This window comes from Leopardus geoffroyi, chromosome D1 (genome assembly GCF_018350155.1).
Source record: "Leopardus geoffroyi isolate Oge1 chromosome D1, O.geoffroyi_Oge1_pat1.0, whole genome shotgun sequence".
NCBI classification, from domain to species: domain Eukaryota; kingdom Metazoa; phylum Chordata; class Mammalia; order Carnivora; family Felidae; genus Leopardus; species Leopardus geoffroyi.
Window position 1 is genome coordinate 109,572,690 of NC_059329.1, and position 550,433 is coordinate 110,123,122.

General features: G+C 48.1%; 18 protein-coding genes, 3 long non-coding RNA genes and 4 pseudogenes across 71 annotated transcripts; 14 read left to right on the forward strand and 11 right to left on the reverse strand.

Annotated features, from left to right (window-relative positions):
• The first annotated feature begins 2,306 nt into the window (after positions 1–2,306).
• On the forward strand, positions 2,307–11,330 carry PELI3 (pellino E3 ubiquitin protein ligase family member 3). 2 transcript variants are annotated; one of them, XM_045485946.1, is made up of 8 exons: positions 2,307–2,471; positions 3,638–3,790; positions 4,321–4,392; positions 6,718–6,847; positions 7,483–7,584; positions 8,363–8,557; positions 8,880–9,068; positions 10,357–11,330. In XM_045485946.1, the coding sequence occupies exons 2-8, from the start codon at positions 3,639–3,641 to the stop codon at positions 10,924–10,926; spliced, it is 1,410 nt and encodes a 469-aa protein (XP_045341902.1). In that variant the 5' UTR covers positions 2,307–2,471; position 3,638; the 3' UTR covers positions 10,927–11,330. The 2 variants fall into 2 exon arrangements, with proteins under 2 accessions (XP_045341902.1, XP_045341903.1); XM_045485947.1 differs by lacking the exon at positions 4,321–4,392 and having other exon boundaries at positions 2,308–2,471.
• Positions 11,331–11,658: 328 nt separating this feature from the next.
• On the forward strand, positions 11,659–50,011 carry DPP3 (dipeptidyl peptidase 3). Of its 5 annotated transcripts, none has more exons than XM_045485938.1 (18): positions 11,659–14,900; positions 16,000–16,277; positions 25,264–25,353; positions 25,735–25,872; positions 26,704–26,778; positions 27,407–27,500; positions 31,334–31,464; positions 31,575–31,705; positions 31,781–31,839; positions 34,771–34,965; positions 35,160–35,272; positions 35,606–35,698; positions 37,116–37,178; positions 37,274–37,398; positions 37,520–37,640; positions 38,717–38,896; positions 46,314–46,476; positions 49,490–50,011. In XM_045485938.1, exons 1-18 carry the CDS (start codon positions 14,849–14,851, stop codon positions 49,660–49,662), a joined length of 2,274 nt encoding a protein of 757 aa, XP_045341894.1. In that variant the 5' UTR covers positions 11,659–14,848; the 3' UTR covers positions 49,663–50,011. The 5 variants fall into 5 exon arrangements, with proteins under 5 accessions (XP_045341894.1, XP_045341895.1, XP_045341898.1 ...); XM_045485939.1 differs by having other exon boundaries at positions 16,003–16,277; XM_045485942.1 differs by lacking the exon at positions 11,659–14,900 and adding an exon at positions 15,098–15,149 and having other exon boundaries at positions 16,003–16,277.
• On the forward strand, positions 23,979–24,091 carry LOC123602875 (annotated as a pseudogene).
• Positions 50,012–50,892: 881 nt separating the features above from the next.
• Positions 50,893–72,321, forward strand: BBS1 (Bardet-Biedl syndrome 1). Of its 3 annotated transcripts, none has more exons than XM_045485944.1 (17): positions 50,893–51,003; positions 51,335–51,411; positions 51,546–51,580; positions 54,884–55,156; positions 55,272–55,318; positions 55,458–55,496; positions 55,616–55,688; positions 59,975–60,106; positions 60,843–60,949; positions 62,344–62,464; positions 62,631–62,789; positions 64,195–64,264; positions 64,747–64,905; positions 67,537–67,670; positions 68,673–68,807; positions 69,373–69,459; positions 69,688–72,321. In XM_045485944.1, the coding sequence occupies exons 1-17, from the start codon at positions 50,957–50,959 to the stop codon at positions 69,772–69,774; spliced, it is 1,782 nt and encodes a 593-aa protein (XP_045341900.1). In that variant the 5' UTR covers positions 50,893–50,956; the 3' UTR covers positions 69,775–72,321. The 3 variants fall into 3 exon arrangements, with proteins under 3 accessions (XP_045341900.1, XP_045341899.1, XP_045341901.1); XM_045485943.1 differs by having other exon boundaries at positions 50,915–51,003; positions 51,308–51,411; XM_045485945.1 differs by having other exon boundaries at positions 50,936–51,042.
• Positions 72,322–76,750: 4,429 nt separating this feature from the next.
• ZDHHC24 (zinc finger DHHC-type containing 24) lies at positions 76,751–82,423 on the reverse strand. 2 transcript variants are annotated; one of them, XM_045485949.1, is made up of 3 exons: positions 82,079–82,423; positions 80,706–80,983; positions 76,751–77,343 (listed from the first exon to the last, which is right to left on the reverse strand). In XM_045485949.1, exons 1-3 carry the CDS (start codon positions 82,357–82,359, stop codon positions 77,048–77,050), a joined length of 855 nt encoding a protein of 284 aa, XP_045341905.1. In that variant the 5' UTR covers positions 82,360–82,423; the 3' UTR covers positions 76,751–77,047. The 2 variants fall into 2 exon arrangements, with proteins under 2 accessions (XP_045341905.1, XP_045341906.1); XM_045485950.1 differs by lacking the exon at positions 82,079–82,423 and adding an exon at positions 81,870–82,071.
• An 811-nt stretch (positions 82,424–83,234) lies between these two features.
• ACTN3 (actinin alpha 3) lies at positions 83,235–96,443 on the forward strand. The gene is made up of 21 exons (XM_045485951.1): positions 83,235–83,422; positions 87,077–87,191; positions 87,367–87,486; positions 87,802–87,888; positions 87,971–88,058; positions 88,516–88,594; positions 88,678–88,759; positions 89,533–89,618; positions 89,901–89,993; positions 90,447–90,677; positions 90,802–90,949; positions 92,101–92,251; positions 92,837–92,945; positions 93,041–93,181; positions 93,445–93,627; positions 94,072–94,206; positions 94,295–94,474; positions 94,899–95,045; positions 95,140–95,205; positions 95,908–96,066; positions 96,150–96,443. The coding sequence occupies exons 1-21, from the start codon at positions 83,276–83,278 to the stop codon at positions 96,306–96,308; spliced, it is 2,706 nt and encodes a 901-aa protein (XP_045341907.1). The 5' UTR covers positions 83,235–83,275; the 3' UTR covers positions 96,309–96,443.
• Positions 96,444–96,578: 135 nt separating this feature from the next.
• On the reverse strand, positions 96,579–101,669 carry CTSF (cathepsin F). 2 transcript variants are annotated; one of them, XM_045485953.1, is made up of 14 exons: positions 101,305–101,669; positions 100,989–101,087; positions 100,610–100,694; positions 100,456–100,517; positions 100,253–100,328; positions 99,539–99,652; positions 99,274–99,419; positions 99,089–99,185; positions 98,929–99,009; positions 98,015–98,134; positions 97,871–97,935; positions 97,676–97,766; positions 97,231–97,289; positions 96,579–97,148 (listed from the first exon to the last, which is right to left on the reverse strand). In XM_045485953.1, exons 1-14 carry the CDS (start codon positions 101,512–101,514, stop codon positions 97,074–97,076), a joined length of 1,380 nt encoding a protein of 459 aa, XP_045341909.1. In that variant the 5' UTR covers positions 101,515–101,669; the 3' UTR covers positions 96,579–97,073. The 2 variants fall into 2 exon arrangements, with proteins under 2 accessions (XP_045341909.1, XP_045341908.1); XM_045485952.1 differs by having other exon boundaries at positions 97,676–97,935; positions 101,305–101,640.
• Positions 101,670–125,259: 23,590 nt separating this feature from the next.
• On the reverse strand, positions 125,260–128,036 carry CCDC87 (coiled-coil domain containing 87). The gene is given in 2 exon segments (XM_045485954.1): positions 125,260–125,392; positions 125,394–128,036. Coding segments are annotated over 2 exon segments (2,553 nt in total). The 5' UTR covers positions 127,923–128,036; the 3' UTR covers positions 125,260–125,368.
• A 67-nt stretch (positions 128,037–128,103) lies between these two features.
• On the forward strand, positions 128,104–140,652 carry CCS (copper chaperone for superoxide dismutase). Its single transcript, XM_045485955.1, has 8 exons — positions 128,104–128,238; positions 128,571–128,643; positions 134,814–134,951; positions 135,159–135,336; positions 135,853–135,913; positions 139,967–140,044; positions 140,116–140,219; positions 140,334–140,652. The coding sequence occupies exons 1-8, from the start codon at positions 128,200–128,202 to the stop codon at positions 140,485–140,487; spliced, it is 825 nt and encodes a 274-aa protein (XP_045341911.1). The 5' UTR covers positions 128,104–128,199; the 3' UTR covers positions 140,488–140,652.
• Positions 140,653–158,812: 18,160 nt separating this feature from the next.
• Positions 158,813–176,147, forward strand: RBM14 (RNA binding motif protein 14). Of its 4 annotated transcripts, none has more exons than XM_045485956.1 (3): positions 158,813–159,274; positions 164,777–166,241; positions 167,017–167,895. In XM_045485956.1, the coding sequence occupies exons 1-3, from the start codon at positions 158,938–158,940 to the stop codon at positions 167,222–167,224; spliced, it is 2,010 nt and encodes a 669-aa protein (XP_045341912.1). In that variant the 5' UTR covers positions 158,813–158,937; the 3' UTR covers positions 167,225–167,895. The 4 variants fall into 4 exon arrangements, 3 of the variants coding, with proteins under 3 accessions (XP_045341912.1, XP_045341914.1, XP_045341913.1); XR_006714299.1 differs by lacking the exons at positions 164,777–166,241; positions 167,017–167,895 and adding exons at positions 174,848–175,041; positions 176,017–176,147 and having other exon boundaries at positions 158,837–159,274; XM_045485958.1 differs by having other exon boundaries at positions 158,837–159,274; positions 164,777–164,887.
• Positions 176,028–182,618, forward strand: LOC123601965 (RNA-binding protein 4). Of its 2 annotated transcripts, XM_045485959.1 has the most exons (3): positions 176,028–176,439; positions 179,642–180,335; positions 182,181–182,618. In XM_045485959.1, exons 1-2 carry the CDS (start codon positions 176,028–176,030, stop codon positions 180,325–180,327), a joined length of 1,098 nt encoding a protein of 365 aa, XP_045341915.1. In that variant the 3' UTR covers positions 180,328–180,335; positions 182,181–182,618. The 2 variants fall into 2 exon arrangements, with proteins under 2 accessions (XP_045341915.1, XP_045341917.1); XM_045485961.1 differs by lacking the exon at positions 179,642–180,335.
• An 18,334-nt stretch (positions 182,619–200,952) lies between these two features.
• Positions 200,953–211,078, reverse strand: RBM4B (RNA binding motif protein 4B). Of its 6 annotated transcripts, none has more exons than XR_006714302.1 (5): positions 210,893–211,074; positions 209,786–210,209; positions 204,062–204,738; positions 202,277–202,438; positions 200,953–201,552 (listed from the first exon to the last, which is right to left on the reverse strand). XR_006714302.1 is itself a non-coding variant. In XM_045485990.1 (4 exons), exons 2-3 carry the CDS (start codon positions 210,195–210,197, stop codon positions 204,071–204,073), a joined length of 1,080 nt encoding a protein of 359 aa, XP_045341946.1. In that variant the 5' UTR covers positions 210,198–210,209; positions 210,893–211,078; the 3' UTR covers positions 200,953–201,552; positions 204,062–204,070. The 6 variants fall into 6 exon arrangements, 4 of the variants coding, with proteins under 4 accessions (XP_045341946.1, XP_045341948.1, XP_045341947.1 ...); XR_006714300.1 differs by having other exon boundaries at positions 200,953–201,633; XM_045485990.1 differs by lacking the exon at positions 202,277–202,438 and having other exon boundaries at positions 210,893–211,078.
• Positions 211,079–216,374: 5,296 nt separating this feature from the next.
• On the reverse strand, positions 216,375–260,907 carry SPTBN2 (spectrin beta, non-erythrocytic 2). 4 transcript variants are annotated; one of them, XM_045485964.1, is made up of 38 exons: positions 260,802–260,907; positions 255,697–256,102; positions 248,983–249,161; positions 244,356–244,507; positions 243,734–243,907; positions 242,850–242,941; positions 242,610–242,690; positions 242,168–242,283; positions 239,526–239,638; positions 239,204–239,391; positions 237,841–237,958; positions 237,107–237,265; positions 236,475–236,777; positions 235,083–235,236; positions 233,952–234,822; positions 232,005–232,142; positions 230,883–231,639; positions 229,585–229,787; positions 229,111–229,201; positions 228,717–228,863; positions 226,039–226,302; positions 224,593–224,817; positions 224,194–224,283; positions 223,581–223,841; positions 223,365–223,495; positions 222,918–223,122; positions 221,983–222,357; positions 221,038–221,282; positions 220,805–220,943; positions 220,457–220,541; positions 219,985–220,181; positions 219,542–219,684; positions 219,376–219,451; positions 219,242–219,292; positions 218,802–219,022; positions 218,109–218,282; positions 217,566–217,608; positions 216,375–217,238 (listed from the first exon to the last, which is right to left on the reverse strand). In XM_045485964.1, the coding sequence occupies exons 3-38, from the start codon at positions 249,137–249,139 to the stop codon at positions 217,005–217,007; spliced, it is 7,173 nt and encodes a 2,390-aa protein (XP_045341920.1). In that variant the 5' UTR covers positions 249,140–249,161; positions 255,697–256,102; positions 260,802–260,907; the 3' UTR covers positions 216,375–217,004. The 4 variants fall into 4 exon arrangements, with proteins under 4 accessions (XP_045341920.1, XP_045341921.1, XP_045341918.1 ...); XM_045485965.1 differs by lacking the exons at positions 255,697–256,102; positions 260,802–260,907 and adding an exon at positions 255,028–255,154; XM_045485962.1 differs by lacking the exons at positions 255,697–256,102; positions 260,802–260,907 and adding an exon at positions 254,836–254,938.
• CD1H11orf80 (chromosome D1 C11orf80 homolog) lies at positions 256,501–368,291 on the forward strand. Of its 13 annotated transcripts, XM_045485986.1 has the most exons (19): positions 270,021–270,915; positions 271,931–272,069; positions 275,485–275,580; positions 279,271–279,324; positions 296,874–296,939; positions 297,050–297,175; positions 322,961–323,070; positions 328,638–328,721; positions 330,090–330,145; positions 330,520–330,591; positions 332,521–332,716; positions 342,288–342,438; positions 344,310–344,456; positions 348,578–348,699; positions 349,847–349,957; positions 351,675–351,773; positions 364,460–364,535; positions 367,849–368,036; positions 368,134–368,291. In XM_045485986.1, exons 7-19 carry the CDS (start codon positions 323,059–323,061, stop codon positions 368,197–368,199), a joined length of 1,380 nt encoding a protein of 459 aa, XP_045341942.1. In that variant the 5' UTR covers positions 270,021–270,915; positions 271,931–272,069; positions 275,485–275,580; positions 279,271–279,324; positions 296,874–296,939; positions 297,050–297,175; positions 322,961–323,058; the 3' UTR covers positions 368,200–368,291. The 13 variants fall into 13 exon arrangements, with proteins under 13 accessions (XP_045341938.1, XP_045341934.1, XP_045341937.1 ...); XM_045485987.1 differs by lacking the exon at positions 275,485–275,580; XM_045485982.1 differs by lacking the exons at positions 270,021–270,915; positions 275,485–275,580; positions 296,874–296,939; positions 297,050–297,175 and adding exons at positions 256,501–256,920; positions 258,094–258,200.
• Positions 264,549–269,124, reverse strand: LOC123601977. Of its 2 annotated transcripts, XR_006714304.1 has the most exons (4): positions 269,049–269,124; positions 267,511–267,652; positions 266,960–267,120; positions 264,549–266,227 (listed from the first exon to the last, which is right to left on the reverse strand). It is a non-coding gene; the product is annotated as an uncharacterized LOC123601977 (long non-coding RNA). The 2 variants fall into 2 exon arrangements; XR_006714305.1 differs by having other exon boundaries at positions 264,549–267,120.
• LOC123601971 lies at positions 304,471–306,291 on the reverse strand (annotated as a pseudogene).
• A 26-nt stretch (positions 368,292–368,317) lies between the features above and the next one.
• RCE1 (Ras converting CAAX endopeptidase 1) lies at positions 368,318–379,688 on the forward strand. Of its 8 annotated transcripts, none has more exons than XM_045485996.1 (9): positions 368,318–368,613; positions 368,750–368,852; positions 368,946–369,029; positions 369,260–369,338; positions 369,862–370,029; positions 370,158–370,229; positions 370,501–370,563; positions 372,028–372,086; positions 378,887–379,688. In XM_045485996.1, exons 1-9 carry the CDS (start codon positions 368,429–368,431, stop codon positions 379,016–379,018), a joined length of 945 nt encoding a protein of 314 aa, XP_045341952.1. In that variant the 5' UTR covers positions 368,318–368,428; the 3' UTR covers positions 379,019–379,688. The 8 variants fall into 8 exon arrangements, with proteins under 8 accessions (XP_045341952.1, XP_045341956.1, XP_045341955.1 ...); XM_045486000.1 differs by having other exon boundaries at positions 379,489–379,688; XM_045485999.1 differs by lacking the exon at positions 370,501–370,563.
• On the reverse strand, positions 373,369–474,817 carry PC (pyruvate carboxylase). Of its 7 annotated transcripts, XM_045485969.1 has the most exons (23): positions 474,712–474,790; positions 470,560–470,653; positions 470,201–470,237; positions 396,556–396,691; positions 396,222–396,406; positions 395,841–396,006; positions 395,583–395,728; positions 395,309–395,426; positions 394,883–395,034; positions 393,230–393,348; positions 390,480–390,642; positions 388,042–388,224; positions 378,117–378,261; positions 377,668–377,757; positions 377,357–377,578; positions 376,714–376,870; positions 375,961–376,201; positions 375,561–375,810; positions 375,113–375,357; positions 374,847–375,026; positions 374,524–374,772; positions 374,079–374,219; positions 373,369–373,996 (listed from the first exon to the last, which is right to left on the reverse strand). In XM_045485969.1, exons 4-23 carry the CDS (start codon positions 396,689–396,691, stop codon positions 373,748–373,750), a joined length of 3,537 nt encoding a protein of 1,178 aa, XP_045341925.1. In that variant the 5' UTR covers positions 470,201–470,237; positions 470,560–470,653; positions 474,712–474,790; the 3' UTR covers positions 373,369–373,747. The 7 variants fall into 7 exon arrangements, with proteins under 7 accessions (XP_045341925.1, XP_045341923.1, XP_045341927.1 ...); XM_045485967.1 differs by lacking the exon at positions 470,560–470,653 and having other exon boundaries at positions 474,712–474,817; XM_045485971.1 differs by lacking the exon at positions 470,560–470,653 and having other exon boundaries at positions 474,659–474,732.
• On the forward strand, positions 380,714–385,164 carry LRFN4 (leucine rich repeat and fibronectin type III domain containing 4). 2 transcript variants are annotated; one of them, XM_045485974.1, is made up of 3 exons: positions 380,714–381,940; positions 382,376–383,734; positions 384,321–385,164. In XM_045485974.1, the coding sequence occupies exons 2-3, from the start codon at positions 382,386–382,388 to the stop codon at positions 384,880–384,882; spliced, it is 1,911 nt and encodes a 636-aa protein (XP_045341930.1). In that variant the 5' UTR covers positions 380,714–381,940; positions 382,376–382,385; the 3' UTR covers positions 384,883–385,164. The 2 variants fall into 2 exon arrangements, with proteins under 2 accessions (XP_045341930.1, XP_045341931.1); XM_045485975.1 differs by lacking the exon at positions 380,714–381,940 and having other exon boundaries at positions 381,978–383,734.
• Positions 434,136–435,072, forward strand: LOC123601975 (annotated as a pseudogene).
• A 10,350-nt stretch (positions 474,818–485,167) lies between the features above and the next one.
• Positions 485,168–501,277, reverse strand: LOC123601979 (annotated as a pseudogene).
• On the forward strand, positions 486,115–487,896 carry CD1H11orf86 (chromosome D1 C11orf86 homolog). 2 transcript variants are annotated; one of them, XM_045486003.1, is made up of 2 exons: positions 486,115–486,479; positions 487,057–487,896. In XM_045486003.1, the coding sequence occupies exons 1-2, from the start codon at positions 486,210–486,212 to the stop codon at positions 487,150–487,152; spliced, it is 366 nt and encodes a 121-aa protein (XP_045341959.1). In that variant the 5' UTR covers positions 486,115–486,209; the 3' UTR covers positions 487,153–487,896. The 2 variants fall into 2 exon arrangements, with proteins under 2 accessions (XP_045341959.1, XP_045341958.1); XM_045486002.1 differs by having other exon boundaries at positions 486,124–486,479; positions 487,054–487,896.
• A 2,704-nt stretch (positions 501,278–503,981) lies between the features above and the next one.
• LOC123602744 lies at positions 503,982–505,596 on the reverse strand. Its single transcript, XR_006714532.1, has 2 exons — positions 505,258–505,596; positions 503,982–504,281 (listed from the first exon to the last, which is right to left on the reverse strand). It is a non-coding gene; the product is annotated as an uncharacterized LOC123602744 (long non-coding RNA).
• A 4,229-nt stretch (positions 505,597–509,825) lies between these two features.
• Positions 509,826–511,467, reverse strand: LOC123602746. The gene is made up of 3 exons (XR_006714533.1): positions 511,294–511,467; positions 510,562–510,710; positions 509,826–509,962 (listed from the first exon to the last, which is right to left on the reverse strand). It is a non-coding gene; the product is annotated as an uncharacterized LOC123602746 (long non-coding RNA).
• Positions 511,468–523,139: 11,672 nt separating this feature from the next.
• Positions 523,140–545,668, forward strand: SYT12 (synaptotagmin 12). 2 transcript variants are annotated; one of them, XM_045486006.1, is made up of 8 exons: positions 523,140–523,522; positions 529,668–529,723; positions 534,426–534,619; positions 536,839–537,231; positions 539,942–540,157; positions 540,691–540,811; positions 541,672–541,805; positions 543,461–545,668. In XM_045486006.1, exons 2-8 carry the CDS (start codon positions 529,690–529,692, stop codon positions 543,632–543,634), a joined length of 1,266 nt encoding a protein of 421 aa, XP_045341962.1. In that variant the 5' UTR covers positions 523,140–523,522; positions 529,668–529,689; the 3' UTR covers positions 543,635–545,668. The 2 variants fall into 2 exon arrangements, with proteins under 2 accessions (XP_045341962.1, XP_045341961.1); XM_045486005.1 differs by lacking the exon at positions 523,140–523,522 and adding an exon at positions 523,687–523,980.
• The last annotated feature ends 4,765 nt before the right edge of the window (positions 545,669–550,433 follow it).

Genomic DNA, 550,433 nt, shown 5'->3' on the forward strand with positions numbered 1-550,433 from the left:
TCCAAACTGCTTACGCTAGTCCCTTGTCTTCAGACACCTGAACCCAAGAATTGAAGAAGTAAAGATTGTATCTTGTTCCTCTGTTACTTTTTTTCCCCCAATAGGGTCAAGATGTAGATTGAAGAGAAAGAAAGGAGGGGTTGATTTCAGAAAAGTACTGCAAATTTTTATCCCACCATAGGTAAGTGCTATTATTGTTCCCATTTTATAAATAAGGAAGATGAGATCTAGAGAGATTGAGAAGCTGGAGTTTTTGAGACAGAGCCAGAAGTCAAGGCTGGAAGCTGGGCACTTGTGTCTGTTGGCGGTGTCCCAACTCTCCCTTCCTCTCCCCCACCTAGACAATGCTGGGGCCAGGCCCTCCCCGGCTTTGGGAGGCCCCTTGTGGTCTGGCCATGCTCATCATGCAGCTCCGGTGCCAGCACACTAAACCACAGGAGAAATCTCTGCCTCCTGCAGTACTCTGCAATCTCTCTCAGCCCTTCCTCCCTGCAGTCTGGTGTCAGATGGTAGCACTGGGGCTCTGATCAATCCTCAGCTATGTGGTTGTCTGGCTGTGTGACCTGGGGCAAGTATCTCTTCCCCCATCCCCTGAGCTTCAGTTTCCCCATCTGTGACCTGGGGATTCTGGTGGTTATTGAGCATGTGTTCATTGAGGGCCTGCTCTGGCAGGCAATGTGCTGGAAGCTGGGAATGCAAAGGGGAGTGAGACTGTCCCAGTGTCCCCGTGTGCCACAGTGGCTTGCCTACCTGGCATGGAGGTGGACATATTGCAGGCATTCAAGGAAGGGAGCTCTCCTGTGGTGCAGGATTTGCATGATTTGCTGCTGACAGCCCAGCAGTCCAGCCTCCTCTGTGGTGGCCTCTCAGGGAGCCTCTCTTTGATTAATGAGTGCCTTTGTCCCTAAAGGACGAGCTGCTGGCTGCCTTCATGTTTCATCTGGCTGCTAAGGCCCCCAAACAGTTGGCAAAGCAGTTGGTATCATGGACTATTTTTAGGTGGGGGAGTTAGTGGGGTGTGTGGATGTGGTGGGGCCCAGGGGGAGTCCAGGAGACAGGGAGCATCACAAGCAACAAGATGAGGGGAGAGCAGGAAGGATGCTCTCTCTCAGGAATGTGTGGGCAAATTTTCACATCTCCTTCATGACTGGGGCCAAAGACCACCTCCTCTGTACAGCCTTCCTTGATTTCTTCAATAAATGCACCAAAGACTCAGGTTAAGGGCTACCCTCTGGTCTTCCCCCAGCTCTTGGTTATGGTTCCAAACATACTGAGAAATAATGTGCCATAGGGTTCTTATCTGATGCATCTCTGGGTCTCTCCTGCTCTGCACCTCTGAGTCCCACCCTGCCATTTCTCATCATAACAACAAGGTATAGAATAGAAGTTAGGAGTCCAGATTTTGGAGTCACACAGCTGAGACCTACTCTTGGCTCCTTTCTAGCAAGATAACCACGACCAAGTTAGGTTTGCACAACTGTTTCGTCATCTGTAAAATGGGTGATTATCGTGCCTGCCTCCTAGAAATTAAAGGGCTTATCTTGCTCAAAGCACAGAGTATAATACCTGGCATAGATTGACAAATCTCTTGCAAGCCCAGGCCCAGAAGGAACTGCACCCAACCCAAAGTCCCCCTTGTGGCTTCTTGGGTATGATGTGCGTGCTAGCTGGAAGGAGGGAAGTGTTCCCGGACACCCCGGGGCCTAGAGGCAACCCAGCGAGAGAGTGGAGGAGCGAGGCTAAAGACAAGGTCTTCGAATCTAGTCAATTGTAGCATTTTCCCTCAGCCTCCCTGCTAACGTACACCCCCTCCTCCGACTCTCTAGTATTTTCCTTCTCTCCTTCCCGCCCCCGCTTCTAATTCTGCAGTTACCCCAGGTGGGAAGACGGGTCTCGGGGTGACGGGCGTGGGGGTGGGGGAGCAGGTGGATAGTCCCCGGCCCAAGGTGGGGAAAGGCGCCTCCCGCGCAGTACAAAGGCTCCGGCTTGCGGTGGGGGAGGGGGCGCCCGTGTCTCTAGGAGAACCCGGAAGTCCCCAGAAATGAGGGCGGGGTCTGAGGGAGCCTGAACTGGGGGATGGGTCTCACAGATACCGGGGAGTCCCCGAACCAGTGAAGATGCGCTAGGGAGTTCCCGAGACGGAGTGTGGGCGGAGCTTCCCAGGGCCTGGGGGCGGGGCTATGGAGGGGCGTGGTCTCCCACGAAGGGGCGGAGCTCTGTTGACTAGGGCTAAGCTTCGCCGCAAGAGGCGGGGTTTCGGGTGGGGCGGGGCTTTTAAGGGGGCGGGGCATCGGGACAAGGGGCGGAGTGTGGCGCTTCGCGCTCGCCCCCTCCCCCGGCCCCGGGTGTCCCCGTGACGAGGCAGCGCGGAGCCGCCGCGGGCCGGGCCCATCCCGCCGCAGCGGCCCCGGGGCCGAGCAGGGTCGAGGCGCGGAGGGAGCGGCGCCGAGTGGGGCCGGGAGCGCGGCCAGGTGAGACCGCCGGGGCGGAGGGGGCGGGGGCTGCGCCGGGCGGGCCCCGGCGGGCGCGGGGGGCGTGTTTGCGTGTCTGAGGGTGGCAGGGGGAGTGGGTCCGAGGGCTGGCGCAGGGGGTTGTTTGCGCGATCGCGGGTCCCGAGTGGGCTCTGCGCCCGTCCGGGCACTGCCCGCGGGGCTCGGGGTGTGCGGGACTGTGTGCGTGCGCGCGCGTGTTTGTGGCGAGGGGCCGCCGGGTGTGTATCTGCGTATGCGCTGGGCCGTCATTGTGCCTGCCCCGGGCGCGGGGCGCGGGGCTCGGGGCTCGGGGCTCGGGGCGCGGGCCTGCCCCGGCGCAGTCCCTCCTGCGCGGGGATGTTTTCCAAACAGGCTTCCTGCGGAGACTGGCTCTGCTGCAGCCCCAGCCGGAGGGGGGAGCGCCGCCCCCACAGGCCTCCAGAGACCCGGGAGGCCCTGGGACTGCAGACAGACACCTGAGGGAGGGAGGGGGCGCGCACCCGGGAGGGGTCCAGAGGCCCGCCCGCCCGGCGAAGCCAAGATGGGGAGACTGAGGCAGATGGATGGGGAGGAGAAGGTGGCCAGACAGGATGACATGAGGAGGAGGGTGGGAAGAGAGACGGGCGAAAAGGACAGCCCCGGGAGGACAGAGAGTCATTGAGGAAAAAGACAGACAGACAGAGGCCTAGACCTGCAAGGGACCAAATGATTAAGATAGATTCCAAGAGCCCAACGGAAGGGTTACTCTGAGGCCCCGGAGCCAAGAGCCAAACCCAGGAACTGAGTCTAAGATGAGGAATAAGGGCCCTCTAACTCTTGAGGTGTCTCTCTTCCAAGCACATCCCAGACTCTGGGGTCCTAGCCAAAAAGAAGCCTCTGGCCACCCCAAGTTGGTCTACCCCTCTGGCCCTACCAGATATCCCGACCCTCTGATTGTGGGGCCCTTTCCTCTTGGTTCCATCCCACCCATTTCCCTTCCCTGGTATCCCAGCAACCCCGGGGCAGTTTAAAGGAGACCGAGGTGGAGTGGTTGCCATAGCAACAGAGGTGGTGAAAGGTCACTCTGGCCTTTGCCTAGGTGGTCCTGGCAGCAGGCCTGAGCTGGCATTGAGGGGGTTGGGATGAGAGGTTGCAAAATTCTTTTTCTCCTCTCCCACTCTGCCCAGAATGGTGCTAGAAGGAAACCCTGAAGTGGGGTCTCCCCGAACCTCAGACCTCGGACACCCAGGGAGCCAGGGCTCTTGTGTCCTCTCTTCTCCTGGTGAAGATGCGCAGCCAGGCGAGGAGCCCATCAAGTATGGCGAACTCATCGTCCTGGGGTGAGCGACCCCGGCCCAGGTGGGGCAGGGCACCAGGCATCCCCCAGGGCAACCAGATCAAGGGCCCCAGCTCTCCCCACATATGACCTTCTGCTGTTTGTCCCTCCTCACCTCCCCAACTGAGAGAGTTGACCAAACCCACCTCAATTCCTGTGATTTTATCTTCCCATTTTTAATAAATTACTGAGAAAACTCCGACTGCCCACCTGAGTTTCTGATCAGAAATAAAGTAGCACCATCTGCCTTTCATAAAGCACCTAGTATATGTAGTCTGGGGTGAAGAACTTTGGTTCTCCAGCAAAAATACTTGGTTCAAATCCTGCTCTGCAAGTAGCTTAACTTCCCTGTGCCTCCATTTTCCCACCTTACAAATAGGGATGATAATAATACCTCAGAGGGTTTTTGGAGGAATGGATGAGGTGATTTCTGTAAAGCACGTAGAACAGTGCCTGGCACCTATCAAGTGTTCTGGGAGGCAGGCTTGTGCCAAGCCCTTTCATGGACATTATTTCATTTCAATCTTCACAAAGATGCTGTGAGGAAGGAGGTGAGGAAACCGAGGCTCAGAGAGGGGAAGTGACTGGTCCAAGGGCACACAGCTGGTAAGTGGCAGGGCTGGGATTCGGACCCAGGTCTTTCTTACTCCAGGTCTAGTGCACATTCACTAAGCCACAGCTGACCCTCACGCTACAGATGAGAACCGAGGCCAGGAGAGAGGAAGCGATGTGAGTTGGTGGTCCGTGGGTAAACTTCATCCCTTCCTGGTCTCCGCCTGACCGGGATCCCTGCACCACCGGCTTAACTCCACCCCCAGGCACAGATCCCTCTTCTTCCTCCTCCATCCACACCTTTTGGCCTCCCTCTCTGCCATCTGCCCCGAAGAAAATATTTGAGAAGCTATGCTGTCATTATGATTACTTAGAAATAATAGGGGCTGTTATACATGTACACGCCATGTGCTTTTCCCCTAATAATCAGAGTTAACGTTTATCAAGGGCTTGCTGTAGATCTGTCACACTCTGTGCCGGACATTTTTTAAATGATTTATGTCATTTAGTTCTCACAATGAACCTGTGAGGTAGGTCCTGATTAATTAGCACCGTTTTACAGAGGTCATGTGATAAGTGGAAGAGCCAGAATTTAAGCCAGGCCCAACTGAGCCTCAAGCCCATGTCCTGAACTGGCCCACACCCCATAGGTGGGAAGATTTTACAAGGGCAAAAGTGATCCCCCTCTCAGGGATGCTTGCATGATAGGAGCAGCTGCTTGGTGTCCCAAAGGAAGGGCAGGCTTTCCAGTTGAGGGTGAGGCCACTGATGGGGGAGCGTGCAGACCTAAGGGTATAGGCCCTCTTGACAGCTGTTTGTTCTCTGTAGAGCAGTGAAGCCCCACACTGGTTATAGAGCCACTCGGAGAGCACATTGAAAATACTCATTGACAGGCCTGTCCGAAACCTACAGAATCAGAATCTCCATGGGTAGAGCCAGGAAATCTGTATTTTAACGAGCTCATGAGAAGACTCTGATTTAAGTGGGCCTTATCTGTATTTGGCAGCTCTTCATCCTGGGACTGCCTGCTCTAAATCCTTCCATGGCTCCCTAGTCTTCCAGAAAAAAGTCCAGGCTCTTAAGCTTGGTGTTCAGGGCCCTTCCAGCAGCTTCATCTTCCTCTACTGCAGTTTATCACCCAAATCGCCACTCCCTGATCTCACCAAACCCTGCCAGTCTCATGACCTTTGCTTGGGGTGATCCTTCCCTCGGGAAGGGCCTCTGCAAGAAAGGCCGGAGTCAGACGACCCAAGTTCAAATCTCTGACTTTTTCACTTACTAGCCTGGGACCTCAGGCAGGTCATTTTACCTCCCTGAGCCTCAATTTTTCTCATTTGTAAAATGGGAAGAAAGGTACTTGCCTGGCAGGACATTGCACAGATTCCATTAGGTAATTAATAACGTGAAGCACCGGGAACACGGGAGGCTCCAGTACATGGCAGTGACCAAGGCTGTGACTCACCCCATCTTTGCCTTCCACAATCACCCCCTCTGGATGAGAGCTGGAAGGAAGGTAGAAATTTGACATGTTATGGATATATGGAGGTGGTGGCATTGTGGGGTCTGTCTTTTCTGTCTTTCTTTCTTCCTTCTTTTCTTAAAGTTGGTTTATTTATTTTGAGAGATATATACAGAGAGCATGAGAAGGGGAGGGGCAGAGAGAAAAGGAGAAAGAGAGAGAGAGAGAGAGAGAGAGAGAGAGAGAGAGAATCCCAAGCAGGCTCTGCACTGTCAGCACAGAGCCCAACACAGGGCTCGAACTCATGAACAGTGAGATCATGACCTGAGCTGAAACCAAGAGTCAGATGCTTAACCAACTGAGCCACCCAGGTGCCCCTCTGTTTTTTCTTTCATTCTGATTTCCAGTCATACTTGTGGGGTAACAAGTGACAGTTTGCTATAGAGGTGAATCCTTTCTAGTTCTTCAAAGCCCAGCTTCCTCTTCTAGAAACCTGATCTGAGGGCAGAATTCCCTTCTCCTGCCTCTGGGCCTATGGCACAGTTGGTACTCAGGTTCCTTGAAAAGCTCAGGACCCCTGCTTCCCTGCCACTGAGGACACAGAACTGACCTGTGGTGTGCCCCCGATGCTACCCCACCGCCCAGCATCTGGCCACACATGGCTCAGGCATCCAGGAAGCACTGGTTAATTAAATGCAAAGTCTTTTGTAGCTACTCTGCTCCTCACCCTACTTCCCAAAGGCACTGATTTGATATAGTAGGGAGGGTCTTCTAGTTTCAGATGCTTCTAGTGTTTGTTTGTTACTGTAGAACCTGCCCAGAAGTTAGCAGTTCCTCCAAATCTCTCAGGGGCTCACTTTCTTTTTTTTTTTCTCTCTCTCTCCCTTCAATTCCTTCTTTTTAACCCTCCACATCCACAGCTACAATGGGTGTCTGGCAAGTGGGGACAAGGGCCGCCGGAGAAGCCGCCTGGCACTGAGCCGCCGGCCCCATGCCAACGGAGTGAAGCCAGACGTCATGCACCACATCTCCACACCGCTCGTCTCCAAGGCAAGCAGCCTGTCCCAGTAGACCTGGACAAAAGTCCTGTGCTCCCTGCCCAGATCCCAGGTCCTCAGCCTTCCCAGTGCTGCCTGCCCACAGGCCTGCTGGAGCAGGGGAGCCCTCTGTGTCTTCTGGGGCTACCGGGGAAGTGGTGCCGAGAGGAGATCCCCTGCAGCGTACCGCACTTTACAGTTTGCAGAATGTTTCTCTGATGACCAGATCCCAGCCATTGAATGGAAACGATCAGCATCATTTAGAGGCAGCCAAGGCTCAGAGAAGGGATGTGACAGTCACACAGCAATGGCAAAGGAAAGCCTTTGGCTTCAGAGGATTTGGGTTAAGATACAAGCTCTCCTGTTTCCATCTGTGTGACTTTTGGCCAGTTTCTTCTCCTCCCTGAGCTGCGGTTTCCTCAGCCATAAGATGGGAATAATAACCAGGCCTCCCTCTTGGGGTGGCTGTAGGGATCAGATAAGGCAACCTGAGTATAGTGCCAGTTGCACAGGACATCCTCTGCGAGGGTAGAACTGCCCCTTCCCTGGGATTGGCCAGTGGGCGTTGGGTTCCAACTTGTGGCTCAGAGGCTCACACTTCTCTTGGCCACATGCCCTGGGAAGTGACTTCTCCTTTCTCCTCACCAGGCACTGAGTAACCGTGGCCAGCACAGCATCTCGTACACACTGTCCCGGAGCCACTCGGTCATAGTTGAATACACACATGACAGTGACACAGACATGTTCCAGGTATGCTCAGGCCCCTCTGTAAGCCTCTTGGCCACGGAGCCACCGGGCTTCAACATCCAGCACTGCAGGCATTCCAGGGTGACCCTGGAGGACTGAAGGCCGTGGTGAGGGTGTTTTTGGGAGGGGGGGGAACTCAGCGTAATCAATTACTCTTCAGATGAGGAAGCAGGATGTCCTATGAGGCCTTTGACTTCCTGGAGTCGCACAGCAAATCAGTGGCTGGATCAAAATTTAAAACTCAAGACCAGACTCCCAGGCCACGGGAGGCCATACAGCTTAAGAGTTCAGAGTGCGGTGCGACAGTCATACTACCTGGGTCAGATCCCAGCTCCATCACTTACTAGCTGGGTAACTTTGGGCAAGAGTCGCTTAGACTCTCTGGGCCTCTGTTTCCTCATCTGTATACCCACCCCATGGAATTATTGGGAAGATTAGCTGAGATATGGCACATGAAGGGCTTAGCACGGTACCTAGTAAATTTAAAAAATTCACTATGTGCTGCTAATGTTTGAGCACTCCCAGACCGTGGGTGTCACGTTTTCACTGGTCAATTAAAAAAAAAAAACTCATTTTTATTGAGTGGGGGAGACAGAGAAGCCCCAGATCCTAGCCATTGGATTTGGAGACCCCCGCTGAGAGCCCAGAGTGCTTAGGAAGTCGGGGTGGTACTTCCCCGTCCTCGTTGTTTGGTGACCCCGCAGGCGGAACCCTGGGGTAGGAAGCCTGTGGGATTGAGCCGTGCACAGTATCCCTGTGCTCGCCCTCCTCTTCCTCGCAGATCGGCCGTTCCACCGAGAACATGATCGACTTTGTGGTAACGGACACATCGCCTGGAGGAGGGGCCGCCGAGGGCCCCTCTGCCCAGAGCACCATCTCCCGCTATGCCTGCCGCATCCTCTGTGACCGCCGGCCGCCCTATACTGCCCGCATCTATGCTGCTGGCTTTGATGCCTCCAGCAACATCTTCCTTGGAGTGAGTGAGCCCCCCCCCTAGGCAGGGACCGGCACTTTATCTGAGAGTGAGCAGAGGGGTAGGGTGGGGAGGGTCAGTGTCCTGGGGTGATGGAACCAGTGGGCAGTCATCATAACCGTGACCTATGCTGGCAGTGGCAATGTCACTTAAAACATGAGCACAGTGAGACTCCAGGACTTCAGGTGATGCCCCCGGCCATGCAGCGCCCATTCCAGTCCTCTCTGGGCTCCCTCTGACTGCGAGGGTATTGGGGCAGCATCCCGGGATCGCGGCCTGCTGGGGGCCACTCGGGGATATGATCTGATCCCACATGTGGTCCCAGGAGCGGGCAGCCAAGTGGCGGACCCCCGACGGCCTGATGGACGGCTTAACCACCAATGGGGTCCTGGTGATGCACCCAGCAGGCGGCTTCTCTGAGGACTCGGCCCCGGGTGTCTGGAGGGAGATATCAGTCTGTGGGAATGTGTACACTCTGAGGGACAGCCGCTCGGCACAGCAGCGAGGGAAGCTGGTAGGTGGCCTGCTCCCTCCTCCCCGCCCCCGACTCCTTCCCAGGCCCTTCCCCCTGATCTCCAGCCCTCCTACACAAGGGAGCTCCAACAGGTTCCATTTGGGGGTCATGCCCCACTTGCCCCACAGAGAGGACCAGACCAGTGGCTCCAAAATGTAGCCCACATACTGCTGGAGGTCTATGGGGTGAGGTGCAATAGAGCACACATAAATGCACCGTGCGGTAGAAAGTGGCCTTAGGGATGCCGACAGCTTCAAACATCCCAGCCTCCCGTGAGGATGACACTTGGCCCATGTGTGAGCAGTTTATAGCCGAAAGTGTTGGCAGTTTGCAACGTGTCTCTCACGTTCGGATGGATTTAGCTTTATTATCCTCTACTAGCGGGAAAGGGCCCTTGGAGTAGTTCTCACGGAGGTGACAGTGAATGCTCCACGTGGCACAGATCAGAGAACTAACATTAGGAGCTGGGACGGAGTCCTAGAGCGAGGCAGGGGCCTGCCCATGGTCACGTGGCTAAGCTCCTTAAATGGGCCTCTCCGAGCTCTTCCAGGGCTCGAGCACACCCGGCAAACAGATGCACAATCTCAGGGAAGAGCATGGCTTCTCTTTCCAGAGCACCAATTCTACGGGGAGATTTGGAGAAACATTATCTTTAAAATCGGTGCGTGTGAATATTTCACTGGCACACACTTGTTGAGTACCTACTGTGTTCCAGGCACTGTTCCAGATGTTTACGTTGATTGATTCATGGGAACCACTTGAGATAATGGGACGCAGTCTCCATCTCGAGGATAAGGAAATTAAGACACAGAGAGGTTGAGTTACTTGACCGGGGATGCAAAGTTAGTAAACAGTGAAGCCAGGAATCACACCCAGGCACGTTAGTTCTAGAATCATTGCTTTTAAGCACAGCCACTGGGACAGCTGCCTTGGGCTAAGCCCCCCAGTGTTTCTCAGATAGAAGAGTTTTCCCACTTCTGCCCTTAGGGGAGACCCTGGGAACAACCTTGTTTTGGTCAAGCTCTCCTGATTTGACAGATAAAGTAACCGAGGCCCATGTCACACTGTGAGGGAGGGACAGTGCATGCCTGGGAGCACTGACTTGCTCTCCCACATGGGTTCTCAGGCCTCCTGGCTCCTCTGCCCCAGCCCACCCCACTGGCCCAGGGTGTTCTCTCCAGGGAGGTTCAGTGGGATGGATAGGTGGCTTGGCTGGGGTGACGGCTGCCCAATGGCCAGGAGTTCGGGGGCCTCTTGAGCAGTAAGGCCCTTCTGCTGTCTCTGGCAGGTGGAAAACGAGTCTAATGTGCTGCAGGACGGCTCCCTCATTGACCTGTGTGGGGCCACGCTGCTATGGCGCACGCCAGCAGGGCTGCTGAGGGCACCCACGCTGAAGCAGCTAGAGGCCCAGCGGCAGGAAGCGAACGCAGCACGGCCCCAGTGCCCCGTGGGCCTCAGCACCCTGGCCTTCCCCAGTCCGGCCCGTGGCCGCACAGCACCCGACAAGCAGCAGCCCTGGGTCTACGTCCGTTGTGGCCACGTCCACGGCTACCACGGCTGGGGCTGCAGGAGAGAGCGGGGCCCCCAGGAGCGCGAGTGTCCTCTCTGTCGCCTCGTGGGACCCTATGTCCCCCTATGGCTCGGCCAGGAGGCCGGCCTCTGTCTGGACCCTGGACCACCCAGCCATGCCTTTGCACCCTGCGGCCATGTCTGCTCTGAGAAGACTGCCCGCTACTGGGCCCAGACACCACTGCCCCATGGCACCCATGCTTTCCATGCTGCCTGCCCCTTTTGTGGGGCCTGGCTCACCGGCGAGCATGGCTGCGTCCGCCTCATTTTCCAGGGGCCACTGGACTAGGCTCTCCCGGGGCCCTGGATGCCGTGCCCACCTGCCCACCTAGGTCCCCCACCTTCTGCAGCCCAGAGGGAGCTCTGCATGTGGGACTCTACCTGCTGGCACATAGCCACACCGGATGGACGTGTTGGATGGGCTGTGCTCCTCCCTCTTATCTCTGGTCCCCCAAACCCCTACCCCAGTCATAATGATGGGGCCCTCAGCACCAGCTCTGTCCCGGGCTTTCCTGGGGTGTCCTACATCATGCCGCCTACACTGTGTCCCTGGGGGAGTGAAGGGGCCGTGGGCCCCTGACCCCCAGCTTAGGCTGGCTGTGCCCCGAGCCTGCCGACCCAGCTCCAGATATACTCACCCTGCTGCTGCCCTGGGTTCCTCTATAAACCTTGCTGCTCAGCTGCCCTCGCAAATCCCGCGTGTCCAGCATGAGTGCAGTGCCGCCAGCCCCTGCGTGAGTGATGGGTGGGCAACAGGCTGGGACTGGCATCTGCTGATACCCACTGTGGGCTGGACCACTATGCCAAGTGGGCTCTGGGGACAGACACAATCAGACTTGGTTCCCTGCCCAGTGGAATTCACAGTCTAGTGGACGACAGATCAAATTACTGAATGACAGCACAGTTTCCTGTGTGCCAGGATCAGAGAATGGCCAAAGGCTGTGGAGCAGGTCTCACTAGAAGGCGGGAGGGTGAGGGGGGCTCGGGTGGGAACTCCCCACAGGAAGGGGAGTGTGCTGTGGGCAGGAGGGAGGCTGAGCACAGGCTCAGGTAGGAGGAAGCAGAGAACTCAGCGAGCGGTTGAGTGTCTGGGGCAGTGGCAACAGGGGGCAGAAAGGAGTCCGGAGCAAGAGGTTGGGGCTGTGCTGATGGGGAAGATGCCGGATGGAGGCTTTGGGACCTCATTTGTGGACAGTCAGGAGCAGGGGGAAGAGAGGGGACTCTCACAGTGCGCTGGCTGACAGAAGGGCTGGTATTGCCAAGTGCCCACCATGCCCCTTGCTGTGCTGCTGCTGATAATAACTTTGTTAATGGAGCATTAACTAGGAGGTTTTGCTATTTGATCCTCATAGCAACCCAGGGAGGAAGGTGTTACCATTTCTATCTAAGATTCTGAGATTAAGGCGCATGCGCCAAGTCATACAGCTAGAAAAGATTCAAATCCTGGCCTTAGCCCACCCTCCTCTCCATCACACTGTGCTGCTTTCCTTGAACAGGGGTGGGAGAAGTTGGGAGGGCAGCTCAGGTAACTGGAACAGCATTGCAAAGGTGTGGCAGGAAAAATGCTTGGTGACAGAGGAGCCAGGTCTGGAGGGATGAGGAATGAGGGGTGTGGATGTTGGGCTGGGGCCTGGTGGCCCTTGGCTGCCATGAAGACCAAGTCTAAACTGGACCCCCACTCATCCTAAGTGTCACTTCTTCCTGAGAGCCAAGGCAGCCTCAGTGTGCTGCTGGGGTTGCTTCCAGACCATTCCTGGGGACAGCAACCTTGGGAGACAGGTAGGTGGAAGTTCTGGAGATCCAAAAACCTGAAAAAGAGGCTCTAAGTACAGGCCTGACCCGGGCATCATCCCCAGTTGAAGACAGCTGTTAGAGCCTTAGGGAGTACAGATTCCAAGGGGAGGGATCTGCCCGGGCCACACAGCTGGTGGGGCCACAGAGATCAGACGTAGGGCTCTTGAGAGGACAGAGGGCACCGGTGGGTGGTGAAAAGGGGATGTGATGAGCTTCAGTGCATCACACTGCCACAGTGGGGGAGCCCAGATGGGATGCTCAGGTGGATGTGGGAGTACTGTGACACACACACACACACACACACACACACACCACTAGGAATCCGGCTCTTCCCAGTTGTTCTTTCTTCTGACCCTGTTGGGAACCAGTCAGAGGAATGTTCCAGTCCCATTCCAGCAGAGAACCTTAGTCTCTGGGAGAAGAGACAAGCAAAGAGCATGGAACCATCCCAGGGAGAACTCAGAGGTAGTGGTGGGGGGTAATACAGCCCTGAATTTGGCTCAGCTTTGCCCCTTCCCAGCTCTTGGAGCCTCAGTCACCTGTTAAATGAAATAGCAGTTACTACATCACCAGATGGTTGTGACTGTATAGAGAGCACCTGTAACACAGTAGGTACTTAATGTTACTTCCTCACATACCCCTCCTGCATTTCCATGGGGAAGAACCAAGGCTGGGGATGGTCATGACTCCAGTGAGTGGACTGCTCCATATGATTGTGTGTGTGTGTGTGTGTGTGTGTGTGTGTGTGTGTGTGTGTGTGTGTGTTGGGGCAAGTGGAGGGGACAGTGTGGTGGAAGGTGTCAGGAAGGCTAGACTCCTGTTCGGGGACACCTGAGGATAGGCTGGGTGGCCTTAGGGAAGTCAATGAACCTATTAGCCTCAGTTTCCCCATCTCCTGCAATGGGTAAAATGATATCCTACCAGGGTTTTTGCAAGAATGGAATATCCTCCATGTCAAGCTGCTAACACAGGACCTCGTGTGCTCAAATTAACTGTGATCATAAAAACATAGTTTGGTTAAGGGTCCCAGGTGGGCTGGAATCTTTTGCTAGCCTGAGCTGCCCACTGGTGGCTGGAGAACACTACCTCCTTTACTGGTGCACATTTCAAATTCACTCAAATCAAGGAAGTGTACCCATTTTAAAGACAAAACTGAGGCACAGGGAAGAAGAGGGTGACTTTCCTAAGGACATAGATCAATTTATTGAGCTCCTTGTAATGATAATCATCATCAGAACCAACAGTAAGTAGCACTGTTGTGTCAAGCAGGGCCTTGGGCACTTTCGTAAATGAGAAACTGGCGTCAATGCTGGGCAGATGCTGCCGTGGGCCTAGACACAGGTGTGGCAAAGGTACGGCGAGGAGAGTATGTGGATTTCAGGTATTCCCTTTCCCCAGTTCCTCTGGGCACAACACTAGGGGGCAGACTGTCCACTTATCACTTCGCTCCCTGGAGTGGAGACAAGTGTTAGCCCAGCCCGGGTTTACTGGCTGAGGGAGCCAAAGACTCCGAGAGGTGAAGTGTCCCACCCAAGTCCACACAGCCAGTAGGCAATGGAGGCTGGATTCGACCTCAGATGGCCTGGCTCCTCCCACACTGACCCAGGACCTTCACAGTGCTCCCCACTCAGCCCAGGCCTGGTGCCGGCACTTTTCCATGCCATGCTCCACCCAGGATATCCTCTTGTGAGTCCACCCAGACGTGCAAAAGTCTCAGGCCCAGTTCTGCCTTTTGGGGTCACAGGCAGCTTTCCGATCCATCGAGTTATCGGCCAAGCACCAACAGACTGCTAGGCCTCTCGCCCCTTTGTGCCGAGGAAACAAAGGCTCAGAGATGTTCAGCAGCTGCATCCCAAGACCCTGGCGAGTCAACGGCAGGGCAGTGATGCACTTGAGGGCATTTCTCCGTGTCTCCGCAAGGGTGTGATCACCTCAGCCTAAGCCTAGCAGCTCGCCCCGTAGGGTCGCAGTCTCCTAAGTATCTCCACGGCCTGACCCTCGAATCCAGTGAGGAAGAAGGAGCCACATGACTTCCATTGTGCAGGTTTCCACCTGCAAAACTGAGGTGGGGGACCCAAAGCAGAGTCGGGTTGGGACTCTGATGGGGAGTCCCTGTGCTCCGTACAGACACCCATGCCGCCCCGTCCGGACTCGGAGGGACCTGGTCAGCCCAGTCTGCCGGGACCACGCCGCGGCCAGGCCAGCCACTCAGGTTCCAGTGGCCCGCGAGAGCACCCTCGCTGACAAAGGCCAAGGCCGCAGGGGCCGCCCCCGTGCGACCCTGTAGGGCCCGGGGGCGGGGAGAAGCGGGCCGGCGGACTGCGCCGAGGCGCGCCTATTGGCTGGAGCTGACGCCCATCCGGGCCCCGAGGCCCGACAATTGGCCGCGGGGGGCGGAGTTCGCGGAGCCCCAATGAATGGGGGAGCCGGAAGCAGGAAGTGAGTTTGCGATCCGAGCAGCTGCTGCAGGTGAGGCGCGGCGCCCGGGTTTTGGGGTCACGGTGCGTCATCCTCGGGGGACAGGGCGAGTCTGGACCGAACGCAAGATCATTCTTTTTCTGCCTTCCATCCAGTACCCCTTCCACATTCATTGTGGCCCCTATGCCAAGGAACCCTCCGGGCAGCAAAGAGTTAACCCGGGGCGGGGGCGGGAGGTGGGGTTAGTGCTATTGGGGCGGAGCATCCGGAGTGGTGGGGGAGGCTGGACACTCATTCCCGGTAAGCGGGGGTGGGGTGCGGTGTGGAAAATGCGCTGGGTTGGGAGGTCCCGAGTCCCAAAGGGGCTGTGAGAATTCGGTAAGTTTCGTGGCCTCTCTAAGCCTCAGTCTCTCTGTCTGTAAAATGAGTTTTCTTCCAGCTCCGAACTTCTGCGGCTCTGAGGCTCCCCTGGCCGAGCACGGGGGAGAGGGTAGGAGGATGGAGGGCCAAGGAAAAGGCAGTTAGGATAAGAGTGAGACAGATTGCACACTGTCCTGGTGAGGTTGGCGTTATTATCACCCCCATTTTACAGAGGTGAAAACGGAGGCACGGAAAAGTGAAAACTGACTTGATTTTAGAAGTCTAGAGCTGAACCAAGTTTGGAACCTGGGTCTTCCAGCTGATAGCATGGAACTCTGTCCTTTTGAACACAGTGGTGGGTGGAATTGAAGAATTCTGAATTCACAATTCAGGAGAATTCTGAAGAGGAGGTTAGGAAGTCAGAGAAGGAGGAGGGGAGGCTGAGTGCCCCCTCCCCCACCCCTGCTGGGAGTCTAGAGATGCAGGTCTCTGCTTCTGATCTCTCCCTTGTGTTATTACTTGTGCTATTAGGCAAAGCTCCTAGCCTCTCTGGGCCTCAGTTTCCCCATCTGTAATACTGGTAGTTGAATTCATTCTTTAAGGTTTAGGGGCCCCAGGCCAAATGTGACCCACCAATGTATTTTGTAATATCCTTGGATGAGTCACCTAACCTCTGAGCCTCAGTTAACATATCTGGTGAATGGGTTTGGGGGAGGATTAAATGAGACCATGAGAGTGCAGAGCTAGGTGTGTGGTAAATGATGGCTGTGATGATGGTGATGGTTCTCAGCAGGGCCCATGGCGGACGCCCAGTACATCCTGCCCAATGACATCGGTGTGTCTAGCCTGGACTGCCGCGAGGCCTTCCGCCTGCTGTCACCCACAGAGCGCCTGTATGCCCACCATCTGTCACGGGCCGCCTGGTACGGAGGCCTGGCTGTGCTGCTGCAGACCTCCCCTGAGGCCCCCTACATCTATGCCCTGCTCAGCCGCCTCTTCCGTGCCCAGGACCCAGACCAGCTGCGCCAGCATGCCCTGGCTGAGGGCCTTACCGAGGAGGAGTATCAGGTCAGTTCTTTTAGGTCATCCTGCATTTCCTGAGGGGCTTCTGGGTATGAGGGACCACAAGCAGGGGTACAAAGGTCTTTCTCTTTAGATTAGACCAAAGGTTGCATATACAGGAACCTCCTCTCCTAGAGTCTCAGTCTTATCTGTAAAACATGCATGAGGGTAGTCTGTACCTTCTAGGGCTGCAGTGACCTGACTCCAAGATAAATAGTGGCTGCTGTGATTTAACAGGGGCTGTGAGTAAAGGCAACAGCTGTGGAGATTCAGAGGCAGTAGAGGAATGAGTCCAGGGTAGGAATCGGGGGGTCTGAGTTCTGGACCAGATCTTCCTCCACCATGTTGTGCGTTCCTGCCTGTCCTCTGGTTTTTGTTTGTTCGTGGGTCTGTTGGCCAAATATGTGAATACATTTGTAGTGCATTGTTGCAATGCAGAAGGACACAAAATACAAAGATCACTCATTGGATGGTGCGGTGTGCAGCCTTTTAATTCCTCTGTCTGTGTATTGCATACCTACATGTGTACATGCACATGTGTATCAGTTCCTCATTTTGTCCTTTACATAAATGAGATCATGCCATGTGTGAGTAGGATCTATTTCTAGAAGTCGCATTGCTGGGTCAAAGGCTCTGTACGTTTATAATTGATCGATGTTGTTAAATCATCTTCTGCAAAGGTTTCACCCAGAATGTATGAGAATGTGGCCTGTTTTTCTATATGTAAAATAAAGGGATTGGATTGCTTCTCTCTGAGCTGAGGCCCAGGCTGTTTCTTCTACCTTGTTTTAACTTTTAGTAATCAGCATCCCATCTCTAGGCCTTGATTTATTCATGAAAAGAGTTGACAGCGAGACAAGTGCTTGGAAATAGAAAATTGCTGCATGTGCTACTGTTTCCAGTGGGATATTTTTGTTTGCAAAGAGCAGAAACCCACCTCAAATTGGCTTCAGTGAAAATGAAATTCATGACTTCCAGTTTCCAGTCCAGCATGTGAGGAACTTAAAAGTCACCGATCTGTCCTAACAAGTAAAAGGCAGGACAAACCAGAAAATCGACAGCTTTTCTTACGTCCTTAAAAGAAATGAGGCCACAGGGCTGCCGCTCCCAAATTGGAGAGACAGACAGGTGGGTACAGAGGATCACAACTTAACAGCAGAAATTCATGAGCAGAAGCCTTCCCCACAACCACCACTAGGGTAGGAAAACCTAAACTGTAACTGAAGAATTTCTGGAGGCTCCGGTGTGGACAACTCTGAGAGTTAGAAACTCCAGGGGAACCCAGTCACAGGAGAGGCCCCCACACATTTGGGAGTTTTACCTCCAGGATCTTGACCGGGTCCTCACAATGAGTTTCAGAGAAAAAGCCCCTTGTGCTTCTGACAGGGGTAAGGGAAAGGGAACTGCTTTTGAAAAATGCCAGAACATTCTGTCCTTAACAGTTTGCTCTCAGGAGAAACTATTTCACCAGAACCTAACCTTCTAGGGCTTTATCAGAACCTAACTGACCCGGGCAGAGGAAAATATCCCACTCTAGACAGTTCTAAGTCATCCTGTCCCACCTAAGGGTGGGTGGGGATATAGGACCGAGAAGCCCATGTGGAGTTCACAGTCCAGAGGTAAAGGCTCACTAACAGACTAATGAGACTAATCATGGGACTGTAGAATACTTCTGGGACTCCCACACCCGGCTATCACATTATGAAAGACCTATTTACAGCAGTTCTTTTTATGCAGTACATCATGTCTGGCTATCAAGAAAAAATAACAGAACATAATAAAAAAGCAAAGAATGCAGTGTGGAGAGACAGAGAAAGCATCAGAACCAGATTCAGATATAGGAGGTATGGTGGACTGATAAGGAATTGAAACAGCTATGATTAATAGCCCTATGATTAGGGCTAAGGGCCCTAATGGATAAAGTAGACCACATGCAAAAACAGATGGGCAGAGAGATGGAAATCCTAAGAAAGAACCAAAAGTGCTAGAAGTTTAAAAACACAGAAATGAAGAATGTCTTTGCTGGCCTTATTAGTAGACTTGACCCAGCTGAGGAAGGACCCGCTGAGCTTGAGTATATCCCAATAGAAACCTTCAAAACTGACAAGCAAAGAGAAAAAAAAGACTGAAAAAGGCAGCACAGAGTATCTGAGAACCGTAGAGCAACTATAGGAACCGTATATGTAATGGGAATACCAGAAGAGGAAGAAAGAAACAGAAGAAATATCTGAAACAATTATGACCAAGAATTTCCTCACATTAATGTCAGATACTAAACCACAGATCCACAAAGCTCAGTGAACACTAAGCAGAATATTAAATGTCATAAAAAACTACACTTAGGCATATTTTCAAAGTACAGAAAATCAAAGAAAAAGTCCTGGAAGAAGCTGGAGGAAAAGTAGATCTTAGCTTTAGAGGAGCAAAGATAAGAATTGCATCCAATTTCTCAGAAACCACACGGACAAGAAGAAAGTGGATTGGATTATTTGAAGTGTGGAGAGAAAAAGCCACCAACCTAGGATTCTGTACCTTGTGAAATTATCCTTCAGTAATGAAAGAAGGGGCGCCTGGGTGGCTCAGTCGGTTCAATGTCCGACTCTTGATTTTCGCCCAGGGGATGATCTCGTAGTTCGTGAGATCAGGCCCCACGTCAGGTTCCGTGTGCTGACAGCACAGAACATGCTTGGGATTCTCTCTCTCCTTGTCTTTCTGCTCCTCCTCCTCTTGTGCCACTCTCTCTCTCTCTTTTTCTCAAAATAAATAAATAAACTTCAAAAAAAAAAAGTGAAGGAAAAACAGACTTTCTCAAACACAAATTGAGGTAATGTATTGCCAGTAGACCTGCTTTGCAAGAGATGTTAAAAGTTCTTCAGGGAAAAGAAAAGAGATACAGGTCCAAAACTCAAATCTGCATTAAGAAAGCGAGTGCATTAAAGGAGTAAGTGAAGGTAAAATAAAACACTTAAAATTTTTTTAAAAATATTTATTTTAAATATTCTTTACACCCAACATAGGGCTTGAACTCACAGTTCCGAGATCAAGAGTTACATGCTCTTCTGACTGATAGCTGCCTCTATTTTTGTTGATTCTTAATTGATCTAAGAGATAGCCATTTGTTCAAAATAATGATAGCAACAGTGTATTCAATTATATGTGCTTATGTTTATCTTATTCTTATGCATATTTATACATACATATATTTCTGTATCCTTGTATGTAGGTACAATAAAGGACAGCAATGATACATGGGAAAGGAGACAGGAATTAAAATTATTTTGTTATAATAGGGTACTCACTATCCATGAAGCAGTATAGTGTTCTATGAAAGTGGACTTGGATTAGTTATAAATGTATATTGCAAAATTTCGGGCAGTCACTAAAAAGTGAAAAGGTGTAACTAATGAGCTAAGAAAAGAGAGAAAATAGACTCATGTGAAAAGTCTCAGTTACTACTAAAAAGGCAGAAAAATAATGGAAGACAAAAATAGGAATAAACAAGGACAACATATCGAAAACAGTAACAAATATGGTAGATATTAGTCCAACCGTATCAATAATCACTTTGAATGTCAATGGTCTAATTGTACAATTAAAAGACAGAGATTGTCAGAATGGATCAAAAAGCAAGGCCCAAATATATGTTGTCTACAAGAACACACTTAAATCTAAAGATACATATAAATTAAAAGTAAATGGATGGAGAAAGATATACCATACCAACATTAATCAAAAGAAAGTGGGAGCAGCAATATTAATGTTGTGAACTTCAGAGTCTGAAGAGTTACCAGGGATAAAGAGGGCATTGCATGATGATGAAAGAGTCATTTCTACAAGAAGACAATGGTCTTTAATGTGTATGTGTCTAACAGAGCATCAAAATACTTGAGACAAAAACTGATAGAACTGCAAGGAGAATTAGATAAACCCAGTACTATAGTTGGAGACTTTAATACTCTTGCATCAGAAATAGACAGATCTAGGGGCACCTGGGTGCCCTCTCAGTCATCTGAGAGTCCAATTCTTGATTTTGGCTCAAGTCTTGATCCCAGGGTTGTGAGATCGAGCCCTGTGTCATGCTCCACACTCAGTGTGGAGAGGTTCTCTCTCTCCTTCTGCTCCTCTTCCCGGCTTGTGTGCTCTCTCAAATAAAAATTTTAAAACTTTATTAAAAATAAATAGGGGGCTCCTGGATGGCTTAGTCGGTTAAGTGTCTGACTTTAGAGCAGAAATCAATAAAATTGAAAACAGGAAATTAGTAGAGAAAATTAATGAAACCACAAGGTAGTTCTTTGAAAAGATCAGCAAAACATATTTTAGTCTATTTGGACTGCTATAACAAAATACCACTGAGTGGCTTATAAACAAGTTTATTTCTCAGAGTTTTGGAGGCTGAATGTCCAAATTCAGGGCACCAGCACAGTCAAGTTCTGGTGAAAACCCTCTTCAAGTTTGCACAACACTGACTTCCCACTGTGTCCTATCATGGTGGAATGGGTGAACTAGCTTTCTGGTGTCTCTTATAATGGCACTAATCCCAATGGTGAGGGCTCTTGCCTTCATGACCTAACTGCCTCCCAAAGGCCCCATATTCTAATCCCATCACTTTGGGGGTTAGAGTTCAACGTATGAATTGGATGGGAGGCACCAACGTTCAGACCATAATGAGTAAAAAGTCTCTAGCCAGTCTAAGGGAAAAAGAGAGAAGTCATAAACTATTAATATCAAAAATGAAAGATGGGACATCACTGTAGATCCCATGGACATTAGAGAAATTCAATCAATAATTAATAACCTTTCCAAACAGAAAATACCAGGTTGACATGGGTTCACTGGTGAATTATACCAAACATTTAGGGATAACATTATACCAGTTCCCTATAATCTCTTTCAAAAGAGAGGGAGAGACAGGGAATCCTTCCTAATTAATTCTATGAAGCCAACATTATCCTAATACCCAAACCAGACAAAGACATTAAAAGAAAACTACAGACCAATATCTCTCATTTACATAGATGCAGAAATCCTCAACAAAATATTAACAAATCAAATCCCAACAATGTATAAAAAATTATATACCATGACCAAGTAGGATTTATCCTGGGAGTGCAAATCTGGCTCAGTATTTGAAAGTAAATAAGGCATCACATCAACAAGCTGAAGAAGAAAACCACACAACCGTATCAATAGATGCAGAAAAAGCATTTGACAAAATCTGGCACGATTCATCATAAAAACTAAGTAAACTAGGAATAGAGAAGCGCCTCCTCATCTTGATAAAGTTAAAGCCTATCTACAAAAACCCTACAGCTAACATCATATTTAAGGGTGAAAAACTCGAGTTTTCTCACTAAGATCAGGAACAAGGCATGGAAGTCCCCTCACCACTGCTTTTCAACATTGTTCCAGAAGTCCTAGCTAATGCAATAAGGCAAGAACAGGAAATAAAAAGTATGCAGATTGAGACGGAAGACACAAAACTGTCTTTGTTCACAGAAAACACGATCATCTACATAATCCAAAATAATTGACAAAAAAACCCTCCTAGAACTCATAAGCAATTAAAGCAAGGTTGCAGGATATAAAGTTGATATACAAAAGTCTATTGCTTTCAATACAGCAACAATGAACAAAATTTGACCTTAAAAACATAATACTATTTCCAGTAGCACAGAAGAAAGTGAAATACATAAGTTAAAAATACAACAATGTACAAGGCCTATAGGTGGAAAACTACAAACCTGATGAAAGATATCAAAGAACTAAATAAATGGAGAGATGTTCCATGTTCATGAACAGGAAGATTCAGCATTGTCAAGACACCAGTTGATGCACCTGGGTGGCTCAGTCAGTTAAGCGTCCAACTCTTGATTTCAGCTCAGGTCATGATCTCATGGTTCGTGAGATCGAGCCCTGAGTCAGGCTCTGCACTGACAGAGCAGAGCCTGCTTGGGATTTTCTCTCTCCCTCTTTCTCTGCCCCTCCCCAACTCATGTGTTCCCTCTGTCTCTTTCCCAAAATAAATAAACATAAAAATAAAAAGATGTCAGTTCTTCCCAACTTTATAGATTCAGTGCAACCCAAATAAAAATCCCAGCAAGTTATTTTATTTTCAACACAATACTGAGGAAAGAGGGTAAAGACCCAGAATAGCCAACACAGTAGTGAAAAAGAACAAAGTTAGAGGACCAGTACCACTCAACTTCAAGACTTACTATAAAGCTACAGTAATCAAGACAGTGTGGTGTTGTCAAAAGGACAAATAGATCAACAGAATAGAATAAAGAGCCAAGAAATGGACCCCGATAATTATAGTCAACTGATCTTTGACAAAGGAGCAAAGGCAACACAATGGGGTAAAAATAGTCTGAAATTTTCAGCAAATAGTTCTGAAACATCTACATGCAAAATAAAAGGGGGGCACCTGGGTGGCTCAGTCAGTTAAGCCACCAGCTCTTGGTTTCAGCCCGGATCATGATCTCATGGTTTGTGGGTTTTAGCCCCATGTCAGGCTCTGTGCTGATGGCACAGAACCTGCTTGGTATTCTCTGTCCCTCTCTCTGTGCCCCTCCCCTGTGTGCATGTATGCACAAGTGCTTTCTCTCTCTCTCAAAATAAATAAGCCTTAAAAAAAAAAAAAAAAGAAAGAAAGAAAGAAACATAGACGAAAAGAAAAAAGAAAAGAAAAAGAATGTAGACGAGATTTGGACCTTACATCTTTAACAAAAGTTAATGCAAAGTGGGCCACAAACTTAAATGCAAAACTAAAAAACTCCCAGAAGAGAACAGAAAATCTAGATGACCTTGGGTAGAGAAATGACTTTTTAGGTACAATGTCAAGTATTATCTGTAAAGAAATAATTGATTGGATTGGAAAAAATATTGAAGCTCCACTTCAATATAATTAAAAATTTCTGCTTTGTCAAAGACACTGTCAAGCAAATGAAAAGTCAAGCCACAGACTGGGAAAAAACAGTTGCAAGAGATATAGGACTGAGATATAGGATATAGGATAAAGGACCGTTAGCCAGAATATATAAAGAACTCTTAAAACTCAACAATAAGAGGGGCGCCTGGGTATCTCAGTCAATTAAGCACCCAACTTCGGCTCAGGTTATGGTCTCAGGGTTCGTGGGTTCAAGCACCATGTCGGACTCTGTGCTGACAGCATGGAGCCTGCTTGGGATTCTCTCTCTCCCTCTCCCTCTGCCCCTCCTCTACTTGCTGTCTAAGTAAACAAACAAACAAACAAACTTAAAAAAGCCAACCTGAAAAGCCAACATGCATTTGCTTTCAACTATATGATATTCTGGACATGGAGATAGTAAAAATCAGTGGTTGCCAGGCAGTGAGGGGAGGGATATTTAGGGCACTGAAACTATTCTATAGTACAGAGTAATCTACATAATGGTAGATATATGTCAAATATTTGTCTAAACCCATAGAGTGCACAAGGCCAAGAGTGAATCCTAATGTAGACTATGGTCTTTGGGTGATGATGCGTCCATGTAGGTTCACCAGTTGTAACAAATATACCACTCTAGTGGAAGACGTTGATAACAGGGAAGTCTGTTCATGTGTGGGGGCAGAGGGTACGTAGGGAATCTGTATACTTTCTGCTCAGTTTTGCTGTGAACCTAAAATGCTCTAAAAAATAAGATATTTTAAAAAAGAGATAGTGTATTCACTACTATACAGTGAAGTATAGTGCTTCACTATACTGCAGCAGCACATATACTAAAATTGGGACGATGCAGAGAAGATTAGCATGGCCCCTGCACAAGGATGACACACAAATTCATGAAGCATTCCAATTTTTTAAAATTAAGTAAATAAATAATAAAAAGAGAGAGTTATGGGGGGTGGGAGGGAGGGGAGGGTGGGGGATGGGTATTGAGGAGGGCACCTTTTGGGATGAGCACTGGGTGTTGTATGGAAACCAATGTGACAATAAATTTCATATATTGAAAAAAAAAAAGAGAGTTATTGGTTCACGCAACTGAAAAGTCCAGGGCTAGGGCAGGCTTCAGGCATGGCTAGATTCAGGGGCTCAGTGATGCCATTGTGATGCAATCTTCATCTCTCAGCTTTGCTTTCTTTCCTCCAGTAGTGGAGCTCCAGGGGCTCCAGACTTGATCCCTAGTATAAAAACAGAGGCTCTTTACCACTTGAAAATTGCCCGGGTAGGGCTTTTACGGTCTAGCCTGAGCCTATGCCTACCCCCAGAGTTAGGGAAGGGAGAGTCCCTCCCTTCTCAAGAGGAAGACTGAGGTCTTGTTGCCAGAGGAAGGGAGACCTAAGTTTTGGGCCTGTGAAAGCCATAGGGCGGATGATCAAGGCCTCTCCAGCTGTAACATTTGATGTTTCCAATGACAGCTTCCTGGCAGGTTGGAGGCAGAGGCTTGAGCCTGGAGGCTTTCTGCAGAGGGAGGCAGTGTGGTTTTTTTGTTTGTTTTTTTATTAATTTTTTTGTTTATATTAGAGAGAGACAGACAGACAGAACGTTAGTGGGGAAGGACAGAGAGAGAGGTAGACACAGAATCTGAAGCAGGCTCCAGGCTCTGAGCTGTCAGCACAGAGCCTGATGTGGGGCTCAAACCCACGAATCATGAGATCATGACCTGAGCTGAAGTCAGACGCTCAACTGACTGAGCCACCCAGGCTTCCTGGAAGGAGCCAGTGTTTAAACTGGGCTTTTGAGGTCAGGTGAGATGGCTGCAGGTAGCTGAGAAGGTGCTGGGCAGAGTGGGAACAAAGGTGGATGTGTTTGGGGGCTGCCGAAAAGATGGGTTTGGCTGGACAATGGGTGTGTGAAGATTGGTCTGTGAAAGTATTTTGCGGCCAGACTGGGTCCTGCTGGGATCTGGATCCTGCCCCCAGATTTCCCAGCCTCGCCTATACTTGTTCCTCTGGGTGTTAACATCTCAGGAGGGAACCTCCCTGGGGTGGGGGAGGCTGTGTTTCCAGGTCTCTGATGCCCACCTTCTCCTAGGCGTTCCTGGTCTATGCTGCAGGTATCTACTCCAACATGGGCAACTACAAGTCCTTTGGCGACACCAAGTTTGTTCCCAACCTGCCCAAGGTGAGTTGAGGGAAGGCTGGGGAAAGTGAGGAATTGGGGGCCAGTGGGATGGTAGAGAGGCCTGGGCACGGGCGTCCCTCACTGGCACTGTGGAGACCAAGCACATCCGGCAGATGGAGTTCTTACACCAGGGCTCTGAGCTCTAAATGCATACATAAATTGCGTGGCCGTCTTGTTGAAACGCAGCTTCTGGCTGAACAGGTCTGCAGCGGGGCCTGAGCATCGACATTTCTCCAGCAACACCAACACCGCTGGTCCATCGACCGCACTTTGAGCCGGAAGGTCTTAGGCTGTGGGAGAAGGGCTGCGGGGTGCGTGTGGAGGGTCCAGAAGACAGCCTTGGGTGGTGTGGCCGAGCCAATGGCCTCTCCGCTCCTGCAGGAGAAGCTGGAACGTGTGATCCTGGGAAGTAAGGCTGCTCAGCAGAACCCGGCAGAAGTCAGGAGCCTCTGGCAGACCTGCGGGGAGCTCATGTTCTCTCTGGAGCCTCGGCTTCGACACCTCGGGCTGGGGAAGGAGGTGAGGCCCCCCAACCATACAGGAGAGAGGAATGCTTTGAAGCTACCTGGCATGGAGGGAAGGGTACCTGATAGGCAGTGGGCTTTGCCTCATAGTCTTAAGGCCGAGCTGCTCACACGACTGTGGGCTTCAGTTTTGTCATTTGTAAACTAGGAAGCAAGCTGGATGGAATGCTTTCTTTCCTTTTTTTAATACTTAAAAAAAATTTTTGTTAATGCTTATTGTGTATTTTTGAGAGAGAGACAGAGCATGAGCAGGGGAGGTATGGAGAGAGAGGGAGACACAGAATCTGAAGCAGGCTCCAGGCTCTGAGCTGTCAGCACAGAGCCCGACACAGGGATCGAACTCACAAGCTGTGAGATCATGACCTGACCCGAAGTCGGCTGCTTAACCGACTGAGCCACCCAGGCGCCCCTGGATGGAGAGCTTTCTGAAAGCCCTTCCAGTTCTGAAGTCTGGGGTGGTGTGTGCAGAAGGGAAGGAGAAGAGCCAAGAGTGAGAGGGAGCTGAGGAAGGGAAGAAGGGAGAGGAGGGAGCCTAGGCTTCCCGCCCCTGGAGGCCACGCAGCAGCTGCGTGGTGTGAGGGATGTGACAAGCCTGTGCGAGGGGCCAGCCTGTGAAAGACTGGAGCGGAGCTGCAGGAAAGCTAGAGACGGACCTCTCTTTGTTATTTGTGTTGCAGTTTTTCCCCCAGGAAAGAGATGGAGGGGGCAGGGTGGAGGCTGCTGGGAGGAGGTACAGGAAACCTGGGGCTGTGGGGGGAAGTGTGCCGGGAAGGGAGTCTCCCCACCTCAGCAGTTCCTTCTTCCCGTCCATCCCCTTCCTCAACAGGGAATCACCACCTATTTCTCCGGGAATTGCACCATGGAAGATGCCAAACTGGCCCAAGACTTTCTGGACTCACAGGTTTGAGGACTGGGGACTCAGGACAGTGGTTTGACGGGACCCCCTCATCGCCAGCACCCACTCTGGGTCTCAGCTTGGACCAGAGACACTGGCATCTTGGGTGTTTGAGGCGGACAAGACTTGGGAATCCTTGTCCAAGAGTTGGCCTGGCCCCAGTGAAAACGACATTCCCACGCGTGGCTGTGACAGAGCTGCCCCCGCCCGCCCCAGACTGAAGGCCTTAATGACAGCCTCAGGGCAGGACGACACAGAGCATCAGAGCCGCTTCCCGTTGGGCCCTGGCTTCCACATGAAGCCAACATGAACCTCCCAGAAGCTGTGTGACCAGTCTCACGTCTGCTGCCTCACAGAGCCCTGGGTTAGCTGAGGGCATGCAGTGCTGGGCACAGTCGGGTCAGCACTTAGTAAACGTTAGTGCTCAGCGTGTAGAGCAGAACTGGAGAGCCTGGCCCGCCTGCCCACCTGCTCCCCCCACCCCCATCCAGCTGCCTTGGGCAGCTTCCCCCAGCGGCCCCGGCCTGCTTTGCTTCTGTATCTTCTCTCCCTGGTGTGACCCTTTCCCTGCTCCCACCTTGCAGCCCCCTCTGGACTTTACCCTTCCCCAGACCCATGCCCTGGTCTTTTCCAGAACCTCAGTGCCTACAACACGCGGCTCTTCAAGGATGTCGACCAGGATGGGAAGCCCCGCTATGAGGTGCGGCTGGCTTCTGTGCTTGGCACGGGTGAGCTGCTTCACACACCCCTTCTACTCCTACCTCAGTGCTCCTGGACCAGGGCAGAGGGGGCTGGACTGAGGACAGGGGCTGGTGGGTTATGCGGGAGCTGCAGGGAAGAACGGTCATAATAGTCACGGCGCATGTTGATTGCAGACTCACCGGGTGCCGTGCTCTGTGTACAGGGGTACCTGTGAGGGAATGCTTGCCCCAGTGCTGGCTGTGACAGTAAAGAAATGGGGGGAAACATGACGACAGGGAAAGGGGTTCCGTTCCACTTGGCAGATGTTACTGCTCTAACATCTAACGGGATGTAACTGCTCTAACGGGAGCCGTGTTGGGCATGATCCCCATCACAAAAAATAACAACCTGCGTAAATAATGGGAAGAGGGGCTGGGCCATATGCCCCTTGACAGCCTAGAAGAGAAATCCAGACTATACATCAGTGAAGACCATATATGTCTTGGAGGCTGGGGGGAATCTAGAAAGTTTGAGATGGCTAACGTACTAAAATCTGCTTCCTAACTATCAGGTACCCTCAGGGTAAAGCCCAAATCCACCCCTAAGGGCTGTATCATTCAAAACTCTTTTTTTTTTTTTTTTAATGTTTGTTTATTTTGAGAGAGAGAGAGATAGAGAATCCCAAGCAGGTTCTACACTGTCAGTGCAGAGTCCTACATGGGGCTTGATCTCACAAACCAAGAGATCATGACCTGAGCTGAAACCAAGAGTCGGAACACTTAACCAACTGAGCCACCCAGGCACCCCTGTCATTCAGAACTCTTTGCAAATGAAGAATCTATTTCAAATTTGCCTGAACCAGAACCCAAGTACTTAACAGGCTTGGGTAATTAAGAAGCCTGGAGTAGGATGGCTTCAAGCACAGCTGGATCCAGCTGCTCAGACAGTATCCTGAGAAATTTCTCTCTCCGTGTCTTGGCTCAGCTCTCTGACTTCATCCATGGCATGTTCCTCCCACACGGGGCCTGATAGTGGACCAGCCTGGCCAGTCCAGCAGAAAGAGAGCCCTCTTCTCCCAGAAGTTTCTTCATAAGGTCTGGGAATGGCTCCAGTTTCCCTATCCTGCATACCATATTTATCTGTGAACCAATCCCTGTGGTCAGGGACGGATATCTAATTGTCTAGACCCTGACCCCAAGCCTACTTCAGAGCCAGGTGATGAGGTCAGCCCCTCCCACTCACCTGAACCGGAGGTGGTCCTGGTGGAGGATTCTCAGAGGAAAGTTGGGGTCTGTTCCCAGGTGAGAAGGAAATGTATTCAGTATGGACAGAAATATCGAGGTCCCTGTGAGGGCCTTTGCAACCTGGCCCTCCCTTTTCCACTCACTTGCCTCCTCCCAGCCCCCAGCCTCATATTCCTGCAAGCCTTCCACTTAGACTCTGTGCCCCAGCCACACTCAGCAGCTTCCAGTTCTCTGAAAACCCCTTGTTCTCATGCACGCTGTCCAGGACTTGGCACAATCTGATCCCTTTCCCACCTCAAATGCTTCCCTCCCTTCGCTCATGTGATGAATACCTACTCATCCTTAAGACTGTGCTTGAACATCACCTCCAGGACCTTTCCCTGCCTTTCGATGACTTTCCTTCTCTTTTCCCACCAGCAACACCCAGTAATTCCCCAGGTTTCTTGCAGTTGCTGTTGACTACAGGCTCCTCAAGGGGAGGAATTGTAGGTTTCGTTCACCAGTGTCTCCCCACTGGCCAGCACTTGGCAGAAACTCAGATATTTGTTGTCTGAAGAGGTGAAGATGGCTGGAGACCCACGCTGCTGGTGGAGGGAACAGCGTGAGCCCCAGAGCACGGCGGAAGGGGAGTTTAAGGATTGGCGAGTAGTTTGATTTGACTAAGGAAAGGGATATTGGGTCCGGGGGAGGAGAAGCTGGACTTGTACTTACATATACTCTACTGCGTACAGGACAGTGCCTGAGAACACCGCTCGGAGCCAGGCTGCCTGGGTGTACCTGTTGTGTTATCTATTGCTCTGTACAGATGCCCCCCAAATTTAGTGAGGGAAACCCACCTTTTCATGCTCACAGAGTCTCCGGGTCAGTAATTTGGCTGCGGCACGGTAGGAACAGCTGGTCCCTGGTGACGATGTCCGAGGCCTCAGCTGCGAAAACTCAGAGGCTGGGGGGTCATCAATAGCCAGGGGTTTGGAATCACCCGCAGGCTGTCACTCACACATCTGGTGGAAGATGCTAGCTGCTGGCCGGGACCTCAGCAGGGGCCAAAGCATCCCATGTGGTTTCTTTGCGTCAGTCACGGTGGCTAGGGTTCCCAGAGAGCCGGGCAGGAGCTGTGTCACCATTTATGACCTGGTCTCAGCATCACTTTTGCTATAGTCGCAAGTCTGCCCAGCGTCAAGAGGACGGAAAAGGGCCCCCGCATCCTAATGGGGGATGTCACATTTGGGACATGGGAAATGTCACATTGGGTCATGGGAAGCACCATGGTTATCTTTTTTTCATAAACATAATCTAGAAGTACATCGTACTGCTCAGGAACAACAAGCAAAACACTACAAATCACAAATTCGGTGGCATAAAACAACACACATTTATTTGGCCGCTGTTTGGAGGTCCAAAGTCAAAAACAAGTTCCAGAAGGAACTGGAGCCTCCAGGGGAAATACTCTTTCAGCTTCACCTTCTAGAGGCTGCCTGCTCTCGTTGGCTCATGTCCCCTTCTTCCCCTCTCTCCAACCTCCTTCTCATCACGTCTCCTACTTCCTGTTCACCCTCTTGTCTCCTTGTAAGACCCGCTGTGATTACATTTAGGGGATAGCTGTCTTTAAATACAGTTTGCCACCCTAGGTTTGAATCCTGCTCTGCCATTTGCTGCCCGTGTGACCTTTGGAAACTTACTTTACCTCTCGGTGCCTTTGTTTCCCCATCTGTAAAATGGAGATCACTCCCCCTAGAGCTGACGTGAGGCTTAAATGAGTTAACATGTGTGCAATACTTAGAACATTTCAAAAAAAATTTTTTTTTTAAATTTTTTTTTAACGTTTATTTATTTTTGAGACAGAGAGAGACAGCGCATGAACGGGGGAGGGTCAGAGAGAGGGAGACACAGAATCTGAAACAGGTTCCAGGCTCTGAGCCATCAGCCCAGAGCCCGACGCGGGGCTCGAACTCATGGACCGCGAGATCATGACCTGAGCTGAAGTCGGACGCTTAACCGACTGAGCCACCCAGGCGCCCCTCAAAAAAATTTTTTTAATGTTTATTTATTTTTGAGAGGGAGAGACAGAGCATGAGCAGAGGAGGGGCAGAGAGAGAGGGAGACACAGAATCTGAAGCAGGCTCCAGGCTCTGAGCTGTCAGCACAGAGCCCGATGCGGGCTTGAACTGAGAGACCATGAGATCATGACCTGAGCTGAAGTTGGACGCTCAACTGACTGAGCCACCCAGGCGCCCCAGGAACATTTCATATTATGGGGGTGCCTGGGTGGCTAAGTTGGTTGAGTGTTTGATTCTGGATTTCGGCTCAGGTCATGATCGTAGGGTTGTGGGATCAAGTCCTGTGTCGGGCTCCTCGCTGAGTGTGAAGTCTGCTTAGGATTCATTCTCTCTCTCACTCTCTCTCTCTCTGTCTCTCTTCCCCCACCTTCTGCTCCTCTCCCACGCTCATGCACTCTCTCTCTCTCTCTAAAAAGAGAAAAAGAACATTTCATATTAGGTAATATATGTATATTTGAAGATGAAAGTTTATACTAGTTTCCGTAGGCAGTGGGGAGTTGTGGAAGATCTTAGAATAAAAGAGAGTCACGGTGCGAAGCCTGCTGGGGTGTTTTACACTAGCAATCCTTCTTCCCTCAGAGTCTGCTCTGCATTCCGAAATGACGTCCAGGCTGAAGAGCTATGAATTCCGTGGTAACCATTTTCAGGTGACGCGGGGGGACTATGCACCTATCCTCCAGAAGGTGGTGGAGCACCTGGAGAAAGCCAAGGTAGGGCTGGCTGGGGGCTGAGGCGTGCCAGCTCCAGATCCCTCTGGGCATCAGAGACAAGTCAGGACAAGTGGGTGGCCTGAGACTGACCGACCCTTGCTCCCCCCCAGGCATATGCAGCCAACAGCCGGCAGGAACAGATGCTGGCTCAGTACATAGAGAGTTTCACCCAGGGCTCCATCGAGGCCCACAAGAGGGGCTCCCGCTTCTGGATACAGGACAAAGGCCCCATCGTAGAGAGGTGAGGCACGAGCCTTCACCCCGGCTGCCCCCCTCCTGCCTGCCCCTTTTCTATCTCTGCCCTTTTCTCCCCCAGTTACATCGGGTTCATCGAGAGCTACCGAGACCCCTTTGGTTCCCGTGGAGAGTTTGAAGGTAACTTCTGGGAGAAGGGGGTCAGCTTACAAACCCTTATCCCATGTCCCCTGAGAGTTCTCCCCTCCCCCCTTGGCAGTAATAACAACAATAATCAGAACCAGTGTTGATGATTTACCACGTAGCCCTTAACTGTATTAGCTCCTTTGGACATCATCGTCCCATGAGAATTGCTATCCTCACTGTACAGAGGTGGTTACAGAGGTTGGTGAGTGGCTAAGCCTGGAACCTCGGCTCTGAGCCACTTTGCTGTTCTGCCTTTGCTGTCTGGTCCAGAGCCCAGCTTTGCCACTCACCGGCTGTGTGACCTCCCCAGCTGTGTAAACCCAGAGATGAGCATCCCTCACTCCCTTTCAGGTGTCGTGGGAAGTGAGGTATTCTTTGTAGGCTGTCAACGCAATGCCAGGCACATGAAAGGTTCTGGGTGAGTGGGAGCATAATTAACATCATGATTGTGAACTTGACTTGGCTGCTGTCATCCCAGGGCAGGTGGGAAGCTGCCTTAGCCTCCATGTCTATGCCCATATCCCCAGGTATCCAGCCTGAGAATTTAGACTTCTGTGCCAAGCCTTATCCTCCCCAGCCCCTGGAGATAGAGTCTGAACCATCCAGCTGCTAGAAGCCAGAGAGATTAGCGTGGGAGGAGAGAGGAAAGCCCCAACAGCCCCTGGGGGCAGCTTAGATCTGAGCTCATAGATGCAGGCCGAGGGGGCAGGTGATGCAGGTACCAGAGGGGAGGACAGGTGTGTGCACCTGCAGCTTCTGTGCCTGGGTCCTGATTCTCCAGGCCTCTCTCAGGATCAAGACCCCAGAATCTCCTAAGCAGCCTTGATCTCAGAGGCTCCCCTTTTTACCCCAGTTCATTGTGATTATTAGAAAACTAGTCCATGTTCGTGGTCACAAATTTTGAAAGTAGAGGAAAAAAAATCATCTGTGATTGCACCCACCCCAAGGTTAAAATTGGGAATGTACATTGTGGTTTTCATTTTTATGTAGAGCTGTAAATGTTTAAAAATGTGTGTGGGGGGATTTAAAAATCCATGTTGGTTGTAAGTAATTGGAACAATACCTGAGTATGTAGGATACAATGTGAAATTTCTCCCCTGTGACACTCCTCTCCAGAGGTCACCACTGTTCACAGTTAACTATAGGTCTTTCCAGAGCTTTGTTTAAGCGCGCGCGTGCGCGCGCACACACACACGCAACTTTTAATTCGTCCAGGTAAATGAGGTCATGCTGTATATATTGTTCTGCCACTTGCTTTTTTTTACTGAATGTTTTGGATATCTTTTCAAATCAGTATGTATCGACCTACCATGTTCTTTTTATCTTTTTTATTTTTATTTTTTATTATTAAAAAAATTTTTTTAATGTTTATTTCTTTTTGAGAGAGAGAAAGACAGAGTGCAAGCAGGGGAGGGGCAGAGAGAGAGAGAGAGAGAGAGGGAGACACAGAATCTGAAGCAGGCTCCAGGCTCCAAGCTGTCAGCACAGAGCCTGACTCAGGGCTCAAACTCACGAACTGTGATGTCATGACCTGAGCCAAAGTCGGATGCTCAACTGACTGAGCCACTCAGGCGCCCCAATATTCTTTTCAACTTACTTATTTATTTTTTTAAGTAGGCTCCACACCCAACGTGGATCTTGAACTCACGACCCAAAGATCAAGAGTCACATGCTCTACCAACTGAGCCAGCCAGGCTCCCCCCATGTTTTTTTCAGTAGCTGCATAATATTATAATTTCCCATGACATTCAATATTGTGCTACATGTCTAACAGTTACATGGTGTGCCATCATATAGCTGCCCCCTAATTTATTTAACCAGTCCCTGAGATTGCTTTTTCTTCTTTGCTATTTTATTATATTAAAAAAAATTTTTTTTACCTTTTATTTATTTTTGAGAGATAGAGAGAGACAGAGCATGAATGGGGGAGGAGCAGAGAGAGGAGGAGACACAGAACCTGAAGCAGGCTCCAGGCTCTGAGCTGTCAGCACAGACCCCGATGCGGGGCTTGAACCCACGAACCTGTGAGATCATGACCCAAGCTGAAGTCAGACGCCTCACTGACTGAGCCACCCAGGTGCCCCTCTTTGTTATTTTAATCGTCCCAGCTTCCTGGCCTGGTGTCAATTCCACCTGACAGAGTGGCTCCAGACAGGGAGGCTTCATCCAGTCTAACCCTTGGCCAAGTTAATCCATTCTTTGCAAGAGCCTGACCAGGCAGTAGTCTAGGCCAGTCCTTTCCAAGGTATAGGTCATGCAGGCTTAACACGAATTACACCATGAAGGGTTCAGTGCTAAGCAGCAAGGGGTCTTGCCTACAGGACTTTTCAATACCTCTAATATGCAAACGTACATTAGGAATCTCTAAGAAGTTAGTGATAGAGCATATAGTGGTATCCAAACTTATTTAACCAGGAAGCTCTTTCTTTATGAAGGCCTTTATAGAAACAGCATTTTATGGAGTACAACTTTAGAAACTGCTTTAAGCTGGGAACTCCTAGCTTAAAAACTCCTTTTTAAATCTAAAAGGATCAGCCCCAGCCCTCCTGCATAGCAGCCTCACTTTGCAAGTCAGATGCTCTAGCCATGCAGGACAGCTCAGTTTCTCCAAAAAGAAGAGCATCTTTTTTGTTCATGCAGTCCCTTCCACTGGGAATCCGATCCTTTACCCACCGCCCCCTATGTGCTCCCCGCGATCTCCTTTAAGATCCATCTCAGGTGTTACCCACCGAAGCCTTCTCCTTACAGCCCACCCACCCCAGTGACCTCCACGAAGGCAGGGCCAGGCCTGGGTCACTGTTCTCCCCACTGGCCGGCAAAGGGTATTGCACACAGCAGGCATTCAATACCTGCGTGATGGCTGGAAGTGGGGTATAGGATCCCTCCCAAGCCCTGCCAGCCCACAGCCCCCCTCCTTCCCTGCAGGCTTTGTGGCCATGGTGAACAAGGCCATGAGTGCCAAGTTTGAGTGTCTGGTGGCAAGCGCAGAACAGCTGCTGAAGGAGCTACCCTGGCCCCCGGCCTTTGAGAAGGACAAGTTCCTCAGCCCCGACTTCACCTCCCTGGATGTTCTCACCTTCTCTGGCTCTGGCATCCCTGCTGGCATCAACATCCCCAACTGTGAGCTTCCTCAGGCCCCTGAAGCCATCACGGTATCCCCCTGAGCCTCCAGGGTCACCTCTCCCCCTCACACACTCACCCTGGCCACATGCTGCCCTAATCAGTTCTCCATCGCAGCCTGTCCCCTTGTCTCGACTCCTTGTCTGTGGCCTTGATTTTTGCCCCTCTCCCGGTTCCCTCCCCGCCTTCTCCAGATGACGACCTAAGGCAGACGGAAGGCTTTAAGAACGTGTCACTGGGGAACGTGCTGGCTGTGGCCTACGCTACACAGCGGGAGAAGCTTACCTTCCTGGAGGAGGATGACAAGGTGGGCACTGGCAGCCCGACGGTCTGGGTTGGGCCTGGCCTGACCTCAGCTGACACGGGAAGGCAGAGGAGTCCTGGGCAGGGAGAGGAAAGAGCAGGGCCAACCACTTCCCAGCCTGGTGGCCCCGTGACTTGGCCTGTTTGTTCACCTGTCAAACAGTGGAGGCAATTCCTTCCTCCTGGGTTGTTGCAAGGGTGAGGTGGGCCATGTGGTGCCCTGCGCAGAGCCTGGCATAAAGTAGACGGCGGGCCCTCTGCCTGGCAGCAGGGGCATTAGTGGCTTTGCGGCTGTGGTGGGGCGGCAGACAGCGTGGGTCTCTACTTGTCTTGGCAGGACCTGTACATCCGCTGGAAGGGGCCCTCCTTTGATGTGCAGGTGGGACTGCACGAGCTGCTGGGACACGGCAGCGGCAAGCTCTTTGTGCAGGTGAGAACACGCCTGCAGCTCCCCTCCCCCGGGATCAACTCCACCCTGGATGAGTCTGCTTCAGTCTTTGCGCTCAGGGGTTCTGGGTTAGCTGGGGGAAATGGCCCCTTAATGAGGGGAGTTCCTATCTCTCCCTCCCCTACGATGTCCCAGGAGCCTCAAGGGTGCAGGGCCTGCAGGACAGTCCAGCTGCGGTCTGAACAGGAAGACTTGCGAGGCTCAGGCCAGGGAAGCCTGCCCTGGGGGTGTGACTCAGATAGCCCCAGGGACAGGGAGGCTCCGAGGGGCAGTCTCTGGATGCGCCCAGTCCTGAGGCTGCAGCATGGTCTGTCTTTGTTCTACTTACTGTTCCCTGGAGCCTGTACCTCTCCAGGTATTACAGGGAGTCACTTCTCCCCAGGGCAGCCCCTTCCTGCCAGCCAGCCAGAATGGCTGGAGCCCCTTTGACAACCACTCAGGGAGTATGGAGAAGACAGACAGCCTTTCTGCCAGGCTGAGAAGAGCCCATCTTCTTCTCAGCCTGGACTGCTGAGAAGTCCAGGACTTCTAGACTGGACTGCTAGCATGGAACTGCACAAATGAGATGACCAGAGGCGGCTGGGGCCAGGACATTGGAGGGAGCGGGGTTCTGGGTTGGGCCTGTGCCCTGTGAGTTGGGGCACCTCACTGAGTGGGGAGGGGCTGGAGGTCAGAAGGATCCAGAGAGCAGCTAGTGGGGACAGCAGCCTGGCATTGGGCCCTGTCCAGGCTTTGAAGTCACAGGGAAATGTGGATAAATGTGGCCACGCTATGTCCTTGGATAAGTCAGTTCTCCTTAGTGAGCCTCATTTGGCCCATCTGCAAAACAGGGACCCTGACTCCTACCACATGGGCTATTGTGAGGAATAAAAGCAAAGCCCTCAGGCTTGCCTGATGCAGTAGGCCCTCTGAAAATAGGTGTTATTGTTGAGATAGTGTGCACGAAGGTTATGTGCTCTGATTCCACTTTGGGGTTGAGAGTCTCTGAGCCTCAGTTTCCTCCTCTGTGGATGAGGGTGATAGGACCTCCCTCGGGGGGGGGGGCAGTTATGAGGAATAAACGGCTGGTGCATAAAAGACACTTGGCACACGGAGTGGATAGCTTATTTGAGGCAGAGAATCACAAGGTTGTGGGCTCTTCCAGTGTGGCAAGGGGCTGGGAAGCACACAGGGGGGCAGCAGCCAAGCTTTCTGGCCCATCCACTGATACATATCTGGGGTCTGGAGATCCTGGGTCTGGGTTTTCAAGTGACTGGGGGTTCTGAGAGGGCAGCCAGTGTCACAGGACTCAGGTTTGGAGGCAGCAGCGTGCGGATGGCCCTTGAATCCCCAGGCTGAAGTCCTGGGCTGGGGCAGAGGCAGCTTTCCCTCATTGCCTCCTGTCATGACCCTTCTGCAGGATGAAAAAGGAGCATTTAACTTTGACCAGGAAACAGTGATCAACCCAGAGACGGGGGAGCAGGTGAGGGCGGCCTCGGTGGAGCCCCAGGGTGCTGGGCTGGGCATGGCTGGGGGAGCAGCTGCCCCTAAGCCTGCTTCCTGGGCCTCCTCTCCCAGATTCAGAGCTGGTACCGGAGCGGGGAGACCTGGGACAGCAAGTTCAGCACCATCGCCTCTAGCTATGAAGAATGCCGGGCTGAAAGCGTGGGCCTCTACCTCTGCCTCAACCCCCAAGTGCTAGAGTATGAGCACCAGGCATGGGGGGTGGGCCTGCCGTGTAGACGGAGGGTGTGCTGGCTGAGGGGTGGGTCAAAACCCAGGCAGCCTCTGACTGGCCCTGCCACCACCCTGCCCCTCCACCAGGATCTTTGGCTTTGAGGGGGCTGATGCGGAAGATGTGATCTATGTGAACTGGCTTAACATGGTTCGGGCCGGGCTGCTCGCTCTGGAGTTCTACACCCCTGAGGTGTCTAGCTGGAGACAGGTAAGGACCAAGGTCAGGATTCTAGGTGTAGGGATTGGACAACCATATCTGCCTACAAGGTACATGAACTGGGTTTAATCCCAGACTCTACTGCCTATGGTCGGGGGTGGGGAGGGGGGTGGGGAGGGTAAGTCACACTGCTGTGAGCCTCAGTGTCCCTGTCTGTGCAATGGGAGTAATAATCCCCCTGCCCCCTTCTGATGGCAAATCAGATGAGGTGATTTTACTATGACTGCTAATAGTTGACTTGTGTAGGACTTACTCTGTGTCACACACGTTTCTAAGCACTTTACCTGAATTGACTTATTTGTTCCCAGTGTCAACCTCAGGAGGTAGGTGTGTTATTACTCTCATTGTAGACATGAGCCAATGGGGGCACAAAGAGATTTAAGTAACTTGTTGGTAAGTAGCAGAGCCAGGATTCAAATCCAAGCGGTCTGCCTCCAGAGCTTTAGGCTAGACTGGTCAGTTATGAGATGTGTTTCGGAAATAAGGTAAGCAGTAGGGACGTTTTTGAAAGTTATACAAGTATGTTCTAAGGAGGCGATCTTATGTCATCAAAAGAGCACACGTTTTAGAGTCAGGAAACTTAGGTGTAAGTCCTTGCTCTCTGTAACAGCTGTGTGATCCTGAGCAAGTCAGTTCACCTTTCTGGGCCTCTGTTTTGTCATCTGTAAACTGGGGATCCTGATGCTCACTTGGTCCCACTGTTGAATGCAAACAAGATGTGGAGGAGAAGGTGCTTGGTGACCTGGACTGCGCGGGACCCCCGGAGACATCTGCTATCATCAGGGTGGGGTTTGGAGCAGAGAAAGGCATAGGGGTTGGTAAAGGGGAGCACAGGGCTCACGGTTCTGCCTGGGAATGGCCTTCCTATTTCCCAGGAAAGCCTGTCTTCCCTTGTGAGCAGAGAAGGGAGGAAGAATTTAAGGCAGAAAAAGGCCCACGGAATGAGGGAGAATACAATGGTAAGAATTAGTTGACAGTTAATGAGCACATGCTCTATGTTAGGCCCAAGCTCTTGATATGTCTTCCATCAGGGCTGCAAATGATTCCTTTCTTCTTGGCTCTGGCAGGCCCACATGCAGGCCCGGTTTGTGATCCTGAGGGTCTTGCTGGAGGCTGGCGAGGGACTCGTTACTGTCACTCCCACCACAGGCACTGATGGGCGGCCAGATGCCCGGGTCCGCCTTGACCGCAACAAAATCCGGTCTGTGGGCAAGCCTGCCCTGGAGCGGTTCCTCAGGAGACTTCAGGTAAGCAGGGGCCTCTTGCCCTCCAGACTTGCTCTCCAGCACCACCTTGTAGCCTTCTGATCATCCGTTTATTTCTTAATTTAATTTTATTTATTTATTCAGTCATTCGACAAGTCTGTATACCAAGTGTTACCACGTGCCAGGCACTGAGATGAAGGGAAGGCTTACTACCGAGAAGGGAAACAATAAACATGTGAACAATTAGTGAATGAGATCATTTCAAATCACGAAAAGACCTGTACAGGCAGTAAAACTTGGTGATGTGATAGCAAGCAAGATTGGAGGGGAAAGGGATGCAGAGGCCCCTTAGCCTGGGTGGTCAAGGAAGGCTTCTTGGAGGAGATGGTATTTAAGCTGGAACTTGAGTGGCAAGGAGGAACCTTGGCTGTGAGAAGATGTGAGAGCAGAAGAAACAGGAAGCACAACGTCTGGTTTGGGGATTGGAATGAGCTTCGTGGGTTGAGGGACAGGAGGAGGCCTGAAGCTTAGTAGGTAAAGGACAGTGGTCAACGTGGCCCTGGCTGCTCTCCCATGTCGGGATGCTTAGAGCCGGGACCTTTGGGGGTTCTGGTGTCAGTATTAACCAGCTGTGTGATTGGGGCAACATACTCTGCCTTGCTGGGCACCACTTTTCTCATGTGTTAAATGGGATACATTCCCTGCCTCACCTGGCAGGAATCACATGAAACGACATACTGAGATAAAATGTCGTGTTCTCCAAGCCAGCGTGACGTTAGGTGTGGTCCATGGATCACCAGCATCAGCATCACCCAGGAGCAGGCTACAAATGCAGATTCTTGGGCACCACCCCAGACCTGATTCAGAAGTTGTGAGAGCAGGGTCCAGGAATATGCATGTTTACCTGCCTGCTAGGTGAGTCTGACACTCAGCAAAGTTTAAGAGCCACTGAAGGCTCGCTCTTCATGGTGCAGCGACTTCCATTGGAGCTGGGTCCTGCCGGCTTTTTCAACCAGTAGAAGGCCCAGCTTTTCAATTCAGCAAATACCTCTGTGTTTATACTCCTGCCTATTTCCAGAAAGGCATTTTTTTTCTTTTTTTTCTTTTTTAAAACAATGATGTATTATTTTTTTTTTTAATTTTTTTTTTTAACGTTTATTTATTTTTGAGACAGAGAGAGACAGAGCATGAACGGGGGAGGGTCAGAGTGAGGGAGACACAGAATCCGAAACAGGTTCCAGGCTCTGAGCTGTCAGCACAGAGCCCGACGCGGGGCTCGAACTCACGGACCGTGAGATCATGACCTGAGCCAAAGTCGGCCGCCCAACCGACTGAGCCACCCAAGCGCCCCAAGAAAGGCATTTTTTAAAATAAAAGATATTTGGCCGTTAAAGTAAAATTAGAAATTAAACGTCAGTAGATGCAAAATGCAATATGATGTCTTAGATTCCGGAATAGAAGAAGGCCATTAATGGGACAACTAGTGAAATCTAAATTAGGTCTAGAGTTTAGTTGTTAGTAATGTACCAATTTTGTACAATGTTAACAACAGGAGACGCTGGGCAAGGGGCATATGAGAACTCTTTGTTTTATCTTTGCAGCTTTTCTGCATATCTGAATTATTCCAAAATAGTTTGTTAATAGTAATAACAACAACAAGTCACTAGGTGAAGGAGTCAAATCTCCCAAATCCTAGGCCAATATTGAACTGTGACTGAGTATTGAACAAGCACAAAGTGTTCCGTTCTAGGGACTGAACCAGTTCAGTCTCTGTATAAGAGGAATCATTCAGCAGGATGGACAGTGACCTCAGCAATAGTTTTACAGAAGAAACAGAATATGGAAGCATTTCTGGTGTGGCTCTTTGTTTTATTAGCCCCTTAGTAAAAGCCAAGAGCACAGCAAGGAGACTGCAAGCAGGGAAGATGAAGGCATTTCCATAAGGAGAGGCTTCAGCCGGGGTCACACACACACAGTCCATTTTGGCCCACCGTGTATTGTGAAAATCGGTAAGGTTGGGTATAAATCTGTATTTCTGTCTTCTTGGAAGGACTGGCATCAGTAGGCTCAAGTCCCATGTGAACAAGAGGCTGAAACTAAGCAGGAGCCACCATATTTGGACATCTGGGCATGGCAGGACTCTCCAGTTTGCCAGGTCTGCTCCCTACTACCTATACCTGCCTCAGTCAGGTTTATGAAACCATCTGCCTCCCACTGGCATCCGTGTTACCAGCTCTCTGGTTTAAGCTCATGGGGTCTGACACGTCAGCTTGGTGAATGTGTGTTCAGTACTTCCGTGTGCTCAGTACTGTTGGGAAGACAGAAAGACAAGATGTTCTCTTTAACTGATCCCTCAGAGGTCCCCGTTGGTTTTCTTTACTAGAGCTAATAACCTTGTAACCCTGGGTCTAAGAGGAAGAGGCTTACCTGGTGGGAGCCCTAGCAGGAGTCCTACTTTGCCACCTGCAGATCGGCAGAAGTAAGGATCAGACCCACAAAATGTCAGATACTTGGAAAAGGGTCACATGGAACTCCCAGAAATAAACTATCCAGCCAATGAAACTAAAAATAGGCAGGTTAAACAAGTTTTAGATTCAGCTAAAGATAAAAGAAAATATACAGCAGGTAGCACAGAGACAAAGATAGAAATTTTAAAAGAGGGGCGTCTTGGTGGCTCAAATAGTTGAGCATCCAACTCTTGGTTTCAGCTCCGGTCATCTCACAGTTCGTTTTTGGGCTCTGCACTGAGCATGGCGCCTGCTTGAGATTCTCTCTTCCCCCCTGTCTCTCTCTCCTGCTCTGCTCTCTTTCTAAACACACACACACACACACACACACACACACACACACACACACAAAACTTAAAAAGGAAAAAAAAAGAAAATTTAGAAGAGAAGTGGAGAGTCATGGGAGACAATGTGAAAAGGTCTAAGGAAGTAAACTGAAACTTTAAGAGGAAAGGAGAGAGAGAGGGAGGGGGAAGACATATTAGAAGAGATAATGGCTGAGAATTTCCTAGAACTGAGTAAAGACCCAATTCATAAGTCCATCAAGTTTTAGAATTCAGGGAGGAGAAGGAAATACATAGAAAATAGAAGGGGAAAAATCACAAATATAAGAGCAGACACAAAGGAGCTGAAATACAACTGTGGAGAAGACCAACAAGTCCAAAGTTGATTATTTGAAAAGATAATAAAATCGACAAACATTTGACAAGGTTTGTCAAGAAAAAGAGCGAAGACACAAATAAAAGTAGAAACTTAAAGGGCACATAAGTACAAATATATCAGAAACTTACGTCAATAAAATTCACAACTTTGTTGAAGTGGACAAATTCTTAGACAAATAAAACATACTGAAGTCCACTCATGAGTAGATGACTCGAATGGTCCTTCAGCCATTATAAAAATTAAATCAGTGATCTAAAGTCTTCATACAAAAAATACTAAGAGTTTCATAGGTGAATCCTTCAGAATATTCAAGTAACAGGTGGTATCAATCTTACATAAACTCTTCCAGATAATGGAAAAAGAGAGAATGTTCTCCACCTCATTTTATAATGCTAGTTTGACCTGGATACCAAAGTCAAAGATAGTTCCAAAAAGGAAAATGTAAATACCAAAATTCTAAACAAGATCCTAGCATACCAAATCTAGAAAATACCAACTTGGATTTATCCCAGAAATGCAAGGTTTATTTAGCATTAGAAAATACATTTATGAAAATCGCATATTAACAGGTTAAAAGAGAAAAACCACAATCATCTCAATAAATTTAGAAAAAGCTCTTAAAGACCCTTTATATCCATCTATGATAAAAAAAAAAAAAAAACTCTTTAAAAACTCAAGAGTTTAGGGGCGTCTGGATGGCTCGGTTGAGTGTCCGACTTTGGCTCAGGTCATGATCTCGCAGTTTGTGAGTTCAAGCCCCGCATCGGGCTCCGTGCTGACAGCTCAGAGCCTGAAGCCTGCTTCAGATTCCATGTCTCCCTCTCTCTGCCCCTTCCCCGCTCATGCTCTGTCTCTCTCTGTCTCTCAAAAATGAATAAACATTTAAGAAAAAAAATTTAAAAACCCAAAAACTCAAGAGTTGAAAAGAATTTTCTTAACTGGTAAAGAATGTTTCAAAAAATGAAAATAGCTGTCAACTGTTGAAACACTACAACACTCCCTTTAAAATAAGAAAGAAGACCAAAATAAAATAAAATACAAATTAGAAATAAGACAAAAATGCTATTTCCACTTCTGATCAACAATTTGCTGAAGGTCTTAGGTTTTAGAAGGAAATGAGAAGAAAAATGTAAAGTTTAGGCATTCAAAAGGAAGAAACAAAACTCTTCGTGTTGCAAATTATATGACTAGGCAAGCCAAACAAATCTACAAATTGTTGAAATTAATAAAGAGTTTCACAGGGTTGAATAAAGTCCCAAGAGGGTTTTTTTCATGGAACTTGACAAGCTGATTGCAAAACTTAGATGGAAGCATAAATGATCATGATGAAGAGTCAAGGCAGTCCTGAAGCAAAACCGGTTGGGGGACTCATTCCATCAGATACCAAAATTTATTCTAAGATTATTAAGTTCAGTATAGCCCTGGGGCAGGAATAGACAAACTGACCAGTGGAATGAACCAAGAACCAGGCATTGACTCTCGTAGATGATAGAAGGGACATGGTAGGCCACTGGAGAAGGGAGGGACCATTTAATAAGTCATGCTGAGACAACAGGTTCTCCTTATGGAGAGCCAAACTGGATTTCTACCTTCTGCAATACATAGTCAACACCACGAGATTAAAGTCTTACATAGGAAAGGCAAAATTTTAAACTGGGAGAAGAATATCTTTATGACTTCATAGTGAAGGAGAATTTCTCTAAGCACAAGAAGCACCAGCTATCAGGGAGAAGATCAGTCCTTTTAACTACATTCAAAATAGCTTTGGGATGCCTGGGTGGCCCAGTTGGTTAAGCATCTGACTCTTGGTTTCAGCTCAAGTCGTGATCTCAGTTAGTGGGTCAGGCTCCACACAGATAGTCCAGAGCCTGCTTGGGATTCTCTCTCTCCCTCTCTCTCCGCCCCTCCCCACCTGAAAATAAATAAATAAAAACTTTAAAAAGTAATTGGCTTTTATTGGAGAACCTGGCTGGCTAAGTCAGTGGAGGGTGAGGCTGTTGATCTCAGTATTGTAAATTCAAGCACCATGTTGGGTGTAGAGATTATTTTAAAAAATAAAACCTCTAGGGGCTCCTGGGTGGCTCAGTATGTTAAAAGTCTGACTTTTGATTTCAGCTCAGGTCATGATCTCACAGTTCATGGGGTCAAGTCCCACTGTCTACACAGAGCCTGCTTAGGATTCTCTGTCTCCCTCTCTATGCCCTTCCACTGCATGCATGCGCTCTGTCTCTCTCTCAAAATAAATGAATAAACATTTAAAAGTTAAAAAATAAGATAAATTTAAATTAAAAATTAAATTTTTAAGATTAAACTAAAAATACAAATAAAAGGGACACCTGGATGGCTTAGTCGGTTGAGTGTCCAATTTTGGCTCAGGTCAATCTCGCAATTTGTGGGTTCAAACCCTGTGTCGGGCTCTGTTCTGACAGCTCAGGGCTTGGAGCCTGCTTTGGATTCTGTGTCTCCCTCTCTCTCTCTGCCTCTTCCCTGCTCACATTCTGTCTCTCTCTCTCAAAAATAAATAAACATTAAAAAATAAAAAAAAAAACAAAAATAGCTTTTACTCATCAAAAGTTACCATAAATAATGTGAGAAGATGAATCTTAAACTAAGATGGGGTATTTACCACATATGTATTAACAAAAGGTTAGTGTTTAAATAAATAAAGAACTTAAAAAAAAAAAAGGTGAAGAAAGGACAACCCAACACAAAAATAAGCAAAACTCATGAACTGGAGAGGAAAATGAATGATACATCAACTTATGGGAAGACGTTCAACCTCTTGAGCAATCAGGAAAGCACAGCTTAAACCACATGAGGTTTATACCACTAGCTTGGCAAAAATGAAGAACTGCCAACACCAGCCGGGTATACCAGGTGGTCAGGACTGCCAGCCACTGTTTCTGGGAGCATTGCCTGGTCCAACAACTTTGGAGAACAAGGTGAGCTCATCTAAGATTGAGCATTCCCCTGACCTCTAGACAAATGATTCTCCTAGAGAAACCTGCATCTGTTCATTCTGTTCAGCAGGAGATACAAAGGGTGTCAACAGCGGTGCCAAATGGCAAACAGCACAAGCTGCCCATCAGCATGGGAAGAGATTAAATTGTTTGTGTTTATAAGTGGAATACTGGACAGCAGTGAGATGGGTGAACTATAGCTACAGATGAATCTCAGACATAAATTGAGCAGAAAAAGCAAATCATAGGACATAAGCCAAAGTTAAAATAACATGGTTGAGAGCAGAATTTAGGGAACACAGGGAAACGATAAGCACAGAATCGGGGACTATATCCTCAGACAGGAAGCCCCAGGATGCAGTCAAGAAGGAAGCTAACTTGGGGTGCCTGGCTGGCTCAGTCAGGTAGAGCATGTGACTCTTGATGGCATAAGTTAGCCCCATGCTGGGCATAGAGCCTACTTAATTTTTAAAAATTGGGGGCATCTGAGTGGCTTAGTCAGTTGGGTGTCCAACTTCAGCTTACGTCATGATCTTGCGGTTTGTGGGTTTGAGCCCTGCATCAGGCTCCATGCTGACAGCTTAGAGCCTGGAGCCTGCTTCGGATTCTGTGTCTCTCTCTCTTTCTCTGACCCTCCCCTGCTCATGCCCTGTCTCTTCTCTCTCTCAAAAATAAATAAACGTAAAAAAAAATTTTTTTTTTTTTGGTGTGGGGGCACCTGCGTCAGTTAAATGTCTGACTCTTGATTTCAGCTCAGGTCATGGTCTTATGGTTCATGGGTTTGAGCCTCACATCAGGTTCCATGCTGATGGTGCAGAGCCTGCTTGGGATTCTCTCTTTCTCCCTCTCTCTCTGTCCCTCCCCTGCTCATGTGCATGCTCTCTCTCTCTCTCTCAAAAATAAATACTTTTTTAAAAATTTAATTTTTTTAAAAAAAGGAAGGAGCTAAGTCAAGCTGGGTGCTGGTTGCATGGGTGTCTTATTATTTTTTATAACCTATGTATTACATTGTTTATGACCCATATGTTATAACCTAATATATATACTATATATTTTGTGTATGTGAAATAAAAAAAAAAGTGATGGTAATGCTTTCTCTGTCCACAGCTCAAATGAGACAACCAAATGAGAAATACTCGCTTCACTTTACTAGGCACTTACTATGAGCTAAGCCCTTGATCTACATTTCTCACATATTCAGCACAGTAACACCACGAGAGAGCAGATACTGTCCAGGGCTGGGCACAGTTGGCTGCAGCCCCTGGCAAAGCCCCATGGATGCAGGGGAGGTGCCTGTCATAGGCACTGATTCTTCCTGCCTTCCCACAGGTGTTGAAGTCCACGGGAGATGTGGCCGGAGGCCGGGCCCTGTATGAGGGGTACGCAGCAGTCACTGATGCACCCCCTGAGTGCTTCCTCACCCTCAGGGATACCGTGCTGCTCCGCAAGGAATCTCGGAAGCTCATCGTTCAGCCCAACACTCGTCTTGAAGGTAACAGACTGCTGAGCCTCCTTTGATGGGGGGCCATTCAGGGCCCCATGAGAGACGAGGCCTGGAACCAATCCCTGGGCTCAGGCTACCTGAAGTGACTCCTGCCTCTCTCCCTCCCTGCCACAGTCAAACCCCAGGCCAAACCCCAGGCCAAAACCCCAGGCCAAAACCCCAGGCCAAACCCCAGACCAAACCCCAGGCCAAAACCTCAGCATCTACCACCTCCCTGCTACACACACGGTTGTGCTGCTTACAAGACAGTGACTGGAGGTTTGAGGAAGGCCAGCAGAGCAGGGGCTAGTGGAACAGACAGACTTCAGGCTTATGGGCGGCCAGGAATAGTCCTGGAGAATCAGGCCTCTCGGTGCCTGGGGATGAGGAGAGGTCAGGGCAGGCAGTGAGTTGGAACCCTGCAGGCTGGTGGAACTCTGGGGACAATGTGACTCTGTAGAGCCCAGCAGAGAGATCAGCAGCCCCATGGTTGCTCTCCCTCCTCAAATGATAATCCTGTTTCCAGAAGCCTTGACCCTGTCTGCACTGCACTTGTACCTGTTGTATTAGAGGCCCCTGGGGTCCCAGCCCGCTGCTGCATTCACTTTCCGCTCCCCTCCTGACCCATCGTTCCTGACTCCTGTCACATGAGTTAGTGCCATACAGTGGTTACGACATGAGCTTCAGAGCTGTTCTGTGACCTTGGCCTAATCATTTAACCTCTCTTGGGTGTCTTCAGTCATAGAGCCAGTGTTGGTTGTGTGCTGACACTGTAGTAAACCTAAATTAAGTACTCTCTTCAAGCTCTTAGTGCTTTCCTTGGATTAACCCTTTAAATCCTGACCATAGCAGTGCCTGGCTGGCTCTTGAGGTCATGAGTTCAAGTCCCACTTTGGGCATAGAGCTTACTTAAAAAATAAAATAAAAATAAATCCTCACACCATAACCCAATGAGGTAGGTATTATCCCCACTTTACAGTTAAGAAAACAAGCACAGAGACTAAGTTGTTCAAGGCTTACAGCTCTTTACTGGAAGAACCAAGAGCCGAATTAAGAGTGCTCCTCACTACCATAGTCATGGGCAGTCGTGAAGGCTAAATGAAATAATTACCTCCGACTGGCAAGGAAAACACATTTAAGAGGCTTATTTCCAACTCTTCATGCTGCACTCCAGAGGTTCCAGGGGATTTGGCCAGGGCCCCTAGCAGGCCTCTGGGACCCCTCTTCCCTGACTCACTGGCCTCCAGGTTCATGGCCTTTCCATTTCTCCAGCCCCCTGAGCTTGCCCCCTGAGGCTGCCATAGCCTTTGCACTCAATGTTTCCTCTGCTGGGTACAGTCCTCCCCCGACCTTTGGTTGGTCCTTCTTGTCATTTTGGTCTCTGTTAAAATGGTACCTCCTGGGAGAGGCTGTCCTTGACCCCTCAACCTAAAGTGATTCCTTCATGCACTGTCACTCTTTGCTATTTTCTTTGCCTGCCTTGCCTCCATGTCAGCGAAAATGGCATATCCCCAGCAAGTAGCTAGTATAGGGCCTGGCACACAGGAGCTGCTCAATGCATGTCAAATGAGTAATCATGCCAGACACATAATAAATGCTCATTACAACAGCATTGCTCTGCTTGTTCAGCCCTATGTGGGCCCTTGGGGATGGAGCAATGAATCAGACCCAGGCCCTTGCCTCAAGAGTTCACAGTCCATTAGGAATAAGGCCTAGAGAGAAATGATCACACCCAGGGAGTGTTAATAAGCACCCAAGAGGCCCAAACGGTGATCTGAACACTTAGAGAAGGTCACATTCACCTTCAGGGGAATCGGTGAAGCTTCTGGGGAGGAAGTGGTTAAACTAAGCCTCAAGAGCAGGTTGGATTTTCAAAGATATGGTGGTGGTGGTGGTGGTGGTGGTGGTGACTAACTTTTGAGGACTTTTATGTGGTAGTCACTGGGTAAAAACTTCCTGTGATTAACTCCCAGCAACCCACTGAGGAAGTTATTACCCCTATTGAGACACAGAGGAGCTGTGTATTTGTCTGAGGTCAACAGTTAGTGGGTGGCGGAACCAGGATTTGAACATGGGCTGTCTGAACCCAAAGCCTGTGGTATTAGCTACATACACCCCGCAATGCCACAAGAGCACAACAAGGTTCTATGAGTGGTAAAGCATTGGAAGTATGTTGGAGGGAAATTCTTCCCATGAGTATTCAGGGGACCCCCAGAACAGCCCGTGAGTTAAATGGGTGCCCTTTTAACTCTGATGGGTTCAGAGATAACGATGCTAGTGATACCTAGCACTTGTTGGGCATCTACTCCATGCATTATCATATTTATCTTTTCATTTTAGAGAGAGAGTGCACAAGTGGGTTAGAGGGGCAGAGGGAGAGAGAGAGAATCTTAAGCAGGCTCCATGCTTAGCATGGAGCCTGACATGGGGCGCAATCCCATGACCCTGGGATCATGACCTGAGCAGAGTCAGATGCTCAACCGACTGAGCCACCCAGGTACCCCTGTGCATTGTTGTATTTAGTCACCATAGCTTCTTGAGAGAAGAGGTACTATGCTCATTCCCATTTTATAGATGAGGAAAGTGAGGCTTAGAGAGCTTGTGAAATTTTCCCAAGATCCCACAGTAGTCAGAGATGAAGCAGTTGCTGGACTGTAAGCTTTTGGAGGTCAAGGACTATCTGTTTAACCTAACATGGCACTAGAGTATATACTCATTAAGTGAATGAATGAATGAATGAATGAATGAGTCAATGAGTGCAGCAATTTATTGATACTCCCCCTTTAACACTTCCTTCTTAATAGAGTTATTAACTCTCCCCCTTTAGATGAGAGTCAATTTATTGACTACTCCCCCTTTAACACTTCCTTCTTCATAGAGTTATTATAAGGATTAAATTGATAATAAAACACCGAGCACGATTCTTGGCACCTGGTAACTACCTGCTTCTATGATTATGATTATCTGCTTCCCTATTAAGACCTTTCCCTGTTGCTGTTTTTTTTTTTGTCCTCCTCCCCAGGCTCAGAAGTGCAGCTCCTCGAGTATGAGGCCTCGGCTGCTGGTCTCATCCAATCCTTCTCTGAGCGCTTCCCAGAGGACGGGCCCGAGTTGGAGGAGATCCTCACCCAACTGGCCACAGCTGATGCCCGGTTCTGGAAGTGCCCCAGTGAGGCCCCATCTGGCCAGGCTTGAGACCGATTTATGCAGCTCCTCCCTCAACTCCATCAAACCACGTGTATGCTAGGGGAGGAGCAGGAGCTCAGACCTTGGTGCTACCTCAACCGAGGGTGGTGACACTAACCTCTTCCATTTGTCAGCACTTTCCAGTTTACCAAGTGCTTCTCCTGTGTTATCTCATTTGATCTGCACTGCCCTTGGTAGAGTGGGCAAGGTCAGGCTCCTTATTCTGCTTCCCAAGTGAGGGAATGGAAGTTGTGAGAAGTGACCTGTCTAGATCCTGCAGGACTCAAAACCTCTCCCAATCCAGTGCTCTTCATGTATTACTTTTATAACCAGAAAAATAAATATTAGAAACAACCACCATCTTTGTGATCTGTGTGAATCCTTGCGTTTGCCTCACTTCTCATTTGTTCCCAGGAGGGTAATGGGAGCCCTGGGGAAGGGAAGGAAGGTCAGTTTTAGGCTCCCCTCTACAATGGGATTTTGATATCACCTCTAGATGGTACAAGACAAACACAAAGAGGAACATAGAACCATTTTTGCAGTCCTCCTTTGTGGCATTTCCTGTATTTTAAAATATTACAGGAGGGGCGCCTGGGTGGCTCAGTCGGTTAAGCATCTGACTTCAGCTCAGGTCATGATCTCGCCATCCCTGAGTTCGAGCCCCGTGTCGGGCTCTGTGCTGATGGTTCAGTGCCTGGAGCCTGTTTCCGATTCTGTGTCTCCCTCTCTCTCTAACCCTCCCCCCGTTTATGCTCTGTCTCTCTCTGTCTCAAAAATAAATAAACGTTAAAAAAAATTAAAAATAAAATATTACAGGAGACTAAAAACTATAGAAACTCTCAAAGTCAGTCAATCCTAGGATTTAATCTCTTAACCCCGTGTTTTGTTTCTCCGAGCCCAGACCGCTAGAGCAAGATGGGAAGAAAGGACATAGAACCTTTCCAGCCCGGTTAACCATGAGGATGAAGAGGGTAAGCAGTTACTCTCACTGCTCATAAACACTAGAAGGGCTTCCCTCCAGGCCTTGAGGCCAGAGGGTCCTGTCAATAACCCAGAGATTCCAGGGCCCCCAAGTTCAGGCTGGGAAGGAGCAAAGGTAAAACCTATGAGCTGGGACGAGAGACTGCGCCTCAGCAGGCAGAAGCTCAACCTAGTGCAGCGTCTGCCGCACGGTGACCTCCCTGTCCTGGGCCGGAAGGCTGAGTGCCCGGAACCTTTGTACGCGCGCTTCCCCGAGCCCGGACGTTATTGGGCGTTGCGCGGCGGCTGGCCGCAGCCGGTTGCCAAGGCGACGTCTGCGAAGATGGCTGCTGCGTCTTCGTCTGATTCCGACTGCGGCCGAGCTGAGAGGTGAAGGCCGGGGTCTTCGAGGCCTCCTTTCCTATAAATGTAAAGAGGGGGTCTTGGGCCCTGGGATCTGGGCACCTGCGGTTCTCGGAAGGCACCGGGTGTCCTTGAACGGATTTTAGGGATCAAGTAGGGAAACAGACCCAAGGAGTGAATATGCGTGTGTGTGACTCGGGGTCACTCAGGGAGCCTGTGGTGGAGCCTGGACTTGGACCCAGAGGTTCTGTATCCCCATTTCAGAGCGCCCTACACACTTCACTCTGAGACTAGCCCCCTCAAAGTTTTATTACTCTCCCTTGGGACTCAGCGCCCAACTCTTTCCCTCCTCTCCCAGCAACGAGGCCAGTTCGAAATGGCTGGACGCACACTACGACCCCGTGGCCAACATCCACACCTTTTCCAGCTGCCTGGGTGAGTCTCTGGGACCAGGAACCCTTGCTTCTGGGGGGGGGGGGGGGAGTGGGGTGGAGGGGTCAAATAATGGTTCTGTAGTGAAGCCTCAAAGATTCTGAAACCCCGGTTTATGGCCCTTTTGTGTTTTCCAGCGCTGGCAGATTTGCATGGGGATGGGGAGTACAAGGTAAGCGTATCCCCTCAGCTGAAAGAGAATTGGGGGGTGGGGAGATATCAGAAATGAGGTTTCCTGATGGCTCCAAAGAAGTTCAGCATAATCTGGAGCTCATGTACCCTGAAAAAGTACATTTAGTGTCAAATTTTATTTTTATGTGGACAGTGAAGAGAACTTGTTGATTTCAGAATACAGACTGCAGAAAGCAAAGCAGAACAAAATGCTGCTGGGGATTCTGCCAAGACAAAGCCTCTTAATTTTGTTAACTTGACATAACTCCTTGCTGGAAGGGCACATCCGTTGGTTGGGAGTGGGGCGTTGGAATCTGGAGAGCAAGTAGAAGGGAGGGAAGAGAGAGCTTTATGTTTATTAAAAGGGCAAGGGGCATCTGATTGGCTCAGTCGTTGATGGCCGACTGTTGTTTTTGGCTCAGGTAGTGATCCCAGGGTCATGGGATGGAGTCCCACCTAGGGCTCTGCACTGAGTATAGCCTACTTGGGATTCTGTCTCTCTCTTTTTCTGCTCCCTCCACCGCTTGCATGCTCTCCCTCTCTCTAAAATAATAAATAAATAGGGGCGCCTGTGTGGCTCAGTTGGTTAAGCATCCGACTTCAGCTCAGGTCATGATTTCATAGTTTATGGGTTTGTGCCTCCAGTCAGGCTCTGTGCTGACACCTCAGAGCCTAGAGCCTGCTTTGGATTCTGTGTCTCCCTCTCTGTCTGCCCCTTCCCTACTCATGCTCTGTCTCTGTCTCTCAAAAATAAGTAAACATTAAAAATTAAAAATATATAATGAGCATAGATTTTAAGATTAGCCATGAGTTACCAATTATTGAAACTGGATGGTGAGTACTTGGGGATTCATTATATTAATCTCTCTGCTTTTGTATATGACTGAAAACTTTAATAAAAAGGTTAAATTGTAAGTTTAATAAAAGCATAAAGATAAATAAAATATAAATAAATAAATTTTAAAATTAAAGGTACAGGTTTTTAAAAGGTTGAGGAATATTTTGGGCTAAGTGGGTTAACATATATTGAGTGTCCATTTCTGGACTAGACCCTCTTTGAACATTTTCACATACATACATACATACATATATACATATTTATTCCCAATTTGTTAATGGGAAAATAGATTCAGACTGAGTAAGCTTAGTGACTTTGTAAAAAGTGGCAGACCTGGGTCTGGTTGCATTCCCAGTCATGTGTTTGTTCCACTATGGCTCACCCATGGGCACTGAACCCACAGTGGGCATGTTATTTGGGCAGTTAGAAGATAGGTCTGGAACACTACCCTTCACGGAGAGTACAGGAGAATTCGGTGGACATATGCCTCCAATTCCTGTCCTTAAAGCATTCTGCAACTTGGCAAGTGTGCAGTGAACCTCTACTGTGTGTCAGGCATTGTGCAGACACTAAAGTCAGAAATGAATCAGGGGGTGCCTGGGTAGCTCAGTCGGTTGGGCATCGGAGCGGCTCAGGTCATGATCTCACAGTCCGTGAGTTCAAGCCCCACATCGGGCTCAGTGTTGACAGCTCAGAGCCTGGAGCTTGCTTCAGATTCTGTGTCTCCCTCTCCTTGCCCTTCCCCTGTTCACACTTGGTCTCTCTCTCAAAAATAAATAAAGACTTAAAAAATTAAAAAAGAAAACTATGCTTAAAAAAAAAAAAGAAATGAATCAGTACACAGTCGGGAAGAGATACAGACACTGCCCTTAATTTATCCATCGATATGGAGTGAATACCTAGTGTGTGCTTGGCACTGGATTTATAGCAGTGAAAGGTATAGAAATCACAGCTCCAATAACTAATGTGAAATATTCGATGCTTTTGTGAAATAACTTTTAAGAGCTAGTTTGTTGATTCCCAGAATCTAGCCCAGTGCCTGGCCCAAATTGGGTACTCAGTAAATTTTTATGGAGTAAACAAAAGGATGTTAAAATTGAATATATGGAAAGTGTTATGGGAGCAGCAGGGAGAGAATAGTGAAATCTATCTGGAGGCACCAGGAGGCAGTAACATGTGAACTGGGTGTTGAAGGATGAAAGAAATGTATCAAGAAGGTATGGAAGAGGGGAGGGGGGAAGCATTCCAGTCAGAGGGAACAGCACAAGTAGAGGCACAGAGACTTGGAAGTTTATAGCATATTTTGAAAGAGTAAATTTGAAGTTAGAAAGGGAAAGCCAATAAAAGTAGTTGGGCACCTGGGTGGTTCATTAGGTTAAGTGTCCAACTCTTGATTTCGTCTAAGGTCAGGATCTCATAGTTTGTGAGTTCAAGCCCCGAGTCGGGCTCAGTGCTGTCTGCTTGGGATCCTTTCTCTCTCCATCTCTCTCTGCCCCTCCCCTGCTCACGCACACTCAAACTCTATAAATAAGTAGGTAAGTAAGTAAAATAGTAGTCAATACCACTGGTGTAGACTCAGACAGACCTAGATTCCAGTCCGAGCTCCGCCACTTGCTTGAGTGACTTTTACCTAACATCTCTAAGTCACAGCTTCCCCGTCTGTGCAATGGGGCTAATAATAGTACCTATCCCATGAGTTGTTGAAAGGATTAAATGAAAGGATGCATGTAGTGCCTGCTGTGGCTCCTGGCACACTGTACATTCTCAGAATCCAGATGCTCTGTGGCAGCCCCCATCCTGGCTGGAGAATAGCATAGATTGGAAGGTGATGGAAAACAGGTTGGAAACCAGATCAGAGAGGCCTTGAAGGCCTCACTTGGGAGAATGGGCTTGCTTGGCAGACACAGGAGCTTGGAGGATAGTTTGGAGGGTGGAAAAGAGAGACTGGGGAGCTTGGTTCTTCTCTCTGTCCACAGAGCACATCCTGTCTGCATGCATGCTTGTCTTCTCTTCCCACTTGGAAGCCAGGCTTCAGAGGCCCAGATATGAGTTTCCAGCACCTCACTGACTTTAGCCACTGTTCACTGGCTAGAATAGTGCCTGGCATGAAGCAGGCTCTGAAGAAATGATTCCCAAATGAATAATGAAAACATCATCTGCCACCTACTCCTCACTAGCCTTCACCAGGTTGCTTAATTCATTACCTCATTTGATTTTCACTACAAGTGTCATGAGATAGGTATTCCCATTTTGCGGGTAGGAAAACTGAGGCTCAGAAAGTTTAATCAACTCTCCCAAGGTCATATAACTTGCAAGCCTTTTTGCAGAGTCTCCTTGCCCCACACCTTTGGTACATTGATATAGGAGTGAATGAATGTGCACTGGCAAAAAGCCTAAGCCCAAGAAGGGGGTCAGTGGAGAGGTCTTTAGACCCTGAACCTGGAATAAGCCAGCCTCTTTCTACAGCTGGTGGTGGGGGATCTTGGCCCAGGCGGGCAGCATCCCCGCCTGAAGGTGCTCAAAGGACCCACAGTGCTGACTGAAAGCCCATTACCTGCACTGCCAGCTGCGGCCGCCACCTTCCTTATGGAGCAACATGAACCCCGGACACCAGCTCTGGCACTTGCTTCGGGCCCTTGTGTGTATGTGTATAAGAATCTTAGGCCCTACTTCAAGTTCAGCCTGCCCCAGTTGCCGCCAAATCCCCTGGAACAAGATCTTTGGAACCAGGCCAAGGAGGTAAGTGATGTCGGGGATGGGAATGAGAAGGCAAAGATGGCCGCCGCTGAGTCATCCTCATTCCCTGCCTGCCTCTGGAGCTCACAGACTTAACCTTATTCCCTTGCTGTCACAGGACCGGATTGACCCCTTGACGCTGAAGGAGATGCTGGAAGGCATCCGGTGAGAGCCCACTTTCCCCTTCATATGCCTACCACCCCTCCCTTAACCCCCCACCCCTTCTCCTTCATCCCGTGCTTGGTCTGAACCCCAGGGCCCTGTTCCTCAATTAAATCTGCCACGATTGCCCCTCTCCTTTCAGGGAGAAGGCAGAGGTGCCTTTGTCGGTACAGTCACTCAGGTAAGGGCCCTGTGGAGGAACGGGGCTCCAGAAGCTCCAGGGGGAGGGAGTGGCTGTGGAATGGCCTGTGGAGGGAAGTGGGCCCAGGGCATGCAGGTGCCAGTTCTCTGTGTGTGCAGGTTTCTACAGCTGGAGCTGAGTGAAATGGAGGCATTTGTGAGCCAGCACAAATCCAAGTCCATCAAGCGGCAGGTAATGCCCCTTCGCTCTTTATTTCCCTATAAAAAAGGTGGGCAATTTTTTTAAAGACCTCATAACATCAGTGGTAAATTCTACAACCAACCCCCACTAGTATCAGTTTATAGTTTCCTTTCCAGCCCCTGCCACACGTAATGGTCACAAAGCGGCAGGGCCTTACGTTTCCAGTCAACAGTGGCAGCTTTGAATTAACATATGTAGTTACAGAACTTTACATACCTTTTCTTCTGTTAAGAGTAAAGATAACATATTTTCATTAGACAATAAAGAGAAGTATAAAGGAGAAATGACTATAGTCTTACTACCCAGTGGTACTCATTCTTACCATTTTGGTACATTTTCTTACAAATATGCTTTATAATTTGTTTTCCTTGAGTATGTAACATTGTATCTTGAGCATTTAAACAGTCTTTAATAAGAATTCCATTCTTGGGGCGCCTGGGTGGCTTAGTCAGTTGAGCATCCGACTCTTGATTTCAGCTCTGGTCATGATCCCAGGGTTGTGGGATCAAGCCCCATGTTGGGCTCTGTACTGAGCGTGGAGACTGCTTGAGATATCTCTCTCTCTCTCTCTCTCTCTCTCTCCCTCCCTCCCTCCCTCCCTCTCTCCCTCCCTCCCTCCCTCCCTCTCTTTCCCTCTCTCCCCCTCTCCCCCTCTCTCCCTTTGCCCCTCACCCCCATTTGTTCTCTCTCTCTCTAAAATAAATTTTTAAAAAAGGTTTAAATTTAAAGAAAAGAACTCCATTCTTAATGGCCCCTTGATTATTTCCTTAATTGTCAATTATTTCATTCTTAGTTTATGTAACTGTTCACATGCAGGTCATTAGCTAAGAAATGTATCCCTTTTGTTCACTTCATATTTTTCTTAATTATCATTTTAATGGTTTTAGTGATGAACCTGTTCAGTAAACTCTAGTGATTCCTGACCTAGGGCCTGACCTTCAGTCCCATCCCAGAGCTGTTCTCTGCATTTTTGAAAGCCTCATGGGAACCTTCCACTTCCTGTAGAAACCACTTGAGCCAACACATTGGCCAACGCATGCCTCAGCTTTTGGCTAGCCTTAGACCAATTCTGTGGGAAATATTGTTGTCTCCTACTGATCAGCAGCTTAAATCCACTGTTGTATCTTTGAGTATGTATAAAATCATGAAATGAATTAATTATTGCTTCAAAGATGCAGTTTAGGGGAGTGAGGCAATCTTTCCAAGATATATGTCATAGCTATATAATTGGGAACCATTAACATCCACGTTTCTGTAACCTTTTTCTTTTCACTAGGCATTGAGAATGATTCCTCTTTTTTTAATCTTAAAGATAATCACATGGGTTGCGTAGGTGGCTCAGTTGGTTGAGTGTCTGATTCTTCATTTTGGCTCAGGTTATGATCTCACCGTTTGTGAGATCAAGCCCTGAGTCAGGCTTTGTGCTGACAGCACAGAGTCTGCTTAGGATTCCCTCCCTCTCTCTCTGCCCCTCCACTGCTCATGCATACTCTCTCTCTCTCTCAAAATAAATAAAAATAAACATTAAAAAAAAAAGACACAATGAGCAGTTTTATCCAGAGAAAATTTTGGTCCTGCTAAATTATTTTCATAGGACAAATTTCTAAAAAAGAGATCATCCTCTTCTCTTTTAAAAGTTTTCTCTCCAGGGGAGCCTGGGGGGCCCAGTCGGTTAAGCGTCCTCAGGTCATGGTCTTGTAGTTCATGAGTTCGAGCCCAGTGTAAGCTCTGTGCTGACAGCTCAGAGCCCAGAGCCTGCTTCAGATTCTGTCTCCCTCTCTCTCTGCCCCTCCCCCGCTCACACTCTGTCTCTCTCTCAAAAATAAATAAACATTAGGGGCGCCTGGGTGGCGCAGTCGGTTAGGCGCCCGACTTCAGCCAGGTCACGATCTCGCGGTCCGTGAGTTCGAGCCCCGCGTCGGGCTCTGGGCTGATGGCTCAGAGCCTGGAGCCTGTTTCCGATTCTGTGTCTCCCTCTCTCTCTGCCCCTCCCCCGTTCATGCTCTCTCTCTGTCCCAAAAATGAATAAACGTTGAAAAAAAATTAAAAAAAAAATAAATAAATAAATAAACATTAAAAATAAATAAAAAATAAAAGTTTTCTCTCTAATCACAATTATAAAAGGAACATGTGCCCACTGTAGAAATTCTACAAAAGCACAATGAAGAAATTAAACATTACCTGTGATTTCATTGTCCAGATAGAATCAATTTGAGTAAATATGAGTTTCGCCTGCCAGCATGTTCTTTTTTATTCATGTTTTTATTTTTTATTTTTTTTTATTTTTTTTAATTTTTTTTTTAATATATGAAATTTATTGTCAAATTGGTTTCCATACAACACCCAGTGCTCATCCCAAAAGGTGCCCTCCTCAATACCCATCACCCACCCTCCCCTCCCTCCCACCCCCCCATCAACCCTCAGTTTGTTCTCAGTTTTTAACAGTCTCTTGTGCTTTGGCTCTCTCCCACTCTAACCTCTTTTTTTTTTTTTTTTTTTCTTTTTTCTCCCCCTCCCCCATGGGTTCCTGTTAAGTTTCTCAGGATCCACATAAGAGTGAAACCATATGGTATCTGTCTTTCTCTGTATGGCTTATTTCACTTAGCATCACACTCTCCAGTTCCATCCACGTTGCTACAAAAGGCCATATTTCATTTTTTCTCATTGCCACATAGTATTCCATTGTGTATAGAAACCACAATTTCTTTATCCATTCATCAGTTGATGGACATTTAGGCTCTTTCCATAATTTGGCTATTGTTGAGAGTGCTGCTATGAACATTGGGGTACAAGTGCCCCTATGCATCAGTACTCCTGTATCCCTTGGATAAATTCCTAGCAGTGCTATTGCTGGGTCATAGGGTAGGTCTATTTTTAATTTTCTGAGGAACCTCCACACTGCTTTCCAGAGCGGCTGCACCAATTTGCATTCCCACCACCAGTGCAAGAGGGTTCCCATTTCTCCACATCCTCTCCAGCATCTATACTCTCCTGATTTGTTCATTTTGGCCACTCTGACTGGCGTGAGGTGATACCTGAGTGTGGTTTTGATTTGTATTTCCCTGATAAGGAGCGACGCTGAACATCTTTTCATGTGCCTGTTGGCCATCCAGATGTCTTCTTTAGAGAAGTGTCTATTCATGTTTTCTGCCCATTTCTTCACTGGGTTATTTGTTTTTTGGGTGTGGAGTTTGGTGAGCTCTTTATAGATTTTGGATACTAGCCCTTTGTCCGATATGTCATTTGCAAATATCTTTTCCCATTCCGTTGGTTGCCTTTTAGTTTTGTTGGTTGTTTCCTTTGCTGTGCAGAAGCTTTTTATCTTCATAAGGTCCCAGTAATTCACTTTTGCTTTTAATTTCCTTGCCTTTGGGGATGTGTCGAGTAAGAGATTGCTATGGCTGAGGTCAGAGAGGTCTTTTCCTGCTTTCTCCTCTAAGGTTTTGATGGTTTCCTGTCTCACATTCAGGTCCTTTATCCATTTTGAGTTTATTTTTGTGAATGGTGTGAGAAAGTGGTCTAGTTTCAACCTTCTGCATGTTGCTGTCCAGTTCTCCCAGCACCATTTGTTAAAGAGGCTGTCTTTTTTCCATTGGATGTTCTTTCCTGCTTTGTCAAAGATGAGCTGGCCATACGTTTGTGGGTCTAGTTCTGGGGTTTCTATTCTATTCCATTGGTCTATGTGTCTGTTTTTGTGCCATATTCATATGTTTTTAAACGAGGATTATACTAACATAACATTTTACCCATTTTTTCTCTGAATACATTAGAAGTGTTCTCTCTGTCATTGAATCTTCTTTTAAAAGTGTGATTTTTCTTTAATGACTATGTGGTTTTTGATCAGATGGAAATTTGTAATTGACTTAAACAGTTCTCTGTTGTTAGAAAGTTAAGTTTGTTGCTGGGGCACCTGAGTGGTTCAGTCGGTTGGGTGTCTGCCTTCGGCTCAGGCTCATGGTTCGTGGGTTCAAGCCCCACATTGGGCTCTGTGCTGACAGCTCAGAGCCTGCAGCCTGCTTCGGATTCTGTCTCTGGCTCTCTCTGTCCCTCCCCGGCTTGTGCTCTGTCTCTAAAATAAATAAATATCAAAAAAATTTTTTTGGGGAAAAAAAAAAAAAAAGGTTTGTTGCCATAAATACTTTTGTACATAAAACTTACATCACATCTCTGATACTCTTCCTCCTCCTTTGCTCTCTTTCTTCCCTCCTGTGGTGTCCTTGGGGTATCTGTGGGGATGGTGGGTGGGGACCCCCTGGCTGACTCCTGGAGTTCTACAGACAGTCATCACCACCATGACCACCTTGAAGAAGAACCTGGCTGACGAGGATGCTGTTTCCTGCCTGGTGCTGGGCACTGAGAACAAGGAGCTCCTGGTGTTGGACCCAGAGGCCTTCATCATTTTGGCCAAGGTCAGTCAGTATGGGGCCAGGCCCTCGGCACAGCTGAGGCCCAGGCTGCATTCCCTCCCTCTACTCCCTCCCCCATCTCCTGCCCCTAGTTCTTGGTAATACACATTGTAGAAAAATTATAAAATGTAGATGAGCATAAAGAAAAAAGTATATGTCCAAAAATACCACCACCCACAATATCTACTATTAAAGTTTTGGCATGTCTTTCTGGACATTTTTATATTGAGACACAGATATATAACTCATAAATAAATTTTTTTTTACAAAAACAGCTTTGTGGTAAGGATCACGTAACCTGCTCTTTTCACATACTAGGAACTCATCAGTGTCTTTCTATATCTGTATAAAACCACATTAGCTTCTTTAAAGGCCACACAACATCCATTATATAAATGGACCATAATTTATTTACCTTATCACTCATTGTATGTTTACATTGTTTTCAGTTTTCACTACTGTCAGCACCAGTGCAGTAGGCCTCCTTGCCCAAACCCCTGTGCATGTTTATCTAAATACGTCTTTAGGGTACATTCCTAGAAGTGGCATAGTTTTGTCAAAGGTATAGACAAAACTGTTGCCGAGTTTCCCTCCGGGAAAAGTATACAAAAACTGTGACCAGCAGGGTGACAATGAGGAGATTGGGACTTTGGACAAGGAACCAACTCACAGGCGTTATTTCAAGGTAGGGAAGGATGGGCACCAGAAAAATTGGGATGTTTGAGCCTCTCCTTTGCAGATGAGCCTACCCAGCGTCCCCGTCTTCCTGGATGTTTCCGGCCAGTTTGATGTGGAGTTCCGGCTTGCTGCTGCCTGCCGCAACGGGAACATCTATATCCTGAGAAGGTAACTGCATCGTGGTCTGTGGGGCCAGAAGGAACATCTCAGAAACCGGCTGGTTTCAGGGGCTTTGGGGCTGGTATTTGGGAGTGGAAAGAGCTGGGAACTTGGCTAGGAAGGTGAGCTCACGTGCATAGGGGGCCACCTGCAGGCTTGTGTGATGAGCAGGCAAAGTGAGAGACTGGGTAAGGTGGCTGTAGCACGTGAGCAGTGCAGTCAGTGATGGGAAGAAACAAAAACAGCCTCCCATTTGCTGTATTGCTTTATAGGTATGTGACACTTCTTTATGCTTTAGGCTGATAATCATTTTCTAATTAAAGAAATATTTTGGAGCACCTACCATGTTTTAAGCATTATATAAAGCATAGAGGATGTATTGCTAAATGATATAAACTAAACATAGGCCCTGCCCTCAGGGGAAGACAGATGTTAAAGTCAACAAAGCAAGATGTATTTCGAATTGGATGCATGCTTTGGAGGAAAAATGCAAGCTCAGTGGGCAAAAATAATAGGGCCAAGGTGATCAGTGAACACCTGTCTATGGAGATAATTTGGAAGGTTAAGAAGGAACCAGTTATTCCAAAAGTGGGGAAGAAGTGTTGTAAGCAGAGAAAACTTAAGCAAATTCAAGATAGAAAAGACATTGCCACGTGCTCCTCAAGCTTGATGGTCAGGGGGGAGGGTGGAAAGAGATGTGTGCAGACCAGGCATGGCCTGTTAGGACATGATAAAGATTTTGAGTTTGAAAACTCTTATGGGGTTTAATCAGAAGAATATTATGAGCCATTTATATTTTTAAGAGATTACTCTGCTGGGTGGAGAGTAGATTGGAAGGAGGACCAGAGACCAGAGGGAGGCTCTCGGATAGGTCATCAGATGGGATATGATCATCTGATGGCCATCATATGAAGAAAGGGGAGCCATAGCCTGTGATTAGTAGGCAGGAATTACCTCTACTTTCTTTCTTTCTTTTTTTTTTTTTTTTTTTTTACCCCTACTTTCTTGATAAGAGAAACTAAGATTTAGAAGCTGGGAAACTGAAAACAGTGCATCTACACATAGCAGACTTCTCATGCGTTTCTGATAAATTGCTACACTGCCTAAGTCCAGTGGCACTTCACCTAGCCTAAGTACACTCACTGTAAACCATTAAATGCCAGGTCATCACACAAATCACTGTAGTAAAGGCAGCAGGGAGACTGGGAAAGAAAACACACTTCGTGTTATCCAAGGTCACACAGCTGCTAAGTGGTAAACGTGGAAACAATACTATGGTCATCTACTTTGGGGCCCAGGTTCCTTCAGGGATAGTCTGTGGGGCTTAGAAAGAGGAGTGTCAGCCAGGGAAGGCAAGGCTTGGAGAGGCTCTGGAGCTTGGAGAGTGTGTCTTTATTCCACAGAGACGCCAAGCGCCCCAAGTACTGCATCGAGCTGAGCGCCCAGCCTGTGGGGCTTGTCCGAGTACACAAGGTCCTGGTGGTGGGCAGCACCCAAGACAGCCTGCATGGCTTCACCCACAAGGTGTGGCCTTTGGGCAAGCATCACCCCCCAGCCCCTCCATGTATGTGTCTCTGGTCCCCCTTAGCAAGCGATTCCTTCTGGTGTCTCTTTCCCTGCAACTCCAGCCACCCCTTCTTTCCACGCTGTGTCCTGAACGCTCCCAGGGTAAGAAGCTCTTCTCTCCCAGGGTAAAAAGCTGTGGACAGTGCAAATGCCAGCAGCCATCTTGACCATGAATCTCCTGGAGCAGCACTCCCGGGGCCTGCAGGCCGTCATGGCTGGGCTGGCCAATGGAGAAGTCCGCATTTACCGTGATAAGACCCTGCTCAATGTCATCCGCACCCCGGTGAGCTGCTGACTCCTCTTTGTTCTGGTCCCACCTCTGGGGCTTCTTAGCTGCCTCTCCTGATCCCCACCTGATGCCCTTGACTTTTGATGTATCTCAGAAACATTTGTTGAGCATCTCATGTGCACAGCCCATGTGGGGGATAAAACAATGTCTAAATCCTGCCTTCAGGGAATTTATAATTTAAGATGACAGCTAGCCAGAGACACCGCTAATTCAAATACAAGCAAGTCTAAAGCGGAACAAAGTAGTGAAAAAGCACAGAGGGGCCTAGCAACTGGGGGGGTGGTGAAGGATAAATGGGGGTGGAACTCACAAGCCATTTCATAGCAAGTGGCAGTTCCTCTGGGCCTTGAAACAATTTGCCAAGTGAATACATAAAGAATATTCCAGACTGAAAACAGCATGAACAAAGGCTGAGAGGCATGAATGTTCTTGATTAAGGAATACAGGTGGCTTGAGGAATTTGGATTAGAGTTTTTCAAACACTAAGTTGTGGGTCATTAAATTAACTTAACGGGGCCACAACCAGCAACATAAAAAAGAAAGCTCAGAGGGGGCACCTGGCCGGCTGGGTAGAGCACGTGACTCTTGATCTCAGGGTTGGAAATTTAAGCCCCACATTGGGCGTGGAGCCTACTTAAGAAAAGAAAAAGAGGGGCACCGGGATAGCTCAGTCAGTTAAGCGTCCAACTTCAGCTCAGGTCATGATCTCACAGTTCGTGGCTTCGAGCCCCCCATCACACTCCGTGCTGACAGCTCTGAGCCTGGAGTCTGCTTCGGATTCTGCGTCTCCCTCTCTCTCTACCCCTTGCCTGCTCATACTCTGTCTCTGTCTCTGTCTCTGTCTCTCTCAAAAATAAATCAGCATTAAAAAGGAAAGCAAGCTCAGGTTATATCACATGTGAAACGTGTGTGTGTGTATGTGTAAAGTTTGAGAGCAGTTGGTTTGAACTATAGGCCTGCTGTAGGGGTGGGAGGAGGGTAAAGAGGAGAGGGACAGTAAAGGGAGGTTGGAGTCTGATGTGGAAGGCCTTAAGTTGTTCTAACCAGGAGGACAAAAGCCATGGGAATTTTTTTGGCAGAAAATAGACACGATCCTGTTTATATTTTTGAAAGGCATCAGTGTGAAGGACAGATTAAGGAGAAAGACCAGGCTGGGGACCTGTTAGAAAGGTGGCCCCAGAAGCCCAATGACATTCAGTCTGGAACTGTGACTGCGGCAGTGAGATTGGATGGGAGATGAGAAATAGAGGAAATATTTCAGAGGCAGCATTGCCCCGGGCCTTACCTCACATCTCTTTATTCTATCATATCTGGGGTCTCCCAGCCTTATCACTCCACCCCAGTCTTGCTCTCCTCTCCATGGTATTTTCCCAACTAAGTCCTGGTGTCTCCACCACAGGATGCAGTGACCAGCCTTTGTTTTGGCCGGTATGGGCGGGAGGATAACACCCTCATCATGACCACACGAGGTGAGCAGACTTAGACCTGGCAAGAGTTTTAGAGTTAGACGCAAAGGTGACAGGCTAGATCCTAGGAAGGAAGATGTGGATGTGAAGCATAGGCAGGCCTGGGTTTGGGAAGCGAGGCTTGTAGACACATGTCCTGTCTGAGGCCAGCTCATCAGCAGTTTGGTTTCACTTCGCAGGCGCCAGTGTTTCCAGTTCACCCCAGTCTCCTCAGTGTCTGAGGAGACATCACAATATTTAATTAACATTTATTATGTTAATTAACTATTAACATCACAATAGTTAATAAGTAACTACTGAATGAACGGATGGATAATAGGACATTATTAAAACATCCTTTATTCCTTCTAGATACCCAGAATCTCAGCAGGAAGACAAACATGGACAGAATTGGGTCTATATATGAGGCAGATTGTTTGGGGAGGAAGGAATGGGAATGTAGGGTAGAACTGGGAGGACAGATCTGTTTCTGTCCATTTCGCTAGGCGGTGGCCTGATTATCAAGATCCTGAAGCGTACGGCGGTGTTTGTGGAAGGGGGAGGTGAGGCGGGCCCCCCACCGGCCCAGGCCTTGAAACTCAACGTGCCCCGAAAGACCCGGCTTTACGTGGATCAGACGCTGCGAGAGCGGGAGGCTGGCACCGGTGAGTCTCGGGCCAGGTCCTGCCTCTTCCTTCTCCATTGCTCTAAAGCAGCAAGAATTGGGTGAACCCGCCTGGGTGCCCCAAGCACTGGGCAACCAGGCAGCTTTCCTGCCTCTGGAAGTCCAGAGACAGCCTAGGAGGTGTCCCCTACCTCCAATAACTGCCTCAAGGTGGGAGATCCTGTGGGTGAGGGCACACGCCCTTCGAATGCAGAGGGGAGAACAGTTGCTTCTAGACGCAGGAATTCTCATGAGAGAAGCTGAATTTGACCAGGGTTCTTCCTTTTCCTATTCAGTTTTTCTTGCTCTTTCATTGATTCTTCCCTTCATTCGGTACCCAGGATTATGCCAGGCCTTGTGCCAAATGCCTTGAAATAGGTTTAGACCCCTACCTTAGGAACTCAGTCTACCTTGCGAATTTCACACGCGTGACAGATGTAGAAGAGGTCTCTGCAAAGGGCTGTTGAGACTCACAAGAGTGAGGAAGTTTGCCTGGGCGCCTGGGAGAGGCTTCAGAGAGAGGTGACACTGGACTTCACCCTAAAATGATTATAAGTCCACCAGCCAGAGAAGGATAGGGAAGGGAGATTCAGGCAGAGGCGTGAGTAGAGTCACAGGATCCTACCTGGATTTAAGTGGCATCTTCCACGTGGTCGCGGGTGTAGTGCAGGAAGGCCAGGGGGGCCAGACCAGGGGCTGGAAAGGCAGGGCAGAGCTGGCTCCGAAAGGGCCTGGAGTGCAAAGCTAAGATGTTTGGTTGATTCTAGGTAGTGGGGGCTGGGAAAGATGTTAAGCCGAAAAATACAGTGACTCGACCAGCTCTGTCTTATAAAGGGACCTTGCTGATAGTTTTAAAGGGTAAATTAGAGGATAAAAGAGCTAGCAGGCTGTTGTAGCTGAGAGAATCCAAGAGAAACAATTGAAGCATTCAAGAAATAATTAGGAAGTTCTCTAAAGTGACCAAATGTAAAATATGCAAAATTCAATAATTTGGTATATACCAAGTTGGAAAATCCAAAGTTTCCATTCACAATGGCAACAAAATCCCTAGAAAATGTCAGTCTAAGAAAGAAAGTTATAAAACTGCTCTCAAGAACATAAAAGACCATCTGAATATTTCAATGATGAGACTCTCAGGGTAGCAAGACCTAATGCTTTAAAGCTGCTGATTAATTAACAGCTTCTAAAATTAATCTAGGAACATAGCAACGTTACAGTGAAAATCCCTATAGGGTTTATTTTGAGGACTTGCCGGTTGATTTTCAGTAAATCTAAGAAATTGGGGGATGGAATTTAAGAATGAGGGGACCTTTGGGGTGCCTGGGTGGTTCCGTCAGTTAAGCATCCAACTCTTGATTTTGGCTGAGGTCACGATCTCATCATCGTGGGTTTGAGCCCCTCATCAGGCTCTGGGCTGATGGTGCAGAGCCTGCTTGGGATTCTCTCTCTGCCCCTCCCTGCACCACCCCCCCACCCCCTGCAAATAAATAAACATTAAAAAAAAAAAAAAAAAAAAAAAAGAATGAGGGACATAGCCTCTCAGCAGAAGGAACTATATGAACTAGAAAGCTGTAGGAATTAGCAGCTGTGGTGTGATACGGAGATTGATATCGATCCAGGGCACATTTAGAAAGTCCAGAAACAGACCCTCGTGTATGGGAAAAGTCAGTTTATGTTAAAGGTGTTGTTTCAAATTAGTGGGGAAAGGAAAGCCTGTCCAAAAAACATAATTGGGACTGCATGCTTCTAGAAAAAAAAAGTTAGAACTCTACTTCATACCAGACACAAAAATGAATTCTGAGTAAATTAAAAATAAGTTGTAAAAGTACTAGACGAAAAAGGAAAGACTAATAGACGGGCTAACAGGCTAACGTCCAGACATGAAACCTCTGAGGGGTGGGAGGCGCCTGACACGCGTGGAAGGGCGAGGACCCACTGGCAAGCCAGTGTGCTAAGCCTGGAAGAGGGTCCCGGGGGAATGAAGAGGGCATGGGCTCCGGAGGCGGCTTTGAGGAAGAGTCCTCAGACCTTGGCAAATGAGTAACCGTGAGAGGTGAGCCTGGGCACGTTGGTGGATGGGGACGCAGTGACGGAGTCGGGGGAATGACGTGCGTGTCCGCGGTGTTGAGTTCGAGATGTCGATGGGACGTCCGGGTGGTGACCATCAGGCAGCTGGAAGCAGGACTGAGAGTGGACGTGGGCCCGGTCCTGAGCGGGGCGCTGCAGCCTCGGTAGTGACAAGTCCCCACCCTCAGGAGCTCGAAGCTGTTCCTCAGTGGAGTGCTCACAGCCGGGGCAGGGCATAGAGGAAGAGGACCAAGGACAAGACTTAAGGGAATGCTAGCCCTTAGGGCGAAATCGAAGGAGCCATCCCGGAGAGTGGGATTGTGCGGTGGTAGGAAACCAGAAAGCAGGAGGCAGCCAGCGTGTGGCCCACGGCGTCCAGTGTCACCGGACCGAGGCCAGGCTATTGCACCTTGGTCCTCCCTTTCCCACGTTCCCAGCTCCTGCGGCCCCTGCCGTCCTCTTGTGCTGTCTGAACAGCAGCCCGCGCAAGACACCCTCTCCCCTGCCTCTGCCCCCTCCTTCCCTCCTTCCCTCCGGCACCAGCCCTTTGTGTGCCTCTCCTCAGCCATGCACCGGACCTTCCAGACCGACCTCTACCTGCTGCGCCTCCGGACTGCCCGCGCCTACGTGCAGGCCCTGGAGTCCAGCCTGAATCCTGTATCTGTGACAGCCCGGGAGCCCCTCAAGCTGCACGCTGTGGTGAGCACCCAGGGCTAGGGGGCAGTCAGGCCACCTCAGGGCCAGAGGGGCAGAGGGCAAGGGTGGGTAGGAACCCCTCAGCCCCAGAGCCAGTTCTGAGCCCACTAGGCCTTGTGCCCCCCTCTCCCCTCCCAGAGGCCCAGAGACCAGGTGTCTGTCTTCCTGTAGGAGGGTGCTCTCTCTCCTCCCCTCTGCTGTGCTGCCTCTTCCCCTCAGCGGGCCGTGGAGCGGGCCACACTCTCCAGCTCCTTCGGCCCATGCCGTGCCTCAAAACAAGCCCCCGCATTTGGGGCAGGGCACACAAGTAGTCACCTTGGGACATTTCTTCCCGGGACTGGAGGGACTCTGACGGCTGCGGTACAAGGAAGAAAGCTGTTTGTTTCAGTAACTGTGGGCAGCCTGGGGGCTAGGACTGCCTGCTACAGGGAAGGGAAGTCCTGAGACGTGCACGGGAGGAGGAGACCCTGCACTCAGACACAAGAAACCTCAAGGTCATCTGGGCTAAATGGGTCCCAGAGGCGTGCTGTCTGACCCAAATGGGTTTCCGATTTCTCTTTCCCTAAAGGAAGTAGATAGATAGAGGGAGAGGCTACAAAGCAACTGAGAATGAAAGGGAGGAACATGAAATCCCTGCGCCTACCCTAGGGTGAGAGTGGGAGGAAGTCAGATCCTGGGAAGAGAGCAGCAGGGACAGTGGTGAGGCCGTAGGTGGGAGCTGGGCTTTCATCTCTGGGCCAGCTCTGCCTCTGACCAGCTTCCTGTGCAGTCTACATCAAGCCCCTTACCCCACTTGGCCTTTGCTGATCCCTGTACAAACAGGAACTAGCCTCTGGGCTTCTGAGGGACCTTTTGAGGGGCAGGACGATACGTTAGAGCAGTTGGAAGAGAGTAACTCGAGAACATTGATGACAAAGCAGGAGGACAGGGCCAGGGCACATGGGATTCAGTGCCCAAGGCCACTGTTCCTAAGGGCTTCCTCCACCCACCCCACCTTCTCCACAGGTTCAGGGCCTGGGTCCCACCTTTAAGCTCACACTTCACCTGCAGAACACCTCAGCAGCCCGACCCATCCTGGGGCTGCTGGTCTGCTTCCTGTACAACGAGGTGCTCTACGCCCTGCCCCGGGCCTTCTTCAAGGTACTGGGCTGCCCCACTCAGACATGGATTGAGGGGAAGACCAGGCTAGGGCCTGATTAGGTGCCCACAGAGCCCTAACAGGTCAGTGGTGAGGGAGCTGGCAGGTGGCCACAGCCACAGACCAGGCTGGGGTATGGCAGGGTCCTCCCCTGGGGAGAATGCCCAAGACCTGCCTTGGCTGCTTTTCTCCCGGCCTGAGAGAGGTCTCAAGGAGCCATACGGAAGGTTCTAGGAGAAGAGCCAGAACCCAGAGCCCATCCTGCCTCGCAGCCATGCCTGTGGTGGGAATGGGAGCCTCTTTCTGCCCCAAGGAAAATTTTCCACAGAGTGAAGGGCCTAATTTCCCCCCCAGATCCAATTTGATCCTGGACATACATGTGGTCCTCGAGCGTCCACTCCCCTCACTGAACCCATATGCCCTGTGAATGGGCCCATCAGCCCCACCCGCCCTGCCAGGCCTATGCTGAATTCAGCTGCTATAGCAGGTGTGAGAGTGCTTTGGAATCTGCCAAACACTGTCCAGGCATGAGAGCTGATTTCCTTACCTGTCTGTCCCCAAACGCAGGTCCCCTTGCTGGTGCCAGGGCTCAGCTACCCACTAGAGACCTTTGTGGAGAGTCTCAGTGACAAGGGCATCTCGGACATTATCAAGGTAGGTCGCCCACTTTTGGTACCACGTCGGGGAGACAGTGAGAGTGAGGTGGACAAGGCCCCCACATGGCTGCCAGGTCCGGGTGGGTGTCTGCAGCCTCCCCATCCCCTTTGACAGAACCCTGGTGGCCTGTCACTGGGACCAGCGCAGACCAGGCTGGGCTTGGCCTTTGCAGGGAGCAGGAAGTCAAGGGGGCATGCCCCTACTGCCACGGCACTTCCTCCGTAGGTGCTGGTGCTTCGTGAAGGCCAGAGTGCACCCCTCCTGAGTGCCCACATCAACATGCCCGTGAGCGAGGGGCTGGCAGCCGCCTGACCCCTGGACTGGTGTTAAAGCCCCTGTAGAATCGGGACCAGGAAGATTCAGCCGCTTCCACTCAGCTGGGCAGAGTCAATGGCCCAGTCCCCGGGCAGCAGTGTGTTGGGGCCACGGTTTCCTTCTCCTCTCCTAAGTGTCCCCGTTCTCACCACCCTGACTGCTGGGTGACCGATAGCAGCAGGTCAGTGAGTACCCAGGAGGTTCAGCTCCTTCCCCCTCAGGAAAACCCAGGCATTTGCCCACCAGACTACTGCTGTCCTTCATCCTCCCCACTTTCGTCCAGAAATCACCCCCAGGGCCGAAGGAAGATCTCTGAAGTGGTCAAGGTGAGATGAGGAGCTCGGGCCCAGCCTTCTCCTTTGCTGCTTTCTGTAGGCACATTACTCCTGGGTTGCTGCAGGCCCAGGCCAGAATTGGCCACGACCTGGCCTGGGGTAATCAGAGGCTTTTCTTGGGTGAGACCGAGCCCCCTGTTGCTCCCTGGGGTTCCAGAGGCTTGTCTGATGCTGGTCAGATTACAGGCAAAACACATGCTCTGATTTCTCCTTGTGAGCCAAACAAGGGAGCCTAGGGAGTAGTTGCCTCCCCACAGGGGCCTTTCCTGAAATCTTGGGCTCAGCCAAAGCCTCAGGCCTGTGATGCTCCATGAAGATCGCCAAGGGAGGAGGTGGTGCCAGGAAAGCATAGGGCGCCCGTGCCAGGAGCTAGTGGCCCCAGCCCCCACCGGGCTTCTGAATACCACACAACTGCCGCTCCTGACTTGGTCGCTCGTGTCCAGAAAGAGCGTCCCAGGAGAGGAAGGCTCAGTTAGAGCACAAGTGGGGCTGGGGTGCGCAGGAGAGGCGTTTCCTGGCCCTGGGGAGGTGGCACAGGAGGCAGAAGCCCAGAACTGCTCTTCTGTGCCCTGGAGCCCAGATCAATCGTGTAAGTGGAAAGTTTACTGGGCAGTGGCATTAGCTGGAAAGGCATGGACCAGAGGTGTTGAGTGAGGCTAAAGACTGAGGGAAAGCACATGTTCAGACCACAAGGGCCCTAGACCCACAGTCCCGGACCTCAGTGCCTCCTGAGCCCTGGCCAGTGTTAGGCTGGTGCTACCAGGGCCACCTTGAACCAACACTTAGGAGCCAGGAACCCTGCTCCCTGAGCACCTGTCTTTTCCTCTGTATGACCAGGTGCAGCCTAGCATATGGTACCTCAGGCTTGTGGGAAGTAACCAAATCCTTCTAGGCTATAGTTTCCCCACATGTAAAATGAGGCAGTTTGTGACCAAATTGAGCTCTAGCATCCTGTGAGCTTGGCAGCCGCTCTAGAGGAAATGAGGACTCCACTCCAGAAAGGGGGGATTTGACAGGAGTAACTGCAGGGCTTTTGCCCTTGAGACCAAGGGCCCCACACTAACTGCCATGGCCGGGCAATAACCTCTTGTCCAGGACCCCAGCAAGGGATTGGGGTGACACAGCTCTCGGCTCAGCCCAAACCCCCCCAAGGAATGCATTCTGGGGCCAGGTTAAGAAAGAATGGGGTATGGACCAAAGAAAGAGCCCATCCCCCTCCTCTGTGCAGAGCGTGGCCGCTTGTAGACATAGATTAATTGGGTCAGGGTGGTGAAGGGTCTCTAGATCAAGCCAAGTGAGTCACAGTTGGATGAAGCAGGAGGTTTAACCTGCAGAGCTTCCTAAGAGAGCTTGGCAGAGATGGAAAGGCCTGCTCTAGAAGGTAGTAAGCCGCTTATCGCTGGAGCTCTGTCACTGGGGCTGGGCTAGCTCTTCACTGGGCCATATGACCATACAATCTTTTCTTCCCCAATCACGTGATGACTGTGTGAGCTCGGAACACCAAGTCTAGTTTGTAGCTATTCATGATGATGGAAGTGGAGAAGCTTCCTATGCCCAGCACCTAAAGAGAGTTTGTGTGATGTAATACTATGTATCTATTATTAAAAATACATGAACTGCACTGATGTGGACAAGTATACATAAAGCAATATGAAACCAGGAACAGTGCATGGTACCCAGTGCACTCACTAGTTGGAGCTCCAGGAGATTGTGTACATTAGGGATGAGGGAAGCTATTATCTTTTAAAAAAGTATTTATCTAAAACCACGTACCTACTTAGTACTATGGAATTAGTTTATAACGAGAAAATTCTCCCCATTCCCCACTACTGCTCCCTTGTTACAATCATTTTCAGTTCTCTTAGCTATTTTTTTAAGTAATCTCTGCATCCAGTGGTGGGACTTGAACTCAACTCCAAGATCACGAGTCGCATACTCCACTGACTGAGCCAGCCAGGTGTCCATTAGCTATTTATCTTAAAAATATGCTTATACTACTCTTGCTTGATTTATCATTCTAGACACTATCTGTTGGGTCCCTATTGTAAAAGGCGAGGCTTTAGCTCTCTTGTGGAGTACTTTGCGCCTTTTCTCCCCAGTTTTTAGGTAAATCAATACTTACTGTTTAGATGGCTGTTTATCTTACTATATGAAAGTTATTCCCTGCAGAGCCAAAATTGGGATATAATTAAATTACCTTTTAATTTTTCATGGAGTTAATAATTGCCTTTATTTTTTTTTTCATTTGGTTAGTTTTCTGTATGTAGCAATTGTTCATTCTTCCCTCATCCATTCTGACAGTTACTTTGTTTTTCTGGATACTTCCCATCATCCCCTGCCTCAGTGAGGACTGTTTGCTCTCTAGAAATACTGCAGACTATTTCTCCTGACTAGAGCCTCTGACTCCTGGGCCCCTTCTCTTCATCCTTACAGTTCTTTTACCTCTCATTTGGTGGAGTGTATCCACAGTACTGCCTTTAAAAAGTCACTAGAGTTAAAAAATTTTAGTACACTGTCTAAAAATTTCTTTATCCCATTCACATACATGTGTGATAGCAGGTCATAAAATTTGAAGTTGAAAATAGTTTTCATGCAAGAAAATCATTTTTACGGCGGTATTCCCTTGTGCTCTGATTTTTGGTAATGCTGTTGAGAAGTTGCATGCCATTTTTGCTCCTGGCCTTCTTGTTTTGAAATGTCAGGACATGACTTACGTGTGTGAAGTTATTTGTTGTGCTGTGAGGTGGAAATGTACATCCCTCACTTCTACGAAATTTTGTTTCTTAAGCGATTTCCTCCCATTTTCTCTCTTCTCTCTGGAATTCTCATTAACCGAGCACCTGATAAATGGGAATTCCAGAGAGAACAGGATTGATCGTCTGTTTTTCTTCTCTCTTCTCTCATATTGTCTTTCTGTCCTATGTTCTGAGAAATTTTTCTTTCAGCTCTTCTCTGGAACTGTTTTTTAAAATTCCACTATTTTAATTCTCAGCTCTTTCTGTTCTGTGGTCAATCTTTAACTATAATGTCTTTGAAAAGATATAGAGGTCACCAAACCATCAGTCAACAAGTGACTTCTATAGACTTATTTCAACATGAGCAGAATACACATTTTTCTCAAGCTCACGTGGAACATTCACCAAGACAGACCACATTCTGGTCCATAACGTAGGCCTTCACAAATTTAAAAGACTGGAAATAATACAGTGTCTGTTCTCAGGTCAAAATGGGATTAAACTAGAAATCACTAACAGAAGGGTAACTGGAAAATCCCCTAAATTTTCATCATTTCCCCCAAATACGTGGAGATGAAACAACACCCTTCTAAATAACATGTGAGTCAAAAAGAAATCTCAAGGGAAGTTTAAAAATATTTTAAACTAAATGAAAATGAAAACACACTTACCAAATTTGTGGGATACAGCAAAAGCAGTGCTTAAAGGGAAACTTGTAGCATTGATCTGAAATCAGTAATTTAGAAGTTTCCACTCTGGGAAACAAGAAAAAGAAGGGCAATTTAAGGAGTGACTTGGTGGCTCCGTCGGTTGAGCATCCGACTTCGGTTCAGGTCATGATCTCGGGGTCCGTGAGTTCGAGCCCCGCGTCGGGCTCTGGGCTGACGGCTCAGAGCCTGGAGCCTGTTTCCGATTCTGTGTCTCCCTCTCTCTCTGCCCCTCCCCCGTTCATGCTCTCTCTCTCTCTGTCCCAAAAATAAATGTTGAAAAAAAAAAAAAAAAAAAGAAACCCACCATGAACATATTTTATAGTGAAATATTGAAATGATTTCTTCAAAGGCCAGAAACAAGTCAGGTGCCCACTACTTTACCCATACAGGAGGGGCAAGAAGATTAAGAGGTATAAAAATTTTGAAGGAAAAACCAAACTGTCTTCTCACAGATTATTTTATTGTAAACATAGAAAACTCAGAAGAGTTTATAAGTTAATGGTAAGTTTTTGGTTTGCTGTACACAATCTATTTGCATAAACCATGTACAATAACAAAACATTATCAAATACTTAAGGATAAATCTAACCATGGGGCGCCTGGGTGGCTAAGTCGGTTAAGCGTCTGGCTCTTGGTTTCGGCTCAGGGTGTGGTCTCACGGTATGTGAGTTCGAGCCCCGAGTCAGGTTCTGCACTGACAGTGCAAAGCCAGCTTGGGATTCTCTCTCCCTCTGTCTCTGCCCCTCCCCCACTCGTGCGCTCTTGCTGTCTCTCAAAAATGAATAAAAAAGGAAGAAATGTGGGGCGCCCAAGTGGCTCAGTAGGTTAAGCGTCTGACCTCAGCTCAGGCCATGATCTCACAGTTCGTGGGTTCGAGCCCCATGTCCGTCTGTGTGCTGACAGCTCAGAGCCTGGAGCCTGCTTTGGATTCTGTGTCTCCGTCTCCTGCCTGTCCCCTGCTCACACTCTCTCTCTCAAAAATAAATAAACATTAAAAAAAGAAGAAATCTAACCAAAAGAGGCATGATCTTTATGAGAAAAAGTATATAATTTTATTGAAAACATCTAATAGATACACCATGTTCATGACTGAAAAATGCAATTTCATATAGATGCTGATTTTTCCCAAACCGATCTGTAAATTCAGTTGGGTTCCATTCACAATCTCAAAGGGATTTTTATTGGTGGAACTTAACAAGTGGATTCTAAAATTTATGTGGAAGAGCAAGGACCATGGATGGATCTTAGGGAGTCACACAACAGGGGCAGATAAAATGACCCGTGAGACAAAATGGGACAAATAAATTGGGGTAGATTCAGCGGCTCACTATCCATCAAGGAAAAGGAATGCCCCACAGCTACACACATTGATTTGGATACATCTCAGAAACATAATATTGAGTGACTGAATAAACGGTATGATTCCATTTATATAAAATTCAAAAACATGCAAAACCGATATAACCCTAGGTAATGCAATTACAAGGCAAAGCAAGGGAATGGTGAAGACAGCACAGTGTTTTCTCGACCAGGGAGGGCACAGCAGGGACTTCAAAGAAGTGGGTTCCATCTCTTCTTTTTTTTTTTTTTTTTTTTAAGTCTGAAGCACTCTTTTTTTTTTTTCAACGTTTATTTATTTTTGGGACAGAGAGAGACAGAGCATGAACGGGGGAGAGGCAGAGAGAGAGGGAGACACAGATTTGGAAACAGGCTCCAGGCTCTGAGCCATCAGCCCAGAGCCTGACGCGGGGCTCGAACTCACGGACCGCGAGATCGTGACCTGGCTGAAGTCGGACGCTTAACCGACTGCGCCACCCAGGCGCCCCGGTTCCATCTCTTCTTAAATGGGGCTGGGGAGGGAGTTCCTCTTTATTTTATAAATATCTTCTTGCCTCTCCTTACTATTTAATTAAAGAAAGAAAGAAAGAAAGAAAGAAAGAAAGAAAGAAAGAAAAAGAAAAGTATTCTGGAGGGGTAAAGTAGCACAGAGTGCCAGGCACACCACATTCCTAACAGTTACAAAATAGTTCTTGAACATGCCATTTAGAAAAAACGAAGTCCTAGCAGCTCAAACCTCTGTGGGTATGGGCAGGACGTGTCAGAAGGATGGACTTCTCTGAGGGTTCCTGGGTGACAAGCCTGCCGTGTCCCGGGATGATAACCCCCCACCCTTGGCAGCATCTGTAGACTTTTTCACTTAACCCCGTTTTGGGTCCAACCCCTCCCCCCCACCCTCCCCCAGTGCCCCTGAGACCCAAGGCTTCTTCGAATAGCACCCATCTCTACCCTAGAAGGATAGCTGCTTGGCTGCCAGGGGTAGGGAGTGCCCTGGGGGCAGGGCAACCCAGCTGCCCTTTGGATCAGTCCCCCTACTGTCCGTCCCAAACCTTGCCTTTCATGGTGCCAGGAGAGTTCCTGAGCCTCCAGGGCTCTGGGGGACAATTTGGCTGCTTCTTGGCCCCTCCCTCTAGGAACATTTAATTAATTTCTAATTCTCTGCTAAGAGAGTTTATGAGCCTCCATCCATTTCCCATGTTTCAAAACATCATCAGCTCCTTTGGTCTATTACTGTCTCCCTCCTACTTTCTCTCTCCTTGTAAATTTATACCTGTTTTATTTCTTTACTCTCATTTTAGATTTTAAGAGGAAACAGAGGTAAACGCATGTGTTTAAACCTGCCACATTTAACAGGAAGTCTATTTACTATATTTAAATAAAAATGTTTAACAGGTAGCTCCAGAGAGGAAGAGCTTGGCCTTCTGAGCATCATCCTTCAGATGCTTGAACATCTCCACCTGATTTCTCTGCCTCAGTTTTGCCTACACACTTTCCTCAGCCGTGTAAGGACGAAGGAGAAAGCACAAATATCTGGGTTCAAATCCTGACTCCTCCATTCACTGCCCCATGATCTCATCCCATCAACTCTCATAATTGCCGCCTCTGGTACCAGATTAGCCAAAGAGGCACAGTGAGTGTTGTGGAGATGCTTCTAATTATAAAGCCCTGAACCAGGGAAAGAATGTTGCATTCTCTTTCCCTGGATCCCTACATGCAGCCCTGGCCTGCTGTGCCCCAGCTCTGGCCCCCACCAAGGCCACAGGAGGCAGAGCCCTGGCCCCTCATGCCCTCAGGCATTCTGTGGGTCCCAGGCCTGACAGTGAGAGGAACCAGAAACCTAGAAAGATGGAGGGAGTCCAAGAACCAAGTGGGCGCTTTATTAACTTGGCAAAGGGGTGGTTAGGCTGGCCAAGCAGCCCCTTGCCAAGCCTGCCACTCTGCTAGAGGGCCAATGAGGCAGAGCTGCAGGGCCCAAGCCCTGGACACTGGAGTCCAAGCTGGGCAGGGGCAAGGCCAAGGATGGGACTGGAGTTGCCGAAAGGCATTAAGTACCAGTGCACCTCCCCTCCTGAGGTTAGGGATGGGCCTGAGATGAGTTAGGAGCCCCCTCTCCTGCTCCCCTCTCCCCGAACAGCTCTGGCTCTTCCTGGAGTCAGGAGGCTGTGAGGCCCACATCAGCTGCAGTCTGGAAGGTGATCCCGTCTCCGGGCAAGGGGGAGGCCAGGAAGGGCCAGAGCCAGACAAGGACCCAGCGGGGCCCCAGGGCTGCCTGCAGGTTGTGGCAAGGGCCCAGATCATAAGAGTGCTGGCCCCGAGCCCACTCCCACGTGGTCTGGCCCCGCAGCAACAGCATCCCATGGAAGAGCAGCCCAGCCCCGCACAACAGTGCACCTGCCACACACGTGTCGGTCACAAAGGCCAAGGCAAACTGCGCCAGAGACACTCTGCCTGCAAGGAGAAAGCAAGAGGGTCAGGGAGCAGCAGCGGGCCCAGTCCCCCCAAAGCCCAGCTCCTGCCCTCACCCTCCACTGCGAAGCAGGGGCTCGTTCCTCTGCTCGGCAAACACTCACTGGCTATTCCTTAGCCAGCCCACATTGGTGATCTGGACAGACACAGCACAGCTCCTTACCCAAGATCTGACTTCCATTCACCCTAAACTTGTGAGCACCTCCCGGGTGCTAGACATGGTACCAGGCACCAAGATGAACAGTAGACAGGACCCCTAACCTCCGGGAGTTCACGGACAGACGTTTAAGAGATCGCTTCTCAGTTACTTAATCACAGCAGTGATGTGTGTTACGATGGAAAAGCACAGCACCTCCCGGCCCACGGTAGGTACTAAGTATCCGCTGAACAAATGAACTACAGGAAGTCATGGGACACTGTGCTCACTGAAAGCAGCCAGACGCCAAAGTCACATATTCTATGATGCCATTCACGTGAAACGTCCCAAACGGGCAAATCCAAAGAGACAAGACCGTAGATTAGTGGTTACCAGGGCCTGGGGGATTCAAGGGAGGAATGGGGAGGGACTGTTTAATGGCACAGGGTTTCCTCTGGGGTGATGAAAATGTTCTGGAATTAGACAGTGGTGATGGTTGCACAACACTGTGAATGTACTGAATGCCACTGAATTGTATACTAGAAAGTGGTTGAAAGGATGAATTTCATGTTATAGGAATTCTACTTCAATAAAAAAGAGGCTGTGTGGGGAAATGCCAAGCAGATGTATTAGGCTAAAGGAAGTGGGTTTCATCTGTTTTAATAAAGTGGCATCTTGGGTGGCGCCTGAAGGAGGTATCTGCTAGGTGAAGAGGGGAGAAAACATTCTGTTTGAAGGTCCTGAGGCAGGATGGAGGGGCGTCTGGGAGACCCATGCATGGATGGTTCTGGAAGCTCAGGAGAGAAGCCCAGGCTGGACACGCAGGTCTGCAGGCGGTTGGAGCACAGGCAGTTCCAAGACCCACCAGAGTGTAGAGTAAGACGGAGTCAACACCATGACCTCAGCGGCAGGTCCTCTGGGACCCAACCAAGAAGAGAGAGGGAAGGGACGCCTGGGTGGCTCAGTCAGTTAAGCGTCCGACTCTTGATCTGGGCTCAGGTCATGATCTCACAGTTCGTGAGTCTGAGCCCTGAGTCAGGCTCGGCGACTACTGGTGTGCAGCCTGCTTGGGATTCTCTCTGCCCCTCCCCCACTCTCTCTTTTTCTCTCTCTCTCTCTCTCAAAATAAATAAATTAAAAAAAAAAAAAAAAAAAGAAGAGAGAGGGAAACCAGAAAGAAAGAAGGAAACAGGATGCAGGAAGGGCTGTTGGAGAATCCAGGATACGGGCCATCCAGGGGGTTGGAGGTCAGCAGTCTTGAGGCAGAAAGGTCTTGTACCCGGGCAAGTCCTTCAAGAAGCTTGGCTGCTAGGGGTGCCTGGGTGGCTCAGTCGGTTAAGAGTCTGACTTTTAAGCATCTGTCTGAATCTTGACTTCAGCTCAGGTCATGATCTCATGGTTTGAGTTTGAGCCCCGCGTCAGGTTCTGCACTGACAGCTCAAAACTGCTTGGGATTCTCTGTCTCCCTTTCTGCCCTCTCCCCTGCTTGCTCTCTCTCTCTCTCTCTCTCTCTCTCCCTTTCTCTCTAAAAAATAAACATTAAAAGAAAAAAAAAAAAAGCAGCAGTAGCAGCAGCTTGGCTGCTGACAGGAGAAGAGTCTGGAGGCAAGAGCTAGGGAGGAGGAGGATGTGGGGTGAAGAGAGGCTTTGTACCGATGGGAAAACCCAGAGGAAGCATGCAGAGAGAGCCTGGGTTGGCAGGAGGAGAGCAGGCCCACAGCGAGGCTTCTGAGCAGGGAGGACGGGCCAGACATCAGGAGAAGCCGGAGGCAGTCAGGTTGGATCTGCTGGGGTCCGCAGCCATGAACACGGCATGGTACCAACTGCCACGAAGTACCAAGCATCTCTGGAAGCTGGCAGCAGCCAGGGGCAGACACAGAGAAGCCAGGAAGGCACAGCGGGAGGCAGACAGAGCAAGAGGATTGAGATGTTGGCAGAAGAATGGTGGGAATGAGGATTCTAAGCTGGATGTGGGGGCAGTGACGTGGGGAGGGTTGATGGACAGAAAGGTGAGGGCCAGGCGCTCACGAAGCAGGTGTCCTGGAGTGTCAGAGTGAGAGCTGGCAAGAAGGAGAGGAGGTGGGGAGCAGAGAAAGGGGTGACAGGCTCATAGCGTGATTTGGGAGGTGTTGGCTCTGACACAGTTTGGCCTCTGACAAGGTCTAGGGTGGACGTGGGAGTAGAGGGAGGGAGTCAAATGGAGGAGAAGGGCAAGAGGCTGAGCAACGGGGACACTGATTGGGCCATTCACCCAGACTTTCAGACACCCAGGATTTCACCAGGGCCCAGGGCTCAGAGGGCAATGGCCACAGGAAGGTGCAGCTGGAGGGCTTGGGTCTCAGTGGAGGCAGGGGGTCATCAAGGAGGCTGCTCAGGGAGCCAGTGGGCAGAGGAAGACACTGCCATCCCCACTGGGCCTTCCAAGGCCTCCCCCCAGGCTGCAGGGAGGGGCCCTTGGGACAGACTGGGGTTTGGAGAGGATAAGGAGACACAGTGACCACTGAATGGTCATGGAGTTTAGTAACCGCAGGACAAGGTTACAAAGGGGACCACGGAGGAGTCGGGAGGAAGGAGTCAAGGGAGAGAAATCCCAAAGCATTTCAGGGGGAGACAACAAATAGTATAAAAAAAAATGGGGGGGGGTGGATTTTATCTCAGGGAGGCGGGGGGTTGTCAGAAGAAAGAGGAATAAGTCTGTCATCCAGAACATGGCCTCTCAATCAACCTCCTGATCCATGTCCGCTCCTCCCAACTTCCAAAGCCTGGAGCTTCCCCTGACTATAACTTTCACTGGCTCCCTACTGTCCAGTCAAGTCAGGGCTGGCTATCTCCTCACACCAGCATTCAGGACCTCCACCATCCAGTCTGAACCTACTCCCTGTCCAACCTCTATGCCTTTGCTCAGGCTGCTCCCCTCACTCAGAATGCACCCCCACTTAGAATGCTCCCTCCCCATCCCAACCTGTGTCCTGAATCCCCACTAGTCTTTCCTTCTGTGCCCACACCTAGAACCCTTCCCTGATTCTCCCAGCCAGAACTCTGTACCTGTGTCAAGGCCCTGTATTTTACTGTACTGCACACCCAGCTGAATCCCGGGCCGCCCTCACCCCCCATAAATGACACTGGGACTGGGTCCCCAGGGCACTACCAGGAGAACCAGCCAGAAATCCCATCCCCCACCAGAATGGCCCACTGCAAAGCTCCCCACCTGTGAGCAGCATGAGCCAGGGCAGCAGGAGGAGGGCCGCGATGTGGAGGGGTGCATGGGCTCGCAGGAGGGCCGACAGGGCGGGACCCAGCAGCACAGAGACATGGAGCAGGACGCCCGCAGCATGAAGCAACAGGCACAGGAAGGGCCGGTAGTTGCGGAATCCCACGCAGCGGCCCAGCAGGCGACAGTGGTGATCCCGACGAAGGATGCAGACGCGGCAGGCGGAGCAATGCCCACTGCGTGGTGGCACCTGGCTTTGGCACTGGTAGCAGTAACTGCAGAGAAGGAACCACAGAGTCAGTTCCCCCAGCAGCTCTGAGCACCTCGTCAGGCCCGGTCAGCCTCTGAGCCCATCCTGGGGAAGCAGGCACAGCCGCTGTCCTCACTAAGCCTCAAGTCCATCATACATAAATGCAGGCTGAACACCACTTCCTGGGCCCTTCCAGTTCTAGCACTGCAGGTCCGAGGGCTCCTGCAGCTCAGACATCCAGTCCTAAGGCCTCTAACACCCAGGAGCAAACTTCTCACTTCCTCTGTGCTCGCCACGTTGGTCCAAGTCACCAAAAGATTACTGGATTACTGCAACAGACTCTTAATTGTTCTCCCTGATTCCAGCTTTGTTTCCTCCTAGTCTAGTCTCACGCCAGCTCCCAGACTGATCCTTAGAAGTCTAAGTCGTGCCCTTCTCCTCTGCTCAAAACCCTTCAGTGGCTATCCATCTCACTGCCAGTGAAAGCAAAGCCTTCAGTGTCCTGCAAGGTCTTTCCATCTCTAACCTCTCTCCTCCCCCTCTCACTCCACACCAGCCACAATGGCCTTCTTGCTGTTCCAGGAACATGCAAGGCACATAACCGCCTCAGAGTCTTTCCACTGTCTATTCCCTCTGCCTGGAATGCTCTTCCCCCAGATCCCCACATGGCTAACTCCCCCACCTCCTTCAAGTCTGTGCAAATACCTACCTTGACCACCCGATTTCAAACTGCAACCTGCACACCATTTACTCTGCTCTTTTTGTTTCCATACCACCAACATCTTCTAACATTCTATACAATTTGCTAATTTATTATGCCTGTAACTAATCATCTGCCCCCTCCCCCACTGAAATCAGCTCCAGGGTGTCAGGAATCTATTTTATTGTACCTTCAGTGGCCGGAACAGTACCTTGCACATAGCAGGTGCTCATTAAATATTTGCAAGTGAATGAATGATACGTCTTCAGGATCTACCATCCAGGTTCTAAAAGAGTGTTCCGGCTCTAACAAGCGGATCCTATTATAATCTGGTTCTAACATCTTCAGGTCCTAGGGCGCCTCCCCCAGTCCAAGGCTCCTCCTGCTTTCCCCCCTCGCCAGATCCCGCGCCCCACTCACGCCCAGCCCTGGCCCAGACCGCGGCCGGCCAGCATCACGCCCCGGATGCTGGGATCGGAGCGCAGGAAGAGCCCCACGTTGCCCAGCAGGTTGAGCAGCTGGAAGGCGGCCAGCACTAGCTGCAAGGCCCGAGCCAGGGGTCCCAGCGGGGGTGGCCCGGGACCCAGAACTAGCACATAGGCCAGCTCCAAGCCCACAGCCGTGGCCCACAGCGCAGTGAGCACGAGGGGCAGCCGCGCGGGCGCCCCCTCCGCGCTCCCCGCCGCCCAGGGCTGCCCCATGGCCTGGACCCCACCGGCTATCGGGTCCCTAGTACACCACCGCTTCCGTATTGGGGCGGGGATAGTAGCAGACGGACGCCCTCTACGACCAATAGAAGCTCGAAGGGGGCTTAGAGTCGCAGGGAGCGGCCCGAAGATGCAGACATGTGATTGGACGGCCGAATGAGCCAGCGAGAAGCTTGGAATCCCGTTGGCGCTGGAGCAGGGAAGGACAGCACGTTATAGCTCCGCCCGCCAGCGGAGGCCACGCCCCTCCACCGAAGCTACGCCCTCTGCTCTCGCTGGCTGGTTTGGAGGATTGAGTTGCAGACTCGGTGGCATCGGGGTTTCCCGGCTCAGCACATTCATTCCCCCTCAACCCCCAGCCGCCCCGATATTAATAGCCCTGCATCGGCTCATCCAGCTGGCCTGGAACCCCTTCCCATGCCCGAGTGTCTCCATCACCCCAGAAAACATTCAAACAGCTCAGCGCCTCGCTGTTTCTGACTGTGAAATGGGGATAGGGCTCTATGTTTCCCACCAGCGCCGCGCAGGGAGAGGGTCAGGAGGAGGCCTAAGGGGCAGCTTCTAGAGCGGTCTACAGTCACTGTTATTATCGTCATCTCCGTTGTACACGTGAGGAAACAGAGAGGGCCGTGGCTTTCCTACGGCCACACAGCACCCAAGAGGCGGAGCCGGGACGGGAACCCCGAAACTCCGCCATGGGATCCCCCCAGCACCCCCAAATCCTGCAGTCCCCTGGCCCCAGGGCAACCTCTCGCCAGGTCCCGACCCGAACGCCCTCGCCCCCATCCGGCCCCTCCCTCCTCCCCCATATTTAGCGCGAATCCGATCCGGGGCTGGGCGGGGAGCTACTTAACGCGGCCCCGGTGTTCTGGAGAGCGCCGAGCGCAGCGGAGCCAGGAGCCCGAGCAAGATGATGATGGTTATGCAGCCCGAGGGTCTGGGGGTCAGGGAGGGGCCCTTCGTGGGCGGCGGCGGGGGCGGCGAGTACATGGAACAGGAGGAGGACTGGGACCGCGACCTACTGCTGGACCCGGCCTGGGAGAAGCAGCAGCGGAAAGTGAGTGCTCACCCATTTCCACATGGCAAAACTGAGGCCTGAGAAGACGGGCGGTTTGTCCTTGGCATCTCAGCAGGTCTGGGGCAGAGCCTGTCTTAACCCGGAGAGCCACTCCCTAGCCCAGGCTCTGCCCATCAGTCCTCTGCCGTCCCCTAGGGCTGGAAGAGAGGGCTGGGGGCGCTCATGAGGGGTTTAGGATAACCAGTAGAGTTTCTGGGGTCCCCACCCCTCAGGGTTCATTACCCACTGCCCACTGCCCCACTTCCGTTGGCAAAAAGGGATTGGGTGAAGCCCAGGAGATCCAAGTTTGGGGAGCGTGGGGAGAATAATCTTTCTCCCCACACCACCAACCCTCTAGTTAAATATCCGAGACCCCACCCAGAGGACTTGCGGCTGGGCAACTGGTGGACCTGGGAGTGTGCGGGAGGAGGGAACCATCCCAGACCCCTCCCCACTCTCTTCTCTCTATTCTCTCCACCCTGGGGTTCATTTCAACTCCATCCCAATTGTCAAATGAGGAACCTGAAGCCCCGAAAGGGGCAGAGATAGAACCCAAATCATACGCTGTCAGAAAGCAGGAATCCCCCTCCCAACCTGAGAGTCCTTGCCCCTTGTCTGCCCCACCCCCACTCCTTCTCAAGATACCCCTTCCCACCCCAGAGGCCCTAAGTCTGCTGAAAAGGCCACAGGGTCAAGGAGGAGGGGAGCCTGGGTCCCCTTACACAGTAACCTGACGCTCCGGCCAGATGGACACTTTGTGCTGAGGCAGCGCCTTGAGGGAGCTGGAGCGGGGCACACGGGCAGCTGCTGCCCAGGCCCAGCCTTGTAGGGCACTCGGGCCCCCTCCCTGATCTATTTTCACTCCCAGACTTTCCCAAGTGGAGGGGGCAGAACACCTGGGTTCCCAAAAGAGAAAATGATCCGGGCTGGAGTGAGGAAACTTTGGGGAGTGGCAGGCCAGGGGTAGGGAGGACACCATGAAGTCATCGGACCCCGCTCAGCATTTGCCAACAGTGTGCGACTCCAGGAAAGGGCAGGGAACAGGAGTGCTCAGTGGAATTTGCAGGATCTGAGAATCCTAGGGTTTAGAATCAGAGCACTCCTGCTGGGTTAGATGACAGGAGATGACCCCAGAGACTGGGAGGCTCAGCTGACTAGGCTGGGGTGCCCCCGGTGACACGTTTCCCCTCAAGCTCCTCCTGCACCTGTCTCTGAGCAAGGCTGCGGTCCTTGGGTCTGGCCATCTCCCGGTGATGTCAGCCCTGCCCCTGGCTCCAGCTGCCATCTGTTCTGCCACAACCCCTATCCCTACCCCACCCACCATGTTTCTCTCAGGTCCAGGTCCGCCCGCCCTTCGTAAGACACGTGCTAGTCTGTAACTTGCCTTCATCACTTAACAAAATATCAGGGATATCCTTCTAACTCAACCTAGAGCCACCCACCTCATCCATTCATTCAACGGCTGCACAACGTAGATGCCCTGGAAATTAACCAGCATCTCTGGGAGTTGGCCATTCCAGAGTTTCTTTCTCCTCCAACTTGAGCATCTCTGTGCTCATCCTCAGCCCCACTCCACCCCTGCGCTTCCTCTGGGTCTTGGAGCACTCGATGCCTGAGTCCTCTTCGTTCAACCTCATTCAAAAACATTCATTCAGTATTTCTTAGGGAGATCCTACTATGGGCCAGGTGCTGTTTTAGGTGTCAGGAATTCAGCAGGAAACAAAACAAAGCCTCTGCCTCAGGGAGCTTACAGTTCAGCAAGGAAAAGTGTTTCTACCCCATCTGTCTGATCCTGCCCTATGCCGCCTCACTGACACCCTTCCTCTCTCACCCTGGTCCTGGGCACCACCTCCTCACCTCTCCCTTCTGCTCTGCCAAGCCATTTGCCTCCACTCTGTAACCAGAAAGAGCTTTCTAAGACACTTTTCTGCCCACCTCCCTCTGCCTGAAAGCTTCCCTCTCTTCCCTGTTGCCCTCAGGATCGAGTTGAAAGTCCCTGGCTTAGCACCCAAGATCGTGCATGACCTGGCCCCTGCCGCCCCTCCGGCCTGCTTCTCACCACTTATGCCCCAACACCCCCAGCTTCATTCCAGCGGCACCCAGATAGCTATAGCCCCACAGACCTCACAGCTGTTTCTCCCTGCTGAGCATTTGCCTGTGGCGCTGGCCCTGCCTGGCGTGCCCTTGCCTGCCCTTCTCTGTCTGAATAATTCCTGCCCTTCCATTGCAGCTCAGATCAGATAGTAGCCTCCTCCAGGAGGCCCCCCATCTGATTTGAAGAGTTCTTTCCCTCCTCTCCCTGACACTAGTCTCTCCCAGCACTTCTCAGACCAACGTGACTCTTTAATTGACCGTGAGCTCCGTTACGGCAGGGACCACATCTCGTTAAGAGTCATGTTTGTCAAAGGAAAGAGTGCCCCTTCCTCCGCCATGGAACCCCCACCCAGTCCTGCCTCTCCTCCCTGCCTTATCTAGACCCAGAGCATCTCAGACTCTGGGTTTGGAGGGAACTACAGAGAATCCGACTGCCTTCTCCTGTGCTTGGGGCCCCAACCAGTAGTGCTCAGACTCACTTGTATACCTCCAGTGACGGGAAGCTCACTTTCTTTCCTTAGCAACGACAGTCCTTCAAGTATTTAAAGCATCATCTTTCACGTCCAGCTCTAAGGACAGCTGAAAAGCTGGTCTGGGGAAGGGAAGCTATCTGAGGGAAATAATTCCAATTGACTTCCAGGGCCACCTCCCAGAATTCATTGCTCTGTGGTGGGGGAATGCTCTGAATTCTAGAATCCTGCCAGATTGGAGGAAGAAAGACCTGGGACATCGTGAAGTCTGGGCGATTAATTGTACAGATGGGGAGACCGAGCCCAAGAAAGGGCAAGGGGTGCACCCTGGGCCACAGTGAGTGAGTTGGAGCCCAAGGATAGATTCTACCAAGGACTCTGTGGCTAATGGCAGAATCCAGGGCTTGAAGGCTTGATAGGTTGGTGGAAACTTGTGCACCAGGCTGCACCAGGTCACGCCCATCCCCAATATACACCCAACTGCACAGCGGCCCCCCCGTCCCATCCCAGACAGAGGCTGAGGCTGAGGATGACTCTAGGGAGAGGGGAAAGGTAGTCACCTCCAGGAGCCGTGTTAGGCTGCGCTTGTGCCCAGATGATCCTCTGCGACCTGCAAAGCTCTCGCACCCTCACGTTCTACTTGGAGGCCAATTCACAACAGCCCCGGGAGGGCAGTGGGGCTGAGATAATAGTAACACGGGTGCACAGTTCCTCAGGCACAACCCTCAGAGCCGGACATGCTTCAGTCCAGAATTTTTCAGGCCTTAGAAGGGCGGTATCACCCTGCATTGGCCCTTGTGTGTGGGAGGGCCCCACACTTTGGAGCGTATGCTTTACAATTTTTCTAAATCCCCCTCAGGTGCTTGAGACTGACCGGAACTGGTGTGTCCCAGGTCCAAACTGGGACCTGTGTGGGCCCCAGCGCCCACTTTTCCTTTTCCAGGAGAATTAAAGCTCAGAGAGAGAAAAGGACTTGCATGGCAAGTCAGTGGCTGGGCCAGGACTTGAATCTGGGGCCCGGGCTCTGAGATCTACCCTGATGTCCCCCAGAGCCGGCGCTAGGGTCTAAGTGCTGTCCTCTGCCCCCCAGACCTTCACTGCCTGGTGCAACTCACACCTGCGCAAGGCCGGCACCCAGATTGAAAACATCGAGGAGGATTTCCGCAATGGCCTCAAACTCATGTTGCTCTTGGAGGTCATCTCAGGTGAGGGGCGCGAATCAATGCACAGGGACCCTGGGACCTAGGAGAATCCGGAGAGCTGGGGGAACACGGCAGCAGAGTGCTGGAGGGGATGAAGTGGGGGAGGGGGAAGTTTGAGGACAGGGTCTTCAGCTTTTTCTTGTGACCTTTGACCCTTGACCTCTCCTCTTACACCCAGGAGAGAGGCTACCCAGGCCAGACAAAGGCAAGATGCGCTTCCACAAGATCGCCAATGTCAACAAGGCCCTGGACTTCATTGCCAGCAAGGGGGTTAAGCTGGTGTCCATTGGTGCCGAAGGTAGGGAGGTGGCGGGAGAGGACCTGGCAGGGGGTTGGAGGGCGGTCCCGGCATCAAGTCGCTTCTGTGAGCCTCAGTCTCTTCACCCACGGAGTCGACCATCCAGGCCTCTGGGGAGGGGCTGTTAAGGGGCAAACGTGCCCAAAGTGCTGGCACAGGACCTGGCGCCAGTGGGTGTTCCGGGATTGAACACTTACTAGGTACCGGCTCTGGGATGGGGGACAAGGGCCGGAGAGCGGAGCAGGAGGGAAGGCAGCTGAGGTGGTACAGGCCTTGAATGTCGGCTGGAATCTGTCCCCACTCCCCACCCTGCAGAGATTGTTGACGGGAACCTGAAGATGACCCTGGGCATGATCTGGACCATCATCCTTCGCTTCGCCATCCAGGACATCTCTGTGGAGGGTGAGTGGTGGGGAAGCGATAGAGTGGGAGGGCTGGCCCAGACCCCTCTCCCCAGCTAATAGCTCTCCCCATCCCCACCCAGAAACCTCGGCCAAGGAAGGCTTGCTCCTGTGGTGCCAGCGGAAGACAGCGCCGTACCGCAACGTCAACGTGCAGAACTTCCACACCAGGTCTGTCAGCCGGTCAGCACATGCACACGGGCCTCTGCTGGGCTCTGGGGCACAGAGCTGGCCCCTATCACAAGCCCCAGGAGAGGAGAGGTCACAGCCAAGTTCCTGGCGCAGTGTCTGAAAATAGGAGGACTCAGTCGATGTTGCGATGGAATCCAGAAGGGTGAGGGAGGGTGCATTGGAGGCCTCCCTGGAACCGCATTCCAGCCAGAGGGGACCTTGTAAGCAAAAACATCTAGATATTGGTGTGGCCCAGGGACAGGGTATGTGAAGGAATCATGATAAGCTTGGAGGAGATGGTCCAACTCTGGTAATGAAAGGCTTCAAATGCCAAGCCAAGGAGTTTAGACAACTCCATTTTACTGATGAGGCTGTCCTGATGGGGATGCTCCTGGAGTGAGGGAAGCACAGAGCCTCAGCTCGAATCCGGGACTGACCCCCACTTCTGTCTGTCCAGCTGGAAGGATGGCCTGGCTCTCTGTGCTCTCATCCACCGACACCGCCCTGACCTCATCGACTATGCCAAACTGCGCAAGGTAGGCCTCTGTCACTCCCAGCCCCGACTCCCCACCTCTGCCCTCAGCTGCCATTTCACCTGTCCCTGCTCCTGCCCATCTAGGACGACCCCATTGGCAACCTAAACACTGCCTTTGAGGTGGCGGAGAAATACTTGGACATCCCCAGGATGTTGGATGCCGAAGGTGAGAGGAAGTCTAGCCTGGGCGAGGACTCCACTTACTGACCAATGGCGTGGTCCCACCCTCTCACCTTTGCCCCTGCTCTTCCCTCCTCCTGGAATTCTCTCCCCTCCCCCTTCCCTCCCCCCCCCCCGCCCCCGTCTCCGTCAGAATCCTTCCTGCCCAAGGCCCCCTTCTCCAGGAGCCCTCTATCATGCCTGCCTACCCCTCACCAGCCAGTGGAAGCAGCCTCTCCTCTTCTTCCCTCACGGTGCCACCTTCTGTCTCAGATCTGTCACCTGGGTACCTGGGAGTGTGGAGCTCCTTAAGGGCAGGCCCTGCCTCTTGTCCCTGTGCCCAGTCAAGTCTTCAGTCAACTGAAGCAGCAAACATTTTCTGAGCACCTACTGTGCCTGGTGCCCGGGTCTGTGGGCACCAATGGATGAGGACTTGGGGAAAAGACAGAAGACAGGTGGACCCACAGAGGGGTGGGATGGTTAGAGACACCGGGCAGTGTGGGCTGGTGCTCCTTGAGGGCTGCGTGTCTGCTCACTCACCCGCTCCCTTACGCTTTTCTCACCCCACAGAGGGGCAGGTTGCTGGACACTGGGGTGATTGGGGAGGGCTCCAGGGAAGAGGCAGACGCTAGGTTTGGGGTAGCCGGCGGTTGGTAACCGTGACTAGATGTCTCCACCCTTACCGTCTCGAGGGAGCTCTCTGCCTTGTTAGGGGCGTGAGCCCATTCCTCAAGCCCGGCTTTGGGCAATAAATGCCTGTATCTCACTGCTGTCCCCTAGACATCGTGAACACCCCAAAGCCTGATGAGAAGGCCATCATGACCTATGTTTCCTGCTTCTACCACGCCTTCGCCGGGGCTGAGCAGGTAAGGGGTTCCCCCGCTACTGCTGCCTGGGCTGGGCTTGTGGTCCGACATTTGGAGGTGCTGGGCCCCATGTGGGTGGGAGTGCCACTGTCCCAGCCACATATACTCAGTCTCTGGGGAACTCAGAAGCAGAGGCATCTGGTCTGGGAGCTCCCTCCTTATCCTAAAAGATGTGCTCCCCTATCTGCACGGATCCAAATTGTAAGGGCTTTACAGAGGAAAGCTGTGTCAGGGAAAGCAGTAGCTCATTCCAGTGCCCACCTTTTCGGCCTCCCGCGACAGGCAGAGACGGCTGCCAACAGGATCTGTAAGGTGCTGGCTGTGAACCAGGAGAACGAGAAGCTGATGGAGGAGTACGAGAAGCTTGCCAGTGAGGTGAGACTGAGGCCAGAGAGGGCCTTTCCCCTTCCCCTACCTGTGCTCCGCCAACCCTGGCCCAAGCCCGGGCCCACAGAGCCTCCCTCACCCCAGAGCCTTGGCCTTGGCCTCCTCCAGCCTCTTCCTGCCATCTTCACTCATCTCCTGCCCTCTGCTGCCTGTCCAAGCTCCTGGTCATTCACTGATTCCCTCATCATTCATTGCTTTACTCATTCATTTATCTGTTCACTCATATGTAGGTAAATCTCATGACCCTTTGCTCTGTGCTAGCCTATGCTGGTCCCTGGACTCAGACATTTACCATCCCACTCCTTCCCTGATTAGCGGGGACCCCCATTCTGCTGGAGGCCCCTCCTTCCGGCCACAGCCCGGGGTGTGGGTGGACAGGGGTGGAAAGGGTGAGCAGAGTGGCTCAGAGCTCTCTGCGCTGCACCTGCCTGGCCCTGGCAGCTGCTGGAATGGATCCGCCGCACCATACCATGGCTGGAGAACCGTGTGGGCGAGCCCAGCATGAGTGCCATGCAGCGCAAGCTGGAGGACTTCCGGGACTACCGGCGCCTGCACAAGCCGCCCCGAGTGCAGGAGAAGTGCCAGCTGGAAATCAACTTCAATACGCTGCAGACCAAGCTGCGGCTGAGCCACCGGCCCGCCTTCATGCCCTCGGAGGGCAAGCTCGTCTCGGTGAGCCAGGCCGGGGATGGGGTGACCCCCGTTCTGCCCACATCCTCTGGGCGACATTGGGCTCTGTGTCCCCATCTGTACAATGGGCATACCGTGACGGAAGACACCTCTGCCTGTCCCACAGGACATCGCCAACGCATGGCGTGGGCTGGAGCAGGTGGAGAAAGGCTACGAGGACTGGCTGCTCTCGGAGATCCGTCGCCTGCAGCGGCTCCAGCACCTGGCTGAGAAATTCCAGCAGAAGGCCTCCTTGCACGAAACCTGGACCCGGGGTAGGTACACCTCACGGGGCTTGGGTCTGTCCTGGGGTGAAAACGGGTATGTGGGGGAGGGGGGGTCCTGGCAAAATGCACAGGTCAGGAGCATTTGTTCTGCCAGGAACTAGGGAGGTGGGGTGGGGGTGGGGACCTGTTTTCTAGTCCTACCCTGACTTGCTGTGCGACCAAGTCACTTCTCCTCTTTGTGCCACGGTTTCTTCATCTGTGAACTTCAACCCCTAACTGTCTCCCAGCTCTGGCCTTCTGTAGGTCTGCTCTGATTAATCTGTCATTTAGCATTTTATTGGTACACGTAGCAGGTGAGTCCTCAATGCTAACAGCAGTTATGTTATACTCAAAGCATATTGGTGGCAAAATACTGCATGAGTCAAATATAACACTCTGTACGAAAACATTCATTCCGTACTCTACCAGGGATTTTAATCCTACAAATAAATGAAATCTGTCAAAAATAATGAACAAAATAAATAAATAAATAAATAAACAAACAAATAAATAAAATAATGAACAAACATCTGATAATGGATTATGGGCACAAAGAATAACAATGCTTTGATATAAAAACTCCCTAAATATACAGCCATTTTGTGACTCTTAAGGGGTGTCTGAATCTTTAAGCCTGTTACCAGCTCTGCAAGATGCAAAGGTACTCAATAAATTGTCGCTGCTGCAATTATTATTATTATTATTTGGTTTTATCTGTGTAATTATGGTAATTCACTCTGAAAGCACTTTTATATTCATCATTCATTCATCCAACAAATATTCCTAGAAGGTCTACCAAGGGTCAGGCACTGTGGCAGGCACTGGGGAAACTGGTGAGCAAAGGTCAGGGGCTCATTAGTCGTTGGGAGGTAGTTCGATATGCAATAATACCCGAACTGTACCAAGGGCCACCCTGAAACGTGCAGGATCCGGGGACACTGGCGTGATTTACAGGTCATGCCCTGGAACGGGAGCTTCACTTCACTTTATCACCCTAGCGCCGCAGAACAAACCCCTACGATAGGCCGATAGGCCGGGCAGGTGTGATCACCTGCATTTCACAGATGAGGAATCTCCAAGGTCACGCAGCCTCGCTCGAACCCCCTCTCTCCCGCCGTGGCCGCCGCTGGGTGACCCGAGCCGGTCCTTTCTCTGAGTAGGGAAGGAGGACATGCTGAGCCAGCGCGACTACGAGTCGGCCTCGCTGCAGGAGGTGCGGGCGTTGCTGCGGCGCCACGAGGCCTTTGAGAGCGACCTGGCGGCGCACCAGGACCGCGTGGAGCACATCGCCGCTCTGGCCCAGGAGCTCAAGTAGGCGTGGCCCGCCTCCCGGCTCGCCCCGGTGACAACGCCCCGACCTGGCTTCGTCCCTCCGCCCACCCGGGCTCCCCGCTGCCCTCAAGTCAGCAGCCCTGCCTTGGTGCTCACGTCTCTCCTCCTCCCCTCCTCCCGCAATCCTGTCCTGTCCCCACCTGGGACCCGCACTCCCTACCCGTGCTTGGCCTGCCTCACCCTCCTGGGCCACCCTAACCTGGCCGCCCCCTTCAGCCCCCTTCAGCTCCGTGGCCGGTTCTCCCAAAACCTCCCCATCAGCCTTGACCACGCCCCCCCACCTCCTGTACACCCGCCCCTTCTCGAGCAATCCCACCCTTGAAACACGACCCACCTCCCACATCCGAGCTCCCCGAGGGACTGGAGCTGAGGATCTGCCGGCACCCCCTACCCAGGGATCACACTGGAACCCCCATCTCCACCCCCAGGACTGCCCTGCTTCCCCCACACCTCCCCTGACACCCCCGCCTTCATCTGGGGCACAGGTTCCAGTCCCAGGAGGACAGTCAGGTGGAAATCTGGGCTGTGGTCTGACCCCACGATCATCCCTTTTCTCGCCCCCAGTGAGCTGGACTACCATGATGCGGCCTCGGTGAACAGCCGTTGCCAGGCCATCTGTGACCAGTGGGACAACCTGGGCACACTGACCCAGAAGAGGAGGGACGCGCTGGAGGTGGGCTTGGGGGCCAGAGAACTGGGGGCTGGAGGCCGGAGGCTGGTGAGGGGCCTGTGGGCAGGCTGCTGACTCGCCATCCCCATGGCTCCTAGCGGATGGAGAAGCTCCTGGAGACCATTGACCAGCTGCAGCTGGAGTTTGCCCGGCGGGCGGCACCCTTCAACAACTGGCTGGATGGTGCCGTGGAGGACCTGCAGGATGTGTGGCTGGTGCACTCAGTGGAGGAGACCCAGGTGGACGCGGGGGTTCTGGGTGCGGGGGTGCTGGATGGGATGATGGGGAAGCTGGCCTAGAATCCTGTCAGCCATTCTTTTGGGTTCCTGGGGAATGGGGGTGGGAGGGAAACCCCAGTTCCCAAGTGTTAGGCTGGGAGACTGGAGGCCTGGGTTGAGCCAGCCCTGCCAGGGACCTGCTGGGTGGCCTGGAGCACGCTGCTGCCCTGTTGCCTGTGGGAAGTGAAGGGTGCCGGCTGATGCTTCCTTCCTGTCGTTCCCAGAGCCTGCTGACTGCACACGACCAATTCAAGGCTACGTTGCCCGAGGCTGACCGAGAAAGAGGGGCCATCCTGGGTATCCAGGGTGAGATCCAGAAGATCTGCCAAACGTACGGGCTGCGGCCCAGCCTCACCAACCCCTACATCAACCTCACACCGCAGGACATCAACGCTAAGTGGGATATGGTCAGTACTGCCTGTGACCTCTCCCTGCCTCCCACCCACTCCTGTGCATTCTAACTGCCCTGAAACCTCAGATGTCCCAAGATATGGAGAACCAAGTCCGCCTTGGGATCTGGGGTCTCTCAGACTTCATGTAGCCCTGGATAAGTCACCCTTCCTGTCATGGCCCCATCTGTAAAATGGCTATAACAGCAGCATTTTCCTGTATTGAGCCTGGGTGTGGACATCTTTATAAAACAACCTAGGTTAGCTATCAGTTATATCATCAGCACCATTTCACAGATGAGGAAACAAGAGGTCAAATGACTTGTCCAAGAGCTTGTCCATATAGCCCAGACATCTTGGCTCAGAGCTGCAGGGCCCGTTTTAGGGGTCGGAGCCCACCTCCCCTCAAAGCCATCTTCTCGCTCCCAGAGCTGACCCACGCACAAGCACCCTCCTTCCTAGGTCCGAAAGCTGGTGCCCAGCCGTGACCAGACGCTGCAGGAGGAGCTGGCCCGGCAACAGGTGAACGAGAGGCTCCGGAGACAGTTTGCAGCTCAAGCCAATGCTGTTGGGCCCTGGATCCAGGCGAAGGTGGAGGTAAGGCTTGGATGGTGCGGTCGAGCTGGGGGAGTGGGGCCAGGGCCAGGCCACAGGGAGCTCACATCCCGCCTGGGTCCCCCTACAGGAGGTGGGGCGCCTAGCAGCAGGGATGGCCGGGTCTCTGGAGGAACAGATGGCGGGGCTGCGGCAACAGGAGCAGAACATCATCAACTACAAGAGCAACATTGACCGGCTGGAGGGCGACCACCAGCTTCTGCAGGAGAGCCTGGTGTTCGACAACAAGCACACCGTCTACAGCATGGAGGTGGGATCCACTTGCTGAGGAGAGAGGGGAGGTGGCACTGGCCAGGGAAGCCTGGGGCAGCCGTGGCCGGACACAGCACGTCTGCCCCAGGAGGGTCCCCAGTTCAGCTTGTCCAGGTCCCCCAGTGTATCCACGGGGATACTGAGATCTGGAGAGGGGAAGTGACCAGTCCAGAGTCACCCAGGAGTCTAAAGCCAGGCCAGGTCTCGCCATGACCGGTTGATCAACACTTAATACGAAACAAGTCGCCAGACTGCAAGGCAGGAAGGGCTGCTGGAGGCCACTCAGTGGAACCTCCAGATAGGGACACAGCCCCAATAAGGTGGAAGACTCTCCCAGGGGCACACAGGAGATTGGAAGTGAAGCTAGAGCCAGCGGCCAGGCACTGGCCGCCCACTGACTTGGCCCACCGCCGACCCCGCAGCACATCCGCGTAGGCTGGGAGCAGCTGCTCACCTCCATCGCCCGCACTATCAACGAGGTGGAGAACCAGGTACTGACCCGAGACGCCAAGGGCCTGAGCCAGGAGCAGCTCAACGAGTTCCGGGCGTCCTTCAACCACTTTGACCGGGTCAGCAGGGGCCCAGCCCTGTGGGGTGGTGGACCTGGGGGGCCAGGGCGGGGGGGTTGGCAGACCAAGTCTGACATCCACTCATGCGCTACAGAAGCGGAATGGGATGATGGAGCCTGACGACTTCCGAGCTTGCCTCATCTCCATGGGCTATGACCTGGTGAGTGCCCCCAGCCCGCATCGCAGGAGCCCCATCAGTGCCTCTGTCCTGCATACCGATCACCTACTGCACCCCTCCCCCCTCCACAGGCACTTCATTTCCTCATCACACCCACCGGGGCTGGGCAGAATTACCTCATTTCACGCAGGGCCATCAAAGGCTCAGAGAGGTGAATTAACTTGCTCAAGGACACAGCTAGCCTTTGGATCTGGTTCTATGTGACTCAAAAGCCTGAGCTTGTGGTACCCCTGGGTGCCTCAGTTGTTTGAGTGTCTAACTCTTGATTTTGGCTGTCATGATCCCAGGGTCCTGGGACTGAGCCCTGCGTTGGGCTCTGTGCTGAGCATGGAGCCTGCTTAAGATTCTCTCTCAAAAATAAAAATAAGTTTTAAAAGAAAAAAACAAAAGCGCCTTAGCTTGCAACATTTCCCCCCAGAGAAACAGCACTACAGAGAGCTCCAGAAAAAAAGATCAGGACCGAAGGGCAATAGGGGACATTGCCAGGAACAGGAAGCAGTTTTTAGCTTAGTAGAAAGGACTTCCTATAAAGCCAGAGCTAAGCTGCGGCACCGTCTATGGAGGGAAGAGAGCACTTTGTAACTGGGGTCATCAAGCCAAAGCTGGACAGTCCCCAGAAAGGGACATCAGGAGTCCTCTGGCTTCAGCACCCATGGGCATGGTGCCTGGCCTCTATCCCTGCAGGGAGAAGTGGAGTTTGCTCGCATTATGACCATGGTGGACCCCAACGCCGCCGGAGTTGTGACCTTCCAGGCATTCATTGACTTCATGACACGAGAGACAGCCGAGACCGACACAGCTGAGCAAGTTGTGGCCTCCTTTAAGATCCTGGCAGGAGATAAGGTGAGTCCTGGGTGGTGGAGAGGGCTGGCGGGCTGGGACAGGGAACAGGATCTGGGGGTCCTCAATAACCTTTTCTCCCCCAGAACTACATCACCCCTGAGGAGCTGCGGCGGGAGCTCCCAGCCGAGCAGGCCGAGTATTGCATCCGCCGTATGGCACCCTACAAAGGCTCCGGGGCTCCAGCTGGTGCTCTGGACTATGTGGCCTTCTCCAGTGCCCTCTATGGGGAGAGTGACCTCTGACCTCAATCCCTAAGGTTCTCTACATGAGTCAGAGAGAGGAGACTCCCTCTGGCTGATTCCATCCATCTCCTGGAGCAAAGGCCTCAGAGAACGGCCAGCCACGTACTTCTGAATAAAGAGCCATCCGTGAGCCTCTCTCCATCTCCTTTTGGTTCCTGAAGCAGACACTGGGCCCTCATGCTCCTGAGCAGGATCAGCTGCCCAACCTTAACCTTCCAGGGATCCCTACCACCCCTCTTTGCCCAAAGGTACTGAACAATCACACCACACTGGGGCCTAGGACACCTCTTTATTGCTGTTAGAAAAAGGTAGTTACAAGAGTTTCTCTAGATGTGGAAGGAAACACTGTCCCTAAATCCAGGGGAACCAGAAAATTTATAGCATCAGACAGAGGGAAGCCGGGACAGGAAGCCAGAGCCAGCTGAAGACAGAGCTGAGTTTAAGACCAGAATATTTGCTTCCCACCCGTTCCTTATCCAAGCCCAAGGTTCTTGCCTCAGCATCAACTGCAGGGGCATCATCCTTCAGCTCAAGAGCCTCCTAGCTACCACAAGTCTACAAAGGTGCAGCTGGGGAACTTCAGGGTAGGAGTGGGGTAGCGTGGAGAGGGGTAGGGGTTTTGCCCTAGCCCAGTGCCTTCTCACCCTGAGGTAACCCGGTGGCCATCACTCAGCCAGCTGTGCCTCCTGGGGAGGGGCCTAGACACGCAGGTCAGGCGGAGGAGGGGGCTGCTCTGGTCAGCACCAGGTCCTGTGCCGACGCTCCTCAGTTCACCACGGCCGAGCTGGCCATGGCGTTCACGCCACAGGCCCCGGACCCACGATACAAGTAGTAGTAACCCTGGCAGAGAGGCAAGGGAGCTGGTAAGGGCATTAGGGCAGGATGGGAGCTGGAGAGCCACGGCCAAGGGGACAAGACTCACCTCCTCACCCCAGTCAGTGCCCCAACTGTTCTTGATGGCCCAGAAGGGGATGCCAGAGCCTGAGGAGCAGGGCAGAGGGCAAGGTGTCAGGGCCCCCAGCACTTGGCCCTCTCCCAGTATCTGCTGTAGCCTACTGTGACAGACACTAGGAAAAGAGCAGAAAACAAGACAGGCCCACACCTGCCACCCTCCTGGTATGGCTCTGGGGTTTGGGGAGGGCACCCGGCCGTCTTCCTCTGGCAGATTATTCATCTGTAACAGTTCATTCAGTTCAACCTTCCACTACCTCAGCTTTGCCATCCACAGAAGGGACGGAGGGCTCCTGCCTGGCCCGTGGCCCAAAGGCATTCCCTCAATTTCCCCCTCCAAAGGCCCTGAGCTGCTGTGGTCCAATCTGTGCCTGTAGCTGGGGCGGATGGGCAGAGAGGGCGTCAGTGGAACTCACGGTTGCCGTAGCCCACGAGCAGCACTGCATGGTCGATGAGCCAGGGGCTGCAGAGGGGCCGCAGTGGGTGGGAGATCCCGCGGCGGTAGAACTGGGGCGGGGAGGGGGGGAGGCGAGAATAAGGAGTAGGGAGCCAACTCCAAGGAGAAGTGGGAAAGGAGTCAGCAAGAGACAGGCAAGAGACAGGGACCTTACCTGCATGCCAAAGGCATTGATGGCAACGGAGATGGGGCCCTTCTTGGCCAGCCAGGCCGCCAGTTCTGAGACGGGGAGGGACAGCATCAGGGACACGCAGGCCCCAGCCCCACCTGGCCTGTCCCTACCCTGTCCCTTACTCACTCTGCTCATTCTGGCTCAGCTCTACTGAGTCATTGATGTAGACCTTGGCCTTCTTTGCAGAGAAACTGCAGGTCTGCAAGTGGCCACTGTAGCTGTAGTCATCCTCTGTCTCCAGCCCTCCTAGGGAACGGTGGGGGTGGGGTGGGGAGGGGAGAGAAAAGGTGGACCCCCGTTTACCATACACTTGTCTTCTGGCCAGGAGCTATAATCAGCCCCTTATATGTGAGGTCTCAAGGTCCTCGTCCATCCCAGACCAAGGCCATGCCCTCTGAACAACAGCCTCTCTCTAGAGATGACAAAACAGAGACTAAGCGGGATGGGGGAGTAACCAGCGAGAAATGTGGCTAAGATGGAACTCAATTCCCAACTTCTGATCTTTATTCATCCTGGCATTCCTGGGACTCTTCACCATGGCTTGCTTGTCCTGCTCAGACAGTCTGTTCCCAATTTGGTCCAGACACCTGCCAGGTCCCCAGTCTCTGTACAGCCACCTCAGTCCCTCAGCCCCTCATCCTCGTGGCCACTGCAGCCCACCCCTGAACTGAATTGCCAGTTTAATACCTCTTCTAAAGGGTGAGGTGTGTGCTACTTGGTTTAGTGGTATTACGGAAATACAGACCTCCAAGCAGCAAAAACACCAAGAACCCCTGCTATGCACCAGAAACTTCATGTATATTTCCTCACTTGATACTCAAGGCAATCCTATGAAGTGAGCAAGATCATCCCCATTTCACAGATGAGGCAACCGAGGCTCTCAAAGAGCTGACCTGCTCAAGGTCTTTGTTAAGGGCCAGCATTAAGACCTGAACCCAGTTCACATGACTTCCATGCTCATATATCTTCCCCTCACAAAGTGACTTCTTTTGGAGGGAAAAGTGGCTCCCGCTGCCCATCCTGATCCCATGAATGCATACCCAGATTCTTTATGGCCAAGTAGGCGTTGGAGGGCAAGCCACCCAGGCAGGCCTTGTCCACCTTGTCACAGTCCAAGAGCTCTAGGAGACAGAAGGCTGGTCCTGAGGAGCCCTCTGGAGGGGCTGGGCTGGGGACAGGAATGTAGAGTGGGATGCTCACCCTGCTCAGAGAGGGAGAGCAGGTCCCCCTGTTTTAGGAACCACTGGCCCTCCACATTGCCGGTGACTGAGAAGGCCCAGCAGGAGCCACACATGCCCTGCAAGATACGGACAAAGTCAGGGCTGGGTCCCTTCCCAACCCCAAGGTAGTCTTCATGTCCCACCATTGCTTCTTAGGGGTCCAACCTGATTCTTGACGTTGGTGACAGCCCCCTTGGTCCTCCAGTCCCACTCAGGTGGGGCATGGTCACCAATGGATTTGGCTAGATGCATCATCTTGTTGCGGTTCTCTTTTAGGAGAGGATTCAGATAGATGGTGCGGAACTCCTCCTCTGTGGGCAAAGGTGGGCAGGGGATGGTGGGGAAAAGTATTAGGCAGCCCTGATCCGGGGCTGTGGGAGTAGGCCCCGACTCTTTCAGGCTCCACGAGAGCTCTGGCCACCACTTCTACCTGTAAGGTCACTGAACTTGGTGATCCCATACTGAGCTGTGCCACGGTCCAGGGCCTGGATCTTCTGCGCTCGGACCATGTTGTTGGAAAAGACAGACATGCGCCACTGGGCTTCTGAGAACCAAGGAGCAGGAGAGGAAAGTCTCAGACCCCAGGCAGATCATAAAAGGAGGGGCACTAGGACTAACTAGCACTTGTCTCCCTTGGGAGGAGGTGGGCTCGGGATCAGGCCTGAAGCTCTTTTTAAGGATAGACCCTGGGGAGGGCTGGAGGTGAGGGGAGGCCCAGACCCACAAGCGATGAGCAGGAGGTGTGATCAACTTTGGGGGCAACGCTGGTGGTATCTTAGGAGTGAAGGCAGAACCAAAATGGTCTCCTAAGGGCATCCTTAGATAGGAGGTCATGGGGGATGGCTACCATGCCAGGGAAGTGGGGGCACCAGCAGAGAAAATCTGGTCTTTGCCCCATTCCACTCTCTCCAGAATGATAAAGGCCCATGCTTTCTGACCAGGAAAATTAGATGGGAGAAGGGACCAGGTACCTGAGGTAGCTGCCCAGTCCTGGAAGGGTGGGCAAGAACTTGGGGACTTAGGGGTCTCTGCAAGGAGGCACTGCCTCTTGTGTCCTTCCCCTTCCCAACACCAAGATACCAAGTGGGGGGAGGGGAATGTCTTGATCTGATTGGGACAGGTACAGCCAAGGCTGGGTCCTCACCTTCCTGTGTCCCATATGTCCGATTATAGGTGGTAACAAACTCCTTGAAGACTGAAGCCATCTTCACAGAAAAATCCTGGAAAGGCACAGGGGGTCTTCACAAGGAGTCCTTCTCAGTTGACCAGGGAGCCCAGGCCAGGGTGAGGGAAAGAGGGGGTAAATAAAGCAGCAGCCAACTTCCTACATGGAAATCGGTTCCTCACCTGGGGTAGGGGGTCCTTGTTCAACAGTGGAAGGACTGAACTTAAAGTCTCATTTCTGTCATCTGAATGGGGTTGGAACAGAGGAGAAATCAAGGCTGAACCCTGAGAGAAGTCTTATCTGAACTATGCCAGTATCCTTGGGCTATCCCAGCACCTGTAACCTTGGTATCCACTGGGCCACAGTCCCGCCTCAGCAGCATGTGTCTTCCCAGCTCATCCAGGACTTCAAAGCTGCAGAGCTGGAGGGAGAGGAGGAGGCGAGTCTGGGGGCTGGTATGGGAACAAGGCCTTGGCAAGATGCAGCTGGAAGGTCCTCAGGTGAAGACCGCCTCCAAGGCAATCACCCCCACAGTGTAGAGCGAGGCACACCCAGCACCCTGTCACCACCACCCCCTTTTAGAGCATTTCAGTCTCTAGCCCTCAGGGCCTGTGAAGTGACTCAACGCTGGATAGTTGGTGCCTCTCATCCCTTCCCCTTGACTTGACCCAGACGCATTGTGGGGGCGGGGAATTACAGGAGCCCCGTCACTCACCAGGGTTTTCTTGGACACCGGGAGCTGGCACACCGTGGGGTCGTTGCAGGGAGGCTCCTCCAGGGTCGCCTTCAGGGAGTACAGGGACCCCTCGCCCGCCTGGATGGAGGGGCGGGTGAAGTAGGCACATGCATTCCCTCCTCAGCCCGTCCTTCCCACGACCCCGCCGTTCCCACCTTCCCTTTCCCCGATTACCAGAGGTTCGTCTCTCGGGCGTCCAGCGCCCACACCCCTGGTCCAGACCAAAGTTGCCAACCCACGGACCGGGGCCCCGCGCACCCGCACTGGGGAGCCCCCGCCCCCGGCGCGTCCTCACCCGGCGGACGCGACCGCGCACGGCCCCCAGCGCCGCCCGCGTCCCGGCAGCCCGGCCGCGGTTGTACATCTCCAGGGCGAAGCGGGCGGGCCCCAGTAGCTCCGGGTACGCCGCCTCCCGGGCCCGAGCGTCGGCTGCTCGGTGGGGCGGGGCGGGAGAGGCGCCGGGGAGCAACCCCAGCAGCGACAGCAGCAGCAGCCAGGGCGCCATGGCGAGGGCGAAGCCGGAGGCCCGGACGCACCGACGGACAGACCGGGACCAACCGACGGGGCGGAGCGGCCCGCGGCCAGAGGGGCCGGCGTCCCTCCCCCTGATCCCGGGGCGGCGGGGCGCCGGCCAACGGGCGCGGGTCCCGGGCGCCTGCGCACTCGGTTATTTACGTGAGGCACGTGGGGCGCGCTGGCCGCAAGGCGGATTGGAGCCACAGCGGGGAGGGGAAAGGGAACGGGGAGGAGATGGGGAGGAGGAGGGGAGACGTAGGGTGGGGGGCGTGGAGGAGGGGGTACAACGCAGCCTGGCAGCAGTTCTGTACGTAGACCCATGGCCCGCGCTGCAGTCTTGGAATAATCCTTTTAGGTCTTAGAGCTATTGTTTGGGGAGAGGAACGGACGCTAGCCTGAGAATGAAAATAGTAACTAACATTTATTGCATGTTTATTGTATGTTACTCATTATATCCCATCTCCCTTTTATCGTCGTAGCAATCCGTGAAGTCGGTATTATCCTCGTTTTATAATTGAGGAAATAGAAGCTTAGCGAGATTAAATGCTTTACTAAACACCCGGTAAGTGATAGAGCTGGACTTGAACCTGGAGAGTTGGCTTTAGAACCTGGGTTCACGGCTCAGTTGCCCCTCTTTGAGGCCCCTCTGCCAATCAGCAAAATGGCAGGTAATCTCCCCTGGACTGGCAGTGCCTCAGGCCATTGTGAGGATCAAACACAAACATGCAAGCATTAGGTAACTACTAAAGGAAGGTGGGAGGTTGTCTTTGGTTCATTCAAGCATTCACAGCTGTGTTCCAGGGCCTAGTAAGAGGATGCATGAACAGATGCATTAGGCATAGTGCTGACTGCTTGGAGCTCCCACTCTAGTGGAGAGCCAGATGAGAAGGAGAAATTGTCCCACAACGTGTTCCCACAGCTAGGGAGAGAAGCAGGGAAGTGAGAGTTTAAGGGAATTGAGGAAATCCCGGAAGGGGATGGAGGGTGTGTGGGCTTGGAGAGTGTGAAGAACTAATATCAAAGGTCACCTGATCCAAATCTGACTTGTTACAGCAGCAGAGGTCTAAAAAGGTGAAGTGACTGTCCAGCTACTCAGAAATAAGTGCTAGAGCCAGATCAGGGCCAGCTTTGAGCTCCTTCCTGGCTGTGGTCTGAGAGGGCATGGCCTGAAGGATTCCAGCAGATACTTTTCTCTCCCAGTTATGCTGCTCCCAGTTTAAGCTCCCGGGGGCTCCCCTTGTGTGTCTTACAGGAGACAGTCCCAGATCCTTAATGCGGCTTCCCAAGCCCTTCGAGGTTCTGTCTTGCCTGGGTCCTCACCCTGTGCCTCGCACTTGAAACCCCAGCCTCGATCTAGTTGCATCTCCTCAGAAGTTCAAGGTCAGGCACACCTTGGAAGCTTCACACTGCTCTTCCCTCTGCCCAACACCCAGACATCTTTCAGTTCTCAGTTGAGAGGACACTTCCAACAGGAAGCCATCCTTGATCCACCCCACTGCCCCTGGCTGGACTAGCTGCCACTGTCGCTGTACTCCTAGATGCCAAGCCCTGTGAACTTCCTTTCATGCTGGACTGCAATTTCCTCTTCGCTTGTGGATGTCTTCTAGTTGGCCAGGAGCTTGTAAGGGCTGGGACCTTGTCCTGCTCACTGCTGTTTCCTCAACACATAGTACAGTGCCGGACACAAAACCTGCGTAATAAATGTTTGTTGAATGAATTAGTGATTCCTTTGGCATGCCCTGGAGTGGGCATGATGTCACCCAACTGTTGTTTAATGCATAGCTTCACTTTCTAGAAGGATAAATGGTGTTACTATGGCTAGAAGAATCTCGGAAACGCCTGCTATCGTTGACCCAGGCCTCCTACCTGTGTCTACGGAAGATCACATACCCATGCTCACACACACTTCATCTCCCGAGAGGTCTGAGGCTGAATGAATTTAAAATAGGGATTTCTAAGGCACCAGCAGAAGCCATGGGCTTTTCTTAGACTCAGGATAACAGAAATCCACATTGGCCTTTGTGGGAAACAGTCATCTTCCTCAAAGTTTGTTCCCTTGACACTGGAGCCACTTGACAAGTGTCTGGGGTTGGGGGGGGGGGGGGAAGGGTGGCTCATTTTCTCACCAGAGTGAGGCAAGAGAGCATAATTATAATTAATAGAGTGGGTGGAGGTGAGGCATATTTTTTTAAGGAGCACATATGTTCCCTTGGGCAGTTCTCACAACAACCTGGAAGGGAAATCTCACCAGGGAGGAAGCTGATGGGACCTCCTGAGAGAAAAAGCTGAGTTTTCTTTGCTCCTTTTCCTCCTTCTCTTCATGCCAGAACCCACACCCCCACCTTACATATGCCTTAAAATGTGTCCTCCTCGTGAAGGTCGAGGAGTTCATGATTTCTTTGGAGTCTTCCAGCATGAGAGATAACAGCTAAGGAGTAACTGGGAGGGGCCATACACTTCAAGACCCCTGACTCAGGGCCTGAATGAGTTAAGGAGGACACCTGAGCGCTTGTCCTCGCTCCATCAGTTCCTGGACGCCTGGTGGGAGGCGAGGACCAGATCACAAGCAAAGACGAGACTCATGCTCCTTTTTTCCTTTCCAAACCTCCCCGGGCACTTCATCTGTATCTGCTTTTTATGTTCAGTAAACTCTGCTTTCGCCTGCTGCTGGCCCGTGTTTGGTTTCCATCCCGCATGAAGCCAAGGACCCTCTTGGCTGGTCCTGCAGGAGACACCCCTCTGGGTCCTCGGACCCGGCCTGTCTGCAACGAAACCAGGGGCATGCCAACATTCAGAAGCTGAGGACGGAAGAGGGAGGCCACAGAGGACACTGGGAAGAAGACGACATTGGACAAGAAGGGGATGTCAACAGAGTGGGAGAAGAGAGTGCATCTCAAGGAAAAGAAGTGGCCGGCTACCTCGAATGCCACGGAAAAGGCAATATAACGAGGAGAGACACGTGACCTTTGGATTGGCTGACATGTAGGTCACCGGAGCCCTCACCAATGGCAGTGGGTTGAGGGGAGAATCTGAGAAATGTGGACATGGCTGGAGACAAGGATCTCAGGAAGTTTTGCCATGGAGGAGAGTAGAGAAATGGGGTGGTAGCTAGCCAGGTAAGAGGCATCAGGCATCGGAAGAGTATTTTTTAAGATACGAGACACTCGAGCATGCTTATGGGTTGGTGTGAATGACCAAATGGAAAGGGGGATATTGATGATTTAGGAGAAAGAGGAGACAATTGCAGGAGCAAAGAGATCGGGAGGTGAGGGGTTGTATATTAGTTATCTGTTACTGTGTGAAACATGATCACAAAATGAGTGGCCAGGCCTGCAGTCTCATGGGAGGCTGGCCTCGGGAAGAAATCTGCTCGGAAGCTCAGTGGTTAATGGCAGCATTCGGTTCCTTGAGGACTGCCAGACTGAGGCCTCAGTTGTTTGCTGGCTGATGGCTATCAGCTGCCCCCAGTTTTTTCCTGTGTGGGCCTTCCCAACATGGCCACTTGCTTCCTCAAAGCCAGTAAGGGGAAGTAAAGATATTGCAATCTTGTATAATCACATACACATAATCTGGTGTCCGTCAACTCACAGGTGCCCTCACACTCAAGGGAGGGGGGAGGGGAGAGCCTACACAAAGATGTGGACGCCAGGAGGTGGGGATCATCGGGGTCACCTGACATCTGTTCTGGTGTTCCCCAGAAGAGCGCCCCACACATAAAAATATTAACAACAGTAAAAATGATAGCTCACATTTCGTGAGCACTAACTACGTGCTAGGCCCTCAGTGTTCTCAGCACGTATATGCATTAGCCCATTTAACCCACAACAACCCTATGAGACAGGTATGCTGCCACGGACTGATGGGGAAAACAAAGGCAAAAGAAAAAAATTAAATTTCCTTACAACTTATAGCCCATGGGGAAGTACTTGACACAGGCAGAGTGAACTTCCTCAAGAAGTTCAGCTACCTCTGGGGCACCTGGGTGGCTCAGTTGGTTAAATGTCTGACTCTTGATTTCAGCTTGGGTCATGATCCTGTGGTTTGTGAGTTACATACCCTTGTCGGGCTCCCCGCTGGCAGTGCAGAGACTGCTTGGGATTCTCTCCCTCTCTCTCTCTCTCTCTCTCTCTCTCTGCCCCACCCCCTCTTTGATAGCTTTTTGCTATCTGGTGTAACAAGATATTCCTGGCTCCAGGCATTTCTGGATCAAAGATTATGCACCTTTTACACTTAAATTTTGATGAAATCCAATTTAGCATATTTTTTCTTTTATAGATCACGCTTTTGGTGTCATATCTAAGAAAATTGTCCCAACCTGAAACTAATGTCACATAGTATGTCAATTATACTTCAGTAATAATTTACGAAAAGATAATCGTCCCTAAGATCAAAATTATTTACTGTTTTCTTTTTAGAAATTTCATAGTTTAAGCACTTATACTTAAGTTAGCTTTTCTATACTCCACAGTTTTGATTACAGCATGTCTGCAGTCTAGATTAGTTTTTTTTTTTAATTTTTAATGTTTATTTATTTTTGAGAGAGAGAGAGAGAGAGAGAGCATGTGAGCAGGGGAGGGGCAGAGAGAGAGGGAGACACAGACTCCAAAGCAGGCTCCAGGCTTTGAGCTGTCAGCACAGACCCTGATGTGGGGCTCAAAGTCATGAAATGTGAGATCATGACCTGAGGTAAAGTCAGACACTTAACAGACTGAGCCACCCAGGTGCCCCTATTTAGACACAGGAGAATGAACTGTACGAAAAGAACAAAACTACAGAGAGTAGAAACTGAAAGTCACTCTTGTATACATTGTTATTTACTCATCAAGAAATCTAGATTAAGGGTACCTGGGTGGCTCAGTTGGTTAGGGCTCCCGTCAAGATTTCAGGATTCATGGGTTCGAGCCCTGCATGGGGCTCCGTACTTGGAACCTGCTTGGGATTCTCTCTCTGCCCCTCCCCCAATCATTCTCATGCTCTCTCTCTCTCTCTCTCTCTCAAAATAAATAAACTTAAAAAATTTTTTTAAAAGCTCAGCTGCCTCAATGTTAACATGTTGCTGCAGGCAAAAAGCAACAGGCAACCTTAGCTTGACATTAGCCCAACCACCAGGATCCTGTAAAAAATTCCTTGGGAAACTTCCTTTATCTCTCTCTCCCCGATTCCCCATATATGTCAGCGATCATCCTCCAAGCATATGGTGCACTGACACACATCTGAAGAGTCTCGTGACTAGAGTTTTACTAGGCAGTAGTAAATGACCTTTCCCAACAACAGCTAGCCCTAACCCCCTCCCAACTTGAAGGTATAAAATCATCCACTCTCACCACCCCACTGCACCTCTTTCTGCTCACAGGTCCTGTCCCCATAGTTTAATAAAAACACCCTTTTGCACCAAAGACGTCTCAAGAATTCCTTCTTGACCGTTCACTCCTGAACCCCCACATTTCACATCAGGAGGAAACTCAGGCAACAAGAGAATCCGTAACTCGCCCAAGTTGCAGAAATGGTAAATGGAAGCAGGCTTTGAAACCAGTCCTGATACCAGTAAGGAATTCTGCTTCTCACACCGGCCTCTGCAGACCCCTCAGGGCTATTGAAAGCATAAAGGGAGCATTTTTCCTCCAAGCAGGCGAAATGGACTAAGAAATGGACTAAGGGATCTGTCACTGGGAGGTACAGGTTGTGGGGGGGGGGGGAGGCATTGACAATGCAAGGTCCCAGGTTCTGTTTCAGGAGGTCTAGGTAAGGAATTTGGAACAGGTGGTCAGTCTTAGGAGCACTCGTGTTTGAAGAAGTATGCTTTTGTACACCAGTTTCTTTTATTTTTTTAAGATTTTATTTTTAATTTTTTTAATATTTATTTTTGAAAGACAGAGAGAGACAGAGCATGAGTGGGGGAGGGGCAGAGAGCGAGGGAGAGAGAGAATCTGAAGCAGGCTCTAGGCTCTGAGCTGTCAGCACAGAGCCTGATGCGGGGCTGGAACTCCCAAACCGCGAGATCACGACCTAAACTGAAGTTGGACACTTAACTGACTGAGCCGCCCTGGTGCCCCTAGAACATAAATTTAAAATGAACTTCGTCCTTTGGGGCGCCTGGGTGGTTCAGTCGGTTAAGCATCCGACTTCGGCCTAGGTCATGATATTGGGGTCCTCCAGCGGTCGGTGAGTTTGACCCCCTGTCGGGCTCTGTGCTGACAGCAGGCCTGGAGCCTGCTTCAGATTGTCTCCCTCTCTCCCTCCCCCACCCACACTCTGTCTCTCAAAAATGAATAAACGTTAAAACAACTTTTTTTAAGTTTATGTTCTATTAGGCACATCCCCCAATTATTTGAGATGATGTGCCAAACTTGCAGCACCTCTTTTAAGACCTGAATTTTCAATGAAATGGCAGCTGCTTACATCTCACCCCTAAGTCCGAGACCAAGGGGTTTATTTCACCCTCTTCTGCCACTGGAGTTTGAGAAGGCCCGCACCATGTATTCCAAGGCAAATGCTGCCCAGGAATGAGAGCATCTAGGAGATGACCCAACACACAGGTCACGACCAGATGGAACTGACCTTCCTAGGACAAGGGAGCAAACAGCAGGGTTTCCTCCCAGCAATGTTTTATGAGAACGACAATTAACAACTATACGGTCTGAACTCATTCCAGACCCCTCCGACCCCCCTCCTGACTTTTGAGAATGGTGGACAACTTACAGAAACGTTACCCAGTAAGTGAGATACTTGGGTTTCTTCAGCCTTGGTTCCCCGTGATAACAGAAATCTTCTGGGACTGGGAGGTGGACGACAGTGAGGAGGGATTAGAAAAGATGGCAAAACTCACAGGCTTTAGAGTCAAATTGACTCCCCTGGGTTCTCATTCTGGTTCTGCCACTTCGGATTGGCTCTGTGTCTATGAGCAAGTTACTTCGCCTGCCCGAGACTTTTTTGTAGAAGTAGGAAGATAGAAATGTACCTCATTTATCACGTCAGTTCTAACCTTCTAGCGAAAAACAAAACAAAAAAAGAAAAACAAACTAAAACCAAACGACTTGCAGAGAATGCTGAAGGGAGGGATAAAGAAGTGAGAGTGTGGGAGCCCAGGTCTTTGGGAGGGCCCCGAAAGAGGAGAAGACCATCAAAGCAAAGTTTAGGCTTCGGGGCTTTAACAGATCAGAGGTCTCAAAGGCAGATCTGCTGTCCCTGGAAATTTGGATTTGGGAATCTGTAGGGGCACTTTTGGTTTTCACTTTGATGGGGCTCTTCTGGTCCTTAGCAGACGGGGACCAGAGATTCCTAACATCCTTCAGTGTTTGGGACAGACCCACATTACCGAGAATTCTTCCATGTCCTGCACAAGTTTCTAATGTCCCACTGGTCATTTATATGTAAGTGGAAAAAAAAACGTGTTGAGGGGCGCCTGGGTGGTTCAGTCGGTTAAGTGTCGGACTTCAGCTCAGGTCATGATCTCACGGTTCGTGAGTTTGAACTCTGCATTGGGCTCTGTGCTGACAGCTCAGAGCCTGGAGCCTGCTTCAGATTCTGTGTCTCCCTCGCTCTCTGCCCTTCCCCGCTCGCACGTTCTCTCTCTCTCTCTCTCAAAAAAAGACATAAAAAAAAGAAAAAGAAAGAAACCTGTTGATAATCCTCTGCACCGAGACCCTTAACTGTTTATATGTACACACATAATATTACATGCATAGTTTCAGTACACACTGAATTATTCAAGAATTCTACTGAAGCATTTATTAAGAGAATTTCCCTTGTATGAATCCAGATCTTTACAAAAGACATTCACCGTTTCAGAAGATAGTGTCTCTGTAGGCAACACGAGTCTGTATTTGGAGCCATCCCAGTTCACAATGATGGCTTCAGTTACGTCTTCTCATGTGATCCTGACTGAGCACGTGCGTGTGGAAATGCAGGTTTCTGTAGCACAAATTACTTTCACTTCATTTTTCCTTGATTTTTAAAATGATGTGGGTAGATAGGATATTATCTATAAATTTCACTTCATTCATTAAAAAATATAGACCAAGTGCATGCTATGTATTAGGCACTATCCAGATGCTGGGGATGTGACAGGGCATTGCAAAATATTTGTTGTTAAAAGGCCTGTTGGACACAGTCAAGATCCACTGGTAGGCTAAACTGGATTTTAATCCTAGCCCCACAACCATTGACTAGTATGTGACTTGAGACACATCTTTTCACCTCTCTGAGCCTCAGCGTCCTTGTAGACTGAACGAGATCAAGCCTCCCGGAATATGTGCACATTGAATGGGAGCTGTCAGCATTATTACTATGCAAATCGATTTCTTTATGGCATCGGTATACTAAAACCATTTTCTCTTTCTCAGATAATTCCTCAAACTCCATTGCCTAGCTATCTCTGTATTTTGAGGCTCCTCCTCTCCCTCCGGGCTCTAAGTTGTCCAGAATCCCCAGTGATTTATTCAGTGCCAAACAGAGAGTGGTGGGGCCTGATTTTTGAGGGCCCTGGCTCTGGGCGACGTCTTCCGGTACCACTCAGGGCCCCGGAGTGGGAGTCCACTGCTGTTGTGACGCATCATCGCCACGCGGTGGCGCTGTTGAGGTTTGGTCCTGGACGTTGCGAGCGTCACCATCCCGGCAAGAACTTCAGGGACGCCTATTCCTGTGCCCGCCCACCTCTCACGCAACCACTGTCTTCCCAAGCGTGATCGCTGGGCTAGGAAGGCAGGACCAGAGAAGAGTCTGGCCTCACCGGACGAAAATTAGCCCGAATTTACACTCCCTACACGCATCTAAAAATTAAAGCCAAGTTCTGGCCTCGGAGCCTCACACCACCTTCTTGACGTCAACTCTTGCATCTCAAACTTGGCCAAAACTGCATATCGTTTTAATCCCCACCACACTTCCGGAATCCTCTATCTTAGCGTATGGCATCGCGGTTTCCCCCAGTTGTTCGGTCCAGAGACCAGAAGTGTCCGTGATTCTTCCCTTTCCTTCATGTCGCACATCTAACCCATTTTCAAATGCTCTAGATTCCACCTCTCAATATCTCCCAATTCATCCACTTATCTCCGTTCCCATGGCCACCCTTCGTGGCCAAGCCACCATCACTGCTTGCCTGACTGGATCCACTCTTGCCTCCAATAATTTACTCTCCCTGAAGCAACCAGAGGGACCTCCTTAAACATAAACGGGACCAAGTGTGGGCTGGGATGTGCAGACCAGAGCCCCTTTTGTGAATGGACTTGGTGTCCAGCTACTGGGAGTGCTGCCTTCGGCTGTCAACTCCTCAGGGATTGTCGTGCTCCCCTCCCCAAGCAGCTGCTACCTAATGACAAATCTGAAGGGTCACCTTAGCTTCAGGACCCCCTGAGGGGTGAGGAATAATATCCACTGAAATTGCATAGCCGTTCAATATCTCCGCCCGGTCTTGACTTTCCCTCTCTTTTCTTGGTGTTGATCCTGAGAGCACCCCTCACAGACATCCTGCCTGCCAAACTCTGTCTTAGAATCTGCTCCCTGCAGATCCCAACCTAAGTGACGCCACGCACTTGGAATGAAATCCAAGCTCCATACCATGACCTGTTAGGTTGGGCACAATCTGGTCCCTCCCTCCTGTCCGAACCCATCTCATGTCTCCTGTGCTACCCTTCACTATGCCTCTGCCACCGTGACCCCTTCCCTGTCTACAAGCTGACTGCTCTCCTGTCTCAGGGCCTTTGTACTGTCCGTCCCTTCTGCCTGGAGAGACTTCTGCTCTGCAGAGGTCACATTTCTTCCCAACTGTCCAGTCTCTGCCTAAATGCTGTTTCTTCAGAGTAGGACTACCGATATCTAAAGAACCTGCCCTTTTCTCAGAACACTATATATTTCAGCATTTATCATAACATGCCCTTATTTGCTTATTCCCACTGGACTGGAAACTTCTGAGAGCAAGGACCTTGATTATCTGATTCCCTTCTCCCTTCTGTCTTTATCCTCATATGCCTGACCCTTGGGGCCATTTTCTCCATCAGACACCCTAGGCCTCTTAGCTTTCCAAGGCCTATGAAGATGTTAGAGTCTGGAAAAAAATTTTACAGAGTCCACAGCTTTCTTAAAAATAAAAATTGCTATATATTTCATTAAATGCCTCATTGACTTTATCGTTAAACTTGATATTCATAAATGTTTTGGTATAACTGAGAAGGATTTTTGAGTTATAATTTCTCGACCCAAGACCATCTGGAGTCCATAGGATGATTGCTTACAAATATCACAGCAGGGGCGCCTGGGTGACTCAATTGGTTAAGCATCCCACTTTGGCTCAGGTCACACAGAGCCTGTTTTGGAACCTCTGTCCCCCTCTCTCCCTGCCCCTCCCCTGCTTGTGCTCCCCACTCGCACTCTCTCTTTTTCTCAAATATAAATAAACATTTTAAAAACTCACAGCAAATCACAATTTAAACAAGTTACACGAAGTCAGATCATTTCAAAAACAAAATTATAACACTCCTTTCAAAAAATTTTATAGCAAAATATTATTTAATATGGGACATAGGTGCATTTTATAAGATGTGATAAGATATGGGGTGAGGAACCAAAAGGGGCCAAAAAATGATGTTGCCTTGGCCATTAGTGGGTTTCCCCCAGTATTTGTTGAGTGACTGGATGGATGGATGGATGGATGGACAGGTGGCTGGATGGGTGGAGATTCTGGGCCCCAGGACTTCAGCCCAAACTGTTTTTCCTGGAGGTGGGTTTATCTCTCAGCCTTGACTGAGCAGCTATGGTCCACCTACAGGTCTCCCTGGCTGAATCAACAGGCCAAGGGTTAGCATAATGACCTTCCTTGCCTCCAATCGCAAGTGCTCTATATCTTCGTGCGTAAATGGATTCATTTCTTCCCTGCTTTGTGGCCAAAATCTCAGGCTACCACAGCTTTGGAGGCCCCCACCCCCAAAATTCCTGTTACACCCTAGTCCCAGAATGACCTTAACTCCTGCTTGCATAACTAGGAAGAGTCATCCAATAACAGCAATGATAATGCATACCTAGTGTTTACTCAGTGCCCCTGTGCTACACCCTCCACGGGAATCATCTTTTGATTTAAAAAAGTCATCTCCAGGCATTGTGAGGCCTTCAGGCTTAGAAGGAAAGGCTGACATCTTAAGAACTTTCACAACGGAAGCCACTTAAGTCTCTGTTTTAACTAGCCAGCAAGTTGTTATTTTGGAGAATTTGGTCAAATGAGGTACAGCAATTTAAAACCTGAAACTAGACCCAAGTCTAGGCTAATACCACCGTTCGTGGGGTGGGAGTGTGGCGAGCAAGTGTGGGAGTCTGCGTGCAAGGGCCACAAGAAACCAATTTGTCCGGTTTGTCTGACAGCATGGTGGGACCGGTCACGAGCCAAGCTGTTGGCAGGTGGCGTGGGGTAGGCTGGCATAGAGACTCTCCTGGGGTGGGGGAATACAGACTCGTGGGAAATGACAGTCACTTGACTTTCATCTGCTGGAGATAAGCACAGAGCACACCCATCCCCAAGTCCCGGTCCAGAGCCCTGGGGGCTGGGCTCCCTTGTATGCCCACTGTGTGCTTCAGTGCCAGCCTCCTCGCCCCTCCCTGGGAAGCCCTCCTACCGTGCTCCCTCCTGCCCCAATCCTCAGGCTGGCTCCAGACTCCAGGCAGCAGTCTCCTTCCCCAGGGGCCAAATCTTGGTCTTCTGTGGGTATCTTTCTATAAACAGATTCTCCAAATAACACCTGAGCCAGTCCTGTGTTTCAGAGGGGAGCTCCTTTGTCACCAGAGACTAGTTCCTCTGAGCTCGTGGCCTCTGAGACTCTGAGATTAAGTTGTCTAAAGTCTACAGCAAAGCTCCCCTAGAGCCTGCGTTCTTGCCCTGGATCAGGCTACCTACAGTGGGACTTGACCATGCGCGCCTCTTCTCCTCATCTCCGAAACAGGGGCTGGTGTCCATGCTACGCAGGTTATTGTGAAGAATGAAGGAGTTCATGCCTGAAACACCCTCAGAACATGACCTGGCACGTGGCAAATCCTTCAAATTATTAGTTGTTATTGCGTCATAAACCCTTCCCACTTTTGTGAGTAGCTTTCGTTGACTTGTTTACAGAGCAGGTCAGAACTGGAGTGGACCTCTGAGACGGTCCACAGCCACCCCTTCAGTTGGTGAATGTAAACCAAGAAGAAAGGATCCGCTATCAGCTCACTGCCTTCAAGGCAGCTTGGCGCTGAGAACAGAATATGAGCCCTGAGATTTAGGAGGTCTTTGTGAGCATTAAGTGAGAGGATTGTGGGAAACTCCCTACCGGGCACAGTGACTTGTCCAGCATACAGTAGATACTCATTAAGGTTGGTTTTTCTTCTTGCCTCCCAGACCAGTACTCTAGTCTCTTCACTGAGTTCGGAGGTAAAAGCTGACACAAATCAGGAGACTGGAGGACAGTTTGGTGTGGGGAGGGGGGGAGTGGGAAGGGTAATGGGGACCACTGGACAGCCAATGGGTACAGGGCCCTGGCAGAGGTAAGGGGGCACCCATGTCAAAAAGGACCTTCCGGTGTCTCATTCTCCCCTCCCCACATGGTAACAGAAAGACACAGGCTCTGGAGTTGCCCAGCCTCTACCGTGATTTATTATCATTTTTTTAATATTTATTTATTTTTGAGACACAGAAAGAAAGAGAATGAGAGAGCACGAGCAGGGGAGGGTCAGAGAGGGGGGAAACAGAGGATCTGAAGCGGCTATGTGCTGACAGCAGAGAGCACAACACAGGGCTTGAACCCAAAAACTTGGAGATCATGACCTGAGCTGAATTCAGATGCTTAACCCACTGAGCCACCCAGATGCCTTCTACCACTTATCTTTTTAATGTTGACAGTTTCCCACCCATTTTCCCTGTCTTCCCTCAGACCTCGGCAACTGCTACTCTACTTTATCTACGAATTTGCTTATTCTGGGATTTTTTTTTTTTAAGTTTATTTATTTATTTTGAGAGAGAAAGAGGGAGAGGAAGAATCCCAAGCAGGCTCCGCGCTGTCAGCACCGAGTCTGACAGGGGGCTCGACCTCATGAACCTCAAGGTCATGACCTGAGCCAGAATCAAGAGTGGGACGTTAACCAACTGAGCCACCCAGGCGCCCCTGGGTATTTCGTACAAAGGGAATTATACGATATGTGTTCTCTTGTGCCTGGCTCCTTTCACGGAGCATCGTGTCTTCAAGGTTCACCTGTGACGTCGTGTGTGTCCTCACTTCGTGCCTTTTTGCTGCTGAGTAGCTTTTGCCTGGGTGGAGCCACCACACTAGGTGTACCGCTGCTGTGAACATTCGTGTGCAAATTTTTGTGCAGACATATGTTTTCATTTCCCTTGGGTGTATCCCTACAAGTTGGAATTGCTAGGACATGTGGTGACCCCGCATTTAACACTTTGGGGAACTGCCAGGCCATTAACCACAGCGGCCGCCCTGCTTTACCGAGGGTTCCAGTTTCTCCACATCTTTGTCAACACTTGTTGTCTTTTTATTATCATAGCCATCCACTTGTTTGTGAAATGGTTTCTCATGATACATTCTTTTCAATGTTTATTTATTTTTGAGACACACACACACACACAGTACAAGCAGGGGAGGGACAGAGAGAGAGAGGGAGACACAGAATCCAAGGCAGGCTCTAGGCTCTGAGCTGTCAGCACAGAGCCTGACACAGGGCTCGAACTCACGAACCGTGAGATCATGATCTGAGCTGAAGTCGGATGCTTAACTGACTGAGCCACCCAGGTGCCCCTGTCATGATAATTTTGATTTGCATTTCTCTAATGAATAATGCTATTGAGCATCGTATTATGTGCTTACTGGCCACTTGTATCTCTTCTTTGGAGAAATGTTTTCTCAAATGCTTTGCCTATTTAAAAAAAAATGGGTTGTCTTTTTATTGTTGAGTTGTAAGTTTTTTTTTTTAATATATTCTAGTTACAATTCCCTTATCAGATATATAATTTGCAAATATTTCCTTCTATTCTGTGAGTTGTCTTTCATATTCTTGATGGTGTCCATGGATGCACATGTTTTAAATTGTTACGTATCAGTTATTAACTATAAGACCTTCAGCAGATTGCTCTGCGTCTTTGAGCATTTCTTCATCTGCCGAGTGAGCCTAATGAAGTCTTAAGGGAATGTGATGACAGTACAATGAGAGGAGAGTCACTGAAAGCCCAGATCACAGGGGTTGGTTGGGCCGGGACAAAACCTACACTCTGCTGAGCCCTTCAGGGCAGGAGGGGAGTGTCTCTGAGGCTCCAGGTCAGGGTAAGCCACAGGCCTCCCCAGGCCACTCTCCCCATAACTTCTACTCTCTGTTTGTGGTCTTCATCCACCAGAGCAGGAGCTCCCTGAAGTCAGGAACCTTGTTGGCTTTGCTCATTGTTGTGCCCTCAGGGCCTAGCACAGCACCAGACCCGGAGAGCGCTTAGCAAATATGTAACAAATGAATGAATGAAAAGGAGAAGAAATCCCTTGCCCAAGGTCACACAAGGAACTGAACGCGGGACTTCTAGCTTCCTGGCCAGGGTATACCTTGATGATGCCTATTTCGGTCAGCTTGGGCTGCAGTAACAAGATACCAAAGACTGGGTGGCTTAAACAACACACATTTGTTTCTCATGGTTCTGGAGGCTGGAAAGTCCAAGATCCCCAGATGCCAGAAGATTTGGTGTCCAGTGAAGGCTAACTTCCTGTTTTGCCATTGGCTGCCTTCTTGCTGTATCCTCACATAGTAGGGGCAGGGCGGTGCTCTGGTTTCCTCTGCTTTTTAGCGGGGGGGGGGGGGGGGGGGGGGGGGGGGGGGGGGGCTCATTCATCATCTCATCTAACCCTAATTACCTCCCAAAGGCCCCACCTCCAAAATACTGTCACATTGGGGGTTAGAGGTTCAATACATGAGCTTTAGGGGGACACAAACATTTAGTCCACAGCAATGCCTAACTCCGTGGTATTAGGTGAACTTTGTGTTTATAATTAATAACCTTTTAAAAAAATATTTATTTATTTTTGAGAGAGAGAGAGAGAGCATGAGCGGGGGAGGGCAGAGAGGGAGGCACAGGATCCAAGGCAGTCTCCAGGCTCTGAGCTGTCAGCACAGAGCCCGATGCAGGGCTCGAGCTCATGAACCACGAGATCATGACCTGAGCTGAAGTCTGACACTTAACTGACTGAGCCACCCAGGCACCCCAGTAATTAACAGCTTTTTGAAAAAGTGTAGCCTTGGTAAAATTTCAAACCAATCATTTCTACACATATTTTAGGCCCCAGATAGATACTTTCAGTCTAAAAATAGCTAGGAAAATTACAGACTTAAGATATAAGAGGAGCTACACAAGACATACTGTATAAGCGTGCTGCTCAGAGAGGGCTCCTATCTTTAGCAGAGTCTAAGGAGAAACATTTGCCCTTGGATCTCCACTGGGATGTTCTGCAGGCAACTTAACCTTTTCAGGGCTGAACTCATCACCTTCCCTCACCCCATCCCACCCCACTCCCACCACACCCTCCAGACTCCCATTTCAAGAAGGGCTCCACCAGCAGCCCAAGCCAGGCACACCCAGGAGGTACTCTCTGCTCTCATTCCTCATACCCACTCATCACCAAATGCTGGCAAATTTGCCTCCAAAACACTCTATTCCTGTTCATCGGCCCAACACAGTGGTTCTGCTCCCCCAGGGCAGCCTCTGCCCTGGTCTGCTTACCTCCAGCCTGGCAGCCTGCTAACTGTCACCCATGGCCCAGCCAAATGTCACCTCTCCGACTAAAGCCTGTTAAAACCCCATTATTTCTCTGACCTAATTCCCAAGCCTTCTCCACCTGGTTCACTCCATTCCAGCAACTCCGGCATCTGTAGACCCACCAGGCAGACACCTATTTCCGGGCTTTTGCACTTACATGAGTTCCCGCCTAGAATGTTTTTCCCCAGGTATCACATGGCTCCTCCCACTCCTTCTAGTCTTTGCTCAAATACTCCTTCCTCTGATCCCTATTTTATTCATTTATTTTTAAAAATTGTTTATTTAAATTCAAGTTAGTTAACACACAGTGTAGTATTGGTTTTAGGAGTAGAACCCAGTGATTCATCACTGACATACAACACCCAGGGCTCATCCCAACAAGTGCCCCCCTCAATGCCTATCACCTATTTAGCTCATCTCCCCACCCACCTCCCTCAGTTTGTTCTCCATATTCAAGAGTCTCTTATGGTTTGCCTCCTTCTCTGTTTTTATCTTATTTTTCATTCCCTTCCCCTATGTTCGTCTATTGTGTTTCTTCTGATCCCTTATTTTAAATTGCTAGTCTCTGAACTTTCTATTGTCCTTTTTGCTTTTTTTTTCTTACCCCTCATAACATTTGTCACCATCTCAGAGATGATTTGTTTTACCTGCATGACCACTGTGTGTCGCCCCCCCAGAAAGTGAGGGATCCTTGTCTGTGTTGTTTAGTGTGGTTTCACAGAGCAAGTGTTCAGTAGGCATTTGCTGAGGAATACATGGCTTGCCACCACCCACACAACAAAGCCCTGCCTCCCCCTCCAGCCTCATTTCCTTCCAGGAACTTTCAAGGTTGTTAATGTGTATTTCCTCCACATACACCATGCTCGTGATCCATACCTTTGCTCATTCTGGGCTTAGAAAGCTTTCCTCCTTGGGGCTCCTGGCTAGCTCAGTCAGTAGAGCATGTGACTCTTGATGTGACGGTCATGAGTTCTGGTCCCACGTTGGGCAAGGAGCCTACTGAAAGAGAGAGAGAGAGAGACAGAGAAAGAAAGAAAGAAAAGAAAGAAAGAAAGAAAGAAAGAAAGAAAGAAAGAAAGAAAGAAAAGAAAGAAAGAAAGAAAAAAAGAAAGAAAGAAAAGAATGTTCTCCCTTTCTCCTCTGCTACCATGTGCCTGATAACTCCTGCTCCATCTTCTAGAAACTAGATCTTGCTTGAATGTAGCCTCCTCCAGGAAAGCTCTCCCTCACTGCGAGAAGGAAGCCCACTGACCCAATCAAAGGAGGGATGCAGAGACTTGGAGCACAGTGAAGCCGGGCTTTAATCAACATTCTTGCAAGAGCAGGTGTCTGATGGACAGACACACTCAGGGCAGCTACAGCAGACAATTTATTTCCTAGAATGCAAATCTCTCCCCTGGTTCCTCATTGGCTGAGTAGAGCAGAGGTTACAGCCTTACCCGGAAGTCACCTATGCCCATGTAAGGCAAAACATAGTCTGGTTGGAACAAATGTATATTCCCTGAGGTGATGGAGAGACTTTCAGTTCCCTCCTCCTTTTGTTCTTTGGCACATGCTCTTTGCAAAGCCTGAGAAAAATAAGCGTGCAAAACGGAAAGGGGAAGAAGAGCCAGGAAGTGAAGGTCTAAGGGTTTGGGACTCCATTGTTGGGGAAGTTCGTACATATTTCCCATAGGTTGTAAACCTATTGTTAACTAGACAGCACAGCTTTTATTTGGTATTTCTGAAAATGAATCATCTCCCTCACTTCTCACACTTACCACTGTTCCTACCCCTCCCCCCAGCTCTGTTGAATGGCCTTTTTGTGGGGTTCCACTGTACCCTTCGCTTGCTACATTGTTGAAATTATTTTCCTCACCAAACTTTAGATTCATCCGCAACAGGGACTGCGTCTCTCTGATTTCCTCCAGTTCCCTACCTCCCTCCTCCAGGCAGAGCCTCTGGCCCTTGGGAGAGGCTCAGGGAATGCACTCTAAATCTGAAAAAATAGCGATAAGGGCCTCAGAATCATTTCTGGGAATCAGGTGAGCTGCGAGAAAGCCTGATTACCTCAGCGTTTAGGCAATAATCAAAGTAAAATTTGATCATATGAAGCTTCATCCCATGGGCCTCAACTGGGCAGACTTGTTTTCTATATTTTAAGAGAAGAGTGTAGTGGTTAGGAGCATGTACTTGGGAGTCAGAACCCTGGGTCTGAATTCAGACTCTGCCATGATCCTAGTTATGTGACCTTGGGCAAGTTATATAACCACTCTGTGCCTCAGCTCCCTCATCTGGACCTTGAAATGATAGTAGTACCTGCTTCATTGCGTTGCCATGAGGACTAAATGAATTACTGTATGTAACGTGTGTAGAACCGAGGCTGGCGTTTCATAATCAATCACTATATAGGTATTTGGTAATATGGTTTAAATTGCTTTTTAAAAAAAAAATAAGCTTAAAAAGTGAGTCAGCATGAAGAAAAGTGCTTGGTGAATGACAGTACAAGGAAAAGGTAGACCAAATGCAGAAACCTCAAGGCCAGGAGGGGTGGGGCTGTGGGCTTAGTGGAGTTAGAAGTACCTGGGCTCAAATCTGGTCCCCACCAGCACCCGTGTGCCTCAGCACTCGGTTTCGGCTCTCTGGTTCTCAGCTTCCCAGAGTGGCCAGATCACCAAAAACCAGTCTGTTTGACCAGCAGATGATCAATTTTTTTCTTTTAAGTGGTAGTTTTCCCTCTGGCCTTGCCCTTGACATTCTATAAACAAACAGATATTCCCGATCAACCCGCCCCCCCCCCCCCCCCCCCCCCCCCCCCCCCCCCCCCGTCTCCCTGCTTCTACTGCCATTGCCCCAGTAACTGCCCAGTAGTTCCCTGATCCAGTAACGTCCCTCTGCCCCTACCACTACCCTCACCACTGCCCTTGCCCCATGTCTGCCCCTTCTTCTACTTAAAACAACAAAATATTACAAATAGGGCCCCCAGACCCTTTCTAGGGTTTCATGGTGTCAAAACTATTTTCATAATACTGCTAAGACATTATTTGCCTTTTCTACCTCACTCTTTCAAGAGTAGGGTTTTTCCAGAGGCTATGTGACCCATGATATTACAACAGATGTATGCAGAAACAGATAGGAGAATCCAGCGATCTCCCATTAAGCCAGACGTTAAAAGGATTTGCAAAAGACTAAAACAGCCAGTCTTCCCTACAGTTTTTGTTTTGGAAAAGTTAGTTTTTACAAAAATGTGTTATTTCTGTTAATATATGATGAGATGAATGTTAATTTAGATAACTGGTAAATATATATATTAAAAAAAAATTTTAATGTTTATTTAGTTTTGAGAAAGAGAGAGACCGAGCGCAAGCAGGGGAGGAGCAGAGAGAGAGAGGGAGACCCAGAATCCGAAGCAGCCTCCAGGCTCCAAGCTGTCAGCCCAGAGCCCAACGCAGAGCTGAAACCCATGAATAGTGAGATCAGACCTGAGCTGAAGTTGGATGCTCAACCGACTGAGCCACCCAGGCGCCCCTGAATATATATACTTAAACAGACAAATGAACAAATCATCCTTTTAATGTCGTAGCAAATAGAGAAGATGTTGGGCTTTTATGGGCTTGGGCCCTGCCCCTTGCCTGGGCAGCAAAAAGGCTGCAGCAAATCACCCCAGCCAGATTTAATGTATTTTTCTGATGGCCTCTGGCAGGGGCAAAACTGAAATGTCTACAAAAATCCTCAGGAATTTAGAGGATTGATTTTCATCCAGTTTTCCTGGAGTCCAGTCTCCCTAGAGGGAGGTAATAATGCCTTCTCTTTCTTTGCAAGATTGTTTCTCAGGATTAAATGAAATAATATCCCTAAAGCACCTGAGCATGACACTTCACAAACAGTTCTTGGCACAGCTGAGTTTGTTGGGATGGGCTCAGGGGCCTCGTGGCTGCTTGGAGGCTTGGCACAGAGCAAGGGTCCTCACTGCAGCCAGACAACCAAGGCAAAGGATTTGAAGTCTCCAAACCTGGGTTTAAGTCAAGACTCTACCACTTTAGGAGCAAGTTACACTCAACTGATTCTCAGCTGAATGAATGTGAAAAGCACTTCATAAACCATAAATAGGATCAGCACAGGGAGGATCACACAGCCACGGGTTTAGGTCTGGAACTTTGGGAGAGGTGGTCCTAGGTCTGTATTATTTCCACATCTGAATGCCAGGTAGAAGGGCAGAATCTACTGAGGGAGTGCTTTGAAGCAGGTCTAAGAGTCTCCATCTCCTGTGGCTTCTCATCTCAAGCCTGTCTTGGGTTTTAAGATACCCTTTTATGCCACTTGAGGCCCAGATATCCCAAGTAGACCTGTGTGTCTAGGAATGTACCCTCTTTGTCCTATCTCTGGGCACTAACACTATCTAGAACTGTCAGTGAGAATTCCAAAGGACTAATTCACAGTGAGATACTGTTTCCCCTAGATTTTTCCAGTAATCATAATGACTATCGAGGAATAAGAGAGTTCTTTGGTCAAAGTTAAAGAAGTGTGTTTTTTGCAAGATTTATCAGAGCTTTCAATATGCCAATACGTACTGTCAATCTCTGAGGGAATGCGGAGATGTATATGTGATGTTTCCCAAAAATGTTTGACCATGGAAACCTTATTCCAGGACTATCACCCAGGATTAGTTTACTATGCAACACACTTTGGGAAATGCCACACTAAGCTTCCTGTCTCACTCCTCCTGAGTGTCTTTTGCTTTTTACAGGGGCTGATGTGCTGGCGTTTTGGTTAGCAAACTACAGCATGAGGGCAAAATCTGGCCCTGTGTTGGTAAATACGATTTTATTGGAACACAGCCCTGCCAATGTACCTATACATTGTCTATAATTGCTTTCACACCACAAAAGCAAAATTGAGGCTCATGAGAGAGAACACATAGCTCACAAAGCCTAAAATATTTACTATCTGGCCCTCTACAGAAAAAGTTTGCTGACCTCTGCTGAAGCATTGCTCAACTGGGTTAGGTATAACTTCTGGAGAAGCAGCACCAGAAGAGACGTGAAGCCACACTATGAATGCTACATATAGCACATCTGCTTGGAGGGCCAGGTTAATTCAAAGATAAGCGATTTCAAGCATCATTTTATATTTTAAAACTGGACATACCATGGGGTAGAATGCAAATTTTGCATACATTTCAAAAATAAAATACTTCAAAGAAATTTCTCAGGCCTCAGGCTAGCTAGCACTGCTGCCCCGCATCAGTACACCCTCCCCGACCACCCCAATCCCTCGTACCTAACCAAAATGTTTATGTTCCTCCATTCCAAGGGGAATTTGGGTGGAGATGTTTGAGGAATGCTGTTTTGTTGGGAAACCAAAACAAAGTTGACGTTTGTGTGTCAGCCAACGATGAGTGAAGGCGTTCACACTACCTATGCTATGCCGGCAGGTGAGGCAGGCTGTATCTAAGAGCTCTTTTACCATATCTCACAGAATCAGTACACCAAAAAGGCACATGCAGGCTTCTGAGTTTTTGGGTCAGTCCTGGGCTTGAGTCCTGGATCCCCCACTTAGTACCTTTATGACCCTGGGGAAGCAACTTTACTTACTTGAGCCTTCATTTCCTTAGCACAAAATGGTGATTAACATGCAGGAAAGTGTTCTGAACAAGGTAAGAACTTAATAAGTGTTAACTACTAACATGTCAGCTAAATTTCCTGAATACGTAAAGAGCTCTGAAAAATCAAGAAAAAAATAGTCAAAACCAGTTGAAAAGTGGGCAAAGCGCATGGACGTTTTACAGAGAAGGAAATACAGTTTTTAAACAGAAAAGATGCAACTTCACTCATAAGAGAAATGAGAACACAACTCAAATGAGTTACTGTTTTTCACCTGCTGGATGGTAAAGGTTGAAAAATTTGATAACATTCTGTTGGTGAGAGTGGGGAAAGAAATATACTCATGCAATGTTGATGATACTGCAAATTGTTACCACCAAATGCTTTTGCTTAGACATAATTCCACTTCCAGGAATTTAAACTATAGAAATAGTTGCACATTCTAAATAGGTGAGCAAGGATGTTTTCTAGAACATTTTGCATTTTAAATGTCCATGAATGAGGAACTAGTTAAATAAAATAAAATTACACACCGTGGAATACTATATAGCTATCAAAGAGAATAAGGCAGCTCTATGTGTGTGGATATGGAATGAGCTCAAGGCATGTTACGTGAAATAAGAAATGGGGCAAGAGAGCAGTGTAGGGCGTTACTACTATTGGTGTAGTTATAAACATATGCATAGATAACATAAGCATATATGCTCATATATGTACAGGGTCCCTCTGAACTAGTTCAAACATTAGCCTATGAGGCCTTACATAATCTAACCTACCCCTTGGCATCGTGTTGACTCCTCTGACTCATCTCCCCTGTGCTCCACTGCACCTGCACTGGCCACCTTGCTTTTCTGGAACACTCCAGGCACCCACCTGCCTTAGGGCTGTGCAGTGGGTGTCAACAAAGTTATCCTCCTTGCTTTTCTGGAACACTCTAGGTACCTGCCTGCCTTAGGGCTTTGTAGTGGGTGTCAAGGAGGTTATCCTCAACGTCTACAGGGCTCACTTCTTCCCTCCTTCAAGACGTTGTTCAATCCTTACCTTCCCAGTGAGGCCTGCACTGACCACCCTAATTAAAATGACATCCCTCACCCTGTTTCCTACTCTCCTTTTTCTTTAGTCCACAGTGCTTATCACCTTCTAACATTCTATTATTCTGTGTGCTTAGGTACTATGTTTACGGTTTATGGTCTGTTTCTCCCAAGTAACGTAGGTATATACTCTACGAAGGGTAGGGATCTTTGTTGTTTAGTGATACAGACCAAGCATGTGTCACCTGGTAGGTGCTCGGTGACTATTTGCTGAATAAGAGAATGGAAAGATGCACAAGATCTGGTGATGGTCCCACAGTGGGGGAACTGGGGTATGGGAGGTAGGGATGGGAAGGAGACTCACTTTTCAGTATATACCCTTTTGTTCTTTGTACCACGTGCTTGTGTTAACTGGTAAAAATGTAATACAGATGTTTACCTCTACCAACAGGATCCTAGAAGTGTAAGTAACAAGCTGGACCTAGCCCCTTTATCTGACATATGATGGTCCAGGTACAGAGGAGTTAGGTAATTTGGCTGAGGTTACAAAGCCAGGATTTAAATCCATATTTCCTACTCCAGGGCCCCAGCTCTTTTATTATCATTTTCTTAACGTTTATTCATTTATTTTTGAGGGAGAGCATGCACATGAGTAGGGGAGAGGCTGAGAGAGAAGAAGAAAGAATCCCAAGCAGGCTCCATGCAGTCAGCCCAGAGCCTTACGTGGGGCTCGAGCCCATGAACCGTGAGATCATTACCTGAAATCAAGAGTCAGATGCTTGACTGAGCCACCCTGACACCCCAAGATCAATAGCTCATAAGCATCATGCCACAGAACCTCTTGATTTGGGACTCTAATCAGCCAATTTAATGTAGTATGATAAATGCTAAGCTGAGGTGTTCCAAAGGTGAAGGTTTTCCTCTGACATTTCCCATTACAATGAACTCCAAGGGAGAGTCTCGGTTCTTTTGATATATGAGATTTTGGCTCTATTGTGCATGGCTTGAAATAAAGGGGTATACTGGGCTTCTGGGCTTGGGGATGCATTATGAGAACCTCACGTCAAAATAAAGTATTAATCTCAGTCCCTTGGTAGTTGGAAAACAATGTTCCTGAATCCTGCACTCCTATATCTTCTAATTTTTTTTTTCAACGTTTATTTATTTTTGGGACAGAGAGAGACAGAGCATGAACGGGGGAGGGGCAGAGAGAGAGGGAGACACAGAATCGGAAACAGGCTCCAGGCTCTGAGCCATCAGCCCAGAGCCCGACGTGGGGCTCGAACTCACGGACCGCGAGATCGTGACCTGGCTGAAGTCGGACGCTTAACCGACTGCGCCACCCAGGTGCCCCGTGCACTCCTATATCTTCTAAAGCACCCAAGGGGTCTGGAGGATCTGCTGGATGCTTGGGGGTGAGGGGGGGATGTGAGGGCACTTGGCCTTGTCAAAGAATAATGGGAGTATTCCCAGGAGCTATTAGAGGCTGGCTGCTGAGCTTCTGGAACAGCCCTGGCTGGTGGGAGGCTTTCTGAGCCCGGGCCAGGTGGCGGACCCGTCGCCGCTGCTGTAGCCAGTAGAGCATCTCCACCTTGTCATGCTTCATCTTGTCCAAGTATCGCCGCCCCTTAAAGGTCACTGGCTCACCAAAAACTAACTCAATCTCCTCCAGGAGGGAAGCCAGAGGGGTCTGCACTAGACTGATCTTTCTGTGTAGGTGGCTGCGGAACTGATTCTCCTCCAGGAGGCGACTCAGGTCCATGTCAGTCTTTTGGAAGAAGCGGTTGGGGTCAGAGGCTTGTCGCTCAAACCATTCCAGTTTCCCCATCAACATTTCCCGCAGCTGAATGGGTTTCAGGGCTTGCTCCCAGGCACTCACCAACGAAGGCAGCTGCCTCAGACGAGCGTTGGAGCTGTACTTGATGGCCATGTCCAGCCGATCCTTGTCAGGGACCTCAAGCATGGACCACAGCCGCTCCAGACGCTTCTGCAGATTCAGGATTTTGTAGGGTTCTCCCAGGGCGCCGCTCCTCTTAGTTCCTAGCCTGTGCCCCAGCACGGTGTTCCAGTCCCACTCTCCTGGCACAAAGTCTGGTTCTTCATCTTCCTGCAAGGGAGGTGGGCGCCGAATCTTTATGGACTCTTTGACAGGGGCCTTGACCACCACAGGAACATCCTCTTCATACATTTGGAAGATGACGTGGAGGAAATCTGTCTCCTGGCTGGTGAGGTACTTGAAGTAGTCACTCACAGACAAGGTGGCTTTCCACCAGTTCACCCATGAGGCTTTGTTTGACCACTTCTCCCAGCCTTTGCTTGCTTGCAGTGATGTGAGGGAGGATATCTTATCAGAGGTGGACTGTAAAATGTTTGCTCTCTGGGAATAAAGTCCAGCTAACTTGGGATTGATGACGCGATGCTGTTTTTCTTGATGTAGAAAGGCTGAGGACAGATACGTTGACCAGTCTTTATTGGCTGCAGGCTCAATGAGGGGTCCCTGGTCAAAAGAGAAGTGGTCAAGAGAGACACGGCTCATCAACTCCTTGTAGACCTCCCTGATGTTATTGCCAACAAAGCAACCAACATCCATTTCCTCAATAAGTTTGGGTTCTAGTTCACCAGCCAGGTGGTTGTATAGAACTCCAGCCCTGTCAACGTGGAAGGAGTCCAAAAAGTTTCTCTCAGAGACCTGCACAGCAGCTGCTTGGACCACAACCTGATTTCCTAGCTTCAAAGTAACAGTCACCGGCTGTGGTTGAAATGGAAGGGATTTGGGGCACTGGAGGCCCCACTGCCCAGTGGCTTCTTCCTCTTCAATGCCCTTCAACATTCTCTGCAGCTCCTCCAGGCGATGTGCTGCAGCTGGGCGGTGGGTCAGGGCCCCTAGGAGTGGGGGCAGGCCTGTGTCCAGTGATGAGTAGTGAGTCCTCTCCAATTTCATGTTATTTATCATCTGCTTCAGGTCCTCAGCCACCGTGTCCCCTGCCAGCTCTGGTTTGCTCTCTGGAGCCAGGACCAACGGGGTTAAGGGGCGAGGGGGGAGTGGAGGGACGCCCAATTCATCTGCTAGCTTCCAGCCCTCCCGCAGAGAGGGCATGGACTGGCCCCTCTGTAACTGGGAGCAGAGGGGCCAGTGGGAGGTAGGGGGAGCCCCGCTGGTGGGAGTCACAGAGTACCTGCGCGGTGACACAATGGGTGCGGAACTGAAGTCGCTTTCTCTCTTCTTCTGCACAGAGGACAGCCATTGGAGAGGCTTCTTCTTCTTCAGTTGCGGGATGGACTTCAGTTCCTTCAGTGGATCCAGTTCAGGCTCACTGAGAAACTCCCGCGGGCGGCTGAGTTGGATGAGACAGTTCAGGTTGAGGGTGCAGCACGGTACTTGGGCGAAGCCGGAGCTGTGAAGCAATGGGCTAGGGAAAAGCTTGAAACCCCCGGTGGAGCCTACAGGGCGCAGCTTGTGCATGCCGCGGTGGGCCTGCTCTATCTTCAGCAGGGTGAGGAAGTCGGCGAACAAGCAATGATAGACCTCAGGGCTGGTAAGAAAGATTGTGCAGTCCTTGGCGAGCCTGGCGGTTAAACGGGTGAGCGTGGCTGATTCGGTGAAGACACTTGCGGGGGTCGACATGGTGTTCAGCAGGTGCAGGTAGTGTAGGAAGAGCTGCTCACTGCTGAGCAGCACGTAGACCTGGAGTCGCTTTCGCAGTCTCTGGTTGTTCAAGTGGTTCAGACTAGGTTCGGGGGGAGGCTCCTGCCAGCTGCACTTGAGCTCGTCCAGGATGACCTGAGTGAAACGGAGACGACCTTCGGTAGGCACGCGCACCGCCAGCCCACTATTGGCCAGCCGCTCGGCCACCTGGCGGCACAGAGACTCCGCCGTCAGCCGTGAGACCGGCAAGGGCAGCAGCATCGGCACCTCCGGCGGAAGGCGCTTCTGAGATTCTGAGCATGTCGCCTTGCGGGGGAAGAGCGACAGCGGACACAGCAACCGCTGGTAAAACCGCTGGAGCTCGGGGTCCGGCTTATAGGGCTCCATTTTAGCGCTGGCGGCACAGGAGGTCTGGCCAGAAGAGCGCCGGAGGATACTAAGGCAACCAGGGGTCACTAAGGCAACCAGGGTTCGGATGGCCCGAGTGCGCCTGCGCAGCCGGTGAGTGCCAAAGCTAGACGTGCGGGAGGGGTGTTACGTGCGCGCGCACCAGGAGGCGGGGCAAAATGTGACTTCCGAGGCCCCGCCTCTCCGCGACGCAGTTGGAGGCTTGCATCTGAGACCTCGAGCAGTTCAGGTCTTCTGGCAGGTGACTGGGTCCGGGATGGCTTCGGACTCCGGGGACCGCGGGACCGCCTGCACGGTGAGGGTCGAGGCCTCGTGTGGGAGCCTCTCTGGGCAGAGAGCCTCGGACCCCGGGGTTAACGCAGGAAGAAGGGAAAGAGTAGGCACCTGGGGCGGGGCCTGGGACCTCCCCGGAAAACCGCTTCGAGACTTGCGGGGCTCTTGGCGTTGACGTTGGAGGGTTGGGGTGTTGGTCCCGGAACGATCATGACTGATAATGAGGGCGCTTGAGGAGGGGTCACGTGAAGACGTTTTCCTAGGCCTTCGGGACGGCCATAGGGGAGGTAATGAAGCAGGGTCACGCAGAAGGGGTCCCCAGCTCTCATCTGCGCGTCCCTGACGCCCTTGCAGCTGGAGTTCGCGGTGCAGATGACTTGTGAGAGCTGCGTGGACGCGGTGCGCACGTCCCTACAAGGGGTGGCAGGTAAGAGCCAGAAAAACTGCGGACAGTCTTGAGGCCTCTGGAAGGAGCCGGCAAGTCTCTTGGACCAACCCTACTCCCATTTACAGGTGTAGAAATTGAGACCCAGAGACAGGAAGGAATGTTCTCAGAGTCATACGGAGATGCAGAGGCAGAGCCTAGAGTACAGATCTCAAGCCTGCCCTGCCAGAGCCCTCTACCGGCCCTGACACACTGGTATTGTGCATCTCAGGTGCCCAGGGAATGAGGAGCTAGGCAGAGGATAGATAGCCCCACCTACAGAGGGCGTTCCCTGGATACGGCGGCGGCTCTTGCTTGCCCAACAGCATAATCTTGACAACGCAAACAGCAGCCTTGGCCGTGTTCCATCCCATGCAGCTCCTGATTCTTATAAGCCAGTTAACTGGTCTGGAGGTGACCTTGCACAACAGAAATATCTGAGAGGGCAAAGGCACTGGGAACTGCCTTCCTTTGATTCTGGTAAATGTTCATCCAGTCATTCAGCAGGTATGGACCAGACACTGAGGGCTTTTTAGGGAGAAGTGTTCACAAATGTTTCAGACACAGTCTGCCCTCAGGTAATGATAAGCATGGAAGCCTTGCTCATGGAAGAGCAGTTCTGAGAGGAGATGAATGAGATGGGTTCTGAAGCTAGGGCAGTGATGGCACTTAGCCTGTATAGGGCAGCAGTAGTGGGTAAGGGTATGTGCTCTCGAGTCAGAATGTTTGTGGTCAGATCTCCTCTTTGCCACTGAACGGCACTTAGACTTCATGCATGTTACTACTTGGGCCTGTTTCTTCAGCATTTAAATGGCCATAAGCTACTCTTCAGGACTGTCATGAAGAATAAGTTAGTTAATACATGTAAAGCACTTTAGAAAAATCTTTGGCATGTAGCGAGAGCTCACTAAATCTTAGAAATTATGAGAGGAAGGGCTTACAGGTGGCAATCTGATTGGGCAGAGGCATTCGGGGACAGATATTGAAGCAGAGAGAGAGAGAGAGAGAGAGATTTGCCCTCTCTGGGAGGCCTGGGGCTTTGGAGAAGAGGGTTCTGCTCTTCTCGTAAATAAGTGGGAGAAGCTCCAAGCCCAAGGCTCACTTCCTTGAATCCTTGTCACACGTCCTAGAGTTCCCAGTGGCCTTATGTTTTCTTTCTTACTAGGCTTTGAGCTAAACAAGGGCTGGCCTGGCCTCACTCTGCACCAGCTGCACTGAATCTTGCTCAGCTGGGGAGCCAGCCTTCTTGGTTCAGACCAAGGTCAAGAGTTGAGGAAGTGCATAGTTACAGGGAGCTTCCCACTGGGGCCCTCCCACTTGAGAAACAGAGAATCAGCTCTTAGGAGACCCCAGAAGAGGAACCCACTTGCATGGAAGCCAGTCCATCAGAAAGTCTTGTCTGCTGTATATCTAAAATATATTCAGAAGTTAGCCTCTCTTTTTCCATACATTGGCCTTCACACCAATCCAGGTCACCTTAGCTCTCCCTGAACCACACAAGAACCTCATCTTTGTGCTCCCTGTTGCCTCTGTAGCCCCCTCCAATAGCTTTTCCATACAAAAGCCAAGGTGATTTTTAAAATTGTGACTTAGATGATATCACTGCCCTACTTAAAATCCTCCAGAAGTAATAATGTTTGAGAGCGTCCCATGGGCCAAGCACTGCTCATTTAGGCCTTTAATATTTCTCTGAAGAAGGTAGTAGTATCTCCATTTGCAGATGAACAAACTGAATAGAAAACTCGACAGAGAGGTTGAGTAACTTGGCTAAGGCCACACCTCTAGTATGTGGCAGACTCAGAATTCCAACTCCAGAGTCCACATTTTTTTTTTTTAACGTTTATTTATTTTTGAGACAGAGACAGAGCATGAACAGGGGAGGGGCAGAGAGAGAGGGAGACACGGAATCCGAAACAGGCTCCAGGCTCTGAGCTGTCAGCACAGAGCCCGACACGGGGCTCGAACTCACGGACCGTGAGATCATGACCTGAGCCGAAGTTGGACGCTTAACCGACCGAGCCATCCAGGTACTCCCAGAGTCCACATTCTTAACCACTATACACTGTGGCTTCTCCCAGTGGCCTCCCGTTGCATTAAAGTTAAAATCCACGGGGCGCCTGGGTGGCGCAGTCGGTTAAGCGTCCGACTTCAGCCAGGTCACGATCTCGCGGTCCGTGAGTTCGAGCCCCGCGTCGGGCTCTGGGCTGATGGCTCAGAGCCTGGAGCCTGTTTCCGATTCTGTGTCTCCCTCTCTCTCTGCCCCTCCCCCGTTCATGCTCTGTCTCTCTCTGTCCCAAAAATAAATAAACGTTGAAAAAAAAAAATTAAAAAAAAAAATTAAAATCCAGATTCTTTCCTTTTGGGCCTTGCTTGACTGGTCTCCACTTACAGCTTCATATCTAACTATTCACTTACTTACTTAATTTATTTATTAGAGAGAGAGAATATGCATGAGCAGGGAAGGAAGGACCAGAGGGAGAGAGAGAATCTTAGGCAGGGTCCATGCCCAGTGCGGAGCCCAAAGCAGGACTAAATCTCATGACCCTGAGATCATGACCTGAGCCAAAATCAAAATTGGATGCTTAACCAACTGAGCCACGCTGGCACCCTGTATCTGTTTACTCTCAGCTCTAGCCACATTGGCCTTCCTCTCTTCTTAGAACATGTCAGTGTTGTTCCTGCCTCAAGGTCTTTGCCAGCGTTGTTCCCTCTGTTGGAATACTCTTACCTGACTACATTCAGGCCTTCACTTAGAGGTTCAAGGAGACCTTCCTTGACCAGTCTAAGTGGCTTGGCCCGCATTTGTTCCCATCACCTGTTTCATTGATCACGCTTTTCACTATCTGAAACTCTGTTGTGTGTGTATTGGGCATTTGTGTCCCTGCACTGGAACACGTGCCATTTCATGGGTCAGAGATGTGACCTGACTTGTTCCCTGTGTATTTGCACTGCCTGGAACATGGCACGTGGCAGGTGCTTAGTGTATGCTGGTCAATTAAGGCAAATAAAAAAGTTCCTCACACTGTGTGCTTATCTGAGCCCCAGGAGCCTCAGAACATCAGCCTTAGGGGCTCAACCTTACTTTCTGTGGGGCAAGGGGACCAAACATCAGCTTTGGGGCTGGACAGGCTGCCTTCCAAGCCAGTGGTGCCCCCCTCCCGGCCTCGTCTCCTCACCTGCCAGATGAGGACAGTATCATGATCCTGATGTGTGTCAGACAGAGCACAGCTCTTGGCGTACCCTGGAGTCAGACCACAAGAGTTCCCCCATTACCCTCCCTGTACCCCCTTTGCAGCCATTGGCATCCAAAGGCATCTCTAAGTGGACCCAGAGCGCCCAACGCTTCACAGGCTACCTGGTGGCTCAGGATAAAGTTTTGTTTGAAGTGAGGGCCAGTTTGGTAATTGGAGGGTTTTCTTCTCACAGAGTCACCCTGTACTTGCAGGAGAGGGGATGCATGTGTTCGTCTGATGTCTTACAAATTCTGCCCCTCCCCCGCTCCCCCAACAGTGTCGCTGCTGCTGCAGGGGATCCGAAGACACAAGCCTGTGAGAGAGATTCCTGTGTCTTAGGTGCTACCTCTCCCTGATAGCATTTCCCAGTTTTGCCCCCTGGGCTGTTATTCCCATCTCTGCCTGATGGTTAATCCACAGGGAGTCTGGTTTCGGAGTCTGGCTTCTCCCACAGCCTGTGAGCTCCCTGAGGACAAGGACCAGCGCTTTTCCTGACCCTGGCCTCCTCCATGCCTAGCACACATTTGTTGAAAGAATATGGAGGAGGGAAACCAAAGATGAAGGGAAAACCAGTAGTTCGTGTAGCTTTCAGTTCACAGGGCACCAGCTCAAAAGGGTGAAATGGCTTATTTAACCTTTGTTCTCTGGATGGCCCACGGCTCCCCTGGGCTTTACCCTGCAGAGCAATGGACACATTTACTAAGTTGAAAGCAGAATGGTGGAAGTCCTGCAGGTGAAAGCTGCATTATAGTTCCCAACCCATCACCCGTGTGCTGGCTAAGGGTTTGAGAGCTCTCTTGAAAGGCTTGGGAGGGCCAAATATCTGAGTGAAAGAGAAGCCCCTTCTCTTCCTTCTTTGAGTCGGCTCAGTGGCCCTCAAAGCTAGGCGTGGGTCAGTCATCCCGCAGTCTGTGTGTACATAGGGTCACTTCAGGGATTTGGAGGGCACCTGAGACACACTGACTTTGGAGGCTGACCCCTGTGGACCACACAGAGCTCCTGCACTCACAGGGGACTGTAAGCAGGTGCAGCGTGAGTTACTTGGGGGAAAAGGGAGCTCCTACAGGAGGACAGAGGAGGGGCTGCTTCTCAGGGTGAGCGGAGTGTCTGGGCAGGTTTCCAGAGCTAGGCTGCCTGAGATGAATTCCAGTTCCCTGATTTACTACACCGTGCATTTGAGCAAGGTTCTTAAGTCTCTGCAGTTTTCTCATCTGTAAAACAGGGATGTTAGTACCCACCTCACAGGGTTACTTGAGTATCAAATGAGCTAATATGGGTAGAGTATAAAAAGCCCACAGTACATGTGTGGAAATGTTAGCTCTCATGATGATGGTGATAGCACCTCCCCTTTTATTTATTTTATTTTATTTTATTTTATTTTATTTTATTTTAGGGAGGGAGCACATGTGCACGCAGTAGGGAGGGGCAGAGGGAGAGAAAGAGAGAGAATCTCAAGCAGGCTCCACTCTCAGCACAGAGCCCAATGCAGGGCTCAATCTCTTGACCCTGGAATCATGACCTGATCCAAAATCAAGAGTTGGACACTCAACCGACTGAGCCACCCAGGTGCCCCAGCCCCCCGCCCTTTTAAATTAATTTACTTTGAGAGAGAGGGAGAGAACAGGAGCAGGGGCAGAGTGAGAAGGAAAGAGAGAACCCCAAGCAGGCTCCGTGCTGTCAGTGTGGAGCCTGACATGGGGCTCGATGTCACGAAATGTGAGATTTTGAGCGGAGCCCACACCAAGAGTCTGACATTTAACCACCCAGCCCCCCCCTTTTAGATGTTGTGACAGTTTTGTTGAGAGGTAATTCAGATATCCTAAAGTATACCCATTTTAAGTATACAATTCAGTGGGTTTTTTTTTTTAAATTTTTTTTTTCAACGTTTATTTATTTTTGGGACAGAGAGAGACAGAGCATGAACGGGGGAGGGGCAGAGAGAGAGGGAGACACAGAATCGGAAACAGGCTCCAGGCTCTGAGCCATCAGCCCAGAGCCCGACGCGGGGCTCGAACTCACGGACCTGGCCGAAGTCGGACACTTAACCGACTGCGCCACCCAGGCGCCCCTACAATTCAGTGGTTTTTAATATGATCAGGGTTGTGCAGCCATCACCACTATCAATTGTACATTTCATCCCCTCATGAAGGAATTGTACACTTTGGCGATCACCCTCCTATTCCCCCACCCCCCAATCTGTTGTCTCTATAGGTTTTCCTATTTTGGACGTTTTGTCCATAATGGCATCATCTAATGTGTGGTCTTCTGTGACTGGTTCTCACTTAACATGATATTTTCTAGGTGCATCCCTGTGGTAGCATTATCAGCCCTTTGATTCCTTTTTATCTCTTTATGGTTGAGAAATATTCCATTGTATTGATGCACATTTCCTTTTTTTTTTTTTTTTTTAATGTTTGTTTAGTTTTGAGATAGTACCAGCGGAGGAGGGACGGGGTTGGGGAGGGGTGGGACAGAGGATCCGAAGCAGGCTCCACGCTGACAGAAGTGAGCCTGATGTGGGGCTTGAACCCATGAACCATGAGATCATGACCTGAGCCTAAGTTGGACGCTCAATCGGCTGAGCCACACGGGCGCCCCTGGATGCACATTCATCAGTTGATGGGCATGTGGGTTGTTTTCTCCTCTGGGCTATCATAAATAATGAAATACTGATGGCCCACTTTTATGAAAACATCTTAAGTAATTACCTGTGTTTCTTAAGTTACAAATAACTCCTGGCTTATAACAGGGACACACGATAACCCTGGAGGTGAGGTGGCATTATCCCCACTTTATTTATAAAGACACAGACTCAGAGAGGTTGAGGGCCTTTAACAGCCAGCAGGCAGCTTCCCAGCTTGCCTCCAGCCGTGGGGAGGTTGGTGAAGATGAGGATGGGGTGTCAGCCCTCTGCTGCCCGTGCCCCCCCTCTCCCCACAGGTGTCCAGAGTGTGGAGGTGCAGTTGGAGAACCAGATGGTCCTGGTGCAGACCACCCTGCCCAGCCAGGAGGTGCAGGCCCTTTTAGAAGGCACAGGGCGGCAGGCGGTGCTCAAGGGCATGGGCAGTGGCCTATTGCGTGAGTAGCCGCTACAGCCCTGGCCTTGGCTTCTCTGGGAGGGAGGGGGCTGGTACACATCTAAACCGTAGGATTTGGGGGTTGGGGGTTCAGGTGGCCTTGGGGAAGGCATGAGAGTTATGCGGGGCTCTCTCCTTCCCCTTTTTGAGCTGATGAAGGTGTGGGGCTGAGGTGGCGAGCCAGCCCAGGTGTCTTGATACCTTGCAGAGAATCTGGGGGCAGCAGTTGCCATTCTGGAGGGGCCTGGCCCTGTGCAAGGGGTGGTGCGCTTCCTACAGCTGACCCCCGAGCGCTGCCTCATCGAGGGGACCATTGATGGCCTGGAGCCTGGGCCGCACGGACTCCACGTCCATCAGTTTGGGGACCTCACAGGGAACTGCAGCAGGTAAGTCATCTGTAACTTCCCCGGTGGCATCTTCATTCCCCCAGTTGTGCACCCACTCCGTGCAGAGGCTGTGTTCGGCCATCTACACAGGCTTTCACACTTGTTCCTCACAAGTACTGTAAGGCACGTACACACACACCCAGTCTACAGATGAGGAAACTGAGGCTCAGTCAAAGGCCCCAGGGCATGTACATGGTAGGGTGGGATTTGAACCTTGATATTCCTGCTCGTAGCCACCTTACTGCCTCTGAGAAGGAAGTAACTCCTACTAGACACAGAAGGGCAGGTCTCCATGTCATGGTGTTTGTCATGCTGCGATGCAATTAGTTGCTTACTCATCTGTGTCTCCCCCAAAAGTTTATTGAGGGCAGAACCCACATCTGATTCTTCTCAGTGCCCTCAACCCAGAGCCTGGTACAGAGTAAGTCTGTTTGCTGAGTGAGTGGGTGAAATAAATAGAGAGGATGGCCTGCGAGCCACTGTTTTGCTGCCCTCCTGCTTACCTTTTGTTCTTAGCTGTGGAGACCACTTTAACCCTGATGGAGCATCTCATGGGGGCCCCGAGGACTCTGACCGGGTAAGTGTCCATCTGGGTGAAGTTTAGGCTGCAAGGGGGCCCGAGGCCTCAGGCAGGGCAGGTTGCTCCTGGGGCGTTAGCAGACAATTCCATTTTGGTGGGGTCCCCTCATTTTATTTGGTTCCAATTTAGAAACATTGACCCTCCCTGTGGTTGAGGCCTGACCCCAAGAGCTCACAGTCTGGTGAGGGAGACCCTTGAGGACCCCATGGTGGCAGAGCAGTGAGATGACCCTTGCAGGAGCCTGTGGGAGGCCCCGGGAGCCCAGGGCAAGCACCCGATCCAGCCTGAACCCAAGGACATGGGCAGTGGGAGAAAGCTTTCTGGAGAACTGAAGGTGTGGAAGTTGAAGATTTTGCCTGAACTAAAAAGGCCGTTTCTGATGGTGCAACTCCCAGCTTGGAGTTTTGTTTTTCACCAGAGAATTGTTTCCCGTCGGCAGTGAGTTCTATGCTGCCTTGGTTTTTGCTTATCTGAGTATTGCTTGTTCTGTTAGTTATTCCACAGTTTCCTGTAAGTTAACTCAGGTTTTTCCTTAGGTAAATTGGGTTATTATTTTTTTTTTAATTTTTGTTAATGTTTATTCAGTTTTGAGAGACAGAGGCAGAGCATGAGCGGGGAAGGGGCAGAGAGAGAGGGAGACACAGAATCTGAAGCAGGCTCCAGGCTCTGAACTGTCGGCACAGAGCCTGACGTGGGGCTCGAACTCACGGACCGTGAGATCATGACCTGAGCCGAAGCCGGACGCTCAACCGACTGAGCCACCCAGGCGCCCCAGATTGGGTTATTTTTAATGCTATAATCTATCATGGAAGGTTTCAAACATTCCAAAGGAGAGAAACTTGTCCTAAACTCCCGTGTCCCTATCACCCAGTTTCAACAGTGACCAATTCATGGCCAGTGTTTTTTGTTTTTTTTTTTTAATGTTTATTTTTGAGAGACAGAGACAGAGCATGAGTCGGGGAGGGGCAGAGAGCAAGGGAAACACAGAATCTGAAGCAGGCTCCAGGCTCCAGGTTGTCAGCACAGAGCCCGACATGGGGCTTGAACTCACAAACCGTGTGATCATGACCTGAGCCGAAGTCGGACGCTTAACCGACTGAGCCACCCAGGTGCCCCGTGGCCAGTCATTTTTCATCTACACCTCCAGCCTTTCTCCACCATTATTTTGAAGCAAATCAAGACATCGTTTCATGTAATTAAGGTCGGTTTATTTTTAACAAGAAACCTAATACTGCCACAGAGAATGGAAAACCGGTACTTGTAGCCATAAGAGCAGGGTCATTGCAAAAATGACCATTGGAGGCCAACTAAACGTTAGTGCAGTCCTGCTGGGTTCTGGCCTGCAAGGTCTGAGAACTGAGGAAGGCCTGCTTTTTCTCCTTTATGTGGAGATTAGTGAATGTTAGAGAAGGTGTTGAAGACTGAATTAAACCTTTGTCCTGGGTGTCATCCAGGATGATTGCCCTCACTCAGGGATTTAATGTTTCCTAACACCCGGTCACATCTCCTTCACTTCTGGGGTATGTGTTCCCTCTGCATTCGGAGATTCAGTACCAGGGCAGGCTCTGGGGCCTGGTCCCTCTCCCAGGACCTGGCAGCCCCTCTTTACACCCTCCCAGGACTCACAGGCTTCCTGGATTTGTAATTTCTATCTGATGAAGGTTTGTAGCCTTCTGCCACAGGACAAATGAAGCTATGGTACATGTTTCTTAACTCATGTACCTGATTTCTTGGACTTTTGACAGCTCCCTCACATTTCCGATGGTCAAAAGTTTGACTCCTTTCCCCTCCCACCCTGGGAAGCCAGAGAAGGGTTTCTGTCGGGTCCACTGTGTGGTGCTGTGTTTGTGCCCCGTGTAGCAGTGACCTATCACTGTGAATCAAATCATTCCCAACTTGGGGGTTTAAAACAACAAGCATTCATCTCCATTTCTCCGGAGCAGGAACATGGGTGCAGCTTAGCTGGGGGCCTCTGGCTTGGGGTGACTATAATCAAGGTGTTGGCTGGGGCTGCAATCATCACAAGGCTCATGTCACTGTTGGCAGGCCTTGGGTCCTCCCTGGCTGTTGGCCAGAGACATCAGTCCTTTGCCACGTGGGCCTCTTCCTAGGGCAGCTCACAACAGGGCAGCTGGGCTTCCCCCAGAGCGAGTACGCAACAGAGGGCATCCAAGACGGAACCATTCTATCTTTGTAACCTAGCCTAGTAAGTGATGCTAAGTCTAGCACGTGCACAGTGGAAGAACACAGAGGGACGTCAGTACAGGGAAGGTGCATCTTAGAGCACCTCGAGCCTTGCAAGGTGCTGCGCAAGAATTAAGCAGGTGAAGAACAGAGAGTGGGAATGTCAGGCACAGATGGGTGGGGGTGGGGGTGGGGGCGACTCCATAGGCAGAGGCCCTGCGGCATGAACCAACAGGGAGCAGTTGGGAACTGGCAGCACTATGTCTGTTAGGGAGTGGAGACCGGAAGGGTGAGAGACCAACTTGCAGCCTTGCTGTAGCCCAGGCCCCCTCAGGGCGGGGGATGGGAAGGGGCTGGGGCCAGCTGCTCTACTGTCCACAGGTCCTTGATGGAGATAAAGACTTGAGCAAGAGCTGGGCTGCCAAGGCTGCCATGGTGACTGACAAGTTCCTTTTGGATTTCTGCATCTGCTTTTGCCCAGCTGGAAGTGAATTCAGTGTGGGGGTTTACACCAGAGCCTGGCTGTCCCTTTGCACCTCTCGTAACTGGTCCCCAAGCTGCCTTCCCTTCTCTTGCCTCCCCCCAATCCTTCCTCTTCATGCGCTGTGCTAAAGGTTGCCCCAAAGCACAGAGTAACCATGCCATGCCCCTGCCCAAAGCCCTTCTTGGCTCCCCAGCACCTAAGGGCATAGACCCTGGCCAGCTGCTTGGTGTGACATTCAAGGCCCTGCGGCCCAGTTCTACTTGCCCAAGTGCAGGGGCAGGAGTGGATAGTGCTGCTGGGTCATGCCTCTTGAGCCGTATTGCTAGGCTGCTTGCTCTCTCAGCCCAATCCTGAAGATGCTCCTCAAGGCTCAGTATCACCTCCCCTTCCTTGATCTTTCTGCCATAAAGGCCCCCACTGCAGGATAACAAAAAGTGCCAGGTGTAAGCAGCAGATGTCTCTCTGGAAAACAAGATAAAGCAGAAGTGGCACTTCTTGCTGCTTGTCACCCCCGTCCCCCAGTGACATGCTTTGTGACCATTCTTCACAGCAAAGCCATGTGCACCAGCCCGCACAGGCACAGGCACTTGCTTCTGCCTAAAGCGTCCGATTGGGCACAATTTATCTGTACAGACGTGGGCTTCTGTGACTTACCAGTAAGGTCCAGTCACCTGCAAACCTACTCACTGCCGTACTAACTCTGTGTTTCATAATCGCTAGTCTGTTCGACGTCTTGTCTCCCCACCATGCTTCGAGCTCCTTGAGGGTGAGGACTGCATGTGCACGCTACAGCATGCCAGCAAAGTGTGTCTGATGGAGGAAGTGCTTGGTATATGTGTTAGGACATTTTTTATTACCTGCAAAGGGAAAAGGTAGGCAGAGCCAACTTCTGGGAGAGGGCAGGATAGGCTCCTTGCTCCCTGTGTTTCTTCTCTGTGTTCCTGGAGGCTGGGAGTCAGGGACCAGTGCTGGCTGCTTCCTGTGGTCAGGAAGCCAAACCTGGCCAACTTAAGCCCAGGGGAATTGCATGCAGACCGCCAAGGGCTTAGAGTCAACAAGAGGCTGGAGAACGGGGCTTGTAAAGAAGAAGGAACCAGCCTGGCTTTTGAGGCTGGGTTGCAGGGAGGGTGACAACCTTGTAGGAGAAACAGTCTGGTCCAGTGGGCATGACTTCCTAGGAAGGGGGTCACTGGCCAGGATTTCAGTCCCAGGGAGGGAGTGTCTAGTTGCCATCCTGTGTCCTGGGCCATTCCTTATCTTGCCAGACTGCACCCAGAGGAGGGCACTGATACTTTTGGGGAAGGGGAATCAGATACTGGGAAGCCAGAACCTGGTGGCTGTGCCCCATGTGCCCCTCTCCTCACCCCTGTATGTCACCGCAGCACCGAGGAGACCTGGGGAATGTCTGCGCTGACACTGATGGCCGAGCTGTCTTCAGGATAGAGGATGAGCAGCTGAAGGTGAGGTGGAAAAGAGGGTGGGGACCTTTCCTAACAGGTCCGCTGTCTGAGGCTGTTATCTGCCCTCAAAGGTGTGGGATGTGATTGGCCGAAGCCTGGTCATCGATGAGGGAGAAGACGACCTGGGCCGGGGTGGCCATCCCTTATCCAAGGTCACAGGGAACTCAGGAGAGAGGTGAGTGATGCCACCCCCGGCAGGAGGCTGTGCTGTGCCAGCGGCGCACGGGCAGCCCTGCAGGAGCCCAGACCAGTTTACAGCGCCCGCTCCTGACCACACATTCTTCCTCAGGTTGGCCTGTGGCATCATTGCGCGCTCCGCTGGCCTTTTCCAGAACCCCAAGCAGATCTGCTCCTGCGACGGCCTCACTATCTGGGAGGAGCGACACCGGCCCATCGCTGGTGAGGGACGAAAGGAGCCGGCCAAGTCCCCTGCCCACCTCTGAGCACGGCCTCAGCCTCGGATGTGTGACTGTTCTCCCAGCTGAGCACCTCCACTTGCAGAGAGCAGGCAGGGAGGCCCTGCTTGCCCAGTCCCAGGAGAACTCGGGTACAGGGTGTGTGGGGTTGCTGTGATGGCGCCTTGGCAAATTAAAGTTTTATTTTCATACGGAACGTCGGCTTTTGTCCGTGTCCCAACAACGTCTCTTTATGGCCTTGGTGAACACGGTTCCCCTACCTGTCTCCTCCCTTTGAGGACCACCTCTTAGCTTTGGAGCCAAGCAAAACTGGATTCAAATCCACACACTTCCCGAGGGCTGCGTCCTCCTCCTCAGGGTCAGTGCTGGGCCCCAGCACTCATATTTCTGTCAGGGCAGATCCTGCTTTAGTTCCTCCCTGAGGATGGACCCGTAACATAGGAATACGGGGGCTGCAGGCGGCCCTCTTCTCCCCGCCTTGTCAACTGAGTATCAGAAAAAGACTGTCTGCTGAGGAGAGGGATGAGGCAGACGCACAGGGAGAACCTGAGAGTTGTTGGATAATGCCAGACGCTCCAGGGTCCCCACTCTGGGCCTTTCCTGTGGCCAGCTACTTCCTGACCGGGGAGGGGGGGGCGGTCAAGAGACACTCCTGGATTTTCCCCATGCAGAGCCCCCTCCCCCCTTTTGAAATTAATCTGGCTTGAGTTGATTACTCACAAGTAAAAGAGTCTTAATTAATCTAATAAAGTGCTTGGCGCAGAACGTGGCTCATGGGAGGTCAAGGGAGCAGTGGCTGTGCATCCGAGGCCAAATGGGGCCCCTGGAAGCTGCCCAGCCCAGCCCCTCCTCTCACAGGGATGGCCAATATCCAAGGACCAATGTGTGGGGCCAGGGTTTCTGGGCCTCCCCACTTACCGTTTTGCCCCCCTGCCCTTCCCCCCGCTGGACCTTGTCATGCTTGCTCATCCATGACAAAACGGGGTTTTTTTGACACAGTGGACTGTCCGAATACAAACTCTGCCCCTTACCCTGCCTTCTTGGAACCGGGCAGGCGGTTTTACAGTTAGCTGGCCTTGGCTAAGATGGGCCTGGCTCTGCTCCCACTCCCCCCGGCCTTGCCTGTTGTTCGGTCACGGCTGCTGGCTTTGCCTCCAGCCCCAGCCCTTGAACCCTGCTCTTTCTTGCCCTATGCTGCCAAACCCATGCTTGTTGCTTTCCAGCTCCCTTGATTCCTGGGAACCACCCTTTTAAGCATGGGGCCCAGGCTGTCTCCCCTATTCTTCCTCCAGAGCATTGCAAGAGCTGCCCCTGGATGCTGCCCACAGCCAGCCCCTGGCCTCCTCCCACCTCCCTTCTGGAGTGACAGCTGGAATTAACCCTGTTATGACTAAACCTCTTAACAAACCGAAGGGAGCAACACCCCCATTAGCTTTTCTCTCTTCTAAACCTTTTTCCCCCCATCTTCTAAACTCTTAAACGTGTAGTGTTCAAACTTTGGTTTAAAACCACAGAACACTCTTCAAACATCTTGAAGGCCCAACGGTGACACATATGTAGAAGAGCAGCCAAAGATGCTTAGCCCAGACTATAGGCCTTCCCAAAAGTCCTGGGGCTCCTGGGAGAACAGTGTGAAAATCTTTGCCAAATTCCATCATTTTTGTGTGACCTCTCAATCTCTGCTATGTCCATAAACCATTTGTACTGTCATTTACCAGATACTTTTTAAAAGTTTTATTCAGGGGCCCCTGGGTGGCTCAGTCGGTTGAGCGTCTGACTTCGGCTCAGGTCACGATCTCATGGTCCGTGAGTTCGAGCCCCACGTCGGGCTCTGTGCTGACGGCTCAGAGCCTGGAGCCTGCTTCGGATTCTGTGTCTCCCTCTCTCTCTCTCTGCTCCTCCCCCGTTCATGCTCTGTCTCTCTCTGTCTCGAAAATAAATGAACATTTAAAAATAAATAAGTAAATAAAAATAAAATAAAATAAAAGTTTTATTCACTTTTAAGCTTCATTAAAAATGTAATCATATTAGGTAATACCCATATAGTCATTTATTAAGTCCTAGGCTCTTTTCTAAACATTTTACATGCAATACTTCACTTAATCCTCAAGATGATAACTGCACGGCAGCTTCTGTTATTATCCCACATTACAAATGAGGAAACTGAAGCACAGAGTGGCTATGTAACTTGTGTAAGGTCACACAGTAATGTGGCAGAGTCTAGGTTCAGACTTGTGGTCTGGCTCCAAGTCTATACTCTTAACCACTCTATTCGTGCTCTTGTAAAGTATGGAAAGTAAGATACATTTGTCATAAATAGAAGTTTGCTAGAAAAAGAGCATACATAGCAATTAAAATAAAAATTGTTCATCCACGAACTGCACCAACATTGTGTATAACTCCAGTGGCTTTGCACTGCATTTCAGGGAACCCAGACACTTTTTTTTTTTTTTAATATCTATTTATTTTGAGAGAGAGAGAACACAAGGAGGTGGAGGGGCAGAGAGAGAGGCAAAGAGAGAATCCCAAACAGGCAGTGCAGAGCCCAATGTGGGACTCAAACCCACCAACTGTTAGATCATGTCCTGAGCTGAAATCAAGTGTTGGATGCCACCCAGGTGCTCCGAACCCAGACACTTCCTTCTGCCTCCTGTTTTGTCAGCCACCATTTATTATTTTTTCTTCTGCCACAACTTTTTTTCAGTAGCGCCCAGCACCCAACCTCATTAGCCATGTCTTAGGGACCTCTTGTCTCTCCCTCCCTCTTCTCTCTGGGTTTTCCCCTCTGGCAATCCCATTCATTCTGGGATTCCACACTGTGGGTTTGGAGAGCTGTGAACATTTAAGGAAACTTCTGTTTTCCCAAGTATGAGAACTTCTCCCCAGCTGAATCCCAGCCCAGGGGCCCCGTTGGAGTCCCTCCTCGGAGCAGTGGCAGACCTCTTCTTGAGGACTCCTGGCTGCAGGTGGTGGTCCTTGGAAGAGATGGGGCTGTTTCCCAAGGCAAGTGCAACTCTGGCTTCTGAAAATCCTTTTCCCTGTTCCTCTTGTCTGTCTTCTCTGACTTTTCCACAACCAGTGGCTCTCAGGTGAGGGCTCTTGTGGTCCTTGGACCAGCAGCATGAGCATCCCCTGGAAAGGTTTGAAATGTAAATTTCAGGGCTTCACTCCAGACTTACTGAATCAGAAACTGTGGGTGAAGCCTGGAGATCTGTTTTATTTTATTGTATTTTATTTGTAATTGTTTTTTTTTTAAATTTTTTTTAATGTTTATTTATTTTTGAGAGAAAGAGCACGAGCGGAGGAGGGGCGGAGAGAGAGAGAGAGGGAGACGCAGAATCCAAAGCAGGCTCCAGGCTCTGAGCTGTCAGCACAGAGCCTGATGTGGGGCTGGAACTCCTGAGCCAGATCTTGACCTGAGCTGAAGTTGGATGCTTAACCAGGCGCCCCCTGGAGATCTGGTTTTTTTTATTATTATTATTTTTTAATGTTTATTTTTTGAGACCGAGAGAGACAGAGCATGAGCAGGGAAGGGGCAGAGAGAGAGGGAGACACAGAATCCGAAGCAGGCTCCAGGCTCTGAGCTGTCAGCACAGAGCCCGACGCGGGGCTCGAACTCACGGACTGTGAGATCATGACCTGAGCCGAAGTCAGACACTTAACCGACTGAGCCACCTAGGCGCCTCAAAGTCTCATCTTTTAAAAAATGGTTGGCTTAGGGCTCTCAGAGCAGTATGTCAGCCTGCTGTTCTCTATCGTGATGTAGGAGCAGAGTCCAGGATCATCCTCCAGCCCCACATACTTCTCAAATTTAAATACATATATGATACCTACTTCCAAGAAGGACTCGGTGTAGCTTAGCCAGAGATAAAGAGGAGATTATACCTAAACACCTAGGTGAGGGAAGCACCATAACAGACAGTGCTCAGCTTTAAGGTGAAGAGGAAAGAACTCAGGGTTCCCATGGCCTCATTGCCTGCTAATAGCACTAACAATTCTGGTACGAAAGAACTGTCGCTGGGTTTTTGATGCACATTAGTGGTATTGGTGCACTGAAAAGACTATTAGTGGTTACTTTCTAGAAATAAATTACTGTGGGGACACTTGGGTGGCTGAGTCGGTTGAGCGTCCGACTCTTGACTTCGGTGCAGGTTATGATCTCATGGTTCTTGAGTTCAAGCCCTGCATCTACGCTGACAATGTGGAACCTGCTGGGGATTCTCACTCTGCCCCTCTCCCACTTGTGCTCCTTCTCTTTTTTTCTCTCTCTCTAGAGAAATAAAAACTTAAAAAAAATCATTGGGATTGGCTGACAATGCTCCCTAATGTTACCATCCCTATCCTAATCCCCGGAAGCCGTAAATGTGAATTTATGTGGGAAAAGAGTCTTTGCAGATGTGATTAAGTTAAAGACTCTGAGGGGCACCTGGGTGGCTCAGTCGGTTGAGTGCCTGACTTTGGCTCAGGTCATGATCTCATGGTCCATGAGTTCGAGCCCCGCATCAGGCTCTGTGCTGACAGCTCAGAGCCTGGAGACTGCTTCCGATTCCGTGTCCCCCTCTCTCTTTGCTCCTCACCCACTCGTGCTCTGTCTCTCCCAAAAATGAATAAACATTAAAAAAAATTTTTTTTAATAAAAAAAAAAGATTCTGAGATGTAACAGCCACAAGAAACTGATGCAGTTAGGATTCAATTTTATTAAAGTAACACATTTAAAACTTAGTTTTCCTTAAGGCTTTAAGTTCAAATTATAAAACTTACTATTCTATTTATAAATCGAGTAAAATAAAAACTACTCTCTTTACCTTTTTTTTTTTTTTTTTTTTTGACAAAACTCAGGTTGGATACATTGGGCTCCCTTACATAATCATATCCATTTGCAACATAAGTTCCCTCAAAGTTTTTTTTTTTTTTTAATTTTTTTTTTCAACGTTTATTTATTTTTGGGACAGAGAGAGACAGAGCATGAACGGGGGAGGGGCAGAGAGAGAGGGAGACACAGAATCAGAAACAGGCTCCAGGCTCTGAGCCATCAGCCCAGAGCCCGACGCGGGGCTCGAACTCACGGACCGCGAGATCGTGACCTGGCTGAAGTCGGACGTTTAACCGACTGCGCCACCCAGGCAGTTCCCTCAAAGTTTTAAAATTGTATTTGTGGGGAGCAGCGTCTGGGTGTCTCAGTCGGTTAAACATCCGATTTCGGTTCGGGTCATCATCTCATTGTTTCTGTGCTGACAGCACAGAGCCTGCTTGGGATTCTTTCTCACCCTCTCTCTCTCTACCGTTCCCTCTCTCTTTCTCAGTAAATAAACTTTAAAAATAAAAACTAAAATTGTATTTGTTGGTGCCTGAGTGGCTCAGTCAGTTAAGCAACTGACTCTTGGTTTTGTCTGGGGTCATGACCTCACAGTCCTGGGACGTCGCCGCGTGGGCTCTGAGCTGAGCATGGAGCCTGCTTGGGATTCTCTCCCTCCCTTTCCCTGTGACCATTTTCCCACTTTCTCTCTCCCCACCCCCCCCCCCATTTCCCACACTCTATCTAAAAAAAATTAAAAATAAATAAAGTTGTATTTGCACATCTAATTCTCTTAAATATCCAAGGATGCCTGGACTGAAGGTAAACTACCCAACGTGTTTCTCTCTTAAATTGATAAATACAGTGAAACCAGGCTGGTACAATTTACAAACTTAAAAAAAATATTATGTATTTTAGCTAAAAATCCCAACCCCCAAATCAGTTTTTAAAAACATTTTCTTCTGAAATTGTTTTAGATTAACAAAAAAGTTGCAGTGGGATGAATCTGGAAAATATTTTATGCTAAGTATAAGAAGCTGGTGGGGCGCCTGGGTGGCTCAGTCGGTTAAGCGTCCGACTTCAGCCAGGTCACGATCTCCCGGTCCGGGAGTTCGAGCCCCGCGTCAGGCTCTGGGCTGATGGCTCGGAGCCTGGAGCCTGTTTCCGACTCTGTGTCTCCCTCTCTCTCTGCCCCTCCCCCGTTCATGCTCTGTCTCTCTCTGTCCCAAAAATAAATAAAAGTTGAAAAAAAAATTAAAAAAAATAATAAATAAAACGTTAAAAAAAATTAAAAAAAAAAAAAAAGAAGCTGGCACAAGAGGCATATGTTTGTATGGTTCTATTTGAAATGTCTGAAAGAGGCAAATCCAAAGTCAGAGGGATCTGTGGTCACCAGGGTCTAGGGAGGAGGGGACAGACAGAGAGCTAACGAGCACAGAGTTGCTTTTTGGGAGTGATTAAAATGTCCTGGAATTAGATGATGGTGATGGTTACCCAACCTTGTGAATATACTAAGAACCACTGAATGCTACACTAAAAGGGTGAATTTTATGGCATATGAATTATATCTCAATGTTTAACAATCATTTACTTAAGAAAGAACAGTGGAGAGTTCATGTTGCCTTCTCCCAGCTCCCTCTCATGTTAGTTTGTGCACATATAGTACAGTTTCAAACCCAGTTAACGCTGAGACAAGACTAGCAACTGAACCGTAGGTAGGTCTTGATTCGGGTTTTGCCAGTTTTACTGCTAATGATCACTTTCTGTTTTGGGATCAAATCCTGGATGGCACATTGCTGGTAGCTGTCCTGTCTCCCTGGTCTCCAATCTGTAACAGTTTCTCAGACTCTCCTGGTGTTCGCTTTCTTGGCTTGATACTCCTGATGGGTACTGGTCAGGTATTTTGTAGCTTATCCTTTGGTTGGGTTTGTGTGCATTTTCTTGTGATTAGGTTGAGGGTACGTCTTTTTGGTTCCAATACCACAGAAGTGAAGTTGTGCCTTTCTCAGTATATCATGTTGACATATCTTATTACTGCTGTGGTTTAATGGGATCATTTGGTTAGGGTGGGGTCTCTTGCATTTCTCCAACAGAACCTTAAAATTTTCTCCTTTGCAATTAGTAAATCTTTTGTGGGGAGCTACTTGGAGACTATATAAATATCCCATTTCTCATCAGACTTTTGCCTACTGGTTTTAGTATCTAAAATCCTTTTTTTTTTTTAATTGTGGCAAAACATACATAACCTAAAATTGACTGTTTTAACCATTTTTAAGTGTACATTTTTGTGACTTACAAACATTCGCATTGCCGTGTAACCAACGTCACTATTCATCTCCAGAGCTTTTTTGTCTCCCTAAACCGAATCTCTCACCATTAAACACCAACTTCTCCCTCCCCCAACACCTGGCAGCCACCTTCTGTCTCTATGGATTTGACTACTCCAGGGACCTCATGTAAGTGGAATCATACAATATTTGTGCTTCTGTGATTGGATCATGAAGTCAATTCCTTTTTTTTAATTAAAAAAAATTTTTAATGTTTATTTTTGAGAGAGAGTGAGAAAGAGCGCATGCGTGAGCGGGGGAGGGGCAGAGAGAAAGGGAGACAGAATCCAAAGCTCCAGGGTCTGAGCTGTCAGCACAGATCCTGATGCGGGGCTCGAACCCATGTACATTGAGATCATGACCTGAGCCGAAGTTGGACATATCCGAAAATATGGCACTGAGCCACCCAGGTGCCCCTAATTTTTTTTTAATGTTTATTTATTTTTAAGAGAGAGAGAGACAGACAGAGTGGGAGCAGGGGGGAGGGGCAAAGAGAGAGGGGGACACAATCTGAAGCAGGCTTCAGGCTCTGAGCTGTCAGGACAAAGCCTGATGTGGGGCTGGAACTCATGGACTGTGAGATCATGACCTGAGCTGAAGCCAGATGCTTAACCGACTGAGCCACCCAGGCGCCCCTCAATTTCTTAATTACACCTTTTAAATTAGAAAACCAAGACTGACCTGTCAGATTCTCTAGTATGTCAACATTTCTTTACCATGACACACACTGTAAATACCAAATATATTCAGATTTCTCCAAATACGACAAAAATCTACTTGCGAGCTTAAAAGTATTGCTATGTGTTTCATTTACTTCATCATGTTTATTTTTAAATATAGATCTTCTCAGTATTAAGATAGATTATCCACTAAATGGATACTTTGTCAGCTGAAAAGAATTTGGGGTTAGAATCCCCAGGACTAGGACTGCTTGCCTCCGAGGCCACACGTGTCGAGGGCGATTTTTCCTTTAAATTGGGTCTTTCTTAAATTGTTGCTGTGGTAGTGTGCTTGGACGGCTCAGTGGGTTTAAACAGCTGACTTTGGCTAGGTCATGATTTCGAGGCTCACAAGTTCAAGCCCTGTGTTGGTTTCTGTGCTGACAGTTCAGAGCCTGGAGCCTGCTTCAGATTCTGTGTCTCCCTCGCTCTTTCTGCCTCAACCCTGCCCATGCGCTCTCTCTCTCTCTCTCTCTCTCAATCAAAAAAATAGATATTTTGGGGCGCCTGGGTGGCTCAGTCGGTTAAGCGGCCGACTTCGGCTCAGGTCATGATTTCACGGTCCGTGAGTTCGAGCCTCGCATCGGGCTCTGTGCTGACAGCTCAGAGCCTGGAGCCTGTTTCAGATTCTATGTCTCCCTCTCCCTTACCCTCCCCCGTTCATGCCCTGTCTCTCTCTGTCTCAAAAATAAATAAACGTTAAAAATAAATAAATAAATATTTTTTAAAAAAAGTTTTTTTTTTTTCATTGTTGCTGTGTTAACAGGGAACTCTCAGGCCAAACCCTACAAATGGCTTTACAAACTGTGGTTCCTAAATTCAGATTAGGCCTGTAAGGTATGTTTTCACAATCTCTTGAATTTATTACCTGAGTTAGGCAATGAAAATTGTGTAAACTGCCCCCCTGCCCCCACACACTTGTAGTGTTCTTCTCCTCTTCTCTATTTAATTAAATTAAACCTAAGTAATCTATCAGAAGTTGGCCTTTCTTTCTTTTTTTGGCCATAATCAAAGACATTCTAAGGACAGATTTTTTTTTCTGGCTCTGAGAATGTACATAGAAGCATCTTTACATAATGAATGAATTCCTTGCTGGGTGTCATCAACACTATGTATGGCCATGTTTACTAACCATTTTATTCATGCATATATCCAGGAAAACATAATAGTGATGAGCTGGGCTTTGGGTCCAGATCCCAGGTCTACTACTTTCTAGCTCTGTGACTTTGGGGAATGCCTCTCAGTCTTCCCTGTGAAATGGGGATTACAACAAGCCAGTCTCACAGGCCTATTGTGAAAATCAAATAAGATTGCCTGTGCAAAGAATAGCATCTGGTAAATTTAGTAAGTGTCCAGTGTGAACTGTTACTATCATTCACTCACTCTGTTCATCAGGGAATTAAGGAAGAAAATGTGACCATCTTAGGAAGCTTTCTGCTGCTGCTTAGCCACATGAGGAGGTAGAATCTGTATAAATATAATGTTAAGTAAGAACTTTCCCCCATATTTCTGACCACTTTGTTTCTGTGCTTTGTAGGTCAGCAGAATATAAATGTTCTCCAGTCTTACCTTACTTGACAAGAAACTTAGTAGAGTACTTTAAAAATTAATTCAAAGCTTTTTCAAATACCCATTGTGTCCTGTAGATTTTCTTTTATTTTCACTAAAGATACTTTAAATTCTATATTTACTTTTACTTAAGTAATATGTGCACATAAAAGTCAAGCCTAGTTCTATTAGGTTTTAGCTTTCAACTCCCTTGGCCATTTCTTCCGGGATTTACCTTCATATTTTTAGGCAACGTGACTGTGTTGCTATTTCTTTTTATATTTTAAGTTTATTTATTTATTTTTAAGGCAGAGGGAGTGTGAGTGGGGCAGGGGCAGAGAGAGAGGGGGACAGAGGATCTAAAGCAGGCTCTGAGCTGACAGCAGAGAGCCCAATGTGGGGCTTGAACTCAAGAACCCTGAGATCACGACCTGAGCAGAAGGCAGATGCTTAACTGACTGAGCCACCCAGGTGCCCCTGGATTGCTATTTCTCGTTTGCAATCTTGATATTGTCTCTTGAATTCTATATTAAGGTGAATTCTGCAAGTAAACAAGAGTTCTGACCAGTAGCGGCCAGAACAATAAAGATGTGATATTATCTCTTAAAATAAGCAGACTAGAGGTTTCTTGTTCCATGTGAGCCCAGTGGCTCATGGTGTCAGGACGCTACATCACCCTGAATTGTGGTTTCTCTTAGCACCCCTCTCCTCTTTTGGTTGCATAGTTAAGCCTCTTTTCCTCACATGCTAACACATAACAAGGTCAGGGCAGACAGCAGGAAGGAAGAAGGTTGAAAAGGGAAAAGTTCTCACCCTTTATCAGGGAGGAACAAATACAGAACAAAATCATGTAGGTCCATGCTGCAAAAATACCTTCATCCGTGTTGTTAAGAAAACATACTTTATGACTGTTAGCTTCCTGTGGCTGTTGTAACAAATGACAACAGAACTTCATTGTCTTACAGTTCTAGAGGTCAGAAGTTCAAAATTAGTACCACTGACTGAAATCAGAGTAACATTTGGGCCATACTCTCTCCAGGGTTTCTAGGGGAATATTCATTCCTTGCCTCTTCCAATTTAGAGTGATGGCTGGCATTCCTTGGCTTGTGGCCACACCACTCTGATCTTCAGATCTCTGCCTGCTGTGTCTTCCCCACACTGTCTCCTCTGTTTATCTGTGCCAAATCTCCCTCGGCCTCCCTCTTATAAGGATACATGTGCTTGTATTTAGGGTTTACTCAAATAATCCAGTATAATCTCTTCATCTCAAGATCCTTAACTTGACCTGCAAAGACCCCTTTTCCAAATAAGGTAACATTTCCAGATGCCAGGGATTAGGACCTGATACCTTTGGCCTAGTACAATGACCTATTAAACCAAAGAACTTGGGCTGTTCCAATTAAGGCAAAGGTCATAAGTAAATTTGACTAGGCTCTCTTCTCTAGTTTACAGGACAGAATTTCTCTCTAACATTTCCTTCCATTCATGGTAAAGAGATAAGGACTTTTCCTATCATATTGCTTTATTACAGAAATGAATCTTTACCCAAACTTAGCTCATTTGAGACTTTTGAGAGTTTGTGAGGGAGGGTTTTCAGGTTGTGACAATGCTGGATGAGGGCAGGAGGACTCCTGGCATTTTTGGGGGGAGGGCTAGGGATCCTTGCCAACCTACAGTGTGCAGGATAGTCTGGCAAAATGAAGGGCTAACTGTCCTATAACCTGCACAACTTTCAAAAGTCCTACCAGATATCCTTGTAGGTGAAAACATGTTTATAATTAGAGCATAATTTATTTAACTTATTTATTAATTATTGCACTTATAAACAAAGTATTTTTGGTGCAGTTTTAATCCACACTGAGTGCAGAGCCCGATGCAGGGCTCGATCCCACGACCTCATGAGATCACAATCTGAGCCCATATCAGGGGTTGGATTCTTAACTGACTGAGCCACCAGGTGCTGTGGTGCAGTTTTTTTAAAAAAAAATTTCTCGGGGCGCCTGGGTGGCGCAGTCGGTTAAGCGTCCGACTCCAGCCAGGTCACGATCTCGCGGTCTGGGAGTTCGAGCCCCGCGTCAGGCTCTGGGCTGATGGCTCAGAGCCTGGAGCCTGTTTCCGATTCTGTGTCTCCCTCTCTCTCTGCCCCTCCCCTGTTCATGCTCTGTCTCTCTCTGTCCCAAAAATAAATAAACGTTGAAAAAAAAAATTTCTCATTTATTCATTTTTGAGAGACAGAGAAAGACAGAGTGTGAGTGGGGGCAGGGCAGAGAGAGAGAGAGGGAAACATAGAATCCAAAGCAGGCTCCAGGATCTGAGCGGTCAGCACAGAGCCTGATGCGGGGCTTGAATTCACAAACCGCGAGATCATGACTTGAGCCGAAGTCAGACGCTTAACCGACTGACTGAGCCACCCAGGCGCCCCAAATATTAATAATTTTTATATATTGATTACATGAGATTTTAGATCTATTAGGTTAAAATATATTGGGTTTTTTGGTGTTTTTTTTTTTATGATTTTCTTTGTTTTAAGTTTATTTATTTTGATAGAGAGAGTACAATGGGGAAGGGGCAGAGAGCGGGAGAGACAGAATCCCAAGCAGGCTCCATGCTGTCAGCTCAGAGCCCGATGAGGGGCTTGAACCCACAAACCATGAGATCAAGACCTGAGACGAGATCAAGAGTCGGATGCTTAACCAACTGAGTCACCCACGTGCCCCTAAAATATATTGTTAAAATTAATTTTGTTTCTTATTACTTTTTAAGGTGGATAGCAGAAAAATGAAAAGCTTGTATGGGTTTTACATTATATTTTTGTTTCACACCGTTTTGACTGTAAACCCTACCAGCATTATAGGAGAAAACATGGGACTGCCCCCCCACGATACCGTTAAAAAGGCTGTGCTTGTTGGGTGGCCATGGGTCTGCTGATACCCAGTCTGGGAATATTGCCAGCAGTTAGGATTTGCAAGGATACCAGAGAGGTATCAAAATGGTGTCCCACTTTCCTTCCTTACGATGTACTTTTTAAAAAAATTGTGAAAGAATTAGATGCTCACTGTTGAAAGTCTAATGACGTAGAAAAGTATAAAAAAATTAACTCCCATCTCATCCTCTTCAGGTAACCGATGCTATTTCTCTGTGCTGAAAAAAACATATGCACCTATATGGAGGATTTTTTTCCCCTATAGCGTAGAAAGATGTAACATTGTACACTTGTATTTGTCCCTCTTATGGTCCTCCTTCCATATCAATAAATTCTGAACTACTTATAGTAGCAATATAATATTGCATCTTATGGCAATAACCAATTCCCTTATTTACATTCAGGTTGCTGCCGTTGCTTGCTACAAACAGTTGTACAATAAATACATTTATACCAATATTCTTATTTTTTTTTATTAAAAATTTTTTTTTCAATGTTTATTTATTTTTGGGACAGAGAGAGACAGAGCATGAATGGGGGAGGGGCAGAGAGAGAGGGAGACGCAGAATCGGAAACAGGCTCCAGGCTCTGAGCCATCAGCCCAGAGCCTGACGCGGGGCTCGAACTCCCGGACCGGGAGATCGTGACCTGGCTGAAGTCGGACGCTTAACCGACTGCGCCACCCAGGCGCCCCACCTTATTGATATTGATAAGTTTGTTGTAGGGTAGATTTCCAAAGTGGGATACTCTGTTAAAGAATCACCACATTGACAGTTTTGACATTGCCAGAATAATTCCCAAGAAGAACGTAGAGGTTACACTATCATCAGCAATATGTGTGTGCTTTCCTCACACCCTTACCAGCAACAGATCTAAACCTTCTTTTTTCTTTAAGTTTTTCAAATCTGAGGATGAAAAATGTTCTCATTTTCTTTTTTTTTTAAGGTTTATTTTTATTTATTTTGAGACAGAGATAGAGAGCAAGCCTGGAAGGGTAGAGAGAAAGGGAGACAGAATCCCAAGCAGGCTCTGCACTATCAGTGCAGAGCCCAAAGTGGGGCTTGAACTCACGAACCGTGAGATCATGACTTGAGCTGAAATCAAGAGTCAAATGTGGGATGCCTGGGTGGCTCAGCTGGTTAAGCATCTGACTTTGGATCAGGTCATGATTTCACAGTTTGTGAGTTCAAGCCCTGTGATGGGGTCTGTGCTGACAGCCCAGAGCCTGCTTTGGATTCTGCATGCCCCTCTCCTGCTTGCACTCTGTCCCTTTCTCCCTTTAAAAAGGGGTGGGGGGAAGAGTCAGATGCTCAGTTGACTTGAGCCATCCAGGTGCCCCAAAACATTCTCATTTCCTTGGCTACCAAAGAAGGTTTTTTTTTTTTAAGTTTATTTATCTTGGGGGGTGCGGAGGGGCAGAGAGAGAGAGAGAGAGAGAGAGAGAATCCTAAGCAGGCTCCACGTCGTGTGGAGCCTGACATGGGGCTTGAACTCATGAACTGTGAGATCATGACCTGAGCAGAAATCAAGAGTCAGATGCTGGGGCGCCTGGGTGGCTCAGTCGGTTGGGTGGCTGACTACAGCTCAGGTCATGATCTCGTGGTCTGTGAGTTCAAGCCCTGCATCAGGCTCTGTGCTGACAGCTCAGAGCCTGGAGCCTGCTTCAGATTCTGTGTCTCCCTCTCTCTCTGCTCCTTCCCTGCGCTCTCTCTCTCTCAAAAATAACAAACATTAAAAAAAAAAAAAAAAGAGTCGGATGCTTAACCAGTTAGCTGAATGAGCCACCCAGGTGCCCTTAAAGTTTCTTGTTTATTAGCTATTTGCACTTCCTTTCCTACAAAATTGCCAGTTCACCTCTTTGGCCCATTTATCACTCTCTCTCTTTTTTTTTAAACTAATTTATAGTTCTTTGTACAGTATAGATATTAACTGTTTAAACTCCGAAACCTGTATCTTGGGCTCAGACCTCTACCTTGAACTTCACAAACCTATCTAATTGCCCATTGGCGTCTCCACTTGGGTGACTTAGAGGCATCTCAAAGTTATCATGTCCCAAACTGAATTTCTGGTCTTTCCAGAAAATCTGTTTCTTCCACAATGTCCCCATCTCAATAAATGGCAATTCCATGCTTCCAAGCTGCTCAGCATCATCTGTGAGTCCTCTTTTTCTCACAACTCATATCCATTTGTGTATCGTGTTAGTTCTACTGTCCATGTACATCCGAATCTGTCCACTTCCTCTGAATTCTGCTGGGGCCACCCTGATCCATGTCACCACCATCTTTCTCCTGGATTCTAGCAATAGTGTTCTGAACAAACAGCTGTTTTCCATTGGTTTTTGCTCATTTCAATAGCAGCCTGAATGACACTTTAAAAACTATGGAAGATAAGCCATATCGGATAAACCCCTCTGCCCTCTGCCCTCCATAGACTTCCTTCCCTGCCCCCCAGCACAAAAAGGTGGTTTTGTTAAAGCACAGAAACAGAACCCATGGGCAGAAAGAGCTGCACCAGGGTTGTGACTGGTGATATCTACTTTCACGTTGGGAAGGGGTTAGGGGGTAGCATAAATCTCTAAGGAATTTTGGAAGCAAGGTTTCCAGGACCTTGAGGGGGCTAGCTACTGTTAGGAAAATGTCATTTATTACTGCTTAGAAAAAAATTCAGTAATGAACCCCTTCAGATGTTTATCAGTGGGCCATAAGCTTGGACTATGATGACTAACATACATCTCGGTCGGGGGAGGGGGGCGCGGGGAGAGATAAAGATTCCAAAGGAATTTCTGTATGTTAAAGTAGACTTACAGGATCATGTGTCCTCCACAGACTTTCAGCCTCAGGAGTAAAATCTAGGTTTGTTTTTATTTATTTTTATTTATTTATTTTTATTTATTTTTTCTTTTTCTTTTTTCTTTTTTTTTTTAATTTTTTTTTCAACGTTTATTTATTTTTGGGACAGAGAGAGACAGAGCATGAACGGGGGAGGGTCAGAGAGAGAGGGAGACACAGAATCGGAAACAGGCTCCAGGCTCTGAGCCATCAGCCCAGAGCCTGACGCGGGGCTCGAACTCCCGGACCGCGAGATCGTGACCTGGCTGGAGTCGGACGCTTAACCGACTGCGCCACCCAGGCGTCCCTATTTATTTATTTTTAATCATGAATGGATGTTATACTTTGTCAAATGCTTTTTCTGCATCTATTGAAATGATCATACAGTTCTTATCCTTTCTTTTATTGCTGTAATATATCACATTGATTGATTTGCAAATATTGAACCACTCTTGCAACCCAGGAGTAGAAAACCCAGAAATAAATCCATAATTAATCTTTGACAAAGCAGGAAAGAATACCCAATGGGAAAAACTCTCTTCAGCAAACGGTACTGAGAAAATTGGACAGCAACATGCACAAGAATGAAACTGAACCATTTTCTTTTTTTTTTTTTTTTTTAATTTTTTTTCAACGTTTATTTATTTTTGGGACAGAGAGAGACAGAGCATGAACGGGGGAGGGGCAGAGAGAGAGGGAGACACAGAATCGGAAACAGGCTCCAGGCTCTGAGCCATCAGCCCAGAGCCCGACGCGGGGCTCGAACTCACGGACCGCGAGATCGTGACCTGGCTGAAGTCGGACGCTTAACCGACTGCGCCACCCAGGCGCCCCAAAACTGAACCATTTTCTTACACCACACACAAAAAATAAATTCAAAATGGATTAAAGACCTTAATGTGAGACCTGAAACCATAAAAATCTCAGAAGAGAGCACAGGCAATAACTTCTCTGACATCAGCCAGAGCAACTTTTTATATATAGGAACCCTGAAGCAAGGGATACAAAAGAAAAAATAAACTATCAGGACTACATCGAAATAAAAAGCTTCTGCACAGCAAAGGAAACTATCAAAACTAAAAGGCAATCTGTGGAATGGGAGAAGATATTTGCAAATGACATATCCAATAAAGAGTTAGTATCCAAAATATATAAAGAACGTATACAACTCAACACCCAAAGAACAACCCAATTAAAAAATGGGCACGAGATATGAACAGACATTTCTCCATGAAAGACCTACAGATGGCTAACAGATACATGAAAAGATGCTCATCATCATTTATCATCAGAGAAATGCAAATCGAAACCACCATGAAACACCACCTCACACTTGTCAAAATGGCTAAAATCAACAATACAAGAAACAACAGGTGTTGGCGAGGATGCGGAGAAAGGGGAACCCTTTTGCACCGTTGGTCGTGCTGCAAAATGGTGCAGCCACTGTGGAAAACAGTGTGGAGGTTCGTCAAAAAGTTTAAACTAGAACTACCCTAATGATCTAGCAATCACACCACTGGGTATTTGCCCCCAAAATACAAAGCACTAATTCAAAGGGATACACGCACCCTTATGTTTGTAGCAGCATTATTTACAATAGCCAAGATATGGAAGCAGCCCAAGTGTCCTTTGATTGATGAATGGTTAAAGAAGCTGTGGTATACATATACAAAAGAATATTATTCAGCTATAAAAAATAATGAAATCTTGTCACTTGCAACAACATAGATAGGATCTAGAGAGTATAATGCTAAGCAGAATAAGCCAGTCAGAAGAAGAGGAATACTGTATGATTTCACTCATGTGTGGAATTGAAGGAATAAAACAAAAGAGCAAAGGGAAAAAAGAGGGCGAGACCAACCAAGAAACAGACTCTTAACTATAGAGAACAAACTGATAGTTGCCAGAGGGGTGGTGGGTGGAGGGATGGGTTAACTATGTGATGGGGATTGAGGAGTGCACTTGTCCTGATGGGCACCTGGTGAGGTATGGAATTGTTGAATACTTAAAAAATAAAAATCAAAAAGAGTGAAAGCCAGTCATTTCACTGGCCCACAGGGTGCCACTACCTCCCCCTACATCCTTATGCTGTTGTAGCCTCCGGCCATAATGTTAGTCCTTGAACAAGCAGACAAACTCTTGCCCCAGGACTTTTTGACCTGTACTTTCTGGCTGGAATGGTTCCCCTATGGGAGAGCTTACTTGCTTTGTTGCTTCAAATCTTTAGCACTTTCAGGCTATAAGTCTTACTTGTTTATTATATTTCTTCCCACCATAGTATAAGCTCCAAGGTTAGAATTTTTGTCACTTTTTGTTCACTGCTATATCCTTGGTGCTGCCCATTTGGTAGGTGCTCAAAAAATTTGTAGCATGACCATGTAGGTAAATATTTTCCTGAGTTTGGCACACGGATTTGTTTTTCTCTTCTGCTATGCAAAATATTTTTTTTTGCATACATCTGTTGGTTTTGAATTTTCTGTTTTCTATAAAGGTTCAACTTTTGTCCCCTCAGGGACCATTCTTTTGACCCAATATTGTTTCACTAAACTTTTTATTGTGGATAATTTCAAGCGCACACCAAGGGAGATACAACTCATTATTCCTCTTTTGAAAATTCCACAAAGGCCTCTGCCAAACTCTTGATTTTTCACTCTCCATCTACTTCTAGGACCTCAGCAACATCAGGGAATGTGTTTCCAAAGAATGAATTAATAGCACGAGGGTCCTCCGGGGCAAATGCCTCTCAGGCCCCCTCAGACAGCCCAGCAGTCTCGGAGGGGACAGTTAGCTGACTGAAGGCGGCTGTCCTGGTTTCTTCCGCCAGGCCCGACCCTCTCGTGGACAAGCTCGCTGCCACCTCCAGGCGCGGGTTTGGCCTAGGCAGTCAGAATGGGAGGAGCTCTGACTTCCGGCTGAACAAAGTTTTTCCTTGGGTCCGCCGATCCCTGCCCCACCCGGGCCAGAGGCCGTCTCACCGAGTAGGCCTCTAGGCCGCCGACGTTCCCCGCGCGCGTTCCCCCTTCTCCAACCCTTCTTTTCCCCCTCCCCCCGGCAGTGGCGGTTGGTCGCGCGCCGCCGTCCCTTTCCCGCCCCCTCGGCTAACAAGCGGGCTCCAGACCCTCTGGGATTGGCTGCGCCTGAGCGCATCTTCTTTCAGCTTCTCTGATTGGCTGCGGGTCGCGCGGGATGCGGGCCCCGATTGGCTTGGTCAGAGCGCCTGCGCGGCGGGGTTCTCGGTCGCCAGCCATTCCTGGGGAGGACTGCCGGCCGGTCGGACGTCTTGCCTGTCGCTGGAGGAGAGGTCCCGGCTCCCCGGGAAGGCGGCTGCGGCGGCAAAATGAAGATATTCGTGGGAAACGTCGATGGGGCAGATACAACGCCAGAGGAGCTAGCAGCCCTCTTCGCGCCCTACGGCACGGTCATGAGCTGCGCCGTCATGAAACAGTTCGCCTTCGTGCACATGCGCGAGAATGCAGGCGCGCTGCGCGCCATCGAGGCCCTGCACGGCCACGAGCTGCGGCCTGGGCGCGCGCTCGTGGTGGAGATGTCGCGCCCACGGCCTCTTAACACTTGGAAGATTTTCGTGGGCAATGTGTCGGCTGCGTGCACGAGCCAGGAATTGCGCAGCCTTTTCGAGCGCCGCGGACGCGTCATCGAGTGTGACGTGGTGAAAGGTAACGCGGAGGCGCGCGGGGGCGGGGGCGCGGGCGCGCTCTGGGCACTCTGCTTGTTAGCCACGCCCCTTTCCCGGGGGTCGGTCACCGCGCGGTTGGGGAGGGTGGGGAAGTCGCGGGAGCGAGGCCGGAGGTGTTGGGGGCGCGATGGGTAGAGCCACCCTCCTTCCCTGCGGTCCAAGCACCATTCTCCAGATAGGAGGAAGTGGCTCTGGGTGGGTTCGGCGGCCACTGTGAGCCGAGCTACGGGGCCGGGGACGCGCCTGAGAGACTTGCGAGTATACCGGGGGCGCGCCTTCCACTGGTCTCCTGGGCCTGGCACCGAGCGGAAATTGGGAAGTGACGGGCACAAGCCGGATCATGGAGCGGGGAAGATTTCGCCACTTCCCCACTTCCTCTCCAGACGTCGGTCAGAGCAAGGGAAGAGGGAAAAGGTGGGGGCTGACGCCCCAAGGCCACCCTCGTGTTCCCTGCCGATGAATGCTCCCGAGCGGAAGGTAACGGGGCCCTTGGACGTTTCTCGGGCTGGGATTTTCTAGCATTGTGTGGCATGGGTCTACTCATGGGTATATAGTTACTCGTGGGTACAGGAGGGACCCCTTTCCGAACCACTTTGGCCTTTCAACATTGTTAGGTGGGTTAGGCGTGGCAACGCTGTATTCCAAGTCCCTCAAACTTGGGTTTTGTTTTTTTTTTTTTCCCTTGGGATCGATTTTATATATCTATATCTATATATTTATATCCCACTATAGATACAGATATAGATATATATAAACTGAAAACCCCGGCCTTTTGAATGGGGAAGGAGGCTTGTTTTATGAAGGCCTCTTCTCTTTAGCCTTTACTTGCCAAGCCCATGCCCTCAGGGCAGTGTTCTTTTATAACTTGGTGATTTTGCAAGGGGGCATATACTCTGTGGCTGAGGGGGACGTGGAGAGGGGCGTGTGAGAGGTCTTCGTTAAACATTGGCTAAACAAATTTACTTGTTCATCGGCTTTGCTGGAGTAGTCTAATTCTTAGGGCAGATCCCCAGTTTGCCTTTTCTTTGAGGAAAATGTATCACTGTAATCTAGGTCTGGCTTCCTTTTTGGGACCCAGTTGACTTTTTTTGTAGTCTAGGTTCCTATCCTGTAAGTTCTTTTTCTTTTATGTTGGCAAGGTTTGGTGGGATCGTCCTCGTGTATGTGGCCAGTCTCTGTTCCTCTTGTGAACAGATCAGAATTAACTTTGCCCTGCCATCTTCAAGGATGCAACCTGGGGGAGTATCTGATGCCCTACTCCTGGTGTTGAATTCATACCTACCCATACTCTGAAAAGTTTGGGGGGATAGGAACTAAATGGGTGCAGGTGCCTTTTTCCACCAAGACACTTCATTTGCTGTCCTAATAAGGCATATTTTGGGGGCCATTCCTTGTCCTTTCTGCAGCTGGGGAAGCGTAAAGGGTTGTAGTCTCCACTACTAAGAGCAGTTCTTGTTCTGCATTAATATTGCATTCTATTTTCCTCAACTCAGGTTATGCCAGTCCACGACTCTCCGGAATCGGGCTTTCCTGCTGGGTGCTCTTAAGGCAGGCTGTATGGTGCATTGATTTTTGCTTTGTTTAAAGAGTAGGAAGGACTCCAGATTGGGCATCTGGCCAGGAAACCAGTGGGGGTACATGACTCCTGATGACAGTTGTGTGTTTAATTGACCTACCACATTTCTTTTGCGGTTCTTAGGCAAGATGACTACTAGATTGGGAGTCTAGAAACTAACATCTGAGGGGGACAGTCTCCATGGAACTCATTGGTCAAGAAACTTGCTTTCAGGTGGTAGAGGAAACTAAAAATTTGCCTGGATTCGCTCTGGACTGATACCAAGTGACAGTGGCGGGGAGGGTGAAGTGTATAACTGCATGTGGTTTGTAGAACTCTTGGCTGACTCCGAGAGAGTGAAAGTTTTGTCTATTTTGTTCTTTTGTAAACACCCAGAAATGTGTTAAACTTTCTCAGTAGTGATTAGTTGTTATTTGTGGTTATCCTGGTAAGTAACAGAGCTTCTGCTATACTTTGATGTGAGAGACTTTGGGAAAGATTTGACTGTCTTGTCCTCCACTGATGTTTTTCTATTTCTCTGGGGTGAAAGAAAGTGTGGCTTTTAAGTTGGGAATGTAGCAGAAGAGACTGGCTCTGGCTCTAGAAAAACGCATTTCTTGGGTTGGGAATGGGCATTCGATGATCGAGTCCTCTGGTGTTGGCTGTCAGGTCTTTGAAAAGCACAGAAGCTTAAGGTTGCATAAGACAACCAGTTCTATTTCATTTCATAGGGGAAAAACATAGTTGCTTGGTTACCCCTGAAGCTTCTATGTGATTTGATTTATGAAGCAAAAATCTCCGTGGCAACAGTGGATTGTAACCACTCTCCACGGCTATTGGGTGTTCCAAGATGAAGTATGAGAGTTGCTGACAGCTTTAGGAACCATTTAGGCTTCAGGGGAGGTGTGAAAGGCAGAAGAGGAAACCGTTTCCTCTTTTTTTTTTTTTTTTTTTTTCTTGGTGGGTGGCCATTTTTTCCTCCTATACACAAATCTGTAGGGTAAAGTTAGAGGTTTTTAATTCTTCTCAGGATAGGAAAACTCCTTTTTCTGCCCAAATCAAGAGATGGATGCTTAATTGACTGAGATACTGAGGCGCCACTCTGGATTCTCTTAACTTTGGTTCTAGAGGAATTGTGATGCCACCAGACCAATAGGTGATCTCTGTAAAACATTGCTTGCTCTAGTGCCTTTAAATGCAGTGGATTTCCCTCACAGGTTACTGTTTCTTAAACTAGCTTTCCAGGCAGAGTTCTCTAGGTTTCTGGTTTTTCATCGTCCTAGGAGTAATTGGATTCCTGGGCATCTTTGATAGGGTTAGGTGTTGCTTTTGGCTTCTGGCTGTAACAGGGTTAACCCTGATACAATTGAGTCAGCTGGATCACTAAGTCACACTTCTCTTTAATGTCAGGATTAGGAACATTTTGATGTAAATTGGTTATAATTGTATTTGAGGGCTTTTAAAAAAATCAGTTTCTAGAACTCCTCTGGGTGGTAAATTGAAATTGTACATGTGAAATCTCAGTTTTCAAATTTCAACTTGGTTGGTTTCTTAATAAAACCTGGCTAAGGTAAGGAGTAGACAGTGGGATGTCCTGTTGCTCTTGTAAACCCTTTGAAGTTGTTGTTGTTTTTGTTGGGTGTTTTTTTTCCCCTAGTTTGTTCCGGTCTCAGGAATTTGTAGATAGTTTAGCCAGGACTATAATATCATTCATTAATAGTCTCTCACACTGCCTGGAGGTTTTTTTTTTCCATTTCCCTTAATCTGCCTACAAGCTCCCACTTTTTGTTTGTCCTTGCATTCTCTGGAGGGTCAGCTCAGTCTCTGCTTTTAAAGACATCACTGACCACCAGTATCTATTTTTAACTCCCTCTACCCAAAGTGGAGATGAGAGATCATAAGACAGTTCTAGTACTCTGTGGCTAGGCTGAAAGGAACATTTTTGCCTTAATTGGCAGGTAAGGAATCAGGTTCTAACCATGGGGGTGTGAGGACTGAGAGTTGTGATAGTTGATTTTGTTTTTTTAATCCTCTCTGGCAGGTTCCAAGTTTGCATGTATAAATGGTATGGTAGCTTTTGTTTTTTATTATTAGAGATAAAAGATAATATTCTGTAGGGAGTGAAGCCTATGGTTATTCCTAGGCCTGAATAATCGTCATAATTCTTTGTTATCATATAGCTATTTATATTTTACAAGGTGCTTTTATCTTATTTGAATCTCCTAACTTGGAGGTGGGTAGGACAGATTTGCTAACTCAGCGATATCTGGATCTGTAATTGAGGCTTTTAAGTGCCTAACCAAGGATTCCTTTTGCATGTCATACTTCTGATTTATGCCTTGTTGATTATTTTTTCATTTCTATGAGAAGCAGGTTGGTGGCATTGCCTCACAAGAAGAAAAATGACTTGCTTTCTGGGAGCAGCCAGAGAGGGCATCCCAGTATGAATCTAGAAATTAGGATGCTTGTTTAGAGGTCGTTTAAAAGGATTTGTTATCTGCAGGAATGGAACCTGGTGATTTCATCTAGGTAGTTTTTCATTTCCTAAATTGATGTGAGATGGTATCTTGGTACTTGGTACTTAAGTAGCCATGGATCCAGATGGGTTTAAGTGCATGGCCTTATTTGCCATGAGCATAGTCTCGTCATTGTTTTTCAGATCTTGCTTATACCATTGTGATATGTGATTTTGGACATGAATAAGAATTTCTTCCCACTCCCCTTTCTAAAATTTTCTCCTGTGTGGTAGAGGAGTAGGACTTTGAGATCAACATCCTATCTTAAGCTTATATCCCACCACAGTTCATTCAAATCCTGAATGAGGACTTCAGGGGTAACCTATTTAGCAGAGCCTGCAAGCTGCACTTACTGCAATTTCTCACCTTGAAGCTTAAGAAACAAGATCTTTCCTGTAAACTGTCTGTTCTGTGAACAGGAGCCCAAAGGGGTAAGGTATACGTCTGTACTTTGAAGAGGAACCAGTAGAGGATATAATGTAGCCTGGGGGATAGAGGCTTGGGCCTGATCTCAGCCAAGAGGCTCGGTTTCCATTCCCACGCCTCATTGGCTTACATGAGTTCCAGCTTCTCCTCTTGAATTTCTTGTTGTGTTAATATGGTCTTGCTTTATATATTGACTTCTCAGGGATAGGCTGGTGTAGTGAAAGGGCAAGGAAGAGCTGGGATTCTGTTCCTGGCTTCAAGACATTTTGATTTAGAGCAAGCCGTACAAATTCTCTGAGCACATTTGTCCACCTGTAAGATGGAGATAATGATGCTTTGCTCTGCGTACCTCACAGGATTGTTGTGAGGCCCAAATGAAGGCCTATGCATGGAAATACTTTGAGAACAGAAGTACTCTGAAAAAAAAAAAAAAAAAAAAGGAGAGATCACATTGGAGAACGTTAATGAACTGTGCACTGCACTCTAATTTTCTTGATTTAGTTGGACCCTGGGCTGAGATACGGGTCATGCCAAGACATAAGTGGTCTTTTCCAGTATTTCAGAGTTAAGCTTCAAAGGTGAGCAGTAGTGTTTGGTGACCTTGGGTTAGAGAATGCTAAATAATTGAGTGATCCAGGAACCCTTTCTGTGTTTTGTCTGGTGGTTTATTTACACTCACAAGAGCTGTGAAGATTTTTATCCTGTGTTGCTGTTCATCTTTGCTCTTCTCTCACCAGAGAGTTGAGTTGAGTGATGTGGCGGGGGAAAGGGGAGAATAGGGAGAACACGTAGGGAAAGGTGACCACTTGAGACAGAAGCTTTGTTATGTGGGAACCATGTTTTATGACCTACTCCTGGAGAGGAGGGTTTGGAGGCCTGGAGGTAGCTGGCAACAGCTGGGTGCTGTTGTGTGTCCAGTTTGGGACCCATCAGGTAGCATGCCCTGCCCCCCTAATCGCTAACCCTCTGTCTGCTGCTTTATCAGACTACGCGTTTGTTCACATGGAGAAGGAAGCAGATGCCAAAGCCGCCATCGCGCAGCTCAACGGCAAAGAAGTGAAGGGCAAGCGCATCAACGTGGAACTCTCAACCAAGGGTCAGAAGAAGGGGCCCGGCCTGGCTATCCAGTCTGGGGACAAGACCAAGAAACCAGGGGCTGGGGATACGGCATTCCCTGGAACTGGTGGCTTCTCTGCCACCTTCGACTACCAGCAGGCTTTTGGCAACAGCACTGGTGGCTTTGATGGGCAAGCCCGTCAGCCCACACCACCCTTCTTTGGTCGCGACCGCAGCCCCCTGCGCCGTTCACCTCCCCGAGCCTCCTATGTGGCTCCTCTGACGGCCCAGCCAGCCACCTACCGGGCCCAGCCCTCAGTGTCGTTGGGAGCTGCCTACAGGGCCCAGCCATCTGCCTCTTTGGGTGTCGGCTATCGGACTCAGCCCATGACAGCCCAGGCAGCCTCTTACCGCGCTCAGCCCTCTGTCTCCCTTGGGGCCCCATACAGGGGCCAGCTGGCTAGTCCTAGCTCCCAGTCTGCTGCAGCTTCCTCGCTTGGCCCATATGGTGGAGCTCAGCCCTCGGCCTCAGCCCTCTCCTCCTATGGGGGTCAGCCAGCTGCGGCTTCCTCGCTCAACTCCTATGGGGCTCAGGGTTCCTCCCTTGCCTCCTATGGTAACCAGCCATCCTCTTATGGCGCGCAGGCTGCCTCCTCCTATGGGGTTCGTGCGGCTGCCTCCTCTTACAACACCCAGGGAGCAGCTTCCTCCCTAGGCTCCTATGGGGCCCAGGCAGCCTCCTATGGAGCCCAGTCTGCAGCCTCCTCACTTGCTTATGGGGCCCAGGCAGCTTCTTACAATGCCCAGCCCTCGGCCTCTTACAATGCCCAGTCTGCCCCGTATGCTGCACAGCAGGCTGCTTCCTACTCTTCCCAGCCGGCTGCCTATGTGGCACAGCCAGCTACAGCTGCTGCCTATGCCAGCCAACCAGCTGCCTATGCTGCACAAGCCACTACCCCAATGGCTGGCTCCTATGGGGCCCAGCCGGTTGTTCAGACCCAGCTGAATAGTTATGGGGCTCAAGCATCAATGGGCCTGTCAGGCTCCTATGGGGCTCAATCAGCTGCTGCGGCCACTGGCTCCTATGGTGCTGCAGCTGCCTATGGGGCCCAGCCTTCTGCCACCCTGGCAGCTCCGTACCGCGCTCAGTCGTCAGCCTCATTGGCTGCTTCCTATGCTGCCCAGCAGCATCCCCAGGCTGCTGCCTCCTACCGTGGCCAGCCGGGCAATGCCTACGATGGGGCAGGTCAGCCGTCTGCAGCCTACCTGTCCATGTCCCAGGGGGCCGTTGCCAACGCCAACAGCACCCCGCCGCCCTATGAGCGTACCCGTCTCTCCCCACCCCGGGCCAGCTACGACGATCCCTACAAAAAGGCTGTCGCCATGTCGAAAAGGTACTGTATGCCCCCCCGCCTCTGCCCCCAGCTGGGGCTTAGGGCAAGGGGCTGAGGTTGGCATGGGAGGGAAACTGGAGCCATTGGCCCCTCCTTTGGTCTTCTCTCATCTACTCCCATGGGATGTCCAAAGGCCGAGGGGGGTGATGTCTGTAAACTTTTTTGATCACCAGGGTTCAGGTGGAGCATTAGTGCTCAGCCTGGGGTGGTACCAGCTAGTCAGGCTGGGAAAAGTGTCACCTGTCTAGGCTACCCCAAGTGCCATTGGAGCTACTGCCTGCAAGATTGTGGCCCATAGCCTTTCCCACTGTCTCAAGGATCCTTAAGCCTGTTATGTGGTTGTCCTGGCTTTGGTAGGGTGGGTTTGAAATAGTCCCTTTGGCACTCACTGGCTGAAGGCAAGGTGTATGAGGTGCGTCCACTCTTTGGGAAGTTGGGGACCTTGCTTTCGTCCGCCGTTCTGTTGATAAACAACCAAGGTCTTTCTGTGTAGGGCCCAGGGTGGGGATAATTTGTTTGTGGTTTGGGAATGTAGACCAAAATCTACCTTGGCCAGTTGAGAAGGGAGGGCTTCAGTGGTGGGCTTGGTTTCCCACTGGTTGAACCAGGCTTGATTTCTTGCCCTGGATAGGGTGATGAGCCTTCGGACAAAATCTTGTTTGTTGGAGACCAATCTGATCACACCCTCCCTGTCCCCATTGGCATCTCCCCCATGCCCACCTGGAGCCCTCCCCTCAATTGTCTCATTCACCAACTGTCTTCTTCTCTCGACTAGGTATGGTTCCGACCGGCGTTTAGCCGAGCTCTCTGATTACCGCCGTTTATCAGAGTCGCAGCTTTCGTTCCGCCGCTCGCCGACAAAGTCCTCGCTGGATTACCGTCGCCTGCCCGATGCCCATTCCGATTACGCACGCTATTCGGGCTCCTATAATGATTACCTGCGGGCAGCTCAGATGCACTCTGGCTACCAGCGCCGCATGTAGGGCCATCCTGGCATGGGGCACCACAGGGAGGGAAGGAGAGGAGAGGTCGGGTAGGGTGCAGGCCCAGGTTATAACCACTGGCCCATACCTCTCCCGTTTGCGGTTTTTCATCCCCTCTACCCTGTGGGCCTTCCCCAGGAGATGATCCTTTTGAGTGTTCGGCAGTAACCTACTTTGTTCCTTCGCCTCAGCAGCAAATCTTGCTACTGGCTCTAGATCTGCGGTTTCCCCTCTCCCCTGCCTCCCATCTCCCCAGGATGGGAATTTCTTTTATGTTTTTATTTTTTCCTGGCTCCCTTTTATTTTTGTGCGCGATATTTAAGGTCGTCTGGATGGGGAAGCAACCTGCAACTGAGGTCGGCGGCGCCTTTTTCTTTTTAGATGTGAGGGAGGCCAGGAAAAGGTTAGCTTAACCATTTCCTGTGCGCCAGTGTGCCAGCAGTCCAGGGGGCCCTGACTTTGTCCCACTATAGACTGTGTTGAGACTGAGTTCCTGTCGGGACGGTCGGTATATGTCCAAATCCCTACTGACCCCCTGATGTTCTAGCTGATGCTGAGTGGCACAGTCCCACATCCCCATCTCCCCAAGTAGGTGGTGTTAGAAAACCTTAATTTTTTTTCCCTTTTGTATGGACTACAAATAAAACTTGGGGCAATTTGCAGTTTGGAAACCTGGTTGTCATTGTCTTGATTGCACTCAGTTTCAGAGAAGCCAGTTTGACATCCAGGAAGACATGACAGCTAAAGGAAAGGCAGCTGGAGAATCCAGGGCAGATGAGGAAAGGGGTTTGAATGTGGGAACTAGTGATTTCCCTGCTGCCCAGAGGGATTTAGGTCATCGTCGTCCCGTTAGTCTGCCATCTTTAGGACTGGAGAGTCCAGACCAAGTTGCTCGGACTTCCTCAGCCCTTAAGTTGAATTAATCACACCAAGTGCAGTAAGTTTATTTGCCCATTTCCCCCTGATTTATCTCCAATTCGGAAACAACCTGTGCTCCAAGCAGGATGGTTCTGGGGTATGGCTTCTCAAGTGAGAAGTGGGGAAATGGACTGCTTTGGTGCTTATAAGGCTAGTGGATCCTTCAGGCAGTGGGCTTGAGTGAGTGCTGGAGCTGGGACCCGGAAAGGAGCCAGTAGTGGGGTAAGGGTGGTGTCTGTCTGGTTCTTCCCTGTGGTTGGAGAGAGGAGGAGCAGGGACGATTGGAAGCAGGTATGGGGGATATGGCCATAAACCTGGTATTTCGCCTGTTGAACATCACCATGGAGTGTCCTTCCTGCGTCCTGCCAACTTCTGCCATCAGTTCCCTGAGACTTCCCCCGTCTCCATTTGTTAGGGTTTCCAGATGTTTTCTTCCTGGATTTATATTTGAAGGTGTCCTCACAGACTGGAAAGGGGGGTGAGGTACAAGCATAACCCAAGTAGGGATGTTGGGATAGAGTGAGAAATTGAAGATTCTTTCTGTACTTTTATTCTGGGACTGGGGTTGAGAGGACCTGGGCAAAAAAAAAAAAAAAAAAAAAAAAAAGTTCCAGCCAGGGACAAAATGGAGGCTTGGGTTCACCAATAAATGAGTGAACAGAAGACTGGTTGGGTAGGAACCTACTGCTGTTCCTTTGGGAAAGGGGGCTTTAGAGATTTGATTTGGGAGCCTTTTGGGGCAAGGTGGTTTTGGGGAATTGTGTGTGTCAATCAAGTGGAGTTCAGGTGGGTTCTTTTCTGCCTTTCACTGGTTCCTTGGGAACTTGCCTTGTGACAAAGGAGTTTGCCCCAAGTGTTCCCTTCCCTCTGCCCAGTGGGCAGAAAAGCATATGATCTTTATAAGAATGAGCTCTTGTGGATGCTAACTGGGGTAATCTTGGGGGGTGGGGTACTGGGGCCATAGCTCTTTCCTTGCTCTTTCTGCTCACTGCTTTACCTGCAGGTGCTTTGCTGCTCCTTTTCATTTCTTTGAAGGACTGGGAGGGGGGAGTCTGAGAGGTTTCTTGTCACTTCTGCAGGGAGGGTGGGGTGATCTGAGGACCAAGCTAACAAACTTAGCTCTGGTTATTACTCTGGAAAGTAGAGGGGTTGGTTGATTACAGGGCTGTGATTGTGGCCTGTGCATTTGTAATATTTCTTTGTCATGTGGCTTTCTGTTTTCCTTTCTCCAGTGTGAGGGTTCTGCCACTATTCCAATCCTGTGGTTCCTGTGAAAAACAGCTTAATGTGCTCTTGGGGCCAGTGTTGATGTTCTTTATTGCAGCCCAAGTTCTTCAGAGTGATGTGGCCTAGATGATCACTCTTAACTGCCTAACATCTTTAGGTCCTGATGCCTTTGCTGCCTCAGCCCTCAAGGTTTTCGTTGTTCAAGCAGAAGAGGTTACAAAGCTAAATCATTTGTCATTCTCTTCTTTCTTGCAGATTGTTTTAAAATTTCCTTCTTTCTCTTTTATTTAAATTACGCCACCTGTGTTAATCCTGTAGCCCACTCTTCATACTTTGCTTTTTGTGGATTTCTGAGTTCTTGGGTCCTATAACTTGGAGATGGTTGGGTTGAGTGAATGGGAGGACATACATTTAATGGGTGTTTTGGGATAAGAGGGTGGGGAATATGGACTCCCAGGTTTTGCACTCCTGCATCTATCACCACTACAACTTGACCTTCATTGGAGAAGTTAAAGATGATTTACTCCTGGAATGAGACCACATAGAGGCTTCTAGCCTTGTCAGCCTATTCTCTTCTGAGGTTTGGACCTTGTTTCACATTCTGTCTGGGGTAGGCCTGGGACCCCATCCCTTCTAGTGGAGGTAATGGAAGTATCATTCAATGGTCACCCTCTGGGTAGGCTGCTTTTCTAGTCCTGCCCATCAGTTAAGCTTGGCCAAAGTCTGTGTATAGACTGGTGGTTCTCCAGTCATTTTGTCCTATCAAGCCAAGTAAGCTGACCCTAATAGGGGATGACTTGGGTTATAGTGAAAATAATTTCCTAGATTTATGGACTAGTATGATATGTAATCAAAGTTTGGGTAATAGAGAAGATAAGATGTAAAGCAAGTGAAAAATTTATGTTCACCTAAATTATAGTTACCTTTAGATCATAAAGGGTAGAATCAAGTTTTCTGGGGGCGGGGGGTAGTTCTTAAAAGTTACTTCAAACGTAGTGTAAATCATTTGAAATATTGTGTCTGTAGTGCCAGAAATACACTATTAAGTAGCTGAGCCCTTGGGCTGACCTTGAATTTATAATGTGGGGAGGCAGGACCTACCTCATTGAACTAGTTACGGTTAATAAGCAATGCTAGGGTAGTGGAAGATAAGGGGCAGTTCCACTAGTTAAAATGTTCTGGAGATGGGATTTGTTTGAATGGAAAATTGACTTGGCACAGAATGAGTAGGGGGGTTGGCTGTAAAATCAGGTTTCCTGAGTCTGAATTGTGTTTCTGTCACTTAGCTGTGTAATCTTGGGCCTGTCAGGAACTCTGTCTTAGGTTTTTCATCTATAAAATGGAAATTTTATAGATGAAAACATTTATTGAACACTTGCTAAGCACTGATAAAGTGCTTTTTCATACAGTAACTTCATTTAATCTTCATTGCAACCCAAATGCCATTATTTCTAAACCTGTTTTTTAAATGGAGAAATTAAGGCTGTAGATCAAGTAATTTTTCTTTAAATATTCTTTTTTGGGAGAGCACAAGTTGGGGAGGGACAGAGAGGGGGAAAGAGGATGGGAAGCGGGCTCTGTGCCAACGGGCTGACAGCAGCGTGCCCAATGTGGGACTCAAACTCATGAACTGGGAGATAGTGACCTGAGCTGAAATTGGACGCTCAACCACTGAACCCCCCCAGGTGCCCCTTAAGAAACTTTTTGTAAGATCATATGGTTAGAAAGCAGTAGATCAAGGAATTGAGTCATTTTGAATTGAACTGTCTAGGACTTTGCTCGTAATCGTTATAATGCCATGGAAGGATCAAATGAGAACATGTGACAAGTGTGGGGCCTCATGTATAGTCACTGCTTATTAAATGCTAGCCGTCTCATAGACCCGAATTAGGACATTCTGGGGAGATTGGGGTGGCCTGGTGGAGCTGTCAGACAGCTGAGCAAAGGACTGTGGATGTAGGTGTGAGTGCAGTACATAAGAACAACAGTGAAGCAGTGGATTTTTTAAATCAGTGCCACCTAGGAGTGAAGTAGGCCATGGATCACACCGGTTTTTGTCATGTCCAGTCTCAGGCAACACTGTTCAGTGTCCTGGGATCATATTCTCCTTGGGTATGGAAAAGAAAGGTTAGGGGTAGGGAACCTGCAAAGACATTAAGGGGAGGCTAAGAGTGTAGCTGCCAGTGGGATTGGAGGCTTAGGAAGTTTGCTTGACTGGCTTAGTCAAGGAAGGCCAGTCTGAATATTCCTGGAGAATACTGGTTTTTAATTTGAACTTTTATTAAACCAGTACTCATTTCTGGACAGGAGCCAGTAATTAACATGTATAAATTACACATACTCACCCCAAAAGGTATGAAAGTAATAGCTTGTTTGTTCACATTTGAATGTTTTTCACAGATATCTGTGTTTCCCCCCTAAGTTTGGATTTGTCCCTCATTTCCTTTTCAAGAGCCAGGCTCCAAGCACTTTTGTCTTTTCAAAATCTGCAGTCAGAATGTATATTTATGCTTGGTTATGACAGATACCTGCTTTCTAGATGACTTTTTGAAGAAGTCAGTTTACCTTTGAGGTGCTTGGTAACCTGATCCAAATTAAGAATCAACAAGATGGTATTTACAGTGTTCTGGACAAAGTGCTTTAAAACAAATTTTTTTTTAAAGTATATTTATTTTTGAGAGAGAATGAGAGTGTGGAAGGGGCAGAGAGGGGGAGAGAGAAAATCCGAAGAACCCCACCAACCATGAGATCATGATCTGAGCCAAAGCCAAGAGTCAGATGCTTAACCTTAGACTGAGCCACCCAGGTGCCCCTGGACAAGGTGCTTTTAAAATACTGCATTCAATCCTATTTTGCATACTTGGGGTGGTAGAAGATTTGGACCAGATGTCTTTAATTTATAAACCTTAAGGGTTGAGTATTAAGCTCCTTTAGTACTCAGTAAAATAGAGTCGGATAGGTGAACATCAGTGTGAACCACAAATCGAACCACAGTCGAACCACAAATGTCTTCCTGTCTAAAGCTTCATTTTGCAGCATTTGTCAAACTGGTAATCCTGGTGATGAAAAGCTGTAGCATAGGTTACCCCCTGGCTTTTGGGCACCTGCTTTTTCTGTTTGAGGGAGACTGGAAAGTATACTAGGTGATATGAATCAAGTGCTTGTTTTTAGAACTAAGTGTCCATGATCTTAAGCTGATATTGACTGAAAATCTCGTCATTTCTCCTTTTGGTTTCCAAGAAGTTAACTCCTGCATTCACCCATGTGTTAACTTAGTCAACAAATAATTGGGTGCCTACCATGTTTCAGGTGCATTTCTAACACTGAGGATAGAGTAAGGAAGAAGAAAAGGTCCCTGCCCTCGAACAAATTATTTGATGGGAGGTAGGAGGTAGGAGAAAGAAATGGAATGAACAAATAGGATTTCAAGTGATGGTAAGTATTTGGAAAAATAACATGAAGTCATGGGATGGAGTTCCAAGGTAGGCTTTTGGAGTAGGAGGATGTCTAGATGGGGTGGCCACTGAAGCACCTGGAGAAAGAACATTCCAGTCTGAATGAACTTGGAACAAAAAGGCCAGTGGGGTGGAGCATAGTATGTATGGGTGGGGTGGGAGTGGGGTGAGGCGAGTGGGGGTTGTTAAAGAGATTAGGAGATTCTGGCAAGAACCAGATCAGGTAGGGTAAGTGAAAATTTTCCAGTGCAGTGTATTTTAAGAAGAGGGGGATGATTTAATGTGCTTTATACAGTTGGATGAGCTTGCAAAATGAAACAAATATAAGTCCACCATAAGGCTTTTCAGAAGGTAAATCAAGTAATGAGATTGGGCTGGGGGGGGGGGGCGGTGGCGGCGGCGGTACTGTGATCTGCAAACTGGCATGGATTGTGATCCTGAGATTTATATTCCCAGTCCTTTCTGCGTTGGACCTGGAGAGATTCCTAGTTTTATAGAGCGAGTTGATCTCATCTTCTTTGGTATTTTGGAAGAAAGTTTATCTCCAGGGCTGTTGGGACACACAGAATTTGGAAGATCAAACTGAAAGGACCTGAGAGGATTTCTATACCAGATGAGTTTCCCTGCAGATTGAATGGTGAACCCCATATGATGCCGGCCCCCTCAAAAGGGCACACACATGCAGCTGACTAACATAGAATTGATTTTCTTCGTCACTGATTATATTGCCTTTACTCAGATTCCGTATATAAGAATCCACAATGAAAATGGACCAAGATTAGTGTCGACCACATCTGTAAATGTATTATTTTGATGTTTTTAGGCCCTTTGCTCTTCCCACTCTAGAGTAAGTTCTTGACCGGTTTTCCAGCATTTGGTTCCTGAGTCATGTCAGGTTTTTAAACCCATTTCCATAACTTCCAACTCCTTTCTCTTTCTGCCCTCCCTCCCCCTTTGGGGCTGCTGTGGACGGTCGTGTGTTATGTCATCTCCATTCATGATCCCCTTCCTCATAGAGAATTCATTGCTTTTATCATGTTCTTTTCAGCCAGCACCTTCCCCACTTCCCTCCTCAAAAGCTGCCTTGCAAAGGGTCATTGCTTGCTCAGTGAGGATGGAATTCTGTGAAGAAGCCAAAGGATGAGAAAAAATGTGATGAGGGAGGCCAGACGCTCTGGAGAATGCTGTTTTGATTGTATTTTGTTTATAGCTTCATGTGATTAGGCTCTTCGCTCTAAGGTCGGTTCTAGGAGTTTAAACCTACAGCTCTGGCCCATGGCACCCAATAAAATAAAACAAAAAACTTCGCTGCTCCAGTTTTTTCTCAGGGTGGGGTGGGGGTGTTTTCAGTCTACGTGGTCACACAGAAACCGTTTCTTCATCTTGGACCCACTTCGGGAGGCTGGTTCCTCGAGGGAACTTGTCTCCTCAGTGCCTCCAAGTAACGCAGCCTCCAACCGGGCTCACTTGGGACCGTTATAACCTAATTGAAGCCGCGCCCATTAACCGTTTCCAGAGTTCCTTTCACCACCCATGACCGTAGTTTTGATCTGGGGCGAGCTCCGGACTCCGAGGGCTACGGTGTGGATTCTTGGGCAAAGGAGGAGGTTGGTTCTTCCGGTGGGGACGCTTCGTTATTTTTCTTACCTGGCATTTGGGTCTGCGTAAGCTATCGTTCGTAGCATCCTGGCTGCGAAGGGGTGGTGGCTGGGAGTTTAGAGGGAGAAATTTGGAGAAGGCAAAATGGAGCGGGGGATATTGTCAAGATGTGCACGTGTTGATGGCGAAACATTTCGGAAGCTTCACAAAATTGGCGCCACGAAGCTAAAGACCGCCACACCGGAGCCTTAGCTCGCTCCGCCTAATGGCGGGTCGCACCCGGGCGAAGCCCACGTTTGTAGTTCCTCCCTCACGCCGACCTCTTACCCAATCAGTGACTTCGGCTTCGCGAGATAGGCGCTCATTGGCATTCGCGTAAAAGCTCAGGGGTTACTGACGTTTCCACCTCTTCCCGGCCTCTCAGGTAATTGGCGTTGGTGGTAACCAATCAGGAAGAGGAACCACGGGAACGCCTGCCTTTAACTTTACCGAGCAGCCAATCCGGTGGTAGGCTCACCTCCCCTTCTACCCAGAGTCACTGCTGCGGCCGTCGCCATTTTAGCGTTTTGTCAGAAGCGTCTGCGCCGCGAGGAAGAGCCCCTGCTGGTTTCCGTGCGGGTGAGAGACTCCGAGCCCCTCCGTTGCCTCTCTTTTCTCTCTTAAATTTCTTATCTCACTCCTTTGGGCTTCAGGGGTATCCTAGTGGGGTCACGGCCTCCGCACCCGTCTCTGAGAGCCGACCTCGGTGCTGGGCATTGCGCGGTAAGCCTGAAGCAGCCCTTCCCCCACGACCTCCCCCGAGAATACCTTCCTTTATCCCCACATTGCCCCCTACCCGACTTGGCTCGGTTTCCTGCTCTGAGGTTTCCATAGAGATTACCGCGCTCCTTTAGACTTAGAAAAATTGAAACCTGTTTCGAGAATTTTTTAGGCTATGAGACATTGTTGTCTGACTGATGAGTCTGAAGCCCCTTTCTTTGGCCACGCATTTCCCCATCCCGCAGGAGCTCGTAGGACAGCACCCCGACAGAGGCGTTCCCCACTCCTGCACTTCCTGTAGTCTCCTCATGCCTTGCTCTCCGGCTCAGGTCTCCGGTTCACTGCTTCCAAAGGAAACCCTAAAATGAAGCTATTATAAGGCCCACTTTTCCGGAAATGGTGGCTACTTACTCCGTTGCGGGAGGAAGAGCTGATTCACAATTTCAGTGGTCAGTCCAGGCAGCCTGCAGTTAGACCTTTCGTTTTCTGACCTCCCAGTGGATAGAAAAGCCCAGTATCCCCAGCGCTGCATGTATGCTCTCACTTTCATTTCCATTTTCGTTAGAAGCTGTCCAACTCTTATCAAACCCTTTGTCTACTAAGGAGTTTTCTGTTACATTTTCTCCTCATTCTAGGGTTCTACACCCGGTATTGTGGCAGGCCTCCTTATTTCCACTTTTCCTTTGATTGTTGTGTGGAGGTAGGAGTGTGAGAGAGGAGAACTGGAAATATTTGCTAGAGTGAAAGGATTTGGCCGGGGTTTTTTGTTTGTTTTTGTTTTAACTGATGTGAGCCTAAGGTCTTTTGTTAGAAATTTTGTTTCTTCTTACACAGGCTGTGTCGAGATGGTGAAGCTGTTTATTGGTAACCTGCCCCGGGAGGCCACAGAGCAGGAGATTCGCTCACTCTTCGAGCAGTATGGGAAGGTGCTGGAATGTGACATCATTAAGAACTACGGCTTTGTGCACATAGAAGACAAGACGGCGGCCGAGGATGCCATACGCAACCTGCACCACTACAAGCTGCATGGGGTGAACATCAATGTGGAAGCCAGCAAGAATAAGAGCAAAACCTCCACCAAGTTGCATGTGGGCAACATCAGTCCCACCTGTACCAACAAAGAGCTTCGGGCCAAGTTTGAGGAGTATGGTCCAGTCATCGAATGTGACATCGTGAAAGATTATGCTTTCGTGCACATGGAGCGGGCAGAGGATGCAGTGGAGGCCATCAGGGGCCTTGACAACACAGAGTTTCAAGGTGAACCACCCTCTTTGGGAAGAGGGCTGAACACAGCCTGTGTGCAGAAAATAGGTTGGATAAGTAAGGGGAGGGGTTTGGGGGTACAAATAGAGCTGTTGGCTGGCTGACGGTGATTCATTGCAGGTGATATACTTAAAATGGAGAATGCATGGAAATTCGAGGCTTTAACTTAGACCAGTCCCTTTGGGAAAACACCCGTGGCTTTAGTTTGGAACTCTTAAGGCTTTTATGTCTATTAGTGCAGAAGTCTTTTCCTTTGATTTTCCCACTTATCTTTTTTTTCCTTCCCTTTTTCTTGATAGTAGAGCACATTTTAGTGGTTCACTCTGAATTTATTGCTTCAGCCCAGTATCAGCATTATGCTTTATTTTACATATGAAGAACCTGACAAACCCAAAAGCGTCTTAACACTTTTGGGGAGCAGAATCCCTGCTAAGCTCCCCCACCTCATCCCAACTCCTAACTTCCCAGCAAAGGTAATTAGTTATTAAATAACTAATGTTGAGATAACTAGTGTTTTTAAAGGGCTATCGCTCTTGTTCCTTTTCAGTTATGCTTGTACCAAGAGGTTCTGTTTTGAGGATGAGGTCACTCCAGAATAAGAGTCTGATTTCAGGAGTTGCTGAGGAGGGGATATTGGGGTTTGGGGGCAATAATGGCAATGTCTTTTCACTGTTTGAGGGTGGACTCAACATCCTTGGTGAGTAGAGCCCTTAGATGGGTGTTATCTTAGAGCCTTGACTAGATTGTTAGTGTACCCAGAGGGCAGTATGAGTGATGGTATGGATTGTTGCTTTATTTGGAAAGTTTTATCTTTTCTTAGTTTGAGTTCTGAGCTCCTGTGGCAAGAGTGGCAATCAGGAAGGGTGAGTGTGGTAACCATGGTGAGTTGCTAATTTTTCTTCCATCCCACCATCCCCTTGTGTCCCCCGTAGCAAAAAAGAGCTTTTTCCCTTTGATCGTAACTACTTCCAAATTACGGGGTAGTCCTATAATTCCTTGCTACATTTTTAAACTGTATTCCAACCTTTTTAGCCCAAACAAGGTAGTTACTGCTTCCTTTTCTGAGTACTCTCTTGTTAAGTCATTGCTCCTGTTTTGTGTGTTTATTTCCCTTAGATTGGACCTTTCTTAGAGCTGGAGGTCCAGTCGTTCTCCCAACTTAACAGTGCACTGTGTCGTGGGTATTGCTGTGCATTATTAAAGAAAAGTGTCACTAGTCTCTCAGGTCTAGTTTGTTTTTCCTTTTTAATTGGTAAGTTGAGAATTAACTTGCTGCCAACAACTTAATTGGGAACAAAGGCTGCTTTTGTGGAGGGTTTGTGGTATAATACCTAATTTTTGGACCCTCTTCTCCACTTCAATCCAGTCATAGAGTGGGTGGTAGCTTCTGATTGTAGCAGGTACATGTGTAGCAGGAGACCAGTGTGTACTGACTCAGGACAACCTGTCCTTATGCATAACTCTTGAGTATGAACTGTAGGCTCTGTGGTGCTATTTCTGCTTATTTATATTTTCATTACTTAGTTATTCTCCTTAGTATTGTGTAGTAGAGTTCTATGTGTATATGGAGCAACGGAATTTATTAAGATGGTTTTTCAGTTTCTCAGTGTTGGGTGTATTCTCTATTGTTTGCCCATTTTAAAGATCTCTATTGTAGATATTTTTAAAGGTTTAGTTTCTTTTCCTGGTTTTGGAATTGACGCATCCTTAGATCAGGGCATTAGTTAACGACCTTAATGTCATGAATGTGCTTGTTTAGTTCCTTGGTTGCACCTGTTCTCTCTGGTTTTGTTAGGTGCCAAGGTGGCCCCGAGGGCAAATACCAGAGGGACATAGTGAGCACTTTAAAGCATTTCAGTACTTAATTGTGTATCTAAGCTTCTAACTTGCGGTCTATCTACACTTAGATGTAATGTTTACAACAGGATTTTTTGGGGGTAGTTTGATCCTTCCACCTCCCTTTTCCTTCTCTAGCTTCCCAGGGCTTTAATTTTGCATGTGAAATTGTCTATTTACTGATTCTGTAATGTTGTATGAGTAGATGATCTATCTGTTGACTCTCCTCTGCTTGTAACCATTCACTTTATCATCTGCATGTTTTGGTACACTAGCCAATTGCATTGGAAGTTTTTCCTGGAATTTTGCTTACCAATAAATTGGTAGATCATGTTAGGTCAAAGCTGTTCCTGCGAAAAGATTTAAACCTTAAGTTTCTTCAGAAAAGTGTCTTTTGTTAAGTTTTCAGAAGTAATATTTTTTTATTTCTAGAATATAAATTGTAATATTCAGCAAAAAGTAGTATTTAGTGTGTGTTCTTACCATCTTTCAGATCCCTAGTTTAAGGAGAAAAAGTACTTTAGTCTTGTTAATGAATTATTTGATCCACTAATACTACTGGTTATTCTCCCCATTTTTCTCATTTCCCTCCCCTTTTTCTTCCATGTTTTTCATAATCTTTTTAAAAATTTAGGCATTTTGTGAATTGCCTGTCCTATTTCCTTAGACCCTATCAGGAAGTCCCTAAAGTTGTCAGATTGTAAAGAATCATTGTTAGAATGAATATCAGGACCAACAATTTAAAGGACTCTGTTAAAGGGGAAGGCTGTCCTTCAATGCATATGATTGTCCCTTTTCCCCCAATTCACGAGTGATTTTCCCACAAATCTTGAAACTTGCTTATCACATTCAGTCATGGATCAGGTCTGGGTTATATTCTCTATCAGTGGTAACTTTCAGGTCTTATTCTCTTTGATTTTTGGAGTGGGGAACTGGGGAACTGGCCTTTGTAGTGTCCTGCTTAATGAAATCAGTCTTGATGGTGAAGATTGGAAATGTGAGAATCTTGTGGAGCACTCATACAGTTTCTTTTGTCATTGGGCTATTGTTCAGGGTAGTTCTTGTCTAGTTACTTGGCAAAGGATGAGGTGCTTATTATTGGGCCCAAGCTTTAAACTAGTGTTAGAGCTGAAACGTTTCTTCATCTTACTGATCTTTGTCTTTAAACGGGTCATTGTATTGAATTTATGTAGTGGACTTTTTTTTTTTTTTTTTTAACTTAAAAAAAAAAAAATCTTTTGGCAAGGAATCCTGCATTAGTGTTGTCTAAGTAAAGCCATTGCTATGACCAGTGTCTGGGGTAGGGGCGGGGGCTATGACTAAGAGTGATAGCAACCCTTCTTGCGTCTGTTTCTTCAAGGCAAACGAATGCACGTGCAGTTGTCCACCAGCCGGCTTAGGACTGCGCCCGGGATGGGAGACCAGAGCGGCTGCTATCGGTGCGGGAAAGAGGGGCACTGGTCCAAAGAGTGTCCGATAGATCGTTCTGGCCGAGTGGCAGACTTTACCGAGCAATATAATGAGCAATATGGAGCAGTGCGTACACCTTACACCATGAGCTATGGGGATTCATTGTATTACAACAACGCGTACGGAGCGCTCGATGCCTACTACAAGCGCTGCCGTGCTGCCCGGTCCTATGAGGCAGTGGCAGCTGCAGCTGCCTCTGCCTATAATTACGCAGAGCAGACCCTGTCCCAGCTGCCACAAGTCCAGAACACAGCCATGGCCAGTCACCTCACCTCCACCTCTCTCGATCCCTACGATAGACACCTGTTGCCGACCTCAGGAGCTGCTGCTGCTACAGCTGCTGCTGCTGCAGCAGCCGCTGCTGCTGTTACTGCAGCTTCCACTTCATATTACGGGCGGGATCGGAGCCCCCTGCGTCGCGCTACAGCCCCAGTCCCCACTGTTGGAGAGGGCTACGGTTACGGGCATGAGAGTGAGTTGTCCCAAGCTTCGGCGGCCGCGCGGAATTCCTTGTACGACATGGCCCGGTATGAGCGGGAGCAGTATGCGGATCGGGCGCGGTATTCAGCTTTTTAAAGCTTGAGGTGAGAGCGGTGGGTGTCCCCTGTTCTGGTTTTGCCATCCCTCCTGCAGCCTACAGGCTCCAGTTAGGCTGCCCTGCTTGCTTGCTTTTGCGGGGTTAGGGTAAGGTTACTACTAGCATGGCAGAGACTAGGGGAAGTCCTTAATTACTTAACTTTTTGAAATATATAAACATCCTTAGCCCTCATGGCTACTTTTCCAGGGCTCCTAGTATTGGGAGTCAATCTGATGCTATTTGTGCCTGGAAAAATGAAGAATGGTGTGATGAATGTTGGATCACACCTATGTGCTGTAATTGAACTGAACCTGGGACCCATTTATTCAGAATGAGGTGTGCTGTTTCTCAGAGCCTTTGTTGAATTCCTAGGTGTGTGACATTATTAAGGTTTGTAAGTTTCCTGTTCTGCTTTGTGCTATGTGAAAGGTCTGATATGACCTAGAGTAATATAAAATCCATAACTAGTTAACTAGTCATCACTGCTCAGGTCCCTGTTACTGTGAAGACTATCCAGGTGGCATCATCTTAATCTTGAAGCAGCATTTTCTGACATTCCTGAACAGTTCACTCCCTATGAGCTTTATAGAAAAAACTTCTTTGATGGTAAGTTGGGGCAGAGAGAAGAAAAGGTATCTTTTAGTTTATAAAGCTTTCAATAAGGAGTCTGAGGCATAGACTCAAATCCAACTTCTCCACTCAGCTCAGATTTATTCCCTGAATAGAGTGCCCACCCTGTTGCTCTATCTTTGAATCTGTCCTATAAAAGAACCTGTTTACTCTGTTCAATTTTTTTTTTTTAACTGTCCCACAGAGTTCTGGTGGACATTCTTTCTGCTTCTTCAAGGTATATGGTGATATAAATATGAATGAACACCAGGGTTGGGAGCTTTGCCTTAAGCAAATTACTCCCTTCATCTTCCCACTAGTTATGGGCATTTAATACTCTTGAACCAGCTCTACCTTGAGTCCTCTGGCTTTTTCCTATACTATACATTTTGAGCCTCATGATCCATTTGGCTCTACTTGAGTATATTCTTTGTGATACTTGCCAGCTTTGGGCTCTAGGTGTTTTGAGATTGCTGTTGTATTAAATGATGATTCTCAGATACCCTTTGTTTTGGGGGAACCCCCAGTTCTCAGTGTGTCCCAGACATTACCATTGATCTGTAATTTTGTAGTGTCAGGGTGAGTGAGATTCTGTCATCTTTTAGTTAAGGCAGAAGGTATGTGACTTGCCAGAGATTATTGGATAGGAAATCACTGGTAGGGCTGGAAAAGAAACGTGAATGACTTGATATGTAGATTACATATGCCCTCTACTACATTCTTTAGTTTCTTCCCTAGGCAGAGTTGGATGCCCTCAGGTCTTAAAGATTGTTCAGTTGATGCTACTTTGACTAGACCTTGAATGATTTTTAACCTGGACCTTGGTACTAAACCCAGATTCAAACATACTTTTGACTTTTACCCCAGAGAGCTAATTGGAACCTTTTTTTTTTTTTTTTTTTTTCCTGCCCTCCAGTGACAATTTGGGACATGGAATTACCTTTTCTGAGGAATGCTGATGTTAACATCAAGAGAAATGAATTATCTTTGCCTACACTCATCAAAGAATATTTGCTGTTTAATTTAGAGAAGGACCTCAGTCTGGGATTGCTTGACCTTCCCAGTTTCTCTCTGGCCTTTAAGCTCATTTACTTTTAGAGATTATTGTGATACTGGGGACGGGTACAAGTAAACTTAAAAGGAGTGTCAAGTTACCAGACTTTGTAAAGATGTTCTTTGAAGTTTTAAGTAGGAAGCCCTTTTGAGCTTTGCTGTAAAGCCCCTGTATTGTGCTCTCTTGCAGGTGGGATGTGTGTGGGCTGAAATTCCGAGCTGCGGTTGTGCATGAGAATACACCCTTCGTGGTACCCCATCTCCGGGACGTTCTCGGCTCTGTACGTTCAGTCCCTCAGGAACCGTGGACCTTAATTTACCTTGCTAAATTCAGACCACCTCTTCCTTTCCTCTTTCCTGCCCATTTTCCTGTTCTTCCTGTTCTTCAATACTTCTGTAGTTTCCCATTTATGTTCTGTTCTCCCAGCAGGCCTCATTGCGTGCAGAAACTGTGGTGGGGGGTCTGCTGTCTCCCTGCCTCCTGCTTCCGGTGGGTGTTGGACTTGGGAATGACCTTGGTGAGAGTGTCACTGCTCCTGAGTCTTTTTGGCCCAAAGGCTTGTGGCGGGTAGACACATAGAGTTGGATCACTTTTTTTTTCCAGTGAAATAAATGGTTTTTCAACTTAGGGCATGTGTGCTTTGAGAGCGTTCTTGCTTGGGCTTGTGTCTGGGTTCTTTATTTGTCCCTGGAAGAGAAGGGGTGGGTATAAAGTTTGACATTACAGCCCTGGGTGAACATCACTGCAGTTACTTTTTTTTATTGTAGATAGGTCTTACAGGTGCCAAAGGAAGAACCCAGGCAGGTAGCTTTATTCCAGTAAAGACTTCTTTCCACTAGTCCACCTTTGTAATGAAACCAACCACTTGGTCGTGGTTTCAAGATGTCAGTCTTTCCTTGCTTGAGAAATAAATCCTCACCCACCTCTTAATACCATTTCAACCACTTAGTCAATACATCTAGTTTGATTTATTTCCAAGATAGAATTCTAGGAAAAGGAAGTATTTGAGGGAATAGGAGATGAGCTTTCAGTTTTCGTGCCATATGGAAAAACAAAGTTGTGGCACTGTCAGCATTCTGCTGCTACCCTAGGCCAGTAAGTAACACTTTTTGATGCCTCTCACCATCTATTTTTATAGTTGTGCTAAAATCCAAAGAGTGCCCTGAATGGTCCCACTAGCACCTTGTTACTTGTACTTACAGCCTTTCAAATGATTGGCACAGAAACAGAACCCAGCAGCGAGCTTTAGATTGTTCAATAATGAGCATGGGGGTGAGTGCAAAGAAGAACCACTGCCTCTTAGTTCCACGGTTCAACAGATGGTCTTCCAGACTGTGGGGTTTTGTGTTTTTTTTTTTTTTTTGTCTGTACCTTGGTTCCAGTTTTAACATACATAGTAGGCCTGGATGTAGGATATTTTCTAGAATCATTCACTCAACAAATAGTACCTACCATATGCCTTTTGGAAAGGTGGGTTGTGGTGATGGGAGATCAGAAAAAGGATCTGGTCTTTAGTTGGGTGATTTCTCAGATTTTTCTGCTTAAGCTTGTACCATACTGGTTCTAATTGGTAGTTGGCCAAAATGGAAATAATTGTAGGGATACAACTTGTAACTACTAAATGTTTGCTCTGTGTGAAACCCAGTGATTGGTCTTTTATGTGTTACTCCATTTAATCCAGTAACCATTTTTCTGTCAATTAAAATATTTTATTTCTCTCTTATCCTCAAAACATAATTGCTAGTGATTAAGATAGCAGTTCCAAGAAAACTATTGGTCGAGTTAAGGGGATTAGGGATGGGAAGAGTTACTAGCTCCTACAGATGAGAAGTGGTCAATAACAAGATTATGAGTAAAGTCTAAGTACTTTTGTCTTGCATTTGTCTTTGTTAATCTTTTGGTAGGTTGGTTTTCTTCCAGTGCCACTTTTTAGAGGGTGGTGCCCACTTTGATCCCTTTTACTCTGAAAAGATAGACCCATCACTCTTTGGTACAGCTATAGATACACCCTTTGGTCTGAAAAGTGGAGTTGGAAAGTTTAAAAAGATAGAGACTAACAGTATTCATTGAAGGAGTAATTTGATTCTCTGCAAGATACTGTTCTAGGTGCTGGGTGTAGTTATGGAGCTTAAAGTGTAAGTGGGGACAAAACATATTGTCAAATAGAGCATTTTATTTATATGGGAATGGTGGGAGGCTTTTCTGAGGTGTTGGCATATCGTAGTAGTCATGTATGGGAGTAATACATTTTTGTTTTATAAAACATGCTGTCTGGTTACAAATTTGAAGGGAGTCATTCCTACTTTCTGCTTTGAGAGTATGATCTCCCTGTAACAGACCACCTAAGAGTACTTTTTCATGACTGCCAAAATCTGGGCTAGGCTGCTATATCGCTACTATGCTTTGTAGTTATTTACTTGTTGAAAGGCAAAACGCTATTAAGAACAGTGGGAAAATTGTGAATTCTAAAACTATTTAAATTGGACTTCGTGATATTTCAGCATAAAGTTTTTTTTAAATTAGCGGTGTTTTAAGCTTCCAATCAAGTGTACTCCTGAGTTGAGGCCACATAATCTGGTATGTGTAATGGATAACATACTGCTGTCAGCTCAGGAGTCCTATGGTAGTTTCTCAAGAGTAATGCTTTCATAAGCTGATTTTGTATAGGCTTCCATCATTCGTTGTGTTCAGTAAAGTGTGTTTAACATCCACCTGAGAGATGGATTTGTAGTTCTTAGAGTTCTTAGTTGCCTGTGTGTCAGTACACATCTGGAGAATACAAAGATGAATAGGGAGGGCATGGTGCCTGTCCTTACCTTGCCTCTGTCTAGGCCTTGGGTGTGCAGATAATTGGTGTGTCACTGGAAGTCAGGTGGGGATGGGAATGGTCACACTACCTATAGTATTGACATCTGGGCCCATATTTGGCCCAGCTGATTCTGGATGGGTCACAGGACTTAAAACAGTTTCCAGGGTGATATTTGGGGTTTGATTAGTGTTAGACCTTAACTTTGACTTAAAAGAGTCTTCTAGGCATCAAAATTGGGGTTGACTTGGGTGAATGCCCAATTAAAGCAGGCTCCTTAGCCCAGAGCTACATCAGCACTGAACTACACTCTAGGGGTAGAATAGTGAGAGGTAGAGCATTGCGAGTTGTTTTGTTGTTTTGTTTTTATTTTTATTTTTTTAATGTTTTATTTTCAAGAGAGAATGCAAGCAGAGGAAGGGCAGAGAGAGGGAGACAGAGAATCCAAAGCAGGCTCCAGGCTCTGAGTTGTCAGCGTGGAGCCCCATGCGGGGCTCAAACCCACGAACCATGAGATGACCTGAGCCAAAGTCAGACGCTTATCTGACCGAGCCACCCAGGTGCCCCATGGTTTTTGTTTTTGTTTTTGTTTTTGTTTTTTTAATATTTTAAGAGCAGGAGAGGGGCAGAGAGAACCCAAGCTCCACACCATCAGCACAGAACCTGACACAGGGCTCAATCCCACGAACCTACAAGATCAAACCTGAGCCAAAACCACAAGTTGAATGCTAATTGGCTGAGACACCCAGGCACCCCTAGCATTGTGGTATTAAGTGCTGTTGCATACTACTGAAGTAAAGTTTGCTCAGTTCTGGTGTTTTCCATGTGGTTTCATGCTGAGGCAAAAAAAAAGTCCCAGAATAATGAGAACGGAAGGTCTCAGGAGTACTTTTCTGCTCTGGGCTCAGAACTGTAGTCTAGGTTGAAGCAGGAGAAAGTAGAATTACATAAGGGAATGTCTCCAAGACATTTTAAGAGTTACTGTTTTAATATTTTAAGGACATTTTTGGTTCATTTGAAGAGCTCAGAGCTGAGTTACTAAGTACATGGGAAATAAACGAAAAAAAGTGTTTTACAAAAGTTCGTAAAATATAATGGGGCTCAACCTAGTTCTGATCGTGGTGGTGTATTTAGTGGAGTATTTAGTAAAATAATTGTCCTCTAAATTGGGAGAATGGGTAAGTGTAGATGGGTGAGTAGTGAGATGTATAAGAGCAAAACTCATTCCATAATAGAAATTAACAATTTTTTAAAGTTTATTTTTGAAAGAAAGCACAAGGTGGGGAGGGGCAGAGAGAGAGGGAGACCCAGAATCTGTAGTATGCCCCAGGTTCTGAGCTGTCAGCACGGAGCCGAACATGGGACTTGAACTCAAAAACTGTGAGATCATGATCTGAGCTGGTAAGCTGCTTAATTGACTGAGCCACTCAGGTGCCCCTAAAATTTATTTTGAGAGAGAGAGAACGAGAGTGGAGGAAGGGCGTAGAGCTAAAGGGAGAGAGAATCTCAAGTATGCTCTGCATTGTCAGCACAGAGCCTGATGTGGGGCTCTTAACTCATGAACTGTGAGATGACCTGAGCCAAAGTTGGGCGCTTAGCCGACTGAGCCACCCAGGCGCTCCAACAGATAATTTTAAAAGTGGCAAATGGAGAATAATGACCATCTTATTGAGTCACATAAAGGTAAGAACAGCTAAAAAGTTGTTGCACCTGGGGAGGATGAAGTAAGATAAAAATAAAAGTTGTCATGCTAACAGCTCCTAAGATGATGGGTTAATGCTCCGTGAACCTTTCCAACTGGCAGGAGCAGGGGCTTGTATTACTTGTATTACTTTACTGACCGGTAAATAGCACCTCAGATACAAGGTAGGACTCCAATGAAGGACATGCTTAGCTAGTGGGAAGTAAACCTTAAAAACTAAATTGAGCATTTTATTACTGCTCCTGTTTTGTCTAACTTGTCAAGACCAGCGAGGGAAACAGTATTCTTTGTCCACGAGGGCTGGTTCTTTCTCTAAGGGTTGAACCTGCTGGTTTCATTGAGTACCTTTATGCAACATACTGAATTATTCTTACATCATTATGCAACAAGGTACAGCCTCTCAATTTCACTGTGTAAGAAATGTTAAAATTCAATGTGAGGGTCAGGAGCTTCCTTAGTATAAAACTTCCAGTCTTGTCTATTTCATCCAGGCTATTGCAAGAGGAATGAAGATAGTTTTTACCCACTGGCTTGAACAGGAGTAAGACCTTTTGGTTTATTTATAGATTTGAAACGGATTGAAGAGCAGACTTTGTAGTGAACAAAGGAGATTTTCCTGGAAAGCCAGAGATGCAGCCTGGGAGCTAAGATGCCAAAAAAAGTTTCCTGATGAGTTTCACCATGGTACCATCTATAAAATGTAGAAGGCCTGGCAAAGATAGGGAACCAACTTTTGAATATATACTTCAATTTAAAAAGAAGTGTGGGGCGCCTGGGTGGCTCGGTTGAGCGTGTGGCTCTTGATTTTGGCTGAGTTCATGATATCATGGCTGTGGGATTGAGCCCTAAGGTAGGCCTCCATGCTGAGCATGGAGCCTGCTTGGGATTCTCTCTCCCTCTGCCCATCTTTCCTCCTTGCTCGTGTGTGCGTTCGCTGGCTCTTTCCATAATAAAAGTTATATGGAGTGAAATTAATGTGAGGTTATAGGATTTTATATATATATATATCTATATGTATAGATATAGATAGATAGATACATCTATCTATACACATATTTTTAAGTTTATTTACTTTTGAGAGAGAGGGAAGGTCAGAGAGAGGGAGAGATAGAATCTCAAAGCTCCATGCTGTCAGCATGGAGCCTGATGTGGGGCTTGAACTCCCAAACCGTGAGATCATGACCTGAGCTGAGACCAGCAGTCAGATGCTTAACCGACTGAGCCACCCAGGCGCCCCTGTAGGATTATATATTTAATCAATTCTTACGTTTTCCCCGATTTTTTAATATCTCTGAATGTATTTTGATACCACAGTTTTAATTAGGTGCCTTGGTTTTAGTTGTATGTAAAGTAATGATGCACCATAAAATCAGTGGCATTTTGTAGTCAATGAAATACGGCATATTGCAGGAGTGTAAGTATATATATTTTTTATTAAAAAGTATTTTAACATTTATTCATTTTTGAGAGAGAGCATGAGCAGTGTAGGGGCAGAGAGAGAGGGAGACACAGAATCCAAAGCAGGCTCCAGGCTCTGAGCTGTCAGCACAGAGCCCGACTTGGGGCTCAAACTCATGAACCAAGAGATCATGACCTGATCCGAAGTTGGATACTTAACCGACTGAGCCACACAGGTGCCCCTGTATGTTTTTTTAATGTTTATTTTTGAGAGAGGGCGTGCATGAGCAAGGGAGGGGCAGGCAGGGAGACAGAAAGAGTCCTGAGCAAGTTCCATGCTCAGCACAGAGCCCATCATGGGGCTCAATCCCACAACCACATGACCTGAGCAGATTTCAAGAGTCAGATGTTTGACCAACTGAATCACCTAGGCACTCATGTAAACTGTATTCTTAAGGTGGAATAGCATTTTACATTTTGGTACATGTTATCAGGTTCTCAAAAGTTATTGCAATTCATATATTCCCACCAGCAAGGTATGAAAATGTTTCCTTAAACCATGATCCAGTGCATTTGTTGGTTTTTTCCAAACTGATGGTTTAAAATGATATCTTATTATAGTTAAATTTAGCATCCATTTTTATGAGGTAGATCATCTTTACATTTTTAACAGCCATTTGTATTTCCTTTTTGTCCTCATATTGTTAGCCCTTACCCTTTTACAGTTGAGTGTTGATTTTATTAATTTGTGGAAGTAATACATATATTAAGGAAATAAATTTTCTGATACGAGTTGCTAGTGTTTTTTCCACTTTGTTGTTTTTATGATGTTTTGCCATGCAGGAAAATTAAATATATGGTAGTTGAATTTCCAGTTTTTTTTCTTGAGACTTGAGGTTTTGCATTATACTTGGTATTTCTGCACTTGAAGAAGAGAAGTTTTTTTTTTTTGTTTTGTTTTTTGGTACTTTTATGGTTTCATTATTTTTAAGTTAAAAATTTTTATCTATTTGGAATTTATTTGTTATAAATGTGATGTAGATCTCTAACCTCTTTTTTCTAGGTGGCCACTCAATTTGGGAACAAATTGAAACCTCAGCTGCAGTGGCACTAAAGGGATGAAAGTAACGCTGTTAGAAATCATATCTCCTTTTCTGATTATAAGAAGAAATTTTAGTACCCTTTTTTTGATTTTTAAACAAATGTAAGTAGGAAGTTTTATTTTAGAGCTCACGAGTTGGGGAGAGGGACAGAGGGGTTGAGAGAGAGAATCTTAAGCAGACTCCATGCTCAGTGCAGAGCCCAACTTGGGACTTGATCCCATGACCCTGGGATCATGACCTGAGCCAAAATCAAGAGTTGGACACTAAACCAACTGAGCCACCTAGGTGCCCATTTAGTACCCTTTTTGATGAAAGGCTGGAATGAACAGGACATGGATGCCTCCTACCTACTCTTAACAAATCCTGTTTATCCAGGGAGGAACCACTGCCATAGACCAATTAAATCACAGTCTCTAGGGGTTGGCTTTGGGGGCAGAAATCAACCCTTGTAAATTTGTGCCTAGAGTGCTTAGAATAAAGTACTTAGGCTTTACTTTATGATGTGTTAATCAGATTTGTTGGGGTTGGCCTGCCTGTCCTCCAGGATTCATTCTGTATTATTCAACATACAGAGCTTGCTAAAAAACTAGCTGGTGTTACTCCCCAAGTCATTTGTGACAATGCCTGGGACTTCTCTATCAGGATTGGGCCTACAGGAACCATCTTGCTTTACTGGTCCAGATGGATGAGAATGACCTTTCTCTGCTCACCTGTGCCTCTTAGTTACAGCACTGTTTCTAGCTCTGGTGGAAAGCATGCAGACCAACTTAGGGCAGACACATAAGTATTAACCCCTTAACTTTTTAACTTTCTTTTGGCAAATCATAATATTTGGCAATCTAAGACAAAATGTTTTTGCAAATTTTTGGGATGTCCTCATATTTGGTGAAAGAGGCTCATTTTATTTGGCTGCTCCAGTTGCATCTGGTGCATTGGCATATTTGGCCTATTCTTACGTTTTACTCTGTTAGGAGTTCTTGTTTACTCAGTTCTTAGGGCCTTTTCCTTGAATTAGGCTTCAAGACTATTAGTTGCCTTTTACAATATGTAAGTTATCTGACTACAAAACATATCTTAGACTTGGTCCAAGTTATGGACCATTATGTGGACCTAAGTGAAGCTCTTACAACCCCCAGGTTTTCTACTGAGTGGGAAACTTGCTGAACTTTTACCCAACCTGTTTTCTGTAGTGGTTGTAGGTCAAGTTATAGATTATAGTTACATATTAGCAGGTGTCTTAATTTCTTGGTGTCCAGAGGCATGGTTTCCCCCACCCCATCTTGGCATCCAGTTCTCTAACATTCTCATGCTGCAACAGGAACAGCCTCCCCCTGATTTCACTAAACCGTTTGATAGACTTTACATGGCATGATGTATTACAGAGACCAACATTCCTACTGGTTGATTGTTTTTCATCAGAAACTAATTTCTTACGTAGCTCATATAACTTTAAATTTAGAAAATTAATATTGGAACCTACTGATACATCTGTATCAGAGTGAATAATGGAAACAGTCGCTGGAATCATCAAAAATAAATTAGTCATAAAACAGTTTTTTTAAACAAATTTCCTTTAGGTTTTAATGTTGGGCATCTTTTAAGGTAACAGTTGGGTAAGAAATCTTCCTGGCAGTATTTTCCCCCTTCCCCAAGGGAGGATGTGTAAATCACATCAGTGGTGCACCGACTGATGTAGAAGGGTGTCTTGTTTTTTTTTTGGTTTGAAGACAACCCTTCCAAAATGCCATCTTTTTAATTTCTTAGAATTTACTTCCTTTTCTTAACATTAGCCATCTTCTGTCTCTCCAGGTTACTGTCTTCAGTATTTCAACCCTTTGATCCCACTAGAACTTTTAATTCATTGTCCCTCACCCTCTTAATATTCTTCCTTACCCAACTTGAAATACATAGCCAGTCATTATCATTTGTTTGCCTACATCATTTTCCTTGCAAGCCCTGGGGCTACCTAGTACCGTAGCTTCATCATACACCTTGACAGAATCACATCCCAGATTAAATCCAGTTCATTTACCTGACTGACGAGGCTGAAGGTGATGGAGAAAAACCAATCTCAGTGACTGGTCTCACTTTAATGAATGATCACAAAACTTGTATTTCATGTAGACCCATTGTTCTGCCAAGCAATCAAGAGTATAGGTTCCTGGTCCATTCATTTCCTCTCATATACTTACTCAGCTACTGATAGGCTTCAGACTTCAAGCAATCAGGGAATTTTAGCCTTCTCACACCTGCTCCCCTCCAGCATCTGCACCCACATCACATTCCCTCTTGTGAGCTGCTGTTACCTAAGATCAACGCTCTCCTTAGACCCTCTGGCCCAACTTGCTGCTGTGCTTTTTTCCGTCTTGTCATCCAGTTTTCTTCTTTACTGGGTCTTGCTGGCGTTACAAATTATCTGTTCTTCCCACTAAAAAACGTTTTTGACTATTTTCCTTGCTTGTTACCACTTCATTTCTTCACTCCTTTTTGTAGCAAAACTCCTCAAAAGTGTTTTCTATGGGGTTTCTGTCTCCAGTTATTGCCTTCTGTTTTCTCTTAAATCCACTTTAATCAGACTTAAAAAAAATTTTTTTTTAATGTTTATTTTTAAGAGACAGAGTGTGAGCGGGGGAGAGGCAGAGAAAGAGGGAGACACAGAATCCAAAACAGGTTCCAGACTCTGAGCTGTCAGCACAGAGCCCAACGCGGTCTCGAACCCACAAACCATGAGATCGTGACCTGAGCCAAAGTCAGATACTTGACCGATTGAACCACCCAGGCACCCCTCTTTAGTCAGACTTTTACCCCTAGCATTCTACCGGAACATTGCTTGTGATTTCATGTTGCTGAATCATGTGGTCACTTTCTTTTTTCTTTTTTTTTTTAAACTGAGAAGACCAAGGTTTATTTTTGCTCATGTCACATGTCTGTTGTGGTGGTGTGGTGGTTTCTCCTCTGTGTTAATCCTCATGAAGTTCCACCTCTGAAACTTGCACTCCTACCCAAGTCAGTGAACATAGTGAATAAATACATTGTTAGGAAACAGCTTTGTATTGACAAGGGAAGAGTTGAGTATGGAGTATTAGGAGAGCTAGAGTGAGGTATGTGTGGGCAGATTACTGTGATGAATGGGAGACCAAGCCTCCTGGAGAGACTGAGGTTTGACTAGACTTGAATGAAGTAAGAGCCAAACAGACTTTTAGTATTCCAAGTGGAGAAAACAACTAGAGCAGGGCCCCCAAGATAGGATAGTAGCTGGCCTGTTTTAACAGTAAGGCTGGTAGGGGCGAGAGTGGAGGGATGGGGAGAGAGTAGTAGGAGAGGAGGTCAGATCGTTCAGTGATGGGACAGATAGATCATCTAGGACCTGTTTGGCCTTTACTCTGAGTGAAATAGTCTTGCAGGGGAGTGTGGTGTGACTCACCTTTTATAAAGAAAATAGGTTTTATTGAGGTTATTTCCGTGGAAAAAATAATACTGATTTTAAGAGTACTAATACTGATTTTAAGAGTACAGTTTGACACATTGATAAATTACAAGACGAACATTTTTGTCACCCCAAAGGCCCTTGTGTTGTTTTGCAGTTAATTCCCTCAACCCCTGGTCGATTCTTAGTCCTCACCTACCTACTTATGTCTTTGGTATTAGTTTTTTGACATAGTTGATTACTTTCTGTTCCTTCACACTTAGTTCATTTGACTTCAGGACACAACACTCTTGGTTTTTCTGCCTTCTCAATTTCCTCTGCTGGTTCCCTTCTCTCTTTGACCTCTTGATGTTAGAGGCTCCATAGATCAGCTGTGGGTTTTGGTGATGCTGTGGATTCAAAAACCATCTATATGTCAACATTCCCAGTTAAATCTCTGCTCTAGATCTTTCTTGCAAACTTCAGATTCATATCCTTCTGCCCATTTGACATTTTTGCTTAGGTGTGTGATATTTTAAAACTTGTATAATTTTGATCTTCTGATATCCCCCTCCACCACCACTTCTCTTATACCCATCCCTCATCTCAGTTGATAGAAACTCCATCCTTCAGTTATTCTGGCCCAGAACTTCGTTACCCCCACATTCAATACATTGGGAATCATGCTGGTTTTACTTTTCAGAATCTCCCTGACTATTGGCTGCCTAGGCAGAGCCATTATTCTCTCTCACCTAGATTTCCGAAGTTCTTTCCCAGTTGATCTTCCTGCTTCTACATTATCTACCAACTATTCACAATATGGCAACCAGAGTGATCCTTTTTTAAAATTTTATTATATTTAAGCTCTATGCCCAACATGGGGCTTGAACTCATGACCCTGAAATCAAGAGTTGCATGCTCTTAAAAGTTGCATGCTCTTCTTACTGAACCAGCGAGGTGCCCCTCAGAGTGATCCTTTTAAAATGGAAATCAGATAATGTCAAACACCCCCACACCTGTGTCCACCCACCCCAGCTAGGGGCTCTTTCTTTCATTCAGTCAAAGTCAGAATCCGGCGAAAGGCTTGTAAAGCCCTGCATGATCTGTCCCCTCCTCATCTTAGTTCTCTTTGTCCTACTCCTTCAGTCACATTGTATGCTGGGCTTTTTATAGCAAGGCCTCTTCTCCCTTAGTATTTACACTAGCTATTTTCTGGATGTTCCTTAAAGTCCCTTTTCTGTTTGTTTTAAACAGATTTGGGTTTTCAAGGTGAAAAGGAAGCTGATAACTTTTCAGGGTAGTGAAAATGAGGCTAGGGCTCTATTCTCTCTTTTCTCCATGCTTCTCGTTTTGTTGGTATCACAAATTCCCTTGGCTTTACCAACCATCTGTATTCTGAAGATTCTCACATGTGCATTTCCAGCCCCAGATTTCTTCTCTGCTCAAGCAGGCTGTCTGTCTAAGAGGCAATGATAGTTTGAGATTTGAATCTGTACCTATGATTTCCTCTAATTTGGATAACTCCTAATCTCTCCAAAATGGTATATGGAATTTTTCTTTGAGGACAGTGGTCCTTTGTATATGCTTTTGAAATTTCATGGGTATTCCTTGGTCTAGAGGAATGGTTCAGAAAAGAGGAGAAAAACTTGATGGTGAGGGAAGACTTCTTGATGTTGCTGTTAGTGACATTGGTTAGGGTTTTTTTCATGTGCTAGAAATGGACCTCTGAGGTCTTCACAGGAAATCACCATACCCCTTCTTTTCTTTTTGTTCCTTTTAATTGCTTGTGTATACTACCTAAGGCAGATGCTAAATCTGCAGTTCCCCATAGTTTTCCTGGACCCTCTTCTCTCTACGCTCTCCCTCTGGGTCACTAGTTATCAATCGTTGGTGATTTCCACTCTTTGGTCCCCACCCTCTGCTGGCACATTTGGCAGTGTAAAGTTTCTAATTGTCAAAACTTGGGGTGGAGGGATGCTTCTGGCGTCTAATGGGTAGAGACAAGAGATGCTGCTAAGTATCCTCCAATGAACAGGAAAGAATCTCTCTCTCCCTCCAAAGAATCACCTAGCCCCAGATGTCAATAGTGTTAAGGTTGAAACCCTGTTCTAGGCAATTTCATAAATTCCTTTGGTTTTGTATACCAACTGGACAGTTGTGCTGTCCAGTAGGATAGCCATAGCCATATAGGGTGCTATGAGTGTAAAATACCCATGGGTATTTAAAGCTTAGTATGAAAAATAATGTAAGATATTCATATTTAAAAGATCATAATATTAGATAATATATTGGATATATTGGGTTAAATAAAATTACTTGTTTCACCTTTGTTTTTTTACTTTTTAATATTTTTTAGTGTTTCTTTATTCTTAGAGCATGTGTGGGGGGAGGGGTAGAGTGAGAGAGGGACACAGAATCCAAGGCAGGCCCCAGGCTCTGAGCTGTCAGAGCCTGAAGTGGGGCTTGAACTCAGGAGCCATGAGATCATGACCTGAGCCAAAGTCGGATGCTTAACTGACTGAGCCATCCAGGTGCCCCTCTTTTTTACTTTTCTAAATGTGGCTAGAAGTTCTCAAATTACAGTCGAAGACCCTTGAACAATATAGGTTTGAACTGTGTGGATTCACTCATGTGGGGTTTTTTTTTTTCCCACTGAATACAGTATAGTACTATAAATGTATTTTCTCATCCTTATGAATTTCTTCACATTTTCTTTTCCTAGTTTATTGTAAGGATACAATATATAATACATACATCATACAGAATATGTGTAAGTAAGGTTTATGTTATCAGGTTTCAAGTCAATAGGCTATTAAGTTTTGGGGGAGTCAAAAGTTATATGTGGATTTTTGCCTATACAGGTCGATGTCCCAACCCCCATCTTGTTCCAGGATCAACTGCTTATGTAGCTTGCATTTGTGGCTCACATTATATTTCCGTTGATAAACACTTTAGGGCTAATTTCATACCCTTAAGATCTTAGAGTTTCAGGATCAAGTATCAGAGGATCCTCCCTGTCAACCTCTAAGTAGATGCCTCCTCCCATTTTTTCCTGCCATTGTGCCCAGCTTATGTATTTTGTACTTAACTCAGTTTCTTTGCTTATTTAGTGAACATTTTCCTCACAAAATTGCAAGCTTGGGGGAGGGGGTGGGACAGGGAATTAAATTCCCTGTGCCAGGCATTAGTGCCTGATACATAACAGGCATTTAATAATAAATGTATATATGTAAGTATGTATATAAGTACATATATATATACATATATATGTAAGTAAAATATATATATATATATACACACACATACATACATACACATACTTGGGATATATACTGCTTGGGATTCTCTCTCTCCCTTTCTCTCTATGCCCCTCTCTGCTTGCACTATCTCTGTCTCTCTCAAGATAAATAAACATTAAAAAAAAGTGCCAGCCAGCATAGAACCAGACCCTGGGGGTAGGACCAGAGGATTGGGGGATGGCCACTGTTAGGGCTGGAGTTGTGTTCTGTCCCATAAGAGTTCAGTCAGTAAAAAGCAGAGAAGGTAGAACTGTTTGATAACCTAGAAGGGCCAGTTAGCTTTGAGATTTGGTGATCCCTAAGGGCTGAGCAGATGGGTTGGTCTTTAGGTCTCATAGCTGGGTATGAAATTGAAGGAGGGGGAGTTGGAATCCTTGAAGGACTGAAGAGCATGATGACAGCTTTCCTCCACCTTTCTGCAAGCATGCATAGCCTTCTTGATAGTTTGTCATCATAGATTTGTGTATTTGAAGGTCCACCTACTCCATTAATTCATGAGCTTCAGAAGGGGTGGAACCTTCTCTTTTGCTTGCCCACATCAGTTTTTTAAGTTTATTTGGAGGGAGAGAATGCACACACAAGTGGGGAGGGACAGAGAGAGGGAGGGAGAATCCCAAGCAGGCTCCATTCTGTCAGTGCAGAGCCCAACATGGGGCTTAGTGCCTTTAACCATGAGATCATGACCTGAGCCGAAACCAACAGTTGGACGCTTAACCAACTGAGCCACCCAGGGTCCCCAGTTTATTTATGGTGGGAATAGACAGTTCAGTGTTTTTTATATTTACTCCCAACAAAACCGGAAGGTTATATTATTCCCATTTTATGATGAAATGGGCTCAGAGAGGTCAAGTAACACACCTAAGGCCCCAGAAAGAGCTTGAATTTAAGTTTTTGCAGTCTAGTTCCAGAGCCCAAATTTCAGCCTTTAGTGATTGTGCAGTGGCAGTGAGAGCTCTATTGTGAGGTGCACCCAGAGTTCTGGCTTCCCTGTGGGTTCCAAGGCTCCATACCTGCCTGATGCAAGCCTCTGTCTCCAGTGCACTTTGGTTCCAGGTGGCAAGCACCGGTGTGGTCCATGGAGTGTTGGCCAATCGCCCAATTTAGATCTCTAAAATTCTTCCTTGTGTCTATATGGAGAGGGGGAGCACAGTTCACACAGCAACTGAAGCGTCCTGGCCATGCCCCAACTTGGAGGGAATACGATGGTGCATGGTGGGAAGACTGCTTTCCTTAACCACTCATTTTCCTAATTCTTGTAGCCATTGCCCTACTTCAGAGATACCAGAGCCAAGGTCAATCCAGGGCCACTCTCGCTGGCAGTCTGGTTCACCTTGCCAAGTGAAGCAGCTTAAAATCTGCCGTTGTATCCCCTTCATGTGGATAGGTCTACTGCTAGAACTGCTGGGTCCCTTTGCAGCTGCTCTTCAGTAGCTTCTTGTGGCTTTCTGCTTTAGGAAACAAGCACTAGGAATCAGGAACCTTTTTTTCTCAGCATCGTGTGCCAGAGGAGCGGGGCCAAGTCATTTAACTTTTTTAAACCTCTGTTGCTTTAATTACCAGGGTAGCCAAGGATGCTACCTCATTGGGTTCTTGTGGACTAGCAGAGAGGATTGATGAGTCATCAAATCTACAGGGCTGTTGTGCGGTTTGAATTTGGCTGGGATCTTCAAAGGGCCCACAAACCTAAGGCACTACTGATTGAAATCCTCTCACCAGACCTTAACCTCTTCCCTTGTGGGTTCCTAGGGCTGATCTGTCATTTCTGGTACTTCAGTTCTCCTTAGCAGAACATAGCCAAGATCTTAAGAAAGCCCTGAGAGGAATTATTCTGACAAGCTGAAGCTTTTCCTAGGAATGTATTTTTATCTCTATTTTCCTCCTCCAAAATCTAGGGCAAGAGACTCTTTGAGGACCAAGATTTGTGAGCCAAATCCTGACAAGCCATGAAGCCAATCTTGGGCAAGTTGCTTCCCTTTTCTGGGCTGCCTTGAAGCCAGCCAACCTTTTTTTGCCTTCAGACAATCTCTGTGCAGTTCATTGAGTGCTGAGAGCTTGGTATCTTTTTGTGCCAAATTGTCTGCTGCCACAGGCCTAAAGGGTAGAGCAAGGCCTTGGAGCTACAGTAGGAATTTTCTCACCAAGTAGACACTGTAACGAGTCTCTGTCTCCCCTACCACCCCAGGGAAGGTGTTGCAGTAGAAGCCAGGGAGTTCTCAGACACCACCTCGGGGAATCTGGATGCTTTTCTGGGCAGTAATATTTAAATCAGGCTAGGATTGATTTTGCTCTGTACTTGAAGTGCCTTACAGTGCTGCTACTATGGCTGGGTGTTGCTTGGATGGATTCCCAGAACCCCACATCAAATAGACTGCTCAGGAAGAAATTCATAGCGATGGAAGATCTGGGGATATTCTTCATTCTTATCCTCCACCCCCAAACTGGGCCAGGGATAGCCCCTTGGCCTTCCATCGTCCCTCCATTTTCACTGTCTGTAAATTGGTAAGTGTGTTTGTTTCAAAGGAGAGAGGTCTTAAGGCACAAATTAAGCCATAGTTTTGGTAGGATTGCATAAATAATTGCCCTTCTCTGAGTTCACACAATACTTTTACATTCTTCACAGCAGTTACCATTTTCATTGTGCCATCCTCTCAGCTGAGACCTAATCTCATCTCTCCTGCCCCTCAGTGGTGCCTTGTGCAAAGCCCTTAGGTTCTGGCCAACAGGTGCTCACCAAATGTTAGGGTGGGAGAGGCACAGCTCATTCTGTTATTTATGGGTTGATTAACCTCAGGGATTTAAACCCTACCCCTTTGCCCCTTGAATCACATGTCCTTATGAATGGTCCTTTTCCTGTTTACAAGGTATGTTTCCCCCTTTGAGACAAAATGTCACCCTTTTTGGCTTCATGATCAGGGGACAGACTGCTGCTCTTATGTCGCATAAATTTCACATATAATAATTTACTTCTGTTCCTATCCAGAGTGTGATTTTGTTTTTTAATGTTTATTTTTGAGAGGAAGCAAGAGAGCGTACAAGGAGAGGGGCAGAGAGAGGGAGAATCCCAAGCAGGTTCCACACTGCCAGTGCAGAGCCTGATGCAGTGCTTGAACTCACAAACCGTGAGATCATGACCTGAGCCGCAATCAAGGGTCACTCAACTGATTGAGCCACCCAGGCGCCCCCAAGAGTGATTGTTTTAAGAAGAGTGAATCTGATCCTGTTACCCCCAAACTTAAAACCCTCTAATGGCTCCCAGTTAGTCTTTTAGGATAAAGGTGAAATTCCTAAGATAGCTTGTAAGGCTCTAATGAACTGTGCCTAGAACTTCCCTCTTTAGATTCCTACTGCACTTTCTTCTGCCACAGAGCTCCCTTTTTGGTTCCTAGTGTGGGTCACACTCTTCCTGATCAGGTGCCTTCACATGAGCTGCTTCCTCACTTGGACTAGCAACTGCCAGTCCACCGCCCAATCCCCCATCCCCGTCACTGTTGTGTTTTCAGAGTGTCCTGTACTCCACCCTCCATTGTGCTTACAAAAGATGTAATTAACGTTTGTTTCTCTGCTGGGAACCACATAGGCCTCCCCTCCTTCATCACCTAAATCCTGGCTCATAGTAGGAATTCAAATCACTGATCAGTGAATTCAGGTGCTTTTATTGTGAGAGGTTTCGTGGGACTCTGAAATGGTCTATAATGAGAAATCTGGTCTTTGGATAAAAGGGATTTTGTGTCCACAACATGCAATTTCTCATGGTAATAACAGATTTAGAAATACATTTGTTCCTACTAAACAGTCCTCACATTGGCTGGAAACCAACCCCTTTCCCAGTATGTTATTCCAGTGCAGTGAAAGGACTTTTTAAAGGAAAAATATTTTGTATGATTGTGCAAGGCGTTTCCCCCTCCTTACATAACTTATTTTATCATCGAAACCGTGCTGTCCAGTAGCAGCCACTAGCCACCGTGGCTAATTATAAAATAAAAAAACTGGTTTCTCAGCTTCACTAGTCACATTCAAGTACTTAACAGCCACATGTAGCTAATGGCTATAAATTGAGGATAGCACAGATGTAGAACACTTCCAACACTGCCAAGATTTTATTGGACAGAGTTGGTGTAGAACTTTTGCCAACGCTGGGTTTTGGGTTTTTTTTTGGTTTGATCTGTCAGGGAGATAGAAATCAAGGTATGTTAAACTGTTACATTAAAAGTTCCCACACACCCAAAGCACACAGGGAGGACCTGACATTTTGATGAGCTCAACAAAACCTGTACATACTTATCTTTGTTCGGCCTGGTACCTTGTACATGAATTACAAGGAATCCCAGTATCTCTGCCTTTTTTAAAAATGTAAAACGGATAACCCTGCCTCCTTAGGGAATGCCGAAGCTAACACGGGCCTCGTGTACTTTTACCACTTGGTTGCAGTGGTGCACGGACAGGTTAGTATCTCCAGACTGTTGTATCCTACCCCTAAAAAATCGGTAAATTTTGCTCTAAAATTCACAGGTAGTCAGAATTTACACACCAGCATTTCCATCTAGGTTGCAATAAATAAAGCTTAAGTAGCATTGAATCCATCACTAAACTTGCTTTTCTGGGGACCTAAGCAACGTCCATAAATCTTTTAAAAAATTATAGACATGTTTAATTGCAGGATGTTGTCCCTTCTGATCATTAATACCCTACTTGCTTTTCTGCTCAAAATATGACATGTTCTCCCTTTTTGGTCTCATAACTATTATTCACTTTAGGCAAAGTCTAATCCTAGCAGAATATTAATGCCATAGGAAGTGAGACTTGAGTAGTTTTAAGTGAATTTAATTGAATATATGAAGTCAAATAGAGTCAACCTGATGTCCTTGGAGATATTCTGGCTTATTTTTTCCTGGTAAGGCATTCTAATCTGAGTTTGCTAACCTGTAAAGTGAAAAGAGCAACTCTAATTATTTAGACACAAGGAACCCGACCATATGCAGTAGCATACTTGTCAATGTCTCAAGATGCTGGCTAACTTTTCTTCACCCATTACTGACTGAGGCCACATTACCTAGACCGCACCAAACCCCTCCTTCTATCTACATCTAAATTTCAGGCAATTACTCATTTGAATTTTGTAGTTTGAGCACAACTAAGAAAGAACCAGAAGATACAAGAGCCAGAAGATATTGGTAGTAAATAACAGTAGTAAATAACTGGTAGTAAATAACAGTGTATAACACAACAGTAAATAACACAAAAAGGTACTTAAGTGTTAGAAACGTTTATTTGTCAAAATATTTAAAAAAAAAAAGTGGGAGGAGTGGAATAAAACAAGGCTAAATTTCAGCTAATGCTGTACCACGATCACAGGTCAGACATAAAAAAACAAAACAAAACAACCCCCCTCCCCCAAAACCCCAATGGTCCTAGCAGTTTCAGAAGATTAGCTTCAATGTTAGAGTCCAGAGCTAACAGAGAAGAGTAAAAGGTCGCTTGCCACTACATGGTCATTTTAAAGGGAAAGGAGATGTTGCAGGTAGACAGGGAGAAGGGTTCAACTCCTAAGGAAAGCAAGATAAGAGGGGTTCCACTGTACAGGAAAAAGGGGATGCCAGCATAATCCTTACCTAGGGCTGCTCAGAGGCTGAGAATATAAGGAATAGAGTGAAAGGCTACAGAGACTAGTATCAGGAGGAAAGAAAAGTCAACTTAGAAGAATTAAATTAAGAAAGAAAACATAGTTGGTCACAAACTCCTTTGTTTACTGAAACATGAAGCAATGGAAACATCCCGGCAAAGGGGACCGCGCGGAGCAAGTTCTCATATATGACCGCAGCCCGAGGGTTCAGTCCGCAATTATCCTACCTGAAAGAGAGCACAACACAAGAGGCTTACACAATGCCTGGAGAGCAGCTTGGCTCCGAGCACAAGGGCCCTGGTCCCGTCCTGTATTCCAGGGGGAAAAGAACAAAGAACAAAACAAAACCAAGTCAGACTGGATCAAACTTACATCCCATGTAATTACCAAGGACTCTACTTCTAGTTATATATGTAGAATTAGAAGCAATCTATCTGGCAGACTGCTGTGTTGGTGATAAAATACATCTTTTCCACTCTCTTACCATCTTTTAGGCAAGACAACCTCTGTGATACAAGGCTACTGTCACTGCAACAAAGGGCATACATAGATATTATCCAAAACCATAATTTAATTTTTAGGTCCAGAAAAAAGCAGAAGATGCCAAGATCTGAAATATGGCCAACTGTACTACTCTAAATTTGTTTCGTTTTACTTTCATAAGTAAACAAGTTTCATAAACAGCAATCACAAAGCGTATCAAGGAATGGTTCATTCACCCTCCAACATGTCATACTGTCACACATTTAGAGCCATAATTCCAGGAGTTCCCCTAATTGATCACATCTCCCTTACCAAATCAAAGGAAGAAATCCTAAAATTCCCTAATTCTTCCATTGATGATGGGAACTCCAGACACCAATGGCTGGGGGAGAAAAGAAGTTAACTCACACCAAGTTCCTCTACTTATTACAGACAAAGGGCCAAATCTTGGTCTTGATCTGTACCAACCGACTTCAAAAGTTGTGACGTTCTTGAATCAGTTCTGCTAGGGTGAGACCCAAATTCAGATCCCCAACAGTTCTGGAGTATTTCATCCTGGCAGCCTCATTAACATCAGGCTCCTGGGACTGCAACCAACTCAGGGTTATTCAGTCCATTTGAGGTTCACACCTGGAAGGTAAGTTTCTTTAAAAGTCATCACTAAAAAGAGGTTAGTTGAACAACCACTGCTTGCAGTCAAAATTCACTTTAAAATACCTTAATGATACCCTTTTAAGACCATAGTACACTAATTTAACTTTGAAACACATATGAGAAAAACAGAAGTCATCTGGTAGATGATACCACCTTTAGAGAAATATCCTGCTTCATGGCAGATCCTGCTGCATTAAAAGTAAAAATTAAGGCAAGCTACACAAGGTATAAGATTACTACACGCACATGAAGATACACCACTACACAGTGGTCTCAGGAGATCCCAGTCGTGTCATGGTCACACAGGGTATAATTCATCACAGGTTCAAAGCATCATTTGCTTCTCACTACATAAAAGGGCAAATTCCTATTGCTTTATTTTCTTCTACACGTATATTTACCAACAGGATAAGTTAGGAACCCTGGAAACTCAGCGGTAACTCCATTTGACCTCTCGGGTAGGCTTCCAATTCAAGTGATGCTTGATTTCAAAGTACAAGGAAAACCATGAGAACAGAAGTTGTCGTGATGCCACTTCCACTCAGATGAAGAGATTTATCAATCTCTAGATATTACTGCTAATTATTCTTGACATTCCAACATCTTTGGCATACCTTGTCTAAAGTAGGAAAAATTAAATTTCTAGGGGCACCACCAGTGGGGTTTTATACCCGTTAGAAAATTACCTATTTACCTAGTTCCTTATAGGTTCCTCTTGAACACAAACCAAAAACTGCTAGAAGAAATGAGAAGTGTTGGGGTTCTACACGATAGTAACACAGACTCTGCAGAAACAGGGCTTAAAGTGCCCACACAGAAGACGACGCTCTGGATTACCAATAAGGAAAGGACTCCATGGGACAGTGGCATCAAAACATTTTGCTTTCAAGGGTCTTAGAACTAATAAACACCTGAAATTTATAGATCTTTATTTGGCTTATAGCTCTAGGATATTAGAAGAGCTTCCTCTGATAAAGGCTAATGACCTAAGTAGTAGTTTTGTTGGCAAGTGAGAAGTCTAAAGTTGTAGTTAAAATTCTCACTGTGACATTCATTCGTAACTCCTGAACCCGTGCTCTTCAGCTTAGACCACAGTGACTTTCATGGTGGAAAGAGAGTCATTTTGGAGTCAGCAAGGCCTGAGTTTGAACTCTACCTCTCAATTGTCAGATGACCTCAAAGTACTTAACCTCTCTGAGCCTTTGTTCCCTGCTCTGTAAAAGAGAAAACATCTTAAAGGCTTATTGTGTAGATTCAATAATATAATGTACAAAGAGGGGACTCAACAAATGTTCTCTTAACTACATTCTGTAACCCAGATTGCTTACGCTTGATTAAATAATATTCGCACTAACTGAGTTTGTTGTTCTCTCAGAAGGAAAAAGTTGGTTGGGAGTCGTACACTAAAAAACCTCAAGAGGCCAAATGAACCTCTGGCCTAAGCTAGAGAAATATTTAAAACTACTACTATGTAATTTATACCACTTGGAGACTATCCTGACAGCAAACAAACAGGTGGCTTTAGCCTCCTCCATGCAGCACAGGTCTCTTTCAAGGAAACAAAATAGAGTCTCTTAACCACACCCACCCCACTCTCACCTCCAGTTTTTAAAAGGCTGAGTACCGCGCTCGGTCCACATACTGCTCCCGCTCATACCGGGCCATGTCATACAGAGAATTCCGTGCAGCTGCTGAAGCCTGAGACAGCTCACTCTCTGGCCCATAACCGTAGCCCTCTCCAACTGTGGGGAGCACAGCTGCAGCACGACGCAGGGGGCTCCGGTCCCTTCCATAATAGGAGGAACTGTTGGCAGCAGCAGCAGCCATAGCAGCCGAAGTGGCAGCAGGACCTGAGTTCGGCAACAGGTGTCTGTCGTAGGGATCAACAGAAGTGGAGTTGAGGTGACTGGTCACAGCTGTGCTCTGGACTTGAGGCAGATGGGACATGGTCTGCTCCGCGTAGTTGTATGCAGAAGCTGCTGCCGCCGCTGCCACTGCCTCGTAAGAGCGGACCCGATAACGCTTATAGTAGTCGAGTGCTCCATATGCATCGTTGTAATACATGGATTCCCCGTAGCCCATGGTGTAAGGCGTGCGCACTGCTCCATACTGTTCATTATACTGCTCGGTAAAGTCCGCCACACGGCCTGTACGATCTACTGGACACTCTTTGGACCAGTGCCCCTCTTTCCCACACCGATAGCAGCCACTCTGGTCTCCCATCCCAGGGGCAGTCCGAAGCCGGCTGGTGGACAACTGCACGTGCATTCTTTTGCCTTGAGAAAATAGATGTAAGAAGACTTATTAATAACTCAATGACATTCTTTAATCCTCCCCAAAACGAAAGTAAACTAGTTGGTCTAAGACACACATACATACACACACTCCTGCAACCCTATTTCAGCAATTCCCTCCAAAAGATGAAGTTACTTTTCAATATAGATGACAGCTAGGACCTTTGAGTTCTCTGAGATCAGTCAATACTTTCTACTTACACCAGGCTGACCAGATTCCCTCCTACTTCTGTGTCCACAACTTTCCCTTCCTTCCCCCTCTCCCCCCAACACACAAACTGAGAAACTTTTCAGTTCAGCACTTTTCACTGCTAAGATTGATTATAACTGTAACGATTCAAGACCTGCCATTTCTTCCAAATCAGATAGCCAACAACACCTCAGTTATGCCAGATTTGAAAAGCATCTTACCAACCTCTCACTGATTTACTCAGGGCAATACAAGGCCTGAGCATTTAACTGCAGCTTAAAAACCACAGTGATCTTCTGTCCATCTTGTTTCGTCCAGCCATTTTTGCAGATGTCACCAGAAGGCTATGTCGGGTACACAAATCATACCTGGCTCATCATCTGCTTCACCTCCAGTACCTCTAGGAGTTATAAGACCCTCCAGATTTCAACCCCACCCCACATTTTTCAGCAAGGGTGAATCCATGCCTACCGTGAAAAAGAAAACTTGACCAAGGTCTCTCAACAGCAAAAATTAGAAAGATACTGAAACAGTTCTGGTTTCTTCGGGACAATGTGTTCCCATGTAATGGAATGACCAGCATTTCATCCTGCAGTGTAGCTTACAATCTTCACAGGGGATTATCTACCCTGTAATGCAGCATTTACCTACAGGTCTCTCTGGGCACCCATACAAACAAGCAACATCCATTCCTCCAGGAAATGACCAGCACCAGGAACAGCTAAGAGAAGAAACAATCTTTGCCCAGGGCTTATGTACCACCATGCCCAGGGACCCTTACTGATGAAAGCATCCAAGGTCTTTAAAAGCAGTTTGAGGAAAGGATTATTTTTGGCAGGATTTAGTGCCCAACTGCCTAAGACTTTGGAGATAAAGTCAGTTACGTCTCAAATCGTGGCCAAAAGGCAGCCACTGGAGGCAGAGAACAGGGGCTTCGCGTCACTCTTAAAGGCTGCTCGGAACAAATCCCCCCTCCACGATCAGCAAGTTGCTCTCTCTTTAACAGACCTTGTTCTGGATGCAGCTATGCGGATAGGAGGCCTCGTGCTCCACCATCCTGTTGGAAACAGCCCGATTCAGGACGGCAGCCAGAACAGCGCCATGCACTGACCCTGAGAGGGGAGCGGGTTAGTGCAGTAACATCACTTTAGTCAAACTCAGTTCCGCCCAGTGTCTAAGATTCATACCACCCCAGTTTCTAGTACTTGCCACCTCCAAATTAAAACCTTTTCTTTAGCAGAAACAAAAGTGCTCAGGTTTTTCTTCTAGCTGCCGACAGAGACGCAGCATCCACCATCACCACTGAGAGTCAACAGATGCCAAATGGCAGTCATTCTCCGAAAGCAGCATTTAGCCACCCATTGCTTTCAGAGATTTAAATACTCCCATTCTAATTCTGAGACGTTATTAAGGACCCTGGGCTAACTATGTTTAGAACAGAAACACGGATTCTTTTTTGCTCCAATTTATATCCCAAACGTACAGTTCCCTATGACTTAGACTGGAAGACACAAGGTACTTGGTTTTCAAACATGCATGGTGACATGAACCTGTGTGACAGACACAAACTGCTCCAATTCTGAAGTTGGAGTAACCATGCCAATCTAAAAAGTAGCCAATTGAGAGACTTAAAAGCACATGAAAAGAATTTTTTTCTTGAGAAACAAAACTCAGTAATTTTTGCTTGATGTTTCTATTACTACACCCAGTCTTCATTCCTGTTTTATTGAGAACTCGTAAATTTATAAACATCTATGGCAAAATCTACCTCTGTAGTAGCTGGGAAAAGGATTCCGGTAAAATATTTTTTTAACCAGCATTGAAAGATCTGAATAGAAGTGATAGGTTTTTTTTCCACAATGTTCCAAAGCTTGTAAAACTAGGGTTTTAAGTCCCCTGAAGTTCTTAATAGTTGAAAAATACTGTGCTTCTCTATTACTTTAAGGAACCAAGGCAAAGAATGTTGAAAGATTAAATTCTACCACTACTACACTTGGAGAAGCCAAGAACTTAAAAGATTTTCTGAGACCTCCAAAAGTCACTGAAATATGCTGCCAATGTTTCCCAGAAAACCAACCTAATAGAGGTGTTTTCTTCTGAAAACTGGAACAGAAAAGATTATTAAAATCCTGAGAGATGGGCCACTTGGGGTCCTAAACACTGAGCTCCTATCCCGTGCCTGGACCCAGAGAAGGCTGAGTGTGTAGCTGACCCACAACGGTACTCCAGCTTAGTGCTTGTTTACGTGTTGGGGGAGGAGGGGAACAAGACACCTGAACTCATGCATCATTCCCAATTCAGCTGCTTCATCATTCCCAATTCCCGTTCACTGCTACACGTGGAGAGGAAACAGGTCCTGAAAGACCCAGGTAACTGAGGTTCCGCTGTTTCCTTTCTTAAGTCCCGAACGCAGAAGCCTAAATGGCAGCTATTAACATATAAAGGTTCAAAAGATGTTCAAAATGGCCCTCTTTTAAGAGGCCACCTTCATTAGCAGTTGACTAAAAAAAGGCTTTATCAAAAAATGTGACAAATTGGTATGTAGATTATATTTTCTTTAAAACCCTTAACATATTATCCAATGCTAAACTTTCTCTTGTCATCTGGAAAAAAAAAAAAAAGAGCTGGTTATAAAAATGTCTATATATATATAACTCGGAGTGGAGTCCTTTCTCCAGAGAAGCCAGGCTAAGAACATGAAAACCAAATAAAGGATTTTTCTTTTCCAATAATGACGTTTTAAACAATTCATGGATCACCATTACTCAAACACCCACTTCCTAGAGTAATTAAACCTGGTTTATTAAAACACATGCTCTTCCCAAGCCAGCGCCCCCCAATTAACTGACTTCTGTACACATATTTTGCCCTTATCTTTTTACTCAATCATATATTAAAAAGGTAAGGACATGGAGTATTACACTACTAGGATATCTTTGCAGAGTTTGTACCCGGCTTTAACTGCATTCTTTACATGTTGCTACCTGTCAAGAGAGACCCCCCCCCCATTCTTTCCAAACAATGCCCAGTCATGTTCTTGTCTCAAGTGAAAATAATTAAGAATATTTTTAAAGCCATCTAAAGGGCAACAGCTTTCCAAAATAATAAAAGAAAAACAAATAAAATAGGTAAATGAGTAAAGCTTAACTATTAAATTATAAATCAGTTTCTAACCATAATGGAAACACACTCATTGTAGCAGACAACAATCACCTTTTATCTTATAGTGCTTTACCGTGAAAACATTTTCACATCTATTACCTCATCCTAGCCTCACTACCATCCTGTGAGGGAGGTACTGCAGGGATCATTAATTCTATTTTGTTAAGTGCAGAAAACGAAGCACAGAGAGGTTAAAACACTTGGCCAAAGTCACACAACTAGTTAATGGTAGCAAGTTATCTGTGACTTTCACCCTATACCACAGAGATGACCTAAAGGCCAGGGCACCACTGGCTGAGGCCAGAGCGATGTGATGCACACTATTTGCAATCTACACTATCTGCAAACTTTCTTACCCTTTTCTGGTCAACTTTTCCTTGTCTCCCATTTCTTTTCTGTTTTCTAGGTTTAGCAGAGGACACTTAAATACTTCTCAACAAATCTTTTAGCGGCACTCAGAAAAAATGGTGTTAATTTATGAACCTGGAAAGTGGCTGTAAATGTGTGGCCCAAGATGATACTGTCAACAGAAAACTTCTTGTGGAACAGCACTCTCCAACAAAACTTTCTATGATGACAGAAATGTTCTGTATTTACACTAATTCAGTCACCACTAGCCAGCCTCATGTGACTTCTGAGTGCTTCAAATGTGTGCGGTACAACTGAGAAAATGAATTTTTAAATTTATTTAATAGCCACATGTGCCTAGTGACTACATTAGCACAGCTGCAGAGTCTTCAGACAACCTCAAGGCATTAATAAGAACAGATGTACCTTTACAACTGGTAAAATTAGGGGCGCCTGAGTGGCTCAGTTGGTTAAGTGCCCAACTCTTGATTTCGGTTCAAGCCCCACATCTGGCTGACCCTGCAGAGCCTGCTTGGGATCCTCTCTCTGCCCCTCCCCCACCCACACTTGCTCACTCTCTCTCAAAATAAATAAATAGACTTAAAAAAAAAAATTACACAATACACTCTACAACACCCTTACTGGAACCTCTCAGAAGCAAGACCATCACCTCATTCAACCTAGTATTTTCAAAAATTTCCTCTATTTTTCCATTAAATAATAGTAGGCCGAAGAGAATAGTCCAATGGCATGGTTTTTGACCCTGCTTGTATAGTTCACAGACCGAATATATTTGAGCACTCAAAAGATACTCCCCCAAATCCAGGTTTACCATCTAGATTTTTAACATAGGGATCTCTCTAGCTGTCTCTGTTCCTCTTTCCTACAACAACCTATCACCCAAGGCAGTAAAGAGTACAAAATCCTAGGCATTTAAACTCTCAAAGAGAAGGCTTCCTGAATATAACAAAAGAAGCAGGTAATCCACAGACTTTTACCCTCCCTTCTCACATGAGGTGCTCATTTGCCCAGGCAGAGTAAACTTCCAGCAGAACTCAGATAAATGAAGACTGTGGGATAAAGTAACCCACAGTCTGTGATTCTATACAGCTGCGGAGGAACATCTTGGCAAATACATCTGAAAAGGGGAAGTGTTTGCTTCTCCCAAGAGCAAACCGTACTTAAGAGTGGTAAACATGCAATCTGTTATATCCGCCAAAATAGAATTGAAGACACCACCCTGCCAGCCACGTGGTCCTGCATTCTTATCTCTGTCTTGACCTAGACCCCACTACTCAGTTCTGCCACCCAGATCCCAGAGCAGTTCACCTTGAAACTCTGTGTTGTCAAGGCCCCTGATGGCCTCCACTGCATCCTCTGCCCGCTCCATGTGCACGAAGGCATAATCTTTCACGATGTCACATTCGATGACTGGACCATACTCCTCAAACTTGGCGCGGAGCTCTTGGTTGGTACAAGTAGGACTGATGTTGCCCACATGCAACTTGGTGGAGGCTTTGCTCTTATTCTTGCTGGCTTCCACATTGATGTTCACCCCATGCAGCTTGTAGTGGTGCAGGTTGCGTATGGCATCCTCGGCCGCCGTCTTGTCCTCTATGTGCACAAAGCCGTAGTTCTTAATGATGTCACATTCCAGCACCTTCCCATACTGCTCAAAGAGTGAGCGGATCTCCTGCTCTGTGGCCTCCCGGGGCAGATTTCCGATGAACAGCTTCACCATCCTGACAAGAGCCTGGGAGGGAAGAAACAAGATTTCCAAAAGTTAGGGGTGGGGTGGGGAATTCCAGTGCATTGCATTTGGTTTAGCCCTCCAAAGAAGTTCTTGGCACCTTCAAGATTCATATAAACGTTCACATAAACGTTCATTATTTTTTCAGTAGAGGGGAAAGGTTTGTACTTAAGGGGTAGTGTGAGATGTGACACGCAAACAGGAGGTCGGGGGTCAGCGTGCATGGCATAGTCTATCATCTCCGTGAAACGAGGAGCATTTAAATAACAGGGTTGGCTGTTTTATGTCTTAAAATACTGTTTGGGGAGGGCAGGAAAGAGCTCAAGAAAGGGACAAGAGGCATGTTATCTTGAGTGACCCCGGTAACGAGGTTTTGGAGGGAAATCTGTGCACGTCTCCTCCGGGCGGTAATACCTTCAAAGATACTCTAAGAATAAAGAGGCCTCCTTGGCCCCAATCTCGTACTCCCCCAGCGACCCAACCTCCAGTTCTTTCGCCCCAACAAAGACTAGACTCAACCCGACCCCTGCCCCGCCCCCTCCGGAGACCCGGCCCCGCCTCCTCCCGTTGTCTTCCCCGGACCTCCCGCAGCCAGAGAAACCCAAACCTTGTTCAAGCCCCGTTCGCCAGAGGCCCAGCCCGGCCCACCCCCGGGCTCCCCACAAACCCACAAGACCCACTCGCACCTCCGGGTGGCGGCGGCGGTGGCGGCGGCTCCAGCGTCAGAGAGAACCCCACAAAATGGCGACGGCCGCTCGAGCCTCGGCGCGACCGGGCCCTTTCTCGCGCGCCAGCTCACGCACGCGCGAGTGCGCTCTGCCTCCTTCCCCTCCCCCTCGCGGGAGCCGGGCGGCCAATCCCGCAGCCGCATACAAATGGCTGCCTCAGGCTAGGCTCCCAGCCGCCCTGACACGAGGGCGGGGCCAACTGGTGACGTCGCTGCGGAGCGGAAGTCAGTCCGCCCCCAGCCCCAGCTAGCCAATCAGTACCTTGGAAGCGGGGTTGGGGGGAGGGTCGGAGCTCAAGCGTCAGAAGGGCTCCGGACGCAACCATAGCCTTGGTGTAATCGGAAGCCTCGGATGTCGCTAATCATCACAATGGGTCGTGCTATTGGGGGGTGGGGGCGGGTAGCTGATGACAAAGGGTTATCTCACTGGGTCCTCTAAACAGGGGTTTCTTACCGGGCTGGCCAACCTCTTTGGTAGCTTGGGATAACATTTTAGAAACAAGGAAGCATTTTAAGCGTTTTAAGCAAACGTAGTCAATTTTTGTAGAGCTTTAAATATAACAATATAACTTAGTTTTTTTCACTGCAAACATGTTATCCACTGGTGAGGAAAGAGAACGAAAGATGGCAGAGCTGGGATAGCTCTATGAGGCATTGTTATCCAGGCTACATTTATCAGTAACGTTTTGTTTGCTCATATACATATGTCGGCTGGTTTTCTTTCTCTAGGTAGGGTATTAACTCTGATGTGTGTCCTTCACGGTCCCTGGTCCGTGGTGAACACACCAAAAGAATACTTGGTGCAGAGGCCCAGAGAAATTCCTTGTTTGGACTGAGGGAAGGGGTGAGAAAGGGTCTCCAAGTCCACACCAAGCTGCTGGAGGTCTAGGCAACTGTGACTCCTCAGCACTTTCTAGCATTCAAAATTCAGCTGTAGTCCAAGGGCACCTCCTGGTGGCAAAAGAGAAGCTATTTAAGTGGATTACTCACTGTCATCCTTGAACAAAGAATAGACGTTTATAGAGATTGATGGACCCAGTTTATCTCTGAGTGGAGCATGCCAGTGAGGTTGTCAATCACCATTGTTCATTGTGGTGGCTCCAAAGAAGCTTCTCTGATACCATCAGGCACAAATTCCCCAGGGTGCTCTCCTCCTCCCCAGCTACTTTGATAAGTTTCTTTCACGGAATTCTTTTTTTGTTTCCCACACCATTTCAGAAGAGGCACTGTCCTTACAAATTTAATACAACTCATGATTTCTCCTACTGCTATCTACTTCTCTCCTTCGCTCCTCCTCTTGGTAATTTCCAGTTTCTCTCTACACTCTTTTTTTTTTTTTTTTTTTTTAATGCTTGTTTATTTAGAGAGAAAGCACATGCTCGAGGGAGGGGCAGGGGGGGAGAGAATCCCAAGCAGGCTCCGCACTGTCAGTGCAGAGCCTGAACCCACAAACGTGAGATCATGACCTGAGACAAAACCAAGAATCAGAAATTCAACCAACTGAGCCCCCTAGGTGCCCCAACACTCAGACTTTTAAAACGTGTATAGGGACCTCCTCATCCATTTGTGAAATCGCTTTCACTCATCTTCACTATTAATGTTTTCTATCTTGGCTTCTTTCTCTGTGTTCCAGGCCAGATTTATTTTCAAATATAGAGTCTGAACCTGCTATTGCCCACCTTTGAGTGCTGTGTTTTGGGTTCTGTCCACCTTTCCAGTTTCCCCAAATTTTCTGAGGTCACCAAAACTAATGTCTTTTTAACACGTTTCACCCTTCTAAAGATTTCATTTCATTCACCATCCTTTTCTTCCCTGCGTTTTTATATTGTTCCATCTCCCTCCCCCCCCCCATCTATTTCCCTACTCTTATTTATTCTGTTTTATCTCAGTTCCCCTTCCCTCACAGGCAACGATTCTAATGAGTTTAATGTGTATTATTTTGTGTTTTTGCGAGACATGTCTTTTTAGTGCGCATATGCTTTTTCCATGTTAAGAAATGTTTTGTTGTGGCAATTTTCAAAAAGGCATAGAGACAGGATATTATGACAAACTCCTATGGACCCTTTACCCAGCTTTGACAATTACCAACATTCTGCTTATCTTATTCTATCTATCCTCTATACTTGTGTGTGCATGTGTGTGGGGGGGTGGGGCTGGAGTGTTTAAAAAGCAACCTGAGATGTAATGTCATTTCACCTATAAGGCCTTCACTATCTACCTCTAATTAAAACATCAGCACTATGCTAATATTATCTAATCTTTATATTAAAATTTCTTCTAGATTGTTGCAAATACGTCTTTTTGCAGTTGGTTTCTTCTAATGTGGATATAAACAAGGTCCACCCATTGCGCATTTGGGTAAATTGTGTAAATGTTTTATGCAACTTGTGTTGCATGGCTCATTGTTTTAATTTTTCCACTAACCGCTCCTCCCCTCACCCCCCGGGTGTTGCTGTGTGATATCTAACCACTGTGTAATATTCCCTAGTGTGCAATCATATTTTACCTATCCATCTCTACATGTAGGACATTTAGGTTGCCTCCAACCCCCCACCATTATAAACAAGGTTACAGTTAACACCATTATGTTAATTATGTGTGCCCTTATGGATCCCTGTGAGAATCTGGAGGGATATAAACCCGGGGTGGAATTGCTAGTTTGCTGGGTCTTATAGGGTATTCTTGGAACTAACTTATCTTAGTAGTACCAAGTTGTTCTCCGGAAAAATTATACCAGTCTAACCTCCCACCTGCAGCACGTGAGGGGCCCTGTATATCGACAACTCTGCCAATGTTGGACATTATCCAGTTTTCAAATTTTTACCAGTATAATAGGTGTAAAGTTTTTTGGGGTTTGTTCTTCTGTAAATTTCCTGTTCATATCTTTTGCTCATCTTTCTTAGTGGTAGTAATCTCCTCTTTGTTGTTGATTTGCAGGATTTTCTTGTGTATTCTAGATATAAATCTCTTATTGGTTTCAAATATTTTCTGTCGTTCCACTAAATTATCAACGTTGTCCATGATGTCCTTCATTGAACAGAAATTCTTAATTTTTTATGGAATCTAATTTTTGTCTTAAAGTTTGTGCTTTTGAACTTTTGTATAAGATGTCCTTTTCTTACCCCTGGAGTCACAGATATATTCCCCTACATTTTTCTCTATTAACAGTAATGTTTGTCCTTTTTACATTAGGTCTGTAGTCAATTTAAAACGGTGCCATCCAGGGGTGCCTGGCTGGCCAGTCAGTGCAGCATGAGGCCCTTGATCTCAGGGTTGTGTGAGCCCCACGTTGGGTGGAGAGATTACTTAAAAACAAAAACTTAAAAACATGTTATTTTCTAGTAAAGACATTTAAAAAGTAAAATGAAACCGTTGAAGTTCAGTTTAATACTTTTGAAACCCAATAAAGCTAAAATATTTCAACATATAATCAATATAAAAAGTATTAATGAAATATTGTTTTTTCCTCTTCCGTTTTTGAAACTGGTGAGCATTGTACTTACAGCACATCTCAATTTGGACTAGCCACATTTCAAGTGCTGGGTAGCTAGCTACATGTGGCTCATGGCTACTGTCTTGGACAGCCCAGATCTAGAGTTCATCCTTAGAGGTGATGTTCAGTAAGATGACAAATACATTTTTCTCAATCCATTTTTATCTGCCCATATTTCCCCATGACTTGTGGTGCCTGCACTGACTGCATTTTTGTGCTTTAACCTGTCGTGTATCCCCCGCTCTCCATTTCACTCTCTTTCTGGAGCTTTTCTTTTCTTGCACTCATATCCAAAGGGATCTCTTAAGACTTACTCCCTGACCTTATGCTAATCCTCTTCTATGTCCTGTTCTTAAGGATTCGTGTCCTCAGGCAGCTTCAGCTGCCCCCTAGATGATGCTCAAACCACATCTCCATTACTTCTCCTTTCACAGTGACTGACTGCATCCTGCGAGACTGCTGTACTTAGCTGCCCTACTGACATTCACATTTCACCTGTTAAAACGATCATTTCTTCATTAATTTCTCACTCCTGTATACATTTCCTTCTAAAATTTCCCATTATTGCTCTCCCTCTTAACTCCCAGGCTTGCCATGTTGGAGTGTAAATACCCTGATTCCCTGAGGGCTCGACAGCGTATGACTTTTTCTTCCTTCATACAGTGGAGATTTTACAGTTGTACCCGAAAAACAAGAGAAGGTTGTACTGATGTATAGTCCCACGACAGATTGTTCAGTTACATTTATCCAACATGTTTACCGTAGGATAGTTCTGAATCTGCTTTTCTTACGAGAAAGGGATAATTATTCTGTGAGCTATCTGGTCTACCAGATCTCATGTCTGGAGACCATTCTGGGGCTGTGTTGTGCTAGTCCTGGGCCTGCACACACCTGACTCTCTGTCGTGGCTGATGATGGTCAGGGGTCTACTGAGCCAGGGCCCTTGGCCAATTATGCTAAATATAGAGCTGCTTACGGGAGGGGGTGGGGGAGGGGGAATGGGTGAAACAGGTGATGAGGATTAAGGAATGCATTTGTCGTGATGAGCACTGGGTGATGTAGGGAATTGTTGAATCACTAGAGTGTATACCTGAAACTAACATAACACTGTATGTTGACTATACTGGAAGTTAAAATTTTTAAAAATTAAAGATAGGGCTGCTTCTCTGGAAAGATCTTCTCTGAGCCCCAAAAGAAATGGTTGTGTATTTATGGGGAAAAAATGAAAGAACAAAGCTTTTCCTGTAGGAGGTCACCAAGGCAATACTATTGCCTGAAACTTCCAATTGCCAAGCCAAAGACAAAGGAGAAAGCTACCTGGTGTTTTTTGTTTTTTTTTTTTTTTAATACTTCACCAGATCTAGAATATATTCTGTTGTATGTGTGTGTATTTACACACTTTGCATGTACCTCGTGGCTTCCCAGGGTGATGTCATCCTATCCGTCAGCGGAATTTGCCACTTATCTGACCCGTCTGAACTCCCTTGATCCTCTCCATTCGGGAGGGAAGGCGGGGTCCATAACCACCCCCTCTGTGCTCCACTCTCCACTGCTGGGCTGAGCAGTGGCTGAGACTTGCTTGTGGCAATGCAGTCTTTCATTTTTGAAAATAGTTGAGAGAGTCATGAGTAAAGAAAGTTGTGCATCGGGGAATTAGTTGTTCACTGCTTTTAACATTAACAGTGCTTATTAACATCCTGACCCATGGTGAACTTCTTTGGTCTAAAACTGAGGCTTGCCATTAATCAACCCAGCAAACTGGAGGTCATTATCATGGGGAAATGAGACCAAAGTAGGGAAGCTCTCAAGATAATGTGGTTCTTTGATGGTTTGGAGGCTGGGGGCATTGCGGAAACCTGACATACGGGAGACCAGAGCCAAAGGCAAGAACGTGGGCATAGGCAGGGGGGCTTGTGGTCGGGAAAGCAAAGACACCCAGAAGCAGTAAGACAAGCTGAGCTGTTTAATCACCTCCTTGGCCAGACTCAAGGCTGTGGTTGCCCTTGAACAACTCACACCTGGAAGCCATTGAGCGTCGCTGCAGATGGGCAGCCACTCGAGTCAGAGGACGAGTTAGGATGGGAAGGGGGAGTTTCGGCACCTCTGACTCGGCCATCTGGCAATCTTGCCCCCAGGTCCTGCTTCAGCTCTGAGAGGTTCCTGGCTGGTCCCCAGGGGCAAGGAACCGAGGAGCATGCCCTAGCCGTGGTGGGAGAATGACCTGAGGCAGGGGCAGCCATTCCCCACATGGCCTATGTTGAGGGTGCAGGGCTGTCCGCACCGGAGTCAGGGTAGAGGCATAGGGCTGGGGGAGAGGGAAGAAATCAGGAGGCGGGAGTGGAATTGGGGGTTGCCTGGGTCCCACCACCAGTCTGGAATTAAATAGCAGAAGAGGAGCATCGCCCTTGGGAACACTGACTTGTCCCCCCCACCCCCCAACAGTTCCTGGTGATGGGTTGACCTTGGCAACAGACCCTAGCAGCAGGCAGTTGTCCTGACAAGAGGGTGGTCCCTGTTGACAGTCCCTGGCAGTTTCCTGAATACAGGGAAGAAGCTGGCCTGGGAGTCTCGCCCCCAACTACTTGCTCTTCTTGAAGAAGCTGAAGCGTTTTTCTCTCTCTCGTTCTCGGCCGTCCTTGCTTCGAAGCACGACAGGCCCCTCAGCCCCGACCGGTGATACCGGGGGCATGGTCATGGCCCGAGTCATGCCCCGGGCGGCACTGGGCACCGCTGGCTCTTCAGGCTCTCCAGAGGCAGAGGACGCAGTCGCAATGGCTGCATTGACCACCCGCAGCCATGAGCTCATCTCTGCCTGCGGAGGGCATGGGAAGACAGGTGGTCAGCGTCAAGGCAGCAGGGCTGAAGCTGTGGCCTGCAGATGCTGGGAAGCCGAGGAGGAGCGGGCAGGAAAGTGTTTGGACTATTTTGTCTCACTGGAGAAAATGACCCCTTTAAGACGGGGAACAGGTTTTTGGGTGGCCTTCACAAACATCCAGGTGGCACACTGTGAGCTATCTGCTCACGAAGAGGGAGACACTTAAGGAAAAAGAGAGGAGAGGGAAGAAAGGGGAATCTACAACTGGAAGGTTCTGAGAATGGCCCAGAGATAGAGACGCGGGGGGAGAAGGGGCAAGCTCACCTCATCCTTGGCCTGGAATAAATATTCTTTTCCATCCTGCAAGCTGTTGGGAGAAAGAGAAGCCTCAGAGCAGAGCTGAGAATCTGGACCGGCTACACCAGCGCTCGTGGAGTCCCAGTGATCACCCTGAGAGCAGGCTGGAGGGCACGTTCTGCACATCCTGCACTCTCCCAGCGCTGTGCAAAAGCAGGCCCTTCCTGCTTGGCTGCTGAGGACCACGGTGAGCTCACCTGCATCCCAGGCTGTGCCTCCTGCACTGGCTGCTTGCTGGCAGGCAGAGGCAGGCCCCTGGAGGTCCCCGGAGGCAGGCCGCCTTCAGATTTCCCATGCACGATAATTTTTTGCTTGACATCAGCAGGCAAGCCCGCATCTTGGTGCTCCTGCGCCCTGAGTGCAACCAGACCCCCTCCCGTTCCCTCACCTACATCTCTGTCTCCAAACACCCAGCCCTGTGACTCGATTCCCTCTACTAGCTTGTGGCTCCCCTATACTTCGTATCGCCCCCAACTCCCCTCCCATCCTGAGGGCACTTTGCATTCCTACCCCAACTTGAAGACGTGTTTGCGCTTTCGGTAATCAAAGGCGACGCTGCCCTGGGCCCTGGCCAGGCTGACAGGCACTTCTCCATGGTATGGCACTCCTGTGCTGGCTGCCTTTGCGTCCTTATAAAAGCCAAGGCTCCCACGCCGCAGGACGCAGTACACGTTTTGCCATGACCTGGAAGGGATGTGGTGTGGGTGATGAGGTGAGACAGGTGACTGGTCTCTATGGGGCCTAGAACCCTAGCTTGGGTGTCCGAGGGCTTCCAGTGCCACTCCTGTCTTTGGGCCCCTTATCTTTACACACTCCTGACCATCACCTGAGGCCCCTGCTCTTCTCTTGGGTCCTCTCCCTCTCCCAGAGGACCCTCCTCCTATACCATACCTCTTCCCCGTCTATTTGGAAGAGGTTCCAGGAAAGCCTCTTTTTATTTATTTTATTTTATTTTTCATGTTTATTTTTGAGAGAGAGACAGAGCATGAGTGGGGCAGGGGCAGAGAGAGAGGGAGACACAGAATCTGAATCAGGCTCCAGCCTCTGAGCTGTCAGCACAGAGCCCAACGTGGGGCTCGAACCCACAAACCACGAGATCACGACCTAGGCCAAAGTCGGACGCTCAACTGACTGAGCCCAGGGAAGCCTCTTTAGAAGGCAGGAGCCGAGAGGCCACCGACGCTGTGCGGCCAGGGCCAGTACCTGTTGGCAGCCTTCTTGCCAAAGGCCTCCATCTCCTGTTTGCGGCACAGCATCCCTTCCATCTGCTCCTGGGCAGAGAGCTCTGGGCCTCGAGGGGGCAAGGTGGCAACCCGGGCTGGCTCCGATGACCTGCTCTGGGGCATTACGGGAGGGGCTGGGCCTCGCGTCCGGGTCTGCTTCTCCCCCCGTGGCCCGTTGGCCTCGTCCCCTGTGCCAGACCCCTGTGGGCAAAATGGACAACAGTGTCAGTGTCAAAGGACCAGATGGGAAATATCTAGCCCAAATGTCATGAAGCTTCAAGTCCAAGAGCTGATCTTCCCGCCCCCTGTTTCCTCTGGGCCCGTCTTATCCTATCCCCAGGATCCCCACTGCCTGGCTCACACCCCTCTTCTTCCCTTCATCTCCCATTATTAACACCCACACCTCTGGGTGAAACTCACAGGTCCTTCTGGGAAGCTGCCTTGCTCCAGTCTCTGTTGTTCCAACAGGGGCTATGAGGACAAAAAGCTGTAAGAGGACATGCAAGATGGGGAGCTAAGATCCTGATGGGGGGGCACAGGGCAGTGGGGGTCACCTGAGGGGACTCTGTATCCGTGCAGACTCCGTTGACGCTGGCCTGCTGTGCAGATGCTGGCGGCCGGGGGCGGGTTCTGGAACAGCAGAAGGTGACACAGGGTGTTAAGTCCTTGGGTTGCTCAGACTCAGCCACATTCTCTGTCCCCAAGGGTCCCAGCTCTCACCCATCCCGGGTGGCATCGGGAGCTGTTTGGCTGTCCACCAGGTCCCCTTCAGACAGACCGGCTATGGGCTCTGGGGCAGGGGGCTGTTTCCTCCGTTCCTCCTCCTCCCTCTTTCTTTTCCGTTCCTTCTCCTGCTCCTCCAGCTGTCAAAACATTCTGGGGTCAGAGCATAGAAGGTCGCACTCAAAAGGACCAGGGAGGGCATTGGGGAAAGCTGAGATGCCTCAGCTCGCCTGATGGAACAGAAAGGATAGAAAACAGAATTCCAAAAGAAGGTGGGGATTAGAAGCAACGGGGGAGCTGAGGGCTCCTGGAGCCATGGTACAACAGGCACCCACGGCTCACATCCAGGACATGCTGGTACAGTGGGAAGGGAAGACACGTCTTCATCAAGCAGGACAGAGCGCAGGTCTGGGGCAGTGGGAGGGGAGGGCATTCCTCACCGCGGTGAGTTTCTCCAGTGCACTGAAACGTTCCTCCCAGGCCACTGCGGACTTCTGGAAGGCCTCGTGACGCTTGATGAGGCTCTCGACTTCATCGACTGTGCAGCCCAGCTCAGCGCTTCTCACCAACGGCTCTTGGCTGCACAGCCAGGCCTCCGCCATACCCGCATCTCTCCCAAATACGAGCACCTCCAAAACTGGGGGGGTTGGGGGGTCAGGAGGAGACAGCAGGTCAGAGCACCAGCAGGGCACTGTTGCCACAGCGCTTCAAGTACAGGGACACAGAGGGAGCTACTGCCCCAGGGCAGGAGCGCAGGGCAGAGCCAGGCAGTGCCAAGGGCAGGCACCTTGAATTCCATGCCCAGGCCTCTTGGTCTTACATACTCTGGAAACTACAGGGTGCAAGATCCCCAGCCCCTTCTCCCAGGGCCTGGTGCCCTCAGCCAGTTCCCTGGCGCCCACAGCAGCTCACCAAGCTGGAGCCAGTCCATTTTCTCCTGCCACTTGTCTGCTGTCTCCTGGCGCCGTGCCTGCAGCTGAGACAGCTTCTCCGAGATCTAGGGGGCAGAGATGTGAGTTAGCACCCAGTAGGACCTTTCTGGGGTCTCTGGAGGACTCACACAGGGAACTAGAGATTTCTGATTTCAGGAGGCAGATGGTTCTGGGGGCAAGTTGGAATGGGGAAATCGTGAACAGCACCAAGGGGAAGGGGGTGGTTCTGCAAAGGAAGAATGAGAGGGAGGAGGAAGACTCAGAGGAGAGATCAGCACCGAGGCCTCCCCCTATGAGGACGACCTGGCTGCACCCACACCTCACCCACCTCCTCAGCTGCGTAGTGGCTCCTGGCAAGCAGCCCCTGCCCCATGTCAATGCAAGAGGAGAAGCGGTCGGCCCTGGCCTCTATCTCTGCCTTGATGCCCTGGTGGTTCTTGATGACCAGATCTGCGGAGGACACATCCCTGGGGGTACAGAGACCACATTACCGCTGCCCACAACCCTGTCCCAGCCCCCAGCCCCCAGCCCTCGGAGGCTGCAGGGCACCGTGGCCCTCACCGGGGCCGCTCCTGGGCATCCATCTGCAGGTTCACCCCATCCATCCACAGCATCAGCTCCCGGACGGCCTTGAAGAAGCGGAACTTGTCCGTGGTGTCCAGGAGCAGCTGGCGGCGAGCGGCAGAGCTTCCCTGAAGCTGGGTCCAGGCCTCAGCCACCGCCTGCATGTGGCGGCCGATCTCCTCAGCCTTGTCTCCAGCATAGGCCTTCTGGAGCCGATGGCCATCATCCTGCACCTGCTGGACCTGTGGGCCCCCCGCCCCCGCTCAGAGTGAGGCAGAGCTGGGGGACTCCAACGAGCAGGGGTCTCTCCAGTCCTGGTCTCTGTGCTCTATCTCCCATCCATTTGACCAGCCAGAGAAGCAGGAGGCAGAGCAGAGGGTAGCAGCCGGGAAAAATGAAGGCCGCTGCCCAGAGTAAGCCCTGTCATACCCTGCCCTGCTGGGTCTCAACATGGGGCCTGGGGAGTCTGGTGGGGGCAATCTTTTAAACAGACCACTGGCCAATTGAGCTTCCAGAGGCCTGCCCAGGACATGAGGGGCCTCAACGATTGCTAGAATGAGATTTTCAGCCATGAAGGGACTTGGGTATTGGTTGACTGAGTTTAAACGCTTGGAGAAAGAATCTATGCTTCTGTGGTGTGGGTCTGGAGCTCTGACCTGGGTGGGACCAACAGGCAGATTTTAGTATGCTATGAAGAATCCAGCCATTGAGACCATCTGAAAATGTCATGGGCCCCCAAGAAGGCTGGTCATTAAAGGTGTGGATGCTGTGGCTAGATATACCCTGGCCAGAGAGGTTTCCCTGAAACCACTCTAACTTTGTCCTTAAGCATCCCTCCAGAGGATGCCATCCCCCCACCATTTCCCACGAAGTCTCCTCTGAGCACAGCCTCCCCCCCCACCCCCCCCCCCGCTCCCCCAAATCACCATGCTTGGGTCAGACCTGGGCGCTGAGGGCCTGGATGTCATGCTCAAAGGCGCAGTGGCGGCGTTGCAGGGCCTCGGCTGCGTTGAGGTCCCGGCCGGTCCCGTCGGGAAGCTGCTGCTGCTTGTGCTGCACGCGCGCCAGCGCTTGGCGCGCCCCGTGCAAGAAGCGCTGCAGCTCGTGTGCCGCTGCCAGCACCTGACCCCGCGTGTCCAGCAGCTCGAGCAGGTCCGCCCAGGCCTCATTGAGGCTGTCCTTCCACTCGGCCACGGTGGCCCGGGCGGCATGGCCCCCAGCGATGAGCCCGTTGGCCAGTGCATTGGCGCTGTCCACACGCTCCTGACCGATGGTACTCGTGTCCCGGGAAAACTCTCGGAATTTGTCTCGGAGCATCTGGAGGGGGAAGCAGTTACGTGGACAGCGCTTTAACACGGGTAGATGCAGTCCCTGTCTAGTGGGCGAGACTTCTAGCCCCAAAACTGAGAAGTGACTCTCTCCATGGGCCACAAGGGCCAAAACAGGTTTCTTTAACAGGACAACTGGTTCCCATTTACCCCACATGTGACTGATGCCCCCAGCCTCCAGCAAAAGCATTAGGGGTGCTTGGAACCTTTGGCCGCCAGGCAAAATACCCTAAATATGGTCCATGTGTCTGCACTAACGGGGGCCCAAATTCCCAAACAGTGCAGAGGAAGTCACCTGTGCTGTTGAGTTCCGTTGGAAAAAAACGATTGGAAATTTCCTTTTTGCCCACACCTGCATGCAGTCCCATGGCCTCTTTTCTGCACGGTTCTTCAAATTAAGTACCCAAGGGCAGTGCCTGCTCAGCCTGCTCTTGCACCCCCTGCCCCTCGATGCTCTGCCAGAAGGAGGCGCTGGCCTCCCGGGGGGGGGCCTCCACACCTCCCAGAGCAGCTCTGTGGCTGGTGGGCTGGTGCCCGCCCTGCACTCACAGTCACGTGCTCGTAGTCCTGGCCCAGCTCGTGGGAGGCTGCCACCACCTCGCGCTCCTGGATCCACTGCTCCAGGTCGTCCAGCTCACGGCGGAGCTGGCACAGCCGCAGGTGCTCCTGCAGGCGCTCCCGCCGCTCTCCCGCCAGCTCCTTCAGGCTGGCGTACAGCTTGTCCACCTGCGCTTGGCGGATGGATATTCGCGTGCTGCAGCGGCAGGGGTGGCAGGACTTAAGACACATGGCTCTGAACCCTACCTATTCTATACAGTCCAGTCCCTTCTGCCCGCCCCCCCTCCCCCCACTACTTGCCAAGTCTCTGCCTGTCTAGCTTTCTAAATAGTTCTGTACACACGTAGCACAGAAGGCTCCACAGTCCCGGCACCACCCTGGAACCCGTTCTTGTCTCCCCCAGGAGCCGTGCTCCCCCTTGTTCCCCTCTGTGTTCACCTCTCTGGGTGGTTGTGGTCAATCATGTCTTGGCTGCTGGCTGCCAGCTGATGGATGGTCTGAGCATAGTCAGCCAGGGCTTGTTCCAGTACCTGATGCTTCTTCACCTCTGCCTGGGCGCTGAGCTCGTCCTGGGAATGACAGTGGGCATCAGGGAGCAGGGGGCTGGGGAAGAGAGTGGCAGCCACACAGCCTGAGCTCTGCTGGGCCTCTCACCTTGGCTTTCTCCTGGCCCATCATGTGTAACTCCTGCTCGCCCATCCAGGCCTCCGCCTCGGCGGCATCGCGGTAGAACTGCTGGGCCCGCAGGGCCTCCTCCAGTCGCTTGCCGCGAAGCTCCAGCTCGTGGCTCAGGCGTCTCCACATCTCCTGCAGCTCAGCCAGCTCTGGGCCTGCCGCTGCTGCTCCCAGAGTACGCTGCCGCTCCGTAAGGTCCGCGATCCGCGGCTCGTGGCCCTGTATCTCCTTCTGCAGGGTCTGTCCACAGCAGAAGAGGACACTCTGAGAGGGGGCCCCTCACCACATTCCCCCTTCCACCTGCTCCACAGCCAGCCCCCTACTTTCAGCTTTCTTTCTTCCTGAGTCCCCCTCACTTGCCCCCTCCTCTGACCTAAGAATGGGATGGTAACACCCCTTCAGTCCACCTGATCTGCTACAAAGAGAACCCACCCTCCTTTGGTGAAGAGAGGCCAAGCCCTGAAGTCTAGAATGACACACAGATTGAGGGGGAGCCAGAGAAACCCCAATTTTTTTTTTTTTAAGAAAAAACAAACTTCCAAGTCTGGGAGGCCCTTGAGACCTTTTCTTTTGCTTTTAGCCTTGGCCTCACCTGGTTTTTCTTCATGAGAAGCTGGACACTGGGCAGGTCCTTGCCATGTTCCATGGAGCTAGCCATGGGTAGCCGCTCTGTCACCCACAACTGGATGAGAAAGAGGGGGTCAGTGGAGGTCCAGAGGGCAAAGTGAGAGCTGGGGTTGGACAGTGGGGAGACTTGGGGAGAGGTCTGCTAGGGCTCCTGGTGTGTGCCTGCTGGGAATGGTCATCTCTGAGTCTGGGGCACAGGGACCCAGAGGGCATCCCCAAGAGTCCCTCGAGAGTCCGTTTTCCATGCCAAAGGGAAGAGATGCTGGCATCTCCCCAGCATCCAGGAAGGAGACTAGAAAGCGAATGGCAGGGAGCAATTTGCCACGATGAAGACTCTACCTCAGCCCAGACTCTAGTGACTCACAATCTCATCCTCCACGTCCCGGTGGAACTGGTGCTGCTCACGGGAGGCGTGCAGGCGCCGGCAGCGCTCCTTCATGGGCTGGCACAGGGCCCGGAACTTCTCCTCCACAGCTCTCGACGTCCTCTCCACCTCCCCTGCGCCCTGGTCCTCCTGGGCCAGCGCTGTCGCCTGGGCCTGGATGGCCTCCACCTCCTTCTCTCGCACTGCCATCTCCCGTTCCAGCATCTGCAGCCCGGGGAGGAAGGAGGTGTTGTCACCACACATCTGCCTTCAAGCTCAGAGGAGACTCCACACTTCCTGTGGCCAATCAAGATTTCTTATCCCCGGGGTTCACCCCAGGGAGAGCATCTCCTCGTGGCCTAGCTCAGTGGACCTCAAACTCTAAAATACATAAGAGCCTGCGGGGGGGATGTGATAACGGGGCCAGTTGTCAGTTTACTGCCTCTCAGACCCAAAATCACCTCAGCTCCAGGTACATCTTTTCCTGTTTTGAGATGTTAGGACTGAACCCTGTCGACCTTTCTCCTTTGCCAGCTGGTGCAATGCTGGGTCTTGTCATTAGAGGGCGCCAGAGGCACAGCACAATGCTAGGAGGGGAAGGTGCAATTGATGGTTCTTGCGTGCTTTTTTGCTCTTGCTCCTATAGCAAAACTGCCCATGGTGTGCAGGAAATCCAGTGGCTCTCACCACCCTCCAGCAAATTTTGCTGGCATCCCAGTGGTAACTTCCTGCTGGCCAGTGTTGGCCCGCCAGCATTAGACTGGCCTGGTCCCAGGATACCCCAGCAAAGTTCTACAATACCTACCCCTGGGCCTCGGCCCTCTCCAACGAGGTCTGAAACAGCCGTGGGGTCAGGGGGGACGCATCTCAGTCCTCCTTGGGTACCCCTCCCCAGCACTAGAGGTAGTAGCTGCTCCCTACATTTGCCATTTCTGTGCTATTTAGAGCAGGGATCAGCAAATCCAGCTCCCCGCCTGTTTTTGAAAATAAAGTTTTATTGGCGCACAGCCACACCCATTATTTTACATATTGCCTGTGGCTGCTTTTATCCTACCAGAACAGAGTTGAATACTTATGACAGAGACCACATGACCTACAACAGCCAAAATGTTACTGTCTGGCCCTTTATGGAAAACTGTTTTCTCATCCCTGCTTTCGATTTCTACCTTTTGGTAGTTAACCACCTTTAACTAATTGATACTTCTTTTTTACTAAAATTTCATTGTTCAAGTTAGAGAATGGTTTCTATCTTCTGACTTCAGTCTGACTTCAGTCTGACATGCTCCCAGAGATTCTGAGACGGTGGCCCCTGGACACTGCTTTGAGAAATACTGGTACAGATGTCGTCTGTGAGGCCTGAGAATGACCTCCCAAATCTCAGGAGCTACAGACTCCCTCCTCCTCTCTGCTGCGGTTCCCCATCCCCATCACAGGCCTGCAGAGCACCTGTTGCTTCTTGAGCAGAATGTTGACACTGGTGAGGTCCTTGCCGTAGTCGTCAGAGTGCAGCTGGGCCTGCAGACTCTCCAGCCAGCTCTCCAGGGCGGAGCAGCTCTGGGCAAACAGCTCGGCTCGGTTGGCATCGAAGAGGCTACGGGCCTTGGCCTGGGTGGTGCTCTCCAGCCTGTCCCAGCGCTGGTGCAGGTCCTCCAGCTTCTCAGACACCAGGGCCTTCAGCTCCGGCTTCTCGAGGGTCAGCTCCCGCCCTTCCTGGGTGATGGGACAAAGAAGGTGTCAGTGTCAGAATTAGATAATGCTGGGTGCCTGTCACCAGTCTATTGAGCCTCTGACTTTGGCTCAGGTCACAATCCTATGGTTCGTGAGTTCGAGCCCCACATCGGGCTTGCTGCTGTCAGAGCGGAGCCTGCTCTGGATCCTCTGTCCTTCTCTCCCTCTGCCTCTCCCCTGCTTGTACTTTCTCAAAAAGAAACAAACATTACCAAAAAAAAAAAGAATTAGATACTGCCGAACTTTATGGGTTGGTAACAGATCAGAGACATAAAGGGCAGTAGGAACCTGAAGTGAAGGCAATAATTCCAGGTTCTTGCATCCTCTCTGTAACATGCTCTTCTCAAGGTTTCAGACCTCTTCTAGCCCCTCCACCCCCCACTGCTGGGTTGCACCCTACTTGTTCAAGGTCTGGCTCAAATCTCATTTCAACTAAGAAGCCATGGAGACTTTCCTACTCTGGGCTGCCTCATGCTAGTGGCTTCTGGGGTTATGCCACACATGGTCTTATATATTTGCCATCTTCTCCAGTTTCGCAGCAAGCCACCCTTTCCCTGAGTTATGTACACCCAAGTCCCACCTGCTCTCCCCACTCCCAGCCTTTCTGCTTGAGGACTTTCGTTGCTGGGGAGGTGAGGGAAGCATGGTCTCCTGACCTGCATGCAAGGCAGACCGGAAGTGCCCAGGAGTTACTGCCCAAGGAAGCAGCCCGCAACCAGTGACAGACAGGGAGCTGGTGGACAAAGACTCAGCATCCTTGTTCTTTGGCTGGGATTATGTGGATGCATGTTCTACACTGTCTCCCATGTTCCCATGGTGCCCCATTAGTACTGAGCACCAGTGGCCCACTGGGGTGACTGGCAAGGCAGCGTGGGCCCGTTATCAAATGCCTTTCCTTTTCCATCCCATCACCCCACGCCCCCACTGGTGTTCTCAGTGGTCATCTGTCATAAAGTGGCCTGCACTGGAAACCTCATTTCAGGGTCTGCTTCTAGAAGAACACAGGCCAAGACACTGCCTTGAAGCCACTTTGTGCATGGCTGCCAGGATGAGTGTCAGAGTCTAGCACTGCTTGGGTAACTTCACAAACCTTCAGCACAATCCACACTTCGATGCACAGTCCTTACGTGGTGTTCAAGGCTTTTCATGACTTGGCCTAGCAGGCTTTTCCTACCTTTTCTTCCATGGGGCCCCTTCACACATTCTACGTTCCTGCCAGTCTGACTTACCCCCTTGCTCCCATATAGGTACCCCACTTATGCATCTTGGGCTTCCTGTGTGCATGGTTTTCTCTGCCTAGAAACATTTTTCCTCCAGTGTCTCTGCTTGTCCAAATTCTACTCATCCTTCATGCACTGCCCTGGAGTCTCCAGCCTCTAGGATTCCTGTGCGTCTTCTCTCCTTGTAAACAAAGCTTTATTGGTACATAGCTTTACAGGCACACACAGAGGGCCTAGGCTTAATCAGGCCCTCTCTCACTGCATTTGCTATATTCTGCTCTGGATTTAATTTAGGTATTTGTGTATACATCTCATAGCCTGGCTATAGTGTCATTCTTCAAGGGTGGAGCCTACAATGGAACTGCCTATGTACCCTTCTCAGTGCCTAATATAATGCTTTTGCATATAGTAGCAGCAAATAGTAATATTTGCTGAATAAATGGAAACACGGGGCATACACTGGTCTCCTCCTCTCCCCAACCATCATGCCCTTGAGGGAAGGAAAGTATCTTTTTATATACCTTGCAGTATCTAGCAGAGTGCTGAGCACGCATATTGTTGCCCAGGAATACTTGCTGAGTTGAAATAAAGTTTTATCTGTGCTCAGCTCTTGAGGAAGTGGTACCAAGTACCAAGTACCAGGAAGAATAAGACTCAAAAGCAAGGGTTGGCAAAAAGGTGCTCTGTGGGCTCAATGTGGCCCACCACTTGTTTTTATAAATAAAGTTTTATTGGAACGCAGCTATACCCAATCGTGTATGTATTCTCTATGGCTGCTTTTGTGCCGCACTGGCACGTAGCAGAAACCGTGTGGCCCGCAAAGCTGAAAATATTTACCATCTGGCCCTTTGCAGAAGTTTGCTGACTCCTGCTGAAGAACGTCATCCTCCTCCGGACCCAGGGATAGTTATGGTGTTGACCCAAGGCTGCAGTTTGGCTCCCGTACTACTAATTTGTACTTTCCCACAGTTCTGGAGTCACTGTCTCATGGACCGAAGACCTTTGTTCCCCAGACCGTAACCCTCCACCTTGGAGGTTTGGCACCAGAGGCCCCGTGACCTGTAACCCTGAAGGAACCATAGACTAAAGCCAGGATCCCTCCCTGTACTGTGGCCATGATCCTGTCCAGACGAGGCCCCAGGGCTCTCTTCCTGCTGCTGTTGTCACACCACTCACCTTGTCTACCTTGTCCAGCCAGTCTTTGTTGGCGGCCAGCTCAGCCATGAACGCCTGGTGCTTCTGCCACTTGGTGTGCAGGTTGCGGGCCTCATCGTAGGACACGTCCTGGGCTGTCAGCATCTTCTCATCAATCCAGAGCTTCAGCTGGACCAAGCGTAGAGCAGGGGTGGAGAAGGGCAGAGCACATTTCAGATGGAGGGGAGCATAAGGGGGCGAGGTGAGCTGGGAGAAGTGGTGGATGTGGGGAGAAGCCATGCAGGTGGCTTATTCAGGTGATACTTATTCAGGTGATACCGCAGTGGACTTACTCTAGGCTCAGAGAGCCAGGGCGTTTTATCAAAGGGATGGCTAGGGAATGTCGGAGGGGACATGGGGGTACCAAGAGCCTCACCTCGTGACAGTCTTGTAGGAAATGCTGCTGCTCTCGGTTGTCCCGAAGGCGGCCCAAGAGCTGCTGCACGGCTTCTTGATTCTTCTTGTGTCTGTAATGACAGTCTCTTGTGAGGCCCTTGAACTTGCTGTCAAAGGGTTATGGCCCTCTAACTAACCTAGAAGCCTTCAGTCCTCTTGTTATGGGGACAATGCCTTCCGGGAGCACTGCAAGACAATCCAGGGATCCTGATGTCCAGCATCCAGCGACGCCAGTGGCCTTCATCTCCCCTGGTGTGGGGGAGGCAGGGCTTCCCAGCTCCTGTCTTAGTCTCTCTCCAACCACTTAGTTCTTCCTCGTCTACTGTTTGTCAGCCCCCACCACCATCTGTCTGCCTGTGCTGTGTTCTCCAGCTTCTTCCTCAATGAAACAGGCCATGCTGTTTTCGCTCACTTCCCCCTTGGGCCTCTCATTTACCCACTGTCTTTACCATACCTCCTCTCGATGGAGTCAGCCTTCTCCTGGATCTTCTCGGCATGGATGTTGCCTTCAGACACCAGCTGGCGACCAGCCTCCAGTAGCCCGCGGATCCGCTCTCCGTTGGCATCCATGGTGCTCATGAAGTCTTCCAGTTTTTTTATGGTGGCATCAGCAGCTTGGAGTGTCCCCGGCATCTCCGTGTGGGACAAAACGTATTCCTGTGTGGGAGGAGAGGTACGGAGCTCACTTCTCAAAAGCACTTGTCAACTTTTCAGAAGGGACTTCCTGAAAGGACATATCAGACATGGAGGCCAGGTGGGGAGAGGAGAGGAGATAGCCTGACTCTGAAGACAGAGTGGAGGGGTGAGGGGTGCCTGATTATGCTGCAGTCTTGCAAAGTTACAAGGGAGCTAGGCAGGAGGACCATAATAGCCCAGATCCCGTTTTATCTTCTTTCTGGCCACATATTTAACACTTACATGGCAGGTCAGGTTTTCTATTTCTTCTCAAGCCAGTTTTGGTAAGTTATACCGACATCTTTTATTCTGTTTAATCTTTTTTTTTTTTTTTTAATTTTTTTTTTTTTCAACATTTATTTATTTTTGGGACAGAGAGAGACAGAACATGAACGGGGGAGGGGCAGAGAGAGAGGGAGACACAGAATCGGAAACAGGCTCCAGGCTCTGAGTCGTCAGCCCAGAGCCCGACGCGGGGCTCGAACTCACGGACTGCGAGATCGTGACCTGGCTGAAGTCAGACGCTTAACCGACTGCGCCACCCAGGCGCCCCTGTTTTTGTTTTTTTTTAAAGTAAGCTCTAACCCTATGTGAGACTTGAGCTCACGACCCTGAGATCAAGAGTCGCATGTTCTACTGAATGAGCCAGCCAGGTATCTACATCTTTGTTTGTTTGTTTGTTTTACTCCCACATTTTTCTTTTTTTTTTTTAAATCAACTTTTTTTGGGATGTTTATTTATTTTGAGAGAAAGAGAATGAGTGAGTGAGGGGCAGAGAGAGCAGGGAGAGAGAGAATCCCAAGCAGGCAGCATGCTGTCAGCGCAGAGCCTGAGGGAGGGGCTCAAATCCATCAACCGTGAGATCATGACCTGAGTCGAAACCAAGAGTCAGACGCTTCACCAACCCAGCCATCCAGGCGCCCCGCCCATATTCTTCTAACATGCCCTCTCTGTCCATCCTGGTTCTTCAACTACTCCCTCACTGCCATTTCCTCCCCACCCACTTCTCTCCTCCATACTTCCCCACCCCTAGTTCCCTCTCTTCCTGGGTGGGACTTTGTGTCCCAGGGCTCTTACCTGGCTGCTGAGCACACCTTCGGCCTGGCGAGCATCCCGCAGGAAGCCTTGGAAGCCATGGGCCTGGGCCAGACGGCCTTGCCGGCTCTCCCACATGCGGCCCAGCTCCTCCCAGCCGGTTCCCAGGGCTTCGAGTCGCTGCCGTAGGAAGAGGCACTGCGGATCAGCCTGGTCCCGGGTCACCTCCTCACCCAGGGCCCGGAGCCGGCTGTACTCGCCCCGGGCCCGCTCCACCTCTCCCCGCAGGGCTGCGTGTTGGGCCAGGAGGGCCTCTGCCTCAGGCAGGGTAGCCGGCCCTTCTTCAGAGGCCACAGAGGTCTGCGTGCGACCGAGCCAAGCCTGGAAGTCATCTAAGCTGCGCAGGAAGTCCTGCAGCCGCCGCGCCTCACCCAGTGATTCTTCTCGCCGTCGCATGGTGGCCCTTAGGTCTTCCCAGCCAGCTTGCACCTCTCCAAGCCGGGCATTGATGGCAGGGGCTTGGGCGGGGTGGCCAGCAGCCAGGGCATTTGCCTCTCGAGTCAGTTCGCCCACCCGAGCGGCGATGGCCTCCAGGTCCCGCTCGGTGCCGGCCAGCTTCCGCTGCAGTGCCAGCACCCCGGCCAAGTCATTGCCCAGGCCCTGGGTGGACTCAATGACTTTGGTCTTTTCTCTCATCCAGGCCTGGGTCTCTGTGCACTCTAAGTGGTAGTTCTGGATGCTCAGGGCCGATGTCAGGGCTGCCTTCTTGCCGTCTGCCAGGGTCCTAAACTGCTGCCACCTGAGAGTAGAAGGAGGGCCTGGTGTCTAGAGCTGCTCAGCTTTCCTGCCCCATTTAGGTATACTTGGAAGCTTCTTCCTTGCCTCTCTCTCCTTTGGCATATTCCTCCACCTGCTTCTGCTTGTTAAAGAGGCTGCTCCTTGCTCACCCTCCTGACCCCTCGATTGCTCCCTGTCCAGGCACAAGTCCTTTCGGATTACCTTTACCCCCTTCATTTCTCTCAACATTTCCCGCCTCTGCCCCATAACATGTTCCTGATGACCTTCCTTCCTCGTTTTTAGCCTCCATTCCATGCCCTACAGAACTCCCTCTGGCTGCCATCCCTGTCTGCTGCATCCTTTCTTGGTTGCCCTCCCCAACCCCACCTGTGGTTCAGCTGCTTCTGGGTATTGATGATACTGTCCTTGCCCGGGGGTTTGGCCTTCAGCAACTGCTCCGCAATGTCATTCACAGCAGTAATCCGTGCTGCAAGGGCGTTCATTTCAGGCTCCAGGGTCTCGAACCTGAGAGGGTGGAAGACGGTGGAAGCAGTGGCTGTGGATTGTGGGAGCAGTGATGCACCAGCCCATCTCCCCTGGATGCCCAGGAAAACTCCTCTCTGTCCACCCGAGGCTGATCTTCAGGAGCCTCTGCACATCATCACGTATAATACCTGCAGTATCCGTGGCTCAAGTGGGGAGCCTCAGTTCCCCCCAAGCAAGTAGAAAAGCAATCCCCTCTGGAGTTAATCAAGGAGATGATGAAAGCGAATCTCACGAACAGTTGCACAAGCCAAACAAATTCCTGGCCCAGGGCTTCACCCTTTACGGGAACCTCCCCATTCTTCCTGGAACCCCTTTGCTGCCTACCTGGGTCCCCTCCTATTAACATGTATTAAAAAATGAATTGACAACCAAAAATTTGTTTGCATGATAAAGATGTGAAGCATAACTTCTCCTAGGGGCGTTGGATATTCTCACAGAGTCTGCAAACATTTTCTGTAAGGGGCCAAATAGCAAGTGTTTTAGGCCTTTGGGCCATAAGATCCCAGTCAAGAGAATTTAGCTCTGCTATTGTAGAGCAATACAAAAAAGTAAAAGCAGCCAGGGACCATACGTAAAACGAATGAGCATGGCTCTGTTCCAATAAAGCTTTATTTAAAAAAAAAACAGGCAGCAGGCTGGATTTGGCCCCAGGATTGTAGTTTGCTGATCTCTGTCATAGAATATCTTGAAAACCAAGAAAAAAAATCTTTGAATACATTTTTTAAGCCACCAGGAAATTTGATTATGGAATGAGTAACAGACATCAAGGAATTGCTGTTTCTGTTCTATGTGAGAATGGTATTGTGGTTCTGTAAGAAAAATGTCCTTTCTAAATGATTTTAAGATGTATTATTCTGTAAGTAAACCTACTTCATAAGAGGTTAATCAGTGTATCTGCCTAAAGGTTTGTAACATCAAAGCCTCAGCTCTTTTAAGTCCACACATGCAATTAAAAAATAATTTACTATATTTCGGAATACTTCTTAATATGTTAGAGGACACATCCTGAAGAATGTAGAAGTGAAAATGATAATGTGGGGATTTGCTAACTTTTAAAAGGAAAAGGGCGCCTGGGTGGCTCAGTTGGTTGAGCGTCTGACTTCAGCTCAGGTCATAATCTCACAGTTCCTGAGTTCGAGCCCCGCGTCAGGCTCTGAGCTGAAAGCTCGGAGCCTGGAGCCTACTTCGGATTCTGTGTCTCCCTCTCTCTCTGCCCCTCCCCTGCTTGTGCTCTCTTTCTCTCTCTCAAAAATAAATAAACGCGAAAAAAAATTTTTTTAAGAAAAGGAAAAATAACCAAATATAGAAAGATACTGACAATTATTGAATCTGGATGATTGGGTATATAGGAGCTTGCTGTATAACATTTTCTTCTTTAAAAAAACTTTTTTAAGTTTATTTACTTTTGAGAGAGAGACAGAGAGAGCTGGGGAGGGGCAGAGAGAGAGAGAGGGAGAGAGAGAGAATCCGAAGCAGGCTCCACACTGTCAGCACGGAGCCCGATGTGAGGCCCGAACCCACAAACCATGAAATCATGACCTTAGCTGAAACCAACAGTTGGGACTCTTAACCCACGGAGCCACCCAGGGGCCCCTAATGTTTTCTCTGAAAATATTTTTCATTAAAATGAAAACAATCGTTAAGACTCAAGGGTTGTAGCAAGAGCAGACAGTTTATGGCAGGGCCCGCCACCCACATGCTGGCCTCCCAGCTCACAAGGCCTTCCCCGCCCCCCCCCCCCCCCCCCCCCCCCCCCCCCCCCCCCGAGGGAGCCAGCAGGGGGCCTACCTTTGCTGCACAACCTCCAGGTCCTCCAGGCGCTCGGGCAGGGCCAGCCCATTGAGCCACTGCTCCTTCTCCTCCACCCACAGCCCACAGGCCCCGGCCTCGCTGAGCATGGTGTAAAGCGCCAGGGCTGCCTCCAGGGCCCGCGCTCGTTCGCCTGCCCGGGCCTGCAGCTCCTCGTAGTGCCGCTCCAGCGTGGGCACCCTGCCCTGCACCTCGGGCGTGCGGCTCAGTGCAGGAGGCAGGGCTGCGGCCTGTTCCCTCAGGGCATCCAGGGCTGGCCGATGGCTCCGGATCTCCTCCTCCAGGGCCCGATGCTGTCGGGCCAGGGCCTGCGTGGAGAACTCGTCGTGCCCCAGCTCGGGGCTGGACACCAGGCGCAGCGCGTCCACCAGCCAGGCCTCCATGTCGTTTGCGTCTGCCTGGAACTGGTAGAGGCTGGCGGCCTGGGCAAGCCGCTGAGCACGCTCCTCTGCCAGGGCCTCCAGCCGCTCCCACTGTGCTTGCAGCTCGGCTGTGCGGGCGGCGGCCTGGCCCGCCCCGGGATGGCCCTCCGCAACTAACTGCTGGCCCTGCTCCAGCGTAAGCTTCAAGGGCCCTAGCCGGCCGCTCATCTCGCCTCGCAGGGCTGTGTGTTTGTTGAGCAGGCGGAGGACGCCGGTCAGGTCCCGGCCAGTTTCTGCTGAGGCCAGCAGGTGCTGCTGCTCCCGAACCCAAGCCTCGGCCTCACCCACCTCCCAGAGGAAGCGCCAGAGGCGTCGGGACTCCTCCAGGCGGGCCCGCCGGGCCGCTGCTAACTCGCACAGCGCCTCGTAGCTCTGCTCCAGGGAGGCCACCCGCTCTGACACCAGCTGTGGGTCGCACGGCTTGTACTCTGAAAAGGTCAGAGTGGAGGGTTGAGAGCTGTGACTCAGCCACCCTGCGGCCTCTACCCATCCATGGTTACAAATCTCCACCCCCCCCCCCCCCCCCCCCCCCCACCTCTCAGGGCTCCCTCCCTAGCTCAGTCACCTACCATCCACCCCTCATCCTTCCTGTCCCTGGTTTTCCCTGGCCTTGCTGCTTCAGTTCTTAATGTTCTCCTCCCCAGACCCTCCCTCCCCTTCTCCGCTCCCCCCACCATCCCGTGTTCACCTTTCCCTGGGTCACAGAAGCGCAGTGCGGAGGCGCTCACGGCCCGCACCCTCTCAGCCTGCACAGCGATGTCTGCCTCCACCAGCTCGTGCAGCTGCAGCAGGTCCTCCACTCCAGCCAGGTGCTTGCCCAGGTCGTGAGACTGCAGCCGGCCCTGCCAGGACAGGTGGCATGCCCATGGCTCTCCGAGGGCCACCGAGGACCCACCCACCCCCGCCAGGCCTCTTTCAGTCCTGACACACACATGGGCTAACCTTGCTCCCTTTTCCTGGATCCACGGAACCTCCTAACCCCCTCTGTGGGGGAGCTCTGGGTGTCACACCCAGATGAGCACACCTGCTCATGTGCGACAGCTCTCTCTCTCTCTCTCTCTCTCTCTCTCTCTCACACACACACAGTGACACCCCAGCTCTGTCCAGGCTCCCTGGCCATTTTGTACCCAACTCCCCTCCTGTGGAACGACTTTCTTACTAACCCTTGCTCCTGAAATCTCTGTTCTGACTCATCTTCTCAGACCCAGATTCTTGCCACCCTCCTGCGGTCATGGCTTAGTCCCCAGCACCCCAGCAACTTCAGTGTCTCTCCAGACCCAGCCTCATCCCCATCCCTTGCACAGGTCACTACACCACCTCTAACTGGCCCCTTGGCTCCCACTCTAGCTCCCCACGGTCCTCCTTTACCTCATGGTCAAGGTGACCTCTGAGAACATTAAGGCAGAATCGTGTCTCTCCTTTCCAAAACCTTCCAATCATTCTCAGTGCTTCATATGACTTTGAACAAAACTCATCCCCCTGAGCAGGCCTGGAAGGCCCTGGGTGAGCTGGCTGCTTCCACCCTTATCTCAGCCACTGCCCTCCTGCTCTCGCTGAACACGGCACGCCTGTGCAGGTCCAAGGCTGTTCCTTCTGCCTGAAACAGTGCCTGCTCCGATCTCCCTGTGCTGGCTCCTTCAGTTATTCTGCAATGGCATCTTCTCAGATGCCTTCCTGGACCAGTTTATAACATGACCCTGTTCAGTTTCCTCGTGGGCTTTATGTCCACCTGCTATTTTGTTTCTTGATAGGCTCGTGGAGTGTTTTGCTTTTTGTTTTGCTTTGTTTTGTTTTAAGTAGGCTCCATGCCCAATGTGGGGCTCGAACCCATGACCCTGAGGTCAAGAGTCACATGCTCTACCGACTGAGCCAACCAGGTGAGTCCGTGGGTTTTATCATCAGCCTCCTCCCACCAGAATGTGAGCCCCGTGCAGACGGGGCCGTTTGCTCTGTGCACCTGAATAGGGGTCAGGGCCCTGCACTAAGACATACTCCACCAAGATGCGCCAAGGGAACAGGTCCCCAGTCACGCTGTCACTGCCCTGATCATCTTCACCCACAGCCCGCAGCCCGCTGCTACCTTCATCTCTTCCATCCAGTCCATGAGGTAGAGCAGGTCCTGAAACACCTTCTGCAGCTCCAGGTTGAGGAGGAGCCGCTCCCGCCGGGCTGCCACCATCTGCCGCAGGAAGTCCCAGAGCCGCGCCACGTTGTGCTGCCGCGCGGCAATGCGCTTGATGTCGTGGTAGCGCTCGGCGGCCAGCTCTGCGGCTACGGCATCCACAGCCTGCACCCGACCACTGTAGGCCACGATGTCCGTCTCGATGGCCTCGTGTTTCCGCACTGCTGCCTCGACGGCCGCCAGCTCCAGCCCAAAGTTGTCCTGAGGCAGAGGGCAGGCAGGGGAAGTTGAGGAGCTCAGGGCCACCACCTCTGCTCGCCGGTCCCTTCTGCTCCCCAGAGGGCTTCCACTGCAAGATGTCAACTTTGCAAGGTGGCTCTGTCTCGTCCCTATCCTATCCCATCCTATCTCACTAACCCTTTCTCCAGTGCAAGCCTCTGGTCCCCCGTTCCAGGGATTCCTGGTCTTCTTATCCGTGCGATGGATTCCTGGTTTCATTAGCTCCCCATGTTGCAGAGCTCCTAATCCACCACTCGCTCTCCCATTTCTCCTGCCCAGCCTGCACAGGCCAAGAGCCCCCTGTGTTTTACCTGGGACACAAGGCGCTGGTTCTCACTAAGCCAGGTCTCCCGCATGGCGGCCTTGCGGTCGAAGCGGGCGGCCAGCTGCTCCAGCTTCTCCTGGCGGATCAGCTCGGTGCGCAGGGCCAGCTCACGCTCATGCTCAGCTTTCTCCAGCCGCTCCCAAGCCTGCGAGGTGGGGATGGGATTGGTGCAAAAGAACCAGGGCTCAGGAAGTGAGGGTGGGGAGGGATCATCAGGACCGAGGGCACACTATGAGTCCCACGGAAGCTCAGTCTGCTGGGTCTGTGGAATGTAGTTGGTTAGACATTTGTGCGTGGAAGTATGAGAAGTGGGACGACGTGAGTGCCACGGAGCTGCGTGACAGCTCATCTGCTTGTGGATGAGGACTGGAAAGGGACAGGGAACGGTGGAGACCACTGGATTTGTTTGTGGTGGTGGGACCGCAGGTGAACCCTATTACTTACATTAATCTCACAACATTGTGAAAAAAAAAAAGTAGAGACAGCGAACTCGGGGTATGCTGAACAAGATAAGGAACTAGGGTGTAATTTTATTATGTGCACTTGCACGAAGAGACAGACGGAGGAGGAAGGGGGGATGTGCAGGATGCACAGGAGGATGTGTGAGTCATATCTGTACCGGGGAGGGCCGTGGGGAGCCTGGACGAGTGTTCCAGTTGGGGTAGTGGGGGCTGGTGCCAGGGATGGGACATCGGTGGGACAGGAAGGGAGGCCGTGCACCTTGTTGATGTCAGAGATGAGCCGGCCCTCGCGGGGCGTATAGACCTTCTGATTGTTGGCCCGCAGCTTGCTCTGGATGGTGAAGAGCAGAACTTCCAAGTTCCCCTTCTCGGTGAACCTGAGGTAGGAGGCCAGGTTGGGGTCAAGGGCCACTTAGGCACAGGATCGCTTTACATCTCAAAATAAAGTGTCCTGGGTTGCTTTTCTTCTCATGAAAGCAATGCATGGTTTCAGTGCAAAGGCCAGAAAATATTGGTAGGCAAAAAGAACATAATTTTAGAGCAAATGAAACCCATACAGAAACGGCCGGTTGCCCTTTGGCAGGCATGTGCTTCCTCTTCTTTTTTTGTACACAGATGGGATTATATCAGAACCACACCTAATGTTGGCCAAGGGCCCCCCCACTGTGAGCCAGGCCCTCTCATTTGGTTCTTACTATTATCCGCATTCTCTTATTATCCCCATTTTCCAGATGAGAAAACAGGCACAGAGAGGCTCAGTAAGATGCCCAATGCTCAGGACTGCTTGACGGCAAAGCCAGGATTTGAACTCAGATACTTTGAACCCGAACTTTTTGCCGTTTGCTCCCTGCTGTCTACAAATAAGCAGTTCTGTAAACTGCTTCTTCACCTATTTTTCATGAACGTCTTTTCATGTCAACAAATGCAGCTCTTCAACATTAATTTCAGTGGCTATCCCATGACTCATTTTGCTTTTACAAAGGTCAGGTTAGTGAACATCCTGGAAGCTATATCTTTGTTCAGTGCCCAGAAGAGGCCTTTCTGGGTCAAAGGGCACACCTTAAATCATTCTTGGAATGTGTAGGAACAGATATTTGCTGGATCAGTGTTCGTTCTGGAGCCGAAACACATTAATTCCGAAAAAGCTCAAAAACAGGAAAACAGAAGGTTTAGCATGCACAGTAGAGAACTGCCTAATGGCAATTCTGCACTTGAAAAAAAGCCAATTTCTAATATAGGTAAACAGTAAGAACCTTTGCAACGTGTACGTCACCAGTCGCACACCGTGTTGCTGGTTATGACCCTCCTGTCAGATCCAGTCCCCCTGGCCCTGAGCTGGAATAGGGTTCTGCAACACCCAGCCAGTAATCTTATCCGAGTGGATTGCACTGACTCTACTGCAGCAAGCATTCCTACAGCATGATCTTTAAAAATGGATAATCATTTAAAAAATTTATATTGGAATTGCTTCTGGCACTTTGAGCTGGGAGACATGAGCCTTCGCTGCATTTATGTCCTGCCAAATTTCCCTCCCAAAAGGCCCCCCTAATTTAGGCTCCTTCTCCCATGAGCACGGCTCAGGGCAGGCATGCTGCTGCAGGGGGTGGTCCCCAGGCACCTACTTGGGTGGCTTCTCCACCGTGCGGTAGGAATTGAAGGACTGTAGCTGGTTCTGGACCCCGCTCAGGGAGTTGGCCAGCTGCCGGTCGTTGAGGGTCACAATTGTTTGCTCAATCCACTGCAGCAGTTCTGAGGCCAGGGACTCGTACTTCTCTACCAGACGCTCTGCCTCCATGGCATGGTCCAGCACCTGTGAGACAGTGACATGGGGGGCCTGCCCATGGGGTCCCTGGCCCAGCCCCACAGCTCCGCCCTGTCTCTGCTTTAGGGGAGGAAGACCTCCAGGCCAGACCTCTGTGCTGACCACCCCGTGGTGGGGAATACCTTGCCAATCCTTTTGCCTTCCACAGCCAGGGCCTTCATCTTGGAGAAGTAGTGGTAATAAGTAGCCACGTAAGTAATGATTGATTTCTCATCTGGCTGGTCCACATTCACATCTGAGAAAAAGGATCACCCAGGTCAGTCATGTATGCTTAGAGATTAGGAACCTGCCTCCCAGAAATCCACCTGCAGCTTGAATCACTCACCCCAGTCCCAGCCTCACCCCATCCCCAACCCTCCAAGACTGACCTCTTTCCAGTACCTCTCAGTACAAAATGACAAATAAATCCTTTGGACTAAAAGGGCATGCAAAAGCTAAGATTTTTTTTTTTTTTCCCTCCTAGAAACAAGCAGAGGACAAAATTCAGAAGCCCAAGGAGGTTTTTACCTACTGTTTCTAGTGGAGACCAAAGTTAGTTGTTTAGGGGAAGAAAGGTAAGGAAAGAAACCGTATTCCTGTCTGGGGATGGATCTTGTACTTAAGAACTGGAAAGATGTCTAAGAAGTCAATGGATTCAGGGGCAGCAAGACGGAGGGTACAAAGTAAGCTTCCTGCACCCAGGATGTTCAGAGGGACAGGCCCAGTGAGCCCCAGCAGTTCTCAGGGCCATCTTGGGGCATGGTCACGGCTATTTTCGACCTCAATCCCAAAGTTCAGCTATGGGTCCAAGGAGGTGAATGTCCTTGAGGCAAATCAGCTTCTACCACAAGGGCGAAGGCTGACTAGGACTTGAAATCCCTGGGTTCTATTAGGCAGATTCCATCCTGCCTAAAGGGAAGACTAGAGGACCAGCAGCCCTTTGACTACTCCTGAAAGCTCACAGGCAGGCAGGAACCACTGGAATCACCTCATCAAGTTACAGGATACTTAGCTTTGCATAAATGTTCTTTATTATAGCTGTGCTTCTCCAATGCTCTCCCAGGATCCTACATTTGCTCTCCCTCTAACACCAGTTAGCTGTTGTCACTCTGGACTGAGAGGGACTGAGATGGGGCTATGGTGGGATGGAAAACAGGGAGAAAACAACCGAGACCCAAGTCTGCCCAGGGAGTTTAAGAAGGGGCGTTTCCAGCTGGGAAGCCCCTTGGCCCTTCTCTGCCTCCCTTTCCTGGAGGCACCAAGACTGTTCTCTGCTCTCCCAGATGTGGCTGAGCAAACAGGTCTGGAGTTTGACTCTCTGCTCCACCAGCTGTATGACCTTGGGAAAGTCACTTAACCCTGTTATAGGTCCCCATCTTCTCCTCCATAAATGGAGAATAATAACAGTACTGATTTCAAGGGGGTGTTGTGAGGATTAAATTAATTGAAACATCAAGTGCAGTGCCAGGTACCAAATAAAAGCCTGGTGGCTATGGCCAGTCTCACCAGTGTTAATGTCAGAACCACAGAGGCCAGTCAGCAGGGGCTGCTGACTGTAAGGCCCACGTTTGGTGAGTCCTCAAGGTCATGCGGCTTAGGGGCGCTGGAGTCGCTTAGTCGGTTAAGCATCCAACTTCAGCTCAGGTCATGATCTTGCAGTCTGTGGGTTTGAGCCCCACATTGGGCTCTGTGCTGACAGCTCAGAGCCTGGAGCCTGCTTCGGATTCTGTGTCTCCCTCTTTCTCTGCCCCTCCCCTGCTCACACTCTGTCTCTCTCTCTCTCTCTCTCAAAAATAAACATTAAAAAATTTTTTAAAAAAAGGTCATGCAGCTTTATTTAGAACCCTAGAATTTTAGAATGAGAAGGGCCTTAGAGACCACATAGACCAATCTTCCCATATTAGAGATGAGGAAACTAAGCCACAGAGAGGCTAAGTGACTGGATCTAGAGCTGGTCCATGGTGGGGCTGGGATGGAACTGTAGCCTAGGGCTCTTTCTGCCACAGGGTGGCACCTCTTCCCACAGCTTTTTTTTTTTTTTTTTTTTTTAATTGAGATATAATTCTCATACCATAAAATTCACCCTTTTAAAGTATACTATTCAGGGGCGCCTGGGTGGCTCAGTCAGTTAAGTGTCCGACTTCAGCTCAGGTCATGATCTCACCGTTCGTGAGTTCAAGCCCTGCGGCGGGCTCTGTGCTGACAGCTCAGAGCCTGGAGCCTGCTTCAGATCTGTGTCTCCCTCTCTCTCTCTGCCCCTCCCCTGCTCACACTCTGTCTATCTCTCTGTCTCAAAAATAAACATAAAAAAAATTTTTTTTAATAAAAAAAATAAAGTATACTATTCATGGGGCGCCTGGGTGACTCAGTCGGTTAAGTGCCCGACTTCTGCTCAGGTCATGGTGGCATAGCTTGTGAGTTCGAGCCTGCGTTGGGCTCTGTGTTGACAGCTCAGAGCCCAGAGTCTGCTTCAAATTCTGTGTCTCCTTCTCTCTCTGCCCCTCCCCAGCTCATGCTCTGTCTCTCTCTCTCTCTCCTCCAAAAATAAACATTAAAAAAAAATTAAAAATTAAGTATACTATTCAGCAGTTTTTAGTATATTCACAAGGACGTGCAGCCCTCACCACTATCTATTCTGGAACATCACCCCCCAAAGGAAACCCCATATCCATTAGCAGTCACCTCCCATGCACACACCCCACCCCTCTGCCAGCCCCAGGCGCCCACTCATCATCTGCCTTCTATCTCTATCCCGCAGCGTCTTTGGTAGATCCCTCTGCCCCACCTTCAGGATCCAGCAGTTTCGTGAGCCCCAGCTCCTTCTCGGCCAGATTGAAAGCGTTTTGCAGATTGTAGTGTGCATTGCATTTCTTCAGTGACTCAAAATCCAGCAGATCCGGCCTGCAACGAGGGGGAATATAGAAGGCATTGGGAGCACATGAGCTCCTAAAGAGGAAAAGTAAAGCTACCCCTATTCTTTATCCTTGTCACCAACTCCATTTTGTCCAGAACCAAGGACCCTAAACCCACACCCACCCATCCCTCCCCATCTCGGCTCCCATCCCTGCCCTCTGTGCATCGTGTTGCCCCCTACATCCCAGCTCTTCTCTGAATGTTCATTCCTCATAACTGCCGGATGGCCCATCTCACTGTTTGTGCGTGTGTGTGCCCCTAGGCCATTAACCAACCCGGCAGCTCGGGTGGGCTCGCTAACCCTGGCTCCTCACCGGTGTTTATGCACAATGGCGTTGAAGGCCAGACCATCTCTCCAGCTGGTGGTGAAGTTGTGCACGTTGACATTGGGATACCTATATACAGAGACCGGGACAAATGGTAAGTAGGGCCTAGCCCGGGTCTGCAACTCAATGATGGATCCCCAGCTAATGGGTCCTGGAGCCCAGGCCTCCTTTACCACACAGCCTTGGTGCATCCAACCCTCCAAGGCCATGGTCCCTGGGCAGCCTCACCCCGCGGTCTTCATCTGGCACCACAGCAGTAGGGCATCCTTGGCTGACTTCTTCTCCTTGTTGTCTTCTGTTTCCACACTGATGTCCTGGATCTAAGAAGGAGAGAAAGAAGATCCTCACTCTTTGAACAAGGGCTCCTGGAGTTATTGGAGATACTCAGAAATGTACAGCAGGAAACTGCTCTTTAGACTCCTGTGATAGGGGTCCAGGAACAGAGCCTGGGACCGTTCCTCCTAGGCGAGTGACCACAAAACATTGGTTCAAAAGGATCTGAGGCATCAAGATGGGGTAAGATGTCAGAATAGTGGACGTTCCTCAAAACGAAGGTTGCTGCCTCCTCCAGGTGGGGACCCACGAGTGCCTGAGAGCAGGGTTTTAAAGGGGACACTGATGGAGTTCTGCTCAGGGCTGGGAGGAGCTGAAAAGGTTACACCCAGGGAGAAAGGGGACACTGGACTGCCTGTGCTCAGAGCATAAGGAACGGTACGGTGACTGTTTTAGGGAGGCAAGCAGAGTTTGAGACAGAGGAGTGGACCAATGACCAGGCCCCAAATGCAGTTCTCAAACTTTCAGGGGTGAAAGTTCAGTCTGTAAAATCTCCAGTCCCTTGTGGTCCAACATGTGGTCGTACTACATGTGACCAGTCAACAAACCGGGCCACAGGGAACTGGCCACAGAAGTTTGACAACACCCACACTGGTCTCTACTCTGTTTAAGGAGGAGAGTCCCTTGATCTGGGGCCTGGATATCGCAGCAACCACAAAGTGCTATACAAGGTTCTAGACCCTTCCTGTTTATATCGATCGTGCCAGGGACTGGCAGTGCCTGTCCACGGCACAGCACCAATGTGTGAAGCACATTCTGCGCGACACTCTGTGGGGTACCTGGAATCGAAGGATGATGGTCCAGACCAGCCCAAGGGTCAGACGGTGGTTTCCGTCCACAATGTCATGGGAGCCCATATTTTCCAAGTGCACCTTCTGCTCCTTCAGGAACTGTAGCGCCTTGTCCACGTTCTCCAGGCAGTGGATCCGCATGCGGCCTTTTGTGGGCTTTGGCTGTTGAGGGACAGAGGACACAATGGCATGAATCCATGGGCCTCCTCCTCCTTCCCTCCTAGCCTTCCCAAGGCCCTCCTTTGCACACCTTCCCCATGACCCCCCTCAGGAACACAGGGACAGCCCTCAAGGCTGGGCCAAAGTTCACACAGCCAAAGCTGAGGTTCCAGATCAGGCTTGGGCAGATTAAGATTCCCAAGGGAATTAATTGCACCCAGAGTGGGTGGGAAAAGAAATGTTTTCAATGGGGCCACTGTTTCTGTCTCCATGAAGCAATGCTCCTATTTAATCCATGTAGCAAAGCCTCTCCGACTGAAACCATCCTCTGAGCAGACAACAGCCAACTGCTTTCCATTCTGTGCTGTCATTCCTCTCGAAGGGCAACTCCAAGTTTGTCCCCTTGCCCACTGTTTTTCGGGCTCCCTCCTCCTCTATGACCACAGCTTACCAGTGTCTCTCCTGAGAGCACCTCGAGGAGCCTCAGGAGGTTACGTCCATCCCGGAGGTCGCTGTACAGGTCTCCCACCCGGCATGTCACCCGGGCCAGGTGTGAGTTCACCCACTTGGTGAAGGTTTTCTTCTGCACAGCTTCTCGCTCATCTGTGGCAGCGATATGGGGTCATTTCTAGCCTTCAAGTACAGTGCACCTGCTTCTAAATACCAGTTGACAGGGTTAGGGGCCTGGGGGTGCTTGAGAGACTAGAAGTGAGGTCGGGTATGCAGGAGGGGAAGGAAGGTGCCTGAGATGAAAACCCCTAACTTAAAAGCAGGAAATAAAGAAAATGGAATGAGCTCATAAGGTAAAAAATAAAAATGAGAAAAACAGGCTTTGAGAAGAAAGGATGAAAGGAATTAGAGGCAGTGAGACATACGGAGAAGGGCTAGGATCTGGGACCAGGGCTCTATCCTGTAACAGTGGTGAAACAGTTACTTCATCAGGGCCTCACTTTCCTTATCTGTAAAACGGGCGTACTACTCGACTTTCTACTTCAACGGGTCACTACGTTGATTAAATGAGACAATGTATGTAAGAAGCTTGGCACACATGATGAGTTACTCCTTGATGAGTTACAGTTATCCAGGCATGATCTAACCCGGAGGAAAACCAGGACCAGCAGGAGGTGTGGCTGTTCTCTTTGGTGATGGACAAAGGAAAGGGCGTGGACTTAAATTACAGCAGCAGCAGCAGCAGCGGCGGCGGCGGCTCTTCCAAGTGGTCATTAGAAGGACATGACATTAGAGGCTGCGAGCCTCCTGAGTCAGCTTGCTCTCCTGGGATAATTTAAAGAAAAGACAGGCTCCTCTACTTCTGGGGTGGTTCATTTGATTGGCTGAAAGGGGATCCTGTCCCAGGACACCAACATTCCAATGCAAAGAAGGAAAACAATCTTGAAAGCTGGGAATAGGGAAAACACTGAGCCCAAGAAACACAGGGGGAAACTTCAGGCAGAGTTAGGTGCAGATCTCAAAGAAGGTGAGGAAATGCCTTGCTGCCTGGTCTGCAAGAAGGGCTGCTGATAAACACATGCTTTTTAGGTTCTGCAGAAAAGTTAAAATTTTAAACGTTATAAATGACAAAGTGAGGGAGGAAGTGCAGGCTATTGGGAGCTGCTCTGGCCACGAGGATTTCTGCCCATTTCCCCTAGAGAAGCCTAGTGTGAGGACCCAACCCAAGTGGCCAGGGTCTGAAGAGTCACTTCTGTTTCCCTTCTCAGCACCAGCATCTCAGAAACTGAAAAGACTCATCCCTGAGTCTCACATTCCTAGGCACCTCACCCATAAAACATAACAACACACCCATGTCTATTTCTGTCTCTTACCTCCAGCCTCTGTCTCTTACCCAGGCCAACCTTGGGGTCCTAACAACTGCACCCATGGGCCCCTGCTCTGTGGGCCTCCTTTCAGGGTCCACAGGCCCCTTCTGAGCTGGGGATTGCCCAGATCATCAGCCATTATTGGATCTGTGGAGACTGCCCTGATGCCAGGTGCACTGGGGTGAGGCCATTTTGGCCCACAGGTAGGGTAAGAGAGGAAGACGTGAAAACAGTGGCAGCTAGGAGAAAACTGGGCAAAGCCAAGAACCAGAGGCAAAGCAGAATTTCACAAGGTGCCCACAACACCCACGGACACCCCAAAACACAGTGGGTTCCAAAAATACACTGAAATATTGATGCCAGCATGAACACATGCCTGCTCAGAATATACCTGAGCCTGTCTGACGCACTCCCTCACACACCTTGGGACACCCACTCAGAAACCCAGGGCAACAGGGACAAGCGCTAGGTGGCTCAGCCTTCCCGCTCACCACCCTCTCTCCTTCCAGCTATCCCAGCAGGTGCTTCACCTCCAAACCCTCAGCAGCCACAGTGGACTGCCTGGGTGCCCTCCTGTGTGCTGCCGCCACGCTCACTGTCCCTTCTTCCAGGGCGTCCAAGCCTTTCCCCACTCTGTCAGTACCAAGTTTTTCGTGGGCTCTTGTATTCACTCCCCCCGGCACATCGTCAGCTGAGCACGGACCATGTCCCACTCGGGCTATGCTCCGCTGCTCCCGCCCGGTGCCCCCCCCAGCCCGGCAGCTCACCTTGAAGCTGTTTGAAGCGGCCTTCCAGCACGCTGGCGTACTGAGCGGGGTTGATGAAGGCGGCTGGCGACAGCAGGAGGCCCCCGGGGCTCTGCGCCCCTTCCACGGCCTCATAGTAAAAGTCGCCCGCCCCGTTCAGGCCGGGCCCGTGCGCCCTGCTCACTCCGTTCCCATTCATGCCGCCCGCTGCCTCTCACGCGGCCCGGGGCCCTGCGCCCATGCCCTGCCCGCACCGCGCGGGGCGCCACCGGTCCGCTCCCCTCCCCCGCCCCCGGAACCCGGGGTCCCCGAGCGCCTGGGCTCCCGTCAGGGAGTTGGCTCAAAGGTGGTGAACGTGTCGCCGAGCGGGGGAAACGGTGTTCCGGCCGTCTGGGCGCCTGAGCTCCGGGGCAAGTCGACGGAACAGACCTGGCTGCGAGCGAGAGGAGACAGAGGCCGCTCCCGACAAACAGGTCGGACGGTGCCGGGGGGAGGGGCGGGAGGCGGAGCGCAGTCGGCTGTGGCGGGCCGGGCCCTGCGGGGCGAGCGGGGAACTGCCCTCGGCAACCCCCCGTCCCCCCCCCCCCCCACCACCGCCCCGGCTGCCTCAGCGTGGGCCCCCGAAGGTTTGCAGGTGTAACAAGGCTGGCCCCTCTTGGGGCGACTCTGGGAAGTCCCCTTCTGGACATGAGCTTTAATCGCCAACTCCCAGAGCAGAGAAAAAGAAATCCTCCAAGAGGCAAAACCAGCTCAGTAGGTGCCAGGCTCTGTGCTTAGGCGGTTGCTCAAGTCCCCTTATCTGTGAAATAGGTGTTAGTGTCTTCCCTACTTGTTTGTCACCACTTCCAGTTCTGGCTCTTCCCTTCCGCTAGGCCCACCAGGCCCTCCTCAGCCAGGCCATTCCAGGCCCCCAGTGCGCAGCACCAAAGGGACAGCTGCCAGATCTTCTTCCTTCCTTTCTCTGGGCTTCAGCGCCTGCCCCTTACAGCCTACTCTTGCCTCTCTCCTGTCTCCATTCATCCCGTATTTATTTGCACCAGTAGGTGCAAGCTGCAGTGCTAGGCTAAGCCCATACTGAGATGCCTCTTCGGGAGAGCCCGGTTTGGTGGTGGAGAAATGACAGCTCGGGTGGCATGTGTGCGTGAACATGGTGATGGTCCTGGGTATCATGTGTCATGTGCACAGACATCGAAACAGTCCTGGGTGGCACAAGACATGTGCACACCGACATCATGACAGTTCTAGAGGCAACGTGCATCCAAAACCAGGGTACCAGGGAAACTTTTCCTCAAAGAGGTGACATTGTCCGTAACCCACTGTTCTCATCTGTAGAAACACTGATAGGTGTATTTCATAAGCCAGCCTGAAGACCCAACCAAAAAGGCAGTGAGGTCCAGGAGAAAATGATGAGGGATCCCCAGAGCTAAAGCCATCACCCAAGGGTCCTCAGATGGATGCTGGGCTGCCTGAAAAGAGTTACCCGGAGAGCTTTTTAAAAATCCTGATTTCTGGACCGTATGTTCAAAGATCCTAATTCAATGTGTCTACGAAGGGGAGGGGCTTGGGAACCTGTATTTGTAAAAATGTCCCTGGGTGATCCTGTAAAAACTGCAGCCCGGTTTGGGAACCACCCCCTCAGTGTCTCCCTTCTTCCAGGAGGCCACCCACTCGTGCTGGGAGCACTGCCTCTGAGGGGGGAATAATAGTTGCGGCCTCTCCCACCGTACTGGGCTGGGAGGCCAGCAGGTGGGTGGAAAAGACAAGGGTGGGATGAAGGAGGGAAACCAGACGGGGTGGGTGGCCTTAGGGTGTGTGGGTGACTCAGCCCCACGCCAGCCCCTGGTGGTGTCAGGTGGCAGCTGCACTCTTGTTGCCATGACAACTCCTCCAGGAACGCAGGGAGGCCCGTCCGACGGGTTTCTTTGCGCTCGCTCCGAGAAGCTGAGGGAAGAGCCCAAGCCTTAGGGGAGGGCAGAGGCCTTGGTGGGTAGAGAGCAGACCCGGGAGAATGGGCAGCTGCAGAAACCAGCAGCGGGAGGAGGGAACCTGCTTCAGGGAACAGGTAGATGAAACAATGGGAGGAACAGGCGGCAGGTGGAAGGAACAGGCGGGGAGGGAGAGGGGAGGATAATGGACTGGGAGGGAGAACAGGTGTGAGAGGTGACAGTGAAGACCAAGGAAGACACAACAAGGGGATGAAAGGTAAGGGAGATGGGTGGGTGGAGATGGCAGGAGTAAGTGAAAAAGAGCTAGGAACCATGACTCAGGGACAGAGAGGAAGAGAATTGAGTCCTGTGCCTGGGGGAAGGGAAGCTGGGGAACATTCTGGATTGTATGATGTTTGCTCTCAGTGCTAAGTTGGGCCCAGGGGCTTGATGGGGGTGATCTGGATTTCTTACTCTTGTGTAGCAGCTTAGAGAGAAAGTTGGTCTTCCCATAAGGTTAAAGGACTCTTCCTGACAAGCTTCTCTCCCCAGCCTCCTCAGCGTCTCCCCTGGCCCTCCCCTGGCCTCACCTGCCAGGGCCTTAATGCGAGACCTCTCAAAGAGGCGGGCTGAGCTGCTGTCATTGTCCCAGTCCGAGTCAGGCAGGTCCCAGCGGTTGTTGATGTCGCTGTACTGGCCCTGGATCTCCAAGCTGTCGAAGTCTGTGGGTGACAGGGTGCTGCTCATGGTGGTAGGTGGCCTCCTGCTCCTGCAAGGGGAACGTGGTTGGTGAGGGGCATCTCAGGACCACTGAGCCCAGTACTCACCATGTCCTCTCTTCTCTTGCCCTAGATCTGCTCTGCTGTCCTGAGGGCTGAAGGCTGTGGTTGATTTCTCTGTCAATGAAAATCAGCCCCGGTGGAAGAGGGGGAGCCATGGTGGGGAAGCAGAAGGACAGGAGTGGAACACGAAGGCAGGAGTGTCCCAGAGTGGTGCAACAGAGAGGAAGGGCTCCAGAGGCTCAGGCCAGAGAGGGACAAGTGCGCAAAGCTGGGGACTGGAAGTGGCCATGGCTAATAGCATGGCTCAGCACAGCAATGCGCAAACCAGGGTAACGAAGGGAGCAGGCATGGGACCCCATGGGCAATAATGAGTATAAACTGGAGTTCTTTGATTCCTTGATTCCGCAAACTGTTCTGAGCTCCCACTCCACATAAGATGGCCTCCTGTACCCAGTAGGTAATTTGAAAAGACCCTAATCCTGCTCTTGAGCTAGGACACATTTATGATACACCAGGAAGACCGTGATGCACCGTTAGGTAAGTACAGACAAAGTGTCCAGGAGTTCAGAGGAGGACACAGTATGGCTCTCTCCCCTTTGTTTCCTTTTGTTTGTACAGGAAATACCTAATAGGTGCTGGATAAGTGTCAGCTGTGATATGTGTCCCTGCTATTTACATGCATCATCTCATCAAAACCCCCATGGGGCAGGGGTTCATTGTCATCCCCATTCATAGAAGCTGCACCGTGAAAGTTAAGTCATGGTTCAAGGTCACACAGCTGGAAGGAGCAGAGCTGGGTTTTAAAGAGAGGTTCTTTCTCACTTCGGGGAACAAGCTCTTAATAACAACATTTACACGTTCCTTGAATTTACTGGAGCCCTTCAGAGTTCCATGGGAGAGATCAGCACTTGTGGCTCCCTTTTAGGGCCCAAGCTAGAGAAATTAGGACCACATATGGTTGCCAGCACTCCTTGCGATTCTACGCTATGCAAACAAACTCTGTCCTTCTCAAAACTAACAAATGAGCTTCAGATTAGCTGCAAGGGATTAAAAAAAAAAACCGTTACCGTCCAAAGTTCTCGGGTAATTCAGCAGCCGTTCAAGGGAATGGAGGGGGCTGGGTCTGTAACTTTATTAGAACCCCCAATTCTGCACTTCTATTTTTCCTAGTACCTCTCAAACACAAACACATTTTAACCCTTTAGCACTACTTCCTAGAGTCGAGGCTTGATCTTGGCAGTCTCTGGTTCTGGAAAGGAAGTCAGGAGAGCCTCGTGTGCGGTTTGGGGGAAGGAAGAAGGGATGCGGGGTGAGTTGTGGGTAGATAGGTTGGTGTGTTCCCCTGGGCACACAAAGGCAGGACTTGGCTTCTGTCATTAACTGGTTCTATGAAGCTGAACCTGAACCTGACCCACATGAAGCCAGGATTGTCTGCCCCTCCCCTTTCCGTGCAAGAGAAAGCAGGCACAAGGATTTCCTTGGGAGTAGCATTAATGAGGTATGAGGGAGCTAAGGTCTAAGGTTCCTGGATTGGGTTTTTCATTCCCTGTAATAGGCAAGAGAGCTTAATTTCCACTAGCCTGGGACAAATTTCTCACTTAAAATCCATCATTTCTCCTAATCCCCAACAGATTCTTTGAATTTGCTCTGTAAATATTTATATAAAAATAAATTCTAGGGCAGAGTTGAGTCACCCTGAGCAAAGAGTGCTGTGGGCAAGGTGTGACCTGAACCAGAGTCACCTAATACTGGCAGGCACTGGAACAGGGAAGCAGCTCAAGCCCCAGGACCAGTACTAATTCCATTCTCTCCGCTTTTCAGATTAAGGCTTCCTCGCCAGTAGCCATGCTCACACTTAGCTCTGGGATTGACACATTTCAAGCACTCATACTCTCCCTGTATAGACCTCCCCACAAAAACTCGTACATGCAATGCCCTCTAACCTTCAGTTTCCATGACCCTTTTCCTTTTATCAGGAGTCACAAACCTACTACAGCCAGCCCCCAGGTCTATGTCCAATAAGCTGTTTACAAATAACTGATTTTGGGTGCGCTAGGCTGGCTCAGCCGGAAGAGCATGTGACTCTTGATCTCAGGGTCATGAGTTCAAGCCCCATGTTGGGTATAGAGATTACTTAAATAAATAAAATTAAAAAAAAAAAAAATATATATATATATATATATATACATGACTGATTTTGAATTCCTTTAGGTGGGCGTGAAGGTACTTTCCAGTTCTCTACAGGCCCCACCATTCCCTTTTGTCTCCTTCCCAGCTACGTCATGTATTTTTGTTAGCTGCCTGGGCCCTGAAGACCTCTGAGGTTTTCAAATCCTGCTTTATATCTTTGTGCTCCACAAAGAACAGACACTTAAAAGAAACAGACTGTCTGATCCTGTCTCCAAACCACTGTGTGTCCCTGGGGCCTCCAAACTGTACAAAACCGAAACATGTATTACTCTGGCTTCCTTTTGGTAATCCAACTTGGTCCTCCTAAGGGACCCAGGCATGGGATCCAGACCTCCCAGCAAGGTCTGGCTGTTAGAGCCTTTCCATGGAATCCTATAATTTGAGGGGGAAAGTATGGATTTGGAACTTCTCCTTCTTCTCAAATAAAAACTCAGCCACTTAAATGTTCCTTTGACCAAATCAAAATTTGGCATACATGCTTTGTGTCCTGAGTTTCCAGGGATGCTGTCATATAGATAAGGAATGAAGATGACACAGATGTCCTTAGATCACAGATCCTTATAGGGCTTCATGTTGGCATTCCAAGGAACTTGTTCCCATGGACTTGGATGTGAATGGTGCTCTCTGGTGTTGTTCAGCACAGTGGTTCCGAGGGCCTCTGAGTTTTGGTTTAGGGTTTTTGGGCTCTGCAGTCTCCCGGCCTTTTGGACAATACCCTGTGTTCTCTGTTCCCTACCCCCATCTCTAGATTCCTATAGTTTTCTATTTGAGTTTCTTCACATAGATCCCGCTCTGGTTTCTTTTCACTGAGTATCTTATTCCTCACCTATGGTCTGGGTCTCCATACTCACATTTCCAGAGTCAGCCTGTCCACCAGCTCCATGCCCCCCTGTCTCTCTGTATTCTCCTCATGGATTCCTGAACTCTGGCAATAGGACGGTACAGCAGCTAATCCAGATTACAGTTTCACCAGCACCTTATTCTTAGCCACTGACCTGGAGGCCAGGCCCAAGTAGCTTACATTGTTCATGCTAGAATAAAGCCAACTCCCACCAGCTGCAAGCTTGTGGTCCTACTCAATTCTCCACCCAAGCATTGCTGGATGCAGATTTTGTTCAGCCGCGTGGTGATCCTCAGGGGCAGACACCCTCCCCCCCCCGCCCCCGCCCCTTCCCCTTCCCTCCTGTTTTAGCTGGCATGCAAAACTAGAAATCCTGTCCCCCGGCTAGAGCCTGTCTTATACCCTAATTCCTCCTCTGGCCACATCCTGCTCCTGATTAATTCTTTACCTCCCTCGGAGAAAGAGTTGATGGTTCCCTCCTCTGCTGCTCCCACAGAACTTCAGCATGAAGCTATCATTGCTTTCATCACATTGTATTACACTTAGTTGTTTATGTGTCTCTCTGCTTGCTCCACTTTTAACCCATTGAGGACAAGGGCTGTGTTCTACTCATGTTTTGTCCTTTCCAAGCTCAGTACAATAGGTATTCGGTAAAGAAATAGTGAATGACTCGACCATAATTCTTTTTTTCTTTTTTCTTTCTTTCTTTCTTTCTTTCTTTCTTTCTTTCTTTCTTTCTTTCTTTCTTTCTCTCTTTCTTTCTTTCTGCCAGCAAATTAATGTCTTTCTTAGAACTGGAGAAAAACTCAAGCAAAGATGGGATTGGAGAAGACCTTCTGCTGGAGTACTCTCAAGGTTAAGCTCTACAGTTCAGGATCAGGGATTCTCAGACTTGCATGAATTCCAGTGACCCTGGAGGGCTATTAAAACACAGACCACTGGGCCCTGTCCCCCCACCCCCAGGGTTTCTGATTCAGTTGATCTGGGGTGGGGCCCAGAAATGTGCATTTCTAACCTGTTCCCAGCTGATACTAAAGTACTGGTTTGGGGACCACACTTCAAGGGCCACTGTTGGTTAGGGGAGGCTAGGAGGACTGAAGAGACACAAAGTTTCAGGGGTGAGTGTGACCTGAGGTTAGCTTCTGGGTGGCTTTAGGCTCTACCCAATGCTAAACTCAAATATAATTTCCCCGAGAAACCCCAAGATCCACAAAGAGCCAGAAGCCTCAGGCGATGAGAGAGGAAGTAAGATGGAGTGGACTCTAGATCTAATGACACAAATAGAGCTGATGCCCCAACACAGGCGAATCACACATGTGCTGTAGAAGGACGCCGGAGACACTGGGGTGGGGTAGCAGAGTTGAACAAATGACAGCAAGATGAATAATAAATGAGAAGAAATAGGGACCTTGGCCATGTAAAAATCTTATTTGACTCAAAGCACGAGTGGACCGGCAGAGACATAAAGGAAAAAGAGATCACAAATAAAGTCAGGGCTCCTAGGAGGGCAAAAGGAAGATGCACTCAGGGCAATCACAGACCCCTGTGGAGAAACAAACCTCTAACCCATTTCCCTCAAGGCTGTATTTCTGGTGAAACACAGGGACTCTCCTCCAAGGAACTTAGGGACTGGGCTGAAGAATGGCACTGAATTTTTGTTTGATCTTCTTTAGAATCCTCCACTCAGGGTAGGATTATTCAGACTAATTTTCACTCCCTTGCTATGCCCCTCCCCCAAGCGGTAACTGATGGGTTACATCAGTTTCTCCAAGGGACTAAGATCCATATTAACTTTTTCCTCTCTAATCCTTTCCTCTTCTGAATTGGCCAAGAGGTTGCCCAGCACCCAAAGCCAAGACACATATTTGGAACTCACTCTGCCCTCTTCACCTTCAAGGAAAACTGGTTTGTGGATACCCTGCCCATGCCTGCCTGAACCAACAGCCTCTCCAGCGCTGGAATCGTGTCTGCTCCGGAGAGAGGAGGAGGGCAGCTGAGAAAAAACCCACGAGACAACATGCAGCAGGTTAGGAAAGGGACCAGCCTGCAGCGCAGACGAGCATGCAACGCCATGGGGTCGTTCGGCCCCAGAGTGGACAGTAAATGCTGGAGTTGGAACACCCCAGGGAGGAGGCCTTGCCCAGGAGTTCTGTGCGGGGTGGACTCTCAGCCCTCTGGATGTCCCGGCCACAGAAACACCTTACACCGCTCCTTCCCCACCGCCCGAAGGGGCTTCATTCCCCCTCTGCCAGTGTTCTGGTCACTACAGCCAGCCGTGTCCCCTCTCGCACACACTGTGAGGAAGCATAAAGGAGGGCATGGAGCTAGCTACCGAAGAGGCGAGGAGGAGCCCCTTCGGCTCCAGAGAGAAGCCCCCAACAAGCTCCCGAGAGGGAGCCGGGCGCTCGCACACGCCGGGCACAGACGGCAGAGCGTGTCCGCAGCACCTGGATCAGCGCCGGCCGGTCGGCGGAGGAGCCTCGGCTACGGGAACAGCCGGCGCTGTCAGACGCTCGCAGCCCAGCCGACCCGATCCCTCAACGCGTTTGTCAGTCCCAACTCTTGCAAGACTCTTCCCTCCGCTCCGGAAAGGCCCGCGTTCCCCACGCCTTAACCCTCACCCCCGGTACCTGGGTGGCTGGCACATGACTCTCCATCCAGTCCCCGGGACCCGGCGGCAGCGAGGGCCAGGCGCCGCATCCTCCCTCCCGGACTCCCCTGGCCGGCCCCGACCCCGACCCCAACCCCGCCGCCCGCACGCGGCTGCACAAAGCGCGCCGCCCCGCCGCCGGGACAAAGCGGGCCCGGGCGCCGGCACCTACCTCGGTGCGGAGCGCCGGCGGGGCAGGCGGGAGCGTGGCGGGCGGGGGCGCACCGGTCGTCGCCGCGCCCGCAGCCCGGCCGCGAGGGGCGGTTGCGGGCGGCGGCGGGTGGCCGGACGGCGGCGGGGCGCACGGCGAGCGGCGGCGGGCGCTGTCACCGGGCGCGAGCGGCGCGGGGGGCGCGCGGGGCCGGCGGCGGCGGGGCGCGTGGCGGCGCGCGGGCGCGAGCGGCGGGACTGCGGCGCCGCGGAAGGAGGACAATAGCCTCCCCCTGCCGCAGGCCGCCGGCTCCCGCGGGAGGCCCGGGACCATCTGGAGCCGGCGGCCCCGCGGGGCTCGGGGCGGGGCCCGAATCACCCCCTCCCCGCCCGGCGCCATGGCAACCGCGGCCCCTCTCAGTTCTCCGCACAGTCCCCTGGCCGGGGGTCGCTGACCTTCCCCGGGGCGAACGCGGCGGCTTCTGTGCGGCCGGCTCCCGACCCCGCCACCTTCCCTGTGGGTGCCCCCCATAATGTCGGCTTCCGGTCACCGCTGGGCCATCTGGAGATCCCCCACAGCTTGCGCGGCTCGGGCTCCGCAGCTCGAGGACCCCCACCTTTGTCCCTACTCCTCGTTTCCTCCAAAATCTGTCTCCCCGAGACACGCAATCCTTCCTTTAATGACACTCACCGCTCAGGTTTCCCAAAATTCAGCCTCTGTTTTCCTTTTCAAATTTTCCTCTTTGGGCACCTCCAGTTCATCTCCCTTTAAGCAATTCTGTCGTCCATCCCCTTTCTCGAGCATCCTTCTTCAGGCAGGTAGGCCGGCTCTCTTTCCCAAAGCGTCTCCATGGTGTGTGTGGTGGAGATTCGCCTGCTCGCAGATCAGATTCTCAGAATAGTCATCACTGCAGCTTCTCTCTGCTCCTTCTCCGCTCCTCTCATTTATCAACCAGGAGAATTCCGGCCTACTCACTGTCTTAAAAGGGAGTGGGGGTGGGGATGGACATTTCTAGGCCTGGCACAGCTGGGTTTCTCCTTGCTTTAGTAGCATCTGAGTGGTCGAAGGTCTAAGGTCATTTAGCAAGGTGAACTATCTGCTTGAGAGAGAAAAGAATTATGCTCAAATAATAATAAAGTTATAGAGTGCTAGCTGGGTGCTAAAAGTGCATTATCTCATGTGACACCCCCCCACCCCCACCCCCACCCCACACTCCAGCTCTAGGAGGTGGGTACTGTTCTTCCAGACTAGGAAACTAAGCTCAGAGATGAACTAGTAATAATAGATTGGGCTTTGTGCAGAGCAATGAGAATTTAACTGTCAGATTATGCTGTCTCTGAAGATGTGGGCCTGTTTCCGCCTGGGAAATGCCTGAAATGACCAAGTAAGGGCAATGGGAAGCATGGGCTTCACGTGAGTTATTGGGTTTAAGGTTTTATTTATTTATGGTTAATGGAATTTTAGGATTTTGCTCCTCTCTGAAAAGGTACATGTACCAAAACAAATTTATAAGTGATTGAAGTACTTTCCAGTTATGATTTTGGCAAGGTGAAGTTATTTGCTTTAAAATTATTTGAAAACATTTCCAAGGACAAAAAAGTGCTGCTACCAATCCCATCTGGTTGTATCACTTCGCCTACCTGACCTTGGTTTTCCTAGTATAAAATGGGTAAGGAGGGGTGTCAGGGAGTTGCACTAAAACATGACCTTGAAGTTCTCTTCCAGCTCTGATAGTCTGATTCCACCACTAAACTGGAACAGTGGTTCTACCACCAAAGTGGAACTTGACCTTCTGGGGTGTACCTCACGAGTAGCTGCCATTCAGGCTATTTACTGCTTATTTTTTTTTAACAGTCACTCCTTTGGCCAATGGAATCAAAGAAGTGAAAGCATAAGCTGCAACTGTTCCCAAGGGTAGGTGTGTGTTCGCGGGGAAGGGGTCATCAAGGAGACCTGGCCAGGGATGTTAAAGCTGATGGGATGAGAATCAGCTGATCTGCCAAAGACACCAGAACACCCAAACTGCTGCTGCTGTACTGGTATGGGAACCAAGGGTCTCAACAACAGCTATTGGCTTGTGACCCAATTAGAAGACAAGGATATTAGGTCTTATGATCAGTATACTCATAAGATCTTTTGTATAGTATTTCCCATTTTCAGCATTTCATAATCCTTTAAAAAGCATTATAAAGGTAAACACTATCATTCTCATTTTGTTGATGAGCAAATGAATGCCCAAGTTCAGAGTTAGTTCATGGTGGAGACATCAGAGTTTCTGATTCCTAGTATGTTCTTTCCCTTCTGCTAGTGAGAGTAGAGTGGTTAAAAGCATCAATTTTGGGGGTGCCTGGGTGACTCAGTGGGTTGAGCATCTGACTCTTGATTTCAGCTCAGGTCATGATCCCGAGGCCATGGGATCAAGCCCCTCATTGGGCTCTGTGCCGAGCATGGAGCCTGCTTAAGATTCTCTCTCTCTCCCTCTGCCCCCTCCTCTGCTCTCTCTCTTTCTCAAAAAAAAAAAAAAAAAAAAAAGCATCAAGTTTGGAGTCAGAGTTTGGGTTTGAAAGTAGTTTTGCCACCTGCTTGCTGATGACCTTGGGCAAGTTACTTAACCTCTCTGGAATTCAGTTTCCTTACCTGCAGAATGGTATCATAAGTTGGGGATCAGATGAGTTATTGTAGATAAAGTACTAGAATAGCACCTGGCACATAGTAGCCCTCAACCAGTGTCAGCCATTATTATTTTATAACATTATCATTTTCCCATACTGTTTCCCAATATTGAGGAAGCATGCTCAATAAAGAGAACGCTGAGATCGCTGGTCTCAGTTGCTTTGGAGACTTGTCATTTTGCTCTGTAGTGAGTGTATCAGTGTAGTCATTGATGAAGAAAAAAAAAAAAACCCACCTGCTTCCTTTTTACATAAGTTGCAAAAGTGCATGGAATGAAATCCACCAAGTATGCTGAGCTTTTTGGAGAATCCAGATTTGCTGCTTGTGTTACCAAAATTCATAGAAAGGTCTTGGTAGCACTTCCTGCCACCAAGTCTACAGATGTAGCTGAATTTTCTTCTTTCATTCCTGTAGCATGGAAGACGTGTCTCTCCTATCCATTCTCCTCCTGAGAATGATTCTTCTGGCTCCTGCACTAAGTGCCATCCCCTCCTGCAGTCTCATGGCTCCCAGTCATTCTGGTAAGTTCCCTCTCTTCTCGCCCCTTCCCATTAGCATTTGAACATGCTCAAGTATCTGCCAGCTTAAAAAGTAAGTGACAAACCCTGGTCCTCCTCCATGTCTTGCCCTTACTTTTTATGATCACAATCTTCTTGAATGATTTGAACACATTGGCTCCACTACCTTGCCTCCCCTTTAATCAAACATTTATTTAAAAACCATCTGGTGTGGGGCACCTGGGTGACTCAGTCAGTTAAGTATCCAACTCTTGATTTCAGCTCAGGTCATGATCTTATAGTTCCTGAGTTTGAGTCCCGCATTGAGCCCTGCATCGGGCTCTGCACAATAGTGTGGAGCCTGCTTGGGATTCTTTCTCCCTCTCTCTCTGCCCTTCCCCCATTTGCGTGTGCGTGCTCTCTCTCTCTTTCAAAACAAACAAACAAACAAACAAAGTATCTAGCTTATGTGCCAGGTACTGTGCTGGGATGTGGGGATCTAATGATGAGTAAAATGGGATATTTCTATCTTCTTGGAGCTTATATTCTGGTAGGGTTGACAGACATTAATAAAATAACCCCTCAGATATATAATCACAAAGTATAATGAATTAAAAGTTCAGGATGCTAGGTGAGAATTTAACAGAAAGTCATAACCTGGCTGGAGAGAGGGTGTCAAGGGAGACCTCCCTCAGATCATTTGAGCTGAGATCTGAAATATGAGAAGTGTTAACCAGGCTGAGAATGGGAGATAACAAGTAGTGGTAACTAACACTAATTGGGGACTATATTTTTAGCCCTTTCCACATATCATTTCATTTCATTCTTGTAAAAACTCTGACAAGTAAGTATTAACCTCATTTCACAGAAGAGAAAATGGAGACATTGAGAGACGAAGTGCCTTGCCCAGGGTCATTTAACCAGGCTAGGGTAGAGCTGGGATTTTCAACCCAGATGTCTGACACTTGAACCATGTTCTTAGCTACAGAGACACGGTGTGTGGACACCAGGCCTGAAGCAGCAGGACTCATGGCGCACGTGAGAAACGGAGAGAAGGGAGGGAAAACGGTGGGGCAAGAGGGAATGTGTGGTGAATCCTGGCTGGGAAAATAGGCAAGGGCTAGATCGTGCAGGGCTTTCTAGGTCATTTAAAGAATTTTGTTTTTCACCTTTGGAGCCCTGGAAAAAACTATTGAAGGATTTGAAGCAAAAAAGTGAAATGATCAACTATGTTTTTAAAAAGATTATTCCAGGGCGCTTGGGTGGCTCAGATGGTTAAGCCTCCAACTTTGGCTCAGGTCATGGTCTCATGGTTTGTGAGTTTGAGCCCTGCATCAGGCTCTCTGCTGCCAGCACAGAGCCCACTTTGGATTCTCTGTCCCCTTCTCTCTTTTCCCCTCCTCTGCTCATCCTCTCTCTCTCTCTCTCTCTCTCAAAAATAAATAAACATTTAAAGAAATATAAAAAGATTACTCCAGGTGCTGTGTGGAGAATGGGTTGGAGGGGTGTGCAAGTTGATGTGAGAAACCAATGAGGAGGCTACCACTGTGGTTTAGATGAGACAGAAGATGGTAGCTTGAACTTGAATGTTGGCAGTGGAGATAGAGGAACACATAGGTAGAAAGAATTGACAAGATGGGACAATGGGTTAGATACAGGGTGAGGAAAGGGTTTGTTGTGGGAGGATTGTGCAGCTGGAAGACCAAAGGTACCATTTGCTGAGATGAGGCACACTGGAGGAAGACCAGGTTTGGGTGGGGAGAGTGTAGGTCTTGGAACCTGCTGGGTTTGAGATACCTTTGAAACAATCAAGTGGACATACTGAGTAGTTGATTGTTATGAGGCTCAAAGTGGAGATCTAGACTTATACACATTTGGAAGACACGAGTGCAGAGACAGATTGTGAGTGAAGGAGACAATGAGCGCTGAGGCAATTGATTTAGTCCAACGCAATATAATTTCTATTCCTCTGCAGCTGCTTTCAAACAAGGTCCTCAGTAATCCACTTGCTAAATCTGATGTTAATTTCCAATTGCTTTCTTACTGTTCCTCTTGGCAGTGGTTGACTCTCATTATGCCTGCTTCTTGAAATTTTCTTCCTTTGGTTTAGGATTGCCCCACTCCTGGTTTTCCTTCAACCCCTGTAGTCTCTCCCTTTTTTCTTTTGTGAGTTCCTTTCTGCTCGTCACTTAATTGCGTTGTTTTCTTCTAGGCCCTTTTCTCATTCTATGTGTTCTTCCTGGGCCACCTTATCTACCACTCTGTAGCCAGTCTTTTATTTTTTATTTTTAATGTTTTTATTTATTTTTGAGAGAGAGAGAAAGAAAGGGAGAGAGTGAGCGGGAGAGGGGCAGAGAGAGAGAGGGAGAGAGAGAGAGAAAGAGAGAGAGAGGCAGGCTGAGCTGTCAGCACAGAGCCTGAAGTGGGGCTCAAACTCATAAACCGTGAGACCATGAGCTGAGCCTAAGTCTGACGCTTAACTGACAGCCACCCAGGCGCCTCCAGAGCATCTTTTTAATACAACAATCTGACAGATCACTCCTCTGCTGAAAACCCTTCAGTGGCTCCCCAAAGCCTTTGGGATAAAGTCCAGAATTCTTAACAGAGTTTACACACCTTGCTTACCTCTCCAGTCCCCTTTGCTCACCACTCCTCACTTGATGCTCCTAGACATAAGGAATCTGTTGGGAGTTTTTCCAGCATTTGTAGGATTTTGAACATGGTATTTGATTTGTTTGGAAACTTTTCCTTTTCCATTCACTGAGGATTTACTCTTTAGGTCTAAATCTAGGTGTCATTTCCTCCAGAAAACCTCCCAGGGTCTCCAAGTCTGAGACAGGGGCCTTCAGACAGCACTCTATGGGATGGTCACTGCCCATTGGTTGTGTTCCCTCTTAGATGGTGAACTCTGTGAAAAGTAGAGAGCACATCCAGTTCCTAGTCTTTCCCTACTAGAGCAGACATGTATATATTTGTGCAATATATTAATGAGTGACAGAAAAGATTTTGCGAGAGAAGGTGATTCCTTGTTATAAAAAGATAAAACTAGATGTTTTCATATCAAGCAATGCATTTTCCGTTTCTTTTACCCTGAATTTATCTCCCATCATTAAGCAGCAGCAAGGCTTTCTAGATGCAGCATCCTCTGTACAGGGATGATACAGAAAGATCAGAGTCAAAGTCTTGGGCTTTTGAATTCTTAACTAGATCTTTTCAAATCTATCCCAGAGGAGATGTTCTTTTTCTTTTTCCTCCAAGTTTTTATTTAAATTCCAGTTAGTTAACATACAGTGTAATACTAGTTTTGGGTGTAGAATTTAGTGATTCAACACTTACATACAATACCCAGTGCTCGTCATAATCCCCATCACCCACTTAACCTATGCCCTGTCCACCTCCCCTCCTATAACCATCAGTTTGTTCTCTATAGCTAAGAGTTGATTTCTTGGTTTACCTCTCTTTCCCCTCCCCATGTTCATTTGTTTTCTTCTTTTTTTTTTTTTTTTTTACACTTATTTATTTTTGAGAGGCAGAGAGAGACAGAGCACAAGTGGGGGAGAGGCAGAGAGAGAAGGAGACAGAGAATCCAAAGCAGGATCCAGGCCCTGAGCTGTCAGCACAGAGCCCGAGGCAGGGCTTGAACTCACAAACTGTGAGATCGTGACCTGAGCCAAAGTTGGACGCCTAACCAACTGAGCCACCCAGGCACCCCCATTTGTTTTGTTTCTTAAATTCCACCTATGAGTGAAATCATTTCCATAATTTGGCTATTGTGGATAATGCTGCTATAAATTTATCATTGGGGTGCATGTTTCCCTTTGAATAAGTATTTTCGTATCCTTTGGCTAAATACCTAGTAGTGCAACTGCTGGGTCATAGGGTAGTTCTATTTTTAACTTTTTGAGGAACCTCTGTATCGTTTTCCACAGTGGCTGCACCAGTTTGCATTGCCACCAACAATGTAAGAGTGTTCTCCTTTCTCCACATCCTTGCCAACTCCTGTTGTTTCCTGTGTTGCAGAGGAGATACTCTTGGAGGCTCCAGTTTTTAAATTGTAAGGGCTGGGTCCTTGAGAGGGATTTTTTTTTTTCCTTCACAGGTTTTTTTTTAAACATTAAGAGACAGAACTTGACAAACCTAAAACTTAGAGTTTATGCCATTAACTGTTGAAATGAGAAGGGCCTGGGGGTTTCCCCTCCACACAGAAGTATAATCCTTTCTGAGCCTGGAGCAGAATTGGAAAAGACTGAGAAAAGAGGAAAGAGGGTTTAGATGCACCTTGGGCTCTGTTTTCTGTGCTCACCACCAAACAACAGTAGACCGATGAGGCTTATGCTTCATTCCATTCCTAGAACTCTGAGGAGGCACAGCATTTCAAAGCCCCCTGTGTTACCGAGGGACAACTGCCACAGAGTAGAAATGGCATTGTCACCCGTGTAGGCAAAGCAGGGCTGAGATAAGTCACATTTCCTCACTACCCACAACCTTCTCACTCCCTAAGCCAAGTCTACTTGGCTCCTTGACATTTGGAGGAGATCTGAAAAGTGCCTTGGTGCCTAGCTCCCGAGAGGAGTGTGAAGGTGAGCTGAGAGCTGGGTGCCCGTGGGGATTGCTGTGGAGTGGGCGGGGGGGGGGGGCAGGGATGAAGCCCACAGTAGAGCCTGAGGGCTGCATGACCCATGCCAGGAGCCGGATGGAGGCTCAGTAGTACCAGGAAGAGCTGAGATGGGAGCCACCGAGCTCCTTGTGAAGCAGACACTGTGTCTTTCTATATCAAGGCTGCAGGTCCCACCCACCAGGGAACTCTGCAGCAGATGCAGTGGTGATAGAGTCCAATGACCAAGACCAAGTAAGGCAAGAGGAACAGAAGATGGCACCTGACCTTGGTGCCCTTCCCTGATGTCAGAATGATATGTGAACCCCCAACTAGCACATTGTGATGAGAAGGAAGGAGACTCCTGAGAGACTGAGTTTAAAACTTGAAATGATTGCGTTGTCTGGAATTGGCAAAGTTCATTAGTTTTCTGCCATTAGTGAAAATGGGGGCTGAAGAGCTAGGTTAAGAGATAAAGAAAATTGTGTATTTCTTCACCTGGGTCTATGACTTGAGGTTATAAACAAGCCTGGTGTACAAAGTAAAGGTCAGAAAGGTAGACTTGCAAGGAGAGTTCTGGTGCCTTGCAAGGACTGACCTGATTCCTGATGGCTGTGGACCAGGAGGCCTGTGTAATATCTGCTAGGGATGAGATTTGCAAAGAATGATCATGTACTTGAAAGCAAAAGTCTGCAGATGAGCCAAGATAAAGTCTCATGTCAAACGGGGCATTCTGATCCTGGGGCGGGGGGGGGAGGGGCACAGAGGACAGAAGAGTACTACCCAGAGCTCCCTTATTTAGTGTAGAAAAGTCTGAGATTCTAGGAGCCCTGAGGGGTGTGCTCTGAGCTGAGCAATGTTGTGAGTGCTCGCTGTTGTTGACTAAAATCGGAGAAACTGGAACTGACTTGAAGACACAGGACTATTACATCCATTTATCTTTGTCCAGTTTGAATTCAAAACAGCACTTTATTTATGGACCATCCCTCCCAAATTATTTTTGTCTTGCAAACCTAAACACCATTAAAAACAGGACCTAAAAACACATTTGAACGATTTCAACCCATCTGGGAGCAGACTGGGATCAACCAGGGTGCCAATACTTTTGATTGTCCCTGTCAATAATGAACCACTTCTTTCTTTTAAGAAGCTTATGCCACATACCCCTGGGAATACACAAATCCTGTGAAAAAGTGTCTGATCACACCCTTCTGCCTGAAATAAATTTTGGCAGCATCTGTTTCATACTAACAGCTGAAGGGAAGTCTTTGGAGCTCCTTGATCAAATTGCACTGAAAAATGTGAGTTGTGCAGGAAACCTACAAAGAGTGGATTTTGGGTGCCAGAACCCAAAAGTGAGTCGATTTAGTGAACATCTTTTAACCTGCAACAATTTTAGGTCAGTTTTCTGTATTGCAGCCTGATTTACTTGTGCTGAGGTACACAGCTAAGTAGCCAGTTATTTCAATTATTATTGGCATCTGAAACTTCCTGGTGGTTAAGACACAAGATTCTAGAGTCCTATGACCTTGTTGGAATCCTGGCCCATCACTTTCTAATTGTGTAACCTTGGATAAGTTATTTAACTTCTTTAAGCCTTGGTTTCCTCATCTGTAAATAGGGGACCATTTTCAAGGAGTGGTGGTGAGAAATTAAATAATGCATGTCAGGTGCAGATAAGGGCTCAGTGAAATGTCAGCTGTTGCTGTTGTCATTGTTTTGCGTGTTTTGTATGCAGGCAAATCTTGCCTTAAGTAAAACATGATGTATGAAAAATCTAGATTTGCAGAAAAGTGTAATGGGGAGGTTCTTTGCATTACAACAAAGTTCTTCAGTTTATGAAAGGACAGGTAACAGGGTTTCTTTTAGACAGTCAACGTCTCAGTGTGTCTAAAATGATTTGATTCACACACAACTAGATTTACACAATGTGTTAGGAACATAGCTAGTGTACAGAGCACAGGACATCTGTAATACAATCATTCAGGTCAGGTCTGAACTACTGTGACAGGTTAACAATAACAATCCTGGGTATTCCCTTCTGCCCTTTATAAAGGGATTAGACGACTTCCCTGTGGTTTCAAAGGGCAGAGCTGGGACCAACGGGTGGAAGATACAGTGGGGGAGTTCCAGTTCAAATAATGAAAAACTCCCTATCAAACCACTGCTGTCCAAAACTGGAATGGGTTGCTTGAGGTGGCAACTTTCCCAACATGAGTTACTCAAGTAAAAGCGAGATATCAACTTGTTGGGACTGTTGGAATGACTATTGCATGAAATAGGGAGCTGAATTAGGGCACTGTTTCACAACCCTAAGCACATGAAATATATTGTGCAAACTAGATCAGTTCTCTACCTTGGATACCAGGAGGGGTTGAGGAAGAAGGAAGAGAGAGGCTTTTCAGGAGGAGGGTTGGGGATAAAGGAAATGAATTGGGAAAAAAAAAAATTATTCCTCTGGTTGGGAAATACCAGGTTAAATGACTTCTAAGATTTCCTCTAATTTAAAGATTCTAGGGGCTCCTGGCTGGCTCAGGTAGAGCATGCAACTGTCGACCTTGGGGTTGTAAGTTCGAACCCCATGTTGGGTATAATTACTTAAAAATTTAAAAAAATCTTGAAAAAAAAAGATTCTAAGGCTCTCAAATTGTTTCACAGATGTTATTTTAACTATATTCCTGGGATAATTTTCCTATTTTAGTTGAGGAAAACTGAAACATAACACTGAAAGTGAGTGGTAAAATAGGAAAAATTTCAGATATCCTCACCCTTTTAGACTTTTGATCCCATAGCTTCTTTTTAGCTGGTGAGAAGGGAAGTTGCAGAACCAGAAGACAGTAGTGGCCTTAAAGCTAGAATGGATGAAATCAAGTCAACTTCAGAGATCAGTGGAGAATCAGCTCCACCAAGGCTCCATATTACTAGCTTTAAAGACTCCCTACACCAACATCCCTGGTCAAGTCCTTCGAGTACTATAGTTATGCAAAGACAGAACCAAGACTAAACATGTGGAGGAAGTGTGCTCTTGAATGGGGCTCCTAGAAGAAGAATCTTTTTTTCCCCAGTTAGCCTACTTGTCTTTCAAACAAAATTGATCATTTGGCCTTTGGATCAATAGGTTTACTCAGTCATGTGTGACCAGATTACACTGCTGTTTCCATTTCCAAGGCTTCTATGGCACAAAGAATACCTCCCTTACAGTGGACATCAGCTAGTGGGACAAATCCAGACCTGCCTAGAGAGAAAGTTAAAAAGCCAATTAGAGAGAACAAGCTTTGTGATACAGATTTTATTGGTTATCAAGGAAGAGTCGAAATTAGACACTAACAGGGAAGGAATGAAATCTCCTGGGTTGGCCCCAGAACCTGCTACTGATGGATGAGGAATCAGACTCTGTACACAGGAGGATTGTCAGCCAGGAAAAACAGGAAGCTATCTGGTATCATAGTCAGTCATTCTAAGAAGTAGAGGAAGAAAACAGAGAAGAGGGGTGAAGAAAAAATACTCTAGTTATACAAACTCTAGTATTGTCTTGGGGGAGAATCTTTCCTTTGCCCATAAGTATTAGAATGAGGAAGGACAAATGCTGTAGTCCAAGAATTGGCACAAGAGTTAGCACCACTGTGGCCTCTAGTGCCCCCACAACCTAACATACCTCCGTGAGAACATCCCTGTCTGACCCTGGCTAGGGAAGCAGAGGGAGGTGAGTAGAGAAGCTGCCCCAGATTCTGTGCTCCAGGTGGAGAAGGCCTCAAGAAGGTGAAGGGATGAGCTAATCTGAGCTTCCTGGCCCCATTTCCAAGGATGTGATTAGTGGAGAGGCACCTGGGACCTGCTCCATTTCAGGAAACCCGGTTATGGGAACTGGTAGGGGACAGACTTGGCTCAGGACCCGAGAGAAACGGTTAACCCTTTCCTGATGCATGTATGGGAAACAGCCTCTTTTACTAGTTTCCCAGGGGGAAAGAAAAATTCTCAAATGGATGTAGTTTTGCATCAACCTAGTAAGGGGTACCTCAGGGATATTTCCCACTTAAGTTCCTTTGGTCAATCTCTTCAGGGCCTTTGAATGCTCTAGGGGAGCCTGAGAACGAGGTAGACCTAAGAGGTGTCTAGGAATGATATACACAGAGAGGGCACATTCAAAAGGGAAAGAAAGCTCAACAGTTCCTAAAATGTCACTGTTCACCTGGCAGGATTCCTTCGGATGTTTTGGTTCCACTTAAACCCTTGGGTTTGGGTCAGAATCAGTCCGGGGCTCTTTAGATGGGGTCTCTTCTATCCAGACAGGGTATTTCTTCTCAGAATAAACAGAATGTCCAAAGCAGACTTGCAACAGTAATCTAAATCCTGAGGTGGGGGAAGGAATGCAAGCAGAATTAATATGCCACTAAGACTGGGGATAACTGGGCCCCTGAAGACATTGATAATAAGACCCTGAACACCAGGGCTAAAAATGTCCAGAGCAGCATCCAAAAGCTCCTTGGTTGACCTGGTTGACAAGAGTGACCTTAACGTTGGCCAGGTCATTTAATTTCTTTGGGCCTCAAATTTCTTCAGCTATTGAAAATAATTGACAACCTCTGCAGTCCATTCTGGCTCTGACATTCTATTGCTCTGAGGATGGGGTCTGGGTAAAAACCATTTTAATAATGTGGAGTCCAATAGTATATTAGTTACTAGACCCTAAGCACACATTGATGGGTTAGAGAAGGGTTGGGAGCTGTGGCTCATTCAAACCTTAGCTTGTGGGAGACGAGGCCATCTGAGTTGATTGGCTCCTTTGTTTTTGAGTGGTATCGGCTTTTTCACAGTAATGTCAATGTTCCCATACTACAGGACTTTGAGACAGTCACATCCAGATGGGAGATGCACTGGGTAGCTGTAGGGGAGTAGAAAGTGGTGTTAAGAAATTTTGTTTGTTTCAGATTCTGGCCCCACCATTTACAACTCACTGTCATACAACCTCTTCTTGGAACCTCATCTTCATCTTTTATAAGGCAATGATAACACCTTCCATACAATGTTGGGAGGATTACATAAGATAAATTAGAAAAAGTTAAGGCCACTTAGCCCAGAGCAGATGCCCACCAAATGTCAAGCCTGCATCAAACCTTACCTAACTACAAGGGTTTATGCTATGGAAGACTTGCTGGCAGGCCCTCATATCAAAGACTCCTTTCCTTACTTCTGCCTACCTCCAGTATAGAAGGTGGCTGTGTCCCTGGCTACCTTTGTCAGGCCTCCCTAACTCTAGGATGGTGTTGGGTGTTCCCTGCATGTTTATCCCTGATGCTCACTCCAAGGCCAAGGGCTGGAAACCAGGATGACCGACTCATCTGAAGTACATCTACATGGGTAACTGTTCCTACACCCTTCATTTCCAATGCCACTTTCAAGGTGGGGCATTTCCTGCTGAGCCAGAACTCTCTATAGGCAATATTTTAGAGAGTCATCCTCAGGGCCTTGGTTCCCCACTGATGGATAGTAAATATGGTAAAGGTAATAAGTATCTTGCAAGATACTCGCGAGGGCGAAAAAACTTGTGTAAAGAGCCAGTGGTATCAGACAACATGCATTCAATCAATGTTAGTTCCCTTCCCCCTGACAACGCCTCTGCCTAAAAGGGAACACCTGAGAGAGAAGGGAGTGAAGCAGAGAGGCGGACTCCAATGATTCCCCGAATGCCAGCTCTCTTATCAAGTCTGAGATAGTTTTTTTTTGGTTTTGTTTTAGATTTTATTTTTCAGTAATATCTACTTCCAGCCTGGGGTTCGAACATATGCCCCCGAGATCAAGAGTTGCAGGCTCCTCTGACTGAACTGCCCCAAGTCTGAGATGGTTTTATGATGAATTTTCCAGAAATAAAACCCATCTCTCCAGTAGGTCCACCTGTGAGCAACTGAGATGGGGAGGGTGGTCAACAGCGCTGACCCTGGACTGGCCAAGGCTATGATTCAGGTCTCAGCAGACATGTTCTTTGGAGTAGCACCAAGGCTGTGTACTGGATGGGCACTCTGCCAACTCCCCCATCTGTTCTGTCCAATCCTAGCTTCTTGGAGCTGGAGTGGAAGAATTTTCCCTGAAGGAAAGCAGCCAACACCCTGTCCCACCCTTCTCCTTGGGCAACTCTTTGCCACATAGGAATCTCTCTCACCTGTTTCCTTTCAGCTGCCTGAGGAACTAGCTGCCAGATCATCAGTTTGGGCTCAAGCCCCTCTCATCACGTCCCTCCCTGAACCAGCCCGAAGTCCAGTAGCTGGAGTCTGGAGTAATACCTTCCTTCCGGCTGGCAACACTCCATGAAAACCCCAGAGCTTGTCCTGTCAGCTGGAGCGCAGAAAGCCAGCCAGGCTCCTGCAGTTGGCATATTTAGTGTAGAGCCGAACGTGGGGAGGAGCCTATTTCCTGGCGGCGGCTGCGGCGGCGGCGGGGGGCGCCTTCCAGGTCCTGTCTGGGGCTGGCCAGGCACCTGGGGATGAAGCTGGGGACATGTTTGGGGTAGGCTGCCAGATAAAATACAAGGCGCCCGGTTTTTAATTTTAGATGAATAATTTTTTATAATATGTATGTCCCAAATAGTGCATGAGATATACGTATGCCTAAAAAAAATAAATTTTTTTTAAATCTGAAATTCAATTTGAACTGGGCCATCCTGTATTTTTATTTGGTAAATCTGGGAACCAGAGGTTGGCCTAGGACATGTGGGATGGCCCCCACAGGTGAGGCTGCTTGAGAGTCAAGAATCAACTTGGAGATCCCGCACCGGGCACCAGCAGCGTCTCCCGGCTGAGGACTGCACCTCGGCGGAACCGTGGGAAAGTTTTCTTCGGGAGGAAGGAGAGTCGCGGTCTGGCCTCATGCCGGCTCACCTCCAGCCTCAGTGGCGGCCCGCGGCTCTCCCCAGCCCGGCGGCCGGCCCACCCGTCCGCCCACGGGCCCTCGCGGCTGCCAGCACCGCCCCACCGCTCCTGGCAAGCCCCGGCGGCTCGCGGCCTGGGGGCGGCGCGGCGCAAAGTGCGCAAGCGCGGGGGCCGGTGGGCGGGGCGCACGCGCGGGCGGGAAGAACGCCGCGCGGCCTGGCGTGGGCGCCGGCGGAGGTCGACGTCCGGGCTGGCAGCAGGCGGTGGGCGTCGCTGCCGCTCCTCGCGCGGCATGGAGGGCACGGCGGTGGCAGTGTGCGAGGTGATGCCGGGAAGGGAGAGAAAGCAGAGGAGGACACTGTGTGAGAAGGGTTTTGTGAGGTGACCGCGAAGTTTGGGCAGAGGGGTCTGGCGGGGCCCGAGGTAGAGAAGGAAGGTTCAGGACTGAGGGGATTCGGGGACATTCTGCCTGCCTCATACGGGGCTGTGAGGAGCGGACGAGGGAGCGCTTGGGCTCCCTTGGGGGAATGCCCGCGCGGAGGGGGTGGCACCGGCCCCAGGGCTCCGGAGGCTGAAGTGTTTGCTCGGCGTTAGCGGACACCTAGGTTCAGGTCGGGAGGCCAGCCTAGGGTGTCCCCCTTTGCCGAGAGGGCGCGCAGGAGGGAGGGATGGGCAGCCCGGGGCGGGAGTCCAGACCAGTCGGGGTGAAGTGGCAGTGAGGGAGAGTGGTGTTCCGCTGGCCGGTGGGCCACGTGTGGGGAGCACTCCGGGGGTCGGCCCGGGCGGCTGGGTGATGACGGACTGCGGTGCAGCACCCCCCCCCCCCCCCCCGGGTCTGACGGCACCGCTCGGGCCAGGGAACTTTCCAGCTGTGGAAGGTGGGACTGAACGCCAGGCGCCGCCTCGCCACGTGGGTTCATCCGTTGAGGCGCCTTCACTGCCGACATCTGATCGAGTTCTTAGCCGCTGGTCTTGCGAGGGGTTCTAGACAGAACAGAGCCACAGGCCAGACAGGGTCGGTGTGACGGCACCCGAAAGTTCTGGCCCTCTCGCCTCCTTCGTTCTCATCAAAGAAAGTTGGAGGGTTAGATTTTACAGACGACAGAACCTAGCCTAGAACCCAGGGCTTCTGACTCACAGGCCGGAATTCTTTTCCCAACTGCTCCCTCACGGATAAAGAAACTGCGGGAATATCGAAACAGAGGGAAGCACAGCGACAGAGGATGTGAGAAGGAAGGTGTTAGACTGTAGAAATGCCTGGAAACCATCGTTATAAACTATGGTACAAATTAGGATATTCATCCCCAAGTTCTCTTGCTGAGATCTTGCCTTTAAGAAAAGGGGTGGCAATTTTCCCTAAGGTCCCTTAGTGTGTAAGTGAGTCTACTTTCGTAAGTAATGGAATTAACTACAGTATATTTTCTTTCAAATTTGTCTCATCAAGAGTGAATGTTTTATCTAGACATCTTGGAAGACTGTTTAAAATATTGTGTGCAGTCTTCACCAAAGATGAACTTATTAAAAATGAAAGCTAATGTCTATAAGTATTAAAAATATATGCATATACACATAAGAATATATATGTATATGTGTTTATATACATATATATGTACAAATTGTGTGGGGTGTATATATCTATGTGTATATATACGTGTGTGTGTGTGTGTGTATATGCCAGGCATTGTGTTAAGCATTATGCTCTTATTTTGTTCACAGTTAGCAGCAGCCATAAGTGGTAGACTGTCCTCATTTTGGTAAATGAGGAAGCTGAAGTAGAGAGGAGTTAAGTAACTTGCCTAAAATCACATGGCATATCAGGGATTCAAACCCAGGCATCTGCCTCCAGAGCCAGTGATCTTTAACTAGTATTCCCATCCTCAGAAATAATGATTTAATGAAAGGTAAAGATGATTCATAACCAGATGCCACTTTTATTCATAATATTCATGTTGGCTTTTACTTGGGGAGAAAAAAAGACACAGGAAAAACAAACTCCCACTTAATTTTTCCGAATTATTATTTCCAGATGAACTTACCCTTTGAATAAAGCAATTAATTGTCACCACTTCCTGTCTTGTTGGGCATTGTGTTAATTTCTTATGCCTCCTTTCTTATGTCATTTTCCTAGTTATTTCTTCTGTTTAGACACAATACTTTGTTCTAAATGTGTGAATCTGACATTTTGCAAGTAAGAATATTATTTTTGGAAATTAGAATAATTAATTAAGCTGTATCATATACATTTATTATTACTATGATTTCTAAAGATTTGTTTCTTTGAATTGTACCCTTTTCAGATTTTGAAATATTTAATAATTCACTGGAAGTGTGAAACAGGAGTATCAAATGGAGCATTGCTGGAAGGACAGCTAGTGATTTCCATGGAAGCATTAAATTCTAATCACCAGGAAAATACTCTTCACTGTGTAACAACAAGTAAGTAGAGGAAGAAATAATTGATTTTCTGTTCTGTTATGATTTTTGCTGGTTATTTAAAAATTTCAATTAGTCATAATCTTTTATCATGTTATTCCAGGGTTATTCTATAGTTAAAAAACTTAAGTAATTATGTAATAAGTATCTGGTGATAGATTTACAAATGTGTCATACAGGAAAGGTGAGTAGAATGACTCTTATCAGGATTTTTTTTTTTTTTTATTGTGAATTTGGTTTTTTTTTTTGGGGATATAAGGGATGCGTTGGGAAATGTCATGTGGGTTATGCCTAACCAGGTAAATATCCATTCTAATCTTCCTGGGATAACTTCTGCAGCTTTTTCTTTTTCTTGGAGCTACTGCTCTTGCTGCCAGCAGCCTCTTTGGGTCCACTGCTGAGTGGCTTCTCCTTGGAAGAGAATTTCTTCTTTTTCTTGAGGATGCTCTTATTTCCTTCCTCTTTAATATCACTAACTGGTTCCTCTTTGAGGAAAGATTTCTTCCTCTTGGGAAGACTTCCACTGCCAGCTGTCTCTTCAAGATCGCTACTAACCAGCTCCTCCTTGGAAAAAAGATTTCTTTTTCTTGCATTTGGAGACAGAGGCAGATGGTCTTCCGAGGGTCTCCTGGGCTCTTGCTTTTTCTTCTTTGTGGGTCTCTCATTTGTCTCTTCACACTCCTCTGGGGTACTACTGCTGTTTTCTGAAGACATGAGGGCAGAGACGGCCAGCTGTTTCTTCTCCTTCATGCATTTCTTCTGCTTCTCCAGCTTCCTAGCCATCTCAGTAGCCGCTTCCTTTGCCTGAACCATCACCTCATTCATAACATCCAGATTCTTTCGTGGAATCTCTCCTGTCTCATAGAAGGACAGCCGCTCCTCAACTTGCTCTTGAAGTTTCTCTCCAAATACACTTGTGGGCACTCCAGAGAAGCAATCAATTCATGAGGCAATAGTGCATTTTTTTTGCCAGATATCAGGATGTGTGGCCTTTGTTTTTAGCAGCTGCTTGGCCAATGAAGGTGGAGTGTAAAATGAGTCCACATTTTGGGGTGTTACCCTTTGTTATCAAGGCTCTGGAAATCTGGTCCATTTGCAGGGCTCTGGGGATCACTCAGACACCAGGATTGGTCAAGAGGATTATTTTACTGGTTTAAGAATTCTCAAAAGCAATCTCATTCTTGCTCTTGGTTTTATCCTTCTCTCACAAAAAAATTATATTACATTGAATTTTATCTCCTTTTTCATGTCCAGTCTTTGATAGTTGGAAAAGGGCCAAAAAAAAAAAAAAAAAAAAAGGGAAAAGAAATCAAATGATGAATGGTGCGTGCTTTGATAATCTTAACTTGCAGTTAGTTTGAAAGTAAACCTCTTCTATTAGCTTTTATTCTTTTTTTTTTTTTTTTTTTTTGCCTACAGTCCTGAGGGAAAGACGATGCATTGAGTGACCCTGGAACAATTAATTTTCTTGAACTTTTGAAGTGATCACTTTTTTGTTTAGTTGTGTAGGTGTATATGAGAGAGAGAAGAGAGAGTGTGTGTCTGTCTGTAGGTTTATTGAAGGATACTTTGGAATGAAAGTCATCCTCAGTCTCAGTTGAGACTGAATAGTACTTTAGGTTCTACACAAGACATTTTCTCACTGAACTGAAATGCCCTGTCTACTCTTTGAGTACCTAGCAGTAAACATCCTTGAGGAAGATATGATAGGTTGGTTTGCTGTTACTGTGCATGAACTCCACTCTGGACAGAATTCCCATCATTTGTAAGAACGTTTTGGTTAGCTACATGACTAGGGTGATGTTGGTCTGTGTATGGTTGTGTTAGTTCATGCATTTGGAGACAGAGGCAATCCAATAAGCTGGCCAAGGTAGCGGGGTTGATATCACTCAAAGCAGAGGACTTGAGCCACATTAGCTTTTGGAAAGAAACCTAATTCCATAGGTATTTTGAGCCTAATGGACTTCTTCAGCCCATGCGAAGTATAGGGAGCATTTATTTTCTCTTTATTGTGTTTATTATCTCTGATATTTAATGATTTTCATAAATTTTTTGGTGGAAGGGTAATATATGCTTATTGTGAAACATTCTAATATTACAGATACATATATTGTGTAAGGTGAGACTTTCCAGTCATTTTGTCCCTTAAAATAATTATTAATTAACGTTCAATATGCATTCTGCTGGATTTTTCCATGTATATGTTCATAGCCTCTCACTAGGTAGATAAAAAGTCAGATTGTGAGTGTTCTGGGATGGAGAGATAAGAGAGAGATCTCAGCATTCAGTCTTTATGTTCATTCAGGCCATTTATTTTTAATACAGCTTTGGTCCTCAGCTGAAAAACCCATGCTTCTTCCTTTTCAAAGAATAACCCTTCCTCCACCGCCACCAAGGTTAGAAAGGATCAGTCCCTAGAATGCCGAGTGGAGGAGGGAATCTAAAGACCTGACTTACTCTTAAATTCATTTTTTCAATTGATTCTCCTTATGTTAGCTCCCACCCCACCCCTACTTCCAGGAGTTCCTGATTCTGCATTCCTGAATCTTCGGGGATTTTGTTGTATCACTTTGGTTGTTTCTTGGCCTTTGCCTATTTTGGCTTATAATTCAGTTTCTCAGGTCTCCTAAATCCTTTCTCACTAGTCCTTCTGCTTTTCAGTTTCTAGAATTTTATTATAATCATATCTGTCTTTTCCCTGTCCTTGTGGGTTTATTCCTTTTAAAAATACTTTGTTTTCTGTTGTTTCTATTGTTTCATTGCAGTTTCAGGAGGTAGTAAAAATAACGGGTATGTTCAATTTGTCATCGTTACCTGAAAGTGTGAAGTGGTGTGTTTGGTCTGAAATCTCTGATGATGAAAAACCATGTATTAGTTATCTAAGGCTGCTGTAACAAAGCAGCACAAACATAAAATAAATTTATTCCCTCCCATGTATGGAAGCCAGAAGTCCAAAATCAAGGTCAAAGTAGAATTGGTTCCTTCTGGAGACTCTGAGGGTAGAATCTATTATATGCCTCGCTCTTAGCTTCTGGTAGTTGCCAGCACGCCCTTGGTGTTGGCTTGCAGGAGTATCATTCCAATCTCTGCCTCTACCTTCATGGGATATTCTACCCTGTGTTTATCTGTGTTTCTGTCTTCATATAGCCTTCTTCTAAGGACACCAATTGGATTTAGGTCCACCCTAACCATTATGACCTCATCTTAACTTGATTATATTTGTGAAGACCCTATTTCCACATAAAGTCGTATTCACAAGCACTGGGGCTTAGTTCTTCTAAATCTCTTTTAGAGTACAAAATTGAACTCACAACACAGCAGCAAGTTTTATTACTTGAATGATCTTTCTATGAGAAACTGAGAGATCACTATATACTTTTTCCATCAGTAATTGAAGTCTTTAACATATTTATTGCAGGGTTTTTTTTTAAATGCATGCTGCAAGATGTTTATATGAGTTAGGAGGAAGGAGTTACGTAGTCCTCTAAATTTGTGGAATGCTGGTTAAAATCAAGTGAGTTTCATTACTTTGTATTTTCTCAGAACCTTTGATATGACAGTGTAGACTGAATCTTTAAAAATGGGCTATAGGAGTACCTGGGTGGCTCAAGTTGGTTAAGTGTTCAACTTTGACTCAGGTCATGATCTCTCAGTTCACCCGCATCTGGCTCTCTGCTGTCAGTATGGACTCCACTTTGGATCCTCTGTTCCCCTCTCTCTCTGCCCCTCCGCTGCTTGCATACATGCTCTCGCTCTCAAAAATAAATACATACATTTTTTAAAACGGCCTATGGTAGGGGTGTCTGGGTGGCCCAGTCGGTTAGACGTCCGGCTTTTGGTTCTGGTCATGATCTCGTTGTTTGGGGGTTCAGCCCTGCATCAGGCTCCGTGCTGACAGCTGCTTGGAATTCTTTCTCTCTATCCCTCCCCTGCTCGCTCTCTCTCAAAATAAATAAACTTAAAAAAATATTTTAAATGGGCTATAGTATGAGAATGCAAGCTGGTGTAGCCACTCTGGAGAACAGCATGGAGGTTCCTCAAAAAATTAAAAATAGAGCTACCCTACAGCTCAGCAATTGCACTGCTAGGTATTTATCCAAGGGATACAGGTGTGCTGTTTCAAAGGGACACATGCACCCCAATGTTTATAGCAGCACTATCAACAATAGCCAAAGTATGGAAAGAGCCCAATGTCCATCGATGGATGAATGGATAAAGAAGATGTGGCATATATATACAATGGAGTATTACTCAGCAATCAAAAAGAATGAAATCTTGCCATTTGCAACTACATGGATGGAACTGGAGGGTATTATGCTAAGTGAAATTAGTCAGAGAAAGACAAATATATGACTTCACTCATATGAGGACTTTAAGACACAGAACAGATGAACATAAGGGAAGGGAAACAAAAATAATATAAAAACAGGGAGGGGGACAAAGCATAAGAGTCTCATAAATATGGAGAACAGAGGGTTACTGGAGGGGTTGTGGGAGGGGGGGATGGGCTAAATGGGTAAGGGGCATTAAGGAACCTACTCCTGAAATCATTGTTGCACTATATGCTAACTAATTTGGATGTAAATTAAAAAATAAAATAAAATTAATTTAAAAAATGGGCTATAGTATACAGCATTCTTCAAATATATTTGACCTCAACAACTTCTTTTTTTAATGTCATCTTTTGTTCTATAGAGGGAATTTTAGGAATGGTGTTGCTCTAAAAATATGTGGTTTACAATTAAGTCTCTACTGTTATCTTTGCATTTGAAGGGTAACACTCTTTTTTAAAATATATATATTTTTTTCAACGTTTATTTATTTTTGGGACAGAGAGAGACAGAGCATGAACGGGGGAGGGGCAGAGAGAGAGGGAGACACAGAATCGGAAACGGGCTCCAGGCTCTGAGCCATCAGCCCAGAGCCCGACGCGGGGCTCGAACTCACGGACCGCGAGATCGTGACCTGGCTGAAGTCGGATGCTTAACCGACTGCGCCACCCAGGCGCCCCTAAAATATATTTTTAACGTTTGTTTATTTTTGAAGGTGAGAGAGACAGAGTGTGAGCAGGGGAGGGACAGAGAGAGAGGGAGACACAGAATCTGATGCAGGCTCTAGGCTCTGAGCTGTCAGCACAGAGCCTGATGTGGGGCTTGAACTGCCACATGATGTGAGGCAAAGTTGGATGCTTAATGTTTAATCAACTGAGCCCCCAGATGCCCCTAGTACTCTTTTATTTTAGTACAGAGACATTAGAAGTACAGCTAAAGGTTGGGGGCAGGATGGGGTGTGGAGCAGGCAAGATAATTGCTCTCTGAGTACATTCACCAGAAGTGACCCATTTTCAACGATTGTTGATATGGTACTTGTTAAAACTAAAAGATGTTTGAGGAGACAGTATGACATATGCAATTGAGAAACATCATGGACACACTGTGAGATATATAGGTTGTATTTTTTTCTTATTAATGTTCAGCTCCTTGCTAATCGCTGGTGTAGGCCTGCTGACACCTGCCATCCCTCTCCCCAGTGACCAACTCTCCTTAAGCTAGAACCAGTGTATGCTTGTGAGGAATGTTAAGAAGAAAAAAGAAATGATTGTCTTTTATTGAATGTTCTATGCTACTTGGGCCCAGGCCTTTTGAAATATCATTTGTCCAGAATCATTCAAAATCTGGAAATCTAAAGCACTGCTGTAATAACATTTCAATAGAACTTTTTGTGCTGATGAAAATATTCTATATCTGTGCTGTTCAGTACAGTAGCCATTAGCCACACTAATGATGCTAATGACCACTTGAAATATGGCTAGTGTGACTGAGGAATCTTATTTTTAATTTAATTTAGCTAAATTTAAATTTAAGTAGCCACATGTATCTAGTGGCTACTATATTTGGATAGCACACATCTAGAGAATGGTGTTGCCTCTCACTGTAGTTATTATTCTCAACTTTTTCACCCTGCTTGAAGAATACACATTTCTTGAGGGATAGGGACATTGATTTCTATGGCAATGATTCTTTTAAAATTTTTTTTTTCAACGTTTATTTATTTTTGGGACAGAGAGAGACAGAGCATGAACGGGGGAGGGGCAGAGAGAGAGGGAGACACAGAATCGGAAACAGGCTCCAGGCTCTGAGCCATCAGCCCAGAGCCTGACGTGGGGCTCGAAGTCACAGACCGCGAGATCGTGACCTGGCTGAAGTCGGACGCTTAACCGACTGCGCCACCCAGGCGCCCCTGGCAATGATTCTTAAATTCTTAACTGTGGGTCGCATCTCTCTGGTGGGGAGGGGTAATGTTCAATTTGGAAAAGTCTCTGGGTGGTTTCTTTTCTTTCCCTCTTAGGTGCCTGTTTCCTCCTTTACCCTCTTCCTCTGAAGAATTATTGCTCTAGGGGTGCCTGGCTGGCTCATTCAGTAGAGCATGTGACTCTTCATCTCAGGGCTGTGAATTTGAGCCCCACATTGGGAGTAGAGTTTACTTAAAAATTTTTTTTAATTATTACTCTAAATATTCTGATATTCATAGTTTAGAACTCGGTGTGGAGAATTCTTAGGTAATAGTCTAATATTTTCTACTAAAGGGGTGCCTAGGTGGCTCAGTTGGGTAAGTGTCTTAACTTTGGCTTGGGTCATGATCTCACCATTCATGGGTTCCATCCCCACTTCAGGCTCTGTGCTGACAGCTCAGAGCCTGGAGCCTGCTTTGAATTCTGTGTCTCCCTCTCCCTGCCCCTGCCCCACTCATGCTTTGTCTCTCTCTCAAAAATAAATAAACATTAAATTTTTAAAAAATATTTTCTACTAAAGAGTAAATTGTTTCAAAGAAAGGCCAGCTTTTTAAATTGAATCTTACACTGGAATATGCGTTGTTGGCATGATATATTCTGGTTAGTAGTTACAGTGTGCAGTCTTCCTATAATCCTTTTCTCTCAGGAATAGTAATAGCTAAAGAAGCAGCCTTGGTGTTGGATATGGGTGAAAAGGCTTGCCATTTGGTTTTCATTTCTGCCCCCAGAGAGTTGTTGTAGCCTCATAATGTTTCTTTGGTGTCTCCATTTTTAGTAAACTCGTTACATAGTGGTCACCTTTTTAATGTATTGTATCTATAAGCAGTGTTTTTAGGCTTCCATAAGATTCTTTAGATAAAATATGTTTAATTGTTTTATTTGTGATATTTCTTTGTATTCTGTTTCTTACAGTTGCTTCTGCAGGAAGCGCTTATGGTGGTTTGGTTCTCAAGAAGTTCATAAAAGGTAAAGAATTACTCTGCTTTCAAGAGATAAAGTCTCTTCCTGGCAGTGAATTTGTTATTTTCTGAAAGAGACAAACTGAAAGATAGGGTTGCTAGATTTAGCAAATAAACGTACAGGATGCGCACTTAAATTTGAATTTCAGATAAACAATGAGTAATTTTGTAGTGTATGTTCCATCCAGTATTTTATCCTGTATTTTATCTGGCAATCCTACTGAAAGATGATCTATAAAATTGTATACATACAGCGATGAACAAGACACCTAGGTCACTATAGCTTCTCTGAATACTCTCTATAGTGGTGCCTGGGTGGCTCAGTTGGTTAAGCATCTGACTTCGGCTCAGGTCATGATCTCGCAGTTTGTGAGTTCAAGCCCCACATCGGGCTCTGTGCTGACAGCTCAGAGCCTGGAGCCTGCTTCAGAGTCTGTGTCTTCCCCTCTCTCTCCCCCTCCCATGCTCATGCTCTGTCTCTCTCTCTCTCAATAATGAATAAATGTTAAAAAAAATTGAATACTCTCTATAGAAACTCAGGCAAAATTATCCCAGATAGAAAATGAAATTTTTGGTAAAGTATTTGTGCAAAGAGGTAACGTGTGAAGAATGCTTTATTGCAAATTATTTTGGCTAGCGTTAATACCATTCCCCACATGCCAAAGTTGGTATGGTTTAAGATCTTTTGGTGACCTTGGCTTTAGTTCTTCTTTCCTTTGAGCTGAGAATAATCTAAAGCTGAAGGACATACTTTTATTTTAAGGAGACCAAAATGATCTGAGAACTTCTGTGCTTTCATATTTATCATCTGTGGTTGTCTAGTTTGTAAATTATCCAATGGGCCTATCTTTTCCTAATGAGTGGTTAGTTTACAAATTTTACAAAGTAATTTTTTTGTTTATTTTTATTTATTTTTGAGAGAGAGAGAGTGCGCGGTGCGCACACACAAGTGGGGGGATGGGCAGGGGACGGAGGCAGAGAGAGAATCCTAAGCACTGACAGCATGGAGCCCTACGTGGGCCCGAACTCACAAACCCTGAGATCATGACCTGAGCTGAAATCAAGAGTCAGAAGCTTAACCAATTGAGCCACCCAGACACCTCTACAAAGTAATTTTTTAAAAGAAACCATCTCCAACTAAATTTGGAATGTAAGTAGCTTGTGGTGGTTTAAAAAAACAACTTACATTTGTCATTATTTTAAGAAAATGTTCTATGTGTTAAATATGGAAACAATAAAGCTACATTAGAGCAGTGTAATTTTATAAATGTTTATGAAATGTGTTGCCATTGTACTTTTATTTTTATATTTATTTTATCATTGTACTTTTATTTTTTTAAAATTTTTAAATATTTGATTTATTGTTGAGACAGAGAGAGCAGAGCACAAGCGGGGGAGGGGAAGAGAGAGAGGGAGACACAGAATCTGAAGCAGGCTCCAGGCTCTGAGCTGTCAGTACAGAGCCTGATGCAAGGTTTGAACCCATGAACCATGAGATCATGACCTGAGCCGAAGTTGGACACTTAACCAACTGAGCCACTTAGGCACCCTACCATTGGACTTTTAAAAACTAATGTTTCTTAGTGCTTTAAAATTTTTTTAATGTTTTATTTATTTTTGAGAGAGAGAGAGTGAGCAGGGTAGGGACCGAGAGAGGGGGAACAGATGATCTGAAGCAGGCTCTGTGCTGACAGTAGTGAGCCCGACGTGCGGCTTGAACTCATGAACTGTGAGATCACGACCTGAGCTGAAGTCGGATGTTCAACTGACTGAGCCACCCAGGCGCCCCTGAAATTTTTTAATGTTTATTTTTGAGAGAGAGAGGCAGAGTGCTAGTGGGGGAGGGGCAGAGAGAGAGGGAAACAGAATCTGAAGCAGGCTCCAGGCTCTGAGCTGTCAGCACAGAGCCTGACATGGGGCTTGAACTCACGAACCATGAGATCACGATTTGAGCCAAAGTCGGATGCTTAACTGATTGAGCCACCCAGGTGCTTCTCTTAGTGCTTTTTAAAATGAAATCAGGGGCGCCTGGGTGGCGCAGTCGGTTAAGCGTCCGACTTCAGCCAGGTCACGATCTCGCGGTCCGTGAGTTCGAGCCCCGCGTCAGGCTCTGGGCTGATGGCTCAGAGCCTGGAGCCTGTTTCCGATTCTGTGTCTCCCTCTCTCTCTGCCCCTCCCCCGTTCATGCTCTGTCTCTCTCTGTCCCAAAAATAAATAAACGTTGAAAAAAAAAAAAAGAAATCAATTAAAAATTTTAATTTAGAACCAAATTGCCAGTAACTCAATTACTGGATAAACCAAAGTACCTTCCGTTATCTTGGTCATATCAAAGAAAAAGAAGAAATTATTATTATTTTTTCAACGTTTATTTATTTTTGGGACAGAGAGAGACAGAGCATGAACGGGGGAGGGGCAGAGAGAGAGGGAGACACAGAATCGGAAACAGGCTCCAGGCTCTGAGCCATCAGCCCAGAGCCTGACGCGGGGCTCGAACTCACAGACCGCGAGATCGTGACCTGGCTGAAGTCGGACGCTTAACCGACTGCGCCACCCAGGCGCCCAAGAAGAAATTATTTTTATAACTCACACGATGAATGACTTTAAGGACATAAACAATATAGGAAATAATTTTCCCTTTTGGAACTTCTTTTTTGAGTTAATTTTTATTTTTTTGTTATTTTTAAAGTTTTTGAGTTCCGGTTAACATACAGTGTAAATTAATTTCAGGTGTACAATTTAGTGATTCAGCACTTAGGTCCAACACCGGGTGGGTGCTCATCACAAGTGCACTCCTTAATCCCCATCACCTATTTGAGCCATTCCCCCCACACACCTCCCTTCTGGTAACCATCCGTTCTCTTCTTGTTCTCTTCATTTTATTTCTTGGGTTACCTTTCTCTTTTTCCCCCCCTATGCTCATTTGTTTCTTAAATACCACATCTGAGTGAAATCATATATTTGTTTTTCTCTGGCTGAGTTATTTTGCTTAGCACAATACTCTCTAGCTCTATCCACATCATTGCAAATGGCAAGATTTCATTCTTTTTTATGGCTGAGTGATACTCCATTGTGTGTGTGTGTGTGTGTGTGTGTGTGTGTGTGTGCATACACACACACACACACACACACACACACATATATACCACATCCTTTTTATCCATTCATCAGGGACTTTGATAGACATTTGGGCTGTTTCCATAATTTGGGTACTGTAGATAATGCTGCTATAAACACTGGGGTGCGTGTATCCCTTTGAATTAGTGTTTTTATATCCTTTGGGTAAAACCTAGTAGTGTGATTGCTGGATTGTAGGATAGTTCTATTTTTAAGCTTTTGAGGAAACTCCATACTGTTTTGCAGAGTGACTGCACCAGTTTGGTGAAGGAGTTTTTAGTTTAAGCATGGGAATTTAAAAGTGCTTGCTTAGTAAATTAAGGGTCATTAGGTGTATCTCCCTTTGCCTTTGAAATTGCCTTGGCCCTCTGAATCTACCTTCCAGGAGTCTATATCCTGGATTCTTTTTTTATTTTTTTTAATGTTTCTTTATTTGTTTTGAGAGAGAGCACAAGCAGGGGAAGGGGCAGAGAGCAAGAATCCCAAGTAGGCTCCATGTTGTCAATGCGGAGCCTGATGTGAGGCTTTATCTCACAAACTGTGAGAGCACTACCTGAGCTGAAATTAAGAGTCAGACGCTTAACTAACTGAGCCACCCAGGTGCTCTTGTAGCCTGGATTCTTAATGGACCTCTGCTTTTTGCTCTGTGATCCTAATCTTCCTTAGATTCTTCTTAGTGTGCACACATTTGAAAGCAGTACTTGTGGAAGAAAAGTAATGGCTCCATAGCAGATATTCTGTGGGAGCTTGGGTAGAAAGTTCTTACTGTGGTAATCATCGTAAATGATGATTTACTGAGCATTAGCTCTACATTGAGCCTTGTGCTTGACACAGAGGGGTTGCAGAGGTGATCAAGACAGATTTGGTTTCTTCCCTTACACCCATACTTAGGTTATCTTAATCACTTAATTCTATTGCTTCCTAAAACCTTTGGTCTGGAAGAAAGGGAGAATCAGCATATTGTGCTGGATGGGGAGTTTGCTCTGATTCTGACTTTTGGGAAACCCGAGTCCAGCTTTAAGAATCATGAATTGACTGCCTGAAAACCGTCTAGTCTATTTCTCAATCTTTAGTCTTATTTTTTTGGGTTCTGCCCTTAGGATGAAGCAAAGAATGGGAAGATCATTCGTAATGCCACTGCTCTAGTTAATATATGTGAAAGTGCTTTGAAAGAAGTGAAAGTCTATGTAAATAACAGGGAGTATGTTATTATTAGCACTAGGGAGGAGATAGGAGTATTTCTTGTGACATAAACTGATACTTAGCATGCCTTTTTTTTTTTTTAACATTTATTTATTTTTTGAGAGACAGAGTATGAGCAGGGGAGGGGCAGAGAGAGAGGGAGAAACAGAATTCGAAACAGGCTGCAGGCTCTGAGCTGTCAGCACAGAGCCCGATGTGGGGCTCGAACTCACAAACCGCGAGATCATGACCTGCACTGGAGTCAAACGCTTAACCAACTGAGCCACCCAGACACCCCTAGCATGCCTTTTTAATGAGTGGTCAGATCGTATATAATACTACTTCAATTAATATTTGTGGAAGTGCTTTGAAAAAAGTGAAAAACCATGCAGGTACAAGGGAATGGTTTTATCATCACTATTAATACCTGGAGAGAAGGTATTGAGTTGAATTTAGTTTATGGAATAACCACCTGTTTATTATGCTAATACAAACTTCAGACAGTGTCATGGTAACTTGGTTTTAATTTAATTATTTTAAAAGCTCACAGCAATTTCACGCATATTTATTTAATCTGTTTTTATATCCTTGTGATAAAGTGGAAGTGGCTGACTTTTAGTACAAAGAGGAAGTACTGCATATCAAGTACATAATAAAAATTGAGTCATTTGTTCATAGTCAATCACATTTAGTAGCTAACTTTAGCTTGTCTTCTCTTCAGGTTCATGATACTAACCTCCACTCAGTAATACTATTTGTTTGTACTAATTAGAACAAGAATGACTCATTAAAGCTCACAAAGGAAATTGTCCAAGCTTAAGATTTAAATCCCTTAGCTCCCTGGTTTTTGCATCATTAATTATGCCTTTATTACTATTGTTATATATTTAGCATTCCTGTAATGTTATCAACAAACTGCTTTAAATTGGTCCATTCACAAATCTTTACACTGTTAGCCTCATTAGGCAGTCTTTGGTGGCTGATTCATTAACCATGAGATTTTCAGATGCTAAAAAATTACTTACCTATACAAAATTGATAGTATGCCTCTGAATTCATTTTCAACTATGTTCTCTTCAGTGCTTGGTTGGTGGCTCTCAGTGAGTAGAATAAGATCTGATCTCTTTTTAGGGGAACTGTACTGTTGTAGAGCCATCCAGCTTCAATTTTCTTTACTCTTCAGTCTATTCTATTAGTATTGTATCAAGGTACTTTTTCTCTGAATCTGGTATACTTCAGATCAATTCATATATAAACAGGCTCTAATTTCTGGGTGTTTTGTTTATGCTGGATTAATAAATAGTGACCAAGATAATCTCCCCATTCTACTTCCTCTCTAATGGATTATATTCTCTTTTTTGCTCACTTTCTTCTCTGGTTCCTAACTATTCATATTTTTATTCAGCACACCTTTAATTGAATATCTGCTTTGCTACAGGAAGTCATTGGGAAAGGTAGCTCTGAAAATGTAACGTGATAAGTATACATAATGGAAGTATGTATATTCATGGTGCTTCTTTGGTAACCCAGAGGATATTCCTTGAAGTTCAGCCACCAATATGCCTTTCTTCCCTTCATTAATCTGTATTATTATTCTGTATTTACTTCAGGTATGTTTTTTACTTTTTTTTTTTTTCAACGTTTATTTATTTTTGGGACAGAGAGAGACAGAGCATGAACGGGAGAGGGGCAGAGAGAGAGGGAGACACAGAATCAGAAACAGGCTCCAGGCTCTGAGCCATCAGCCCAGAGCCCGACGCGGGGCTCGAACTCACGGACCGCGAGATCGTGACCTGGCTGAAGTCGGACGCTTAACCGACTGCGCCACCCAGGCGCCCCTATACTCTTAAAGTTTTAATATCATTTCTATGCTGATGAGACTTTTTTCCTATCATTAACATGTTTCCAGCTTTGATTGTCAATTAGTCTATTCCATTTGAAGGTTCCTTTTGAAATATATGTGCAACACATGGTAAAATGGGTTTCATTTTCTTGAAACTAACTTGCTCTGTGATGTCTTCATTTCTTTCAATGATACTAACATTCATAATTTTCCAGGCTTAAAAATTTTGGCTTTTTTTTTTTTTTTGGCATCCTCTTTTTTCTTTTCTCCATTATCTAATCTAATTGAATTTTTTGTTAGTTCTTTTATTCAATTATATATGAATATAAACATATGTCCTTCCCAGTTGCTTATTAGGAAGAACATAAAGATAGGGAAAGACACCTCAGACCAGATGTGAGGTCCTCTGTCAATTAGAATAACTTCTGTACTTTGAGGGATGATGACCATTAAGACAGATAAATTCTGGGGTCCCTGGATGGCTCAGTTGGTTAACCATTCGACTAATGGTTTCAGCTCAGGTCATGATCTCATGGTTTGTAAGTTCGAGCCCTGCATTGGGTTGGCACTGACAACACGGAGCCTGCGTGAGATTCTCTCTCCCTCTCCCTCCCCCTCCCTCTCCCTGTCTCTTTCCCTCTCTCTCTGCCCTTCTGTTCATGCACATGTGCGCTCTCTCTCTCCCTCTCAAAATAAATAAACATTAAAAAAAGGTAAATTCTTATGTGTTAAAAGTTCTCATTACTTTGTATTAATATATATGCTATTATTTTGCATATATGCTTGTATGCATATATCCATAATATGCATATCCATTTATATAGGAATCCATTTATATATCCATTTATGTATATACTTATCCATGTATATAGAACTACTTATAAGTATCTATTTGGTGAAATGTGATGTTTTAGTTTGTCCTTCTTGCCCAGATCTAGAAGCTACTTCCTATCATGTCCTTACTCTAGTGAAGAAAAGAAAAAAAAGAAAGTGTAGAAGAGAGTGATAAGATGGGGAATATGCAAAAGGCCATATTTAAAGGTCCCTATTTGCTGTTTCTTATTTCTTCCATTCATGTTATTTTGATTTTTTTAATCTTTTTAATTACTTCCTCCTCATTCCTATGTTTATTGACATAATTTAACTCTTTAGTAAAATACAGTTTGGCCAGTCATGTTCAAGTGTTTTTCCCAAGTCAGAAAATTTACAACCTTTTTTTTTTTTCCCCTCAAAAGACTAGAGAAGAATACCAGCCCCCAGGGGCACCTGGGTGGCTCAGTAAGTTTAGCATCCATCTTTGGCTCAGGTCATGATCTCACAATTTGTGGGTCTGTCTGTCTCTCTCTCTCTCTCTCTCTCTCTCTCAAAAATAAACATTAAGAAAAAAACGAAAAAAAGAATACCAGCCCTTGAAAGTGGGGAAGACAGCTGTGCTGTTGATGTATGGTTATATGATTACGCCTCTTCTCTGTACTCCACCCTTTTGCCATCAGGGAGACTTTACAAAAAAGTTTAATTTTGTCTTCTTTGTTAATTTGTTATGAAAGGAAGTGAGAAGTCATGCTATTTGTACATTAGAGAAATTAATGGGTCCAGGATTGCTCATCATTTAATGAGAAATTCACAATGGTGAACTCTTGGATGTCTGACTTATTATGTATTTTTAAATCTGAGATTCTCATTCAAAGAAAAAATCTATTATAATTTTAGATCTTACAAGATCAGCAACTCTAAGGCTCAGTACTCATCTGACACTTTTTCCTCCAGGAGCTCCTTTTGTAGACATGATCTCATTCATTCTCCAGAGATAGGTCAGACTTATATGTTATCATCATTTCTCTTTCGGAGATGGGGAAACTGAGCTTTACCTCAGCTTAAATTTAGAAGTAAAGGAAGAGTTTGTGGACTCATTGGTCACTGGTTACCCAGTGAGTCCACATTTAATCCTCAGACTTTTGATATGTCCTAAACAGTCTCTTGCTGCCAAATTTGCATAACATGTGGCAAGATTTTATAAAGAGAAGATTGAGGGGCGCCTGGGTGGCGCAGTCGGTTAAGTGTCCGACTTCAGCCAGGTCACGATCTCGTGGTCCGTGAGTTCGAGCCCCGCGTCAGGCTCTGGGCTGATGGCTCAGAGCCTGGAGCCTGTTTCCGATTCTGTGTCTCCCTCTCTCTCTGCCCCTCCCCCATTCATGCTCTGTCTCTCTCTGTCCCAAAAATAAATAAACGTTGAAAAAAAAAATTTTAAAGAGAAGATTGATTGAACATAATAAAGTTAAATGAATTTGTTGGGATGCCTGGCTGGCTCAGTCAGTGGAGCATGTGACTCTTGATCTTGGGGTTGTGAGTTTGAGCCCCATGTTGGGTTTAGAGATTACTTAAAAAAATAAAAAAAGTCTTAAAAAAATAGATGAATTTCATCTTCTTTTGCTTTCTTAATATTTCTTTACTCTTTTCTCTGTTAAATATATTTAATTGTACTTTACTATTGAGAATATATTTAAGATTTGATGTGCAGGGAAAGGAGATGGAAAGGACATGAACCTTGACATGTTTCTCTTTCTTTTGAGCTTGGGTAGGTAGAGCAGGAAGAGAAGGACAGCTCTTACCATTAGAGATCCTGGGAGTTGACTCATACTCCAGCTGAGTGGCTTTTATTCAGTAGTCAGCGGGAGCTAGCCTGCCTTGTACCAGCTTTGGCTTAAAATCCTTGAACTATTGTTACCCCTCGTTGAGTAATCAACTGGGCACTTACTATTCCAACTCTGGCCTCTTGGGTTACCATATCCCTTCCGTTTCCGTAGCAGACATTGTTAGCTGCCCGTGGTAGTGAATTTGGTTGGTATGGGAAGAGAGGACGTTTTGAATATTCTTTACTGAGTAGACTTTTATGGTTACTCTTTTAGCATATTTTAAAAAGTCATATGACACTGTATGCAAGAGTTAAACTCAAAATGGATCAAAGACCTAGATCTAAGAGGTAAAACTATAAAATTCTTAGAAGAAAACATACGTGTAATTCTTCATAGATATGACATTTAAAGCACAAGCAGTCAAAGGAAAGATAGATAAATTGAATTTGATCAATATGAAAAACTTTTGTGTTTCAAAGAACACTATCAACAAAAGACAGGATGACATGATGGAGGTGTTAGTTCAGGCCAAGATGGTAATCATTTTGCAACATAGAAGTATCAGATTTACAGGTTGTACATCTTAACTTTACACAATGTTATAGATTGATTGTACCTCATTAAAACTGGAAAAAAAAAAACTAAAAAAGAGAGAGTGAAGACAACCTACAGAATGGGAGAAAATATTTGCAAATTATGTATCTGATAGGCATCTAATATCCAAAGAACAAAAATAACTTTTACAACTCAGCAATAAAAACCTAATTTTTAAGTGGGCAAAGGATATGAATAGACATTTGTTATGAATTGAATGTGTCCTCCCAGAATTCCTGTGTTGAAGCCCTAATCCCCAATGCAAGGGTATTTGGAGATGAGGCCTTTGGGAAGTAATTAGGGTTAGATTAGGTTATGAAGGTGGGACCTTTATGATGGGATTAGCAGCTTTATAGGAAGAAGAAGAAAGAGAAATCTCTCCAAGTACACCCACCCAGGAAAAGCCATGTGAGGACAGTGAATAGACAGCTGTCTGCAAGCCATGAAGAGAGCTGAATTGCTGGTACCTTGATATTGGGCTTCTCAGCCTTCAGATCTACATGCAGTAAATTTCTGTTAAGCCATCCAGTCTATGGTATTTTGTTATGGCAGCCAAAATAGATGAAGACAACATTTATCCATATAAGCGGCTAATAAGCCCCATGAAAAGATGCTCAACATTGTAATTATTAGGGAAATGCAAATGAAAACCATAATGAGATACCATTTTATACCTCCTTGTATGACTGTAATTAAAAAAAAAAAAAAGCAGAGGGGCACCTGGGTGGCTCAGTCAGTTAAGTGTCTGACTCTCAATTTTGTCTTAGGTCATGATCTCATAGTTCATGAGTTTGAGCCCCACATCAGGTTTTCTGCTGTCAGCACAGAGCCTGCTTCAGATCCTCTGTCCCCACCCCCACCCCCTGCCCTGCTTGCTCTCTCTCTTTCAAAAATAAACATTGGGGTGCCTGGGTAGCTCAGTCAGCTAAGCGTCTAATATCAGCTCAGGTCACCATCTCGCGGTTCGTGAGTTTGAGCCCTGCCATCAGGTTCTGTGCCGGCAGCTCAGAGCCTGGAACCTGCTTTAGATTCTGTGTCTTCCCTTCTCTCTGCCCCTGCCCCACTCGTGCTCTCTCTCTCAAAAATAAACATTAAAAAATTAATAAACATTAAAAAAACAAAATAACAAGTGTTGACAAGGATATAGAGAAATTGGGACCCTCATATTTTGCTAGTGGGAATGATCAGGCTTATTTCTGCCTCTCCAAACCTTATCTCAAACTATTCTTTCCTCAGTTCACTTGTGCTTCAGCCACATTGGCCTCATTCTGTTCCTTGACACATACCAAACTCTTTTTCATCTCTGAGCCTTTGTATTTGTTCCCTTTACCTGTAATATTCTTCCCCTAGTTTTTCACGTGACTTGTTGGTTCACTTCCATTTCTATTTCTCAACTCAAATGTCACCTCCTCAGAGAAGCCTTCCCTGACTACCCTATTTAAAGTAGTTTATCTTCCTACTCTGCTTATTTCTTTCACTACACCTATTCTTTTTCAACGTTTATTTATTTTGGGGACAGAGAGAGACAGAGCATGAACGGGGGAGGGGCAGAGAGAGAGGGAGACACAGAATCGGAAACAGGCTCCAGGCTCTGAGCCATCAGCCCAGAGCCTGACGCGGGGCTCGAACTCACGGACCGTGAGATCGTGACCTGGCTGAAGTCGGACGCTTAACCGACTGCGCCACCCAGGCGCCCCAAACTACACCTATTCTTTAGGAATCTTGTGGGGTTTGTTGTTTTGGTATATTTGTATGTATGTATGTATTTTTCTCAATTAGAATGTGACTTCCATGAGGAGAGGGGTATAGTCTGCCTTAATCCTATGTTTCCAGAATCCATTACAACATCTGCACATACAGCAGGTGTTGAATAAATACTGGTTGAATAATTTTAACCCCTTTCTCTCTGTGCTTCCTTCTGATCAGTCTATAACAGAGGTTCTTAAGGTCACCGATCCAACTAAGATTTTAGGCAGTTTTGTGTTTATGTGCATGTATCTGGTGAGAAGGTGCATAATCAGATTTTAACAGTCTGTGACCTAAGGAAGATAAAAATGACTGGTTAACTTTCACCCATTCCTTAAATAATAATCCTACTTAGGTCCTGTCATACATATACCTATTGTTCATCTATATTAGTATCTATTCTTTCTTTTCTCTCCAGTCTCTTCTATTCTAAACTTTTTAGCATAGTCATCTGAATGTCCACTGATACTTCAAATTCAGCATGTCTAAAATTTAATATCTCATGTTCTCCCCAAAGCCTGACCCTCCTCCAAGTTTATTCCCTTTTTTACTATCTAAGTAGTTATACAGCCTAGTAATTTGAACTTTTCTTCTCTTTTCCTTAAATTCATATCCAGTCAGACTCAAAATCTTGCTGATTGTACCTCCTAAATATTTCTTGAAACTGCTCCTTTTTCTCTATCCCTATAATGGTCCTGATTCAGAATCTCATTATTCTTGCCTATAATAATTTCTTCATTGGTCTTCCTATTGTTTTATTTTTTAATGTTTATTTTTAAGAGAGAGAGTGTGAGTGCATGAGGGAGGGGCAGAGAGAGGGAGAGAGGATTTGAAGCAGGTTCTGCATGGAGAGTGCAGAGCCTGATGTAGAACTCAAACTCACGAACTGTGAGGAGATGACCAGAGCCAAACTAGAACTCCCCCCTAATTGGCCTTCTTATCTTTAGTCTTGGCCTCTCAAATCCATTTTCTTCAAAGTTGCCAGCCTCCTCAAGACCACACTTTTAGCTCTTGATTAATTCTCACTCTTACTAAAATGATCTGTTAATGCATCTGTCTCCCTTACTAGACCATGAGGATAAGATTTCTTGAGGGTAAGATTTTTGTCTTAAAATTTTTTGTGTATCCCCAGTGTTTAGTCCACTGCTGGCCATATAGTGAGTAGTCAGTAAATGCTTAAAAACATCTAAAAAACATTTGAAATATAAAATATTCGCTTAAATACATGAAATAGCAAAGGATAAATAATAAATAATTATACTCATTTCACAGAATCAACAGATACTGAAATTGTGATATATTTTCTTCAAGCTTTTTAAAAATAACACCTTAAAGATAAAGGTGGAAACTCCTACTCCCTACGTGTTTTAAGTAAGTTTTGAAACGTGCTTATTTGCTATCCATGTATTTTCTTTGGTGAAGTGTATATTCATATCTTTTCCCTATATTTTAATTGGGTTATTTGTTTTCTTATTGAATTTTGAGAGTTTAAAAAAATATATTCTGGATAAACCAGGTAAATGGTTTGAATATATTTTCTCCCAGTCTTTGGCTTGTTCTTTCATTCTTTTAAGTGTCTTTAGCAAAAAAGTTCTTAATTTTTATGAAGTCAGATTTATCTTTTTTTTTTTTTTTTATGGATCATATACTTCTGTTTGAGAGAGGGAGGGAGAGAGATCGATCCATGAACTGAGCTCAAGACCTGAGCCTAAATGAAGAGTTGGATGCTTAATTGACTCAGCCACCCAGGCACCCCTATAGATCATGTTTTTGGTGTCATATCTAAGGAAACTTCACATAGCCTAAAGTCACACAGGTTTTATTCTATACATTCTTCATAAAATTTTTTAATTTTTTATATTTATATAAATCTTTATATATTTATAAATATATATTTTTTAGATTTATAATTTTTATATTTATAAACGGTTTTATATTTAGAATTACATTTATTACATTTGTAATTTGGGTCTGTGACCCATGTTGAGTTAATTTTTTACATATGATGCAAGAATTGGATTGAAGTTTAATTTTTTGCTTATGGGTATCCCAGTTGTTCTACCATCATTTATTGAAAAGACTGTCCTTCTCCACTACCTTGCCTTTGTACTTTTGCTGAAAACTTGATTGACCATATATGTGTGGGTCTATTTCTGGACTTTGAATTCTGTTACTTTGGTCTGTTTGTATTGATTACTGTGACTTTAAAATGGGTCTTCAAGTCCTCCAACTTTGTTCTTTTTTTCAAGTTCATGACATTCATGTTTGTTGTAAGTCCTTGGCATTTCTATCTATTTTAGAATCTACTTGTCAATATCTGCAAAAGCCTGCTGGGATTTTGATTGAGACTGTATTCCATTGATAGCTCAGTTTGGGGGAGAATTAACATCTATCCTAGCAATATTCAGTCTCTTGTTTTAAAAAAAAGTTTATTTTGAGAGAGGGAGAGAGCATGTGCACATGTGCATGTGAGTGGGGGAGGGGCAGAGAGAGAGGGAGAGAGAAAGAATCCCAGTCTTCACACTGCCAACACAGAGCCGGATGTGGGGCCTCAAACTCATGAAGTGTGAGATCGTGACCTGAGCCAAAGTTGGAGGCTTAACCAACTGAACCACCCAGGCACCTCAGCAGTATTCATTCTTCTGATGCATGAACACAGTATATGTATTAATTTCTTAGGTTGTCTTTAATTTCTGTAGTTCTTAGTGTACGAATATTGTACCTTTTTAATCAGATTTAACTCTGAGCATTTAATATTTTTGATGGCTATTGTAAATGATATTTTTGAAATTTTAGATTTCCAATTGTTTATTGCCAATATTTGGAATACAATATATTAGAAGTTGTTTCAGCCTTGCTAAACTATTCTAGTAGCTTTTATGTAGATTCCACAGGATTTTCTACATTGAGGATCATAGCATCTGCAACTAGAGTTTACTTCTTACTTTCCAGTCTGGATACCTTTTATTTCTTTTCTTGCCTTATTGAACTGGCAGATCCTCTAGTGCAATGTTGAATATATGTGGTGAGATCAGACTTTCTCACCTTGTTCTGACCTTAGGATGTCAATTTTTCACCATTAAGTATGCAGGTTATCTATTTTTTCTTGAGTAAGTGTGAGTAGTTTGTGTCTTTCAAGGAATTTGCCCATTTCATTTGTTGTTGAATTTATTGGCATAAAACTGCTCATAATATACCCTTATTATCTTTCTAAACTGTGTAGAATCTCTAGCAATATCATCTCTTTCTCTCCTGATACTGGTAATTTATATTTGTTCTCTCTTTCTCTCTCTTACTCTTTCCCTCCTTCCTACCTTCCTCCCTCCTTCTCTCCCTCTCTCTCTCTCTCTCTCTCTCCCTCTCTCCCTTAATCTGTCTGGCAAGAATCAGGTTCTTTCTGTTGTATTCTTTTTCATTGATTTTTCACTCTGATCTTTTATTCTTTCCTTTCTTCTGCTTGCCTTGGATCTCATTTGCTCTTCTGTTTCTAGTTTTTAAAAGTGGAAGCTGCAATCATTGATTTGAGACCATTCTTTTCTACACTGAATTATGGTGTTCTTTAATATTGTTCTTTTAATAGTGCTAAAGTTTTGAGGGCGTCTGGGTGGCTCAATCAGTTAAGCATTCAACTCTTGACTTCAGTTTGGGTCATGATCTCATGGTTGGTGAGTTCTAGCTACACATCGGGCTCTTTACTGATAGTGTGGTCAGTATGATAGTCTTATTTCCTAAAACTTTAGAATAAATCTTGCTATATGATAAGGTAAATCCCCCCCCTCCTTATTGTTATTTTTCAGAATTGTCTTTGTTTTTTCAAACTGTTACTCTTGTTTGTGAATTTTATAATTTAAGTTCCATGAAAAATCTTGTTGTGGTCTTGTTATTATATTAAATTTATGGATTAATTTGGCAGCAGCATTTTTATAGTATTAAGTGTTTCTATGAATTGATATAGCTTCTCATTTAGAGCTTCTATGAATTGATATAGCTTCTCATTTAGAGCTTTTTAAAAATGTTACTTAATTTTAACTGCCACAACAAGGAGGTAGGCACTATAATCTTCAATAGAAAGATTCTGTAGGAAAACAAGGAGCTTTCCCAAGAGCACATGGTTATTAGTAAAGCCAAAGTTGGCCTGATTCCAGAAACCATTTTGCTACATTTTATTATTCAAAATATTTTCTCCCCATGGGATAATTATACTTCCTGGCCCATTGACATAAAGCTGGGCCATGTAACTTGCTTAGGCCAGTGAAATGCTAGTGGAAGTGATATATGCCACCTCCCAGGAGAAACTTTAAGAGCCAGTGTGTTTTGGTCTTAGTTCCTTTTCTTCTACTCTGAGGCTAGGATGTCTGAAATGGAAGGTATTCCTTTAGCCTGGATTCTACTATGAAGTGGCTCCTTTTTTGCACTTGCCTGGAGTGCTGCAACCTCTTAATTGGTTTCTAGAATTCTCACAAAGGCAATTTGGTATTGTTGTTGAGGCAGTGTCTCCAAAGGGGGGCAAGGACCTGGGACTTTCTCTTCTGCCCTTTGGCTGATGACACTCCTGGTTAGATCCTATTTTATGTTAATACTGTGATTCTTGTCATAGCAAACAGTCTTAGATATATTTTGTTATATATATATATATATATATATATATATATATATATATATATATATATCCCTAGTGTCATAATTTTTGTTGCCATTATGAGTGGTATTCATTGTTTTTCAACATTGCTGAATTGAACTGTTAATTTTGGTAGTTTATTCGTAGATTCTCTTGGGTTCTCTATATGGCCACTTAAATCATCTCTAAATTATGACAACTTTGACTTTTCCTTTTCACTCTTTATATGGCTTACTTCTATTCCTTGTCATATAGAACAGTACTAGTACTGGTTAGAAGACCAGGGGTAATATTATGTATCTGTGGTTTGTCTTCCTTTAATGAGATTAATTAAGTAAATATACTTAAAATTAAGTATATTTACTGTAGTTTTTTGGCACTTGCTTCTTGTCAGGTTGAGGAATCTGTCTTCTTAATTTGCTAGTAGTGTTTGTTATGAATGTGTGTTGTATTTTCTAAAGAGCTTTTTCTATATCTTTTGAGATTATGATATGGTTTTTTAAAAACCATTATTTATTTTGAGAGAGAGAATGAGCAGGGGAGAGGTAGGGAGAGGGGGAGAGAGAATCCCAAGCAGGCTCTGTCCTGTCACCTCGGAGCCTGACACAGGACTTGATCTCCTGAACTGTGAGATCATGACCTGAACTGAAATCAGGAGTCAGACACTTAACCGACTGAGCCACCTAGTTGCCCCTATTTTATGGTTTTTAAAATCTTTATTAATATGATGATTTATAGTGGTAGACATCCATGAAGTTCCATCACAATTTGATCATGAGATTTTTATATATCCTGGATTTAATGTTTTATCTTTGTTCTCAGTGAGATTGATTTCTATTATCCTTGTCCTATTCTGGTAGCAAGATTATACTTGCTTTATAAAATGAGTTGGGTAGGTTTATCCATTTCTGTTCTGGGTTTTTTTAATATGCATTCTTTGAAGATTTGGTAAAGCTAACCTGTAAAAAAAAAATCATTTGAACCTGGCATTTTGAGATGAAGGTAGGTGAAGAGGGAAATACATATTTTTTAATGTTTATTTATTTTTTGAGAGAGAGCATGAGTGAGTGTGGGGGAGGGGCAGAGAGAGGGGGACAGAGGATTTGAAGTGGGCTCTTTGCTGAGGAGAGAACCTGATATGGGGCTCAAACTCATGAACCATGAGATCATGACCTGAGCTGAAGTTGGATGCTTAACTGACTGAGTCACCCAGGATCTCCTAGTAGGAAACACTTTTGATAACTAGTTTGTTTTCTTGGATGACGTTTGGTTTAAGTTTTCTGTTTCTCCCAGAGTCAATTTTGGAGGTACATATATATCTTATAAAAAAAAAATACACAAACACACAGATTATTTACATCTTTTCAATCATTCATCCGATACATACTTACTGAACACCTGCTGTATGGTAGACATTTCATCTTAGTTTTCAAATTAATTGATGTGAAGTCTTTTATGACTTACAAATATTTGTACTTTTATCTCTTTTTGATTTTTTATGTCGTTTTTGTGCCTTTTTCTTGATGGTGGTGATAACACTAATAGCAGACATTTTATTTTAAACAAAAAGGGTAAGTAATTTGTTCAAAGTCACAAAGGTAGTAAATGGTTGAGTGGGATATATGAACCCAGATAGACTGGCTCCAGAAACTGTCTTAACCACTATTCCATAGTATTTTGGTTTACTCTACAGTATGCTGTTTTGCTAGAGCTTTGCTTCCTATATTAGCTTTTCAGATAACAAATTCTCATTTCTGTTCAATGAATGAACAGAAATTAATTTCTCTCTTCCTTTGACAACTTCTTACCTTACTCTCGTACCACAGGTTGAAGAAATCTATCACCTGTATCACGTTTGGTGGTTGAGTTGTTGAGGTTCTTTGAAGAGGCAGGTATAGTTTTGGAAAATGATCGTTTTTTCTCCCTCCATTCTCAGTTTACATCCTTTTTGTTTGGTAACCAGTAGTAGTATCAGGCTCAGCTGCATATTCCTTTGTTATAGACTTGAGTGATCACACTTCCTGACTGGCTTGCTTGGCTGGAAGAGCCTACTGAATATGCAGCAATGGCAACTAGTCTCTGCTTTTTTGAAGTAGTGAATGAAGATCTGACACAACATTTCTGAAAGGTTGCTGACCCTCCATTAAAATGTTCTGCTTTCTATTTCTTTCACTAAAGCATGTCTGGGGTTGTTTTATAATGTGGAAATAATTAGCCAATTTAACTAATAGCATCAGGCCACAGAGCCAACCAAAGAACTTTTCATCTTTTGGCTTAATTAGCTTCATTCTTTAAAATGCTTGATACTGCTGCTGTATTTACTGGTACATTACTTGCAAGCATTATTATAAAGCTATGCTAAAGGACAGAAGTCAGGCCAGTTGCTGGTTTGCTGAGTCTCTTAGAATAAAAAAAACAACATGCAGCCAGATGTCAAATTTAGCCACCGTCAAATGAATTATTTTTATTTTTTAATGTTTATTTAAAAATGTTTAAAATGTTTTATTTATATTTGAGAGCGAGACAGACAGACAGTGCATGAGTGGGGGAGAAGGGCAGAGACAGTGGGAGACACAGAATCTGCAGCAGGCTCCAGGTTCTGAGCTGTCAGCACAGAGTCCAACATGGGGCTCAATCTCATGAACCTGAGCCAAAGTTGGACTCCTAACCAACTGAGCCACCCAGGCACCCCAAATAAATTATTTTTAAAAGGAACTTTTTGTTAACAGAAGCAATATTACCCATTTTAGAATATTGGGAAAATAGAGGAAAGGAAAACATTTCTTGCACAATAAATGTTAGCATTTTATTATATTCTCTTCCAAATTCCCATGTATTTAAAAAGATTTTTTTTAGCATTCAATTTTGAAAGACTAAGAGAGACAGAGCATGAGCAGGGGTGGGGCAGAGAGGGAGAGAGACACACAGGATCCGAAGCAGGCTCCAGACTCTGAGCTGTCAGCACAGAGCCTGACGCAGGCTCGAACTCACAGACCGAGAGATCATGACCTGAGCCGAAGTAGGACGCTTAACCAACTGAGCCACCCAGGTGCCCCTCCCGTGTATTTTTAAAACAGTTGTAATCACAGTATATGCCTAGTTTTGTCCTACTACTTTTTTTTAACTTGACATGCAAGCATTTTTTTCATGTTATGACATAGTCTTCTAGTTATTATTTTTAATGAATAAATTGTCCATAAGATGTATCATAAATTAATATTTTGATATCTGTAGGCATTTAAAAAAAGTTGTGTCAGGTGCCTAGGTGGCTCAGTCATTACACATCTGACTCACGTACAGGTTATGATCTCATGGTTCTTGAGTTTGAGTTGGGTGAGCTCTAGCCCTGCATCAAGTGAGCCCGAGCCCTGCTTTGGGTAAATGCGAGCCCCACTTCAGATGAGCCCTGCTTCTCTCTCTCTCTCTCTCTCTCTCTCTCTCTCTCTGTCTCTCTCTCTGTCTCTCTCTGTGTCTCCTGGGATTCACTCTCCGCCCCCCCCCCGACTCACTTGCGCCCTGCACCTCTCTCTCTCAAAAAAAAAAAAAAAAAGTTGTGTCATGTAACGTAGCATTTGTAAGTGAAGGTATCAACTTATACTTTGCCAGCATTGGGAATTTCAGTTACTTAAAATATTTTAGCCAATTTACTAATTTGTATCTGTTTGAAACTTTTTATAAGTGTTCACTATCTGTACTTTCTTTTTCTCAACTTTCTCCATATCTTTACAGTTAAATTTCTAGTGTGAAATTTAGAATAAATTCAGTTACTAGCTGTGTGCTATGATCTGAATATTTATTTCCCCAAACATTCATATGTTGGAATCTTAATGCTCAACGTGATGGTATTAGGAGAGGGGACCTTTGGGAAGTGCTTAGCTCATGTGGATGGAGTCCTCATGAATGGGATTAGTACCCTTATAACAGAGACCTCACAGAGCTTCCTAGCTCTTTATGCCATGTGAGAATGCAATGACAAGTCTGGAACCTGTAAGAGGGCCCAGAACCCAACTTCAGCTTCCAGAACCATGAGAAATAAATACCTGTTGTTTATAAGCTGCCAAGGTCTGTGATATTTTGTTACAGGAGCCCAAACAGACTTAGATACTATACAATTTGTATTTTTAGGCTTGACACCCTGATGTACAAATCATTGAGATTCATTTCACTATTGTGTGCCATTTTGTTTCAAGATGCACAGTGGCTATGGAATGATAGGTGTAATGTAATGATTTCCTGAATCTTATTTTCTTCTAATACTCTACTGGTACAAGAGTATCCCTGTGGAAGTTCTTGAAGAACTAGAATATTATTTAAAAATGTTCTTTAAATGGGACACCTGGGTGGCTCAGTTGGTTAAGTGTCTGACTCTTGATTTTGGCTCAGGTCATGATCTCATGGTTTGTGAGGTTGAGTCCCAGATCAGGCTCTGTGCTGATGTCATGGAACCTGCTTGGGATTCTCTCTCTCTTCTCTCTCTGCCCCTCTCCTTGCTCACACTCTTTCTCAAACTAAATAAACATCAAAAAAAAAAATCCTTAAACAGCAGCTATTTGTATGATGATGTTCTTTCCCAAAGAGATTAAAATAATAAAAACTAAGTGTCTGTACTGTTACTTTTATTATCAGATTTTATTTTACACTAAATAGGTATATATACCTATACCTATATAGGTATATAGGTCTAAAGCCTATATAGAGTCAGTCAGCTCTGTGCTTTAGAGTCAATCAGCTCTGTGCTAGAACCCTAACTTTTACATGTGATGTGACATGTGTAAACCATTTTTCTCAGTTGTAAAAATGGGGGCAATAATAGAATTCCTATCTCCTAGAATCACACGAATTTAGTTAGATAATATTATAAAGTGTTAGTACAGTGCCCAATACATAGGAAATGCTTAAATAAATATCACCCATTATTAATAATAACATTTAGTTTTACTGTGAATAGTCAGGTTGTGTTCTAAATAATTTCTCTGTTTTGCTCCAAACTTTCTGAAAGGATTTCTTGACTATGTATTACTTGTTTTGGGGAAGCTATCAAAAAACTAAATGGCATCAGTTCACGTTATTTATTGAAACAATCATAACAAGAATAAAAACACTTTGATTTCTCCATACCTTTTATTCTCAAAAAGAAATAATTTATTTTTTTAAATTTCTTTTTATTTACTTATTTTTTCGAGAGAGAGAGAGAGAGAGAGAGAGAGAGAGCATGAGTAGGTAAGAGGGGCAGAGAGTGAGAGAGAGAGAGAGAGAGAATCTTAAACAGACTCCATGTTCAGCTCAGAGCCTGATGCAGGGCTTGATCCCATGAACCTGGGATGACCTGAGATGAAATCAAGAGTTGGATGCTCAACCAACTGACCACTCAGGCGCCCCAGAATAATTTCTGTACATATTAGTTTTCAGATATAGAATGTAAACTGTATAGACTAATAGCTGACAAGAATTTTATTTTTTAAGGTATTCTAGACTTGTCTGCATTTATTTGGTAAATCAAATCCAAGTTCTTTAGTATTTACTCTTTGGGTATTTAAAAATTAATTTTTTCAGGGTGCCTGGGTGGCTAAGTCGGTTGAGCATCCAGGTCATGATCTCACAATTCCTGAGTTCAAGGCCTGCATCAGGCCCCTCCCCAGCTCATGGGCGTGCTCTCTCAAAAATAAATAAATTGTTCTAAAATTATTTTTTTCTTATTTATGAAATATTTTATATGTATGATATAAAACAAAGAATAATGAAAGAAACAAATATTACCTATACTTCTAGAGATAATTAAACATTTAAATATTTTTTCTTAAAGCCTATGTTTATGTATCTAAATATTTATATAAATATCCTATTGCATAGTATATCTTATATTTTTCACTTGGAGTATTTTCTTATTTCATAAGAAGCCTTTGAAAGTATCAGTTAAAAAATCTGGGGTACCTGGGTGGCTCTGTTGGTTAAGTGTCTGACTCCTGATTTTCACTCAGGTCATGGTCTCAGAACTTGTGAGATAGAGTCCCCCACCAGGCCTTGCACTGACAGTGTGGAGCATGCTTGGGATTCTCTCTCTCTGCCCCTCCCCCTGCTCTGTCTCTCAAAATAAACAAATAAACTTAAATCATAGCAGAGGTCCTAGTCAATGTAATAAAGCAAGAAAAATAAAAGGCATAGAAGTTGGGAAGGCATAAGTAAAACTGTCTTTATTTACAAATGAAATGATTATGTACAAAATTCTAGGGAATCTGCAAAATAAATATTAGAAGAAACGTATTTAGCAAGGTCATAGGATATAAAGTCTATAAGCAAAAAATTAATATACTAGCAGCAAACAACTGGAAAAAAAAAAAACAGTTTCAGGGCACCTGTCTGGCTCAGTCAGTGAGGCATGTGACTCTTGATCTAGGGGTTGCGAGTTCAAGACCCATGTTGGGTGTAGAGCTTACTTTAAAAAGATAAGTTCCATTGATAATAGCATCAAGAAACATAAAACACTTAGGGATAAATTTAATGTAAAAATAAGTTCTCTATGCTGAAAACTATAAAACACTGTTGAGAGAAATTAAACAATAAATGGAGAGAGATACTATTGGAAGATTGGAAGATTCAGTATTGCTAAGATGTCTGTTCTTCCCAAGTTGATCTCGGAATTCAACACAATCATAGTATTAGCAGACTTTTTGTAGAAATTGACAAACTGGTTAAAAAATTTATAAGGATGAATAAGCATTTTTAGCAAGGCTGTAGGATATAAGGTTAATGTACAAAAGTCCATTTGTTTTTTATACACCAACAATGAATAAGTGGCATTTTAAATTAAAAATATATTACTGTTGGGATGCCTGGGTGGCTCAGTCGGTTAAATGTCCAACTTTGGCTCAGGTCACGATCTCACAGTTTGTGGGTTCAAGCCCCACGTCAGGCTCTGTGCTGACAGCTCAGAGCCTAGAGCCTGCTTCTGATTCTGTCTCCCTCTCTTTCTGCCCCTCCCCCACTTGTGCGCTTGCTCGCTCTCTCTCTCAAAAAATGAATAAATGATAAAAAATTTTTAAAAAATATATTACTGCTTACATTATCACTGCCAAAATGAAATACTTAGGTGTAAAGTAAAAAAAAAAATGTATAAGATCTATATGAGGAAATATATAAAGTTTTGATGTAAGATATCAAAGAACTAAAAATAAGTGGAAGAGATGTTCCATGTCCTGGATAGGAAGATTCAGTATTGGCAAGATGTCAGTTCTTCCCAGTTTGTATAGTTCCAATGCAATCCCAGTCATAATCCCAGTGAGTTATTTTGTGAATATTGACAAGCTGATTCTAAAGTTTATATGGAGAGACCAAAGACCCAGAATAGCCAACTCAGTATTAAAGGAGAAGAACAAAGTCAGAGAACTGGCACTACTTGACTTCAGGACTTACTATAAAGCTGCATTAATCAGGGTAGTGTGGTGATGGTGAAAAAATAGACAAATAGATCAGTGGAATTGAATAGGGAGACCAGAAATAGAGCCCTAACAGAGAGCTCACATAAATATAGTCAACTGATCTTTGACAAAGAAGTAAAGGCACTACAATGGAGCAAAGATAGTCTTTTCAACAAATGGTACTGGAACAACTAGACACTCACATGCAAAAAGATGAATCTAGACATGTATTACACCTTTATAAAAATTAACTCAAAATGGATCGTAATGTAAAACACAAAACTGTAGAACTCATGGAAGAAAATGTAGGTGACTTTGGGTATAGAGATGACTTTTTACATACAAGAACAAAGAAATGATCCATGGAAGAAATAATGGATAAGCTGGGCCTTATTAAAATTAAAAAGTTCTGCTCTGTAGAGATAACACCAAGAGAATGAGAAGGCAAGCCACAGACTGGGAGATATTTGCAAAGACACATCTGATTAAAGGATTGCTATCCAAAATATAAAATAACTTTTAATAAGAAAACAACCCATTTAAAGGAATGGGCAGATCCTCCTCCACTTGCGCTCTTTCTCTCTCAAAAATAAATAAACAATAAATTTTTTTTTTTAATGGGCAGAAGACCTGTATAGGTATCTTACCAAAGAAGATAAACAGATTGCAAGTAAATACATGAAAAGATGCTCTACATCATGTTGTTTAGGGAATTGCAAATGAAAACCATGAGATACCACTACACACCTGTTAGAATAGCCAAAATCCAGAACACTGATAGCAAATGCTAGCAAAGATTTGGAACATTGGAACTCTCATTCATTGTTGCAGCCACTTTGGAAGACAGTTTTGCAGTTTCCTACAAAATTAAATATACTCTTACAATATGATCCAGTAATCAGTCATGCTCTTTGGTATTTACCCAAATGAATTGAAAACTTACGTCCACATAAAAGCCTGTGCATGGATGTTTATATAGAAGCTTTCTTCCTAATCGTCAAAACTTGGAAGCAACAAGATCTCCTTCAGCAGATAAGTAGATAAACTATATATATCTAAACAGTAGAATATTATTCAGCACTAAGATGAGCTATCAAGCCATAAAAATATATGGATGAAACTTAAGTGCATGTTACTGAGTAAAAGAAACCTATCCAAAAAGGCTACAAGCTGCATTATTCCAAGTATATGACATTTTGGAAAAGGTAAAACCATGAAGACTATAAAAGGATTCATGGTTGCCAGGGGTTGAAGGGAAGCAGAGATGAATAGGGAAAGCACAGAAGATTTTCAGGGCAGTGAAACTATTCTTTGTAATCCTATAATGATGGATACATATATGTTAATCAAAACCCATAGGATGGATAACACTAGGAATAAATCCTGTGGACTTATGGTGATGATGATATGTCAGTTCATTAACTTCATTGATTATACTATAGTGGAAGAGGTTGTGTTTGTATGGGGACAGAGGTATATGAGAATTCTTTGTATCTTCCCTCAACTTTTCCCTCAAAACTGCTGTAAAAAAATAAAGGTTATTCATTTAAACATTTTTAATTCCATTATAATTAACATATAGTTTTAATTCCATTATAATTAACATATTAGTTTCAAGTAGACAGCCTAGTGATTCAACAATTCTGTGTATTACTCAGGTAGTGCTCATCATGATAAGTGTACTCTTAACCCCCTCTCCCTATTTCACCCATTCGCCCCATCCACCTCCCCTCTGGTAATCATTTTGTTCTCTATATTTAAGAATATGTTTTTTTGTTTAAGAATCTTTTTCTCTTTGTTCATTTGTTTTCTTGAATTCCACATCTGAGTGAATTCATATGGTATTTGCCCTTTTCAGTCTGACTTATTTCACTTAGCATTATACTGTCTGGATTCATCTATATTGTTGCAAATGGCAAGATTTCATTCTTTTCTATGGTTGAGTAATATTCCAGTGTGTGTGTGTGTGTGTGTGTGTGTATCTCCCGTCTTTTTTTTTTTTTTTTCTCATTAAGCTTCTATTTTAATGGGTTTCAAAATTCCGTGACAGAATTTTGGTCAAGTTGTTTCTATTAAGAAGTACTGATTTTAAAAACTAATAACTTAAAACTGTCACACACACACACACACACACACACACACACACACACACACACACACCCAAGTGATCGACAAAACATTCTCTTTTCCTTCTGAAGGTTTTATAATGCATTGTTACCATTAATGAGTCTTTTACTATTAAATGGCCAATTGACACAAACAGTTCTGAGACTGTTCTTCCACCACTGATTTAAGGCTGGGATGACTGGTATTCAGGATAATATTCATTTAGCCTTTTGAGCTTTTGGAACAGACTTGGTGACTTTGCCAGCTCCAGCTACCTTCTTGTCCACTGCTTTGATGACACCCATAGCAGCCATCTGTCTCATATCACAAACAGCAGAAGAGCTCAGAGAAGGATAGAGAAGTTCTCAACACTCATAGACTTGCCAGGAACCATATCAACAATGGAAGCATCACCAGATTTCAAGAACTTCGGAACCATTTTGTAACTTTTTTCCAGAATGATGATCAATCTCCTTTGGCTCAGTGAACAGCTAAGTGACAATCCAGCCCAGGTGTATATCCATCACTGATTTGGTCTGGATGGTTCAAGATAATCACCTGAGCCATGAAGCCAGCTGCTTCCATTGGTAGGTCATTTTTGTTATCGCCAGCCACATTGCCACAATGAACATCTTTGGCAGATATGTTCTTGACATTGAAACCCACATTGTCCCCAGGAAGAGTGTCACTCAGAGTTTCATGGTATGTTTCAACAGACTTTACTTCAGTTGTGTAACATTGACTGGAGCAAAGGTGACCACCATGTCAGGTTTAAGAATACCAGTCTCCACTCGGCCCACAGGGACAGTACCAATACCATCAATTTTGTAGACATCTGGAGAGGAAGACGCAAGGGCTTGTCAGTTGGTTGAGTTGGTGGCAGAATGCAATCCAGAGCTTCAAGAAGTGTGGTTCTACTGGCCTTGCCATCTTTGTGGGTGACTTTCCATCCCTTGAACCAAGGCATGTTAGGACTTGGCTCCAGCACGTTTTCATCGTTCCAACCAGAAATTGTAATAAATGCTACTGTGTCGGGGTTGTAGCCAATTTTCTTAATGTAGGTGCTGACTTCCTTATTATTTCCTCATATCTCCTGGCTGTAAGGTGGCTCAGTAGAATCCACTTTGTTAACACCAATAATAAGTTATTTTACACCCAATGTGTAACATGCTCACAGGTCTGCCCATTCTTGGAGATACTGCTCCAAATTTACCAACACCAGCAGCAACACTCAGGACAGCACAGTCAGCCTGAGATGTGCCTGTAATAATGTTTTTTATAAAGTCTCTGTGTCCTGGGGCATCAATGATGGTCACATAACACTTGCTGGTCTTGAATTTCTACAGGGAGATATCAATGGTGATACCATGTTCACATTCAGCTTTCAGTTTATCCAAGACCCATGCGTACTTGAAGGAGCTCTTTCCCATCTCAATAGCCTCCCTCTCAAATTTTTCAATAGGTTTTTTGTTGATCCCATCACATTTGTAGATCAGATGACCAGTAGTGGTAGACCTACCTGAATCTGTGTGTCCATTGACGATGATGATGATAGGAGTATTTTTCTTTCCCATTTTGGTTTAGGTTTAGCCGTGGTTTTCATGACACCTGTGTTCTGGCTGTAAACCTGTTGCAAAAAATATATATCACATCTTTATGCATTCACATATCTATGGACTCTTGGGTTGCTTCCATATCTTGGCTATTGTAAATAATGCTGTAATAAACGTAGGGGTAAATATATCTTTTTTAATTAATGTTTTCATGGGGTTTTTTTGGTAAGTAGTGGAATTACTGGATAATATGGTAATTCTATCATGAATTTTTTAAGGAACCACTGTACTGATTTCCACAGTGGCTACACTAGTTGGCATTCCTCACCAGCAATGCACGAGAGTTCCTTTTTCTCCACATCCTTGCCAACACTTGTTTCTTGTGTTTTTCATTTTAGCCATTCTGACAGGTGTGTGGCGATACCTCATTGTAGTTTTGATTTGCATTTCCCCGATGATGAGTGATGTTGAGCATTTTTTCATGTCTCTGCTGATCACCTGTAATCCTTCCTCAGAGAAATGTCTGTGCATGTCTTCTGTCCATTTTTCGGTTGGAGTATTTGTTTTTTGAGTGTTGAGTTGTATAAGTTGAGTTGTATAAGTTCTTTATATATTTTGGATACTAACCCTTTATTGGATATGACATTTGCAAATATCTTCTCTCATTCAGTAGTAGTCTTTTAGTTTTGTTGATTGTCTCCTTTGCTGTGCAGAAGCTTTTTATTTTGATGTAGTCCCAATAATTTATTTTTGCTTTTGTTTCCTTTGCCTCAGGAGACATATCTAGAAAAATGTTGCTATGGGTGATGTCAGAGAAATTACTGCATGTGCTCTCTTCTAGGATTTTTATGGTTTCAGGTCTCACATTTAGGTCTTTAATTCATTTTGGGTCTATTTTTATGTATGGAGAAAGTGGTCCAGTTTCATTTTTTCACATGTAGCTGTTCAGTTTTCCTAACACCATTTGTTGAAGAGACCGTCTTTTTCCTATTGCTTATTTTTGCTTTCTTTGTTGAAGATTAATTGACCCTATATAATCATGGGTTTATTTCTTTTTAAATAGAGGTTTAATTTTTTAAATTTTTTATTTTTGAGAGAGAGAGTGTGTGTGTGCATGAGTGTGGGAGGGGCAGAGAGCAAGGGAGACACAGAATCTGAAGCAGACTCCAGGGTCTGAGCTGTCAGCACAGAGCCTGATGTGGGGTTTGAACTCATGGACCATGAGATCATGACCTGAGCCAAAGTCAGATGCTTAAATGACTAAGCCACCCAAGTGCCTCAATCATGGGTTTATTTCTGGGTTCTCTATTCTGTTCTATTGATCTGTGTGTCTGTTTTTGTGCCAGTATCATACTGTTTTGATTACTGCAGCTTTGTAATATAACTTGAAGTGTGGGATTGTGACACCTCACCTCCAATTTTGTTTTTCTTTAAGATTGCTTTGGCTATTCAGGGTCTTTTGTGGTTCCATACAAATTTTAGGATTATTTGTTCTAGTTCTGTGAAGAATGCCTATGGTACTTTGATAGGGATTGCATTAAATCTGTAGATTGCTTTTTGTACTATAGACATTTTAACAATGTTCTCTCAGTCCACGAGCATGGAATATCTTTCCACTTGTTTGTGTCATCTTCAGTTTCTTTCATCAGTGTTTTATTGTTTTAAGAGTACAAGTATTTAATCTCCTTGGTTAAGTTTATTCTTATGTGTTTTATTATTTTCAGTGTAATTGTAAATGGGACTATTTTCTTAATATCTCCTTCTGCTACTTCATTATTAGTGTATAGAAATACAAAGGATTTTTGTATATTGTTTTGTATCTTGTGACCTTACTGAATAGATGTATCAGTTCTAGTAGTGTTTTGGTGAAGTCTTTACTATAAAATAAAACATCATGGTGGCATCCATCCTCTTCTGTGTTTCTTGGTATGGACCTGCTTGGGTTGATTTTGTTGGGGGCTCTCTGTGCCTTGGATTTCTGTTTCCTTCCTCATATTCAGGAAGTTTTCAGCTATAATTTCTTCAAATAAATGTTCTGCCACCTTTTTTCTCCTCCTCCTAGGACCCCTGTAATGTGAATGTTATTATACTTGACAGTATTTCTGAGTTCCCTTAAGCCTATTTTCATTTTTTATTATTTCTTTTCTCTCTTTTGTTCAGCTTGATTGCTTTCTATTACTCTTCTCCAGGTCACTTATCCATTCTTCTGCTTCCTCTGGTCTGTTAATTATTCCCTCTGATATATTTTTAGTTTTAATTATTGAGTTCTTTACCTCTGGTTGGTTCTTTTTTATGTTGTCTATCTCTTTTTTTTTAATTTTTTTTTCAACGTTTATTTATTTTTGGGACAGAGAGAGACAGAGCATGAACGGGGGAGGGGCAGAGAGAGAGGGAGACACGGAATCGGAAGCAGGTTCCAGGCTCTGAGCCATCAGCCCAGAGCCCGATGCGGGCTCGAACTCACAGACCGCAAGATTGACCTGAGCTGAAGTCGGATGCTTAACCAACTGAGCCACCCAGGTGCCCCTATGTTGTCTATCTCTTTGTTGAGAGTCTCACTGAAGTTCTCTGTTTTTTCCACCAAGTCCAGTGAGTATCTTTATGACCATTACTTTAAATTCTCTATCAGGCATATTACTTACCTCCATTTTGTTTAGCTCTTTTGCTGTGATGTTTTCCTGTTCTTTAATTGGGGACATATTCTTATGTCTTCTCATTTTGTCTTACTCCTTGTGTCTGTTTCTGTGTGTTAGGAAAGTCAGCTATATCTCCTGCTCTTGAAATTAGTGGCCTTATGAAGAAGAGGTCCTGTAGTGGCCTGTAGTGCAATGTCCTCTGTTCACCAGAACCTGGGGTGTCTCCTGTATGCTGCATGTGCCCTGCTTTTGTGGCCAAGCTGCATTTGCCTTCAGTCCAATCTTCTGCAATGGCTCTCTTTGTTGTGGGCAGATTTTGGTCCCTGTGTTGTTAGTGGGCCATGGTGGAGCCACACTGGGTTTGAATTGAGTCAGACCAGGGTTTTACCAAAGCTATGGTAGCACCGAACTGTAGGGCACTTTCCCTGTGTTGTCCTCTGAGAAGCTTTCATTGGTGGGTAGGGCCTGCAGTCAGACCCGATGTCTCCCCCAACCCACTGCTAGGGCCACAGTCAGACTGGTGTGTGTGGTTATCTTCCCCTCACTTCGGGGCAGGAGTCACTTTGGAGTTGTGCTGGCCCCTGTAAGGGCTGCTTGCGCACTGCCAGGCTTGTGGCACTGCTCTGGATGGGTTCCTGCCAAGGATTGTTGGAGGGAGTGTGTCTACAAGAGAATGCAGGGGCAGGGCCCACAGTGCTAGCAAGTTCTGCCAGTCTGCTGCAGGAGGGGGCTTGCACCCACTGGGGAAAACTCCTGCCCAGGCTAGGATGGAGGGGGGTGTTTCCTGCTGAAGGAAAACCCTAAGGAAAACCCTAAGGACGGAGCACACTGTTAACAAGCTAGGTGGAGAGTGTTTGCTCTGCACTGGTTCTTACAGGAGTCTCTATATCTAGGGTGGGGTATAGGGGAGGGAAATGGTGCTTGCCAGCTCTTTTATTCTTGGAGAAGTCTCCCTCTCTTCATACCTCTCCCCAGGTATTTTTCAAGCTGCTGCTTCCATGCTGTATCTCAGCAGGGCTATTTGTTGTGCTGTCTCTTTAAGGATGGGGACTCAGTTTCCTATCCCTTCCAGCTCTCCCAGAGCCCAGCTGCTGATTTTTAAAGTGCCAGGTGTCAAGCCCCACTGATTGTAATAACTTGTGAAGTTAGGCCCTTCTAGTTTTCAAACCCGAATGTTATGGGGATTTGTCTTGTCAGTTTGGGTCCTCTGTGACTGGGGTGCCTGATGTGGGGTCTGCTCCTCTCCTCTCTCCATGCCCTGGTGTTCCTCCCTCCTGTGGACAGCGCTGTGGGTCATTTTGTCTCCTTACTGTGTTTCTGCACTTCCTACCCTCTTCTATGTGGCCTTTTGTCTACATTTATCTGTCCGTGCTGCTAGTGTTCAGATCATTTTCTGAGTTATTTACACTGATGTGGGTGTTATCTAGGTGTATCTGTGGGACAAGGTAAGCCTAGTCTCCTCCTACTCTGCCGTCTCCCCCAGAAGTCTCCAAAGGTTATTAATTTTTAATTAATTAAAAAATTTTTTTTTCTTGAGTGAGAGAGAATGTGCCTGCGCATGAGTGCAAGAGGGGCAGGGAAAAACAGGGAAAATATTATATGGAAATGGAAAGGATCTAGGATAATTAAAAGAATCTTAAAAAAGAAGAACATTACTGGAGGACTTAACTTACCCAACAGAATATTTTCTAGAAAGCTACAATAGTTAAGACAGTATTGAATTGGCATAAAGACAGAAAAATGGGGAAAAAATGGAGTCCAGAAATAGGCCCATACTTATATGGCTACTTGATTTTTTTTATAAAAGCATCAAAATAATCCAACAAGGAACATTTTTTAAATTGAGGTATAATTGATATATTAGTTTCAGGTATATAACATAATGATGTGACATTTGCATACATTGTGAAATGATCGTTGCAATAAGTCTAACATCCATCACCATACATAGATACAAATTTTTTTCTTATGGTAACTTGTAAGATCTCTTTTTTTGGCAACTTTAAATGTGTAATACAATATTAGTAACTATAGTCACCATGGTGAACTTTACATTCCCTTGACTTACTTTATAACTGGAAGTTTATACCTTTTGACCCCTTTACCTCCTCCACCCCCACTACCAGGAGCCACCAATATGTTCTCTGTATCTATAAGCTCATTTTTTCTTTTAGATTCTACGTATAAGTGAGATCAAATGGTATTTGTCCTTTTCTGACTTACTTCACTTAGCATAATGCCTTCAAGGTTCATCTGTGTTGTCACTAAGGGCAAGATTTCATTTTTATTTATTTTTTTAATAATTTTTGTAATGTTTACTTATTTATTTTGAGAGACAGCGTGAGAGAGCAGGGGAGGGGCGAGAGAGAGGATGAGAGAGAATGCCAAGTAGGCTCTGCATTGTTAGTGCAGAGCCCCCTGCTGGGCTTGATCTCATGAACCGTGAGATCATGATCTGAGAAGAAATCAAGAGTCAGATGCTTAACCTACTGAGTCACCTTGGTGCCCAAGATTTCGTTTTTCTAAAGGCTGAATAATATTCCATTGTATATATACATGCCACATTTCCTTAAAAAAAAATTTTTTTTTTTTGAGAAAGTGAGCATGAACAGGAGAGGGGCAGAGGGAGAGAGAGGGAGAGAATCTTAAGCACGCTACCACCCAGTGCGGAGCCTGTGGCGGGGCTCAGTCTCACCACCATAAGATCCTGACCTGAGCCGAAATCAAGAGTTGGGTGCTTAACTGACTGAGCCACCCAGGGGCCCCAACATTTTCTTTATCCATTGATTCATTAGTGGAAACAGGTTGTTTCCATGTCTTGGCCATTGTAAATAATGTTGCAGTGAACATGGGGGTGCATATGTCTTTTCAAGTTAGTGTTTTTGTTGTCTTTAGATATATACCAAGAAGTGGAGTTGCTGGGTCATATGGTAGTTATAGTGTTAATTTTCTGAGGAGCCTCCGTACTGTTTTTTCATAGTGGTTTCATAGGAAGGTTACATCCTTCCCAACAGTGCACAAGGTTCATTTTTCTCCACATCCTCACCAACACTTTATTATTTCTTTTTGCTATTGGTTTGTATGAGTTCTTTATATATTACAGATATGAACTCCTTTTATCATATACATGAATTGCAAATTTTTCTCACATTTATTAGTAAGTTGCCTTTTCATTTTGTTGATGGTTTCCTTAGCTCTGCAGAAGCTTTTTAGCTTGATGTAGTCTCATTTGTTTATTTTTATTTTTGTTGCCTTTGTTTTTGGTGTCAAATCCAAAAATTAATCACCAAGACCAATGTCAAGGAGCTTCCTGTCTGTTTTCTTCTAGGAGTTTTGTGATTTCAGGTCTTACATTCATGGTCTTTAATCCTTTTTTGTTTTTTAAGTTTATTTTGAGAAAGACAGCACAAGTGGGAGAGGGGCAGAGAGAGAGGGAGACAGAGAATCCCAAGAAGGTTCCACGCTGTCAGTGCAGAGCCCGATGTGGGGCTCAAACTCATGAAACTGTGAGATTGTGACCTGAGCCAAAACCAAGAGTCAGACTGAGCCACCCAGGGGCCCCTGGTCTTTAATCCATTTTGAGTTAATTTTTATGTATGGTGTAAGATAGCGGTCCAGTTTCATTCTTTTGCAGAATATTTATATTTTTAATTTGCAAATAATTTTAGACTTACAGAAGAGTTGCAAAAACAGAACAAAGAATTCTTGTACATCTTTCATCCACTTTTCCCTGTAATATATATTTTTAATGTTTATTTATTTTTGACAAAGCGAGAGAGACAGAGCATGAACAGCGGAGAGGCAGAGAGAGAGGGAGACACAGAATCTGAAGCAGGCTCAAGGCTCAGGGCTGTCAGCACAGGGCCTGACGTGGGGCTCAAACTCACAGACTGTGAGATCATGACCTGAGCTGAAGTCAGACGCTCAACCGACTGAGCCACCCAGGCGTCCCTATGATTGATATTTTAAACTCCTTATAGTACAATCATCAAAACTAACAAATTAACACTAGTAAAACAGTATTAACTAAACTATAGACTTCATTAAGATTTTACCAACTTTTCTACTAATGTCCTTTTTTGGTTCCTGGATCCATTACAGGACCTCACTTTGCATTTAGTTGTTAGGTCTTATTAATCTCTTTCACTCTGTGACAGTTTCTCCAACTTCCTTTTTCTTTTATGACCTTGACACTTTTGAAAAGTACTTGTCAGGTATTTTGTAGAATGTCCTTCAATTTGAACTTGCGTGATGTTTTCTTGTATTAGATTGAGGTTATGCATTGTTGGGAAGAATACCAAACAGGTGATGTGCCCATTTCAGTGTGCGTAATGAGGGAATTGATGATGTTGATGTCTCTTTAGTGGCAATATTAACCTTGATCATTTGGTTAAGGTGTTATCTGTCAGATTTTTCTAAGTAGAGTTACTTTGTGTAATTTTTAAATATGTGGGGGAAATACTGTGAGAATTTGCAAATATACTCTTTTTCCTTAAATGTTCATCTACTAACTTAATATTCATTGGTAGATCTGGCCTGTAGCAATTATTACTGTAGTATTACTGTGATATCATATGTCCTCATTTCTTCTACATTTATTTATTGGAATTTATCTATAATGAAGTGTTGTCCCTTCTAAATCTTTTATTTATTAATCCAGTTATTTAATCAGGATGAACTTTTGGTTATTTATTTTACTTGGGGGGTTATAGTTCAGTACTATTTTTTGCACTATTTTGAGTATTTTCAGATGTTGTAATTCCTGCCTTACAATGTTATTATCTTTTCTTTAAACTGTTGGTTGTATGTTAAGAAAAATATGAGAAGAAAAAATGCTTTTTGTATTTACTCATTTACTTCTGGTACTCTTCATTTCTTCCTGTGTATCTGAGTTTTCATCTTCAGTCTAAAGAATATCCTTTAGCATTTCTTGTAGTGCAGGTCTTCTGCCAATGAATTACTCAATCTTCTGTTTACCAAAAAATGTCTTTGTCTTACCCTCATTTTAAAATAAATATATTTCAGTGGACTTGAAATTCTAGCTTGATAGTGCTTTGTATATGTGCTGCCAAAGCGAGCACATAGCTTGATAGTGCTTTGAAGTGAAGTCATTCCATTGTCTTCTGGCCTCTATTGTTTCTCAGAAGAAGTCAGCTGTAATTTATATTATAGGTCCTCTGTAGGTAGTATGTGCTTTCTCCCCCAGCTTGTTTCAAGATTTTCTCTCTATCTTCTTTATTAAAAAGATAACTTTATGGGGCGCCTGGGTGGCGCAGTCGGTTAAGCGTCCGACTTCAGCCAGGTCACGATCTCGCGGTCTGTGAGTTCGAGCCCCGCATCGGGCTCTGGGCTGATGGCTCAGAGCCTGGAGCCTGTTTCCGATTCTGTGTCTCCCTCTCTCTCTGCCCCTCCCCCGTTCATGCTCTGTCTCTCTCTGTCCCAAAAATAAATAAACGTTGAAAAAAATATTTAAAAAAAAAAAAAAAAGATAACTTTGACCATTATGTACTTAGGTATTATATTCTTTGCACTTATCTTGCTTGGGGTTTGCTGAGCTTTTCACATCTTAATATTTTTCATCAAATTAAAAAACATTACTTTTCATATTTTCATATTTTTTCTCCTGTCCATTTAATATTTTTCCTGTCCATTCTACTTTCTTTTCCTTCTGGAACTCCCATTATACATATTTGTGACTGGTTGATATTGTTCTATAGGTCTCTAAGATTCTGTTCATTTTTCTTCAATCTCTTTACTGTCCAGATTGGATATGGAGATACACATATATATATTTTATTTTTTATTTTTAGAGAGTGTGAGTGACAGGGAGGGGCAGAGGGAGAGAGACAGAGAATCTTAAGCAGGCTCCACACTCAGCATGGAGCCAATGTGGGGTTCAGTGCCATGACCCTGGGATCATGGCTGAGCCGAAATCAAGAGTTGGATGCTCAACTGACTGAGCTATCCAGGCGCCCCAGACTGGATAATTTTTGTTCTTTGTCTTCAATAATTTCACTGACTCTTCTGTCATATCTAATGTATTAAACTTGTCCAGCAAATTCATTTCAGTCAATGAACTTTTCAGTTATAGAATTTCCATTTGATTTTTTTTTTTACAGTGTACCTTTCTCTGCTGATATTTCATATCATTTGACACATTTAAGCCACCTTTGTCTTTGAACATATAATAAATAGTATGTACCTGGGGCACCTGGGTGGCTCAGCCAGTTAAGCATCCAACTTTGGCTCAGGTCATGATCTCGTGGTTCATGAGTTTGAGCCCTGCATTGCGCTCTGTGCTGAAAGCTCAGAGCCTGGAGCCTGCTTTGGAGTGTGTGTCTCCCTTTCTCTCTGCCCCTCCCCTGCTCACACTCTGTCTCTCTCTCTCTCAAAAATGAATAAACTTAAAAAAAAATGTTTTTAAATAAATAATATGTGTCTGAAAGTCTTTCCTAAATATAACATCTATGACAGGCTTGGGCTTTTTTATTGCTTTTTTTTCCTTGTGAGTTACATTTTTTTTTCTTTGCGTATCTAGTAAATCCTTATTTTATATTGGATAATGTGTTCCTATTTTATATTCTGTTTTAACTCTGAAGAGTGTTGATTTTTGTTCTAACAGGCTAATCTAACCTAGTGTTGGCTTGTTTTTATACCTTTTATAGGGTTCATATGTAGAAACTTAAGTCATTTTCCAAACTCCTTTAACTTGATACCAATCTCCAAACTATCTCCTCTGTGGATCTTGTTGAGTCTTGGTTTTAGGCATTTTCTTAGGTTAGGTCAAGAATGAATTTTCATCTAGAAAGTGGGTTATTATTGTTGTTGTCTATTCCCCCCACCCTCTTTTTTTTTTTTTTTTTTGCTAAGAAAGCCTTACCTTTTTGGTGTCTTAGCTGGACACCATCAGTTTTATCAAGGTCTCTCCATTCTGGTTGGGTCTGAAGCCCAACATTTTCCAACACTGCTTGACCACTTGTGTCTTGTTTCATTCTCAACTCCATTGCAGCTGCTGTCTGGGAAATTTAATATAGTCTCACCTGTGCATGCATAGCCCAGCTTTTGACCAAGGACTCATGGGGAGCTCCCACACAGACTTTCAGTACCCACTTCTGCATAGCTCCCTCCCCTCCTGTGCCCTGCCTTGCAGATTCTAGGTACTTTTGCAACTCTGAACTGTTCTGTACCTTCTCAGCATATTGGGTCTACTATACTCTGCTTGGGCTCCAGGTCCCTGCTCAGTGGACAGGAAAATTTCCCCAGGCAGACATCCAGGGCAGTCATAGGGTTTACCTCAGGAGTTTGCCTTCCCTCAAGGATCACAGTCTTGTGCTATTTGTTGTCCAGTGCCTGAAAACAATTGACTCATATGTTTTACCTAGTTTTATAGTAGTTTTTGGTGTGAGGGCTGATTTATTAGTACCTGTTATTTCATCATTGCCAGAAGAAGTCCCAGTATATGGTTTTGATGTCTGTTCACATTGCCACATGACTGAAATTTTGCTACTTTAACAGTTGAAGAGCTATATAAAGAGATAGCTTGATATTGTTGATGATATAATTCTTTCTTATCTCCACACTATCTCAGCAAAAAGGTGCAAATTTAAACTCATTTTTAAATGGTTATGCTGATTTGGTTTATTTAGTTCTTTCATCAAGTGAATGTGGAATGTAAACATTTAAAGTTTTTCATTCTAGGGGCGCCTGGGTTGCTCAGTTGGTTAAGCATTAGACTTCGGCTCAGGTCCTGGTCTCATGGTTCATGGGTTTGAGACCCACATCAGGCTCTGTGCTGACAGTTCAGATCCTGGAGCCTGCTTCAGATTCTGTGTCTCCCTCTCTCTCTGCCTCTCCCCCACTGGCACCCTGACTCACTCTCTCAAAAATAAAAACATAAATAAATAATAAATAAGTTAAAGTTTTTCATTTTTGTTTCTTAAAGTTTATTTTGAGAGAGAGACAGAGAGAGAGAGAGAGACAGAGAGAGAGAGAGAAAGAAAACTAGTGGGGGAGGGGCAGAGAGAGAAGGGGACATAAGATCCGAAGTGGGCTCTGTGCTCACAGCAAAGAGCCTGATGTGGGCTTGAACTCACAAACCGTGAGATCGTGACCCCTGAGCTGAAGGTGGGACACTTAACTGACTGAGCCATCCAAGCATCCCTAAAGTTTTTCATTCTTTAATGGTAGTTTGGTTCTCTTAAAAGTCCAGATTCCAAGTTAATTTTTTGTGATCTTTGATGATAGTACTTAATTATCTTCTGATATCTAATATTGCTGATGGAAGTCTAACTCATGTTTCTTCAGGATAATTTCATTCTCTTTTGTATTTTTTAGAGTTTTCTCCTTATCCTTGTTATTCTGGGTTTCACTTTGATATGTTCAGCTGTGTGGCTTTTTTTGTGCATTCTTTTTTTTTTTTAAGAAATTTATCCTGCTTGGCATTTGGCAAATTTATTCAAACAGTACTTACATCTGTCTTTGTTTTATGATAATTCTCAGTCATTATTTATTATGGATCTATTTTTTTATTTAAAAATTTTTTTAGTGGGGTGACTGGGTGGTTCAGTTGGTTAAGCGCCCAGCTCTTGGTTTCAGCTCAGGTCATGATCTCACAGTTCATGAGATTGAGCCCCACGTCAGGCTCCATGCTGATGGTGTGGAGCCTGCTTGAGATTCTCTCTTTCCCTCTGTCTGTCCCTCCCCCACATGCGTGGACACTTTCTCTCTCAAAATAAATAAATAAACTTAAAAAAAACTTTAAAAATTTGTTTAGTGTTTATGTCTTTTAAAAGTTTATCCTTAATGTCTTTATAGATTTGTCTATCTTGGAGATTTCATATAAATGAAATAGTACAATATGTAGTCTTTTGTGTCTGGTTTCTTTCACTAAGCATAATGTTTAAAAAAAAAATGTTTTTATTTTAGAGAGAGAGAAAACAGGAGTGGGGAAGGGCAGAGGGAGACAGAGAATCTTAAGCAGGCTCTATGCTCAGCATGGAGCCTGACACGGGGCTTGATCTCATGACCCTGGGATCATGACCTGAGCTGAAATCAAGTCAGATGCTCAACCCACCAAGCCACCCGGGTGCCCTAGCATAATGTTTTCAAAATTCATCCATGTTCTGGGGCACCTGGGTGGCTCAGTTGGTTTAGCCTCTGACTTTGGCTCAGGTCATGATCTCGTGGTTTGTGAGTTTGGGCCCCACATAGGACTCTGTACTATCAGCATGGAACCCACTTCAGATCCTCTGTCCGCCCCCCCCCCTCTCTCTGTCCCTCCCTGGCTCTCATGCTCTCTTGCTCTCTCATTAATAAACATTAAAAATTTTTAAAAAATTCATCCATATTGTAGTATGGACCAGTACTTCAGTTATTTTTATGGATGAACAATATTGCATATTTTGTTAATCTGTTTATTATTGATGGACATTTGGGTTGTTTCCACTTTTTGCCTACTAAGAATAATGCTGCTGTAAAAGATTCAGGTACTACCTTTTCTTTTAAATGTGCTCTTTTACAGTTGCTAATCTGCCTTCCCTAACATGTTCATTTCAAACACTGTATCTTTAATTTCCAAGATTTCTAATAGAGTTTTCCCCTCTTTCTGTTTGATCTATGGCAATGTGTTCTTTTTTGAATTTTTTTTTTATTTGAGTATAGTTGACACATAGTACTACATAAGTTTCAGATATACAGCATAGTGATTCATCATCTCTACAGGTTGTGCTATGCTCAATACAAGTGTAGCCACCATCTGTCGTCATACACTATTATGACATCATTGACTATATTTCCTATGCTGTAGCTTTTATTCTCATGACCTGTTCATTCCATAACTACATGCCTATATCTGTTACTCCCCATCCCCCATTTTGCCCATCCCCCATTCCCCTCTCCTCTAGCAACCTGTATTGCTGTCTGTATTTATAGGTCTGATTCTGCTTTCTCTTTGTTTATTCATTTGTTTTTGTTTTCACTTATGAATGAATTCATAGGGTGATTTTTACGGCTGTGTAATACTCCATTGTATGTATGTGTGCATGTATATATCAATAGCTGTCTATCTATATATGATGTAGATGTATATATACTTATATATATATACATGTATACACATGTATATACACACATGCGTGCATAGCACATCTTCATTCACTCATCTATCAATGGATATTTGGGTTGCTTCTATATCTTGACTATTTTAAATAATGCTGCAGTAAATATAGGGGTGCATATATCTTTTTGAATTAGTTTTCTCCTTTTCTTTATGTAAATACCCAGTAGTGGAATTATTGGATCATATGGTAGTTCTATTTTTAATTTTTTGAGGAACCTCCATACTGTCTTCCATAGTCGCTATACCAATTTACTTTCCCACAAACAGTGCATGAGAGTTCCTTTTGGATCCACATTCCTACCAATACTTGTTATTTTTTGTGTTTTTCATTTTAGCAGTTCTGACAGGCACAAGATGATATCTCATTGTGGTTTTGATTTGCATTTCCCTGATGATGAGTGATGTTGAGCATCTTTTCATGCATCTGTTCGCCATCTGTATGTCGTCTTTGGAAAAATGTTCAGATCTTACCATTTTTAATTGGGTTATTTGTTGGGGAGGTTGGTGTTGAGTTGTTCTTTATTTTGGATATCAACCCCTTATATATATCATTTGTAAATATTTTCTTTCATTCAGTAGATTGCCTTTTTGTTTTGTTGATAGTCTCCTTTCAGATTGTTTTTTTTTTTTATTTTTTTTTTATTTTTTTTTTTCAACGTTTATTTATTTTTGGGACAGAGAGAGACAGAGCATGAATGGGGGAGGGGCAGAGAGAGAGGGAGACACAGAATCGGAAACAGGCTCCAGGCTCTGAGCCATCAGCCCAGAGCCCGACGCGGGGCTCGAACTCACGGACCGCGAGATCGTAACCTGGCTGAAGTCGGACGCTTAACCGACTGCGCCACCCAGGCGCCCCTCAGATTGTTTTTTAATTCTGTTTCCTCATGTATAAGTTTTATTAGTTGATATGTGTCATATTTTTCATGTTATTGGTCTTTGTTGGTTGGTAACTTTTAGATAAGAGCTTATTGTCCATCATCCATTTGTTTTGAACACATTCTGCATTGGCAGGGTTCCAGTAGGAAGCTCTCTGTTGCTGAGCCCTAATCTTGCAGGATATGTATCTTAGATTAAATTTTGCTTGCGTGGTAAGATACAAAGCTCTTGCATCTTAATAGAATACATAGTTCTGAGTCTTATCTCCACTTACATGATGTAGCTCTAAGGCTTGTGTCAGTGATCCTGCTACTAGCATCAGTTGGCTTTAATCAACTCTCTGGTAGTTTGTGTTTTGGGTCCTTGTTTAGATCTCCTGTGTATGGCCTGTGTGGATCTTGCTCTTACATCTATGGCTATTGCCATATTAGCCCTATGTATTTTTCCCTAGTCCAGGCCCCAAAGATGGTGCACATCTTTGGTCCTCACCTACCATTGTGGATTTTCTTTTTTCCTTTCTGAAGATAAGGGGAATCTCTCTCTCCATTTCTGGTCTGTAAAGATTTTTCTCTTTTTCTCACCATGACTATGTATTTTCTAGACTATGTATTTATTAAGATTTAAAAATACTTGTTTTGGGGCACCAGACCAGCTCAGTCGGTTGAGTGTCTGACTTTGACTCAGGTCATGCGCTCACAGTTTGTGGGTTCAAACCTGGGTCGGGCTCTGTGCTGACAGCTCAAAGAATCCTGCTTAGGATTCTGTGTCTCCTTCTCTCTCCATGCCTCCCCCACTCGTTCTTGTTCTCTCTCCCTCTCTCTCTCTCTCAAAAATAAGTAAAAATTAAAAAGAAATTAAAATACTTGCTTTAATAGGTGATGGGTATTAAGGCAAGCACTTGTGATGAACACCAGTTGATGTATGACAGTGTTGAATCACTATATTGTTCACCTGAAACTAATATTACACTGTTATGTTAACTGGAATTTAAATAAAAACTTAAAATTTTTTTTTTATCATTTTATGTGTTTGAATGGGAAGGTGCAGTTTCTTTTTTTTTTTAATTTTTTTTAACGTTTATTTATTTGTGAGACAGAGACAGAGCATGAACAGGGGAGGGTCAGAGAGAGAGAGAGGAAGACACAGAATCCGAAACAGGCTCCAGGCTCCGAGCTGTCAGCACAGAGCCCGACGCGGGGCTTGAACTCACGAACCGCGAGATCATGACCTGAGCCGAAGTCGGACGCTTAACCGTTGAGCCACCCAGGCGCCCCGGGAAGGTGCAGTTTCAACATTTGCTCTACTTATCTTGAAATAGAAGGCTTTGGGGTGCCTAAGTGGCTCAGGTGGTTAAGCGTCCAACTCTTGATTTCAGCTCAGGTTACGAACTCACAGTTTGTGAGTTCGATGCCCACGTCCAGCTCTGCACTGACGGTGTGGAGCCTGCTTGGGATTCTCTGTCTCCCTCTCTCTCTGCCACTCTCCTGCATACACTCTCTCTTTCAAAGTAAATAAATAAACATTAAAAAAGAAATAAAAGGCTTTTATTTAGTTTTATTGTTCTGCCTTTCACATTTAACTCTAGTCAGTCCATCTGGGTGTGTGTGTGTGTGTGTGTGTGTGTGTGTGTGTGTGTGTGTGTGTGTGTGAAGTGAGGCAATTGAAACTGATTTTCCTCAAATAACTACACGTTTTCTTTTATTTTTTTTTTATTTTTTTTTTCAACGTTTATTTATTTTTGGGACAGAGAGAGACAGAGCATGAACGGGGGAGGGGCAGAGAGAGAGGGAGACACAGAATCGGAAACAGGCTCCAGGCTCTGAGCCATCAGCCCAGAGCCCGACGCGGGGCTCGAACTCACAGACCGCGAGATCGTGACCTGGCTGAAGTCGGACGCTTAACCGACTGCGCCACCCAGGCGCCCCTGCACATTTTCTTTTAAATTGTTAATTAGATTTCTGGAGAATTCAGTTATTGACAATTCTTTACTTATGTATCTACATGTTTTACCCATTCTGCACTGTATCGGTACTTCAAAGACAAGGTAGGACTCAGGAACAAATTTTCTCTTATTTCACAAAAGGTAATTTAATCACAGTAAAAAGGGGTCACTTTAGGTCAGAAAGTTGGTCAGTGGTAAAACTAAAGATTGATGCAAGGCATCTTGGTTCAATGCCAAGTTCACTAAACCTCAGTGTAGCACAACCTTGCTGCCATATTATCCCAAGCTTTACAATTGAATTATATTTGAAAAACAAATAATGGCAAGAAAAATACTACCCATTAAGATTGATAGCTAGTACTTGATCTTGGTAATGTCCATACTTTCTGAGGTTATAGATTTATTAGATATGTAGTATGAGTGCTGTAGGAGAGAGTTGTGCTTTTATTTTAGGATGCATTTTGTTATTGTTTTTAAAGTTGGATTCTTGTACAATATCAACACTGTCAACCTCATTTACAAAATCTTTGTTTTTAGTTCTCCATTATACTAGTAATGTAGAGGAGAAATAAGGGATGGCATTTTATAACATGGGAGATTTGTTTTTTTTTCCTTTATAATATGAGTGCCAAGATACAGAAAGGAAGGACAATGATGCAAATTTTGAGGTTCTCTTTGTTGATGATGCAGGACCACCTGGTGCTTTGTGGAAAGATAGTTCTAAGTTAACATGTAAACATACCAAGTGGTTAATTTGTGAACAAAATTAGGAAGAGTTTGTTTTACTTTGTAAAGACTACCTTATTAAATAAAGAAAGTACTGCATTAGGTAAATGCCTGAGAGGGCCATTCTTGAATTTTTCTGCTTTTAATTCTAAATTAGCTCACTTACTGGATTTGTGTTTATCAAATAATGAATTAATTTATTGAAAACAGAAGAATATAAGCTAGAGCTGTCAGTTCTGAAGATTTCTAGCTTTGGACATGACCTTGTGGAAATTAACTGAAAATACAAATTGATTTAGCAAATGTGAAAAATTGAAAACATGAGATTAAATGTCTTAACCCCATAAAGTAATTCTAAATGTTCAAGCAATTTGCTGATGCATAGCCATTTCCAGTCATACTTCAAATTTTGCAGATAATCTTTTCATCAGGGAAATGCCTTCTTGGCTCATCAGTTTAATAAACAATTCCAGAAACTCTGGTACTTATCCAAACTGCCCTTTTTATTTATTTATTTTTTGTCTCCATTTCTTCTCACACAGAAATACAATCTATACTGCCCGGATTCTCTGCAAAGCTGAACTGGACTTCAGAAGAAGCCAGCTCTTCTCAGGACATATCAGGGGTAACACCCTTCCAGATGATTTTTGAGGCAGGTTTTGTTGTGGTTCTATAAATTACTGATATCTTGATTCTCATTTTTCTACAAATATGATAATAGGAAAGAAAAGCCTAGGTCCATCACAGTTCCAAGTTGAAATGAAATAAGGCATTGGCTCTCAAACTTCTCTGTGCAGATTTCAAAACCCCCCTGTAGCTTCTAAATGACTGGTATTTGTGTCCCACTCCAAGAGGTTGTGATTTAATTGGCCTAGGGTGTTGGATTAGTTTGCTCAGGTTGCCATAAAGAAATACTATGGATTGGGTGGTTAAACAACAGAACATTATTTCCTCATACTTTTGGAGTCTAGAAGTTTAAGAATAAGGTGCCTTGTCACTGTTTCCTCACATGGTTCCTCTGTGTATATGTGGTGGGAGAGCTCTCTAATTAGTCTACCACTTCTTATAAGGACACCTTCCTGTCAGATTAGGGCTCCACGTTTATGACCTCATTTAACTTTATTTATGTCCTCAAAGCTCTGTCTCCAAATACAGTCACATGGGGGGCTAGGGCTTCAACGTATGAATTTTAGGGAATACAATTTAGTCCATACTGGTGTGTCCTGGGCTTTAAAATATTTTTGAAATCCCAGATGAAAAAAATTCCCAGGTGATTCCTAATGTGCAGGTAAACTTGAGAACCACTGAAATTAAGCCATTATTTGAGTTTGGATCTCCTGAAAGACAAAATAAAAATGGATTCCCAGTGTAGATCCTATTGGCATGCATTTTATTAGGTTGACTTAAAGATCTTTATTGATTTATTTGTAGCCCAGATTTATGAGTGACAGTTGAGTTTTCCTTTCCCTTTAACAATTCTGTGATTCCCTATTCTTTCTTTCCTTTGAATTTGTGGAGACATAAAGAATTAGAGTACTTTAAACATTCTCCCAAGAAGCACTTGGGAGGCCTTTCTTCACGTTTGGACAATTATATGCTCCTTCTCAAAGGAAAGGGGTGCAGTATTGCAACAATAGATATCCCTGGCCGTGCCTTATCTTCTTTAGGAGAATGATGAGTAAACAATCTGGAGCAATTAATGGTTAGTCAGCTCTGAAACTATTAACATTAAGTAGCAATAAAAAAGCTGATTTCAGTGAACCAAGGAAATCAGTTCTAGTAAAGGAGATCATGTGTTTTAGTCAGTCTAAACAAACAATGATAATTCTTATACGTAACATTTATGTATATTATTTAAGCCTCCCAACAACTCTGTGAAGAACAGAGATTATCACCCAGTTTACAGATACAAGAAAACTGAGATTCAGAGAATTAGATTGACTTTCAAGGGTCATATGAAAGTTAAGTGACAGGATTAGAATTTGAACCAAAGTCTTGTACTCATATTAATCAGGTCTGTTTGAATATTTATTCACTCCTTGAGAAACCTGTGTTTGTTCAAGCCGGCCTCACTTTGCTAGATGTTGAAGGTACAGTGACCCAAGACATGTTAGTTGATTCCAAGGAACGTGAAATCTAAAGGAAAAGATAAACAAGCAAACAAATAATTATAATACACTGTAAATGTATTATGATAGAGGTAGGATATATATATAGGAAGGATATCTAACCCAGTGGGAAGTGCCCAGTTCTCATCTCTTGATGAGACTGAAAACAGATTATCTGATATAAGGAGTTCAGAGACTTGAAAGAATAGGGATTTATCTTCAGATTGATAAAGTTTTGTCTTATTTTTTTTCCTTATTGCAAAAGCAGTGTTTCCCTCAGGAAAATCAGAGAGAGCATCTAGAACACAGATAATTTGACATAATCAAGGTAGCCACTGTTAACATCCTAGTGTGCACCTTTTCACAGAAGAGTGAGGCATTTCAGTTTCAGGTTTTTAGAATGGTACCATTCCAAATTATGGCCATGGAAATAGGTGGCTGGAAATGCGTGGAGGTCAAGGTTGTTGGGAGTTGAAGAGGTCAGGAAATTATGTCTAAATTGTTGCTTAGACAGGCCATCTACTTGGATGTGGAAGTCAACCCATATGATGGTATGTCTTAAAGTGCTGAGGGAAACTGATCTCAGTGCCTGCAGTCAGCTGGTGATCCATGAAGAGTGGGGAAGAGTAGTATGACCTCAGAGGAACAAGGATTCCCTGAAAGCATTTGTTCTATTACATCTCTTGTCTCTGGTACTATGCAGCTATTTAAAAGATACTTGAATGAAGGAAGTGAGAAGGGGAGATTGTGAACACGCTAATTATATATACCTCAAATGGGGAGAAGGGTTAGATAGCAAGGTTCAGAGCAGAGGCTAGTGAATGGAGACATCTGTGAAAAAGCTATAGTAAATGATCCACTGCTTTGGGCATGTGAGGAAACCTAATCCCAGGAAATACGAAGAGAGCTTCATTTAGGAGAGATGCATAAGCTCAGAGTCAGTCTTGTATCTTGCATCTTGGAGTCCATTAGGCTGGATAACATGTACTTCCAAAAACAATTTGATTTTACAAGATCTTCTTGAAAGCTTTATCCATTTTTATATTTATTTTTGCTGTAATATTAAAAATGATAAAATTGGTAGAGATAAACATATATACATATAAACATCTTCATACTTATATTTATCTATCTCTATTTCTCTAACTAGAGACAGGAAGAGACAGAGGCACTGACTGACTTTCTTCTAGACAGTCATATAGGGCCCATGACTACATAAGTTCAGTTTGAAAATATAAAACAGCTCTGATATTCTGTGATATAATTAGATTTGTATTTAAAGGTGAAGGCTGAACATATGATTCAGTAGTGGTTTCTGCTGCCCAGGGCTTGCAGCATCTGTTTTTTCCTAACACACTTAAGTAAATTCACTGCTTCTATAGATATGTTAGGCTGGGGTACTGCGTTCCTAACACCCAACTGTAAAAGGCTGTAAAAGACTTTGTAGACATACACACATACATATATTCTCTCTCTCTGTTTCTCTCAATAATTTATGAGTAGATCTTAAAAGGAGGCATTTGCTTTATGTTAACTATCCTCTGCTGATAGGACATTAGGTCACTTTATCTTCTCAATCTGAATTAAGTGCCAGTCTTTCTTGTGCATTTCTTTAGCATCTCTTATATATCTAAATCATAAAACTTTCACATTGTCATATAAGTTATTTATTTGTCTTTCCCTTCTACTTAACTGAACTCTTCAAATTCAGAGATTGTTTTATTTCCTCTGTAGGCCCAAGTATATAATAAGCTTCATTGAGTGTTTTGAGTGGATAATTCAGTAGTTTGCATAAGTGTTGCCTATCAGGGTCCATAAAAGTAATGATAGATAACATAATATCTGATTCAGGAAGCTATATGCACCGAAAATGAACTTTCTTGGAGAGACAGCATTGCATAGTGGAACGTGGACTTTGAAACAAGTCATATCTAGGTTTGAATCCCAGTTCTTAACTAGACATGTGTGACCTTGGACAAATCAAACAGCTTATTTAGTCTCATTTTCATAAATAAAATGGGGAAATTTCCTACTTGCGTACAAACTGTTTGGCATGTAGCAGGTGTTCAGTAAATGGTACCTCTCATCATTATTAATTGTAGCCCCTTTCTGGTAGCTGCTGAAGGAATTTACACTTACTTGGTTGCTTTACTGCTAGATATAATTAGCCCTTTCTATGATGTACCCTATAATAACAAAGGCTACAGAAGTTTGAAATTGTTCCAAGAAGTTGTTTTGGAAGTGCTAATTACAGAAAATGCTTCGAAGAGATCATTGCTTTTCTACTATTTGAACATTTTATGATAAAAATTTTTAAATGAAGGATGTGACTGTGATGTGTATGCTGCAGTTATAACTTAATTACCACTGTTTTTGTGTATGAATAATCTTAGATCTGTATCCAGAATTTTCTAATAATTCCCATTTTTCTGATAATTTTTGCTAATGATTCTGTAATAATCTTAATTTCCCCACCCATTGCACAATTCTTGATCTCATTTTCAGTGTGCTTACAAAAAGTATTACAATAATTTATTCTTTCTGTTTCTTCCTCATTGTGTTATGATATTTTCAGATCTGGGACCATTTTTTTCTTAATATGTACCTACTACATGGCTCTGTATTCTCTGAGCCACCGATAACTTACTGATATTTTTTTACTCCATTTCTTCTTCTCATTTTCCTCAACTTCTCCATTTTGTAGAAGACTCTTTATAACTTTAGTTTTAGGGACACTGTATTATTTTTTTTTCAACGTTTTATTTATTTTTGGGACAGAGAGAGACAGAGCATGAACGGGGGAGGGGCAGAGAGAGAGGGAGACACAGAATCGGAAACAGGCCCCAGGCTCTAAACCATCAGCCCAGAGCCTGACACGGGGCTCGAACTCACGGACCGCGAGATCGTGACCTGGCTGAAGTCGGACGCTTAACCGACTGCGCCACCCAGGCGCCCCTAGGGACACTGTATTAAATACAATGAGCCATTATAGGATAGTGGTTAATACTAAAGCTTTGAATCCAGATCAGGTAACCTTACGAAAGTTGTTTGACCTCTTTGAGACTCATTTTTTTCATCCACAAAATGTGGGTTATGTGTACGTAATAGGGCTTTTGTGAGGGGTAAATCAGGTAGTTAATACAAGTAAGGTACTTTTGCTCCATTCCTGGAATAGAGAAAATCCTCATTAAATTGTAAATTTTATTATATTTATAGGGAGGTATCTGGGTATGCTTGAAAGAGCATAGACAGTTAGTGTTAGACAGACTTAAGGTCAAATTCTGGCTCTATCACTGAACCGCTGAGTAACCTTAGGCAAGTTGCTTAACTTCTCTGAACCTCATTTAAAAAAACCTACAGAGAAGATAGTACCTGCCTCCAGGTTTGTTGTGAGGTAATGTAGATACAGCACCTGCAAAATGCTTGATGCTTGCTATATAGTAGGCATTCAACAAGTGATATCTACTATTGTTGCCATGTATAATATATACTTTCAGATTATTATTTGGTCCTTAAAACAGTTCTGTGAGGGAGAATGGGTAACTTTTATCCCTGTTTTGAAGATTAGTAAATGAAGTCCAAAGCAATTAAGTGATTTTTTTTTCATGGTTACGTATGTAATTTTTATAGAGCTAGTACTAGAACACAGGTCTTCTGACTTGTGAGATTTTTGCTTTATAGCTTTTCCTAAAAAATAAAGTTTAGATAAATGGATTGATGATGAAAAGTAGGTTCCTTTTAGTGTCTGTTAATTTCACTCCATTTTTAATAGAGATTGACTCTCACATCAGGATGGCAGAGCTAAGAAAGAGTTAACGCTTCTTAGCTCTGGTCTTATACTTTTAAATTTGTTACAAAAAGTGGTTTTGAGATTGTGGGTTTTACTCTGACCTTTGTTCACATGTCTCCTAAAGTTCCATGAAATAGTTTAACCCAAGGAATGATGGCTGTTAGATTCCCTTTTGTATCCAATTCTTAGACCATCCCCTTGGATGTCTGAGAAGCTTTCTAAGGTGAGAGTTACCTTTATAGGAAGAAATATCACAGTTTAATTCATTTGTGCTCCTGGGTTTGTGTATATGTGGTAGAAGTTTTTGTTGGATTGTTACAGGTTGATGAAAAGCCCAGAACTTTGATGACAGATAGTTTGGTGATAAAGAACTTTTTACGCAGAATCATCATGGTACACCCTAAGGTAAGCTGTTCTTTTTTTTTTTTTTTAATGTTTTATTCATTTTTGAGACAGAGAGAGAGACAGAGCATGAACGGGGGAGGGGCAGAGAGAGAGGGAGACACAGAATTGGAAGCAGGCTCCAGGCTCTGAGCCATCAGCCCAGAGCCCGACGTGGGGCTTGAACTCACGGACCGCGAGATCGTGACCTGGCTGAAGTCGGACGCTTAACCGACTGCGCCACCCAGGCGCCCCGTAATGATTCTTTTAAATCACATGTTTTCAAGACACCTCTACTCTGTAGGACGTGGAAGGATATGCTTGGTCCTCTTTTCTTTTAATGACAATGATTACAACTTTAATATTGAATTGATTTGATTTCTGTGCCCCTAACACAGTGTTGGTGTTGGTCATGTGATATAGTTGATATCCCTTGAATATAGAGCTTTCTTTGGGTTGTTGTTTTTACTTCCATATTATTTTATTGTATCAGTTTAGATACTTTTTTGCCTCCTCTGTGCTTCATATTTCTGGATAACAAACCTTGCTGATTATTTCCTCCTTTTCCAAAGTGACTATAAGAGCAAATCAGGAAATTTTGACAAAGTACTTCGAACTTTGGAGAGCTATAATTTTTATTATTACATGTAGTTAGATATGTTTATAGGGATGCACACTGTTAAGTATGGTATATAACTTCTCCCTTTTTTCTCTTGCTAGAGTCAACTTTTTATGTCTTTGGCAGGGTTCAGTGCATATTATATGCCAGTTACTTCTGAGTCCTTTCCATACTCTTATTCACTCACCTAATGCAACAGCCCTTGTGAAGTAGGTTTTATCATCATCATTCCCATTTTACAGCTGAAGAAACTGTGGTATAGAGGTTAAATAACTTGCAGAGCCAGGATTTGAAGTCAGGCAGTCTAGCTCTAGAGGCTCCTATTACATAGGAAGGAAAATGTAAATCAAAAAGTAGGAAATAATTAGAACAGTGAAGTGAATTGGAGGACATAAAAGTCAGATGGGGGGAAGGGAAGAAAACACAAAGAAAAAAGCATGGAGTGTTCTATATATGAAAACCATGGAAAAAATGGAGAGAAAAATCAATAGTTCTTTTAAGGGGGAGAAGATATAACTGGGAAAACAGCAGAGAACAAAAGTTAGGATATTCTGATAATCTGTGACCACTTGGAATTGAAGTGTAGGACTCAATATAAATTTAGATGCAGAATTTGAGCACAGGTAAATGTTAATTGTGTTAGTTGTTTAGGGAAAGTGCAAGTGAAAACAAGGTGATGTAAAGAATATCTACACCCTTTGGGAATTAAGTATGGAAGTTTTTTAATCTTCATCCTTGTTCATGTTAAATCTCATACCCCATTTACTTTGCAGATTAGATTTAATTTCAGTGTAAAGGTGAATGGAATCCTTTCCTTGGAAATCTTTGGGTAAGTCCTTAAATCAGTGGCTTAAATTTATGCCATGGTTTTATAGTTTTTCTCAGTCATTATTGCCCTATTTCTAGTAGCTTCACAGTTTGACTTCTTGACCCAAAGTTACCTTGAAACTAATTTTCTGGGACTCCCACATTTTCTTATTCTATGTTAACTTTTAATGAGTAAGTAGATTCATCTGTATCTTTTCGTGTCTTTCCCTCTCACCAGAGTGGGTGATCTTAAAAATTTCCATTTCCCTTTGGTTAGTTGGCTGTTGGATTCCAGTAATCTCTGTGGGTGGTGGTGGTTATGGGCCAAAATTTGTATCAGGTAAAGATTGGTTTTAGAATCTGTGAACTATGGCTTAGCTTTTCTTTGCTTTCCAGGACAAAGAACGAACCCACTTTGAACCTGTCGAATGGAATTGCTCTTGTTATAAACTATCAACATTATGTGAGGTGAAGGATAAAAGCATTGTTGTCCCTCTCCATGTTTTACTCTCCTGTTATGAGTATGAGTGTGGGTAGAAATTGAACATAGCCTCATTTGTCATTTCTTAGTGCCAGGCATTAGCTTCTCTGTAAGAAAAGTGGAAGTAAAACTTTTAATCTATTTGTATTGAAAACTCTCATTATTTCTGGCTCCTTGAATATATTCTAATTGACCTGAGAACATGTCCCTTCTCCTTTCCATGTCTTATTTTTTCTATAAATGAAACAACAAATTTCAATCTTATTTACATATGAGAAGAGAGGAAGGACTTGAGAAGATTCCTTGAACTCTTGGCTAGAAAGATACTATGAACACAAAGGAATTCTTTATATATTATTTTTTGTGCATCGGCATTTTTCAAAGGTTTGGAAATCATCTCTACCTCCACCTCCAGACTACAAAAAAAGCCATGGAGAAGATGGCAAATAAATGGAATTTATTCCTCTGCCTTGCCTTCCTAAGAGAATCCAAAGTGAACATGCATATAGCAAGAAAAAAAATTTATGATTTAGTCCAAGTAATTTATTCTTTATTCAATAGTTTCGACTCCATTTGTATGCCCTGAATCAGCACTGGTAGTCATAGGATCTTAAGGTTTGAAGACACTGTTTATGGCGTTTTAGTCTGTTCTTTTACTCTTAGCCAAAAGTACACTTCAGATTAGAATTTTTTTATTCTTTAATATGTGCAGTAAATAAAGTCCCCACTCTTTATCTTTAGTAGTCCTTTACTATCATACAATCTTTAAAGTTAGGTCATTATCAGAAATTTACTGAAAAAGTTTAAGCCTCTGAACCAGTGTTTGTGGACATATATTCCTGGATGACCTCATCAGTTTAAAGAGAGAGGAAAAATGCTCATTAATATTTCTTCCTATTTAAAAAAGAAAAGCTGTTAGAAAGTAAGCAAGTATCAAATTTCACTAGATTCTTTTAGGAGAGAAAGATGCCCTAATTTTTTCTCATTACTCCTATCAAACAGTAACCTTGGACTCCTTCAGGGGAAGGTGTAGCATGTGTGAGAGCAGATCTAAGTATCACAGGGCTAGTTTTAGGCTGTTGTGATTCAGGGACCCCTTCACCCCTACCCTCACCATGCTAATCTTTGATCTTGGAAACTTCTGCTCAGAATTGTAGACTAATTTCAGTGGAGGAAATATACATTAGTGAATATAAAACTGCATAGTGGCAGGGATGCCTGGGGGGCTCAGTTGGTTAAACGTCTGACTTTGGCTCAGGTCATGATATGGTTTGTGGGTTCAAGCCCTGTGTCGGGTTCTGTGCTGACAGCCTGGAGCCTGCTTCAGATTCTGTGTCTCCCTCTCTCCCCCCATCACCTGCTCACTCTCTCTCCCTCAAAAATAAATAAACATTAAAAAAATTTTTAAACTGCATAGTGGCAGCAGAAACAGTAGCCATGATATCATTCCTGAAATTCCAGTTTGTCTGCTTTTTCTATTGCTTGTGATTCCCTGAGACACAAGTTACTTATTCCAGTAAAACTAATATGGTAGATTATATGATTATGTATATGCTAGAGATATCCAAAGACTTTTGAATGCCCCGAAAATAATTTCTTAAGGGGCTCCTGGCCGGCTCTGCCAGTAGAGCATGTGACTCTTAACCTTGGGGTCCTGAGGTCAAGCCCCCCATGTTGGGTGTGGAGCCTATTTTATTTATTTTTAAAGATTTTATTTTAAGTAACCTCTACACCCAGCGTGGGGCTCAAACTCACAACCCTGGGATCAAGAGTCACATGTTCCACTGAGCCAGCCAAGCATGCCATCATAGAGCCTACTTTAAAAAAAAAAAGAAGAAAAGGAAAAAAATAAAAATAAAGAAAATAATTTCTTAAGAAAGAAAAAGTCTAAATTTATCTTACCTGTTTTTTGACAGTAGACCAAAATTTGGTGCAGCTCAATTACTCTGCAGTCGAATCCATCCTGTGCTAGGACATCCAGTAATGCTTTTCATCCCTGATGACGTGGCTGGCATGGGCTCGTTGGGAGAACTGATACTCACTCCAGCTGCTGCTCTGTGTCCCTGCCCAAAGGTCTTTTCCACCCAGCTGAATAGAGTTACTTCAGTTTCCATATCCTTTTGATGATAAACTCCATCAAAATTTTCAACTTTGTTTTGAAAAATGAATTTTTATATCCCAATTCTAGAAAAGCCTTTAGCATATAAACTCTGTATCTAGAAGCCAGTATAATTTGTATAAAAACAAAAATCCAGTGTGAAATCCAGTCTTGAGAAATTTTCCCAAAATACTGAAAACTATAAAATGTGACATATGTGCCACATTCTTTTCATATAATCCAATATGACTGAAGCATGGAATGGTGCAAGCAGGAGAGATAAGGCTGGAAAATGGTGGACATGGTGGCTCTTTTGTATCACACTTAGGATTGTGAACTTCATTCTCTGTATAGCAGGAAACCATTGAATGTTTTAGGCATCTCAAGCAGCATTGTACAGGATGGGTAGGAGAGATAAGTCAGTAATGACTAAGTGAATAAGTGAACTGGGCAAGAGATAATGCTCGCCTGAATTAAAAATGTGATGAGCATGGAAAAGAGACTTATCACTTGAAGGAATCAGTATAATGAGGCAAGCAATTCATTATGGGGGTAGGGAGAGATTAGGGGCAGGGAATGGCCAAAATTGATGTTAATATTTCTATATCCAGAATAGGCAAATCTATAGAGACAGAAAGTAGATAGATAGGGATTTGGTGGGGGGAGGATGGTAAAAATGTCCTAAAATTGATAGTGGTGATGGTTGCACAACTCTTTGAATATACTATAACCCATTTATACACTTTAAGTGGGTAAGTTGTGTGCTGTGTGATATGTTTAAATCTCAGCTGTTTAAAAACATTTCCATAGGGCCCCTGGGTGGCTCAGTTGTTAAGCATCTGACTTTGGCTCAGGTCATGATCTCATGGTTCGTTAGGTCGAGCCCCATGTCAGGTGAGCTTGAGCCCTGGGTAAACACGAGCCCCACTTTGGGTGAGCCCTGCTTCTCTCTCTGTCTCACGCCTGCCGCCCCCCTTGCCGCCCTGGGATTCTCTCTCTGTTTGTCCCTTGTTCACTTGCGCCATTTCTCCCCCTGCCAAAAAAAAACATTTCAATAGATGGCTGACAGAATAATGATACTATCAATAAGATACAAATCATAAGTAGCAGATTTGGAAGGTAAAGATTAGCTTAGCTTTAAACATGCTAAGTTTGTAGTTCCTGTAGGACAGCCCTTGAAAATGGCAAGTATAGCTATATAGAAATTTTGGTCTGGAATTTGGAAGTGGCCAATTTAGAGATAAATTTTAGAGCCTTAGCATTTTCTCCATCGGAAAGTAAAGTATAGTGCTGTGGTTAGAGCATGGAACAAGAGTGTAAATACTAGATTCACCACTAATTGGCTGTGACTTCATGTAGTTTACTCAACCAGCCTAAGGCTTTATTTCCTCCGCTTTAAAATGGAGATAATAGGGGCACCTGGGTAGCTCAGTTGATTGAGCAGCAAACTCCTGATTTCAGCTCAGGTCATTATTCCAGGTCATGGGATCCAGCCCTGCGTTGGGCTCCATGTGGAGTGTGGAGCCTGCTTAAGGTTCTCTCTTTCTCTCCCTCTGTCCTTCTCCCTCGCTCATGCATGCTCTTTCTCTAAAATTAAAAAAAAAAAAAAAATAGGGGCACCTGGATGGCTCAGACAGTTAAGCATCCAACTTCAGCTCAGGTTGTGATCTCATGGTTTGTGGGTTTGAGCCCCGCATTGGGCTCTGGGCTGACAGCTCAGAGCCTAGAGCCTGCTTTGGATTCTGTGTCTCCCTCTCTCTCTGCCCCTCCTCTGCTCATGCTCTGCCTCTCTCTCTCTCTCTCAAAAATAAATAAATGTTAAAAAATTAAATTAAATTTAAAAATAAATGGGGATAATAACACTTCATAGATTTATTTGTTTTCCCTTGCAAAGGTTTTGTTGTTGTTGTTGTTTTGGGGTTAGTTTGTTTTAGTATTAATTATATATAATAATCTATATGAAGTTCCCAGCATATTGCCTGACACATAAAAGTGTTCAATAAATGTTAGGTGTTATTGTTATATAATTGAAGCTGTACAAGTAAAATGAAGTTCTAGTAGAGTATAAAGAATAAGACCAGAAGAAGGCCAAGGTCATGGTATGATAAATGTCAGCTGAAAATATCTTTAGGGAGGAGGAAGGAGCAGGATGGTGATAAAGACTATGCGTGGACTTTTGGATTTTATTTATTTATTTTATTTTATTTTTTTATTATTATTTTTTTAACGTTTTTATTTATTTTTGAGACAGAGAGAGACACGGCATGAACAGGGGAGGGGCAGAGAGAGAGGGAGACACAGAATCGGAAACAGGCTCCAGGCTCTGAGCCATCAGCTCAGAGCCTGACGCGGGGCTCGAACTCACGGACCGCGAGATCGTGACCTGGCTGAAGTCGGACGCTTAACCGACTGAGCCACCCAGGCGCCCTTGGACTTTTGGATTTTAAAACATGCTTTTTCTTAATATCTAGGGCATATAGAAGAGTATAAAGTAAAATAAAAAAGTTTCTCCTCCTCCTCATCCCATTCTCCAGAGGGAAAAAGGCAAATTTTTCTATCCTCTTGAAGTTTACATTTAATAGGACATTTTAATAAATAGATGTCAGTAGTGATAAGTACAGTTAAAGATAAAGCAGGTAAAAAGATAATGACAGGGAAGTTATTTTAAATATTATAGTAAGCAAAGACTCTAGGGAGGTGATGTTTTAGTGAAGATAAAGAAAACTCTGATAGGATTTCAGTTTCTGAAAATGGCAAACTAGGTAATTTAGACCAACCCTCCCACTGAAGACAAATGTTGGATGAAATATTAAGACATAAAAGATTCTAAGAGCTAGTAAATAGGGGGGAATTTCTGGGCGATCACAGTAGAGACAGGAATTACAGAAAGCCTGAGCTCAACATTGGGGGCTGCTTTTGCTGTGAGGTCATTTGCAAATTATAGCAAGCAGCTGAGAGGCTAAGATGCACTTCTGAATCAATGTAGGTCAAGAAGGCCAAAGAGTTTAGGGCTTACTGAGCTGGGGGTGCTGTTAAAAACACTTCTTGTTTTGGGCAGAGATAACTAAAAGGTTACACTTTAAGGAGTAAGATGAACCTGAAATAAACCATCCTTCACATGAGCTGCATATATTTTTTGGGTCATCTGGGAAGGCTAGAAAATCTTAAACTTTAAAATTGGAATAAGATGTTTTTTGATATCTAATTCTCCCAGATGTCTTTTAGAAGCAAACAAAGATTATTTTCTAGAGGAAGATCACCACATCTGTGCTTCATATATTTTAACAAATACTTTCTCAAAATGTCCAGCTCATGTGTACATTTCTCTCTGTCTCTCTCTCCATCTCTGTCTCTCTCTCTCTGACACACACACACACACACACAAACCACACGTAAAAGAGTGGACAAGGCAACATGAATAAGAGCTAGCAAAAACAAAAGCAACAGGAGTACCCACTGGGACTTCAGATATTGGTAACATCAGATATTGATTTTAAAAATAAAGAATTATGCTTATTATATTTATGAACTTGAAGGCCAAGCTTAAAAATTTTGCCAGGGAACTGAAAACTATAAAATGTGACATAATTTTTAAAACAACCAAACAGAAACTGTAGAACCAAAAAATACAATAACCAACATTGAAATTAAATAGGCAGATTTAACAGATTAGACACAGCATAAGTGAATTTGTGAAGTAAAAGATAAGGATAGCAAAAACTAGTAAAATAAAGCAAAGAAAGACAAAAGGATAGAAAATACAGAAGAGAGGTTAACAGTGAGAGGAAACAGAACATTTAATGTACATTTAATTCATGTCCCAAAGGAGAAGGGAGAAAATGGGGCAAAAACAGTCGTTGAAGAATCAATGGCTAAGCAACTAAAACAGTTTCAGAGCTCAGCAATCAAGCAGGATAAACAAAAAGATATGCACACCTCTAGGAAATCAAAAACAAGGAAAAAATCAGCTAAGGAAGATGGATTTTCTTCAAAAGAGAAACAAATTGATAGCTGACTTCCTTATACCAACATGAGGTAGTAGTATAATAGTGTTAATGTCTGGAAATTTAAAAACTACCAACCTAGGATTCCATACCCAGTAAAAATATTTCTCAAGATAAAAGATAATGTTGGGGCATCTGGGTGGCTCCATTGGTTAAGCATCCAACTCTTGGTTTTGCCTCAGGTCATGATCTTGCAGTTCATGAGTTCGAGCCCAGCGTTGGGCTCTGCACTGACAGTGCAGAGCCTGCTTGGGATTCTCTCTCTCTCTCTCTCTCTCTCTCTCCCTCCCTCCCTCCCTCCCCCATGTGCACGCATGTGCTCTCTTTCTCAAAATAAATAAACTTAAAAAAAAAAAAAGATAACTGGGGCGCCTGGGTGGCTCAGTCTTTTAAGCATCTGACTTCGGCTCAGGTCATGATCTCATGGTTTGTGAGCTCGAGCCCCGTGTCGGGCTCTGTGCTGACAGCTCAGAGCCTGGAGCCTGCTTCAGATTCTGTGTCTCCCTCTCTCTCTGCCCCTCCCCTGCTCACACTCTGTTTGTCTGTCTCTCTCTCTAACAAATAAACATTAAAAAAATTTTTTTTAAAAGATAACCTACCCATATAAAGGTCATAATTCATATAGTAAGAAGAATTAATTCAACTGACTTTAAGAACATAGTGTTTTGACATACATTCTTGGTATATACTCTAAGGATGAAATGAACGGAAAAGTGCTCTTGAAATTCATTTAGTGGTCTTGATTCTTGTTAATAACATTGGTATTACCATACTGAAATTCTTGCATGCATACTTGTTATAAAACAAGTAATTATGTTAAATTGTTAAGAACCAAAATTTTTAGCATAATATAGCAGATGTGGGAGTATAAATTCAAAGGAACAGAATATTTTTATTTTGAAATAAAAAAATTTTTGAAAGTAATATTTAAAAAAAAAATGTTCATTTATTTATTTTGAGAGAGAGCATGAGCAGAGGAGAGGCAAAGAGAGAGAGAGAATCCCAAGCAGTCTCCATGATGTCAGTGCAGAGGCCAGCGCAGGGCTTGAACTCATGAAACATGAGATCATGACCTGAGCCAAAACCAAGAGTCAGATGCTTAACCAACTGAGCCACCCAGGTGCCCCTGAAAGTAATCTTAAAGTGGAATCGAAAATATCAGTGTGTATGCCCAACTTTTCTGACTTTTGAAATTATATATTTTTTAGCTCTATCTGCTAAAAACAAAAAACAAACTGAGGAGCAATGAGCAGTCCTAGTATCCAGAATGTGTTCTCTAAATGTCATTGCTCACTAAAAAGGAGGAATGGCTGATTCCAGGCCTAAAGTAGAAATGTACAAGATGAGCATGGGTATCTTGTTGAGCCAGAAAGCAAAGAAACTATCAAAGGCTATGAGATTCTGTCAGAGAATTTCAGAAATTCCACTTCCAGCCATGAACAAATAACAGGGACTGGATCCATCCTCCTACCTTGAACAATTTAAAAAATTATATTAAACAACAGAGAGTATAGGACAGTGGTTCTAGAGAAAGGAGAAACAAATAAACCCTGTATTGCACCACCGTACTACCTAGAGAAGTTCACCAGGAGGGTATACCCAACTAGAGTCTGGTGGATCTGAGTTGAGAAGACGAAGTTCAGAGTTAGGGAGGTCCAGGGAAGCTAGAACTTATAGAAAAGAGTGCCAAAGAGGAGATAAAATACACAGAGAGAGCTCCGGATAGAGGAGAATCCCTGGAGTGCACACAGAGCTGGAAATAGTTTTTGTTCCTGCCAGGCAGGATGGAAAACATAAAGCATCAGGTAGAGTCCTAAGAAGGATTTGCTTGAATATAGTGGAGAAGTTAGCTTTAGCCTATAGGCTTCCCTGGTCCCACCTAACAAAGCTTAAGAGTAAGACCCAAAAGGCTCAAACTGTTCCCAAGTAACTTTATAGTGTCCCAGAAAAAAAGTACAAGAATATTTACAGGAATACAAAAGTATCCTGCATTCAGTGAGGTAAATTTCACAATGCTGGGCATCCAATAAAAAATTACTTGGTATGCAAACAAGCAGGAAAATAGGACCCATAATGAAAAAAAATCAGAACTGCCCAGAAATGGCATAGGTAATAGGATTAGTAAACAAGGACATTAAGACAGGTATAACTGGGGGTACCTGGGTGGCTCAGTCAGTTAAACATCCGACTCTTGGTTTCAGCTCAGGTCATGATCTCATAGTTCGTGAGTTCAAGCCACATCAGGCTCTGCACTATCAGTGTGGAGCCTGTTTGGGATATTTTCTCTCTCTCTCTGCCCCTCCCACACTCTATCTCTCTCTCTCAAAAAGAAATAAACTTTAAAAAAAAGGTATAACTGTATCCCATATATTCAGGAAGTGAAAGGGAAAAAATTGAACATATTAACTGAAGACACAAAAGATGTGAAAACCTAAATTGAACGTCTAGAGATAGAAATTAAAATTTTTAGGGTCAAGATACACTAGATGAGATTAGTGACAGATTTACACATTGCAGAGAAATAGATAAGTGAACTTGAATACATAGCAATAGAAACTAAAATGAAACAAGGGACTAAAGTGAATAAAGTTTCTGTGAACTGTGGGATAACTTCAGGTGACCTAATTCAGGGACATGTAATTCAATTCCTGCAGGGAGGGAGGGCAGATAAAATATTTGAGGAAATAATGCCCCCCAAATTTCCAAATTTGATGAAAAGTATCAACCTGCAGAGCCAAGATCAGCAAACTTGAAACATAAGAAACATGAATCAAATCATACCAAGATACACCATAATCATTGATTAAAATCAGTGATAAAGAATCTTAAAAGCAACTAGAGGTAGAAAGACACGTTTACATACTGAGGAACAAAGATGCAAATTACTGCAGATTTCTCATTGGGAACTGTAAGCTACAAGAAAGTGAAGCAACATTTTTAAAATAATAAAGGGGAAAAAATCCCTTAATCTGGATTCTATACCAGGAGAAAATATATTTCAAAAATGGAGGCAAAATAATTTATCAGACATACAAAAGACTTCACCAGCAATCTATATTATAAGAAATGTGAAAGGAAATGCTTCAGTCAGAAGAAAAATGCTATCAGATGGAATTCTGGGTCTACACAAATAAAGAAGAGCCCTGGAAATCATAACTATCTGGATAGATATAAAAGATTTTTTCCCCATTTAAAAAATCTCTTTAAAAGATAATTGACTTTTTATGGGGTGCCTGGGTGGCCCGGTCTGTTAAGCATCTGACTCTTGATATCGGCTCAGGTCACGATCTCATGATTTGTGACATGGAGTCCCACGGCAGGCTCTGTCTGCGCTGATAGCACAGAGCCTACTTGGGATTCTCTCCCTCTCTCTGCCCCTTCCCCGTTTGCACATGCATGCACACATACTCTCTCTCAAAATAAACATTAAAAAAAGTTTTTAATAAATAAAAGATAATTGACTTTTGAAAGCAAAAAATGCCATCAGAGTATATTATATGTGGAAGTAAAATGTGTGAGAATAGCACAAAGGCCAAGAGAGGAGAAATGGAAGTATATTATTCCCAGATTCTTATACTATATGTATGTGCAACTGTTATAATATCACTTAAAAGGTAGACCGTGATAAAGTTGTATACTGTAAAGCCTAAAGCAATCCCTAAGTTGCTTCAACAAAGAATTATAACTAATAAATCAAAAAAAGTGGGTGGTGCCTGGGTGGCTCAGTTAAGCATCCGACTTCGGTTCAGGTCATGGTCTCACGGCTCCTGGGTTCAAGCCCCGTGTCAGGCTCTGTGCTGACTGCTCAGAGCCTGGAGCCTGCTTCAGATTCTGTGTCTCCCTCTCTGTCTGCCTCTCCCCCGTTACACTCTGTCTCTCCTTCAAAATTAAATAAACATTAAAAAAATTTTTTTAAGTGATAAAATGGAATTATAAAAAACACCAGTCCAAAGTAGAATCCAAAAATAGAAAAGAGGAAAAAGAAAAAAAAAAAAAAAAAAAAAAGGAAACAATGTAAGGAGAAAATGCCAAACACATAACAAGATTGTAGACTTAAAACCCAACCATAGCAGTATTTATATTAAATGTAAATAGTTTAAACAACCCATCAAAAGTCACACACTTTGACTCTTCGGACACTCCACTCACTGAGTTTGTAGCACCTCAAAGCTAGCCTGGCTCTAAACAGTGGATGTGTTGGCCTTGGCTCCCGTTTTAATGTCTTCTTGGATTTGGGATAGAGACTTCATTTATGGGCACTGTCTCACTTTGTTCTGCTGTGACTTTTCATAATGCCCCAGTGCCTACTGGGTGAGGATTTTAATCTTCATACTTAATGCCTCGTGTTTACCCTTTTCACAAGAGGATGAAAACAAAAAAGATTAAGGAAAATATATTCCTGGTTTCTTCAGCCTTGGTTCAGGGAACAAAAAGTGTTAAGTATTAGTTCTTAACTGGGTAATTTTGCCCTCAGAGGACATTTGGGAATGTCTGGAGACATTTTTGACTGTCATGACTCAGGGGGAGGGTGCCACTGGCATCTAGTGGGTAGAGGCCAGGGATACTGCTAAACATCCTACAGTGCACAGGACAGCCCCTACAACAAAGAATTATCTGGCCCAAAGTGCCAATAGTGCTTAGGTGGAGAAACCTTGGGTTTAAAAGAGTGAGAGTGGGAGTAAAATCAAGAGAAGAAAACCGGGGAACCTGGGTGTCTCAGTAGGTTAGGCGTCCAACTTCGGTTCAGGTCATGATCTCACAGTCTGTGAGTTTGAGCCCCACGCCGGGCTCTGTGCTGACAGCACAGAGCCTGGAGCCTGCTTCTCATTCTGTGTCTCCCTCTCTCTCTGCTCCTCCCCTGCTCACTCTCTGTCTCAAAAATAAATAAACATTAAAAAAAAAGAGAAGGAAACCATTTCAGGGGCCTGTCCCCTTTGTCTTGGTTAGAGAATAGGGTTAGAGAAGGTAAGGAGTTTCCTTCTTAATCTGAATATACTCAAGTACTTACTGAAAGATATATCTTTGTATATATTTGTAGCATGTATCACACTGTATTACAGTTTACTGGTTTTTATGTGTATCTCCGGTACTATAAATATGATAACTTGAAGGTAGGTATTAAATATTAATAAATATTAATAAATTAACATTAATTTTATTTATTATAAATAAATATTAATAAATTATTAATAAAATTTATTTATTATTAATATTAATAAATCTTAATAAAATTAAATATTAATCTTTGTGTCCTCTGAACTTAGTACAGTGTTTAGCCTGTAGTACCACTCAAACGTATGATGGAATGAACAAGATGAAGAAATAAACTAATTGTCCAATACTATACCTGTAGCACACACTTAGTGAACTCAGAATAAATTTCTAGGGATTCTAGTGGATCTGTCTGTGGTGCCTCACGAGGCCTGTATTCAATGTGAAAGGCTTAATATATAATTAGCTAGCACCATAGTTTATTTCTGAGAGTGTGAACCAGGTCAGTATTATGTTTGTTTTATGCAAATGAATATATTGTCATTTAAAAAAAACCCTAAAATTTGGCAGTTTTCTTTAGCGACTATACATATTTCTATATGGACCGTCAGGCCTGCCTCTGATATTGCCAAGTCAGAAGCAGCCAACTACTACTGTCTTCGAAGATACCTCTTTCTTCATTGACTGGAAGAAATACCACTTGTGTTTGGTGCCCAATTTGGATCTCAGTTTGGATAGAGGTATATCTCCCTCTCTTTGCACAGGGATAAAGAAACCTGGAGAATATTATATAAATGCAAGTAAATATAAATCGCAGGTGTACATAAAAAATAGGACCCAGTGATCTGATGGCTTAGGTTGGGTGGTGCTGTTAGGGGTCTGGCTGAGAATCCACGTGAAGTGCAGCAAACAACAGGTCAACAGGCAAAGCTCCATTAGAGCCTGTTTTGGCATTACATGTTAATGCTGGTTTTTCTCTCACTTCCTCTACTGGCTCCTCTCTTCCTGGTCCTCTTGAGGTAGTCATTGAGCCTTCATCTTGTAAGGACTTGTTCAGAGGGTTTCTCTTGTACCTTAATCTGTTTTAGAAAGGATAGTAAAAGATTAATAACATCTTTGAACTATTGTGGAAGAGAAATGTTTCCTAATGAAATGAGAAAATGCACATAATATTACTTAGAAAATATTACCATATAAATGCAAGGCAGGAGTACAAACTATATAGTAATCAACTAAGAAACTAGCTGTAAGATTTATGCAGAGCCTGACCACATTAACTTTGGATGAATTACACTGAGTTGGACACCTAATAACTGGATCAAAAAATAAAACTGGGAAGTAGGAATATGCAAACATGAGGTGATATCTAGGAGCTTTACAATGTTGAACTTGACTGTTATTAGCTAGAATTCTTTGAAATTTAGAAGGTAGTCTGGTCACCTGGATCCTGAGGAAGGTAGCCAGTGGGGAATAGGTATTCTAGAGCTGTGATGGCATGAGGAGACTGGAGCCTCCTGGAACAGAGTATTTCTAGGGGAATGACAGAGTCTTCTCTAGGAAGTAAGCTTCAGAGTAAGGGTTTTTTTTCTTGAATAGGTAGTTATTCCAGAGGGTGGGATGAAAGAAGCCTGTCCTTGGACAGGGTCTCTGGAGATGAATGGTTTTGTGAAGAAAGAATGCTTGATCTTAACTGGGGGATGTCATGCCATTACAATTTTTGAATCTCTCGGGCTCTCCATATCTCCTTTTGTCTTTCATTTTTATTTCCATGCTTTGTTAGTTTGGTTTTTTTTTTTCCCGATTCTTGATGCCTGAACTTGCTCAGTTAACTTTGGAGATGAATAATGTAGAAAATATCTCCTCATCTTCCTCCATCATTACTCTAAGGGACAGAACCAGGATGTGGAAATACACGGAGGTATTTCTCTGAATGGATCTGGATGGAATTTAGGACTATCATGATTGTGTTTTAAAGGATCCAGGTGCTAGAAAGTGACGGTAGGGCATCAGATTACTTGGGAGTATAAATATAATATAGTGATGTGGTTCAGAACACAGATTTTGGAGTCAGTCTAAAACAGATCCACCACTTGCTGTCTCATGGTGGGCAATGTATTTAACCTATTTGTACTTCTTATCTGTAAAATGGCGTAAGAATAGGTCCCATGTCTTAGTGTTGTTGTGAAGTCTAAATATTTAGATAGTTCATGTGAAGAATTTAACACAATACAAAGCGTGTAGTAAACACTTAATACAAATTAATTGTTATCATTACTCGGGTTTGACTCTGACGTCTGACTCTTACTAGTGATACCTACCTTAGAAAGTTGTATAAAGAATGAATAAATGTATCGTATTAGTGTTTCCCAATAAATTCTACAGCGTGCTGCTTGGTTTACATTTTGCACACTCAGTTGTTATTTTGATGTTCCTTCTATGAGTCACTATATTTGCTTCCATCATGTGGATAGAGAAACAGGTTCAGGAGGAAAAGGGAGTGTTTGATTTTAGATCTTAGATCATTCTTTGTTTGAGGTATAGGTTCTTTATTCACTTAGCATTCTGAGGGCCTTACTTATCTTAGAATACTGTATAATATCTTGTCCTCTAGATTTGGTGCTTCCAGATGTGAGTTATCAGGTGGAATCCAGTGAGGGGGATCAATCTCAGAATATGGACTCCCAGGGACAGACTCTGCTGCTTTTTCTCTTTGTGGATTTCCACAGCGGATTTCCGGTCCAGCGAACAGAACTCTGGAGTAGGTATAGGGGCTGCCAGTATGGGTGTGATTAAATGTTAAGAGAGTAAAGAAAGGGAGACTTTATCTGAATTACATATATAATTACATATATTTCTGTAGAATAATGAATTTTAATAAAAAATCTTAAATAGGTTAAACAAATTATATGCTGTGTAGAAAAGATCTGTATCTTAAAATGAAACCTCACTTAAATGATGACATTCCCAGAATGTTCAGAAATCAGCAGATACTTTCTATAATGCTCTTTAAAAAGAGGCTATTACCTTAGATGAGTGGTTCTCAACCTTAGCTCCACGATATATTACCTGGGGAGCTTCTAAAAATGCCCAAACTTTACCCCCAGGGATTATGATTTCCTTGGACTGAGGCAGTGCTCTGATACCAGTATGTTTTTAAAGCTTAGGCCTGAGAACTGTCCACCACATTATTGCCTTTCCAGGTGGAATCAAGAAATGTTACCGGCCTTGCTTGGCCTTGACACAGTATCTCAACTACAACATAAGGTGTGGGAAGCATATTGGTATGAATAGCTTTATGTCATTGTCACATAGACCTCTGGGAAGGGAGAAATTGTCCTCATTCAGGCATACAAGGGGGAGCCTTTAGTTTCTAACAAATTGATGATAATCTGTTATCAGAAAGTTTCTGTTTGGTGGTCCATGAAACATGCATCAGAATCACCCGGAGTATTTGAAAATGTGTTTCTTCCTGAGCCAAGAATCAATTCATTGTTTTGTTATAATATAAAAATATGGAATGGCTCAAGAATCTGCATTCCTAAAAATATTCTCAGGTGGGGCGCCTGGGTGGCGCAGTCGGTTAAGCGTCCGACTTCAGCCAGGTCACAATCTCGCGGTCCGTGAGTTCGAGACCCGTGTCGGGCTCTGGGCTGATGGCTCAGAGCCTGGAGCCTGTTTCCGATTCTTTGTCTCCCTCTCTCTCTGCCCCTCCCCCGTTCATGCTCTGTCTCTCTCTGTCCCAAAAATAAAATAAACGTTGAAAAAAAAAATTAAAAAAAAAATATTCTCAGGTAATTTTTAAATTTAGTAAAGTTTGAAAAACACTGAATATGAGCAGGAGTTAGCTTATGTGTTTTAATCCAATAAACCCTGAGGGATAAATTTACGTGTTTCTCAATGCCCTTCTAAACTTTGAGGGAAGTAGCAAGAAGTGGAGCTTATAAATATGTGGGGAAAGGTTCATAAGCCTCCCTTTTGGTGCTCCCAGTATGTTTCTGTATTCTTTCTCTGTGAGCCAGTGTTTTTTCTTGGGACTCTACTCTGAGCCATTCCAGTGCTTGTTTGGTGTGGCCCTGCTCCCACTGAGTCATGAGAGAAATGACACAATTTATATCCCCAGATCAGAAGAGCTCATGCTGACTGGTGCCAACTATCTTTTGAACAAACTATTGTCAGTTGTGGGATTCTTCCTGCTGCCTGCCCTCCATGCATCTCCTGTCTTTCTCCACTATCTATATATTGTTGAGGAGAGAAGCACTATCTTCCTGGGCTCTGCCTTGCAACTCTTTATTTGAGGAGCTGTTTTTGTCTGATACCCCTGGTGTTCTGTTCATTAAGGCCCTGGAATGGGAGCATAGAAGAGACCCAAACTAATGAGGCTTCCAGCAGTGAAGACAGAATGAGGTTGCGTAGGGTTGTTACCTGGCTCACACATATGGACAGAGGCTGATAAGAGAAGAGCTTAGTATAGGGGAAAGGACTTCGGGTAGAATTAAGAGAGCTGGTGTTGTTGTTCTTCATTTAGTTTTTGAGAGAGTGAGTGAGCAGGGGAGGGGCAAAGAGAGAGGGAGAGAGAGAATCCCAAACAGGCTCCATGCTGTCAGCGCAGAGCCTGATGTGGGGTTCAAACTCACAAACTGTGAGATCATGACCTGAGCCAAAATCAAGAGTCGGATGCTTTAACCAACTGAATCACCCAGGCGCCCCTAGAGGTTCTAACTTTACTTCTGCCACCAAATTCCTCAGTGGTTTTTCAGAAGCAAGTCTCATAAATCATCTGATCCTCTCTTTTCATATATTTCACATGAGATTGGTAGACTAGGGGCTAAAAGGCCCTTTCAAGTCTCAAGACCCTCTGAAGACTTAAGATCTACTATCTTCTAGTGAGGTTGTTTTGTTGTTTTTTTTCCGTGTGTGTGTGTGTGTGTGTGTGTGTGTGTGTGTGTGTGTGTGTGTGTGTTTGGGAGAGTGCAAGCAGAGGAGGGGCAGAGAGAAGGGGACAGAGGATCAGAAGCAGGCTCTGTGCTGGTGGGCTGACAGCAGTGAGTTTGATGTGGGGCTTGAACTCACAAACCACGAGATCATGACCTGAGCTGAAATCAGACGCTCAACTGACTGAGCCACCCAGGTGCCCCCCTGATTTTTTTGAGGTCTTCTAGAGGGAGTACCACATTCAGTCTTCCCTAGGATGATGTAAAGTCTGATACCATGTTCTGAATCCTATTATTCCTGAATCCTCCCATACCTGAAGAACTCAGATTCCTTAAAACCAGTGTTTTCTATCATTCTTGTAGTAAGTACTGTGATAGTTTATACATCTCTGCTTATCTTGACTCTGAAGGCCTGCAGCATCTCAGGTAGTGACAATACTGAATTAAATAGAAATTCATCACTGCATTAGTAAACATAGTATCTCTTTAAATTTCCTTACATATCTGGTGGTTTAGGACTAGCCTTTGAAAAAAGATGTACTGTGAAGGTAGGTAGATACAGATATATGGATAGAGATATAGTAATTTTATCTTCTTTCTCCCTTATTCTTTTTCATATCCTTGAAAGCTTTCTGTAGAGCTACTTTTAGGAAACAGATTGTGCAGAACTACAGTCTGTTTCCATGTGTCTTAAAAAAAATCACTTAACTGGCCTCCTGCCCACCTTGTCATGGTAACTTTTCTATGATTAACTCATTATTTTGCTACAGCGTTAAAGGCATCTGGTGGTATCAGCAGTTTTAGGAGAACAAACTTGTAGCTTTTTAATTAAATGTCTGCTTTCAAAGGGGTCTAACTGATTTCTTGAGGCTATTCTTAGGATCAAACTATAGAAAACAATAATCCATATGATATCATCATAGCAATAGCAATATTTTCCCTTTGAATATTGCAATGTACATTTTAGAACACTTCATATATATTATCCTAGTTTATCTGCACAACATGCCTGTGAGAGCGGGTGTTATAAAGCCAATTTTAGTTTTGAAGTGAGAACAGTCAAGTGACTTGGTCACCATTAGTTAGTGGTAGAATTCACTCTAGAATCTATGTTCTCCTAACTCCAATTTTGGACGCTTTTTGAGCAGATCACATACTACATTCCTTTCTGGGAAGGCATCCTTGTGCCTTGTGGTAGAAAATGTACTTTCTGGTTTGCATTTTTAATGCAGCCCTGAGAAAAGCCAGCCAGCCGTTGGCTGCTTCACCATAGTACCTTTGAATAGACTTTTCAGGGTAGAGTAGAAAAACACTGAAAAGGAAAGGTTTCCTCAGGTGTGAAGTGAATTTGTCTTCCTGTGTCTGTTGCCTCTGAGTCATCAATGCGAGCCTACTGCTGGATGACATATTTTGCCTGTCACTCTTACCTGTTAGCTATTCTGCTGTGCAGTGGTGCCTGTGGTTACTTTATCAGAGATAAAGTACTTTTTCTATACCACAGCATATCTGAGAGGATTGAGACCCTGACAGTAGCAGTGGCTCACCACGGCAGTGATGCTCAAACAGGAGATGAGTAGGGTAGATACAACTTTCCAGGAGGCTTTCCTCTTCTTCATTCTCCTGTTCTTTCAGAGTCACAAGTATCATTGTCTGTAGTGATGCGGTATATATTTCTGTTTCTAATATTAACCAAATAGGAACCCTCACTTGTTTCTTCAAAAATAATGTCAAGCTTCACATTAATTTTTGAAGCTTTCTTTCATTTGTAAGTGGAACTGGGTGGGTTTGTAAGTTGCTGGGATTTTTGGGGGGCAGTGGGGGACTAAAAAAGTAATTATTTGTAGATAGGCAGAAGTGGCCTCTTCTTCTAAGAGCCTCTTTCTCATGCCCACCCTGACTCACAGCACATGAACATCAGTCTTAAAGTGGCCATTCTCACTCCCCTTAGGAGCCCATACTTTGCTCACCGTTCATCTCAGTGCCATCCTCACGGAGAGCCACAGTGTGGTGCAAGATTCCATCCAGGTGACTGTGGACCAGGCCTTGGAACAGTGTCACCAGGCTGCCAAGGTAATAAGAAATTCATAACTCCTTTTCTCCTACCTTCTCTAAGAAAAAGAACTAGAGGAGCACCTAGGTGGCTCAGTTAGTTGAGCGTCCAACTTTGGCTTGGGTCATGATCTCGCAGTTCATGAGTTCCAGCCCCCCATCGGGCTTGATGCTGTCAGTGCAGAGCCCTCTAGAGATCCTCTCTGTCTCTCTCTCCCACTCTCTCTTTACCCCTCCCCTGCTTGTGTCTGAAGCAGGCTCCAGCTCAGAAGCAGTGCTGACAGCTCAGAGTCTAATGTGGGCTCAAAGCCACGAACAGTGAGATCATGACCTGAGCCAAAGTCGGACACTTAACCAACTGAGCCACACAGGCACCCCAAGAAATCTTTAAAAAGAAAAAAGGAAAAAAACTAGAGGATATGATAGACCTGGAGAGCCTTCCTCGCTTAATGCCCTCTTCCTCTTTTGTCACCTTGGCTGATCCTTACACTGCGTGTAGTCTAGGAACTCAGGCTTTAACTTAGGATATGTCATTGTAACCATCTTGCAGTAGTACTTCCATAATACTACAATTCTACTACTAGTCTTACCTACTAGTAGGTGAATTTGAGTAAATAGGGACAAAATAATAGAGAAAAATGACTGATAATACACCTGTTCCTTACTATCTTCCCTTCACACACATACTTCTGGAGCTATTGCTTCACTAAATCTTATATTCTCCCCCCATTTCCCAATGCTTTATAACATCACTTTCTCTTATCTGACTTTCTGATTTCCTCCATCCTGTGTACTTGTGGTAACATATTTCTTCATATGGCCCCCTTCTCAGGGGAAAAAACCAACCACACTAAGAGCAAAGTTTAAAGCTTTTTGTTTTTAAATACTATGTGCATCTGTTTTATTGCCTAGTGTCTTATGGGTTGGTTATCTTTTCTGAATGTGTCTGTGTCAGTAAGTCATCTCTGTAAAAGGGGAGTATATTGTTTCAGTACCTCAGTGTCCTTTATATGACATGATCTCAGTAAGTATTGTTGATTGGGGGGGGGGGGGAAGAATTGTTGAAATCCTGCCCTTACTGAAATCTTTGATTCCTTGGGGATTCTCTGAACCAGCAGCTTGGGATTATTTTAAACTGCCATCTCCCCTTACTTGTTATGTTCCTTAGGATCATCAGAAATTGCAGGCCTCACTCTCAGTGGCTGTGAATTCCATCATGAGTATCGTGACTGGAAGCACCAGCAGTAGCTTCCGAAAGATCTGCTTCCAGGCCCTTCAAGTTAGTAGATTGGAGCCGCTTAAAAGTGCCAGGTTTTTTTAACAACATTCTACCACCTATCTTAGTAATATGCACAGAGCTTTTAGAAGCATTTCATTTTAGCCTCTTGTGATCCTATATGGTATCAGGCTTGTGGTGTCTTAAAAAACATTTGTTGAATGGATAGTGTACTATTTTATAAATGAGAAAATAAGTTATTTAAAATTTCCACTTCCTTTAGGTCACATAGCTAGCTACAGTTAGAGCTAAGACTAGATCAGTGATTCCAAGTTCCTTACTGAAGAATGTTTGTTACCTCGTGGTTACAGAAAACATTGGAAATAACTGAGTAGCCTTATTTGGCAGTATGGAATAGTGTAACGGTTGAAATTAGAGGTCTGAGTTCAATTCAGAACTGGCTATGTGGACTCAGGCCTGTACTTAACTTCTCTGAGCTTCATCTATAAATTGGAAAAAATAATAGTACCTCACAGGGTTGTTATGAGCGTGAGGGCTAAGTATATAGCATATGGTAGGTTCTGGATAAATGTTAGTTTCCTTCCTTTTAGAATTCTGTGCTGACCAGTTGGTATTATCAGTGGGGTGACACATTCATTCTGTGTCTATTTTATTTTTTGTACTTTATCTTGAAAAAATAGAATAATGTATTCAAATTAAAAAATAACTAATAATATTTATCAGTGTAATTACAATTTTTGCATATTATCTCATATAAGCTATATTGTATAGTTGTAACCAACATATTCTATATTCATATATAATTTGACATTTCCTCATTTCAGCTGTCTTAAAATTTGTATCAGTTACCCAATTCTACTACATTGATTTAATCTGATTTAATAAACCATTCCCCTAATGATAGACATTTAGGTTGCTTGTATTCTTTTTGCTAATATAAGTAGTATTTCAGTTAATACCTCTATGTGATATCTTGCTTCTTTTGAATTATTTCTTAGAATAAATTTCTATACATGGAGTTACTAGGTCTAAGAGTATAACACCTTTATAATCTAGTGCATCTTACAGCTTCAACTATCTGGGTCATGTGGATAGCACAGGGTAATGAAAAGAACACTATGTTGGCAATTCTAAAGTCAGTCCTAACTTTTGTACTGACTAGCTATGAGATCTTCAGTGGATCACTTCTCCTTTTTAGATTTCAATATTCTTGTCTATAAAATTAGTGTGTTGTGTTAGGTGGTTGCTCTTGTCCCCTTTAACTCTAATATCCTACAATTCTATACTAAAAAGTAGAGGTTATTACCCATTGCTTATGGATGCTAACTATCATCTTGTTCCTTTCTTCCCTAAAAGACTTACCCGAGGAAAGTTTCTTATTTCAGCCTTATTTGAATACAGTGGAACCTATGCTGTCTTGGAACTTGTTCTGGAGGAGAGCAATTTACATAATCCTTTTATGAACAGATGGATCTCTGGGATGTGTATCTCCTATAGAGATAAGAGAACAAAGGCCTTGTTTGAAAGATCTTGCTTAGGTAACAGAAATTGGAAGACACAGAAGCCACAGCTACTTGTCTCATGCCAGTTTCACAGGCCTTCTCTCTACTTTTTCTGTGTTCACTGGAATTAAGGAAACTCTTAACACAAACATGGTTTGCCTTCCAATTTGTCTCCTCCTCTTCCTATATCATGTAGGTACCTTCCTTTTGGTTTCCAGTCCTGGAATTCAGCATATTCTCTCTCTGGCCCATTTTAGGCAGCTGACACTCAAGAGTTTGGGACTAAACTGCATAAATCATTTCATGAGATCACCCAGCACCGATTTCTTCCCCACTGCTCATGTGAGGTGAAGCAGGTAAGTATAAATAATCAGTACTTTAGTGGAAATCTTCCATATTGATATATGTGAACCCTAATACAGGGTGGGTATGTGCAAGTACTTTAAATTTTTTATTTATTACAAAAATTTTTTTAACATGTATTTATTTTTGAGAGACAGAACACGAGTAGGAGAGGAGCAGAGAGAGAGAGAGAGGGAGACACAGAACCTAAAGCAGGCTCCAGGCTCGGAGCTGTCAGCACAGATCCCGACATGGGGCTTGAACTCACAAACTGGGAGACCATGACCTGAGCCAAAGTCAGATGCTTAACCGACTGAGCCACCCAAGCGCCCCTAAATTTTTTATTTTTTTTAATGTCTATTTATTTTTGAGAGAAAGAGCACAAGCAGGGGAGGGACAGAGCGAGGGAGACATAGAATCTGAAGCAGGGTCCAGGCTCTGAGCTGTCAGCACAGAACCCAATTCTGGGCTCAAAGTCACAAACCACGAGATCATGACCTGAGCTGAAGTCAGACACTTAACTGACTGAGCCACCCAGGCACCCCAGGTACAAGTACTTTAGATTGCACATTCTGAGGTTGGCCTTTCAGCAAGGAAGTCTGTGGTTTAGGAAAACTTTAATAGAACGTAGTATTACACAGAAGTCAAGAGCATGGTTAGATGTTGCTCAGATTTTATTTCCGCCACTAACTAGTTGTGTCATATTGTGGAAGCTATTTAATCTTTCTAAGCCTTAGTTTTATCAGTAAAACAGGAATGACGCATACCTAAAATTATTGTTGTGAGGTTTGAATAAAATAATGTACATAAAGTGCTTGGCACATATTTACTCTTACAATGGTGATGTGATCAAAGCCATACTTTTATCTATTCACCTTTCTGGGTGCTGGAGATATAGAATTGCATTAGTTAGTGTCTCCACCCTCGAGATCAGAAGGCTTCATCTTGTTTTGTGACAGACTCCTCTAATGAGTGAAAAGAAATCAAACTTAGGAAATTCTATATATCTCCAGATTCTAGGTAATTTTTAGTGGTGTTCCAAGTAAAGCACACTTTTCTGGCCTTCTTGGCTCCAGTCAGTAGGATTGACTTTTCTGGAGCTAAAGTATAATATGAGTAAATGAAGGAGATTAGGGGTGATGTTATACAGTGGCTTCTGGCCAAGATGGAGTAATAGGAACCAGATTTATTCTTCTGTGTGAAATAACAAAAATCTACACACGATATATATAACAATGTTTCTCAAGACACTGGGCATCAATGGATAGGATAATCATTCCTGAGAAATGGAAAACAAATGAAGTGAGCCCTATGATTACCCTAGCATACTGCCTAGAGAAAGTACAAAGGCCATTGAACAGGGAGAAGACATCCAGGCAAAGCCTAGTAGTCTCCCTAAGTTGAACAGATGAAGTGGAGAGTCCTGGGATGCCAAGACAGCTAAAGTTTTCAGGGCAGAGTACCAGAAAAGAGAGAGTTGCACAGAGAGAGAATTCTGGGAATCTGCAGTATTCAGTATTCAGAATAGTATTCAGAATAGTACTAATCAGCTCATTCTTGTGAAGAAACTATGCAGGTAAAGAACCATCCAGACGGATAAGAGGCGACAATATGCAGAGCTTACACAGGGCTAGAGATAGTGCATATTTCCATCAACCAGAGAGGAAAGCTTTATAATTTATGGAGCATCAGGTAGAATACTAAGAAGAGTCTTGCCTTGGGAATGGAGAAAAATTACACCTCTGCTTAATAAACACTCCTCTGGTCCTGCCTAACAAAGCTTAAAAGCAGAAGCAAGATCTAAAGGGATCAAGTTGTTGTCAAGTAATTCAATAGCATCACAGAACAAAGGTCAAGAATTTTTACAAGAGTATTAAAAATATCCAGCACCCACCAAAGTAATATTCACAGTGCCCTGCATCCAATCAGAATTAACAGGCATGCTAAGAAGCAGGAATATACAACCCACAATGAAGAGGAAACTCCATCAAATGATCAATCATTTAATGAAAACCGATCCAGAACTGACACAGAGGATAAAATTAGTAGACAAAGACATTAAAAGAGTTATCATCATAACTATATTCTGTATGTTCAGGAAGCTAGAGGAAAGACTGAACATACTAAGTAGAGATGTGGAAGGTATTAAAAAAGACTCAAATGAACTGTAAAGATGAAAACTATGATGTCTCTGAGGTGGAAATTACACTGAATAGTATGAATGGAACATTGACACTTAAAAACACATAGCAGTAGAAACTATCTGAAATGAAACACAGTTGTAAAATAATATTGATGATGATGATGATGATGATGATAGTAATAGAGCATCGAGCACCTGTGAGTTATGGGACAACTTCAGGTAGCCTGTTATGTGTGTAATTGAGGAATCTGAAGAAGAAACAGGCAGAAAATATACTTGAAGGAATAGTGGCTGAAAATTTTCCAAATTTGGATTCTATAAAACCAACAGATCTAAGAATCTTAAGAAACCCCAAGCCCATGAAACAAAGAAAACTACACCAAGACACATCAAAATTAAATTGGTTAAAACCAATGGTAAAGAGAAAATCTTAAAAGCAAACAAGGGCGAGGAAAGCTTATGTACAAGGAAACAAAGATAAGGATTACAGAAAATTTCTCATCAGAAAAAGTATAAGATAGAAGAAACTGGAGCAATGTCTTTATAGATAGTACTGAAGAAAAAACCTTCAACCTAGAATTCTTTACCTAACAAAGATACCTTTTTTTCTCCAAATGCATTTATTTGTTTTTGAGAGAGAGAGTGAGAAAGAGCATGTGCGTGCACACATGAGCAAGGGAGGGGCAAAGAGAAAGGGAGAGAGAGAATCCCAAGCAGGCTCAAACTCACAAACCGTGAGATCATGACCTGAGCTGAAATTAAGAGTTGGACGCTTAACTGACTGAGCCACCCAGGCACTCCCAACAAAAATATCTTTCAAAAAAGATGAAAAAAGGACTTTTTCTGACATACAAGAGTTGAAAGAATTCATTATCAGCAGTTGAGAAATGTAAAAGAAATCCTTCAAGCAGAGAAAAAGTGATAACCAGCTGGAAACCTGAATCTAGGTAACTACATGGATAAATATAAAAAAAATTTTTTTTTCTTATTACTTAAATCTCTTTAAAACATTGGGGCGCCTGGGTGACTCAGTCAGTTAAGCATCCGACTTCAGCCAGGTCACAATCTCGCGGTCCATGAGTTCGAGCCCCGCGTCGGGCTCTGGGCTGATGGCTCAGAGCCTGGAGTCTGTTTCCGATTCTGTGTCTCCCTCTCTCTCTGCCCCTCCCCCGTTCATGCTCTGTCTCTCTCTGTCCCAAAAATAAATAAACGTTGAAAAAAAAAAAGTTTTAAAAAAACGTATAAAAAAATAAATAAATAAATAAATAAAACATAATTAACTTTTTAAAGCAAAAATAGCAATAATATGTTGTGAGGTTTATAACCTATGGTGAAGTAAAATGTATAACAATAACAGCACAAAAACCTGGAGGAGAGAGATGGAAATATACTGTTTTAAAGACTTATACTGTATGTGGAATAGTGTAATATTACGTGAAGGTAGACTGGTAAGTTGAAGATGAAAAGAACCATCAAAATAATATAAGGATTTACAGCTATTGATCCAAAAAAGGAGATACAATGGAGTCATAAAAAATATTCAACCCTCAAGAGAATGAGAAGACAGGCCACAGACTGGGAGAAAATAATTGTAAAACACACACTAGTTAAAGGACTATTACCCAAAAAATACAAAGAATTATTTTTTTTTTAAGTTTATTTTGAGGGAGAGAGAGGGAACAAATGGGGGAAGGGCAGAGAGAGAGGGAGAGAGAGAATCCCAAGTAAGCTCTATGCTGCCAGCACTGACGCAGGGCTCAATCTCGTGAATCATGAGGTCGTGACCTGAGCTGAAATCGAGAGTCAGACGCTTAACCGACTGAGCCACCCAGGAACCCCCAAAATATGCAAAGAACTCTTGAAATTCAACAATAAAAATAAAGCAGCCAAAGACTTTAACAGACACCTCACCAAAGAATACATAAGATGGCAAATAAGCACATGAAAAAATGCTCCACATCATATATCATCAGGAAAATGCCAATTAAAACAATGAGATACTACTACACACGTATTAGAATGGCCAAAATCCAGAACATTGACAACACCAAATACTGGCAAGGATGTCTTAATTGCCAAAACTTGGAAGCATCCAAGATATTCTTTTTTTTTTTTTTTTTTAATGTTTTTTTTATTTTTGAGACAGAGACAGAGCATGAACGGGGGAGGGGCAGAGAGAGAGGGAGACACAGAATCTGAAACAGGCTCCAGGCCCTGAGCCATCGGCACAGAGCCCAACGCGGGGCTCGAACTCACAGACCGCGAGATCATGACCTGAGCCGAAGTCGGACACTCAACCAAATGAGCCACCCAGGCACCCCAGCAACCAAGATATTCTTAAGCAGGTAAATGGATAAATAAACTGTGACACATCCAGACAATGGGATATTATTTTGCACTAAGAAAAAAATGAGCTATCAAGCCATGAAAACACCTGGAGGAAGCTTAAATACATATTTAAATAAAAGAAGTCAATATGAAAATGCTGCAAACTATGATTCCAAGTATATGACGTTCTTGAAAAGGCAAAACTATGGAGACAGTAAAAAGATCAGTGGTTTCCAGAGGTTAGATGAAAAGGGAGGAATGAATATGCAAAGCACAGAGGATTTTTAGGGCAGGGAAACTGTTCTGTATGTTTCTGTAATGGTGGATACATTTCATTTTACATCTGTCCAAAACCATAGAATGTACAACACTAAGAGTAAGCCCTAGTGTAAACTATGGACTTTGATGATAACGATGTGTCAATGTAGGTTTAACACTTGTAACAAATGTACAGCTCTGATGGGGGATGTTGATAATGGGAGAGGCTATACATATGTAGGGGCAGAGGGCATATGAGAAATCTATGTACCTTTTGCCCAGTTTTGCTATGAACTTAAAACTTCTCTAATATTTTTAAAAATATTTAAAAGAGGGCAGAAAAAGAGGAAAAAGAAGGAAAAAGAACAAAGTACAGATGAGACAAATAGACAACAACTAGCAAAATGATATATTTAAACTCTGCCATATCAATTATATTAAATATAAGTGGCCTTTACAACTATTTACATTAAAAGGCAGAGATTGTTAGATTTAATAAAGCAAGAGCCAACTGTATACTGCCTACAAGAATCCCACTTTAAATATAAAGACAGAAATAGAGTAAAAGTATAAAAGTATGGGAAAAAATGTACTGTGCTTACACTAGTAAGAGCACCGAAGAGGGGCACCTGGCTAGCTCAGTTGATAGAGCATATGACTCTTGATCTGAGGGTTGTAAGTTTGAGCCCCATGTTGGGTGTAGAGATTACTTGAAAATAAAATCTTAAAAAAGTAAAAAAGCACTGAAGAGGCTATAACGGGTGCCTGGGTGGCTCAGTTGGTTAAGTGTCCACCTCTTGATTTCAGTTCAGGTAATGATTTCACCATCGTGAGATCAAGCCCTGCTTTGGGTTCTGTACTTAGCATGGAGCCTGCTTAAAATTCTCTGTCCCTCCCCCTCTGCCCTTCCCCTGCACGTGTACATGGTCTCTGTCTCTCTCTCTCAAAAAGAAAAAAAAGACTATAAAGTAGATTTCAGAGCAAAGAACATTACTAGGGATAAAGAGAGTCATTTCATAATGATGAATACGATACAGTGAGTACAACATAATGAAGATAATAGCCCCAAACATTCATGAAACTTGATAAACTTTTGAGAGAACTTTAAAATAAATGAAGCAAAACTGATAGAACTGTAAGGTGAAATAGACAAATCTACAATTTTATTTGGATATTTCAACATACTTCTCTCAATAATTGATAGAACAAATAGACAAAAAATCAGTAAGTCTATGAAAGTCTTAAATAACACTATGAATTAACTTGACTTGATATTTATAAAACACTTTGCCCAACCACAGCAGAATATTCTTTTCAAGTGCAAAAGGGACATTTAACAAGATAGGCCATATTTTGAGCCATTAAATACATCTCAATAAACTTAGAGGATTCAAGTTATACAAAGTATGCTTTTGATTACAATAGGATTAAAGTAAAATCAATGACAGATATCTAGAGGGGCACCTGGGTGGCTCGGTTAAGCATCTGACTCTTGATGTTGGCTCAGGTCATGATCTTACAGTTAATGGGTTTGAGCCCCATGTTGAGCAGAGCCTGCTTAGGATATTCTCATTCTCTCTCTCTCTCTCTCTCTCTTTCTCTCTCTCTCTCTCTCTCTCTCTCTGCCCCTCCTCCCTCCCTCTCTTGCTCAGAAATAGATAAATAAACCTTAAAAAAAAGATATCTAGAAAACTCCAAATATTTGGAAATTAAATGACACACTTATAAATAACCCATGGGTCAAACACAAAATCAAAAGGGAAATTGGAAAAGTATTTTAACTTAAATGGAAATGCAAATTATCAAACCTGAGACATCACTAAAGCAGTACTTGGAAAAATACCTATGTTAGAAAAGAAAAAAGTCTTAAATCAGTGATCTCAGCTTAGACTACAATAAGAGCAAATTAAACAGAAGAAATTAAATAATAAAGTCAAAGTGGAAGTCAGTATAATAGAAAAAAACAGAAAAATCAATGATATTTAAAGGTGGTTCATTGAAAAGATTAATAAAATTGATAAACATTTAGCCAGACTAATCAAGATATAGGAGAGAAGACACAAATTTCTACTACCAGAAATTAGAGAGGTGACATCAGATATTAAAAGGATTATCAGGGACTATTATGAACAAAGTTTACTTCAATAAATTTGACAACTTAGATTAAATGGACAAATTCCTTGAAAGAAATTACCAAAGTTCACTCAAGAAGAAATAGCACTATATACCTCGTAGTTCTCTATTAAAGAGATTTAATTTTCAGTTGAAAACCTTGAGACTATTGAGACTATTTTAAAACTGTCAAAACTCAAGAATAAGAAAACAACCCAGTTTTTAAAATGGGCACAATATGTGAACATACATTTCACAAAAGAAGATACACAAACAGCAAATAAACACATGAGAAAGATGCTTAACATTATTGGTCATTAGGGAAATGCAAGTCAGAACCACAATGAGACACCATTTCACACCTGCTTGGAATAAAGACTGACCATACCAGGTATTGGCAAGGATGTGGAAGAACTGGAGCTCTTACACCCTATTTGTAGGAATAAAAAGCGGTACTGGGGCGCCTGAGTGGCTCAGTCGGTTGAGCGACCGACTTCGGCTCAGGTCATGATCTCACGGTTTGTGAGTTCGAGCCCCGCGTTGGGCTCTGTGCTCACAGCTCAGAGCCTGGAGCCTGCCTCGGATTCTGTGTCTCCCTCTCTCTCTGCCCCTCCCCTGCTCACGCTCTGTCTCTCTCTGTCTCTCAATAACAAATAAAAACGTTAAAAAAATTTTTTAAAGTGGTACATCCACTCTAGAGAATAGTTTGGCAGTGCTTAAAAAGTTAAATGTATACATCATATGATCCAACCATTCTACTCCTAAGTATTTATTCAAGAGAAATGAAAGCATATGTCTACACAAAAATTTATACACTAATGTTCATGGCACTTCTGCCATATTTGTAATAACCCAAAACTGGAAACAACCCAATGTCAGTAGGGAAATCGATAAACAAACTGTGGTGTGTCCATTCGATGGAATACTACTTGGCAATAAAAGGAATGAACTGTTGATAATACACAGTAGTGTGGATGAATCTCTAAATAGCCCTGCTGAATGAGAAACCTCAAAATACTGGATCAGTTGTGGTAGTGTCCAAGGGGGGAAAAGCCCTGAAAAACAAGAGTACATACTGTTTGATTGCACTTACATGAAATTTTTCAAAATGCCAACTAATCCTTAGTTACAGATCAATGATTGCTTGAAGATGGGAGGTGTAAGAGTTTCAGGGAATGGTTATGAAGTTCAGAGGAAACTTTTGAGGGGGACGGATATGTTCATTATCTTGATTGGGGTGATGGTTTCACAAATACATATATATGCCAAAGCTTATCTAATTGTACATATTATATATATGCAGCTTATTTAAGTAAATGTTATATTCCAATACAGTTGCTATAAAAAAATTACACATTTCTGAGAGAGTAATAGATCCTTTTGTACTTCTACTACTTTTCTCCCTCTCCTACTTTAGTTTGCCTGATTGTATGGAGAAGTTTAGGTGCCCAGACACCCAAGGATCACAGCATCTCATAGATTTGCTTATCCTCTTCTGCTTTGTAGCGAGAAAGGCTAGAGGATGGGAGTGAAGTCCCTGTGAATGCTTCCTTCATCACACCTTTTTTCATTGCTTTATGTACCTTCTAGGAACCTCATTCCTTGAATGCATTTGCTGTTCCTTTCAGCTGGTTCACTGCAAATACTCTTGCTGATGTCCCTCCAACTTGGAATGCTGTTACCCACAACTTGAGCAAACAAATTTCCACAAACTTCATGACTTAAAAACAACAGAAATTGGGGCGCCTGGGTGGCGCAGTCGGTTAAGCGTCCGACTTCAGCCAGGTCACGATCTCGCGGTCCGTGAGTTCGAGCCCCGCGTCGGGCTCTGGGCTGACGGCTCAGAGCCTGGAGCCTGCTTCCGATTCTGTGTCTCCCTCTCTCTCTGCCCCTCCCCCATTCATGCTCTGTCTCTCTCTGTCCCAAAAATAAATAAACGTTGAAAAAAAAAAAAAATTAAAAAAAAAAAAAAAAAAAAAAAAACAACAGAAATTGTATTATCACGGTTCTGGAGTCCAGAAGTCTGAAATCAAGATTTTAGCAGAGCTGTGCTCCCTCCAAAGGCTTTAAGAAAGATCCCTTCCTTTCCCCTTCCAGTTTCTGGTGGCTCCAGATGTTCGTTGGTTTATAGCCACATTACTCCAGTCTCAGCCTCCATCTTCACATGGCCTGTTATGTCTCTCAAATTTCCCTGTCTCTCTGATAAGGACACCTGTCATTAGAATTAGGGCCCACTTTAAATCCATGATGATCTTATCTTGAAATCCTTAATTACATTTGAAAAGACTTTTTATCAAAATAAGGTCACATTCTGGGGCTCAAGACTTGGACATACTTTTTTGGGAGCCATTGTTCCGCTCATTACAGCCATCCACATCTTCAGATTTCCAGGGATAAGGAAGTTTACCATAGATTTCAGGGTAAGGCATACATCATTATCATAGGACCTAGGATATATGGATAGGATCTAGAAGTGTTTCAGCCTGTGAAGACGTTTTGCTTGGGCCTCTCTGATATCCCAGTGATCTCTCAAAAGGAAATAATCTGACCTCTTTTGCCCCCTTCTGTTGTTATAGTGATGGCTTATAGCCTCTGGGCCATTCATAGTCCAATTAATTTGGCAGATGGCTAGTGAACTCAAGGTCTTAGTAGTCCTAGGTCTTAGAAGAAAGAAACATTTATTGGATCCTTAATCTGTGCCAAGACTTCCACTTTAATACCACAAAGATCCTACAACATATGTTGTAGTTTTCCCATTTTATAAATGAAGAAACTAGTTAGAGAACTTTCCTTATTTGCCCAGAATCACATAGTTAATAAGTGGCAAGGCTAGGCTTTGTACTGAGGTCTCCTGGTTCCAAAGCCTAGTAACATTGTTACCATATAGGACTGGTATAGGAATGTTCCATACCATATAACCCAGGGAAGATGAGTGATCAGAGGCACTCATGAGTAAAACTTGTGCTTCTGCACTTAAGACCATTACTATTTCCTTCTTATAACATCCCCTTGGTGATAAATAACTTGATAGTGGCACAAGAGTGGCACCCAGTGGCTTCAGCTAAAAATTACAAGGGTCAAATTCTTTTACCTCTGGACCAGTCCCTCAGTTTCTATTTTTATTTCTTTAAATGTTTGTTTATTTATTTATATTTGAAGTGGGGGGGGGGGGGTTGGGGAAGAGATAGAGAATCCCAAGCAGGCTCCGTGCTGTCAGCTCAGAGCCTGACGCGGGGCTCAAATCCATGAACCATGAGATCATGACTTGAGCTGAAACCAAGAGTCAGTTGTTCAACTGACTGAGCCACCCAGGCACCTCCCCAGTTTCCATTTTTAAACTGATAAAGTAGAATAGCTGACCTCTTGAATAATATAGAATAAAACCATCTATGGCTGTTATATAGTTTATGGAGAAGTAGAAGAAATGAGAGAATATGTATTTAGAGTTTTGTAGAAAATATTTAAGAAAAGGCCATGCCAGGAGTGATTTATAGCTTGGGTGTTGGAACATAGGACAGTGGGCCATAAAGGATAAACAAGATAGTTCTCCAGGGCTAGTGTCACAGATGTCTGTAGTGACTGAAAACATAAACCCATAATAAGAGCAGTGACAAGGAGGTAATTTTCTCAGGAAAGGTACTGTTTCCCGAGGCAGGGAGGGGAATTAAATGTCTCACAGTGTTAAATCCAGGGAGGTGTATCCTGAAGATAGAGCTGTCTCATTTGGGGGAATCTGATGATGAATGAAGGGTATACAAGATTCCCCTAGGTCTGAGAGCTTTATATCTGAGTGTGAATTTCCTTGGTGATATTAGTTTCAGAATAAGAGAAAGTTTTGCCTATTACATGAGATTTTTCAGGGAAGAATGAAGTAAGAAAATAAGATTTCTCTTGGGGCATGTGGGTGGGTCAGTTGGTTAAGCGTCCAACTTTGGCTCAGGTCATGATCTCATGGTTTGTGGGTTTGAGCCCAGCATCGGGCTCTGTGCTGACAGTTCAGAGCCTGGAGCCTGCTTCAGATTCTGTGTCTCCCTCTCTCTCTGCCCCTTCCCCAGTAGTGCTGTCTGTCTGTCTGTCTGTCTCTCTCTCTCTCTCACACACACACACAAATAAACATTAAAAAAAAAAAAAAGCTTTCTCTCGAAGAAAAAAATGGAAATTTTCTTCGTACGGTTTCTTTTTTCACACCGTTAGGGTCATCTTTACCATTCTGTGTTCCTTGGAATGTACTTAGAAGTTGAAGTTTTATTTAATGAACAATACATGACAGTATTTTTTATTGAGTTATAAGTCACCATAAAATTTACCATTTTAAGTTGTACAATTTAGTGGCTTTAAATATAATCACTGTGCTGTGCAACAGTTACCACTAAATTCCACAATATTTCCATCATGCCAGAAAAAAACCCTGTACCTATTTGTAGTCAGTCCCAATTCCCCCACCTTCCATCTCCTGGCAACCACCAGTCTACTTTGTCTCCATGGATTTTCCTATACTGGTTCACGTAAATGGAATCAAAATAGGTAGTCTGGCTTCTTTCACTAAGCATAATGTTTTCAAGATTCATGTTGTAACATGTGATGGTACTTCATTCCTTTTTATGGTTGAGTAATATCCTTTTGTATGGATGTGCCATATTTCTTCTACCCATTCATCAGTTGATGAACCTTTATGTTATTTGCACTTTTGGGCGATTATAAATAATGCTGTGAACATTTTTGGATGGACATGTTTGTAAATCTCTTGGTTATATATCTAGTAGTAGAATTGCTGGGTCATATGGTAACTCTATGTTTAACATTTTTAGTAACTTTCAAACTATTTTCCAAACTGGCCGTTTTACTTACCCAACAGTAATGTGTAGTGGTTCCAATTTTCTACATTGTCACCAACTATTGATATTGTCTATTATTATTGTTGTTATTTTATTACTATTACTACTACCATCCTAGTGGGTGTAAAGTAGTATCTCATAGTGGCTTTGATTTGCATTTCCCTAATGAATAATGATGTTGAGCATCTTTTCATTGGTTTATTGGCCATTTGTATCTCTTCTTTGGAGAAAGGTCTCCAACTCTATCAAACCCACTTTTAATTAGGTTGTTTGTTATTGAATTACAAGAGTTCTTTATTCTGGATACAACTCCCTTACCAGATATGATTTGAAAATATTTTCTCCCATTCTTGTGGGTTGATTTTTCACTTTCTTTATTGTGTTCTTTGAAGCACAAAAGTTTTTAATTGTGATGAAGACTGTGTCTGTTTTTAAATACTTGTATTTTTGAAAAACAAGAAGCTAGGATTGGGTTCTGATCTTAGTAAGCTTAGAGAAACTTTTGTTTCTCTATCCAAATTGAACCAAGTGTGGCAGGACTTTGAAAGGCTACAGAGGACGACAAAATGTGCCAGGCTTCCCAGGTTTGACTTCAGTCAGTTATATGTAGATCACTTACCTCTATGGAAGACACTGTGCTAGCTATAAAATGATGCAGTCACAGAGAACCTTACCTTTCAAGGAATTTAAAATGTGGAAAATAGGACACACATAAAAATGATAAATAAGGGCAGGCAGTGCATCTTCAGAGCCCAAGGAGTGGGGCAGATGGTAAGCAAGTGACCAGAGGTCAGAAGAGGTGGGAAATGCCTGGAGTACCTGGAATGAGCTGCAAAGGCTCTAACACAAGGAAGCCCTGATGATTGGGGTTGGGTAGGGGAGACTCGCATGAGCGAGGAGGAAGAGGGAATTCCAGGTAAGGGAGGGTAGCCCTGTGAGGCCAACAAAGCCACCAGGCACACTTGTCTCACTGGAGCTTGTTCATGTTCCTGCAAAACTCACTTAGGACTTCTAATTTTTAAAGCAGCTGCTCCCAGAGAAAAATGCAGAGCAGAGCACAGAAGATGCACATGAGAACAGCAGTCCAGAACTCCTTACAGGTAAGGGATCAGCTTCTCAGGTGAGCCTAGGAGCAAAGCTCAGAAGTAAGGTACATTGGCTTCAAGCTTTCAAACTACACCTTCCACACCATAGCAAAATCATGGGACTTGGCTGGCTTCTACCACCACTATGGGTGTTCTGGAGCAGCAGGGGGGCATTCCCTCCCCAAAGTTGGTATGATAGAACTAGAAATTCCTAGTAACGTTGTACAGTTAAAGATAGCTGCACATGAAGGGGCAGGGCCCTGAATCTAGTTGGTTCCTTCACATCTTTTCTCATTACTGCTGTTCTCCCTGGATTTGGTTACTACTCTGGGGCTCTGGAAGCTACTCCTGGGTACAGAATACCATCTCAATCTTGATGTATGTTATAGGGAGTTGTCATTGTGTGTGATATGGTGGTGATTGTGCTGGTCTTTTCCCCCTCTCCCTCCAACACTTACACAGCCTTCAGAGCCAGCAGGGGCAGAGAGATGTGTGTATGGCCGGAAATAACCATAGCCACAGGTGCCTGAAACTGATAGTGCAGGTGCCAGGCACCTGCTCTTAATTCTGAAAACAATCTTATGATGTAGTGTTACTATTCTCATTTTACAGGTAAACTGAGACATTTACAGAGATGTCAGTAGACTCACCCAAGGTCACACAGCTAGTAAATGGCAGAACCAGAATTCAAACCCAGGCAGTCTGGCTCCAGGGCCAAGACTAGCAGGGATGCACCATCATACAAAACAGAGCCTGGGCTTGTGGGAATTTGGGGACTGACTTCAGCACCTATACTTTGTTAGTAAAATTCCTCTTTCCAGGGTCACAACTACAACATACTGCATGATGTCCAAACTTAGGCCTGAGAGGTATTCCTGAATCATTCTGTCTGTTGAACCATGTTTCAAATGTTGTGGGGGCTGTTGGCTACTGAAAGAACCCTGCAGTGAAGGCTGTCATAATAAAGCAAAGAATCTATTTTTATACATTAAGATTTGGAGATTTAAAAGAATGAAAGTATACCACATTCAAGTCAGTATTTACGTAGTGAAGAGTAAAAGAATAAGTACTTCCCTTAGAAGGGAGAAATTAACATTCTATCCAGCACCTTCTATGGACCCAGGGGGATGCTAGGCTTTTCCAGTGACCCCTCTGACAGTGACCCTTTGGTATGGGCAGCAGTAGTCCCCTTTCACAAGAGACAACCCAGACTAAGGCTGGGTAGAGTGCTCTCCAGGAAAATAATCTGAATTTCAGCCTATGCTTTCTCCACTGCAATATAAGCCTTAAAATCTAGGCATTTATTATCTGGTGAACCACCACCACCCCCTCGCCTCCCCAGAAGACTGCTTGAGCTGCTCAGCTTTACAAAGTTGCAGCTCCAGTTACCATCAATCCTGTGTCCCACCCACATGGGCAGTTCTGCTAAAGAAAATCACTGAAAGTTGGATGATGCCACCATACATCCATGGTCCATTTACTGGTGGCCTCCAGCTATCGGTCCTTTGTGTCGTCTTTCTGGCCTCATCAGCAGCTACTCCATTCTTTCAATAATCTACCCAGTCTCTGACTCCTGTCTTAGCCTCCTACTTCACACTTAGTGCCCAAACTGTATCAGCATGGGGATCCATCCCTGCTAGGCTCAGGGGTGGCATTAGCCCTGTTGCTTTCTCAGGATCTGCTTGCATCAGCCATCACTTCTGCACCTTCAGTTTCCCTTCTGAGGTCTTTCCTCCCAGCAGGGCAATTTCTTATTACTTAAAAAGAAAATCTCCCATGATCTTGAACTTCTTCCATTTATTTCTCTCCATCACATCTCAGCCAGGGTTCTCAATCTGGCTCTCCCTTTCTCCTTCCCAATCTCCAGGGCACTTGCTTCTTCTGTGGCCTCTCTTGTTTGGGAAGGCTTTGTATTTACCAAATTGTACATTTATCTTTACCATACATGAACTATTTACAAAACTCAGCACTGTAAAATTGTGACTTACGTCATTCTTCCCTCTGAGTGTTCTCTTTACCTTCCTTTGGCCACCCCTAAACTGTGCTTGTATAGCACTTCTTCCCTCGCTGCTCTCTTCCATCCCAGGCATTGAACCTTACATCTGGGCTCAAGACTCCCCAGTTGGCATGACCAGCCCAGGCCTCTCTGGAGTGCCAGATGGGAGATTTATCTGCTCACTAGGCAGGTCCATGTGGAGGTCCCATTGTTACCTCTACCATGATTAACAGCACCACTCCTTACCCAGTTTTTCACATCTGAAATGAAATTCACTTAAGATGCCACTCATTATCGTGTACCACACCTCCTATTCTGTCGCCAAGACCTATCGATATGGCCTCATGAATATACTTCTGACACCTAGTGTCAGAAGTGGTGCCTCCATCCATCCATCCCTGCTGCCTTCCCTCTCCTGGGTTCTTAAAGTCTTCTTGCTTCTAATTTGACTCTAGCCAACACCTTTGACAGAATAATCTTTCTAAGATACAAATTAACAATGTATCTCCAGTGCTTATTAAAATTCTTCCCTGCCCACTTTCTACAGTAAGAATCCCTGTTCTTAAGTCTTCTCTGATTCGTACTAACCCCTTCAGATTCATCTCCTAGGAGCCCCCCCCCCTTTTTGCATTTTATGGAGGATACTAATTAATGCCTTTGGGTATTTGCCTCTTTCCACCTGGAATTCCTTTCCTCTTCCTTGTTGGTCTGGCATATTTCTCTTTATCCTTTAAAACCCAGCTGAGACATCTCAGGGAAACCTTTCTCCACCTCTAGGAATGGTTAACAACTTCTTTCCGTGTTCTATCCCTGGGCTTTGTACACACTTCTGAATCCCTTCTAGCATGAGTGAGTTTTACCCAGGGAGCAGTTCATTGAGCTACATTCCCAGGACCTGCTCAGAAAGAATTTATGGATCCAAACTCCCTTTAAATTTGCACAAGTGCATCAGTTAATGGTAGGGAGGGTGCCAGTGGGCACTGCTCAACGCAGAGTGAGCTACGAAGGGAGGGTGAGGCTGATTTTCAGGCAGGGGGATCACAGCTTGGCAGGGAGGGAGGAGCTGGATAGTGCAGACTCCACGAGGAATCTGTGCAGATAAAGAATGAGTGGGTGCAAGACCCAAGTGAGGATGGAAACCAATCTGCAGCCTCGCCCTGTAGGACCGGGGCTGCCGAGTTTTGATCCAGACAGACCTGATGAAAGGAATTTGAGATGGGAGGGCTAAGAGAGCCGGGACCAGCTCCTCCCTTCTCCCAGGTGTCTTCAGCCCCAAGGATCTTTCTAGCACTCGGCCGTGGGCGTAAGGTAAGTGGGCTTGTTTTCGTCTAGGAACCAGCGAGCAAGTGGAAAACAAGAGGCTCAAGAGGGGCAGCCTCCGGCGGGACATGGAAGAGACGCAGGCTTTCCACTCTGCCAGGGCCCCGAGCCAATTAGAGGCCGCCGCGCGCCGCACAGAGCCTGCAGGGGCCTTCCTGACCCCTAGCGGAAGCAGGGCGAGCCCTGGGGGCGGCCTGGAGGTAACCGGGCGAGGGCCGCGCAGGTGATGGAGCAGAGGGAAGGCGGAGACGGCCGCTGCCGATGGGTCCTCACCCCGAGCTTCCTTTCCTCCCGCAGGACTCGCTATGGCTGCAGGAGGTCTCCAATCTATCCGAGTGGCTGGATCCCGGCCCTGAGCCCTAAGCTAGGGTGATCTCCCCATGCGCCCACGCCCGCCCGGTAGCTGCCGGGGCAGCGTGCTGTCTGTTGTTCAATAAACCTGCTCCGCGCGCGCAGCTTCTGCTTCAGTGTCGGGGGCGGGATCAGGGGCGGGGCTCCCGCGCTGCCGGATGACATCACTTGCACTTGCGGCAGGCGGGGGTCGAGCGGCGGCGGGATCGCGTCACTGGTGCGCGCCGCGGCTCCGGGCGCGATGGCGGCGCTGGGCGGGGATGGGCTGCGCCTGCTGTCGGTGTCGCGGCCGGAGCGGCAGCCCGAGTCAGCAGCTCTGGGCGGCCCGGGCCCTGGGCTGTGCTGCTGGGTGTCTGTGTTCTCCTGTCTTAGCCTCGCCTGCTCCTACGTGGGCAGCCTCTACGTCTGGAAGAGCGAGCTGCCCAGGTGCGGGGGCTGCGCGCGCGGCCGGAACCCGCGCCTCCGCGAGGCGGGGCTGTGGGCGGGGCTTGGGCGATCCGGGGGCGGGGCCGCGCTGTCCAGAGGAGGCTGTGGGCCCTTGAACTTACTGCCCTCTCCGTAGGGACCACCCTGCAGTCATCAAGCGGCGTTTCACCAGTGTATTGGTGGTGTCCAGCCTCTCGCCTCTGTGCGTGCTACTCTGGAGAGAACTCACAGGCATCCAGGTGCGAAGGAGGCGGGGCAGAGGGCAAGAGGGGGAGGATCTCAGGGGTCTGAGAGGAGAGAGCAAGACTGATGCCTCCTTTCCTGTGGCTCAGCCAGGCACATCCCTGCTCACCCTGATGGGCTTCAGGCTGGAGGGTATTTTCCCAGCAGCACTGCTACCCCTGCTGCTGACCATGGTGAGTACTTGTTTTATTTTTCCATTTGTTAGCATGACGTTCCTTTCTGTGTGTGTGCGTGTCCATCTTTTGACTGATGGGCGACAGAAATTGTGAGATGGCCCTTGGGTATGCATGAGTGGGACATCCTGGCTGAGAATAGGAAGCTTTAAGTCTTATGAGTTCTCTTCTGGGTTAGGGTAGTGGGACTGTGGCTTAAACTGTTTCTGTGATTGCTTTTTTGTCCCCAGATCCTTTTCCTGGGCCCACTGATGCAGCTCTCTATGGATTGCCCATGTGACCTGGCAGATGGTTTGAAGGTTGTCTTAGGTGAGTCCTAAGGGCTGAGAGAAAAAGCAGGCAGCCCAGCACAGTGGGGAAAGGGAATAAGTGGCCTCATAGTCCTGGACATGAGATGTAGGAGATGTTATTGGTTTCCAGATCAGTAAAATGGGAATACGTAACAGATGACCTGTAAGAGTTGGTTTCTGAAATCCAAGGAGGCTCCTAGGAACCCCTAGCAGTACTTTGTGTGGACTAAAATGCGTTGTTCCTTCCTCCCCTAATCTTTGGCTTCCTCAAACCAGAGCTGGTCTTGGGTTCTGGTTTTGATGTTTCCAGAATTTGCTACCAAAATACCTTGCTTCAGGTATTCATGTCTTTTCTTTCAGTTCTCGAGACATTGTTTTATACTGCGTGTGATAACAAAGCTTGACTCTTAAATGTTTCCTCAGGAGTACTTATGTCTGAGTTTGTCAAGGGAAAGGCTGTGGGAGAAGGGTCCCCTGGGGCCTCTAGGAGTTCTTTGTTCCATACCCTGTCACTGATTACTGGTCCTGAATCCCTTCCTTAGCTCCTCGCTCTTGGGCCCGCTGCCTCACAGATATGCGTTGGTTGCGGAACCAAGTGATTGCGCCCCTGACAGAAGAACTGGTGTTCCGGGCCTGTATGCTGCCCATGTTAGCACCATGCACGGGCCTGGGCCCTGCCGTGTTCACCTGCCCACTCTTCTTTGGAGTTGGTAAGTTTGCCTAACCTGGTTCTGTTGAGATGTTCCCAGCATGAGAGCCAAAAATGGGATTTGGGGCAAGGGTGTGGCATATAAGGCAGGCATAGAGGAACGTGACATGGTTCTCGCCTTCCTTCCAGCCCATTTTCACCACATTTTTGAGCAGCTTCGATTCCGCCAGAGCAGTGTGGGAAGCATCTTCTTGTCTGCAGGTGAGTCTTAGAAAGCTTGCCTGGGGCAGTCCTGGGTTAGGGTGTGTAGGGGTGTCCCTCATAGCCATTCTGGAGGAAGAATTGGGAACAGAGGGATGTAGTATTGGAAGGGCCCCTGGCCATGGGAGTTGGGGTGTAGAGGACAGCCATAGGTGCTGGGGCAGGCAGCCACTGCCCTCAGGGGGAAGGGGAGGTTTCTGGCTGATGGGTGTGCAGTGCTGGGACTGGAAGAGCATGCAGGTGTGGTCACTCGAGGCCTCCCCGTCTCCAGCGTTCCAGTTCTCCTACACAGCTGTCTTCGGCGCCTACACTGCTTTCCTCTTCATCCGCACAGGTTGGTCCTCAGTCTCTCACGGGTCCCTGGGGACTCGGGCCCACAGGAGTGGGTGGGAATACGGGAATGCTGTGTTTGTTGTAGGAGTGACAAGTTTCTTCTACTATGGTGCTTGAAACAGGCAGAGCCAGGGCTCTCAGTCTGGTGAAGTCTGAGAGGTGGAAGGGAGCAGAGGCCATGTGGTGTGTGTGGGCGGTCATTGACTTCCTATTTCAGGGATGTGGGTGATTGGCCCTGGGAGGCGGTGGGGCTGCTCCATGAGCTACTCTGTCTCCCCTCCCTAGGACACCTGATTGGGCCGGTTCTTTGCCACTCCTTCTGCAATTACATGGGCTTTCCTGCCGTTTGCGCAGCCCTGGAACATCCGCAGAGGCGGCCCCTGCTGGCAGGCTATGCCCTGGGTGTAGGACTCTTCCTGCTTCTGCTCCAGCCCCTCACGGACCCCAAGCTCTACGGCAGCCTTCCCCTTTGTGTGCTTTTGGAACGGGCAGGAGACTCAGAGGCTCCCTTGTGCTCCTGACCCATGCTCCCGTACATGCTCCTACGAACTCTCACGGGCTCCCCAGCCCCTCCCTGTCAAGGGGTACTGCAGGGGAGGAGCTGGCTGGGGTCCCCGAGATCTCAGGAATTTTTGTAGGGGATTGAAGCCAGAGCTAGTTGAATCCCAGGGACCAAGAGAAAGGAGCAGATATCCAAAGGGTGCAACCCCTCTCCAAAGGGGGTTGAGGAGCAGCTGGGAGTGAGGGGACAAGGGGCAGGTCCCAGGAGCCGTACACTCCCTTCCTCACTTTGGACTGCTGCTTTTCTGAGCTCCTCTGCCCCCCTCTGCCTCTGAAAAGCTGCTCGGGGGTGGAATTTACAAAATCCCTCCCCCCAACTTCCCAGGGTTTTCTCATTGTCTTTTTGCATCAGGACTTTGTATTGAGATACTAAAGAGATTTAACTTGGGTAACATGGCCTTGGACCTTTGAGAATCAATCTGTTTGGGGTCTTGTGAATGTGCCCACCACCTGTCTTGGCTACCTTGGACGCTGACCACTGGGCCTGGGACCACTGGGAGGCACAGTTCCCTGAAGTGAAGGACAGGATGGGGTCCTCTGGCTGCCTTCCTCCTTTCTTAGCCATGCCCCAAGTTGTAGCACATGGGGTTCTGGGACTGCAGGTACCAGGTGTGAACTCAGCTCATCCTGGGGCCTGTGCCTTGGCTACTAGGGTCAGGGGATGGAACGTAGGGCCATGACCTCAGTGATGGAGTCTCCAACCTGTATCCTCTGAGAGAGCGGAGGGTCGACTGTGGGGCCTCTACCAGGACCTCCCCAAAGTCTACCAGCCTCACATTACGCAGGAGAAAATAACAGGTCCAAAATGGTAGAGGAACCAGCTCACGGTCACCTGGGTAGTAGAGGCTTTCCTGGCTCTCTCTGCCTTGGGTCTCTGCCACCGTGCTGCTTGTCTCGTCCCTAGAGGAACTCAGAACAAAGGCTGCAGCCCTGAGAACAGCAAGGACCCTGCCAAACAACACTGTAAGTCAAGATTCTTTCTTAGACTCTTCTAGTGTTGTACCTGCCCATCACCTTCTTTTTAGAATGGTTCTTATATTTTCATTCCCTTGCCCCTGGGATTTTTTAATTTTTGAAAGGATATACTTTCAGGTCCCACTCTAAACTCAAGGAGGCTGTCCCAAGTCTTGTTCCCTGAGGCTGGTGGTTGAAAGGAAATGGATGTGCAGTCACTCCCCAGGCACCCCCAGTTTGGCTGTGACTAAACGACATTGATCTGGATCTAAAAAGTCATCTTGATAGTCACACACCTGCCTTGCTGTGGAGAGCCTTCCTGTCCTCCCAGCCTGTGTAGCAGCTGTTGGGGAGGCAGATGGGGTATGGGGTGAGTATGGGGCTGTTTCAGAGGGTACCTTTGGGATCTTGGTGTCCAAAGAGGAGGCGGCCCAAAGCTGCCCCCCAAATTAGGTTGTGGTACCTGAGGAGCACTGGGTTGGCAGAGTGCTGGGGACATACTGCCTGCCTGGTCCCCTGAAGGTTGGGAGATCCAAGCTCTGCTCCTCCCCTTCCTCATGCTACTGCTCAGAACTACACAGCACCCCCATTTCACCTCACCATCGTCACCTCCCCTGTGGAGGTTGGGGGTGGGTAGCAATGCAGTGATGCATGCAGGGTTGCCAAACCCCCTGCAGGTGACAGATTCTCCTGAGAGCTTATGGGAATGGGCGGGATTAGATCTTGAGACTCTCAATCCAGTGCTGACCTCCCACTAATATCCTCCCCCAAAGGCTCCCACATCCAAGGGTTTTTTGCCCATCTCCCGGAAACTGGTGCCTGTTCACATCCAGTCCTGAACTATTGAAGTGGCAGGCTGGCCCTGAGTTTAGGAAGTAAAGCAGTGTGGCTGGAAGCAAAGCAACTCCACTGACAGCTTGGGTGTGGACCCTCCTCTGCCTCTTACTAGCTCTGGGGTCCTGGATAAGCTATTTAACCTTCCTGGGACTCCCATTTGTGTCCACAAAATGTGATTGATTCCCTGAGTTAATGGGTGTTAAATGCATAGAACAACACACCCTTGTCCAAGCTCTCCATGCAACTAGCTAATCCTAATTGGGGTGTATATACCATAGGCACTCTATAGTGGCTGAAACCAAGGCCACTACTATTCTCCCCTACCCTCCAAGGAGGATACAACTGACCTGCCCCTGCCATGGGGAGTCCCAAGAGGCAGCCCTGCCCCTATGCTGAGTAGTGCTGGGGGGGGGGGGGGGGGGGAGGCGGGGGCTGCACAGGACCCAACATGAAGGGCAGGGGAAGCCAGTTTTATTGAGCAAAGTTCTCAGGACTTGGAGCCTAGCTCTTCCCCCAAGAGGTAGGACCCCTAAATTTGCTCCCCTGGGTCTTAGGCCCACCTACACCACCACCTGTAGTCTCCAAGTTGAGGACCCTTATTTGGCAAGAGATGAATATGTGAGCAGCTGTCCAGCAGGGAAAAGACAGATGGCTGGAGGAAGGGAATGTGCCACAGCAGGCAGTGCATCTCCTGCCACAAGCAGCTGAGGACAGGAGCTCCAGGGCTAGGCCTTTCTGCCCTTGGGCACTGGCTGGCCTGGGCCTGCCCTGGCAGCTCAGTGTCTATTGAAGGCTTGGGGTGGGTATGGCCAGGCTGCCAATCTGGGGCAAGATCACTCAATCTCCAGGATGAGGTCATCGCCCTCCAGTGTCATGTCTGTGGTTACGTGGACCTTGCGGACAGTGCCCTCCATGGGTGAAGTCACTACAGTCTCCATCTTCATGGCGCTGAGCACACACAGGGGCTGGCCCTTGGCCACCTTGCCCCCAGCTGCTACCTTGATGTCTATCACCTTCCCAGGCATGGGCGCCCCGATCTGGCCCTTCACATCCTTCAGAGCCTTGGGGTGGAAGTGCATCTCCTGCAGACAGGACAGAAGGAGGAGTGGTGAGGCACAGGCCCTACCTGTTCCCACCGCCTGGTTGGCCCTAGCAGGGCTATACCTTCATGGCCTGAGTGTCCTTGACCAGAATGGACCGCAGCTGTCCATTGAGCTCAAAGAAGACCTGCCTCTGGCCAGCCCGGTTCAGGTCACTTATAGCCAGGGCTTTGATGTGCAGTGTCTTGCCCCGCTCCAGCTCCACCTGTAGGGAGGGCATGCAGGCTCAGAGCTGGTGAGGCGGGAGGGGGTGGGGCGGGCAATAGAACACACAGGTCTCAGTAGAACAGCCCCCTGACCCTGTCCCAGGCAAGTCCCCCAGCCCTGGGTCTCAGCTCCTCACTTGTAAAGGCCTAACCTCCTGGTTCCTCAAGAGTGCTTTTGGGTACAGCTTGTGAGGCCAAGTGACAGCCAAGCCAAAGCCTGGAGCTCTAGATGTGCTGGTGTCCTTAGGGATGCAGGGGCAGGGGTGCTGGGGTGGGACGTAGATAGGTGCCAGAGCCACTGACCTCAAACTCCTCTGCAATTTTGGGTCCCTGCAGGAAGAGGCGGGTATTGAGACTATCCAGGGGGCCAAAAGTAGCTGTGAAGTCCTTGAAGTGTGCAAAGACATCGGGGTATATGGCTGCTGAGAGCACATCCTCTGGTGTCACCTCCTCCCCGTGCCGTTCAATCAGCTCCTTCTCCAGCAACTGCAGATCCAGTGGAGGGAGGGAGGCTCCGGGCCGCCCCTCGACCCTTGGCAGGTCCTTTAGCACCTGGGGAGCAAAGCAGGGTCAGGCCTAATCCCTGTACCCAACCCCCACCCTCACACTGTACTGGGCCTTCCTACCTTAGAGCGAAGGGGCTCAGGGAACCCCCCGTGGGGAATGCCAATGTAGCCCTGCAGGAACTCTACCACGGAGCGGGGGAAGGACAGCTCTTCTGCTTGGGCTTCAGCCTCTGCCCGGCTCAGCCCATTCTGCACCATGAACTGGGCCAGGTCCCCCACGATCTTGGAGGACGGTGTCACCTGAGAAGAAAAGCCCCCTGGGTTAGGATGCTTGGTACCTTATAGGAGGTTCAGAGGCAGGGATGAGATCACTGGGCCTAGCTCACCTTGATGAGGTCGCCCAGCATCTGGTTGGCCTCCACGTAGGCCTTCTTGACCTCCTTGAACTTGGAGCCAAGCCCCATGCTGTGTGCCTGGAAGTGCAGGTTGGTGTACTGGCCCCCTGGGATCTCATTCTCATACACATCCGAATTGCCAGACTTCATGGTGGCCGTGCAGTCAAAGGCCGCATACAATCCCCGGGCCCCCTCCCAGTACTCACTGTAGTCAAACACGCGCTCCAGGGGCACCCCTGCAGGGAGGCCAGGAAAATATGCCAAGTTCCCAGGTGCTCCTCCCAGGACCCCAGAGCCAGCTCAGGTCCCATCTCAGATGTGGGTGATGGAGGGTAAGGCCAGCAAAGATCATCTGGATTCTAGGACAGGCCAGACTCTACTGGGACTACTACAGGCCATAGCTGTGAGGGAAATGGCCATGGACTCCTGCCATTCCTACCTGTGTCCATGGGAGTCCCTCGAGTGCAGGCCACCAGGGCCCCCATGCTGGGCTGTGAAGTCATCCCGGACATGGAATCAGCTGCCACATCTACCACATCGGCCCCAGCCTGGGCACAGGCCAGCATAGCTGCCACACCTGCCCCTGATGTGTCGTGGGTGTGGATGTGCAGCGGGAGGTCAGGGAAGCGGTCCCTGAGGGACCTGACCAGCATGGTGCAGGCCACTGGCTTTAGCAGCCCTGCCATGTCCTGGGGCAAGAAGAGAGACATGGTCGGGTAAGGAGGGGGTGTGACACGTATGTGGTAGGGGATATGAGGGGGACATAGTCGGGGAGAAGGGGAAGCTGGGAGAGGTGGGGAAGGGGCAGGGGGACTCCTGGGACAGGTGGGTCCAGGCACCTTGATGCACAAGATGTGGGTGCCAGCTCGAACCAACTCTTCAGCCAGGCCCATGTAGTACTGCAGTGAGTATTTGGTGCGGCTGGGGTCGGCCACGTCACCCGTGTAGGAGATGGCGGCCTCCACCACACCGCCAGCATTGCCGGCTGCCTCCATGCCCAGTAGCAGATTGGGCATGTAGTTGAGGGAGTCAAAAACCCGGAAGACATCCATGCCGTTCTCTTTGGCCACCTCACAGAACCTGAGTGGGTAGAAGAGCCCAAGGGTCAACCCCATCCCACTCTCCCCTGTACATCCCTCTCTGGCTCCGACCGGGCAGGGAGAGTGGTGAGCCTGTGTGGGGGCACCCCAGTGTGGACAAGGCCTTCTCTGGGGCAGCCTGGGCTGGGCAGGTCCCCTCAGAGGCATCTGGCATGGAGCAGTGCTGTCCTGCCCTAGTCATGTACAGTGCAGCTCAGTCTGCCCAGGTCAGAAGAATCAGCTAGGGATTCTTTGCAAGAGTGGTGGTCTGAGGGAGAAGGAACACTGACAAGGAGTCCTGAGGCTTCTGCTGCCCCATGAGCTAGAAGTTCTTCAGTTCTCCAACTAGAATTCGGCACTTCATGAAATTTCCAGATAGCAGCTCTCACTGGATACAGCTACTGAGAGACTTAAGTGTCAAGCTCTCTGTGGGAAAGCGCAGGCCATTGCAGTGTGGCCTGGCACCCACTGGACCATGCTGTGCAGCGTCTGCCCACCCGACCCCAGGCTCACTTGAAGACCACATTGTCGGGGTAGTTGGTGTAGCCCACGGCGTTGGCCCCCCGCAGCAGCATCTGGAACGGGATGTTGGGGATGAGCTCTCGGAGCTCCTGCAGCCGCCGCCAGGGGCACTCATACAGGAAGCGCATGGCAACATCAAACGTGGCTCCTGCACGGGGACCAAGAGGCCCAGGTCAGCCCCTCACTTCCCCGGGCCCCTGCCACACCCTGCAGCTCTGCAGCCTGAGCCTCTAAGCCGGACACCCTCGCACTCATCTCCAGGATCCTTCACATTCCTGTTCCAACCCCTGGAGACTTCCCTCTGCTGAGGGTAGCTCAGGATCAGTGTCCTCTTGCCCCCTTTCACAGGGTACCACCCTGCCACCAGTTCTCCACGCTAGAACAGGCTCGTGGCTCCTCTCTGACCCTGAGCTACTGGGATCTCAGCTATGCAATCTCATGCCCAGCAACCAGGCCTGCCCAAAGTGGGCACGAGTCACTGCTGAACAAATGGAACACCATGCCTTGTTCGCTTCTCACTAGTTTCCTCAATGTTAACATTTTAGCTTCTCCTGGAGTGGCCAGTGGTGGGGCCACACTGGATACCCAGTTCCTTCCAGGCGCAGTCCCACATTCCAGCCCTCCTCCAGCCTACCTCCCCAGTTCTCTATGCTGAAGAGTTTGCTCAAGTTGTGAGCAACATAGGGAGCAATCTTTTTGAGATCGTGGGTGCGCACACGAGTGGCCAGCAGTGACTGGTGGGCATCCCGGAAGGTCGTGTCCATCAGCAGCAGCCCCTGGTGGTTCCGCACAGCTCGAGCGAAGCCCTCGGGCCCCTCCCGCAGCAGGATGTCTCTGAAACCAGCTGGGGGTGGGCCTAGGGCAGACCTGGGCATTAGCACCCATCCTTCAGGCAGCAACCTCCTCTTTGCCTCCCCCACAAGTTGGTAGAATGAGCTCACCTACCTATGGGCACTGCAGGGACAATGGGGTCTGTGGGGCTGGGACTGGCCTTGACGGGGATCGGGGTGGTTGGGCCGTTCACCATGACATGACCTAGGGAGAGAGTGGGAAGTGGGGTCAGGACAGGCTGGGGAAGAGTCTTGAGTTGAGGGCAGGAGTAACATTTAGATGGGCCTGGGGATGAGAGGTTCCTCCAGGATCCCAAGTCCTCTAGTTGACCCCTGCCCTCTCCAAAGCCAAGGCCTCCTGGGTCCAGGCAGTGGGAACCTACTAAGGGCTGCATGGGTGGAGAAGGGGGCATCCCTGTGATCAGGAGCAAGGAGGGTGAGCAAGGTGGGAGGGTGCAGGACCAGAATGAGGACAGGGACAGGGCGTGCTAGGAAGCTCTTCTAGGCAGGGGGCCAGGAGCGAGGCATTTGAGAGAGGAGAGAAGGGCAGTCTTGGGGCCAGACCGAGGTAGTGCAGCAGCTTCTGGGCCCGGTTCTGTGCAGGCCGCAGCTGGAATAGCTCCGGGTTCTCATCGATGAACTGGGTGTCCACGGTGCCGGCCAGGAACTGCTGGTTGTTGAGCACATTCTGCAGGAAGGGGATGTTGGTCTGCAGAATAGAGGTGGGTGGGAGGGCATCACCATGGAGCACGGAGGGGGAAAGGAGAGGCTGAAGGCGCCACCCTGGGCCAGCACAGCTCTCCAAGTTCCCCAGAATACCATGCTGAAGTCTGAGGCCTCATCCCTCTGGAATGACATTTCCCCATCTCACCAGCCCCCTATTCTGGCAGAGTCCCTTAAGCTGTTAGGGGGATGAGCCCACTTCCTCCCCCCTTGCTCACCCCAGAGCATGTGCTGAATCACCTCCTCCTTCATCAGGGATCTGGAAATAAGCACCTTCCCACCACACACTCTAGAAAACGGGTCAGGCCTTTCTCATAGCACCATGACATATTATGCAGCCATGCTTCTTGAAACATGTCCCTACCTTTGCCAGCCCCTCCTCTACCACCCCAACAGCTACACTTTGGTATCCTCACTGAGGGCCATCCTTGTGGCTAACTCCCGTGGGCCCTTTCCCACCCTTCGCTTGCTAACAGCTCCCACCTGGACATTCTTGCCCTGGGCTTCCAAGACCTCTTGCTCTCCTTCTCCTCCCCAGTCCCCACTGGGGGCTCCTCTCACCCCTGCAGGATGGAGTTCTCAGAGCTGTCACTGGGCCTCTTCTCATACAGGACACTCCCTGGGTGGCCTCATCCTGGGCTTCCAGCTCCAGAGCCAAGACCCTAAAGTGGAAATCCCTCCTGGGCACCTCTCCTTGTGTGGCCCTCACACAAGCTCATCAAGTCCAAAGTCGGCTTTCCTGACCCAGTCCTCCTCTGCCTTCTGCTGCACGCCTCACTGTGCACCCAGTTACTAAAACCTGCACTCCGTCACCCTCAACACCCACCCCTGTGTCACCAGGTCAAGAGAGACAGCTCTACCATGGCCATCTCTAGACTCTGTGACCCCTGGTCTCCAGGCCATGCCTTCTGCCAGGTTTCCAAGTCCTGGCTACCTCCAGCCACACCAAACTTGCCTTGTGCTCTCATGCCTCCACCCCTTTACACCTGCCCGGTAAGCTCTTCCTGGAAGTCTGAACTTGACGGCCTTCGTCTGTACCTCCCGCCCTCACAACAGAGCTGGACCCTCCCCTTTATAGTAGGCTTCTGTGGGATTGGCTGTCGGAAAACACCTCTCTTGTCCTCAGCTTTTACTTGTCTCCATTCTTCATATGCCTGGGACCATTTTGAGGGCAGGGGTGCTGAGGTATATGTCCACATGCTTTGTGCACAAGGGCCCTCATTTCTGCTCATTAAACTGCTGGGGGACAACATGAAGCTGGAGCTGGGCAAGTCCAACCTAGGGGCCACCTGGGGCCTAGGAGCCAGCACTGAGAGATGTCCCAGGACTGCCAGCCCATGGGTGGAATCCCAGTGTCCACGTGCCTGTGCCCACATGGCTGTCACTTCAGATAAAGCATCTCTGTGTCACCCATTCATGACCTCTGTTGGCAACTTCAGTGGGGACTCCAGGCCCAGCATGGGTTGCTGGGCCCTGTTGCTACTCTTGAGAAATTCTGCCTATCCGACCTAGCATTCCTATCACCTGGAGCCTCAGGTGGGAAGGGTGCCTCCCCCACAGGAATTGCAGAGCAGGACCCAGCCAACATTGCCTTGGGCCTGTCTCATGTGACAGATCTATCAGTCTGTCTGAGGCTAGTCCCTGTCTCTCCTAAAGGAATGGGGACATTTCAACTGGACCAAAGCACAGCATTTGAGAAGATAAAACCGATTAAGTCATCTAAAGAACCTAGAACCACATAGGGGTGGGGAGGGATCCTCAGAGACCTACCCTGTTCCACCTTACACTTCCCATTTGCAGGCCCCTCCTCCTTTTAATTTTGGGGGAGACGTCATGTGACCCCCCTATGCTGTGAGCTCCACGGGGGCAGGAACTAGGCCCATCTGGTTCCTGATGTACCCCGGCTCCCAGCACAGAGTGGCTTGTGATGGATGCTAGTATGCTTGTACACTTAAGAAGGAATGAAAACATTTTTGAAGGGGAAAAGAGGAACATTAAATACCAATGCTACAGAGCATCAGTTGACCTGGGCTAGAATCCAGTGCCTTCCTTTTACAAGTGCAGTAGCTGAGGCCCTGGGAGTGGCGACACGTAGGAAGGGCTTCCAGTTACCAGGTGGCTACACCCCCCACAGGCTACATCCTTTCTCCTGTCAGCCCTATGAGGTACAGAAGTACATGCAATTAATACCCCCTTGGCCTAGATGAGTAGTGTGTCAGTGGTTACAATAACTTGCCCAAGGTTACCTACTTTACCAGGCAGAATCAGAATTCCGTGTTTCCCGGGGGGGGGGGGGGGGGGGGGGCTGCCACCCCCTGGGGAACCATGTCTGGAGACAAGGGAAAGGGATAGGCGTGGGGGGTGCCCGGTTAGCCCGAGGACTAGGAGGAGATACGTGGAGGAAGTGGCGACTTGCCTGGTTTCCCGAAGGACGAGAGTGCCCAGCCTGGTTTGAGCACTCAGTGCTCCCACTCAAGCCGCGGCTATGGGTGGCAGGAAGCCGGAAACTCTCCCCCACCGGGAGCCCTTCCTCAGCTGGGACGAACTCACCGTGGGCCGCTCTCCCAGGAAAACGGCCCGGCAGGGGCAGAAGGGGGAAGGAGGGGCTGCCGGCTCGGCGAGGACCACTGACGCACAGCTTCAAACAGCGTGCCACCGCCGGCCTGCTGGGAAACGGCGCAGCGCAGACCAATCGGGCCGGAGGCGGAGACCGGTTGGCTCCCGAGCATGCCGGGCGGGGCGGGGAGCCCAGGAAAGGGAGGGAGGGGCGGGGCACGGCGCCAGCCGGGAGGCCGAGCCCTCTCCGCCCCACCCCGCGGCAGGCCTGCCGGGGGTGTCGCCCCAGCCCCTCACCCCCACTCCCGGCCCCGTGCCTGTTGGGGACCCTCCACGTGACTCGGTGATGCAGAACGGTTGTGACCTTCAGCGTGTGTCTGTGAGGGTCCCAACAACAGTGCGGCTTTGCGCCCGGCCCTGCCTGTGGGTGCGGGGACGTGTGGGTGTGTGGGCATGTGTGGGTGTGTTGGGGAGGGTGCCCAGCGACATGTGACAAAGGCTCCCGTCTCCGGGAGATGGTGAAGGGGCCCGCGAGCTGGCGCTTTGTCTGGCTGCCTGCAGAGTGACGGTTCGCGCAGCGGCGGCGGGCGCCCGTGCGGTGCAGGATGCCGGGGCGCCAGGGTGGCCGGGGGCGCGCGCGCCCGTGCCAGGGTGAGTGCGCTGCGGCAGCGCCGGGGGACTGCGCGGCGGGCCCGCGCCGGCCCGGGCCTCGGGCGTGACCGGGAGCCACCCGTGGGCGCTGCAGTGGCCGCGTGTCCCCGTGACCTCGGGAGCCAGCCGGCCCGGGTGGATCCCCGTGCGCCCCTCCCCGTCCGCCCTCCACGTGCGTGTCCGCGGAGCGCGCGCTCGCCGGCGCGCACCCGCCTGCCTGTCTTCGCCGCCGCCGCCGCCGCCGCCGCCGCCGCCGCCGCCGCCGGGAGCCGCCGGGAAAAGGTGCCGGGAACCGAGTGAGCCGGGGCCGCGGGCCCGAGCGCCATGGGCTGGAGGGCGCGCGGCGGGCGGCCGGTCAGCCCCTGGCCTCGCCCCCGCGGGAGAGCCGCCTGGAGTCGGCGGGGGCTGGCCAGGCCCACGGGGAGGCCGGCCCGCTCCCCCTGAGCTACAGACACCAGGTGAGGGGGGCTGCGGGGCACAACAGCAGTGGCTGGCCAGGGAGGGGCGCGGGGCCAAGGGAGGGGTTTGGGGGGGGGTGTCTTCCCTGGAGGGGGAGGGATGGTGCGGAGGGAGGGGGCTGGCGATTCCTGGAGACGCCAGAGAAAGGAAGTTCCGGGACCCTCCCTGCTCTAGTGCCCACCTCCGCTTCCTGCCTCATGCTGCACCTCATCCCCAAGGCCAGGACCCCCCTACCTGGTTGGGAAATGTGACCTTTGTTGTGGGGGGCCTGGCAGGCCCCAGCCTTCTTTCCTCCCTGGGGGGCTCTGTGGGCCTCTGACCCTGATCCCCACCCAGACCAGGCTCCAGAAGCTGGCCCTGGGGACCGGGCCCCGGGGCACAGTGGGCACCTGCACCAGCCCCACCTGTGCCTGGGCTGTGGCCCTTCCCTACAGGGCGCTCACCATGGCCCCGCCACTCCTGCTGCTGCTGCTGGCCAGTGGAGCGGCCGCCTGCCCACTGCCCTGTGTCTGCCAGAACCTGTCCGAATCACTCAGCACCCTCTGTGCCCACCGAGGCCTGCTGTTCGTGCCACCCAACGTGGACCGCCGCACCGTGGAGCTGCGGCTGGCTGACAACTTCATCCAGGCCTTGGGGCCACCAGACTTCCGGAACATGACAGGGCTGGTGGACCTGACGCTTTCCCGGAATGCCATCACCCGCATTGGGGCCCGCGCTTTTGGGGACCTGGAGAGCCTACGTTCCCTGCATCTGGACGGGAACAGGTTGGTTGAGCTGGGCACCGGCAGCCTGCGGGGCCCCGTCAACCTGCAGCACCTCATCCTCAGTGGCAACCAGCTGGGCCGAATCTCGCCCGGGGCCTTCGACGACTTCCTGGACAGCCTGGAGGACCTCGACTTGTCCTACAACAACCTGCGGCAGGTGCCCTGGGCCGGCATCGGTGCCATGCCTGCCCTGCACACGCTCAACCTGGACCACAACCTCATCGACGCACTGCCCCCGGGCGCCTTCGCCCAGCTCAGCCAGCTCTCCCGTCTCGACCTCACCTCCAACCGCCTGGCCACGCTGGCACCAGACCCGCTCTTTTCCCGGGGGCGCGACGCAGAGGCCTCACCCGCCCCCCTGGTGCTGAGCTTCAGCGGGAACCCCCTGCACTGCAACTGCGAGCTGCTGTGGCTGCGGAGGCTGGCCCGGCCCGACGACCTGGAGACCTGCGCCTCCCCTCCAGGCCTGGCCGGCCGCTACTTCTGGGCAGTGCCCGAGGGCGAGTTCTCCTGCGAGCCGCCCCTCATCGCCCGCCACACGCAGCGCCTCTGGGTGCTGGAGGGCCAGCGGGCCACTCTGAGATGCCGGGCCCTCGGTGACCCTGCGCCCACCATGCACTGGGTCGGCCCTGATGACCGCCTGGTTGGCAACTCCTCCCGAGCCCGGGCTTTCCCCAACGGGACCCTGGAGATCGGGGTGACGGGCTCTGGGGACGCAGGGGGCTACACCTGCATTGCCACCAACCCTGCCGGGGAGGCCACAGCCCGTGTGGAGCTACGGGTGCTGGCCTTGCCCCACGGCGGGAATGGCAGTGCTGAGGGGGGCCGCCCAGGGCCCTCGGACATTGCCGCCTCGGCCCGCACTGCTGCCGAGGGCGAGGGGACATTGGAGTCTGAGCCAGCTGTGCAGGTGACAGAGGTGACTGCAACCTCAGGGCTGGTGAGCTGGGGGCCAGGGCGGCCAGCCGACCCTGTGTGGATGTTCCAAATCCAGTATAACAGCAGTGAAGATGAGACCCTCATCTACCGGTGAGGATGCGCTTTGCTGCCCACAGCCCCAGCTTGGCTCCCAGCTGCCCTCTGAGCCCCTCTCCACCCCTCCAGCACTCACCAGCTTTCACACACCCCTCCTAAGCTTCTGGGGGGGGACGGGGAGAGGGGAATGCAGAGGGAGGGGAGGGGCAGACACCAGGGAGAGGGGGAGTGCCCCAAGAGAAGTCTCTCGGTGTGGCTGAGCGAGTACAGGCTTCCCGGGGTTTGGTCTCTGTTCAAGCACACAAGCCTGGGCTGCACATGTGTTATTTCGGGCTCTGGCGATGTGATTCTCCACCACCTCCTTGCCTTGCCCTGGGCTTGTGCATCAGCACACACGCCTGTCTGTCCCCTTGCACTGTCCCCAATTGCAAAAATGCATGCCTGTCTTGGTTTCTCTGCCTTCTTCAGTAAGCAAACAAGGCCCGTGTGGTCCTAGGGGAGGGGAGTATTCAGAGCTGGGACTCAGGAGCATGCAGTGCGGGTGGGTGGCGGGTGGTGAAGGGGCCTTTGAGGCCGTGTGGGGCTGGGGGCTGGGGTCAGAGCCTGGACCTGGGCTCTGACCACCCACCCTTGCCCATAGGATTGTCCCGGCCTCCAGCCACCACTTCCTGCTGAAGCACCTAGTCCCTGGTGCCGACTATGACCTCTGCCTGCTGGCCCTGTCACCTGCCGCTGGGCCTTCCGACCTCACAGCCACCCGGCTGCTGGGCTGTGCCCGTTTCTCCACGCTACCGGCTGCGCCCCTGTGCCACGCCCTGCAGGCCCACGTGCTGGGCGGGACCCTGACCGTGGCCGTGGGGGGTGTGCTGGTGGCTGCCTTACTGGTCTTCACCGTGGCCTTGCTGGTTCGGGGCCGGGGGGCCGGGAATGGCCGCCTCCCCCTCAAGCTTAGCCACGTCCAATCCCAGACCAACGGAGGCCCCAGCCCCACGCCCAAGGCCCACCCGCCGCGGAGCCCACCGCCTCGGCCCCAGCGCAGCTGCTCCCTGGACCTGGGGGATGCTGGCGGGTGCTACGGTTACGCCAGGCGTCTCGGAGGAGCCTGGGCCCGACGGAGCCACTCTGTGCATGGGGGGCTGCTCGGGGCAGGGTGCCGGGGGGTGGGGGGCAGCACGGAGCAGCTGGAAGAGAGTGTGGTGTGATGGGAAGGGAGTCGGCCCAGGGCGGGCTGGGGAAGGGGCAGAGGGTGTGGGGCGGGCAGCTGCCGGGCCTGGTTGGGTCGGCACTGCCCGGGAGTCCCTCCTGATTTTACCCTTGGTACCTCAGGCCTCCTCTGTGCTGGGCCAGGCAGGGGGCCCTTTCCCTGCTTTTGGCCTCCAGACCTGCATTCCACTGACAGGTGCTCACAGCCACCGAAGCAGGGGCTGCACCAACCAAGCAGGAGTCTTGTTTTTCTTTATAATAAAATTGTTGGGTACACCTCAGTGCTAGCCTTGTCTTGTCCTGCTAGGCTCCTGAGGGGAGGGGGAGCATGTGGGCCAGTAGAGGCACACAGACACGACAGGGTCAGGCCTGGGGCTGCCAGCCCCGCGGAGGCGGCCCAAACGGCCCGAGCCTCATCCGCCTGACAGCGGAGTGCTGGGATCTGGTGCCTCCTGTCCCAGCCTCTAGACCCAGCCCCTAGACAGCTGGTGGGTGGGGGACCATGCCTGAGCCCTCTGCGCCCTGTTCTTCTATCTGTAAGGACAGAACGCTCCTCCCTGGCAGGACGCGGACAAGACGTGACATCCTCATGGAGGCATGGGTGTCACAATCCCCAGTGGCAACAGGGGCCCCGGGGGACATGGCACAGCCTTTCAGGGCAAAGAGACCTGAACTGGCAACATTCTTAACTCTGTAAGAAAGTCCCCCATGGCTCCCGTCAGCGACAGCCTTATTCACCATCTCCCTGGGCAGCTTCTGGATTTGTAAAATATCATCCCAGAGGGACTAGAAGAGCCTTGGAATTCCACTGCCCTGCTATCAGCCCAAGACCTTCTGGAAGGTGCTGTCAGGGCTATGGGCCCTGAGCTCTCAGTTGCTCCCCCGTGGCTTTGCTCTGGGCTTGTCCGGAAAGACTGAGTCAAACCCTCACTGGACACTGGAGGGGCAAACACCAAGGGGTGCCTACACCCACGGGGCCACTGCCCTGCTCTGCCTCCTCTCTGCCCGAGATCCCTGCCAGCCTCTGAACAATCATGGCTCCCGGTCATAGCTGGGAGGGATCTGTGCTCCAAGTACTTGCAGATATGTGGTTCTTCACCCAGCACGGGGCACACCCAAATGCTTCGAGAGCACGCAGGTGCCTGGGCCCCACTGTGGAGGGTGGGCACAGGCACCCCAGGGCCTGTGATGGTGCCTGGGCTATGGCAGCCACGGTCCACACACCAAGGGGCGCACGAGTGTCTCTGTGTGCGGCCCGCCGTGGTTCTAGTGGGCACCTGGGGAGAACCGGCACAAGAAGATGTGTGTGCACACGTGTGCTGGCCAAGCTCACACGCTTGTGGGTTTGCACAGTGTTGACACACACGTGTGCCTGCCCTCCCAGCCCCAGAACACATACCTGGATGTGGCCGGGGAGAGACCCCCGTTTAAATAGAGGGAACAGAAGAACGGGAGAGCCTGAGCCCTCCTGGGGGCCGTGGAGAGAAGGCAGGGATGACACAGGGCTGAAGGGCCCGTGGCAGAGGGACAAGGAGCGGAGAGCTACAAGGTGGCAGGTGCAGGGTTAGCGGGAGGCTTTAGACATGCCAGGGTGTGCATTTGGGGAGGACCCTGCGGCCCCAAGGAACTAGAAACTCGTGTCCCACAGCTGGCCTTCCCACCTTCCTCCCTGGGAGCCCCTGGCCCTGGTCTCCCTCGTCCAGGGAGCTCTAAGGCAGCAGGTACTCGTGAACCTGCCAGGCTGTGGGACAGGTGGAGGATCCCATGGCCCAAGGGCCAGTCAGGGTCACCAATAAGGACAACACAGAGCAACGTGGGCAGGCAGGCGAAGGGTGGCGTAGCCGGGCCCCACACTAGGGTCATGGTGTGGTCATGCTGGCCACCCAGCCCCAAAAGCAGCCCCAGGACACCATGTTGGGAAAACCAAGACCCCTCAGAAGCAGCTTGAACACATGACGTCACAACGCATCTCTGTACGTGTGCAGGAAACCACCCCCAGACCAGGAGCCCCGAGGCTTCCCATAGACCCCCAACAAGGCCATTCCCTCTGAGGTGGGCCGAGGGCCCGAGGGGAAACAGCTGACCAAGCACTGGCCCCACAGTCTCCCTTCCTCCCTCTTCCCCTCCCAGGAGCTTTCTCTAAAGGCTACCGCACCCGCCGGGGCCGCTGCCACAGCTGAGAGGGCTGTCACAGGGCACCAAGAGAGGACAGGGCTGCCTACGTGGCCTGACACTGCCAGTGGAGCCCGGAGCCCAGGCAGTCCCGGCGGCAGCCAAGAGGAGAAGGCGACACGGGGGGGCCGCCAGCCAGGGCCTCAGCATGTCCCCCCCCCCCCCCCCACCGCCGCCATGCACGGCAAGCCAGGGAGGGCGTCCTCTGCACCGGGCGCCTCCCTCCGGAGTCCCAGGAGCCGCACCGGGTGGCACGATCCACTGAGGAAAGAGCCTTTCTTCCCACAGTGTCTACTGGCAGCATCTGCCCGGGGGATGCCCACGGACATGTCAGCAGCGCTGGCCTCAAGGACAAGACGGTACGTGGCTGTGATTTCATCTCTAGCCACAGACACAGGTAACCAAGAGGCCAACGAGCATTTCGGGTCCTTGCCTGGCACCTGCGCTATGAGCCCCCTGCAGCGGGGGAACCCTGGTCTCCCTCTGCCCCCTGCTCGTGCCTCCCGCTGCAGTCTCCCTTTCCCGGCCGTCCCTACTGAAGCACCCGACACGACGCATGTGCCAGGCAAGGGGAAGAGGGGAGTGAGGGCAGACGGGGGTCTCACTTTACGCAAAGTGACCTCATCCACACAGGCTTGTGCGCTCACCCAGGGCTATCCTGGGATTACGAATTACCTGGAAAGCTCGTTCAAAACGCAGGCTCTGAGGCCCCCACCTAAACCTGTGGGATCAGAATTTCCAGAAGGGAGGCCTGTAATTCGTGGACGGAACACACACTCCAAGGGATCTCACCTAAGAGGGGCAGGAAGGAGTGTGGGGCTCCCCAGAGCAAGACTCTCACCTTCGGCCAAGGGCCAGCGCCCCCTAAGCATCTGAGAAACCTGGGGCCCAGGCCCACTGCCAGCCATGGTAGAGCAGCCAGGAGAGTCCACATGCAGCCAAGGACTGTGAGCGACCAGAAGGCAGGCAGGGCCCACGCCTCTCACCTTTACACCCCGGACTCGGAACTCAGCAAGGGCTCTGCTCATCTTGGTGGCAGCCGTGGGGTGGTCTTTGCCATGGGCAATGACTTTGACCAGCAGGGAATCATAATGCGGGGAGATGACAGCTCCTTGGAAGGCAGATGCATTATCGAGGCGGATGCCCATGCCCTCGCCGCTCCGGAACACCTGCGGGCAGAAGTCAGGACCTGGGTCGGAAGGGGGAGTCAAGATGTGGCCCCCAGCCCAGGCTGGACGAGCATGGGTATGGCAGGGCACTGGGACTGGTACCAGAGCACCGCGGGTTAGCCCCAACTCTGGCTTGCGAAGTTCTGCCTCACTCCCGTCAGCAAACCCAGGGGCATACCGACTTCTCTGGGTGCCACAGCCATGGCCTCCTTCTCCCTGAGAGGAGCTGGCAGGGGAAGGGGCAGGAGAGGGTAGGGGGCCGCATGTGCAGTGCTCAGGGGCTGACGCAGAGCCTAGCAGGGCGCAGAGAGGGGCCCCGGGCAGGCAGGGGCCAGATCCCATCAACCTTCCACCTGCCTGCCTGACCAACCCTCGTGCCTTGCAGATTCATCCCACAGGCGTTTGCACCCACTACGTGCCAGGCACCGGGGCGAACAGCTCAAAGAGAGTCCCTGCTCACAGGGGGCTCCCAGCTTGCTGGGCGAGGGAACAGACAAACAAGGAAACACAGACTGTTGACCGGGACGCTGTAGGATAAGAGCCCAGGGACAGAGAGAAGGCAGGCCAAGGGGTTTTTGTTTTAACATATACAGTAAAGTGATGGGGAAGGCCTCAGTGCCCCCCCCCCGCCCCCCCCTCCCCCGTCAGTTTCTCTTCCTTCCGAAAGGGGAGAATGGGAGGGAGAGGGAGAGGCGGCAGAGGACCGGGCAGGCAGACAGGAAATACTCGGAGAAAGGACTGTACGTGAGTCTGCAGGAAAGCTGGTGCGGGCTCGCGTGCCCAGACAGGAAAGCAGGGCAGAGAAGGACGGGTCACAGAGGCAGACTCGTGGACGGGGGACGGAGGTTTCAAATCAACAGACGGAGACAGGGTCCTGGGGGGACAGAGGTGTCTGGGGTAACCAGTGCACACAAACACATCCGTGATGGGGACAGGGAGGAGTTTCTGCAGGGAGAGTGGACACCTGGGACAGGGGACCCCATGAGCACGGGTGAGGAAGGAGTGGGAGGGACAGCCCAGGGGGCTTGGGACACCCATTGCACCATGTTTCCGCTTCTAAGGGACACAGGCCTGTGTTCGATAAAAAGGAACTTAATAAAATATTTAAGGGTGAACACTCAGCTGTGAGCAGGAACCGTCAGCTAAAAATATTCTGTGGTGAACCAGCCTCAGAGGAGTCAGGCCTTGGAGGGGGAGGGGGGAGGCAGCGGCGTGTCACAGGGCTGCCCCTTCCCCACTGAGGGCAGGCAGTCGGGGGCCCGCCCGCTGGGCGGCACTCCAGCCTCGGGGCTCGCCCCCACCTATGGCTTGGATTGCTCCAGAAATGGGACTCCAGTGGCAGTTCCCTGCCTCAACCCTACCAACACCACAACTTTCCAAGTCCAGAGAGCTCCTTCCCTCCCCACGTCGCTGCTTTCTCAGAAGCCCAGGACCCATCTCAAAATCATCCTGGCCTTCTCCCTGGATCCCGGAGCAGAACCTGGCTTCCCGCACATGTCCTGCTTTCTCGGAGGCTCAGACCAGATGGGGAGGCAGCAGACCAGCAGAGCTGGTGGCAGCCCTGCTGACACGCAGGTTCCAGAAGTATCCTTAGGCAGTGTGAGATAGAGGGCCAGGGAACAGGTGCCCCAAGCAGGCCCAGAGGTTGGGAGCGGGGGTGGGGTGGCGGGAGGGAGGGCTGTCTGTGCTGAGGAAAGAGAGGAGGTACAGGAGATATTCCCGCGGGCGGAGGGACGGCAAGGCCCCCCTCGTCCGCCCACCCAGTCCCTGGCAGCCCCGAGCGAGCCTGCCTCCTCCTTGCCCTGCACCATCTCCCGACTCCCTCACTCAGCCTTAACGGGCCCCTTGCTCAGCTGGTCCCCACCACTGGGACATCTGGGCCCTGATCCTTTGTGGTGACCCCTGGGTCCTGCCCTGCCAATCACACTCCCTCAGACTGAAGTCAGGACAGAGGCCACCGCTCTGTCTCTGGGCTCTTTTAAGAAGCCAAAGTCAAGGGCCTGGGCTTTGTTTCTGGGGATCCTACCTTTGGCTCCACACAGCTGGTCTGCCTCCTGTTCACTCACTGGCTCCTTAGTCTGCACTCATGACAGTCCCCACTGCCCCCAGAATGCTCTCCCTGACTCTTGGACAGCACCTGGTTCCCCTGTGCCCTAAGCCAACCCAAGTGGGGGTCTTCCCTCCTGGCCAGGCCCACAGGAGGGTCTTCTCGTCCAGACTGAGACCAGGCTGTGCTCCATCAGGCGCTGGCGTACCTCGATGCGGCCAGTGTCTGGCTGGAAGCTGCGCGCGGGGTCCTCAGTGGTGACCCGGCACTGAATGGCACAGCCGTTGATACGGATGTTCTCCTGCCGCAGGCCCAGGTCAGGCAGGCTCCGGCCCTCGGCCACGTGGATCTGGGCATGGACCAGGTCCACACTGCAGGGGGGCAGGGAGGAGGGGAGCGTGAGGCAGGGGATGGACGGGGCGGCGGGGGGGGGGGGGGGGGAGGCTGGGGGGTGGTGCCCACAGCCAGGCCGGCCTCGCCCCACCCCTCCCTGTCCCACCCCTTCACCAGCTGGGGCAGTCAGTTCCTCCCAACCAGACCAGCAGCCGCTGCCCACTGCCCACCGGCGGCCCTGTGCAGTCTGCGCAAGGAGAAGGTGGCAGCTAGAGAGGGGCCAATGGGAAGATTTGCATCTGCCTGCTCTTGTACTCCCCCCAAACAACCCCTCCCCACACGCGGCCCTTTTTCCCTGGGGTCTCTCTGTCCTCCTGCCTTCCCCCAAGCCCTCCCCGGTTCAAGCTGGATTTGAAGCCTCGGACGCTGCACCCAGAGCGGCATGTGCTACACCGTGGCGAAGGTGGGGGGCAGTTTGCAAGGGACAGGGTTGTGAGGGCCAGGCTTGCCGAAGCTGTTGAGAGAGTCCGCATGGGCAGGTGGGCGGGTGGGCAGGTGCCGGGGTGAGGACACCGCCCTTCCAGGACCAGGGTCGCAGCTGGGCTGAGCTCCAGACCCCGCCCTGAAGGAGACGTTAGTGTACAAAACTCTCCAAATGTGCATGATTTTATAAGCTCAGCCTCACTGACTGCCATGCTCCTAAGGACAGCAACAAATCCAAGAGGAACAGCTGTTTAAAAAAAAAAAAAAAAAAAAACTCAAGGTTTTAAATTTATTGTCACTGAAGCTTGTGGTAAGGACAGGCTGGAAACTACACTGGCAGATTTTCCTCAGTGTTTTGTATTTCCTACTAAAGCACTTCATAGTAGTGACGGTGATTACCATGCATCACCACGTCCACACGCCAGGGACTTAAGGCTGGGTGCTCTTTTCAAGCTTGATCTCCACAATGACGCTCTGAGAGGCTGTCATTTCCATCAGAGGAGGAGCCTGAGGGTCAGAGAGGCTGCAGCTCGCCCAAGCTCTATGCGGCCAGTGACCTGGAAGGAACCTGTGCCCTGCTCTGTGTCTGTCTGACACAAAACCTCTACTCCAGAGCAAGCATCGACCCCCACCCTTAACAGACCAGGCTTGCAGCAGGCTCAAGGCTGACGAGAAGTTTTAGTGGCACAACTGGGCAAAGTCTCATGGAGCGAGAATCTGAAGCTGGAGCATCCACCTCAACTCAGGATTTACCTCAAGGGAGCAAGGAGTCTGGGGGCCTCTGAGCGCCTGCTGGGCAAAGGCAGGTGCCCCACAGCATCCTCAATGTCAGGTGGGGTCAGAGGTCAGGGAAGCAACAAACTGTCAGGAAAGTCCCAGGGTGAGATGGACTGGCCCAAAGCCAGGGCTTAACACTTGAAGAGCTCAAAATATGTATCTTGAAACAACGGAATTGTTTATAAAATGGGCAGATTTTTAAAATGTCCATACTCATTGCTTGTGGGAATACAAACTGAGACAAGCAATCTGGAAGGCTGATTAGGCTTTGCTCAGGTAACCACACTGAAAATGTTTGTCCCCAGACCTCTCCACAGGGGAAGGGAAAGATTTAGGTGCAAAGAACATTAACTGACTACCCTTATAAGCCACAAAACCCAGAGATGACATCTAGTAACAGAGGGCTACGTACATAAGTTATGATACACACATATCTAAAGTATTACAAAGAATACTGACCTGGGGAGTGCTTTCAACAATATTAAAAGTAGAAGAGGGGGGCCTGGGGGACTCAGTCGGTTGAGCATCCATCCGACTCTCGATTTTGGCTCGGGTCATGATCTCACGGTTTGTGGGATCGAGCCCCACGTGGGCTTGGGACTCTCTTTCTCCCTCTCTCTGCCCCTCTCCTGATCACACATTCTCTGTCTCTCAAAATAAATAAATAAACTTAAAAAAAATTTTTTTAAATAAAAATAAAAGTAGAATAGAAATTCTGCCCAAAGCATCTCAGTTGTGTCTAACTATTTATATAGTAAAATACATACAGGTGGAACAAAACCACGAGATGTAGCATGGGCACAGGTGATGCCGTGCTGGGCCGGCCACTTTCTTGACCTGAGTCCCCAGCTCTTCACCTGAAACCCAGAGCTTCCTCCAGCCTCCCCGTGGCCTGAGCCTCCTCACATCCCACTTCTGGGGAGGCGGGGGGGGGGAGGGGGAGTTCTCCATATTTTTTTTATTTGCTCCTCAATTCTTAAGATAAGCACGTAGTACTTTTTTTTTTCCCTTAATGTTTATTTATTTTTGAGAGAGCGAGTGGAGGAGGGGCAGAGAGAGAGGGAGACAGAGGATCCAAAGCGGGCTCTGAGCCGACAGCAAAGGGCCCAATGCAGGGCTCGAACTCCCAAACTGTGAGATCATGACCTGAGCCGAAGTCGAACGCTTAACCGCTTAACCGGCTGAGCCCCCGCCGGCGCCCCAGCATGTAGTGCTCGCTAGTAATATTTTTTGTAGAGTAAGTGCCCAGATCGCCAGCTGCTCTCTACCGCAGTGGACAGTGAGCTGAGCTCCCCAGCAGCCGCCTGCTGTGGATTTTGTAGGAAACCCAGAGGCCGCGCCCCCACTCCCCCCTGCCCCACTCACTCAGTGATCTCCTCGGTGACGGTGTGCTCCACCTGCAGGCGGGAGTTGACCTCGATGAAGTAATGTTTGCCGTGCTTGTCCACCAGGAACTCCACGGTGCCCGCATTCTCGTAGCCCACCTGTGGAGTGGCCGCGTCAGCAGGGCCCGACCGACGGGGGCCTGCCAGCCACCCCGGCTCGGACGCGGCCACTGGGCTGGTTCCGAAAGAGCAGACTGAGGCAGACCCCGCCCCAAGAGCCGGTGGGCAGCCCGCCAGCCCTGCCGCCCCTCCCACCCACCCCCCCCCAACCCTGGGTGAGCACCGCCAACCCAGGGCCCGGACCCCTGCCCGGATGTCTCCCCAGGGCTCCGCCGAGCCTCTGCCAGCTTCGGCGGGCTTGTCTGGGCGCGACATCAGAAGCAGCACCGGATCCAGAATCAATCAGTGTCCTCTCCCCGGCGGACAGGCCCCGCCACGCATAGCCCGGCCTGTGCGGGGCCTTCTCGTTCTTAAAGCGTTTTCAGAAAGTTCCCCTCTGCTCTACTCGTCCCCACCTCTGGCCACAACCCGAAGAGATGCCACCTGCGACAACCAACACTGATGATTCTAATGCAAAATTCAACCCTCATTCAACCGGTCTCTCTCTGGTCCTCCCAGAACCACATAGTAGCCTTCAGTCAGTTCCCTCAAATCTATTATACCATGATACATGGCCTGAGCCGATAAATTAGACCCAACTCCAGGTAAGATTACTCCTCATACGAAGTAACCCAAATGACAACTCTAAATTAGAACCTAATCAATGCCTCATATTAACTGTGGCTGAAGCCTCTCTGCAGAGCACCAACCCTGTCTTTCAGCTGGGGAGGGCTCTGGAATCATCTGCCTCCTGAGAGGTCTGAGGGAGCACTACTCTGAGAGGGAGAGCAGGACCAAGGCCCGCCGGGGTGCTGGGGAAGGCAGGTGTGAGAAGATGCTCCCGCTTGGCCCTGGGAAGGGGAGGCGGAAGTGGGGGCGGGATGCCTGGACTCTGGGGGCGGGAGGGGGCAGAACAACAGACAGCAGGACCCCTGCTAAGGCCTGGCCCGGGTGGGTGCTCTCCCGGGCAGGCCTAGCGGGGCAGGTCACTGCTGGGGGAGCCGCCTCCATGACCCAGTAGAGCAAAGATTAGCAGAAGGAGGATCTGAAAATTCCATGGGTGGCAACAAATGTGATGCAGGGGATGGTCAAGAACGAATGGAAGAAATGCCTTAAGAATGCTTCTTAATCCTGACAGAAACCACTGGATCTCATGCCTTTTGTTCCAGGGGTTAGTTGGTGCCACGCAGAAGCTCAATTTGTGCAGAGGGTGTGGCCAGCGGCCTCTTTCCCTCCTTCTTCTCAGCCTTTCTGGACTCTAGGCTTGGCCTCTGGGCCCGGGCCTGACACCTCTGCTCTCACACAGGGAGGACCCCGAGGATGCTACGTCAGCCCTTACTCCTCCAAGATGGTCCTCCCCCCTCCCTCCCAGAGCCAGTCACTCTGGACCTCCTAGCTCCCTGGCAGACTGTCCACATCTGGACAGCGACCACTGGCCATGAGGCCTAAGCCGGCAGCAGCTCAGAGGGAGCCTATAGGAACAGGCTCCTTGTCTCCACATGGGAGACTGTTCCTGAAGGCCCCCGCCTTTCACCTGCTTAGCAAGTTTGACAGAGTCACTGGTGAGTCGGGTCCGAAGCTGGGGGTCCAGGTGGGCAGCAGGAGCAATCTCAACCACTTTCTGGTGCCGCCGCTGGATGGAACAGTCTCGCTCATACAGGTGCAAAATGTTCCCGTACTGGTCTCCTGCAGTGAAAGGTAAACCGGCCTCAGCCTCTCCAGGGACCAAAACACTTCGTGAACACCCCCAGCCCCCACACAACTACTGCGGCCAATCAACGCTTGCTCCCAGAGGTAGGGGGCAGCCAGGAGGGAAACCGCCACGGCCAAGGCCTGAGCCCTTCCTGGGGAAAGGTCTTCCAGAGGGACAGCTCCTGGAGGCCAGCCGTCGTGAGCCCAGAAAGATCAGGCCTGCTCCACTCCTGCCTTGTGCTGTGGCCCCACAAATGCCCCCACTCACCCAGGATCTGCACCTCGATGTGGCGTGGCTTCTCAATGAACTTCTCCACAAACAGTGCCCCATTCCCAAAGGCAGCCAGAGCCTCCGAGTAGGCCCGGTTGTAGTTTTCCTCCAGCTCCTAAGAGGAAGCAGACGAGCAGACATGGGGCCCTGAAGCTCTGTCTCACCTTCTGCAGGACCACCCCCTTCTGAGAACCCCAGGGTCTGCTCTATGGGTGGCCTCACGGCCTGGCGGGGCTCCCTGCTCTGCTCCCAGCCCTGGGCTTCTGCTCACCTCATAGCTGTGCACGACCCTCATGCCACGTCCCCCGCCCCCGTAGGCGGCCTTGAAGATAATGGGGAAGCCGTAGGTGTTGGAGAACTCATGGGCCTCGTGCAGGGAGGTGATGGGGGCGTCTGTGCCAGGGACCACGGGGACACCTGTTGGAAGACAGGCACGTGGGTCCTCCCTGCCCAAACCCGCCAGCCCCCTCCTCGGACAGCCCCTCTTGAGGAGCCGTACGGCCCCCCGCGGCTCGTCCGCCATATGCACCTGCACTGATGGCGATGGCCCGGGCCTCCACCTTATCTCCCATCTTGCGGACGACCTCAGGGCTCGGCCCAATGAACCGAACCCCGGCATCCTGGCAGGCCTGGGCGAAGTCCGCGCGCTCTGACAGGAACCCGTAGCCAGGGTGCACCGCGTCCACGTTGTTTTCCTGGGGGCAGGAGGGATCAGAGGAATGAGGCATCTCTCAGATTCCTTCACACAAGCCCAGACCAAACCCTGTGGCTCCCATACCTGCCCCCACCTCACTCGTTCCATTCACTCATTCATTCACCCATTCACCTATTCACAGCACTTACTGTGGGCTGGCTTGGGGCCCGGGCCCAGCATGGGGAAGGCACGGGGTCCAGGCCCAACCCGGCTCACCTTGGCCACCTTGATGATGTCTGGGATGTGCAGATAGGCCTGCACCGGGGCGAGGCCGCGGCCGATGAGGTAGGCTTCATCTGCTTTCTGCCGGTGCATCTGGCCCGTGTCCTGCTCCGAGTAGACAGCCACGGTGCGGATGCCCAGCTCCGTGCAGGCCCGGAACACGCGGATGGCAATCTCACCTTGGAGGAAAGGGGCAACAGGCCAAGACGTTAGATTCCTGGGTCCTTACAGAAACAGAGGCGGGCGGGGAGCTGGTGTACAGGGCAAGGGCAGAAGAGGGACGCTAAGGCCGTGCTGGGCTCCTCTCACTGGGCCCAAGGGCACTCACCTCTGTTGGCCACCATGACCTTCTTGATGGGCTTGTACTCCAGGCGCCGGACGTGTGGGGAGGCAGCAGGGGCAGTGGAGGCTCGGCGGATCCCCAGGAGCCTCAGGCCCCCACGGATGGTTCGGAACTTCAGCATCTGGAAGTCAAGAGCCGGGTTGGAGCAGCCTCGGCACAGAGGGTCTCCCTAGGAAGAGTAAGCGGCGGCCCCACACAAAAGCCAGCACCCTCTCCCTCCTCAGTTCCCGGCCAAGCCCAACGCTCCCTGGGGGGCTGACTGGCTGTAGGGCAGGGCGCGAAGTCAAGCCCAAACAGAACCCAGCCCACCCTAGCGCCCTGACAACTTTCATAACACTTCAAGCTCTCAAAGCAATCCTGGCAGTGAACCAGAGGCCCTGTGTTCCCTCGCTGTGCATACTGTCTGAGCCCCCTTCGGTGCCCTCTGCGGGGCCCGGCAGCCTGGGTTTGAGAACCTCCCACACCACGCTGGCCCCCACGTCCCTCCATCAGGGTTCCGCCTGGCCAGGCAATGAGGGTGACGAGAGATCTCCCGAGGAGCCCCCCTGCACCAGTGCTGTCTCAGGAAGCCATCCAAGCCTCCACTCAGACTTCAGAAGTGCAGACTTCTTCCAATGGTGGCAGAAACCTCCTCTTCCAGAGGCCACTTAAAGTGCAGCGATCTTCAGCTATTCCCGTGCTATCTCCCCCTCACAGATCCACCAGCAGCCCGATCCTCTGAGATCTGCCTCAGATAACCACCCCCCCCGGGGAGGGAAGCTCTTTCCTGGCAGAGCTTCGTGAACCCACTGCCTTGGCCATCGACGGCATACACACCAGAGAGCAGGCCTGAGGTACGAATCTCGCCTCGTCCCTGGCACCGAATGCCTGCTCTGCTCACGGCCACAGGCAGATCTGCAGCTGGGACAAGGCCCCGTAGAAAGAGCCCAAACCACCACACGGGGTCAAGCCAAGAAGAGGCAAAACGCTCCTTTAGGACAAGCGTGGCAACAGAGCAATAAACAGAAGCGGTTAATGAACCCTTAGCAGTTTCACCTCAGGAGAAAACACAGACAGAAGAGAATAGTGAGGTGGCACTTTGCCTATTAGATTAGCAACAGTGTTGTGCAATAATCAGGTTCAGCACTGGTAAGGCCTATGGGAGACAGACCCGCAGGTGAGGTCTGGAGATCAGGGCAGCTCTCTGGAAAGCTCCCTGGAAACCCTATCAGGAGCCTTTGAAATACTTACGCCCCTTGGCCCAGACGTTACTATTCTAGGAATCCAACCCAAGGAAATATTCTAAAATGGGAACCAAGATGGGTGCAGAAAGATGCTCAAAACAGTATTCTTTACAGTAGCAAATAATTAGAAACCACTTATGGATCCAACAGGAAGACATCTATACAAACAGACATTATGTAGCCGTTAAAAATGAGTGTTTCAGGGAACCTGAGTGGCTCAGTGGGCTAAGCGTCTGACTTCGGCTCAGGTCATGATCTCATGGTTCGTGAGTTCGGGCCCCGCATCGGGCTCTGGCCTGACAGCTCAGAGTCTGGAGCCTGCTTCAGATTCTGTGTCTCCCTCTCTCTCCACCCTTCCTCTACTTATGTGCGCGCGCTCTCTCTCTCTCTCAAAAATAAACATTAAAAAAAAATGAGTGCACAGCTCCGATGACATAGGAATTGCTTATGCTAGGATGTGATGCTACAGAAATTTAAAAGGTAAAAATATGATTTCATGAAGCTTTTTTTTTTTAGGCAAGGAAATCAACTGGAAGGAGCTCTGTCAGCACATCACTCACTCCTATGTTCTAGAATTGGCTCAGTGTTGGGTTTTTTCCTTCCTTGTGCTTCTCCAGTCTATACTGTCTCCACCAGAGATGTATTATTTACAATTAGAGGCGCAATGAAGACATACAGGAGAGAGAGAAGATCTTTGCAGAAAAAAAGCTAAGTAGAGCACCTGAACCGTCTCCCCGAGGGAGACAGAGAACTCCGCTATGTCCTGCGAGACGAGCTGCCAGTGAACGAGGCTGGGCCCTCTCCCCACAGCACGGTGGGGCCACCTCACCTTCCGCACCTATTGCCCGGAAGAACCGGCTGTGGGTCTTCCTCACCTGTCTACAGGCGAGCAGCCTCATAGCAGGTGACACTGGCCCCAACAGTCACAAACCTCCAGAAGTTTCCAGGGAGGCCCAATCTTTTCTCCCACCTGGGTGGGTTTGCTCCTACCATGTAGGAACTTACCCACTGCCTCGTGTTAAATGCCCCCTCACACTGCCCTCTCCCTTTTCCAGAGACAGAAAGGGATCCCTGGAGGCTAGGTGGACAGTGGGTGCCAGCACCTCCCAGCTCACAGTGACGACACAGGGAGCCCGAAAAACCCCCAGGCCTCGGTGGCCATTCCACACACATTCTCGTGTTGGATCCTCACAGACGCTGCAGCCAGGCCTTCCCTGGCAGTTCTACTTTACATATGCAGAGCCGGGATCTAGGTGGGAGCCTCCAGATGCCCCTGAAGCCATGTCCAAGCAGATCACAGGCCCTGGGGTGCAGGAGAGAGCCAGGCAGAAGCTCACAGAGAGGAAAGGTCAGGGCCTTCTTGCCAAAGCCAGAGCAGTGGAGAAAGAGGAGTAGAGAGCAGCCCCGTCTAGCTGCTGGCAGCCCAGTGTTCAAGCCTGGAGTCCACAGGCCTGGGACGGCCCCCCCAGTAGGGTCCCCACAAGCCGTGAGATCTGGACAATCAAGGCCTCATTTCATCATCTGTGAAACCGGGCATCCCCACTCCCAACCTCGACAGGCCGTCCTGGGGATCGCGGAGCCCGGCGGTAAATGCTGGGCCACGATCACCATCTTCCCACCATCCTTTCTTCCCACAAGAGCACAGGGACAAGAAGGAACCGTCTCCATGCAGCCCCACACAACCCACGCCCCTGAGCCCCCTCCACAGCACCAGGCCCACCGCCCCAGGGCACCTGGCCCCTGAGCAGTTAGACCCGCACTCAGGGGGTCGCAGTGGGCCCTCCCCACAGCACTCTCTGCACCAGCCAGGGGCCCACAGCTGCTTCTGCCCAGGGAGGCCACCGGCCAGTGGCTGCTCCGCCTGAGGTCACTGGCCCTGGCATACACAGTGCTCAGGCACCAGGGTGCTGGAAGCCTAGGTGGTGGCCAAGACTGAAAGCAGGGTAAGGGACGCCCACGGTGGCTATGGGGCCCAAGGCAAAGGGAGGCAGGGAGGTTGGGTCATGCAGGCAGTAGGTGATTCACAGCCTCAGGCTCGCTCCCTTGACCCCCTGGGGCCAGGAAAGATTGCAAGGCAGATGATCTGAGGCAGGACACGAGCCAGCAGGGGGACAGCGGACAGCCGTGAGTGATTAGGACCTGCTGCCACTGGAGGTTAAAGGCACAGAAACATCGGTGAGCAGCCGGGGCAGGGTCCGGAGAGGCCAGTCCGGACAGAAGGCACCAGTCGTGCTCCCCTCAGAGCCTAGACACAGCTGTGCAGCTCCATTCACAGCTGAGTCACATGTGACCCCGACACCCCCCACCACCCCCAATGCTAGGCTTGGGACAGGAGGACACGGGGATGAATAAAAAAAATGTCACCCCGTGGGGCGCCTGGGTGGCTTAGTTGGTTAAGCATCCGACTCTTGGTTTCAGCTCAGGTCGTGATCTCACGGTTTCGTGAGTTCAAGCCCCACATCGGGCTCTGTGCTGGCAGCCAGGGGCCTGTTTGAGATCCTCTCTCTCTGCCCCTCCCTCATTTGTGCGCGCGCGCGCGCGCTCTCTCTCTCTCTCAAAATAAATAAACTTAAAAAAAAAAAAAGTTACCTCATTCCCAGAACATCTCCACCCTTCTTAGAACTCGGCTAACTCAGCACCCAGCCTTTCCCCTAGTCAAATTCCACTCTTCTCCCAGACTTGACCCCTGGGGGTAGGGGAGTGCAGGGTCAGCTGCCCGGTGCTTCCTGAGGCCTTTCCAGAATCAACTATAGCTGGGGGAAACTGCAGGGCAGAGGTCGGCTGCCTCGCAGAGCCCTCTCTTCTGGGAAGCGGGACATTCGTGGGTCATGTGTGTGATGAGTCCTCTCTGGGCATGTTGAGTTTGAGGGTTCTGGGACGGGCCAAAGGGAGGGGCTGAGTGGGCAGACTCCCACTCCTCCCTGAATCTCGCCCCGTCTCCCACCCCTGGAGGGAGGAGAGGCCCCTGTGCAGTGCTTGGGGGTGGGGGAAGTGGAGGCCGGAAGCTGTGCTGCTGGAGGCACCCGCAAGACCCACCAGTAGAAGCAGAGCCCCTGGGGCGGGAGCGGAGGGCAGTGGGAAGGCCACGGAGCACCAAACTCCCTTCCCGCAGCCCTCCCACAGGGGCTGCCTCTGGCATGACACGGGGCCCCTCGCCCAGAGATAAACCCTGGCATCACAGAGTGTGACCTGAGTGCCAGCTTCTCACAGTGGCACTCTCCCCCAAACAGCCTCCGGAGTGCAGGCCTTCCCTCAGGCACTGTTCCAGGTGGCCTCCTTGTCATCCTCACGCCTGGCAGAGAACAGGCAAAGGTGCAGAGGTGCTGGTCACGGGTGAGTGGGGTGGGGCTGGAGCCAGGCTCCCACCACGGGTTTTTGGTTGGTGGATGGTAACCAAGAAATCCTCAAGGTCATAGACAGTTTGAGAATCTCCAATTCCAAAGGCCTCGTTAACCAAACTCAGCATCTTGGAAAGCCCTCGTGGTGTCTCATCAGCAGACCCTCCCTGACACAACTGGAACCCTTCAGCAAGGGAGGCGCTCGCCCAGACAGGACAGCCTCGCTGGGCGGGCCTCCTCAGGAGGACAGGCCGCTCAGATGCTGCCAGAGCACAGCGGGCCTTGCTCCGGGCTGGTGATGCTCAGGGCAAAAGTCTTCTCTGACCTCAGCGATGGGGACAGAAACGGTGAGTAGGAGAAAAGCAACCATCACCCGAAGATCTCATCCTGGTTTCCTCTCCAGAGAGCTGACAGTCCCAGAGAGGGCTGTTTGCTATTTTTTGCAAATGCCAGCTGACAGATCTCTTTCCTTGGCCTCGGGTTGTGCATTAGAGATGGGGAATAAGACGGCTTTGACTCTCACTTGGGACGTGTAAACAACGCCTTGCAGGCAAGCGTGAGGCGCTGCGAAGCAAGGAGTGTCTGGACACCTGCTTTCTCCCCGCTGCCTCTCAGCAGGACTCCACGGTTTCTACTTCTCCCCGAGCTTCAATTTCTCCTCCAACACTGATCAACACGCTCAGTGTTCCCCTTCCAGAAGGTAGTGATAACAACCAAGTCAGGAAGGTGCCTAAAGAACCTGTGGAAGGAGGCAGGGGGAAGGTCTGGACACCTTCTGCCCAATCTCGATGACCTGCCCACTTGGCTTCTACGACACCCAGCACCCACCACGCTCCACCTACGTGCCAGACACACGGTGACCAGCAAACCCGGCGGAGCCTCTAGCCTTCACCAGGTGCTGGGCTCCGCGTGGGATGCTCTGCAAGTGCTAACTCACATAATAGGCTCCTTATCGCTCCCTTGTACAGATAAGGAAGCAGGCAGGTGGGATTAAGTTACAGCCCAGGTCACCCAGCAGGCTGCCCTCCAGAGCAGGAGCTCTGATCTCTCAGGGCACATGGTGTCATGACCAACCAGCGAAGTAAGCTGTGGCCTTTATCAGAGGCACAGTGTGACAGGCACTTGGAAACCAAAAACCAAAAAACCGACTCCTGATAAAAACTGTGTCACTGGCCTGAACTTCCTGCAGGGCAGCCAGTGGCTCTGCACTCCCCCCCACCCCCCCCAGGGCAGGCTAACAGCGCCAGCAATCATGTGTCCCCGATAAGCTAGGACAGCTTCACTGACTCCAATAAATCATCAAAATGTCCCTAGACATCTGAAGTCCCACGACTTCCGACCAAAACTACATCTCCCAAGCTGCCTCTTGCAACCCTGAGCAGCACAAAATTCTGGTGTCGAGCTATCATCGTCCAAATTTTGGTCCAGACAATATGACCACTGTGCTCAGGGTGTGTGCGCTCCCAGCCAGAGGAGCCTGCTGCGGCCCAAGTGTCAGGCCCCGGAACGTTCCTTCAAGGATCTGTACTGCATCCACCCTAAATATCCCTGTTCTTTACACAGCACCTCCTGCAGCCTCAGAGGACAGCTGTGGGCAGTTGGAAAGGGAGGCACATTCGGAAGGGAAAGCCATGGCCCTGCTTTGGGAGTACCTGGCTGATGGCAGTCTTAGAAGCAAGCCCACAGTGTGGACTGCCCACCCCCAGTTCCCAAGCCCCTTAGCACATCCAGGTCAGAGGTGTGTAGGAGGGCAGCCAGAGGGAGTGAGGAGAAAGGACAGCGGCCCAGAAACAGGCCTCAGGAATCTCCAAAGTAACTAACAAGATTCCTATCCGTCTACTCTCCCGACCCTCCCAGCACCAGTACCATTATCGTGCTCCTTCCCCGGCCCCCAGTTGGCCTCAGCAGTGCCAGCAAAAGCAGGTCAAAACCAGAAGGAAGGAGTTCTTGGCAGTGGACTCCAGCCGTAGCAGAAGCGAGCCTCTGATGGGTGGGGCTGCTCTTGGGGAGTTTTCTCTCCAAGCAGCTCTGCACTGTCCTCAACGTGTCCAACGGGGCCCCAGGGCTGGCGGCCAACAGAGACAGATGAAAGGAAAGGACTCCGTTGGACTTTGCAGGCAGCGGCAGCTGGTATTGAAGCGCCTGAGAGAGGCTTGACTAAGGCTGAGACATCTGGGTAGGGGGAGCGGAAGGGAGGACAGGAAGACAGTGAAGGTGACAGATGAAGAAGAAAGGAAAGCGAGAATACCAAAGACAGAGACAGGAGTAAAAACAGCACGTGGCCTGGGGCCGCACAGCCGGCTCCTACCCTGAGAGGCCACTGTGGTTCAGAACCAGCCGACAAGGCTCCACAAAACCCCCACAGCCCCTGATTTAAGGCAGCAGGCAGAGGGGAGAAGGTGAAACGGCCACACTGGGACAAATGGCACTGTGTGGGCTGCTGGGATTTGTGGGCAGGGGGACGGAGCAGGCTCAGAGAAAGGGGGTGAGCAAGGGTTCTGGGCCTGCAGGGCAGCAGCAGGGAAGGACAGGGATGAGGAGGGGGCAAACTGGCGACAGAGTGGCTGCCCTGTCCCAGCCTCGGTCAAGGGCAGGGACACTTGCAGGTTGAACACTGCCCCCTGGTGCAAAAGGAGAGCTACGGCCGACCTGCTTGCCCAGGTACCAGAACGTCAGAAGGCCACTTGCCCTGATTTCTCCACATCCTTTAGACTCACTCAGAAGGGCATTCCTGGACACCCAACCTCCTTGGCGAGCTCAATACCCGCCCTGGGAAAGATCTGTCATTGTTCTTGCCACACCCTACTGTCCTGTCTGTGGAGGATGTGGGTGAGGTCACATCTGTCCTCGGAAAGGAGCAGTTAATGTTGTAATGATTCGTTCACCCACCCCACAAGACATTCTAAGGACCCTGGGGACAGGATCCTCAGTCTATTTTGTCCTTCACTGTTTCCCTAGCACTCCATACTGTGCCGGACACCGAGATTAAATGTCTCGGGAATGAATGAACAAACGAACGAATGAATAGGTCACAAGAGTTTCCAGAAACATTTTGGAATGCTGAGACAAAGATTAATACGGCCTGGTCCCCCCTAGGATCAGCACACACAAGTCAGCGGGACATACAAGTGCCCCTTACACACAGATTAGAGCCCAAAGTGTTGACAAGGATGTTTAGTTAAAAGGGCAAGGTCAGAAAAAGGTGGGAACCAGGAGGGCTGCGCAAGGCGACCGGCACTAAAGCCTCCATTCTGGACAGTGGCTGGATAGTGGCTTTTCAGGGAGATGGGACACCAGAACAGAGCAGGCATGCAGGCAGTCCAGGAAGCTCCCTGACCCCTTCACAGCACAGCACTCCGGCTGGAGAGTCACGCAGGACCTCCTCCCCACGGGCTTACCCAGTTCACCCTAACCCCAAGATGGCAGGAAGTAGATGCCACTGTATGGGCTGAACTGAGTCCTCCAAGGAGATCTATGCAAGTCCCAACCCGCAGCACCTCAGAATGTGACCTTAGTTGGAAACAGGGTCTTTACAGAGGTAATTAGTCAAAATGAGGTCCCCAGGGTGGGCCCTAAAGGCAATATGCTTGGTGTCCTCATAAAAAGGGGAAATTTGGACACAGAGAAAGACACAGGAGGAAGATCATGTGAAGACACACAGGGAGAAGACGGCCATGTGTCCAGAAAGATGCATCTATAAGGATTGCTGGAAAGTACCAGAAGCTAGAAGATAAAGGAAAGATCCTCCCCTACAACTTTCAGAGAAAACAAGGCCCTGCCGACATTGATTTTGGACTTCTGGCCTCCAAAACCGTGAAATAATAAATCTTTGTTATATGTTTGGGGACTTTGCTATGACAGCCCTCGGAAACTAACAGACCCAGGTTCCCCACTAATGACCAGAACCTACAGACACCCTAAAGCCAAGGACCGGGGAGCACCGGTTGTTAAAGATGTCCCCTTCTCTCACCTGCTCATCCTAACAGAGGCCGCAGCAGGGCCCTGAGAGCTTGGAGCTGTTTGGGATCGTGATCAGCGCCCCCACCAGGGAGGGCCGAGTGGGAGGCAGCAAACACGAGCAGTGAGCAGTGCCAGCACGACCAGTGAGCAGGAAGACCTCCGGAGGGACACCGGGCCAAGTCTTCAAGGATGAGGAGGAGGGGGAGGTGGTTCAGGTGTGGGGCAGCCGGAGCCAAGGCAAAGGAGCAGCCAGCCTAGTGGATGTCCACTGAGGCCAGAGGCCAGGGTGAAGGTGCTCAGGGGAGACCAAGGGCAGACACGTGGACTCTGACGCCAGGTCAGGGGCTCGCGTGCACGGCAAGGGGCGTGGACTATATCTCCAAGGTCAGGAGGTGCCACCAAAGAAAGCAGGCAAGGGAAAGAGACTTGCAATGTACAGGGACCACTCGGGTCGTTGTGAGGAAGCTGGATCTGAGGAGGCAAGGCTAGAAGGTAGCAAACGATGAGGAAGATGTTCTAATGTAGGCAGGAGATCGTGAGAACCGAACTAAGAAACGGGGCGCCATCGGACGGCCAGCACCTTTCAGATGAGGGGTGGCAGCCGCAGGTAAGGAGGACTCTTGGCTCCTGTTTTAAAAGCGGGATGAACGGTGGTGATGCCAAGTTAAAGAACAGAAGCGGCTGTAGGTAAAGACCAGTGAGGAAGAGCAACACTCGTGGCCCCTGTGAGGGCCATGCGGTCCCGGGTCCTCTGTGGTCAAGTCCTGAGTTTTCCCAACCTCCCCCCCGCCCATGATGGTTCCCTGAGCCCCTAGGACACAGGTGTGGAGCCCCAGGAAGTGAGACCCAGGCAAGCCAGATGCTCTGGCCTCCAGGCCCTGCAGAGGCTTCACCTGGGGGCAGGGAGGCAGACAGAGCCCAGGGAACTGGGGAAGGGAGGCCAGGCAGCACGGGGATGCTGCAAACCCCTCCCCTTCCACAAAGTGGCTTCCAGGCTGATGAGGCAGCAGGCAGCGAGGACCCCTCTCTAGGAAACCAGCAGCCCAGGGCGGGGCTGCAGCAACCAGCACCTGGTGGGCACCGGGGAAGCAGCTGCCTCAGTCTCCCCTCCAAGGCCGGTGGCCCTCGAGCCCCGCTGTGCTCAGGTTTTCCAACCCACATCCAACTCAGTCTTCAGCATGAATGGACAGCCAAGATCCCCAGCTATTTGAGGGGATCGCCCCAAATTCACCAAGACAAATGGGGAATAAAAAACAGGGAACTCTGGTAATATGGAGAGCAGATAGTTAGAAAAAAAACTATAATTAATCTCTGAGAAGTAAGAGAAGCTATCGCATTGAGAGGCGGCAGCTATTTTAAAGGCAACGAGGAAGAGCTCTAGGAAATTAAAAATAGAGTTGCAGACATTTTTAACCATAATAAATAGAAGAAGGAGAAGACAGTCGAGGACATCGCCCAGAAAGCATAACAGGAAGACCGGCACATGGCAGTCCCGGGGGCCAGGGACGTGCATTTCGGTGGCGGTGGCAAGGGCACTCTGAGGTGCCAGCGCGACACCACAAGTCACAGCTGGCAAAGGGACCGGAAAGGCTCCACCAGCTTCCCGCATGAGTTTGCTGGCCAGACCGTCACAAATCACTGCAGCCTTGGTGGCTTAAAGCAACAAAGATGTATTCCCTTTTCGTTTGGGAGGCCAGAAAAGTTCAGCATCAGTTTCATGGGCCCAAATCGAGGTGCTGGCAGGACCGTGCTCCCCCAGAGGCCTGGCCGTGGGGGGTGGTGTCCTACCCCACAGCCCCCAGCTTGCAGCCCCTGCCAGCTGCCTCTGTTGTGGCCACATCCCTCCAGTCTCGGCCTCTGTGGTCACTTGGTCTTCCCTGCCAAGTGTAGCCTCATGCCTCTCTCTCCTGAGGACACGTGTGATGGCATTCAGGGTCCCTGGATAATCCGGGATCACCTCATGTCAAGGTCCTTCACTTCATCGCCTCTGCAAAGACCCCTTTTCCTTATAAGGTGCCACCTACAGGCTCTAGGGATGAGGACCTGGAGATCTTTGGGGGCCATCCCTCAGGCTACTACACTTTGGAAAAGGAGGAGAAGGTCTTCAACAGTGACACAGCGCCTGAGGCTACTTTTGAGGGAAGATGTCCTCCAACCTAGAACGCTCCACCCAATTAAACTACGAATCAAGTGTGAGGGCAAAATAAAGACCTTTTAAGGCATGCCTGGCCAAGGCAAGTTCACTGCCCAGGAGCCCTGGTGCTGGGGAAGCTCCTGGGAGAGGGGCACTAACAAGACAAGGAAGTAAATAAACCAAGATGAGGAACCTGGGAGCTGGCATAGAAGGAGGTGAGGAGAGTTCTCTGGAAGATGGTGACAGAGCCCAGAGAGCCACCGCCTGGGACATCAGCAGAGGGAGGGGAGTTCCAAGAGAGGGCAGGAAAGGGGAGGGTTAAGTAACCAAAAAAAACCAGGCTGCATTGCCTCCAGTCCCTGAAAGAATGGAGAGGAGATGGCAATTTACAATTTAGGGATGAAAAAGAAGGTAAATAGTAACTCCAGGAAATGGAGAAGTCACACAAGAAAATGTTACCATGTATACATTTGGGGTTCACCAATGTGAATATTTACTTGATTTGAATACTGTAAAAGCTAAAAATGTACTTTAACAAAAATGGTCGCCTAACCATGCTGGGAATGGAGACAGGGAAAATGGGTACACATGGGGGGGCTGGGTGGGTGGTAAAACCAGCTGGATCTTCCACAGCAGAAGCCCAGCCCACCACACGGAGTCAAATGCTCTGTGCAAACAGGGTGTAAGCAGCTAGGAGCAGAGGGTTTGTCTCTGGAAAGACAATCCGGGAGGGCGGGTCGGACAGGGGACTTAGTTAGGGGGGTTTTACAGGCCTCATGACACAATTTGACTTTCCCAAGTGTCCACATGTGTTCTTTTGATAAAATTACGGTTAAATTTAGTAAGAGGAAAAACACACTCTATGAACAGCTGCAATTTCTTTTGAGGTTCTTCCAGTCTAGCCCCCCACCCCTTTCCTCCTCCCCTGATCCCTAGAGGCTACCAGCCAGGTACTGGGGTGGGGGGGGAGGGTGCTCCCCTTTGTGGATTTTACACTGATTAGACACATGTGTGCCCAGATCATACACTTGTGTTTTAATTTTTCCATAAATGATACACTGTCATTTTTTAACTCACCTTTTTCACCCAACTTATTTGGAATCTTTCCACACTGGTACAAGTAGATCTAAATGATTAATTTTAACAGCTGTATAATAGTATATGTACCACAGCTTATCCATGCCCAAATGAGGGACACAGGGGTGGTCTCCAAATTTTAGCTATTAAAACTGTGATGTATAGGGGCGCCTGGGTGGCTCAGTCGGTTAAGCGTCCGACTTCAGCCAGGTCACAATCTCGCGGTCCGTGAGTTCGAGCCCCGCGTCGGGCTCTGGGCTGATGGCTCGGAGCCTGGAGCCTGCTTCCGATTCTGTGTCTCCCTCTCTCTCTGCCCCTTCCCCGTTCATGCTCTGTCTCTCTCTGTCTCAAAAATAAATAAAACGTTAAAAAAAAAAAAAAAAAAAAAAAAAAAAAACAACTGTGATGTATAGATTGACAAATGGATCACTATTGAAACTGAGGGACTGGTACCTGAAATTCACTGTACTATTTGCTCCATTTTTATGTATGTTTGAAAAAAGCCATAATAATGTCAATTAAAATGTTAAAAATGAATAACCCTGAATCCATATATAAAACACGCAGGAATTTCTCCAGGGCCTACACCTAGTATTGGAACTCCTGCCTCAGATTGCAGGCACTTTCTAAACATCAATACTGCCAAACAGTTCTCCATAGCAGTTGTCCCAATAATTCATGCAGCTGCCAGAAGCACAACAGAATTTCTATCTCCCCACATCTCTACCAAGTCTTCTACTGTCAGACTTGTATTTTTGTCAACCTCATGGGCAGAAAACCATTTCCCTGATTATTAGGCAAGCTGGATATTTTCTCAAGATTGCTGACATATTTTCAAGCTTTTTCTTTTATGGATTGCCTGTTCATATCATTTGCCCCTTTTTCTGCTGGACTGCTTGTCTTCCTCTGAGTTGTAATAAGTCTTTACATATATTAGATATGAATCCATTCTCTATTATAGACGTGGCAGTTATCTTCCTGCAGGACAGAGTAGTTAGCAAGCTCTAGGAAGAGGAGAGATGAGGACGTGGGGTGGGCGGTAAGAAACGAGCAAGCTCGGGGAAGGGTTCCGTGGCACAGGTGAAAGACTGGCCTTGAAGTGGATACGGAACACCTCCCTCCTCTGAGACTGAAGCACCTACATTTGCTGGGACAGTCCCCGTGGAAACCTGCCACAGGCAGCTACAATATGCAGGTGGTCGAGACCCGGTATCACCCACTAACCTGATGCACTGACCCGGCCAAGGCCTGAAATGACCACTAGCTCTTGCACTGTGGCTCTCCGGGCTGAGAAGCCCGGACACCACATTCCAGGAGGCACAACCGGAAGAGTAGCAGCCCAGGAAGACAACTCTGCAGACGGCAGGACTCCCTGTTCACACCCAAACTCCCTGTGAGCAGCAGCTGCTCCAAGAACCAGAATAATGAGTCCAAGCTGCACCACAGATGAGCGATACTCAACTTTAAGAAAAACGCCTGGCCAGTCCCAGCGGCCAAAGATACAGACTAGACAAAGCAGTGGCATTTCCCTCTGAGAGAGTTTTAAAAGAACTCAGGCAGTTTTCTGAATGAGTTGGTTTGGGTCACGTGACTTTTGGAAGAGCAAAATGTTAGCCTGACTGCACGACACTTCTTGAACTTCTGTTATGACCATCTGTCCTCAGAAAATGGGGAAGCATACAGTTTTATACCTGTATTTTGTCATGTGCCTACAAAACGCTGTCTTAATATTCTTTCTTTAGAGGAAAAAAGGCAAAAGTTAAACACGTTTGGAGTTTCGATAATAAGTATGTTTTACGTTACAATGTACCAGAGACCAGAGACATGGAGCCCTCAGCACAACCTGGCCAAAGAACCAGCGAACAGCAAGACCGAGAACTTCAATCCCCTCCCACACCCCCGACTCAGTTCTCAACCAACATAAAACCAGCTGAGGGTGGCTGTTCAGTTAAAATCTGATTTTCAGATAAATAGCATTTTTTTCAAAGTGTAAGTGTATTTCATGCAATATTTGGGGCACACTACAAAATTGTTTGTTGTTTACCTGAAACTTAGATTTAACTGGGCATCCTGTATTTTATTTGTATTTCACCCCACCGAGCCAGCAGTGCTGAGGGCCCGACTGGGTCTTGGGAGGAAAGAAACATGTCAAGAGAGTTCTCAGATGCTGGCATCACATCAGAGGGCAGGGATAACACTGGTTAAGATGCCAGGGGTCCAACTGCCTGAGTTCAGATCAGGGCTCCACCAAGCTCACTGACTCTGGGCAAGTTGCTTAAGCTCTGGCCATCAGTTTCTCATCATAGCGATGGCAATGGCACGTAGGGTTGTTACAAAGATCAAATGAGTTAATGCTGGTGAAGTCTCAGAGCAGTGCCTGGTATATAAGCAGTCTTTATTATTATAACTGTCAGCTCCCAGTACTACAAGCTGGACTGCGAGGCTGGACCTGCTTCTGATGGACGGAGGTGGCAAGGGAGGGGTCGTGAAGGGAGAGCCAGAGGACAGCCGAGGCCCAGTCGGGGCCGGGGCTGTTCCATGAAGCAGGCTGTTCATGGAGATGACACTCTGAAGCACGCCTTGACGCCAACAGCCTCCTTATAACAAGACGACCTGAGAAACAGGGTCCGCCTGCCCAGCCACATCACGTCATCGCGAACCCACCACGAGCCACACGCAGGAGGTGCGGCTCGCTCCTGCTCGTGCCCGCTGGCTCCTCGCCTCTGCTTCTGTCCAACTCTGTGCTCAGTGGCATAGCACTGGGAGGCTGTGGTCAGTCACAGGGGGCAGCTGTATACCACAGAAATCGGCAACCTTGACGATCAGGGCCCTCTTCTCCCCTCCCGGGGCCATCGCTGAAAGAGCACCGAGATGGCCCAAGTATGCCACCTTGATGCAGAGACAGGCGGGGGTGGCTGAGAGAATGACGCCCCTTCTCCATTTTCCCTTTTGGCTACAGAACTCAAATAAAGAGGCCTCTTTCATTTGTAAAAGCCTGATGTCCGAGGGCTTGATTCAGTTAAAACATGAGGGTGAGCTAAGGAAGAAATGAATTTGGCACTCTCTCCACGTCTTAAGGAAATTCAGAAGCCGGGGGCGCCTCGGGGGTTCAGTCAGTTAAGCATCCGACTCTCGGTTCCGGCTCAGGTCATTATCTCACGGTTTGTGACATTTAGCTTCTCACTGGGCTCTGCGCTGATGATGCAGAGCCTGTTTGGGATTCTCTCTCTCTCTCTCTCTCTCTCTCTCTCTCCCTCCCTCTCTCTCTATCTCTCTCTGCCCCTCCCATGCTCACTCGCTCTCTCAAAATAAACTTAAAAAAATTTTTTAAATTAAAAAAAAAAAGTGAGGTTCAGAAGCCACTCTGCAACACCTATTAACCTGTGAGAATATCAAAATAAAAATTCTTTCGATAATCTCATTTAACAACATGAAAATTATTCTTTTGTTCCGACCGATTCCTTCGTCCGTATCCTTGAGGCCTTTTCCTCCCCTCCCTCTCTTCTTAACCAACATAGGCATGTGCAGGTTGAAGTGTGAGGACTTAAAAGCTACTGGATGTACACATCAAACATCTATTCTAGAACACAACTTACCCCCCCCCACCCTCTTCCTGCTCCCCCAAATGACACACACCCCCAAAAGCCCAAACCAAACACCTCTTCCTGTCTTTCCCAGGAACTCGGGCTTCAGTTGGGGGACCATCTTCAGCTCTTCCCTCTCCTTCACCCACCATCCGGTCAAGGAGGCCTGTCAATTCTCTTAAAGCCCCATGTCCTCCTTCCTTTCACTTCTACTAACACACCCTAGATCATCCCCTTCATGTTACTTCAACTACTGCAAAAGCCTACTAACCGTGACCAACCACTAACCTTGGTTAGCTTTACCTACTGATCCGTGCCATGCTATATACTAGCGATCGTCTCCCTAAATACACGCATTATTTCACTCTCCTCTTAACACACCCCCACTCTCCCCCCCACCCACAGGTAAGCTTTCCTTCCTGCAGACCCTCTCTGCAGTGCAGCCTGCCTTTTCCAGCCAGATTGCCCATCAGTCAGTCCTCCGCCTCCTGAATCTTTTAACTCCAGCCCAACTGCCTCCTCTTTGTTCCCAAAGAATCCAAGCACCCCCCCCCTCCCTTGGAGCACGTCTTCCCTGAGGCACCCCCACCTGAACACCCTTCTCCTTGGGCTGACCTGTGCAAAGCCTGCTCGTGGCTGGATTATGTGTCTAATTTTCCTTCCTCCTGAAATCCCACCAAAACTTGAGTGAAGAGTTTTTTGTTGTTCTTAAGGCTCTAAAGCCCCTAGGACAGAGAGACCAGGAGAGGAGACCACGGCAACATCACTGTGGAAGCCAGAAGGCAGCTCACACCATCTGATGAGAAGGCCTCTATCTGGGAGTGGGAAGGGTGCATACCCACTGGTTTCCTCCTACGGAATCCACCAGAGGCCAGGGAACCGTGGCTCCAGGTCCCCAGTGCCTAGGGCTGAACGGCTTTTCATACAGCTAGGGACCAACCCCCTCCTGCCCTCTCCTGAAGACGGTTTACTCTCTGGAGACAGTAAAGCCCAGGGTCTACATTGGAGGATATGAGGCATAGCCGAGGGCCTGGGCACCTTGTCAAAAATGGTGGAGGAAGGTTAAGTAAGCCCATGCGTCCTGTCCCCTTACCCCACTCTGCTCCTATAACACAGCAGCCGGCCCTTCCTCTCCTCGGAGACCTGACCCAGCTCAAGAGGGAAAACCTCAGGATATTGACGCTGAGGTTCCCCAACAAATGGCACAGGCATCAGCCACCATGCAGGTCAGAAACGGGGCTCTCAGGCAGCTTTTAGCCCCTGCTAACAATCATGAGCTGGCCACCAAAGGTCACCGGGCGGCTGAGGACAGAGGCCTTCAAATGGAGAGACCAAAGGAAAGTAGCAGAAAAAAGCAACTGGGAGGAAACAGCCTGAGCAAGGAAAAAAAAAAGGAAAGAAAAAAGACAGACACCCATAATATCCTCAGAGAAATCAAAGATTACACCAGCAAATCAACAGACAACTACACACATATTGTTAAAGAACCATTCAGGCAGCAAAAAGAGTTCTTGGAAATTAAAAATATGACCGGAGAAACGAACAAACGAATCAACAGAAAGAAGCCAAGGTAGAGGAGACTTCCTAGAAACGGAAGCAGAAAGACAAAGAAATGGAAAACAGGCCCAAGAGTGAAAAGGGACAGACCAAGTGCTCCAGGGGCCAAGTGCCAGGAGTGTCAGAACAAGAGAACAGAGGAAAAATGAAAGATGTCAAGAAACTCCTGATGTTCAAGACAACATCTCCACACAGAAGGACACACCATGAGCCGACAGGATGGATGAACCCAGACACACACCAGGCAGGTCGTGAAACTTCAGGTCCCGGGAGCTTTCCGAAAAGGGGGAGAAGGAAAAAGGACACAGAGAATCAGACATCAGCAAGGTTTTGGATTTCCCAACAGCAACTCAGGAGGCCAGAACAGTACAAAGCAATCCTTCAAAATTGCAAAGGAAAAATGACTTCCTTTTCCAACTCCTTATCCAGCTCAACTACCAATTACTTATGAAGGTAAAATGAAGGCAGGGGCTGCCACGCCTGACTCTCCCTGGCGCTCGACACTTCTTTTCTCAGAAAGCTGCCTTGGAGGAGCTCCACCCAAGCAAGGCCACGGACAGGCCCACAAGGGTGGCAGGAGCTGCAGCGAGAGGCGGCAGGAGACCCCGGGGAGCACGCACGTGGGGAGAGAGGGGCGCTGGGTCAGGCAAGGACCTGGCAGGACCCCTCCGTGGGGGCACCCCGCCCTCCAGGGGACCTAAAGGGGAAGTGGAGCCAGCATTCCTGCTGGTGGGACCCACGGCAAACCGAGCCGAATGTGACTGCAAGGCACAGAGGCGGCATGAGTGACACCCTAGCCCGAGCTGTCTGTCCCCAAGCACCAGCAGGGAAATATGTCAAACCTGCCCCACTGACAGCAGTTCTCCTACACAGACACACATTTGCTTGGCTGCGGGTAGAATACCCTAGAATTCCCCCCAGCAGGTGCCTCTAGGGAAGAGAGATGAGGAAAAGGTTTATCTTTCACCATTTACCCTTGTGACTTCACATCATGTAACTGATTATTCACGATACGAAGTAAATGCAACATGTGACGAGGGGATCCTCCTACTCTCGCGGCCCCTTCCTCAGGGAGGGGTCCCTGGTTCCGCACCCACACCGCTGAGCCAGGAGGATGTCTGGTGTCCCCTTCCCGCTGCTTCTCACCGGGCGCTAGTTAGCTAGTGCTGGTTAAGGCTGGACCTCAAGCTCTCTCTGGTCAGGTGTCACTCGTCTCTGCACTTGTTCCAGCAGCGCGGCAGAGGGATGTTCATTTTCTGCCTTTTGGATACCAGGCCCCTTCTCGTTCGCCTAATTCACACTACAATCCCAGGGGGTCGACCCTCACTTCACTGATAAGAAAAATCCACCTTGGAAAGACCCACAGGAATAGCCAGCTCAGTATCACCGAGCCCATCCAAATCCACAGCCCCTGTTTTTCACGAGAGTACCCAGTTTGTTTGGGGCCTGGTTCACAGCAGGGTTCCAGAACTGTTTACCTGAACCAAAATGCAACTGGGTTGGAATTAAAATTGTCTAGGGGGTCTTTCCATGCTCTGAGACCCAGAAAAAGAGGCCAAGAGCTCAGTGGCAGATGCAGGTGGCATCTCTGCCCAGCGCCAGCTGTTACAAAACAGGTAAGAGTTTCCTAAGTCACAGACTTAGCCTACAGGGGACTAGGTCCTTGGTGGGGGAGAGGGGGTGGCATTCAACAGTTTATGGAGATAAATAATCACATACCATAAAGTTCACACACTGTAGTACAATTCAATGGCTTTTAGTACACGGAGTTGCACGTCCATCACCACAATCAATTATAGAACATGTTCAACCCCCACCCCACCCCCACCAACTCCCAGCTCCCCCAGCCTCTCGGCCATCACTAACCTAACTCTCTCTATGGATTTGCCTATTCTGGACATCTCATATAAAAGGAATAACAAGGTCCTTTTTCACTGGCTTCTTTCACCCAGCCTAAGGGGTTCAGGGGCCATCACGTTGCAGCAGGAGTCAGTACGTCGTTTCTTTGAATTGCCACGTAATGTCCCGCTGCACAGATAGAACACATTTTATTTATCCACTCATTAGTTGGTGGACATTTGCGTTGTTTCTACCTTGTGGCTATTATGAACAAAGCTGCTATGAACATCTGGGAGCAAGTTTTTGGGTGCGCGTGTGTTTTCATCTCTCTTGGGCAGGCATGTATTAGCTGGCTCCCATGGTAACTCTATGTTTAACTGCCAGACTTTTCCACAGCAGCTGCTCCATTTCATAGTCTACCAATTCCTCCACATCCTCACCAGGCCTTGTTATTATCTGTCTTTTTGATTAGCCATTCCAATGGGTATGAAGTAGTATCTCATTGTTTTGATTTACATTTCCCTGATGGCTAATGATGCTGAGCATATTTTCATGGGCCATCTGTCTATCTTCTTTGGATAAAAGTCTACTCAGATCCCTTGTCCATTCTTAAGTTGGATTATTTGTCTTTTTGCAATTGAGTTGTAAGAATTCTTTATATATTCTAGATACAAGGTCTAGATGCAAGTTCCCTCTGAGACATGAGATTTACAAACATTTTCTCCCATTCTTTGGGTTACCTTTTTGCTTTTGTGAGTGTCCTTTGCTGCACAGAAGTTTTTAATATTGAGGAAGTCCAGTCAATTTTTTTTTTTTATTGTTTGTGCTTTTGCTGTTGTAGATTAGAAACCACTACCTACCTCAACATCACAAAGATTTACGATTGTTTCCTTCTCAAAGTTTTATAGTTTTAGCTTTTGCATCCAAGTCTTTGATCCTTTTTGATTTCTGTCTGTGGTGTGAGGTAGGGGTCCAATTTCGTTCTCTTGCATGTGGATATCCAGTTGTTCCTGTACCATTTGTTGAAATGGCTATTCTTTCCCCCATTAAATTGTCTTGGCACCCCTGTCAAAAGCAAACTGACTCTAAGTGTGACAATTTACTTCTGGGCTCTCAGTTCTATTCCACTGACCTATATGTGTGTCTTTAGGCCAGCACCACACTCTCTTGATTACAGTAGCTTTGTACAAAGTTTTGAAATCAAAGTGTGAGTCCTCTACTTGTGTTCTTTTTCAAGATTCTTTTGGGTATCCGCTTCCCTTGCATTCCCATGTGGATTTTAGGACCATTGTGTCAATTTCTGCAAAGAAAGGCAGCTGGGATGGTGAAAGACTTTGCACTGAATCTTTAGAACAATTTGGGGAGTACTGCCATTTTAATAATATTAACACTTCTGATCCATGAACATGGTGTGTCCATTTATTTAGGTTTCCTTAAATTTATTTCAACAATGCTTTAGGCTCTCGTAAGTTTTACACTTCACGTTTTTTGTTAAATTTATCCCTAAGAGTTGTATTCTTCTTGATGCTATTATATATGGAATTGTTTTCATTTTCAATTTGTTCATTGCTACTGTATAGAAATATAATTGATTTTTATATATTGATCTTATGTCCTGCAACCCTGCTAAACTCCTTTATTCATTTTAATAGATTCTGAGTGGATTACTTGGGTTTTCCTATACGAGATCGTGTAAGCCGCAAATAAAGATACTTCTTTTTTTCCAATCTGGATGCCTTTCATTTCATTCTCTCTCCTAATTGCCTTTGATGACCAAATTTAAACTGGTGACTAATTTTGATTTGGAGGTAGCCCCTTCCCAGAAGCAGCAGCTCCTCTGACCCACAGGAAGCCAGAGCCCTCATTCCTGTGCTTGTCATGTCTGTTAAGTGGATGTTTCCACACCGATTTAGCCTTTAGGAGAGGCTTCCTGGTTGGTTACTCTCCACTCACCTACCCACATCCCTCTGGCCCTGCACCTAGGGAAGCTGTGACGTGTGAAAGGGCTCCCTTTGCAGGGTGGCTTCCCACAGGTTCAGCCAATGGGAAGCACAGGAGGAGAGGCAGCATGGGTATATCTTTTCTATGGGCTTGGGTGCCACAGTCCTGACTGGGTGCATCCTGCCACTATGACAGTCCCTGCTGGGCATTCCTGCCTCCATGCTGCCAACCCTCCCTGAAGTCTAGAGGAAGCACTATTTCCTCTCCCGACCCTGTCAAGCCTTGTGGAAGTGATGGCTTCCCACTGCTGTCTGTTCTGGGTGCCTCAATTCCCCTGGTTTGGTGCCTGATTTGCCTTGCCTGATTAATTCAGTTTCTCAGAATCAGTGTGTGACCTCAACCATTCCTGGCCAGGCTTTACTGCTATTCTGCTAGATACCATGTCCCAAGCATCCCTCTGGGAGGAAGGGGTAGAACCTGGCTCAGACAACTTGGTTTTCTGGGTAAACTGATCACATAAGTGCCCAGTCCATGAGCCAAGGAGACAGTGAGGAAATTCAATGGCAAAGTGCTTCAGTGCCCAGAAGGAAGGAAGTAAAAAGCAACTCACATAGGATATGACCTTGACCATGGCTGCTGCTGCTTATTCTCCCTATTCTTGATCCCAGGAAAACATACCTTTGCAGGCCCCTGATCTGACCTTTCACCCTCTGCTTTGGAATTTAAGCACAAAAACTGGACTAGAGGCTTTTCCAAGATAGAGTCCTAGGCATCCGCTATTGTTGGTTTTACCTTTTTACTTTTTACTTAAATGAAGTTAGTTAACATACAGAGCAATATTGTTGGTTTTATCCTAACGACCACAGCCATGTGGCAGCATGTCAGAAGCACTGATAACGTGTGCACGGGCTACGTGCTGCACACCATCTCATTTAATCACCCAAAACCTTATCTGGAGGGTTACGGCCCCAGCTTTGTAAGTAGGGAAACAGAAACTCAAGACAAATAGCTTGGTCATGGTTTCAAAGCCCAAAGGCACCCATAGTCCAGTCCGCCCATCATCCCAAATGGTGCCTCACCCCTGGCCTTAATTCCCAGGAGCCCCCTGTGGACACCATCCTGTCCCCTTCTTGCCTCTTGACCCCCAACTACCCTTCCTCAACCATCACACTTGCCCTGGCCACACCTCGGCATTCCATCACCGTGTGAAGGGCTGCCTCCTCTCTCTAGCTGGCTCAGTGTCACATCTGGGCCACCCCCTCCACCACACTTTCCCTCACAGGTTAACTGTGCCTCGTCACGGTCAAGCTGCCCATCCGTGGACTGAGCACCCAACTGAGTGGAAGAGAAACTTCCCCTAGGGTGTTCCGGAGTTCCTCAGAAACAACCAGAGGCTCCCATGCTCACAGGGGCCTTTACCCTGCCCTGCACACCCAGGGAGGAGGGGAAGGCAGGGGAGGTGATGGCAGGGGAGGGGATAACAGGGTGCCTGCCAGGAGCTCCAACCCCTACCCTACTGGGCAGGTTCTAACTTGCCAAGACTCCCTTTTCTGCTCTGCTGGCGTGTTCGTCTGAATACAATAGTTTCTCCCCAGTGTTGAGGGCAGCATCCCAGCTGAGAACTTCAGGCTTTGTGGGAACCGGGCTTTTGGGACCTGAGGTAGTAAGTGAATTAGGAAAGACCCAGGCGGCAGACTGCCTTTCCCATCTTCTCAGTCCCAACCCGAAAGCTACCTACTCCAGGCCGTCTCCTCAGTGCTGCCACCCTCCATCTGAGGGAAGAGGTCATGTGGTACAATAGTTATAAAAACAATAATAACAGCTGTAAGTGTCTGTAAAGTGCCAGGCCCTGCACTAGGTCATCCCCCAACACTTATGAGGTGGGTATTGTTGCGTTTGGCGGTTTTATTGACCTGTAACTTGTATACTATATTTAACAAACTGGCTCTCTGCAGTTTATAAGGTACTATTTATTTATTTTTAAGAGTCCAGTAAGTATTTTTTGTTTTGTTTCGTTTTTTTAAATGTTTATTTATTTGAGAGAGAGAGAGAGGGAGACAGAGAATCCAAAGTGGGCTCCGTGCTGACAGCAGAGAGCCTGATGTGGGGCTTGAACTCACAAACCATGAGATTATGACCTGAGCCAAAGTCGGTCGCTTAACCAACTGAGCCACCCTGGCATCCCAAGATACTTTAAAAGACACTGTCATTTGCTACTAACATCAACCTTGCCTAGTAGGAAGGGCAGGCATTACCTTCATTTTGTTTATTTTTTTAAAGTTTTATTTATTTTGAGAGAGAAAGAGAGACAGAATGAATGGGGGAGGGACAGAGAGAGAGAGAGAGAGAGACAGACAGAAGGAATGGGGGAGGGGCAGAGAGAGGGAGAGAGGAAGAATCCCAAGCAGGCTCTACACCCTCAGCACAGAACCCGATGGGGGCTCAAACCCACAAACTGTGAGATCATGACCCAAGCCAAGATCCAGAGCCAGATGCTTAACCGACTGAGCCACCCGGGTGCCCCATCTTCATTTAATAGATAAGGAAAGCCCCACTTGCTGACCCACATCACTTCTTGAACTCCTTGCTGCTGCTGACACCACCGTGTTCTTTCACACAACACACTGTGTTAACAGTCCCAGGAGCTGGGAGGGCAAAGGGAAAAGCAGCCAGGGTCCTGGGGGGGGGGGGGGGCGGTGAGGTCTGGCAGGAACCTCCCTCTCTGCAGGGCAAGAGAAGCCTAGACATGGTGCAGGTGGGGGCCAGATGCTGCTGTGATTCCATGGAAAGGGCAAAGTCTTAGTCAGAAAAGTCAGGTTCAAATTCCAGCTTTGCCACCATCTGGTCGAATGACCTTGAGGATCACTCCACCTCTCTGCACTTATGTGACATAGGGATAGAGGAACTACAGGATTTGGTTTTCCTCCCTGACTCCAGGCACACAGTACCTAAAACCCTTGGGATTTCCTGAGTGGTAGGGGAGTCCAGAACAACTTTTCTTATTCATAACAACCCCCTTTCAAAGGCATCTGAGCTGATGCTAATGAAGGCGCTCCTGGTGAGCCTCTAGATAGCTTTGGGAACAAACCATCTGAGTAGAAAGCTGGAACTTTCGAGCCCCACATGGGGTTCTGGGCTGATGGTGTGGAGCTTGGTTGGGATTCTGTCTCCCTCTCTCTCTGCCCCTCCCCTAGTGTCTGTCTGTCTGTCTGTCTGTCTCTCTCTCTCTCCCTCCCTCAAAAAAATGAACAAACATTAAAAAAAAAAAACTTTTTAATTACCAAACCTGAGATGGGGATCACAGTCATCTCCAACTTATCGCTAGTTTGTTAGAGGTCCAAAAAGGCAATCGCAAAAGTCCTGCAATTAGTGTCTGAGGTGGGTACTGTCTCGTGCGACTGAGCGATTCACCCATGATGTCTGTGCTAACTCTGGGTAGTGTCAGAACTGAATTGCATTGAAGGATTCCCAGTTGGTGTCTACAGAAAACTGGAGAACCAGTTGGTGTGAAGAAAAAACCACCCATATATTTGTTGTCAGAAGTGTTATGAGTAGAAAATGGCTCAGAACCTGTTAATCCATCAATGGAACATCAATCGCAACACAGAGGATTGACAATTAATCAACCTGCCATAAATGAAACCTCAGACCGTTCTCCTTCAGTGTTGTAAACTATTAAGCCTCAATACATACTCCAAGGGCAATGATTAGATTTCATACAATTAGAGCCATCAAATGTTTATTGAGCACCCATTGCCCATAACACATACTTGAGAGACAGAAGATAAGCTAACACATGGCCTCTGCCTTCAATGAACTTTCTGAGGGCACCTGGGAGGCTCAGTCGGTTAAGTGGCCAACTCTTGATTTCAGCTCAAGTCATGATCTCACAGTAGTGAGATCTAGCCTCTCGTTGGGGTCTGCACTGGGCATGGAGCCTCCTTGGGATTCTCTCTCCCTCTCCCTCTGCCCTGTCCCCACTCACGCTCACGTCCCCACTCACGCTCATGTACCTGCACTGTCTCTCAAATAAATAAACAAACAAACAAACAGATATCTTAAAGCCTTTCAAAAAAATTTTTTCCATCTGGTGAGGAGACAAGACTAGCACATTTGAAATATAAGGGATTGGGGTGCCTGGGTGGTTCGGTTGAGTGTCCAACTTCGGCCCAGGTCATGATCTCACAGTTCATGAGTTCGAGCCCTGCGTCGGGTGTCTCTCTCTGCCCCTCCCCTGCTCTCTCTCTCTGTCTCAAAAATAAATAAACATTAAAAAAAACTTTTTTTTTAAGAAATATAAGGGATATTAAACAGCCAGCATATGTAAAGGAACTGTTTGGAGATAAAAGGGAGATGGGGGAAGAGTAAAACGGTTGAGGACACCTAAGTGTCATGGAGGAGGGGCTTGATCTGGGTGCAGAGGAAGAGCCCATTCCAGAAGCCCCAGTGGGTGGTGGCACCTGGCCCACAGGACATCAGCACCTGCTCAGCATGGACCAGTGGTGAGAGGCAGGGCCAATCAGACTTTCCCTGTAAGCATGGTCTTGCCTGATTAGTTTAGAGTCAGGGTCGGGTGACACCAAGTAGATGCTGATCAGGTGAGGAACCAACAAAAGATGAAACTGGAGAGGTTTAGTGAAATGGTAAGCAGAGAAAAATTGTTCATTCCTTCACTCACTCAATATTGATTGAGCCTTTGCAATATGCCAGCTACTGTTAGGCACTGGAGATACAGCTGAACAAGAGAGAAGAGGTCCCTGCCTGCATGAAACTGACTATTTCCTTCTAGTCAAGAGGAGATCAAGGGCACAAATGAGATCATTCCAGACCCAGCCACTCAGATAAATTAAGCACTGACTGTCTTCTTGCCTCAGACTTCCTCCTGATGACAGGACTCCTTTTGAATCACCCAACAGAGAATAAAGTCCTAGCAGCCACATCCCTCCATCCCTGGTCCAGAACACAAGGAGAAAAGGCACATTTCTTACCAATTTTGCTCTGGTAAGTTTGGGACAAAGCAAAGGGAAATGTAAGTCCTCCTTCTCACCTGTTCCTCAAACCACACACACACACACACACACACACACACACACACAACCTGTTACTCCCTTCTTGAATTTTTTTTTTTTAATGTTTATTTATTTTGAGAGAGAGAGAGAGAGAGAGAGAGAGAGAGAGAATCCGAGGCAGGCTCCATGCTGACAGACCAGGAAATGGGCTTGATCTCACCATGAGATCATGACCTAAGCTGAAATCAAGAGTCAAATGCTTAACTGTCTGAGCCACCCAGGCACCCCTCCCTTCTTGAATTCTTATCCAGACCTGGAGGAATCTGGCCTGTTTGCAGTGGAAGATAACCAGAAGCCATTTCAGGCCTGAGTTTCTCCTCCTCCTGAACCGAGGGAAAGGTTTTCTTCTAAGCAAAAGTTGTCTCCCTTTGGATCTGAGCAGTGGGTCCTGCTCAAATGCCAGAAATCTGTTCTCCCAAAATGTGGGTAGTTACATGCTTTCTCTTCACTGCTGTCTAGAACGTAATCACAAACTCAGCTCTTGAAGAGAACGGATCTTGGCCCTTCCGTTTCAGATTCCTGAAGGAGAGCCAGGCCTCCCTGTTCTGCAGCTCCAGAGCATTTCGTCAAGGCCGAAACTGGCCAAGAAACTGGGGCACAGCACGTGTGGATCCCTGGGCCCCTGATCTGGTGCTGTACTAAGAGCAGACCCTTCTCCTGACCACTTGCCGCTTCACCATTTCCACAAGGGACCCCAGTCAAGGGAACCACAGGGCCTTTCCCCCAGATATCACCACCACACAAAGGCACTCGGGCCCAGAGCTCAGAGACCCTAGGCCCATCTTCCTCTATCCCCAAGTCCTCAGGCAGAACCCATTTCCACTGGCAATTAGGGTTTGCCCACTTTGGGCTCCTCGGTTTTGTCCATTCCTTTCCAGAGCTGTCCCCACAGGCCTGTGAGCAATGATCCAGCCCACCCTTCCCCTGGATTCTTGTCTCTAAGGACTGTTCCCAGAATCCCTCTGCCCTCTTCTTTCCTAAGTAGCAAGTTCCAAAGGGAAGAGAAACAATCACCACAGCGTGTACACAGCCCCACCCGGGACAGTGTGCCTATGACCGCTGAGAGGTGGTCCTCTTACCATTACAGGTGGTCTGCAGAGCCCTAGGGAGGCCACGGCGTTCCTGGTACTGGAATACCCAAATCTGGGCCCTCTACCCGCCGCCTGTTTATAATTGACGCCGCCTGTTTATAATTGACATTCTAGGTTAAGCCTCCGTCAATGACTCTCTAGAACTATCCCCTCCCTACAGCTCAAAGGAGAGAGCCAATCTCTGGCCCAGGAGTTGACCTTGAACAGCCTGTTTGAGGGAAGGGAGAAAACAAAACCAGGTCAGGGGTGAGCTGGGAGAGGGCAGTCAAAACCACTGCCTACAGATTAGCGGAAGGATTAAAGGGCAGTGGTGTTTGGCTTTTACAAAGGAAAGAAGGCCAGGGATAGGAGAGTCAGCCAGATGTGAGAGCTTCTGGCCTAAGAAAAGGAGCAGAGAAGGGAGCCTGGGTGGTTCAATCAGTTAAGCATCTGACTTCGCCTCAGGTCATGATTTCATGGTTTGTGAGTTCAAGCCCCACGTTGCGCTATCTGCTGTCTGTGGCGCAGAGCCTGCTTCAGATCCTCTGTCCCCTTCTCTCTCTGCCCCCCTCCCCTGCTCTTCTGTCCCCTTCTCTCTGCCTCTCCCCACCCCCCATGTTCTCTCTCAAAAATAAACACTAAAAAAAAAAAAAAAAAGAAAGAAAAGGAAAAGAAAAGAAAAAAAAGACAGGAAAGGAGCAGAGGATCTGACAGGAGAAGAAAAAATGAGGAGTTTGATGTCTTCTTCCTCTTGCTGAGACCTAAGTCTCAAGTTGCCCCTCTGGGATCTGGAGACACCTTGGTCCTTTCTCCTCTGGGGCCAGGACACAGGATTCCTCACAAGGGCACATGTTACCTAGCGGCTCTTATGGGCTCTTGGCCTGGTCTGACTTCATTAGCAAGGTTTTCAAATGCTTGAGCATACTATTAAACCCACTCAGACCGATGCATTTAACACAGTGTTATCCCCACGACCTCTCCAGTCCTGAATAGGGATACAGCTCCTACCCCCGGATGCCACCCCATTCCACCAAAACAAAAACCAGCCCAGGCTGAGCTCAGACAAGAGTTCTTGGAGGAAGCAGTCAATAATGCACATCTCTATCTTTGCTTAGCTCCCTGAACCCGAGGTTAATGAGTCAGAGAGGCTTCTCTGCTTCTGAGTTCTTGCTCTCTGCCAGGGCGGGGGGCATCCAGAGAAGGAGGAGGGATAATCCAGGGATGGTCCTGCTAATGAAATGTGGGTGCACCTGCTCTGGGCAGAGGTTCTAAGACAGGCGGAAGTCCGAATGTCAGGAGTCTCTGGGAGACCTACGAGTTAAATGCAAACTCATTGTGGGAGGGAACCTGCTCACTCCACTGGGATCCAGGACCTCACCCTGCACAGGTACTCTGTTCCCACCTTGTGCCCGTCTTTCTCCAGAGCCGACAACAAGCAGCGTTCTGCTTCCAAGGAGGGGTGTTAACCACTAATAAACCCTGACAAAGGCAGGCAGCTGCAGATCCCGGAAGAGGAGGCCAGTGACACTCCGGAGGGGCCCTGCCCAGGAACAGTAAGAGTAGAGGGTCGGCTGGAATGCCGAGGCGAGAAACCGGCAGAGGCTCCCTGCGTCCAACACTCTGGCTTCCGAGCCGAGACAGGCCTCATCCTTCCCCGGCATCAGGACAGGACAGGCACCCGGTGCCGCTTCCCCGGCTGGAGGCGGAGCAGTGCCACGACTCCCACATCCACCGTGACACTGCCGTCTGGCCGATAAACTGCTGAGAGGATTAGCCGAAGGCAAGAGTTGGCATCAGGCTGGCACACAGGTCTCGGCCTCATCCAGGGGCAGGGCCAGCAGTGAGACTGGTCTGAAGAACATTCTACAGCATGAGATCATAGTCCGGTGCTTCACATACCTTACTTCAATCTCCTTAGACCACGGAGAAGACAGGACAGGGACATTTATCCCCATCGACAGAGGGGAACTGAGATCTTCTCAATACAAGTGCAGAAATAGGTCCGAGAGGGACCGGACAGTCCAAGGCTACAGGCACAGACTGTACACAAAGGCACAGACTCTGGGCAAGAACCCCTGGACATGAAGTGACCAAAATCAGGAAAGATGGGAATCCCTTCACCAATGCTCTGGATATGCTGGCAACATGGGTTCAGAGATGGGTGGTCCTTGCTGCTCACGAGGATAACCAGGCAAAAGACAAGAACAGGGCTTCACGGTGAGAAGGACCTGGGTTTGGGTCTTAGCTCTGCTGTGTGACCCTGGGTGAGTCCCTTCACCTCCAAGTCTCAATTCTGTCATTTGTAAAATGGGCATCAACAACACGTACCTTGCAGGGCTGTTTGCGAAGGCTCAATGGATCAGATTATGAATAGCCAGTTTCTACTTCCAACTGTTCCCAATTTTTCTCACAAAAGTAGAACCTTCTTCATGAGAGAGGTGGGCAGACAGAAAGGAGAAACATATCCTAACATTCTACCGTTTCTCCAACTTGTGTTAATCTTCCAGCATCAAAGAACTCAAGAAGGACGAGGGTTAAGGGGAAAGGCTGGTGGTTGAAGAGGCTCCGTTAGATGGCTGGGTACGTACCCACCTCTCCCTGTAATCTTCTCCCAGACACCCGCTGGCATCACAGAGGTGCTATGAAATCTGTACCTTTCTTCCCATAGCACCCAGGTCTGGGACGAGATCCAGGAAGTAAGTCACCTAGCTTTGAGTGGGAATAGTCCCAGGAGCAGAGTCCTGCATGCTGAGAGGAACTGAGAAGACCTGGGCCCATCTAGGGTCAGAGGAGACCGGGGAAAACTTCCAGGGGCACTGATGCCACTCCCCACGGGACACTTCTCCAGCTGCCTCTGCTCATGCTTCATTTCTAGCACATGCAGATCAGGCAGAACAGTAACCCTCACAGGTGTTCCTGCTCCTCCAGATAGAAGCTGCTTGAGACGCGGCCCATGTCTTACTCAGCTCTGCCTGCGGTGAGCATTTCACAGGACCAAAAATATCACCACCGGCGGCAATGGTGGCACCGGGTTTTCTGTTGAGCCCAGCACAGCCTGCCTAGATGTCTCTACCAGCAGTGGGGGGACAGAACGCCTGAGGGACTGAGGAGTGGTCCTTGCCCTCAAGGCATTCAGGGCCAAGGAAGACACTAGACATGTAAAGAAGTGAAATGAATTGCTCAGCACGGTGACTACAGTAAATTGCGTTGTATATGTGAAAGTTGCTAAGAGAGTAGATCTTGAAAGTTCTCATCACAAGAAAAACAAATGTGTAACTATGGATATTAACCAGACTTACTGTGATCACTTCACAATGCATACAAACATTGAATCATTACCCTGTACCCTTGAAAGCAGTATGTCAATTATCCCTCAATAAAGAAAAGTAAGTGAAGTATGGCGGGTGCTGTCATATAGAAATGAGTAGGGAGGGTGAGGTCCTAAGAAGCAGGTGTCAGGTCTAAGCTAGGGGTAGGTGAAGGGGGAATGGAGTACCCAGAAGGGCATCACAGAAGGTAGCCTGAAAGATGAGGAGAGGGACAGGTGGTCTGGAGGGAAAGGAGGAAGGGCAAGCATCCAGGAAGAGGGAGCCATGTGACAGGGACACCACCTGGCTTTGCGTGTTCACAAGCCATGCACAGCTTGGCGTGGCTGGGGCGGCAGGTGCCAGAACAAGGCTGGGGAGGAAGACGAGCTCGCTGCATCACAGCGAAACATAATCATCTGTGCCACGGCTTTCAATCTAAGCAGAACAGCCAGCATCAAAAACTGCAGCAATTAACTTTCTATACGATTGTAAAACACTGCCAAGGCCACCAGTTACTATTATTTCATAGTTTGGGTGTTTTGTTTTGTTTTGTTTTGTTTTGTTTTGTTTTGTTTTGTTTTAGAAGAACAGAAGTGGGGGGTAAGGAGTCAGGGTCTGACTCAGTTAAACCAATGGCAAAGATATTCACTGCTGTTCTGGTCCATGGGTCACTCAGATGTGGAAACAACAGTGTAGACCCTGGGTGTGACAGACCAGATTCAGCAACTCCAAGATGGAACTACCTCTGTCTGTGCTCTGCTCTGGGGGTGGAGACGTGGCAGACAAGAGGCAGATCTTGCATCTGTCCCACACCACCAGGGCAGCTGGACCCCTCTAATGGCCTTGGTCCCCCATTCTTCTATATCACCCCAAATCCAGCCCCAGAGGCATTAAGGTTCTACCACTTCTATGAAGCAAAGCAGGAAGGTAGAATGTCTTTCCTTCATTCAAAAGCTTGTAGGGGCGCCTGGGTGGCGCAGTCGGTTAAGCGTCCGACTTCAGCCAGGTCACGATCTCACGGTCCGTGAGTTCGAGCCCCGCGTCGGGCTCTGGGCTGATGGCTCAGAGCCTGGAGCCTGCTTCCCATTCTGTGTCTCCCTCTCTCTCTGCCCCTGCCCTGTTCATGCTCTGTCTCTCTCTGTCCCAAAAATAAATAAACGTTGGGAAAAAAAAAAAAAAAAAAAGCTTGTAAGGAATGTCCACTGGGTAATGAAAAGGATGCTAGGTGCTCTGAAGAAACAGAGGGAGAGAATCACCCCCAGAAAGAAGCAGCAAGCCACTCGTTTTGATAGCAGCTCCAGGCCAATGAGCAGATGCTTCTGGACTGATCCAATTCAACCCTGGTGTTAATGAGCTTCACAATTTCTAAGACAGCCCCATTCCCTTCGTCCTCCCCACAACTCCCTCTTTCAGTACACGGTGTTCAATGTATAACTCACTCTTTGATTTGGGAGTTTACATGACCCTTTGAACTTTCCTCTCCTGGTCTATAAAATGCAGAGTGATCTGAGTCATCTTGTAGAGCTTCTCTGAGAACTTAACTAGGTCACGTATTTTGGAAATACCTAGGAGAGTCTGGCACATTAGAGCTGCCCACAAAAGTAACCCCAATGGTCAGCCCTTCTGATAGCAGCCTTAATCCTTCTCTCTTCCCCTCACACTCTGGGGCTCAATATAAAAGGTAGAAACACAAACGCAAGTGGAGGGGGTAGGGGGCAGGAACAGTGTCAGTGCCGTCCAGGATGATGCCTGGAAAGGGAACTGGACCGTGTATCAGAAAAATCCTGGTCCTACCTCTGCTACCACTGATCAGTGCTGTGCCAAGAGGCAAGTCACCGTGCACTCCGGGCTGCAGTTTCTTCAACTACTAGGCCAGAGACAGTAAGACCAGTCCTTCTTCACAAGAACAGTGTGAACAAAAAATAAACAAGAAATCTCTACTGCAGTACACTGTGCTACCAAAGCACCAGGCCCTATGGAGACTTGGTCTAGTTGAGGAGAGAGTCGGCAGGAGGGTTAAACGACAAAGTTAAGTCAATGTATATAGTAAGACAAGCATCAAAAAGAATAAAACAGTGAGGAACAAATATAACAAAAGAAGTGCAAGACTGGTACACTGAAAACTACAAAATATCACTGAAAAAATGTGAAGACCTAAACAACAACAACAAAATGCCTCATGTTCATGAATCAGAGACTTAACACTGCTAAGATGGAATACTCCCCAAACTGACTCAATGCAAGCCCTGTCAAAACCTGCAGCTTACTTTAGTTGCAGAAACTGACAAGGTGATTCTAAAATACATACAGAATGCAAAGGAAGCAGAACAGCCAAAAGAATCTTGAAAAAGAACACAGTTGGAGGATTCACACTTGCCAATTCCAAAACGTAATACAAAGCTATAGTAAACAAGATAGTGTGGGACTGGCATAGGGGACACATAGATGAATGGAATAGATTTAAGAGCCCATAAGACCCTCATTATTTACAGTCAACTGATCTTCAGCAGGGTACAAAACAACTCAACAAATGGTGCTGTAACAGTGGATATTCATAAGCAAAAGAATGAAGTCAGACCCCTACCTCACACCATTTATAGACACAAAATGGATCAGACTTAAACGTAAGGGCTAAAACTATAAAACTGTTAGAATAAAATATAAATCTCTGTGGCCTTGGTTTCTTAGCTATAACAGAATAAGTACAAGCAACCAAAGAAAACAGAAATAAACTGGCTCCATCAAAATAAAACACTTTTGTGCTCCCAAAGACACTGAGAAGGAGAAACGACAACCCCATAGAGTGGGAGAAAATTTTTCCAAATCATATAATCTTATCAGGGTCTAATATCCAGAATATTCATTAAAAAAAAAATTTACAACTCAAAAATACAAACAACTTCACAAAAATGGGCAGAAGATTTGAACAGACATTTCTCCAAAGAAGACATACAAATGACCAATAAGTACATGAAAAGATGCTCAACATCATTAGTCATTAGGGAAATGCAAATCAAAACCACAGTGAGATACTACTTCCTACCCACTATGGCAGCTATAATCAACAAGACAGACAATAACAAGTATTGGTGATGATACAGAGAAATCAGGACCCTCATACACTGCTGGTGGGAATAGAAAATGGTGCAGCCACCTTGGAAAACCGTGGAGTTCCTCAAATGATTAAATACAGAGTTACCGCATGACCCAGCTACTAGATACATACACAAGAAAAATGAAAAGACACGTCTACACAAAACATATATACAAATAAGCACAATGGCATTGTTCATAATAACCAAAAAGTGGAAACAACCTAAATGTCCAACTGGTGAATGGATAAACAAAATGTGGTATATCCATCCTTACAATGGAATATTATTTAGCCAAAGAAAACATGAAGTACTATTACTTGTGACAAAGTGAGTGAATCTTGAAAACATCCAAATTTTAAAAAGCCGGAGACAAAAGGCCACATATTATATGATTCCATTTATATGAAATGTCTAGAAGAGGCAAACCCCCAGAGACAGAAGGTAGATTAGTGGTTGCCAGGGGCTGGGGGTCACAGAATGACTTCTGATGGGCACAGGGTTTCCTTCTGGTGTGATGAATATGTTCTGGAACGGTGGTGTTGGTTACACAATACTCAATATACTAAAACCACTGAAGCATGCACTTTAAAAGGGTGAATTTTACGGACTTCAAGCTGTACTACAAAGCTGTAATCATCAAGACAGTATGGTACTGGCATGAAAACACACTCAGATCCATGGAAGAGAATAGAGAACCCAGAAATGGGCCCGCAAACATATGGCCAGATAATCTTTGACAAAGCAGAAAAGAATATCCAATGGAATGAAAATAAATACAGCCTCTTCAGCAAATGGTGCTGGGAAAACTGGACAGCAACATGCAGAAAAATGAACCTGGACCACTTTCTTAAACCATACACAAAAATAAACTCAAAATAGATGAAAACCTCAATGTAAGACAGGAAGCCATCAAAATCCTCGAGGAGAAAGCAGGCAAAAACCTCTTTGATCTTGCCCGCAGCGACTTGTTATTCCACACGTCTCCGGAGGCAAGGGAAACAAAAGCAAAAATGAACTACTGGGACCTCATCAAAATAAAAAGCTTCTGCACAGCGAAGGAAACAATCAGCAAAACTAAAAGGCAACCGACGGAATGGGAGAAGATATTTATTTGCAAACGACATATCAGATAAAGGGTTAGTATCCAAAAATCTATACAGAACTTATCAAACTCAACACCCAAAAAAAACAAATAATCCAGAGAAGAAATGGGCAAAAGACATGAATAGACACTTCTCCAAAGAAGACATCCAGATGGCCAACCGACACATGAAAAAATGCTCAACATCACTCATCATCAGGGAAATACAAATCAAAACCACAATGAGATACCACCTCACACCTGTCAGAATGGCTAACATTAACAACTCAAGCAACAACAGATGTTGGCGAGGATGCGGAGAGAGAGGATCTCTTTTGCACTGCTGGTGGAAATGCAAACTGGTGCAGCCACTCTGGAAAACAGTATGGAGGTTCCTCAACAAATTAAAAATAGAACTCACCTATGACCCAGCAATTGCACTATTAGGTATTTATCCAACGGATACAGGTATGCTGGTTTGGAAGGGGCACATGCACCCCAATGTTTATAGCAGCACTATCGAATAGCCAAAGTATGGAAAGAGCCCAAATGTCCATCGACGGATGAATGGATAAAGAAGATGTGGTATATATATGTATACAATGGAGTATTACTCGGCAGTCAAAAAGAATGAAATCTTGCCATTTGCAACTACATGGATGGAACTAGAGGGTATTACACTAAGCAAAATTAGTCAGAGAAAGACAAATATCATATGACTTTACTCATATGAGGAATTTAAGATACAAAACAGATGAACATAAGGGAAGGGAAGCAAAAATAATATAGGGCACCTGGGTGGCTTAGTCAGTTGAGCATCCAACTTCGGCTCAGGTCATGATCTCATAGTTTGTGGGTTCGAGCCCCGCGTCGAGCTCTGTGCTGACAGCTCAGAGCCTGGAGCCTGCTTTGAATTCTGTGTCTCCCTCTCTCTCTGCCCCTCTCCCACTAGTGCTCTCTTTTTCTCTCTCTCTCTCAAAAATAAATAAACGTTAAAAAAAAATTTTTTTTAAAAGTAATATAAAAACAGGGAGGGGGACAAAATATAAGAGACTCTTAAATACAGAGAACAAACAGAGGGTTGCTGGAGGGGTTTTGGGAGGGGAGATGGGCTAAATGGGTAAGGGGCATTAAGGAATCTAGTCCTGAAATCATTGCTGCACCATATGCTAACAAACTTGGATGTAAATTTAAAAATAAATTATAAATAAATAAATAAATAAATATAAAAGGGTGAATTTTATAGTATGTGAACTGTATCTCAAGTAAAGCTATTATAAAAATACATTTTTAAAATTAATGCACGTTAAACCTTCTTAAGAAGTTAAAATCCTTGGACAAACAAAAATTTTGTGTTTGCTTCTTAACCACTAATCAGTAGTCTATATACTCCATGACCTCAGAGAGTCTTCTAGGAAGGAGTGGAGAGCTTTTTGTAAGCAAAGCAAATTCAGTGCTGGGTTACTGTGGAATGTGGTACCCTCACTTACATTTATTAATCTGTTTAAAAATAATAATAATAAATACCTTATAGGCTAACAAATATTTTTCATACAACTATATTTTTAAAAACACTGGGAATGGGGCACCTGGGTGGCTCAGTCGGTTAAACGTCCGACTTCGGCTCAGGTCACGATCTCACGGTATGTGGGTTTGAGCCCCGCGTCGGGCTCTGTGCTGACTGCTCAGAGCCTGGAGCCTGTTTCAGATTCTGTGTCTCCCTCTCTCACTGACCCTCCCCCATTCATGCTCTGTCTCTCTCTGTCTCAAAAATAAATAAACGTTAAAAAATAAATAAATAAATAAAAATAAATAACACTGGGAAGAGTGGTATTGTTTTACATTTTTTTTAATCTCTTTAATGTCCAGCTTAATCAAAGATGCTGGATTTTCAGGGTGCCCGGGTGGCTCAGTCGGTTGAGCGTCTATCTGACTCTTGGTTTCAGCTCAGGCCATGATCCCAGTGTCGTGGGATCAAGCCCCACACTGGGCTCCACACTGAGTGGGGAGTCTGCTTGAGAGTCTCTCCCTCTGCCCCTCTCCCCCACTTGTATGTATGTTCTCTCTTCTTCTCTAAAAATAAACAAATATTCTTAAATACAAATAAAAAACAAAGATCCTGGATTCTCCTATCTGTGCTTCTACATTCAATCTGTTGTGATAAGTCATGCTTATGAAGAAAATCTGGACAACTCGCCCAGGCATGTATTTAGCAAAAGGGAGGAATATTTTAATAACAGCCTTTCCAGACAATTGTGGATACTCCTGTTTGATTCTACACCAAAACTTGACCAACAGTAGTTAATGATAACATGAAACAGGAAACCCTATGAACTTTAATGTACCCTGTTAGGTTTAAATCCACTAGCCCATCTTCAAATATAAATGGGCCTTTTACCCAACATGATTTTGTTGCACGCTAGTCATTTAGAAAATACTGGTTCACTGACTTATGCTGATCTTCAAGATGTGGACACATTTTAGAATAAAATGTCAAGATACCACATGTGTAATATTACCACCAAGATCATCAGAAAAGTCTAGGTACTAAAAAAAGCTGCCAAGCTCATGATGTTGGATACAAGCTTTCCGAAATTCCAATTGTGGCTCGACAGTTCTAATTTTGCCATTGGTAATAAATGCTATTAGTTGTTGTCTCTGAAGCAACAGGTTCACTAGCACCATTTTTCAAGAAAAAGTCTGTCAAATGCCCAAGTCTGAATAACCACAACAGCCAGTTGTGCTTTCAAGTAAAAACAGCATTCCCTGGAAAAAGTGGCTAGTTCAGCTTGCAACCCAAAGAACCCCACGAGTGCTTGTCCTCAAGCCAACAACTGTAGTTCGGCCTGCGGAGCGCCTTCCCAGCTTATCACACAGAATATTAAGGACGCGTACACGCACAGAGAAGAGTTAATGAAATGGCGCTCTTTCCGTAACCATCCTGAAGTGATCTCTGAAAATGGTTTGCTACTCACTTGACCCAGAAAATTCCACAAAATCATACAAATTGAATGTTCAAATCCTCCTGTTCACTTCAAGAACACACATGAGGGGTGCCTGGGTGATTCAGTCGGTGAAGCATCCGACTTCAGCTCAGGTCATGATCTCACAGTTTGTGAGTTCGAGCCCCGCGTCAGGCTCTTTGCTGACAGCTTGGAGCTGGAGCCTGCTTCGATTGTGTGTCTCCCTCTCTCTCTGCCCCTCCCCAGCTCTCTCTCAAAAATAAACAAACATTAAAAAAAAAACAAAAAAAACACACACACATGAAATTGCCTAGGCCATCAAGGGTATGCATACCCGAATAGCCACCAAGTATCTGAAAAATGTCACTTTGCAGAAGCAATGTGTGTCATGAGGTGACTCCGCAATGGGTGGGGTTGGTAGGTGTGCCCAGGCCAAACAGTGGGGCTGGACACAGGATCGGTGGCCCAAAAAGAGTGCTGAATTTTTACCGTACACGCTTAAAAATGCAGAGGGTAATGCTGAACTTGAGAGTTTAGATGTAGATTCTCTGGTCATTGAGCACATCCAGGTGAACGAGGTCCTCAGGATGCAGCATAGAACTTTCAGGGCTCATGGTTGGATTAACCCACACAATGAGCTCTCCCTGCCACACTGAGATGATCCCCACGGAAAAAGAACAGATTGTTCCTAAACCAGAAGAGGAGGTTACACAGTAGAAAAAGATATCCCAGGGGAGTTAACGAAATGAACCATCTTTACTAAGGCTCCTCAAGGCCACTCAGTGAAGCCGGCTCTATGCAACAGCAAGCGTAAGGAGGCTAAGGGCTCTGTGCCCCCCGCAACCCCCCGCCCGGGCAGTCTGCTGCGGCTGCCCTGACTCCTGCAAAGGCACCAGTTTTGCCCACCTTGGCTTTTGCACCATCGGTGCAAATGTCAACACAGTGGAAAAGACAAGTCATCTCCTGGTATTATTGTGAAAATCATTCTGACTCAGGGACCCCCTTGAAATGGTCTTGGGGACCCCACTTGAACAGACACTTGTCTAGGAGGCCACTTCCTACAGACTGGGAGAAGGGAAACCAACTTTAAAACAACCTTCTTCGCCTCGTGACCTAAGAAGAGGCAAAGAGGTGAGCAGAGAATGAGACAGGATTCCTGTTCTGAGTCAGAGCAGGAGAGCTGACTCAGCGCCCTTTCACTGACAGCCTGAAAGGGCCTGGGAGTTTGAGCGGGAAAGACTGCTCGCCTCGGATTTCAAAATCTTACAAAGGAGCTCCTTCCCCGTTTGCTCTCCGCCCCCACACCACCCTTCTATTCCTTTGACCCCAACACAAAAGAGGCACCTTCAATTCTTAGGACTGTCCCCCCTCCTCCCCCGTTTCCACACCAAAGAGGGCAAAGTGGCCAACGTGGGCAGTTGGAGGAGAACAAGGAGGCAAACAGAGAGAAGAGCAGCAAATCCCATCCCCCCCCTTGGCCAGGCGGCCCCCAGCCTGGGCTCACCCGGCGTTCCCACCACATTCCCTTCCTGCGAATTCAGAGCAGGCCTAGATTCCTGCCAACTAGCTCCTCAGTTCAATGTGAACACACAGGTCTCCCGGCTTTCCCTGCTGCCACAGCTAGGGTCTCCTGGTAGGGAAGGCCCCTTCTCTCAGCATCTCGGTTCTTACTCCCACCCACAGAGACGAACACAGGCCCCCAGGCTCACAGCCCCAACCTTCCACGATATTCAGTAGAACATGAAGTGAGAGTGGGATCGGATTTCTCATCCTAGACGTGACTGCTGCAACAGCAGCAGCAGAAAAGCCATGGGCCTGGGAGTTCCAACTCGGAAAACAAAGTGCCATTCAGGCCTTGGGGACAAACAATAGGCCCTTATCCTCTTCTGTGGTCTAGGCCAAGAGCTGCTAAGCAGAGCTGGCTGCGCCCAATGCCTAGCCCTTGGGCAGGACCACACCTAGGATGTGTGGGCCCCAGGCAAATATTTGGGGGGGATCTCCTCCTCCACAAAAAAAAACTTGAGTCATTCACACTGCGTTATCAGCACCATCGTGGCTGCGCTATCTCACGTGATCCTACAAAAGAAATACTGTGGCCACCAGTGGGAGCTGCCCTTCTGGAACTGGGCCCAGACGTGGGACCTTGGGACAACCTCTTAGGACATCTGGTTGTCCCCGCACAGGGCAGAGGGCAGAGAGACCCCAAGGGGGCGATGTGGGTCCCACTCCTTTTTGGGAATGCCGAGCCAGAAAGGCGCAGGCGGTGGGACACAGAAGATTCAGGGGGAGGTACTCCCAAGGGCGGGACCCCTGAGGTGTGCCTGGCCTAAGGGTGGCACTGGCCCTGGGACACAGTCACAGTCATGGGCTTGAAGGGTTAAAGGGCTGCCTTCAAAAAAAAAAAGAAATCTAGGAACTCACAGCCCAGTGCTTCTTGTTTCCTGATCCCCAAGCCCCTGGGTGACCCGAACACGGCTCCGTCTCCTCCACCTACACTCATCCCTGCCTGGTCTCGGCGCAGGCAACAGGTAAGACACCACGAAGCAAGGCCCCAAGGAGACTTTACTGGGAGTTCTTGGAGGGAAGGACTCAGCCTGGTCCAAAGTAAATGGTTGACAAATATGAGAAAAGAACAAGCCCAGATAACCCATAAACTGATGATCCGCTGCAAGAGAACATTTAACTCAACTTAGTGACGCGAACAGACCCTGCCCCCTGGGGGCATTTCTGCCCTCATCTCTGTGGCACCAGAGGTCCTAGAGTGTGCCAGCTAGAAGGCGCTCACCAGGAGCCCGACTCTGCCAAGGAGGGGGAGGAGCTGGGGGGAAGGAGGGTGCCACTCCCGCTCACAGCTAGGTGGAAAGCTGGAGTGGCCAAAACCTGCCTCAGGTTCCCTGTGTTCTGCCAAGATCCACACCCAGCAGCTGCCTACTGTGGAGGCAGATAACTGCCCGGCCCGCCCTGCCAAGGCGCTCTCCTTCCCCACCACGCTCTCCCTCACAGCACTCTTCACGGCTATAATTAAACAGTAACAGGCCTTCTGCCTGTCCTCCCTGCTACCAGGCCACCAGGGCTCCACCTCTGTGGTTCCCTGCCGTGTCCAGCAGGGAACATGGGGCCCGGAACACAAGTAATCAGTCTGGGGCCGGGGGGTGGGGTGGGACATGCAAGTCTCTCTCAGCTACACAGTGGCCCCTGGGGGTGAAGGCCAGCTGCAGACCACTCCGCGCCCAGCGACCACGGAGACCAAGGGCTCCAGTGGTGATTCGCCATTCAGCCCAGCCCACTGTCTCCACTTAGCCGTGAGCAAGCCAGGCTCATGGCTGCGGATAGCCTGCTCTGCTTGTGGCTGAGCAGTTTTACGCGTGTGGTCTGTGCTCCTAACAAGGTGAAATAGAGCCTAACCTCCCGAGTGACACGGCTGGCTAGAGGCAGCACGCAGCTCAGCCAACTGCCAGGCCTGAGACCATGGCTTGTTCCCCCTGGCAGCCCAGACCTAGCAGAGCAGGAAACCAACAGGCACAGAGTAAATGTCTGTGGAAGTGATAAGCCATTAAGGGGGAGACACAATACTGCAGAATGTCCCGGGGATTGCGTGGATCCAGAACATCTGGATCCCAGGCCTGGTTCTTTGTGACCATCTGCAAAATGAAATCCCTAAATTCCCTCGGGATCATATGTGAGAGTTCTGTGCTTGCCGTGAGGATCTATGCAAACGGGTACAGGTTTCCAGAGATGGGCCTCACCTACTTGGGGTCAGAAGGGAATGGAGAATTGATAACCTGAGAAAAGAGGTCAAGTCTGAAATTCCAGAAGTAAGCTCCTAGGAAAACTGGAAGTAGGCCCAGAGGGCTGATTATCCTTAATAGCAGTTGGTGTGTCTGCTGTTTCTTCCCTGTTCTCAGGTTTTGTCTGGTGTGTGTGTTTTGCCTAAACTAGGCTGAAGCTTCAGATTAATTAATCTAACACCTAAATAAATGTGTGTCAACTGCTTGGATAGATGTAAGAAAGTTACCAATAAGGGGAAAGGGTCTGGAAAACTATTGGCATTCTTGTGTAACAAGGCAGAGATTATTTTTTTGGCCTGCATTTGGGGGACCCAGGGCAAGCAGCGCCTCAGCCATCAGGGACAGCAGTGCTCACAACTAACAGCTAGCTGTGGGGAGGGCCTTTGGAAGTTCCAGGAGGGCCTCCAGCTACAGGGAGGGGAGAAACTGGAATCCTGTCCACTCTCCCCTAAGTTACACGTGTTCTTACCCCTATGGAACACCCACCATCCACTGCAAAATCTTGACTCCAAATGCCAACTCCTTCCCTGGCAGCAGCCTGTGAGCTCTCCAGCAGGTAAGGAAAACAACAAATGAAATCCTCTTTCCTCCTCCTAAATAATTTTGCATTAAAGGAGAATTCACACAAAGGCAATTAGAATTCTTGTCTCCACCCGCAGCTCCTGCAGAAGGGAGGCATAAACAAACCACCAGGCCTCACGTCTACTGGAGTCTATGCCTATGCCGCTGTTAACATTTCTACTTCTGACAGTCTCTTTTGGCGGTGTGGGTGAGAAAAGAAGATGGGTGGGAAGATGAGAGGCAAAGGAATAAATAAATAGAATGAATAAAAGGCTTCTCCACCCCTGAAGCTTCCAGATGTTCGGCTCGCCCTAGCCTCAAAGCAGAGCCCCAGCCAAGTGGAGGCCCGCAGCACTCCCCGTCTTCTCCCTGCAGACTCCTCTATCCAAAAGGGCCTCTAATGTGGCAGCTCAGAGAGGAGACAGACCAAGCCCCACAAGCCTGCAGGCCCCCAGCGCCCACATAAACCAGAGGGTTTCAGGAGAGGCCCTGGAGAAGACTCAGACAATCCCGGCACCATGGACCCAAATGGGCCATCTCAAGCCACCAGGTTAGTCTCAAGGGGTAAAATGAATGAAGAAAATATTTTCTATTTTCAAATTCCCCCTTCACTCATACCCTTAAAGAGCATCTTTGAGGAACTTGGGGGAGGGGCTTCCTGTGTGCTATCAGAGGCTCCCCTGAGACCTCCAGGAGCTTGACAAGCTGCAAAGGAACAGAAGCCGATGCTTGGGGAGGGGGGAGGTAGTGACAACAGTGGAACAGGCTCCAGGCCAGAGGCAGTGAATGGGCCAGTCCTGAGGATCTGTGTGCTAGGAATAGCAAACAGACAGCAAGGAGGGGGAGGGGGCTCTAACTCCCAATGCCGAGGGAAAAAATGAGGCCTGGCAGTGAGGGGCCTGGCCCAGGCTCCCCCTTTGAATGAGGTCAGAATCAAAATCTAGGCCTCAACTCTTTGGGGAAAAGATACTGTATTACTCGGGAGGAACAGGAGTTTATAAAACAGGCATCAGGTCAAAGGCACATCAGTGACCCAAACTTCTGCAAGTGATACTGGTTTGAGAATGCAGGTTTCCACAAAGTCTGGCACAAGACACTCGCTGAGTGAATATACAGATGAATGGATTCAGAACAAGACTAGTTCGATCCGCAGTAATCAGACTAGCAGAGACAAAGACAAAGTACGTATGTAAGTAATCTGGAACAACGAGGCTCACTTTACCACGGGCCCAGCATACACCACGCCACTAGCTGGGGTATAGAGGGAAGGGGAAGGGAGGAGGGGCAAAGCAAGGGAGATGTGTTCTCAGACTCCACATGCCAACAAGACAAACCTCAGCCTGCACAGTAGATACCCTAAACAAAGGTGCCAGGCTGTCCATCCAACAGGGCCATCAGCCCCAGATCTCAGAATACGGGGCTGGGAGAAATACGGGGGAACAAGAGAAATGGCATGGACCTACAAGCAGGCGAGGCACACGGACTGTCCTCCAGGGACCTGTTGCAGCTTCACAAAGGACCAAGGGCCAACTCTTGGCCACAGTTTCCTGTCAGCTCCAGGCTCTGGAAGCCACCACTATGTTATCACCATACCCTCCTCCAGGCAGCCTCACCGGTGGCTCTCCTCCTCCTACGGGAGAACTCTGACCACCTCGGGAAATGGCACGGGGCCTGGACTCACATTTGTTCACTGCAGAGAAATAGGACGGAGGCAACGTGGCCAAGGACAAGATGCCTTAGCGGGTCGGTGGCTCGACTGCCCCCTGACTGCATCTACTTATACCCTCGCCTCCGCTGTGTCACGAGGAAGACAACCCACTCTCACTAGCGCATCGAGGAGTGTGGCAACAACCTTGCTAAAAACTCAACTGTTTGCTAAAAAAACTCCTCCTTTACATCTCTTCAAACCCTTGGGCAGGATTATCTTTATCTTCACTTTAGCCTTAAAGCAGCAGCATTCTAGAGATGAAATAAAAGCAAAAAGAAAACAGAGACCAAGGATAATTTTGTAAACCAGAGAAGGACCAAGATGTTCTGAGCAAAGAACCCTGCTTCTACACCCTGGGCATCATGTCAGATGCTGGCAGGGAAGGGAAAATAAAAGCAAGTGAAGGCTTCTCGAAGGACATCAGCACAGACATGACAAACAGGAAACCCTGGGCCATTGAGAGAAAGGAGCAAGCATGTGGCCTTCTGGCGGAGGGCTGGCCGTGTCGTGCTCTGTCAGCAGTGGCACAGCAACAGGGCCGGCGTGTGGCCTGAGTGTCGGGCCAGAGAGACGAGTCTGAAGCTGAGTTTTGCTACTCCATCACTGCACAACTTGGGGCAAGGCGATCACCCCCAGGAGCCTCAGTTTCCTCAAGGTAATACCTTCGACCTCCAGAAGAGACCACAGCAGAGCCGAACAAATGTAGCAGCCGTTATTATTTCACTGCTAATTTCTTTTATATAAATTTAGTTCTCCACAAGGGGGGAAAAAAAAATCAACCAGCAGGTACAAAACCACCCAAGAATTCTGCTCTCATTTTCCCCACCCTTTGGAAGACCCCCTGAGAATTACAGGCTGACAAGGCTCTACAAAGAGAAAGCTGACAACCCCTATACATCATTTACAAAGGGGTTCCTTCCCTAACCCCCGGCTCAGTTAAACAGGAAAAAGGAGACCCACCATCTTCCTCATTACAATTCCCCTGGGCTTGTGAATGAGGCTATGCATCCCTTTGTCTGCATCAAGCCCACCCAGAATCTACAATCCCAGAATAGACTTTCTGAAGAAGGAAGGGGGTTCCCGGCAGTCTTAATTTAATCAGAATGGGGAGGCACTTGAAATCTAAATAAACAGAACGATGACAAGAAGGATGAAGAGGCAGCTATAGATAGATGTACTTTTCATTCAATGAGCACCTGCCCCAACTTAAGATGAAAACACGCTTTCAGTCTTCAGTGTCAATCAGGCAAAGCAATAGCCCCCAGCCCTGGCGGACGTGCATCTACACCTCAATACAGAAGTGCCTGCTTATCCTGTGCTCTACCCTTCTTTCCTGTCTCTGGTCCACATCCCTACATGGCTGCGGGGGACGTGGGTATGAGTTCTTTGCCATCCACAGGAAGCCAAGGGCCACTGGCCTCTCCATCCCTGAGAAGGCCTATTAGTTTTGGCCTAGGTCCTAGGCTCTACCTCACCCTGATGAACTGTCCTGTCCAAGTTTGCTGTTAGCCAAAACAGGGGTTTCAAACAAGGACACAAGGAGTATGTGAGCATCCTCACTGCTGGAAAATAACTCCCAGGGCCACCTGGGTGGTTCGGTCAGTTAAGCGTCTGACTCCTGGTTTCGACTCAGGTCATGATCCCACAGTTCATGGGACTGAGCTCCCTGGTACGCTCTGTGCTGACAGCATGGAGCCTGCTTGGGATTTCTCTCTCCCTTTTTCTCTCTGCCCTCCCCGACTTGCGCTCTCTCTCTCTCTAAATAAATATATAAATAAACATAAAAAAATAACTCCCAACAGTAAAGCAAGGTACAGGTGGGTCAATAACATCAGCTGCTAAGTAGACAACGGCCTGTCACTGCTGCCACGTCTCACCTCGATCGAGGTTGCTAAGCCATAAGTGCAGCAGAGAAAAGGGGACCACATACCACTGTGGCAAGAAGGCAGGCTAGTGAACATCTCTGCCACACACAAAGAGAAACGAAGAAGTCTTGGAAGTCTACTGCTTCTTTTCCACAAAGGAGCTATGTCATGGATGAAGGCTTTAAATGGGTCGCAGAAAAACACACAGCTTCGGGATTCAGAAAAGCACGAGGCAAAAAAAAAAAAAAAACAAAAAAAACCCAAGGGTGAGAAAGAAAAAAGTTAGGAATTAAGGGGGCGTTAACTTGGCAGAACAAATGGCAAACACCATATATTCTTTCTTCTTATTTGCAAACAAGACAGACATGATCTTCAGACAAGAGGACAATAGCATCCTCATGTTCTCTGTGTCAGAGAAGGTGTCTGAGAAGCTATTTGGAAAGAAGTGATGAAGGCCAAACTAACTCAAGAATGCAGAGACGATAATAAAAAGGATAGGGCAGGAAGAAGCTCCTTTTCATATTCAGAATTGTCTGGAGGCTTCTGAAAGCTAAAGGCCACAGTCTAGGCAAGACCATTATCTGAATCTTGCTTATAATTAGCAAATATTACCTTTGTGATCAGAAAAGGCAAACACACTATTTTCTACCTGGAAAAAATATATACACAGCTTGTAAATATAAAATGTAGAACTCTTACTGAAAGACACATAATTTAAGGGGCATTATCTTTTTTGAAACAATCTTGAGCAAAAGGTAATTATAGCTAACCTGCAATTGTCCACACTAATGAAATGGGAATAGCAAGCACAGGTAATTCAATAAATATTTATAGTGTACTGTACTTCTTAAATGCCTGGCATAGTGCAGGAAGTAGAATTTTTTAAAAACTATCAAGTCATGGTAAGTTGATAGGACCCCAGAGTAGGTACGTGACCAAAGAGAACTGTCTGGCACATGGGCCTAATAATGTACATACAACATACAGGTGCACTACAAAGAGAAGTCTAATGTGATATGATTAAGCTTTCAGGTTGCAACTTTAAATTTTTAGTTTTTCTCCCACCATTTTAAAGCACACAATTCAGGAGCACTGGGCAGCTCAGTCAGTTAAGCATCCAACTTCAGCTGGGGTCATGATCTCACAGTTCGGGAGTTCGATCCCCCCCGTCAGGCTCTGCGCTGAGAGCTCAGAGCCTGGAGCCTGCTTCTGATTCTGTGTCTGTGTGTCTCTCTCTCTCCCTCTGTCTGCCCCTCCCCCACTCACGCTGTCTCTCTCTCTCTCTCTCTCTCTCTCTCTCTCTCTCTTGAAAATAAACATTAAAAAATTTTTTTAAATAAAGCATACAATTCAGTGGATTTCAGTACTTCACAATGTTGTGCAGCCATCACCACTATCTAATTCCAGAACGTTTTCATCATCCCAAAACGGAACACAGTACTGTTAACAGTCACTCCCCAATCCCTTGTCCCCCCAGTACCTAGCAACTACCAATCTACTTTCTGCCTCTATGAATTTGGACATTTCATATAAATTTCATATACTGTATAGCCTTTTGTACTAGCTTCTTTCATGTAGTATAATGTTTTCAAGGTTCATCCATGCTGTGGCATGTATCATTCCTTTTTATGACTGAGTACCATCCCATTGCATGGATATAACATATTTTGTTTATTCACTCATTGGTGGATAAGCATTTGGGTTGTTTCTACTTTTTGGCTATTATGAATAATGCTGCTATGAACATTCATGCATATATGACATTTTAAATATATAATTTTTAACCGTCCAGGCTGGCCTCCCTAGTTATGCTTTAATTAATCAGACTATTGAATCCAATAGTCTGACTCCAGAGCTCGACTCCCAGTCACACGGCTGGACTCCTCTCTGTTCCCATGGAAGATAACAGCAGCCCAGAAATGTGATAGATGGTAGAAGAAAGCTGCAGAAATTTGAAAATCATTGACAGTCAATATACATGAAGCACTTAGCTGCATGGACAGAAAACCACCTGACTGAATGTATTCCTTCCCGTCCTCACAGACTAATAGAAGGAAGATTATAGATAATCAATGGAAAACTCTACAAGCTGACCTTTAGAATCCTGTAGTAAAACACGCTGCTGTGAGGCTAAATGAGACCACGGGACGCCGAGTGGGAAGCACTTACTCAACCCCCAGCACACAACATGCTTTCGGTAAAGGTTCATTTGTCCATGCAATAAAGAACAGCACTTGGGGTGCTAACTTTGAGTTCTACTCTCCCCGCTAGGAAGGGCTGGATGGTGTCAAACCTACTTAAGGTGATAGAGTGGTGATGAAGGCAGGAAACCAGAACATGGGAAACAAGCAATATTAGTAGAATCAGGCCTAAGAGAAAGAAGAGAAAATATGTAAAGAATAGGAGAAACTTACATGAAGGAATAGGAAAGGAAGTCTGAGACAACAAAAATAGAAGAATTTACGTCTAAATTGGCCCAGAGAACAGACTAGTGGTGTGTGATGAGCACAGCGTGACAGGCAAATACCAAAGGGACTAAAGAGGGCAAAGACCATCTGGGAGCAGGAGCAGAACCACCAAAGAGGTCTGTCCTCTAAAATGTGTAGGCAAAGTAGGCATTGAATGAAGTCACATATGAAAGTACATTGGAGATGGTAAGGTACTACAAAAAGATGATCATCTATCTGTATGTATGCCAATAATAAGTAGGAGGATTCTGGGAAGATGACAGAATACGAAGTACCAGGAATCTGACTTCCCTCCTAGACAACAACTACACTGGCAGAATCTTTTGATGTTACTATTTTGGAACTCTGGAGTCTGTTGAAGTCTGGAGTCTTCAATTTCCATGGAAAGTCTTAAGGGGTAGATTGCAGTTAATTTCTGTCAATTTCACCTCTTAGCACAGTAGCCTCTATGCATTCCCAAACCCTAGCCACAAGGCAGGCAGCTGTGTACATGTTCCTGGAGCAGAGGACACACACAACATGCTGGGGCAGGGGTGGGCAAAGAGGACCCTGACCTCCAAATAAAGATCTGTGTTCTGATTACTGGCTACTGTTTCTGATCACAGAGGTGCAGACAAAGAAGTGTAGTCGCGGTTGCTGCATTTCCTTCCATTGTCATAAGCCCCCTACCCCTCCCATGGAAGTGACTGCGGGGGATTTAAAGGGCATGTACCCTCTTTTCTCGCCTTCATGGTTTACTTTTCTCCCTTTGGGAAGCCAGATGTTAAAGACTAGTACATTCAGAAACAACGGCTCACACAGAATTGGAAAGTGACCATGCATGCTAGGAAAACAGAAAACACTTGAAAGACCTTACATATACACCCCAGGCTGATGGCAGCCTACAGTAATTTAGGAAGACAATAAATAAAAACAGACTTTTCCCTGGGGAAAGGGAAGAGTCTGATTTCCAGAGTACCACACTATTAGAATAAAATGCCCAGTGCTCAACAACAAAATCACTAAGCATACAAAGAAACTGAAAAGTATGGCCCATTCAAAGGAAAAAATAGAAACTGTCCCTGAAAAAGACCTAATAGCTGATATACTTGACAAAGACTTTAAAACAACTTGTCTTAAAGATTCTCAAAGAACTACAGGAAAATGTGAAAAAAAAAAAAGTCAAGAAAATTTTGTGGAAAATATCAATAAAGATATAAAAAAAAAAACTAAAAAGAAACTCTAAAGCTGAAAAGTAAAATAACTGAAATGAAAATTTCACAGCAACAATTCAAAGGCAGATTTGAGCAGGCAGAAGAAAGAATATGTGAACTTGCAGACAGGACAATGGGAATTATTAAGTGTGAGGAACAGAAAGGAAAAAGACTGAAGAAAAGCGAACAGAGCCTAAGGCACCAGTAGGACACCAGCGAGCACACCAGCATACACACTGTAGGAGCCCAGAAGGAAAAGAAGAGAATATTTGAGGAACTAATGGCTGAAAAGATCCCAAATTTGATGAAAAACATGAATACAAACATATAAAAACCTCAACGAATCCCAAGATGAAGTCAAAGAGACCCACAGCAAGACACATTATAATCAAGCTTCCAAAAGACAAAAACAAAGACAATCTTGAAAACAGCAAGAGAGCAGCAAATTGTCACATACAAGGGATCTTCAATAAGGTATTTAGCAGATTAATCATCAGAGACATTGGAGGCCAAAAGGCAGTGGAGTAATATATTCAAAATGCTAAAAGAAAAAACCTATCAACCACAAATCCTGTATGTGGCAAAACCATCTTTCAGAAGTGAGGGATGAATTAAGATAGTCCCAGGTAGGGGCGCCTGGGTGGCTCAGTCAGTTAAGTGTCCAACTTTGGCTCAGGCCATGATCTCATTGTTCATGATTTCAAGCCCTGCATCAGGCTCTCTGCTGTCAGGGTGGAGCCTGCTTTAGATCCTCTCTCTCCCCTTCTCTCTGCCTCTCCCCACTCCTCTCAAAAATAAACATTTAAAAAAATAATAATTCCAGGAGCACCTGGGCAGCTCAGTCAGTTGAGCGTCCAACTTCAGCTCAGGTCATGATCTCATGATTCGTGGGTTCAAGCCCCACATCGGGCTTTACACTGACAGCGTGGAGCCTGCTTTGGATTCTGTCTCCCTCTCTCTATGCTCCCACCCCCGTTCGTGCTCTCTCTCTCTCAAAAATAAATACACATTTGGGGCACCTGGGTGGCTCAATCAGTTAAGCGTCCAACTTAGGCTCAGGTCATGATCTCATGGTTCGTGAGTTCAAGCCCCGCGTCCAGCTCTGTGCTGACAGCTCAGAGCCTGAAGCCTGCTTCAGATTCTGGGTCTCTCATTTTCTCTCTGCTCCTCCCCTCCTCACACTCTGTCTCTTTCTTTTTCTCAAAAATGAATAAACATTTTTTAAAAATAAAAAATAAAAAATAAACATTTTAAAAATTAAAAAAACAAACAAACAAACAGATATTCCCAGGTAAACAAAAGCAGAGGGAGGGTGTGACCACTAAACCTGCTCTGCAAGATAAGCTCAAGGAAATCATGCAGGATAATATAAACAGATACTAGAAGCAAATTCAAAAAGCCACATGCCGAAATAAAGATCTCAATAAAGGTAATTCCATTGGCAATTATAAAACTAGTATTATTGCAACAATGGTTTATAACTGTACTTTTTGTTTTTTTACATCATTTAAGAGACTAATACATTTGAAGGAAAAAAACAATTATTAGTGTAGACACTAGTATTAACGTAATTTAGTTTGTAGCTTCAAATCTTGTTTTCTACATAATTTAGGAGCCTGTTTAAAAGAATTATTAGTTTATGTTTTGGGGCACACAATATAAAGATGTAACCTTGTGACATCAACAACTGAAAAGGGTGAGGACAGAGCTATAAAGGCGCATTTTTATATTATTTAAGCTAAACTAGTATAAATTAAAATTAGAGTGTTACAACTTTAGGATGTTAAATTTAATCCCCATAGTAACTACAGAGAAAATAGCTTAGAATACATACAAAAGGAAAAGAGAAAGGACTTAAACACTTCACTACAAAAATTAAACTGAACACAAAAGAAAAGAATAATGCAGTAAAGAAAGGACAAAACACTATAGGGCATATAGAAAACAAATAATACAATGACAGCAGTCCCTCCTTATCAGTAATTTCTTCAAATGTAAATGACTAAACTCTCCAATCAAAAGACAGAGATTGGCATAATGAATAAAACATAATCCAACAATATGCTGTCTACAAGAAACTCACCTGAGATCCAAAGACACAAACTAGTTGAAAGTGACAGGATAGAGAAAGATATTCTTTGCAAAGAGTAACCGAAAAAGAGTAGGGTGGCCATGCTAATATCAGACAAGATAGACTTCAAATAAAAAAAAACTACAAGAGAAAGATATATTAATAAAAGGTTCAAACAGCAAGAAAATATAACAATTAAAAACATTTACACACCTGACGACAGTTCATCAACTGACAAAACTGAAGGGAGAGATAAACAGTATCGTTGGAGACTTCAGTACCCCACTCAGAATACTAGAACAACCAGACAGAAGTGGACTCATATAACACAACAAACCAACTAGGTCTAACAGATGTATACAGGACACTCTACCCAACAACAGAATACACAATCTTCTCAAATGCACATGGGACATTTTCCCAGATAGATCATACATTAGACCACAAATTAAATCTCGGTGGATTTAAAAAGATAGCTATCATACACATATCTTCTCCAACCACAACTGGATCAGATTACAAATCAAGAGCAAAAGGAAAACTGCAACATTCACCAATTTGTGGAAATTGAACAACACATTTTTTTTAACTTTATTTATTTTGAGAGAGAGAGAGAACGCATGTGCAAGTAGGGAAGAGGCAGGGGGAGAGAGAGAGAGAGAGAGAGAGAGAGAACCCAAAGCACACTCTGCACTGTCAGCACTGAGCCCAACATGGGGCTCAATCTCAGGAACCATAAGATCACGACCTGAGACGAGATCAAGAGTCAGACACCTGATCGACAGAGACACCCAGGTGCCCCTAAAAACACATTTTTGAACAGCCAATGGATCAAAGAATAAATTACAAAGGAAATAAGAAACTACACTAATGAAAATGAAAACAAAACATACCAAAACTTCTGAAATGTAGTGAAGGCAGGGCTAAGGGGAAGATTTACAGCCATAAATGCTTACGTTAAAAAAACAAGAGGCGGGGGGTGCCTGGATGGCTCAGTTGGTTAAGCAACTGACTTCAGCTCAGGTCATGATGTCGCGGTTCGTGGGTTCGAGCCTCGCATCGGGCTCTGTGCTGACAGCTCAGAGCCTGGAGCCTGCTTCAGATTCTGTGTCTCCTTCTCTCTCTGCCCCTCCCCCATTTGTGCTCTGTCTCTCTCTCTCTCAAAAATAAATAAAATGTGAAAAAAAAATTAAAAAAAAAAAAAAACCAAGAGGGGTGCCTGGGTGGCTTAGTCAGTTAAGCATCTGACTTTGGCTCAAGCCATGATCTTGCCATTCTCAAGTTCAAGCCCCACATCGGGCTCTGTGTGGACAGCTCAGAGCCTGGAGCCTATTTCAGATTCTGCGTCTCCCCCCCATGTCCCTCCCCCACTCGTGCTCTGTCTGAGAAAAAAAATTAATAAATACTAAAAAAAGCAAAAAAAACAAAAAAAAACAAGAGGGGTTCCTGGGTGGCTCAGTTGGTTAAGCTCAGGTCATGATCTCATGGTTCATGAGTTTGAGCCCCACATCACTCTGTGCTGACAGTGTGGAGCCTGCTTGAGGTTCTTTCTCTCCCTATCTGCCCTTCCCCCCTCACTCTCTCTCTCTCTCAAAATAAATAAACTAAAAAAAAAAAAAAAGCAATAGAAAGAAACTATCTCCACAGAATAAAAGCTATAAATGAAAAATTCACAGCAAACATAATTATGCAATAAAAAGAAGTTAAAGGCATCCAATCTGGAAAGAAGTCAAATTATTTGTTTGCAGATGATCTTATATGTAGAAAACCCAAAAGATACCCCCCCACACACACACACACAAACACACACATTATAAGAACGAATAAATTAGCAGGATACAACAGCAACATACAAAAGTCAGTAGCATTTCAATACATGAACCATAAACAATCTGAAAATTACAAAAACAATTTCATTATAATAGCCTCAAAAAGAACAGATAGTTAGTAATTAACTTAACCAAGGAGGTGGAAACCTTGTTCCATAAAAACTACAAAACTAAATAAAAAATAAATAAATGGGAACATTCCATGGTCATGGATTGGAAGACTTAACTTTGTTAAATGTCAACACTACCCAAAGTGTTCTACAGATTCAATGCAATCCCTATCAAAAGCCTAATGGCTTTTTTTTTTTTTTGGCAGAAATAGAAAATCCATCCTAAAACTCATATGGAATCTCAACGGATCCCAAATAGACAAAACAATCTTGAAAAAGAACAAAACTGAAGGACTCACACTTACTGATTTAAAAAAAAAATTTTTTTTTAAGTTTATTTCTTTTGAGACAGAGAGAGCAGAGGAGGGGCAGAGAGAGAGAGGGAGAGGGAGAATCCCAGGCAGGCTCCATGCTTCAGAGCAGAGCCCGATGCAGGGCTTGAACCCATGAACCGTGAGATCATGACCTGAGCCGAAACCAAGAGTCAGACGCTTAACCGACTGAGCCACCCAGGCACCACCACACTTACTGATTTTAAAACCTACTACCAAGCTACAGTAATCAAATAGTCTGGAACTGGCATAAAGACAGACATATAGACCAATGGAATAAAACTGAGAGCCCAGAATTAAACTCTTGCATATATGATCAAAGGGTTTTTGACGAGGATGCCAAGCCCATTCAATGGAGAAAGATAGTCTTTTCAACAAATGATACTGGGAAAACTGGGTATTTTCAAGCATAAAAATGAAGCTGGATCCTTATCTAACATCATATGCAAAAACTGACTCAAAATGGTCAAGGACCTAAACGTAAGACATAAAACTCTGAAGGAAACACAGGACAAAAGCTTCATGACACTGGTCTTGGCAACGATTTCTTGGATAGAATGCCAAAAACACAGGTAACAAAAGGAAAAACAGACCAACTAGACCTCATGAAAATTTTTAAATTTTGTGCATCAAAAGACATTATTCCCAGAGTAAAAAGGCAATCCACAGAATGGAAACATTTACAAGCAATATATCCAATAGAAGATTGATATCCAGAATATATAGGACTCCTAAAACTCAACAACAACAAAACAAACAACCCAACTCAAAAATGAGCAAAGGACCTGAAGAGACATTTCTTCAAAGGTACATGAATGGCCACTAAGCATATGAAAAGACAAAGTATAATGGTGGTTTCCAGGGCACAAATGGGAGGGGAGAATGGAAGTTATCGGTTAACAGAAACAGAGTTTCATTTTTACAAGATGAGGAAAAACTCTGGGGTTGAATGGTGGTGATGGTTGCACACAATGTGAATACACTTAGTTCCAATGTACTTTGCATTTAAAAATGGTTAAGATGGTAAATTTTATGTTATGTGTATTTTACCACAATAAGAAAAAAGGGAAAACTGAGTAGCCTCTTCAGTATCCAGATAACATTATTAAAAGCTTTAAAAAAACAAAAACAAGAATTAGGCCAGCCTGAAATTTACACCTACCAAGATCAACCTGACAGTAGCAAAATGAAAATGGGATATTCATACAGTCTCCCCAGGAATGCAAAAAATGTGAAAATTATGGAGAATTCCAGAAATCAAAAGGGCAAAATATTTCGAAAAAAGAACTATGTGAAAGCAGGCGTCTGCAACCACAGACAAGGGGGACCAGAGTCTAAACTAGGATATCATTTTAAAACTTCCTTAAAACACATATCAACAATTGCCTGGGTGTTATTCCTGCTCTGTAAGCAACCTTACCTGTGGAGTGAACGCTAGGGAGGACCCAGCCCCCGCGAAGACATACTTAGGTCAACGACGGGTCTTTCAAACGAGGAGGGGGGACCCCAGAGATTCTATTTTCCATTACAAATTCACAAAGTGGAATTTCCAGGACAAATTAATGGCACAGGAGTTTGAAATGAGTGAGTCAGCTTTCCAGGCCCAACCCAAGCATCAAAGTACTACAGTTCTGGGAGAGTGGCCGAAACGACCTCCACAACATCACTGTGATGCTCCTGGTCTTATTCTCAGTGTTAAAGCCAAAACGCATGAGAATGGGAGCCACAACCTAGGGATGAAAGGGCCCTGCCTCAAAAGCACTACTTTAAAGTTAAACAGGGGCGCCTGGGTGGCTCAGTCGGATGAGCGCCCGACTTCGGCTCAGGTCATCATCTCACGGGCTGTGAGTTTGAGCCCCCCATCAGGCTCTGTGCTGACAGCCCAGAGCCTGGAGCCTGCTTTGGATTCTGTGTCTCCCTCTCTCTTTGCCTCTTCCCCACTCACACTCTGTCTCTCTCTCAAAAAAAAATAAATAAATAAACATTAAACAAAAATTTAAATCAATCAGTCTAGAATTTTCTTGGTCAGCAGTAGTGAGGTATCTACCTGATAGACCCCTTCCGTCCTCCCAAAGATGGGGTAATCTGCTCTTTCCTTGTCCCTGCGCCTTCTGCCAACAAAAGTCGCCCATTTTGTATAGCTCTGCAGCTCCTTTCTATTTGCTAGATGAGATGCTGCCCAACTCATGAATCCCTGAATAAAGCCAATTAAATCCTCGAATTTCCTCAGTTGAATTTTTGGGGTGTTTTTAAAACACCATCCATGCCTCCTGCAGATGATGACTAAAAATGCTGAATAAAATACTTATGTACGTATACTTTTTAATTTTTTAAGTACTTAAATTAAAAGAAAAACTTCTGAATTTTTAAAATTTTCTTAAAAGTATTAACATGTTAGCAAGAAAATAAAGAACACTCAGACCAAAATCTAAATGGAGGAAGAAACCCCCGCCTCCAGAGACAAGTAAACCTTGAAGTCTTTGCCCTGAGGCCATCTACAGAACCAGGTGATCCTTCAAAGCCTCACTAGCATAAGGGCACAGCTCAGAGCCCACCCAAGGTGGGGAGTCTGTCTCTCTTTGCATGAGAATGAACCAGAAGTGAACCTGATCTACCTCTCCTCACCCACAACAGCTACCTGCAAACAAAACAAAACAAAACAAAAAACCCAATGTCTTAATCCTCGTCACTGAGTAGTTGGAGAAACAAACAACAAAAACATCCACAAAAGCTGTAATCATAAAACAACACTCACAGATTTGTAGTCCAAATTCCCACTATGTGGGTGATCAGAAAATTCTCAGTGCTCTATACTGCTAGTGGGAAGAAGGGTGTATTAGTACAACCACATTGGAAAAGTTTCCCCTAACCTAGGAGGGTCAGATATGTTAGCAATTCCACTCCTAGATTATTCCCTGAAGAAACTCATGCTCATGTACACCAGGAGCCATGCGCAAAGAATGTTCCCAGCAGTATTGTTCCTCAGAGCAAAAACACGAAAGTACACGAAAGTAGACCAAAGGCTTGTTGGCAGTAGAGAGGATAAATACACTGTAGCACATTCATGGGGGGGGGGGGGGGGGGGGGGTAGTTACAGAACAGAACACATGTTCTGTTTACAGAACAGTGAAAACATGAAAACGAAGCGAGCTGTGCGCATCCACATGGATGAATTACAAACACAATGCCAAGCGAAACAGGGGTCTACAGTATGACTCCATGTCTATCATGTTCAAAAACATTCTTTAGTTATGCCTAAATTATGCAGAGATTGGTCATAGGTGGTAAAACTACTGAAAAAAAAAAATCAAGAGAATGACTATTACAAAAGAATAGCTGTGAGGGTACAGCTCTTTAACTGGGGTGGGAGGGTCGGGCTTACCTGTGTGGTCCTAACCTTTTCATTCCCTAACCTGGGGGATAGAAACATAGAAGTTCATTATTTGGTTTTAATGTATGTGTGTGGCTATATGTTTTAAATACTTCTTCTGCGGGGGCGCCTGTGCGGCTCAGTCAGTTAAGCGAATGACTGTCAATTTCTGCTCAGGTCATGATCTCAGGGTTTGTGAGATCAAGCTCCACATCAGGCTCTGCGCTGACAGTGCAGTCCGCTTAGGATTCTCTCTGCCCCTTCCCTGCTCAAGCACACACACACACACGCACACACTCCCAAAATAAATAAATAAACTTAAAAAAAGTTCCTCTTCTGTGTGCTATATTTTGTAGTAAACATATAGCAAAAAAAGAAAAAGAAAAAAAAAAACTACTATGGAATTTACACAGTTATTAAAGAGTGAAGCAGGGACATCTGTACTGACATGGGAGGATCTCAAAGGCAAACCGATACATAAAAAGGACACGGAGCAGAGAGAGAGTATACGAGGAAAAACAAATAGAAATAGATTTATATTTTAAATGGACACATCATCTCTAAAAGGACAGACAAGATACTTCAACCAGAAGTGGCTTCTAGGGAGTGGAACTGGGCTACGAGGGAAAGGGACAAAACAAGGCTTTTATATACAGATGTTGGATCAGAGGCAAGTATTACTTAGCTGAAATACATTCTTTTTTAAGTTAAACTTAATCCTTCGGTTTACCACTTGGTCTCCTGTTACAAGGCTCTATTAGGTCCATGTGTAGGGCCTCCAAGGCCTTGGCCTCACTGGTGGCTGTTCCACCAGACCTCAGTTTTCAGGGTGGAAGGCACTCCATCATCCCAAAGATTTCACTGTGAGGGGATGCCACCCCATCCAAACCCAGAATCCCACAAAGACCCTGTGTTATTGTAATTTAATAAGAAATGTGAATTTGGTCTTTATTCTATGTTTCTGGCAACAAAGGTTCTACAACCCTTGGCATTTTCTGAGTGATAGGGGTGCAAGGAGAGTCTTTTGTTATTCACAATAAGCCCTTTCAACCACACCACAGTCTATGCTAATGAGAACTCTCATTGGGCACCCAGATAGTTTTCAGGAGGAGGCTGGTTGCCAGAGTAACCAATGGTGAGATTAGAGGGTTGGAACTTTCAGCCCCACCCCTGGGCCTCAGGAAGGGGAGGCTAGAGACGGAAGTCAATCACGAATGTTCTATCATGTCTACGTAACGGAACCTCCGTGAACACCCTAAACAGCAGAGTTCAGAGAGCTGATTGGTTGGTGAATCCATCTGTGTGCAGGGAGGGAGGCATCCCCCCAACTCCAATGGGACACAAGTTCCTGTGCTCAGGATCCTTCTGGACTTTACCCAAAGTACCCCTTCACCGGGATGTTCATTTGTATCCTTTATAACAAATCAGTAAACATACATAAAGTGACTCCCTGAGTTCTGTGAGCCATTAGAGCAAATTATCAAACCCAAGGAGGCGGTCATGGGAACCCCCTACTTACAGCCAGTTGGTCAGAAGTACAGGTGGCAATGTGGGACTTGTGACTGGCATCTGAATTGGAGGTAGTCTTGTACGACTGAGCCCTTAACCCACCGGGTCGCCACTAACTCCAGGTGGTTAGTGTCAGAACTGAATTAAATTGTAGGATGCCCAGGTGGTATCAGAGTCAGAAAATTGGTGTTAGGAAAAATACCACACATTTAGTCTCTAAAATGTTGTGGGTAAAAAAACACCATCAAAGATCCTTGGATGGGAACCCATCAGTGACTGGACCCTTGGGCTTACTTTGTTTGGCTTGCTGATCTGGGACAAAAATCTCAGAGGCAGTGACTGGGACCAGAAATCTGCTAGGGATGGCTGTCTTTGCCCTCTGCCCTGGATAGGCCCTTCATTTGCCTCCTGGAGAAAAAAACAAAACAAAAAACAAAACTCTTTAAGCTGTGTTGTCTCCAGTAGGAGAAGTGAGCTTATGAGGGAGTAGAAACTGACTCAGAGTTTAAAAACGAGAGAGGCCAGGGGCGCCTGGGTGGCTCAGTCGGTTAAGCGTCCGACTTCGGCTCAGGTCACGATCTCACGGTCTGTGAGTTCGAGCCCCGCGTCGGGCTCTGGGCTGATGATGGCCCAGAGCCTGGAGCCTGCTTCCGATTCTGTGTCTCCCTCTCTCTCTGACCCTCCCCCGTTCATGCTCTGCCTCTCTCTGTCTCAAAAATAAATAAACGTTAAAAAAAAAAAAAAAAACGAGAGAGGCCAGCTATAGGACTAGACTCAGATCTTCACTTAGAAGGTCAAGTATACCATCCCCTCACTCATGACCAGTCTCAATGTACTTACTTTCCTTCTCCTCAGCAGGTGCCCCACGTCTGTTCTGCTCATCAAATGCCATTCCAAAGCCCCAGCACACGAAGCATGAAAATGCAAGTACCAGTAAAACCTTAGTTTGGGAGCAGAATCTGTTCCGGAAGCATGCTTGTAATCCAAGGCACTTGTATATCAAAGCGAATTTCAAGAACCATTCACTCAGTTGTGGTCATGTGACATTCAGCACAACACTACTCGTATTGTAAGACATGGCTCATTTTTATCAGGTTATAATTTATTAGCAACGTCTGCTCGTCTTGCGGAACACTCGCAGAACAAGTTACTCGTAATCCAAGGTTTTACTTAGAGTTGGAAGAAAGAAAGAAACCAGAGTTACAAATGCATACGCTCCGTGTGCTAGGAAGACCTCCCCCTCCAAAATGCCTCCCACACCATGCACCTAAACAATGCAACGAACAAAAACGCTCAAATTTAACCTCTACAGATGCACTGTTTTGTGTAGAGTAAGTACCAGCACTGGCAGGCAGTTTCAGCTCCCACCTGTCCTGCCCTGGGCGTAAAGGGAAAGCGCGCACTACCTGGAAGCCATTTCTCTCACGATGAGCCCTGCCAGCCCACCTGACGGAGCAGCAAGGGGTTCTGGCAGGCTCACCGCACAGACCACATGCTGGTCTCTCATCCGGACAGCGGACACCGTCGGTGGCTCCTGCCCTCAGATCGGGGGAGAAGGAAGGCCCGAAGAGGCAACGGCTGGGGAGATGCAGCTCAGGAATTAGGACTCTGCTTGATCTCCCTCTGGATAGTTTCCTCCAGGTACATTCTCAGGACTAGCTGCTCTGGTCTCAAGCAAACTTAATTTTCTCAGGAAATTGTGAGTTGGGCATCCCATTCCAATTCCCCGCTTCCGTGCCCGTCCAATTTGTCTCTTGAGCTTGAAAATCCCAGCCCTGCATCTCAGGGCAGAGGCAGAGTGGAAAATGGGAGCTCTCCAAGTCCTCTCTCCACCCCACCCATGGCAACTTTCTTCTGTGATACATCGTATTTGCCTCTTCCTGCCCCTAGTCTGCATGTGCATCAGGATGTCCGAGCTGCAACAACTGCCTCTCAGAGCTGGTTTCCCACGCTGGGTCTCGCCTCTCCCCAGCCCGGTCAGCTGGCCCACTGGCCCACTACTTCCGGAAGAGTTTTTCAAAACCCCATTCACCTGTGGGTGGTCGCTGGCTCCGGCATCTCAGAGGTTCCTCACGGTCTCAGATCCCAGCAGGCGGCTGGGCATTCACAGAACGAATCCCCCCAACAGCAACCATTGTTTCAACAGGACTGCCTAAGCGCAGGGTCCTGTGGGTTCAGCAGTGAACACAGCAGACACAAATCTCCACCCTGGCAGGGTTGCCATCATCTTCCCCCTACCAGCGAGGCTGGGGCATCATCCTTCCCAATACCTGGCTTTTCTCATCATCACCTTTCTCCATATGCCACCACTTGAATGCTGTCCTCTCCTCTCCACCAGCCCAAATATGGCCCCTTGTTTCAGGGCCAGCTCTCTTAAGAAGTCCTTCCTGAGTAGCCACCCACCTGACACAGTGCCCTCAGCTTACAGGCCCTCGGGCTCCTGTGCTCTACTGTCTGCAATGTGTTCCCTTGTTGATGTGGTTTGAAGTGTTGGGGTTCGGAGCCGATAGTCAAGAAAGAGTTCTTGAGATGTCTTTGGTGCAAAAAGGTGGTTTTATTAAAGCACGGGAGCAGGGGGCAGAAAGAGCTGCGCTGCAGCTGTGAAGGGTGACTGACTACATACTGGGGAGCTGGGGGAGGTAAAGATAAGGGGAAGTTTCCAAAGGGCTCTGAGAAGACACAGAATCCTGCAGGTCTAGCTATTGTCAGGCTAAGGTTGGTTTTGTCCCCTTAGGCATTAACATTAAGAGGGTTGGGAGGAACAGTCAGACTGCCGGTCTCAAGTATTTGTCACTGGGCTGTAGGTAATAAGGTCACATTGTAACTGTTCTCCACCAACCATCAACATGGCCACCATGCTGATGGGTGCCACTTCACATAAGTGATTTTGTTTAATCCCTCCACAAGGGTTTTATCGTCCTTGTTTTACAGATGAGGAAACCAAGGCTCGAGGGGGCTCAGGAACCTGCCAAGAGTGACAGGGCTGGTCAAGGGCTAAACCCAAACTCCACTCCTGACTCCAGCCCTGCTCTCAGCCACTTCTCTGGTAACTGCCTGCATCCATTTTCGTGGTGAGCGTCACACATGGCACAGAATCAGCCTCAGTGAGCAGTGCCGTAACGGCTCCTCGTTAACAAGCACTACTTGAGCGGGCATGTATTTTGCCCCGGCACATGCACGCCCTCTCTCCCCAACCACAAGCTGCACCACCAAGGGCAAGGGCCGCGTCAGATCCTCCTGGAGCCCTACAGCATCCAGGAAAGAGCAATGCCTGCCACAGACACACAGTCAACGGCTGAGGAAGGAACAATTTCTTGGAATATTGCACGGTAATAGCTTTTGCCCTTCTTAAACCATTCAGTCAATTGTGAAATGCAGGATTAGGTCACGGGGAATTTATTCTGCCAAATATTCCAACTGCCATTTAGGACGACGGGAAGTTAAAAAAAGGGAAGGGAAAGATGGCTCAGGTCAGTAAAAATACAAAGAGCTGCTCTGCAACCAGCTGGAATAGAACAGTCAAAAGCCTGGAAGGCTGAGGAAATCCTAAGGTCTCACTGAAGTGGCCCTCGCCTCAGCCTTGGGCAACACGACAGAGAGGAGACCTTGCCCAAGTGCCAACGAATGGCTCTGATGGTAGAAGCTGCAAATGGAAGAGATGAAATAGGAAAGACTGAGAGTTTCAGGGTGATCCCTTCAGCCATGCACACATGGGACACAGCCATGTGTCACATTCTAATCCCCTGTGGAAAAGCAGGAGGAACTCGAAGCCAGAATTCAGGTGCCACTTTCAAAGCTTGCCTCTGCCTCTTAACTGGAAGAGCTGGTTGATCACTGAACCCCTCTAACCTCTGTTCTGTCACCCATAAATTGTGAAACCATGACCTTAACCAGTGCCAATACGAACTGTCTCCTGAAATGATGAAGCTATAAAGTGCTATCCTCACGTAAGGACGATTACCAACAACAGAAACAACAGAACGTCAGTAGGTGGCTCCATGGTGTCTGAGAACATGCTGGTTGGGATTGGACCCCAATTTGAAGCCTTGATGGCTACTGGGCAGGAGAGAGGCTGTCACTATTAGATTATAGCAGCCATTCTATTTTTCTTGAGGCAAAACTTCCTTTTTTTTCTGTATTGTTAAGTCCATTCTGCTATCCCCAAGCATTCAATAAAATCTTGTGAAATGTCTGGTAATAGTTCTTAAAAGCTGTACTTCGAGAAGTTATTAAACTGGTCAGTCTGCATGTTTAAGACAAAATGGTACGAGCAGAGGAGCAATAGCCCTGAGACAGGAGAACAAGGTGCCATGAAGGAAGAGTGGACAGACAGCTGGTCAAGGAAGTAAGCAACCCAGGTAGATTTCATTCAACGAATATTCTGGGGGACCTACTATGTAGGTTCTAGGCTTGGTCAAACATACAAGCACTCCTTAGGTATTTCTAGAAACACTTGGGGAAGGAAACTCAGTAAAAGACTTCCTGAAGGTCAAGTGTGAAAAGACCTTGACTAATTGTTATTTAGGGACTAAAGTGACAGGCTGTCCTTGAGACAGACAAAGTCAGAGCTATCTCAGAGTCAAAGGTCAAATACATTAAAGGTTTGCCTCTTTCGGCATTCATGTTCATCCCACTTCCTCCATGGTTTTCAGGGAGAAATGAGTTCTTAATCTTATCAAAGATCCCTTTTTTTGTGATGAGTTAACTAGCTGCTTTCAAGATTCTTTGATTATGATATGCCTAGGTGGGGCTCTCTTTTGAGTTTTCCTATTTGGAGTTCATTGAGCTTCTTGGGTACACAAATTACTTTTCATCCAATTTGGGAAGTTTTTGGCCATTATTTCTTCAAATATTCATCCTGCTCCTTTCTCTTCAGCCTCTCCTGCTAGAACTCCCATTATGTACATGTTGTTTAAAAGAAACCCACGGGGGCGCCTGGCTACTGGCTTAGTGGGTAGACCATGGGACTCTTGATCTTGGGGTTGTGAGTTCAAGCCCCATGTTGGGCCTAGAACTTACTTTAAAAAGAAAGAAAAGAAAGGGGCACCCAGGTGGCTCGGTCGGTTAAGCATGTGAATTCGGCTCGAGTCATGATCTCACCAGTCAGGAGTTCAAGCCCCACATTGGGCTCTGTGCTGACAGTGTGGAGCTTGCTTAGGATTCTTTCCCCATCCCCTCTCTGCCCCTTCCCCACTAGCATTCTATCTCTATCTCAAAATAAAAAAGTATACACGTTAAAGAAAAGGAAAAAGAAAAGAAAGGCACAAGCTCAAAGTGGAGTCACTTGCCCCCAGGACAGCAAACCTAGACTTAATTTTTCAGTTTCAACTTCTCTAGGAGTGGAATCTTAAACCAACTGATCTGGAATTTTCTGGTAAGCACCAAAGACTTAATCGTCACAGGGGCCTTTTTAAGCCCAGAAGAAAATAAGGTAATCCACCTAAAAATGTTGGAGAAGTATATAAAGTACACCAAAGCTGGCTGATGGGGCTAAAACAAATTCTGGTCTCTAGCTTAGAGACCCCTCCTCCACGTGCTTCTTTCTTTCTTTGCTGCTCACACGGAAACCCCCACAGATATGGAGGCTGACAACTATCAATTACCCGCCCCACTTGGCATTCGGCGTTCAGATCTTTGACCACCGGTGTTAAATAAATCTCCAATCCACCAAGATCTTCGAGTGCTAGGTTTTTCCACCAGCTTTCCAGCCTGGTTCCGTAACAGTAAGACCCCTTGCTCCTCCCCCTAAGGGAAAGTGACCTTGTCTGGAACAACCCTTTCTTTTCTTTTGCTAGTAACTCCTTGCCTCCCACTCCTTCCTGTAAACACCTTCCTGTAAATACCTGGTACAACTCCTCCCAGCTCCTCTACTTACTACCTGGGATGCTGAATCGTTTAAGAAAGCCAATCAGATCTTCAAATTTACTATGCCTAAATTTCTGTTGTCTAATAATGTTGACAGGCTAGGTGGTGTCCTACAGGCTTCTGAGGCTCTGCTCATCTTCCTTCAATTTTGTTTCCTTCTGTTCCTCAGACTGGGTAATTCTCAATTGACCTATCTTCTTCAAGCTCATGGATTCTTTCTTCTGCCTGCTCAATTCTGCTAGTGACTTTTTCATTTCAGTTATTAGATTTTTCAACTCCAGAATTTCTTTTTGGTTTTTGTTTTTTGTTTTTTGTTTTTTTTTTTTTTTTGTAATTTCTATCATCTCCATTTGCTAAGGCACTGTTCTCATACTTTAGTTCTTCAGACATATTTTAACATGGTTGATTTAAACTCTTAAAAAAGTATAACATATGAGCTTCCTTAGGAACAATTTTTTTTTTTTTTAATCTTGGGAGGAGCTGAGGGGAGGGAGACACAGAATCCAAAGCAGGCTCCAGGCCCTGAGCTGTCAGCACAGAGCCTGACATGGGGCTCAAACTCAAAAACCGTGAGATCATGACCTCAGCTGAAGTCGGACGCCTAATCGACTGAGCCACCCAGGCGCCCCAGGGACAGTTTTTTTAAATGTTTACTTATTTTTTAGAGAGAGAGAGCACACAAGGGGAAGGGCAGAGAGAAAAAGAGAGAGGATCCAAAGCAGGCTCTGCGCAGTCAGTGCAGAACCTGAGGTGAGGCTTGAACTCACAAACTGCCAGATCATGACCTGGGCCAAAGTCAGATGCTAAACGAACTGAGCCACCCAGATGCCCCATTTAGGAAGAGTTTCTATCGACAGCTTTTCCTGTGTATGTGCCACTCTTTCTTCCTTGTTTGCATGACTCCTAGCTTCTGTTGAAAATAAGATTTGGTTGCCACAAAAACACGCAGATCAATGGAACAGAACAGAGAACCCAGAAATGGACCCACAAACGTATGGCCAACTAATCTTTGCCAAAGCAGGAAAGAATATCCAATGGAATAAAGACAAGTCTCTTCAGCAAAAGGTGCTGGGAAAACTGGACAGCAACATGCAGAAAAATGAATCTGGACCACTTTCTTAAACCATACACAAAAATAAACTTTCTTAAACCATACACAAAAATGGATAAAAGACCTAAATGCAAGACAGGAAGCCATCAAAATCCTCAAGGAGAAAGCAGATGAAAACTTCTTTGATCTTGGCCGCAGCAACTTCTTACTCAACACGTCTCCGGAGGCAAGGGAAACAAAAGCAAAAATGAACTACTGGGACCTCATCAAAATAAAAAGCTTCTGCACAGCGAAGGAAGCAATCAGCAAAACTAAAAGGCAATCGACAGAACAGGAGAAGATATGTGCTGACGACATATCAGATAAAGGGTTGGTATCCAAAATCTATAAAGAACTTATCAAACTCAACACCCAAAAAACAAATAATCCAGAGAAGAAATGGGCAAAAGACATGAACAGACACTTCTCCAAAGAAGACATCCAGATGGCCAACTGACACATGGAAAAATGCTCAACATCACTCATCATCAGGGAAAGACAAATCAAAACCACAATGAGATACCACCTCGCACCTGTCAGAATGGCTAACATTAACAACTCAGGCAACAACAGATGTTGGCAAGGATGCAGAGAGAGAGGATCTCTTTTGCACTGCTGGTGGGAATGCGAACTGGTGCAGCCACTCTGGAAAACAGTATGGAGATTCCTCAAAAAATTAAAAATAGAACTACCCCACAACCCAGCAATTATACTACTAGGTTTTTTTCCAAGGGATACAGGTATGCTGTTTTGAAGGGACACTTGCACCCCAATGTTTAGAGCAGCACTATCGACAACAGCCAAAGTATGGAAAGAGCCCAAATGTCCATCGATGGATGAATGGATAAAGAAGATGTGGTATGTGTATGTGTGTGTATACACACACACACACACACACACACACACACACACACACACACAAACATACACAATGGAGTATTACTCAGCAATCAAAAAGAATGAAATCTTGCCATTTGCAACTACATGGATGGAACTGGAGGGTATTATGCTAAGCGAAATTAATCAGTCAGAGGAAGACAAATATCATATGACTTCACTCATATGAGGACTTTAAGATACAGAACAAATGAAAATAAGGGAAGGGAAACAAAAATAATATAAAAACAGGGAGGGGGACAAAACAGGGAGGGGGACTCTTAAATATGGAGAACAAACAGAAGATTACTGGAGGGGTTGTGGGAGGGGGGAGGGGCTAAATGGGGCACTAAGGAATCTACTCCTGAAATCACTGTTGCACTATATGCTAACTAACTTGGATGTAAATTAAAAAAAAAAAAAAAAAAATTTTTTTTTAAAGAAAGAAAAGAAGATTTGGCCATTTCTCTTGAATAAATGTTCCTTCAATTGATGCAAGCCTTTGAGTTCTGAAAAAGATGATTTTTGACACTTTTTGCCAGTTTTTTCATTTCTTTATGGAGGAGCACCTTTTAAGAAAAGTCTTTCTTCCACTATTCCCCAGAATCTATATCTTGTGTGGTATTTAGAAAGAGGCTTTCAGGAGTGCCTGGGTGGTTCAGTCAAGCGTCTGACTCTTGATTTCGGCTCAGGTTCTCACAGTTCGTGGGTTCGAGCCCCATGTCAAGCTCTGTGTTGCCAGAGGGAGCCTACTTGGGATACTCTCTCCCTCTCTCAAAATAAACACAGAAAGAAAGAAACAGAGAGAGAGAGAAAGAAAGACAGAAAGACAGACAGAAAGACAGAAAGAAAGAAAAAGAGGTTTTTATCCCCCTCCAAACAATTTTTTGGAGAACAGGGGTAAGAGAGAGGAACTCTGATACTTAAACACCATGTCCCTCATTTTGAGCCCTAAATATATTATAAATTATGCCCTTCTCTATTTTTTTTAAGACTGATCATTCAAAATTAAAAGACACAGCCAAACAAAAAGTTGTAAACATGTAATTTTGTAGTCCCAGCATCCGGGAAAAAAACATTGGCACAGCAATCCAAAATAACCAAAAAGGAGATGTTACGTGTTCTGCTTTATACCTTTCTCGAGAAAAAGCATCGTGGCTCTTGTTCTGGAATAATAAATTGAGAGCAACAGTTTGATTAGAGTACATGGGCTATTTTTAAAGCTGCACTGTATGACAGTGAACAGACAGCATGTGAGGCAATACTTTTTTGAGGTACATTTTGGTGGTTTCCCATTTTATTTCTTTTTTAACATTTTATTTCTCAGTAAGCTCTACACCCAACATGGGGCTCAAACTCACAACGCCAGCATCAAGAGTCACAAGCTCTATGGACTGAGCCAGTCAGACACCTCGGCTTCCCATTTTCTGCTATAAAATTGCTGATCTGAACAGCCTAGATTGTACGCTTGCCCTGTCACACTTTAGGTTATACTTCTAGAACTGACGTTGCTGTGTCTAATTTTCCCCCGCCATTTAATGCCCTGCCCTGTGTGGGGCACATTTTCCTCTCTCCGAATGAAGACTGTGTCACTCAGTGATGTCACCGCCATCATTAATAGACTCTCATATGCTGTTTATTACCAGACAGTGCTGCTTCACCACCTGAAGGGGGAACTCAGAGCCAAAGGTAGAGAGAGACTGTATTTCAAACTGCAGAGCAGGAATCTAAGACAGTCCCCCCATTCAAATTTGTTTTTCTTCGAACCCCACAGACCTTCACTCTTACCCAATGGGGCGACATCAGCATCGGCCATCGCAGGAGAGGCGAGGCCGCGTTAATAATTTTCAACCAGGTGCCACTTGCCACCCACATTTCCTGAGGCCACACCCAGTGACTCAAGTCCACCACATCCACGTATCATCTAACACTGAATCTGTAAGAATTTGATAGTGGGGCACCTGGGTGGCTCAGTCGGTTAAGGTCGTGACTCTTGGTTTCGGCTCAGGTCACGATCTCACGGTTCATGAGTTCAAGCCCCACATCGGGCTCTCTGCTGTCAGTGCAGACCCCACTTTGGATCCTCTATCCGCCCCCTCTCTGCCCCTCCCCTGTTCTCTCTCTCCCTCTCAAAAATAAATAAACATTAAAACAAATCATTTAAGGGGCGCCTGGGTGGCGCAGTCGGTTAAGCGTCCGACTTCAGCCAGGTCACGATCTCGCGGTCTGTGAGTTCGAGCCCCGCGTCGGGCTCTGGGCTGATGGCTCAGAGCCTGGAGCCTGTTTCCGATTCTGTGTCTCCCTCTCTCTCTGCCCCTCCCCTGTTCATGCTCTGTCTCTCTCTGTCCCAAAAATAAATAAACGTTGGAAAAAAAAAAATAAATAAAAAAAAATAAAAAAAAACAAATCATTTAAAAGAATTTGATGGTCACGGCCCCTCCAAAGACATTGCTAGCTCTTCACTGAAAGGTCAGGGAGAAGCAAGAGTTCTCACCATTTCCAGATAGGTGAGCTGAAGGAAAAGGAAAAGGCAGGCATTGGTTTTTGGTGCCAGAATCTCTTGGTAACCAAGCCTGACCAGAAACCACCAGTACTCTTAAGTACCAGACTTCTTTTCTCTTCATTTGAGGTAATGTAAGAACCTGGGGGGGGGGGGGGGGGGTGGCGAGGGGGGTGATGCCAGACCTAGACTCAGAAGACCAGCACTGCAGGATCCGTGGCTGGATTTTACAGCCACCTGATCAGACAAAGCCTCGGAAGATACACAGAATCTCAGTTCCACCTACTTTGTACTTTAATCCCACCTATTTTGTGCCCATAGTGCGTGAGAAATGAGGCCTTAAATAGGCTAATTGAATCTAGTGGTCCAGTCACATGTTAAAGGCAGCCTGGGTAGAAGAGTACACAGGTTCCATGGGAAGAACACTAGGCTAATGTGATGCTCGAATCTGGGGCACATGGGCTGTGAGGCCATCCCCAAATATTTGGGGGCAAAACGGCAATGAACTGGGCTCTGCCTAGCAGTTGGACTCAGAGGCAAAGATCTAGTTTCATCCTGGCTAGGAATCTCTTGAATTTTAAAGAAATGTCATCTGGTTGAGAACGAAACTCCTAAAGTTGCTTAGTTAAGTAATTTACTGTAGTTTGCAATCATAGCATTGTTTCTTGAGGTAAAATTCTTTAATTCCAGCAAGATAAAGCATTAAGAATAAACATGCTAAGGGGCGCCTGGGTGGCTCAGTCAGTTAGGCGTCTGACTTCGGCTAGGTCATGATCTCACAGCTCATGAGTTCGAGCCCCGCGCCAGGCTCTGTGCGGAGAGCTCGGAGCCTGGAGCCTGCTTCGGATTCCGTGTTTCCCTCTCTCTCTGCCCCACCCCTGCTTGCTCTCTGTCTCTCAAAACTGAATAAACATTAAAAAAAATTTTTTTTTTAAAGAATAAACATTCTAAGACAATAAAAACTATAGTTATCATTTTGTGTTAAGAAATCTGTGTCTATCTGTTCTTTTATATACTTTAATTCCAGGGAATTTAGTCTGTTCAGAATAACAAGGCAGTCTCAAGATTCCAATTAAAATATGCAACTGAGTAATTGGTTTTAAAATCAGATGTGATTTTAGGTAGGAATTTTATTAAGTTTAAAATCAGTATGCCAGATGATAAAGAAGCTCAAAGATGCTCAGCATCATTAGTAACCAAGGAAATTCACAATGAAACCATAAGACACCAACACATCTTTCAGAATGGCTAAATTCAACAGACTGACCATATCCAACGTTGGTGAGGATGTGGACAGACCGGAACTCTCACATGCTGCTGTTGGAAAAGATGGTGTGGCCACTTTGGAAGAAGGCTGGGTAGTTTAAGTTAAACATACACCTGCCCTTTGACCTAGACACTCACTCCTATACATATGCCCGAGACAAAAGGAGATATATGTCCACATTCATTCGTTCATAGCAGTTTCATTCAGAACCACCAAAACCTAGAAACAACTGAAATGCCCAAAGACAGGCGAATGGATAAACAAACGGTGGGGTACCCGCATAACAGAATACTACTCTGAAACAAAAGGGGAAGTACCGATGGATGAGACAACATGGACAGATCTCAGAATAATTATGCGAGTAAAAGAAGCCAGACAAAAAAGGACACATGCTATATGACTCCACTCACATAAAATTCCAAAAAATGCAAACTAATCTACAGTAACAGAAAGCAGTTCAGTGATTACTAGGGATGGGGAGCAGGGTTGTGGGGGGGAGGAATTATCAAGGGGCATGCGGACACTTTCGGAGATGATGGATATGTTCACTGTCTTAACTGTTACCTTACAGTTATACAAGTGAATACATATGTGAAAACATACATATCACACACTGAACATGTGCAATTTATTATGTTAAAAAGACCTCAATAAAGTAAATAGCTTCAAATGGTAAAACATAAAACAGTATAAGGATGTTTAAGAAAAGATAGCAGTCAGTTTAATTTATTAGATTTACAGGAATTATTAAAGCATGTTTGTTAAGCAAAACAACTGGAAGTATTAAAACAAAGAAAGTTGAATGTAATTTATAAATTTAATTTACAATTTTCAAACGAGTTAAGGTTGCAAACGGAATCAAGTATTAATCAAAAGGTCCCTACAAACTGATTGTTAAAATTTTCTAGAATCATAAACAGAACAGAAAGATCTGTAGACTACACTTAAAAGCTAAATTGAAAAGACTAGGGGCACATAGGTGGCTCAGTTCGTTAAGAGTCTGACTTCAGCTCAGGTCATGATCTCGTGGTTCATGAGTTCAAGCCCCATATCAAGCTCTGTGCTGATAGCTCAGAGCCTGGAGCCTGCTTTGGATTCTGTGTCTCCCTCTCTCTCTGCCCATCCTCCACTCATGCTCTGTCTCTCAAAAATTAACATTAAAAAAAAATTTTTTTTTTAAGTTAAAAGAAAAGGAAAAGACAAGCTCTTAGGATGCCTGACTGGCTGGGGTCACGGGTTTAAGACCCACACTGGGTGTACAGATTACTTAAACAAATATATAAACATTAAAAATAAATAAGTAAATAAATTTTAAAATAACACTAGCTCTCACAGGAAGAAGCTGTTTTGAGTTTGTAACTTTGACAAATTGAAAATCAATTTTTTTTAATGTTTTTATTTATTTTTTTGAAGGAGAGAGAGAGAAAGAGAGCGTGAGCGGGGTTGGAGCAGAGAGAGAGGGAGATATAGGATTTGAAGCAGGCTCCAGGCTCTAAGCTGTCAGCACAGAGCCCGATGCGGGGCTCGAGCTCACGAACTGTGAGATCATGACCTGAGCCGAAGTCGGATGCTCAACCAGCAGAGCAACCCAGGCGCCCCCAATTTTTTTTTCAACCAAAGTAACTTCCAAATAATCTTTGCATTACACAAAAGCCCAGGGGTAGGGGAGGGATGTGGCATCAGAAGCCACACCCAGGCATTCCAGTCACCTGAAACTCACCAAGTCACTTAGTCTCTCTGAACTTCAGTTTCCTCATCCGTAAGAGAGGAATCCAGAAAAAACACTTATGATTAATGATTTCATATTAATAAATTTCATACTGATAAACAGCACTCGGAGAAGCATACAGTGATGTGCAAATACAACCGATAAGCATCATGACATCACTCCGTGAGTAACTGCGCCTTTCCTAGACCCTGGCGGACCAGTGACAGACATGGGAAAGGTGACACACATATCCTCAGAGACTAACATGACTCAGCACAGCCAGATCACGGAATTTTCCCTAAGGCCTCAGCCAGGGATGGAGGTCTTTTGGGAGGGGAGCTGCCACATGTGGAATGTGGCCCCACTGCACGCACAACTGGTGGAAATGTACTTGGAGCCTTCTTGGATACACAACCCACCCTTTCTCTGACCTGCAGGCCGATCAGGATAAGGAGCTAAGTGACACAGCAATTAGGGGGTGCTAGGGTGGCTTCAGTTACACCTCTGGCATACTGCTTTAAAAAACAAAAACAAAAAAACTGCATCCCTCTCCCTCCAGGATCACCAAGGAGACAGCAAAGGAGGAGGGCAGTGTGGCAACCTTCCATGGCAGCCTTCGTTCCCATAACTAAGCAAAACTCCGGGGAATCAGCAGGGACTTACAGATGAAGTGCCAGACAAGCCTTAACAAATTAGATGACCTGGTACGAGGCAGCCCTTCTTGGCAATAATTTTCCCTTGTTACTGACAGATTTGGGGGAAGACATACAAGAAAAGAGGATACTCTTTATAAAGGAGGGGTAAGGTCAGAATCTTGGATTCTGCTGATCAGCCTTCTCTGGGCCCCAATTTCTCAGCTCCCTAAGACAGGTGGTTTGGGGCCCTCACCCAGCTCTCCCACTTCTCCTTACAGGGATGCAAGTAAGAGCAAGAACATGCAACTCTATCAACCAAGAGGAAGACGAGGGCAAGCAGAGAGAACAGGGCAGGGAAACCGGGTGGAGGGCAGAGTCTATCAAAAGTCCAGAGCCCTTTTCGCTACATACCCATCGCCTTTACTCCCATGACTTTCATGTGATGAGAAGGTGTTGTTGTTGTTGTTGTTGTTTTTAAGTATACTCCATCCCCAACGTGGGTTTGAACGCACGGCCTTGAGATCAAGAGTCACATGCTCTACAGACTGAGCCAAACAGGCGCCCCCGCTCCACCCACTTTTCAAAGCAAACACAATCCTAGAGTGGAAATGGCCACATCCAGTCCAAGACTTAGGACAAGAGAGGATTGTGGGAACATCTCAGAAAGCAGAACATTTCCCGGGTCATGAAGGGTTATCTGAGAAAAGTCCCTACACAATGGGTGGAAACCCAAGAAAAATCCCTACACAAAGGAATCTGCACTCTGAACACAGAACATGAGCTCTGGGGAAGGCTGTCCCTCAGCCACAAAGTCCCCAGGGCCACTGACTATGAAATGAGGATAGCAACTGGCCTACCTATGGATATAGGGAAGAGCAGTGTCATCAGTGTCTGAAATACAGGGAGAAGGCAAGACAGGCGAGGATCGCGCCTGGCTGGGACGTTCATGTGGTCTAGCAGCGGGACATAGGACTGGATTATTAGGTGGATTGCGGCCTAGATGGCCTTGGCTTTAGGCCGAGGAGATGCACCCAGATCAGTGCATCAAGGGAAACCTGTGTGGGAGAAACAGTCGGTTACACAGGACAGTGCTGCCTGAGCACTAGGTGGGAGAAGGTCCGCCTTCATTCACCCCTTCGCCCCTTCATCATTGCGACTCCCCAAGAATGGGTGTCGTTGCCTGGAAACACATGTCAAGCATTTGTACAGCCAGTTGACAGAGTCACCTTCTGTGCCCAGCTCCACACTTCCCTGAGTCCCCCACTGCCCAGCTGCCTGTTGTACCATTGACTCAGGGGGTCTTCTCCGAGGCTGCGTGCCCTAGACGTGCTTCTTGCGGTCCTGAGAAGCCTCACCACCTTCCCCTTGACCAGCTTCCCAAGCGACACCCTTCCAGAAGTAAGGCCTCCTGCCAAGGCTGCCGGCTACCAACTGGGGCCAGCGGGCAGCCAGATGTCACTTTCCTGTGTTACTTGAGACAGAGATCAAGAACAGACAAGGACTACTTATATTTTCCAAAACTTAGAGCTTGGCCTTTTTTATTTATTGAACTTGACAAGCGACATGCTGGGACTACTAAAATCTACACCTGCTCCTGAAGAAGACCCGCGCACATCCCACCGACCTGGCTTCAGGCACGGACTTACCCTCAGTGTTCTGTCAGCTCTCAGTGGCAGCTGCTATCTAAAGTAAAAGAAAAAAGAAGTGTTATCCTCCTTTCTCCAGGCACCCCCCAGAGACCCTAGGGGTGGCAAGAACATAGATTTGTAACCCAGAGACCTGCTGCTTCGCTTCCATCCCAGGCGGCCGGGAGTGGGGAGTGGAGGGGAACCAGACAGCACAGGGCTGACAGCACCCTGGCTCTCATCCAACTGTCTGGGCCCCACCTTGGCTGCTTGGCCGCTTGGCCACCCGTTCCCATAACCACTCAAAGCCTGTTTCCTCATCTGTGAAATGGGAATAATAACATCCAGCTCACAGGGTTTCCCAAGGAGGGAGCACGCACCAAAGCACTGGCACCAAGCCTGTACAAAGGACGCTCTCAGACATCAGCCAATGTGCTTAGTAAGAAGCATTTAAGTAAAACCCTTTTCTCGCACCTGCAACACAAGAATAAGAAGTTCTAGAAACTTTTGTTGTATCTGACATGATTCCTCTTCCTGCCCACCTCCATCCAGCCCCAGGCCCACTTTCTCTGCAGAGCTGTCTCGAATCCTTCAGGAGCTACCTCCCCTTTGGATTCTCTGAGCCTGGTTCCTATCTCACTAAGCAACCTGACGCTAATTAAGAACTGACCTGAGAGCTGACAGGTCTGCTATTTCCCTATTTCCTCAGACCTTTTCTTGCAGAGATAACACATCCACACACGAGAGCACACCCCCCTGTTTAGGCCCAGGGAAGCCCATCGCTTTCAGAGTTTACAGACCATTTGTTTTTGGAAGGCCACACCTGTCAGTCAGCTGTAGCCACCGGTCAGTAAAGAGCAAAATGGAGACACAGGCCGCAAGCGATCAAATGGACTGAATCCATGTTCTAAGGAGCTCAGTTGCCCTGATAGATTATGTCAAGGCTAAAAATGAATGTTTGGGGCATTCAAATCAATAAAATATTTATCGAGCACATACCTTACATGAGGCAGCCTGCCAGAAGGCACAGGCTCTGTTCCCAAAAAGCCAAAAAGCAAGTTGTTGAGGGCTAGCTCACAGAGGATGAAAAGAGGAGAATACGCGAGAGGGAGCCAACTGGGGACTCTGAGCCTGGCAGCCTGGGGCAGACTTGCAAATGAGGACCTAACAGTACCTTTGCTGTCGGGTTGCTATGATGACCAAACGCCATAATACATGTGCGGGGCTAGTAGGTCCCCTGCCACCATACAGTAAGACCTCAATAAAGGCTGGCTTTTGTGATTAATAACAAGTCATTTATCATCATTATTATGAAAAGAGACAGCCCACATCCAACTGAATAGATTTAGGAGTATATTGGGAATAATGCAGGAAAGCCTGACTCTTGAAGAATAATTTCATTCTGGCAGGACAAGGTAAGAGGCAAAACCCTGCAGGAAATGTCACCAAGGAACAAGAGTGGAGGAAGGACACTAGGACACAAGTCCAGGATGACAGCAAGCAGTCTCAGATGAGGGCTGAGGCAGAAGACGGTACCTCTGGTGTCAAACGGAAGAAAAAGGCCAATAGATGGGATCACATCTTTGTATTCAGTAGGTGAGAGGAAATGGTTCTTTTTGTCATTTCCCAAAGTCCGCTGTCATGCCCTACTCCTTTGGCGGTTCAGCAACGTCCCCACAACTGAGACTACAGGCAGTGGGGGCAAAGGGACCAAGGGATGGTCAGCCAGGCCCAGGTGAGGTTTCAGAGTATGCAGGCAAAATGGCCCACTTCTGCAAAAGATGTCTCTGGTGAGAAACTAGCCGCCAAGCAGGCACTCTCTCTGCATTAAAAGGAGTAGGGGCCCCTTCGGAAGAGGGTCAGATGCTGTTAGGAGGCAGCCAAAGAGAAGGCCCACACTAATCCTCGAGGAAAATGTTTACTTGGGTGAGGCATCCAACTTACGCGGGAGAGTGCGAGCCACAGATCTGCGCGGTCTGGGGCCTGCCAGGCCTTCCTCCCAGATTCACTGCCCAACGACAATCATCCTTGCGGCTCCCAAACGTGACTCTTTCCTGGCTCCCCAACTTCCACCCTTCCTTCCTCACTGGTTTCCAATTTGAGCCATTTCCAGTAATTCACCTGAAACATGTGTCAACAGCACTGACAGGGTACAGGGCAGAAGGACACAGAGAACTGCAACTTGGAATGACCCTGGTCTGAGGTCCACCCTGCTAACGTCTCAGGACCACTATAAGCAGTGTTGGGAGGGCTGGCCCCTAGCACAGCACCCGGGGTACTGGGGTGCCAGCAGTGAGACAAGGAAAAAACTAGGAGCAGGACAAAAAAAAGGGGGGGGGAGGGGAGTAGGGCAAGCAGCCTGTATTGCTACATCAAAGGCAGCAGGAGTACAAGAGGCTATAGCCACCGGGGCAAACCTCCCTGAAGGGTGATCTTGGAGGTGAGAACTGGCACAGATAGGGTCCATCAAGCTGGAGCAGACTTCAGGAGAGAGAACTAGAAATAAGGCACAGGGGGGACTTTGGGACAAATTGTGGAAATTCCGGCCAGCAACCTAATTCAATTCAACAAACAGATATTGAGCAACTATTTTGAACAAAGCCCCTTCCAACAGGGCAGGGCAGCCACTGAGAAACACAGGATGCTTGCTCACAAGATGCTCCCTGGAACACAGACACAACCTGTAGCTCGGGCCGGCTGCTGGGCCCTGGGAGCCCTACCCAGCATCTTTGGAACCCAATCTCCCTTCTGACTTCTCTGCACCTTAGCAAGTGCCCTCACCTTGTTACATCTCTTGGAGAGGCCTCTTCTGAGTGACCGACCAAATTTCTACTCAACTGGGAAGTGCTATTCCCCCCACATTCTTCAGCCTTTCTCTTGCAAGTTCGAATTGCTGAAAACTCACCTCTCCTCCATAATAAAACCTGGACGGCTCAAATCCAATCACTGCTTCTTCACTGCGGGCTCCAGTGGAATTGAAGGAGGCTCGTGACTCACCTCCTCCTATAAAACCTTCCCCAGTCCAGCCCCAGCCAGCCCATTTCTCCTCTCCCTGGCCTTAGTGTGCAGTTTGCCCTGATTTGTGGGCCTTTACTGAACTTCCTCTTGCACATCCCCCTAGGGGCCATATCTCACCCACACCAGGCTCTCTACAAACATCTGTTGCAATGCTGACCCGCTTAGATGGTTTCCTTTTCTTTCCCCAGTTTGCGACAGTCCTACAGCAAGGATTAACCTCGTCTCCCAAATCTTCCCTGTGTTCATTCTAGGGCTCCCAGCATGGGAGCTGAGCAAAAGAACGCGATGGAGAGCTCCATGGAGAGCTCGAGAGTTAGAACGAAGAAAGGGCAGACAAAAGCTGTCCCTGAGAGTTAACTAGAAATGCTGAGCACATCCACCCCACCCTAAGTGTCTGCATCCTAGGCACGGGAAGGGTGGCAGGGCTGCAAAGCAAAGACTTCTTGGTAAAGACTCTAGCGGCTCTCATCGCGATCTGGCATTAAATACCGGCACTTCTTGGAGCCTCAGTTTTCTCGGCTGCAGAATGGGGACAATGAACCCTGGCCTGCTTACCACACACCATGAACAATCCGATTTTTAAGACTTTCAAAGCTGGGAACCTAGGGACTTGGCCTAACCCCCGCATTCGTGAGATGAGGAAAGAGTTCGCCAGAGGTGAAACAACTCTCTCAAAAGTACACAAAGCAAGTCCCACTGAAAAGAACCTGTATGGCAGGTCCTCAAAGCCAGGGCTCCGGATTCCAAGCCCGGGAGGGCACTTCCCGGACCTCCTGCTGCTCCTCACCGCCCCCGGCAGGCTGGCGTACTTTGTAAACTGCAGAAAGCTGTAGAATAACGGGCAGAGGCCAGCCCCACCTCCTCCTCGCTGAGCAGCCTCGGGCGAATTACCGCTTCACATCTGAAACTAAGTGGAACCGAGAATGCCCGACACGGTTATCAGGAGACTCCCTAAGGAGGCGGAGCGCAGGCACCTGGGACACGGAAAACCCCCGCCTCGCAAGCCCCGGCTTTCTTCAGAACTGAACTTCCAGTATGCTGGGGAAAACTTGGCCTCCGGATCCTGCCGGACTGGGGCTCGAACCCTCCGGGACCTCGCGGGAGGCGTTTGGAACTGCGTGCGTCAGTTTCTACATCTGCAAAATGGGCCCGAGGACCAGAACGAGGGCCCCGGCGGCCGCCAGGGACGCGGGGCGGAGGAGGCCCGGCTGCGCCCGCGCCGACGAAGACTGGAGGGGAGGCGGGACGGGGTCCGGAGGAAGAGTCCCGGGAGCGAGCGCGCGGGCGGGGGCGGACCCACGCCAGCCGTGCCCGCTGGAGGGGGAGGGGAGGGGCGGCGCACGTCGCGTCGCGCAAAGCCCGCCGCCGTCTCCTCCAGCCGTCACTAGTGGAGCTCGCACCGCCTTGGCGCGCACGACCCTTACATAAGCGTCCCCCGCGGCGGCGCTGGCGCACGCCCACCTGGTCCGACCCGCCGCTAGCAGAGGAAGGTGCGCAGCGCTGCCGGCACTCACCTCCTCGCCTCCGCCGCAAGTCGTCGCCACCGTCTCTACCGCCGCTGCCTCCACTGACAGGGAACAGCTGCGGTCTCCGCGCAACCGAACTTGCTGCAGTCCTGGCCCCGCCTTACAGACTTCTTATTGGCTCAGGCAGCCCAACCCCTCCTGTTATTGGACAAGACTTCCCGTCACTCACCGCTCCCGGCTCAGGACTCCTCCCTACCCTCCGCCTACCCGTCACGTTTAAGCCTTGGCGCCCCACGTCAGCCCCGCCCCTCGCGTCGCTGGCGGGCCCCTGGATTGGTGAGGAAGCTGGGAGAGCCCGCCCCTGGCGCACTGCCTCCTACTCCCTTGTCTTTAGAGCCCCACGTGAGCCCCACGGCCGGGGCCTCCGCCCGCAATAGGCGGAAGTAACGGGGCTCCGGCACGCTGTGATTGGCTGTCGGCGGGGGTGGGGACGTGCGATTCATTCACCCGAGTAGCACGTGTCTCCCAAAGCCGCAAGCATAACAGATCGCACCGGGACTCCGGGATCCAGGCTAGACACAGATACACGCGGGCGGGTGGGGAAGAGGGCGGAGGAAAAGTGTTTGCAAAGGGCAGGAAGAAGGAGATGGCAGTTGTGCCACACGAGTGTGAATGATTGTGTCCCTTAGCTGCGGGGGGTGGGGGGGAGGCGGGTGATGGGCAGGAGTCCGTCGCCGTCGCTGTGTGACCTTGGACAAGCAACCTCACCACTGTGAGCCTCAGTTTTTTAATCTGCAAACCGAGGCCCCTTAGGACCTAGAAGGTTTAGAGGTCTCGGTTAAACAGAAAGCTTCATAAACTGGGCTCTGTGCCAACCAGCAGATATGGGAGTGACCAAAATTAACAAAAAGGTCTGCTTTACAGTGAGGGAAAAGACACGATAAAAAATAAAATACAGGGTACATCAGATGGTAATCAGGCCATGGAGGAAAAATAACCTGCTTCCAGACAGTTGGGAGAATCAAGGACAATGAGAACTTCATCTTGTTAACTAGAAGTTGCTTATTGAGCATCGAGAGATATTACAACTTCATTCTCTTCTCTGACTGTTGTATCTGTTAGGTTTGTCTCTTCAACTTTCTTGTCCTTCCTTCCACCTGTGTGGCTGAACTTCAACACGGGTCAGTCCAACACAGTGGTTTTAGTAGCAGAACAAGGATTGAAATCCCAGTTATCCAGATTCACATATTCATTCAATTAACAATTCATTTGATTGTACACCTACTATTGGCCTAGTGCTATGCCAGGAAAAAGTGGTTGGACTTTAGATAGACACTGAGTCCCTATTACTCTTCTAGTATGCCTACCTTGTGATTTCAACATTTTCTGCCTGTATCTTACCTCCCCTGCTGTGTACGTGTAAGATACGGCCCCCTGTATCCCTCAGGAAAGGCAAGGCCCTGCTCTAGAGCTGGCTATGCTAAAGGCACTGTGATGCATCAGCTCAGTGCTGGCTGGTCCTTGTGACCCTGTGGGTCTGGAACAAAGGGTGAGTGGTTCCAACCAGGTTCAGGTGATTACCTTGTCAATACCACCAGGTAGCAATCTGAACAAAAAAACTGACAACTAGAAAATGGACTGCTGTGAGGAGCGTCTGGGTGGCTCAGTGGGTAAGCATCCAGCTTTGGCTCAGGTCATGATCTCACAGTTCATGGATTCAGGCCCTGAGTCGGGCTCTGCACTTACAGCTTAGGGCCTGGGGCCTGCTTTCTCTCTCGCTCTCTCTCTCTCTCTCTCTCTCAAATAAATAAATAAACATTTTTTAAAAAAAAGTAGGAGAAAGAAAGAAAATGGACTGCTGTGAACAAAAAAAGCATGGGTTTTGAAAAGTTAGCTCAAGCATGTAAATTATCTAGTTGGGGCACCTGGCTAGCTCAGTCAGAATTATTGATCTCAAGGTTGTGAGTTCAAGCCCTATGTTGGGCCGTTGAGCGTGGAGCCAACCTAAAAAATAATAATAGGGGCACCTGGGTGGCTCAGTTGGTTAAGCAGCCGACTTTGGCTTAGGTTATGATCCCGCGGTTCATGGGTTCGAGCCCCACATCAGTCTCTGTACTGACAGCTCAGAGCCTGGAGCCTGCTTCTTACCTGTGTCTCCCTCTCTCTCTGCCCCTCCCCCATTCATGCTGTGTCTCTGTCTCTTGAAAATGAATAAATGTTAGAAAAGATCAGTAATAATAAATAAATTATCTAGTTCAGGGCACCCAGGTGGCTCAGTCTGTTAAGTGGCTGACTTCGGCTCAGGTCATGATCTCACAGTTTGTGAGTTGGAGCCCAGCATCAGTCTCTGTGCTGACAGCTCAGAGCCTGGAGCCTGCTTCAGATTCTGTGTCCCCCTCTCTCTCTGCTCCTCCCCTAGTCACACACTCTCTCTCTCTCTCCTTCAAAAATAAATAAGCATTTAAAAAAAAATTATCTAGTTCAAGTGAGATTAGGAAACAAGACACCTCTCCAGACTTGGTCCTACCATGAGATTGAGTTCCTAGGACAGCAGAGTTGGAAGGGTTATTTCCATCCCAGATAGAGAAAACTGCCCAGGCAAAAGCCTGGGTGGAGAGCCTCATGTGGCTAGAAAAACCATTTCTCTGTGGGGGCTTCTGTAACACTAGCAATGGAATCTCCTTAGGACAGGGTGCTTGCCTGTGGGAAGCAGATTCTTGAGCCCCACTGCACGGTTCTTAATGCATATTAGTCACCAACTCAGGGGACTTAGAATGACCACAGAATACTTGGGCACATTTCTGGGGAATGGGATCCCTGCATTGCACTGCTAGTTTAAGAAGCTCCCCAGGAGGCCCTGAGTGCCTCAGTCAGTTAAGCTTCCGACTACGGCTCAGGTCATGATCTCGCAGTTTGTGAGTTTGAGTCCCAGGTCGGACTCTGTGCTGATGGTGCAGAACCTGCTTGAGATTCTCTCTCTCTCTCTCTCTCTCTCTCTCTCTCTCTGCCCCTTCCATGTTCTCTCTCTCAAAATAAATAAATAAGTAAACTTAAAAAAAAAAAAAAAGGGGGCGCCTGGGTGGCGCAGTCGGTTAAGCGTCCGACTTCAGCCAGGTCACGATCTCGCGGTCCGTGAGTTCGAGCCCCGCGTCGGGCTCTGGGCTGATGGCTCAGAGCCTGGAGCCTGTTTCCGATTCTGTGTCTCCCTCTCTCTCTGCCCCTCCCCCGTTCATGCTCTGTCTCTCTCTGTCCCAAAAATAAATAAACGTTGAAAAAAAAAAAAAAAAAGAAAAGCTCTCCAAATGGTTCTCATGAGGGTTAGTGTTGAGACCACTAAGAGACCAAGAGAAGTTACTCTCGTGGCTTCCTGATAAGAACCCCCTGGAGTTCTTTAAAAACAAAACAGATTCCTGGTCCCCTGGCCCCTGAGACTTCTGATACGCTAAGGAATCAGTAAATCTGGTGATGGGACCCAAGAATCTTTTTATCTGTCTATCTATCTATCTATCTATCTATCTTCTATCTCTCTATCATAAGCCCCAACTGGTTTTTGAGGCCATAGGAAGCTTAGGAAACTTTGCTGAGTTCCTAGGTGGCTGCAGGGGAAGGTGATACAGATAGGCTGAGATCAGCCTGAGAGGGCCAGTGGGGAGGCTAGCTCTGGTGTGTAGGGCTCAGGCAGTATAGCTCTGTCGGGAGGGAGTGGTCCAGGGGCAGCTGCAGAGCAGCTCATGGGCTCTGGTAACCTAGGATTATGTCTGTCTTATTGCCTCTTAGTATCAATCGCTTTCTGGAAAGTTCTTGGTTTTGTCTTCTGTACTCCCATCCCCTTCTAACATGTGAATGTTACCACTACAAGAGTTGAGTCTGACACAGAGTAGATGCTTAATAAATAGTCAGCGAATGAAGGAATGGGAGTCATCAACCCACACTTAGTGGTTAAAACCATGGGAGGGAATAAGGCTTCCCCCGAGCCCGAGTCGAGTCCACCAATAGAGAGGGGAGTCCAGAGGGCACCACATTTAAGGGGAAGGGGAGAGTTAAAGAGGGGGAGGGCACGGACTGGCAGGAGGTGCAAATTCTGAGGAGGGAGGCATCTACAGTGCCCCAGACCAGGAGGGAGGATGGGGCGTCTGGAGACAATGAGACACATTCACTCTGCAGCCATTTCAGCAGCACTCAATAGAAAAAAGAGCCACTTGGGGCGCCTGAGTGGCTCAGTCAGTTAAGAGTCCGACTTCGGCTCAGGTCATGATCTCACGGCTCACAAGCTCAAGCCCCACATCAGATTCTGTGCTGACAGCTCAGACCTGGAGCCTGCTTCAGAGTCTGTGTCTTCCCCTCTCTCTGCCCCTCCCCCTGTCACACTCTGTGTGTGTGTGTGTGTGTGTGTGTGTGTGTGTGTGTGTCTCAAAAATAAAATAAATTTAAAAAGAAAAGAAAGAAAAAGGAACTACTTTCCCCACCCCTACCCTTCTCCTAGACCAGAGGGGGATATACCTCAAAGCATTTGATTTCAAAGCAGTGTGGTGCTGTGCTAGAGATTGTGGCCAGAGTGCTATAGGAGTTCGAAGAGGGGGTCCCTTACCCCATGAGAGGGGCATGGAGGGCTTCCTGGAAGGGGCAATGCCTTCACTAAGTTGATATATAAATAGAGAGAAATAAAGTCGGAAGCTTATTGGGTGAATATATTGGTTCAAGGGATCTCATACATGACCCAAACAAAGGCAGGGAGGCATGACAGGGTCAATGGAGGGGGTTAATGGGGACAGCCCACCAGCAAGTTCAGGAAGCACAGCCTGAGAGGGGGCTGTGGGGAAGACGGAGAGCAGTTAGGACTGGGGAGGCTTGGGTAAGTGGAAGCACCCAGGTGAGTAGGGACTCCCAGACAAAGCCGTGGACCTCTCAGACTGGAGCAGCCGCCATGAACCCACCCCTCCCTGTTGACAGTTCAGAAGGCTGGCTTTGCCCTGAGGACCTCACAAGGACAACTAGACATCCCAGATCTCTGTCCTGGGAGACAGAAGAAAGTCACTTAAAAAAAAAAAAAAAAAAAAAAAAAGTAACCAAATTCTGGCAGCTGAAGCCTCAGATAGTTCGCTGCTGGCGAGACCTGAGGGTTAAATTAAACCCTTCGTGATGGAAAATGAAGGCAAGAAGAATGGACAAAACAGTCTTTTTCCACAGGCTGGAGTTGTGTCTTTTATTCTACCTAGCACAGAAGGTGCTGGAAGTGATTCAAGATAGGTTTTCCTCCCCTCAGATCCTCCAAGGGTCCAGGCTGTTCTAGCCAGGCTCTTGGGGGAAGCTCCCATACACAAACACCGTGAACCCATGATGTGCCATGTGACAATGCAGAAAAGGTGCCCCTTTGGCAGTAACCTGGCCGCTGAGGCCCTTCTTAAGGGCAGCAGCAGGATCATACCAGCGTGTGACGGATTGGATTGCAGTCCCAGCTCACCAAGAGTGCTTGTGCAGTGTGGAAACTGTACAACTGTGTGAGGCTGCCCTGTACCTTTGCCATGGCCACCCAAATACACTTTGGGGGTTGGAGGAGCCTGAATCCCAATGCTTCCCCAACTGTGGTCTCCAAGCTCAGTTGACCCCATAGACCTCCTACCCCCAGGCATTCACACTGTCTTTTTTCAGCCTTCTCCTATGCTGGTCATTCAGTCCACTGGGCTTATGGAGCCCACGCCATCATGGGACCTCTACAAGACAGTCAGACCTTCTACCTGCCAAGGTGGGCCGTGGTCTAGCAAATCACAGCCCCTGTATTTCAGGTCCATGCCAAGGCTGCGGCTCCCTGGCTGAGGCAAAGGAGGGTAAAATCCTCCTCAACCCCACTCACAGCCATAACCCCTCTTGTTCTCCCACTGAGACCCAGAGAAAGGAAATGACCTCTCTGGATCAGATGGCTAGTCAGGGTCAGAGTCAGGATTGACTGGATCTCCAGACCCCTGATTCCCCGGCTGTGGTATTTTTGCTCCAAAGGCTGCCTTGGGGGGAAAAGAGAAGCCAGGAATGTGCGGAATGCAGATTTCAAAGGGAAGGCTTTGATCTGAAATTTGAGTCCTAAAATCACAGTCCTCAGAGGCAGGAGAGCCTTGAGCAATTATGTTTCCAAGAGTTCCCACGAGATACAGACCACCTGGGGCACGATTGTACAGATAGCTTCTCCTGTCCTTGCTGGGGACAGGAGGGGAGGGGGGCTTGTGATAGGGACCAGCTACCGGTGTTTTTAACAAGGGAAGTTTGGGACACCCCCGCTGGACCCACTCATTTTACAGATGAGGAAATAGGCTCACACGGGAGAAGGGATGGGCTTACCATCAGTAGTCATCAGGTCCTGCATATTTGAAAAACTTCAAGGGCACCTGTATCACCAGCTCCAAGCCCCTACTCTGTGTAACCTGGAAATAATCCGCCCCGGATTCCTTGGCCCTACCTAGAGGAAGCCCTAAGCGCACCACCTGGCACAGAACAGGTGTGATCAGAATGTGGAAGCATTAATAATAAATAGCATTATTGTAATTTATCCTTCCCTTTGTTTGATTTCTCCAAGCGGTAACGTGGCCAGAGTCTAGCACTGAACCCGATAGCCTGGCATTCTAACTTCTTGTGGGGAAATGAAAACCAAAACAGTGGACACACCTGCTGCCATTATTCTGAAGTAAAGGAACTAGTTTCCCCAAAATGTACTGTATTGTAAGAGCTGCTCAGACAAAGAGATACGTTACCTCTTCACCTCACTTCTGGTGGGCATCATATTTTTAAAGAAAATTCTGGGGGCATTAACCATTCGGCTCATAGTTCTGTCTGATCATCGTGCAGGGTGCGTGAAGACCCAGGCTCCACCTGCAAAGGGTGGCCACACATTTGCTGAGGCCTCTGTTTTCTGGCCTGACTCCGTGGGGATGAATTTAAGACCCACTACTGACTGTGTGTCCCTGGGCAAGTTGCTTCCCCTCTCCAAGTTTCTGTTGTTTCATCTGAAAAATGGGGCTAAGCAGCACAGGGATGCCTGGGTGGCTCAGTCAGTTAAACATCTGACTTGGGCTCAGGTCATGATCTCACAGTTTGTGGGTTCGAGCCCCGCATCAGGCTCCGTGCTCACAGCTTGGAGCCTGGAGCCTGCTTTGGATTCTGTGTCTCCCTCTCTCTCTCTGCTCCTCCCCTGCTTGCACTCTGTCTCTGTCTCTCTCTCAAAAATAAATAAACTCAAGAAAAAAAAAAAAAAGGAGTATCTGGCTGGCCTGCCCCATTTGCAGCCTTCCTCTATATCTAAGCCTCAGAACCACTTTAGGAAATAGATACCATGTGTTTTATTAATTTCACGGCACACCATTTCCCCCCATTCTCTGAGATGGGGTGATTTTCCAATGTCTGGGCAGAGAGTATTCTTTCTTATCATTTTTTTTTTTTTTTTAGTTTATTTACTTTTGAGAAAGAGAGAGACAGAGTGGGAGGAGGGGCAGAGATAGAGAGAGAGAGACACACAGTATCCGAAACAGACTCCAGGCTCTGAGCGGTCAGCACAGAGCCTGACACGGGGCTTGAACTCACAAACTGCAACATTATGACCCGAGCTGAAGTCAGACACTTAACTGACTGAGCCACCCAGGCTCCCTGAGAGTATTCTTGCTTAATGACGTATGAAATAATGTTACATCGACACCACCTTAAGTTTGATGAAATAAGGTATTTTCCCCACTTCGTAGGCACGTGAGGTTAAGCCACTTACTCAAAACACAGAGCTGTCACATGGAAGTGCCAGGCTCTAAACTCAGGCAGTGTGATGGCTTTAGAATGCAGGTCCGTGGGTAAGCAGCCTCTATGATAACACCCAGCGATACCGCCTCCCCCGTGCGCAAGCCCCTGTGGGATCCCTCCCTGGAGTGCAGGCTGGACCTGGTGACTCACCTAGAAAGAAGAGAACACGGCAAAAATGATGGAAGGTCATTTCTGCTTCTGCCTGCCCACTGTCTCTCGACCTCTCACTTGCTGCCTCCGATTGAAGCCAGCTGCCATGCTGTGAGCTGCCCTTGGGAGAGGCCCACGTGGCAACAGCCAGCAACCAGCAAGAAACTGAGGCTCTCAGTCCAACAACCTTCAAGGAACTGAGTCCTGCCAATGACCATCAGAGCGACCTTGGAAGCAGACTCCCCCCAGTTGAACCTCGAGGTGGCTGCAGGCCCCTGATTGGAGCCTGTGAGGGACCTTGAGCCAGAGGCCCCATCTCAGCCATGCCTGGATTCTTGCCCCACAGAAACTTTGAGGTCGTACGTGAATGTTGCTTTAAGCCACAAAGTTTTGGGGTGATTTTTTTAAGGCAGCAATAGACAGTGAAGAGTCTCCAATATTTAAGACATAGTATTTACTGTGTCGTGTCCCGGGAACACGGAGGTGAAAAGCCTTCGAGGGGCAGCCGGTGTCAGGGGGAAATGCGTACGTGTGTGATTGCTGCTACTGCGTTTAGCGGGTGGGCTGGAGCGGGAGCTGCCTCCCTATCCCAAAGGGAGGTATCAGGCAGACTTCCAGGTGGAGGTATCACTGAGCACAGCGAAGTCTGGAAAGGTGAGAGCTTCCCAGCTGACAGAGGCAGGGAGGCAATAGGGAGGGAAGGAAGAGAACACACTTCTCCTGTCCTCCATGGATCTGGGAAATTGTAAGATTATACACCGGGCAGGAGGGTTTTAGGCAGTTACATGCTCGACACCAGAGCCGGTGATTCACCCCAGCACATCCCAAAAGTCTGAGTTAGCAAACTCTTCCTGGCTTAAAGGCTTAAACTTCAGTGAGAGTCAGGGTTTGAGCCCACTGTGCTGGGGCGAGGGCAGTGAAGGTTGCGTAATGGCTTGGCTGCCTTTCCACCAGGGCCAGGGGTGGCCTGTGGGTTGGACATTAGGAATGTGGTCAGGGTCAGAGTAAAGAGGCCTGGGTGCAGGTCGAAATTTGGGACAGGCTGGGGCAGAGGATCGGGGCCCCTCTGCATTCTCCTCTTCACACTGGCCATGGCTTATCTCTTGTAGCTGGGAGAGAGCCAGGCAGATATTATAAGACCCTTCACCCAGGGAAAGCCTAGCAACCCCGAGAGAGAGAGGAAAGAGAGCAAGGCCAAGCCTGGGGAGAGGTCAAGGGTGAGCCAAGAGTTGCAGCCAGTGCTTCCCTGACCCCAGACGTGGGGGGGCAGGGGGCACTATGCAGCAACCCAAACACAGGAGGACGCCTGGCCACCAATACCAGGGCAAGGCAGCTTGGGTTCTAAAGCCAGGCCAACCAAGGAATGGGTTCCAGCTCTGCCTCTTACTGGGCATGCTCTCTGGCCAGGTGCTTCACCTCTGAGCCTCTGTTTCCTGATCTATGAAATGGGGGTAGCAATGCCCACCTCATAGGACTATCGTGAGGCTGAAATGCAGTGTGCGGAGGGATTAGCTCCAGAATGAGGAAGAATAGCCATAGAATAGTGGTTAATACAAAAAGGAATAACAGATGTATGAAGTCCCTTTCAGCCTTCAAATCCTGTGATTCTGAGGGTCCGCTGGCCCGGCCCAAGCACCTTTCTCTTTCTCTCGGAAAAACAAAGCTTCTGCTGGTCGTCTTGCTATTACACGTTCACGGTTTCATTGGATTTCCACAGCCACCCACTTTGCAGTTGACAGGACTGAGTGAGAGCGGAAGGGATTCGTCTAGTCTAACGAATAATTTCCAGCTGTAGTAAAATATACGGAAACATTATGTTTACCATTTAGCCATTTTTATGTATAATTCAGTAGTGTCACCTATAGTCGCAGTGTTGTTCAACCAATCTCCAGAATTTTTCCATCTTTTTTTGTAAGTTATTTGTTTTGAGAGACAGAGAGAGAGAGAGAGAGAGAGAGAGAGAGAACACGCAGAGAGAGGGGGAGAGAGAATCCCAAGCAGGCTCCATGCTGACAGTGCAGAGCCCGATGCCGGACTCAAACCCACGGACCGTGAGATCATGACCTGAGCTGAAGTCAGACACTTAACCAACAGAGCCACCCAGGCACCCCTCCAGAACTTTTTCATCTTGGCAGGACTGAAGCTCTATAGCCATGAAATAATTGACCAATCCTCCCCCGCCCCCCCCCCCCAACCCCTGGCACCCAGCATGCTACTTTCTGTCTCGGTGAATTTGACTATTCTAGATTGGAGCTGTCTTGTTTCTTTCTTTCTTTCTTTTTTTTTTTTTTAATTTAATAAATTTTTATTTTTCAAAACGTACAGGGGCGCCTGGGTGGCGCAGTCGGTTAAGCGTCCAACTTCAGCCAGGTCACGATCTCGCGGTCCATGAGTTCAAGCCCCGCGTCAGGCTCTGGGCTGATGGCTCAGAGCCTGGAGCCTGTTTCCGATTCTGTGTCTCCCTCTCTCTCTGCCCCTCCCCCATTCATGCTCTGTCTCTCTCTGTCTCAAAAATAAATAAACGTTGAAAAAAAAAATTAAAAAAAAAACAAACAAAAAAAAACGTACAGTTAGTGGGATCTGTTCATGCATCTTCGCCAGCAGCTGGGGCATCTCTGCCCCTGGTGTTTCTGGTGGAAATGACCAGAGCTCTGGACTTTGCAACTTGTTTCCTAAGTTCTTCACTAAGGAGTTCCTGAAAGGCCACCCCAGCCAGGGGGCCTCGAATCTTCAGTCTCTCAGAGACGACGGCTGGGGTCCTAAGCTTCTAGTTGGGAACTTACGAAGTTTGGCACATGTCGCTTTGTCACACGAGACCAGGTCATTGAGCGTGTCCCGAACTTTGCCTTTGGACCACTTCTTTTTGGCCTTGCCCCCAGACTTGTTCACTGGGTCTTTGTCTTTCTTGGCTGGCTTTTCAGCATCTTTCTCTTTCTCCTTGGGAGACATTGTGAAGCTCTGAGATCAGCGGCCACCCCTGCAGCCTCGCTGAGATGTTGGACAAAGAGTGGAGCTGTCCTGTTTCTTTCTTTAAAAAAAAAAAAAAAATGTTTATTTATTTATTTTGAGAGAGACAGAGAGAGAGAGAGAGAGAGAGAGAGACAATCCCACGCAGGCTTTGCACTGTCAGCATGGAGCCCGATGCAGGGCTCGAATCCCCAGATCACGAGATCATGACCTGAGCTGAAACCAAGAGCTGGATGCTCAACCGGCTGAGCCCCCCAGGCGCCCTGGAGCTGTCCTGTTGCCTAAAGGCCCATCTCGGTTTTGCTGTTGCACCCTCTGTTCTCAGTGCCAACAGAATGAATTTGGACAGCTAGGGCTGCAGTTCAGGGGAGGCCAAGCTCTACAGGGGTGGGGTGGTCAGGGAAGCCTGCCTGGAAGAGGAGGAGGAGAAAGAGGCCTATACTCCTTGCCCTGGAAGGTAGAGAGGCAGTGGTGATGGTGACTCAGGGATGCTTGTCCCCTGTGGCCTGCCCTTTGGTTTATGATGGCCACCTCAGCAGCACCAACCTTTGCCCCCAAGTGAGTTCCCATCAGATGGGTGGAGACTCTGAGCCACCTCAGGGGCCAGTGGCTTGCCCAGGGGCTGGAGCAGTCCTGCACTTGCAGCCTCAGGAACCATGGGGATAGGGCCACGCAGTCAGTCCTTGCGAGGACCACGACCCTCCTATGGCAAGCTCCAGGAGCCCTGGGGGAAGCCTTTAGAGAGCCGGCTGTGCCGGGCGCTGAGCCTCAGACAGGGCCAGGAGAAGTCCAGGCCCTCAAACGGAGGCCCAGAAAGGCTGGACACGCCCGGTCAGGAGTGGCTGCCAGGGTGCCCGGAGGATACGGAGCAGCTGATTCAAGCCCAGCAAGGAGAGCGCCGGCGGTGGCTGAAGCAGTATCAGCAGGTTTGGCTGAGGGCTGACGGATGGAGGGGCGCCACGGGGGGGGTGGGGGTGGGGGGTAAGGACTCCACCGAGAGGGACCCAGGGCAGCAAAGGCTCAGAGGTAGGAACACATGGGGCCAAGGACCAAGAAGACAACAGAGTTGTCTGGAGACGGGGCTGGAGAGAGAGGTATCCAGGCACCATATTTCAGAGGGCCTTAAAGACTTTTGGGATTTATCCCATCGGCACTGGGGAGTCACGGAAGGTTTTAGAGCAGAGCTGTTTTCAAATGATTAATCTGGCAATGTGCTGGATGGGTGGATTTTGCTGGAGGCAAAGAGATCAGCTAGTAAAACTTCCCCAGGGTTACATCTTGTGTTCTATGCCCCGGAAAGGGGGCATCCTGACCCCCTTGGTGGGACCTTTTGGCTCCTGGCCCCTGCCTCCTTTCTTTTGGAGAAAAAGGTCTCCGGCGAGCAGTGCTCCTGTCTCTGGGGTCTACCACCACCGCGTGGCTGTAGGTGGAACAGCACCTGAAGCCCACCACGCGGCGGTGGGACCAGGACCCTGATCTTGCCTATCCTCGGTCTTCTAGCAGGTAAAGAGAAGGTGGGAGAGCTTTGTCTCCGGCTTCCCTGGTGTGACCTTGAGCCGGCCAGCCTCCCCAGAGCCCCCTCTGAGCACCACCAGCTAAGGATGCCGGAAGCGGCGTCGGCCCCTGCTGCGTCTGGATGAGACGGCCGTGTCTGCCCACCTACCTCTTCGTGGCCCTCTGGACTCCTCTGTGTAGGTTGCTCCTGCCTTCCTCACGTGGTGCACCGAGGCCTCTGCCACCAGCTTACCCAAGGGTCCTGTGATTGCCCCTCCGCCCTGGCCCTCCACGCCAAGGCTGGCTTGCAGTAAAGACCCCAAAAGGGGGCTCAGCTCTGTTTCCTGATGGATTCTGCCATCTGGGCATGGGGGCACCCTGGGACAGTGACATGTACGAGGACCTTAGAAACCTGCCTAGAAATAGGGGTGTCGACACCCCCGGCCCCACACAAGACCAGTCGGGAGCTTCCAGGACAGAGCTCAATGAAGCCAGCCCCACGGCTGAGAGGCTCTGCACATCAGCTGCTCACGCCCCTCCCACCAGGCCCGGCTAGTGGTGGGCGAGGCATGGGCCTCCCTCCTTGACAATGAGCCCCCCAAGGGCAAGGACTAAGTCAGGGCAATCCCCGGTACGGGTACCGGAGCTCTACAGCTGAAAGGCCCAGGCCTGTATATAATCACTTGTATCTTCATAGTATCCCGATGAAGGAAGGGGCGGGGGGAAGCCTTCCCTCCCCGTGTGACAGACGTAGAAACCGAGGCCCAGGGCAGGGAAGAAATTATTGTCTTTGGCACCCGCACCCACTTCCCAACCTTGGGGCTGAACACAGGAATAAAGGTTTCTGCGCTGAAGTGTACGATTTGCCTAGTCGTTAATTCACCTCCAGGCATCTCCCAGCCCTCGCGGGAGGCTTGGCTCAGAATTTGGCCGGATGGTGGAGCAAGGGCACCAGGGGCAGGTCCCCCATGGGTCCCCAGGAGGATGGCTCTTTCCTGCCACTTCTCTTGACCTCACTCCCCAGAGGAATTGTCACCTACCCCTGTGCTGACCTCCAGCCAGCTTTGGGGGGAATGCTTTGCTTTTTGCGTTCACCCTCACGAGGCAGGGCTCACTCTGAGTCCCGGAAAGAGCAAGGACTCATCCAAGGCCACACAGAAGGGAGGGTCTGACCCCAAAGAGCCTGGGCTCTTTGAGAGACACTGACACTTCGGTGGGGTCCCTGAGGCTCTCCTGGCTCAAGCGGACCCAAGGTCAAAGGTGAGGGGTCAGCTGCAAGCATCCCAGCGCAAGGTCTGTTCTGGGATGGTGGGGAGACCTGAGGGTCCAGCCGGACATAGGGGAGGTTCCCTGTCTCCTCAGAGCCCAGAACCCTGGCATGGCTTTGAGGAATAAGAGGGGTCCTAGGGAATTCTTGTCCCGGATGGCCACTGGGATCAGAGACTAGGGTGCCTGGCTTGGAACCTGAACTCTGAGAGCTGACCAGAAGCTTCCAGACCAATTAGTCACAAACTTTAGATGCCTGCCACTCCACCGTCTTGTGCAGTAGCCCCTTGAGTGGCTCTGGGGAACCCCAGGACTCCAGGAAACATGGTTTGTGTCCATAGCCCTGGCAAACCCTCTGGATGGCAAGAGGAGGAAATTGAGGCCCGGAATGGGGAGGTGTCCTCATCGCCCTCTGCAAGTCTCTGCCCATGACCCCGTGAGTCTCACCCTGGCCTCTGTGTTCCAAGGATTTTCTAGCCCAACTCCTTGCTGTTCTCTTACTTGTCATGCTCTGTGACCAGTGTGTCTAGTTACGAGCTTCTGTCATCCACAAGACAGACAGTTCCACGGGGAGCTGGCCTGCTCACCACTAGGACCCCAGTGCCTGGCCCAGGGCCTGGCCCATGCTGAGTACTCAGTAACCTGTTGTTGAGTGAATGAGGCACTGACCCCAGGTCCCCCGCAGCGAGCTGATGGCTGGGCTAGGCCTGCTGCTCACACGGGTCTGGGGCCTCCCACTCAGGCAGAATGGTTCTACCTCAGCCCCATCAGCAACCCCATCATCAGGGAGCACAGTTCCGGGACCCATGGCTGAGGCCTTCACCACAGGCCTTCATATACTCTGATAGATTGTTTCCAAAGATGGCCGCAAGCCTTCATCCCATGGTGCATGCCTGCTTTCATTGTGTCTTTGCCACACCTCCCATCGAGAGAGGTATTCTATTTTCCCTCCCTTGAATCTGCGTGGGCCCTGTGACCTGCTCAGACCAATAGAATGCAATGGAAACAATGCTCTGGGACTTCTGAGCTCGGGTCTTAAGAGGCCTTGCATCTTCTGTTTGTGGCCTCTTGGAAACCAGGTACCATGGAAAGGAGTCCAGGCGATCTTGCCTCTAAAGTGGCCCCTAAGCAGACATGTCCATAGTCCCATCCCGAGAATCTGTGAATTTTGCTGGGTACGGAGAGGAGTCTTTGTAGACATAATTAAATTAAGGATGTTGGGATGAGGAGACCATCTTGGATTATTGGGGTGGGAAGGGCCTAAATCCAGCAAGAAGTTTCCTTAGAGAGACACATATAATGTAAGGACATAGAGGCCAAGGCCATGTGAAGGTGGAGGAAGAGAGCAGAGTGAAATGACCACAAGCCCAGGAAGCCTAGGATCGCCCACAGCCACCAGGAGCCACCAGTAGAAGCAGGAAGGATCCTCCCCTGGAACCTTTAGCACCTCGATCTCAGACTCTGGCCTCTAGCACCGTGAGACAATAAATTCCTACTGCCTTAAGCCACAGAGTTTGGGGAATTCTACAGGAGTGCCGGGAAACTAATACGGTGTGTTTGTGTGATTCTACCTGGCAGAGACTGGTCAGGTCTATAAAAACCCGGATGTGCCAGCGGGGCGACATTTCCCAGCCTTCCATGCAGTCAGGCAGTCAGGTGTGGCCGTGTGGCCAAGCTCTTGCCAGTAGAATATGAGTGGAGCTGGCATTCATGGCCCTCCAGACAGAGCCATTAAATATCCCTGCCCAACCCTCGATGCTTCCCTCTTTGCTCACAGGCCTGCCCAGCGCAGAGGGCCCAAGGGGGCTTCAAGGCTAGGAGATGGCAGTGACACTGAGGCAGAGTCCCCTGTCACCCGTTTGGACTGTGATATGACTGCAAAATAGGCCTTCGTTGTGTTACGCCTCTGATTCGGGGGCCGCTCGTTAGCCTCAAGCCTAGACTGACGATTTCATGTCAACAGTGTGTGGGACCTCGGGGACTGGAAACTCCGAGAAGGCAGGACAATTCTCTTTTTGCTCACTGTAAACAGCCCACCTTGGACAGTGTCTGCCTTCCTGTAGGTGCTCAGGAAACAGTCGTCGAATTACTGAATGTATTGCAGCCAGGACCTGGGGGAGAGCAGGAGTTAACCAGGCCAAGGGAGGGAATACGTGTTTCCGGTGGAGGGAGCGGCCTGGAAAGCCCAGAGACAACACGGTGCATCTGGGAGTGCAAACCATCTGAATGGTCTACGACAGGATGGATGTCCCTGGCTCAGGCTCTGGACATATTTGTTGCCCACGGTCCCTCACCCCACCTCCCGACCTCCCTAGATGCGCCCTCTTCAGGCCCTACCTGACCTGGTTTTGTCTGCTCATGAAGCCTTGGCTCTCATGGGGTGGGCGGGCCACCGGGGAGACCGCTGAGCCTCAGGCCAGGCTCTGTGACTGCCACCCACACACTTGTGCCCCTGGGGCCTCAGTTTCCTCATCCATCAAGGAGAAAGGATAAGCTTGCCTTGTCGGCTTTTGGGGTGGGGTAAGGTGATGGGAGGAGGAATGGGCACCACCCTGAGCTGGGTCAGAGCCACAGTGGGGGCTTCGGTTCAAACAAGATGAGAAAGGGCAGGTGTAAGGCTGTTTCCAGGGGCAGGGTGGGGGGCAACTCCTGAGTCAGCAAACCAGCAGGCCTTGGAGGCTGTTGCCGACCTTGTGGCTCTGAGTGGGGGAGGGTGGCTCCCCTTGGAGGCCTCTCAGACATGGGCGGAAGGGTGACCTGTCTGGAGAGATGACCCTGCCAGCGCAAAAGCCCTAAGCTCTCTAAGGGCTCCACCCTCGGGCCAGCATAGGCCCCAAGGTCACCCAGAGACAAAACGCAGAGAGATTTCGTGCTGCTGCGTTCCGTTTCTGCTGCCCACAAGGGCAGAGCCTGCCAGACCTCTCCCATGCCGTGGGGTCTCAGAGCCAGGAGCCAGAGGGTTCTGGGACCCTTCGGCCCCCCCCCCCCATACCCTGCCCCTCTGTACGCGCTCCCAGAACTGCAGAACACTGTTTCTCAAGTCCTGATCTTTCCATGTGACTTTTGCCCTCAAGGAGCTCACAGTTCTGCTTGAGAGGAAGACAGACAGACAGACAGCGACCAGCTGCTCTGTTTCAATGCACCATGGAGTAGGAGCTCACGGGGCAAGGTGGTGAGGCAGGTCAAGCAGGAGGCCCTGGTTCCTGGACCGGTGTGCCCCTCTGGGCTTGGTTGGACATCTTCCTCAGCTTCCTGCAGCCTCCAGCCATGCCGGATGGGACGAAGCTGTGAGCAGGTGGAGGAGAATATCCTGCAGGAGGAATGGGGCCACTTGGTTGCAGGAGTGGGGAAGGCGACGAGGCAAGCAGGGAACACTGCCTCCCCAAGCACCTCTCAGAGCAAGGACAGCAAATTCAGCTGGAAGGGAGCTCAGAGCCCAACGGATCCAGGCCGTTGATTTTACAGATGAGGAGACAGGCCTTACAGCATGCCGGAACTCTCCGCCCACCCTGGGTGCCTAAAGCCCCTTTCCTCAGGGACTGGGGGGCCACCAAACTTACAGTGTCCAGCCTGTCAGAGGGGCCAGGTTGGGCCCAAGCGCGAGTGTCAAACCTGGGGCCCAAGCCCCTGGCCTGCAACTAACTTGTTGAATATTTTGGGCAAATTATTACCCTCCTCTGTCAAATAGAAGATTCTTTTTTTTTTTTTTTTTTTTTTTTTTGTTTTTTGAGAGAGAGAGGGAGAGTGTGTGGGGGAGGCAGGCTCTGGCTGTCAGCATGGAGCCCGACGCAGGGCTCGATTCCACGAACCTGTGAGATCATGCCTGACCTGAGCCGAAATCCAGAGTCGGACGCTCAACCAGCTGAGCCACCAGGCTCCCCCAATGGAGATCTTGATCTCTTTGTCTCCCGGGGCTGAAGGGCACGTCAAGTGCCAGGCGTGCAAAAGCTTTGCAAATTGTGGCGAAGCTTTGCAAACTGTGGCGCGCCGTGTCCTGAGAAGGAACATTATCGCCGCCCCTTCCTCACCACCCTCAGCGTCAGGACAGCAAAGGACTTACAAGCTCTGTAGCCGAGCGCCCGAGTTAGAAGGCTGGCTCCACCACTTATACTAGCTGGGTAAACTGAGGCAAGGCGCCAACCCCTCTCTGTGCCTTTGTTTCCTCATCTGTTCAATAAAAACAAAACCAGCCCCTCCTCACGGGGTTGTTGTGTTACCCGAGTCAACTCAGGCAAAACACATAGAGCCATTGGTCCTCAGTTCCAGGACGTTCACCTGGCGTGACCCGGGGTGGGTCCCTTCTCTGAGCCTCAGTGGCCTCCTCTGAGGAAGGGGGCACCGATGATAGCATCAGACTGCCCGCTCAACGAAAACCTCAGGACGCCTCATGCTCAGACCCAGTGTGTCCTCAGCTCACCTTGGCCTGTCTGGGCCCTGGCAGGGCCGTGGGCATTGGGATCCAGGGAAGCCAGCCCAGCCACAGACCAGACAGCTGCCCCGGGGCCTCCCAGGAGCAGTGTCTCCTCCAGTGCCAATGCAGGAACGGGTGTGGGAGGAAGGCCTCTCCTCACCACCCCCCTCACCGCCCCCCCCCTCCCCCTGCTGTGGTTGTCCCTGACCTGCGTGGCCCCACCCCCATGAGGCCCGGTCTCCCTTCTCTGAGCTCCAGACACAACCAGTCAGTTCCGAGCGCTGCTCGGGTCAATGGGATAAGCGCAGCGCCTGGTGACAGCCACGCGGGTGAGCCAGCACTGCGGGAGCTGGCTCGGGGAGCAGAGGTGCCCAGAGAAGGGCCAGGTTGGCCCTTGGAGGGCGGGCATCGGGAAGGGCTTCCTGAGGAGTGGATAGCAGGGGGGCGTGCTACCCCTCGGTGGCAGGGCTGGGAAGGGTGCGCCGGGCAGAAGGAAAAGCAACGTGCAAGGGCACGGGGATGTGGCACAGCTGGGCCGTTGGGAGACCCAGGAGGGCCTCAGTGTTCCTGGGGAGCAAGTGGGAGTGAGGGAGGCGAGGACAGGGAGACAAGGGACGAGGCTCAAAGCACTGGCGGTGGAACTTCACCTGGGGACCCGTCACAGGGTTTCAGTAGCAGAGGAAAGAGGGATTAGCTTAAAGATTGCCTGTGGCCACTCCAGCCCAGAGGACGGTGGGGAGCCGCGGGGAGGCGTGCAGATAGACTACGCTCCCATTTAACAGATGAGAGTTTTGGGGCCCCAGTAGAGGGATGGGCGTGAATGGGTCGCACACAGTGAGAGGACCCAGGCTGAGCGCTCTGTATGCCACAGCCTACCTCACCTGTCAGGCCCAGCCCCTCGCCTCTGTGTGCCCTGGCACAGCTCCGCCTTCCGTCTCCTTTCCTCTGCCGGGCCCGCCTCCCCAGCCAGCAGTAGCTCCCAGAGGGCAGGTGCCTGGCCCTCTCCTTCCCAGGGCAGGCTTCAATCCCAGCAGGGTTGTGGGTGTGTTGGTAGGAACGGCTGGCTGCCAAGGAGCCTGGCCACGGGCTGGGCCCCTGCCTCTGCCCCTGGCTCCGGACACCCTCCCAATCTTTCCACGTCCGCCCCCTTCTTCTGCCGTCACCTCCGCCCTGGAGCCAAGCGACCCACCTCTCCACCTTTGCTCGCCCAGTTGCTGCCTTCCGGAACACACACACACACACACAGACACCATACACAGTGGCTAGAGAGCGTGCTTACGTGAAATGTCCACAGACCAGGGGCAGTTGGAAGGCTAGAGTCCCAAGCTGTTCCCTCTGGCCACCACTTCACCTTCCCGTGGCAGAAGGGCCTGGAGACCGGTATAAATGTTCTATGGGGAGGTTAAGTGAGCTGGAGGCTTCCCGGTAGGCTCCCTGCAGCCAGTGGGGTCCCTGGGAGAGGACACTCCTCCTGGCCAGACTTGTAAGTTGCCCCACCATGGACCCAAACTGTCTTTCCCATCATCTGGTCCAGGCTGCCAACTCCAAGCTTTCGAAGCATTCCATAGGCAGGACCAGAAAGCTCAATGGTCAGCATATAAGTCAGGATCCTCTAGAGAAACAGAACCAGTATGTGACATATATACATACAGAGATTTATTATAAAAATTGGTTCATTACAGGGGCGCCTGGGTGGCGCAGTCGGTTAAGCGTCCGACTTCAGCCAGGTCACGATCTCGCGGTCCATGAGTTCGAGCCCCGCGTCGGACTCTGGGCTGATGGCTCAGAGCCTGGAGCCTGTTTCCGATTCTGTGTCTCCCTCTCTCTCTGCCCCTCCCCCGTTCATGCTCTGTCTCTCTCTGTCCCAAAAATAAATAAACGTTGAAAAAAAAAAAAATTGGTTCATTACAGAGGCTACATCTGCAGTTGGCACACTGGAGACTCAGCAGAGCTGATAGTGTCCATTTCAGTCCAAGTCTGGACCTTTTTGTTCTTTTCATGCCTTCACCTGATTGGACAAGGCCCACCCACATTGGAGAGAGCAATCTGCTTTACTCAGTCTACCAGCTCAAATGTTTCTCTCGTCCAGAAACATCCTCACAGACACACGCTGAATAATGTTTAATCAAATGCCTGGGCCTCCCATGGCCGGGTCAAATTACACATGAAATTAACCATTATAGTCAGTGGCTCGTCCCCCACTCTCCATATCCCACCTCCACCAGCTTTTATTTTTAATGTTTCTTTATTTATTTTCACAGAGAGAGAGAATCCCAAGCAGTCTCTGCGCCAAGTACAGAGCCCCACGCAGGGCCCCATCCCACGAACCTTGAGATCATGACCTGAGCCAAAATCAAGAGTCAGACGCTTAACCAACTGAGCCACCCAGGCGCCCCTTCCACCAGCTAATCTTGCTGGCCTCACCTTCAGAATTCATCCAAACTCTGAGCCCTTGCCCTCTCTCTCAGTACCGCAGCCTTGGGCTAAGCCACCATCTCCTTGTGGTTTCCTCACTAGGACCACGTGGTTTCCTATCTGGTGGGCCACTTCCAGCTTAGCCCCCTGTGGTCCACTTTCCACATGCATCCGAGATTATGCCTCTAAAGCTAAAGTCAGAGCCAGTCATTCCTCTCCTCAAAGCTCAGAAATGGCTTCTCTGCTCATGGACAGCAAATCCCATGACTTACACCATCCAAACCATCTGGCTACCTTTCCAATTTGCATCAGGAGGCCTTTCCCCCACTCTCCTTCAGCTCCAATCACACTGACCTTCTTGTTGTTCCTTAAACATATTGACATACCCTCCCACCTCAGGGCCTTTGCACTTACTGTTTGTGATACGTGCAATGCTTTCCTGCAATCTCCGCTTATTAACTGCCACATCTCAGAGGACTCCCCTGACTTGTCCATCTAAAACAGCTCTCCTCACCCCATCCTTCCTCTTGGCACCTTACCCACTTATTCTGGCCAACATAATTTTTTATTCATATTCTCTCTGCCACCAGAATGCCAACTTTACGAGTCAGGAGCATGATATGTTTCATCTCCTGCTGTATCCCCAATACCTTATGCATAGCGGGTGCTCAATTAATAGTTGTTGACGGTCTTAGTGATGATTTTTTGGATTTGACACCCAAAGGTAAAGGAAACAAAAGTAAAATGAAACAAATGGGACTATATCAACTAAAAGGTCTCTGCGCACCAAAGGTAACCGTTAATAAAATGAAAATGGAATGGGAGAAAATACAGGCAAATCGTACCTCTGATAAGGGGTTAATATCCAAAATGCACAAAGACCTCATGCAACTTTTTTTTTTTAATTTTTTTTTCAACGTTTATTTTATTTTTGGGACAGAGAGAGACAGAGCATGAACGGGGGAGGGGCAGAGAGAGAGGGAGACACAGAATCGGAAACAGGCTCCAGGCTCTGAGCCATCAGCCCAGAGCCCGACGCGGGGCTCGAACTCACGGACCGCGAGATCGTGACCTGGCTGAAGTCGGACGCTTAACCGACTGCGCCACCCAGGCGCCCCTGACCTCATGCAACTTAATAGCAAACACAATCTGGTTAAAAAATGGGCAGAGGATCCGAACTGACATTTTCCCGAAGAAGACGCACAGATGGCCAAGGTGGAAGAAAAGCTGCTGGACGTCAGTCGTCATCAGGGAAATGCAAGTCACAACCACGAGAAGATATCAGCTATCACCCACACCTGTTAGAGTGGCTACCAGCACAAAGAAATAACAAGTGTTGGCAAGGATGTGGAGGAAAGGGAACCCACCACTCTGCCCAGTCTCGGGGTCCTTATGAGGGGTCTTCTCTGGATCCTACTTTTCCAGATGGGTGGAAGATCATCTCTTGCTATTCATAATAAGCCCCTTTCAACCACACCTCAAGTCTGTGCCAATGAGGAGACCTTTGGAGGGTGGGGGGCAGGGCTGGTTGCTGGAGGAGGCAGCCATGAGATTAGAGGGTTGGAATTTTCAGTCCAACCTCCAGTCCTCCGGGGAGAGGAGAGGGGCTGGAGATTGAGTTCAATCACCAATGGGCAATGATTTAACCAATCATCCTATGTAATGGAACCTCCATAAACAGGTTCTAAACAAAGAGGGGCGCCTGGGTGGCTCCGTCGGCCAAGCGTCTGACTCTTGACTTCGGCTTGATGGTGATCCCTTGGTTCGTGAGATCAAGCCCTATGTCGGGCTCTACTCTGACAGTGAAGAAACTGCTTGAGATTCTCTCTCTGCTTTTCCCCTGCTTGCATGCTCTCTCTCTCTCTCTCTCTCTCTCTCTCAAAATAAATAAATAAACTTAAAAAAAATCTAAACAATAGGATTCGGGGAAATTCCTGGTTGGGGAGCACATCAAGGTCCTGGGAAGGGTGGCACTCCCCGAGAGGGCATGGAGGCTGCATATCCCTTCCACATACTTTGCCCCATGCTTCTCTTCCACTTGGCTACTCGCCTGTATCTTTTTTTTTTTTTTTGATGGTTTTATTGTCCCCATATAAATGACAGAGTCAGAAACTGAACCCAGATTTGAACAAGCCTGAGTTCTCATCCCCAGGCTATTGGTTAAAATGGGCAGGATAAGGGCTCCTATGTGTCTCAGTTGGTTGAATCAGACACTTTTTAATTTTTTTTAATGTTTATTTTCTTTTTGAAAGGGGGGGGAAGGGCAGAGAGAGAAGGAGACACAGAATCTGAAACAGGCTCCAGGTTCTGAGCTGTCGGCACAGAGCCCGACACGGGGCTCGAACCCACAAATCATGAGATCATGACCTGAGCCAGTCAGACGCTTAACTGACTGAGCCACCCAGGTGCCCCCTGTATCTTTTATTATATCCTCTATAATGAACTGGGGGAAACGTAGTGTTTCTCTGAGTTCTATAAGCCTTTCTAGCAAATTATTGAACTTGAGAAAGAGGGCTGGGAATGCCTGATTTATAGCTGGTCAGTCAGAAGCCGGTGACTACCTATGAATTATCACTGGCTTCTAACATGGGGACAATCTCGTGGGACAGAACCCTTCATCTGTGGGATCTGCGCTGAATCTGAATGGTTAGTCTGAGAACTGAATTGTAGGGCACCAGGTTGGCCTAAAGAGTTGGAGAATTGTGAGGTTTTTTAATGTTTATGTTTTTGAGAGTGAGCGAGCAAGCGAGCGAGAGAGAGACAGAACATGAGTGGGGAGGGGCAGAGAGAGGGAGATACAGAATCTGAAGCAGGCTCCTGGCTCTGAGCTGTCAGCAGAGAGCCCAACACGGGGCTCAAACTCAAGCCATGAGATCACGACCTGAGTCAAAGTCGGACACTTAACTGACTGAGCCACCCACGTGCCCCAGAGAATTGTTTAATGTGAGGGAAAATACACACATTTGGTGTCAGAAATGTTGTGAATATAGAGACACTGTTTTTATTGCAGACGGTTATAAAAGAGAGCTCTTAGGAGACACATGTGGGAGCATTTAGAGGTGAAGGGGTTTAGTGCTTACAGACCATTCTCAAAGAATGTCTATATAGGTGTGTGTGTGTGTGTGTGTGTGTGTGTATGTAAATGTGAATGATAAAATCAATGTGGCAAAGATTGGTAAATCAGGGTAAAAGTGTACCATCCTTGCAGCATTCCATAGATTTGAGGTTTTTTCAAAATGGGAATTTTTTTAAATACCACAATGTAACACGGCAAAAGGACAATATACGCCTCCTGATAGAAGAAACGGTACCACGTATGAAACAATCTTGCCAAAAAAAAAAAAGGTCGAGCCTGCATCTTATGAAACTTCTAGATCCAACTCCCAGTACGATCCCCTGGGGACAGAGAAACATGTTATATGACACCACAGGGCTGCAATCAGCCAAATCCAGGCTATGGTGATCCCTACAGGTCAGACAGCCAACCTTTTTTTCAACAAACAAGTGGCAAAGGCAAAAGGAGATGGAAAGGAACTCTAGAGTAAAAGAAATCTAAAACATTAACCAATCACAGTGTACTATTTAGATACTAATTCAAACTATGTCTTCAATTTTTAAAAATGTTTACTTCTTTTGAGAGAGAGAGCGAAGGAGGGGCAGAGAGAAAGGGAGACAGAGAATTCCAAGCAGGCTCCACACTGTCCGTGCCGGGATCGAACTCACAAACCGTGAGACCATAACCTGAGCTGAAGTCAAGTGTTGGACACCAGAAAAAAGGAAAAAAGGAGTCGGACACCTAAGCAACTGAGCTATCCAGGCACCCCTCAAACTAATGTTTTTAGAAGGACATTCTTGGGGCGCCTGGCTGGCTCTGTCGGTGGAGCATGTGACTCTCAGTCTCAAGGTTGTGAGTTTGAGCCCCACACTGGCTGTAGAGATTACTTAAAAATAAAATCTTAAAAAAAAAAAATAAATGAGGGGCGCCTGGGTGGCGCAGTCGGTTAAGCGTCCGACTTCAGCCAGGTCACGATCTCGCAGTCCCTGAGTTCGAGCCCTGCGTCGGGCTCTGGGCTGATGGCTCCGAGCCTGGAGCCTGTTTCCGATTCTGTGTCTCCCTCTCTCTCTGCCCCTCCCCCGTTCATGCTCTGTCTCTCTCTGTCCCAAAAATAAATAAATGTTGAAAAAAAAATTAAAAAAAAAATAAATAAATGAAAAGGAAGTTCTTTTTTTTTAAGTTTATTTATTTATTTAGAGAGAGAGTGCGCACACGAGTGGGGGAGGAACGGATAGAGAGGGAGAGAGAGAATGCATTTTTTTTTTCATTTTTTTTTTTCAACGTTTATTCATTTTTGGGACAGAGAGAGACAGAGCATGAACGGGGGAGGGGCAGAGAGAGAGGGAGACACAGAATCGGAAACAGGCTCCAGGCTCGGAGCCATCAGCCCAGAGCCCGACGCGGGGCTCGAACTCACGGACCGCGAGATCGTGACCTGGCTGAAGCCGGACGCTTAACCGACTGCGCCACCCAGGCGCCCCAAGGAGAGAGAGAATTCAAAGCAGGATCCGTGCTGTCAGCACAGAGCCCACTGCGGGGCCCGAACCCACAAACTGTGAGATCATGACCTGAAAAGGAAATTCTTTATGAAGTATCTGGAACTTTGAATGTTGGCCAGATATTTGATGTGAATTGTTCCTTTTTTGGGGGGGGGGGGTGAAAATTATATTACAATTATATTAACGGAAAACTCCTCACCTCAGCCTTTAGATTATTCTTGCCTATTGTGGATGAAATGATGCACTATCTGGGATTTGCTTCAAAGGTGAGGGATATGGGGGCTCCTGGGTGGCTCGGTCGGTTAAGCGTCCAACTTTGGCTCAGGTCACGAACTCACGGTTCGTGGGTTCTAGCCCCTTGTCAGGCTCTGTGCCGACAGCTCAGAGCCTGGAGCCTGTTTCAGAGTCTGTGGCTCCCGCTCTCTCTGCCCCTCCCCCACTCATGCTGTCTCTCTCTCTCTCTCTTTCTCTCTCTCTCTCAAAAATAAATGGATATTTAAAAAATTTTAAAGGTGAGGGATATGGATGGGAAATGTAGATGAAGCCGAATCAGCCCTGAGCTGAAGCTGGGGGTGGGGGGTGGGGGGTGGGGGGTGAGGGGTGGAGACTGCCTAATTTTATATTCAAAATTCTGCACAATCAAGAGCTTTGGAGAAGCAATCCTCACTGTAAGCGGTGACTCTGTGGAGGCAGTTCACATCCGTGCACAGCTCTGCAGCCCAATTCACCCCCCAGGGCGTGAGGCTGGCGGGTACGGGGCGACAGCAACAGGCCTGGCAGAGGACCCACAAAGGGCTCTGTCTGATGACAAAGACACCGGTGTCAAGATGAGTTTGAGGGGCGCCTGGGTGGCTCAGTCGGTTAAGCGGCCGACTTCAGCTCAGGTCATGATCTCACGGTCTGTGAGTTCGAGCCCCGCGTCGGGCTCTGGGTTGACCGCTCAGAGCCTGGAGCCTGTTTCCGATTCTGTGTCTCCCTCTCTCTCTGACCCTCCCCCGTTCATGCTCTGTCTCTCTCTGTCTCAAAAATAAATAAACGTTAAAAAAAAATTTTTTTTTTTAAAGATGAGTTTGAAGACTTTGGGCACAATCGTTTCGCAAAACGTGACGAGCCGACAGTGCATGGAAGCCGACGTGTCCGTGAGCTAAAACTGCCGTTACCGTTGATGATGCTGAAGGCGACCCCAGGTGCAGGTTTCCTCACAGCAGAGGACACGGGCTGCTCTTAGGAGGACTCGAGACCCAGAACCCGACCCCAGGAGGCGCAGAGGCCAGGCGGGATGCTTGGAGTTCCAGCCAGGCCCAGCTGAGGTGGGAGGGAACACTTACCTCCGTATATTTGGAAATCTGTGGGCGGTGTTTATGTGCTGGGCAGTCTGGGTCTCTTCCCCTGGGGGTGCTAAAAGCCACGGCCGCCAAAGGGCATGAACTGGAGGCGGGTCAGGAGTGGGCAGCTCGGGGTGGGGCTGAGGGCAGGGCAGGGCAGGCCCAGTGGCTGAGCAATTGCTGCTGACTCATTGGGATCAGAGGTGGCCTGGCCGTGGAAGGGCCTGGGCAAAGCCACCAACTGGCTGGAGGGACTCGGATAAGCACCCTCCCTCTGCACCTTGGTTTCTACACTGAAGCAGTTATGTCCAGTGTCAGACACACCCAGGCACGAATCCTGACTTTGCCACTCGCTGGCTCTGGTGTGGCTTAGTGGCAGGAAGATTCCACGTTCCCTCTGTGAAATGGAAACGATAAGGGGACCAACCTTATGGGTTGTCCTCAGAGGGGGGTGAGGCACGTGCGGAAGTTGGTACGTGGGGTTAGATGCTCCAGGAGCACGCAGCACATCAAAGCCGCGGGTGCCACTGATGCTGTTCCTTGATGAAGGTCCTTCCAGCTCAAAAGAGATTGAACACATAAACCTTCCAGGTAAAAAGACACCATATAATTAACACACAAGAAACAGAGGAATAAAGGAGTAACTTGACGGTGGAAAGCCTGCCAAATATACCCCAAGCGAGTCCACATCAACAATGATAGGGGATGGGGCGCCTGGGTGGCGCAGTCGGTTAAGCGTCCGGCTTCAGCCAGGTCACGATCTCGCGGTCCGTGAGTTCGAGCCCTGCATCAGGCTCTGGGCTGATGGCTCAGAGCCTGGAGCCTGTTTCCGATTCTGTGTCTCCCTCTCTCTCTGACCCTCCCCCGTTCATGCTCTGTCTCTCTCTGTCCCAAAAATGAATAAACGTTGAAAAAAAAAAATTAAAAAAAAAAAAAAAACAATGATAGGGGATGTGACGAAAATGGTACTTTATTTCTGTGGCCTTCCCCTCAAAAGCCTATAGACCCTATGTAGTCATGAGGAAATGGACGTATCCTAATCGAGAGACATTCTACAAAATACTGACCAGTCCTCCTCAAAGCTGCCAGGGCCATTTAAACACACACACACACACACACACACACACACACACAAACACACACAGAAAGTCTTAGAAACTGTCACAGTCAAGAGGAGCCCAACCAAGAAGGCACGGGGACTAAATGTAATGTGGCATCCTGGATGGATCCTGGGACAGAAGGACATGGCTTAGGGGCACCTGGGTGGCTCAGTCGGTTAAGCGTCCGACTTCAGCTCAGGTCATGATCTCACAGTTTGTGGGTTCGAGCCCCGCGTCAGGCTCTGTGCTGAACATCTCAGAGCCTGGAGCCTGCTTCCGATTCTGTGTCTCCCTCTCTCTCTGCCCCTCTCCCGCTCACAGTCTGTCACTCTCTTTAAAAAAAAATTTTTTTAATGTTTATTTATTTTTGAGAGAGACAGACACAGAATGCGAGTGGGTTGGGACAGAGAGAGAGGGAGACACAGAATCCGAAGCAGTCTCCAGGCTCCGAGCTGTCAGCACCAGAGCCCGACGCGGGGCTCGAACTCACGAGCTGCGAGATCATGACCTGGGCTGAAGTCGGACACTCAACCGACTGAGCCACCCAGGCGCCCCATGTCACTCTCTTTTAAAACTAAACATTTTTGCAGGGGGCGCCTGGGTGGCTCAGTCGGTTAAGCATCCGGCTCAGGTCATGATCTCACAGTTCTTGAGTTGGAGCCCCACATTGGGCTCTGTGCTGACAGTTTGGAGCCTGCTTCGGATTCTGTGTCTCCCTCTCTCTCTGCCCCTCCCTCACCTGAGCTCTGTCGCTCAAAAATAAATAAACGTTAAAATAATTTTTTTTAAAGAAAAGAAACTAAGGAAATCTGAAAAAGTTTGCACTCTAGTTAATAATAATGTGTAAATATTGGTTAATTAATTGTGACAATTGTACCATGCTAATTAACACTAAGATGTTAATAGAGAAACCTGGGTGTGGAGTCCATGGGAACTCTCCGTTCGACCTTCACAAATTCTCTGTAAGCCTAAAACTATTTTATGTTAACAAGTATCAAAAGATAACAAAGATGAGACAGCATGGGAGAAAACATGTAAATGTCCAAAAGGAGGAGATTTGTAGCCAGGATACATAGGAACTCATATACACGGGCAAAGGAAGGAAATGGAGAAATTCACAGAGAGGAAAGGAACAGGTCAGTACTCACGTGAGGATGCCTTATATAACCAGAGGAATACAGATTAAAACAATGAATCACCATCTTCTCACCTGATGAGAAACTGGGGGTGTCCAGTATCAATGAGAGCACGGGGAAAGAGTCAGTGTCTGCCAGAGTATGAACTGGTATAATCTCTGGAGATAATTTGGCTATAATTAAAAAATATATATATATGCGCCTGGTGTACCTGTTGCAGCATTATTAGCAAAACCCAAAATTAGAAACAGCCTTGGTCCATCGATAGCCTATGATGCTCCCATAAAATAAAATACTCTGCAACAGAGCAAAAGCGTGAGGTTGACCTTTTGCACATATAATGCGATATTCACAGGAAACACTGCATAGCGTTCATCGTTCATCGTGTGCTAGCCTCTGCCTCAATGTCATTTTCACAATTCTATGTGTCAATTACTCTTGTTATTCCCATGTTACAGATGAGGAAATGGAGTCACAGGGAGATTAAGCAACTTTCCCAAGGTTGCACAAGCAGTGAAGAGCAGAGAGGAGATTTGAACCCAGGCAAGCTGCCTCTAAACAGTAAAATTAACAGCAAAAATATGTATGTATACACAGAAATCTGTGTGCATGTATGCATATGCAAATACCTAAATAAACACCTGATAAGTATGCTGTCCTTTAGGGGGCGTCCCACAGGACCAGCCAAGAGGGTCCCTGAGGCTTCACGCAGGATAGAAATCAAATGTAAGCTGAGAAGAAGTGAGTTTATTGAGGATATAAAGAGAGTGCAGATAGAAGCATAGTGTCTGGGACCCTCGGAAAGGAAATAAGAGTGAGTCTCGTCTTCGTTTGGGGCCTGGGGGTTTTACTGAGGACAGTGGTCTGGTGCACGAGTCTTCTCAGGCATCCAAGAACACAGACAGGTGTTTAGGTGTCCTTCACAGGTCACTTAGGTCCTGGAGCTAGGGGGTCTCTGGGAGTCAGTGGTCTTGGAAAATGTTAATGACCACCCCGCCCAGTTATTCCTTAGATGTTATCTGTTGTGCTGGAAGAATCCAAAGAAATCATTCAACCCTTGACTCTACAAGGAAGAGGTATGTTATCTGTTCTCTAAAGCATGTGTGAGGAGGGAAGGTAGGTCCTAGCAAGAACAGAAGCAGGAAAAGGAGGGGGGAAAAAAGCAGGTTTTCATGGGGTCCCTTTAGTTTCCCTATCCCAGGTGCACTGGGTTTCAAAGTGCAATGAATTTCCTGCCTTTAGCCACGGTCAAAAATGTAAAAAAAACCTTCTCGAAGACCGCAAAATTTAAATGTAAATGTATAGTGTCCAGTGCTAAGTTGGCACTGTTAGGGATTTTGCTGCTATTAAGCAGAATTGTGGCAAAGGGAGCTGAGTCCAGTTATTACAGAGTTAGAAGGTTCTGGTTTTTCATACCAAACTTTGTGTTTCAAATCTTAAAGTACAGCCGTTTGTTTGATGCTTGGTACAGTGATATAGCTTCTGTGATTTAAAAAAAAATTGGGGCGCCTGGGTGGCTCAGTCGGTTAGGTGTCCGACTTCGGCTCAGGTCATGATCTTGCGGTTTGTGAGTTCGAGCCCCACGTCAGGCTCTGTGCTGACAGCTCGGAGCCTGGAGCCTGCTTGGGATTCTGTGTCTCCCTCTCTCTCTTCCCCTCCCCTGCTTGCTTGCTTTCTCTCTCTCTCTTGAAAATAAATAAACATTAAAAATAATACATAAATACATAAATACATACATACATACATAAAATTAATGAATGTATTTCTTAAAGATTATCATGACTGCAAATAAAAAGCAAAAAAGGACCAAAGGCCATGAGGTCATCTGGGGCCTTTGGGGGCTCTAGTTTTTTTATTTTTTTAATTATTTCATTATTATTTTTTTGAGAGAGAGAGAGACAGAAAGAAGGCTCAAGTGAGCAAGGGCAGAGAGAGGGAGAAAGAGAGAATCCCATTAGGAGCAGAAGGAGAGAGAGAGGGAGAGAGAGAGAAGCGGGGCTCACCTGAAGCAGGGCTCGAGTTTACCGGAAGCAGGGCGGTGGCTTTAGTTTTTTAAGCCAAATGATTAAGAACCCAAAAGATTCTTCACCCATTCGGCCTACAAGTGGCCAACTCCCTCTCTGTCCCCGCAGACAGTCCCCACTGCACACCTGGGTACAATCAGAAAGGGACTAGGGAGGAGGGGATCAAAGGCAACAAACCTAAGCCCCCCCTTCCCGTGTACTGTGCCCACGCTGGGCTAACCCCCTCTGTGAGGCGTCAGAGACGGTGACAAGAGCCCCTGTCTTCATAAAGGGAACAGTGGGTCCAACAGGCACAATATTGGCCGCTGCATTAGGTGTGGGGCTTACTGATTAAGTGGGGGCGGGTGGCACAGACACTGGGACAGGAGTTTATTGAACACCCTGCAGTGAGCAGCGAGCGGGACAGCAAAGGAGAGGTTGCACAGGCGGTGGTGCAGGGCCAGAGTGAGCGAGTGTGGCATGTATTTGGTACCTGTGACCGGTTGTAAGTAGCCCACTGGTCTGTTAGGGCCCCTGGCTCAATGAGCCTGTTTGCAGGCAGCTCGGTGGTCACCCTCGGCCCTTTTGCCTTTGCTCAAGTTTCCACTGCTCAAGCCTGTTGCCTAAAAGGCCCTCTACGGCAGGGTTTGGTGGAAGCTTTAAAGGGCGAGAGAGAAGACGCACAGGAGGGAACTCTGAGGCCAGCCGCGGGGGCAGTGAGGGGTGGGCAGAAACGGCATGCAGGATTAGGAGGGGTCGCGGCGAGTCCCGAAGATTGCAGATGAGTTTGGCAGGAGTGGAAAACACCGTCCAGGCAGCCCACAGAGTCCCTGAAGGGTGTGAGTGCCCTGGAGTACCCTGGAGGGCTGTGTCAGACAAGGGCAAGGGTAGACTGGTTTCAACAGGATGCTTCCCGGGGTGAGGAATCCAAGGCCAGATGGGCCACCATTGAGAAGGGAAACCAGACGTCAACCCCAAGAGACGGTGCCACCAGGCAGATCCAAAGGGCAGGCGTGAGTCTGTGCACGAGGTACAAGCACAGGGGCCAGGAACTGAGAAGGTTGGTGACGTGGACTGGATCGTGCCCTCTCCAAATTCCTGTGGTGAAGCCTTAAGCCCCCAATATGCCTGTACTTGGAGACTGGGCAGTTGGGGAAGTAATTAAGGTTAGATGAGGTCGTAAGGGTGGGGCCCTAATCAGATAGGACTGGTTTCCCTATAAGAAGAGAAAAAGGGGCGCCTGGGTGGTTCAGTCAGTTAAGCGTCAGCCTCTTGATTTCAGCTCAGGTCATGTTCTCTCCGTTTGTGAGTTTGAGCCCTGAGTAGGGCTCTGCACTGACAGTGCTGAGCCTGTTTGGGTTCCTCTGTCTCCCCCTCTCTCTGCCTCTTCTCTTTCTCTCTCTCTCTGTCTGTCTCAGACAAAGACGGAGAAGAAGGAGGAAAAAAGACACTAGAGAGCACTCTCTTTTCCCATGGGGACCCAGAGGAAAAAGACCGTATGAGGAAAAGCATTAGGTGGCCCTCTACAAGCCAGGACGAGAGGTGTCACTGGAAACAGACTTTGCCAGCACCTTGATCTTGGACTTCCGACCTCCATAACTATGCAGAAACAATCGCTGCTGCGTAGGCCACTCAGTCTCTGGTATTTTGTTACGGCAGCCCCAGCAGACTAAGACAGCCGGGTTGGAAAGAGGGCGTCAAGGTGAGGCAAGGAGAGAAGGAGCAGCTACATGCTTTGCTGGGCTTCGTGCAAGACCTAAACGCGGACTCTTTTCCCCAAATTATTGTGAATTTCAAGACTGTAACAGCAGAGGATTAAACCGTGCACAGGCTGTACACATCCATGAAGACAGCCCAGGATGGAGACCTTGAACTAATACAGGGGTCAGGGGTCTGTCTGTCCTGCAGGCCGGAGTCCTCCCACGGCCTAGTGCGCGAAGATGGCCAATTCAGACAGCAAGCAGAAGAACGCGATCAGAATTTAAATAACGTTGCCCAGAAAGTGCAGTTAGTACGTGGGGCGCCTGGGTGGCTCAGCTGGTTGAGCATCTGACTTCAGCTCAGGTCATGATCTCACAGCTTATGAGTTCGAGCCCCACATCAGGTTCTGTGCTGGCAGCTCAGAGCCTGGAGCCAGCTTTGGATTCTGTGTCTCCATTTCTCTCTCTGCCCCTCCCCCGCTCATGCTCTCTCAAAAATAAACATAAAAAAAAATTTTTAAAAAAAACAAAGAATGTGCAGTTAGCACAGGCAGAGATTAATGCTGCAAGGAGAGTGAGGGTGAGAAATGAGCAAACAGGAGGCGGGGGGCACCTTTTGGGCAACGTCACCATCCCTTTACCCCTCCCCTCGACAGCAGGCCCTCCAAGCCAGGTGTGGACATTGAGACAGCACAACTGGCCACACGGGGTTGGGGCAAGGCTGATCACCTGATCCACACCAGCCAATCAGAGTTCTCTCCAGAGAAGGTAGCACAGGTTGGGATTCTAGATGATGTTAACTGGGGGGCTTTGGGTGGCCCTTCTCCCCCACGAAGGGGCTGCAGAGAAGGAAGAAGGGAGCAGGGCCGCAGAGGGAAGCCACTGGGGTTCGTGATGGCCTCTCTGTCTCTGCTCCTTGTCCTTTATGGACATCTGGCTGCATTGCCGGGGCGTCTTGAGATGCTGGATCTTTCTGAGACACCCCCCCTCTTCTGCTTCAGCTGGCCTGAGTGGGTTTCTGTTACTTGGGGGCGGGGGGGGGGGAGGTTGGAAAAGGCTTTCCAGAGAAGGGGGCGTGAGCTGGGTTTCCAAGGATGAGCAGGAAATAGGAAGTAGGTGACATGGTGTGAGAGTGGGGTTCCTGGTGGGTGCTCTGTGGAGAGCTTCCTTCACACTCCTTCAGGTTTGCTATTTTTACACAGAGTTTTCTCAGTTCCCGAGTGAGAGGCAATAAGAGGAAGTGGGAGAAGAAAGAGTGTATTTATTAAAAGACTGCATTTGGATCACAGGGTTTCTCTTCATTTCAGAGGGAGAACACTTCCTTTCCGATACTGAAGGAGCGTCTCTTCATTTGATTTTCTCCTGTCTGTCCTTTTAGTCATCGTCATCTGTTCATTCATCAGCTCATTCCTCCTCCTATTTTCCCTTCTTATTACTGCTATTACGACCGCTACTACTCCTTAGTCGTTTGTTCAAATACCCCCTCTGCTACCTGCTAGTGTTTGCTTTTGGTCACACTTTTTTTTTCAATGTTTATTTATTTTTGAGAGAGGGATAGAGAGAAGAGAGAGAGAGTGAGCTCTAGCGAGGGAGGGGCAAAGAGAGAGGGAGACCGAGAATCCAAAGCAGGCTCTGGCTGTCGGCACCAAGCCCGACTCTGGACCCAAACCCATAAACCATGAGATCATGACCTGAGCTGAAGTCAGACACTCAACCAAATGGGCACCACCCAAGTGTCCCATCCTTGGTCACATTTCTGTCTTCCGTGTGTGTGTGTGTGTGTGTGTGTGTATAAATATATATATATAGGGGCGCCTGGGTGGCGCAGTCGGTTAAGCGTCCGACTTCAGCCAGGTCACGATCTCGCGGTCCGTGAGTTCGAGCCCCGCGTCGGGCTCTGGGCGATGGCTCAGAGCCTGGAGCCTGTTTCCAATTCTGTGTCTCCCTCTCTCTCTGCCCCTCCCCCGTTCATGCTCTCTCTCTGTCCCAAAAATAAATAAAACGTTGAAAAAAAAATTAAAATATATATATATATATATATATTAGTGGAAAATCATTTGATTTATTCTCTTACCAGGTAAAAGCAAAAACCACAGTTAAGTACAAATTGTAGGAGCGTCAAATACATGAATTCCTTCATCAGATCTCATTTATAATTTGTCAGAAACCAGTCTTTAAAAATAACTCCTTTTTTCCAGATTTATGGAGATACGATTGACATAGAACATTGTGTACATTTAAGGTATACAATGCATTGATTTAATATACTTAAGTATTGAAAAATGATCCATAGCGCTAACTAATACGTCTATCACATCACATCACATGATTACTCTTTCTTTTTTGGAGTGAGAACATTTAAGATTTTTCTCTCATGGCAACTTTCCAAGTATATAATACAGTATTATTGACTATAATCACCATGCTGTACATTAGGTCCCCAGAAGTTATTCATCCATAACTGGAAATTTATACCCTTTGACCAACATCTATCTCCCCACTCCCCATTCCCCCACCCTGGTAAGCACCACTCTACTCTCTGCATCTCTGAGTCTGGCTATTTTTTTTTTTTTTTACAAGCTTATTTATTTAAATATTTGCTTATTTGTCTGTTTGTTTATTTGTGAGGAGGACAGAGAGAGAAGGAGAGAGAGAATCCCAAGCAGGCTCCATGCTGTCAGCACAGAGCCCCACATGGGGCTCAATCCCATGAATCGTGGGATCATGACTTGAGCCAAAATCAAGAGTCAGAGGCTTAACCGACTGAGCCACTCAGGCACCCAGTCTGGGCTATTTTAATTTCATGCATAAGTGAGATCATATGGTATTTGTCTTTCTCTGACATATCACTTAGCGTGGTGTTCTCAAGTTTCATCCGTGTTGTCACAAATGGCAAAATTTCCTTCTTCCTCATGGCTGAATAATATTCCATTGTACCTGTCTTCTACATCTTCTTTATCCATTCGTCAACTGACAGATACTTAGGTTGTTGCCGTATCTCTGACCTGGTGGAACAGTTATGAAAGGCATTGCAGGAGAGGGTTTTGAAGGATGAAGAGGAGTTTTATATGGAGAGAAACAGGTAAAAGGCATTCCAGGCCAAAGGAATTGCATTGAGCAAAAACCTGGAGGCAAGAAAGATTTGGTGCATTTGGGGAATAGTTACTAAGGCATCATGACTGAAGTTTAAAATGTATGGCCCGAGGGACAGGGAGGGCTAGACAAGAAACTGAAGGTACAAGTGAAAAAATACTACAAAAATATCTGACCTGATTTCTGGCTTCCCAAGACATTAAGAGAAAATATTTTTCCACCTCCCAGGCTAGAAAAAGAAAAAGCAGTCTTTTTTTTGTTTTGTTTTTGTTTTAATTTTTTTTTTCAACGTTTATTTATTTTTGGGACAGAGAGAGACAGAGCATGAACGGGGGAGGGGCAGAGAGAGAGGGAGACACAGAATCGGAAACAGGCTCCAGGCTCCGAGCCATCGCCCAGAGCCCGACGCGGGGCTCGAACTCACAGACCGCGAGATCGTGACCTGGCTGAAGTCGGCGCTTAACCGACTGCGCCACCAGGCGCCCCAAGAAAAAGCAGTCTTAAGAATTACCCAGAAGAAGAATCTTCACTCATTCATTTCTCCCCCTTGGAAGCCTCCAGGCCAACTCTATCCCAGGCTCCGTCGAGGGGGAGGGGTGGCATGATTTCTGAGCTAGTCACCTTGCCCAAGTCCAAGCTCCACCTTTGTCCTGCTGGGTCCTAAGGGGTGGATAGGACAGGTTAGAGCCAAGGGAGGAGTCACAGTCTAGACAGTAGGCATTGTGATGCAGCAGGAGGTGGGCGGTGCCAGCCCCCCTGAACCCTAGGTCCCCTAGACTCCTTCCTGGGCTCATGCCCTTTGTCTCACCAGGACTGTTCTGGCTCTGCGTTAGCTGCTTGCCCAGCACCCTGCCGGTGACACCTGCCACCACCTCTAAATGCTTCCTGTGACTGCCTCGCATCCTGCTCTTGCCTACGAGGCCCTGACGCCCCTCTCTGGGCATTCTGGGGGAAGATAGCCTCAGCTATGGCTCAGGGTCTGGGGAGGGTTTGGGAGGTGCATTCCTGTGATTCTTCTGTCCTGTTTTAACAGGGTCTGTTGGTGATGGTGCCACACATTTTTGGTCTCACCCCCAAACATGCTGAGCCAAGGGAACCCCAGGCCTGATGAAGTAGGGAAAGGACTTGGGGGCCAAGGTCACTTACGACTTTCCTAAAGCCTCAGGTTCTCCTCCTGAAGGCAGCATCCCACAACCCGTCATGCCAACCGTGTCCTCATGTCACAGTAAATAGGATTCTTTACCACGCTATTGTGAGGTGCGGTTTACTAGTTGACAAAATATTTGTGCATGATCGAATATTAACTTTGCTTTGCTTTTCCTCATTTGAGGGCAATAATTTCCCCCAGGTATCAGGTGTTGTAGGCCCTTTCGAACTGCGTTGGAGGCACTGGGCTGTCTTTGAAGAGCTTCCCACAGAAGTCCCCCCAACCCCTCGGCCCTCTGGGAGCCTCATGCTCTGAACCTCACAGTGTCCCCTGTCACAATCCCACCCTTGGTGACAAACCTCCTGTGAAATCAACATTCTCATTAGGCGTAAGGGACTTGTCTCCCAGTCTGGCCCAGGCACAGAGCAGGTGCTTAAGAAATGTGCCTTGACTGTCTTCTCATGAAACTGTTCCTCCTCCAGCAGGGCCTGGAGATGGAGGGAGCCTGGGCCTGCAGGACCGGCCTGACCTCGTGCCCCACGCTTCTTGGGGGCTGCCCCCTCATCTCATGGCTCCTCACAGCAAGCCTGTGAGATGGCAAAGCTGAGGAGTGCCCATTGTATAGGTGGGAAAAGTGAGATTCTTAGGTAGGGCCCCTAGTGGCAAGAAACCAACTGCAAAAGGCAGAGGGAGACTCAGCCGCCAGTTGCCTCAGCAGCTGGACTACTAGTAAAGACAGAGACTCAGAGTCTGGGGCCATCCATGATCAAGGGAAAGGTGAGGCACCTGGAAGAGTGCAAGCCGGGGGTCAAGGGCAGGAGAAGGCAAGGGGAAGCCCAGGTTCAGGGAAGGAGGCCCCCGGACTGGATGGGCCAGTAGGCTGGAGCCTTGGAGCTGCAGCCAGGTGCTAGTGCTGGGTGGCAGAAAATTCCAGATCTGCCCCGCAGCCACCTACCCCTCTCATCCCAGCAAAAAGATTCCTTGCAATGTGCATTTAAGCCTTTGAGCTGAAGTCCACATTACTGGAGCCCACAAGGCCCGACGTGGCCCCTCTCGACCTCCACAGCCCCATCTTGCTCCTTTCCCCTCCCCAATTGAATTTCATTCCCTCGACAAATATTTACTGGGCACATTCCAGGTGCTGAACCTGCAAGGTTGATCAGATCAGACCCCCTCCCTGCTTTCATGGAGCTTACAGCCCAGCAAACTGTGCCTCCTTCTTTTCAGCCCAGTTTCCTCTGTTTGGCATGCCTTCTCCCACCCGCTTTGCCTAGCCAATGCCTGGTCATCTTTCAGGTCTTAGCTTAAAGGTCACCTCCTCCAGGAAGCCCTCTGGGAACCCCTTCCCCCTCAGATTGGGTGAGCCACACTCCTTTACATTCCCACCATGCCCTGCACTCCCTTATCACATTGTCTTGTACCTTCTTGGTTACAAGTTAGCCTCCTCTGTCAGACTGTGAACTTCAAGAGGGTAGGGTCTGTCTCATTCATGGGCCCTCAGACCAGCCTTCATCTGAAAATGTAGGCACTTAAAATGCCAGCAGGGGAATGGGGCAAAAGAGCCTTGAAATCAGCACCATGGGCCACCAAAATGATAAGAAGAGCCATCACTTACAAGAGCCACACTCCAGATTGTAACTTGTCTAAGGAGGCAGTTATGGTTGTTTGGCAGTTTGAGGAAACTGAGGCATAGAAAAGGTCAAGAAACTCAACCCACGGTCACATAGTGACTCTGGTGCTCCGAACCATACGTGCTGCCTCTGAAGGTTGTGGAGAAAGTTAGCAGATGCTAAAAGGGGGCTGAAGTGGTTGTTCCCCAAGGAGAAGGGACCCTTGGGACAGAAGTTGGGGCTTTGAGGTCCAGGAGAGTCAGCCTTTTTTTTTTTTTTTTTTTAATTTTTTTTTTAATTTTTTTTTTTTAATGTTTACTTATTTTTGAGACAGAGAGAGACAGAGCATGAATGGGGGAGGGTCAGAGAGAGGGAGACACAGAATCCGAAACAGGCTCCAGGCTCTGAGCTGTCAGCACAGAGCCCGACGCGGGGCTCGAACTCACGGACTGCGAGATCACGACCCGAGCCGAAGTCGGCCGCCCAACCGACTGAGCCACCCAGGCGTCCCGAGTCAGCCTTTCTTTTGGGAAGTGGCAGTAAGAACCTACTTGTTATTCTTGAGTTCTGGGCCTCAGGGGATGAGATCTATGTCTCCCAGGTGACAGGCTCCAGAGTCTGGCAGGAAAGGGGGTGTGGGTGGCTTGAGCCAGAGTAGGTCAGGGTAATCAAGTCACTGGGTGGGGTAGGGAGAGACCCAAGGCTGGCTGCCGGGGAGAGAGGCCCAGACAGGCAAAGTATAGGGTCTCGGGAGGGAAAGAGGCCCTTACGGATCACCTGTAACAAACCCCATCCAGTGCTGACGTCTCTTATTTATGTTCTCCTTTGGTGGGAGCTTGGTGCCTCTTGGGGATGCTTTCGCTTTGGGAGACTCTGACCGTGAGCAAGTTCTTGTTTCTGCTGAGCTGACATCTGCTTCCCAAAGCTTCTTCTGACAGGTGGTGTTCAAGGCGCAGTTGGATCACACCTCCCTCTTCTCCCTACAGCCCTTCCGGAGCTGAGTGAGCCATCCAGACCTTTCTGGTTTTCAGCCAAGATTCCTACCTCTCTCCTCTTTGCCCCAACCCTGCCATTCAAGGCCTTCAGGCCTTGGGTTCATCCCCTTCACTCCCCCTGGGCTCCTGGCCCACAACCTCCCTCCCTGGGCCGAGGCCCCATCAGCCATTTAGCTGGACGCTGAGCACACCAGATGGTCCTGCCTTGGACCCTCAAGTATGAGGTCCTCCCGACCCTTCTCTTCCTTCCCTGCGTGGTTCCAGGCCCATGTCAAGTGTGGCCTTGGCTGAGAAGCTTTCTCTGGGCCTTTCCGCCCCCAGACTCCCGTGGCACTCTGCTCGGTGCTCTGGCACAGGTTGGGGTTCGTGCCATCTGTATTAGGGGCTGCTATAACAAATGACCACAAGCTTGGCAGCTTAGAACAACAGAAGTCTATCCTCTCACAGTTCTGGAGGCCAGAAGTGTGAAATTGACGTGTTGTTAGGGCTGGTTTGGTTCCCTCTGGAGGCTTGAGGGAGACTCTCTTCCAGGCCTCTCTCCCTGCTTCTGGTCGTGACCAGCAACCCTTTTTTCGCTTGGGCTTTCTACATCCACCCTCTGCCTCGTCTTCACACGGCCTTCTCTCTGTGTCTCTGTGTCTGTGGTCTTCCCTCAAGAGGCCCCCAGCCATCGGATTTAGGGCTCACTCTATATCCAAGGCAATCTCACCTTGAGATCCTAAATTATCTCAGCAAAGACCTGATTCCAAAAAAAGGTTACATTCACAGGTGCTGGGGGTTAGGACTCGGACATATCTTTGGGGGACGGGGAGGGGGGGGTTGCACAGTTCATGCAGCTACACTACCCCACCAGCCTAGGAGCATTCAGCGATCAGGAACAGTGTCGCCTTCGCCTCTGCATCCCCATAGACAGTGCTTGTTGGGAGAACATTACTGATGAACTCAGTGACTGGGAATCCAAACAGTGTGCCCAGAGCAGATACCTGGGAGGTTGGAGGGGGTGAGTGGGTGGAATGGGGGGCCACAGACACCACAGGCTAGCTTCCCTACCTCCCCAGCACCAGCTTCTCTGGAGATGGCTAGAGAAGGGCCCCCTGCCAGCCTGCCTTCTGCCTGGGCACCGAGGCCGGGCTGTGAGCGAGGCATGTCCCTGGCACCTGGGACCTGGTGGGAACCTGGAGCCTTGTGGGTGAGACCCAGGCTGGAGAATAAAGGCTGAGGGGAAGGAAAGGGGTGGGTACTGGGCTGGTCACACAGCTGTTTTCATTCAAATGGAGGCAGCAACAAGGTTTGTCATGGGCGTCTGAGGACACAGATGGGCCTAAGCATCCTGTCTTGCCCTCCACAGGCATCTGGGAACACCTCCTACAGTGGTGTTTCCTGGCAGCTGGGAATGCCTAAAACAGGGGCAGGAGTAATGCAAGGACAATCCCAGCCGGTGAACGTGGGCCTCAAGAGGGAGGTGGGAAGAGTCACAGCAAACTTGGGCCTCCAAGCCACAGAGGCAGATGGACAGACAGATACCCAGCAGGGGAGAGTGGCTGGCAGACAGGTCTCTGTGGGCACGTCCTGGGTGGCTGCAAAGGGCCCCCCACCTCACCTTACATCCAGAGCTACACTTTCACTTGAATTTCCTCTGCCCTAACGTCAGTGGCAACTCCCTCAACCAAGAGGCTCTGAACTACGCATGAATGAGGCAGCCTGGGTGTCCTGTGGGTGCAGAGACTCATCGTCCCCTGAGCGGAGTGTTACAACAGTGGAGCTGGGGAGAACGAGTCCCTGCCCCCAAACACACATTTCCAGGCCCTCCCCAACCTGGGTCCCAGCCCCTTGGCCTCATGCTCTCTGCACCCAAGTGGGGAATTCTCCAAGGAGCTGTGCTGGAGACACATCCTTACCCTGACGAGGATGAGGGAGGCATGCAGGATCAGGCAGGGTGGGCGCCCTCGGGTACGATGGGATCCCCAACTGGGAACAAAGGGAAGTTAAGGGGCTTCTTGGAGAGAGACAGCGTCCAGGATCTGGGGCCTGGTACGGGGGCTCTACGTGGACCGCGATTTCAGCTTTACTGGACCTGGGTTCTCTGTCAGCAAAAAGAGTTAATTATAGCATCAACCTGGTGGGATTAAATGAGATCGTGAAACTATAAAGGGGGTTTGAAACAGGCCTGACAGATCCCAGCTGTTGTGGCTTTCACTACCGGAATCCCTTCGCGTTTGGATCTTTATTAAGTTCCTCCCTGTACGTGAGCGGAAAACACTGTGCAAGGACGGGGAGGAGGGGGGCTGGAGAAAGCAGGGGAGGCCTGGCTGGATTTCACTGGGAAGCTGAGGAGCTCATGGCTGGAGAGAAACATCATCTGCACCAAGAGGCAGGGTGAAGGCAGGCGGTGCGAGAGCCCCAAACAGGGCACTCAGCAGAGTCTGGAGCCAGGTAGAGAGAGATTTGGGGAGCAGCAGGCATGGGTAAGAGAAGACGGGAGGAAAGGATTTTTGCTGGGCACTATGCACTTCTTTGGCATTTTCTAGAGAAGCTTTTGGAAAAACGTAAGTAACTTTTCAGCCATTTCAGAGGCTAGACTAGTGTTTCTTTCAACGTGGAAGACAGAGTCTCTAAGTGGCACATATTATCAAAAAGGGGCAAGCTTTTTCTGGAACTACACTCTATTTTATGAGCCTCATGGATGGCGTAGAAGGAACGACAGCATCTTCTCTTCCTAACTGGTTGTTGTGCCCCCAAGAGAGACCCTAAATCTGTCCACTCCTCTTCCTGACAAAAGTCGGTTCCGGCTCAGCCAGTTAAGCATCCGACTTTGGCTCAGGTCATGATCTCACAGAGCAGGAGTTTGAGCCCTGCCTCTGGCTCTGTGCTGACAGCACAGAGCCCCCTTCGGATCCTCTGTCTCCCTCTCTCTCTGCCCCTCCCCTCTCTCTCAAAAATAAATAAACATTGAAAAAATAAACAAAAACTCGGTTCCAAGCTCTCACCTTCTCTGCTTGAATCCTGCAATAGCTTCCAAACTCTTGCCCTCTATCCCTGTTCCCCAGAGTAGCCAGAGAAGAAGTCACGAAAACTGACATTAGATCATGGTGGTCCCTACTCCTTCTGAGGGGACTTTTATCGCCATTGCCTAAACCTGCCAGGCCCTCTGATTGCACAAGGCTCCCTGCTGCCCCAGGGCCTTGACACTCGCTGTTTCCTCTGCCTGGACTGCCCCAGAGTCCTATCGTTGTAGGTCTAGCTCAAATGTCACCTCCTCAGAAGCCTTCCTTGACCACCTACCACTCTCTGTCACGTCGCCCTGCTTACTGGTCAAGTTATCAAAATCCGTTAAGTATCTTGTTACCTTGCTTGTTTACCTCTTATCTTCCTCACTAGAGTATAAGCCCCGGGGGCAGGGCCCTATCTGCCTCCTTTCAGGAGACCCGTTGGCTGGCCCTACCTTTCCTGGGTCTAGGAAAGCGGCAGACAGAGGAGTAGACAGGGAGTCCCTGGCCAGGGCATAAGCCACACTTGTTATGCTGAGCGACATGATCCCAGAATATGGCGAAATACTAGAGCCACCAGAAGCTTGGGAACTGATTCACCCTCAAGCCAGCCCTCTTCCCAGACATCTCTGCAGAAGGCAGTGCACCCCCACCCCCCCATTCCCCATGCCTGCTTCTGGCCTTCCTGAAGCTGGTTACTCAAGACCCGCCTGGGTGCATTAGCTTCCTTTTGCCACACAGAATAAAAAATTACTGCACAATCGAGGCTTAAATTTATTGTCCTGCAGTCTCGAGGTCAGGAATCTGAAATGGGTCTTACAGGGCTAGAATCGAGATCTCAGCAGGATTAGTTCCTTCTGGAAGCTTGAGAGGAGAATCCATTTCCTTGCTTTTCTCCTGTTTCTAGAAGCTGTCCTCATTCCTTGGCTCATGGCCCGGCATCACTTGGCCTTTTGTCGCTTGCCTATTCTCTGACTCCGGCCCTCCTGCCTCGCTCCTATAAAGGCCCCTGCGATCACGCTGGGCTCACGGTGATAATCCAGGATACTCTCATCGCAAGACCCTTAACTTAATCACACACGCAACTTCCCTTTTACAACGGGAGGTAATATTCACGGTTTGGGGGATGAGAATATGGTCATCTTCAGAGGGCCATTATTCAGCTACAACCTGGGCACCCCCAAAATAGACCTCAGTGAACTGAACCTCAGACTATGCTTCCCAGAGCCCCAGGATGGAGAGGAAGCTCTGGCTTCAGTGGGAACAGATCCCTTTGATTTGTTTCGTAAAGAAAGGGTTCTGGGCATAAAGTTTGAAAATCACTAATACGGCTGTGAGGGCCTGATCTTCCCCTGCCCCCTCCCCCGCCCCCGCCGCCAGCTCTGCCCCTCCTCTGCTGCTGCTTACTCTGCACATCTCCACATCCCCCACCATCCTGGCTCCCAGCTACTGTCTGTGGCGACACCCTGCGCAGACCCAGGGGCCGCTGGGGCCGAGGGGTTAAGAAGCCTCGGTGCCTGCCCAATGCTGAGCGGGTCCCCCTAGCTCTAAGCACTTGGGGCCCCTAATGGTGTCCCCAGCTCACCTTCGCACCCCAGACCAGCACTGTAGTCCGCCAAGGCAAAGATGAGGTTGAGGTGGGAGATGCCACGGAAGGAGCAGAGTGTGGCCAAGAGGGCACCAGGGGTGGGTAGCCTGGGAAAGGGGTCGGGGAGGCACCGGGCACCCTACAGGGCCTGGGCTTTGGAGGTGGGGGTGGAGACAGAGTGCCACAGCCCCCATCCACCGTTAACTCATGGCATGACTCCTCTCCTGCGCCCTGCCTGTTTCCCCCATCAGCCTTAGAGTGTGACAGAGTGAATGAGAAAATGGGAGGCATGAATCCAGCCAGCCGGTTTGGGGGTCCTGGCAGGGAACCCAGCACGTCTCTACATTGTCCAGGCCCTGGCTGGCCACTCCTTGCCCTGCATCTTGAGATCTGTCACCTCCGAGGACCCGACTCTTTCATTTTTGGACAGCCTCAGCCCTAATGCCCCTGGGCATGAGCTCTGAGGTCAGGCAGATGTAAACGTGAATTCCCATTATGTGCAAGTGGCTTCCCTTCTCTGAGCTCAGTGCCTTCATCCGTAAGATGGGGATGAGCCTCACTGGGCTGGAGGGGCAGTAAAGGGGCGCATGAGTGGCATACAGCAAGCCCTCAGCCAATGGGAGCCGCCACTGTTACCTGCCCCCATATTTTCTTGAAGTAATCATACCGAACTGGGATTCAAGCAAAGTATTTTCTTGGCTCTTACACCATGTAATCCTCACAACAGTTGGTGATATCGGGACAGATGATCCCAGATTTGTGGAAGGGAATGGGAAAACGGAGACCAAGCACAGAGAACTTTCCAGAACTCACAGGTAGAACTGGGAGTTTCTTCTGGGGTGGTCCTGGCTTCTGGAGGTGGGGTGAGAGGGAGTCCGAAGAGCCGTGGGACCCTTGGGAATGGCCGAATGGGAGCGAATGTGACACCCAGGACATCCACAGTGGAGACCCACGATTCCAGAGCCAGGGCCTTCAGAGTGTGGACTGTAGGGTTGAGGGGGCACCAAAGCCCCAGACCTCTGTGCCTTGCAGCGTCTGTAGGGGAAGCTGAAAGTGGGCTCAACTTCGGCAGGAGATGTGCCTGAGACCAGACCCAGGTAAGGCCTTGGCCTTGACCACGGCTTACAGTTAGTTCCAACTGTATCAGAACCTCCAACTGCTCTCAGTTCCCTGGTTAGCTTGCTGTTGGGACTCCAAATACCATTGCACAGCCCCTCTCCTCAACACCCACTCTGGGATCCAAGCCCCTCCCCCCCACTTTCCACTAACCCTTCATTCTCTCATTCGTTCATTTACTATTCACATAGCAAACATTGATTGAGTACCTACTGTATGCCAGGCACCATCCCAGCTAGGTTACAAGGAAGAAGATAGGCAACATTGTCAAAGTGTAGAGTTAAAGCAGAGACTCCGGGGCCAGGCTCCCTGGGTTCAAACCCCAGCTTTGCTGCTTTTCAGCTGTGTGACCATGAGCAAGTTACATGTAACCTCATAACCTCTCTGAGCCCCCGTTGCCTCAACTGTAAAATAGGCCTAAAAGTAGTGTCTCCCCATGGGGTTGGGGTGGGGACTCAATGCCTTAATACAATGTTAGAAGAGCACTTGGCAAACAGTAACTGTGCCGTGTGTTTGCGACTGTTAGTCTAGTGGGGGAGGCAGAAAATTAACTGTAAACAAATACATGAAATAATCGCAGATCACGGCTGGTGTTTTGAAGGAAATGACTGTGGGTGGAGAATTCTCTGTGGGGTCGTCAGAAGGGCCTCTCTGTAGAGGTGACTGCTTGAGGGTGATGTTGAGGGGATAGAGGGAGCACGAGCAGGGAAAGAGCTTTCCAGGCAGAGGACCCAGCAAGCGAGAGTCCCTGAGGTGGAAAAGGGTTTGGCAGGTGTCAGGAACACCAGAAGGCCTGAGAGGCGGGAGATCGGTGGGTGAGGGGGAGGATGGTGGGACAGGTCGGAGGGACCAGCAGGGCCTCACGGACCACAGAAAGGAGTCTGGCTTTTATTCCAGTGTGGTGGGCGGGCACAGGAGGTGCTTTTGTTTTTGTATACAGAAGTGGATCATGCATGCAGAAATGCATGCAAACTGTAAGTGTCCAATGCTGGGAATTTTCACAAAATGAACACACCCAGGAGCCAACACCAAGATCAAAACCAGAACACGAGGGGCGCCTGGGTGGCGCAGCTGGTTGAGCGTCTGACTCTTGACCTCGGCTTAGGTCATGATCTCAACAGTTTGTGAGTTCCAGCCCCAAATCGGGCTCTGTGCCGATGGTGCAGAGCCTGCTTGGGATTTTTGTCTTTCCTTCTCTCTGCTCCTCCTCCCGCTTGTGCGCGCTCTCTCTCTCTCTCTCTCTCTCTCTCTCTCTCTCTTAAAATAAATAAATAAGTAAACTTGAAAACAACAACAAAACAGAACATGAGGAGCCTCCCAGAATCCCCTTAGGCCCTCCCAGCCACCACCCTCATGGTAACCGCCATCCTGACTGCCAACAACAGAGAGTAGTTTTGCCTGGTTTTTTTAAATATATAAATGGAATAAGTAAATGGAATTATACAGCATGTGTTCTTTTGTGTCTGGCTTATTTCACTTGACACTATAAGCACCGTTCACCACCACCTGCGGGTGAAATTCATCCACCTTGTTGCAGGTGGTGGTGGTTTTTCTCTCCCTTTGCTACATGTCTGCCATGTGACTATCCCCGATGCATTCACACACCTGTTGACAGGCACTTGTGGTTCCTGACATTGGTGCACAGTGCATACGCTTTTCTGCCCGAGGAAGGGTTTAGCATGAAATTCACAAGATTTCTTACCAAGTTCAGGGCACTTCCTGCATCAGCCTGGAGGGCTGACACCAGAACCAGACCAGCCTCAACTTCAGCTTTCTGCGGCTCCCATAGAAGCCCAGAAATGGGCTTGATGATGTATCTAACTCACCACATCCGCCCAAACGGGAACCCTGTCATTCCTCAGGCTTGGGTGATCTCACATGGAAAATGGGCTCAATCATTCCAAAGCTGCAGCTGAATGTGAAGATTAAGTTAAATGAGAAATGGCAGTGAAAGCCCACGGCCCAGTGCCTGGTACCTTCCTCCAAGGTCATAAGTAATGCCCTGCCTCTGTTTTCTTCCAGACCCAGAAAATAAGCAAAAACCAAGGGCGCCTCCTGTGGGTATAAGTGAAACTGCACCCCTGGCTTCCCAGGGTCAGGCCTTGCAGGCCAAGGAAGCCCACTCCCCCATAAGGCCGGCATAGACCCAGCTCCTACTGAGAGGAGTGCCCACAGGTTGCTCTCAGCCCTGAAGTCCCAGAGGGTAGATGATCCAGGAACCACTGTTGCCTTTACACACTCGCTACCTGCTGTGGAAATGGTGTTCAGAGTGAACGGTCAAGAAAGAATCCTTGAGATGTCTTCGGTGCAAAAAGGTGGTTTTATTAAAGCATGGGGACGGGACCTGTGGGCACACAGAGCTGCACTGGGGTTGTGAGGAGCGACTGATTATATACTTTCAAGTTGGGAAGGGGTTAGGGTTAGCAGAAGTCTCTAAGGAATTTGAAAGCAAGGTTTCCAGGACCTTGAGGGGCTAGCTGTTGTTAGGGAAAGGTCATTTATTACTGTCTAATAAAACCTTGGTCATGAGACCCTTCAGATGTACATCAGTGGGCCATATGCTTGGAGGATGATTGCTAACATATATTTGGATGGTAGAGATAAAGGAAGTTTCCAAAGGAATTTTTTTTAATGTTTATTTATTTTTAAAAATTTTTTTTTCAACGTTTATTCATTTTTGGGACAGAGAGAGACAGAGCATGAATGGGGGAGGTGCAGAGAGAGAGGGAGACACAGAATCAGAAACAGGCTCCAGGCTCCGAGCCATCAGCCCAGAGCCCGACGCGGGGCTTGAACTCACGGACCGCGAGATCGTGACCTGGCTGAAGTCGGACGCTTAACCGACTGCGCCACCCAGGCGCCCTAATGTTTATTTATTTTGAGAGAGAGAGAGAAAGAGAGCACGTGAGCATGCACGCAGGGGAGGGGCAGAAAAAGAAGCCCAAGCAGGCCCCGAGCTGTCAACCCAGAGCCTGGCACAGGGCTTCATACCACAGATTGTGAGATCATGACCTGAGCCGAAATCAAGAGTTGGAGGCTTAACTGACTGAGCCACCAGGCGCCCTTCCAAAGGAATTTTTATAAGTAGACTTACAGGATCTTGGGGGTCAGAATAATGTTAAGCTGAGATTGCCTTTTGCCCTCAGCAAAGTGTCAACATCGAGGCAGCTGAGCTCCCAAAGGAAGGTCGCTCTGTCTTTTTCAAGGACTTGTCTGTGGGTTGTTGGTAGTTAGGAAATGTAAATTTTTTCTTTTGCCTTTGTTTCCTACATCACTCCCCGTCTGAGATCCTTTCTCCTTTCACCTCATCCCAGATCCTCCAGCGCCCCCCCCCCCCCCCGCCCCGAGGACTTTCCAGGTGCTCACCAAGCCTGCTCTCTTGATCACTGTGCCCACAGCACTGGCATTGTGGCACCTGCCCCTCCCCCCCCCCCCACGCGTGCAGCCCCTGATGAGTGCGTGCCTCCCTGCCAGACTGCGAGGGTAGGGTGGGACCTGTCCCCCTGTTCCAGGAACATGGAAGATCGCCCACACCTGGCACTCTGCCTAGAGTCCAGCGGGGGCGTCATAAATATCTCCTGAATGATTCATTCATCCCTTTGGGAGAGAAAGCGCGACCTCTAACCGGTTAAGAGCATGGGCTTTGAAGTCACACAGACGTAGATTCAAGTCTTGGCTCTGATCTTTGGCTCTGTGGCCTTGGGAAGGTCATTGGATCTCTTTGAGCCTGTTTCTTCATGTCAAAATGGAGTGACCACGAGCCCATTAGATCTTTGTGAAGATTAAGTGAGATGATGTTGGCCTGCCCCACAGCCCAATTACGGTGGGAGGGGTAATTATGCATTCAGGAAAGGGGAAACCTCCCGCGGCTCCATCTACCACCTGTTTTCTTACCGGTTTCTAGGAGGTGCGCAGCATCAGGCCCGTTTAACGGAAAAAGAAACTGAGGCCCAGAAAGGGACCAGGATAGCCCAGCGGGCTAGAACCCGGGCCTGCGTCCAGCGCATCGCCCGCCTCTCCGAGCACCTGGTGAGCACATCCCCACCCCACCCTCGTCCCCTGGCCTGGGAGTGAGGGGCTGGGCTCGGCCTCGGGCGACCCCGCGGGACTGCGGGGCGCGCTTGGGGATCTTCGGCTCAGACCCCGGAAGCGGTGCGCAGCTCGCGGGAGCGGAGAGAGCGCTCGGGGTTGTCGCTTTAAATTAAAGAGGGAGCGGGAGGGGGGCGGGCGAGCGCGAGGGAGCGCGCGGCGGGCTCCTGGGAGCGTGCCCGGACTGCGGCGCAGCTCCCGTCTGCCTCCCCGGCCCGGCCGAGCCCCCGGCCCGCGCCGCGCTGCTCCGAGGCGGGCGCCGGGCGACACTGCAGGGGTGGCGTTGCCGGCGACGGCCGGGCTTGGCGCCGGTGCGTGCGCGCTGCGGGAGGCCGGCCGGGAGCCGCGAGCCAGGAGCCGGAGCCGGAGCGTAGAAGCGGCCCCTCCGCGGAGCCGGGGTGAGTAGCACCCGGCCGCCCCCGACTCCCACCGGGAAGCGGTCCGGCGCGCGGACGCGCGTAGCGCACCCTTCCCCGCGCCGCGGACCCCGGCCTCCGCGCACTCTGCGCGTCTGCACACCCGCGCCGCGCTTGCACACGTACGCCGGGCACAGCGCACGCCGGGCGCCCTTCCCCGGCCCGGCCACTCCGCGCACTGCGCATCGCATCGCGCCCCGCACGCCCGTCCCGCGTGTGCACACACGCGACTCGCCCGGCCTTTTACACGCCTCCCCGGCGCCCGCGCCGCACGAGCGCCCCTCACTTTCACACTCAGCATCCTGACTGTCCCCACCGCCCCTGGCGCACACCCGCTCGCGACTCTCCCGGGTCAGACCACCCCCGCACACCGCTCCCCAGATACCCTAGGGGTTCCCGCGGCAGGGATGCTGGGTCTTCGGGAAATGCTCTGATCCGGAGAGGCATGTCGCACCCCATCGCCAGGAGGCCCTCGGAGCTTGGGAGAGGATCCCCAGCCCGGACCAGTGTCACTGGCCTGCGTGGGGGCTTTCCGGGGGCTCCTGGGAACCCTTGATGCCGCTGCTCTTTGGAAGAGGAAGTTTGCCCTGTCTTGGGCCCTGGGCTATAGATTTGGGTTGAAGAAGGGGTAGGGTAGGGCCGGACATGGGGACCTGGAGCCAGGCCTGTGGGTGGAGGAGCCCTGAGCCAGCCATCCTGGTGACACTTTTCCAGGGCTGCAGACCTGTGTGCCACGCTGCTCAGTCAGTGAGGCCACTCCAGAGTGACTGGGAAAGCTGCTCCTGGAGCGTCAGCCTATTCTCCAAGCTGGGGGCAGGGGCAGGGGCAGGTGTGGAGAGCAGCAGCAAATGTGCTTCTTACTAGAAATGGGGAAACCGAGGCTCAGGGCAGACAGGAGTTCCAGCCAAGTTAACTCACCAGTCTGGAGAAGAGTCAAGACAAGTGCCCAAACCCCCTGCCCTCTCCACTCTGAAATCCAAAACCTTCACCTAGCAGCTTGGGAGCGTGGAGGTTCCCAGGCTAGGGTTCAAGTTTGGACTCTGTCTCTTGTCAGCTCTGGTGACGCTGGGCAAGTGTCACTTTTCCTACCAGTACAATGGGCAGAGTAGCAGCCCCCTCAGGGAGAGGCAGCGAGGATTTGCTGAAATAAAACATGGCGAGTCCTTGGTACAGTACTTGGCACATGATAGATGCCCAGTAAATGCCAGCCACCACCACCCTAGCTGGTCTGCACTGTGGTTTCTGCGGGCTTTGGGGGGATGGTAGCAGGATGTGATTATTTCAGGGATGGGGGGAGCACTTGAAAAGATCTCAAACCTAAAGATCCTAAAGAGGCTTGCAGCCTGGGAGGTTGAGGGCTGCCCTGTGCCCACATCCTATTACCTGATGACCATAGGGTGGGGGGAGGGGCAGTCAACACCTTGCTGGCCACAGACGTGATGTGGGGTCACAGTGAGCAAGGAAACGGGGTGGGGGGAACAGAGACATGGGGCCCGTCTTCCCTGAAGAGGCACAAAATTCCTGGAAAGCCATTTCTCTGACGAGCCCAGGAGGGGGCCTCGACTGCGGTCCAATTCCGATGAGGCCAGTGACAGTTCCTCCCACCCACCTCCACCCCCAAAAGGCTTGGTCAGGAGGTGGCATCACGGCCAAGAGCCCAGGCCCAGATCCATCACACCCTGGCGCCAATCCCAGTGTTGCTACTAAATGCTGAGTGACCTGGGGCTGCAGCTTCCTCATCTATAAAATGGGGATCCACTTACCCAGTCAGTCATCGGGTCTGTATCGTGTGCCTAGTACAGGCTAGACACCGTGCTGAGCATTTGGCATATATTATGTCTATGCTTACAGCAGTAGGTAGGTATTGCCAGATAGGTCTGATTAAGCCTGGATTCGAATTTAGAGCTCTTTCCAGTGAGCAAACTTCATGCAGTTTCGAGTTTGGGAGATTGGGGCCAGAACGAATAGACTAGGTGGGGAAAGATGTCAGAGAAGGGGCCGTGGATCTGCGGGGCTCGGGTGTGAGATTGGGGCAGCCCTGGCTCGTCCCTGCTGTGGCCCATTTCCTGTGTGTCAGAAACTCGGGAGACTCTGGTCGCGGTCCCCCCTGGCCTCCCGATGCGCCTTGTCAGCATCCTGTTGCGAGCCAGAGCCACAGCCCCTCTGCCTGGTAGACCTCCAGTGGGAGCCTGCTGAGGTGGTAGTCAGTGAGATGGGGTCAGGGGCACTCGGGGATGGTGAGTAAAGCCATTAGGAAGGGCACTTGCTACAGAGCCAGATCTAGTTCAGGCTCAGCTCCCTGCTTACTGGTCGGGTGACCTTGGGCAAACACTGTCCTTCTCTGAGCCTCATTTTCCTCCTCTGTGGAATCAGGTCAGTAATAGGATATGTCCCATGGGGGTCTTGGGGGAGGTGATGGAAACACATACGTGAAATCCTTGGGGGCTGTGGCTACTAATGGCAGAGGCACTGGTCCGGGCCACGGACATGGCTCTACCACTGCTGGCATTGTGGCTTTGGGCAAATCACTTAACCTTTCTGAACCTCCCATAGCTCATCCAAAGGCCTGCTTACCAGGTTCATGAGCAGAGATGCTCCAGGGGCCAGCAGGTTCTGGAAATGAATGGAGGGATGGGAGGTGCCAGACCTGTCCGAAGGGACAGAGCCCATTCAGCTCCAGCCCCGCTGTTTTGCGGGGGTAGGGGGATGCAGACCACTGTCTTCAGATACTTTTAAAGGGAAGCAGTGAATCCAGCTTTTTTTTTCTTTTAGAAATCATTTTTTAATGGGAATTTCCCCAATTTTTAAGACAAATAAAACATACCTGCAAGCTGGCAGTGCTACCCACACAGTTCTGCTCAAACTAGAGGTTAGTTAGCCTTTGGGCTGATTGTGAGGCCAATAACCGCAGCAGCTAATATTTACCAAGCCAGACTACACTTACCTCTCATTCTACCCTCCTGGCACCCTGATAGGGCAGCCATGAGCCCCATTCTACAGATGGGAAGACTGAGGCTCAGAGCTAGTGAGGGGGCAGATCTGAGATTCAGAGCTGTGCTCAGGCTGCCTGACCCCTCTCCCACCCCAGTTCTCTCCTCCCTCCATTCAGGCAGATGTGCTCTGGTTTCTGCCCCTTCACTGGGGACCACTGCAGGACCACTTGGGGCTTGGGTGTGCTCAGAATCATTCACATCTTCAGTGAAATCACAGCTCCCGGGCAAGGGGTATTACAATGAGGGGTGTAGGGGGGAAGGTGGCAGTGTGATATAGTCTGGGGTCTGAGCTAGACCAGCCCCAGAGGGCTGGGAACCCCTCAGCTGCTCTAGGTCTGATACAGCGGATACGGGGTTCTGACCCATGCCGTGTGCACTGGCCACCGCGGTGTACCCAGCCCACGCTAGCATAGCCTCATTCTCGAAGTCGGCTTGTGCCAAGTGAGCAGAAAGAAAGCTGATGGCGTTATTGGATTCCCAGCAAGGCAGAGGTAGGCTGGGACATGTGCGTGTTGGTGTATCCAGACCGTGGTGTGCCAGGAACTAGGGCCACCTTGGACTTGTTCACAGTGACCAGTTGGTCCTGCAGGTTCTTAGGAAAGTTCTGAAACTGTATACCCCTCCGCAGTAAGGCACAGAAGTTAGGAGTGTGGAGCCAGATGGCCTGTGTTGACTAGTGCTTAGAATCGCTCTCTCAGGCGTGAGGAGTGCTCAGCGAGGTTAACTGTCATCACAGTCTCCTGCCCAGGTCCCAGGAATGAGCCTCTGTTCCTCAGCATGAGTGAAGCCTCCCTGGTTAGCATTTCCCTCCTGTCACCATGAAGGACCCACACCTCACTGGGTCATCCTCTGCGTAGCAAGGAGCTGTCTGAGCACCTGCAGACCTTGCCCCAGGGCCCTGTCCTGCCCCAGTTCTCCAGGCCTCCTGCCAGGGACTTCGGACAACTCCCATATGTGCTAGATAACTCTGTCTAGACCAAAGCACCCTAACTTCTTGGTTCCAGAGCCACAGACTGGGGGGAACCCCAGGATTCAGGAAAATGCTTATCCTCTGATTTGACCCCAGTCCCAAAGGGAACCCACAGCATGCTCGAATGGGTTGCAAACACGCTAGCCAAGCCACGGCCCAGGAGGATTTTGCCCTGTGCCTGAACAGTATTTACATTTTTTGTGTGAATTGGTTACATTTAAAAATCAGGAAATTGCACATTAAAAAAATCCAGGAATCTGGCTTTGCTTTAAAAATCCGGAAGGGGGGCACCTGGGTGGCTCAGTCGGTTGAGCGTCCGACTTTGGCTCAGGTCGCGATCTCGCCGTCAGTGAGTTCGAGCTCCGCGTCGGGCTCTGGGCTGATGGCTCAGAGCCTGGAGCCTGCTTCCATTCTGTGTCTCCCCCTCTCTCTGCCCCTCCCCCGTTCATGCTCTGTCTCTCTCTGTCCCAAAAAAATAAATAAACGTTGAAAAAATAAATAAATAAAAAAAAAATAAAATAAAATGAAAACATAAAAAGCCAGAAGATCCAGCAATGCAGGGTTGGCATCCCCTGGGAATGGAAGAACAGCGGCTCTTGGGTGGGCAAGCACTCTGTAGTTGTCACAGGGTGACCTGTTTGCAGCCTCCTTTGCGGGGCCAGGGGCCGTCCCGTCCTTCTGTGCCCCTGGAGCTGAGGCTGATATAGCTCCTCCCGGCCTCCTCTTTCCAGTCCCTTCGAGTATGTCTGTGAGACACATTTACTTCTCCGCAACGACAGTAATAAAACTATGAGCAGTCACCTGGGTTCAGGTAATGGCTTGCATGACGCCCGGACCTTTCTAGAACAACCTAGACCTTCTGCGTTCACAAAACGTGGAAGTGGAGGGTGGGGTGGGGAGGAAACCATCCTGAGTAGTGGAAGGACTGATAATAGAATATTGTGGAAATGCAGCCTTTCCTTTCCAATTGAAAGAAAAGCTTTTGAAGTAAGGCTTAGTGAACACCTCGAGGGCCCACGCTAATGAGTAGCAAAGAATCAAAGCCTCCTTGCTGGTCAGCCTGTTGTTGGTAGGATGGAAATGAGGTAGGGGTGCCAGATTTAGCAGATATAATATAAATACAGGATGCTCAGGAACTTTTTGAGTTTCAGATAAACAATGAATAATTTTTTTAAGTGTAAGCATGTCCTAAATATTATATGGGACATACTTGTACTAAAAATGAATCAAATTCAAATGTCACTGGGCATCTTGTGCTTTATCTGGCAACCCTGACAGTAAGATGGTCTTAGAGTGGTTGAAAAGAGCTTTAAACTCCATTTTTTTTAAATGGTATTTAAGGGTGCCTGGGTGGCTCAGTCACTTAAGCGTCCAACTTCAGCTCAGATCATGATCTTGCAGCCCACGAGTTCAAGCCCCACGTCGGGCTCTGTGCTGACAGCTCAGAGCCCGGAGCCTGCTTTGGATTCTGTCTCCCTCTCTCTGTGCTCCTCCCCAGCTCATGCTGTCTCTCAAAAGATAAATAAACATAAAAAAAAATTTTTTTTTTAATGCTATTTAAAAACCACCTACCTTTGGCTGAGCTCTCCTCACAGCTGAATCTGAGCTCTGGATGACAGGCCCATTGGCATCGTGGAGGTCAAGGCGTAGGGTTGGGGTTGGTGGCCCTCCAAAGCCCTCCCTGCTGACTCTCTTTCCCCTTCCAGGCCCAGCGCTGCAGTGGGCATCATGGCCATGGACGTGGCAGAATACCACCTGAGCGGTGAGTCCCAGTGGAAGCATGCCATCTCACGGGGCTCCCCGACCAGGCCTAGGGTAGGGGGTGTCAGTGGGATGTCAGTAATGGCCCTATTTTACCAGTAAGGACAGTGACTTGCCCGAGGCCACACAACCTTGGGGACACGGGGCGGGGACCAGTCTAAGGTCTCGTCATCCTTCTGTGCCAATGGCTCCTTCCTGTGGAACCACCTCCCTACATTTGACTGGAGGAGTCCCCCAGGAGGCCCATGTCCCGTGCTCCCAAAGGAGAAACCGAGATGCAGAATCCGCTCCCCCAGGGCCATTCCTAGAGCCTGTTGAGTAGCCAAGTGAGAAGAAACCCAAGAAGGTTGATGTTAGAGCCACAGGACAATAAGCTCAGAGGTGGCCCAGTCCAGGGATGGCAAATACCTGAGATGCAGCCCCGACCTTCCTGTGTGTGCCCCAGTGGGTGCTGAGCTTGGGAACTGCCTCGAGATAGCAGCCGCTCTCCAGCTGATAGTGGGTGGTGTCAGAGCTGAGATATACTTGCCATGTTTTCTCGTGGGTTCCCCTCTCCATTTATAGATGGGAGAAGGGAGGCTCAGTGCAGGACACAAACCCAGGTCTTCTGACTCCCAGGCCAGTGCTCCCCAACACTCTAGCTGCTCCCCTGGTTCAGCCCCCTACCAGCCCAGAGCTGAGCTGAAGGGTAGACCAGGGACCACACTTTCACCTACAGGCTCCCAGGCCTTGGCCCAGGCCCTGGCATGGCCTTGGGCCAATGATGAAACCTCTCTGAGCCTCCACTTACTCATCTGTAAAACGGGGGGCAGTGAGGCTTGCCTCAAGGACTGCTGGGAGGACTCGGTGACCTAACTTACACAAAGTACCCAACCCAGCACGAACACAACTCTCTCCCAAAGCAGGCCTTTGCACATGCCCTTCCCTTTGCCCGGAGCATGTCCCTGCCTCTGCCTGGCTAAGCCCCTGGGACTGTGCGGGGGTCACAGGTGCAGATCTGGAGCCAGACTGTCAGGCAGCGAATATCTCCTCTGTCCCTCGGCTTCCTCATCTAGGCAATGAGGGTAATAATAGAACCTTCCTCACAGGGTTGTTCCGGGGTCTCCGTGGGTTAATATGCAATGAAGCGCTGGAACGGGGCCTGGCAAAGAGTAAACAGTAAAGGAAGCTATTATTACCGCCAAGCCACTCGGCCGCCTCCACCTCCTCCTCATTTCTGGTCTCAGCTGAGGCCTCACTTCCCTTGGGAATTCTTCCCATCCCAGCCCGAGGCTGTAGTCAATAAAAGGAATAAATAAATGAGCATTAACAGTCATCATCTTGTGTCACCTTCCTGGGGCTTTTCCTTCCAATGCCCCCCTTTCCCAGCCAAGCAGGATGCAGGCTGCACTCCCTCAGGCCCTCCCTCCCCCCAGATCCTCGCTTTCAGGGGAGCCTGGCTCCACTGTGCCGGGTCACCTTGACCGTTATCTGCTAGGACCTCAGAACTCAAGGCCCACCTGCTTCCCTGCCCCTGGGACCACCCAGGCCCTGCCGGGAGCCACCTGAGGTTCACATGGACATCTCACTCTCCAGTTTACCAGGCCATCCCTCATTCATCAGAACTTTCGTGCCTCGGCAGGGCTCGCCTGGGGCCCTCCGTAGATCTCTGTTGTGGTTTGGATTAGCCCGCAAATTACATTCTGTCAAGAAGTCAGGAGTAAACAGGGCTTGCTCACAGCCCCTCCATCCTGATTTCTAGCTTCTCTCATTTGTCCCTGGTCCCCACCCAGCCTTTATCCATAGGTCCTGTGATTTTTATGTCAAAACTGTGTGGTTAGACCGTGTCATGGATTGATTTTTTTTTTTTCTTTTAACAATGCTGGAAACGTTTTCCTGCTCTGCCACAGTGACATCCTAATGACCTCAGTTCTCAAAGGCCAGTGATATTCCCTCCCAAGGCAGCACCACCAGCCCCCACTGGCCCCTCAGCTGGACCTTCAGGCTGTTTCCACATTTCTGCTATTATAAATACAGTCTCGATGACTCACAGCAGACATAAAATTTGCTGGGATTTCTTCCGCAAGATAAATTCTCCAGGGCGGGACCGCTGCTTGGGGTGCGTGGTCATCTCCACTCTCCAGATGAGGACGCTCAAGTTCAGAGTGGCTAGGTGGCTTGCCCAAGGAGCCAGGGCACCCGCGGCCAGGCTCTGCATTTCTTACCCTGTGGCCTTGGGCCAATGGCTGGGTGTGCTCACTAGCCTCTCCCAGCCCCGGCTGTCCTACTCTAGCAAGTGGAGGGAGAGACCTCATAGGGTGCTACATGCTGGATACGAGCCAAGGCTGCAGGCCGGGCCCTGCCCTTCTGCCCTGCCCCTAACCTACAATGAGTTAGCATTGTGGATTCTGACTGGAGTTGGCTGGGCTCAGGGGAACAGGCAGGGTGAGGCCTCCCACTTCCAGACAGGCTGCCACTGCTTCCTGATACCTTTGCAGCCGGGCTTCAGGGGCATGGTGACAGAGAGCTCTCCAGCCCCAAATGCCCCACTCTCTCTCCCCCACTGGACACTGAATGCTCTGGGCTCTGTACATCCCCTCCTCTGCTCGCCCTGAACTCCCAGTCCCTGGTGCCTTGGCCTGGTACATTTCTTGCTCCTCCTTCGTATCTCAGTTCAGATGCCCCTCCTCCAGGAAGCCCTCCTGGGCTGTTCTCATCACTCTGTTTTGTGTATTTATTTGCCTACCTACCTCATCCCTAGACTGTGAGCTGCTTAAGGACGGGGCCTGGGGCTGGGGCTGACTCCCTCACCAGGGTGCTTGCACACCATAGGTGTTCAGTGGATGTGCAGTCGTCAGTCTTCACCCCTGAATTGCCCTCCCCACCTCTTTCTACCCTGCATAGTCTGGGGACTGTGTTGGGTCGAGGCTGGGTGGGGCAGTGGTTACTCCGGCCTGGTCTGAAGTCTGGCTGCCACAGCTGGCCTCCCAGTGCCATTCCTTCCTGCCTCTTTGACCTTGGGCAAAAGGTCATTTATTTTTGTAAATGTTTATCTTTGTGCACCCGTTTCCCCATTTGAATTGAGTATAGAGGCAGCACTGAGAATGGTTTCGAGAATTCTATTTGCCAACAGAAGGTCACTTCTGCTGGTGGGGGCTCACCCAACACACTTGAGGGGGCAGTTAATTACTATGTCTGGGGACAGTGAGACTCAGGGAAAGTTATTTACTTATCAATGAAGAAAGCACATTTGAGCATTTGGATTTGTCTCCAAGTCCTGCACAGCCTAAAAGCCACCTCTCTCTCACTTCTGGCTGAGATTTTTTTTTTTTTTTTTTTTTTTTTTGGTAGCAGCTTTATCGAGATAAAATGCACAGACCATACAATTTACCCACTTTAGGCATACAATTCAGTGCACCTAACATCTTGTGTACTCGTCAGCACTATTAACTTTTAGAATATATTCATCATCCTCCAAAGCAGCCCTGTATTCTGTGTTGCCCCCCGCCCCAGTCCCCCCAACCCCAGATAATCACTAATCAACTTTCTGTCTGTACAGATTTGTCTTGACATTTCAAATAAATAGAATCATACATGGGGCCCCTGGGTGGCTTAGTCAGTTAAGCGTTTGGCTTTGGCTCAGGTCATGATCTCGTGGTTCACGAGTTCAAGCCGCTCGTTGGGTTCTATGCTGACAGCTCAGAGCCTGGAGCCTGCTTTGGATTCTGTCTCCCTCTCTCTGTGCTCCTCCCCCATTCGCTCTCAGTCTCTCTCTCTCTCAAAAATAAAAACATTAATGGGGCGCCTGGGTGGCGCAGTCGGTTAAGCGTCCGACTTCAGCCAGGTCACGATCTCGCGGTCCTTGAGTTCGAGCCCCGCGTCGGGCTCTGGGCTGATGGCTCAGAGCCTGGAGCCTGTTTCCGATTCTGTGTCTCCCTCTCTCTCTGCCCCTCCCCCATTCATGCTCTGTCTCTCTCTGTCCCAAAAATAAATAAACGTTGAAAAAAAAATTAAAAAAAAAAAAAATAAAATAAAAAAAAAATAAATAAAAACATTAAAAATAAATAAATAAATAAATAAATAAATAAATGGAATCATACAACATGTGGGTTTTTGTGATGCCTTTCACTTAGCATGATGGTTTCAAGGTTCAACCACATTGCAACGTGTATCAGTAGCTTTATGTTGCCAAATTATATTCCGTTGTGTGGATGGACTACATTTTGTCCATCTATCAGTTGCTGGACATTGAGTTCTTCTAAATGAGGGTAAAGCAAAAATGGGGTCATTTCTTTTCTCCCCAAACCTCTTCCCTCTTCCTCCAGACCCCAAAAGGCTGCTTTGATTATCTGGAAGGCTATGAGCTCAGAGAACTCAAAAGAAGCGAGAAGAACCCCATTTGTTGAAAGCCTAAGGAGCGTTTAACTGTTGTTCACAACTCTTTGTCTGGTCTGGCCATGTGTCCCCACCCCCATTCCACCCCTGGTAGGAATGGGTGCTTCTGTGGAAAAGGGGATAGAAGCAGAAATCGCAAGGTACCTATGTCTTATTCAACATTGGATCCCCTAGCACCTAGTACTGAGCCTGGCACACAGGAGTCACTCAATAAATATTTGTTCAGTGAATAAATAAGTCAGTGCTGAACTGCCTGCTTCTTGGATGGGAGTCTCTAACCACTGGGGGACCCCAGAGCCTACTAATGAGAGGCTGCCTTTCCCTTGCAGTCATCAAGAGCCCTCCTGGCTGGGAGGTGGGTGTCTACACCGCTGGGGCCCTGGCGCTGCTGGGAATTGCGGCCGTGAGCCTGTGGAAGCTCTGGACATCGGGGAGCTTCCCCAGCCCCTCCCCGTTCCCTAACTACGACTATAGGTACCTTCAGCAGAAGTATGGCGAGACCTACGCAGAGGCCAAGCAGAAGGTGAGGCTTCTGTCCCGGCGGTGGCCTCCCCTCCCTCCCCGCTCCCTTGCTCTCTCCTGGTTAATTTCCTCCTGTGGACAGACACCCTGGTCCTCCTCCATGTTTCCAACATAGCCCAGTGCTGCGAAATCAGTGAATACTCGGTGAGGGACTGAAAGTTTTCAATTTTAAAAACCATCCTGGGGGCGCCTGGGTGGCGCAGTCGGTTAAGCGTCCGACTTCAGCCAGGTCACGATCTCGCAGTCCGTGAGTTCGAGCCCCGCGTCAGGCTCTGGGCTGATGGCTCAGAGCCTGGAGCCTGTTTCCGATTCTGTGTCTCCCTCTCTCTCTGCCCCTCCCCCGTTCATGCTCTGTCTCTCTCTGTCCCAAAAATAAAATAAAACGTTGAAAAAAAAAAAAAGTATTTTAAAAAAAAAACCATCCTGGGACAAATACAGGAAAAAAAACAAGCAAAACCCCTCCCCAAATGTCACCACCCAGTGGCAAATAACTGTATGTTAACTATTAACATTTGGATTTCTCTCTCTCCAGTATTTTTAATGTATCCTCCAGTCTTTTTTCCATGCATAGGTTTTTATACGACAGGTGTCATTTCTACACAGAATTTTATACCCTGCTCTTTTCATCTCCCAGCCTAAAGCATTTTCCCATAATGTTGAGCCCCCGTCATAAGTATTATTTTAGCGTCAGATTCCTTTTTTATGTACGTGCCATGATTTACTAAATGCCATTGTAAATAATGCAGTGAATGTTGTATATGTAAAACTTTGTCTTCATTAGGGTTATGTACTTTGAATGGATGCCCAGATGTGGAATTACTGTGTCAGGGACTACAAACACTTTTAGGGCTCTCAATATATACTGCTGAATGCTTCATCATTAGACACTTGGCAGAGAATTTTTCTAGTATCATATAGAGTTCCAGAGAGCACAGCCAGAATCTTTTACCAGATAGCAGCCCCACATGTTCATTCGTTTGGGGTGTGAAGGGACTATCTCCCGGGGGGGGGGGGGGGGGGAGGGAGGAGGGGAGAGAGAGGCGGAGACTGTAAATTGGCACAACTTTCCCAAAGAGCATTTTGGCAACATGTGTCAGCAGCTTTCGAAAGGACTGTGTCCTCTGAGCTAGGACTTTAAGAAAGCTATTTGATTCTGCATTATTTATATTTGTGAAAAATTAGAAACAACATAAATGTCCAACAGTAGGGGGTCTGTAAGGTAATCACAACTGTCCATTCAGGGACAAATTGGTGGCCCATTTTTAAGATGATAGTAATGGGGGGCACCTGGGTGGCTCCATCGGTTAAAAGTCTGATTTCACCTTAGGTCATGATCTCGCGGTTGGTGGTTCGAGCCCTGCCTCGGGCTCTGTGATGACAGCTCAGAGCCTGGAGCCTGCTTTGGAGTCTGTGTCTCCCTGTCTCTCTGCCCCTTCTCTGCTCACGCTCTGTCACTCTCTCTCAAAAATAAGTAAACATTAAAAAACTTTTTTTTTTTTTTTAATGATGGTAAAATGAGGGCTATGCAACAGCATGGGAGATGCTTGTGGCACAAAGACTTTTGTTTTCCCAAATTCCGAGGTCAACTTAGTGAAAGGAAAAATTTGAGTTTTAGGATGAGTGTTACCCAACACAAAAACCTTCTGTTGTGAACATTTTGGTAAACATCCTTGGAGGCTGCTCAGTAATCTGTTGAGTAGCTATAGTCTAGTTATTCTTACCCGTTCCCCCTGCTAACTACTTTTCTTTTAAAATTTTTAAGGTTTTTCTTTATTTTTGAGAGACAGAGACAGAGACAGAGAGACAGAGTGTAAGTGGGGGAGGGGCAGAAAGAGAAGGAGACAGAATCCAAAGCTCTGTCAGCACAGAGCCCGACGCAGGACTCGAACTCACGAACTGTGAGATCATGACCGGAGCCAAAGCCAGACGCGTAACCGACTGAGCCACCCAGGCGCCCTACTACTTTTCCTTCTTACAAACGTCACTGCAGTGAACATCTTTGTGCGTGGAACTCAGTCCATATCACCAAGCGTTTTGAGAAAAAGCTTTCTTTCCTCGGGGTTCAGGAGAGAAAAGTGAGTGATGTGAAATGGCGTTAAACAAAGACCTTCCTGACTAGGGCAGGCACCGTTTCTGCACACAGGGAACGGAGGTGCCTTGAATGAACAGGGCTTACGAGACCATCTGCCATGCTCCCATGTCCCGTTTTCTCTCCCCCAGAGAGTGCCTGCCTGGAATGCCCAGCGGGCCAGCACTCGGGGACCGCCCAGTCGCAAAGGCAGCCTCAGCATCGAGGACACGTTTGAGAGCATCAGCGAGCTGGGGCCCCTGGAGCTGATGGGCCGGGAGCTGGACCTGGCCCCCTACGGGACCCTCCGCAAGTCCCAGTCGGCCGACTCCCTGAACTCCATCTCCTCCGTGAGCCACACCTTCGGGCAGGACTTCACGCTGGGCCAGGTGGAAGTAAGCATGGACTACGATGCCGCCTCCCACACCCTCCACGTGGCCGTGCTGCAGGGCAAGGACCTCCTGGAGCGCGAAGAAGCCGGTTTCGAGTCCTGCTTCATGCGCGTCAGCCTGCTGCCCGATGAGCAGATCGTGGGCATTTCCCGGGTGAGTGGGGGCAGGGGGGGCTACATGCGGGGCTCCCGGGGAGCCCTCCCCAGGCCGCCAGGCCCGCGGGGCCAGGCCGGATGTGAGGAGGGTGCTACGCGACAGCTCTGGGTGCTAATCCCAGAGCCGGAGGTGTCACTAACCTGACGACTCCCACCGTGCGCGGTTCTCGGCAATCCTACCACGTATATCCAGTGGGTGGCAATTGTCCGTTCCCATGCCTGTCCCCCGGGTCAGCTTGGGGTCCGGGTAGGAAAGGGGTGACATGTTCAAGTTGGCTAATTTGGGGACAGCTTAATAACAGGACTGTTAACGGTGGTGTGGGGCGGCCTCAGGGATGGAGCGACACCCTCATCTGAAGGGGCGAGGGGAAGGGGAGGCCAAAGGGGAGAGGCGCGTGGCGGGGCTGCCACATTGATAGGCGCTGTGCCCTTTGGTCAGGGGACATGCTCAGACCACAGCAGTACCTCTCGGGGAAGGACCTAGGGAAAGAGCGCCCCCAGCTCCCTGGGTCCTCTGGTTTCCCTGGAGTGACCCCCATTGTCCGACCCCAGACCCCACCAGAAGCCAGAGGCCGAAGGAGCCTGTTGATCAGCCCATGGAGGTCAGCTCCTGGGGGTGAGAACAGGGTGGGGAAGGCACCCAGCACCCTGCCCCACCAGGCTACCCCTCCATGGGTCCCTCTGTCTCGCCAAGAGAGGGAGCAAAGCCTTCATGGGACACATTCTACTCCAGGCTGGATTAGGGGGAGCAGGGGCCCAGATGCCATGGTTGGGGGTCCTCTGAGGTGGGTAAGGTTGACAGCCAGTGGCCTCTGACCAAAGCAGGTGGAGCCTGAGGGTCTGTAGGACCTAGTGCTTTCTGAAGAGTCACCTGTGTCCAGTCACTCTTACAGTGTTGAAGCGGGCTGTCCCTCAGGGGTGGACACCATCATCCCTCTCCCAGCCCACCCTGCCTCCCTCACCCCAGGATGGTCAACAACTGACCACAACCCTGTGCATGTGGGGCCAAAGAGAGGCAGTTGGTGAGTGGTAAGGAGCAGGACCCTAAAACCTCACCCTCTGGGTTGAAATATCAGTGTCCCACTTCCTAGTAGCGTGACCTTGGATAAGTCCATAAGCTGTCTGCGACCCAGCTTCCCCATCTGTCATATGAGCAACATAATTCTTGAGGAAGGGGTGTACTACTATATGCAAAGTCCTCAGCCCAGTCCCTGGGAAGTGATCAACAGACTGTGTATCAGGACCATGAAGTGTCCCTGTTGAGCCTGGATCCACGCTGCCTACGGCCTGGACTGCCTAGAAGATCCTGGGTGGTTCTGGACACCTTCCGTGAGAAGGGACATTAGCAGACAGGAGCCACCACAGCCTGATGTGTGCTGAGAGTCTGGTTCACAGAGCCCACCCATCCGTGATTCTCTCCTTAGCCCCAGTGGGATGGGCCAAGGGCATCTTACAGATGAGGAAACAGGTTCAGGAGAGTGCTTTGCCCAACACATCCCCAGGACCTGGCCCGGGGGTTCCCATTTCCCATCAGCTGTGTGCTCATAAAACATAACACACAGAGAATGAATAGTTCGGGAACCCGAGCCCCTGTGGACAAGGGACAGCAAAGTGACTCACGTGGCAGGAGGAGGGAGAGATGGGGCCAGATCATGAAAAGCCTAAATGCCAAGGTCAAGATCAGGAGGTAGACTTAATCCCACAGGGGAAGGAGCCCTTGAAGGTCCTCAATCAGGCAATTGGGTGGGGAACGTGGCTCCCAGGCAGCAGTGGAACAGGAACCTTCCCACGAGCCAGGCAGTGACCAGAGTGTGCTTCAGTGCACCTGCAGATTCATTCCCAGGAAAGCAGGCTTCTCAGCATCCTAGCCCAGCTAGTCCCAGCAAGTAGGTGGCTGCCTCCAGGCTGGGCAGCCCCCCAGCCTCAGGCGAAGTGCCAGAGATGAGAGCTCCTCTCTAAATATTGCCAGGCGGTGACTAAGGCAACCCCCAATGGGAAAGGGGAGCCGTGCCCACCAGGACACCTTCCCGGGGGGGTCTGCCCACAGCTTCCTGGGAGGAGGCCAGAGGCACCCACCAGGCAGGACGGGGCTTGGAAGTGGAGTCTTCCCAGCCTCGCCTGATCGCTCCATCCGTCCATCCATCCCACAACATTCAGACCATCCTGGGCCAGGCTCTGCGGGGGCCGGGACATCAGCGGCTCTCGACTCCACAGTCACCTGTACTCACTGCACGCCTGGCCCAGGGCTGGACCCGAACACACACGACAAAGAGGAGACCAGTCTCTCCTGGGCATCGCGAGGGTTCTGTGGAGCCGTGCACACTGAGGGTGGGAATTAGTTGGTGTCAGAGTGTGGAAGCTTCCAATGCCAGGCCGCCACTGAGAGGAGGACAGGGGGCTTTTAAATCCTCAGGGCTGGGGTGGCCGGCTGGCTCAGTCAGTAGAGCACGCGACTCTTAAGTCTCAGGGCTGGGGGTTTAAGGCCCACGTCGGGTGTGGAGCCTACTTTAAAAAAAAAAAAAAATCCCCAAGGCTGAGCCACCAAAGAAAGAATTAGCATTGAGGTCGTGGGACAGCAGAGCCAGGACTCTAGCCCAGGCCTCTGGACTCTCTGTCCGGTGCTCTCTCCCCACCATGGCCTCACGGGCGTCTGGCTGCCACCTCCTCCCCAGAGCTGAAGCTTTCTCCACGTCCCTTTCTCTGTGCAGATCCAGAGGAATGCCTACTCCATCTTCTTTGACGAGAAGTTCTCCATTCCCCTGGACCCTGCAGCCCTGGAGGAGAAGAGCCTGCGGTTTTCCGTGTTTGGCATCGATGAGGACGAGCGGAACATCAGCACGGGGGTGGTGGAGCTGAAGCTTTCTGTGCTCGACCTCCCGCTGCAGCCCTTCAGCGGCTGGCTCTACCTACAGGACCAGAACAAGGTCAGTCCACCCACGAAGAGAGCGTCACACGCACCCGTCTCCGAGCGGGGAGTCCACTGTCCTCCACGACAGCCCGAGCCCTGACTTCTTTAGGAAACGACAGAGAGAGAGGCCTGAGCCACATTCACAGAAACTGTTTACTGCATGAAGCAAAAATGCCCTAATTACTGTTTACCACTCTTCTGTCGTTGCTATTTAAGCAAATGATATATGAACCCAGTCCACTTGGACCTCTGTGTGCTACTACTACAGAATGTTTTCCCTGGGCTGGAATGAGGGACTGCATCTGGTTGCTACAGGCAACCTCTGGTCCTCCTTCCAAGGCAGGACCCAGGCCTGGTGGGAGGGAGGGCTGGCGCATGCCTCGTGGAGCGGGGAGTGGGGTCCCTTTCTCAATCCCACCAGCCTGGTGCCTCATGTAAGGGCAAGAGTAAAAACTTCTCAGTGGAGAAGGAAGTTCCTGCCTTCCCCTGGACCTCTCAAGTCCTCAGGGGGGCCTCGGAGGCCCTCTGAGCCAGTCACCTGTCCTCCAGGCTGCCGACGCTGTGGGCGAGATCTTGCTGTCCCTCAGCTACCTCCCTACGGCTGAGCGCCTCACTGTGGTGGTGGTGAAGGCCAAGAATCTCATCTGGACCAACGACAAGACCACGGCAGGTAAGGCCCTGCTGGCTGGCTGGCTCCTTCATGTGGCTGGTGGGAGCTGTGACCCAGCTGCTAGGCCAAGGGCAGCGGGAGGCGTCAGCAGGTGTGGGGCATCGTACCAGGCCCCTCCACCCCCAGCTTTGGCCGAGCTCAGGAGCCAGGAGCTCAGGAGTTCGGGATGGTGGGGGAGATGGGAGTCTGAGAGCAGGTGCCTGGGGTGCTGGGAAGAAACCACGGTAGACAGACACCCGCTTCCCAGGACTAGAATTCATGACAGAAGCTCCACTCCCAGAAATTGGACTGTATCCCAGATCCCACATGGGGGCCAGGGCCACCAGGATGGTGTGGGTGCCAGGCAGGACCTGATGCCCCTAGTCTACAGGAGCAGAACTAGAAACCAAGGGCTGGGGGAACGACCTAGCGGGAGCCTCGGGGGATCCATGGTCCAGGCAGGTACAGCAAGGACACCCAGTGCGGGGAGGGTGACAAGTAGAGAGGGACTCATTATTTCAGAGTCGGGCTCCACTGAGCGGGCGCAGGGTGACTCAGGCCTGACGTCTGTGCTCATTATAGAATGAGAAGCGGTGGGTCCTTCCCACTCCCCAGAGCGTCACGTGAAGGGAGCACTTGTGTGGGCCGGGAGGCAGGCTGCCGGAGCCCAGGGCCCAGCTCTTCTCCCGACTCGTGTAGGAGCCTCAGTTTTCTCATCTGTAAAATAGGAAAGAAATAAAGGCCCAATGGCAGGACTGTAGGAGATAATGGCAACAGAGAAGGCTCGGGGAACTTGGAGCCAGCGGGCTGCGAGGACCAGGCAGAGCTATGCCAAGTGGATGTGGCCTTGGCCCTGACCCCCACCCCTTGCTCACCCACAGACCCCTTCGTCAAAGTGTACCTGCTTCAGGATGGGAGGAAGATGAGCAAAAAGAAGACAGCCGTGAAGAGGGATGACCCCAACCCAGTGTTCAACGAAGCCATGATCTTCTCAGTGCCAGCCATCGTGCTCCAGGTGAGGGGGGATGGCTCAGGGGTGGAGGCCAGGCCAGGGGGCTCCTGGGCTCTGGGGCCACTCCAGGCCCTCGGCCTAGCTTCTTAGGGTTCCTGCAGGTGGTGCTGGTTTGTCTCCAGCCCTCCCCTTTCTAGTTGAGAGGCATTTATGGAGCACCCACTAAGTAGTAGCCCTGTGGTCAGTGCTGGGACACAGGCACTGCTTCCTTGTTGCTCACAAGGGGAAGGTGGAAAATCCCCAGACAATCCTTTTTTTGAGAGAGAAAGAGAGGGCACAAGTGAACGAGGGTAGATAGAGGGAGACAGAGAGAATCTCATGAGAGGCAGAGAGAGAGAGAGGGAAGCAGGGCTCACCCGAAGAAGGACTTGTACTCACCTGATGCAGGACTCGAACTCACAAACCATGAGATCATGACCTGAGCTGAAGTCAGATGCTTAACTGACTGAGCCACCCAGGCGCCTCTCCAGACAATCCTAATCCACTAAGCGCATGCCAGACTTTGGCGGCCTGGGGAGGCTTTTACGAGAGGGGTTAGCTAAGCCGAGATCTGGGGGAAGCCGGTTCCCGGTGGAAGGAGCCGCAGGCCTGGAGATGAGCCAGGGGAACCCAAGGGCCCACAGTTCTGGCCCGAAGTCTCTGGAGACTCTACCTGCAGAGACCCTGCCGAGCTCCCCACACCTCCATGGCTTTCAGAAGGTCATGGGCCCCAGGGAGACCCCTCTCCTGGCACAGATGTCACAGACCAAGGGTGGGGGATTACAGAGGATATGGCCTGTGCCACACCAGTGGCCCTGTTTGCATGCCTCAGAGGATGGGGAGCTTACCACCTCCCCTCACTGCCTCCTTCCATGCTGGGGCATTCCTGCCAGTGAGAACGTCCTTTTGTGCCCTGAGCCAAAACCTGCCCCTGAGTCACGGGGCTGTACAGAACCCACCTAATCTGACACCCCATCTGAATTTGAAAGCCCAGAACTCTGCCTTACTCTGGAAGCTCCTAATCCAGGCAAATATCCCAGTGTCTGGAGTTGGTGCTGGGTGTCCTTGCCTTGTCCTGCCACCCTCGTGGGACAGACTGTCCATCTGTCCCCTCCTTCCCTCGGAGCAGCTGTAGCGCCACTAGTCTACAGCCTCCGAGGGTGGGAGACCTCTTCGGGCCAGGGCGGCGGTGGAGGAGGAGGGAGAGGATCAGTCTGGGTTTGGGTTTCAACCTCTCCACTTCGATCTCAAGCACATTCTTTTCCTTCCTCAGCTGTGAGTCCAACATGGGATCATATTAGGAATAACCAGACATCTGAGATGCTCTGTGTACAGGCACTATTCTAAGCAGTCGACACATTTTAACTCATTTTGTTCCTGGTACAGGTAGGAACTATGACTATTACCATCCTCCAGATGGCAGGCTAAGTAGGAAGAACCCAAGGTCACACAGCAAGGGAGGTGGTGAGGCCAGCATCTGAACCTGGCGGTCCAGAGCCGCCACTGTGTTGGGAGGCAGCAGCAGAAGCCTGTGGGCATAGGCAGATCAGGGGTACAGATTCAGGGAGCCACTCCTGGCAGCCCGCTGGGGCCTGGCACCTGTAGACAGGGTCCTGGGAGCCACGGAGGGCCTCCGGCACTGCCCCCAGTCCCCAGCACCCATGTCGCTTCCTCCCTAGGACCTGTCTCTCCGTGTGACGGTGGCTGAGAGTAGCAGCGATGGCCGAGGGGACAACGTGGGCCATGTCATCATCGGGCCGTCAGCCAGTGGCATGGGCACCACGCACTGGAACCAGATGCTGGCCACGCTGCGCAGGCCCGTGTCCATGTGGCACCCTGTTCGGCGAAACTAGCAGCTGGAAAATGGGCCAGGGTGGGCACTGAGCTGCCTGGGGCCCGGCGCAAGCTCCGCTCTGATGCCCCTCCATAGTCCAGCAGGAGCCATAAATGCTGGGGTCCCCCACTGGAGCCCCCATGAGCCATCTTGGTCCGTCTGTCCAGACTGCAGTGGAGGAACAGGCCTGGCCAGGTGTCTAGGGACCCAGGATTTTCTCCCACTGAGGACCAGCTGTGGCTGGGCTGTGACCCAGGAACGGGCAGCCTGGCACTGGCCCTTTGTGCCCCCATTTTGAGATCCCCAACAGGCTGCTGGGAGGCCAGTGCCAAGCTCGGCCACATGCAGGAACCGAGTGAGTCTTGGGGGCCAGGTGCTGTGCTAGGCACCAGCAGTCGTGACATGAACAGGACACAGCCCCTAGCATGTCCGGAGGGCAAGACCCCTGCCCTGGGGATCTGCTCAGTGCTGAATGTGGACTTGGGAGGGCTCTGGGGTCTGCTAGGACGAGATGGGAGCCGAGCCCTGAGGGGCAGGGAAAGAACTAAATGTGTCCCAGGCAGGCAGCCAGCCTCAGCAAGGCAGGGACATGAACTTCCGTATCACAAACTGTCCTACTGCAGTGGACACGGGGGCCTTTCTCTGCGCAAGAGAAGTGACCAGGAGACCAGGCCAAGCAGAGGCCTGCAGGGTGCGGCAGACACTGGCTCTGGAATCACGCGCTGTGAAATCTGCTCCCTTGAACCGTGACCCTTGCAAAGCCCAGAGGTCTGAAGAGGCCCACAGCCAGGTCCTTGTGTTCAGTCCCAGCTGAATTAGGCATTGGCTCCATGGCGTTTGTTGGGGTACCTCCAGGCTAGGCCCTGTTGGGAAGAGAGATGCCTCAGCCTCTAGGGAGCTGGAGGGCAGTGGGAGGGCCAGAATACAGACTGCAGGGGGCCCATGGGAGAGGCTTTTGTGGGCTGCCCGTGCGTGGTGTAGCAGGAGGCCCTCGAGCTGGGCCTTGGAGGAAACGGGCTGCCTGAGCTGGGGCATTGAGGGGAAGTGGAGGGGTGTCCGGATGGAGGGTGGGGTGGGGGCAGGTTTGAATGCCAGACGGGGAAGGAGGTGGCACTGGGTGTCCTAGGTCGAGTTCCAAAAGCAGACCCTGAGATTCTCAGGCGAGGGGTTTATGCAGGGTGGGGGTGGGGGGGGAGGCAGGGAGCCCTCTGGAGAAAACTGTAGGGGAGAGAGGAAAGCCAGGGAGCAGGGACAGAAGCTAAGTAAGTTGTGGCTTTAGGAGTGTCTAGCTCCAGGTTGATGGCTTGAAGTCTGATGGAGGAGCTCTGTGACTGGCACCCCACAGGGGTCCTGCCCAGAAGCAAACGGGCTGGGCTGTTTTGCCCCCACAGGGCTTTGGCTACCACCCCACCCCAGCTGGAGGAAGAGCGCATACCTTCCAGATGTCACCGGCTGAGGCGCCTCCCATCCGCCAAAGGCAGCCCCAGAGAAGCAGGCGGCCGAGGGGTGGGTGCCCCTGCTGGTTCATCAGGATGGGGTGGGGAGCGGGGCGTGTTGTGGCATCTGCTCCCAGGGGCCACCCTCAGGTCAGGACATGGGCTCTCCGGCTGGCTGCCTCTGGTCCTGACGAGCTATAGAGACCCAGGCCCAACCAGTTATCTCCAGTGATGCTGCGGGAGCCCAGAGTGGTCATGGGCTGGAGGCAGAACTGTGGCTCTCCCCACCTAACACAGCTGTGGCCCAGGCCTGTGGCCCATACCAGGAGGTCTGCACGGCCCAGGCCAGCACAGGGTCCGGGGACACAGCTGGTGAGCCTCTGGAGCCGGGGAGACGCCAGACTCTTTTCTGCCCCAGTGGCTCTGCAGCATAGGCCATTTACTCCTACCTTCTCTTCCCCCTCTTTCTGTCCCTCTGACTGCATGAAATGTTGACTGTGTACCCGAGATGGGCATGGTGGGGACCAAGTCTGCTGACTGGAATGATTCTAGAACCAAAATAAAGCTGGGGCAGGAAGGAGGGGGCTTCCGGGGAGCCTTGCTCAGCCCCAAATCACCTTGGTCTCTTCTCCAGGAATCAGGGACTTGCGTGGGTTACTCTGAGTAGATTACCCTGCTGCTGGGTGCCCAGAGGGAAAGGAGACCACCACAGGGACCAATGCCGTCAGACTGCTTGGGAAGCTCTAAGAGGGGGACCCTGAGTCAGGTCTGGCGGGGAGGAGAGCGTTAGGGAATATCACGGAGGGCTTCCTGGTGGTATCGCTGAGTTGTCTTCAGGGCAAAAAGAAGTGTAAGGTTGAAGAAGATAGATAAGGCCTAAAAAGCATTCCTGGAAGAGAGAACAACATGCAGAAAAGGGCAGGAGTGGGCAGAAACGTGGCCAATTTGTCAACCTTGCTAGAGCAAAGTTGGGGGAGGCTGGGGAGAAGGGAGCCAGAAGAAAGGCTTAGAGGGGAGGAGGGTCGTGCAAGTTGAGTGCGCGCTGGCACCAGCCACAACCCTACCTACTTAGAGGGAGGTACCGTTGTACTGTGGTCATCCCCTTTTTTGCAGAGATGGAAACCGAAGCTCAGAGAAGTTAGGCAACTAGCCCAAGATCACACAGCCAGGAAGTCTCAGAGCAGGCATTCCAGCTCCAGCTGTCTGGCTCCACAGCTCAGGCTCTTAACCACCAAGCTACACTGTCCCCTTTCACCCAGTCCTCCAGGTGGGGCTGAGGGGCAGCGGAGAAGCCCCTGTGGATCCCAGGCTGCTCTGGTTTCTCCCCTCCCCTGCCCTGGAAGATCACAGCAAGTGCTGGAGGATGATCTGGGTGGGGATTACCAGCCGCCCCCAGGAAGCCTGTGAAGCGCTCTCGTGGACTCCCCCTCTTGCTGGAGGAGATGAAAGCATGAGCCTTGCAGTGCAGGGAGGACCGTGCACCTGGTGGAGGAGAGAGGGACCCCCAGGCAGGGGAGCTACTTGGTGTCGCATGTGTCCGGGGAGCCACACAGCCACTGGGCCTGGTCAGAGGAGCCGGTCAGGGGGAGGGAGGAAGAGGCTTCTGAGCAGCTTTGGAAGTGATGCGCAGGGACACCGGCGAGCGAGCGCTGCTCTTGGTCAGCGCGGGGCAGTCTGAGCTGCTTCTCAGTTGCAGGTTCATTCCGCACAGCCCAGAGTGCACTACTGACCTCTCTTTTCTGCCTATACCCCCCACCCCACCCATTCTTCCCCCTCCCAGCCCTAGGCCCGTGGGCCTGCCCCCAGTGTCCCAGGCCCCCTCCATCTGGGAGCCTTCAGGGATCAGCCGAGCCGCACCCAAAAGGACAGGTATGGAGGTCAGTGACCTGACCTCGGCAGCGGCTGGGCCACACCTGCGTGTGGAAGGGGCAGGGCGAGCCACTGTATCATCCACAGCCGACTGCTGCTCAGACCTTCACTTCCTCTCTCCTGCCCCGGCCATCTATGCCTGCAGACACCCAAAGGGACAAACGGAAAGGCTAAATAAACACTAAGATTGGGCCACGAGGGCCCCTCAGCCTCTGCCCACCCTCACCCATTATCAACCTCATTCCACCCAGAAGGATCGAGAATGGGGAGGCGGGGAGAGGAGGCAAGGGCAGGAGTCCTGCCTCCCCAGCCCTGAAGTCCAGTTAAATGGTAGCTGGAGTTGAGCTGATCTGGGGGAGACCAGACAGAAGGGACCTTGGGAGAAGAGGCACTTCTGGGTTCTACCTGCCATAGTTTGGACAAGTCCCTTCCTGTTGAGAGCCTCAGTTTCCCCATCTTGTCCCCTTCTTGTCTTAACAAGAAGAACTCTAAAGGCTCCCCACACCTCTGACTTTTGGGGATTCTGTGTGGAGGAGCTCTAAGGCCCCAAATGCCTTGGTTAGAATCTCAGCTTCTCCACGTATCAGCTGTGGGATCTTGGGCAAATTATCTGTCCTCTTTAGGCCTCAGCTTCCTCCTTTGTCAAAGGATAAGAATAATACATAATAGGATGGAATGAAATGTACACGTGCCAAGTGTATGTCACCCAGGAGATGCTCAGTAAACGTGCGGCCAGGGTTTTGGGTAAAAGAGTTCTGGCCAAAGGCAAGACCTCTTGGGATCTGGTGTTTGAGATGAAAGGGAGGGGAGGGCACATAGGGAGGCGGGAGGAGCAAAGATCCCACCAAGGCATCCCAAGGGTGCATGACTGGACCTCTGAAGTTCCATCCACCACCGGCACCCACATTCCCTCTCCTTCAACCACCCATACACACCCCACGCCCCAAGGCAGGAACTCCAAGCAGAGCCCACAGCCCTCATGATGATGGTGCAGGGAGCAGAGCGGCCACATGGCGGCAGCAGAGACTCGGCTGGGGCCCCAGGGAACTCCTGGCCTCAGGGTGGATGGGGTGGGATGCCAGGTGGGCTTGAGCAGATGGAGGCTGGAGGGTGGTCACCTGTCTGCTGACCCTGCAGTCAGGTCATGCACTGTATTTACTCAACTATGCGATCATTTGTTCCTGTTTTCATTTCTCCAAGTTTGTCTATTCTTTTGAGTCAACCAATCTTCCTTCTTTCCTTCCTCTCCTCTCTGCCCCATTTTCCTTCCTTTCCCCTCTGTCCAACCAGGCAGTCAAATGAGCCACAGCTGGGTGCCAGCCTGGGGCAGGCACCGCTGTCTAGGGGTACAGAGGTTGGCCTTGGTCTCTGGCCTTTAGGTGCTCAAGGCTGGGGGCTGGAAGATCCTGCCTGGCCACCTGCATCCCCAGGAGAGGATTCCATGGCAGGCCGAGGGCCAGCCTGGCCACCTCTGATGTTCTGGGGTCTGCAAGGCAGTTGCCCACTGTGCAGAGTGGCAGAAGAGCTCTGGGCTTGGGACCGGTGGGGTCTCAAGGGACAGAGACACCCACAGGCCTTCAAGGATAGCCCCCCCCCCCCCAGAAAACAGTAAACAGTACCCTGGCCAGGCAGACTGTGACCTGGGCCACCTCCAAAGTAAGCCCCAGGAAAATGGTGCTGTCCAGGGCCCGGCAATGTCTGAGATTCAGGGAAATCCCTGGCCGACCAGAGCAGATTCCCCTTACCCAGTAACTAAGCTCCCTCCTGCAGAAGTATGAGCATAAAGTGGAGGTAAGGCTGGGGCTTCACATCAGGAGATCTGGGTTCAAATCCTGACTGTGTCTAGCTAGGCTGAGACAAGCCACTGCCTTTCTCTGAGCCTCAGTTCCCAAATCTGTAGAATGAAGAAAGCAGATCCCTTGTTCTGCCCACCTCACAGTCTGATGGCTGAATGAAATACTGCATACCAGGTGTGATGTCGGGAGAGAGCCCTGCTGCGTCCCACACTCGGGTTCCAATTCAAGTTCTACCTCTTACTAGCTGTGAATCTCAAACGGGAAGTGAACCTCTCTGGCCTCCAGGTTCCTCATCTGTAAAATGGGGCTAATGATTCCCACCTGCGGAGGGACAGTGCCTGCACAGGGTTAGCAATCCATTAATGGGCGCTGTTATTATTAGGAAGTGCTCAGTGAAACTGTAAGGCATGACAGACGTCAAGGATATCATTAGAATGATTATCCCTATAGCAACCAAGGCCAAACGCCTCTGCCTGACTCTCAGCTCCCTCCACCCCCAGTCTGGCCCCACCTGCCTCCTAGCCTTGCCACCCAAAGCCTGATGACAGCATCAGTGGGGATGACAAGGCTGACAGCTGATCGTTGGGGGACTGGGCGCCTCCCAACCACTCCTTGGGGCGGGGAGCCCTGCTCTGTAGCTACACACCCAGCTCAGCACCAAGTCACTGCTCAGCCCTTTGGCAGTTTCGGGGAGGAAAGGGCACCTAAAGGGCGGGGATTTCATGAGATGCTCTCTCTATCCAGGTGAGGCTCCATTCAACCTGCTGCCTGTGGCCCTGGGTGAGCTTGGAATAAGAGTCAGGGGTCTGGGCTCTACCTCTGTGCAACGAAGACAGTGACTCCTGCCCCAGCTGCCTCTTTGGTCCACAGTGAGGTCCAATGGGGGCTCAGTGTGCTTTTCCACCTGCCCAGTTTTGTACACCACAAGGGATGACGTCATGACCTGCATGGGGAAGGGGGTGTGAAACCCAAAGACTTCTACCCTCTCTGTTCCTTTGAGCTTCACTGAAAACAGTCAGTCCAGACTCTGGGGAGACCCTTGTGCCCATTTTCAAAAGATTTCAACTCTGGCTGCTAACAGGGGTGGGCAGTCGGGGAACAGTGAGTTTTCATTTCAGTTCTGTATTTATTCCCAGCATCCAGAGTGCTCCACTATCCAGGCCCCATTTGAACCTCAGCTTCTCCTGACACCAGCTCCCCAGCCCGACCTCACCTTCCATCACAGGGAAGGACTACAAACCCCCCAAAGTGCCCCCTCTCTCTTGCCTCCATACTATGCATGTACCGCTCCCTCAGTTTGGAACACCTTTCTCCCTCCCCCTCAACACTCAGCCCCCTCTTCTCAGAAGGGTTTCCTGACCCCCACCCCACCTGGATAAGGAGCCCCTCTTCCCTGCTTCTGTCCTGCTGCCTGTCCCCATCTCTGTTGTAGCTCTAATCACACCGACATCCTCCCTGTCTCCCATCCTAGGCATGGGCTTCTCAGAATAGGGACTTCGTCCCTGAGAAGTTCAGGGTCCCCAGGCCCTTGGGCGTCAGTGGTGGTTAAATAATAGGGATCACTCACACATGGCACCAACCATGCACCAGACCCTGCTCCTCGAAGCAGTTTATAGATGGAAGGTTCCCTCACTTTCCTTAGATTATGCCACAGCCAGAGGTGAGACAGGTGGTCAGCCACCTGCATCGAAACTTCCTGGTGCTGGCTACGGCAGGG

Excerpts from the sequence above, each read along its gene's own strand:
- PELI3 (XM_045485946.1), top strand. The coding sequence starts at position 3,639 with ATGGTGCTAGAAGGAAACCCTGAAGTGGGGTCTCCCCGAACCTCAGAC. Across the intron at positions 4,393-6,717 it reads GGTCCAAGGGCACACAGCTG|CTACAATGGGTGTCTGGCAA; the intron begins GTAAGTGGCAGG and ends CCACATCCACAG. Across the intron at positions 7,585-8,362 it reads GTGACACAGACATGTTCCAG|ATCGGCCGTTCCACCGAGAA; the intron begins GTATGCTCAGGC and ends TCTTCCTCGCAG.
- CD1H11orf86 (XM_045486002.1), top strand. The coding sequence starts at position 486,210 with ATGGGGATAGGGCCACGCAGTCAGTCCTTGCGAGGACCACGACCCTCC. Across the intron at positions 486,480-487,053 it reads GGCTGAAGCAGTATCAGCAG|CAGGTAAAGAGAAGGTGGGA; the intron begins GTTTGGCTGAGG and ends TCGGTCTTCTAG.
- CTSF (XM_045485952.1), bottom strand. The coding sequence starts at position 101,514 with ATGGCGCCCTGGCTGCTGCTGCTGTCGCTGCTGGGGTTGCTCCCCGGC. Across the intron at positions 99,653-100,252 it reads GACATATGGGACACAGGAAG|AAGCCCAGTGGCGCATGTCT; the intron begins GTGAGGACCCAG and ends CTTGGTTCTCAG. Across the intron at positions 99,010-99,088 it reads GCTCTCCCTCTCTGAGCAGG|AGCTCTTGGACTGTGACAAG; the intron begins GTGAGCATCCCA and ends TCTGTCTCCTAG.
- LRFN4 (XM_045485974.1), top strand. The coding sequence starts at position 382,386 with ATGGCCCCGCCACTCCTGCTGCTGCTGCTGGCCAGTGGAGCGGCCGCC. Across the intron at positions 383,735-384,320 it reads GATGAGACCCTCATCTACCG|GATTGTCCCGGCCTCCAGCC; the intron begins GTGAGGATGCGC and ends CCTTGCCCATAG.
- RBM14 (XM_045485956.1), top strand. The coding sequence starts at position 158,938 with ATGAAGATATTCGTGGGAAACGTCGATGGGGCAGATACAACGCCAGAG. Across the intron at positions 159,275-164,776 it reads CGAGTGTGACGTGGTGAAAG|ACTACGCGTTTGTTCACATG; the intron begins GTAACGCGGAGG and ends CTGCTTTATCAG. Across the intron at positions 166,242-167,016 it reads GCTGTCGCCATGTCGAAAAG|GTATGGTTCCGACCGGCGTT; the intron begins GTACTGTATGCC and ends TCTCTCGACTAG.
- CD1H11orf80 (XM_045485976.1), top strand. The coding sequence starts at position 269,926 with ATGGAGGGCACGGCGGTGGCAGTGTGCGAG. Across the intron at positions 269,956-271,930 it reads CGGCGGTGGCAGTGTGCGAG|ATTTTGAAATATTTAATAAT; the intron begins GTGATGCCGGGA and ends TACCCTTTTCAG. Across the intron at positions 332,717-342,287 it reads ATAGAGTTACTTCAGTTTCC|ATATTTCTATATGGACCGTC; the intron begins ATATCCTTTTGA and ends TAGCGACTATAC.
- ZDHHC24 (XM_045485949.1), bottom strand. The coding sequence starts at position 82,359 with ATGGGGCAGCCCTGGGCGGCGGGGAGCGCGGAGGGGGCGCCCGCGCGG. Across the intron at positions 80,984-82,078 it reads GGTCTGGGCCAGGGCTGGGC|TTACTGCTACCAGTGCCAAA; the intron begins GTGAGTGGGGCG and ends CCTTCTCTGCAG. Across the intron at positions 77,344-80,705 it reads CTGGCTCATGCTGCTCACAG|GCAGAGTGTCTCTGGCGCAG; the intron begins GTGGGGAGCTTT and ends TTCTCCTTGCAG.
- DPP3 (XM_045485938.1), top strand. The coding sequence starts at position 14,849 with ATGGGGGAGCCGGAAGCAGGAAGTGAGTTTGCGATCCGAGCAGCTGCT. Across the intron at positions 31,840-34,770 it reads TTCCCGTGGAGAGTTTGAAG|GCTTTGTGGCCATGGTGAAC; the intron begins GTAACTTCTGGG and ends CCTTCCCTGCAG. Across the intron at positions 35,273-35,605 it reads TCCTGGAGGAGGATGACAAG|GACCTGTACATCCGCTGGAA; the intron begins GTGGGCACTGGC and ends TTGTCTTGGCAG.
- RCE1 (XM_045485994.1), top strand. The coding sequence starts at position 368,429 with ATGGCGGCGCTGGGCGGGGATGGGCTGCGCCTGCTGTCGGTGTCGCGG. Across the intron at positions 369,030-369,259 it reads TACCCCTGCTGCTGACCATG|ATCCTTTTCCTGGGCCCACT; the intron begins GTGAGTACTTGT and ends TTTTGTCCCCAG. Across the intron at positions 370,564-370,847 it reads TTTCCTCTTCATCCGCACAG|GACACCTGATTGGGCCGGTT; the intron begins GTTGGTCCTCAG and ends TCCCCTCCCTAG.
- BBS1 (XM_045485943.1), top strand. The coding sequence starts at position 50,957 with ATGGCTGCTGCGTCTTCGTCTGATTCCGACTGCGGCCGAGCTGAGAG. Across the intron at positions 55,319-55,457 it reads GAGATGCTGGAAGGCATCCG|GGAGAAGGCAGAGGTGCCTT; the intron begins GTGAGAGCCCAC and ends CTCTCCTTTCAG. Across the intron at positions 60,107-60,842 it reads CCTTCATCATTTTGGCCAAG|ATGAGCCTACCCAGCGTCCC; the intron begins GTCAGTCAGTAT and ends TCTCCTTTGCAG.
- SPTBN2 (XM_045485962.1), bottom strand. Across the intron at positions 231,640-232,004 it reads CAGAAGCAGCTGAACCACAG|GTGGCAGCAGTTTAGGACCC; the intron begins GTGGGGTTGGGG and ends TTCTACTCTCAG. Across the intron at positions 220,182-220,456 it reads AATGGACTGGCTCCAGCTTG|TTTTGGAGGTGCTCGTATTT; the intron begins GTGAGCTGCTGT and ends CAACCCCCCCAG.
- RBM4B (XM_045485990.1), bottom strand. The coding sequence starts at position 210,197 with ATGGTGAAGCTGTTCATCGGAAATCTGCCCCGGGAGGCCACAGAGCAG. Across the intron at positions 204,739-209,785 it reads TGACAACACAGAGTTTCAAG|GCAAAAGAATGCACGTGCAG; the intron begins GTGAACTGCTCT and ends TATTTTCTCAAG.
- ACTN3 (XM_045485951.1), top strand. The coding sequence starts at position 83,276 with ATGATGATGGTTATGCAGCCCGAGGGTCTGGGGGTCAGGGAGGGGCCC. Across the intron at positions 89,994-90,446 it reads ACGAGAAGCTTGCCAGTGAG|CTGCTGGAATGGATCCGCCG; the intron begins GTGAGACTGAGG and ends TGGCCCTGGCAG. Across the intron at positions 94,475-94,898 it reads ACACCGTCTACAGCATGGAG|CACATCCGCGTAGGCTGGGA; the intron begins GTGGGATCCACT and ends CCGACCCCGCAG.
- PC (XM_045485966.1), bottom strand. Across the intron at positions 396,407-396,555 it reads GGTCATGGTGGCCAACAGAG|GTGAGATTGCCATCCGCGTG; the intron begins GTGAGTGCCCTT and ends CTTTCCTCCAAG. Across the intron at positions 377,758-378,116 it reads GAAGCTGCTGCACTACCTCG|GTCATGTCATGGTGAACGGC; the intron begins GTCTGGCCCCAA and ends CTCTCTCCCTAG.
- LOC123601965 (XM_045485959.1), top strand. The coding sequence starts at position 176,028 with ATGGTGAAGCTGTTTATTGGTAACCTGCCCCGGGAGGCCACAGAGCAG. Across the intron at positions 176,440-179,641 it reads TGACAACACAGAGTTTCAAG|GCAAACGAATGCACGTGCAG; the intron begins GTGAACCACCCT and ends TGTTTCTTCAAG.
- CCS (XM_045485955.1), top strand. The coding sequence starts at position 128,200 with ATGGCTTCGGACTCCGGGGACCGCGGGACCGCCTGCACG. Across the intron at positions 128,644-134,813 it reads GTCCCTACAAGGGGTGGCAG|GTGTCCAGAGTGTGGAGGTG; the intron begins GTAAGAGCCAGA and ends CTCTCCCCACAG. Across the intron at positions 140,220-140,333 it reads ACAGGGAACTCAGGAGAGAG|GTTGGCCTGTGGCATCATTG; the intron begins GTGAGTGATGCC and ends ATTCTTCCTCAG.
- SYT12 (XM_045486006.1), top strand. The coding sequence starts at position 529,690 with ATGGCCATGGACGTGGCAGAATACCACCTGAGCG. Across the intron at positions 540,158-540,690 it reads ACCTACAGGACCAGAACAAG|GCTGCCGACGCTGTGGGCGA; the intron begins GTCAGTCCACCC and ends CCTGTCCTCCAG. Across the intron at positions 541,806-543,460 it reads TGCCAGCCATCGTGCTCCAG|GACCTGTCTCTCCGTGTGAC; the intron begins GTGAGGGGGGAT and ends CTTCCTCCCTAG.